Below are 498,853 nucleotides of genomic sequence, written 5' to 3' on the forward strand. Positions count from 1 at the left end.
CGAGAAATGAAAATTATATTTTCAATTATTTACTCGACATTACAATATACATATTTTAAAACTCGTCCGTGTGGCATATTCTCTATATTAGTTTATAGTCTCACAAGACTGAAAAATATTTTCGTCAATTTCAAATTTGTGCTGTTACTTTTGTATATTAAAAATAAAAAAAAAAATGAAAAAAAATTCGTTTAAAAGTTTTGTGCTATTTTGGTCTGTTGCCGTAAAACATTACTTATTATAAATATAATATTAAAAATACTGAAATAAAATTCTTTAACACACACACACACAGACCTTTGTGTGCTAGTCAATAATATTCTTTAATTATGTACAAAAAAGATCGTTTCACTTAAAAAAAAAAAAATAATAATCAAACTTCTCGTTAAATAATTAGTAATAGACAAATTTTCAAAAAACGTCTAATTTTTTTGTTTGTTATTGCTCTTATAAATTTGTAATTCAACTCTTTTGTGTTAATAAACTCTATGTATATTATTATTTTTTAAAGTTCATAAAATAGAAGAGTTAGTCACAATTTTTAAGAGCAATTTTTAAGGGGGTAGTCTGGTGTTACGATGCCTTTTTGGGAGCTTATTTCAGAATTTATTTTCATTATAAAATAAAATGTAATTACACCAAATCTTTTTACAACGTTTTATTTTCCTTATGAAGTGTTGAAAAAAATTATAATCGATTATTTTTTACTAGACATTGTTATTTATATTGAATATTAATGTTTATATCAAAAAAATGCTGGCGCAGGTGATTTACAAAAATCTGTTCAACCGATGCTTTACTTTTTTTTAGCTTATTTTACAGAAGTATGGCTGTAGCCCGTACTAGAATTACGCAATTTTAATGATAACTTTTTTTTATTTTTAATTTTTTGTCAATAAAAAAGAGACAATTTTTGAATCTTTTTGCTTATATAGTCCGCTATTTGGTTATTTATTTAAAAAAATGTTTTATTCTAGTACGGGCTAAGAATAAGCTGTAAAAAAAATTGGAGCAATCGGTCGGATAGATTTTTGTAAATCATCTGCGCCAGCATTTTTTTGTTATAAACATTAATATTAAATGTAAATAACAAAATCTAGTAAAAAATAATCGATTATAATTTTTTTCAACACTTCATGATTAGAATAAAACAAAGTAAAAAGATTTGGTGTGATAATTTTTTTTTTTGTAATAAAAAAAAATCCTGAAATAAGCTCCCAAAAAGGCATCGTAACACTAGACTACCCCCTTAACAAGTCTAGTTCGAGAATCCTTGATAAAATGTATTCACGATGATGGTGAATACAAATTATTATTTTGGATTGTTTTGTCATTATATAAGTTTATAATTAAAAGGTTTACAATTATGTCAACCTTTTTTTTTTTTTTTTTTTTTTTTGCCTTGAATATGGATTTGATTACCTGAATTTGTGGCGAACTCTGAGTTTTTCAGACCAGTTTTCTCCACAGTCGTTGAATTTGAATATCGAGGTGTTTTTTTTTCTTTGTATTAATGCAAAAGAGAAAACACACGATTTATCGTGCAGTACAGGTACAACCGTTCTGTTGGTTTGGTCAAGCATCACCTTCTCCTTTCAACCTTAGACGCGCGAAATCTTCAAATATTATATCGTCGTCTCCTCCCACTTCACTGTGAAAAAAAATACAAAATTTGAATCGTATTTTCAATAAAATTTATTTCATTATTCAAATTTGAGAAAACAACAATTTGTTTGAATTAAAAATGAAAAATTTTTAAATTACTTATCTGTGGCAAAATTTTTGTTCCTTTGTTTAAGAAATATATATATATATAAATATTGAGAAAAGTTTCTTGGATAGTTTTTTTTTTAAATTCCACTTTGCGCAAGAGAGAAATATTAATTTAAAAAGTTTCATACAGAAAGTTTGAAAGTAATTCGTTTTCTTTTTCAAATAAAAATAATATTGTATTTATCTTACGCGTCCAACTGAATCAGGTTCTCGTCTTTATTATTTGCATTGTTGTTATGTACAGGACTTGGAGGTTCCACAACTATCCTCTCTGGTTCTTCCTCTTCTGGTTTTGGATGCATTAGAGTGAATGGCAATTCAGCAACCAATTCCCTGTGACAATAATTTCAAACTCAATCAAATTAAACTTCAAAAAGTACTTCTACGTAAAGAATACCCAGTAAACTTTCAAAATATACACACAATATATATAAAAGAAAATAAATTAATTTTACTTTATTTTTATGAATTAAAAAATAATAATTTTAAAAAAATAATGATTTTAAAATTTCTTATCTTCAAGATTTTTATCACTTTTTCTTTTCTAATCTTTAATATCACTTATCTATTTCACTATTATATATATATATATATAATATAAAAAATCGTGATAAAATTAGAATGAAGAGCGTATAATAATAAAAACCTTTAATAAAAAAAAATGTAATACACTTACCCTCCTAATGCTCCAAGACAAAGTTTTACTTTGACTTTATATTGAACGATAATTCCAAGGTTCTCGCGTTGAGACGAATCTGTCAAACTGTTAGAAAACAGCAATGTCAGTAATTTATCATGTCGACTTTTCACACAAAAGCAAACATTTCTAGCTACAAATACAATGGAAGCCACTCAATTCCCATAAAAGCGCATTCAATATGAAAAGGTTATTATTACTTTCACACTTCCATAAAAAAAAAAGTAAATATTGTTACATTTTTACTACAACTAAAAATCATTATTTATTGTCAATAATTGTTAAATGCTTCATAAATGTGCAAAAAAAAAACAAAAAAAAGCAAAAGCTTTGCGACTCAGAGGAATTATTCTTTTATACACCTATCTTTTAAAATGTAAATAAATAAAAAATTATTTTATCTATTTTGAAATGAAAACGTACCTTTTTTTCGTTAAATTATGATTTTTAAAATTTTATCAAATTACAGTAAATATAGATGAGAAATAATTTTAATTTCTATATTTTTCATGTTAAAATTTTTGTTCTGTTTAATAATGTTGAAGTTCATAACGTTTATGATTAACGATTTTTCAAGAAATATTTTTTTGAATTAAAAATCCTGAGTTTTTGTCTCAGAAAATATTTCTTGTAATGTTTATTGATCAATAAATTATAAAATACATTTTTTTTTTTTTGATAAAAACTTTTATTATTTTCTATCTTAAAAAAAATTGTTTTTTTCTATTTTTAGTATTTATTTTATTTTAAATTTTTTATTCGTACCCAATGTAATGTATTTGAATTTAATAAAACTGTATATTTGTCTCAAAGCTAAATAGTTGTGTTTTAAATTAAAAAAATTTTGTTTGCCGCTACTAAAATTTGTTATATGAACCAATTGATATTTATTTGAAACAAATTCATTTAGCCCTGAGAGAAAATTTTTTTTAAGTTTATTTTTAAATTATATTTTTGATTTTCTACAAGATGTTAGAATGTCTCATGTACATTATCGAAATGAATCCTTTATAATTCTAGAGGAAAAAAAAAAAAAAAAAAAAAAACGGAAGCAGTGCAATATGAGAATCATGCAAAGTTCTGGTAGCTAAACAGATACAAGACTAAAGGTATCATGCATATGAAAAGAGATGGAGATTATGGACACGGTCACGTATATGGTATACATATTGCTTCCCGTGCTTTCAGCTTTATATTAGAATGATCGCTTCAACGATCTTTTTCAACACAATGAAACAACATTTTGTGTTTCCTTTATTTTCCTCCGAGGAAAATATAAAAGAGGACATCAAAAAAAAAAAAAAAAAAAAAAAACAAAAAACGAAATAAATGAGGTGAAACCTACATCAGTATTACGTATGGTTGACCCTGTTTAAAATTTATTAATCGGTTATAGATAAATATATATATATTTCGTAAATGTCTGAAAAGGGGGTTGTGTATATCATAAAAATAAATTTATTATTTAAACATTAATTTCAAGTAGACAATAATCACCAGATTTCACAGAATTGCGAGGAAAATAAATTAAAAATCATTGTAATTCTGTAATACGTTTCTAAATATAATAAGCTTCTTATTTAGTTTCTTTTTTAATAATATGGTAATATAAAAAAAAAACTAGAAAAATTGTGCAAAATATGAGCAACACTTTTATACGATAAATCCATTTTTGCAGATTCATAAATAAAGTTTACATTTAAGCTCAAATATAAATTGTAAAATCAATGTCAATTTTCTTGTATCTTGATTTTAAAAATTGAAAATGACAAAAAGCAAAGCCAAACATGTTTTTTTTTTTGCTATACTAAATTCTCATGCGTGAATGACAAATAATGAAGGGTCAGTCCACTGACTTTCGTCTAATAGTGGTTGCGACCAAATTTTTAAAAAATCTAATTTTAATATATATGAAACTCGATGATTCCCTGAGTTCATTAACCATAATATTATGGTAAAAATTTTATTCCCTTTAAAAATATTAAATATCAAAAGTAGGAGGTTCACAATGTGATTTTGTAACCTTAAATTTTTCAATTTTTTTAAAAACGCTATTATTAAAAAACTATTACACGGAGAAAAAGAAAAAGTAATTTTTACTACTTTCAGAGTAAAACTGGAGCAACTCGAAGTTTCTGCGCATCTCTGGCAATTTTTACTCCAAAAATAGTAAAATTTATTATTTCTGTAGTAAATTTTACTGTTTCCGTAGTAAGTTTTACTATTTCTAGAGTAAATTTTACTATTTTTGGAGTAAAAATTGCCAGAGATGCGCAGAAACTTCGAGTTGGTCCAGTTTTACTCTGAAAGTAGTAAAAGTTACTTTATAAAAGAAATCTTTTTTCTCCGTGTAAAAATTAGATGTTGGAACTCACCAAATTATTATTATTGCAAAAATTTATTATTTTTCGATGATATACGATTTAATTAACCTTTTTAAATAAAAAATTTTGAAAATTAATATCTCCAAAACGATGCAAAAAAAAAACCTCAATTTTTTTGGAGCACCGACAAAAAAGTTATAAGTATAAATAAAAATCTTGAGAATATTTAAATAAAATTTTTTTTAAAATCGTATATCATCCAAAAATAATAAATTTTTGCAATAATTCTTTCGTTCCTCTGTGCAGAATAAAGTGATTTATGTTTTTTGTGAGTTCCAACATCTAATTTTTAATAATTGAAAAATTTAAGGTTACAAAATCACATTGTGAACCTCCTACTTTTGATAATTAATATTTTTAAAGGGAATAAAATTTTTACCATAATATTATGGTTAATGAACTCAGGGAATCATCGAGTTTCATATATATTAAAATTAGATTTTTTTAAAGTTTGGTCGCAACCACTATTAGACGAAAGTCAGTGAACTGACCCTGAAGTATGTAATAATATGAGTTGTTGCAAACGATTCACTTTGAGAACTTAATGCTTTCAATTTTTTTCAACTATATTCATGACAGGTGGAAAAAAAGATGAAAATATGAAATATGTAAATAGAAATCTAAAAGATTTACGTGAAAAGTTTTTCACTTGAATATTTTTTACTTTATTATAAAACTTCTTATTATCAATATTTTTATTGAACTTCATTATATTTTAATCGAATTCTTTGTAATATTGTGAATCTCTTTTTTAAAAAATATGTAAATTATGAGAAAGATTAAAGTGAATTTTCTGTGAATGAAACTTTTCACTGGAATCTTTATAATTCAAATCATTAAATGAGAGTAGATGCAAAATGTGTATTTCCAATTTCTTCATCCAATATCACGTGGTGAATTTAAAACCTTCTATTACTTTATAATATCTGCTCTTTTTCAGACATGTAATTTTTTCTATTTTATTCATTGGCACAAATCATATTTTATTTGTTGAATAGTAAATTTATTTGATAATGTCAGCTTTATGTGTCAATGATTCTATTTAAAACATAATTATATAAATAAATTAAAAAAGAACTAAAACTATTTTTAAAAATACAAATATATTTAAAGGAAAACATTTGTATTTTTAGAAAAAGGAAAATGTAAAAATTTTCTAATACATTTTATTAAAAGTTGAAATATGCGAGATGAAGAATCCAGAATTAGTAAATAATTTTTTTAATTTAACGTGCATGGCACATGATTATAATTTTTTGAGAATTCGTCAGGGTTACGATTTTGTCTAAAATGTGAGATGGAAAAAAAAATTATCCTACTTTTAACCCCTTCACTGTTATTGACCTCTATAGAGGCATAAAAATGTCGTGCCACCAGTGTGCATGACCGCTATAGCGGCATCTCAAAAAAAATAAGTAGACACAAAATATGATAAATTATCGATAGTTTACTTCATTATTTTAATAATCGTTTACTTCATTATTTTAACAATACAATAAACTTGTCAATGGGTATTCTTAGATTTTCGGGTTTTTTTTAATATCAATTTAAAAAAAAAAAAATTTTTTTCCCACATACGGGACACTGAAGCTTTATTTTTGCTACACTGCGAAGGGGTTAAAGAAATTTTTATTCTAATTACAGTTTTTTTTTAGAATTTTGTTTCTATTTCTACTATTATTTTGTAACTTTTATTATATTATAATATTATTATTTTCACTATACTTTGATATTATTTCTTTTGTCACTTATTTTTTATTCTATTTTTAACCGTAACCCTACTTGAATATTCTATTCCTACTATTCTACATTTGAAGGTATCATGCATCTTCCATTTTGTATTATTGAGAAGAAAATGTTTATTTTAATATTAAAATGATTTCAAATTAAATGTCAATTTCCATAGATATTTAAAATAGAAAATATTTTCAAAAGAAACAAATTGCTTTATATATAAAAGTATATAATATAGTGTTACAAATTGGAGTGAAATTCAAAACAGAGATTTCGAAAAGAATTTTTGATATGCTAATAAGAAAACTAAGAACCCATCAGCCAACAGATATATAATATTTAAACCTCTAAAGAGAGTGCGGTAATGTAGTCCATGCATTTTACAACCCCAAACGACTTTACATAATCATTTCAAAAAATTTTAATACACATTTTAAATTTAAAAAAAATAATGTATTTTTATAAAAGCATTATAAATAAATATGAATGTTAATTATAAATCAATATTATTAGATAAATTTATTTTTAAAAATAAATTATAAAAATATAATTTTAGTCTACTGGAATATTTCTGTTTTGAAAAAAATTATTCTATTATCAAAATCAATAGAAATAAAGTTGTATGATTTCAAAATTAAATTATTTTCTTTTTAGTATGTAAATTTTTGAAGAAAACTTTTTTAATGATACAAAATTGTTGATGCAGACTTTTTATTAAAATGTAGAATAATAATAATAATAATAATAATAATAATAATAATAATAATAAAAATAATAATAAAAATAATTCCCATAAGAAACGGAAGCTGAGAAAATTAGAAATTCAGATTGAAATCTGGCATTTAGAATATAACTGATATAGATTTGAATCGAATGAACAATCTTACAGCGTGCTGGACGCCAAATTGGTGTCTTCGTGCTTGAGCTGGCCGTCGAGGGCAAGCCCAAATTTGTTTTTGTTGTTGGCAAGAAGAGGTCTCAGGGAAAACACTTTGCTCAGCGTGAATCCTGGACCAACTGGGCAACCCTCCCTAACAAACATCAAAGTCACAATACGATTTTTTAAAAAAAAAAAACTTTTTCCACTACAATATTCATAATTTTTCACTATTCCGTAATTGACTAGTCAGAAATTATCATCTAAAAACCAAAATTTTACTCCTCTATATGTGATAAACCATATATTATATCTAAAAAACTTGACAATTCTCGTTTTGTCTCAATTAATTCTTTTCATACACTTATTTTATTAATAGAAAAATTTAATATTCATTTCATTCTCATTAACAAGAAACTCTGCAATATTTTATTTTATTTTTTTACAAAAACAGAAATATATATAAATATTTCATGAGCGTGAAAAAAAACAGTTTTTTCCGTTTAATCAACGATATTTTCCCAAATGAAATTTTTCTGGTGATATAAAGTTACTTTCATTAGGATAAGAAATACAATTGGAATAATAAATATCGACTTTTGCCGAATGATTATTTAAATAGTAAGGTTTCACCCCAGAGAAATAAATCGTAGGGGATTTTATTTTCCTGTAATGAAAGTTGAGAAAATGATTTACCAACTTTCATTTTAATACTTATTCCATTTCGATAAAACTTTTCGAATCAACGCGACATTCGTTAACTTTGATTGAGAAAAAAAGAGCAGAAGCTCTTTACTTATCTAAATCCGCATATTTCTTCGAATATTATCGAAATCCTAATTATAAAACTGGATGAAAAAACTTTTAAAAAAACCCCCAGTTAAAAAAAAATGATTTAAGTAATAAGAAATGTAAAAAATAAAAAAATAGTAAATTATTTACATCTAAATAAAATATTATTCCTATAATGTTAATTATTATTTATAAATTACTATTTACAATATTTGCAAAAATATTAGATATTTCTGGAAAAAATTACAAATTTTTTCCATTCAGTAAATTGATTTTCTTTTCCTTGAAGTAATTGTAAAAGTTTTTTTTTTTTTTTTTTTTTTTTTTAAAGTAACAAAAACAATATCAGTGCGAAGACAATATATATGCGATATTATCTATAGAATGGAATATACAAAAGGTAAACACTGTTATATAGCTACACACTGATAACTACGGAAAATACTTCTGGGCTTGGCGAATATGTCTTCAGTGCTGTAATATACATTGTGCATCTTATCGCAGAGAAAGAGAGGCACGAGTAAAACAAAAGGTGATAATAGTAGGAAATTCGCGAATGGACAAGAGTAAAAGAGAGAAAAAGAGGGAGAGAGAGAGAGAGAGAACAAATCAAGAAATGTCGACAAGGAAAAGGGAAAACCATCACCGACCGAGTTCCATATCTAAATATATATATAGGATATATTTACAGACCACCGTTTTGTTAAAAAAACTCCAAAAACAAAAACAAGAAAAAAAAAACCACAAAAAAACATTCCAACCACCAATATGTTACATTGTTACTTTTCTTTTCATTATTGAGAGCGAATATTGGAAAAGGATCGATGAACTCTTTTAAATTCGCATAAAAACCATTTTCATTCAATTGCCCGCGCAATAAAGAAGAAGTGTGAGAATTCAATAAAATTGAAATTTCTCCAACAAAAATCTTTAGAAACTTCTTTTCTCTTAAACTTATATTTTATTTATGCTTTCTAAAACTTTATATGCCTTTTCCTTTCAAAACTTTTTTCTTTACAATTTTTCTGTTTTTTTTTGTACAGTGTATTATTTCTTTTTAAAATATTTGATATAATTTAAAAAAAAATTGATGATAAAAATCTTTTAAAACTATTTCGTGATAAAAGATTCTTGAAATTTAATTTGGAATAAAATTAATAACAAAATTTTATTTTCAACATAATATAAATTCAACATAAGCAGCAATATCATATTTTTCAAAATTAGAAACCATAACATTATTAAAAAGTTTAACATTTCTTTTTAATGTAGCAAAATTTTTTTTTTTTAGAACAAATTAAAAATTACCAATAACATACGATTATGAAAAAAAATTCTAATATTATAAAATATACCTAATTGTTTTTCAATATAATTATTTTCAAAATCAATTATTATGAAAATATAAAATTTCTTTGAGTTACTTGATCAATAAAAATTAATAAACATTCAATAAATTATTTATTTATTTTCATATGCCAAAAGTAATAAACTTCATCAAATTTGATGTTAAAAAAGTAGTAAACAAATTTTACGTTCATTTCAATGTTCAGAACTTTAGACACGTTAATTATTGAGAAAACCTAATATACGTGTAATCAGTTTGAAAACTATTTTTTGAACTAAAAATTGTTGAAAAGTATTTTTTTTAAAACAAATATCTCTTGCATGAAATTTACGAAAGATTTCTAACTTTATATATAATTCAATTCACAAAATAATTGAAAATAAATATCTAAAAATTGAAAATAAAATATAAAAACTAAAAAATTTAATTTTTTGACTAATGATAATTTATAATAATATTAAAAAATTGAATTTACTAAAACAATTAAATGTTTTGAATTTATTGTATTTTTTATTGTTAAGCAATTAATTGTATGATTTATTCAAAAGAATTTTTTTAGAATAAAGTAAAGGCACCAATTGTCGAGGATGTACCATTTGTCGAGTAAACAAATTTTATTTTTTACATTGAATCACATTGTAAATGTAAATAATGATAAATATTATGTTTATAATATGTGTTGTAAATATAAAATATAATGTATAAAAATAATTGGTTCCTTCACCCTATTTGTTGAATTTAGAAAAAAAGAAATAAAATGATAAACCTTTGACATTAAATTCACAAAATAGTTAATTATGAAAAATTAAATTTTATAAAACAATAAAAATTTTTATTGAATTGAAAAAAATAACTGAACTGAATAACTTAATGAATTAAAAAAAGAAAATAATTTTTAAAAAATATTCTTCAATTTATTGAATTTGAATAAAAATATTATTAATTTGTAATTATTAATAATCGTCTGTGTTGATAATTGAAAAAAAATTAAATTCCATTTGAAATCGATTTTCATTTATACCGATATTAATAATATAATTATTGGCAAAAAATATGCTTGATATAACGTGATTAAAATAAAAATTACGTTTTAATCGGCTAAAATTATTTATCACATTCTACTTTTAGAATTCTTTTTTAAACGAAAAAAAAAAAAAAAAAAAAAAAAAAAAAAAAAAAATGTTGGCAAGAATTTTTTGGCATCGATTTTTCGTCGGACAGCTTTAGTGTTTCGGTTAAAATCCGCACACATTTCTTTTTGCGGCAATAATCCGGCGAATAGCGTGCTAAACCTATTGCGGAGAGCCGCTCGACCCGTTTCCAATTTCCACTCTTATATATATAGTAGAACCCAACAATTTGTGCCTAATGTTGGAGCACTCACATGGTGCTAGAGGCGAGATTGGTGTCTTCGTGTTTAAGTTGCCCGTCTAGGGCAAGACCCCGTTTGTCCTTGTTGTCGGCAAGAGTCGGCTTTAGAAAAAAGACCTTGCTCAAGGTGAATCCTGGCGCTACCCCTATACTGCCAATCAATCATTTTATTTTCTCCTCGCTGTATCACAACATTTTTTCTTTTTATACCTTTTTTTTCTACCTCGTAACAGTGGCGATACTCTCTTAAACAATGTTTAATCTTTTACTTCTTTTTCCCTAGATTACTTTCTTTCTTTTTCTTTTTTGTTAATGAAACCCTCCAATAAAAACAGAGCGTGACTTATTTAGTTTACTTTGATATGTGTATTTTACAGAATTTCTCTCTGTACCTATCTTCCAAGAATTTACATTGGCAACAATTTTCTTTTTTTAAACTCATTTTCATTTTTAACCTTGATAGAATTTAAAATTAATTTCTAATTAAACATTTTTTTCACGTATATTTTATTCATTTTTTTTTTACCTGGCATTGTTCTGTTTTCAGTTGGGAAAAGTTGATTTTTCTCGCAAAAAAAAAAAATTTTAAACAAACGAACTTTCTTCGCTAAATAAGCTTTAACATTTTTACGAAATATTTTTACAGTTCATACAAATTAATATTGTAGAGGTCTGTTTAAATCAATTTTTCAATTAAAATTTCGCCATTGTAATTTTTTCTTTTTTAAATTAATAATTCTTTCTTATATTGATCCTTTAATTAAAAAATGTAACGTTTTTTATGCGTTTCAGTGATAAAAAATTAATTTCTAATTTGTATAGCAATTAAATTTCCCAATAATTTTTAATATAATTATTACAATATATTGAAAACAAAATTGATGCAGAATTATTAATTTAATATGTTATCAGAAAATAATTAATAACAATAATCATTCGAATCTTTGGTTTAATTATAAAGTTTGCGAGATGTAAATTATAATTGTGTAACAATATAACCACTAATTGGATAGTGTAAGTATCAATATTAATCAATAATTTGAAAATTAATTAAAGATGAATTATTCACATCATTAAAAAGTAATCCAAATTTTAATTTTAATTTAAAAGACTATAAAAAACGACTGAATTTTTTAAAAATTTATATAAAAATATTCATTACATCTAATAATTCTTCAATATTAATATATATTGTCCAATAAACTTTGAATTTAATTTTTAATGAAACTATCTAAAAACAATGTTGAACCATGATTAAATATAAAGTTTCTTTCAGAAACGCAACTTTAACAACTGAATTCATCTATTTTCATCATCTCAATTTCCTTATAAACTCATTTCGTTCAGGAAATTTTATTTTTAATTATTTTCTTTCTAGAAACTTAAAACTCTCGTTATTATTTTCAATCTCGTTAGTTGCAATTTTGAAAGTTTAAAGCTTCAGTAGCTTCAATTTATATAACAATAATAATAATAACAACAATAATAATAATTTATTAACGGTAGCATTTTCTCATTTTAAGAGGAAGTATTATTATCCATTCACTTTTAAACCTTGAAGTGTATTTAGTTTTGATATCCAATTTCACGATATTATATCCTGATCTATCCCCTTGACAATTTTTCTTTCAACTCTCTAATATCTCGGAAATGTGTAGAATATAACTCTAATATTTAAGAGAAAATTCTCTACTTGACCCTTCTGATTCTTTTATGTTTCTCGAGCTATACTTTTTTTATTGGATATATATAAAATATATATATGTATACATATATATTTCCCTTGATACCATAAAAATTGATTATAATTTCTTGCGTTAAATTCATTGATAAATTGAGTAAATATGAAAAAAAATACGATTCAAAAGAAACAGAATAAAAATTAATTTTATAATATGAAAAAAAAAATTAATTCTGATTAATATTATCGTGTGATAAAATTATCTATTAAAATTAATTAAATAAAAAATTATTATTAATTTTTTAAATACGAAAATTAAAAAAAAAGAATAGTAATTTTTTTTTAAATATAATTATCGCCTTGATATTGGAAATTATCCGAGGTATGAAAAGAATAAAAAAATATACTCACTCGCTTTCAACTTCCGCAACAGTACATTTGTAGGTCGCCGTGGAAAAAAGACAAATGTCGGCGATTTGTCTCACTGACACCTTAATTTTTTTCACAGTTCGATTGCTGTTATTAGCAATGTAAACATTAACAGAAATTGTTTCACCATGATGATAGAGCTCCTTATCGAGTGATACCTCCATATGTAACCTGCTTGGCGACATTAAAAATTCTCTGCTAACTTCGGTCGATGGCTGTTCACCTTGTCTGGACGGAGCGTACATTATTTTTCGTATTGCAAGTTTTACCGAGTTGCTGAAAGAAATAAAAAAAAACAGATAAAATATCCGTTCATTATTATTACATATTTCTTTTATGCCATTTAGTGAAACAAGTAATTAAAAAAATTTTTGTTTGATATTCCATCTCTCTGGAAATTTTGTGTGTTAAAAATTTGATCATCTCATCAAATTGAAAAAAAAAATTTTAATTAAACAAAAGAAAAATAATGATTTAAATTCACGAACGAATAAATTATTATATTGTAATAACAGAAAAATATACTTTTGATTCTAGGAATAATTTCATATCTTTACCGTCATCGCGAGTTCCCTTCATTGAAGTTTCTGTGCCACTCATAAAATCAAGCGTAATTTAACACGGCAAGGCAGTAGAATGATAACAGAATAAGGCCTTTGGGGTTTGATGCATATTAATGTGTTTCAATTTTAAAATACTTTATAACAAAAAAAAAATCCAATGAAAAATAACAAAAAAAAAAAAAAAAATTGTATCGATTAAAAAAAAAAATTATTCTGATTTTTTAGAAAAGATTTTTTTGTAAAAAAATAACTACAAAATAAAAAAAAAATTTATAAATAACAAAAGAATTCATAAATGCAACATTAATTGATTACATTTCAATAATTACTTTTCATATAAGTTTGGATTCATTGTTTATTCTTACCGTGGTTTTATTTTGCAATCTTGCGATTCCCCAACAAAAGCCATTAATTCATAATCAACGCCACATGGTTTACCAGTGTCACCTGGTGCGGGTTGTAGCGTGACAGAGGCTGGATAATGTGGTGGTAATTCAAAATAAAAGGGATATGCATTAATTCCTAATTTCCTAAGAAGACGATCTTGCAACCTCGTCAATGGTCTCGGTGGTTCGGTTGTAGAGACAACTGGATAAATTTGATCGACAGCAACATAAAGATCCTTCTTGAACGAAAGACCCAAAACGTCCAAATCCTCCCTTCCATATTTAAACATGGCCAAAACATGGCCAAATACCTTTCGATCCTTTACATAATCAGGATCTATTAGTACAACTCCATCTAAAATCAAAAAAAAATGCAAAGAATTCATACACAGGATTTTTATAAATTTTTTATTTTGCAAAAAATTCAACATGAGTTTTCCATGATATTTTTTCAGGTCCGAAAATTATTATTCAATATAAATGTTATATCAATTTGAATTTATTTTATAATTTTGTGAATCATAATTTACTTTTTGCTATTTACTTTTATTAAAATTGAGATGTATGAAAAAAAATTGTGCCGGAGGCACATTCTAAGCTTGAAGGCAAAAACTATGTAGAATAAATAAATAAAAATAAATATAAATTTGAATTAAAAATGAGAATTTGTTTTATTATATAAAAGAGACAAATAATTTCAAAAAAGTATTAAATATTTAATAAAACTTGTCATAATTATAAATATAAAAAAATATATATATACAAAATAATATTTATTTGAATTAAAACTGTATTTAAACCAATAATCTCTGTATTTGAAACAAATATCATTTAATTGACCCAAATAATAATTATTTATTATTATTTATTTATTTATTATTTTTATTTTTTCAAAATTTTATTTTTAAAAAGTTTATCTTTTTTCCAATTTGAAAAAATTTAGAAATTAATTTATACAATTAATTCATAAACAATAAAAAAATGTTTTTTAAAAATTCAATTTTTTGACAATTTAATAATATTTTTCAATTCAATTATTTTCAAAAATCAAATTATTATGTTTATTATTATTTATTTACATATTCCATGTAAACCTTTTTAGTAGGTTTTCAAATTGATTTTTAAACATATAAATAAATTTATTTCAAAATCAATTATTATTATTTTAAATTTAATTCAATTAAAATTCTAATTTTTTTTTATAAATTCAATAATTTTTTAGTTGTTATGCAAATTAAATTATAATAAAGTACAATTATTTTGCAATTTAATAAAATTTAATTATTTAAAAAAAAAACCATTTGAAAAGATCGGAATTTAGCCTCAAATTGCGAAAAAAAAATTTTGGGACTGATTTTAAAAAATAAAAATTATTATAAACGTTAATTTATATTACATTTATATACTACATTTTTGGAAAAATTTTGAAAATTATTAATATTTATAAATTTATAAATAATATTATTTGGTCCATTTTTGTCCTCGTATATATTTAGTAGTGAAAATTATAAAATTATAAAATGACTTTCAATTTTAGAGAAATTGCTTTTTTTAAAAAAAAAAATCAATTCAAAAATTTTTTTTCACAATTTTTGGTCAATTTTGAATTTAAAAAAAAATTTTAACGTTAAAATTTAATAATTTAATTTTTAAAACTTTTAATTTAAAAAAAATCGAAATGTCAAATTCAAATTTTTAATAAAAATTGACGTCAGTAAAGTTTAGAACGTTTAAATGATCAATGATATTGAAAATAAAAAAATATTTTCTACACGGAAAAATAAAAAAATTTTTTTTCAAACAAAAAATTATAATTATTATTTGTATAGAAAAATACTTTTTCGTCTAAATTGTTGATCATTTAAATGTTTTAAAATATTGTTGAAAGTTCTTCATATAAATTCAGAATATAATTCTAATATTTGTGAAAAATTGGAAATTTGTAAATAAATTTTTGAAAATTTTGAGAAAATACAGTGCAAAAAAAAAAAAAAAAATTCTGAATTCAGAGAAAAAAAAAATTAAAATATTAACAATGTCATCGAACTCACCAATTGGATCAACGCTGGTTATGTGATCCACAAAATCTCTTTTCCCAATGTAAACAGTAATTTTGCCATTTGGACTGGATTTTTTAAAGACACGTGTAGCTCTTTGCTGCTTTCCAGCTCCGTCCTCGTTGTCCATCACGTATAAATCGGTACTTAGAGTCGCCTCCAAGTCATTTGACTCCTCAGAATCCGAAAATTCGGATGCCGAACTTTTCCACTGTAACAAAAAGAAAAAACAAAGTTCCACTTAACATTCATTTCTCAAAATCGCGAATTTCTAAATTTAATTCTTCCAACCACTAAAAAGTGAAACTTTTATTTTCAGCATTTTTAAAAATAAAAAATGATTATTCAAATCGAACGATTTCTTTTTTTTTCTCTGTTCCAATTTGAAAATAAAAAAAAAAAAAATTCTAAAAAAGTCAAAGAATAAAACACTGTCAGAACAAAATGTCAAATTAATTTTGCTGTATGGTAAAATGGATCACCTTGCGCATAGCTTAAAACTGTTTTTTTTCTTTTTCAAGTCGAGAAGAATAAACAGAATGGACAAGAACGTTCAATGAACCGTCCGGTGAGGTGTCGCACAATATCGATCAATGTCGCGTGGCTCGAAGGGCTTGCCAAGTGAAAAGAAAGAAAAAAAAAAAAAAAACAGAAAAAAAAGAAAACCTTAGGATCTAAGCTCTCTTCTTTAAGTGTTACATATAACTGACACTTCACGTCGACGATGTATTTCGAAACAGGTTTCTCATAGTCCAAGAAATGTTCTTTGAGAAAAATGGTATCGAGATCAAAGAATCGAATATCTTCTCTTTATTCAAGATGAACAGTCACTGCGGAGTTAATCAAGAAATGAATGTCAATTTCAACTGGTCTTCATTCTTAACACAATAATACTATATACATATAATAATTTGTAACATCCAGAGGACTGTAATTGATGACGTATATGTAACCCATATGCATAATGTCAAACTATTAAATGCCGATAATCTCACTATATTAAACCTTTGGGGATTTGATTTCAATTTGAAATTATTAATATCTCTGTTTTCTAAATTCAATAATTGCATTTGAAGAGCAGTTATTTCGATTCAAATAAAACATTTAATTTCCACAATGATGAAGTTTTATATGATTAACGATTTTTAAAGAAATATTTTTTTTCTAAATGAAAAATTTTATTTTCTAAATAATGTTTATTGATCAATTATTAAAAAAAAAAAAAAACATTTTTTTATTATTTTCCATCTCAAAAAATAATTTGTTTTCTAATTTTTGATCATAAATTTCAGTATTTTAATTTAAAAAAATAGATCAAAAATTAATAAAATTTGTAATTTCTCTCTCGAAATGAAATATAAGATTTCTTTTTTCTTAAAAATATAATTTTTTCCAAAGTGAATTTTCTGATGACCTAGAACGATCTTTTTCCATTATTTAATTTCCCTTTACAGTATATTTCTTTTAGGAAAAAATAGAGGAAAAAAAAAGAAGGAAAATTAATGTTGGTAGAAAGTTCAGTAATTGGAAATTGTGAAGTGAAAGAGCAATAAAATTATAAAAGTTAATGTGACAAATTCCAAAGGGAATTATTAATGAGTGGTCTAGTATCGAACTCTTATATATAGTATATATCGATAATAATAATGATAATAATAATAATAATAATAATACAAGATTAAATTTTGTGTCGCATTAGATTGAATGAGAATCTCTGATGAATCGGTAATGTAAGCTTTGATTGAACACCGTTGACGTCATTATGGGCTATAAAGCTACTGTTATACTTAACACGTACACTGTGCACATAACATACGTCGACAGAATTAAATCGATGAAAATAGCCTTCGTCAAACTTACAAATTTTTTAAGATTCAATAAACATTTGACCTATTTTTTGCCATCAACTTATTATTCAATTATTTTGAATTTTATTTGATAAGAAGAATTTGATTCTAAATTTAAAAATAAAATCTTTCGACAAAAAGAAAGTTATTATTATTATAAAATAATAATGTCTTATTATGATACCTCTATTGTTGTTGCTTTGAATCAACTTTAAGACGCAAAAAAAGTCTCATTAAATAATATAAAGAAAAGTCGAAAAAAATCGTAATTTTTTTCAAAATAAATTTAATTGAGTTAAAAAAAATTTATTTATCAAAACTTTTTAATCATTATTTAAGTTTTTTTTTTTTTTTTTTTGTATTTTTCGTTTAAAGTTAGTAACAAAAATTTTTATTTTCATCCAATTTTTACAAACAATAGATTATTTTATTCATATTAAAAGATTCCCTACAATTTTGTTTGTTGAATTTTGTTAATAATTTTTTTTCAAAACTTATTGAATAAATAGATTTTTATATTTTTTAAACAAAATATTATTATTTAACAAAACAAACAGGAATTGTATAGAGAATCTTTCAAAGAGCAAAATGAACTTTTATTTTTAAAAATTGAATAAAAATTACAATTTTCCCTCAACTTTGAACAAAAAAGACAAAAATGTTAAATAATTATTATTCTCTCTAAATCTGAATAAGTGAAATTTCACTTAAAATGTGTCAAAAGTCTTCCACGTAGAAAAATAAGTGTATATGCACTTTTAAATAAGTGGTTTTCACTCAAAAATAAGTGAAGTTTCACTTATTTTTAAGTGCATATACACTTATTTTTCTACGTGGAAGACTTTTGACACATTTTAAGTGAAATTTCACTTATTCAGATTTAGAGAGTTTAATAAGAAATTTTAGGCCAAAAAATTTACATTTTTTTTTTGAAAATTGTACAAATAAATCTTTTAATATTTAGTAAAATTAATTTTAATTATAAACTTTGATTTGGTGATAACACAGAAAAAACTTGGACTCATTTTTGTTGCAACTCATTTTCTTTTGGGTATCGAAATGAGTATGGGACAAACTTCATGTTATTCAAAATGATATTGGCTGGAATTTCAGATTTCTAAGTTGGCATCATAAGCAGAGTAATTTTGTATTTCAATTATTGTTTCTAATATTTCAACAACACCAGAAAGATTATTTTGACCAGTACGAATATTTAGAAGTTTTTAAATAAAAATTATTTATTATTATTTACGTAGATAATAATTAATTTCATAAGTTTTTAAATTTACCGCTATTATTTAAGTTGGCAGTACCGTTCCTGTTGTCAAAACACATGTTTTCATTTTTCTAACCTAAAAACATATTTCCTTTATTATTTTATTACGCGATTACAAGCAATTTTTAATCAAATATATTAAGTCTAGCGTGTTATTTACTTCTTTGTAATTATTATATTTCATGTTTTTGTGCAAAATTATTCGTTATTTCACAATATTTTTCCATTTTTCTTTTTCTCAAAATGAAACTTTCCTGTTTCATTTTGATACTTTTACCTTAGAACTCGAAATGAGACAACCAGTTTCATTTTTGTTGCGAATCAAATTGAGTATAGAATCTATACTCAATTTGAATTCAGGTTTTTTCTGTGAAAATAAATTTTTTAGTTTGAGATTATTTCAAGGAGTTGAACCGCCTTAAATAATAAATTAATTTCATTCATAAAAAAATAATTCTTTGACAAATTTTCAAGCAACAATTCAGTAAAACGGATATTTTAAAAAATTTAGCAGTCTTTTTTTTGTTAAAAAAAAACTTTCAAGTCTGATTTATGAAAATTATATTTTTATTTTCGGCAAATTTTTTAAAGATGAAATTAAAAAATTTTCAATCGCAAGCAGAAAGGTGTATACAAAATTTTTTTTCTTCTTTAAATAAATTCATGAAATATTGCTCACTCTATATTATATTAAAAAAAATTTTTGAATAATAGATTAATAATCAAAATTTAAACTCATAAAATTTATTAAAAATGTCTAACTCAAAAATTATTTATTTAAACCTAATTTTTTTCTGAATTAAATTCTACTAGAAGAAAACAACATTATGAACTACATTTTTTCAATATTCAAAGTTAAAAATATATCAATCTTTTTAAATTTCAAAAAACATAAAAAATTGCAATTAAAAAAAAAGAAAATTGTGCTTTAAAATACTTGACCTAAAAAGTCAACATTTTGCAAATTAATCCGCTGATGTTTTTTAAAACTATAATTACTGCAAATATATACTAGAGGAAAATTTTAAATTTTAAAGTAAAAAGCCAGGATTATCTGGTATAATGGTATGAAGAGTTCATTTTTAATGATTCTAATCTCAAATAGGTTTATGCAGAAAGATAAAGAAGTCTTATTATCTTGACATATGAAAGAGTTTAGCCATCTGAATCTTCAGCTTTAAAAAAATAATAATAATAATTTTCTATTTCTATTGATAAGAAGCTCTTTAATTCTTAATGCATTACATAAGATACTTTCCAATTTATTCAGTTTTTCTCTTCCCTCTTTCGATGTTAATGATGAATGTTCTCTAACAATATATTCTCGTCCATTACATCATCAATTTAACATTCCTCTCAATGAAATTATTATTCAAGAGGGGAAAATTTATACTGGAAAACGAAAAATGATATTAGCAATTCGAGATACAAAATATTTCTTTTTATGACGAACTACAATGATATTGACGAAGTATACAACGTTTTTGATCAACGATTATAGAAATCAATTTTTATTTAACACGGAAAATTATAAAATTATTTACCTAAAAAAATATTTTTTATAATTTATTGATTAATAAAAACTACAAGAAATATTTTTCAGGCAACAAATTATTTCTTTAAAAATCGTTTATCATAAACGTTGCGTAGTTCAGTATCGTTTAAAAAAAACAAAAAAATAAAATAACGCATTTAATGAAAATTTTTTAAAATAAATATTTTTCAACACAAAAATAATTTTTAAGGCATATACCCAGAGAAATTTTTTACTTGCATTTATTAGAGACAAATAGAATTTATTTGAATAATCAAATAAAAATTAATTTGTCTAATAAAGTTTTATTTGTCTTAAATAAAAAATTTTATTTAGCACAAATAAATATTTATTTGGCACTTTGACAAATATATATACTCTTTCTCTGGGTGAAAAATAAAAAAAATAGACAAACAAATAATAAGGATTATACATATTTAACATTTTTAATCCAGTTTAATTATTTTTAATTTTTCATTGTGAGAAGTATATTAAACTATTTATGTCAATTGAGCATGAGAAATAAGTATATTTAGATAGTTTGACCATTGAGGTCAAGTGCTGGATCGCTAAACCGATTCAGATGATTAGAGCTCTATATAGAGAGCGAGAGAGAGACCCTTTCTGAATTATAGCCAGTGCGTGAGTTGTCCACCACCTGGTCTCAAACACATATATCACATAGAAAATTCTTACCACCTACGTAATGGCACGTAATTTTCAGAGGGAAAACGATAAACGTCTTTTTCTCCAACTTATGCGATTTAGTCAAAAGTTACAAAAATAAAATAAAAAAAACTTTTGTCACTCTCTGAATGAAAATCGGAAAGTAAGTACATAAAACTTGTCCATCAGAAGTTTTTCTTTCAAAGTTCTTCAATAAAAAAAAAAAAAAAAACATTTCTTTGGCGATTTCTCTCTTTATTTTAGTATATAAAAATTGTTGCCCTTCAAATTATATTTATAAAAGATAAATAAACATAAATATTATTAATAATAATATGTGATGCTCCACGAGAAAAGGGACCTTAAAGGCAAAAAGTTTTAGGTTATGTTTAGTAATTGCATTAAGTGACGCTGAGCGTCGACGCCAACTTCATGGAGGTGTTTTTTGCCTCTAAGGTCCCTTTTTGTGGAACGTAACATTTATTGATGAATTTATCACTCAGTTGAGAATTGTATAGAAAATCATTTTTTTCGAGTTCGAAAGAATGTTTTTTCTTCAATAATTAGTAATATTTTAGTCAACTTGTGAATTTATATTTTAATTGAATAAGATAATATATAAATTAAGAGCAGGAAATTAAATTGACGTATTAGCATTTACGTCAATGCATGTATTTTGATAGCAATCAGATCTGTAACTCAAGACATACAAATAAAAAAAAAACCTTATAATCTAATTTCGTTACGGCCTACTTATTATCAGTCAACCAAGTGTATTAAATCTTGATTGTTCCTGCTTGAAATCCATGTATCCTGAATGAGTTAAAATACAGGAAAAGGAATTTTTAAATCGGATATGTGGTGCAATTTATTGTTTTTACAAGAATATATAAAGGTTTCCAGTGTTGAGCAGAGGAAAAGGAAGTTAGTTTAATATCGTAAATAATACATGAGGTTACGAGGGCTAATCACCACAATCCCTGCAACCGTGTCGAGTGATATTGCTCATATGCTGGTCAAGATTTATTAAGAGTTAGTGCGCCTTTCAAAACTTTGAGGTCAACACTCATTTATTAAGAAATATTTCTTTTTTTTTAAACTAAATAATATAAATTAATAAATACAAATTTCATTTTAATTAATATGATTAAATTTCAAATAAGTTATACCGTCAACCGAGACTATATTCTGATACACTAGGGGCTATTATGGTACACACTAGCTTTTAATTTGTAAAATAGTCATTTCAAAATGTTAAGTTTTGACAATTAGCTTTAATTGTGAGACGCACTAATAAGCATTCAAAATAATTTTTTAGAATTTACATTTAATAGAATTTCATTAAGGCCAGGTCCAAGTGAGGCAGCGCCATCTACATTGATACTAAAATTTTGGAAAATTTTCAACAGCCTTTTCTTGAAAACAAGAAGGTAAAATGCTTTTTCCTTTATGGATAATTGATTATTGGCAAGATATACACCAGCTAAAACTTTTTTTGAGTTAAAATAATAAAAAAATTTCATGTCAATAAATTAAATATGAGCACTTTTTTCACAAAAACTGTAACAGTACTTTCTCAGAAATTACAATCAAAAATGCAATTTCCATTTGGATTTTACTCATTATGACAGCCGTTTGGCAGGTTATATATGTCACCAGACGTTTCGCAGTTTTGCCGAAAGGAGGAGATTGGCGCTGTTGCTAACCACCTGAAATACATAATCTACCAAAGGGCTGTCACAATCAGTAAAGCAGTATCAATATGTTAAATATTTAATAAAATTTTTTTTTTGTTATTTTCGTGATTGGTAAATCTTAGGTCGTGTATTTTTTAGCGTTTATTAATTTTCCAAATATAAATTGCATTTTTGATTCTGATTTCTGAGAAAGTACTGTTACAGTTTTTGGGAAAAAAGTGCTCATATTTAATTTATTGACATGAAATTTTTTTTATTATTTTAATTCAAAAAAAGTTTTAGCTGGTGTATATCTTGCCAATAATCAATTACACAGGCCAACAAAATTAGCAAACTTTTTTGGTGCGGCAAATGTCAGACCTGTTTCTGATATGCTTTTTCATGCTGAACACAAATTCGTAAACGAAAAGTTCCTATCAGCTCTAGTTTTTGAGAAAAACGGGTTTAAAATGTTCAAAAATCGCGTTTTTGGCTAACTTTGAGTACCTCTAGCTCTGAAATAAAAGGTCGTAGAACCTTCCACTTGGGCTTAAATTGAGGCTTAATGTTTCAACTATTATCCCCAAAAATGACCTATCTTGCACCATAACCTCAAAGTCATTTGTTATCCATTTTTGATTCCGAAATATTAATTTTGTAAAAGTTTGAGCGCGTAAATCTAATCCTTGAGGTTAGGGTGCAGCAATGTAATTTTTATAAACTACAGTCAAAGGATGAATTGAATTGAAGCTCAACAAGAAGCTTCACTCGCCTTTGGTTTTATTGACTAGAGTTATTCAAATATTACCAAATAAGTTCTGTAGTTAAATACTAGTTACCAACAATTTTGAGGTTATTAGTGTATAATATAATTTTTAGGGCTTGTAGTCTAAAGTTCAAACTTTATTTTAATTCAAATAAAAGGTTCTATGAACCTTTTTTCTTTGCTAGAGGTACGCGCTCAAATTTTTACAAAATTAATATTTGCGAATCAAAAATGATAACAAATGACTTTGAGATTATGGTGCAACATAGGTCATTTTTGGGGATAATAGTTGAAACATTAAGCCTCAATTTAAGCCCAAGTGGAAGGTTCTACGACCTTTTATTTCAGTGCTAGAGGTACTCAAAGTTAGACAAAAACGCGATTTTTGAACATTTAAAACCCGTTTTTCTCAAAAACTAGAGCTGATAGGAACTTTTCGTTTACGGATTTGTGTTCAGCATGAAAATACATATGAGAGATTCTTTTTCAATCGCCCCAGCCCAAAAAGTCAATGTTCTGGGATTGGCTTCATACTTTGGTAAATTGTTGTCCTATATGATAGTAATAAATCCCTAAAATATAAACTCATTAAAAACATATTTGTAGAAAGTAGAGGGGGTTGAAGTTTTGACGTTAAGGGTAACATTGTCATTTTCAAATCCGTTTAACTATGACAAAAGTTAATGGATTTTAATTTATCTATAATGAATTTTATTGCATTTTTCACGTACTTTTCAAAAATGTATACGAAATTTAAAAAAAAAAAATTTTAACCCCTTTTTTTTCAAAATCAACCCTTATTTTTCGATTTTCACCCCTTCGGGTATTTTTTTTTTTTTTTTTTTTATTTTCATTGGAAAGCTGAGGTTTTTTCCGATGATCTATGTAAATATGAAAATGGGACAACAATAATTTTGTGAGAAACAGAATATTAAAGTAGGCGGTGCCGATAAGGGTGCCGTTAAGGGTAACATTGTCATTTTCAAATCTGTATAACTATGACAAAAGTTAATGGATTTTAATTTATCTATAATGAATTTTATTGCATTTTTCACGTACTTTTCAAAAATGTATACAAAATTTAAAAAAAAATTTTTTGACCCCTTTTTTTTCAAAATCAACCCTTATTTTTCGATTTTCACCCCTTCGGGAATTTTTTTTTGTTTTTTTTTTATTTTCATTGGAAAGCTGAGGTTTTTTCCCATGAGTTATGTAAATATGAAAATGGGACAACAATAATTTTGTGAGAAACATAATATTAAATTAGGCGGTGCCTATCTAAATCCTCAAAGATGATCTCCAGGTACACCCCTTATCGGCACCGCCTACTTTAATATTCTGTTACTCACAAAATTATTGTTGTCCCATTTTCATATTTACATAGCTCATGGGAAAAAACCTCAGCTTTCCAATGAAAATAAAAAAAAAAAAAAAAAAAATACCCGAAGGGGTGAAAATCGAAAAATAAGGGTTGATTTTGAAAAAAAAGGGGTTAAAATTTTTTTTTTTTAAATTTCGTATACATTTTTGAAAAGTACGTGAAAAATGCAATAAAATTCATTATAGATAAATTAAAATCCATTAACTTTTGTCATAGTTAAACGGATTTGAAAATGACAATGTTACCCTTAACGTCAAAACTTCAACCCCCTCTACTTTCTACAAATATGTTTTTAATGAGTTTATATTTTAGGGATTTATTACTATCATATAGGACAACAATTTACCAAAGTATGAAGCCAATCCCAGAACATTGACTTTTTGGGCTGGGGCGATTGATAAAGAATCTCTCATATCAAAAACAAGTCTGATATTTGCTGCACCAAAATCAGTGTTGGCCTGTGTTATCCATAAAGGAAAAAGCATTTTACCTTCTTGTTTTCAAGAAAAGGCTGTTGAAAATTTTCCAAAATTTTAGTATCAATGTAGATGGCGCTTGCCTCACTTGGACCTGACCTTAATAGAATTTATATTTGACAGAATTTTTGTTTCTTTGATTTATTATTTAATAAAAATTAATTTTTTAATTAAAAAAAACTTCTGTCCTTCGATTTTGTTGCTAAGTGCTAAGATTTTTGTGTCAGAAAATTGAAAATAAGTCAACTATAATTTTACAAGGGGTATAACATATCCTTAAAAAGTAAAATCTATTTTTACATGTTTTTTAAGTTAATTTAAAAACTGTTTGATATAAAATATCTTAAGGGGCCGTCCATAAACCACGTAGCCAGTTTAGGGGGAGGGGGGGGGTTCAGTAAAATTCTACGGTAAACTACGTGGGGGAGGGGAGGGGTTCGAGCCATGACTACGTAGTTGTATTTATTAAGTCATTTATTTTGATATTTTTTAAATTGCGCGGATAATTCCAATGTCGAATTGAGGGATATATGAATATAAAGTAGAATTTTTGTAAAATTAAATATGTATAAATTATTTTAAAATGATTATTATAAACTTGATGAAAATAAGAAAAATAATTGGGTCTCACGAATAATATGCCATGAAAATTATAAAATTGCATTTTTAGTGTTTCGAAATCACCTGCTTTTAGAAATATTACTTAATCAAAAGAAATTAATACAAACAATATTGTAAACAAATTTTTATTAATTAAGAATTCTACAATTTATTAAATTTTCATTCATTGAAATTTTTAATTAGCTATATTTTTATTTATCATAATTATTAGAATGAATTTCACTTTGTCGATTTTGCTGCCAAAACAAAATGGTAAATACATTATTATTTCATTTTAACAAACATTTAACTGGTAAGAATGTTTCAGTTAAACTTATTTTTATTAGAATTAATTTTTAATAGAAATTAAAAGTTATGTAATGTTAATATTATTAATTAATTATTCGAATTACTATATAATTTGAAAATTATATAACGTAAAATTTTCATTAAAAGTAATTTTTTCTTATTAAAAAACAGGTGTAATATTCTTACAGATGAAATTTTTGTTAAATAAAATTTAAATCCCTTCAGATATTAAAAAGTGTATATTGTATAAATTATTTATTATTATTATATATTTATTATTATTTATTATTATTAGTATAAAAAATTAAAATTAAAATCCCTTATGTGTTCTTAAATTGAATTCTCTTTATTGGAAATTGTTATCTATTCAATGGAAATACATTTTTAAATAAGTAAAAAAAAACTACGTTCTACCAGTGGAGGGGGGGGGGTTAGAGCGAAAGTCTACGTTGGTCTACATGGGGGAGGGGGGGTCAAAAAGTGCCAAAAATTGGGCTACGTGGTTTATTAAGTTATTTAAATTAAATACAATAAATTCTTATTAATAATGTTTATTTTTTTTAAAAAGAGATCAAGAAACTTTCCTAAAGATTTATTTGAAATGTTCGGAATATTTAATTGCAATGTTTAGTGAAAATTGTGTAAAGATTTAAATGTCCCACTTAAATAAATGTTAAGCGTGAAACTTTCCTGAACATTTATTTAATCGGATCATTTAAATCTTTACACAATTTTCACTAAACATTGCAATTAAATATTCCGAACATTTCAAATAAATCTTTAGGAAAGTTTCGGTGCGCTATGGGGGGGTAGTAACAGAAACAGTCGTAAAACATTTTAGTATGACTAAATTAACATGTTACTTTTTGACCGAAGAGCTTAATTTAAAGAAAAAAAATTTTTTTACTTTATTTTATGAAGAAAAAATAAATTTTCTACCATAATAACCCCATGAGTTTATATAACTCAGATAAAATTTTTTTTTTTTAATATAACTTGCAGAAATCCTTAATAAGAAAGGTTTTAATAACATAAAAATATTGATTTCGTTCAATTAAAAGCAACTTAAAATAACACACATAGGGAAAAGTTATTTTTCACTTTTGCTAACAGTGAGATTTCGTCCCAACATAATAAATATCAGGGATATATTATATGAGCACACAAAATATGTCAGAATAGCATAAAAGCTGATATTCTTTCTTGGGTTCTTTTATTACCTCCTCTTTCTCCTCCTCTCTAGAATTCTTGGAAATTTTTCGCAGTGTCGAGAATAGGGAAAAAAATTGAGAGAGTGAGATAAGGGACGAGAGAAAAAAAAGAGATAAAAAGAAAAATTGAGAAAATGCGGAAGTCGTAAAAAGTTTGCATGATTTAAAAAGACAAATTATAATTATACCAATATATTATTTTCATATATATGTATATAGGAATGATATGAGAATGATATAAAAAGGACAAAAAAAAAGATTTTGATTTTTTATATATTATATTATGTATACCTGAGACAGCTTTTATTGTGAATCAAAATCGATAATAGAAAATTTATACACATATATGAGAGAAAACTGTAAATTCAGTTTGACACACAAAGTACACAGAAAAATGCTCTAGAAAATCGCGAGACGTAACAAGACTACATATATATATATATATATATATATATATATATATACCTATATAGGTGACGTTTGACTAGAAGCTTTTTACGAGCTTCATCGTAAAAGATGCCAAAGAGACCATTTATTTAACGGTAGCGTAAAAATATTTTTTTTCCCACTCATTTCGCGCAGTGACAGCAATTTTCGATTTTTATAGTTTTGAACTATAAATTTCTGCGTACAGTAATAGATACTGATCACACACTGGTATTAGACACTTGAAATAAATATATGAGTATTTAAATTATCCTTTTTATATAAAACTGAACTCATTTTTGTTACAGATAATTTTAACATTGGTGAAATTCACAATGTTTATGATTAACGTTAAGGAAAACTTGAAATTGTGGGATATATATATATGTTTTGAGCGAAAAACCAGAATCACTTTTGCTGAATGAGTGTAAAAAAAATAATGATTAGCATATTCACTATTCATTTTGAATCCATAGTTTTTGTTCTTTATAGAAACGGTTTGTTCCTAAACGGGTTCAATTAATTCTAGCAAAAGTTTCTAACACGACTAAACGTATATATATATATATAAGTAAACTTAAGTGTTTGACGACTACATGGCTCACGAGATAATTAATCGATTACAAACATATTACTCTCGAGCAATATCTTACAAGAACGTAGAAGGTTGCTTTGATTCAAAAAGGGGACAATTTCATTACGGTTGGAAATTTAATTGACAGCGTAAATTTCGTCCTCCGCTCATCATTTTCGCAGCTTCGAAATCCAATAAGAGTGTATCAACAAAAGCATTTTCAACGAAACCGAGCTGAAAACAGCGTTAAGTAAATTTACCGAGATGTATAATAAAGCTCTGATAAATAACATGGACGAAACGCAATGAATATTCTATTCAGAAAATTAATCTGCGAATTGTGGCATCTACAAAAGAAAGAAAAACACAAATATTCTACAAAAGCTATTGCGTGAAAAGAAAATTTCTACTTGATTATACCGAGTTTGCTAAATAAATTTAAATATTTCTAAAATATATCCAAATAGATTTATATACCAGTGTGGTAATTCTAAAAAGGGATACAAAAATTTCTTAAATGTCTAAGCATTAAGAAATTTTGATTTTATAAATATTCCCTTAAACTTAATAGTAGAGCTGTGCAAGTTTTTAAAATTCGAACCACTCCATAAGAATTAACATGGGCTCGAATCGAATATTCGATCCGAGCCCATACAAAATTCGAACTTTTGCACAGCTCTACTTAATAGGTAGTGCAAATTTACATTGTTTAATAATAATAAATAAATAATGATTTTTTAACATTTCAATTAAATTTTCTTTCAGCTCAGATAAAAATCGTTATTTTCATTCATTTTACAACACCCAGAGAAAAATTATATTTAAACCAAATAAATATTTTATTTGAGTTAAATAAACGTAAATTTGTCTCAGCACCAAATATAGACTTTTTATTTGTTTTAAATAAAAATTTTATTCGACATAAATAAAACATATATTTGAGCCAAATAAAATTTATTTCAAACAAATGAAAATTCCATAGTTAGTGCTGAGACAAATATATCTCTTATCTGGGTGAAACAATAACTTATTTTACTCATTGAAATATCCTCTAAAAAAAGTAATTTTTTCAATGTTGTTAAATTTAATAAAAAAAATTTGATTTGTGTATAATTTTTGAAGAAAATAATTTTAACATTGAAAAAATTACGATTGTAGAGAATGTTTCAAGGAGTAAAATAAGTAATAAATAAGTAAAATAAGTTTATAAAAATTATACACAAAAATTACAATTTTTGTCTAAGCTGAAAGAAAAAAAATCAAAATGTTTGAAAAATAATAATTTGACCCTAGATTTTTATACAAACGAAGCTGACGTACGCAACGTTTATATAAACGATTTTTAAAGAAATAATTTTTTAAAATGAAAAATTCTATAATTTTTTGCCTAAAAAATATTTTTTTATAATTTGTTGATTAATGAAAACTACAAGAAATATTTTTTAGGAAAAAAATTATAGAATTTTTCATTTTAAAAAATTATTTCTTTAAAAATCGTTTATATAAACGTTGCGTACTTCAGCTTCGTTATACAATCTAATTTTTTCTAAAAAGTGCATAACTATATTTTCAAAAATTTGTTAAAATTACTTTTTATTATCACAGAAAATTAAAATACATTAAAATAAGCTGCAACGCTTATTATTTTAATCCAATTTTACTTATTTTAATACCAAAATGGATTAAAATAAGCAAAATTGGATTAAAATAATAAGCGTTGCAGCTTATTTTAATGCCTTTTAATTTTCTGTGATAATATTGAAACAATAAAAGAAATGTGAAAACAAGAAACAATTCCTGAAAATTGGAGGATGGCAAGGATATATCCCATATGAGCCAAAAGTTTTGAACGTTCAAATGAACGAAATATTTTTTTGCAACTTCTTTAAGTACCAATTTTATAACAAAATTTTGTTTTAAATATCTAAAAAGAAATTATTATTTTAATAATTGGTTAATTTACTGTTTTATTTTACATTGACATCATAATTTTTGATAATTTATAGATTAAAAAAAATATTTCGTTCATTTGAACGTTCAAAACTTTTGGCTCATTATCCCATTCACAAAAAAGGAGATACAGAAGATGTAGGAAATTACTCTTTAAATATGAATCAGTGAAAAAGTCACTGGTCTCAAATCAGTCGCTAAATTCTAGCTATTTGAATAAGTGGTTTTCACTGACAATTAGTGACATTTCACTAGAGAATCAATTACTTTGACTGAAAATCAGTGAAATGTTACTGATTCAAATAGCTAGAATTTAGAGACTGATTTGAGACCAGTGACTTTTTCACTGATTCAAATTTAGAGAGTATAAAGGAGTTTCACTACTAGATGCATGATATAAGATATATTAACGATGTTAATGGCACAAAGACTAGGAAAATGATTACATCAAAAACAGTTTTTCTGAGGATATCAAATTGAGACCATAAAGTGTATCAAATTGTTGATAATGCAACGTTTTGATGCTGTTTATGGTCTCAATTTGAGAGCCTCAGAAAACTGTGAAGGAAAATTAACAAAAGGGTAGGCAGGACTCAGAAAAAAGAGAGGCACAATGGAACAGACATTTATATTAAATACAACGATAGGAAACAGGCTTAAAAAAATAATAGGAAAACTAATCACAGCGTTTGTTGATTTAAAAAAGGCTTTTGACAAAGTAGACCGGGAAAAGAGACGCAATAAACGAATTAAATAAACAAAATTTTTCTAATGGATATGACTGTCAAAGCAGGGGCATTATATGGAGTTGAAATATGGGGGTGACAAAAGAAAGAAAAAATTGAACGAGTACAGGCAAAATTCGCCAAAGCAAGCATGAGTTTACCGAAGAATACTCCAAAATACATTTGGAAAATGGAAACAAGAAGAAGAGAAATAGATATTGAGGCTTTTAGAAGAATTAGACAAAGATAGATGGGCATACAAATGTTTAAGGGAAGAAGTAAGATGAATCAAAAACGGGAATCAAAACATGATTTGGGACAAAGAATCTGAAGTGAACATGTTACTGAGAGCCAAGGAATTAGTGTCAATAAAAGAAGAATAAGGCATACAAAATGATTGGGCAAAAATAGATAAATCCAGTTGTTGTTGTGAAAAAATTTTGGAAAAAATGAACAACGAGGCAAGGGATCTATTGCAAAAATGGCATTGAGGAAGAATAATGGAGAAAAAGGATTGTAAAAAAGTTAAACCAAAAAATAGACATTAATATTTTTAAAGTTTTTAATGAAATTTGTCTTATTTTAGAAAAACAATAAATAAAGTGTAAATAGTGTAATGTATGGCTGTATCTAGACAAGAAACAAATTTTGTATTGTCAAAAGAATTAAAAATTCTATTCTATTTTCTATTATTATTTTAGTTTACGTTAAGTGAAATATTATATAATCCAGGCGCCAATTTTTTCAGGTATTATATTTATAGGATCTAATAGAATTACTCCATGTTATTAAAGTTCAAAAAAAAAAAAATTATTTTTAATCATTTTAGAATTTTTATTTTTTGAAGAGATGAAAATTTTTAAAATCCACATACCATTAATTGGAATTAACAAAAAAGCACCTTTCAAAAATTATCATTGGAAAATAATAAAAATTATTAAAGAGTTTGGATTTTAAAAGGATCAGCATGTAAAATTTTTATGTTTTTTTTTTAATGTTTTAGAACTCAAAACTACATTTTATTATGAAAAATTAAAGAAGAACAAATTTTTACCGTTTAAATTTTTTTTTTTATTTTTAAAAAAAGTTTTATTTAATCGGATCATTAACGTTGTGAACTTTAGCATCGTATGTGAGAATTCGAAATTTTTGCCATTCTATCAAATGACAATTCGTGCAAATGAAAGTTCGGATAGAAATTCGCTGAAATATAAATTCATGTCATTTCTAAATTTGGAAAAGTCGAGAAATTTTATTAAAAGAAAATATCTGATAAAGAAAAAGTCGATTTAATAAAAATTGAATTAAATGAAAACTTCAATTCAATAAAAAAAAATGTTTTCTTATAAAAGTCGTCTATAAATAGAAATGCAACATTAAAACTAAGAAACACTAAAAAGGAGTAATAAATTTTAGGGAATATATTCATAAATGTTTCTGAACATTTGACTCACTTTCATGTTTAGAGAATACTTGTAAATTATTAGTGTGCCTATATTAATTAACTGGTCATTTATTTTATTTAAATATAGAAAAAAGTAAAAGCAAATGTAATAAAAATTTCAATTTGAATATTTTCAAAGCTTATATTCATTAACAGAATCGCTGGAATATAAAATAAGCTTTTTCAAATAACGTTTTCAGTGTATATATATACGTATGTATGTAAAGATAATGTACCAGAGTACTTTGCTTTTCAAAGCTCTTTCATTTTTGAAATATTAAAACTTGCTTTACTATGATTCGAAATCCGGCTTTGCTTCATTTTCAAACTTTTCCTCTTTTCTCTAGACTTTCTCTCAATACAATTATATTGAATAATCGAACTAGAAATTTAATAAAATGGAATATATCGTATCAAATGTAGTAAAAAAAAAGTACAAAAAGAAAATAAAAGAAAGAGAACTCAGCGAATTTCTTTTTTCAGAAAAAAAAAAAAATTGTGTATATTGAGATATGAAAATGTGTGGAAATATCAATTCATTGACATTTGAAATATTTTTTTTTTCGATAAAAAAAAACAAGTATATAGTTGCTTCTTCCACAAGGACATTTCTCGATCGAAGAGCTTGATTAAATGACGCGTAAAAGTACTTTATGGCCGGCAGGAAACTTGTGTGTCGTGGGTTGTTTCGGCATGCACGAAGGCTTAGGTTGCATGAAACATGGATGTAGATGGTTTTTAATTTGTCAACTTACACTCTTTCGTTGGAAAATTAATAGGGTAAGTCTATCAAAACAATAGAAAAAAAAATAAAAATTGCACTGTCAATGCAGTTTTATATTCAATTTTTCTCTGTCTATACCCATAAAATTGATATTTCACGATATATACAAGATTTTCCTACCTCAAAAATTATAAATGCATCATGACAATCATAAATTGATACTAAAAATTTTTACATGAAATTGTTTAATATTATATTTTGTCCATCGTTAAAAAATTGTATCTGCCATTTTATAGCTTTTAAGCTCTGTCTTGAAAGCCCATTGTCGTTTTTTAAGTGCATCATAAAGCACTTTACTCGTCTGCCTGAAAACTTCCAAATAAATTTCTTTCGACTGTAAAAATGCGTTTAAAAATAAAAACACACCTAAATAAAATTTGAAAAATTGAATATTTCTTTCATGTTAATTTTTCACGATTTAAAAATATAATTTCAAAAACCATTTTAATAATAATAATAATAATAATTGTAGAATCAAATTGTATTTAGCGTAATTGATTGTGGCGCGTTCGAGTAATTGTTTCATGTGTAATCTTCCGTTATTAGATTTCTGTCAATTCTCTGCTTTCGTGTGTATTGTGCGGTTGAAACTCGACCATACAATGTGCTTCATTTCGCCCCTTGCAATCCAATTTCAGATATGAATATCAAAATGAAAAATAAAGCATCAAACTTTTCTCTCTCAGTAACTGTCAAATTCTTCATCAACACTAAATTATTAATTTTCCGAGAAAAAAAGGGACAAATCCATATTTAATTAGATTCAATTTAATTAAAAATCTATTTCATCCGCATTAATATCTTAAAACAGAGCTACAATGATTTTAAATTAATGGGTTATTTACAATTAAATCATGATTTACATCAGAGTCTTTAATATTACAAATTTTTAAACATTTTAAAAAAAAAATTATGATTATATCGATCCTTAGAAATTACAAGTTTATTACTAAAAAACATCACTTTTATAAAAATTACACAGCAATAATAATATATACACTTTAAAAATGAAGGAGTTGAATTTCAACTTCTTAGATCCTTAGATGATGCTATAAAAGTCCCACCCTTTTTGAGTTAAAGCGAAGGGAGTTAATGCTTTACGAGTTAATTTTATGCCTAGGAAGTTAGTTTTAAGGAGTTAATTTAATTATTAACTCCAATTTTGAATTGATTTTTAACTCGAAAAATTTAACTCCATAATTTTTTTTACAGTGTATAAAGATTTTTACCTTAAAAAATTTACCTATAATAAATTAATAAACTTTTAATTTATGAGGAGGTATTTATTAGAAACAAAAAAAAAATTGAACTTTAAAAGTTTTTAGGTAATTGAAAAATGCTTTTTTAGATAATTAAATTGACATTTTTGAAAATAATTGAATTGCAAGTGATTTTGTATTTAAATTTTTGGTAATTTTATTTGATTTAAAAAAATTTCAAACAATTATTGAATATCATAAAATTTTTAATTGAAAAATAGTTTAGATAATTGAATTTGTGAAGAATTTCATTAAAATTATTGAAAATAATTAATTTAGAGAAGAATTTTAGTTTAAAATTTGTTAAATAATTGAAATAAAGAAGATCTAAAGAAGTAATGCATTGCATTGTTTCTAAAATTAAAACATTTCTTTTTGCATCATTTAAATTTAAAATTATTACGTCTGTGAAGTTCACAACTATAAACTCTTTTAAAGACCATTAAACGAAAAGCATTGAAAAAATGTTTTTAGTTAAAATAATTATAATAATTTGCATAAAAAATATTTTTTCCTCGGAATCGTTAATCATAAATGTTGTAAACTTCACTTTATTATGGAATTATTGACTTTTTAAAAATCTCAACAATTCAAAAAAACATACAATATTCGATAGTTGTATAATTACACGGAGAGAAATAGATGGTAAGAATTTATTATCTTAAGATGGTAAAAAGTAGATGTTATCCGGTACTATCGTTATGCTACTCGGTACTATCAAAGATGTTACAAAAAATATGGTTATGTTACCCATTACAATCATGATGTTACCCCGTACAATCTGGATAGTAACTGACGAAGCTGAAGTAAGCAACGTTTATGATAAACGATTTTTAAAGAAATAATTTTTTAAAATGAAAAATTTTATAATTTTTTGACTAAAAAATATTTCATGTAGTTTTCATTAATCAATAAATTATAAAAAAATATTTTTTATGCAAAAAAATATAGAATTTTTCATTTTAAAAAATTATTTCTTTAAAAATCGTTTATCATAAACGTTGCGAACTTCAGCTTCGTTAGTAACTGATAGAATCTAGATTGCTGTCCGTATATGTAAGATCAAATATGGTACCTGTTACTATCTAGATAGTACCCCGTACCATCTATTTCTCTTCGTGTATTAAATTTATCGTTTAAATATTTATTGAAAAACCAAGTACTTAAAAATAAATTTAATTTCGTTTAAATGAAAATAATACTTTCAGTACACTAGATGAGAATATTTTGCAAATTAAAATGTTTCACATTTGAAGCACTCGAATTTCATCATTATAAAAATCACTTATTCATATTTAGAGAGCATTTTTATTTTAAAATATTAAAAAATTTAAATTAATAGCGAATAAACCAATAAAGTAATTTTTACGATGCTGAAGTACGCAACGTCAACGATTATAGAAATCAATTTTTATTTAACACGGATAATTATAACATAATTGTTTACCTAAAAAAATATTTTTGTTATAATTTGTTGATTAATAAAAAACTACATTAAATATTTTTTAGGCAAAAAATTATATAGAATTTTTCAAATTTCTTTTATTTAAAAATCATATTATTATAAAATATATGTATGTAGTAATAAAATCTATTAAATATTAAAATATTTAAATAAATTATTGAACAAGAAATATATTCTCAAACAAGTGACAATTTTTGTTTCCAATGCGTGTAAAACTTGCAGATCCTATCACCTCTCAATTATAAGGACATATAGATATTATCTTTTAGATATTTATCTCGTTTCTAAAATAGAATTTAATTATAATATGAAACGGATAATTGTTTGCTGCTCTGAAAAGACATCAACGCCGCAATTAAAATTTAATTGTAATTCTAGATTTCGTCGCTTCAAGATAATTACTAATTAACTGTTATAAATATATATATATATGACAAATCGATGATGATGGTATCTTGGTCAAGTCTGTCCCAAACAACACCAATCACCTGAAGAATGAAGGTTAACAAGTTGGAGAAAAAAAGTGTCGAAATTTATCATTTCATTTTTATAACACAAGGGGGGGAAATAACCGAATTACAAATACTTATCTCAAATCGATGTTTGTTTAAGATTTACGAGGAAATTGGAAAACACTTTTAAGGCAATATGTTTTGTGCAAATGTTTATCGAATTTTATATATATATAGGAATATCTTATTGTCAGAACATGTTTATATATATAAATGTCAGGACACTTCTCGTGCAATAACAGTGAAGGTTATTGCACTTCTCATAACAATGAACACGGGATTTGTATTTTTCCCAATGATTGCAACTGTTGTATGTGTCAACAAGAGAAAACCTTATATAGGTAATAGGTACATGTTGTTCTCGACCTACTTCCAGCAATTTCGTTTGGTAGCTATTTCGTTCAGAGTTATCATATAAAACCACAGTTACGAGTTTGTAACTACATTGTGTGCGAAATTGTTCCATCATAACCAATTCTCGAGATTAAAAAGACATTTTAATTAAATTGCTATTCCTGAATTCATAACAAAAAAGACTTTTTTTTTTTGAAATATTAAATCTAAAATAACAAGAGACATATGGTTGCGAAAGTCCTTAAAAATCATAAGGTCGCATTTTCAATGTTTCAAAATTCAAGTAATCAAATTTTTATTTAACAGAAGTTCAATTAAACCATTAAACGTGGCTGATTTAAAGCACAAAAACTATTTTTCTATTTGAGTTAACTATTTATTGAACTAAAATGTTAAGAAGATTTTTTTTTCATTTAAAATTATAGATTAATTAACTGAATTTCTAATAAGTTTTCAAATTTTTAAAGAAGTTTTAAGGCTATGTGATAATATGATTCTATGTACATTAGGTAGGGGAGACCGGGGCTGTTCGGCGCAGGGGTTGCTTGGCTCACTTGAGTTTATTCAAAAGTTAAATTAATTTTTCTCTTCATTCAAGTTAAAATACTTGATGAACTGTAAGTTTGTACAAAATTTTATTAATAATCATTAATTATTGTGGAGTAAAGATTAAAATAACTGATTTTGGCACTCCAAAGTAATTTTTTGGGAAATCTCTTTAAAAAATGAATTTTAGAAGAGCTCAAATATTAAGTTTTGAGCTCTATACATTTGTTATTAGGAAGCAAAAACATTTTTTTGATTTATATTAACAGTTTTTATAAAAAATTAATAAATATTCCAAAAGTACATTCGGGGTTATCTGAAAATTTCGTTAAATATTAATAAAATGAATAAATGAAGTTGATTATATGAAATTTATACATTAATAAAATAATAAAATTACAGTACAAGACTTATTTTGTTAAGTCTTTTAAACATGCCTTTCTCTGTCATAAAAAAAACAGATAACAAATAATATTATAAATAAAATTTGTTTGTTTTTTCTTCAATATTTTAAATATGTATAGTATAGTAAAAAATAACGTAACTATAACGGAAGCATGTACGAAACAAAAATTAACTCTAAAAAGTGACTTTTTTCAAAACTGAAGTGATCAATTTAAATTTATTTTCTTGATAAATAAAAAAAAAATTTTCCGTTTATTCAAAAGTGGTATTTTTTACAGTTAAAATACTAGTTACAGTTTTTTTTTAGTACTATACTCATAGATTTTCACGATGTATACTCAACATTTATGGTCAACGATTAGAAATCAATTTTTATTTAACACGAAAAATTATAATATTGTTTACCTAAAAACCTATTTTTTTTTAATTTGTTAATTAATAAAAACTACAAGAAATATTTTTTAGACAAAAAATTGTATAATTTTTCATTTAAAAAAATTATTTTTTTAAAAATCGTTTATCATAAACGTTACAGCTTCGTAGATTTTCAAGACTTTATTTTATAAATAATATAACCTTTGTGCCCCTTATCATTCATTTGTTTCTATATTTTATTTATTATTTTTTAATTTAATATTACAAAAAAATATCCCAGTAAAAAAAAATTACTTTCTCGTATGGAGTGCTTCAATTTAATTATTTTTAGTTTTTTGATACAAAATGCCGACTAATCCAAATGGTTATTTAACAAAATTTCTATTGAACTGCAAAAATTGAAATTTATCAGAAATTTGCATATGAAATAAAAATTTTTTAGTTAGTCAAAATTTTAAATGGCTATATATATTTTTTTATTATACCATTTTTATTATTCCATTTAACATATTAATTGAAGCTGTTGAAGTGATGATTTCTTATTATTTATTATTCACAACTCGAAAATAAAACTTTAAATAATTGTGACAAAATTTCACTATTTTCAAACCATGTTTTAAAATTTTAATTTTAATAACAAACAAAAAGGTTTTTCAATTGTTTTATTAAAAACGAATCATCAGCTGACAGTTCATGTCACTTACTAAACTAACCACGCATATTTTTCAAAGTAAGCATGTAGATACCAGATGCGCAAAAACCAAAAGTTGACTTTGACGCAGTAAATTTCTATGGTTTTTTCGATTTGAGAGAGAAAATTTGTTTATAAAACAAAAACTTAAAGAAATATAAATGTCAATAATCATATTTTCTTATGGCTTCAAAAAATAAAAAACTCTGCAGGGAAATTTTAAATTAAAAAAACTTTCATTGAAATAATTATTTATCATCTGCACATAAGGAAGTCTTTTTTTGAAAGTTTTAAATTAATTTTACAAAAGGTTTCCGAATAATCAAACTTTTAAAAAAAGTACAGATCGTATGTCAGCGTTATATAGCTATAAAGATAGTTCTGTAAGATGAGTATTTTTCAACAAAAATTTTCATCAATTTGTATATTTTAAAATTTATTTATTTACTGTTTTTTTATAATATTTTTTAATAAAATAAAACAATATTAAATAATAGTTTTGAATCTCAATTAAATTTTTAAAAAAAACTTCAATGTTTGTTAATTACTATCTAAAATAATTGGACTCCAAAAAAATATCAAAAAGAAAAAAATTGCGCTTTTTTATACTTTACAAGTTGGTATTTTAAAATTTTTTGTTTTTTAATTTTCATTCACTTTGATACTATACACGCCCTAAAAAATACAATATCTCGCAAACACATTTTAATTAATTTTTTTTTCTATCTCTCGTAAATTTTTTTTTTTTTTTACAATAAAAATAAAAAAGTAAATTCTGAAAAATTGTGAAACTTATATATTGAAAGTAGAATACATCCTGGTTTATAGAATATTGAATTTTTTTTCCCCTCTTTTTTCATCAATTTCTATTTGTCAAGACATGAATAAGACTGAATATAAAATTTAAATCCCTTTGATATAAAAAGTAAAAAAAAAAAAATTTATCAAAATCATAAAATGAAAAATCCTTTTACAAAATAAAAAAGAAGCATTTACTAATATTGTTAATAAAAATCTGTCATATACATAAAAATGATATATTCTCTCCAATTATTAAAATGACAGTTCTCTAATAAATATTCTAAAGTAGTACTGGTATATGAAATTTCTTTGATGAAAATTCTTTGACAGATTTTAAAAATTTAGTAAATTTTTTTTTTAATTTTTTTTTTTTTTTTTAATGGTAAACTTGTTACATGATCGACCGCCTGTCGCCTAGCAATGAACAACTCAATACACACAGGGAATTTGCCCAGGATTTCATTCACTGCAATTTGGGTCAAAAGAGTTTTCATTCATCTCCTTTTTACAAGAAAAAAATATATCTCTCCATTTAACGGATATAACATAATACAAGATGCCTCAGGTGTTTTTCATTTTAAATTCTGTTTCTGGGGAAATTCTTATTCTTCATGAACATAAAACAACAAACTTATAAATCCAGGGATTTTAGAAAAGACTCAAGCTTTTAAATATTTATATTATACTGAATTATTATCAAAATTATGTGTCTCATAAAATATAAATAACGTATTTTTTTTATAAACTACGTCATTATATCTTATATCACAAAATATTTATATATATTTATGCTTTTTTAATTTTTATAATTTTTGTCCTAAAAATTCCATACTGTCTTATTAATTTCATTTAAATTTTTTCGCGAAGTAAATATGGGGCATTCCACCAGAAATTTTCATTCAAAAAATTTTTTTTTCGAAATCTATATGAAAAATAAGAAAATACTTATTTTTTTATTTTTAGGGTTCTGTAAATGGTTCGGAACCCTATTAATATGGTTTTTTTTTAAATAGTGTACCGAAAAAAAATGTTTCGGGCAAAAAAAATTTTTGAATGAACATTTTCTGTGGAATGCCCCATATATATATATATATATATATATATATATATATATGTATTCAAGGTTCAAAATTTCTAAAAACTTCTGGTCATTGTTTTTCAATTGTTTGATTCTTTTGCGTGTGTGGCATTCTAAAGTGTTTCCATCTTGTAGAATTTTAATTAATCGAGTCTCCCTTTCGTAGATTTCCGGTCTCCGGATTTCCGCTAGGTAATGAATTTTTTTCCATTTTTTTTACACATATATATAATTTTATCAGCAAAAAAATATTTTTAAAAAATTGCGTTTAATTATATTTTTGCTATTTTATTAGAACATTATAATATTATATTAACTATTTTATCACGATTTTTCAATGCAAATGCGAATTATTTGAAGAGATTTATCTTTTAGTGTTTAAACTAAAAAAAAAAAAAACCCTCATAACAGTCCATAAAGTTCTTTATTGCCAACTAAAAAGTCTCGCACTTATTTTGTGGGAAAGTAATTTTACAATAAATTGAACTTTCCTAACAGAAGCAACGTCGAGTTTGATTTTCTTTAAAATAATTTTCAAAAAACTTGTTTCACATTTAGTTAAGTTTTTCTATCTATGTGCGACTCTACAAACTCGTTTCTATACAATAAAATTGAATTAGCCATCAAACAGTCAGTTGCAATAAAAAAAAAACAAAAAAAAAAAAAAAATTTTAGCGAAAATTAATATTATTGGGAGACAAAAAGTGAAGTTAAAATTTTAAACACAATTTCACCGACACATTAAATAAGTAAAATTTAATAAAATTTAAAAAAAAAGGGAAATTAATATATCACAGGAAAAAAAAAGTTAAATTTACAAAGTAGACTGGTGAATATATAGAGGACAATTTTTCCAATAAATTTGAGGATTTTTCTAACATTTCAATTTTCTCCTCCCTATTTATTAGTCTATTTTTGTAAATTTAATTTTTCTTTTTTTTCGTATATTTCAAAAATTATTAAAAAATCATTTTACCTAATATATAGTGTCATATATGAATAGAGAATATTAATTTAATTTAGAATGAAAATCGGAAATTTGTTCAAATTTGCAATTCAATTAATAGTATTATTATAGGATTATCATGCAATACTGTCAATCACAATTTTCCAGCTATATATTAATCTCAAAATATAAATTATGTCTCTCAATAGAATTATGATATAAGGCCAATCAATTATGTAGTTTATAATTATGTATAGAATAATTCTTCAAATTGATCAGGTTTATTTTCAAAGCAATTTCTTAAATCCATATAATATTTTCTTATTTATTTCATTATACGATTGCTATATTACTTCAATATTTGTTTAATCAAGAAATTTCAAAATATTTCTTATACCCACCCACACGACTCATGGGGCTGAAGTCCGCAACGTTTTCAAAAACGAAAAATTAAAATTGTAGAATTATTTTTTCAAGTCAATTTATCTTTAATTTTGATTTGTACAAACTTTCAAGAAATTAATAGTTTTATATAAAAACCAGCAACTCCCGAGTAACTTTAATTTTAAACCAAAGTAATTAATATTGTCTAATTATTTTTTCGTTTTCGTTTTAAAAACTTTGCATGATCACGACTCTGCAATCATATAACAATGATTCCCTTAGTTTTATATTTTTTTTCTATTTTTCAATATAAAACAATACAATTGTGTAAGAAAAATAATGAAATTGCACTTAAAAAGAACACAATTATTTTCAACAAAATATATTAGGATTTAGAATCTGTAAAAAATTTGCAAAATAAAATAAAAATTCATTTAAATAGAAATTATCCATATCCTGAAATTTTGTTAAATGAAAATTCAAACTTTCGAATATGAAAATAAGAAAATTTAATATTATTTCAGAAAATCCCCTGATATAAATTGTCGAGTATATTTATTGTGGGACATGAAAATTATATCCTGTGTCCACAAAACCTTAAAAGTACCTTAACCATAAATGCGCAACAGCCTGGCATATTCTGTCGTGGAATATTGATCATCAATAGACTGGCAAAATTTTCATGCGTTAAGCGAATAATATGTCCTTGGGAAGGTATAAATCATTTCCTCAAAAAATAAGGGATTAACGATTTCGTAGAAAATAAATTCACATTCAGAAATTATATGAATAAAACCCTCTTTAAAAGAAACCTTTATTTTTTAATCTAAAATGCAAAATCAAGAATTATTATTCTTATAAATATATATATATCTAGAATAATTTCTCTTTATTCAAGCAGGATTTTTCTTGATTTAAGTAATTATTCCTATAGATGCAATTAATACGAAGAATAAAAATTTTAATTAAATTGAATAACTTTAAGTAAAAAAAATATTTTTTCTAACAATTAATAATATATTTTCTTTACTGAAGTTTCATTGACATCAGGATCCGGAAAAATAAAACAAAATAATAATAGTCATAAATAGCAGGCCTCGTATCGATTTTAATACGACGCAAAAAAAAGTCACTTTAGTCGCATTACATTATAAACAAAAATCACAAAAAGTCGATACATTTGTAATTCTTAATAAATTTCATTAGTTAATAAATATTCTATTTATTATTAAATATTCATTATTGTTAGTATTAAATATTACACTGAAAAACATGTATTTGATTTAAATAATTGGTTACTTGGCTATTATCAAATAAATATTTACTTGAATCAAATAATTTTTAATTGAATTAAATAAATATGTATATTTGAACAAATTATTTTTAGTTTTGAAACTAATACCAATTAATTGATTCAAATAATAATTATTTAATACAAATAAATAATTATTTGATAATAGTCAAGTAACCAATTATTTAAATCAAAAATAACTTTTTTTCCAGTGTAAATGAATAAATAAATAAATTTCATTAATTCTTTAAAAACACTAATATTCTAATGCAAATTTTTAAGCATGCATTCAATAAAACAAATATGCAAAATTTTTGAAATAAAATTGAAAAAAAAAAAACAATTCTCAAAATTCAAATTTATAATAATGTTTAAAAAAATGAAATACAAAAATAAAATTAAAACCAAAAATCACAAACATTATTGATAAACAAGAAATTAAATTATTATTCTGCTGCGTTCGTTAATTGTAATGAATTAATTATAAATTATAATTATTCTGTGTTATAGGACTTTGAGCCCTAAATAATAGAAATAAGAAATTGTCCAAATTCAAGTGAATGAAAATTGCATGTATTCAAAGTTCTTTTTTGGATAATAAAATTTATAAAAAAAAAAATCTAATTTTTAATTATATTTAACACACAATATTTTTAAGCGAGACGAGAGTATATATCCCGAAGAGTCTAACAAACAGCAAATGTGTTGCATACCAAGTAATGCATCTCAAACTCATGTTGCCATTATGCAAGCAGTGACGTACTATTTTCTTTTCATGATTCTCATGTTTACATCAAGATACGCCCGATTTTTTCTTTTTTTTTACACCGAAGTAAATCCCCAAGGAATGTCATTTATATATATATATATATATATATATATATATATATATATTTTCCACATAAAATAGAGAAAAAACATTTTACACACATAAGGAATAAAATTCACAAAAAAAACTACCTCAAAATTCTCTAAAAAAAAAAAATTTCATTTAGTCATAAAAAAATAATAAAAAAATTACTTTTACAATAAGAAATAACATTTGATGGAATCAGTATAATAATAATAATAATAATAATAAAAATAAATAATAATCGAGAATATACTGAAATGAATATTATATAATAAACTCGCAAGAAAGCTCTTATATAAATATATTATAATGATGTTCTAATCATATCAATAGGATAAGAAGCGAAGCTTGTATAGTTGAATAGAGGAAAATAGGAGAAGAATTACATTTATAAACTCAGAATGATATGTATATAAAAATGATATCGACATACTAAGGCAAATTGGATGAGCACACGTGTTATCTTTGGTTCGCATTTTCTTTTCTAAATCGATTGAATTGCAGATATATTCTAGAATTTCCTGCGTACTTCTTTTCTTATTCGTCAAGGACTTGCACAAAAAAATAAAAACAAAAAAAAGAAGCCTTAAAAAAAAATGTGAACAGAAATTATATTCTCTGTTCTTTAATAATTTGAAAAAGCTCTCAATATGGAATTTCAATATCTAATTAAGAAATTAAATTTACAGACTACAATTCATTAGAAATTAATATGCTTGATATGATGAAAATTCAAATGAATTATATATTCCCTTTTTTCGATAATTGGTTAAATTTAAAATACTCAAATATTTATGAAAATATCAGCCAAAAGTTCTGAAAGTTCAAATTATTAAAAATTATAATGTCAATGTAAAATAAAACAGTAAATTAAACAAATATTAAATTAATAACTTCTTTTTTTTCAAACAATATTTTGTAATTAAAATTGTACTTAAAGAACTAGTAAAAAAATTTTTTTGAACGTTCAAAACTTTTGGCTCATATGAAAATAATTAAATGTGAAAATTTTTAATGTTCTTAATTAACACTGAATAAATTACATTTAAACTATAGTAGAGATAAAAAAAAATGAAAATATTGTCATTTAAATTTAACAATTAGACTTAATGCAAAATAAATAAATAATAATTTCTGGTTACTGTTCCAAAAAAATTATATCGTTGCAAAAATCGTTAAATTTTATTAACCTATTTAAGTAACAATCCTTTTTTATGATTATGACAAAATAGTTATTTTTCTTACTATCACACCTGAGTGATCTTTGTAACCATAAAACATTGTCATGGAAGTTGTAGGAGGACCGTTACATTTGTTGGTAACGCCAAGTAATATCCGGAGCATTGACCATTTCAAAAGAGATGAGGCAAAATTTACACAAATTTCCTATTAAAAATAAAAATTAAAAAAAAAAATTTACAAACTACAAAATTTAATATTTTCTTTTCCCCTAGTTTTCCTCACACAAAATATTCAGTGCCTCGTTAACTTCAAATTGAATAGCAATGAACTTACTTAATGCTTGAAAAAAAGCCTTTTTAAAATACATCAAACCGAAGTAGAGAAATAAATTTTCACGAGCTGAATAATTTAAACAGTTTCGTACTCTCGTGATAAAATTTCTAGGGAATTTCTCCATTGAAATTCATCTCTTTTTGGGTCAAACATCGTTAGGTAAACGTAAGTGGTGTGTCGTGTGATGTTACTAATTGTGTTAAAAGTGAGGGCAAAGGAAACGGACATACAGAAAATCAACCCTACCTCAACAAAGTTGAATTATTTCAATGTAACCTCTATAGAGACTCAAAACGACGTTTCTTGTGAATTAAAAAGGTCAAATTTATCGTCATTACCATTTCATTTAAAATATTATTCTTCAACTCTCATTATAGAAAGAAAAATATACATTTTCTGAATTTTAATTATATAAAAAAATCCATTCACTATTTTAAAATGACAAGATCTGTGTTTTCTTTAAAGTAGAACATTTTTTTTCTTTTTTTTTTTTTTAGGGTTCTGTACTCTATTAATATCGGTTTTTTTTTAAATCGTGTACGAAAAATGCCTAAAAACGACTATGTACCCCCCCCAGCGGCCACATCTTTTGATATAAAAAGCTCAAATTTGGCACACTTACGTATTTTTACGTGAAAATTACAGGACAAATATAGCGAACTTGATTCGTATCAATTTACATAGCGTTGTCAAGGAAAAATAAAAAATTTCGAAAAAAACTGATTTTTTCTCCCTAGCGCAAACAATATCCAACCCAGACAGTTCATATTTAGTATACAAATGTATTTTTACGGGAAAAATATAGGAAAAAAAAGCGGTCACGATTAGAGTTGATGATTAACTTTTTATCAAGTTTTTCAAGAAAAAATGACAATTTTAGAAAAAAAAATCTATTTTTCCACCAAAAACGAACAAAATTTTATTTAAAGGAAATCAAATTTATATATTTTAACGTATTTTTACGTGTAGATTACAAAAAATTTGGTATAAAAACAAATGTTTAAAAAATATGTGTTGTATGTCAAATAAAATAAGTGATACAAAAAGGAACAATTTTGTAAAATTCAAGAAAATTGTTCCTTTTCGTATCACTTATATTATTTGTCATACAACACATATTTTTTAAACATTTGTTTTTATACCAAATAAGTTCGCGTTGAGTACGGAACCCTCGATTTCACTGCGAGTATAACTCGCATTTGTCCGATTTTTTTTTTTTTTTTTTTTGAAATAACAAACTGGGTCAAACGATAAGGAAAACCCTCCAAAATAAAAGATAAAATCTTAAGTAAATGTTTTTTTTTTGTTTTAAATGAAACACATTATTCTAAATAATTTTCTTTGATCTTTATCAATTTTCAACAAGTTTAAAAATTAATCTGTTTGTAAGTTTGGTGACACTTTAAAGAGACAACCGATTGACCACTTTAGCAGTTAAGCTGTTGATTGCTTTAACAGTCTAAACCAGTTAAAAGCATTTTTCTTTTATTGTTAGGGAAGTCAGTAACTGGCAGTTTTGTGGGTTTCGATTTCTCAAACTGTAGATAAAGTTTATCTTGATAAGAAGATCTATAAATCCGATTATAGTTGATCCTCAGATTTAACATAAGAAATTTTTATCTTTTAATTAACAATATTTCCTTTTGGAATATAACAATAATTACTTTAGTTATAAATAATATAAAATTAGATTTATAGTTCACTTCAATATGTAAATTATTTCTTATCTTTCATCATCTTGGAAATTGAATCCTAAATAAATAAAAAAAAAATGTTTAATATAAAAATTTTAATTTTAAATAAAAATCAATTTTTTGAGTGTACATAGAACTTGAGTTAGGTTCTTTGCGAATTTTATGACTTATGCGTTTAAAATGCTTTTTTTTCTCTATTTTATGCGGGAAATAACGTTGGTGAAGTTCACAGTGTTTATGATCAACGATTTAGAAGAAAACATATAATTTTATGCAAATTATAATTGTTTGACTGAAAACATTTTTGTAATGCTTTTCAATTAACAATTTACAAAAAAAAAATTAGTAGGCCAAAAATAAAATTATTTACGTGAAAAAAATATACATTTGAACTTTAAAATAACTACCTAGAGAAAAAAAAGCATGTTGATCATAAATGTTGTAAACTTCATCGACGTGGAAAATATATAATATTGTACCTTCCTGAAGTTTGCTTCGACGCTCAGCGCCGAAAATTGTTTTTCGTAGAATCAAAAATTTCAAATTCATTTTTTTTTTTAATTTTTCAATCGAAATAATACCTTGAAAAATACTTCTTAAGACATTGTGTGAACCCTAAACCTTTTTAAAAAATGTTTTGATATTTTTGGTCTCATGAAAAATAATTATTTTCGACGCTGAGCGTCGACGCCAACTTCATGCAGGTAATATTGTAAAAATTAAAATAAGACGAATATTAAACAATTAATAAAAAATTTACCTTGAATCCTTCAAGATTAAATTCCCTTGGAACTTTTTCCTAGTAAGTTTTTTCCCGTGATTCCTCAGACAATGAAGATTCGTATTTTATGAAATCCAAAACAATTGTCAGGCGTCCTGAAAATCAATTTAATTAAACTCCATTATTTAAACTCTAATTGAAGTAAACAGCGTGTAATTTAGATAAGTTTCAAGTATGCTTCTTCAATATGGAACTTTCTATACATATATATAAGGATGGTCGAATTGTGGTTTCCTATCTTCTCTACAAGTGTGGTTTCAATAGAGTTTCAAAGAGTTCTGAAACTTCAAAACCTAACTGACGTAGTACATATATAACGTGAAAACTCAAATTTCATTATCCTCATAATAGACGTGCTTTTATCTGAGACTTTTATTCGTTATCAGACATCTTATTCCATTTACCATTGTGTTGCACTCATTAACAGAAAAAAATAAAATTACCGGTTCTCCTTTTTACAAAAACCTAATAAGCAAAAGTCTCATGAGGTGTAATCAAAAGCTTGCTTCTACCTTTTATACAATTCACATGTAAAAAAAAATCTGAAAAATTCAAGTTCACTCCCGACTGATGAATTGATATCGATTATAAAGTTTCAAAAGACTGAATTTAATTAAAAAAAAAAAAAAAAAAAAAAAAATTTAAAACTAAGAGAGTTAAAAGAATTACTGATGAGCGGAATAAATAATTATTCGTGGAATAATTCATGTAATTAATTAAATTATTTTTCTAAATTTAAATTATTCAAATATTTGACATTGTATGATCGATTATTGTTATTTAATGTAGAAAAAAATTTATTTCAACTTGTCAAGAGTTTGACTAATGCAAATTTGGAGAGATAGAGAGTTAAGGTCATTTTGTTTATGATTATGAGCCAAAAGTTTTGAACGTTTAAATAAACAAAATATTTTTTTCAATCTATAAAAATTATTAGAAATTATAATGTCAATCTAAAATAAAATAGTAAATTAAATAAATATTAAATTAATAATTTCTTTTTAAATATTTAAAACAATATTTTGTAATAAAATTCGTACTTAAAGAAATGACAAAAAAAAAAAATTTTGTTCATTTGAACGTTTGAAACTTTTGGCTCATTTATGATTATTAAAATTTATGTCCTCTTTTAAATAGAAAAGTACACTTCGAATTGCGGAAAAGAGAGAAAAATTGCACTTTAAAGATTAAGGGGGTTAGTTTTAGAATGTGCGAGCCTGAGAAAATATGTATGCCCGTGAGATTCCTTTTAAAGGATCTCACGATGCCCGACCATTTTCCCATGGATTTCATCCAACCGGTTCCCGAAAGGTAGAGAGATGCTTTTAACGCGAGAATGAGACTCTATGATGTTAGGACGGGCAGTCATCGATTGCGTCCTGTGAGGGGAAGTGACCTTCCCCCACCATGCGACCCACAATATAACATTTTTAAATATTTACATTTTTTATTTTTTGTTATTAAATTTAAACTCCTTATTTTCTAGCGATTTCAGGCATATGTTATTTCACTTAAAAATGTTAAAATTCATTATTATTTTCATTTTACACGTACAGACGTTTATTTTTATTTGTTAAGAAGCAATGGTTTATATTAAATATATTATATTTTATATATATAGGCAAATCCACGAAACATTTAACTTTTGTGATTCTCGAATGGAACACTTAAAAATCTGAATTATTTTTAATTAAAACTTTGGGTATCATTTTTTTTTTTTTGCTAAATTATATACAAAGGAACATTTATGTACAGTATTAGAACAAAATATTTATTTGACAATTAGTTTTATAAGTTAAAAAGTGAAAAAATGCTTAAATTTCATTTGAAATTCTTGGAAAAGTTTATATTCTTAACGTTTTGATTTTTGCGGCGTGTAAAATATGACTTCAGCTACTATGGAAATATCTAACAGACATATTTTGTCAAAAAATTTTCACTATTCCATTAGTGTGACACCACTAAAACTAATAATACGAAAGTTTGATTGAGTGATAGCACTTTTTAAAAAAATTCAATTGAACATCTTCTTATGAAAATATCTATTTCGGCGTTAGATAAAAATAAAAGTTCAATGCATTTCTTAAGGCCATCCGGGAAAAATCCCTAACCTAAAAGTGTTTTCCCTTGCGAGATATTACTCGTAAATAACTTGAAATATCTTGTTCGGATTTGTCGGATTAATTAGATGAGGGCGAGCTGATTAAGAATCATCTCCATTTTTACAAGTAATGTTGTTGAAAAGTATTGAAAATCGTGGTTATAAAAGTTGGATTTTTGACAGAAGTGGGGACAGACATTGAATGATGGCGCCAATTCTAGCTAGTGGCCGCTGCTGAACTAACTTACCCCAAATTACTCCACTTTAAATCTTTAATAAAATAATTTCCTCACAATATTATTGCAAAAATGGAGAAGAGTGATGAACTCAGTGACCCTTCCTCTATTATTCCTCCAAATGCCAACTCGAAATACTTTATTCTTTAAAGATGAGAAGAAATTTACGAAACCCCTTTTTGACAATGTTTAAACATTGTTTTTAATAATTATTTATCAAGATTATGCAAAATTTCGAGAAGAGCCCCTGGCAGGGTACCTTCCTCTATTATTTCCAAAATATTACAACCTAAAATATTCTATTTTTTTCAAATGGGAAGAAATCTACAAAACCATTATTTTCTCCCGGATGCCCTTAAAAAGTGATGAAAAAACAAAAATTTTAAGACCTTTTTCAATGATGTGCCTCTAATTGTATTCCTGTGGCAACAATTTAAAGATGATAATAAAAATCGTGATTTAATTCATTTAAATTTATACATTTTTGAAAGGCACAACTGCATTTTTGCTTTAAACAGGTCAATCTATGGTGTGATCGAAACATTTTCATACATATATTTGAACACAAAAACGCCGCTTAAGGAAAATTTTGAGTGAAATAAATTAAATGAATCACGCATATGAATTTGTAGTTCTAAAATGTACTTAAACGTGTATACAAAGTGATATCAATGTGTCTGCAAATTTAAAAAAGTAAATTTTTTTTTCTTGAAAGTTAGAAGTTTCGTGGATTTGACCATATATTCCTTCACACAGTCGCGATCAGTTTTGTAGTCGATTGATTTTACTTCCGGCTGTTTATTAATTGGCATAATTTTTTAAAAATCCAATTTTTTCTATTATTATTATTATTATTATTATTATTATTATTATTATTATTTAGGTTTAGAGATAGAAAAGCAACTAATGTATCGTCGGGAGTGAAGTAGATTGACTACGAGGCTGGTGTGCAGACGGCTGTGGAGGGTTAACTCTTACACAGTAAAAACAAAGTCTTAAACCGTTTACACCTTAAATTAAGCCCATATATTTTGCATAAGTCTGTCCTTTTTTAATTGGCCTGACTCCGTTTACACCTTAAATTCAGCTTCAAAAATTGGCTGAAATCAAGATTTCTTTTTTAGTGTGTACCCAGTCGCGATCAGTTTTGAAGTCGATTGATTTTGCTTCCGGTTGATCATTGTATGGTATTGATGATTGTGTGTGTGTCTTATGGCTGTGGGGCCGTTTATCAGTACTACGGCCTTTAATAAATATACTCTATTTTTATTTTCAGGATATTGATATTGAATGTTTTGTTGCTGTAATTTAAAAACAAATGCATATCTTTTCAATAAGTAATAATTAATGTTTCGATTTCAATTTTATTAATGATGAGAATGAGGCAGTTATGTACCGATTAATTTGCCTTCTGCAGTTTAACTGCGATGTGCCTATGTCTTTGATTTCATATCAATGATGTACACTCTAAATCTGAATCAGTGAAAATTTCACTGATTCAGATTTAGAGTATACCACGGGAGTATGAACTTACAAAGTATCATGCGCCTGAGGAGTGATGACTGTACTAATTGCCTTAATTGCAACAAAACATTCATTTTATCCAAAGCTTTCTTTTGTATTCGTCTTTTTCCATACAATGAAAATTACAGGCAATTTTATGCAACACCTTGATCGCACTGCCAGTCCCGAGTTCGGCTTAGGATACGCGGGCAAGAATCCATTCCTGGTAGTGGAAGGGAAGGCTACTTCCCCTCACGGGACGGAATCGATGATCGCACTGCGATTTGGACCTCTAATTTTTAATACTGTTGCTAACTAATTTCTTATTCAATTCATTACTTAATAACATCACCTACTTTTTATTATAATCACAATAAAAACATAACCTATATTTTTCTATAAGCATTGTAATTTTTCTCAATCGTAAAAACTGATTCTTAGCTTATTTATAATGAATGACGAATTTCTAGTAATTTTGTAGTAAATTAAAGAAAGAATTGTTTTATTAGGGTCAGATGGGGTAAATGGGAACAAGAGGTTTTAGTGCTTAATTTACAGTTTTAAAATAAAGTTCAACGTCAATATTTTAACCTCAGATCACCTGCATGAGGTTTTTGAGTATTGCCAAGCTTTTATCTTGACAATTGGCAGCATGATAAAAGAAGTTATCGATCAATGCATAAATTAATTAATTTGGTTAATAATGACATGCTGTCCTCATTTACCCTGACTTTTCGAATTTTTGGGGTAAATGGGGACAGCTTGTCATTATTAACCAAATTGACAAAAATCAAAAATTCAAGTGAATTTCTGTTATGGGAGTCATAAGAAATAAGAAAAAAATTGGGTATGATTTTTAAGTCTTTTTTTTTCAAATGCAAGATAAAATACTGAAATAAAAAAAAAATTCAATTGGTTCAACTATTATGTATCTACTACAATTTTTTTTAAAAGTTTTTTCATCCCTTAATACAGTAATATACTTAAGGAAACTTTTTTCTTAAAACTTTCTTAGAAACAATGCTGTCCCCAAATATTATCTTTTAAAGGAAGAAACTTACGTAATTTGTGAAAAATAGCGATTTTGTCCCCATTTACCCCAACTGACCCTATATAATAATTTATTCAAACAAATCACAATCTATGATCAATTTAAAACTGACTTTTGTATAATCAATGAAGGTGGTGTGTTGATTTAAGTAAATATATGCTCAAACAGTTCTGCTTTGAATAAAATGCATTTGTTTCTAAACAAAAATATTATGTTTCGTGAACTCAAGAGACTGTGAACAATGATTTCTATTTAAAACTTTAAAAATAAAATTAACTATTTTGTAAATACAACTATTTTTTTTACAATAATTAGCCTCTAACCTCAAATTGTCGAGAATAATTTTTCAATTAACATATATGTAAATACTGATAGTAACAATCAAATGCAATTTGTATAATTTACTTTTTTATCTGCAAAAAAAGAATTCAACACTTTTTGTAACTAACATTGACATTACACGAGTAGTAATAAATTCTTTGATAACATCGTTTCTCAATTTGGCATTCATATTTTACTATATTTTTCTTTCATAAATTTCATGTTAAAAAATTTCTTTCATTTAATTAAAATTTTAATTTATATTACGAAAAAATTGTTTTTTGAAAAAGATTTGAAAGGAATTTAATATAATAATTGTTGTTGTAGTAAGCTTTGTAAGGAAAAAAATTCCAGAGATTCTTTTTTTAACAATTAATTCTTTGCGATTTCAAAAATTTTTAATTTCTCATAACAATATTATTTTCTTTTTTTTTTGCGAAACAAATGCAATATAAATAGCTATTCTATTATTAAGATTTTGAGGAAAAATACTTTCAAATTATTTACATTATTCTTTAGGTATATTTTCAGTAATTTAATTTCAACAAGGTTAAAATTCTTGATAATTATATAGTCATGTCACTATAATTACTATCATATTGAAGAAGAAAAGTACCCTAATTATTTTCACTGTAAAGAAACGCTTGAAATATGCCAACTTTTTATTCATTTCAAAAATCTAAAGGTAAAGTAACAATAGCCCTTTGATGTCGTTAATGTACACATTTCCGAGGTCAATCAGAAATCTATAGTTTAAATCCGGAATGTTTTTTACACGACTATCATTTCATTCCCATGACTCATTTTTATCTTATGAAATTCCCATCATTCTCTCTAGGATATAAAAAGGACCAAGAAATCAAGGATAAAACTATTAAGTATCTTTGCAAAAAAAAAAAAAAAAACTTTCAAAAAAATAACTGATATTAAAATGCGGATATTTTGAATGTACAAATTTCAATTGATGCAACAACTTTTTCTCACGTTGATTATCAATGTTTACGTGCACTTTACAACTGGTACTTGTTTATTTAACCTCGTGAATGCAAGCGATTCAAATACGGACGCCCTCTCTCTAGTAATTTGTCACGCTTTCCAAGTGATTCATAAAAGGAGATGGAGATGTGCACGAGGGTGCCGTCAAATACACAATATCTTGGAATTTGTGCAGGACATTCCCTCCTGAGGATGTATGATGTTTGGTATACGGGAAAAGATAACCTTAACATGACTTAAAAAATTTGGGAAGATTGACTAAACACGTGCATATAAGATAAAATTAAGACTTGTCTACTGGGCCACTTGAAACACTCAAAATATCCGCATGAAAATACATACATATATATGAAAACGGAGCGGCGAAAAGACCTCACCCAAAGTTTTCTAGCGTCGTGATCCAAAAAAGGCTTTAAAGATGAGTGCACTGTCACTAATAATTTTCTTAATGTAAATCAATTATTTATTACCGGCACTTTTTTTTCCAATAAATACAATTTTTGTTTAGATGAAAGGACGCGAAAAATACAGTAGACCGAGCACTGATATGATTACTGTGCGAATGCAATGCACGCACTACGTCATCTTTTCATGATGCAGCGCCACGAGAAACAGAAGAACTATCAAAATAATCTTTTCTTTCTTTTTTTTTTTTTTTTATCAATTCTATAAATTTTTTCAACTCACTTTTATCACTAAATTATTCTTCACTGTAATATAGATGCGTCAATAATGTATATTTTAAAATATATTTACTGTAAACGATAAAAATTGTTATGTTAAAAATAGGATAATTGTTTGGAATGTCTTCTCTTCACTTCTAAGCATCTTAGTTCTGAATTTTCCCACATTGTCGCTACTTGTCGGCAATCGTGATTTGTGGATAACAACATTTTTGAATTCACTGTCGATAAAACAGATATCTTTAAATATATAATTTTTTAGCAATTTCAATAATTAAATTAAATATTTATAATAAAATAAAAAGCAAAAGAGATCAAATCAAAACTTTAAATATGAATTTTAAGCAATTTTTATTAAAATTTATATATGTAAAAAATAAATTTTATAGTATATTTAAATTACTAAATTTTATGAAATAAATTTTTAAAAAATCTTTTCTTTTTTTTAAAAACCAAGTTTTTAATAGTTACGTAATTTAAAAATTTAAAAATAGTCAATTATTTATAAGGCCGAAAAAGCGCAAAATTAATTTTTTTTTTAAATATAAAGAATTTTAAAATATAGGAACTTGATACTTCTTTTTTAATAAAAGGATCTGTAATAATTATTCTAGAAAAAAGAAAATACATCGAAAATTATTTAAATATTGAAATTTATTCAATAAGTTGAATCATTAAATAAAATTTGATATCGCTACTACATTATAGAAAAAGCACAGAATTTGTTGTTCCTGAAACATTTACAAGGTTTCAATAGAAAAAAAAAAAAAAAAAGTGAAAAATGAATCTTAAAAAGTAAATATCGCTCCTTAAAATATTCACGACTTTCTTCCTTATCCTGTTAAAAAAGAAAAAAAAATAAAAAAAATTCACTGATCGACTAACATAACATGGCATGAATTCAAGTTTTCTTCTTAACAGTAGCCATACAAAATATGGCACACATTTTTTATGTTTTCAGAAAGAAATTACATACAACTTTTTCTCTCAAAAAAAAGTTAACTATTACACGCACTCTTTCCTCGCACGCAATTCAAAATGACTTTAAACAATTTCTTAAATGTCTCCACGTATCACGCAAGTGGAATGGAACAACGCATTACACAATTTGTTTTTTTTATACAAGTTTTCCTTTCTTTTTTATCACAATGTACAGGCAGTATCAGGTATTCCTCACGTAACAGAAATATTCACATGATTCACAATTTCTATAACAACAGAGACTCATCAGACTTGATTCTAAAGTTAAAATTAAAAAAAAAAAAATGAAACTATTTTGCATTTCTATTCATAAACCTAAAGTTTGCAATTTTTACAAAAAATATTTAATTTTTTAAAATTTAATTTAAATTAATAATTCTTTCTGGTTTGTTGATTATTAAATTACACTTTATTTTATGATTATTTCAAATAGTTAAATTATAAAATATACATTTTCTATTTTTTGTAAATAATGCAAACTTCAGTTTCATTTCTAATTAAAAAAAAAAAATTACCCGAAATTCTGAACGTTTATACATGAAAATAAAAAATAAAAATCTTTTATTAAAAAAAAATAATAATAATTTACTCATCAAATAATACATTTTCACATTCATCGATATTTAAATTAATATTTTCTATTTTCGGATGTAAAAGTACATAAAATATAAAAATTGTTCCAATTTCATTCATAAAAACATTCAGAATTGAAGGGAATATAAAACATTGATAAGAAAAAATTGGAGTAAAAAATTCGAAATATCAAGAAAATATACATGTATAAAAGTGAAAAAGGAAATTATTGGAATTTAGTAAAAAAAAAAATTTATCAGAATATCGCGTATTCATTTAAATACTACAAACGTGTGTGTCACAAAAAGATGTCTGCACAAAAACGAATCCATTTCTTTAAATGCACGGTCAATGAATTTTGACGTGATTTGGACTCACTGCCAAATCTGACTTTATGAAACTCTGTTGCAATACAAATACACACGATCGGCCTATATTGTGGCAGCTGTAAACTTTTATCGAGATCGGAACGTTACAATACGTATATATTAAATATATAGAAATGTTATCGGATTTTCTATCGCGGCAAAGTCCATATAAGTACTGTAACGATAAAAAAAAAAAGTGGACAATATTGAAATAGTTTATACTCTTGTGTACATTTAAATGGAAATAGTGCACAATGGATATTGAGAACAAAATTTCACAAAAAAAAAAGAAAAAGAAAGGCAGTTATTTCGGAGTTTAAGGCATTTTCAGTTCTGCTTTTCAAACATAAACCGACGTAGTCAGTTCGTTTACCGCCGTCAATAACAAAGGCTCGTTGTATCCATTGTGTACTTGTACATCGAACAGATCAATCACGCTTGATACATTCATTCACGCATACAGAGAAATCGTCGAATTATTATTTTTTTTTTTTTTGAAATATCAGACAAAATCGTCAACTCTTGATTTATAAAATTATTGTTTTGTTTTTCTAATTTCCAGATAAATCGACGAAGTTTTTACTCTGATTTCAGACAAAATGTGTTCTTCTGGGGCACTTTTAATGACAACGTTTTTATTTAATATTCTCACAACAATTAGTTTCTTTTCACTCTTATTTTACGTATATATATACTATATAAGAATAAAGACGAAAAATTTCGTATTGAGAATGATTTTTTCTTTTATAAATGAAAAGAAGACAAATTGCTGCGAAAATAATAAAAATGTTTTGATTCCATTCTAGAAGGGAACACCTAACACCTATACTTTTTTTTACATATTACATTTCTATAATTGAATTATTATTTAATAAAAATCCTCTATTTATGCTCGACACTATTTTTCAAACTAATTTGTTCATGAATTTCTGTACATTTGGAGCACGATACTTTCCATATTTTCAAGTACAATATTCCATACTTTGCAGACATTTAATAGAAACATTTTTAAAAACCCTGTATTTTCGAAAATAATTTTTAACGTGAAGCAATTTTAAATATAAGAAAAAAAAGTACAATGCAAAAATTTCAATTAATTTATTGAATACCTGAAAAAACAAACTAAAATAGAAATTAATTGAAATTTTTAAATTGTACAATATTTCTAAAATGTATTACTAAAGAAAAATTTTTTCAATTGAGAATAAAAAAAAATTACAAATACATAAATTCTTAAAGAAATAAGTTAATTAAATTACTTACAATAAAATAAATATTCTTTAATACAAATTGATTTGAAAAAGATATACTTGAGCAGTTATTATAAATGAATTTTGTTTAGCTAGAATAAATTTCCAATTCGATTTTTGAATTTCGGTTATATATATATATATATATATATATTTTGCTTCTGAAAAATTAGTTTCCTAACGCATGTTTGGCAGAGACTTGGTTCAATTTGATAAACCTATAATATAAATGTCGATTCACAATGTGAATCAAAATATGTACGTTTCTTGATAAACCATTTTAAACGTAGTCGAATTATTTTTATATTAATTTTATATATATATATATTTTTATATTTATAATATAATTACAAATAATTATATATTTATAATATTAAATTTTAATATTTCACTAGATTTGTAAGACATCTATTATATGCCGAAGTTATTCGTCAAGATGGTGTGGAAGTTTTTTTTTTTCACGGTCACGGCTTATTTTTTGACTTTATCACAGGAGTCAGTTTTTGACCGCATACTGACGCCACACTGACGCTTTATTTATTTATTTTTCTTTTAATAAAATACCAAATCTAATAGCTAAAGATTAAGAAGGAGAGTTACGAATGATTCTTAACTAATTAATTAAATATACATATATTACTTTTTTTTCACCATTCAATGGACTTGTACTTTTTAAAAAAAAAATCACTGGAATTCTATTTTTTTTTTTTTTTTTTTGTAAAATCACTAAATTTTGAAATAATTAAGCCAGAAAAAAATTAAAAATACTTTTTAGTCAGAAATAATTTATAATATGATTAATTTAAATAACACTATCTAAGGTTTGAGGATTGTACCGCATTTGATGCTGTAATCGTTGTCGAAATATCAGTACTAATTTTAAATTATTTTAATAAAATTTAAAATATTTCCAAGATTTCGGAACGATTCGTAGTTCTCCTTCCATTTTATTTACAGACATTAAAAACGAAGATAAGAAACTTAATCTCGAAATTCTGAATTAAAGATTCAGTATTTTTTTTACGTATTTTTTTGTTTTGAAAAATGAATGTCGAGAAAGTTTCTACACTTCGATTTCTTTTTCTCCAGCAAGCGTCGCTTCAAGAACTATACAATACACAACGAACGCTTAATAAATATTCAGTCCCGTTTTGCTTTTCGTATACTCAGTTTCGTCAGATAAAGTTAACGATTTTCACGAGAATCAACGGAGTACCATATTATCGTCGATGGAAATAGAAGAAAAACTAATGTCCTAAGTTTTTCACTTTAAAAATACACGAATTTGTTGAGCCAGCTCGTCGTTTTCGAAAAAAAAAAAAAAAAAAAAATTACTTTTCACTGGCACTTCTGTTGTCAACGAGTTCACTTTCGATTCACTTATAATCAACTGAGTACACGGTCCGCTTTCTCGATCAGATCGAAACAAAAAATAGTTCAAAAAAAAGAAAATATTTACACAATATTATGTGGATTTAAAAACCACAAAATCACAGCCACTCGGTAAGACAACCGCCAAACCACATAACAGCTATTGGGAAAAGATACGTCGCTAATGCTCTCGATAGCGACATCTTTTGCCTCGGCGCACCACTGTCAACGGACGATGTTTTATTGTTGACACTCGGCGTCTTCGGTTCAATATCAACCCGAGGGGTGATATCTTTATGAACAAGAGGAGGTAAATTGTTTTTCGGAACTTCGGGAACAGGCTCTGGATCATAGCCCGAACCTTCTCTAAATCCGTCTTCGTCATCGGTTATTGGATCTTCCTCGGCATTGTCACCGGAACCACTTCCGGATCCATACCACGATTCTTCTGTAACAAAAAGCAATTTTTTTTAAATAAAAATTTTTATCTTTATTTAAATCATAATATTTTCTATTTACATACATTTATCAAGGTGTTAAATTTTAAATAATTAATTACTAGATATTGAAGAAAATTAAATAAAAAAAATCTTTTTCTCTACTTTCCAAACATTAAATCAGTTTTTCTTTTCATTAACCGCACTATTGTTAAATAAAAATTTAATATTAAATTTACTTTATTTAAAAAAAATTCAGAATTGCTTTATGGGAAACTGATAATTAATGGCTGTTTAGAGGATTGACTTTCATTGTTGATACTTGAAACCAGGGCAGAAATCAAGACAAGATCAATTCTCAATCTGCAATGCAAATTACCTGTATCGATCCAATCAACGTCGTGACCATTGTAGGCAGAGCGTAGCCTATTCGTAATGGTCGTTAGTTGAAATAGTTGTTCTCTAACTATTGCTGGCCTGGGACCACCTTCTCTCACTTCGGGATTTAAGGTTTGTGTCTCACCATCCGAAGACACTGGATATATGTATCTAAAAAAACAGTTATAATTAAAAATAAAATACATTCCAAACACCAAATTCAATTCTAAATTATAGATAATCTTAATTATTTAATCTTTAAATTAATTAATTCTCTTTAAATAAATGTTTTTCGAATTCTCTATTATAAAAAAGTCCTTTTCAAAAATATATTTTACAAAAAAAAAAAAAAAAAAAAAAAAAAGCAATTAAAATTCTTCTACAAATTGTTAACTTCTTTCCAATGTTTCGAAATTTATAATTTTGAATTACTGTACAGCCGAATTTCCTAAAATAACATTTTTATTTTTATTAAATTTTTAAGGAATTTTTAAGGTTTAAGGACCTGCAATTATTGAAAATTTAAAATTATGCTACATCATGAAAAATTAAGAAACAAATTTTATTAGTTGATTAAGTTTTTTAACAGAACTCAAAATTCTGATAAAAATTGAAATTTGAATGTTTTTCATAATTTCTTTTAATTTTTTTCTCTATAATTTTTTACGCTATTTTCATGATTCTGAATAATTTATTAATTGTATAGATTTTGAAAATTTCTTTAAAAAAATAAAATTTCTAAAATAAATTCAAATGTAATTAAAAATTTTATTACATTTAAAATTCGATTAATAAAATATTTTTTAATTGAAAATTCTACTTTATAAGAGAAAAAAAATATAAACTCGACTTTATTTGTGTTCTCGAATCGATTTTAAATCGTAAAAAGTCGATTTTATCGCATTATACTATACACAAACAAAGATTGCAAAAACTCGATATTTTTAATTTTTATATATAAATTGAATTAATAAATATTTAAATATTCATAAATTGGTCAATGATATTGTGGTTAAATATTCATTAGTAATATTCAATCTTTTAATATTAAATAAATAGATTACTTTTATTAATTTTTAATAAGAAAAATTTTTAGACAAATTTATACTAACAATTTAATAAAACAGGATTATTAAAAAATGTTTGCCATTGATTTTTTCTTAAAAGATTTAATTTAATAATAATTATAAATTAAATTCATCGATTTAATATTTAATTAAAAAATTTTTTTAATTAAAAAATTATTGAATAGATTTAAAAAAAATTTTCTAAAGTAAATTCAACGAATATTGCTGATTCAAATATTTAAAAGCATATGAATATTTATCATCTACGAAAGTATTCTAATTTTATTTCTATTATTTAGTTTTTATTTATTTCATTTTTCAATTAAATTAATTTATATTTAATTTAATTATATAAAATCAATAAAAGTAAAGAAAATTTTATGAAAAACTTACTTATCTACATGAGTGCCATTCCAACATTCCTTAGTATTACTGGGAGGAACCACAAGACCATCATTGCACAATTGATAGGGTAAATATACCCAAAATTGTTTTGAGTCTCTGATTTTCTGTTTGATCTCCTTCACCAGTTTGTCAAGCATTACTGCCGTCGATGAACGATCTTCTGACATTAAATTTTCATCATAATTCAATGATTCCAAATCAATATCTTTACTTCGTCTTCTGCGTCGTCCCAAAAGTGGTTTACCACAGCCGGCAAAAACTTTTTGCGAAACTTCATGACTATTCTCTTGAAAATTCATTATAGCTTCGGAAATTTTCAAATTAATCGGTCGCACCAACATTTCTATATTAAATGGACCCAAAAGTCGATCAGCCACATTATTGACAGCCTCTGTAAATCATAAACATTTGACAATTTAATTTAAATTCTATATCAGATCTATTGTATGAATATTCTATATATGGACTTTAATTATCCGAATTCATTAATTTTATACTAACTAAATCTTGTGCCATTTAATAAATACCAAGAAGGCAATATTAATTAAGAGATAAATTGAAGTTCTTTTATCATCAAGAGTTACTCATCGCATTTGAAAATTATGCAAATAATTTAAAATTTCGCCCTCTTAGTCACAAAAATTTATATCAAAAGAACCGCAAGTCTTTTAAAAAATTAAATATGCATGTGATTGTCAGTGAGAAATGTTAAAAATAAAACAAAAGAAACATTTGACTCAATGCGAAGTAAATTAAGGCGCCTAAAAAATTAAATTGTCCACTTTAAAAAATGTCTGGCTTCTATTTCAGACAAATTTCAATAATTAATTTGTTCTTCAAATTTTTAAACTTTCAAATCTGTAAATATTTTTCTTTTAATAGAAATTTTTAAATATTGGATTAAATTACTTTTATCTACATTTACTTTTATGAAAAAAAAACAATTTTTTAAAATTTATTGATCAATATAGTAAACATATTCATCTTTGAGATGAAAATTCATAAAATTTTTTAATCAAAAAAAATATTTTTATAAAAATGTTTATAAAAATTATTGATAATGTGTACTTTGCAGCATTGTATGAAATTTCGTTATTTCTCTCAAAATAATGGAAGTAATTTTAATATATAATTATTGGGTAAATGATGAAAATTAGTCTTGAACTCACCGACAAAATGATTCCATTCAGCGTCAAGTGCTGCGTGATGTGCTAGACAGCCCTTCATCACATTTGCGCACATGTCACTACACGCCAAAACATTGCCAGGAATCCCGCTACAAGATGGACAGGCAGTCATTCTCGTTAATGCTGCGGCACACTCAGTTGATGGTTTTAACTACGAGAACAAGTTTATTATAATTATAACATAATTGAAATTCAATGGTGTCTGTTCTTTTATATATATATATATAGATAAATCTGTTTAACTCGGTGTTAATTGATTTATATCCAAAACTGAAAGCTTTTCACTCCCCGCTAGTTTTAATAAACAAAGAGGGGGCTTCACATATATAAATATACATAAAGGGAGCTTAAAATTCAACAAGTTACAATTTCAAATAACAAGTTTAAAAGTATCAAAAGTCTGTTAAACGAAAAGCCTTTGACTTTAAAAGCTTTTAAATTGAATTGGTCGTAAAGATAGAAACTTTCATTCAGAACAAACGATAATCGAATTAAAAGAAGATTATCGTGCGAGTGAAAATTAAATAATCCACCTACTGAAATAGTAGACTTTTTTTACATTTTGCAATTGCAATGCAGTTTTTTTTTTTTTTTTTTACATTTTTTCGTAGAGTGTAGCGAAAAAAAAATCTATTTAATTTAAATAATAGGTTACTTGTTTATTATCAAATAAATATTTACCCCAGAGAAATCTTTCATTTGCGTTTAATTGAGACAAATAAAATTTTTTTAAATCAAATAAAACTATATTTATCTTAGAGTCTAATAACTTTTTATTCTGAAAAATTTTATTTAGCACAAATAAAATTTTTATTTCAACCAAATAAAATATATTTGGCTCTAAAACAAAAATTTTTTAAATAAACTATATTTACGACAAAATAATTTCTATAAATGAAATAAATATAATGTGTAACTCAATAATAATTGTTATTTGATAAAAATAAATATTTTATATATCATAATAATCAAGCAATCGATTAATTGAATCAAATAATTTTTTGTTTTAATATGAAATTTGAATTGAAAATAAATATTTTTAAATAATATTTTACAATTCTTTTTTTTATCTTTATTATTTCTTTGTATATTCAGAGAAAAAATATATTAAAATAAAAAATGTATAATTTGTGCAAATAAAATCTATTTGAAAAAAGTGTTATTTATTTAGTTTTGAGGCAAATTTATTATATTTTATTATTATTTATATGTAAAATTACCGTTTGCATATTTTTCAAGACATCAGCTGCAACACTTAGAGCTTGACTGAATGCTCTAGTGGCGACAAATGACCTTTTAACTTGATTTCCTAATTTTGAAGGCACGTCTCCAAATGGTCCCATTTCTTTCATGTGCATTCCAACACATTCCAAATATTTTGCATCAAATGTATACTGACTATTCAATACAGTAAACATTTTTTGATAGAGAGTGTTGAAAAAATTATCCATCACATCGTCCAAATCAACCTGTAAAAATAATTTATCATTAGAGAAGAAATTGTCAAATTTTTAATAATTATAAACTAATTTACTATTATAATTTATTTTTTTTTATAGTTTTTTATTATTTTAATTAAATAATATTATTTGTTTTTACTAATTTATTTTTTGTAAATTTATAATTTACTTTATTATATTTTTTAGATTAAAAAAAATTAAAGATTAAAATTAAATTAAAGAAATTAAATTGTTATTATCATGATGCTTTGATGAAAATATGTAATTGTATTTTAAATTCTGCGATTGGAAATAATGATCCATTAAAATAAATAAAAATCATCATTTTAGTTTGACATATCTAACGAATTATCCATTACTCTAAACCAGTTGTGACTAATTGTAAATCATTCGAAACACGTTGCCTCTGTTTATCTCCTGAATTCGTTGCAATTGCACACAGGATACTAAAGAGTTGTTTTATAAATGAGTGTTGATTCGAGGATAATAGAACACATTTATTTCGTCTCATTAATGAAATTTATATATAAAGGATGATATAACAATGTAGAAAAATTAACAGTTATCTCTGATTCCAATTAATTTTAATTTCGAGAATATTCCTCCCGTTACATATTCAATCGTTTATAATATTAAATAATTTAATTAATTAAATAAATTGAAAATTGTACTTTACCATTTTAAAGAATTAAAAAATTATTTAAATTTTTTAAATATTTTTCTCTTAAGTTGTAAAATAAATTTTTTAAAAATTCACAAAAACAAGAAAAGACCATATAAAATTTTATTTTACAAACCATGTGCTTGAATAAAAAAAAAAAAAAAAAAAAAACATAACGAAAAATGAAATATTTGCTTATTGGCAAAAATATCGAGAATGATTCATATGAATGAGAATTTCGAAATGTTTGATCAACCTTAGAATTGGAATTTCGTAATGTACACAGAGAAAGAGAGAGAGAGATGAGGATTTGTGATTCCCAGTTAATACACAGTCGCAGCTATTTCTACTCCTGGGCATCTGATATTCATGTCTGTTGAAGCAATCGATTTATGCTTGCATGATTATACGAGATTATATCATGAACCCAAAATTAGTGCGAATGTAAGTCACTAATAATATATTTCTCCTATTAATTCACAATTCCAGACGAATATTATTGTACCAAACGCCAGAACCAGACAATATTGTATATATATGTATAGTTATATCAAAGTTATATATATTCATGAAACTGAAATGTCAGAAGCACATTGTGCTAAAATTAATACAATCAACTTCATATCACAAAGTGAATGTTCTTCACTTGGAGACATACATGTGAAACACTACCGTTTATCAGCAACGAAACATTTCTTTCATTGAATCAAAAGTTTCATATAACAGTGCAAAAGTTTACTCGCTTTATATGAAAATAACGAGATTTTAGTTTCCGCATTTTGATTTTAAAAATATATATAATATATTCATATCAGAGATCCTCTTTATAAAAAAACAATCCTTTTACAAAATTAAAAAAAAAAATTTTACAAAAAAAAACCAAAAAAAAAAAATAATAATAATAATAATAATAATAATAAGAATAATAATAAATGAAACAAAATTAAAATTGATAATTTAAATCCATTCTTAAAAAACAATTAAAAAATAAATTTTCAAAAATTATTAAAAACTAAATTTTTTTTCTGTTTTTATATTTAATAATTTGTAATTTTCTCTTTTTGAGGAAAAAAACCTACTTTATCATAGACAAAAAAAAAATATATATAATAGTACTGTATTTGTTATTTATAGTGAATTAATAATTAATTATAATTGTTCTATTTTATGACATACTTTATGGGAGAATAGTCCAAAAACTCGTTTACTTCGAGCCTTGTTATTAATTTCGATAACGTGGAAATTTTAATAAATAAGTTTCATGAAATATTCATCATGTACATGGAGAATTCTAATTGTAATTCTAATTATATAAAATCAATAAACAAAAAAAAACTGGATAAAAAAACTCATTTATCTACATGCGTGTGATTCTAACATTATTTATAGTATTACTGGGAGGAACCAAAATTAATCGTACTGTAATCGTAATTTATTTATTATTTATTGTGAATAAATAATCAGGGTGGCGATAATTTTTATGATTATAAATTCCCAGTCATTTCCCGGTCAATTTTTTGTTTTTCCCGGTCAAAATTTTGTAAATAATTAATTTTTTCTAAAAAAAAAAAAAAAAATTTTTTTTTATTTTTTAATATTAATTCTTCTAATAAATTTTAATAATGAACTACTGGAAAAAAATAATTAGATACTTATTTTAAAAATACATTTTTCTGAGAAATTAATGCAACAAGATGTAATAGACAATATCAATTTTTAGAATATCTGAAAAATTCCCGGTTATACATTTTAAAATGAACCAAAATTTCTGAACGTTCAAATGAATAAAATATTTTTTTCAATTTATAAATTATTAAAAAATATAACGACAATGTAAAATAAAACAATAGATTAAACAATTATTAAATTATTAACTTTTTTTTAGATATTTAAAACAATATTTTGTAATGAAATTCATGCTTAAAGAAATTGCAAAAAAATTTCGTTTATTTGAACGTTCAAAACTTTTGGCTCATCATTTTAAATTCCTGGTCATTTCTCTCGGTCATATCGCCACTCTGATAATTAATTATAATTGATCTGTGTTATACGATAATAATATACTTTTATGGAAAAATAGTCGGAAAAAAAATTTCTTTGTGAAAAACACACAATCCTTTTACAAAGTTCGAAAACATTTTTCTTTTTTTTAAAAAAATAAAAAGAAAATGAATAAAATTTAAATTCATTCTTGAAAATCAAGTTTTTTTTTACATTTTCGAAAATTTCGAAAATAAAAAATGTGACCAAAAATTAATTATCATATTTTAAATGAAAATATTGTTAATTAAAACATTATCAGATTCTACATAGAAAAGAGAATAAACATATAATAAAACTCCAAAAGAGTGCCGCGTGCTGGTATTATTTTTTTAATAATATGGCATTATATCGAGCTGAAATAAAGTGGGAGATATTTTTAGATTCAAGAATTTTATCAAGAAATGACCGATTGCGTATACGTCGAAAGTGCATTGATTAAATTCACTGTGGCACGCGATATTTTTCAACTTTTGTATATTGTATACATATATATACTATAAATGAGATAGGGTAGCAGTTTCACGAAAGACAGTAGGGGCGAACAGAGTAACTCCTCGTAATTGTAGTGAACCAAGCATGAAGACAAAATGACGGAAAAGTATAGTATAGACCATAAAAAGCAAAAGGGAAGACAGATAATTGTACTCAATAATGAATTTTTCAACTTTTACGAATATTAGTGAATTTTTCAAATGAAACGATTCACCTGGGAAAATTATTTCTTAGAAATGAAAAAGGAAATGCCTAAATAATTACCACCACTATAATTATCATATTTGAGAAACAATTTGTTTTCATTTCAAGAAAGCTCGCATGGGAAATATAAAAACAACTTCGCAATGAAAATTCATATGGGAAGTTGTGAATTTTTTACTATCATTTTTTTTCTTAAATCAATAAATTAAAATATATATATTGAATATTATATAAAAATAATAATAAAAATGAATAGTAATAATATTTGTTAGTGAAATAGTCATAAAGTTAAATTGAATACTTTTCAACAACTTTGAAGAGTATATATATATGCGAAAAAGAAGAAATCAGCTTCGTAAAGAAGAAATTTGCCTTTGAAAATTGAGCTTTAGAACTGGTGTGAAATTTGATTTACAATCGCTCTCAGCTTCCGTCTTTCAAACAAAATGTGAAATACGAGCAAAGTTCGCTCCAGTTATGGTGGACGTAAAAAAAAAAAGAAAAATACCTTTAAGAGCAAAAAAAAATTATAAAACGATATTGAAATGCTGAGAAATGTCAAGGGGAATTTAATTATAAACTTTTTTTCTTCATAACTTGTACACTTTGGACAGGTTTAGATTTGAAATCATTCAGACACCATGAAAAATATGATTAAAATTATGTATTTTCAATCGAAATGAAAATCATATATTTTTCTTCTATTAATTTATTTTAATCAAAAAAAAAATTATATTTTTTAAACAAAAATTGATTTATTCATTTTTCTAAATGAATTTCTATTTTGAATGATATTTCAATTTTTATTTGTTTAAAAATGGAAAATCACAATAAAAAAAGGTTGATAAGTTTCTTCTAAAACCACAAATCTGAGATGAAAATTTTTTTTTCTTACCGATCCTGTGTCGTAGTATTTTTCCAGCTCTTTGAAAAGGTCTGTGAAGACGTATGAATTCTGTTCATATAAGATGCCATAAGTCTTCTTAAACATGTCATGAAATCCGACTTTGCTCGATTTCAAAAGATCTTGAAAATAATCTGAAAAAAAGGTAATATTCATATAAGAAAATTGTTTCTCTCTCAAAAAAGAAAAAAAAATCGATAATCCATAACTAATTTTTCAACAATATAGAAAAATGTTTCAAAGATTTATTCCATTTCCAAGCAATTTAATAAAGAAAATCAAAATGAAGTTTGTAAAATGGTTATATATGACCGCACTCTATGATGGACATAATTTTATTATTTTTAATCTTTTCACACAATTTTTTTCATTTCCTTTCAATAAAATTGATTTTTAAATAAAAAATGATAGACATATCTCTCAAAAGTATAAAATTAAAAATAATTATAAAATTCTTCAATTTAAATTAATTATAATTAATTTTCAATAATTCAAAAAAATTGAATTAATACGTTTAGTTTAAAACAAAGAAGTTTAATAAAATTTATTCTATTCATAAATTGTATAAATCGACAATTTTTTTGCCAAATGTTCATTTTGATAAACGAGAAAATCGACAGGGTTGAAAAATTACTTTCATCGATAACATATAAACCCTTATATATCCCTCCGCATTTCGCACTTAAATCCCAAGCACCAAACCTACATAATTTCCCTTTCTTATCGCCACCACTTTCATCGCGCGAAGAACGAGATTAAAATTCTTTTTTTTTTGCGACAAAAGAGAAGGTGAAACGAGAGAAAAATGAGAAAAAGATATAGGGAATTGTATGAAGAGAAAGGAAAAATGTGAGAGGACAGACTCTATATATATGTATATATATATTATATAGTAACGTATCGTCGACTCTGGTCTGGCGATATCAAAGCGCATAAAGGGCAAAAAGGGAGCACTTAACGCAGCAGCCTGCTTTTAATTCGTAAAACGCTCGTCCTGCTCTAGTGAAATCTCGTCTAATTTCTATCGTCGACAACGGGCTTTTTCCCCCTTTTTCCCAACGAGGCGACACCCGACGTCAATTTCCCTGTCGGCTCGACCTGTTCGTAAAAGGTGAAACCTTGGAATTTCTTTAATTAAAAAGCGTCGATCAGAGATGGAAAGTCAGAACTTTTGCTTTGAAATAAAAAATTTCAAAAAAAAAAATTGAATCAAGAACGGTAATAATCAAATTCTACAAATATTTGTTCTTCTACTTGTAGAAGTTTATTAGAAATACTAGCTTAAAAAATTTATTAATGATTAAAATGTATTTTCTATAAAGAAATAATAATATTGAATTAAATTTTCAGGTAAACACATTTGAAACAAAATTTTATTTCTTTATATTTTCCTCAATATTTTACTATTTTACTAACCTCAAAAATTTTGCTTTATTGATTATACAATAATGATTAAAATGATTATACTGTAAAGTCTCATGGGTTTATAATTGAGGGGCTGATAGTAAAAATGGTTTAAAATAACATTGGGAGCAAAAGTGGGATAAGTGACTTGGGAGCAAAAACGGGTTAAAATGATTCGTGTAATTTATTGATAAATTCATTATCACAGAAAACTAAAAGGCATTAAAATAAGCTGCAACGCTTCTTATTTTAATCCAAATTTGCTTATTTTAATACCAAAATGGATTAAAATAAGCAAAATTGGATTAAAATAAGAAGCGTTGCAGCTTATTTTAATGCCTTTTAGTTTTCTGTGATATTATCGACTAAAAAATATTAACAATAGGAAAAAATGCATATTTTATTATAATTAATATTTTTTAATCGATAATATAATGAATTTATAAATAAATTACACGAATCATTTTAACCCGTTTTTGCTCCCAAGTCAGTTATCCCACTTTTGCTCCGAATGTTATTTTAAATCATTTTTACTATCAGCCTCTCAATTCGTAATTCGTCTTATTTTGATAATATAAAAACATTAAGAGTACTTTTTTCGCATTCGTTAGATCACTTATTGAGTCATTATCAATAATATAGTCATCGTATCAGCAACATCATATCATCCGACTTGAACGTATATGAAAAATCGATTTTTACGTTTTATTGCTTACCAAGCAGGTATTTTGTTTGACCTTTTTTCTCATGATTATAGTAATCTTAGAATGATTTTTGGTATACCTACAATTAAACAAAGATTTCTTTTTGCGGACATGCTTTTTTTATATATAAAATAATCAACAGTGTCATTGACTGTTCAGAAATTTTATTGATTACTTTTGTAACATTATTATTCAGGTACCTATGTACTCAAAGGGCACAGCTCGTTTACAATTTCTAAATAAATAAATAAATCTTTATAATAAATTTTGATAGTCATTTAAAGTTAAAAGTATGCTCTGGGTGTCTGTTACTGTGCCCATTTTCCTATTTTGATTGAAAGATTTTCTATTTTTGTTGTCTGATAGAAATATATGAATTATTGTTTACCAAGACCAATTTTATAAGGTGATTACCCAACATAAAAAAACATGATAGACTTAATAAACTATTCAACTTGATTGAAAACTGCATTGTAATCATGTATAGTAAAGTGAAATATATTTTTAGGTTAGAATCACTTTGCAAATGCTGTCAAAAACCTTTCTGAACATAAAGTTTATAAAGAAACTAAGAAATTTTTAAGAAAAGTGTACACGTTAACGTTGATTATTCCTGTTCTCTAGAATTTCAACCTTTATTTGATAATTCAGGTTGTTTTAGTCACTCCTAAGAGGCTTCTTTGAAGCGTTAGATAGCAATACCTCTATATATATATATATATATATATATATATATGTGTGTGTGTGTGTATAGTAAAACTCAAGTCAAGGTACCCATCCTGGCACTCTGCATGATAGAAGTTTCAGGGGTTCTTCCGGAGTGATACGAGAGGGTCTCCTTTTTCCCACATATCCGGTGGTTCAACAAAAGCATTCTTGAGTTACATCACGTTTCAAATAACTATTTATAAGAATTGCTGAAATGCCTCTCACATTTTTCTTTTTCACGTTCCGCCAATAAAACATTGAAACAACTTTTAAATTGTTCAATATCAATTTTTTTATGTTAAGTCATTATAATATCCTTTGACAAAGTTTACCGTCAAAATAATATGTGTATATGTTTACTGTGAAATTTATTTATCGATCCAAAAAATATATAACTATAATTTCTTGACTATATATCATATTAATAATTCAGTTTCAAATTATTCGCACACTAAAATGAACAATAAAAGCTAACTGGAGTTATAATAATGATCTATATAAGAAAAGTTTTAATGACTACCTATATCATTTATTATTACAAATCATAAATTTATTTGCAAAGTTTCAGTTGAAAATAAAAATTAAAAATATTTATACCGTTTTGAATGATTCTATATAAATTTATATATAAAAATATGACAAAAATTGAAGAAGAGAGAAAAGAAAATTATCTTGTGGTGAAAGTTTTTGTTTTTGTTTCGAAAAATGTTTTGAAGAGGGGGAATTATGATTTTCATGAAAAATTTAAAAGGGCACCCTGTAGATTTTATACGTTAATGTAGTAGGGTGGAAAACGAGATGAAGGTGGAAGGGTTGGAGCAATTACGTTGTCCACAGACACCACAAAGATACCATACCACTAAACCAACGTATAGTGCATTCATAATGTGTCTCATAGACGTAGACGTATATATAGACGGACACTCAAACTCCCCTGAATTATTATATATAGTATCTACTTAAATTTTCAATGAATTTCCACTCTATGATTGACCAAACACACATAAAGAAGCAAATGTGACGTAAACATAACCTATAATTCATTTGCTTCTTATAGGTCCCTTTCTTCACAATACGTCACAATTTTAAAATAAGAAGGCCTAGATTAATATACAAAAAACGGTTTTAGCAAAAAGTAAATAAATAAATTTTATTTAAAATAACCAAAAAATTGTGTTAATACAAAAAAATTTTATATATTTGGTTCAAACAAAATTACTCAAGAAGCACGTAATATAACCTCAATATCAAGGTAATATTACATGTAAGATTCGTAATATAACGTTGTAATCTTACAGTGATCTTAAAATGTCCGCCTCAAGGTAATATTACCGGTAATGTTACTGTAATATTACGCGCTAATATTAAGGTAATATTACAGTAATATTGCAGTAATATTATACCGTAATATTAAGGTAATATTACAAGAGAATATTACAGTAATATTATGGGAACATTTCTTTACGAAAAAAATCTACCCATCCAGGGAATCGAACCCCGAACTCAAAGCACACGAGTCCAGAGTTTTACCAACAAGCCAAATTGACTTATAATATATTTACGTTTTTTATGCTTTATGAATAACTCAAATCAGTCTGTAATATTACCTTGAGGCGGACATTTTAAGATCACTGTAATATTACTGTAATATTACAGCGTTATATTACGAATCTCACTTGTAATATTACCTTGATATTGAGGATATATTACGTGCTTCTTGGGTATTCTCTGAGGGCAATTGTTTATTAAATATTAAAAACTGTATAAACATTTAAAATTTTAATTAAATATTAAAAGTAATGAACAATATTAAATTAATAATTAACGAATAATATTATTATTGTTAATAATAATAATTTGTTATTAATATTTAGATAATGAAGTTTTTAATTTTCAAAAATGAAGAACATATTGAATCCCATAAATTTTTTTGATAACTTTAAATGTGGTTGAAAACAATTTTGAAGGCACTTATGTGCTTAACGTAATCTATTCTTCCATTACACACACGTAAATGTGTATAGTGAGGACATTGGACGCAACCGAATCCCAAATTCATGTCAGATTACACACTGGATTGCTTTCTCGGATTAAAAGATTAGGAAAACTGCTCGATTCTAACACAACGAATGGTCTATTTTCTCACGCCCTTATTTCCGGTACACCACCTTCATTAAAATCTAATAAATCAACCACATATATATATATATATATATAAGATACTCTGTAGAATTAGAACAATAATTAAATTAACATAATTTCTTCCTTGAACAAAGTAAAATATTTTAAAATTCTTGAAAACTATGGTTTACTTTTCACAACGAAAAATATATTGTTTTCCACTATAATTATATAATTTTTGCTATTATAATTTTTACTTTCCTATATATAATGACGCGTCGCTGAAGTTCACAATGTTTATGATCAATAAAAATATATTTCTCTCGAAGAAAAATAAGTTTTTGTCCACAAATTTTTCTCTATTAAATTGTTGATCAAGAAACTTAAATTTTTTTTAAAACAAAGTATAATAATTTGCAGCTCCATGTATAGTTGGCGTCGACGCTCGTCGCCGAAAATTGATTTTCACAGGACCAAAAATGTCAAATTATATTTTTTAAGATTTTCAATCCAAATAATTTGAGAAATACTTTTTAAGGTATTATGTAGACACAAAACCTTTTTAAAAATGATTTGATAATTTTGGTTCGGTGAAAAAAAATTTCGACGCCAACTTCATGGGGGTTAATTTGCATAGAAAAATATTTCTTTCTTCAAAATCGTTGATTATATAAACGTTGTGAACTTCACAGACGTTGTATTTTTATAATTAAATAAAAAATCATTGAAAAATAATGCTTTCTGAAAATTTCTAAATAACAAAAAATGAAAAACAGTTATATTAAAAAAAAAAAGAAATTGAAAAGAGATTTTATATTTGTTGTATGACAATGTAAAAGTGTTCTTTTAAAAATAAAAAATACAGTAGTATTTAAATATACGAAATATAAACAGAACAAAGTTCATAAATGAAATTCTCATTTATCAAAGTCCTATACATATATATACTGTGTGGGTTTGTGGATATAAAGATTGACTGAAATATTTTAGCACTTATAAAAGCAAAATCTGAATTGGTAATTATTCTTCACTCAAAAGAAAAATATTCTCTTAGATTAACGAGTTTGACTAAAGTACGAATTTTTCTCTCTGCAAATATTGCTGTCAATTTAAAAATGTCATGGACAGATTTGTATTTTGCAATTCTCGAAAGTTTAAATCTTTTGATAAATGTGAGATGCAAAAAAATACAACACAAAGTTTCTTCTCATGTTTCCAATCAACATTGAAAGAAATTCTTTAGAAGGAATTTACATGGATGTCAAACTTAATTAATAATTATCGAATTAACTTTGAGATAAACATAAATTCTTCTGTCAAACTGTCTACTATACAAAAGCACAACAAGAATTTCAAGAGTTTTAGCTCAAAGGAACGAAAATTGGAGTTACTTTGAACTGAGAATTGAAAATTTTCTCTCTCTGAACTAATATAGGATGAAATTCTAACAAAAAGAATGCCAATTTCGCACTTATTGGTGGAAATAAATAGCTTGAAGCCACATCTTCTAACGATGAGGAAAGTCGCGGCCTCTCTTTTCTATGTGAGATTCGTCTTTGAAGTGCGCCTTAAGTGGCGAATACGCATAAGACTTATGGCAACGAAGAACTTATAAGTGTACTGTTCGCAGTACAAACCTTTGGATAGACGTGTGCAAGTGCGTATATACAGAGCGGCGCGTTCCCAACTTCCTCTCTGTCAATGCACTTGCGGTCCCTCTTTAATTAAAAAAGACCTCACAAGCTCACTAGTACAAGAGTCTTGCGGTGTTTCAACATCCACTTCTATCGTGACTGCGTGTAACCACAGGAATCTCTTTTCACCCCCCGCATTTTCATACAACACCCTTTATTTCCTTTATGTAATACCGACCACCACCACCACCACTGCAAAGGGCCTTCCCTCATTTATGATGGACAACTTCGATTTTACCCTCGAATAACTGACTAATTGAGAATTCCAGAATGTACGTTATCAAATCCGAAGAATTTTCAAAAACAAAAAAAAATGCTCCCCACATATACGGTATTTTTCATGAATCTTCCAAATTCCAAATATAATATTTATCATTCCACATTAAATTACGATCTTCCACATTCTATTATTTTGACGTAACAATTTAACACAGTAATTTAATTTAGGCATAAAATAGATAAAAAAAATTAAATATTTTTGAAGCTTTATAGTCGCACTGTGATCGAAATTGCAAAAAAGCTGGCCAAAAGGCAAAAATTCGATGTTTAAAATTCGTATTTATTCTTTTTGTGTATAAGAATATCTTGCTGCATATCATTCAGAAAATAAAAAATGGATTTATCAAAAATTATAAGCATATTGTTAGAAAAATTTTAAAAATTATGTTAAATCGTAGAGCCCACACTGTAAAATAAAAGGTATCAATTTAATACCAACTTTAGGTACTATAAATTGTCATTTGATTCTATTTTAATACCTATAAAATCGGTATACTATATTATGAAGCTGAGGTACGCAACGTTTATGATAAACGATTCTTAAAGAAATAATTTGTTAAAATGAAAAATTCTATAATTTTTATAAATATTTCTTGTAGTTTTCATTAATTAACAAATTATACAAAAATATTTTTTAGGCTATTTAAAATTTAGACTATTTATGAAAATACACAAATGATTAGCATGTAAAGGTACTTGTACGTTTAAGGTACGGTCATATGTTGACTTTTCTAACGCACATATTTATTAGGCTCTGTCAGTTCATCGATATATTTCGAGATAAAGATATGACGTCAGAGGCCTGGAGTGGACAACAAATCAGACGACATGTAATAATCTTATGGAGAAATAAATTAGAAAAATACTTATATTAAATTTACTCAGATGTTAATCACTTGAAATGTTTGTTGGCTTGAAGTAACAATAAAATGTGCTTTATTATCAGATGTGTTATGCATGTGAGCCAGTTACATATGTATATTCCAAGATTTGTCAATAAATTTGTATTAGTAAGGTTAGGAGTGTTTGTTTACAAAGTAAATTTTTTATTTTAAATGCATAATAAAACGATTATCATGACTAGTTGCAGACAGGCAACAAAACTGTGACTGTATTCTTCCAAAAAAAGTGATTTTATGGTGGGAAATTTAAAATTAAAATTTCTTCTTACATTATTAATAACCTATTATAATATTTAAAAAAAAATTTAAACATTTAAATTTCTAATAAAATCTAATTTTAAGAATAACTAAAACTGTAAAAAGCTAGAAAATTAAGAGACGCTTGCTTTTCACCAAACTGTCAGTACGTCGAACAGACAAAATATCGAATGAACAAAATGTCAAAAAGCCAATACATCGAACAGACAAAATATCGAAAAGCCATAACCTAGTGTATTGCACTTTATTTCGAAAAGAAGTTTTCTATAACTAAAACTGTTCAATACTTATAAATTTTTGTTCGTTTCTCACGCGAAATTCATAATAAAATTAATTATTACAGTTAAAAGTAGGATAAAATTAAGAAATTAATTGATAAACTTTCCAGTTAGTATATGCCAGCCATGACACTCCAACTTTGATACCAATTTAAGGATCAAAAATTGATCCAGATTTTCGGATCATTTTTAAAAATGATCCAAATTTTTGAGTTAATTTGATTCCTTTTATGAGATCAAAATGATGCAAGCCAAATTGATACTTTTAAATCAGATTTACGCACGTGTATCATACAACATTTTTTGCAACACCCACCTCTAAAGTTAAGTACCTATTATGAAGAATTCCAACTCTCTATTAGAATAATTTCGATTGTATAGAATTAAAAAAATCAATCGAAGATCAGAAAAAATATAATTAAGCAGGAGTGTATAAATTTAATAGTAAAGTTCGTTTCTTAATTTTGTGGTTTTGTATGGTCTAAAACAATCCTTATATTATGTGAGAGAAATTTCGGTACGTAAAGTAAATTTCAGTGTGTAAAGTAATATTTCAGTGCGTAAAGTGAATTACTTTACACACCGTTTGAAAAAGAGCTTCTTTACACACAATTTTCGGTGTGTAAAATTTAACTTTAGAGGTTAGTGTTGCAAAAAAAAATTTTTTTTAAATATTATTTATTGTATTGTCATGATGAAATAAAAGTTTTGTCTTCAAAAAGTGAATATATAATTATGTAATTAATTTAAATTGAAATATAAAATTCCATTTCAATTTAAAATATTATTTGTCTACTTTAATATTATATAATTTTTAATCCGCATTCTAAAATCTTAACATTATTAGACACACAAGCAGTCTAATTTGAAAATCAAATTTATGAAAATGAAATACAGAGAGACGCGAAACACAAAGGATATATAATAAAGAATTTGCTCGCGAATTTCATTTTATTTTATTCACGAGATTTGATATATAAAAGTGAAATATGAAAAAACTACGACATATAACTTGAAATGTATTGTTCTTTTGTGTGTTTTGAAATTATAGAATTCATGTTATTTGACTTTGTTTTCATAAAGATATAAAGACGCGACGATATATATATATATATTGAATTAGAGAGGTAAATGAAATTCTAATGTTAAATCTATTTTAGAGACAAATTTGTATAAGGAATAGATGCATTTACTTACTGTGAAATCTAGTTCCTCTTGTGACGAGCAATTGTTGCAGTCGATGAAGAGTGTCTCTTGTTGCTTTCTCATGTTTATCTCGAGCTCTCGCCTGTAGTCGCAATTCCATATCCGCTGAACAGCATACTTCACCTCCACTACTTATTCCTCCGCATGTCTTTAATTCTCTCGCTGAAAATATAGAAATTCAAAATTTAGTATACAAAATACAGATATTATATTAATTTAAAAAATATTTTACACTCCATTTTCTTAAAAATTTTTCATCGGTAAAGTTCACAACTGATCAACGATTGAAAAAAATTTTTCCTTTGGAAATTTATAATTAATTTTTTAAAAATTTCTCTTTGAAATATAAAAAAGGGTAAACTTGATGTAAAAGTGAACATATGACTAAATAAATAATGTGTGTGGTTTAAAAAAAAATTAATAAATAAAAAAAAAAAAGATTATATACAATAAAGAAAACACGAGTCTCTAGTGGTTTGTAAAGAGTTATACGAGTGAATTCAAGACTTTCCCGCAAGTGTTTGCTGAAGGAATACTTTCAGGGCCATAGAATGAGAAGTATATTCTGCAAATGTAATTTGATTCTCAGAAACAAGAAAGCGTTACTTCGTGATTGCAATTCAATATTTTTTTCACGTTCTGCGTAAACTATAAAATACTGACTCATATTACAAGGGAATCAAAATACTTTTGAAGAAGAACAAGAAGAGGGTGCATGCTTTTTCTTGAAATAGCAATTCTTATATTTATATTTTCCATATATATATATATATATATATATATATCTTTTGCGAATTTTCTAATATTACTTTCAAGGAAATTCAATAAATATTTTAGGTTATATTAAAAATGTTTATCTATATATTTTTTTGGAACAGGAAGCATATGTTGCTATGGTAATTAAATTTACTTCATAAAATGTTAGTGTTGCGCAAAACTAACAGCTTCTTCGAAGATCTTCACCCTCTGTTAACTTCTCCATTATCGTTACGGTGTGGTGAACTCTTGGATGAGGGTGCGATAACAATTACGTGTGCTTTTGGATGGGATTTATTGAGCCTTGAAATAGAAAGAATTGACCTCTTCCTTTTTTTTAATAGAGGAGTAAATTTCGAAAGTTTTCGATAATTCTTGGCAAATTCTAAACTATTCATTCATAAAATTCACAAATCTCTAAATTTTTAATTAATAAAAATTAGTTCACTAATTTAAATTAGTGAAAATTTCTATTAACTTTCAGTCATTTCATTTTACTTCTTTTACTTAAATATATGATAAAAAAAAAAATGATGAAAAATTTACATTTGAAAATTATGAATAAATACTAATCGAATTGAAAAAGTTTCAAACATTTCTCTCGCAATAAGTAAACAATCATCAAATTCGAAAATCACCAATAATAAAATATCAAGTGAACACAGGTGTTTTAAATCCTGACAGGATTTGGTGGGACTTTAGGAAAGCTTCCTTCGAAATTGGTTTTTCTTTCCAAGTTTGTGATTTCAAGATTGTGTCCGTGTCGCTCTGTATATATATGTATATATACACTACCTACTTTAATCGGCCTTAGTACTTTTCACGAACATTTGTAAACATTCACACACACAACGAATTTAAAAGTCTAGCTATCCTGCAACTTGAAAGTTTTTGCCAAATAATGTTTTTCCCTCTTTTATTTTCGCAAAAAAAAAAAAAAAAAAAAAACAAAACAATTTCTTACCCTGCTTATATAAAAGCTGAAAGAGCAGTCGGATTACCTTTCGTAATCGTTATGAAGTAATAAAAGCTCAGTTTTGTTTCAAACTCTTGAATGTTTCATATAATTCCACGCGGATCAGTTTTAACAAGTTTTATACAAAATTAAAGATTATAATTATTAGGGCTTTTTTTTATTAGTTTGTATAAATGTAATTACAATTATATCAATTTTTTGTTTAGGAATTTTACACTGAAAAAAAATTTTATTTGATTCAAATAATTGATTACTTGACTATTATCAAATAAATATTTATTTGAACCAAATAATTATTATTTGAATCAATAAAATGGTAGTTGTTTTAAATACAGGAATTATTGGTTCAAATACAGTTTATTTAATTCAAATAAAAGTTATTTGGTTCAAGATAAATATTTATTTTTGATAATAGTCAAGTAATCGATTATTTGAATCAAATACATTTTTTTTTTCATCGTATTTTTTGTATTAAAGTTTTTTTAATTTTATATTAAAATTACATGAAAGGTTTTGTGAAACAAAATCATTTTATGTTTTTATATAATAAAACTATATTATAATAAACTTGAGGATTTTATGTAGAATATATCAAATATCCGGTGATCGATTTTAGGGTTGTATAAAATACTCTTTACTCTCTTGAAGATATTGGCTTAAAGATGGTTATATTGCTTATCATACCAATTTCCTCGGTCTGAGCTAATTTCATTTTCCAACTCATAGCAGTATATATAGTTGTATGTATATACTCAAGCCTGATTCCAATTTTGCTGGAAAACTTTTGAAACATAATATAGAAGTAATGATTCATTTAAAGGGGACGATTTATTTTCTCGCTTTCTCTCCCCCCCCCCTCTCTCTCTCCCTTTTGAAAAAAGTGTAATAGCAGTGAAGTAAATTACCGTGGAAAATATATATCATAATAAGGCTTCTTAACTTCTTCTGGTACATGTCCAAAAATACATTCACACAATTTTTTTTTTTTTTGCAAAAATTTCAATTTCGTAAAATTGAAACAAAAATCTAATTTGTATTTGTAGAAAAATTAAAATATAGTTTACTGCAAAGTAAATTAATTTTAAATTTAGTGTCACAAAAAATTATAAAATTTTGTATCTAAAAAAATATTTTTTTTTCTAATTTTTAAAATAATAGACACTTTATTTATCTGTTTAAAGTGTGCTAAATTGTCCATTATTTCACTCCTGCTATTATTTAACGCAAAAAATGTAATAATAGAAGTGAATGTGGCGCTATCTCTTAGTGCAAGAAGCAGTTGAATGACAAAATGTGCGCCTGCAAGTGGTAACCACGTACCTAACCTATTTTACGTATTCAGAATCAGAGAGCATTCCTCGTTTTATTTCAATGATTGTAATTTGTGACTGTTATTAAATTATAACTGTTTATTTTAAAAAATGAGCGAAAACGAAGCATTTTCTGATGAGTCATTATAAATGTAATTCATAAAGTTATATAATAAATATGTATTGCAAATTTTCAACAAATGAAGAGTTAGTTACGGTAACGGGTACAGTGACCGACACCCTGGGCATACTATCAACTTTAAATTATATTTTATCAGAATTTATTAAAGATTTAGTTATAAAATAAATTTCAAATAAAAGATTTCGATTAAAATTTATAGTACATAAGCTTAAAATTAAAAAAATTCTTTGATAAGAGTTTATAATATTAATTTAAAAATGTATAATATGAAAACAATGAACGACATTTTTTAATAAAATGAAAAATATTTAAACTACTATTTAAGTAAAATGATATTTATTAATATTATCACAAATTTTATTATTCAGATTTAATGTATAAAAAAAGTTGCTTTTAAAATATAATTATTTAACAATTTCTTCATATTTATAAAAATTTGTAGTCAATAAAGCAAATTTTTTGAGGTTAGTTTTCTAGAAAGTAAAATATTGAGGAAAATATAAATATATAAAATTTTGTTTCAACTGTATCAGTTTCTAAATATCGTACATTAATTAATTTACTAGTGATATTTAATTAAATATTATTATTTCTATAGTTATTATCGTTTTTAATAGCTGGTGTCGGTCACTGTACCTTTTACCCTACTATTTACAAAATTAAAAAAGAAAAATTTGTTATTTTTTTTTAAATCATTTAAGATAATTATTTATTCTTTTTAATAACACTAACCCATGTTAGTACTCTGAGAGTTAAAAAAAAAAGTAGAAAAAAATATTCTTTTGCAATCGAAAGGTTGAAGTTTAAAAATATGCATTATAACAATTTTTTCCTGATGAATCTTTAAATGATAATAATTTTCAAACTTACTTTTTTGCTTTAATAATTTTTTTCGTGTTTAAAGTTCGCATATTATTTCAAATAATATATGTATGGGTTCATTTATTTAGAAATGGAAACGAGAAAATATGTGGATAAAGGACTATTAAATGTTTGGCAATATAACTGGAAATGTTGAATGTGAAAGCTCACTATATATAATGCGTGCGGCTGTATCGTTGGCCGTTTTGTTAGCGTCGCGACGGTACAGAGACGCCAGGGGTTTTCCGTCGCGACGTACTTCCGAGACTCCTACAAACAGTTGTAGTAGTACAGGTCACATAAGGATTCTCTATACTCAAATGCAAGCACGCGAGTGTTATTTTATATTGCAAAGAAACAGACGGAAAGAAATTTTCATGTTCTCGCAAGAAAAGATAGACGCAAATTGCTTACTAGGAGAGCTAGGGGTTGGTTGTAACAGTTTTCAGTATTTTTTTATATAATCGTGAAATGTATCAAATATTTTATATAACAGTCAATGGTTTTATCAATAAATCAACTTTTCGTACAGTAAATTTAGGCAAAGAAAATAATTTAAAAGTTCATTATTTTTGCAGAAAAGTCGAAAAAAAAAATCAGCTGTTACAACATGCCCCGCGCTGGGGTAGGTTGTAACAGTGACGGGGTAGATTGTAAAAATGATTAAATTTTTATTAATAATAAATAATGTTTATAAATATTTGAAAATATTGCAATTTTCGACTTTTGTTTAAAATTAGAACACAAGAGACACGTGCCGTTGCATTTCTCAATGGCTAAAACGCTTGATTACACTTGGGATAATTCAAGTGTATCAGACCGTGATTTTTTATACTATATGAAAGGTCAAGCTTTGCACACATGTTTTCACGTGACTATAATATGTATACCGGCATATCGTTTATCGATTGACCGTACACCTTTACCAAATGCATATTACATATATTCTTGAAAATGATCTCTATAAAATATATATATAAATATATATGATAAAGCCAGAAAGTTCACAAAATATTTGCCTTCACTTATATTTATTGAGAAATCTTTTAATAAAAATCGGAAAACATTTTATATTGATTCGTTTTATATATATATATATATATATAAAATTAATTTATTAGAAATCAATATAATAATGTTATATATTATTCATTAAAGTAAGTTAAAAATTTAATTATTTATTATCCAATATTAAGTCATCGTAAAATGAAATTAATTTTAAAATATTATAATATTGGTATTAAGATAATGTAATCTTTGTATATTATAATAAAAAAGAATCTTTTTTCGAAACGTTTTAGTATAGGTATATCAAAGGTGAAAAATCCGAAAAGTTTTTCAAATATGAAATATTGCTGGAGTTATGGGGAAATTGGAAAATTTCCATGCAAAGTGAATTTTGATATCGTGATGTCAAATGTTCAGTTTGATATTATCGTGAAGTTAAATATAAAGTATATAATAAATTAACATAAAAAATATTTAAAGTATATTTACGATTTGATTAAATAAATTATATATACCATATACATTTCATTAAATATTTATAATCATTTAAATTAAAACTATTCCTTTTGAATTAAATTTACTCATCTAAATTAAATATTTAATATTTTAATTATATTTACAATTCGAATATGCACCAAATTAAAATGTAATTAATAAAAATTCTTTAGGGGTCATCTATAAAGCATGTGATACATTTTTTCAGAATTTTAACACCCCCCCTCCCCCTTGTGATGCTTTTTCCAATACCGATTAATATGGAGTGTGATATTTTGCTGACCCCCTCCCTACCCCCTAAAGTATCACATGCTTTATGGATGACCACTTATTTGTAAGTTAAGAAATTTCGTTGATTTAAAAAAAGATATATATTTAAATATTATAGCGTAATTATGTTAATAATAAATTTAAATAATTATTTTAATCAAAAAAATAAAGATATTAATTTTGATGTGATAAATATATATATATATATAAATATATATACATAATATTTCTTGATAACCATGTAATCAATAAGGACACATAAGTTTAGCATATATGTTCTTAATAAAAGACAAATATAGAAATATGTGAATCATAGTTTGAGGAATGCAGAAAATCATTTAATTCTTTAAAGACATTATTTGCGAAATGCAAATATGCATAAATTATATAAATAAATGATTCGAATAATTTTTTTTATTTACTTTTTGTGATATAAGAATATATATTTCTGATACACATACTTATAGAAAGAGTTATTAAACTGCTTATCAGCGTACATCAACAATTTGAAATTCTTTATTTATTCGCAATACAATATTGCGATTTCTCAACCCTTTTTTTATTTTAAAGTTATAAGTTAATTAAATAATTTAATAAGATAATTTTTTTATTATTAATTAACGAATATTAAATGAAAAATAAGAATTCATTATTTGATTTATTGATCTTTTGATTAAAATTTTATGTCGACATTATAGCTTTAGGATTAAGTGAAATAATTATGTATTATATTATATAATTATATATTACATTAATTTTGTATTGTTATAAAAATAATTAATAATTAATTATTCAATTGGATTCTATAAAGCTCATATAATATTAACACAATATGTTAAATAAAAAAATGCATTAAAATTTAAATAGCAAATACATGAAATAAATAAAAAGTTTATTCAATATAATAATAAAAACAAAATTCGGAAAAAATTGATTTTGTTTTTTAAGTTACTAGTATGAGAAATGTAAAAAAAAAATTTTATTTGCAAAATCTGGAGAAAAAAAACTCATATCCTGAAGTTGTTTATACTGAAAACGAGATTTAATGATAAAAATTTAATACAAAAAAAACACAATTATATAAATATCTATTCAATACAGACAAAAGAACTGATCAATAGTTAAACTTTTACATGACCGCATGTTTATAGGGTATGAGAGAGAGAGAGAGAGAGAGAGAGAGAGAGAGAGAGAGAGAGAGAGAGAGAGAGAGAGAGAGAGAGAGAGAGAGAGAGAGAGAGAGAGAGAGAGAGAGAGAGAGAGAGAGAGAGAGTTTTAGGGGGGATACTTTAGTAGGTTTACAGAGAGTAGAGCCAAAAGCTTGGAGGGAATGAGAAGACACATAAGGGTTGCTAGGAGACACCCTTCACTCTCTCTCTCTCTCTTTCTCTCCACGTGTTACATTGCATTATCCTATTCGACAAGACTAGGGAAGGAGAAAAAAGAGCGCGGGTCACTGAATTGGTTGCGCGCACAAAGTTACAATTTCCGAGTGTTTAGGTGGAAAACTCTGTCGGAATCTGCGGATGCTCCGTGACCTTGAGACGATAATAGGATCTCATCTTGATCTCTGCAACTCCGCGCCCAACGCATTCAATCAACGATGGAAATCTAACGAGAGAAATTCTCTCACTAACTTTTTTTTTCTCCCCCGCTTTCACATTGCATCCAACTGATGCTGCTGCTACTGCTTCTTCCATCTCAGGACCAATTTCTACTCATCTCTGACTCAACAATTTTCCGGACGCTTTTTTCAATCAAAAAACTTTTTACTTCAGCAAATCACGATTCAACCGTATATAAATAAGGAAAAATGAGAAATTTAAGAGAAATGAGAGTTAAAGTAATTTATTAAATTCAAATTCTTAATTGTATTTATTTAAAAACTAATTTAAGGAAAGTAATTCAAATTAAAACAGTTAAATTAAAATATAAAATCAGTGTCATTTATTTAAGAAATAAAAACTATAAATTTCAAAAGCGACATTCAAAATATAAGTAAAATTTATCAAGGCTTTTTAAACAATTCTATCTATACAGAATTCCAAATTTAAATTTTTTTAAATGAATTAAAGAATTACTAATATAAAAATGTGTATAAAAAAAAAACAATTGGAGTGAGCGATGAAAATAATATAAAAATGTCATGTGGATATAAAATTTAAAAACAGAAGCAACTTATCATAAATTACAATAATTTATAATAAATTAAAAGCAAAAATTGGACTAAATATATATATGAAAAAAGAAAACACATGAAATGATAAGACTTCGTGAAAGTCCAATTCACGCTGGGAAAGCAACGACCTCAGAGTTGAATAATTATACCAACCGACCCGATAACATTAATTACATCGAACTTATAAGATTGGACCACACACAAGACCTTTAGAAAATATGAATTTCTCAACGATTTTTTCGACAAAATAAAATATGCTCTTTTCAAAAAAAAAAAAAAAAATTCCCTAATTTCTCGTAATTAATTATTTATCTCTTTTTACGCATCTATACATTTGTGATTTCCTCTTATTTCTCGCTCCCCTTCTAAAAAAACAAAAACGATATTTTCTACTGTGAATAATGATGAAGAATTTGAGAATTGTAAATTTTTTTTTGAAATTGAATTTTAGGAAACTTGTATATATGTATGTTAAAATATACTCTTGAAAAAAAAAAATCGTTGAAAATAAAAGGACACTTGTTTTGCGGTCACTTAATATTCGTCTCGCGCGATTGTCTTTCTATAGTCAATGAAGAGATGTTTTACATTCGAGACAAGATCGGATCCATAAGCTACCAAACAGCAAGTATATATCATTGTGATTCAGTTCGGTATCTATACCTCAATTATACCGTTTATCTGTCGGCTTCTCCTCCGCACACGCAGCGCGGTTTTTCATACCATATAATATGGGGCATTCCACGTGAGATTTTCATTCAAGAATTTTTTTTTTTACAATTTTTTTCGAAATTGTTATGAAAAATAAGAAAATACGTATTTTTTTATTTCTTCATTATAGATAAAAATTATGAAAGTTATGATTTTTTTAAATTTTAACGAAATCAGAAGCCGAGGACTTTTGAAATGACGTTTTTCTCTGATCTGCTAACAGATCTTTAATATTTTAATTATGTAGTAAAAAATAATCTAACAACAATGAAAGCATTTAAAAAATTGAAATTAAATCTGTAAAGTGACTTTATATAAAATCGATCACTAGTCTTATAAGTAGTCATTTTTTTAAGGCTACATTTCATTTTTTAGATGTTTTCCTTGTAGTTACTTTACTTTTTAATACATAATTAAAATATTAAAGATATAAATTGAACAAATAATATATTTAATATATTAGCAGAACATAGAAAAACGTCATTTCAAAAGTCCTCGGCTTCTGATGACGTTGAATTTAAAAAAAAAATCATAACTTTCATAATTTTCATCTAATGAAGAAATAAAAAAATATATATATTTTCTTATTTTTCATAACAATTTTAAAAAAAAATGTTGCAGTCAAAAAAAAATTTTTTTTTTTTAATAAAATCTCATATGGAATGTCCCATATATTTATGTATATATAAATGCGGTGAGAGATTCCACAGGCTATATATGCAAATTATGACTTGGCCATACTTGACATTCAGTCGCGCTCACGTGAACGTTGCGAACAAAATAGACTATATTTTATCACCTGCCAACAGCTTTCCGCTCCTTACACATATATACATATACACATAAACCAACATTGCGCATGGTGATTCTTGACAAGATTTTATCTGGCGACTTCAAGCCAAACTGGACCATCTATAAATGGGGGCTGTGAGGAATTTCGATTTCTTTTTTCTTCCTCATCCCTTATATATATATATATATATATATATATATATATATATATATATATGTAACTGTAACAAATCGAGGGGAATCTAATGTGCCTCAAAAGGAAAACCTTGTATCTACTAAATTGGATCCATTATATTGTGTGATATATACAATTAATTCAATATCTTTCTTCCTTTTTAGTCAACTTTTTTTCAGTTTCCGGCTTCTTTAGAAAATTAATATATTTTTGAAATGTAATGTTACTTAATTTCTGAATGTTCAAATAAACAAAATCATTTCTTTGCGGTTTAATAATTAATATATTCTGACAAATGAAAAATCGATATCTAAAAATTCTGTAAAGTAAAAATTTGTTTTAAAACAGAAATTCCATAAAAAGGCCAATCCGAAAAATGAAAATTTGTCTAAAAAATAATTCTTTAAAAATTCTTTAAAATGAAAATTCTATAATGATTTTTATGGGATAATTATACACCTCATTTATTAAATTATTAATTTATTTTTTTGGATACAGAAAGCAATATTTTTTTATAATAAAATTTCAAGTTAAAAAAGTTCATTTCAACGTTCGCAGAACTTGAGACACATAAAAATGTACAAACATTGAATAAAATACTGATATGAATATACATCATCTACTATGTATTTATATACATAGAAGGTATAGTCCTCTACTATAAAAAAAAAAAAAACATTTTTCTCCCCTGGAAAAAAGTGGAACTATGCTGTATAATCCAAATGCAAATTAAATGCCAAGTGTTTCGTGCACAAGTGGAAAAAATTGTCAACCAAATTGTGTATAAAGCAGTAATTTCATTTAAAAGCTGGAAAAATGCAAATATTGATTGAAATTAATTCCGACGTCCGAAAAAAGAAAGAAAGAGAGGAAGATAAAAAGAGATTGCATTAACCATATAGTAAATTGAAAGCTTTTTGAGAAGAAGGTTTATTTCAAATGTTATATTTGTAAAACTGTGAATGATTTTCACAATAAAACAAACATTATTGTTTGCAGATTGCTAAGATTAGATTCAGGATTTAACGGGTACATTGACCAGAAAGTCAATAAAATCCAGTGAATCTTTTCTCTCTCTCTCTCTCTACATATAAAGCGAAAAAGACAGCACGTGGCTACTGAACCTTTTCTTTGATTAACAGAACACAATTTCCTACCAAACGTTCTTTATCGTCCAAATTCCGTTTCTTTTTTTTATGGTCCAACACATATGGCGAAGAACATTGCGAAAGACAAAGAAAACTTTGAAAAATGCAACAAAATGCATTGAACAAAACAATAAGAAAATTGAAACAAAAAATCTATTGAACTCCTATATATATATTATACACGGAAATAATTAATTCAGTATATTTTACAAAACTGTGACGGAGTAGCGGATACACACTACAAAAAGAAGTATCTTATTTTAAGATGTTTTTGGTCGCCTTTTTAAGATGTTTTCTACAACTTGTTTCTAAATTATCAAAAACATCTTAAAATGCATTAGTTTCTTAAGATATAAGATAGATAGGAAGATACTTTTGGTAACTTGCTTTCAATGTGTCTTATAATAAGATACTTCTTTTTGCAGTGCAGCTCTTTACAAATGAGCCGAAAGTTTTGAACGTTCATATGAACGAAATATTTTTTTTAATCTATAAATTATTAAAAATTATGATGACCATGTAAAATAAAACAGTAAATTAAACAATTATTAAATTAATAACATCTTTTTAGATATTTTAAACAATATTTTGTAATAAAATTCGTAGTTAAATAAGTTCACGGAGAGAATAAAAATGCACAAAATCTGATTGGTTGTCCACAATTATAACCAGATTGCGGACAACCAATCAGATTTCTACATTTCGTTTCTGTCGGTAAATTTTTTTCTATCGATAATCGTGTAAACTGTTTTACTAAACAGTATCGTTCATTTAACTGAATGTTTAGTCCGTCCAAAATGAACGATACAGTTTAGTAGATTTAACTGAGATAGTAGTAAGATCTACTACGCCCTTCTCTCCGTGTGTAAAATTTACTGAATTAAATTTTTCCTTGTAGGAGTTCAATAGATTTTTGTTTTAATGTTTAGTAGCTTACGCTATCCATTTTGAATTTTGTAACAAAAATGAATCAGGTTGATGGCGCTGAAAATATTATATGTTTGTTTAGAAAAAGGTTTTGTGAAAATAATAAATGTTATTAGACACATAATTTTTCCACTTGGACAATCATTTGGGAAGTAAAATTAGTGCCGATCTAATGATTTAATCGCCTGAATTTTTGAAACTATATTAGGAAATGGTAGCCAACGAAGAAAAAAATAATGAAAGAACAATAATTTTCAATTCGGTTCGTTGAGCAAACTATGGTATATCGATTAAATATTTGGGTGTGAGCGAGGAAAACAGTTAAATAGCAAATATACAATATATATATATATATATATATATATATATGAAATGATCCTGAAATGAATGTTATTGGCATGGAAGATGGTATCTATTGGTTTACATCCGCAAAATCAGAACACACAAATGGAATGACCGGTTGTGCACAAATAAGCGTAAATATATATTATGCGTATATAAATATACATATATACACAACGTCCACGTTTACACCAGAAATATTTCTCGAACATTAACCCCTTTGGAATCTAAAAATATATTCTAAAAATGATTATATATATATATATACGTTAAAATGTATATATCTTCCGTAAATTCCACACATGTGCGTGACAAAATTAGAACATATCACAATTGATTTTCTCGCGCATTGAAATTAAATATGTATTTGGTTTCACTTCAAATGTATACACAAAAGCACATTCAGACAAAATAAAACAAATATATGACACACTGCTAAACGACTATGAAAGATGAGTCATATTAGTAACTATAGTAAACTTTTTTACTTATGTAATTTTGTGCTTAAGGAAAGTTAAAAAAATTATTTTTCAACATTCCTGAACTTAAATCAATCTTTTTTCCTTTACTTTATGTATTCATTTATATAAATAAATTTAAGACACGTCGCAGGATATTTCACTATGTGTATTGCAATTAATTAAAACACAAATAATAAATCTTATTTTAAGGCGAAGTTTCTTTCATTTATATATATATAAACCAGGGTTGATTTTTGCTCACGCATAAGATAAACTACATGATGCCATGCAAGAAAGTCTTGGGGTAGTATATACATATATATATAGGAATTGCAAATGATGTCAGTTACACACTCTTTCTAAGAACTTTGTTTGCAATAATTTGTGTATACTCTATTATTCATGACACGCAAATGTTACGTAATTCAATGTATAAAAAAAAATTATTCTTTTTTCTCTTGCGACCTTTGGGTAACATCTTTCTAATAGCTATTATTACCCTCATCCCTCCTCATAATAAAAATAAACTGTGCTAAATTAAAAGTCTGCGAAATTCTTTGTGTAATGCATTGTTTATGACGCGTGTGGTGTTACGGAAGAGTGCTTCAAGATAATTGGATGGAACCCTCAAAGTTTGAAATAAAAAAAAAAAAAAAAAAAAAAAATTAATATCCTGTCTAGAACGCAAATTATTATTAGGGATAAAGGTCTATAATTATGTGAAAACATTTGATGCCAAAGTAGAAATTCACCAATCTGTGGTTTTCGATTTTGTATATATATATATATATATATATATATATGGAAGAAATGATTTTTTTTTTGTTTTATAAAATTATATATCTTTCTGATCTGATAATGCTCATATATAAGATAGAAGTTTTGAATTCACATAAATTTACGCATTTATCGTAGAACTCAATTTTAAAAACCAGTTTTGGGATAAAAAAAAGATTTATTGTTAGTTTAACGGTATATGTATATATATATATTTGGTGTGAATTTCATTTGCGTAAATTTTAATTGTAATAATGACAATTAGTGCGTGAAACATTAATTTGCACGCGTCGGGGTGGATTTCACATTAATGAGGTTTTGACAAAAGTTACGCATGTGTATTTAATTGTCACCTGAAGCGGCACAGTGGTTTTGAAACGGAGATAAATCAGAGTGAGAGTCAGTGTGTTCCATACACTATAATACTAAAGAGAGAAATATATATATGCTTTAGCTAGAGTGAGTTTTACTGGACCAATATGAAAACAGGGGGGGGGGGTGTTAATATTTCATCCCCTATCTCGAACGTAACCCCTCTTTCCGAACCAATACAGATGCACTTGTATTTTATTTCACCTTCTTGCTATAGCATAGGTTCAGCTTGCATTTTCGAAAGCTGTTTTACTACTTAGAGAGCAACGTATTTTCGAGGATATTCAAAAACTAAATATTTCGATCACATTATTAAATGTTAATGAGATAAGAGTTAGAAATTGGATTTAATTTTTCCGACTGAATTATATAGGCTTTTATGGATTTTTATCAAATATAATGTTTTTGAAATATATACTCTAATTAACGTTCTGCATTCAAGTTTACGCGCCATTGGGTGATAACGCCACCAAACGTTCTTCTTGGTCAATTATACTAAACTACATAATATGTTACTGTTCAGATCGCGCGGTATACGGTTATTATCTCTTTAACAAATTTTTTAACTTTTTCATACGAAAATGGTAATTTATGAATATTTTTATTGAAAAATTTTCAATCAAAGAATTAATTATAAAGAATTTCTTGGAATATATACTTTTCATTTTGAAGTTTTTTAAAGAAACCTTGTTTTTAATATTTTTTTTTAAATCCGCAAATATTGAGAAAAATACCAGTGTCGTTTGAGAATGATATCGATGTATATAAAAAAAAAAAAAAAATTGTCAAGGTCTACAAAATGTAAAATAAATTCGTGTCTTTTTTCACGCAGACAAGTGAATGATAATAATGTTGAAAATACTTGAAGGCAAACAAGCAATCATTCCTGACGAACAGTTTCTCTCAGTGTGAAATGAAGCAAACCTAATTTTCTCTTTGGTCTTTTTGCACCCTCTTTCATTTTATACTCGGAGAGAGATGAGAAGAGTGAGATAGAAAGAGAGAGGTGGTGAACAGTTTGTAGTTTGTGAGTAAGCTCATGTTTGTGAGTATTTGGCTCCCGGTCGATCCCCTACGTATAGACTATAGATATATAGCTAAAACGTGAGATCTCATCGTTATCAAGTGCGGACGTCACGTATATATAGTTATATATATATACTGAAACAGAACGTATATACGAGTCAAAAAAAGATATGTGCTGCTGCATCGTCGCAGAGGGTCGTCGTTGTAATAGAGCAAACTCCTTCGAAAACGAGTTCAGAGATCTTCTTTCATCTTGAAGCATCAAACGAATGATTCATTATTTGAAACAAGAAATTTCGATTTGGTATTATGATTTTTATTCTTGTTGACAAAAATTTTTAGTTTGTTATAGTAGCTTTCGATGCAAAAATTTAAAAATAGGATTACAAAAGTAGGAAACTGACAAATTTTCATCAAAAAAAAAAAAAAAACCAACGAGGTTGTAAAATGAAAAAAAAAATAAATAAACTTAAGTGAATTATATGAAGGAGCTATTTAATGTTATATCTTCATGAACGATCGTCTCCAGGGTTTGATGCCTCTTATAAAGCGCGCACATGCTCTTGAAAGTCTTGTTGCCATGAATGACGGAAACGAGTACTCAAAAAATGTTAAGAGCACTCAACGAGAATAATGAAGGATGACTTAATTGCCTAACAACTCAGGTTATGCAAATTACAGCTTACACGCGCGCACCAAATCAGTTTTATATACAAACTCTCCCAAGCTCGATGAGAACACACATTTATATTTTACACTTACATATATATATATGAGAACATTAACACATAATATTTAAAATTCAAACAAGAATTTAAATTCCCGAACAAATAGATGGAAGAAAAATTTATTAATTAAAATTCATTCAAAATTTATATGGAATAAATAACTTATCAGTTAATCTGTAATTTTACAGAACAAATTTTTATTATTATAACAAAATTTTTATTATTATAATAAAATTCAAATCTCGACAGTTATGTATGATTGCATTCGAGGTATATATATATATAATATAGTTATGATTACATGAAAATGTAAATTACCTAGATAATGAGAATTTTCCCTGACCTTTTGTGACTTTACGATATACTGTAATGTATCTTTTCAACTCATTCAAGATCACTACCCTCTATATATATTGAAGACAGATTTATCACGGCAAATATAACTTCACACAAGTGGAGTGTGAACGATAAATTGAATTATACTTGATATCTGCTATTTAAATATAGCTTTCACTTATAATCACAGAAAATTAAAAGGCATTAAAATAAGCTGCAACGCTTATTATTTTAATCCAATTTTGCTTATTTTAATACATTTTGGTATTAAAATAAGCAAAATTGTATTAAAATAATAAGCGTTGCAGCTTATTTTAATACCTTATAATTTTCTGTGATTATATTCTTTTTTAAGATTAACAATATGGCCAACATTATAAACTTAAATTCATCATAATTATAATCTGTTTTCCAATATACGAGCAAAAAAAAAATATTCTTTCTATAATTTTATAAGATCATTAAACAAAATTTTAAATTTTAAGCGATTCGAATTTTAAAATAACAAAATTTCAAATTTACCTTATTTTTATTTGCAGAAATTATTATTTGATGGAAAACATTTTCAATTTCGGACAAATATAAATTTGACGTTTTAAGAATTCTATCAAATAAAAATTCGGACAAATAAAGATTCGGTGAATTGGAAATTCCCTTCATTTTAAAATTTGAATCACTTAAAAATTTTTGTTGAATGAGAATTTTTCTTAATTAATATTTAAAAAAAAATTCTTTTAAAAAAGGGAATTCGATATTTAAAAAATTTGTTAAGTAAAAATTCGTTTAAAAATAAATTCTGTCAGCTATTAATTTGAAAAATTGAAAATTCGTTTAAAAAATAATTAATAAAAAAGATAAATTTTTTCTTTTTTTTTTATAAACGTTTTACTTATTTGCATTTTATGCTCAATTGTTTGCTATAATGTTTGAAATTTTTTTCTACCTAATTCTCTCACGACAGAGATTGATTTTCTTGCCGCATCAAATCAAACCAAGTGTCAATCTTCGTAACGTTTAGATCCTAATTTTCACGCCTAATGGCCAATTTCAGTGGAGATAATTGATACTTGTCGGTCTTTTTTTATAAATAATTGAAGAAAAAAAAGCCAACTAAAACATTGATTCAATTAAAACATTATGACAATAAAAGCATATGATTAAAATTTATTTCCTAAATTCCCTTTGAAAAATACCTAGCTTTTGAATAATTTTTAATTTTAATTTAAAACATTTTTAATAATTCCTAATTTTATTCGACGCAATGTCAGAAAAAAAAATGCCCGTGAAAAATTTCCAGTCTGGCAAATTTTTCTTTTGAAAAAAACTTTTATTAACAAATGGATAAAATTTCCCAAGTTTCGTCGTATATGGATTTAGCGAAAGAGATGAATTTGTTTGTTTTTTTTTTTTTTTTGACGTGAAAAGCACTATATATAACAAATGCAGAAAGTATTTTTCACTTTTGGTTTATTTATTGAAAGTTAGCGAAAGAGGAAGGAAAAATGCGTATATATCTCGACACTATATAGTTTTGATGATTCATTGGATCAGAAGCGCAAATAAATACAGTTATATTCTCCGTCATATATATATAGATATAGAAAGAGAGAGAATCTCCTCGAACGTTTTTGGGAGGCGGACAAAACCCGTGGTGATATCCCGAGGGACACTGTATCACACTGCATACAGACTTTTTATTTCTCCAACGTCCGCACTCGTTCTATTTACACCGATGACGATAAACACGTCTGCGGTATAAACCAACACAGACACATTTTGTTCTCGCATTTGTACATCTCTATATATCTGTACTTTAAGCTAAAGGCGCTTATTCAGCGACTGTACACAATGAAAGGAAGAAAGAAAAAAAAAAGTTAATTACTCTCGTATAATATAGATAACGAATGTGCTCTAATACCTTCTATACAAAAAAGAAATTTGAAATTTTTTTTTCCAAATATATAAATAAAATTATAAAATGTTAATTTACTAATTTAAATTAGTACAACCTTAAAATATTTTACTAACGAATTAGTGGATTTTTCAATTTTTACCAATGAATTATATATTTATTTATTTTTTTTTATTAGAATGATTATGCAAAAATATAATTAATTAAATTAAGTAATTTTTACTTGTTTAATGAGTCGTTTTCATTCATTAGTGAAATTGTCACGTGACGCGAAGGTAGCACTCCTAGTGTTCACTATCGTCAATACTAAACGCCGTACATCGTCAAATGACTTCTGCTTCGTTGAATATTTTATAATGCTAAAGTCCACAATATTTATGTTAAACGATTAGGAAACAAATTTTCTTTGAAGACAGAAAATTATAAAAAATTTTATCTAAAATAATATATTTTATAATTTTTTGATCAATAAACATTGCTAGAAATTTTTGTAAGACGAAAATTGATAGAAAATTTCATTTAAAAAATTATTTCTTTAAATAATCATATAATTATTGCTTGACCTAAAATATTTGCTTCTTGTTAAATTTTGTTTCATTATAAAAATACATAATCTGAAATGTTAAATAAATAATTCAAGTCCCGTTTTGAACCGTTTGCAAAAAAAAAAAAAAAAAAAAAACAAATTGAAGTATAATATTATTTTGCAAGGAACGTTCTCTGTCCGGAAACGGTAGGTTATTTGCAGCATCCGGTCCATCAAATATTCAGTTGTGATATCAGAGTTTCGACGTTGAGTGAGATCACTAAATTTGCTTTCGCGTGAATCATTCTTTTCCCCTAAGATGAAGAGAGGAAATAGGGAGACAAAACTAATGTAGGTGTAACTGTTGATTGTGAGGGCGTGTAGTAGATGAGTAGAACCTATACCTATATACATTGTACTCTATAGAAAGTGTATACATACATATATATATATATACTGAAGAACTGCCTCTGTCACGGAGTAATCATTTGATCAGTAAGTCTCGAGGAGAATTTTCGAGAAACTCATCCCTTTCATGCGGAACGAATCTAAGAGGAAAAGGACTTGCTCTCAGAAATTATCCTTTTCGTTCCACAACAATAATTCTTTTCCTTCAAAAGTTCATTTCTTCTTTCTTTTTCATTTCTCGAAAATTTTCTTCACATAAAAAAAATTTTGTTTCCCAATATTTTCATATTTCAACTTTCATTTCAGTAAGTGAATCTATAAATCAAGAAGCTATACAATAACGAAAAAAAATTATAAAATTTCATATAAAACAAATAATTTGAATTACTTATAATTATATATAAATCACGTTTTATAAACCCTCATCTCATCTAGAAATTTCTATTTAAATATATAACTCTTTAAAAAAAAATTAAACCGGATATTGTTTGTTGAGGGCCTGAAAATTCTGAAGAATGCGGGTTTATATATTGTGCTGTAAATATATATATATATATATATATATATATATATATATATATATATATATATATATATATATAAACAGAGAAAAAGAGAAGGCGGAGGAGGAGTATAGTATACATATATACAAAAATGAGAATATCCTTTAGGAACAAAATTTTATTCTTTCAGCCACGTTATCTGAGACTCGTGTGCGGTACTAAACATAAATTAATTCAACAATAACGGCTCCACCCCTTCCGCATAATATATAGTAAAGAACACGAATTGGCAAAACTTTTTAGGTCCCTTATTAACACAGAGAGAATGAGGGAGATATTGACTTAAAAGAAAAAAAAGGCGAGTGCCGAAAAAAAGAAATTCTCATAAAACGAAGAGAAGGAGAATATACACACTGGAAAAAAAATTTATTTGATTCAAATACCGGTGTATTTGGTTATTATCAAATAAATATTTACTTGAATCAAATATTTCTTATTTGAATCAAATACCGGTGTATTTGGTTATTATCAAATAAATATTTACTTGAATCAAATATTTCTTATTTGAATCAAATATATAGAATTTGTATCAAATATTTCAGTATTTGAAGCAAATACCATTTATTTAATTCAAATAAGAAATATTTGATTCAAGTAAATATTTATTTGATAATAACTAAATACACACCAGTATTTGAATCAAATAAATTTTTTTTCAGTGCAACTAATTCGAGCCACAGTTTTCCTAAAAGTATCAAATTGAGACCAAATATTGCATCAAATCTTTGCAACGTTTTGATGCACATAAGTTATATCAAAAAGAGATCGTTTTGTGTATCATTTTTAGAAATGATACACGAAACGGTCTCATTTTTTGATGCAAAAAATTTAATCAATTTATATCAATCATGGCCGAATTGAATCGACTCAAAATTAAACAAATTTTTTTCAGATATTTTGGTAATAGTACAATTGCGGAGACCATTTCACTATTTAATTTGAAAATGAAAATAACAGAAAATCAAAGACAATGTGCAATTCGATAATTAAAAAGTGACAGCTTCTAAACATAACCTAAAATGCATGAGAAAAAATTTGTCGATAAAATCAATATAGACGAGCTTTTTAGAAGGTAGATGTCAGCACTCATCTATTTTCTTTCTTTAAATTTTTTCTGAATCGTTTTTATAAAAAGCAAAACTGCCATCTACCTTCTAAAAAGCTCGGCTATATTGATTTTATCGACAAATTTTTTCTCATGCATTTTAGGTTATGTTTATAAGCTTTGATTTTCTGTTATTTTCATTTTGAAATTAAATAGTGAAATGGTCTCCGCAATTGTACTATTACCAAAATAACTGAAAAAAATTCGTTTAATTTTGAGTCGATTCAATTCGGCCATGATTGATATAAATTGATTAAATTTTTTGCATCAAAAAATGAGACCGTTTCGTGTATCATTTCTAAAAATCATACACAAAACCATCTCTTTTTGATATATAACTTATGTGCATCAAAACGTTGCAATAGAAAAAGATACAACCAAGTTTACTGTGAGAGTATATTATAAAAGAAAAAGATTTATAATAAGAAGCAGGAAAAGATTCTTTAAAGCAAAACGATATATATATATATACATAATGGCGATTGTTAATAATACCAGGCGTTCGACTCGACGCTACTGAATTTCTACAGGTTATCTCGCTAATGAGCCGTGAGACATCGAACGTACCCACGAAACCGCGAGCGTGACATTTGGCGAGCGCCGTGCTTTCTCTCTCGTTACATGCTCGATCTTTATCTTTATTTCTATATATATATAGAGCGAGAGAGAGAGAGAGAGGTCGTATTATCGATTGTTAAAATCGTCGTCCTCCGCACCAAAGGACCATATCGACAGGTTGCATGAAGTTAAAGGGAGGCAATACTAGGGATGATCAAACTGATTACATCCAGCTATTTCTCCCTCTCTTATATATATAGTTCAAGTATCGATTAGTCAGAAGAACGCTCAAGTACGCTGCTGATGAATCCTCAGCCAGGGGAATTAATTAGCAATTAATTGAAAATTAATTAGAAATTTCTCATTTCTTTGAAACGTTGATGTTAAAATAATTAAAAAGTCAAAAGTTCTTTTTCTTGATGAATTTCAAAGAGAAAAATGGTACTTTATGGCATGGTACTTTATATGATATAGCGCCATATGCATGATGCGAGCACATTCTGCTAGAATGAAACGTAACCTCAAATAATACCTAAATAGTGTCAAAAAGTGTTTTTCTCCAACGCCTGCTCTGAAAGTGCAACTTTCTTGGTTAGAAAAGTATTGGGAAAGTTGTACATTTATTAACTACTCGGCCGAGCGTGGAGAAAGTAAATCGTAATATTTTTTTAGTTTTTCTTTGATCTGAGTGATCTGATTTAACTGCACGCAGGATTAGATTTCTTTCTAATTTATAGAAACGAAATTAAAAAAAAGAACTTATTACTAGCGACATCTAACGTGACTTGAATGAACTGCGTGAATTTAACTCTACCTGAAGTACGAATCGAGGCTCTAATTAATAAAAATGCATTTCCTCGCGAGGCGTTGGCATTGTTTTTTTTTTACAACAAATTGTACACTGAGAAAAATATGTTGAATATATGAGACAAAAGTTTTGAACGTTCAAATGAACGAAATTTTTTTTTGCAACTTTTTTAAGTACGAATTTTATTACAAAATTTTTGTTTTAAATATCTAAAAAGAAATTATTATTTTAATAATTGTTTAATTTACTGTTTTATTTTACACATTGACATCATAATTTTTAATAATTTATAGATTGAAAAAAATATTTCATTCATATGAACGTTTAGAACTTTTTTGGCTCTTGAATATAAAAATCGGGATCAATTTCAAACATTTTTCTTTTATTCGATAAAAAGGATTTCTTTAGACGCGCATTCCATGTTCCTATCACCTGTCTGATGGTTTGCAGGTCCAGGTGCAACTGCGCACATATATATGTATGTATGTAGAACATATATGTGCATAAAAGAGGCGAGTAGACGAACTTCCGAAGGGATGCAATTTAGTTGGAAAAGAATCTCTAGCCGACTATTAAAGGAGTTCTACTCCCTCTCTCTCTCTCTCTCTCTGCTCTCTTCTGTATAATATATATATACCCGTTCTTTACAGGCTCAATTTCGTCTAAGCCGATGACACACTTGGCTGGAAAAACTAAAAAGTGTTCTCAAGAGCTTTTTAGTGTAAATAGTTCAACACCATATATCTAGGGTGTATATCTCAGTTTTTCTCTAAAGCGTGCGCGGCATATCCAAGAAATTAAGGACAATGAGTGTTCAAGAATTCGTGAAAAAATTTTCGACGAAATTCACATGTTTAAGCACACTTTCAAGCTATATATGTATTTTTCATTCATGGTATATACCTTTTATCTCTCAACCAATATTTGTAACTATGTATATATATGTACATACCTGAATTCACATTCAGAAATTGTCCGGTTCATTGCATTTACATTGAAAAAATATTTAGCAATTTCCTGCTATACTTTATTATGTATTTTTTCGAAACTATATAGTCATATCATCGCCACATGCAAATGATCAGAATTGAAAACTTTTCACAATCACTCATTTTGAAAAAATGTAAAGACATTTTTTTTTTGGAGAAAAGAAAATTCCTCTTCAAATCTACCTGAAATTAAATTCTCTCTCTCTCTCTCTCTCTCTCTCGGTAAATTCTCAAAACTGCGATATATAATAAAATGTGAAATCATAATTTTCACAGTAAAATTTTTACAAGATACCTGTTTCACCCCTGGAAAATCCTGATTAAAATTCAAATACTAGAAATGATGGGCATTATTAGGATTTTACGAGCAACTTATCGCTCAAATTTCCGTATCTTTCGAAAGAGGGACTTGAACCCATCGTGTTAAACCCCAGGGGCGCCATAAACTGTTTGGGCTTCTGAATCAGTTTGCCTTGGGTCAAACTGAAACTAAATGTACAAACAATTTTCTTGTTTAATTTTGCCAGAAAAGAGAGAGAATGATAGAAAAAAAATTTTCTTTTTTTTACATCTCAACCTATATATATATAGATTTTTTTTTTGAATGAATGCGAATGTATTTAACTCAAATAAAATTTATTTGTCTCTGAGACAAATACATTTTATCTCTGCTTGTTGTTTATTCACAAGATATAAAAACTTGTATATCAGTATTTTACAGTTATATATTAACAAAAAATATTAAACTACTGCAAGTTAGTTTGGATTGTTGGTTAAGACTTTCGAGTCGTGTGCATTAGGTTCGGAGTTCGATTCCCACTAGCGTTATTTTTTTCATAAAACTAAATTGTCTCTCAATATTACAAGTACAATATTATCTTGAGGCGGACATTTTAATATTACTGTAATATTACGTGCTATTTGGGTATATATTGAATTAATACAAATGTATTTGAGAAGGAATTTAACTGAATTTTCAGGAAAAAGTGTCATGCAATTTCTCAGTGAGTGCACACATATATATAGTGCGGACCGTTGCACAGTTTACCTGAGTGCAAGGTGCATTCCATAGCCACTACCCTTCGTGAATATATATATATATATAATATGTGTCCACAAACACATATTTGAAAATTGTATTCGTGAAATAGATGTGTTGCAGACAAGGGAACATCAAAGCTGCCGATCTTTCACAGACCTGCGCAAACGGCCACACACGCACAAGAGAACTCGTGCCACTCATACAAAGGTCCTCCCTCCCCCGTGTTCCTTTTGCTTCCATGTAGGTAAAAAATGCACGTGTTCAAGGAAGCGCTCGACAACCCAGCAAACACACACTAACGACTGCGCGTCCTCTCTCTCTCTCTCTCTCTCTTCTCTTCAAATATCTTAAAGTAGCATCTCCGGTGAAATCCAGCATCCTTTTCGGTTCATTCATTTCCACACATACACACACTGATGCTGTCCACTTTCAACGATAATTCCCCAACCCGATAACCTAACCATCTTGGTAATTTATCGCACTCTCCTTTCGACTTTTATCGCAATTTTTAAATTGTCAATTTTATATATATTATAAATAAATAAATTGTATACAATTTCTCTTGGATATTTAATTTATGTTCTAATATTAATGATATATATATATATATATATTCTGAGAAATATTTCCGTTATGTGTAGATAGTGAAAACAAAAAAATTGTATTGGATTCAAATATAATCGTGGTTACTTGACTCTTATCAAATAAATATTTGCTTGATCGAAAATAAAATTTATTTTAATCATATACATGGAAAGAAAATAAATATCAAATTTTAGTAAAGTATTTTAAATTTTCTAAAAGTATTTTCAAATTGTGGAAAAAATGCATAATTTTCAAATTCTCAAGTTTACAAAAAACTTTAATAAACTCAATACAGGATTTAATAAAATTTAAAATCATTTACTAATGAATCAAATAGATTTTACCAGATTTTAATATAATTATACTGTAAATTTCATTAAAGATTTTTATGAAAAAAACAATTTACATATTCATAAAAAATTGTATTTTATCCAATGCTATTATAATTAATACCATAAATTTTTGATTAAATTATAAGAGTGTTATATATACATATCTTATTTTAATACAACACAATTTATTGGATTTAAATAATTTAATTTAATTCCATTTATACAAACGTAGTTTTATAATTTTTACATATGGAAAATATCTATCAATATATAATATCTGGTTTATATTATTCGTTTGAATAATATATATTTTTGTTATATTCAAACGAAAATTTTCTTTATCTTAAAGCAAAAATAAATGGCTATATATGTTTAAAAATTGGAACACGGGAGAATTTTTTTTATTCAAATCAAATATAATTTATTAAAAATAATACATAAAAATAAACTAGTCTCAAAGTTAAATAACTATTTATTTGTATTAAATAGTTATATAAATATTAAATAATATTTGTATTTATTATTATTATTATTTTAATTAAAAAAAAAAAAAAATTTTGTTGAAACAAATTAACATTAAGACAAATATTTTTTTTCTCTAGAATTATAAAAAATGTTTTAAAAAAATGCAAAATTTTCAAAAATTTCAATAAAAATTCATACAAATTGTAAAAATAATAATTAAAATATATAATTGTTGTTTATTATTTGTACAGTTGTATGATTTTTTAATAATAAAAAGTAACTGAATGTAAAAAAAAAGTAAAAGTATGTTCCCCAGGTGAGAATTTCTGACAGCCAACAAGTGCCGTCAGCGGGCGCACTGATAAAATCAAAAGAAGAGTAATATCATAATTAGGTATCGCTTTTGTCTCACACACAGTTCTCATTCTCATCATCCCACAAGTACCTATATCAAGGGCTATTACAACGGTCACTTTACGAAAAAAAAAAAAAAAAAATAAATAAAAATAAAAAAATTCGATGAGTCATCTAATCTCTCGCATATAATCTTTAACGCTCTTTGTTTTGCCATCTTTTCTGGTATAACGTTTTGCTTTTACTTCCGGTGGCATATAAAGAAAAGAAGAAAGAAAGAAAAAAAAAAGTCGCGAGTTATTAGCCATTCAGAACCAAAGGAACTTATGTTCAAAACTTATAAAGAATTAAAATTCCAGTGCAGCAGGTGGTTTTTAAATTCCCACTTGGACCTCCGTGCGAGAGGTAACACCACGCAAGGGCCTTAAAAATATATATGTAGAAGAGAGAATACGACATCTGGCCCATTTTATACGCCATATATATAAGAGATCCTTTATATTCAATTTTTTTAAATTTTTTTCAATTCCAACAAATGAGTATGATTTTTTGATCACTGTAATTGCCCTATTTGAAATAGGGCTGTGGTCAGAATTTATACACTGAGAAAAAAATTTAGTGTTTGCAACAAAATTGTTTGGTTAGGCAATTTTGGTTCTTGTAGCCAAATTTTGGTTGGCTGAAACAAAATCGTAGAGTTATCTCAACCAAACTTTTAGTTAGGCCAACAAAATTATTTGGTTGAACATTTTTAAATTCCAACCAAAATTTGGTTGCGACAACCAAATAATTTGATTCGCTCTCAGCACACAGCTTAAGAGAACAGTTAGTTTAAATCTCTGTGTAGTCCAGTGGTTAGAGCTCCCGACCTTTAGTTTTAAAACAGAGGTTCGATCCCAAGCGGAGATGAGATTTTTCAAAGTCCACAAATATTTCAATTGGATAAATATAAATTCAATATTAAATTGATAATAAATAAATAAAAAAGATAAAGAGATAAGGTAGAATAAAATTTTTAATTTTACAAAAGAAACTGTTTGTTTGATCAACCAAACATTTTTGTTGACTTAACAAAAAAAATTTGGTTGGGCTAACCAAACATTTTTGATATGCCAACGAAAAACACTCAACCAAATTTTTTGGTTGACTCAAAGAAATAGTTTGGTTGCTTAAATACCAACAAAATTTTTTTGTTGGCCCAACCAAATTTTGGTTGCTCTGATTAAACATTTTTCTCAGTGTAGTTTCCCTTGTTTGAAAAAATCTAAATAATAACTATTTTTAATATTACCTTTTGTAAAATTTTTAAAATTACTATTATTAGATGTAAAAATGTAAAGACAAAGTAGTTATTTTGTTATCACAAAATAGTGTATTAGTGTTAGAATAGTAGTTCAGTGTTAAAATTCCAGAAGAAGTGGTTAGATAAAAAATTATTTAAGTTAACGTATGGGTGTGTGATCAGAGTACATGGTTCGCGTGCCAAGGGTCGTAAGTTCGATTCTCAACGCGTGTGAAATTTTTCAAAATGTTTTCTAAATGTACTATATACTTGTACGAAAGAACATTGTACGCATATAAAAATAAATAAATTATAGAATTGTGTTAAAATTCGTTTTATCAATTAAATTATTAGTTAAATATTTTATGATGCTGAAGTTCATAACACGTTTATGATAAACGCTTTTTAGAAAAATTAAGATATACTTTTTTGAGTGAAAAATTCTATGAATTTTTGTCTCAAAAATATTTCTTCTCATTTTCTTTATTTTAATCAAAATAAATATTGTCGTTACACTATAAATGAATAATTTCATAAGCAATCAACTGTTAAAATCGTTTTAGCGAATAAATTTCTGATGCGCCTGAAACCATAATTTCACAATTCACTTGCTAATCTGACCAAAATTTATATTCGTAAATTGGAAATTATTGGAGGCTGCAACACTGACAATATATTTACTCAGAGAAATATGAGGCAAAATTTCTCAAGTAATCCAATTCAAAAAAAAAAAAAGAAAAAAAAAATTCTTAAATCAGACTGCAATTTGCATAACATTTAGCACTATGAATGAGTATTTCACCCATAAATTATTATTATTAATTTTTATCAAAAACTTTAGAGGGGGAAGAGGATTAAAATTTTTGTATATAAACAGTGAATTATTTGAAAAAATATAACCTATATTTGTTTTTCAAAGGCTTTAAAATCACATTTTTTACTATTGGATCACTTGAGAAATTTTGACCCGCATATATATACAAATCAGATTCAATCACGCGAATATTATATACAATCTATATAAAACTGAATAGATACGGATCAATCAAATATAATAATCCGCATCTTAGGAGGATCAATTTTCTACTTTACATTGACTATATATAATCTTAAAAGGCTATAAGTTTTTTTCTCAATCCCATAAATACACGCGTGTTTTTGAAACCTTAAAGGATCCTCTCATTCAAGTTCAGGATACCTTTGGGGTTTACCTTAATGCTATTCTAGAGCTCAAATACCTATTGGCAAGATCACCGACGAAAATTTTAGGGTGTGTATAATCGATCCTTACAGTGATGGTGTTTCGTTTCGTGTGCCAATAATGATAAATATATATATATATATACCCTTCAACAGGACAACGTCGTCGAAGCATCCTGTCTATTGTCAAAAGTTGGTAAAGAATACCGTCTAATTATCCATTCCTTCATTATTCATCATTCGAATATTCTTCACAAATAATAATAACAATAAAGAAAAAAATTGAATTAAAAAAAATATATAAATTAAAATAATCGAATTGTAAAATTAAATTAAAATATTTATTAAATATTTGCGAATAAAGTATAATTAAAACGCAAACATTTAAATTGAGAGAAATATTATTTCGTTGAACGTTCAAAACTCCAGGGACACGTTTATCATATATATATACACTCGATTTTCAAGTAAATAAGTATAATGAAAATTTCTCTTTTTTCAAATAATATCATATCGAATAATATTGATTAGAAGGTATATATAATAATTTATATTTATAGATGAAGCAAAAGAAAACTGGAAATAATTTGCTCGTTACTTGACACAAGGGAAATAATTCAATAGTTATATTATATCCTTGAATCTGATCGCCCACGAAGTATTTTTTTCGTTTATAAAGAAAGTCAAGTTTTATAGTATATATATATATTGCAAAGAAACTCACACACCACCCCACGCAAAAAGAAACTTTCCTTCATTACAAATACAATCCCGATTAAAGCAATTTTAATCAATTTAATTATAAATAATTTTGAATTTTTTTTTCTTTTTCTATAAAACGATCACAATATTCTTGTATACTATATATATTATACCTCCCTGTTTGAAGCAATTAACTTTTATCCCGCTATAATTACTTGATAGCTTGTGATGGTAATATACAATATAAACTTGCTTTTTAAAGTCAAAGGTTTGAATTGTAGTTACTGAGACCCTCCTTGAACTGTATTAACCTCGTAAATAATGAATGATAATAATGAAAAATCCAATTAAGTAATTTAACAGAAGTCGAGGAATTAAAAAAAACAAAAGTAAAACAGTTATTTTTATATGGAAATCGAATATATACAAAAGTATAAAGAAAAATTAAAATTGCATTAAATTTCACGTTCAATATTCTATTCAGAGGAAATGTTAATTTGATTTATTTCCAATAAATGCTTATAAGCATGCGCGTGTAATCGACGCAGAAGCACAGCGCAGTCTTTCTGATCAGCTGTACAATTTGAATAAATCATTTGGTTCATTCAAATAAAAGTATATTCAATTGAATAATTTAGTTGAATCAACCAAACGTTTGTTTAACTGTATATGTGACCGGGTCTATGAAAATGGTGCTATTGACCAAAATCAACTTTTCGAGAAAAACGCGTTTAAAGTTTTCACAGAAAATTATAAGGTATTAAAATAAGCTGCAACGCTTATTTTAATGCTTTTTAATTTTCCGTGTTACTACTAATTAAAATAGATTTCTTGAAACATTTTATATTTCAAAGGACCTAGATAAGTGTTTCTTATGTATTTTTTTATGTTGAACACAATTTTTATAGTTAAATAATTTTTTGAACATTAGTGTTATTATTATAAATAATTTGTATTGCAAAAGTAAAAATATGAAATTTTAAAATTTAATTTAAACGACTTGCTGATGTCCTAGAGGACGGAATTTTTTTATGCACATTCAAAACTGACAATCGCACAATAATCCAATGGTTATTTTTTACCTACAGAACCAGGTTGCCGATGATGGGTATACTTTAGGATAATCGCTGAGAATTTAGCTCGAATTTTTTTTAATAGTTTTGGCATTCATATTTGAGGTTTAAGAAAATATCCTTAACACTTAGACAACCGCAGGTCGCCGATAACGGATATACCTGGAGATCATCTTCGAAGATTTAGGTCGAATTTTTCGTTAATTTTGAAAAATTAATAAATTTTTTATTTTTTATCTTAAACAAAAATACTAAGAGTGATTTTTATCTTGGAATTACTTATATTTTAATTAACAAAATTTTTAACATTCGAGACTAGTTGCATTGTATTTTTAGGACCTTAAACTATAAGTAACAATCATAAAAAAAATTGATTCTTTGGATGTTAACACCGTTTTCTCAGACCCGGTCACATAGCAATGCATTTATTTGGTTGTTTCAAACAAATTCATCTCTGCGAGTAATATGAATTAAAGAAAAATAAAACCTCGATTATGAATTTTCTTTATATATTATATAAATAAAAATCGTTATGATCATCAATTATTCAGAATCACAGAATTACTGATGTAAATATATTCCAAGATTAAGATGTCTCAACGATTAATTATTGGCATTGCTATATATATAGTATATATATATGTGTGTGTATTAATGAAAGCTCTCTGGACTTATATTATAATTCAAAATTAATTGAACCATTCTCAATTAAATGCAGAAAATGTCACGAAGCAAAACCATTAATTAATTTCACGTTTCTTAAACTTGTCGATACCTTAAAATTAAGCATTCATATGAGCACATATTCAAAACTAATAATCATCTAAACTGTCTAGTTAAATACATTTTATATACTATGCCTAATAAGATTTTCATGTAAAAAAAATAGGAAGAAAAAAATTTAGTAGAATTCATTTTTTTCTATATCCAGAATCGCTACTAATCAAATTATGCTAATCAAATGTTTCACCTTGGGAGGCGGGACATTTTTTTATGCCACGGTTATTTCATTTTGTATATATTTTTTATGCGCCTATACAAATATTCATCTCTGTCTATGTTTTTTTATATATATAAAAATAGGTACTCTTTTTTTGCAATCAATAAACTTTGTTCATTAAACTAATTTAAATTTAATTGAACGAACATAATTAAATATTATTATGTATAAATATATATATATATATATATATAATAAATATAATTAGGTAATTAATTAACACACAAAGAAATCTTTTACAATTAGAAAAAATTTGTTTGAAACAATCAGATTTTGGTTGCATCAACTAAATAAATATATTAAGAGAAACCAAACATTTATTTAGATCAAATAAATATTTATTTATAATCAAACAAATTTTTTTTGAATTAACAAAAAAACTTGTGTTAATGTTTTTTATATTTGGTTCAAATGAAACTTTTCTCTGATTGTACTTATACGTTTATTTGAAGCAAATAAAATTTCTTTAAAACAAATAATTATTATTTGAATCAAATAAAAAAAGTTAATTTAGCATAGATAACATTTTTTTTCCCTACGTGTATCTAATGTGAAAATTTTAATTACTTATATATAAATAATATAATAAAAATAATTACTCTCTAAATCTGAATTAGTAAAAAAGTTTACTAATTTAAATTAGTGACTTTTTTACTAATTCAGATTTAGAGAGTACATATATTAAATAAAACCACATAATAAATGAGAGGAAAAAAAAATGATTGATAAGACTTACTGCAGTGTTGAGAGTGCGGAGTATTCTCCAAAAGGGTGTGAAAAAATCGAGAGATTCAGACGTGGTGGTTACTTACCTGAAACAAAATAAAAAAAAAAGATCAAGAATGAGGGATCGCTCGTAAAAAAAAAAATTGAAACTTTGAAAGGGAAACACGCAATGACCTTAACGTGAAATTTGGCAGAAATGAAGTGGAAGGGGGAGGGCGCCAGAAGGATTTAGAAAAGGTTGAGAAACCCTGACTTGAACCCGTTCCACACTTGGAACGTATCTCCGTCTCTTAGTATAACGTCTTCACTAATGAGCATTTTGGGCGCTTCTCGCGTAGATTTAATCAAGACATATTATTTACAAATAATATTGAGCTTAAGATTCGACAATATACAATAAGTATAAACTTCATCATTAATTTATCATAAGAACTGTAAATCTGAAATTAATAAAAATTTTAACTAATTTGAATTAGTGACTCACTTTTTGCTTTTGAATTAGTAAAATTTAACTATAATTATTCAAAACAAAAAAAAATTTTTTTTACTATCGAATTAGTAAAATTTGACGAATTCCAAATCAAAAAGTGAGTAAATAATTCAAATTTTCACTAATTCAAAATTAAAGAGAAAATAGTTATATAGTTTTTAAGAAAAAATGCATTTTTTGTTATATGGTATATAATATCAAGAAAATTTTTTACCAATTCGTTCTCAATGTAATAATAAACAATTCAGCACTTCAAAAAAAAATTAAAAATTGATTTTAAATGAAGTCACTGATTTGATTATATTCAGTATTAAATAAATTCTGAAAATTTTTCCAAATGGTCAAGAATAAAATTATCAGAAATCATAATTTATTAGTGCAAAAAAAAAAAAAAAAAAAAAAAATTCGTTCATTGGAAAGTTCAAAACTTTTGTCTCATAAATATATAAAAGCTTCAATTAAAATTAAATTAATTAACTTTTTGAACTAATTAGTGGAATTATACGAAATTTCGTGAGTAAAATTAATTCTATTCTATAATTTACAAAGATGTAAAAATAATTTAATATTTTGCTGTTAAGAATATACTTTGTTTTTAAATAGACTGTGAACTAATTTTTTGAATTCAAAAATCATGAACGATTAAAAAAAATTTAGTGGCTGTTTTAAAATGTACATGTCTGAACAAATATACGCAAATTATAACTACCGTTATATATGGAGTAGGTCATAAATTTGCACTCTCCCAACATGTCAGAAGCGACCCTTAAAAGATAAAGTGCGTAAAAAATTTTAAATATATAAAATAAATTCTGTATTATTAAATCCTGTGTAACAAACTGTTATTTAAGCAATGAATTTTTAAAAACAAACAATATTATTTTTCTTTTTCTCTTGCGATATTTTTTATTTTAATGTAAATACGACAAAATATGTTTTTTACATACACAGAAACAAATCTCTGAACTCAAAATGAACCTCCTATATAATACTCATTTTGAGCTGCAGAGAAAAAATCATATCACTTTTAACTGATTTTGAGTTTTAGACAAAAAGTGTCAAAATGAACTAATTTTGAGTTAAAGAAAGACTAAAATAACTTAAGACTTACTCTCTAAATTTGAATCAGATAAAATCCGCTGAGTGGCAGCGATTAGTCGCTGATTGAAAAAGCTATAAGTATGCAGTTGCGAATCAGCGACTAACAACTATTTCAATCAGCGGAATACACTAGAACGTCAATCGAGAACACGTCAGTCGAGAACAGAGCAAGGGAACACTTGAAGGGAAGTGGGGAAGCGGGTAGAATTTAGGTTATGACTGACGCCAAAGTCGTACTTGTGATTTTTAAATTTAAGGTGGATTCAGTGCCCCACTAGTGAAAATCCCCTAGATAGAATTCACATTGTTGCGTAAGGCCCTTCATACGGCCCTGAGTGTTTTTATTTTCGAGCGATAAAAATCGCGTCAATCGAGAACAGCACTGCACATTCGTCTGTTCTCGATTGACGTTTTAGTGTACACCATTTTAAAAATAAATTTATCTTCCGACGAAAATGACCGACGTTCGCCAATTCGTGTTTCGCTATTTTATTAGCTGTATCCGCTGATTTGCAGTGAAAACTTTATTCGCTGATTCAAACAGTGAAATTTTAGCTAATTCAAATTTAGAGAGTAAATTATTAATTAAGTTAAAAAAAAGACTAGTAAATTACACTCTCAGAGAAAAGATTTCTTTGATTTAAAGAAACCAATTTCTTTGACTTGTTTTCCTTCATTCAAAATAAAATTTCCTTTGAAACAAAAAAAGTTTCTTAGTTTCAAAGAAAATTTCTTTGAATGAAAGAAATTTGTGCATTAAATCAAAGAAATTCTAACATTATTGATATAGGGTCAAAGAAACATTTATTTGCATTAAATAAAAAGTTTCTTCTGGATATATAGTGAATATAGTATATAGTCAGACAAAAAAAAATCGATTTTAATTTCTAGTGAATTTAACCAGAAATATGTATTATTTTTAAACATCGTGAAATAATGTCCGTTAATTCATTTTTTTAATATATGAAGCTTAAAATAATATAAAGTAAAAATAATTCCAGTTTTTTTTCTTTGCAAACCTGATTTAATTAAAATAACTTTAGTCAGCAAAATGAAAGATATTTTACAATTTTAAAATAGCATCAGCAAATTCAGTTAATCAAAATTAAATTAGAAAATGAAAAGTAATTCTTTTATATGCATTTATAATAATTTATACTTTATTTTATATTGATTATTCGTAAAAATAAATATGGGTCAAAATTTTTTAAATAATCCAATATCAAATGTGTCAACAATGAATTCTTTAAAAAATCACAATATATTATACAATATAAGGTTACAGAAATTTTATCTTTTTTCGAATGGTGCGTATAAATTTTTCAAAAAACTTTTTGTTTTGGAAAATTGTTTTTTTTTTGTACTGAAAGTGCATGTTTTAAACTTCATAAAAAAATATCGATTTTGAGAAAAAGTGAAAAATATTTTTGATTTTCAAAAAAGGTTCACATTTTAAAAAATTCAATCATAATTTTGTCAATAAAGGGAATTTTAAATTCTGTATAGAAAAATTTTCATATAATTTAATTTTCAATTTGTTTAGAAAAATTTTAATAAAAAATAAAACATTTTTCGAAAATTTAATTTATGAACTTGAAATAAACAAAACACAAACTAATCGTTCGCTATATACACTTTATACTTTGATGGTAACAAGCCCGATAAAGAGTTAAGATTGCAAGGGTCCATGTTCGCCGCCGATTCGCAAGGATTCTCAAGGATCGTTAAGTCGCGTAAAGTTTTCTATAAGATCCTATCGATTCCAAGACGCGAGAAAACTCGTTTGAACGCAACCACTAACCAGTGTTCATCCCGCCTTGATGTCGCAAAAAAATTTGCAAAAATGATTAAATTCACGATAACTCAAAAGATATTTGAAACCTATATTGTATATATATATATATACATACATACCTATATACAATTGCAAACGCTTTTAACTGTCTGAAAACAATCTAAATCTCTGTTAAATCTGAGAAAATAAATAATAATAGAAAAAAAAGATAAAAATTTTTTTTTTTTTCTATTGTAATAATAATTTTTTCCAAAGTTAAATAAATTTTCAATTTCTTTCATGAGCCAAAAGTTCTGAACGTTCAAATGAACAAAATATTTTTTTCAATCTATAAATTATTAAAAATTTTGATGGCCATGTAAAATAAAACAGTAAATTAAACAATTATTAAATTAATAACTACTTTTTAGATATTTAAAACAATATTTTGTAATAAAATTCCTACTTAAAGAAGTTGGAAAAAAAATTTCGTTCATTTGAACGTTCAAAACTTTTGGCTCATTTTCTTTCAATATTTTTCAAATTCATTATATATTAATCATTTATTGATGTAATTTTATTTAAATGAATTCGAATATCTAAATAAAGAAAGTAATATACGAAAAAAAGTGAATTACTTTACTATACATACAAAAACAATTCTGACGAGTTTATTTACAAAGTTAATAAAACGTTTTCGAATATGCATAATTGACGATTAATATTCATGAGTGCGTAAACGAATATCGCCATATGTCAATCTTTTTTTTTTTTTTTTTGACGCCGGAAAAAAAACATTTTCCGTTCGATTAGATTTACGAGACTACTTGCGGGATTGGCGAATTGCAAGAGAGACTTATTTCTTGAATCGTCGATAACCGGTTGATCTGGATAATTAATGACGGACGTGCGCCAGTTATTAGCTTCACGTCGATTTGTATAAGGCGCTGTAACTATCGTGAAACAGCGAATTAATAAGCTTCTTCTCTGCATTAATAAACAAAACCCGTTCGAATCGACTATTCAACCTTCTCTCGTGTCTCCCGATTGCAATTGATATATGAATACAGTTTGAATTCCAAACTTTTTTATATTTTTTTATTATACAACCTTTATTTTTTGACTTTAATATATTTTTTTTTCTTTTCGTAAATAACTTTGTCAATTTTTTTAAATATTATTTTCGACATCTTAATCATTGATTTGAATTAAATTTTATTGAATTTTTATATAAACAAAAAATATTTCTTATTTTTCAAAATAGAAATTTTCATTCAAAATTGTTTTTGCCCGAAACATTTTATATATGAAAAATAAGAAAATACGTTTTTTTTTATTTGATAAAAATAATGCAATGTTAAAATTTAACATAATCAAAGGTAGTGTTATTTTTGAAAAAAGTAAAATAATTATTATTACTTGACAATAAAATTTGATTAAATTTTTTTTTTAAATTGTATACTTCAAAAATTTGGTGTAATAAATTTTAAATATATTTTTAGTTCTGTGAAAAATCATTTTTTAGTTCGAGGTTATGTTACAACTATGATACCTTATTAAAAAAAACTGTAATTTTTTTCATAAATTTAGTGAAAAAAAACCGCTAAAAGCATTATACGATATTTAGCCGTGCAAAACTAAAATACCGTAACTTGTTTTTTAGGTTATGTTGCGCCTATTATGTTTCTTCTTTTAAAAGAATATGGAGATTAAAATATGGCAAATTTTGATTTGAATTTGATAAAAATAATTATTTCTACCTTCCATGGATGAAATTGCCAATAATTTTAATCTCTATATTTTTGAAAAAGAAAAAACACAATGGGCAACATAACCTAAATAAAAAAAAACAAGTTACGGTATTTCAATTTTGCACAACAGATTAGATATTTTATGAAACAGGTGCGAAGCCAAAAAATAAGTGACCCTCGTGCCTTTAAATTTCCTTAAAAACTGTATTAAAAAAAAATAACTATTGCTATTTTAATATATTTCCTTTGTGAAAATTTAGCATATAATTGAAAAAAAAGGCAGAAAAAAAGTGAAAAAACCAGCTGAATGAAAAGAATTACGTTTGCAAAAGGAAGTCAGTATGCTCAATCTAAAAAAGAAGGTCCCGGCTGGCGCCAAGGATTGAGTATAGTTCACGCCCTGTCTTTTTTTTGTTTCTCTCTCTTTTTTTTCCTCGCACCATCTCTTCTTCTTCTTCTTCCATCTTTCTCTCGCTTCCTCACACGTCTCAAACTAAAATACTAAGCAAACTCTTGGAACTTCTACAGATACATATACATCTGCCGATTCTGAGTCCCATTTTATTTTTAACCTTTGCCCTATCTGATTCTCAATTCCTTTTTTTTTCTCGCAGTTGATCTTTTCAAGAAGCTGCGTTTGCATAGTTTATTCCTGCTCATATATATAAAAAAAATCATTTACTTCAATTTTTAAGCTTGTTAATTTTTTTCCTCGAAATTAATTTATTACATAATGAAAAAAAAACTTATTTGATTCGAATAATTGGTTACTATACTATTGTCAAATAAATATTTACACTTGAACTAAATCATTTTTATTTGAATTAAATAAATTGTATTTGAACCATTAATTCCTGCATTAAAAAAAATAATTTCTGGTATTTGAAACAAATACCATTTAATTCAAATAATAATTATATTAATTAATAATAATCATTATTTAATAACAAATAAATTTTTTTTTTTATAATAGTCAAGTGACTGATTATTTGAATAAAATAATTTTTTTTCATATAATATTCCTGCGACTCATAAATAAAATTTATGACAGCAAAATTGAATATGATTTCTGGGTGGCGTTTCAGGAAAGTACCAATAATCTCTCGCTAAATAAAGGAGTATAAAGGTTTTTTTTTAATAGACTTTGCACTTGGTGGTCTCACGCTTGTCCACTGGCGATAAATAAAAATGTCCATCGCGATTCGACACGTCCGTTGCTCTTATACTTGATGGTTGAATCAGAAGAAGAAGAAGAAGAAGAAGACGAAGAAGAAGAAGCTCAAGAAGTCTTTCATCGCTTCAGTAAATTGGACAATAGGATTTCAAAAATGGCTCTATTCATAACGACTCACCGCACCTAATCATTAAATACATAAACTTTTAGCTTATAAAAAAAAGTGAATTGACTTCTATATCACAGTGATATCAATTTATATAACCTCCTCATATTGATCCATATATATATGAATGTATAGAAAAATCTATTGACGCATGTGTCGAACAGTGTATATTCATTTCTTTGAATAAGGCTTGTAAAACTCATTTTATAATGATTTTGCATGCTTCTTTGACAAGATTTCATTCATAAATTGAAATATATATATTATATACATTTTTTTTCCTCTCGATAAAAATTACTTTCTGTTAACGTTTTTTTTCTCATTTTAATTAAAAAAAAAAAAAAAAAAAATTACCTTTGCGAATTTTTATTTTCTAAAAAAAATGTTATTGGACTTTTATAAGGTCAAAATAAAAATATATAGTCAAAATTTTGTAACATTTAAAGGAAAATATTTCCATTATATATTCAATTTTTTTTATACAAAAAAAAAAAGAAAATAAAAATGTAAAATATAAAAAAAAAGTTCATTTGCATAAAATAATATGTAAAATTTAACGTCCATTGTATAATAAAATTTTTATTTTTAAGACATAATTTTAATTAACCTTCTATTAACATAAATATCATAAGAAGAATGATGATTGTAACATAATTTAAAATTAAAAAATTATTTTTACATCTATGTTTTTAACACAAACTAAAATTTAATAAAAATTAATTTCAAATAATTTTTTTTTTTATATAAGAATTTGATTTTGTTTCCTTTAGTTCTCAGACAAAAATCACAATTTTTTCAATGTGGTTAAAAAAAATAATTTAATCAAAAATTATAAGCAAATCAATTATTAAATAATTTTTTAAAGACATTGATAAAATTGCAGAGGATGTTTCAATGGGTGAAACAAATTATTGTTTATAAAAATTGTGATTTTTATCTTAGTTGAAAGAAAAAAAAACAAAATGTTAAAAAATCATTATTTGATGAAAGATTTGGACTCAATATAATTTTTTCTGAAATGTGTATAACTAAATTTTCCAAAATTGATTGAAATTAATTTTTCTAATATTTTTGTTTATATGCGTTAAATACCATTTAAATTAAATACCAAGCTTGAGCTTTTCGGTATTGGACTACCCAGAGATTTAAACTAACTGTTCTCTTAAGCTTTGAGCTGAGAGCGAATCAAATTATTTGGTTGTCGAAACCAAATTTTGGTTAGGACAACAAACGATTATTTGGTTTTTTAAACCAAACTATTTTGTTGTGTTAACCAAATTATTTTGTTGTCGTAACCAAATTTTGGTTGGAATTTAAAAATGTTCAACCAAATAATTTTGTTGGCCTAACTAAATGTTTGGTTGAGATAACTACGACTTTGTTTCATCCAACCAAAATTTGGTTACAAGAATCAAAATTGCAACACCAAACAATTTTGTTGCAAACACTAAATTTTTTTTCTCAGTGTACACTGTAAAAAGAAAGTCTTATTTTAAGGCCAAAAAGAGGTCTTATTTATTAAGAGGCAATATTTTTAAGACAGCATTGCTAAATTTACAAAATGCAATTTCCATTAGAGCTACTAGCGCTGATTTTAAGACTCATCTGAAAATAAGATCTTCTTTTTACAATGTGTATATGCGTCAAAAAAAAAAGACTTTGTCAATAAAATTATGATACCTTATTTTTAACTTATAATAATATTATAGTCTTCTTTCATTCTTATAAAAGAAATATAATATTTATTGCACGAATATCAATTGAGTTGCAACAAATTCTTAATGTTGCGTATAAAAGAAGTGTAGAATTTTGTAATAAATTATGCCTTGTACACACTTGTAATTTGAATTTTCACTATTGGTATTTGGTCATTTGTCAAGAACGTGTCCCGTTACGGCAGCAGCATTCGGATCGAATCGAAGTATCCTCTCCGCGTCGTGCATACTTATTCTCAATAATCTCTTCGAAGAACGACGTGCACGTGCATTATAAAGGTCCTTATAGCAAGTTCAGTTATCGGCTCGAGATTCTCAAAGGGGATAATAGAATGCGAAGAGCAATACGAAAACTCACTACATACATATATACACCTCGTTTCAACATCACAAATTGCAATTAACTAACAGTAATTATTTTCTAATGTACATAATTTTCCCATTGTATTTAAATTTTATATAATATACAATTTTATTTCAATCAATGGGATAAAGAATTTTGTAATTATTTTTATAGAAAACATTTTTTTAAATACGCACTGAGAAAACTGTTTGGTATCATCTACTGAAGTTTGGTTCTCCAAACCAAATTTTTTATTTGATATATGTGCAACTAATTCGTTTGGTTCGGGCTACTAAATTTTTTCGTTGAATCATTTTGTTCGGTCTACCAAATTTTTTGTTTTGCACAACTAACTTATTGTTTTTAAGCAAACAAAAAATTTAGTTAAATGAAAAAAATTTTTTTCTTTTCTCAACCAAATTATTTTTTAGCTCACACTTATATTTTTTATTTTTCACTTAATTTTATCACTTTTGTTATCCTCTTTTATTACCCTATGTCTACTTAAATTAATTTCTATTGCGGAAAAACCTAACACTGCTGGGGATCGAACCCTCAGACTACGCAACGCAAATCAAGAACGCTGACCACTGCACTAAGAATCCTAGTGACAATGTGAGTGTAAATTATGTTCATAAAGTATACAGACTGGAGAAAAACTTCCATTCTTTTAACAAGCTTTATTCTCTCTGTTCGATATGCATCACTACACACACTTTTTTACCGAATTTCTGAAACACATAAAAATCCCGAAAACACTTGAATAAAATTGGACGTGTGACATCCGTAAACAGAGAAATAAGCCATATTTACGAGAACAGCGCATGCGCAATTGAGCAGTCAGACGGTTTGGTTTGGAGAACCAAATTATTCAGTTAACAGACGCAAAAGCTTGAACGAAATTTTTGGTACAGCCAACTAAATTTCTCGATTGATTGCTTCTTTCGTTACTGTTATGTCAACTAAATTTTTCTAATCTTAACTAAAAGTGCTCCACCAAATTATTTTGTTAAGATTACATTATTATTTTTCTCAGTGGTGTATCAAATTTTCATCAGTATATTATTGGGACGCATTAGCTTCTAAAGTTAGTATTTTCATTTGACTTGAATTTATGGGTAGCCAAATTTTTATTTCTTCGAATTATTATATTATGTTACAAAAATTATATTTAACCGAATTTCTATATTACTGAATTGTTATGATAATTTAACATTGCTTCTGTATAAGATATTTATTTGGATAAATTGAAAATTCAGTTAAATAAAAATTCAGCGTTTTAAAAATTCAGTAATATTTAAATTCTAACAAAATAAAATTCGGTTAGAAAAGAATTTTTTCTAATATTCTTTCAGTAAAATAAAAAATTCTTTTCCTATATTTTTATTTAATGAAAATTCTATAGGTAAATAAAATTATTATAGGTATAATGGAATTTTGTCAAATTTTGTTTTATTAATAAAACAAACCCAGTAAACAAATTTGACAAAAAATTTTTTGAAACAATTGTTATATTGATTTACCAGTGATAATGTTAATTTGTACAACTATTAAAATTCAAAATGTTATTTTGTACTGTTGTTATATTTAAAATTTTAAGAATAAATTAAATTGTTATTTTCAGTTGTAGAATATAAAATTTTGAATTTTAATCGTTTGGTATAGAAAACAAAATTTGACATAAAATTTTATTTTCTATTTCCATACAATTGTTAGAAAAATTTTTTTTGTCAAATAATAGAAATTTTTTATTGAATAAAAAAATTCTGTTTTTAATTAATTGTAAGTATTCTTGATAGGGACAAAAGTTTCCTTTCCCGATTGAGATTAAGAGAGAGAGAAGAGGCGGATTTTCATTATATATATACACACAGAAAGTAATTCTTGGGATGTTTAGAGCACGAGTCAAGTGCGGTTTTAGCTTTTGGATCTTTTCTACAACTTTCCGTCTAATGGAAGGTTAAAAATGTTATAAAGATTGCAATGGACTGGTTTCAACGTTCCAAAAGTGCTTTTATACTTTCGAGTTAAGTTGACCTGGACACGTGTTACGTGTGTGTTGTAAAGGAGCTTCTCCTCAAGTTTTATCCTTGGGGATAAGAATCTTGACAATGGGATAAGTATATAGATAAGAAGTCGCGTGGCACTTTAAATGTGTTTTCATGATATGAGACTAGGTAAAACTTAAAGTGTGTTATTTTTTTGGGAGAAAAAGAGAGAGAGAGAGAGAGTGAATATATTTCAGAGTTATAAAGCAGAGCATAAATTTTCTTATATTAAGAGCTCATTTCTTCTGTTTCATTATTACAAGAAAGATATTTTAGAAGTAAATTTAAACTCTCTTTAAATGACTCACGAGGGGGTCAGTTATAATCATCTTCCGTAAAACGGTTCTATATTTTCCTTTGGCGCAGTGCTCACACTTTACTTCCGCTCACCTGTGCGCCAAGTTGAGCACCACCCTTTGGAGAGTCAAACTCTCCCACGCGTATATTCTCCCTCTCACCGAGAATCTTCAACCATCTCATTCTCTTACCTTTTTGCTCTCACTCTCTCATCGCTCTTTCCATCTTCTTTTCACTGGAGAATCTGTACTCCTGTTTCTCTCAAGAGTTTTATCTCTCTCTCTCTCTCTTTCGGTCTCTCGGATTCTCTCTTTGAGGTATGCTTTGAGGCTCGCCGCCTGAGGAGCTCCTCTTCTTCTCTCGTCTCTCTGATATAACTGTGGGCCGAACAGCTGATTCGCAAAAGGGGGTCAGCCACCCCTGGCTGCAATTTTGGTTCTGAGCCCAAAAGAGAAAGAGAGAGAGAAAAGACTCTGGGCGAACTTGTTTCCAGGCAATTCTTGCGAAGAAATACAAGACAAAGGGAACGCTGCCTGCTCTCCAATGAAACGGAAACTTTCAGTCAGCTTCCGATTTTTGTTTACGGGAAAATTCATCGTAAAGAGGATTTCCTGCCATTCATTATACGACGAAAAATCGAGGAAACAAAAATGTGTTTGCAATATAGATTTTTTAAACTATATTAAAAGCGTTACTAATTCCATTTCATGCTGGCGCCTTTATATATATTTTTTTTCGACTCTATAATTTTTAGTTTCAAATTGTCATAAAATTATGAAATTTATTTAATAAAATTCAAAATTTTTACTTTTTTACTTTCTAAATCTGAATTAGTAAAAAAGTTTACTAATTTGAATTACTTACTCACTTTTTGGTTCTTAATTAGTAAAATTTAATTAATTGTAAAGCAAAAAGTAAGTCACTACTTTAAATTAGTAAACATTTTTACTAATTCATATTTAGAGAGTAAATTAAGAAACTTTACTATTTTATATAGATTGAAATAATTAATATCTATAATTTCTATTTTGATATGGAAATTCTTGTTCTAAATTCAAAGACTGAAACTTCAATTTCTCTAAACTAATAAAAATTGACCGCTTTGATGTTTAAACTGTAATCGTTATTCAAATTCGAAGATATCGATTTTCGAAAGTAACGCAGGGTTCACCTTTCATAGAATGTAAATTGCCATCGTTATTCAAATCAGAAACAATCACTTTAGATGCATTGAAATTGTTATTAGCGTCTATTGGCTTGTAAAAATTTACAGTTTACAAGTTTTTACATAAAAAACTTTTTTTTTGGACTTTTTCATTTCTTCAATTTATATATAACTATATATTTTATACCCAAATCGAATTTGATACAAATTTATGTAAAAAAAAAAGAATTTGATTATAATTAATTTTTTTCCTTAATTCAATAAAAGAAAAAAAAATTTATTTTAGAATTAAGAATTATTTTAACACGACTAAAATACCATTCGTGGTTCAGTTTCCTGTAGCACACATAACTTATAGGTAAACTTAAGCCATGAAAACGTGGAAGGCGGTAAAGTTTGATAAGTTTTGTAAAGTTATAAGTTTACGACTACCCGGTGAGAATTCAAAAATCTGTTTTCCAATTTCAAGATTTATGGCACATTTCTTAAAAAAAAAAAAAATAATAACCACCAATTTGTCTTTCTTTTGAATAAAATAATAAATTAATATCAGTTAAAAATATCATAAGATGTTCTAAAAATCATTAAAATTAGAAATAAAATTTCATTCGATATAATTATTTTTGAGCCGAATTTTCTTTGTTCAAATTATTATTTTGTAGAATTTTCATTAAAGCAATTTTTCATACTATGCAGAATTTATATAGGTTCTTAACCTAAAAATCATTGAATAAATTTTCTAATTAATAGAATTTTTATTTGTCCGGAATTGAAAATAGCCAAACAGAAAGAATTCGGCGCGATTTTTTAAATGAACCAATCAAAAATTATCCATAAAATTGTGATTGGTTGGTTTTAAAAATCGCGCCGAAATTTTTCTGTCGATTCTTTGTTCGGCCATTTGCAATTTCGGACAAATGAAATTCTATCAACTAGAAATTTTGTTAAATTATTTTTCGGGTTAAATATAAATTTTGTAGTATGAAAAATCGGTTATATGGAAATTCTATCAAATAATAATTCGAAAAAATGTAAATTCGGCTGAAAAATATACAGGGTATTCCAAAAGTATAGAAACTTGTAAATATCTCGAAAAGTACGCATTTTCGTAAAAAATATCCAAAACAAAAATTGTTCTAAAAAAAAGATCTACATATTTTTGAATCCAAAAAATTGATCCCGGGACCCAACAGTGAAAAAAGAAGTATCACGAAAATGCGTACTTTTCGAGATATTTGCAAGTTTCCATACTTTTGGAACACCCTGTATAATTATATCAAATGAAATTCTATAAAATGAAAATTCTAATGATTTTTAGAACTCATTCATTTGTCCCTGTTTGACAACAGTCAAGTAACCGATTATTTGAAATGAAATAATTTTTTTTCAATGCATTTCAAAAGAAATATTTGGTATTTAAAAAAGATGACGAATTTGCCTTAGAAACTGAGAACCTCTGTACGTAATATACTGTCACTTTCAAAATCACAACCTGGTTCTTATCTTGAATCTATACAAGCTACAAAAGATACTGCTTCACCATAAGTAGAAACTTGCAGCAACTTCTTCTATATGGAACTTATGTATAGAATCGACGAATTTGTATATTACAATTTTCGTTTTCTATTTTACAAAGTATTTTTTTGTATGGCACCTTCTTTTATTTTTATTTATTTTTTTCATAATTATAATACAGTTTTACTCTCATTTACTTTATTATAACAGTGTATATATTATTTCAGCGCATCAAAGACTCAATTGTTTCTATAGTCAGTGCACTAGTTATTGGTTGCTGTTCAATATTTCAATAAAAAGGAAGCTTCACTTCATAGAATTTCTCACACACAAAGACCATTTTCTCATCGAATATCCTTATCCTTTTCAATTACTTCTGTCCTCATTTTAGCGCGCGGTAAAGCTTTTATGTTTCAATTGTTCACTCAACTGTGTCGATTTTAATGAAAACGTTGTTGGGAAAAGGACTAGTTTCATAAAAATAAAGGAATTTTTTTTAACCCCCCTTTCAAATTCCTTTAATGATATGTTCAACTTTATTTTCATTCTGAATTAGTAGCCTCTGAAAAAACGTCGCGGTGAAGTCCACAAACGTTTATAAAATTAAAAAAAGGAAAAAATATTTTTCTACATATAAATTAATTATAATTTTTGTCTCTAATGTTTGGTCTAAAAAAAAAAATTTTATAACATTTCTGGATTAAGGTCATATTATTATTTTTCATGTAATTTTTCGCAGGTTTTTTTTTTTTTTTTTGCAAAATACTTGAGGTAAAATTTTCCGGAGAACAGAAACAATTGGTAATACGGCAAAAATTGCTATATTAAAAAGTTGATTTTAAATTCCTGTTTTTTGTAAAATAATAGCATATATATAGTACTGATCAGATTATTGAGGCTTGTAAGAAGAGATTTAAAAAAAATTAACAATTTCCTTGGTGTGGATAATGGCATAATTGCGCATATTGATTTTTTTTTTTGTAAAGGGGATGAAGGATCAAGGGAGAATGAAAGCAACAAGAAATAAGAAGGTGGGATTCGAGTTTATGAAAGAGTTTCTGCTGTGAATGAAAGGACATGGCTCATACACTACAACTTTTCGAGTGGCGAACCAAAGAGAGGCAGACAGAGAGGTAGACGCAGGGACATGCATAAATGTGTTCCCAGGAGCAGGAGATATTTCGAGAGCCGATCATCCGCTTGTTTAGACCCTGCAGGTCGTTCGGGTCAGGCTTACCCAAGTCTAAATTATTCTCTTTGTCTTTACCTTCCTCTCCTTCTCTCTCTCTTGTCTTTTTCAGCCCCCTCTCTTTTTTTTCTCTGGTCGCTGTGCCCTCTGTCCATATTCTCTTTTACCCCTTCTCTCCATATAGTATATATACCTTTCGCGTCCACGCGGTAAGTTCTTTTTGTCTTTTCTCATTTCTTCTACTTTGATTTTTTTCGTCTGCAAGCCTTGCATACCTGACCGCCACGAGCGCGGCCGCCCTGCTTGGGTCCAGGGGAACCAGCAGCGACCCACCGACCAACACGAAACAACGTTAAAAACCAGACACGAGAGAGAGAGAGAGAGAGAGAGAGAGAGAGAGAGAGAGAGAGACAGACAAAGAGCGGACTATCAACATTGTGATACATTTCTACAGCTCATGCCTTATAACCATATTCGAAAGGGGGATGTACACTTAAAATTTACATCTCAAGATCCACCATAAACATTTTGTTGGTATTTACGAAAAATTCCTTCGTGTCTAATTTCTCACATATTCTCTAACACATATGGGATAAAAATGAATGTTTAGCAACTCGTAAATTAGGATATGTGCAAAGTCTATTATATAAATAACTCTAAAATATTTAATTTTTTAATTATATGGATGTTTATCCACGGAAATGCAGATTTCCAAAAAAAAAAAAAAATTAATTAAAATTATTAAAACATTTAAATAATTAAAATATTAATAATTGTACTTTCTGAAAGAAAAAATATGAATTTTTAAGAAAAAAAATTTAAGACCTACAAAATTTATTTGTTTATACAATTTGCATAGAATAAAAATTTTCTGTCATATCACTTTTCTAATAGAATTTTTTAAAAATTCCTATAATATGGTTTATTTTCTTTAGAAAATGATTCTCTACAACTTGACAGTGGGGATTTTCAAACAAGCAAGCCGTTTGGAAAATATGGCTATTTGTTAAAAAAAAAAATTTGAATTTGTTTAAACAAATAGCCATATTTTCCAAACGGCTTGCTTGTTTGAAAATCTCCACTGTCAAGTTGTAGAGAATCATTTTCTAAAGAAAATAAGCCATATTATAGGAATTTTTAAAAAATTCTGTAGAAAAGTGATATGACAGAAAATTTTTATTCTATGCAAATTGTATAAACAAATAAATTTTGTAGGTCTTAAATTTTTTTTCTTTAAAATTCATATTTCTTTTTTCAGAAAGTACAATTAATAATATTTTAATTATTTAAATGTTTTAATACTTTTAATTAATTTTTTTTTTTTTTTGAAATCTGCATTTCCGTAGATAAATGTCCTTAACTTCATTATAATATATATAAATAATCGTTGCAGGATACATTTTTTTAAAAAATTATTTTCTAATTTTCCCTTATTTATAATATCTACACTGACAATAATATATAATATGAAAAAAATATAAGTATAATTATAATAAACTGAAAAGTACACTGAAGTAGCAATTTTCATAATTATCGAAAAATTTAACCGTTCGGGTTGGATGTATAAATTTAAATCGATTACAATTGAGCTGCCGGATCAAAGAAGGGCACATAACCCATTTAAAATACATTAGTTATGTGCCCTTCTTTGATCCGGCAGCTCAATTTTAATCAATAAATGCTTCGATTAATTTAAATTTAGATTTTTATGTAATTTGCAAATAAAAATAATTTTAAAATTAATGACAAATTTATTGTAAAAATCAATTTTTTAGAAACAAATTTTTTTACAATACAAAATTCATTAGAAAATGCTTCTTCTTAAAAAAAAAAAATATTTTTTCGAAATTTTTTTTTTTTTTTTTTTGATAAACTGCAGTAATTTTTTTTTTTTTTTTATTAATAAATAAATAATATATTTAATAAAATTCTTTGTTGTTTCTTACCACCAGTAATTGCATGAGTATAGTAGAATAGTAAAAGAGACACTCACCTGAAAAAAGAGAAAAAATAATTTATAAAAAATGATAAATATAAAAAATTAAATTTTTTAAATACTTAGGGTAATGGGTATACAGTGACCGACACCTTGGACATACTTTCAACTTTAAATTACATTTTATTGGAATTTATTGAAGATTTAGTTATAAAATAAATTTCAAATAAAAGTTTTGGGTTTAAAATTTATAGTACATAAGTTTAAAATTAAAAACACTTTGATAAGAGTTTTTAATATTAATTTAAAAATGTGTGGTATTGGTTCTTTATTTTAGCTCAAATATTGACTGAGTTATTTGACCCACCGCACGATCATCGATTTTTGCAATAGAGGCAATTAAAAAATAAAATTGTTTCTAAATATTTTTTTTGTAGTTTAATTGTAGCATAATAACGTTATGTATTTTAATTTGATTAAAAAAATTTCCTTTCTTAAAAAAAAAAATTCTTGAAAACGCGTATTTTTTCATGCGGTTAAAGTGCGCGGTGTAAAAAATGAAACTCCTGCATCGATTCGAACAATTGGACGTTTGGATAACTGGAATCCGGATAATTGGAATTCTACTGTATACATATATCGAGATATACACAAAAGCAAATTCACGTACTGTTATATATATAAAAAAAAAAGAAATGAAAGAGGAATAAACAAAGAAATAAAACTGAAAACTCCCTGACAAAAGGTCAATTAAAAATCAAGAGAATAAAAAAGTATGAAAAGAGTGATATAATTGTTTTTAGTATTTTGTGGATTTTATATTTTCCTTTATGGGGTAGAGTGCGTGGTGTTGATTCAAACCATAAAGTTAGCACATTTCCGAGGAGGACACAACCCATATAAAAGAGTGACGGGGGGATTCCAACGAATTCTCGGATAACTCAAAGGACAAAGAAAGATGCAGCTATGGTAGTCCTACAAAAAAAAAAAAGTATTATCTCCCCCTTTTTCATATCTCTCCCTTGACATTGCACAAGTGCCAGGCTTCTTCGTGCTCCTGGACCCCCATATATATATTTTCACCGCGTAAAAATATGCGTATACGTGTATTATACAATGTGTTCTATGCAGTATGTGAACTATACATGAGCTAAAATATGTGTGTCTGTGTACATACACATATGGGAAATAAGGTTGAACAAAACATTCGTCTCTGAGAGAAGAAAAGAATCATGGCTCAGTCGCAAAGGAAGGAGGGTGCGGAATTTAAGATGGCTTCTATAAAGAAGCGGAAACAGAAGGAACATTACAATGTTTTTTAGGAATGTGCGCAATCCATTTCTTTAATTTTCCTAATGTTTTTGGGAACATTAACATATTTTTCCTTTTTTTTTTCTAATGTACTTAACTATATAAAAATTGTAATTAGATTCTTGTATATGGACCTTATTGTCAGCTTTACCTATAATTCTATATAAGGAGAAAATTGGAGTGTTAAATTTTTAATGTTAAAAATTTATTTAGTCAATCTGATCTGCTTAATAATAATATTTACATTCTACTATATTTTTTCCTTTGTGAATGGTACACTTACCCCAGATAGAACGTAAACTTGCCGCAAGCTTACTGCAAGTTTCAATTGTGCCACCTGACCCAAGCTTGCATGGTAAGCTTACCGAAAGATTTCTCATTAAGCCTACCGAAAGATTGCAGTGTAAGGTTACTGCAAGATTGCACAATAAGATTAACGCAAGATTGTTCAGTAAGCTTGCATGGTAAGCTTGTAGTAAGGTTGCCAAATATCCTTGCTTTGAACCTAAAAAAAATTTTTTTTAAATGTTTCGTCTAATTTATACTTACAATTTTTTTTATATAAATTTTGATAATACAAATTAGATGAAACATTTTTAAAAAAATTTTTTAGGTTTAAAACAAAGTTATTTGGTAATCTTCCACCAACCTTGCTACAAGCTTACCGTGCAAGGTTGTCAATATTGCGCGGCAATATTACGTGCTATCTGGGACACTTATTTCAATATTTATGTTTTACATTCCATGAAAATTTGAATTAACTAAACTTTTTAATTATAACAAACAAAATAGGTTATTTAAACTGTTTGGTTAGGTCAAATTAACTTTTTCTCTGAGTATGTATTATATAGATTATATATCTTGTCAAAAAGTTTTTTTTTAAATCATCTTTTTATGATTTAGAATTAAAAGAAAATCTTTTACTTAACGATTAGATTAAAAAAATGTTGTGAGCATATAATTTCGAATTAAATGCTATTTATATATTTCAGATTTTTCTAGGTTATAAAAAGATTTAATTTTAAAAAGAAATTTAACAGATGAAGAAACAGTTGATATTAATAATTTTTTTTTCTTCAAAAATGTCATTTGAGACAATTTTTTATTTATAAAATAATGTACACCTTTTTATATAATGTATTCAGAATTAAAATTAAAATTTTTTACTTTACGTTTAGATGAGTAAAATTTTTGGTAAACATATAATTTGTAAATTCTAAATACCACTTTTCTATTTCAGTAAAATATGTTTTCAGCTTCCAATATGTTAAAAAAAAAAGTTGGTTATAAAATTAATTCAAGTATAAAATTTTAATTAACTTTACTATACACACTCAATTAATCAATTTTGATTACATTAAATCCATAAAAAAACCAGTGTTATACATATTATAATTATTAATTGGTTTTTTTTTTATAAGGAGTCTCCCTTCTTATTATACCAGTTTCTTTTTGTGTTTTATTATATAATTATATTTACAATTTTTTTTTTCACAAAACAATTAGAAAGAATTACGTGTAATATATGTGAAAAAAAATCATTTATCACCAGAGTTTAATTAAATAATTTCTATAAGCGTAACAAATTTTATTTTTAAAAATTATTTTATGAAATAATTGCAATATATACAAGAATTTTCATATATATTCAACGTCAAATATTATAATAAACAGCGTTTTATGCCTGTAATAATAAATAACAAATATACCAGCGAGATATCTTGAGCGGGGAAAAAAAAATATCATCTCGTCAAAAAGAGGGGACATGATTTTGAAATTTGCATTAATTAAGAGCAAATTCTTGATTGGACGAGAGCACATATATACAGTCAATTTGTAAGAGTGTATATAATTGTCGGTGGGATATTATGCAAGATATTAGGACGATAGCTCGTATTTAACATCTTAATGGATATTTTAAATGCAACCCCAACCGCCTAATTGCTGGCAATGTTTTTTATGGATTTCAAGTATAAAATTGCATTCTCTCAAAGTTTACACACACACACACAAAGTGAGAGAGAAAGAGAGGTTAAATAAAAGCGTATATAAAATTAAAAAAAAAATTTTTTGAGCAACCAATTCGCGGTTTTGAGCATCAGGGGCAAGAATATATATATTTCTAAATGCAATGTATGCATATATTTGACATTTACGACTTAACCAACCCACCGCATTTCGCAGCTTCAGGACGTGGTTTTATCTCGCATCTTTTTCTCTCTTTTTCCATCTCCCTTGAGAATTGTTGCTCTTCTTTATTTTTCGTTTTTTTTTTCACGAAAGAACGAGAAAAAGAAATGCAACAGAGGCGGCTTGGTGTGTGTGTTCTCAACTCGCAAAACTGAATATACAGGTGCTTAAATACACACTTTGCCTCTTGTGAAAAATGAGCGGGCCTCGTAAAATTGGCGTAACGCATGCAAATTACAGGACCGTTCGAATTAAGATATCTGCTATCGTTTTAATACGAGGGAAATGACTCAACCGAGCGTGATACCCTTCATATCGCATATTCTATATATGCACCAAAATATATATATATATCCAGAAATTTTTATGATTCAATGAATTTTGCGATTGAATCATATTTTGTAAATTCGTTACATTTTTTTTTTAAATAATTTATTATTTATTCTTAATGAGGTAAAGATTTTTATGATTTAAAATTTATCGGAGGAAAATAAGTTTTTATAATTATTATTTTATCATAAAACAGGTTTCTGTTTTGGAGAATTTTAATTTTTTTTTTCTAATTTCGAGAATTCGACGAACAGAATATTCATAATAGAAAACTTATCTAAAACAAACGATGATTTGATTCAATTTAATAATTATTATTGTTGGTAAAGTTTAAAATGTTTATGATCGCAACGATGTAGAAAGAAAAATATTTTTATATGCTAATTATAATTTTATGTGTCTGATATTCAAATGAACAAAATCATTTTTTTGGTCTATAAATTTTTTTTAAATTAGTAAACTGAAAAAAAAATTTTATTTGATTAAAATAATCACTGACTATTATACATTTGATAAATTTATTAATTTATTTTTAGATACAGAAAACAATAGTTTATAATAAAATTTAAAGTTAATAAAGTATGTAAACAATTTGGAATTTTAGGCATATATAATTTTCTATATCTTAAAATTTTTTTCCCGAGGCGAAATTTAAGGCCTACATTACAAGGAGTAAAGTAGGGTTAAACAGACCCTCTTTAGCTTCCTCAACTAGTCGCAAATTTCCCTTTCTTCCACGTTTGCGGATTCAAAGGAGGGTCTAGGGGAGTGTACAAGATCCAAAAAAGGATTCAAATTTCGCCTCGGGTTTCTTGAAATATTGGAAAAATATTTGAAAATCTAAAAATCCCCTATAGGAAATATATTTTTGTGACTTTTTAAAAATAGAACCAGTGAAAATTACAACTATGGAAAAATGAAGGAAAAATATATATATATATATATATGAAGGAAAAATGAATTTCGATTATAACGACAGGCAGCTGTGTACGCGTAAAATCGTTTTCCATCCGTAACAAATGCTTTAAACGCAAATGCAAAAGGTGAAGCATACAAAGAGCAGTATTCGAAACCAAAGGACGAGGCAAACGCAAAGAGAGAAAGAAGAGAATATATTGTGCTCCTAGCGATATCTCAATCCTATAAATCCTATATAGCAATATATATATATGTATAGACAAGACCTCTGCAATCTCTAACTTTAGGATTAATCTCGTCTTTCTCATGTCTCTTCTTTTGACTTTACGTGGGTATTACTTTTATGTAAAGTCAGATAAGTATAATTTTTTTTTAAATTTAGAGCTTTTGGAAGAGTTCACTACTGTTACACTGCTGGTACCAGTAATTTGCCAGTACTAAGCCAGTAATCAATTTTCAATAGAGGGTACATAAAAAATAACCACATTTGTGTATTTGTAATAAAAAAGATCGGCTCAATTTGTTATAAAAATCAAACCTATAAATAAATGTCTACTTTTTGTTCCTTTATTGCTTTTAATAAATTTTATACCCTATAACAAGACATATATTTTCTCGTTAAAAACCGATTTTACAAATACAATGGAAGACAATCGCACTGAAAAAAAAAATTCACCAGGATATATATTTGCATGAAAGTGCATTTACACGTATTGTGAAAGAAAAAAAAAAAAAAATATATATATATACTAAAAGCCTAGTTCAACTGTGAAATCCAAAGTAAATAAATAAATATATTATTATTAAAAATGTCAATTTATTTTTATTATTATAGAAAAATCTAATAATAAACGTGTTTTTCCTACTACTTTTTCAGTCATTTCACAATAAAACTGAGATTTCAGTATCTTTTTTTTTTTGAAAATAAATAAAAAGGTGAATTATTTATGAAATAAAGTGAGAACTAAATTGTATGTATACAAATTTTGATTAATTGAAAATTATTATTTGAATTGAATTAATTCCATTTGGATAAATTGAAATTCAGAAAATTTGTAACTTAAAATCAAAATTTGTATAAATTAAAATTTAGATAATTAAAATTATATCAAATAAAAATAGGGAAAATTTAAAACATAAATGAATTAAAATTTGGATATATTGATATTTGAATTTTGGTTTATTGAAATTTGTGTTAAATAATTTTTAAATTGATGAAAAATTTTGATTAATAATTCAAGCTTGATTTAATTAATTTATTTATATAGGAAAAATTGAAAATTTATAATTTAATGTTCGCTAAATTAATAAATCGCCCAAGAGATTTTAAAAAAAGGTTATTTTTAAACTAATAATAAATTATTTTTTAATATTAATAAACTTAAATCAATGCTTTTAATTTAATTATCGAATTAAATTAAATTTTAAATATATTAGGACATTCGCAAATTAATGGAATCATGAAAAGGTAAAAAATTTTCAAAAATTTATATGAAATGAATGATAAAGTTTTAAATACTTGACTGCACTTTTGTGTGTTATTCTGCGTTTTATTATTAAAAATTGAATTATTTAAATAAAAGTCAAATGTTAATATAGTTCTACTTCAGTAACAGCAAAAGTTATATTCCTTAAGTTGATCCATAAAAGAAAGTAATCAATTTTCTAATTGATTTATCCTTTTTTTACACATTTTAAGATTCCATAAATTACCGCATAAATTTCCATAAATTACCAAAATCAAATTTTTAATTGTCGTTCGTGCTATATATGTTTTTGTAAATTACCGCGAAAATTTCCATAAATTACCGCGGAAATTTCAGTAAATTACCAAAATAATAATTTTTAATTGTCATTTATGCTTTACATATTTTTATGAATTTTAGACAAAATTTCTATAAATTACCACATAAATTTCCATAAATTACCACCAAAATTTCTTTAAATTACCAAAATAAAAATTTTTAATTGTCGTTCGCGCTATATATATTTTTGTGAATTATCCCAAAAATTCCCATAAACATTTTAAATCAAATTTCAACTATTTTATAGAATTCAAAAAGCAAAGAATTTTTTTTTAATTTGTTAAAAAAAATTAAAAAAATTCTAAAAAAATTTTCCGGCCCACCATGGATATTGATTTATCTTGACACTTTATCTTCAAAAATATGTATTGATATTTATTATTTCGATAAAAAAATATTTTTAAAGTTTCAGACACCAAATCGTGCGCTACGCGGAGAATCACCCATATATACAATGAAATATTACTCGTAATTTAAAATAGTGAGAATTAGATCAATAATTTAATTTAGTAGAAATTTTTTACTAAAATATTACTATTTAATTTAGTAATCTTTTTTTAATTAAAGATTTAATGAAAGAAATTGACTAAAAATTAGAAATTTTCACTATAATTTAAATTATTATATATAGTGAACGAATTCTCATATTAATTCAAATTTAGAGAGTATTTAAAATAATTGATTTTTTCTGTAAATTTGTTCAATTTTTCTCCACATTTTTCTTAAAAAATTTTTTTTTCCTGATTTGTAGCTATCGTGATGTAAATTTAAAAAATGATAAAATAAATGTATTTAAATAGAGTGCGAGCATTACTCAAACACTTTTTTTTTAACCAATTCAAATCTTTAACGTGAGGAATGAAGGATGGAGGGGGGGGGGGGGAGAAAAAGTGTATGTACAACAAAAACAAAGTATTTTTCACTCGAAGGCAATTATATTTTTTGTGTCGAAAATTACGGTTCCCAAGAGAGAAAGAGAGAAATACATTCATGGCAACACGTTGGTACGAGAGACTCGAATATATACGCTTGAGTGGTTTAAAGATGAGGTAAGAGAGGGTCGCGCGCAGAATGAAGGTGTGCAAAAATCTGAGGCGCAAGAGAGAGAGAGAGAGAGAGAGAGAGAGAGAGAGAGAGAGAGAGACTACACTGCGGTAGGTAAAAGTTCCGTATTGCGCGCACCGATTATTATTGTTGACGCCCATGGGCGCTAAATTGAGCTGACTGCGCGCATTTGTGTTTGTTACTTTTTTTCCCTCAGTACCGCAATTACATTTTTGGTGCACTTGACCTAGAAAATTAGCTCATATATACATACCCGATAGAATCAGAGGAACGTGCCTGAAAAGAGAAGTAAAAGGGTCTACTCAAAAGAGACCCCCCCGCCACTTGGCCCTGGTCCTCTTGACCTTATGTACCTTTTACTTGTGCCTCTCAACAACCAAACCACCTGTTTCCCGTTCCCAAAAAAACACAGACACACACATATATATATAAAATACTCTCCCCGAATGCCAACAAAACACTAGAGAAGAATTGCTAGATAAAATCTCCATACATTTGCTCCTTGACATCCCTCATACGGGCTTATATATATCTTTGAAATCTTGACTTTTTTTCACCCCATAAACGCGATAAAATAAGAAAACTTTCAAAAAAAAAATTTTTTAGAAATTGTATACCTTGTTAATCACGAGGATTTACTTCACCTGAAAAAATTCCTAACCCCCGTATGCCAGGAATTGACTAATTTGCCTGGTTACAAGAGGAATTAATTCGACAATTAATCGGAATGACTATAGGGAACCTTATCAGAATAACCAGGTACCTTAGTTACATTGACTAGAATCACTTTGACTAAATAAACTGGGACGCATGATTATGTTCTAAAAATCATTAGTCATAATTTACATTTTATCGAATTTTATTTGTCCTAATTAGTTTTGAGCCGAATTTTAATTTGTTCGAAATAGCATTTGGCATAATTTTCATCAATCCGATTTTTTATATGTCAGAATTTTTATTGGGTAGAATTTCATTGAATAGAATTTTCATTGAGATGAATTTTCATTTGTTCGAATTATTATTTGATATAATTTCCATATAATCGATTTTTCATACTACAGAATTTTTACTTAACCGACAAATCATTTAATAGAATTTCTAATTGATAGAATTTTCATTTGTCCGAATTTTCAAATGGCCGAACAAACAATCGACAGAAAGATTTCAGCGCGATTTTTAAAATCAACCAATCAAAAATTATTCATAAAATTGTGATTGGTTGATTTTAACCCAATAAAAATTCTTTAAAATGCCGATTATGTTAAATGAAAAGTCGAGCAAATAAAAATTCTGACAAATAAAAATTCGAAGAAATAAAAATTCTGTGAGTTGAATTTTCCGTTATATAAAAATTCTGACATATAAAAAATCGGATTGATGAAAATTATGCCAAATGCTATTTCGAACAAATTAAAGTTCGACTCAAAACTAATTAGGACAAATAAAATTCGATAAAATGTAAATTATGACTAATGATTTTTAGAACATAATCATGCGTCCCAATAAACTTTAGCAAAATTGACTATAGATACATGTCATATTAACCAAACATCTTAGTTAATATAACTAGTAAACAAGGGGTCAATTCTACTGAATCGACTTTGACAATAATTAATCAAGCCACATAACTGAATTGACTAGGATGCTCGGTTACGCTGACTAGATTTAAAGTTACTATGGTTAATAGTCATTAATGCGAAGCAAATTTTTTCAGTGTTAAATGAATTCGGTAGTTTATATATTTTGACATTATACATTATTGTCACAAAAAAAATATATAATTGAGATGTTATTTTCAAAATGATCAAAGTGTCAATCGAAAGAAACAGGTATATATGTTTGTGCAGATCAAGGTGTATACAAAGAAGAATAAAGAAAAAGCAAAGTGTTTATTTTGACGCGTCGGTCAGCCTGAATTTTTAAGAGAAGACAGAGGCAAAATAATCCGCAGTCTTCTGACACGCCTAATCCTTTATATTGATAAAAAATAAAAGGATTTTTGAGAAACACAACATTGGAGAGTGTCTCTTTACTATATAATAAAATAGTTTGAAGAACTACTTCAACTTTTACATTTATTTTAAAATAGACAATTAAATAATAATATTAATTTTAATAATAATAATAATAATTGAGTAGAATTTCGCGCAGATTTTAAAAGGCACTTGAAATTCGACTTTGTGAATTATTTAATACTCTCACTTGGCTGAATACAAAGTGGGAATTGGTTCCATCAATCAATGTGATATGGTGGTAGAGTATTAAAAAAAAAGTACAAAGTGGTCGGTTATTATTGCAAGTGGGAAAAGCGCGAATGAAACACAGAGACAAGCGAAATAGAAACTGTGTTGAAATGAGTGCGTGAGGAAACGCGCAGCTTACCCATCAGAGAGACAAACGAAACTCGACAATTTTAATGAATCTCAAACCCCTTGTAGAAGGAGAACAACTAACTTAATAATTCCTGTTAATTAACGTTTTATTTCAATTCCCTTAAAAATTATTTTTTTTTTCGTTTTTTTTTCAATACCCAAATTTAATAATACCAACGAATTAATATTATTGATTTTCTATAAAAAAAGAAAAATGAATCTCTCTCTAAATTTTAGAATATCTTCTTGGCGCCTATTTTAAAAATATTTCATGCATTTTATTCTTTAAGTTAGAATACAATATACTCTTAAAATAAGAAATTATATTCTAAACTGTAAGAATAAAATGCATATGGTAAATATTCTTAAATAGACGCCAAGAAGATAAATTTTTAAATTTAGATTTTTTTTTCGGTGTAATGTTTATGTTCTAAAACAGATGAAGTTTTCTCATTTTAAAAAAATTGAATAAAAAATTCTGTTAGGTAGGGTAACTGCACCAGTGGTGGATCAATTAAGCCTACTAAAATTATTTTGACTTTAAAGGTGTACAGATTTTTTCAGATGAAAAATATAGGGTAATCTTTACAATAGTATGAATTAACAAGTCTTCAAGAACACTATCGTGTAGTTTTCGACCTGCTTGTAACGTTTACACCCCCTCATACCCTCATTCAACAATAAAATGACATTGCTCCAGTCGTGGATCATTTACCCCTTTACACTACACAAAAATAACTTAATGATGTAAATTTTTTTCCAAAAGTATTCTATATCGAAAGAATTGATTACTTTCTACTCTAAAAATTAAAAAAGTTTAGACTAAACAATTATTTTTTAAGATTTCATGTGAAAAAGCATAAAATCAACAATTGTTGTATTGCTTTGTTTTCCCAAATATTTTCAAATGATTTTATTTCATAAAACTTATCTATACACCTCCCCTAAACGATAGAAACATTTAGTTCAATTAGAAATATGCTTATTTTAACCTTTTTAACGCTGTTGATCTACCATTTGTACCTGATCCACCACTGGTGCATTTATCCTATATAGAGTATATTCTGTTTTATGGAAAATAAAATGAAAAAAATCCAAGTATAAATAATTTCTTATGTCCGCGGAAAATTTTCGCTAGTTTCATCATCATTCCGAAGATAATTATATTTTCGATGAAATATAAAGGACATAACTATATTGTAAATTGATTAGATTACCATCAGAAGAATTATTAGTATCTCTATAAATATGCTACTAGTAGTCTATTAGTAGATAAATATCAGTTAAACTCTCGTAAAAAAAAAATTGTCTTTTCTGTATTGATAGGATCTTCGACATGTATATATAAATCTTGGAATTCAAGTGAGATGTAAATACTCAATATACGTTTAATAATAATATCAGAGGATGTGCAGGGACAATATATATAAAACTTAACTTAAAGAAGAAATGACTATTTAAAAAAATTAAAAAACAAACACACATTATACAACATTTATATATCATGAAATGTAAGCAGAAAGAGACGAATCTACTTGAAAGTCTGCTGTGTATATGGCTTGTGCAAGCTCCGTTAAGCTCGTATCTTTAAAATGCCACATTATAGTGACAGATCCTTTTACTCCCGTAACATGAGATCTGCGTGCCAACACAATTCTACATTCTCAGCTGGAAAGAAGAGTAGAGTATGTAGAGAAAACTTCCTTGGAATAACCTATATATATATATATATATGTACACTCTCAACTCGGTTTTATCTATTATCTTCTCGACGACTTCGCTCTATAAGAGACGAAAGAGTAAGAGAGAAATATAGAAAAAGATAGGACCGGAATTAAAAAAAAAAAAAAAAAACAAAAGTGAAAGGGAGGTGGAGAATATTTACTGTCTCTCGCAGGAACCGGTAGGCACCTTGAGAGATGCAGAAATATAATCTCCACATCTACAAAGTGTGGAGATTAATGTAGACGTAAGAAAAATGCAAATAATTGCAGTAAAGCGCAGTATCAAACATATGAGATAAGATAAAGTGTATATATATATATACGTGAAAACAAACTCACTGAAAGGAGAAATTCATTCAGCGTTTATTTGCAAAAGCTTTTTATTATATAAATTCTTTTAGTAATTAATATGAATTAATGAGAGTCATTAATACGTTAAACTGTAATATTAATCAAACTTTATATATATTGGGAATTGCGCCCCCCTGCGCGCTTTGCGAATATTAAAATTATTAAAATTTAATCTAAATTTTGAGGTTATGTTCATTTCTTGATCAGGGAATTTGAAGTTATGTTTGCATAGCCTCAAACCCAACAGCGCCTCGACTTACACTGTAAAAAAATTTTTTGGAGATTGTACATTCACAATTTTGTATTTGTGTTAAAATTTGGAAAATTACTATATTCCACACGGAGAGAAAAATCTGCCTTTTATAGTATGAAATAGATTGCTGCTATTTTTCTTTAAACTTTTCATACTAATAGAGCAAAGATTTGAGAATTTTTAGCATGAAACTTGTCTATGCTAATAAAGTTTGTCATATAGCCTCTTATTACATACTTATTATACTTTTAATCCAACGGCGCCATGCGAAGATCGCACATAACATCATCCTACTATGTTTGCATAAGTTCTATGCTTTTTCGGGGATAGACTCTTGCAACTGGCGATTAGGGCAGTTCCAATTCAGTAAAGGTGGGCGTGGCCTAATCGCCAGTTGCAAGAGTCTATCCCCGAAAAAGCATAGAACTTATGCAAACATAGTAGGATGATGTTATGTGCGATCTTCGCATGGCGCCGTTGGATTAAAAGTATAATAAGTATGTAATAAGAGGCTATATGACAAACTTTATTAGCATAGACAAGTTTCATGCTAAAAAGACATACGATTGTACTATAATTAATCAAATTTCATGTCTATATAGCATAGAAAATTTCTGTGCATTAAATGTAAACCTTTCTATACTATAAAAGGCAGATTTTTCTCTCCGTGCATAAGGTTATGTTACTACATTAAAAAAAAGCACTCTTATAATTTTCTGGAAATTTACTACTTTCAAAGTGGGTAATAGGTGAAACATAATTAGTTATTGCATCCTATTACCCACTTTGAAAGTAGTAAATTTACAGAAAATGGTAAGAGTGCTTTTTTTAATGTATTAACATAACCTTATTGAATATAGTAATTTTACAAATTTTAATACAAATACAAATTGTGAATGTACAATCTCCAAAAAGATTTTTTACAGTGTATGTCTTTGAATTTTGAGGTTATGTTTGATCTATGACCTTGAATTTTGAGGTTACGTCTGGAGTCCTGGAAACCTCTGTCCTAGAAGTGGAATTGTGAGGTCATGTTCACTTTAACATACAATTTTGACATATGTGCTTGATTTTTTGAGGTTATGTTTCGTTTAACCCATATGTTTTTGACATGGTTAGTATAATCCTGTTCAAAATTTCTGAATCAGCGTTGGCGGTATACCTTACGTTAAAAAAAATGTTAGGTTGAGCTTGTAATTTTTAAAGTGAAAATACGTAAGGTCTAAAAAGTAATAAGTAATAGTATTATTAGCAGTGGTAAAAATATAATAATAATAATAATAATAATAATAATAATAATAATAATAATAATAATAATAATGATAATAATACTGTGTATAAAAATGTATCAGATTGTCTCGAAGCTCTTGAGTAGCTCCTAATGAAGTTTTTTACACTCGGATTAATGAGGGGCGTAATCACTCGCCACACGCATTTGAAGCGCACAAGAACTGGAAGGGTCATGGTCTGGTGGCTATCAGTCAAAACAAAGGGAATAGAATCTGGTATTGCATGGATGGCTGGCGAGAGAGATCACTGCAGTTCTACCGCGGACAGTTAGTAGTAATCGAACCGAAGAACCCTTCATAATAAAATATACACACTCACACATATTTATATAGAAACAAGTACAAATGCTTATAATATATGCTTAAAGTAAATATACATTCTAAATGTCCGAGAGACGTATATATAGTAGTGGTCATGTTTTGCATATATACTTGTACTGTTCATGCTCACACGCGTATTCCTCCGATCTAATTACGCAGTGAAAAGACACCGTACGACGGTCGTTGCTCTGTAAATGATACGCGCGAAGCCTCATCAAACGTTCCTCTTTTTTTTTTTTCTTTATTTTTATTCGCAATTCTTATTGCATGTGACATTTGACTTTTTTCCAATAACTTTTCAATATAATTCAAGGGAAAAATGATGAAAATATAAATGTCAACACTCTAAATCTGAATCAGTGAAAATTTAGAGTGAATGTTTTTATTGTATATCGTAAACTTTATAGAGGTTCTTATTCAAAAGAGGAGAAAAAAAGGATATTAATGTATAAAAGAGAAAAAATATATAAATCATAAAAGACCGCATTAATGATTCAAATATCTGCAAATAAAAAATGACACAATGACACTAACCAGACGTGTAAAAGAAATCGTAGAAAGTATATATATATTTTACTCTCGATTAAACTCGATTAAAATAAACTGAATAGTAACGATATATGCGTGGAATCGTGTCGAGAATAATGTTATGTGTTCGTTTCATGTAAAAACATGCATTGCCTGAATATATACAACCGGAAGGAAGAAGTTTATTCGCCTGTCGAGATGCAAGAAACATGCAGAAAATCATCAAGACGTTCTGCTCAATGTCAAATAAACTCCCTCATATATATGAGGCAAAATTCCTGAAATGTCCGAACAAAAAATTAAAAGTTCTCGAATTTAATCCATACTTTTCTAAAATGTTGTTATTGTTGGTGAAAGTCTAAAAATCAATTATTATTGAATTTAATAAAATAGTTTTTGAATTACAACGTTTTTAATTTTTGACTTTTGAAAAAAAAAAAATTTTTCAATGTACAATATTTATAAGTAGAATGCATAAAAGTTAACATATATATAATGATTTTTGAAGCTTTTTTGACGAGCTACACGCTGTTAATAAAATTTTTTTTTTTTAAATAACATTTGACCTTGAAATTCAAGGTCAAAATGTTAATTTACGTTTATCTCAAAATCGGATTTTTTAAAATTATTTTTAACTATCTCAATGGAAAGCTTGACTAATTTCCTACAAAACATGTAATTTTCAGAGTGGGATCTTTTAAAGTTTTTGAGATATTAATTAATTAATTAATTAATGTTTATAACAAATGAAATATTTTACAAACGAATAAAGTTACCGTAATTCTGAAGTTAGTAATTGAAAGTTAACGTAATTCCGCATCCAACGAGCCCTATATGAAGTATTTTGGATAAGTAGATTGTTAATAAACAATTAGTTAACATTGCAATTGTTTATTAACAATCTACTTATTCAAAATACTTCATATAGGGCTCGTTGGATGCGGAATTACCTTAACTTTCAATTGGTTAGTTTAGATTTACATTAACTTTATTTGTTTGTAAGATATTTCATTTTTTACTAACAACAAGCATCCAAAAGCCCTACATGAAGTATTTTTGTTCAATTTTAGTTAAATAACAATAAAAAATGAAATATCTTACAAACAAATAAAGTTATTATAAATCTAAACTAACCAATTGAAAGTTAAGCTAATTCCGCATCCAACGAGCCCTATATGAAGTATTTTGGATAAGTAGATTGGTTATAAACAATTGCAATGTTAACTAATTGTTTATTAACAATCTACTTATCCAAAATACTTCATATAGGGCTCGTTGGATGCGGAATTACGTTAACTTTCAATTACTAACTTCAGAATTACGGTAACTTTATTCGTTTGTAAAATATTTCATTTGTTATAAACATTAATTAATTAATTAATTAATATCTCAAAAACTTTAAAAGATCCCACTCTGAAAATTACATGTTTTGTAGGAAATTAGTCAAGCTTTCCATTGAGATAGTTAAAAATAATTTTAAAAAATCCGATTTTGAGATAAACGTAAATTAACATTTTGACCTTAAATTTCAAGGTCAAATGTTATTTAAAAAAAAAAAATTTTATTAACAGCGTGTAGCTCGTCAAAAAAGCTTCAAAAATCATTATATATATGTTAACTTTTATGCATTCTACTTATAAATATTGTACATTGAAAAAAATTTTTTTTTTCAAAAGTCAAAAATTAAAAACGTTGTAATTCAAAAACTATTTTATTAAATTCAATAATAATTGATTTTTAGACTTTCACCAACAATAACAACATTTTAGAAAAGTATGGATTAAATTCGAGAACTTTTAATTTTTTGTTCGGACATTTCAGGAATTTTGCCTCATATATAACAATCCTTTGCGTTTATATAGGTATATGGGTGCAATTCTCCAGAAATAGGTCATTTGAGTAAAAAAATTTTTTTCAAATGTAACTGGAAATTTGATTTCTTTTATCAATTTCTATTTATTGGCATCAAATATAGTTCTAATTAAAGTGATCGATAAAAAAATAAAATTTAAATAATAAACAGATATATTATTCAAAAATAAGTTCTAGGAATAAATATTTGAAAGGTTCCACTGGTAAATTACACAGTTTACAAGTATAAGTTTACAGCAAAGGAAATAGACAGTAGACGCCGGTATGGCTGCACGTGCTGAGATTCTCACCCGTAAAATAAGAACTTTGGGTCTCTCTTAGTTGCACGAAAGGTGGGTATATAGTTAGAGAAAGAGAAGACAGAAAAGGGTGAAGGTTCGCAAATAAGTGAGTAAAAGAGGAAATGACTGACGCTCTCTCTGGCACACACCGTGCGAGATGAATGCATATTTCGCTTTGGCGAACTTCATAACTTGTAAGTTTCTCTTGCAGACATTAAATTAACGAAAATATCCTTCAAACACATCCTTTCGCACAATAAAAAGTGTGAATGTAAAATGAAATTTTGAATTTGTATTTAATGTTTTCAAATTTTCCAATAATAAACATTTGCAATTAATTTATATCTAAAGTTCTGAATATTTAAATAAACGAAATCATTTACTTTTTGTTCTATAAACTTTTACAAATTACATTTATATTAATAAGGTTGACTTTCAAATGGTATTCATCTGATGTCTATAACTTTATCCGCAGAATCCCAATTCATTTAATTTTCATCTCTCTCTCTCTCTCTCTCTCTCTCTCTCTCTCTCTCTCTCTCTCTCTCTCTCTCTCTCTCTCTCTCTCTCTCTCTCTCTCTCTCTCTCTCTCTCTCTCTCTCTCTCTCTCTCTCTCTCTCTCTCTCTCTCTCTCTCTCTCTCTCTCTCTCTCTCTCTCTCTCTCTCTCTCTCTTTCTCTCTCATTCTCTCTCCCTCTCTCTGTCACTTTTGCAATGGAATGAAGCGCACAATCTCGTATTAGTCTTCTTTAATCGTAAGGAATGGCATTCGAGCAGTAATTAATGAAAATTAAAAGGAACGTTGAAATGCAAGATTATCCTCGTGCTGCACAGCTGGTTTTATCACCACAAAACATTTTTCAGAGTCATGAAAAATTTACTTGACAAGATGTTTTCTCCTCTTTTTCTTTATATTTCGTGTCCCGCGATCTTTCCAACCAAGTATTTTATATAAATATATATCTATATAGCGGAGCTATTATATATATATATATATATAAAAGGGGGAAAAAAGCATCATAAAGGTTAATAACAGAAAACTTCTTATTCAACTTTCTTGATCAAAGAGTTATTATTAAAGCAAAATTAAATGAAGCATGTAAAAAAGAAACGGAACTTTATCATAAAATAAAAATATCATCCATATTTTATTTTCATATTTGTCGAATTCTATTGCGATCTAATTTTTTTGTGATACATTAAAAGACCCGAAAGTTTATATATTACAAAAATTTCATTCGACAGAAATTTTATTTGACAAAATTTCTGTTTAACAAAAGTATTAGGTGAGACATTTCATATGAGAAGACGGGGTCATGTCTCGGATTTTTCTCAAAATTCAGTAAATTGTAGTGATAGTGGTGCTAAATGAGTGTACAAATTTTGAATTTGAAATTTTTAATATTTTTCGAGATATTTACAATAACAAATTTGAGCAATATTTTTTTGCTTTACTTATAACTTTTTTCCTATTAAAAATAGAGAAAAATGTTGTAAATGTTTTTTACGCGGAAGATCTTTAACTTTTAGAAAAAAATATTAATTTTTAAACAATTTGTTTAAAAAATAAAATTTGTTTATAACTTTTAACCATGTTCTCCCTCATTTAGAAGCGCGAAAAAAATCATAAATATTGTTTAAGTCATAATAAATTGATGGTTAAATTTTTGAGATGGCATTTTTTTTTGTTTTCGAGATATTAATTAATTAACTAACAAAAGTTAATAAAAAATGAAATATTTTACGAACAAATAAAATTAGAGTAATTTAAAAAACACCATTATAATGCTTATCAAAATCCGCATCCAACGAGCCCTATATGAACTATTTCTAATAAACGGGTGTTAAATTAATAATAATTAATAAAATTTATTTAAATAATTAATAAAATTTGAAGAAATAAAGATAAATCGTCAATTCTTTTTTTATTTGGAAGATCATCTAATTCTGTGTCAAAAAAAGAATATTAAGTATTACCAAGAATCAAAAATTAATTATAAAATGTTATTTAGAAAAAGACTTAAACAATATTCATGATTTTTTTCGCGCTTCTAAATGAGGGAGAACATGGTTAAAAGTTATAAACAAATTTTATTTTTTAAACAAATTGTTTAAAAATTAATATTTTTTTAAAAAAATAATTTTTTTCTAAAAGTTAAAGATCTTCCGCGTAAAAAACATTCACAACATTTTTCTCTATTTTTAATAGGAAAAAAGTTATAAGTAAAGCAAAAAAATATTGCTCAAATTTGTTATTGTAAATATCTCGAAAAATATTAAAAATTTCAAATTCAAAATTTGTACACTCATTTAGCACCACTATCACTAAAATTTACCGAATTTTGAGAAAAATCCGAGACATGACCCCGTCTTCTCATATGAAATGTCTCAGGTACCAAACTTTCTGTTGGACAGAACTTTCATTCGAAAGAATTTTGATCTTAAAGAATCATCATTTAACAAATCTCACCTAACAGAATTTTCATTTGACAGAATATGCGAGTATAGCAGAAATTTCATTGAACAGAACAAAGCCATTGAATATATTTATAAACTTAACTATACCTTGGTTCTGACCAATGAAATTTCTGCTATACTCATATTCTGTCAAGTGAGATCTGTCAATTTCCTTCATTTGTAAAAATAAAAGAAATAAAAATGAATCCAATAAATAAAGAACGAATTTGAAAAAGAGGGAAAATGGATTTAAATAACCATAAATATACCACAAGGAAAAGGCATAAAGTCGCACAAACTGAATTTGACATGATCGTTTTTCTTAATCTCATGCACGCACGCTGCAGCCGGCCCTTGAAATCGTAGTAGGCGGGTACCTGGACGCGTAATGTAGATTTACATCGATTCGCGAACTATAGCCACCTCTTTGGTTCAAGTTAAAGAATGTGCGCTGCTATAGTTCATGCATTGGCCACATTCCTCTCCCATGCCTTGAACGCTCTTCTTCCTTCATCTCTCTTTCACTCAACACAAGTTCCCTTTACTTGAATGTATATATATTTATATGTATATACAGGGCCCATGTGTCCTCTGTTATAATCTTCGTGGACCAGTCTCCAAGCGAAGGACTCGAACTGCCCTTCAGATTGAACAATGCATCCATAACCACCTTCCTTTTCAACAACGATAATATTCACTTTATACATATATATGTATACGAGGAGGCACCCAATCATTTGTGTTCAATTTGTCGATTTACCAAGCACTAGAAATCGATATCATTCGTATTATATTATCCATTTAACCAAATACATAAACCTATAATTTCAATTTTGCCTGTTTCTTTGTTAATACTTCCCGAGTAAAATTAGTAAAAATTTTAATTAATTTGAATTAGTGACTCACTTTTTGCTTCTAAATTAGTTAAATTTCACTAATTCAAAAACAAAAAGTGAGAGTCACTAATTCAGATTAGTTAAAATTTGTACTAATACAGATTTAGAGAGTAAGTAGAAATAACCTATACAAAAATGCTTTAGTTGTTAAATTCTAACTCTTTCAATTTAGTAAACTCTTCGGAATGCAAATTTAGAGTATGTAAATTTATAAAATTATGGTTCATTATGGAACTTTTTATCATTTTTTCTCCAGCTCAAAATCAGTATATCCTATATGCAAGAATCATTTTTAGTTCAGGTTGTGTCTCAAAAATATTGTAACTTAAAAATCTCCTATTAAAAAATACTCTTCTTTTTCGAAGTGATGTTTCAACGCTCCAAAAAAAAGAAGAAAAAAAAACTTGGAAAGAATTCTCACAATAATTAGGGTTGGGTCAATTTTCACTATATATACAACAGAGTAAAATTTCACGCCAAGGAATTTTAGAAAGAGAATTAACTTGGAAAAAAATTTTGTTCCTTACTCGCGCGTAATTATCGGGTCATTAACCGAAACACAGTTTCTTCAATCTTCTCTCTCTCTCTCTTTCTTTGGCGATGGAATGAAGTAAAACAAATGATGACTTCTCTCAAGACCGGAATTCCTACTTTGTTAATTTCATCGATGCCAATTACTCATAGTAAACTTTCCCAGCGCTTTAGGCTGAATAAATCAAAGTGTATGCGGGGATGGTGTATATAATCGTTGCGCGTGAAAGAGAGAGATAGAGAATTAAAGCGCAAAGTGGCGTCCTCGAGACCGAGGCCATCAGCCTCAGGATGTCCCATTGAATGTTGGGACACTTATTGCGTCTTCTCAAATATGTCTAGAGAGTCTAGACTCAAATTGAGTGTGTGGATTTGAAATTTGAAGGATGGTATATATGTATATATATATATATATATAAAATACTAGAGAGTGCCGTATCAGGTAGGTGTAGTGTAGTTAAATGTGGGAGCGTCTTAGGTCAGACATAATAGTCTGTTGGGCTGCAGGTTAAACTGGCGGCAGGCGAACAGGTTGGAACGGGTTAAAGGAATGCCGCGGGAGTAAAAGAGAGCAAAAGGGACCTTCAGAGAAAGCCAGAAGATATATCCCTCTATCTTTTTTCATCTTTCATTTACTGTCCCTCTTCTTTACACGCTTCTTTTTCCATCCACATATTCAATATAAGAAGCCAGTTCCTCTTCTTTCCTTGCTATATATTTCACTTTCTCTCTTTCTTTTTCTCACCCCTCTTCCCTATCATCCCTCTCTTATTCTAAAGACTTTCTGTCACTGTTGTTTCATTCTTCTTTCAGGGCCGTAATCTCTGTCCCCATTTTTTTATTTTTCACAAAATGTAAAAATTCATTATACATGTCTTTTGTTCTCTGCGATATTTCTTTGTTGATGGCATTATTATCACAATTTAAGTGGAATTACTCACATAGTATAGTCAGACACATTGATGACTTTTTATTGTGTCTGACTTGACATTGATTTCTCTACTGACTTATATTAACAATATCGTGCGTGTATTAGACGAAATATATGTAATTTACAATTTTTGCCTCTAGATATACTCATTTGTAAGATTATTGTAAATTATTTCATTATTTTTAAATGGAATTCTCTTTTTGTCATCAAATTGGAAATAATTTTCCTTATTGATACATTGAGACACTTTTTTGTTTGAAAATTTAATGTAGTACCATTTTAATTTTTAGGGAAAAAGGGGAAATTATTTGAATTTCTAGTTTTTCGCGCGGCTAAAAAAGAAAAAAACGACTTTAATCGTACAGGAAACTTAATAAAAATAGATATAATAATACATAAATATTGGTAAATAAATTATAAAAATACTTTTAATTGTCAGAAACAAGTTTTATAAAATATTATTTTTGTGCTGTCAGTGCAACACTGTACATATAAGAAGGTAAACCTAATCTTCTTTACCGACTCTTGATATTCACAAGTAAAAAATTTCTAGTTTTGAAAAAGGAATAACAGATTAAATTATCTTATATTGATATAATTATTCTGATTTTATTTAATTTCATAATTAATTATCTGTTTCCTTCTTCGAAAAGAGAAATTTTTAACTTGTAAATATCAAAAGTCGGTAAAGAAGATTACTTTTACCTGCAGAATCACATGTACAGTTTTGCACTGACAACACAAAAACAATATTTCATAAAATACATTGTTTCTGCCAATTACAAGTATTTTTATACATATTTTATTTATCAATATTTATCTATTATTATCTATGTTTATTAATTTTCCTGTACGGTTAAGGTTAAGTCGTTTTTTTTCTTTTTTCTCCTCCTTATTTTTTCTAAAATTATTTAAAAGATCGTCATTAAATTTTAGTACAAAAAATTGTAATATTTGAAACACTCTCAGTGATAAAAATGATCAAAATAAATTATTAAAAAAAAGAATATTTTTTACGTTTTAAAAAAAAATATAGTTCGAATACATCCCTGGCGCCTCGTACATCTAATCGAGGTTTGCTCTCATTCGTTTTGTCTCTTCTTGAAAGAAGAAGGGCACATCGCCAAGGGAACGATCTTCTGGAAAAGAGAACGATGAGAGGGGGGGGGGAGGTTGATTTTTAAGGGGTATTAGTCATTTGAGACACCGCCTAAAGTCTTGTTCCTCTTCTTGGACCATTCCTCCTCACTGAAGCTGTCCCTCGCGCGCGATGCACTCTCTCGATGCACGGTCTTCGGGTATTATTTACATTGGAATCTTGATCAATTCCTGCCCTACAGTTCTCTCCAAATGTTTTTCTTCTCACGGTGTGTGCCTGCCTTATTCTTTCTTGTCCTTTCTTTCGAACCCCTAAAAAAAAGAAAAAAAAAAAAAAAAAAGATTCTGCGCGATCCCAATGGAATTCGCTCGATTCTTGATATCACTCTTTCTCTCTCTCTCTCTCTCTCTCTCTCTCTCTCTCTCTCTCAACTTGGATATTTACTCTCAATTCTAGGCCAATCGGATTATAAACTCAAATGTGATACACCAGAGAGAGCCCTATACTCGTTTCAAATAAACCCAATCGGTTGGAATTTAATTTGGGGTCCCAGGAGAATTCAATTCTATATGCCGAAATGAAATTCTCTCAAGAAAGTGGATTCTCTTTAGATTTCACGGTCCTTTTGCTATATGGCGCTTATTTATAAAGACACACAAAGTGGTATGTAATTAAGAGAGTGCTTTCGGAACCTTTAGTGTTATATATATATATATATACAGTAGACTCTCACAAACTGTCCCAAGTGAAATTTTCGACATTCAGTAACTGTCCCTTCCGTTATGCCACGCCTACAAGGGTAGGTAGTGGGAATTGCAGGATCGTATCTTGTCTATTTGTGTTCTATAGATACAAAGGTTCTAATAAACTGTTTTATATACAATATTCAATATAAATAAAACTATAACTAAAATTAATTTTATCAAATTTTAAAAGATTCAGTTGTAGAATTTTCAAAATACATTATTTTGCCCAAAAATTTGTTGTTATATAATAATTATTTGTCATTTTATATTTATTGTTTAAAGTAGGTGAACAATTATTACATATAATTTTTATTGAATTTCTTACAAACAATAGCTGATTTGACCCTTTAAAAGATTTTCAACAATTCTGTACGTTGAATTTTATTAAAAATATTTTGTTCAAGAGTTAAGAAAAATAAAATTTTAGTTCTATTAACAATTTTTTAGTTTGACGTTGTGTTAATGGGTTGAACCTCTTTAATGTTTAAAAAAAAATTATATATCATTCACATTAAAAATGTTAAATAAATTAAATATTAATATTATTAATTTACATGAAATAAATAATATTTTAATATTTATATTAATATTATTAATATACGTATATTAAATATATAAGATTTAAATAAAATTTTTTAAGGCAGAGATCCCCCTTGAAATTTTACTCCGTTTCGGCTCTGGCAGCTCGCACTTTTGGCCAAGGAAAGGGAAAACGAAAAGTGGGGAGCGGGACAGTTTCTGAATGTCGGTCAAAGACAGTTTCTGAATGTGGACAATTTGCGACGTCCGAGAAGTTGGCAACGCCATTTCATTTTTTCAAAAAATCAATTTTTGTGCTAAATTGTGCTAATTTTGTGCTAATTTGTGCTGCAAAAATTTTTTTGAAAAAATTAAAAATAGGGGTCAAAAATTTAAAAAAACAGTTTTTGGCAAAAAATTTATGATTCACTTTTATTCTAAACAAATCATTTGTCCAGTTATAATGTAACAACAATACAATCTACCAAAAAAAGTGAAAAATTTTTTTTTTTTTAAATACAAAAATTTAATATTCAAAATTAACATTTTTAACCCTAAAATGGGTAAATATCAAAATTTCTCAAAATCAATTTCTGTGCTGTATTCTACAATACTAGCACAAAAATAATATCAAAAAATATTTTTAAAAAACTGAGTTTAATTAAAAGAAATTGCAATTTTATTACTCAAAATTAAGATTTTTAACCCTAAAATGGGTAAATATCAAAATTTCTCAAAATCAATTTCTGTGCTGTATTCTACGATACTAGCACAAAAATAATCTCCAAAAACATTTTTGAAAAACTGAGTTTAATTAAAAGAAATTGCAATTTTATTACTCAAAATTAACATTACTAACCCTAAAATGGGCAAATATCTTAACTTCTGAAAAACAATTTCTGTGCTGTATTCTACAATCCTAGCACAAAAATAATCTCAAAAAAAATTTTTGAAAAATTGTTTAATTTAAAGAAATTGCAATTTTATTACTCAAAATTATCATTTTTAACCCTAAAATGGGTAAATATCAAAATTTCTCAAAATCAATTTCTGTGCTGTATTCTACAATACTAGCACAAAAATAATCTCAAAAAATATTTTTAAATAACTGAGTTTAATTAAAAGAAATTGCAATTTTATTGCTCAAAATTAAGATTTTTAACCCTAAAATGGGTAAATATCAAAATTTCTCAAAATCAATTTCTGTGCTGTATTCTACAATACTAGCACAAAAATAATCTCAAAAAATATTTTTAAAAAACTGAGTTTAATTAAAAGAAATTGCAATTTTGTTACTCAAAATTAACATTTTTAACCCTAAAATGGGTAAATATCAAAATTTCTCAAAATCAATTTCTGTGCTGTATTCTACAATACTAGCACAAAAATAATCTCAAAAAATATTTTTAAAAAACTGAGTTTAATTAAAAGAAATTGCAATTTTGTTACTCAAAATTAACATTTTTAACCCTAAAATGGGCACATATCAAAATTTCTGAAAAACAATTTCTGTGCTGTATTCTACGATACTAGCACAAAAATAATCTCAAAAAACATTTTTGAAAAACTGAATTTAATTAAAAGAAATTGCAATTTTATTACTCAAAATTAAGATTTTTAACCCTAAAATGGGCAAATATCAAAATTTTTAAAAAACAATTTTTGTGCTGTATTCTACAATACTAGCACAAAAATAATCTCAAAGAACATTTTAGAAAAACTGAGTTTAATTATAAGAAATTGCAATTTTATTGCTCAAAATTAAGATTTTTAACCCTAAAATGGGCAAATATCAAAATATCTGAAAAACAATTTCTGTGCTCTATTCTACAATACTAGCACAAAAATAATCTCAAAAAAAATTTTAAAAAACGAAGTTTAATTAAAAGAAATTGCAATTTTATTACTCAAAGTTAACATTTTTAACCCTAAAATGGGCAAATATCAAAATTTCTGAAAAAATTTTTAGAAACTAATTTTTGTGCTGAATTGTGCACAACCAGCACAAAATTAAACTCTAATAACATTTTTTAAAAATATCTATATTTTCCAAAATAACTAAATTTTTAATTTAAGAATAACGATCATAACCAAAAAAATTACAAAAATGAAAATTTTTGGAAATTAATTTTTGTGCTGAATTGTTCCACGACCAGCACAAAAATAAACTCTAATAACATTTTTTAAAAAGATCTATATTTTCAAAAATAACTAAATTTTTAATTTAACAATAAGGATCATAACCAAAAAAATTACAAAAATGAAAATTATTAGAAACTAATTTTTGTGCTGAATTGTGCACGACCAGCACAAAAGTAAACTCTAATAACATTTTTTAAAAAATCTATATTTTCAAAAATAACTAAATTTATAATTTAGAATAAGGGCGCACTCACACCTCTGGCTGCCTGCACAGGCAGCCAGTGAGAGCCAATCAGAGAGTCAGTAGATTTAAATTTGAATTTTCTGTCTCTCTTACTCTTGTACGTTTTCTGCGTGGTGGGAGGCTGCCTGTGCAGGCAGCCAGAGGTGTGAGTGCGCCCTAACGATCATAACCAAAAAATTTTCAAAATTTTAAATTTTCTTTATACTCCAGTGTTGGGAAGTTTATTTTTGGGGTTTATTTCCATGTATTGTACGTAAAACTCTTAGAGTGATGCGTCACTGCTCAACAAATGCAAAATCGATATATCGAATTATCGATTCTTTAAAAGTATCAAAAGCGACTTACCCATCCTTGTTTGGCGTCACTGGTGTGCTTGGTTGTCTTAGATTTCGCCATTTTGGATGTCTAAATATTTGTGAAAAGTTCAGTCGTTGGCAAATTATTTTTCGTGTTACTTTTGTAAATTGTTATAACCTTTTTTTCACTTTCGATATATATGAAGTGATTTCAACATCTGTTATTAAAGATATTTTCATAATAAACTCTTATTATTTATCGTTGCGAGTTCTACATAGTAATGGTAAGTATCAGAATAATACTTATATTAGGTTTTTTGAACTAAATAAACAGTACGAAATAAATAGGTTTTATGTTAAAATTATTTCTTTATAAAAACTAGAAAAGTAAGAAATTGACTTATAAGAAAAGTTGTGTAAAATTATTGTGGATAGTATTTCACCTAAAATTTTAAATTAATTTGAAGGTTAAATGATTTCAACAGGTAGTAATGATCAATTGTTTTTAATATAATATTTTCACAATTCAATGAAGTTTAAACTAGAATAAAAGCCGTAGTTATTTTGTATTATTATTTGAACTAAGTTTTTTTGTAAATTTTCATTTTAAAAAAATGATATTAAATGTAGTATTTAAATTGTTGTTCTTGTGGCTTGCCTGAGCCGAAAAAGAAATAATGAAATTATCTAAGTAAATCTTTATTGGCATTAAATATTTTTTGAAATAATCCAAAAATCGAAAATTTTTTGTTTGAACAATACTTTATTTGGTGGAACTAACAGTTCGCATAATTAATATTATGTCATGTTGAAATACAGTGAAACAAAAATTCGTGTACTATTTTTTTAAGGTTATGTGATTGTAGTGATTTTCAATGTAAATATTCTCCAAAAGTTTTCTCGTAAAATATTTAATAGATTAAGTTGAAATTTTATAGAAATCTCTAAAATAGTATAAGGAATCGATGTTATGTGACAGATTATATTAATTTTTTTGTCAAAAAATGTATTCTTAACAAATTACATATTTAGGGAAATGATTATTATTGAACTTAAGGCGTATTAAATTTTCCTCAAATATGCTATTTTTTAAAAATAAATTATCTGACAAAATATTAATGAATTTTGCCACATGACAACGAATTCTGATACTATTTTTTAGTTCTCCGCAAAGTTTTAGTTCATTTTATCAAGATTTATGAGAGATAACCTGCGGAGAATATTTGTGTGTGAAATCACAATAATCACATAACCTTATAATAAAAATTTAAATGTATAATAATTTCTCGTATAAGTGAAAATGGAATGAAATAAAGTTTCAGACAAGTAAAAGTTTCGTAAATCGTAGAATTTGACCTAGCATTTAAGCAACTATAAAAATTCAATTCATTAAATAATTATACGCTTTTTTCTATAAAATTCTGTTCAGATTTTCTAACTAGTTGGAAAGTTATAAATGTTTTTATTGAAAACAATTAAATAAAATATTTTTTCATTGCTAAATCCATATTTATGCTTTTACAGAATTTACTACAAGATGAGACACTGGAAAATCAAGAAGAGGGAGATAATTTGAATAAAAGGAAGCGTGGAAGGCACAAGTCAATAACCACTAAAATAGAAAATTTAAAAGAAGTTTTGAGAAAACAAGAGTTCCACAGTATTGTTTCACAGAACGGAGAAATAGCTACCCCATCATCAGAAATTTACCAACAAATATCGGATGCCATGGAATTAATAAATAAAATGCAACCAAAATACATTTATACAATTCTTCTGGAGAATCGGTACAACGTATTTTCAGAATTAGCTGAATATTTGAAGATTGAACCACCACTCAAAGATTTTAGTTTCAATGATAGCAGTATACTTAATACATCTGAAAATGCTTTTGAGTTTCGATTGAATGTGACAGAAATTTGGCCTTCTATGCGACCTGATACAAATTTACATCATTTTCGAGATAGAGACCGAATCGTCAGAAAATTGAAAAAAAAATCATGGACTCATGTTTTGTATGAAGATATAATTAATATCACAAATATCCCATGCGCTTTGGCTTTTAATAATTCGAGAATAACTGAATCTGGAATATTTGTAACAGTTGAAGCCTCATGCTCGGAATGTTTTTGCAAATTTAAAGGTGAAATTATTGATGAACCAAAGGAAGGAGAGAAGGCAATAATGATGGATTGTAGAATCACAGATTTTAATAAATTAGTAGCCCATGAAAAGAAACGGAATTTACAGGGAAAATTAAGAACAGCTGTTGGAAATGTTCTAATTGATAAAAGCTTATTTCCTTCTCAACAACGAAAAAATGAAGCGCATCGTCTTATTCAAACGGTCGGGGACGAAAGTCCACCGAACTTGTATAAGACAACAGTTTTAAGTAAAGCTAAACAAGAGCGTTTGAATGAGAAATTGGGTATAGTTTGTTCAAACCCCATTGAAAATTTATCTATCCTAAAATACGATAATAAATATAATGGTGCAATTCGAAATATAGGAAAAGATCCCGTGTTCGTACATTACTGGACAAAAGAACAACAGTTAATTTATGAGAAATTTTCAAACAAAATGTATTTTGATGGGACTGGAAGTTTAGTAAAGAAGATAAAACTTCCCAACAATAATTTATGCCCTCATATATTTCTCTACCAAGGTCTTGTTGATGTCAACGGAGTATCAGTACCGGTAATCCAAATGTTATCATCATCACACTCAACAGTAGCAATACAAAACTGGCTTTTTGAATTTAGGCGGATTGGTTGTATAGAAAATAAAAATTATCCCTTTCCTCAAGAGATAATAACGGATTTTGACAAAGCCCTTTTAGGTGCTGTTGCACGTGTTTTCGTGGAGGTAAAAAGTTTAATTTATTATTTATACATGTGCTTCGAAATAATACAAGGCAGTGATTTGGAAATGCCACACTGCATTATCCGTTTAGACGTCTGCCATTACACAAAAATGGTTGCTTACTGGAATTGCTACCCAAAGCGTCAACCAGGAGTGAAAGCCATTTACTTAAGAGCCATGTGTATTTTAAGAAGACAGGAGAATTTTAATGAATTCGAAACTATGGTTATCCATATTCTCACATTGGCATTGTGCAAAAGCGGAAATAATGGAAGCTATGCTGCTACATCGAAAGAATTTTTAAAATTAAAAATAAGAGGCGTTAAAGACCCAACAGCAGAAAGCATTTTAAAAAGTGAAAATGAAAATAGTGGATGTGCCGAGGAGAAAAATATGATTTTGGATGAAGCAGAAGAAGCATTTATTAATTCAACATCACTGGGCAAATGGATTGACAACATTTATGATGAAGTGCAGAAGAAAGCCGAGAATGAAAAAACAACCAATGATGATGAGGTAAATGCTTATTATCTCCCACAATTTGCGAAAAAATTTAAAAATTTGCTGGTATATTTTCCACTTTTCACGGAAATTATGAGCAAAGAAGTTGGTTTTGGAACTTTGAATCCCTCATCATCAGCCATCGAGTCGTATTTCAACGATTTAAAAAATCGTGTTTTCAGACTTGCAGGTCTTCCATTGCGATTGGATAAATTCGTCATTCTTCATCTTCAAGATATAGAAAAGAAATTAAAATCAGCTGCAACTGGAGCGCTAACGATTACAGAAACTGGGGAAATTGAAGCCGTTTTAAAAAAATCGGTATCTTCAAATAAAAGAAAACAAAACAATGAATTGACAAAAGTACCAGTTCCAGCAAAAAAGAATAGAATTGATAAATCAATCAAAAAAACTATTCATGACAATGCAAGTGTTGCAGAATTAGCAAATGAACACAATTGGAGAAACAAAATCAAAAAAGTTCATATAACTAAAGAAGATATCCATGTCAACGATGAAGAATCTGATGAAGGAAATGTTTCAACTTTCTCTGAAGACTGCGAGCAAAACAAAGTACAAATAGTAAAAGAAGAAGAAGATTCCGTTGATGATTTTATTCAAAAAGATGTTTCCAATTTCAAAGAATTACAGGTTTGTTTAAAAGAGACTAATAAAAAGAAAAAAGGTGCACAATACGGAGAATACTGTCCTCATTTTGAGCCTTCTGTCAACTATTATACATGGTTGCCCATTTTACCAAACGGATCGATTTGTAAAAACGTTAGAGAACATCAGCTCATAACAGTCGTGTCGAATTCATGTGCTTTAGATAGTCTTGTACATGTAATAAGTATGCTTATAATGAACAATGAATTTTACAATGAACAAATTAGCGAATTTGAAAGCGATATATTTTCGTTGGCAAAAATTTTTATTAAAAAAAAATTAGGAGCTGAAGTTTTCAAAGAACGTGCAAGAGTTCTTCGCAATTCAAGTGCTACTATAAAGGAAGTAAAGCAATACGATAAAAAAATCAAAACAGGCAAATCAGTGATAAGCATAGTTACAATAAATGCTGTTTGTAATCTAACTGAACTAACAACCAATCTCTTCTCTGCAACGCCGAGTTATACAGTTGAGTATACATGTACTATATGTAAAAAGATACAAAAAGATGATTTTATTATAGGCCATATTGACTTACAAGTCATTTATAATTCTGGCATCGTAAATTTACTTGAAGCACTGCAAATTCCTCCTCGAAAAGATAAAATTTGTTGCAAAGAAAAGAAAAAAATGACAATTTACTACGGACCACACCTTCTAATATCTGTAGAAGTTGGAAAACGAAACGACACAAGAATCTGTGACATACTAAAAATTATAAATCTTGGTCAAAAGACCGAATATAAGATTGCTGGATTTATTGGATATTCCGGTTCATATAACCCAGAAATTCCTGGACATTATAAGGCGTATGTTCTAGTCAATCAAACTTGGTTATTGTATGATGATTTATCATCATCAAAACAACCAGAAAAGATATTTGACAACGAAAAAGTGGTGGATCCACATGTTTTAATTTATTCAAAAGAGGCAACAAACAAACAAAATTGATTGTATGCGAAATATAAGAACCAAAGATTTTAAAAAAATGAAGTATTAAAAAATTACTGTCCTCAAAGAAATAGTAATGTAAAAAGTTACAAAACATGTATTGCTCAGCAATACCTATTACCTTATAAGTGATAAAAAAAAGTTATTTATGTATCCAATAATAAGTTTTTATATTTTATTTATTTATTATATTTTATTTTTATATATCTATATATAGACTAAGTGAATAAAACATTTTGGAAGTTAAAGTGAAAGGAAAAGTGCATTTTAATAAAGTGATTTTAATTTTCAAAATATAGCAAGAACATTGTATTCCTTGTTTATTTTTTTGCACTATTCAGCGAAAAGAAACAATTCTAAAAACTGTGCTTTTTAAAATTCAGCGTTTATGATCGTTATTGTTAAACAAAATGTTGATTACTTTGGAAAATATACATATTTTTAAAAAAATGTCAAAGAAGTTTCATTTTTACAAAGACATACATACATTTCCGCACAAAAATGTTTTCAAGAATTTTGATTTTCAAAAATTTCAGGATTGAGAAAACCTTTTTAAAAATAAAAAATGAGATATCCTAGAAAAAATAGATATTTCCAAAAATTGGTACTGAGGTATGATTTGTGATAATTATGCACAATTCAGAAAAAAAATTTATTTATAAATACTTTGATTTTTCAAAATTTTCTGTTTAAGATCATCAATGTCACATTAAAAAATGAGTTAATTTTGAAAATATAAATATTTTTAAAAAATGTTATTAAAGTTTATTTTGGTGCTGGTAGTGCACAATTCAGCACAAAAATTAATTTCTAAAATTTTTAAATTTTTTGATTATGATCGTTATTGTTGAATTAAAAATTTAGTTATTTTTGAAAATATAGATCTTTTTAAAACATGTTATTGGAGTTTATTTTTGTGCTGGTCGTGCACAATTCAGCACAAAAATTAGTTTCTAAAAATTTTCATTTTTGTAATTTTTTTGGTTATGATCCTTATTGTTAAATTAAAAATTTAGTTATTTTTGAAAATATAGATCTTTTTAAAAAATGTTATTAGAGTTTATTTTTGTGCTGGTCGTGAACAATTCAGCACAAAAATTAATTTCTCAAAATTTTCATTTTTGTAATTTTTTTGGTTATGATCGTTATTGTTAAATTAAAAATTTAGTTATTTTGGAAAATATAGATATTTTTAAAAAATGTTTTCAGAGTTTATTTTTTAGCTGGTCGTGAACAGCCCAGCACAAAAATTAATTTCCAAAAATTTTCATTTTTGTAATTTTTTTGGTTATGATCGTTATTGTTAAATTAAAAATTTAGTTATTTTGGAAAATATAGATATTTTTAAAAAATGTTTTCAGAGTTTATTTTTTAGCTGGTCGTGAACAGCCCAGCACAAAAATTAATTTCCAAAAATTTTCATTTTTGTAATTTTTTTGGTTATGATCGTTATTGTTAAATTAAAAATTTAGTTATTTTGGAAAATATAGATATTTTTAAAAAAATGTTATTAGAGTTTATTTTTGTGCTGGTTGTGCACAATTCAGCACAAAAATTAGTTTCTAAAAATTTTTTCAGAAATTTTGATATTTGCCCATTTTAGGGTTAAAAATGTTAATTTTTAGTAATAAAATTGCAATTTCTTTAAATTAAACAATTTTTCAAAAATTTTTTTTGAGATTATTTTTGTGCTAGGATTGTAGAATACAGCACAGAAATTGTTTTTCAGAAGTTAAGATATTTGCCCATTTTAGGGTTAGTAATGTTAATTTTGAGTAATAAAATTGCAATTTCTTTTAATTAAACTCAGTTTTTTAAAAATCTTTTTTCGATTATTTTTGTGCTAGTATTGTAGAATACAGCACAAAAATTGTTTTTCAGAAATTTTGATATGTGCCCATTTTAGGGTTAAAAATCTCAATTTTGAGCAATAAAATTGCAATTTCTTTTAATTAAACTCAGTTTTTCAGAAATGTTTTTTAAGATTATTTTTGTGCTAGTATTGTAGAATAGAGCACAGAAATTGTTTTTCAGAAATTTTGATATTTGCCCATTTTAGGGTTAAAAATCTTAATTTTGAGCATTAAAATTGCAATTTCTTTTAATTAAACTCAGTTTTTTAAAAATCTTTTTGCGATTATTTTTGTGCTAGTATTGTAGAATACAGCACAAAAATTGTTTTTCAGAAATTTTGATATGTGCCCATTTTAGGGTTAAAAATGTTAATTTTGAGTAATAAAATTGCAATTTCTTTTAATTAAACTTAGTTTTTTAAAAATATTTTTTGAGATTATTTTTGTGCTAGTATTGTAGAATACAGCACAGAAATTGATAATGAGAAATTTTGATATTTACCCATTTTAGGGTTAAAAATGTTAATTTTGAGTAATTAAATTGCAATTTCTTTTAATTAAACAGAGTTATTCAAAAATGTTTTTAGACATTATTTTTGTGCTAGTATTGTAGAATACAGCACAGAAATTGTTTTTCAGAAGTTAAGATATTTGCCCATTTTAGGGTTAGTAATGTTAATTTTGAGTAATAAAATTGCAATTTCTTTTAATTAAACTCAGTTTTTTAAAAATCTTTTTTCGATTATTTTTGTGCTAGTATTGTAGAATACAGCACAAAAATTGTTTTTCAGAAATTTTGATATGTGCCCATTTTAGGGTTAAAAATCTTAATTTTGAGCAATAAAATTGCAATTTCTTTTAATTAAACTCAGTTTTTCAGAAATGTTTTTTAAGATTATTTTTGTGCTAGTATTGTAGAATAGAGCACAGAAATTGTTTTTCAGAAATTTTGATATTTGCCCATTTTAGGGTTAAAAATCTTAATTTTGAGCATTAAAATTGCAATTTCTTTTAATTAAACTCAGTTTTTTAAAAATCTTTTTGCGATTATTTTTGTGCTAGTATTGTAGAATACAGCACAAAAATTGTTTTTCAGAAATTTTGATATGTGCCCATTTTAGGGTTAAAAATGTTAATTTTGAGTAATAAAATTGCAATTTCTTTTAATTAAACTTAGTTTTTTAAAAATATTTTTTGAGATTATTTTTGTGCTAGTATTGTAGAATACAGCACAGAAATTGATAATGAGAAATTTTGATATTTACCCATTTTAGGGTTAAAAATGTTAATTTTGAGTAATTAAATTGCAATTTCTTTTAATTAAACAGAGTTTTTCAAAAATGTTTTTAGACATTATTTTTGTGCTAGTATTGTAGAATACAGCACAGAAATTGTTTTTCAGAAGTTAAGATATTTGCCCATTTTAGGGTTAGTAATGTTAATTTTGAGTAATAAAATTGCAATTTCTTTTAATTAAACTCAGTTTTTCAAAAATATTTTTGGAGATTATTTTTGTGCTAGTATCGTAGAATACAGCACAGAAATTGTTTTTCAGATATTTTGATATTTGCCCATTTTAGGGTTAAAAATCTTAATTTTGAGCAATAAAATTGCAATTTCTTTTAATTAAACTCAGTTTTTTAAAAATCTTTTTGCGATTATTTTTGTGCTAGTATTGTAGAATACAGCACAGAAATTGTTTTTTAGAAGTTAAGATATTTGCCCATTTTAGGGTTAGTAATGTTAATTTTGAGTAATAAAATTGCAATTTCTTATAATTAAACTCAGTTTTTCTAAAATGTTCTTTGAGATTATTTTTGTGCTAGTATTGTAGAATACAGCACAAAAATTGTTTTTTAAAAATTTTGATATTTGCCCATTTTAGGGTTAAAAATGTTAATTTTGAGTAATAAAATTGCAATTTCTTTTAATTAAACTCAGTTTTTCAGAAATGTTTTTTGAGATTATTTTTGTCCTAGTATTGTAGAATAGAGCACAGAAATTGTTTTTCAGAAATTTTGATATTTGCCCATTTTAGGGTTAAAAATCTTAATTTTGAGTAATAAAATTGCAATTTCTTATAATTAAACTCAGTTTTTCTAAAATGTTCTTTGAGATTATTTTTGTGCTAGTATTGTAGAATACAGCACAAAAATTGTTTTTCAGAAATTTTGATATGTGCCCATTTTAGGGTTAAAAATGTTAATTTTGAGTAATAAAATTGCAATTTCTTTTTATTAAACTTAGTTTTTTAAAAATATTTTTTGAGATTATTTTTGTGCTAGTATTGTAGAATATAGCACAGAAATTGATAATGAGAAATTTTGATATTTACCCATTTTAGGGTTAGTAATGTTAATTTTGAGTAATAAAATTGCAATTTCTTTTAATTAAACTCAGTTTTTCAAAAATATTTTTGGAGATTATTTTTGTGCTAGTATCGTAGAATACAGCACAGAAATTGTTTTTCAGATATTTTGATATTTGCCCATTTTAGGATTAAAAATCTTAATTTTGAGCAATAAAATTGCAATTTTTTTTAATTAAACTCAGTTTTTTAAAAATCTTTTTGCGATTATTTTTGTGCTAGTATTGTAGAATACAGCACAGAAATTGTTTTTTAGAAGTTAAGATATTTGCCCATTTTAGGGTTAGTAATGTTAATTTTGAGTAATAAAATTGCAATTTCTTATAATTAAACTCAGTTTTTCTAAAATGTTCTTTGAGATTATTTTTGTGCTAGTATTGTAGAATACAGCACAAAAATTGTTTTTCAGAAATTTTGATATGTGCCCATTTTAGGGTTAAAAATGTTAATTTTGAGTAATAAAATTGCAATTTCTTTAAATTAAACAATTTTTCAAAAATTTTTTTTGAGATTATTTTTGTGCTAGGATTGTAGAATACAGCACAGAAATTGTTTTTCAGAAGTTAAGATATTTGCCCATTTTAGGGTTAGTAATGTTAATTTTGAGTAATAAAATTGCAATTTCTTATAATTAAACTCAGTTTTTCTAAAATGTTCTTTGAGATTATTTTTGTGCTAGTATTGTAGAATACAGCACAAAAATTGTTTTTTAAAAATTTTGATATTTGCCCATTTTAGGGTTAAAAATCTTAATTTTGAGCAATAAAATTGCAATTTCTTTTAATTAAACTCAGTTTTTTAAAAATCTTTTTGCGATTATTTTTGTGCTAGTATTGTAGAATACAGCACAGAAATTGTTTTTCAGAAATTTTGATATTTGCCCATTTTAGGGTTAAAAATCTTAATTTTGAGTAATAAAATTGCAATTTCTTATAATTAAACTCAGTTTTTCTAAAATGTTCTTTGAGATTATTTTTGTGCTAGTATTGTAGAATACAGCACAAAAATTGTTTTTCAGAAATTTTGATATGTGCCCATTTTAGGGTTAAAAATGTTAATTTTGAGTAATAAAATTGCAATTTCTTTTTATTAAACTTAGTTTTTTAAAAATATTTTTTGAGATTATTTTTGTGCTAGTATTGTAGAATATAGCACAGAAATTGATAATGAGAAATTTTGATATTTACCCATTTTAGGGTTAGTAATGTTAATTTTGAGTAATAAAATTGCAATTTCTTTTAATTAAACTCAGTTTTTTAAAAATATTTTTTGAGATTATTTTTGTGCTAGTATTGTAGAATACAGCACAGAAATTGATTTTGAGAAATTTTGATATTTACCCATTTTAGGGTTAAAAATCTTAATTTTGAGCAATAAAATTGCAATTTCTTTTAATTAAACTCAGTTTTTTAAAAATATTTTTTGAGATTATTTTTGTGCTAGTATTGTAGAATACAGCACAGAAATTGATTTTGAGAAATTTTGATATTTACCCATTTTAGGGTTAAAAATGATAATTTTGAGTAATAAAATTGCAATTTCTTTAAATTAAACAATTTTTCAAAAATTTTTTTTGAGATTATTTTTGTGCTAGGATTGTAGAATACAGCACAGAAATTGTTTTTCAGAAGTTAAGATATTTGCCCATTTTAGGGTTAGTAATGTTAATTTTGAGTAATAAAATTGCAATTTCTTTTAATTAAACTCAGTTTTTCAAAAATGTTTTTGGAGATTATTTTTGTGCTAGTATCGTAGAATACAGCACAGAAATTGTTTTTCAGATATTTTGATATTTGCCCATTTTAGGGTTAAAAATCTTAATTTTGAGCAATAAAATTGCAATTTCTTTTAATTAAACTCAGTTTTTCAGAAATGTTTTTTGAGCTTATTTTTGTGCTAGTATCGTAGAATACAGCACAGAAATTGTTTTTCAGAAATTTTGATATTTGCCCATTTTAGGGTTAAAAATCTTAATTTTGAGCAATAAAATTGCAATTTCTTTTAATTAAACTCAGTTTTTTAAAAATCTTTTTTCGATTATTTTTGTGCTAGTATTGTAGAATACAGCACAAAAATTGTTTTTCAGAAATTTTGATATGTGCCCATTTTAGGGTTAAAAATCTTAATTTTGAGCAATAAAATTGCAATTTCTTTTAATTAAACTCAGTTTTTCAGAAATGTTTTTTAAGATTATTTTTGTGCTAGTATTGTAGAATAGAGCACAGAAATTGTTTTTCAGAAATTTTGATATTTGCCCATTTTAGGGTTAAAAATCTTAATTTTGAGCATTAAAATTGCAATTTCTTTTAATTAAACTCAGTTTTTTAAAAATCTTTTTGCGATTATTTTTGTGCTAGTATTGTAGAATACAGCACAAAAATTGTTTTTCAGAAATTTTGATATGTGCCCATTTTAGGGTTAAAAATGTTAATTTTGAGTAATAAAATTGCAATTTCTTTTAATTAAACTTAGTTTTTTAAAAATATTTTTTGAGATTATTTTTGTGCTAGTATTGTAGAATACAGCACAGAAATTGATAATGAGAAATTTTGATATTTACCCATTTTAGGGTTAAAAATGTTAATTTTGAGTAATTAAATTGCAATTTCTTTTAATTAAACAGAGTTTTTCAAAAATGTTTTTAGACATTATTTTTGTGCTAGTATTGTAGAATACAGCACAGAAATTGTTTTTCAGAAGTTAAGATATTTGCCCATTTTAGGGTTAGTAATGTTAATTTTGAGTAATAAAATTGCAATTTCTTTTAATTAAACTCAGTTTTTCAAAAATATTTTTGGAGATTATTTTTGTGCTAGTATCGTAGAATACAGCACAGAAATTGTTTTTCAGATATTTTGATATTTGCCCATTTTAGGGTTAAAAATCTTAATTTTGAGCAATAAAATTGCAATTTCTTTTAATTAAACTCAGTTTTTTAAAAATCTTTTTGCGATTATTTTTGTGCTAGTATTGTAGAATACAGCACAGAAATTGTTTTTTAGAAGTTAAGATATTTGCCCATTTTAGGGTTAGTAATGTTAATTTTGAGTAATAAAATTGCAATTTCTTATAATTAAACTCAGTTTTTCTAAAATGTTCTTTGAGATTATTTTTGTGCTAGTATTGTAGAATACAGCACAAAAATTGTTTTTTAAAAATTTTGATATTTGCCCATTTTAGGGTTAAAAATGTTAATTTTGAGTAATAAAATTGCAATTTCTTTTAATTAAACTCAGTTTTTCAGAAATGTTTTTTGAGATTATTTTTGTCCTAGTATTGTAGAATAGAGCACAGAAATTGTTTTTCAGAAATTTTGATATTTGCCCATTTTAGGGTTAAAAATCTTAATTTTGAGTAATAAAATTGCAATTTCTTATAATTAAACTCAGTTTTTCTAAAATGTTCTTTGAGATTATTTTTGTGCTAGTATTGTAGAATACAGCACAAAAATTGTTTTTCAGAAATTTTGATATGTGCCCATTTTAGGGTTAAAAATGTTAATTTTGAGTAATAAAATTGCAATTTCTTTTTATTAAACTTAGTTTTTTAAAAATATTTTTTGAGATTATTTTTGTGCTAGTATTGTAGAATATAGCACAGAAATTGATAATGAGAAATTTTGATATTTACCCATTTTAGGGTTAGTAATGTTAATTTTGAGTAATAAAATTGCAATTTCTTTTAATTAAACTCAGTTTTTCAAAAATATTTTTGGAGATTATTTTTGTGCTAGTATCGTAGAATACAGCACAGAAATTGTTTTTCAGATATTTTGATATTTGCCCATTTTAGGATTAAAAATCTTAATTTTGAGCAATAAAATTGCAATTTCTTTTAATTAAACTCAGTTTTTTAAAAATCTTTTTGCGATTATTTTTGTGCTAGTATTGTAGAATACAGCACAGAAATTGTTTTTTAGAAGTTAAGATATTTGCCCATTTTAGGGTTAGTAATGTTAATTTTGAGTAATAAAATTGCAATTTCTTATAATTAAACTCAGTTTTTCTAAAATGTTCTTTGAGATTATTTTTGTGCTAGTATTGTAGAATACAGCACAAAAATTGTTTTTCAGAAATTTTGATATGTGCCCATTTTAGGGTTAAAAATGTTAATTTTGAGTAATAAAATTGCAATTTCTTTAAATTAAACAATTTTTCAAAAATTTTTTTTGAGATTATTTTTGTGCTAGGATTGTAGAATACAGCACAGAAATTGTTTTTCAGAAGTTAAGATATTTGCCCATTTTAGGGTTAGTAATGTTAATTTTGAGTAATAAAATTGCAATTTCTTATAATTAAACTCAGTTTTTCTAAAATGTTCTTTGAGATTATTTTTGTGCTAGTATTGTAGAATACAGCACAAAAATTGTTTTTTAAAAATTTTGATATTTGCCCATTTTAGGGTTAGTAATGTTAATTTTGAGTAATAAAATTGCAATTTCTTTTAATTAAACTCAGTTTTTCAAAAATATTTTTGGAGATTATTTTTGTGCTAGTATCGTAGAATACAGCACAGAAATTGTTTTTCAGATATTTTGATATTTGCCCATTTTAGGGTTAAAAATCTTAATTTTGAGCAATAAAATTGCAATTTCTTTTAATTAAACTCAGTTTTTTAAAAATCTTTTTGCGATTATTTTTGTGCTAGTATTGTAGAATACAGCACAGAAATTGTTTTTTAGAAGTTAAGATATTTGCCCATTTTAGGGTTAGTAATGTTAATTTTGAGTAATAAAATTTCAATTTCTTATAATTAAACTCAGTTTTTCTAAAATGTTCTTTGAGATTATTTTTGTGCTAGTATTGTAGAATACAGCACAAAAATTGTTTTTTAAAAATTTTGATATTTGCCCATTTTAGGGTTAAAAATGTTAATTTTGAGTAATAAAATTGCAATTTCTTTTAATTAAACTCAGTTTTTCAGAAATGTTTTTTGAGATTATTTTTGTCCTAGTATTGTAGAATAGAGCACAGAAATTGTTTTTCAGAAATTTTGATATTTGCCCATTTTAGGGTTAAAAATCTTAATTTTGAGTAATAAAATTGCAATTTCTTATAATTAAACTCAGTTTTTCTAAAATGTTCTTTGAGATTATTTTTGTGCTAGTATTGTAGAATACAGCACAAAAATTGTTTTTCAGAAATTTTGATATGTGCCCATTTTAGGGTTAAAAATGTTAATTTTGAGTAATAAAATTGCAATTTCTTTTTATTAAACTTAGTTTTTTAAAAATATTTTTTGAGATTATTTTTGTGCTAGTATTGTAGAATATAGCACAGAAATTGATAATGAGAAATTTTGATATTTACCCATTTTAGGGTTAGTAATGTTAATTTTGAGTAATAAAATTGCAATTTCTTTTAATTAAACTCAGTTTTTCAAAAATATTTTTGGAGATTATTTTTGTGCTAGTATCGTAGAATACAGCACAGAAATTGTTTTTCAGATATTTTGATATTTGCCCATTTTAGGATTAAAAATCTTAATTTTGAGCAATAAAATTGCAATTTCTTTTAATTAAACTCAGTTTTTTAAAAATCTTTTTGCGATTATTTTTGTGCTAGTATTGTAGAATACAGCACAGAAATTGTTTTTTAGAAGTTAAGATATTTGCCCATTTTAGGGTTAGTAATGTTAATTTTGAGTAATAAAATTGCAATTTCTTATAATTAAACTCAGTTTTTCTAAAATGTTCTTTGAGATTATTTTTGTGCTAGTATTGTAGAATACAGCACAAAAATTGTTTTTCAGAAATTTTGATATGTGCCCATTTTAGGGTTAAAAATGTTAATTTTGAGTAATAAAATTGCAATTTCTTTAAATTAAACAATTTTTCAAAAATTTTTTTTGAGATTATTTTTGTGCTAGGATTGTAGAATACAGCACAGAAATTGTTTTTCAGAAGTTAAGATATTTGCCCATTTTAGGGTTAGTAATGTTAATTTTGAGTAATAAAATTGCAATTTCTTATAATTAAACTCAGTTTTTCTAAAATGTTCTTTGAGATTATTTTTGTGCTAGTATTGTAGAATACAGCACAAAAATTGTTTTTTAAAAATTTTGATATTTGCCCATTTTAGGGTTAAAAATCTTAATTTTGAGCAATAAAATTGCAATTTCTTTTAATTAAACTCAGTTTTTTAAAAATCTTTTTGCGATTATTTTTGTGCTAGTATTGTAGAATACAGCACAGAAATTGTTTTTCAGAAATTTTGATATTTGCCCATTTTAGGGTTAAAAATCTTAATTTTGAGTAATAAAATTGCAATTTCTTATAATTAAACTCAGTTTTTCTAAAATGTTCTTTGAGATTATTTTTGTGCTAGTATTGTAGAATACAGCACAAAAATTGTTTTTCAGAAATTTTGATATGTGCCCATTTTAGGGTTAAAAATGTTAATTTTGAGTAATAAAATTGCAATTTCTTTTTATTAAACTTAGTTTTTTAAAAATATTTTTTGAGATTATTTTTGTGCTAGTATTGTAGAATATAGCACAGAAATTGATAATGAGAAATTTTGATATTTACCCATTTTAGGGTTAGTAATGTTAATTTTGAGTAATAAAATTGCAATTTCTTTTAATTAAACTCAGTTTTTTAAAAATATTTTTTGAGATTATTTTTGTGCTAGTATTGTAGAATACAGCACAGAAATTGATTTTGAGAAATTTTGATATTTACCCATTTTAGGGTTAAAAATCTTAATTTTGAGCAATAAAATTGCAATTTCTTTTAATTAAACTCAGTTTTTTAAAAATATTTTTTGAGATTATTTTTGTGCTAGTATTGTAGAATACAGCACAGAAATTGATTTTGAGAAATTTTGATATTTACCCATTTTAGGGTTAAAAATGATAATTTTGAGTAATAAAATTGCAATTTCTTTAAATTAAACAATTTTTCAAAAATTTTTTTTGAGATTATTTTTGTGCTAGGATTGTAGAATACAGCACAGAAATTGTTTTTCAGAAGTTAAGATATTTGCCCATTTTAGGGTTAGTAATGTTAATTTTGAGTAATAAAATTGCAATTTCTTTTAATTAAACTCAGTTTTTCAAAAATGTTTTTGGAGATTATTTTTGTGCTAGTATCGTAGAATACAGCACAGAAATTGTTTTTCAGATATTTTGATATTTGCCCATTTTAGGGTTAAAAATCTTAATTTTGAGCAATAAAATTGCAATTTCTTTTAATTAAACTCAGTTTTTCAGAAATGTTTTTTGAGCTTATTTTTGTGCTAGTATCGTAGAATACAGCACAGAAATTGTTTTTCAGAAATTTTGATATTTGCCCATTTTAGGGTTAAAAATCTTAATTTTGAGCAATAAAATTGCAATTTCTTTTAATTAAACTCAGTTTTTTAAAAATATTTTTTGAGATTATTTTTGTGCTAGTATTGTAGAATACAGCACAGAAATTGATTTTGAGAAATTTTGATATTTACCCATTTTAGGGTTAAAAATGTTAATTTTGAATATTAAATTTTTGTATTTAAAAAAAAAAAAATTTTTTTCACTTTTTTTGGTAGATTGTATTGTTGTTACATTATAACTGGACAAATGATTTGTTTAGAATAAAAGTGAATCATAAATTTTTTGCCAAAAACTGTTTTTTTAAATTTTTGACCCCTATTTTTAATTTTTTCAAAAAAATTTTTGCAGCACAAATTAGCACAAAATTAGCACAATTTAGCACAAAAATTGATTTTTTGAAAAAATGAAATGGCGTTGCCAACTTCTCGGACGTCAATTTGCGGGAGTGACAGTTTGTGAGAGTCTACTATATATATATATATATATATAATTAGTGTAAAGGGATGAGTATAATTATCGTTAATCATTAAAAATCATTTCCTGGATCAACTTATTTTTGAAATCAAAATTATTTTAATGTATCTATTTTTTTTCTTTTATTCTCATGATAAATAAGAAAGTATATTAAAATGGGCCGATTTTTTTTTACCTTTCTAAGATTTTTATTCTGAAAAATCGAGACGACAAAAAGGTGGGAAAAATAATTGGTAATTAGAATTTTTCAAATGGACCTATTGCGGTGAACTTAAAAGTGCGGCATTTGACTCGTTGAAACATAAATTTTCTCCCTCAAATAGTGCAAGTGCGTATATAGCTCGAAAAGGCAACAACTTCGCGCTTTTAAGCCCCCTGTATTTCCGGCACGTTCAACATAAACGCAACACCGCGCACTTGAAGAGAATCGTGCAAGTACTTTATGTGCGCATCGATTTGTTCATAAATATGCAGGCGTATACGCGCAATTGCTCCTCCTCTCAATCTTCTTCTTCTCTCCCTTTGACACCTATTTATTGCCATTCTTTAACAATACACATTAAACACTTCTAAAAACTTCAATTCCTAATAATACCCTATTTAATACCGCATATACTCTTTCATTTAATTTTAACAAAGAAAAATAATTTTTATTTAATCTTTTACCTTTGAGAAATATTATTAAAGTGAAAATAAACGAAAACATGCGAATATACATAGTTTTAATTAATTATTATTTTTTATTATTTATTTTAGTCATTTCCTTATTTTTACTTTTTCATAATATTTTAATTTATCCCTATACTGAAAAAAAAAATTTATTTGATTCAAATATAATTGGTTATTTGACTATTATCAAATAAATATTTATTTGTATTAAGTAATTATTATTTATTGTGTCAATTAAACAATATTTGTTTTAAATACAGAAATTATTGATTCAAATAAATATTTTTTTAATTCAAATAAATTTTTATTTGATTTCAATAAAAATTTTATTTATGACAAATAAAATTTTTATTTATACGCCAAAGAAATCGGCTATTAGGCTCTGGGACAAATAAACGTTTATTTAACTCAAATATATATGTAGGTATATTATATTTGGTTAAAATAAAATATTTTTCTGGGTTTACTATTTTTAAAATGTTTTTAAATTTTATACAAAATGTAGAAGACAAGATTAATGACACACACATACGAGAAATTGGAAATGAATCGACAAAACCTATTCGATCAAATTCTAATGATATTGTAATATATATTTTGAAAACCCTGATTTGTAAGTTATAACTAAAGTTCATTGAACGATAAAATGTTTGATAAGACTTATATGCATAATCTAATCGGTATCTAAGTGTAAATCTCAACCTATATATTATGTAAGGTCGAAGGTCTATCTATAAACTAAAATTTGGTTCATTCAAAATTTCAAATTAGAAATCCAAAACTTTTTTTAATTTAAAATTAATTTTTCTTTTTTTAAACGATTATTATCAAATGTTTTTTTTTTTAAGCAAATCATTGTCTCTTTTCTGTGTTTCTTTTTCGAGAATCAAAAATTATAGAGATAGGGAACAAAGATTTTATATGCTTGGAAGTAATGACCCTTTGTTTTTAGCAAAAGTTTAATTTTTTTTTTTTTTTGTTCGTGAGCAAAGTAGATGGATTCTTTATGAATGAATCATCAGAGTTGAGGCGATGGTATATCACGCGATGACGTGCGAGTGCTCTTCAAATAGGAGAAAAAGAGAAGCAATTTCCACCTCGGAGCAATATTTCGACAGTACACCGATCCCCATTGCTATATAATAATAATTCTAGCATCTCTCCTGACACATATCGTTCTTTCTGGCCTTATATATTCTTGAACATATTTCATGCAAGGACTAAAAACTTATTTCTTCATGACGTATATTCTAAAATGCTTTCTGAATAAGTTATAAAATCCCCTTTAAAAACAAAAAGAATATATAACTATATTATGCAAATTGGTAAAAATTTCTATTATTCATAAAATACAGAAATGAAAAATGTAGGATAAAAAGTCCAAGAGTAAAAATTATGGAACAATAACAAGCTAGTATAATAAATGTTTTGGGGAAAAAAATAAAATTATTTCCGCAAATTGTTTGCGAGCCTATGTATACCTGAAATTCAGGAAAATTACTAAATGCCGCATACATACATTTTTTATTTTCTAAACGTGGAAAAAATTCGTCACAGAAGAAATAAGAAGAAAAAATAATTTCAAGGAAAAAATAAAATAAAAAAAATTTGTATTACCAAAAATAGATTTTATTTAATTTTTAAATAATATAATTTTATTATAATAATTGTTAACGAATTCTGTGCATTAAAATAATATATTATTTGAGAAAATAAATGAAATTAATTTAATTGAAAATTTAAATTCATTTTGTTGAATGTTCGTTTGTTTGATAAGTTTTTTCGCGTGTATTTGCCATTATATATACATCAACGTGTCTGTTAAGAATCATTTATCAGTTTCTCAATGCTTGATAGATATATACATATAATACAGTGGTGTGGCTTTTTTTCCCGTTCGTTGATCAAACAATCGCGAAAATATCAAACTAATCCGAGAGAACGCGTATAAATTCAATATAAAAATAGCAAATTCTTTTATATATATATATGACCATTTTACGCATTCTATTTCAATCTTATATTTTCAAGAAATTTTAAACAGAGATATACATATATTTATTTTTTCAAATATGTTTCGAAATTCGCAACTGCATTTAACTCCATACTCGACGCAGACTAAGTAAATATAATAGTCATTAATAAAAGTATACATTGAAAAAAAATTTATTTCATTCAAAGAATTGGTTACTATTTTCACATCCAAATAATTATTATTTGTTTCAAGTATTATTTGTTTTAAACACAGAAATTATTTATTAAGTACACCCAGAAAAAAAAGTTTATATATATTTATCTCAGAGCCAAATAAATATTTATTTGAGTTAAATAAAATTTGATTTATACTAAATAATTTTTTTTTTATTTAAAACAAATAAAAAGTTATTAGACTCTGAGACAAATATATTTTTATTTATTGCTTCAAATAAATTTTATTTGCCCTAAAATAAACACCAACAAAATATTTCTCTCAGTGTGGAAAATAGTTTATTTGATTTAAATAAAAGTTATTTTGTATATTTATTTGATAATAGAGACATAAGTAACCAATTATTTGAACCAAATAAATTTTTTTTTCTTTAGTGGTACTCTTAAAACATTATTGAAATTTTTTAAAAATAATAAAATAATTTCCAAAATGAAACGAAGTATTTTTTTTTTTTGCAATAAAAAATTGATTAGCATAAAAAACCTATAAAAGTATGACGAGAATTAAAATTCTTGTATATTTATATATACGTTACTTGAATATTTTATATGTTTTTCACTGAAGTGGAACTTGGTAGATAAAATATATATATAAGAAAGAGAGATAAACAGATGCAAGGAATTTTTCTCAATGCATACCCTAACTAACATATTTTTCTTGAAACCACAGTGAAAACATGTATTTGGCACTCGTGTAAATTCGCAGTGTTGAGATTCGAAATAACGGGAACCGCAAAATGAGAGAGAGAGGGACCTCTTAATTAACACTTGTAACTCGCGTGGCGCTAATTTTTTTTTTTTTTAACTTCACCTGCACCCTTCTGCGTATACAATATAAGCTCCTTCACACCAATTTAACCAAATTCGCACGCCCTTCAAGGACGTGAAGCACCCATTTTTCAAAGTGATGAACTACTTAATTTCATATATCTAATCGAGTATAATATTTCAATGTTCCTATTTTTAAAAATTTTTTACAACAATACCTAATTGTCATCAGTTATTTTTAATTAATTGTAATATTCTTAAAATTAGAAATTATTCTTGGCTTCTATTAATAACGATTATTTTATATACTTAAATTCAGTATATATATTCTTATTTTGAGAATAAGACATACTGAATTTAAGTATAAAATATTCTTAAATATGCGCCAAAAATATATTCTTAATTTTAGTTTACGGGTTTTCCTGTGTTCAAACCTTGAGATAGATTCAAAATTTATATATAAAAAAAAATATAATGAATAGAGCAAATAATTGAAGATATAGCAAAAAATCTTTAGCAAATAAAAAACAAAACCAACTTGAATGGCAGGATGTAAAGATTAACTCATGATATTAGACACTATATACTTTCTGGATTGCGGATTACTTTTTCACACTCTCGAGAGACATTTTAACTTTATATAAAAAAGTCTCGACGATTTTATCGCAAAGCAAAAGTATATAATAAACTGACAGTTTACGGTATATGTTTTTTTTTATATTCGAGCTGAAGTGCATTATTATATACATATAGCAACATTACCTTGGTGGGATTAAAGTCCGTTTGCCAAAATCTCTTTGTTATATAAATACATCAATGAAATCAACGGCGACGAGAGGGTTGTCAAAAATGAAGAATTATCCATAAAGGCAAAGTCGAGGGCAAAACGGAAAAAGAGGTGGAATCCCGCAGGATATAGAACTGCCATAATAGAGTGAAAGAATATATATCTCCAAAAAAAAAAAAAAAAAGAATAACGACGAAAGTCAGCCGAACAATGGCTGACAATCGTAAAGCAAATCAGTGGGAAGTGTGTGTCGAATCTGGACCACCGGAAACTATGTAATTTCGATGAAAAAGTGAAAAGAAAAGCAATCAGGTATCTTATGTACTAACTTTGGCATTTTAAGAATGAATGGTCCTCATAAGTCGAGTCAATAATTGAATATTTAGAGAGAGCTGTCAATCCTGGGTGGTCGTTTTTTTTTAAATATATTTTTAATTTCGTTTCTTTCTCTATATAATTATTGTACACGCAGAAAACAAATTTCTTTGATTGTTATTCATTCAAAGAAATTTTCTTTAAAACTAAGAAGCTTTTTTTGGTTCAAAGTTTTTTTGAATGAAAGAAAACAAGTAAAAGAAATTGATTTCTTTAAATCAAAGAAATCTTTTTTTTTTCTTTTTTTATTTAACTCAAATAAAATTTATTTGAAAAAAAAAATATTTCAATTTAATATTATATAATTTGTCTTTTATAGACTATAGTAATTTGTAGTTTTAAAATTTTGTGTTTTAATAAATAAAAAATAAAATAAATTGATTGAAAAACAAATGAATAGATATTGTTTATCTATACTTAATTGAAAGATTTGAACTAATTGAAGAGACGTAAATTTCGTTAATTATATACGTTTGCACCTTACAGTGAGTCCAGAATCAACGAGCCGTATATATACCTTCCTCCTGATGTATATATGCAAAGGTGTCAGATAAGCCCTTAATTATCCTTGACATTCAATGCGTTTTAATTAGACTCTCTACTCTACAGATTTACGCCTTCTCATCGCGAAGACAAACCGTAGTGCGTTTGTCATCTTGTAATCACTTTAAGGGTGACACGTTTTGCCCTTAATTTTCCTAGAATACGTTTTCAGATATTCATTTTAGAATTTCTAATTATAAAAGCCATGTATTTTCTTTGCAATTCATTTTTAGTCACTTTTATTTGACAAAAAAAGAAAAAAACATATAAAAAAAGGAAAAAAAATCATTTGAAAAATTAAAATGGGATTCATAAATTTTTTGAAAAATAAAAAAAAATAATCCAAGTCTTTAAAAACAGTAGTGCAAAGAACTTGAATTTATTAAACTTTATAATTTTAAAACTTTTAAATTGAAATTCTTTTTTGAGCAGTAGAAATTAAAAGACATTTTTTTAGAAGAAAAATGTTTACCTAAATTTACATTGAGTGTGCTTTTTCTTAAAGTATCTCTCATCTTGACTTTTAATAAGAAGTGAAAAATGACACACGCGGGAAGACTTTTATGTAAAAAAAAAAGAAAAAAATTGTTCACAGTAGATCAGGTGATTTGAATATACAGTTCAGAATATCAAATTCGTTTAATATATACCTCTCAGGATTTTAAAACACGACTCTGTCTCTTCTCGGTAAATATTGATGGTCACGCTGGCTGACTTGGTAAATGTTATCAGAAACGTCTTATCAATTTTAACTTCCACCTGAAGTATAAAAGTGAAATTAAAAAAAAAAATGCAAAAGAAAATGAACATGTACCTATAAAAAATAAAATATTTAATTTAATTTTTTATTTATTTATTTTAAATAAAATTATTTTAATATGACATGAGCTTTTAATTTTGATTTTCTCGCGCATGCAGTTGACATTAACATGAGAACATGAACCAATCAACCGCAAACCTATCGTTCCAAAGCACTTGACAATTTTTATGGAGGTAAACGCGTTTCTCTGTTCATAAAAAAAACGTGATAAAACAAGTGACTTATTTTGTGGTATATATATATATATATATGGATTTTATACGACCAGTAAAACAGTAGAGGAAACCGATTATGCTGACGATTAACCGCAAAGATTTATGTTTCTCATTTTAAATGCAGAAGAAGAGAGAAAAAAAATTATATAGTTATTAAATATTTCCACGCAAGTACAAGCATAAAAATAAACTAAAGGAACTGAATAAAATTTTGGTACTTTTTGAGTGCGTTTTACAAAATGTCTTGATCAATGAGAGAAGAGTGATAAAAAAATCCAGTTTTGTATATTAAATTTCTTCTTGAATATATATATACGTTTAAAAGGTGTAAATTTTGGGAATAAATTCTAAAAATCATTATATGTATAATACTACAATTTTCATTTGATAGAATTTACTTTTAGCCGAATTATTTTTTGATAAAATTTTCATATAAACGATTTTTTATACCACGGAATTTTATACAATCTAAAAATCATTTTAAAAAAATTTCTATAATTGATAGATTTGTCATTTGTCCGATAAATTGCAAAAGGCCGAACAAACAATCGACAGAATGATTTCGGCGCAATTTTTAAAAGTAACCGCAATCACAATTTTATGGATAATTTTTGATTGGTTGATTTTTAAAAATCGCACCGCACAATATATTTCTGTCGATTGTATGTTCGGCCTTTTGCAATTTATCGGACAAATGAAAATTCTATCAATTAGAAATTCTGCTAAATGATGTTTAGGTTTTAAAAAATAAAAAAATAAAATAAATTTTATATGCAATATGAAATTCTGACTAATAAAAATTGATTAAAATGGCTATTATGATAAATGAAAATTTGAGGAAATAAAAATATCTGACTAATGAAAATTAGATTAAACAATATTGATTTTTAAAACTTATTCATGCGTCCCTAAATTTTGCCTCTGAAAAAAGGGGAATGAAGAGAGAAAATTGTGTAAATCGTCTAAAGTCAAATCGTAAAGTTATTTATTGGATTAGTGAGAAAAAAATTTGTGAGAAAAGGAATTTTTTGTACTGCCTGGTATTAAACGTTCTCTCTGCTACATCAGTGAATCACGTTTCTTCCGTGAAAAAATGCAACACGACTTCCATTTGATATCGAAACTGCTATCTCGTTTATTTTCTTATCAATGAGAAACGATATTGTAATTCACTCACCAAGTCATCGGGCGCTCACATTACAGCAGAATATTATATATACATGTATACTCCAGAACTAAACTTTGTACTCACCTGAAACAAATAAAACAAATCATTATTAATTATAAAATAATAAATAGTTAATCGAAAATCCATTCAATGTTTCAAAAAAAGAAAAATGTTTTCAGCATAAAGTAGAGTCACAATTTACAAAATCAGATAAATAGTGACAATTATATACTGTAGGGAGAATAAAAACATCTTTTCAGCGTTCGATCGGTCAAGATGTGAATTCAGATATAAGCGTCGACATAAAGATAAGAAAAAAAATAAACAATGTGACACAGATAAAGTTCACAAAACTATATAATATACGTATCATATGTCGTAGTTATATCGCAACAGTAAATCAAATCTAAGCTGCTTAGCAACACTCTATATACGCAGATAAAGAATATGATTCCCATTGCCATGATAAACTTGTTTCATCAAGACGAATATTGTAATAAAAAATTTTTTTTTTAAAGGATTCATCAGTTTATATAGTTGATATTTCGATTTTGATACCATTTTCAAAATGAATCGAAATCCTCTAATTTGTAGACTCAGAAAACTATATTAGCTTTGGGTTTCTTTTTTTTTTTCTTTATTCAAAGAGATATAAAATGATCAAGAATACACAAAGTAAACGATCTGGGGCACCTAATCGAGAACTGCGCGCGAGTCTATATCCTCGAAGGTCCCTGGAGACTGCTATAAATTACTGGTTAATATCTCATAATTACCGAGCCCAGCGAGACTTCAGGAATGCCATGGCACAACTCAGCATGTAGGTATGCGTATATAGTCCTGCTCTTCTCTCTGATATAAAGAGGATAAAAAAGAACGAGATAAAAAGTGAGAGATTTTTTTCTGCCAACTCCCAACCTGGACACTATAATTTTTCTTTATCAAAAAAACACTTCTATATAGTGGGACTCTGCTTTATATACTTTATAACAATAAATAAACACACACATAAAAAAAAGTGGCAAAATTAAATTACTTTTCATTCACACTGGTATATATATAGTAATAAATATACAGACCAAAAACAAATTTGACCAAAATAAATTTTTACAAGATAAATAATTTATTTTTAAACATATAGGTATAAAAAATGGTACAAAATTTAATTTTAAAACTAAAACTATTAAAAATAATATATATCGTTTATGATAGAGAATATATATATATATATATATATATATAAAACAATCTTTTACTCTCCGAGTTTCTGTCTCTAATTCTTCAAGTTTGTCTCTGTTTTATTCTCGACAAAGAACGACTTTTGTCAAGTCGACTATTGTGCGCGGAGACAAAAATAGAGAAAATAAGCCCTTAAAATGTGGAAGACGTTCAATGTGAAATAAAAGGCTTACTGAGAAAGTAAATTAAATTCTCTAAGTGCAAGCATTTAATTTACATATACTCGAATTTTTTTTTTTCATTTAAGAGTATACGGTTTTTTTTTTGCATTGACATTGCTTAATTGCTCTATTCAAATTTTTTTACAAATGATTAAGACACAAAATGATGAAATTAAAAATAATTTTCTACATTTCGTTCTATATTTTATTCGACCTTATTCATTTGCAATTTAAACACTGTATTTTTAACCAATAGTTTCAAATTTTTTCTTCGTTCCAAAAATGTATTAAAATAAACCCAAACATTTATTTAAATTAAATAAACAATTATTAAATCAAACATAAATTTTGTTTGAAATAAAATAAAATAATTGTGCAAATAGAAAAAAAATTGTATATTTATAGTTCAAACAAAACTTTTCTCTTAGATGTAATTCAACTATATTATCATTCATTATAAATGAATAATTAATAACCGTTGTGTCTAATTAGTCAAAAATTACTAATTATTAGTAGAAAACTACAATCAGAGAAAATTTTTGTTTGACCCAAATATACCATTTTTTTTTTTGTATTAACCCAATTTTTTTTGGTTATTTCAAAGAAAATTTGTTTGATTCAAATAAATATTTATTTTATCTAATTAAACATTTGATTTATTTTAATAAATTCTTCGAACAAAGAAAAAATTTGATTGATCCTATAAAGAAAACTTTTGTTGTTTTAAAAAACAATGTTGTTAATTGTATATATAGCAATGCATTTATTTGGTTAATTCAACCAAAATTTGTTTGTATGAAACAAATTTTTTCATGAGTTACTAATTCATTTAGTAAGGCTTCAAATTTTTTATTTAAAACAAATTAAAACTTATTATGCTCTGAGATAAATAAATTTTTATTTTATTTAAATATGTTTTACCGACTAATGATAATGCAGATTTGACTTTTTAAATAAGTAATAATTCGACTGACTTTCAGTGAATTGTGACTGAATTTCAGTGAAAATGTTACTGAATTCATTCAGTTGCTAAATTCCTGTTATTTCATCAGTGAATTCTCACACTGAAAAAAAAATAGTATTGAATCAAGAAAACCTATATGTATACTTAACCGTATTTTATACCAATATTTTCTTGATCCAAGAAATTTTTATTATAGTTTGAAGTAATTTTCTTGGATCAAGAAAATATTGGTATAAAATACGGTCAAGTACATAGATTTTTTTTGATTCAATACTATTTTTTTTTCAGTGCACTAATTCAAATTTCCACCCGCAGAGAATTATTTTATTGGCTTTTATTTGAGACAAATAAATGTTTTTTAAAGCAAATAAAAATATATTTGTTACAGAGATTAATAAATTTTTATTTGTTTTAAATATAATTTTTATTTAACTTAAATAAAAGTTAATTGAAACAAATAAATATTTATTTAGCTATGAGACAAATATATTTTATAGAAAGTACATTACTTAGAATTTTTTTTTTAAATCATTTAAATAACAAAATTTTTTTAACAATATTACAATTTTAAACTAAACGATACTATTGAGAATAAATAATCAATTACTCTTCTCTTATATATATAGTTTACATAGATGACAAATTTCAACTTTATCATCAACATAGTTTCATATTCATTAAGCCTTCATTAGAAGTGAAATCACGGTTGTTAATCTGAATATAAACTGGACTTCTGCATTGTGTGAATAATTTTTGCGGTGTGTAGGTTAATCTCTAGAGAAACAAAACGCTGATTTGAATCTAAATTACGCACGCTCGTAAAGCAGCTAATACGCGAAGAGAGAAAGAGTGCGAGAGAGAGAGAGAGAGAGATGAGGTTTCGGTTAGAGTTGATTCACCACAAAATATGGACCACACCAAACACTTTATTTGTCGGGCTGAACCGCAATTTCTTGATCGTGTCAAGCAGGTGGTCCACGCACCACACGATTAATTGAGATGTAGACAAGAAATCGTTTTTATCCATGTAGTTAACAGCGACTATTATTCGATAAAAATATACCCGAGAATGAGAAAGAGATACGCTACTGCCTCTCTAAAATTCTGTCGAGCGAAAACTTGAATTCTTGACAAAACTAATGACTCAATCTTATAAGCTTATATGTATATATATATATACGGATAGACAACGAGGAAAGTTGTACGACTCCTAGACTAAAGTTTTCAGCTTGTGCAACTTTCGTAAAATCGCTTTTAAGTACTTGAACTGAAAATTTACATGCTTCAATCCTATATATATGCACCTTCAAGTTTCCAATGAGTTTTCTGTTAAGCAAACCCTTATATCGCAAAAAAAAGAAGAGGACTCACAACTTTGTTTTAAACGGAACTTCTAACTCGAAACATAATAAATTAATTTAAAATTAAATATTAGGTTTATATAACTTTATTTTAATATATTCAGATTATAGAGCACTGGAATTGATCAATAATAAATTTTGTAAATACAATTTATTTAAGTCAAATAAAAATTATTTGGTTCAAATATAAATATTTATTTGATAACCGATCATTTGTATTAAAGAATTTTTTTTTTTCAGTGTATAAAATGAGATAATATATAATTTTGATCTAGATTGCAGAAAAAATAAATTTTGAGGGTTAGAATGTCTGTTTCATTGGTTCTTCGTTACTATAGGCTTGGATCTTTGAAAAATATGCCTTAGAGCGACTTATGTCTCGTAATTACTTTCGTTTCACAGTGGGAGGGCTTTTGCTTCCCAGAGGGCTTCGCGTGAATGATCGATCTTTCGATTTCTACATCTCACTGTTCATTTTTGTCGATCTAGAACCCTGCACATTTGAAATTGAAACCATCGGCATTTCTTTTCTATAAAAAAAAGATAAAAAATATTTTTTTAATCTCTTCCACAACATCTCTTATTCTCTCTGATTGTAAATCGCACAAGTGGCGCTATATAATAAGGTAATAATAATAAGCACTTGATAAATAATAATTGACAATATATATCTAAATCAGTGTTTTTTAATAGATATACAGAAATATAGTATATATTAATCAGGAAACAAAAAACCTGTATTTCGATGCTAAATCTCACGCTTAAAATCAAGGTTATAAATTGAGACAGGCTCTTGTTACAACGGTTTATAATTACGATTAAAATGTGCCACTTATCGTTTGCCACATTTCGCTCACAGCAATCACGAAACTGCAGTCGTGACACACAGGATGTGTGTTTTACAGCGTGAACGTGGCACATGAAGGTATAAAGTTAAAATGCAGTAAGGAGGTAAAAACCAGTCCCCCGTGCCAATCACGATGATCAGAACACGAAAGAAAGAGAGAGAGAGAGAGAGAGAGAGAGAGAGAGAGAGATATGCTGTACGACTCTATCCCCAAAGCAGCCATTACACGAGTCATCTGTGTATTAGTTCTTTCTCTTTTTCCTTCATCCGCATTCTTACCTTTGTATATACCGAACCGATGACATTGTTATAAATCGTTTGCCTCAAACCTTTTCACTCAAAGCAATATAATTTAATTTATAGAAATTTTTTCTGATTTACACTCAAAAATTAAATCTTCAAAGGATTTTTTCAACAAAATTTTCTTAACCTTCAAATTTGGTGCTAAAAAATTAGTGCTTTTCCCAAAAACGGTCTGAATGACCGCTATAGAAGTTTAAAGGATAAAAAAAGAAAGTACACAGAAAATTAAAAGGCATTAAAATAAGCTGCAACGCTTCTTATTTTAATCTAATTTTGCTTATTTTAATCCATTTTGGTATTAAAATAAGCAAAATTGGATTAAAATAAGAAGCGTTGCAGCTTATTTTAATGCCTTTTAATTTTCTGTGTATATATTAAACAGTACTCTCTAAATTTGAATCAGCGATAAGTATACCACTGTTACCAATTAGCTGAAAAATCAGTGCATTTTCACTAATTTATCAGTGCATATATACGCTGATTGGAATCAGTGGTATACTTATAGCTGAGAATCAGCGAGATTTCACTGATTCAAATTTAGAGAGTATTAACTGCGATCTTATAAAAAGCGAAAAAAAGAAGATACAGAATATAGACATCAGTGACTAACCGCAAGTGAATGCAAATGAGTTATTATTGGTTTGGTAAAAGAATGCGAGATATATATATATATAAAGAAGCAAGAGGGGAATGACGTTGATGTTGAGTTGGATGAATCGATCAACGAAGTCGATCACTATATCAAAAAAGGATCCATGTCTCCGACGGATGGATTTGCACGAGTGTTGGATCAACGTTCGTCTCGATTATATAGACCGACGCGACGCGCGGATCATGCTGCTCGAGTAATCCTTTTCATCTTCTTCCACGCTATAAGCCGGTTCACTTCATTATCATAAACATGCATCGTTTATCGAAGCACTCCACCGAGCGCATACATGTGAAACTTATTCGACGACCCCCTAATCAGAGTATATAATTATCGCGATAAATCAAATTAATCGCAGGACAACATTGGAACGATAACAAAAAAAAATAATAATAATATCTATTTCCAAATTTCAACAAATTACTTTGGAAGAAACAAATTCAATGTACCTACATGTATAAATATAACTAAATAAATAAGAATCAAGTTTTTATATTCCGCTATTGAAAATATTTTTAAAAAAATTTTTTTTTAATTTTGGCCTTTGAAATCTACGTTATGCAATTTTGAAAAAGGTTATGCATAAAATTTCAATTACAATTGAATATTTTTCACTGAAATTTACAGGTTATTTGAAACTATAGTAAAACTATCTTCTTGGCACATTTACACTGATAAATTCTAACCTTTGCAAATTTTAGGTCCATTTGAAAAATTCTAACCCAAAAGCAAGAATAGTATACATATGTGATAAAAAAGGATTGATCGAATTTTGAGATTAAAATAGTTGAAAAGGAATCAGGCCTCGCTTAACTTCAGCAGTCACTGCAGTTTAATTATGGCAGATGGCGCAAATGTAAAAAGTATGGGAAATTTAAAAATTCAACAAAATAATTGAAATACGTAACATTTAAATTGAATTTAAAAACTATTTTTAATTAAAAGCAATTTTTTTTAAACAAAAACAAATAAGTTGCCCTGATGTCAATCTGCTATAAACAAAAATGTCCATACTAAATTTTTCTTGGAACAGAAATTGGAAGCAAAAAAAATATTCTCTTAACATTATTGACGAACACGATTTCTAAACTTGGATGAAAGATAAATTAAACATATTGAGAGACAAACCTCTTGTTTGCTAATGTCTAAAAATGCACCTGTTGAACAAATAATAATCTATATATATAAGCTAAAGGAATTTACAACAAGAATAATATACATATCGTTATCATTGAACATACAAATCTTTTTCAAAAATTTTACATTTATGACAATAACGAGAGTCATCGTAGCAGCTTCTTATCAGATTATACTTCTATATGCGAGTTTGTTTGATCGTTTCCTGTCTCTCGGTTCAAAATTTTGTTGAGAAAACACACAGGTACGCGTGAAGAAAAGTCCTAAGCTCAGCTATGTCATCTGTTAGTATATATACGTATATATAGTTCTTGAACCTCACAAGAGGACCGTTAGACGCCAAAGTCAAGTAGGGTGCATCTAAAGATAAACCACGGCAACTGTTTACCAACGACCGACATCAAACGGCATACATACTCTCTTCGCAGGTAATGGACAAACTCGACAAGGAACAAAAGTTACTGCTTTTTTAAAGAAAAAAAAAAAAAAAACTCTTTTCAAATCTCCATATGTACTTTCATCAAAAACATGTACTCAATCACAAATTAAAATTTAATAATTTGCAACAAATAATATTTCAAATAAAAATATGGATATTTGTACTAAGTATCGCAGCTAATCTTAATCTCTATATTTCGAAATGCGTTAATAGTTTCCCATAAATATAAAGAAATTTGTTGGAATACATATATATAATAGTGAATATAAAGATCATTCAAACGACTTTAATCCGGGTGGTCAATATGGGATGATTGTAATATGAATTGCCGCAGGGGGTGAGGTTGTTAAGAAACTTCACATATACATATAGGGTTCGACAATACTGCGCCATCGGATTGTACGCGTGCTACAGCGAATGAAGGAGAGTTCGAGAATGATTGACGCCTGGTACTGGGCGACATATGCATGTGACACGTGTTAGCCTGCAGACCACTCTGATCCATTCTAACGCCCCATTGTATCAAACTCATATACCGGCAAAACTACCCTATCGTTTCGTTATGTCGACGCTAAAGCATTTGACAGAAACACAATTTGATCAGCAGTAAAAGATCTCATTGTGTATATTAAACTTTCTTATTTCTGTTGATAAGAAACGTCAAACATTACATTCAAACTCCCACTGATGTAATTAACAAAGTTTTCAATCTAAAAACCTAAATTATTATTACCCTTTAAAATGCATTTTGAAACTTTAAATATTTTCATTTGGCTCTGAGTTATCGTCATTTGAATTTTTGAAGCATTATCTGATTACTACACGCAGTTTATTACGAAATATATTAATAACATAGACCAAACTCAAAAAATTCAAATGAAGATATCTCAGAGCCAAATAAAAATTTTTTAAAGTTTCAAAATACATTTTAAAACGTAAGAACAGTACATTCAGATGCTCTAACGACATTTTTCACCATCTTTCTAGGTACTGTAAAAAAATTGATTACAAATATTTTGACGCAGTTGACAAATTACTGACTGGAAAAGGCGTCCTTGTGATGGCATTATTTGTGTTTTTACTATAGCAAAATTTTTACTGAAAAATCTGGTTTTTCAATGTTTTGTTGTTATATATTAAACCCCTGCAAGAATTTTACAACTCAAAGGACCAAGTAAAACAAAATTCATTAGAAAGGGTTTTTCCAGGACTGGTATTAAGTATAGCAGCACACACAAAATGGAAATACGATGCCAGTTGGAGCGTAAATAAATATAGGCGGACGTAGAGAGGAAAGTTTGCTGCGTGTTAAAGGTTAAACAAACGTACAGAGCGCAGGCATATCCCAAAGTAGAATATGTAGAATGAGTCGATCCCTAAAGAAGCCGGAAAACCACGTTTTATTCCCTGGGTGCGGAATCACCCGGATATGTCGCTAATTAACTATAAGGGCACGTGGGGATAAAATTATATAACACATTAATTATTGTCGACGACTCACTAATGACTTTTTAACGAGCTCTAAAAGTGCACAGTTCCGGAGGGATTGAGGCTCCTTATCAGAAATGAGACGGCGGAAGCTGTTTACAAATTCCTTCTCTTTTTTTTCTCTATGCGTTGTATATATCTTCAACCCTTGTGAAAAATTTTCAAGAATTTTACACCAAAGACAAAAGAAACCAAAATTTTCACTTTTAGAAATTTTTTTAAAAGCTATAAATTTTATCTTGAATATGGGATTTATTCAGAGGGAAATTTGAGCGAAAATTCCAGGAACTGCCAAAACAGAAGAAGCGTGAAAAAAGTGCAAAGAAACCACGCGCACTTCCTGTATGCAGTGCTTCCGGTATATGTATATATACTGAACTGCGTGCGTAATACGTGCAAAAGCGATAGAAAGGGTGCAACCTGCAACCACTGAATAAAGCCGACTATGGGAACCGAAACCATGAAAGTTCGTCTACCAACACTCATTCTAAAATGCGTACTATTATGTGTGTGTATGCGGTATTTGAGAATGTATGATATATAATCAGCTTTAGTTGCATACATACAAGCACTTCTAAGATTGAATATACTTGACCGAAGAATACCCAGGTTCGTCGTTGTCGGGCAGGAAACCAGATATCCCTATATATATATGTTCAGCGCCTCCCTCATATCTTCTGTCATAATTCCATTTATGTGGCCCGCCTCAATTGCTAATTTCGAATTGCTTTTCACCTTTATTGAATTCTACAAACATTTTTAAAATAGAAAAAAAACCGCTGAGGTATTTCCACTTTAAAAAGATCAGAAAAATCATTCGTGGGTATTAAATTTTACTTGGTATAAATGTTGTATATTCGGAGATATGTGAGTATTTCTATTGAAAATTTTGGTAAGAGACGTTTAGTGCCTTTTGTCCTCCGGCTTGTGTCAGGGTCACCCCCTCCTTTAACAGATGTTCTCACACGAATGGAGACATTTTCGAAGGATACATCCCTCGGGAGAAAGAAAGGAGAGAGGGTCTCATGAGTAATCCGGTATACTTGTACTCTGGATTTCTTTTGAGAGAGAATCGGAACTGAGACCTAATTTTCTCCTTCGTTTACGAAAATATTCTCAAGTGTACCTGAGGTCGTTTAAAGGATCGATACAATTTTACGAGTATTAACTTGACGAATGTCAGGAATGTCTTTATCGTCAAATAGCGGAATTCTTAAGAGTTCTTCAGATTTTGGCTTAAGTGTGTGGTCCTTCATCGTAGTTATAGACATGAAACGATCTTCACAAGTACTTTTTGACACTTCTTTTTATAAATTCCTTTGAATATATTTCTATATATTTCAAACCCTGACATGAGCAACAAACAATTCACAACTACAAGTAGAAAATTCAATTAATACTTTTTAGATAGGTAAAGCTGCAAGTACTACTTTCACAAAACAACTTCTTTTCTATCTCAGAATTTAGAACTAATTTGCAGCTCCTTGATTTTTTACACGGTACTTAAATTAGCTCTAAATTCTGACATAGAAAAAAATTTGTTTAGTGAAAGTGGTACTTACAGCAAAATCATGATACATTCAGTATACATACTTAAAAGATATATGTTACTGGCACGCTTCACAGATGGTTGAAGTGTTTCTTGACATGATTATAGACTACCTTCTCTTAAGAATTGATTGGTTTTAGTCACTTTGATTACAGATTAAACACGGTAATCAAAAAAGACAATCAAGAAAAAATTATTCAAATCTCCGTTCATGTCCAAATATTTCCGAACAAAGAAAATATAACTTCAAAAACAAATATGTAATGAAATTATTTAACAATATTACTATTTAAAATGGTTTCGAAATTCTAAATTATCAAAATTTAAATAACAAAATTGAATTAAATTAAACGTGTGTGCGATTAAAAAAATTAAAATAATACGTTATCTGTTTTAAGGATAATTTTATTCAATTTCCTTTAAAGATAATTACTTTTCTCAGCACGAATTTTCGCAAATTGCGGACACACCTTTTGGCGCAATTCTCGGCGGCTGAAGAGTCATAAAGGCGCTACCCACTTGGTAAACTTTCTGAGCGAAGCATTAAAGTAAAAAAAAAAATTCAAGTACAACAGCAATCTTTTGCGGAAATTTGCGCGTGCGATACTAATATTGTTTCCGGTTCCTCTGATGTCCATGGTGGTCAATCGACAATGTAATAACTCTTAATGCACGCCAAAGACACTGTAATCTACCTCAAGCAAAGACATAAACCTATAAAGTCTCCCTGGTGGAGTGTGCGCAAATGAAAAATAATACGATCCTAACGGCTCATCAACCTGCCAACCGCAGTTTTTTTTGAGAGTTACTATATAGGCTCAATAAATCTCTCGTCGGCTGCCGTGAGAAAAAAATGTCGACCGGATGCAAAACCTGTGAAAAGCACGTCGGCTGCTTTTGAGAATTTGCAAGCGATTATTTTACCTTCTCTTTCTCTTTTGAAATAAACAAACAAACAAAAAAAAAAAAAAGAGGAACATTCTATTATACATTTCGTTTTAGCTCTTTCTTTATATACATTTGCAAACTTTCATTTGCCAAAGGAGAAAAATAATTATAGGAAATGTGTTTGTATTTCTCTATAATATTCATATGGGAATTCTATATGCGAATAAAAAATATGAGATCCATCACTAAAAATTTTTCTCTATCCAAAGTTTATGTGCAACAACTTTTTGATTAAAAGACTATGAAACATGATTAAATGCAAATATTTTAGTCCCGTAAAGCACTTATCTATATATAGTAAATGCGAGTGTTATTCGACAGATGGTAAAATACAACGAGTATAAAACGTGCCTGGACACGCATCAGTGAACTTATATCAGGATCTCGAGCAAACATACACAGTAAAAACAAAATCTTCTTTTAAGCTTATAAGTTGTCTTTTTTCAAGATGTAAACGGAAGTAGATCATATTGACTGAAAATCAGTACTCAAAAAATGTTTAAAAAGAATACCCTTATCTTACTATAAGTAAGATGTCATACGAGCTGAAATTTAGCTCTAAGCTTGTTGAAGAACTGAAATTCAGTTAGGTTTTAGACTATCATTTAGTCTTATGTTAAAAGAGGGCTGAAATTAAGCTTCCTTACAGACTGTCTTTCAGCGTTAACCTGGTGTGATAATAATCCTAAATTATGACTTAAAAGCATATTAGAATTTTGATATATATATATATATATTTATATTACTTATAACAATTTTTTCTAATTTATAAATTTGCATTATTTAAATGAAAATGACGAGGAACTTTTATATTTAAAAAAATCTTGTCATTTTCATTTTCAATTCTGCAAACTAAATTTAAAAAATAACATTATACGTAATATATATATAAAGTTAGGAATTAACAGTTTAGAATAATTTAAGCTCTTCCAACAAGTTCCACACAGTTTTGTACTTTTGGTAATATTTAGCGACTTTTTTTCTAAATAGTATAGCTGAGACAAAGGTGAAAGATATGCGTGCTTTGCTGGAATATCCGATATTAAAAACCCAGTAAAAAAACCCATTCTTGTGAATTATAAATGAATAAAACCAAAATTAAAACACGAGAAAATCATTTCTCAACCACGCTTCACTGTACGCGTACGCTATGGCGTTTTCACAACAGACGTTTTGCCTGTGACGTCACAACTACCACTTTAAGACTCGGCGGACTGACACCCAGCTCAAGTAAAAACTTTTAAAAAGTCACTGTCGTCTTTTTTTTACTTAAGACCAGTGAATTAAAAATCAGTCGAATTATAAGCTTATTTATAGTAAGAGAACCACTAACTCTTATTTTAAGCTAATTTTCATTATTAAATAAAGTTTCTTGCTTAAAATAAGTTAAAAATTAAAGTAAGCTTACATTCGGTTTCAGATTTTGTTTTTACTGTGTACCATTAAATTTTTGAAAGAGTATTTCGTGCAAAATTGTTTGCTTGATTTCGATTAGTATCAAGTTAAATTTTATTTTACACATATTGTGCTAGTAATTAACCTTTCTCAACATATTATTGCCAGTGAGAAAAATATTCTTAAAATATATCCGCAGATAATCGTATTATCTTCAAGAGAATAATTTATATAACAATTCATTTGAATTTTGTGGTAAAAAATATCACCAAACCAATACGATTTTACCTCCATGCTGACCCTCGCGTCAAACATCTATATAATAAATCATAAAAAAAAAGAGTAAAAACGGTGTTGAACGAGTTTTCGCTCCACGGGAGCGGAAAAGGATCCTGATTACTTCAGCATCACTGTGCATCAGGTTTAGGTTTACAAAATGTCATTATTTACCATCAATATCGACCAAATTTGTTTCGTTTGATATCTATTTCACAAGAAGAGAGATTACAATATGATAAACTAATTTTTTTTAAAGCTATTATTATTATTATTATTAAACTTTAATCTCTAGAGGAATTAAAATTTTAATTTTTTAAATTAAGTATACACATGAAAATGCGTAAAAGAAATAAATTGCATCAAATAATTTGAGAGATGCTGTAATACTGTTTGTGACTGAATCTCAAGGGATAGAAACACATCATTAAAGTTGTTGTTGCCCCGTCTGGCAACTTTATGAGCACGAGAGCTACTATAAAATAGCGGGTGATACGCTATTGCTATTTCCCTTCACGCTGCGGCTAAATAAATTTACCCTTTTTCAAAGTTTAACGTCTATATACATATATACAGAGAGAAAAAAAAATGAGATAGAGAGAGATACAAAATTGAAAATAAAATTGAATTTCATGAAAATAAAAACTGTCACTTAGATTTTAAACCTATTAAACACATTGGTTATAATAATCATAAAAATTGAATAATTATCAAATAAATCCTGAGTATAGCAAATGAATAAAGAAAATAAATAGTAATTTACTTTTATATTTGAGTTTAAAAATCTGAGTAAACTACTTTTTATAGTCGAATGGAGCAGAAAGATTGCAAAAGCAACTGTGGCGCCGAGAAAAAGATTTCATTCAAAAGAGAGAGACTCTTTTTCCGTTACGAGAGATGTGGAAAAAGGGAATAGGAAAAGAAGGGTCGAAAGAAATTCTTTTCCTTTTAGAGGGAATCATTGCCGACAGCAGGTGAGAGATGTATATGTGTGTGGCACGACACTATATAGCGAGGGTTCCCATTCCCTTTCAAAATTAATTGTTCTTTCAAATTTTGAGCACCCAATTCTCTCTTTCACATTACAAAAAAAAAATGATTTAATATATCCAAAAACTTATTCCTTTCCTTACAAAAATAGTATTTATTTTCCCCTAAAAAAAAAAATCATATTGCTAATTTTAAATATTAACCAAATTACAATCTGCAATTTAGTATTAAAATCTAGATTAAAATCAAAACGAAAATATTTTGAGTCGTGAAATTTGAAATTTCAACAATATGTGAAAATATAGATTTTGTATAGTGATGATAAAGAGGGATATCATCAAGGCAAAATTCTGAATGGCAATGACAAGAGCTTTAGAGAATATATAGTGCGCCTTGCAAAAGGAAACCAGAGACGGGGCGTGCTTGGTAGCCTCAGGGTGCACACGCATGAGGAAGCTTTTAATCAACGCCTATAGAGGATTCCAAGGCGACTCTGCAATTAAAAGGGATCGTGTTCACTTAGATATACCTGGTCATTGATACAGTCTCTGGCAAAAAAGTCATTTTAACTGATTCATACTTCAATGATGATCATCATAATTATTCATAATATATAATCATCCAATATATATATATATAATCTATATCGATCATCTAATCATGAGATTAAAGAGTTTTATACAGAAAACAAGATGAAATCATTTTCCTATATCGGTTCGATTCCCGCGTATAAGTTAGCAACAGCCAACTCTATACATACACACCAAAGTTTCCTAGTTAACAGAACTTTCAAAATTTAGTTAACACCTTCGCCAAAAGTTTTCCTAGCTAACAGCACACGATAACTCGGAAGTTACGTCAAGAATGGGGCATATTTAACGGCAAGAGTGAAGTAATTATCAAAATTCAAAGTTTCTGAAAATGTAAATGATATATTTTTTCATTTTTAGTTATCTATCAAAAGTCAGCAAAGACCATTTCAAATTCTTTTTTGAAAATAATTTAAAGATACTATTTCAAAACCGAAAATTATGTTTTGAAAACTACCGCAAAGAAACACGTATGAATTATTTGAAATGAAATTTATGTTTGGAATTTCTATCCATTCAACTGTTTCAAGTTGTTCATGAAAAGCGATTCACTGTACGTACATAAAAGTGTAAATATAGGCACTGAACGTCTTTATTCGTATATTTGTTCGGGTACACACGAACTCGGTGTGGGCCGATGTAGGTTGTCGACCTCGTGATTGATGGCCCACACTATTTTTAGGTTGCGGACAACAAAAAAGGGCACAATAATAAAAGTCGTAAAGAAGTCCCCTTTATTTCTTTTGATTCTATTTTAATTAAAACGAAAAGAAATATAGTAGTAGGCAATAGTAACTTTTTTCCCCAAAAGACAAATCTCCCTTAATCCCATACTTCCCTTAAGAAAATTCGAAAAATCAACATATCAACAACTGAAGAAATATTGCCAGTAAAATTACTTGATTAACAAAGACCATTCAAAGGAAATGAAAATTATTGAAATAGAAAATTCTATTATTTTTCCTATCATATAAAAGGTGTGCAACGAAAAGGAAAAGATTGATTTGAATTCGTGAAACGGAAGACGTAGGTAAGTTAGAGAGCATCGATTTCAACTTTATACGTTTTCCCGCGTTCTGGTTCAGTGGAGTAACTATTGACGCTGTACGTCAATATATATATATATATATATATATAAACTCTGACAGCTAAAGCGCGACTTGCTTGGTTCAATGAGCAGACTGACAAGTTTTTTAAGGCAAAAAAGCAAGAAATAACTTTATCAGTGATGCGCATAAAACACACAGCAATAAGAGATAGTTCATCCATCATAACGCGAAGAGCGAGAGAAAGATGCAGGAGCGAGACTCTATAGGAAAAACTTTGCCAAGGAGAGAAATACGTTCATCTCACTTCTTCTCGCTCAAAGATATCGCGTGAGGATGAATGAAAAACAGAAACGGAAGAAGGTATCCTTCGGCAAGCTGCTACACTTTGTGAAATAATATTGTAACTTGTTCTCTTCAGTCATTGATATTCCTCTTCTGTATGTTTCCTTTGGAAATCCTTCAAAATTACTTGCAACTTGGAAAAAAAGGAAACAAAAACATTAAAATATACTGTTTAGGACGGCTTCTTTAGTTAACTGAAAATTGAGGCATACAGAAGAAGATATTAAAATCCTTAAAAATGATTCTTTACATATATAATTTTTGTTTTTTCTGTCTATACTTTTTTTGTAATATTATTATACTGTTAAAAATTGGACTATTATATAATTTTAATCTTCTTTGGTGTGTGAAGTTAGAATCCAATTTCTAACAATGCACGGAAACAATGTTTGTAGCAAAATTTTACTAAAGTTATTTTCAACAAATTCAGATTTATAGAGTGTAGGTATGTGAATATGTATTTAACAAAACGATAATTCATCACAATGTTCAAAATTCCACAATAAAGAACATTCACATACTCCTAATATAAAACCAAAAAGGTATTCTACATTTGAATAGCAAAGCTTTCAAAATAAGAAAATACCTCATTTACAAAATAAGAAAGGAGTTCTCTCATTCATAAAATTAGAAAGCCCACATATATATATATTTTAAAAAAAAATCATTTGTATAAACGAATTCTTTCAATTTCTAAAAGTTCCAAGATTCCGCTTTTAAAGTATACATATATATATACCTTCAGAGATTGATTCACTTCCTAGTTACAATTGCAAAGCAGCATTATAACTTTTAAAGAAAACTAATGAGAATAAGTTGAGAAGAATCTTCTGGGGATTGTGTGTGTGCTGCGCAATACTTGAAAGTTAATTCTCTGAATAAAAATGATTACCGTTCCGAATAAATCTTTTAATGGCCAGGTCGAGTAAAATATTTTTTTTTTTACTTCTCGAATGCTACTGAGAGTACACACATGTATGTATATATATATATAGTTTTGTTTGAGCTGCTGGTACTTGCAAGGATGCACGCATTACGTACTGTCGTTGACGCAGCTTGGAAGGCGGTCTTTTGTTCATGATACAATCGCGCGCAAAAGTCGTATCACGGCTTGCCTTGCTCTCTCGTAAAAGAATTGTTTCCCAGCAAGGAGCGAATTTCTCCTGAAGTCATATAAATCCTTTTGATGGACAAAGACAAAAAAGAAAAAATTGTCGTCAATGCCTCTGCATTTCAATGAGTGTGAGAAACTAACACTAACAATAAGCTGATTTTCTTCAGTCTATTATGTATATCCTGATGCAGATATTTTTCTCATTTAAGATTCCATTTGAATTTTAAATTAGAGACAATAACATTTCTTTCTATTGATGTAAAGATTCATTACGAGGACAAATAAATCAATCATAACTAATTTAAAAAAAAAATCATGTTGCTAGGAGACAGATTTTGAATGAGTGTGTACACGTCACCAAAGAGAGAGAGAGAGAGAGAGAGACCCCTTGTTACCTGACACTGGACTCTCTTATGTCGAGGGTACTGAACCTGTGGTACTTTCACGTCTCTAAAATCCCCTCTTGTCTCACAAAAATCTAACTACCCTTGTGGCCTTGCAGTAGACTATCTTCTCGGTATTCTATAGGGGTTTTCTGATAAACGACTCATTATGTCCGTTTCATTCCGAAACTATATCGAGGGTGAACATACTGCCTCCCTTCTCACCGCACGAAACACTTAAAGTACCATATAGCCAGCTCATTGTTCCAGGGCGTCGAATGCAGACGACAAGGGTTTGCCAAACGCGATAGCCAATTGCCCTCTGACAATTCGATTTTCGAGCTTATCTTGTTTCTGCACGATCGCTCCAAATAAGGACTCTATGGAGAAAATCTAATTAAATGTTTATTAAACGATCAAATATTAAAGACATATTAATAATCTTTTATCAATATTTCTCGCATTTTTTAAATTTAGATTTTTCACCATCAAATTTACTCTTATCCAAATCCAAAAGGTCAAATCACTTTTGAAATTAAAATGGAAAATATTTAAAAAGCGGTACTCGTTATATGTATAATTATAGATGTAAAAAAAAGACTGCGTCTCTAAATTGTATAAGAAACAACCGAGAAAGAGAGGACGAATTGCGGTAACGCCCTTGAATTCCTGTTTTCGCTTTGAAACTTTCAAGGGTCGTTATCTGCACGAGTGCAAATTTTAGGCACGCTAATATGGCGCAATGTACTTAATATACTTCGACTCACGCGCGCAAGTAAAAAGTGTAACTAAAGTACACCTCATTAAGAATTAATAAAGAAAACTACCTCTATACTTTAGATATTTGCCGCGTACAATTATATTATATATTTATAAAAAGAGCCAATTATATGTCTAAATCAACTTATACTGAATTATAATTCTTTTTAAATATGTTTTAAAAACTATTTAAAAATATTTTTAAAATCCCAACAAAACAACATGTAAATAATTCTTACGATAGTCTTTTCTTACCAGGGGAATTATCAAACAAATGCATATAGTTTTGAGTTCATAAACAGGTTTTCTAAGTATTTCTAACTCGTGAGATCGAGTTGAGGAAAATATTCTTGTACCCGCGTGCACAATAAAATGCGACCTGGTATTGTGATGTCGAAGCGCACGGATCAAAGCGTAATTCCTGAGTAACGACCATTCAAAGGCTCTGCGATAATCTGTGAAATAGAAACTATATTATATATACATTTATATAGTATATATCGAGAGATGTATACTGAGATCCGAGAAGTTGAAGAGTCTTTAAAGAAGCTACTTTCCAGGTATAAGCAAAATATATTAAACAGGGTAAAAGTCGCTAATACGACGTGCAAACGAGTTTCGCAAATCGTTCAAGTCCGAGACTGACACGCAGTAGGACCAAAATCGCATTTTAACACAAACTGACAAGTTCATCTTGCGCGACTCTATTATCGTTCGTTTATCAAAGGCCAAATAACTTCACACATCGTTTCTTTTAAATTTAAACGTTCAACACGATCAGCTTCTGCAATCACGATTCCAATTTTCTGCTAATTTTTCAGTTTCTTTGTATTTTAAAAAAAACATGTAACATCAACATTGTATTATACAATACTCTGAGAAAAATAGGTTAATGAATCAACAGTATTTCTGACAAAAAAAATTACACAGACCGACAAAATTTTGGACCACTTCAAAACCAAGAACCAAACTATGCTTTTCCGCAACATTTTGACGTGATGAATCCGAATCTGACCAAGAACGTTAGGTTTTTTTCAGATATTCTAAGCTAAATATGCAAAAAAGACGATTTTTGACCACATTTGAGGTCAAGAGATAATTTTTTTTCAAAAAGGTCGTTACAGCATCTGAAAGTACTATATTCTTCCCCTTTAAAATGCATTTTGAAACTTTAAAATATCTTTATTTGGCTCGGAGTTATCGTCATTTGAATTTTTTGAATCTTTAAATATTCGTAAACTGAATATATAGTATCAGATAATGCTTCAAAAATTCAAATGACGATAACTCTGAGTCAAATAAAGATTTTTTAAAGTTTCAAAATAGATTTTAAAGGGTAAGAATAGTACAATACTGTAACAACATTTTTGCAAAAACTTATATCTTGATGTTACATGACCTCAAATATGGTCAAAAAATGTCTTTTTTGTAGATTTAGGTTAGAATATCTGGGTCAATTCTAAGGTCAGATTCGGATTCAGCACGCCAAATTGATTCAAAAATTATAGTTTGTTTCTTGGTTCTGAAGTACGCCAAAATTTTGTCGGCCTGATGTGTTATAAAGAAATACTTTATAAATATATAAATTCAATAGCATATTTTTCTCAGTGTTTTGGTATAATAATTTATAACACTAAAATTTCGTAGCAATATTAAGATATCCGTGACTGCGAAACGCTCTCTGAAAATTTGTTAGAAGTCTTTTTGTCCCGTTATTCCACCAATCAGCGTAACTTTTATAGACAATGGCAAAAAATTGTACTACTGAAACTAAGTATTAAATGCTAAGCCACGCCCCCAAACAGACATCACAATATACTTTTAAAATATTTAATTCTCATCATGTCGTATGTAAAATTAACTAAATGAATAAATCAGCATCTTTCGGCATAATTGGACAATAAATTTCGCGTCATCTTCGCGAGGCTCTAAAAGCATTCCAACTTTTTTTTTTTGGGTATGTATTCGCACGACTCTCTTTGCTCAAGAGTGTTCCAAACATATACTTGATTGTAATGACAGATAATTGACCATCACCACAGTTTCATCGCAATTATCTTCTTTGATTGCGGATACTTTTTAAAAAGCTTTCATATTAGTCACTAAATCGCAAAGTGAAAATCAATCAACATTATATAGCAATCTGCTTGAAATATTTTCAACGCACATATATGAGAGAAACAGGAAGACCAGCGCATATAAAAACACCTTTGATGGCAAAAGATAATAGAAAACAGTATATAGTGAACATGTTAATATGCTTTTAAAAAGAAGATAATATTTCCAAACTACCAAATACTCGCAAAGAGTTTTTTTTTATTAGCTAAAGCTTTGGGATATTATATAGTCTCCAAGGCATATTTCTCCTTCTTTCAGAATCCATCCAAAATACCAATATTGACAAATTTATTCAAGAGCTGCTGCTGCTGGCTTTGAGAACCACTCAATAATTTCCCTCAGGGATTCTGAAACTAAAGATTGTGGTTTACGAAAACTTTTTTTCACCCAACAAAAATCTTTTTCGTGCAGCTTTATATGTTTATTCAAAATAAATTTCTCCGCAAAAATCTTTATTAAAAGATGTGCTATGGTTTATGAAAACAACTTAAATGTATATAGTTTCAATCAGAAAGTTTCATGAAGAATTTATAATTATTCTAGAAAGGCAAATATTGTCAAAAATAAATCTCCATAATAAATGCTATTTGTGTTAATGATTCCAATAAATTCTCATATGTGGAAGAATGGAGCTTTGAGGATATGGTTTGGAAATGAAGGAAGAAGAACGGACGAAACTCTCATCATGAGAGTGAGCAAGGTGAGCTGGTTCGAGGAGAGAAGCGCACTCGGCGGGCAAACTTGCTGGTTATTTAAAAGTTATAACTTATAAGAGCAGCCATTAAGTCTGTTACCTCCTGACTACTCGGGTCGGCCGCAACAGGACCGAGAAAAGAGACTACCCTGCATTCCGTTCCACAGTTCTGCCGGTGACGACGTGTTCCAGCATGTCTGAACGTGTGCGAATCCGTACCGGTGATATACTTGCCGTCTTTCTCATTCATCTCTTTCTCTCTATCCCTCTTATTTTCTATTCAATCCTCCTGTCTCCTTTTAACTTTCGAGCTTCCCAACAACTGCAGAATGGTATTTCACCACTTACACATATATATCTAATAAATAAAGCCTAGGTATAGCTTCCAAGCTCTCTTCTAAATCTCATATTTATTTACAATCAACAATCTATCCAATCTTCATATATGTAAATTTCATTTCCTTTATAATATAAGGAGAAATGCATGAAAATTTATCCATCATCCTTTAGACTCTTTTGATTCATTTGAGATTCTTCTGCGGAATTCAGTCCTGCCAATTCAACTGAATTCAGATAATAAATCTTGAGAACATAATTTAAAGAATCTTCACAGGTCACCCCCGGGCGTCTAAAGTCGAGATTCAAAAAGTAATTTATATAAGCGAGATAATAAAATATGATATCACGTTTATTTTTTAGGATATATATATGCGAATATAAAAAATATTTCTCTCTAAAATATAACTTTTCGCATTTATCCATTAGTGGACTATAGTATATACAAACTTTTAAAATAATAAAACTAATGGTACTCTTTTAAAACATGAATGAAATACGAAATAGAAAGAGATTGAAACATTTTTTTTCGAGAGATTTATCAAGCTTTTGAATCATTGATTTGTACCTGTATACTTTTTTTTTACTTCATCGTAAAAGATGAAAAGGTACTCATTATTGGAAGAGTAAATTATGGCATTAAGCGCAAATGTGAGGAAAGCAGATCAAAGCGATTGCATCAATCATTAGTGAACGTAATTTAATGGCCCCTGAAACAATCGAGCTTGACAATCTATATATAGCCATATAGCAATCAAAAAGCTATATTTTGACACATGTGCAAAATTCGCCCTAATAAAACGAACACAATAATTATTATCCGAGTTTAATTCGTTTACTTTCAAAAAATACAATAAACAATAGAAAAAATTTCTACCTGAAATTATCTGAATGTTCAAATGAACGAAATAATTTTTTAAAAATTACATGAAAAATAAAAAAAAAATACATATTAAATATTTAATAAATTATTAATTTACTTCTAGATACAGAATGCAATATTTTATAATAAAATTTGAAGTTAAAAAAATAGTAAACATATTTTTTGTTCTTTGAACAACAACTTCTAGCACATAAATATTGCAAAATATTTAAAAAAAAATATATATCGTGACTACTTCGATTAATTTTTTTTTATCGCAGGCAAATGTAAACAAATTTTTTGTTCCGACAAAAGAACGGTGTAAAATTATTTACTGCCACTCTAATAAAAATATTCTCAGTCTAAAAGCATTAATGCTACTTCTTCTATGCGGCATTGTTCCACAACTTTTAGCCAACAAGTAACTTTATATATAGAATTTCAGCAGAGTAATATAAAAAAAAATGTGAAAATTGATTAACTTTTACTAATTATTTAAATATTAATAATTCTTAAATATTTCTCGAAATTCATTAAAAACGTTTATTCAGAACATCAAAGACAAAGTTTAAAGCAGCACAATTATTTTTAAATTACTATATATATATATACGAGAAAGTGGAAGTAGTCGAGTTTTCCCTCTCTTATGTCGGCGATTTTCCTTTAGAACATGAGAGAAGGAGAATAACAAAGAGAATATCCTAGTGGGTGCAAAGATATCGTGTGGCCAAAAGCTCGAGGGATTCGGGCGGCACTTTCTGAATTCCTTTAAGAGCCCTTGAAGAAAAAAAAACTATAATATCTTGGCACTATGTGTCTGCCTCAGGCCAAATAACTCCACTGTGGGAATGAATTAACATTTTCGCTGAGTTCAGTGGACATTGTTTAAACCACACGAACCTGAAGTATCGTGATCTATACGAAAATTATTGCTTCAGGTTAGGACCAATACCCAATTCCTCAAACAAAAAATTTCAACCTTTTATGTATATACATATATTCCTGTCATTTGATGGTTACGCACACCTAACCAAACACCTTTCTTTTTGAAAACTTTGTTTAGTAGTATCCTCATTTAAAAATGTTTCAAGATTTCTGTTTTTCAAAAATTTAATATAAACACAGGTAGGCTTAAAATATTTTCAAATTATTACGTTATATATAGATCCTTTATAAACAACATTATTCGCCACACCGGATATAGAAAAATTGTTCCTTTCTCCTACTTTTCAATTCAATGGCCTGCGGATGTCTGACAGCAATTTGTCACGTGATCAGTCACAGAATGCAAATGCTTCCATAGTAGCGTGAAATCCTTCCAAGGCAAACTGTGCGCGAACTTTCGCTTATTTGTACACGAATTATTTTCAACCTGAGACAATCGTGCGACGACCCTCTAAGATCCAGTGAAACGCAAATTTCATTAAGAAGTTTACAAACTAAGGAGATTTTCCCAATTTCTCTTCAATCTACTTAGTTCTCACTTAATGGGAAATAATCCGTTGCTTAAATTGTCAGTCAATGTCTCACTCAACAATAATAGGATTAAAACTTTTTCAAAAAAAAAAGCTTCTTACACAGAAAAAAAACTTCATCTGGAACAGCGAAACGTTTCACTAAAATAGTGAAAGATTAAAAACTGAAACAATTTAAACTTTTGCTATTCTAGCGAAACGTTTCGCTATTAAATTTTTTTCGTAAGAAATTTTAATCATAATTTTTAGGATCAAAAATAAATATTTTTTTATAGAAATAATTTTAATTTCATTTACTTGAACTTAAAAAGTAATTTATAAAAGAAAGAAAGAATACACTTAAGTTTCTGTATAACAATTCAGGGGCATCTGTCGAGAATGAGATGAGCAAAAGAAAAGGTAAACCCAAACTTTGGAGAGAGAGAGAGAGAGAATCAGGGGGAAATGTAGCAGACTATATCACTAGACTTAAAGAGAAATCCAAAGCCGGACAATATTACAAAGATTTCAGTTATGGCTATCGCTTTTTTTTATCTCGCTTCTTTATTTCAGTACAAGTGCAATATTCCGACAGTTTTTATTCCAAAGCCGCGCACCGGTGCTTTAATGTTCACAGAACAAAAATAAAAAAAAACTTAAATTCTGGGTAAACCTCCAACAAAAATCTCTCACTAAATTTAATGCGCTAAAATACTGACAAATAAAATACAAAACAAAAATGATCCTTTCAATTAGATTTTTTCGAATATCTATTGATTGAAACTCAAAATGAAAAGTTCAACTCATGTTTACCATAAATTTTATCTGAGACACGTGAGTCGTAATCTTACAATTTTATTACTCTATTATATCCATAGGGGATCCCTTTGTCGAAATATACACGCGCACCAAACTATCGTTAATTTCAACATTTACGATCTACTTATAATACCCTAAATCGCTTAATTCCTAAATATATATACAATCTTTTAATTCAACTAAACATATAGTAAAAAGAAAATCTCTTTATAGATGAGTCTAAAATTCATCACTGCGTAAATTTAGCGCAAGGATCTGTCTAAAAAAATGTTGTGTTGTAAATTAAGACTCTCTTCTTTATAAAACAGCTTTTCTTTCTTTTCACTGCGTGTGAACGTTTTATCGGAGACAATTGGATTAAATAAAATATATCAAATTAATCCAATATTGCCTCCGATAATGTATTATCTCTCGCAAAGAACATTTTATAAAAATGACTGTTCGAAAAAAATAAACCTATAATGATTAAATTCTTTTGTATTAAAAAAAAAAATCATAAAAAAAATAAAATAAAACAAAAAGAGTCTGATTATACAAATTAATAGCGATAAATGTCGGACTAGACAAAGAATGGATCGACCAGGCAATTCGCATCGTTAATCATATCTCTCACATGGAATATTGTGGGTCTATATCTTTCTCTTGAGGTGGCCAAAGACACACGCACGCAAGAATAACTCTTTGTGCATAAAAGAAAAGTATAGGCAGATGATCCGAACGAGAAAGGGAGATGATGAATAATCGCATCATCACAATAGGTATAAGCTTCCTCTTCTCTCTTCCGTCAAATTATGAATAATTGCTTTTGGCTTGAATTTTTTTCGTTTCCGCGCGCGAATATTATTTTCAAAATCGAATGAAGAAACAATTAAAATCTAATCAAGAAAATTAATGATATATATTAATTATGTTAAAAAGAATTTTTTGAAGGAAAAATAAGGCTTTAAAGCAAGTGTGCGGATAAACTATATATATAAGTATTAATTGCTAATGACTTAGTAATTGCTGAATCAGCAGGAAAATAATCAAGAATATAGAACGCGAAGAGGGAGAGATGTATATGTGTGCGCGTATTAATTACCTTTACACTTAAATCTTGCCGATAGTTCCGAGACAGGAGTATACAAATAGGTAAATATATATATATATATATGAGAGTAAGATGCTGCACATAAAGGATCTCTCGCGCACATATACACACCTGCAATAACCACTGCGATAAATATAAAGCTGACTACTATTCACTCCTTTTCAGACCCACGCCTTTTCTTTCATCTTTACCGGTTGTGCGTGCGACCACGTTATAATATCGATAACGGTGATAAAAATGTAATAAACTTCTTTTACATCGATCGGATATGTCAACTCTACAAATTGCCCATACACTTAGCATTATTTTAATACAGAAACTTTAAAAACACAAAAACATATCCAAAAATATTATTATTATTATGTGAAACGAAATTTTCTTTATACATATGCTATACACGGAAAAAAATCTTTAAAACTAAGACTAAGATTTTTATAGGTTAGGTTGACACTTGACAATATATAAGAATGTTATTTTAAGTTTCATCTGTAACTCAAAGGATGAAATATATTGAATTCTATTTTGCCAAATAGTTTTTAATATAAATTCATAAGTCATACTGAAACTCTCTAAATCTGAATTAGTAAAAATGTTTACTAATTTAAATTAGTGACTCACTTTTTGCTTTAGAATTAGTTAAATTTTACTAATTTTTAGTAAAATTTACTAATAATTAGTAAAATTTTACTAATTCAGAAACAAACAGTAAGTCACTAATTCAAATTAGTAAACATTTTTACTAATTCAGATTTAGAGAGAATTATATTTTAATAAATTGTGACGCGATCTGATGAAAGGGACCTTAGAAGCAAAAAAATTATAGGTTACGTTTTAAAATTTTAAAGTGAAAATACAGAAAGACGTTCAACTCGTAATGCAAACTAATGATATCTTCATTACACTCACAAAATATTCAATAAAAACTGATTTCAGTTTTACAAAAACATAACCTATACTCTCTAAATCTGAATTAGTAAAAAGTTAGCTATACTAATTTAAATTAGTAAGAATTAGAATTTTCATTAAGTTTTAGTCACTTTTTACTAAAACTTTAATTAAAAAAATTTTTAAAATACTAAATCAAATAGTAATATTTTACTAAAAAAAAATTAGTAAAAATTCTTACTATAATGTGAATTAGTAAGCTGAATGAAGTATACGCAACGTTTATGATAAACGATTTTTAAAGAAATAATTTTTTAAAATGAAAAATTTTCTAATTTCTTGGCTAAAAAATATTTGTTTCTAATTTGTTGATTAATGAAAATTACAATAAATATTTTTAGGCAAAAAATTATAGAACTTTTCATTTTAAAAAATTATTTCTTTGAAAATCGTTTATTATAAACATTGCGTATACTTCAGCTTTGTTTTGAACGTTTAAAACTTTTTCATCATCCAATTTAAATGTATTTCTAATTCTCTGAATTAAAGAATAAATTTTGTCTCAAGTTTAGTCATTAATTTTTTTTCCATGTAGAAATCTATATGTAAAATAAAATTTATGAATTTTAGAAAGAGTAGCAGATGTTAGTCAGATGAATAAATTGTCAAGCTGTGATTAAAAAGCAAGTTCCGTAATTCCCATCAATCGTGTATTGACTTTTTCTCTATATATATATATATATATATATATAGCTCTGGAGAGAGCATCGTAATTTGATTTCATCCACTACTGGTACTTTGAAAAATATAGAAGTGGTCCATGGGAGAAAATTTCGTTAAACTGCAGGGAACATCGGGGTCTGTCAATCGTTTCAAATATCTTTTATATGCAAATAGTTTTCACACCCTTCTGAGGACAGTTATTGATTTGCAAGCGAGAGGTGTATCAAAGGGAGCAGAAAAACTACTACATAACATACCATTTGGTCATTCCATCTTAAAAGCATTTTTATACAAAAATCAGTTTACCATTAAATATATATATATATATATTACACTGTAGAAGTTCGCTTTGAAATATAAAATAATATCAGAAACGAAATGGAAGTCGAGCTAAGAAAAAGAGAGTAGCTTGTTAGAATTTTTCTCTCTATATTTATAAGAGAAAGAGAGAGAGAGAGAGAGAGAGAGAGAGAGAGAGAGAGAGAGAGAGAGAGAGAGAGAGAGAGAGAGAGAGAGAGAGAGAGAGAGAGAGAGAGAGAGAGAAAGGAAAGGAAAAAGAAGACATAAGCGACGACGAAGCGTCCCAACGATAAATCTGAATCGAGATCGAGAGCCTCAGAATGGTTTCGATTTATTTGGTGAAATTCTCCAAGAGAGCTGATTTGCGAGGTCCAGAACGACATGGTCGTCTCCGGAGAATTTATGGCCGATGAATTATGCGCTTTGTTCATTTGAATGAGGGGTGAGATAAAGAAGAGAGAAGCGAGGGTGGTATGGTAAGGTTGACGGAAAAAATAATAATAAACTATACGAGTCCACAAAGTTTTGCGAATCCTTCTCATCGACGACGAATAAAACTGCGAGGATGCGAGGAGAAAGAGATACAATCTCTTGAATCGTTCGAGATCATTCAAACAGGTTGAAAGGGAATTCACTTCATATCTTATAGATAAATTACAAATTTTTATTCCCATTCAAACGTTATACCAATTAACTGGATTTTAATAGTCCTTTAGAATACCGATATTTATTTTTACATTTTAACCTGCCGAATATACTTATATAAGCAATCTTCAAGAACTGAATCAAAAAACAAACTTTTGATTATTAAAAAAAAAATATATATATATATATACAAAAAGAGTAAAAGATTCAAAAAAAAATTAGACAAAATTTTTAATTAAAGTATTCTTAAAAAATATAGTTAATAATTAAATATATTAAAAAAAAATTTGAATTCACATTTTTAAAAATTTGCCTGTTATTAAAGTTGCAAATCAAAATGAATTTGGATATAAAAATTTAATTGCTTAAAAATTAATCAGCGTAATGACTTTTGGGTGGTTCACATATCATTGGTATTTAATTCTATCGAGTAATAAATCATTTTTTGTCACTTTTTTTTTTTTTTTTTTTTTTTTTTTCTTAAGACCCGATTGGCCATTAAAGATTCCCGCAATTTAAAACCAGTTCCGCACTATCGCGAAACACGTGGCGGTTTTTGCACTGAAGAAAACTTTTTTATATTGAAAGTGCTCCGAATCCCGAGGGATTTGAAATTCGTTCACATGTTTATAAAAAGTAATACATTTTTAGCAAATTTATACTTCTAGGGATTCATTATTATACATCTATTTATTTTTACTCCAAAAATATATAAAATTCGGTAAAAAAAAAATTACCATCAAAAAAACTTTTTTTTTCTCATTATTAAATTCATATAAATATAATAATGTCAATAACATTTAATATAATGCAGTAATTTTATTTATATCTGAATTAATTAAAAATAATTTGATAGCAAAACAGTATGATTTTTTTTTTGCAAACAATTATCATTTTTAGGTTATGTTTAATTAAGTAAATTATCCCTACTTAATTCCTTTATCATTTTATCCCTCAATTAGTTATTATTTAGAAATTATTATTAAGAAAAGTTAATAGAAACTTTACTAACAATTAGTAAATTTTGATTAATTTACACTTAGAGAATATTTTAATAAACCCGAAAAAAGCAACTTTCATCTTTCGTAACAATGAGAAAAAAAAATTAGGAATAATCAGTAAATATTAAATTCAAACAAAACAAAGAAATAAACAAAAACAGTAAAAAGCGATAAAAAAAATTGACAAAAACATAAATCAACTGTACATTTTAAAACTTACATGAAATTGGCTCCTTAGGAATATCACTGGCAGGAAATCCATGTGTCTCAAAATATGGTTTGACAGCATCGCATTTGAGACCAGCAAGAACTGTTATTTGGATGCTAAGCATCAAAATCACCCAAACAAATGACAGGACACTCATGATTGTCAATCACTCGCGAACTTACACTCACAATTCATATAGAAAACAAAACGTTAAAAAAAAGAAGAAGAATTGAGGGGAAGGGGGAGAAAGAGTATCGACACACTTTTTATTCGATCATTAGTAATAGGGAGGATAAAAAATTGTTTGTTTTTTTTTTCCTTGAAAAATTCAACGTGAAACAATTCACGAAGAAAAGACACGAGTAGAAAAACAACCTACCTCCAACACTGTTCGGAACGCACTGTATTTTAACCAAGAAATTCGTCTGTTGCCGCGGCAGCTGTACGCATGCGCAGAAGCAGCATGAAGGGTGCGCTTACATTTGTGTGTGTGTGTGAATGTTTTCTGTACGCTATGATCCACCTATACTAAAGTACTCTATATGTGTCGCTTTGACCAATGTGTTCAGAGATTTGCGTGCAAAGTTTAACCGGTTTAATATGTAATTTTGCCGTGTAAATTCAACAGGAAGGGATTCTTATATGTAAGTAATAAATTAGAGAAAAAAAGTAGCAATTTTTTAATGATATAAACTAACTTTTGAAACTTGCGGTCAATTGACAATGTTACTGCGATCGTTTAGAATATTTCGTTAAATCATATATAAAGCTCAAACATTTTGTATATATTTAATCGCAAATATTATCAACAATGTTTTAATAATAGAATTATTATCCTTTTACGATGGGTGATCAATTTGGGGGCGATTTCGTGTAACTAAAATGAGCTTTTAAAAATGGTGTATTAATTGACCACTCGGCTTGACACCCTGTTAAAATAATTTTTTTTTTTTTTGTCTATTTACTGGAGTGTTTTGCTTTTTTTCGTGTGCAGTAATAAAAAGGTAATCAGTAATTTACATTTTTGGGTTTGTATATATAAAAAACTTTTTAATAAAATATATTCATTTTTTGTTAACTTAACCTCTAATTTGTTAAAGTTAATAAGTTCAATTTTTTATTTTTTTTACTTTTAATAGGTATATGTGTATGTATATCCAAATTTCAATTAAATTAATTAATTTTACATAAGAATTATGATTAATAGTTAAGAAATAAGAAAACATTTCTAAAACACTTTCGAAGGCAAATTTATTTATGCAATGCGATTTTTTTTATTGAATTATATATTTATTGAAATATTTATTGAAATGAAATATAGATAAAAGTAATTTATTATTTATTTAGGTTTATTGAATATAATAATATAACAGATAAATCATTTTAAATGACAGCCTCTGTAATATTCTAAAATGTGTATTATTTTTTTCAGATCGAAAATTTCGATATAATTAATGCTTCACTAAAACTGTCGGATGGAATCTAAATCATATGATATCAGATGTCTAAAATTTATTGTCAGCTTAATGCTCAGGTTTGGAATCGAAGAGTCCCTCCCACAAGTAAAAAAGGTATTTATTAATTCTTCTGGATTTTCTATACTTTAAGATTAGTTATAAAAAAATTAAATTTAATTATTACATATAACAAATTCTTATCGTGTATATATTTTTCAATGCCATATTGTTATAAATAGGGCTTTCGTATATATAGATCTCAGGCTTACCATTATTATTATTATCTACAAGTTCAATAAATAAAAAAATTTTAAAGAATCAATGTTTTGACAAAATATTATAAAAAATTATGTAGATCAAAAATAATAATAATTTGCATAGAATTTTTTTTTTTTTTAATAGCTGATCAACTTTAAATGCTTTTACAAATTATTTTTTCATCTGAAAACAATTCAAAAATTAATAATTATTAATTATTATTATTATTATTAATTATTAATTAATTATTAAATTATTAATTAACAAAAATTATTTAAAACTGTCATATTCTTTTTGATTGAAATTGGCTTAAACAATGTTGACATTATGAACATTTTTTTCTTTTATCGAAATTTTAAACGCAGTAGTTCAACAAGTGCCCGAAGTTCTGAACGTTTAAATGAATGAAAGATTTGTTTACTACTTTTGTAACTTGAAATTATATTATCAAATATTGTCTACTGTATGTAAAAATAAATTAATAATTTTTTAAATGTTTAATATACTTTTTTTATTTTTCATTGCAGTAGTAATTTAAAAAAAAATTTGTACATCAAAAAAATGATTTCGTTCACTCGAACGTTCAAAACTTCAGGCACATAGTTCAACAAATTTTCTCTTTTATTATTTATACCATTTTTTAGAACGCCATATAAAAAAAACATTCTATTTTTTAAGAAATTAATTTTTTTTTTTGTTTTTTGATAAAGAATCTTATATTTCGTAAGTGTAGGATCATAAAAATGTTTTATGGATTTATAAGTTGATGAAGCGAAAAGATATCTATATGCAGAAAATAGAAAATATTATCTAATTATTATATAGTTGACTTATATATTTTTTAACGTGACTCGTGTAGGACAATTTGATAAAAAAAAAAAAATGTTATATATTATCAGAAAACTCATAAAAGTGCTTTATGAGCTTGTAATCACTAATACCGGAAAGATACATTCATAAAATAGAAAATATCTAATTATTTATTCGATGACTTGTATATTTTCGCAAGATTCTCATTATTTTAATACTTTATTAAATAATCTCTTAAAAAAAAGGTTAAAGTTCTCTTATGCAATGTTTCTAATTAAAAAGTTTGCCTTACTGGGTGTGATTTATTGTTTTTGCTATCATTTGATTACAATTTTTAGAATTTTAAAATTAATTAATTAATACACTTAATTACATGTTTATTAAATAATTTTTTTATTTCAATTTTAAATGATTTTTTTTATTAATTTTTAATTAAGTACAATTAAGAAAAAAAATGTTAAAATTGAATTAATAATCTTTTGAATCTTGTCTAAGAGAATGATAATCAATAATTCAGAATTATTACACTTTAACACAAGAAGATTTATTCAAATTATAAAATATTTTATTTAATTTTGCGAGACATAGTTTTCTCTTTTAATTATGAATTGTTATAGATAAATATAATTATAGAAGATTAAATTTTTTTAAACTTATAATTTAATTAATTATTTTTTAAATTAAACTCTTTTATAAATTCGCATATTTAATCATTGTAATATTCCTTTTTGAATGTTAAAATGAAACAATTTCTATTATATACTTTCAAGTGCATTTATTATTTAACAAATATTTATAACTATATTTATATTTTATGGACGGATTTGATACAATACTATTATTAATAGCTACATAAATTATATAAATTGTAAATTAAAATAGTGATCGATATCATCTTAATTATGAATAGTCTTTTTGGATATATGTCACTGGTGTAGTTCTAATTAAAGCTATTAATTTAGTTCAAACTGAAAATACTTTTATTACATAGATCAATATTCTTAATATAGGAAAATATATATGAATTTTTTCTAATGAAAATTATAATTTAAGAACATTTCTCGAAAATTTCGTGCAACAAAAATGAAATATTTTACTAATAAAAGAATACTATAATACTTAAAATAAAAAAATTTAAATATCACTGAAATTAAAAAAAAAACTGATAAAAATTAATTGTAAAAAAAATTATTTCTATCAATGAGGAAAATTACATGTATGTGATAGTACTGTGACATAAAGGACAGGCCCTGATATTAACGACATCTCGTTCAGAAGCCGCATGATGTTTGCAAACTGTACAAATCCAAGCTGTGTTTGGATCCATAATTGGTTTACCAGAAACAACACAAGCTGAAAATCTCGTCATACAATTAGGGCATGCAACACACCAATCAGGAATTAAACTTTCACAACTAACACATTCTGATTTAGTGCTACGTGTATCTTTTGGACTGTGTTTCATAAAGATATTTAAAGCCAATTCTTCATATTCTTCACGTATTGTATTAGAAATATTATCCAATGCTTCAAGTTTAATAAAAGCTTTTGAACATGTTGCAAATGCCTGATTGAGACAACTTGACAATGCCAATAAACAATATATATCTTCTGTTTCTAAAAAATCTTCATATTCACGTAGTCGTAATGCTGTTTTCATTGCCGAATCATAATCACCTTCATAAAGTTGTTTATGAGCGAGAAGTAAAAAATGATAAGCCTCAGCACCTCTCCAAGCAGTTTCAATAACTCGTGTATCTTCATTACTCTCCGAAAGTCCCATAATAATATTACTTCTCGTTCCTTTTGCAATTGGCGTACTATTTATATGATCTTCAATAAGTAATGCTGCCAAAACATAAGTTTTTTTCACTCTCAATGGATTTGTTCGCCCCTTCGCTTGTTCCACTGCTAATTTCATAAGCAATTTCGCTGCTTCCAAATGATAATTAGCTTTTTTATAAAGTTCAATTGCTTGTAATTTTTTTCCATTTGTTAATAAATGATTGGCATATTTATTTAACAATTCGCCAATTTGTGCCATTTTATATGTCTTGGCTAAATCAACAGCCTGATCCCAGTGATTTAAACGCACGCAAGTGTCTACTGCTTGCTTCACATCACCGTATTTAATATAAGCCGCAACTGCTTGAGAGCACATTCCAACGGAAGCCAACATTTTTGCCACACCCTTTAAAATAGGACTTTTGTCAGGCAATTGATCAACTGTTGTTGCCAACTCGTGATAATCTTCCAATTTATAATAACACTCAACTAGCTTCTCAAGATTTCGTCCTTTCTCATAATATTCCCTAGCACCTTGCCAATTTTGTCTTTCAGCAAAGTAGTCGCCAATTTTGTTAAAAGCATGCTCCATTTGTTTGTCAGAGCCACCAATACCCATTTTCATTAATTGAACAACACGAAAATAATCACCAAGTTTTTGTCGTAAATTAATTGCCAAATCTCTTCTATCTAAATCAAGATATAATTTTTCTGCCTCATTGTAATTACCAAGAAATGCTGCAATCTCTGCCTTTTTCAATTGATCATTGTGAATATTTCTCAGCCGTTTAATAAACTGAATTCCCAAATAATCTGTACAACGAACCATTGCATTTTCTGCTGTTTCTAAATCTAAATCTTTCAAAGCCGATTCGCCCAATAAACGCCAAAGTCGAGGATGTGGATTGTCCTGAATAAAATTATTAGCTTCCTTTAAACCAACTTTCGACAAAAGTTCTCTGGTATCTCTCAATGATTTCACTTCTAAATCAATCACCATTTCTGAATTTGTTTCCTCTGGTTTTTGTATCAATTCATCAAGAAGAACACAACGTATTTCTAAATCTTGAAATGAACAAATATAACCGGAACATGAGATCGGTTCTTCTGGATCTAAACCTCTAATAACGTACATTCTCGTCTTTTCCATAATTGCTATAAGAGAGGGATTATCTTGTGCCCAACACATTGCCCAAACATCTTTTCTCTCAAATTTACTGACATCCTCCTCTTCTTCGTCGGTGTTGAAATTTTTCTGTGTCTCTAAATCCAACATTGTTAAAATTCCCGCTTGGTCCATTATAGACGCTCTTGTAGAATTGCAATTAATTGCTATTTTAGCAGGCTTACTTGAAGTATTGTATCTATTTATCAAAGTCACTTGAGGAAGCGAATAACGTTGAATCATTCCCGATTCTCTACCCAATAGAAGAACTTTATCTGTAGCACAAATACAACAAATTGGATCCATTGTTGCTTTTGTATTAAGTGGAGTTTCAAATGTTCGATCTTTATCTAAATCTTGAATAACTTCCGTCACTCCCGTTGGTGTATCGTCAACATGATAAATTTTATCCTTTCTCATTCTTGCCGCATTCAAAACTGATATACGAGGTGTACGAAAATTCCAAATCAAAAAATTATTCTTAGAAGCTGCAATAACAGCATTATTTGTCATTGTCACATGTAATGGTTCTAAATCAGTAAACTTAGTATCAATTGGCGTCGATATTGTATTACAAACCATCAAAACAAATTCCTCCGATCCTTGAACTGGATCATTCCTAATAGCCAAGAGACAATGTTCTCCCTGTGATGTAATTGAAATCAATGATCGTACATATTTTGTACAACAAGTATTGTTACTTGTATTCCAGAAAGTAATGCATATTCCATCATTGCTGATTCTTTCATTTGTAAATACAACAGTGTTACTAAAATATGTCCATTTGTAATCGGGTCTTATATTTGCGAAATAAATATGCGAATCAACAGATAAAGAGACACGTAATGATCCCCCTTCCCAGGAACAACAAGTGACTTCTCTGCCAGGAATTTTCAAAGTCCTCACATGTTGACCGTGTGGAGTGTAAAATTGAATTGCATTTGATTCTTTACTATCACCAGTATTGAATCCTTGTATTATTCCAGTAACAGCAAGTAAAGAGCCATTACTATTCCAAGCGCACCAAACTGCTGCCATTCCTGTATTAATGACAATTGGATTTTCATCAGCTGTATCTCGAGTTAATTGAACTTTACCATTTTGATAGCATATTGCCAATGTTGGAAAATCCAAAGATGTATAGCCATTTTTACCATCATACCAATGCATTGCAACAATTGTCTGCGGCTGACCTGTATTCAATGGGACGATATTTAATTTCGTTAAAAATGTACCTTGATTATCGTAGAGATGTACCTCGCCTGTTTTTAAACCAAATAAAAGAAGTCTTCCATCAGGCGACCATTGAACTCCAGAAAGTGCTGTATTCTTTAAATCCTTACCCCAAATTCGACTTCCATCAACTGATCCAAGAATTACGGCACCATCTTCATAGACAATGCAAATTTTTTGACCATCTTGACTCCATGCCATTCCCTTTACCACTGATTTATTTCGATTATTTATCATCTCTTCATACCATGATCCTTTATATAACATCCAAACAATTATGACACCATTCTGATCGCTGGATGTTAATTTTTTGTATTCCTCGTTCCATGTTATCACTTGAACGTGACCATTGTGACCCTCTAAGGTTTGATTCATACTGAGATTATTGCCGGAAGCAACACCGCGAGTTTTATTACCACTACTTGATCCTGAAGTATTCCCATCGACACGAAGTACTTTTAGAAGACCATCTTCTCCTCCGACAGCAATGAAACCCTGTTTTTGATTCCATGAGATACAATTCAATCGATAGTTGTTGGGTATTGCAATTTTTTTACTTAGATAAACAAACATGTTTATATTTTTCTTTTTCTATAAATTATCTTCAAATTTTCATTGATTTGGAAATAATTTTACGCGTTGATATTCTCAGGGATAAATTTTTTTTGAGAGATTGCACATGGTTGCCGTCAGTTATGAATTCTGTACCTGAAAATTGAAAAAAAATATTTTAATTTATACATTTTGTAGAAAAAAAAACGTCGATGTAGTTCACTACGTTTATGATGAGTCAAACGTTCTAAATGTTCAAATAAATGAAATATTTTTTTCAATATGTAAATTATTAAAAATTATAATGGCAATGTAAAATTAAACAATTATTAAATTAATAACTTCTTTTTAGATATTTAAAACAATATTTTTGTAATAGAATTCGTACTTTAAAGAAGTTGCAAAAAAAATTTTGTTCATTTGAATATTCAAAACATTTGGATCATTTATGATCAACGATTCAACCAAAAAAATTTTTTTTTTTAGAAAAGAATAACATTTCTGGCCTACTAATTTGAAAAAAAATTGTTATTCAAGAAACATTGCAAAAATATTTTCAGGCAAAAAATTATAATAATTTACCTAACGAAATATTTTTTCTTCTAAGTGAAATTGAATTTCATCGACGTAAAAAAGAATTACTTAACAATATAATTATTGTTTACACTGACAAAAAATTTATTTCATTAATCTGAACCATATTTACAATTACAATCATAAATTTTCTTTTTTTAATTGCTACAAAATAGCTTCTCTTCCTTTTTTTTACGTCAGTGAAGTTCACATGAGCCAAAAGTTTTGAACATTCAAATGAACAAAATATTTTTTGAAATAAAAAAAAATTAAAGTTAAAAAATTAAAATTAAATTAAAAATTTAAAGTTGCAAAAAAAATTTTGTTCATTTGAACGTTCAAAATTTTTGGCTCATGAAGTTCACAAAACGTTTATGATCATAACGATTTAGAAGAAAAAATATTTTTCTATGCAAATTTTTATTATTTTTTATTAAAAAATTTTTTGCAACGTTTTTTGATCACGACGATGAAGTACGCAACGTTTATGATAAACAAATTTTTAAGAAATAATTTTTTAGAATGAAAAATTTTACAAATTTTTGCCTGAAAAATTAATTATTATTTTTTGAGTGAAAAATATTTTCTTTTTTCAATTGTTGATCATAAATGTTGTGAACTACACCGACATTTTTTTTTCTTGTAAAATTCCATAAGTTTTCCTTGATTTCCATATTTAAAAAAACGTCAAACAATAATTTAGTTAAATGAAAAATTAATCAAAAGCAAATTGGGTTAAATAAAAATTTAATAAAATAAATATTCTGTTAAATTAAAATTTTTGTCAAATGCAAATTTGGATACATTTCATTTGAAAGAAAATTCCGCCAAATATTAAATTTGTTTAAAGAAAAAATTTGCTTAAATATTATATTGTACGTATTTTTATTATATATTTTATGAATCAAGCACTTTTCGATGTAAAACATGAATATTAGTGAATAATTTCAATTCTATTCTATAATTTGCTTAAATGAAAAAATTCAAATTTGTTTAAATAAATATTCGATTGAATTGAAAATTTCTTTAAATAATAATAATAATTTAAATTTCGATTATATAATCAATAAATATTCGTGTATTACAAATTAGAGAAATTGAATAAAAATAAATTTTCATGACTTTTAGGGAAAAAAAATTTTTCTAATGAAATTCAGAGAAATTCAAAATTCTGTTTGGAAATCAAGGAAAAAAAATAAAAATTTTGAGGAAACCCTATTTAAATAGATATTTTTTGATTAATTCAGATAGTACTATTTATTTAAAACAAAAAAATATTCATATGATAATGGTCAAATTTTTTCAGTGTAGAAGTCGAAGGTGTTATTGTTTTTTTTTATTTTTTCTAGTTTTATTTAACCGGAAATATTTTTTAAAGTCCTAATTTCAAAATCGGAAAAATAAAAATTAAAAAAAAACAAACAAAAAAATAAAGTATAATATATCAATACTCAACAAAAGTAAAAATAGATATATGTATTTCAAATGTGAGGTTATGTAAAAAAGTTTTAACATATACAATGTATACAAAATTACTGACTCAGTTTAAAGAAATATGAAATAAATTATAAGACACGAAAATTAAAATATCGATCTGCATATTAAAATACAATGAACTTGATTACATTATTATTGATTTTAATGAAATACTACATATAATGATTGAAAGTAGATTTTAACAAATGAAATTCTAATAAGATAGTGGAAACTAAATTAATTAAAAGTACTGAAATTGATCCTAAATGAAAAAAAACTGAAAACTTACAAATAAATCCGTAAATTATTAAAATCAATTTATTTTGTTTACATGCCTTTGACAGTTGACGTGTTGTTGTGTTAACGTGACTGTGTGAAGTTAACTGCGTACTGCGAAATGTATCACTCGAGTCTCGAGATTCTCGAACGCGTATCGATTGTTTTTAAAATGCAGGCATTTTTCACTTGTCTCAATAACACCGGTCTTGTTCTTTTATCAAAAGTGTTTTATCTTTTTATTGACAAAATGAATTGTGTATTTGCGTTTATTTTGAATAGTCGGGAGTGTTTAATCGTGATTAAAGTACATTATTTTTTATTTACGTTCAATAAATCAATGTGTGTTCGATAGTTGAATATGCGATTGAATTTATGGTAAATTTTGGTTAGAATTATTTTTCGTGCGACTTTCAATTCAGACAATGAAGAGTTGATTAAGGTATACTTTTAATGTCTTTATTATCATTTTAAATGTATTATCATATAATATTGCAATATATTCTAAATTTATGTTAGGTAATATTTTCCTTAGAAAATTAATTTTCATTTTTATATATATATATATATATATATATATATATATATATAGGTTATGACAATTAACTTAAATTAAAATTTCGCTAAAGTTAACCTCAATGACAGGTATCGTGTATTTGAAACTAATTTAATCTAACATTATCTTTAATTTGGGATAACTTAAGATATAATTGAAACTTATTATTTTGTTTAGGCTTTATTAATTTTTACATTTTTCCATACATTGTATAATATTTCTGTACACATTGTCTGTAACACTTTAACAAAAGTTTGTTCTTTTACTATAGGTAAATTAATCGACTATAATTCTATAGGCATATTTGTGAAATTTGCGTAGGCATGCAAGAGGCACGTTTTTATATATTTTTTTTTTTTACATGCTGACCACTCATATTTAAGAAAAAAATCCTTACAAATGTACATTCGAAAACAAATAAACTTTCATAATAATTCATATTTGATTACAAAAATAGTTTGTACAACATTGTATAGTGTGCGAAATAATAATTTTTAAATAAATATACAATAATAAATCGAGATCCACAAACTGACTATAAAAAATAGAATACAAAATAATTATTCAAAACTTTAATCTCTAAATATATATCTTATATATTGAATGAAAAATTGATTTTTTTGGAGTGTAATCAAATTTTTTAAAACACTCATAGATGTTATAATACATCACGCAGGTACAAATGAAGGGTAAATTAATATTAGGCAAATTATATAATCAATTGAATTCAGATCTTTGATCCTGAAATAGAATCTGTCTCTTTGAATAAAATGAAGGTTATATGACGACAATGGTCAGCTTTTTTTTTTGTCGATAAATTCTCAGTGCTTTATATACTATTTCTTTTTAAATATGCCTCCAATTATGCAAAATAAACAGCACCATGCAATTCGATTTTCTAAATACATATTAATTTATTTGTGTTTCTAAAATAAATTTCTATCGCTTTTTAAAGATTTGTTTTTAATCAGGTCGCTAAGTTCGATTTTTAATTCTCAACAAGAATTAAATTTTGTTATACCATTTCCCTGTAAGTACAACGCGATTCTAACAAAATAATTATTTATATATTTTTGTTTTGTATATATTTAGCAAAGCGTGCCATTAACAATTTTTTTTTTCTTTTTAATCCAAATCCATCATTTTTCCCACAAAAATTTTACATCAGTGAAAACTAGTCATTGTGCTATTAAAGTTGTGTAAGCTAATTTAGACAATTATTTCGTTCAAGTTGAAATATCAACTTATTTTTTCAATGTATTGAAATTGAGCGAATATTACACTGCTATCTGGAATTATTTCTTCTGGAATATCACTACTTATCATTAAACACGACATTTTTTTTTTCTCGTGAAACTAAATTTTCTCGTAAACTTTACAAATAATTGTTCTGATGTTAAAAGTTTACGGACAGATACTTTTTGGTTTTTTTTTTTTTTTTATGCACATGTTATTAAGAGAAAAGCCGACTGAAGAAGCTTTTTGGTTGATCCTTTCTAATCGAATTCATAAAAATTTTATCAATATCACGAAAAACTTGTTCGCTAGTTTTTGTTGCATTTACGTAATTATGAATTCCCTGAAGAGCATAGTAGTCGACTAGAGGTTGAGTTTGTGTATGATAGTTAGCCAATCGTTTCTTCAATGTTTCTGCATTGTCATCTGACCTTTTTATTAGAGGCTCACCTGTCACCTTTATCAAGAAATAGATTATTAATATTTGCAAATAATATACAAAAGTATTTAGAAAATAATTTAAATTATAAAATATTTTCATTTAGTGATAAATTCTAAATGTATGGAATAAAAAAAAAAGAGAGAGAAAAATTTGCAACTAATATCAATCTTGTTATTTGAAAGACTATCAATTTTGAATAAAGGTCAACAGATAACTTCATCAATGAATAAATAGCTTATAAATAGTTTGAAAATTGCTAATCATTTTTTAAAACAAATTTTATAAAATTTAACTAAATCATTTTTCTTTTCTTTTTTTTTTTTTTTTTTTAATAATAAACGCTTTGGCAATAGATAAATAATATTCCTTATCATTTGTTTTAAAATCATTTCTAAAAATCTTACATCGTCTTTCATGTGGACTTTAGGTGGAGCAAATTCTTCATGATAGGATCGTCCACTTGTTGGATGTACTAATCTGCCAGTAATTCTCTTAACTAAAAGATTATCATCAATTCCAAATTCAATGACTGCGTCAAGTTTTGTTTTTCTTTTATTAAGCATCTCATCTAACTAAAAATAAATTGAATTTCAGTATATAGTCTATAGAGATATGGAAAATAGATTAGTCCTTCATTTTTACCTTTTCTGCTTGAGGTACAGTTCTTGGAAAACCATCTAAGAGAAAACCACGTTTACATTCAGGTGTATCCAGTGTCTTATCAATCATATCAACCACAAGGTCATCACTCACTAATTTTCCTTCTTCCATTATGGTCTTGACTTTTTTTCCAATTGCTGATCCCGATTTAATTTCCGCCCTCAACATGTCTCCTGTTGATAAATGGCAAACGCAATACCTGTCCTTCAAAATAGGAGCCTGCAATTCAATTCAATTTTTTTTTTTTTTTTATTAAATATTCTCATAATTGACAATTAATGTCTAGAAAAATTCTAACTCACTTATTTTGTATTTTAAAACTTCAATATTAAAGGTACAATTTTTACACACTGTTAAATAAATTTATCACATGTATCTGTAAATATGATTCTATTTGTAAACTTCAATTCTTATTACATAATTAGCTAATAAAAACTGGTATATTAAACATTTTTTTTCCTGTATTTCATTTCTCAATTAAAGAAAAAAAGTCTTATTTTTTTCTTTTGAATAATGAGTGCGATACTTGACATAATTTTCATCAATGATAATATAAAAATTTAGCTAGAAATTGATTTCTTTTTTTTTTTTTTTAATATGGGTACAAAGTACATTTAAACATTAAGTGATAAATTACCTGAGTGCCTTTACCACTGCCGGGTGGACCAAGTAACACAGCATTTATTCCTCGAGGAGGAGTTTCTAGTTTTTCTTTTGGAACTTCTTGTGCACTGGGAGCCATTTTCGTTGATAATTGTATATAGTTTGTTTTTTGTTAAAGGAAAAAAATAAATATTAATTTTATAATTAAAAATTATAAAGAGGAAATTATAGCAGCCTCACTGGAGAATAGTTGTACAGACGCTGGCTATAATGAACACAAATGAACAATAATGAATGGACGCTTGTCGTCGGTCGTGGCACAAAATGATTTGTATCTTTGCTCCCTCTAGAGTTTATTCCCAGAATTAAGTGTTGACCTTATTTGAAATGTAAATCAGAAAACTTCCGAATCAGTCCGAATATTTTGCGAAAAGAAAAAAATAATATCAATTAAATTTTTTTTTTTTTCAAACTTTCATTAAGAAATGTTTAATTATCTATTTTAGAGATAATTTTTTAGTGGATAAAAATAAAACAAAAAATTAATAATTTGTAATTTAAAATTTTTTTAAATAGGAATTTTTTAAAATTCTTAATCTGAATATTTCATACGTAATAAAAGAGAATATTACTAATTGTTTATTATTTCAATATTAAATTTAATATATATATATATGATGTATTCCACCACAGTTTTCTGAGGCTCTCAAATTGAGACCATAAACAGCATCAAAACGTTGCATTATCAACAATTTGATACACTTTATGGTCTTAATTTGAAATCCTCAAAAGACTTGTGACGCCAAACTGTAAGTCCATCTGCAATTGCATCTCCGATTTTTTTGAGATTTTTTTTTTCTTTTAGTACTAATTGAGACTAGCTTCAATGAATTTTTTCAATTTTATTTAGCAAGCCGTTTTCGAGTTATGGAATTTTTAAAATTGGAGAATTTTCATGAGTTTTAATTTTTGAACGCTCATAACTTCCTTAAAAATGCATCAATTTTATAAGTCTTTTTTTTCAAAATATTTGTTTTTAAACGTACTTTTCAACAAAAAAATCAAAATTTTTTTTTCAAACGATATTACTATCAAATTTTTGAGTTTTAATGATAAAAAGTCATTTTTCTCATTTGATGTACTGATCGATTTTTTTTTCAAAATTCTTTTAAAAGAACTACTTCTTTTTACGAAACTTTTAAGCCTAGTCCGATAATGGGTAAACAATTTTTACAATATTTTCGGAATTTTTCAAAAAAATTTGGAATTTTTTAAAAATATTTTTGGTTTTGTTTTATACTACGTACTTTTATGTATTTTTATGCACTGATTACGAAAATTATAGTGACAATACCAAAAAATTTGATTTTTATGGTGAAAACCATAAAAAAGTCCCAAAATTTATTGTTTTTTTTGGTAAAATATGCAAAATTAAAAAAATTTGTTCAAACAAAAGTTATAGATCTTATTAAAATATTTTCCCTAATAAACGAAAAAAACCATAAATTTTGAGACTTTTTTTATGGTTTTCACCATAAAAATCAAATTTTTGGGTATTGTCACTATGATTTTCGTAGTCAGGGAATCAAAATACATAAAAGTACGTAGTATAAAACAAAACCAAAAATATTTTTAAAAAATTCAAAATTCAAAAATTTTTGAAAAATTCCAAAAATATTGTAAAAATTGTTTGCCCATTATCGGACTAGGCTTAAAAGTTTCGTAAAAAAACTCAAAAATTTGACAGTAATATCGTTTGAAAACATAATTTCGATTTTTTTGTTGAAAAGTACGTTTAAAAACAAATATTTTGAAAAAAAGACTTTTAAAATTGATGAATTTTTAAGGAAGTTATGAGCATTCAAAAATTAAAAGTCATGAAAATTTCCAATTTTAAAAATTCCATAACTCGAAAACGGCTTGTTAAAAAAATTTGAAAAAATTCATGGAAGCTAGTTTCAATTAGTACTAAAAGAAAAAAAAATCTCAAAAATTTCGGAGATGCAATTGCAGATGGACTTACACTTTGGCGTGGAATACATTATATATATATATATATATAGTATATAGGAAGAGTAGTAATAATTGAAAAAAAAAATTTTTTTTTGGCATTTCTGCAATTGTTTATTTACATTGTGTTAATTCGCTCATTATAACAATTTCTTATACAAGAGAATGGAATTTTTCTTTATAAATTTGCCAAACTTTTCCGCATCCAATGCATTTTGTAATAAACATTATTATTTATCCAAGCTCTTTTTTTTATACTTCTGTTCTGTAATATTACAATTTAATATTATTATTTTTATATTACAATCCAATTTTCAAAAAATGACATCTGAAAAATTTATTTTTTTTATATTTTCATGAAGTTCGTGGATTAGTTATTATTATTATTATTATTATTATTATTATTCTATATTGTCATGATGAATATGAAGATTGATGAAGTTTTAAATTAGATTTTAGCGTTTTTCATACAAAATGCAGCAGACTGGGTTTATTATTATTTACAGACAAATAACAAACAGATCAATATAGCCCTGTATATATAAATCATATAAGTCTATCAAAAATCAATTTGTTTTTGTACTAGGGTATCTATAATAAAATATTTCTAAGTGCTTGGACACAACTTACAAATATCATTTAACCATTTTTTTTTTCATTCAACTGGTATTTATAAATTTTAACAAATTATTGATTTTCTTTTTTTTTCCTGTGACATCAAGAATTTGTTAAAATATCTTTGTTTTTGTTCACTATTACATTTCTCAAGTCTTCTAATCATCTTTTTGCATCTTTCATTAATTCAACCTCATAAAATGTGCAATGTTTAAAAACTAACAGTCACATTGTTCAGGGTATATACCTTATAATATATATCAGCAACAGCTTCTATAATAGCGACATTTAAAGCTAAACGTTTTCTTTGATCTATTTTTCAATAAATTATTCGGTACTGGCCTCTTATTAATTATATATATATATTCTACATTGGAAAATTATTTTCTTCCTTTATTATTTTTTTCAATTTGTCTTTTTTATCATAACTCTTATGCGCAATGAGTGAAGAATTATATATATATGTAACTTCACCTTTTTTGATTAAAAAAGAAATTATTAAAATAAATAGCATCGTTCGTTAGTAACACTGAAAAAAAAATTATTTGATTCAAATAATCGATTACTTGACTATTATCAAATAAATATTTATTTGTATCAAATATAATTATTATTTGAGTCAATTAAATGGTATTTGTTTCAAATATATAAATTATTGATACAAATACATGTTTATTATTTATTTAATTCCAAAATTATTTGGTTCAAGTAAATATTTATTTGATAATAGTTAAGTAACCGATTATTTGAATCAAATAAATTTTTTTTTTCCGTGTAATGAGAATTTTTTTAAAAATTGCATTAAAGCAATTTAAAGCGTTGTTTTTATAAAAACATTTCCAATTTGTAATTCAATAAAAAGTTTGTTTATTGCACTGCACTATATAAACGTTGAAATATTCGTCAATTAACATCAATTTAATGATTTTATGGAATTTTGTAAAACTTCAAAAAATCCTAGATATGATTGTTCAACTAGGTTTTATGTTTATAAATGTTAAATTCCTATTTTAGAATAGATATAATACAATGTGTATTATTTCGTCAAAAAAGGAGCCTGTAATCTTTTTTTTTATATAGATTTCTAAGCGTACACAATGATTAAGCTTAAGAGAAATTCTTATATCGTTGTGTTGTTAAGTTTTATATTTTCAATTCTAATATTGGAATTACAGCTTTAATTCTACTCAGAACTATATGCATAGAATGGGGTGTGATGGGAAACAGTTCGTAAGGTGCGTGATAAGAAGTCTTGAAATATTTCAATTTTGACAAATCTTTCTTTTTTTTTTTTATTAAGATAAAATAGAATTTTTGTTTTTAAATATTGAGCAATATATTTGCTTATCGAATTTTATTCCAAAGACTCTTAAAATTTTTTCAAAACGTATAAATGATTTTTTTATATATATATATAGTTTTGAGAGATAGTGATACAGGTGCCCACTAAATTTTCAAAATTAATCACAATTTGCAAATAGAAGCGATTTCGGCGTATATATGTATAATTATTATTATCATATTATTATTTATGTAAAAATAGATTCTAAATTTTTCTTTTCTTCAAGGAACGATCAAGGAACCGTTATTATTATAAGATTGTGAATTCTTAGAATAAATATTATTCTTTTACAAATGAATTACTTAGCATTTTTTTCGAGAGATAAAGTGACTCTATACTGGATTAACAATTTTTTAATTTTTTTTTTTACATGTCTATTAGCAGAAAACACCTTCTATTTGCCTAATCTTTTTGAGGGAAGATGAATGACGGTTTCGGTACAATTGTTATTAGCAAATTCTTATTGAAAAAGATGATTATATATGAATATTAATCTTCAAAATGGACAATATTATTGTCTATATGAATGTGTATTCCTTTCTATAGTCTGTCTTTGAACAATATTACAGAATTAAATTCCCCTTGAATTTAAAAAACAAATATATTTTTATTTTTACCAATAAAAGTAATTCTCTTCTAAATTCACAATTTGTCTATACTTATAACATAATTGCTAATAAAAAAAATTATCTAGTATTATAAATAAAAAACATGATATATGAAATTCTTTATAAAAATAGATCCTAAATGATATTCTTAACAAATTTAAAACAGTAACAGATTCACGTAATTTTTAAATTAAGTTTGAAAAATATTTTAGATTTATATAAAAAAAATTCTTACACATATAAAATCATGCAATAATTCTGTAAAATATTTATAAATTAAACTCTCAAAATATATAATTTCGAAGCAGTACGTATATATAAATAATAAATCACAAAATTAATTATCCTTTACGTATAAATGGAAAGATAGTTTATTCTTAAAAGAAAAAAAGAGAACGATTAATATCGAAAGCTCGAATAGATGAGGCCTTTTTGTAAGAGGACGGTGTAAAAATGGGCGATAATTTAAATATTAGAGTTTTTAAAAAATGTTATCACTTTACATCAGCTTTTTTCACGCAAGTAGTAATTCAGGAAATTAAAATTTCTTTTTAATTCTATTTTTTATTTAGAATCAATCAATTTGAAAATTATTTACGAAATTGAAAAAAAAAAAATTTTTTTTAAAAAAGTTATAAGATGTAAAAAATTTTTTGGCAAGACAGATTTTTGAGTTAGTAAAATAATTGAAAAATGTAAATTATTAACTAAAATTTCATAAAATGCTAAGAAAAACGAATTTTATTTAAAAAAGAAGAAAAAAAACAGCTACTCGAATGTTAGTAAACTAATAACGCGTTTCTTCAGCTAAATAATTTTTTAGTGCATTAATAATAATGCTTGCTATGTTTACGGTAAAAATTAATCATATAAAGGGAAATTAGTTAGTTTAACTAAAGGATTTTAAAGTTTAGGAAACTTAAATTTGTAAATTTTTTTTATAACTTTCAAAACTTTGAAAAATCTAAAAGAAATTAAAAACATTTTAAAATGTTTAGAATAATAATAAAATAGTACATTACTATCCTTCTAGTGTCAATACGATCAAGTATAAAATGGAATATTATTTTTACTTGAATTTAACAAAATCTGCAAAAGTAATCTTGTCCAAATTATCATCATTCTTAAATATTTTTCTCACCATTAAATATATCACATACTTTTGCATCTTTTGCTTCAATTCAAGTTGGTCCTAAGTACAAGTTCTTTTTTTTTGTTTTTTCTTTTGATATTTCAATATTCTCTAAAATTATTGCACATATCTCGGTACTAATCAATATTATGTTCCGTGATAGATTTCTTAATATTTAACAAAATTCTAGCAACTTATGGTCTTCATGACCTATGGATACCGGCACTAGTAGATTTGGTACTCAGAAAATTGTTGTTTCTCTTTTTTTTTTTCTTTTTTTTTTTTTGTTCTTCTTAACATTGTAATAAAACTCCCATGCACTGGGTGCTTTTTAAGTTTAACTATATATACAAATAAGTGCCAAATATTTGGTATGGTTCAGGTAAAAGTGTTTTACTTGAAACAAAAAATTGCTCAATTGGGCATGCTCGTTTCACTTTGTGACTATATATATATAACATTAAATGCGAGCATTTTATGCTTTAAAAAATTATTCCACTTTCAAGGAAAAAAACTATTTATTTGCATTTAACTACTTAAACAACTATTCAGTTATTTTAATCACTTATTTATCCGTGTTTCGGATACGATATCATTGTGAAAAGTTCTGTAAATCCGATAAAATCGGTTGGGCCATCAAAACTGATCTTTAATTCTTACCAATATAAATATCTAGAAAAAAAAATCGACATTTGCAAACTTCCATTGTACATCAATATGGCAGTTGTATGACATCTTTTCTTTTGACATTTAATTAATCCCTGTTTTCTTTTTTTTTCATGCCGATTCAATGTTTTTGTTTTCTTTAAATCTATTAAAATTGTATATTTTTTTCCATATTTCATTTTTTAAACATCATTAAAAAATTTAATGTTTGCAATGAAATTTTTAAATTGTCCATTAGATCTGTTTGAAAACACTGATCTTTTTCTCTATTTCTTTCATTTCTAAATTTCGTTCATTCGCTTTCATGATCTTTTAGAAAATTTTATTTTTCTGAAATTCGTATCGAAATTTATATGAAATTTGAAATTTTTTTTTTAGATTGATTGCATTAATATTTATAGAGTTTATCTAACACACGAGGATAAACCTAGTGTGTTAGTCGCCTGTTTCATATGGGATCTTGACTATTTACAGATTGTGAACTACGAGACGTTTTTCGACTGATTGGTTCCAAGTATGCTGCGGGTGCCCAACCTTCAATTCCGGATCCAATTAATTTAACGAACCACCAGCCTGCACAGCCAACCTTTAACAATTCTAAGTGATCACCTTCGCGCATCGTTACTTCCGATTGACCAACTGCACAATAATCAGCCAGAGCAACGTATCTTCCACCCTGAAAAATTACGTAAGTTTTTATTTTTACAGTTCTTCAAAAAAAAAAAAAAAAAAAAATACTTGATACATTTTATACTAATTGTCATTTTTAAAGACTGATGGTCAAAAGTATGTCTAAATTTAATATACGACTCTATAAGTCGTAAAGCAAAAATTGAAAAAAACCAAAGAAAAAACTCAAAAATTGAATTAATTATAAATTTTTCAATTGGTTATTGAATTTTATCCAATTCATTGAAGTTAATAAAATTTTAATAAATTCAAATAATTTTAGACTAAAAAATTAAATATGCTTGTGAAAATTCTACCTTGTACAGGCCTCGGATCGACTTTAAGCAGCAAAAACAAAAAAAAATGTCATATTACATTATAAACAAAAGTCGCAAAAAAAATATTCTTAATTTTTAATCAATTGAATTAGTTTATAAATATTTTATTATTATTAAAAATTTATCACCAACGGTAACTATTATACATATCATACATAAATTAATTAATTTCATAATTCTTAGACAAAATTTTTAGCTTGAATTCAGTAAAAAAGATATATTTAAACAAATTTTACAGTTCCTTTTTTCTTTTAACACTTTTTCAAGTCTGATTCATAAAAATTATTCCAATTTAGATTTTCGGAAAAATTTTTGAAATTAAATTAAAATATTTTTTATTTTATTTTAATTTTTTAAAGTACTTGTCCAATTTTAAACAGAAGAAATAATGTTGAGTCAAATGCCATATTAAAATACTTCATGGATAACGATTTTTGTTATTTCATGTTAATTTTAAATAAATTTGAAAAGAGGCGATTTTTATTAGTACTATAAATAAAGTCAAAATAAGATGCATTAAAAAAAAAAAAAAAGTAGTCGAAAAAGTCGTACACTCCGAGCCCTGCCTGTACTGATGTAATTTCGAAAGTAAGAACTTACTGCTTACTTTTCCGTAGTAGGAACTTGTTACTTTTCCAAAAGAAAGAATTGTGTCTATGAAAAAAATTAATTTCAAATTTAAAAGAAATACGAGACTCACCTGTGCGGGTCCAGGATTTTCACTAAATGTATCTTCATCGTCGGTATTACTATTTTCCGAGCTCCATCCCACATCTTCTTCCGTTGATTGTGAAACATCGGAAATATGAGAAATAACACTGTTTCCATCAACAGATAGTGTACGTAGAGAACCAGAAAGATTACTTTGAGCATCCCACGAAATTGTTTGTCGAAGTGGTCTAAAAAAAAAAATTAGATTAAATTCAAACACACTACTAAAAATCAATAATTCAGAAAATATTGAAAATCAAATTTTAATTTCTATAGACATACTTATGATTTGTTTTTCCAAGCGCTGAACTTTGTTTTCCTTTAAGTTCCGCTAATTGTGACATTAAAACTCCTTTAATTTGTCGTACCCAAGATTGTTTTGCATCAATACTCGGTGCTTGAATTGTGTGTACCTCAGCACGTCCTTGTAACCAAATTTCGAATCTTCTTGCATCACCTTTCACTGATTCCGTCAAGCCAATCTGGGACATCTTTAAACGGAGAATTTTTCTCATTAATTTATATTTTGATGAAAATAAAAAAAAAACAATGCAGATTTTAAAAATTGATAAAATTGAATTTCTTTCTAATTAAAAAGATAAAGTATATATTTACTTTTAAATATCTTTTAAAATGATAGGTCGCTTTGTCGTGTGCTTGAGGTTTGCTGTGTTTACAAAATATAATAGCTTTTTCATACAAAAAAATGTGCCGTTGAGATGGTTTTAATCTTAGTAATCGTTCTCTTTTACTACTAGTCCAAACACTAAATGAACCTTGTAATAATAATTCTCCTTGTGCACTTAAATCTCCCTGAAAAATCAAAAAACAAAATGAAATTCTAACTCGGAGTGATTGATATCATTCTTGTTGTTATTTTAATAAAAATTACACAAACCCCAAATCCAGTAATTGCAGTTTGATGCATACTGTCATTAACACATTTTAATACAATAAGCATACAATCCAATGCCTCTTGCAATTCTGTGCAACATGATTGTTCATCGCTATATTTTAAGAGATCTTTTAACAAAAGTTGGTACTTTGTAATTCGTTGCACTGGCTTTAAAAGATAAGCAGCCAAAGGCAATTTATGACCTAATTTTTGTTGACAAGTCACAAGAAATTGTGGTTCATTTTGAATTTGTTCACGCAATCTCTCTGATCTTGGAATATTTTGACAATAATAACTATACAGCCTGAAGAAAACCTCTCGCTGTAATAATAAAAAAAAAAAAAAAATTATTTGTTATTTCGTTTTTGTAAAATAAATTAAATACTAAAAATTTTATATATTTACCCTTTGTACAAAGCATAAAGCTACAAGTTCTGTATTTGAAATACAATTTTCTAAATCACGCAAAAATGTTTCTCCATGAAAAATGCAAATTTCTTCTAAATTTCCAAAAAGAACATCAGCTTTGCCAAATAATGGAGCAGGAACTAAATGAATCATTGCTTCGTTTGTCAATTCCATTTTGTAACCTTTAATAATAGAACCAAGTTCCGCTACATAAATTCGTTCTGTTTCTAAAAGTTCTGCTAAAACGTGCCCTCGTTTTTGTTTTAAAACTTCAATATCTCGAGGTTCACTTTCTGGAGATGAAGATTCGCCTTCGATTGGACACATTTCCATCTTGAAAAAAGTTGATTATTTGTGTTATATGTTAAATTATATTTATATTATTTTAATGAATGATATATATATATATAATTACTTTTGGCATTGTATTAGCTTTCTTCAAAATTCTTCCTGGTTTGATGATTTGTGGTGCTGGTTGAATGGGTTTTGCTGGTTCTGGTGTTACAGTTTGAACTGGTCTCGCTGGCTTCATTAATTGTTGTTTCAATGCCATTATCCTTTTATCGCACATCATTGATACATCTTCTATTCTTTGTAAAACCTATTAAAAAGAGATTCTCTAATTTATACTCATTTTCGAATTATTGTAGTTTATTTAATCAATGATTGAAAAAAAATTATTTTCATAAAAATTTTTGCCTACAAATTTATTTTCTTTTAAAAAATAATTTTTGATCGAGAAATATTTTAAAAATTTGTTTAGAAAAAAAAATTATAATATGTAATTTACATAGAAAAATATTTTTCTTCTAAATCGTTGATCATAAATGTAAATTTCACAGACGTATAATTCAATTAGAATATATTGATTTAATAAAAAAAAAGAAAGAAATTCTATTTTAATTGCATAGGTTATGATTTATTCATTCTAATGAATTACCTGAGTGACAAGAGCTTTAGTTTCTGGCATAATTGAATCCTGAAAAATACATCGTGGGTGGTGAAATTCTTCCGCCGCTTCTATTAATTGTTGAAGTTCTTGAAGAGCTTGATCTGCCGGTGTTGAACTATTTTGAGCTGCTAACAATTCTATTCCTTTAGTACACCAAGTGTTCGCCTAGAATATAATTAATAAAATAATAATTTATACAATTAAATACAATTATTATTATTTTTATTCATAACAAATTCTTAATATTAAGCCAGGGTGTTAATTACACTGAAAAAAAATGTATTCCATTCAAATAATCGGTTACTTGACGGCTAAAAAATAAATATTTACTTGAAGCAAATAATTTTTATTTGAATTAAATAAACTGTATTTGAACCTATAATTTCTATTTTTGAAACAAATACCGTTTAATTGACTCAATAATTATTTGATAGAAACAAATATTTATTTGTTAATAATCAAGTAAATTTTTTCCAGTGTATTTTCGGTGAATTAAATTTACGGTTATTTGTCGGTTTTTGCTTCGAATATTTGGAATTTGTTTTTTCTAATATTTTTATTTAAGACTTGTTACAAATGTAACTAATTATTTATTTAATTTAAAAAAAACTGACAAGTTTTCTACATGTGAAAAAATGTACAAGATACGGTAATATTTTTGCTTAACATTTTTAAATAACTAATGAAAATGATAATATCGATTACACTGAGTTAAGCAAAAAAATAAAAAATTCAATAGCACGGCCATTGAAACGTAAAGAATTGTGAATTTTTTATTTTTTACTTAACTCGGCGTGATTGTGATTTTTTTATTTTCTACTTGATTCGTAGTGATCGATATTATCATTTTTATTATTAAAATATAACAGAGAAATAAATTATATTTAAAATTTAAAAAAAAATGAAAATTATTGGTTAATTTGTAAAAGAAAAATAATAAATTTTTAGAATTCCAAAAAAAGAGAATGTGATGGAAAAAATCGTTTTAAAAAAAGGAAAATTTTCGTTAATATAAAAAAAATCGAAAATTGTAGAAAATAGAATATTGTAGAAAAGAAAAAAGTGAAAGAAATGTTTATGGAATAATAAAATTCCCGGTTTTACTAAAAATTTCTGGCGAATTTCAAGTATATTCTGGTCATTAAAATTCACGCCTATTTCTCTATTAGTAGACACTCTGTTAAAGTATAGAAAAAAATTAATTTATGTTGACGATTAATTTTATATAAAGGAGATTTGTATTGGTTTTCCTTTTTTATTATTACCTTATCGATTCTTTCCATAAGTTCTCGACATTTTGTTAATGTGACGAGTCGCCTTTCGAGTCTTTGACTCAAAATAGTGCATACTCTTTGAAGTTCTGCACATTTTGGTTCGACAACTTCTGCAGGGCATTGATGTCTTCCAGATAGTAATTGTTGACCAGCTGTGATAACTTCTTCTGCTCGATCTATGTCTCCCTATAAATGCACAATTGTGCATTTTAAAAAAAAAATGTTCTCATTGGATTATTAATTTACAAGAATAAATAAAAAAAAGCTACTAGAAAGTATAAAAATATTTACTTTACTTCAATCAATGCACAACTTTTTTTTTTTTTTTTTTTTTTTTTTGCCTCTTGCTTGATAAGTATATTATTAAAATTATTGAATCAATCTTATTACAATGAAAAGTAGATTTTTAAAAATATTCTATATTTCTTCGTGCACAGTTTATAGAGCGAAATAAAAATTACGTCCATTCACATAAATATCATGCCGAATATTAAATATACGAATTAAATCCCTATTTAAAATAATTAAATTTTGGATTTATATTCTTTTTTTCTCACGATCATGATTTTTGAAATTTGATTTACAAGTTTTATCAAAAAGTTATTTAGTTGATCAATGATTAGATTGGAATAATAATTATGATTCGATGTAATAATATTAATGATTAGAGGAATGATCGAATTGCTCGGCATAAATGATTTAATAATATTTAAATGACAAAATGAGTGAATTTCAAAATAAAGCGATACAACGCGAATAGAGATTTAAATCGATATAAAACAAAAATTTATAATTTTTAGAAACATGACGCAACACAGTTTTCGAAGATATTTGATAAATTTAAGATTTGAACAATGATGTTCAGCGATTTATGGTTTCCAATATTTTTTAACATATTTATGAAAATTATAATAACTAGTTTTTTAGCAAAAATAATTTAATGAATTTTCAAACACTTTTTTCACAAAACTATTTATTATTCTTTAATTAATTAGATTGATTGTACTTATTAATTAAAATAAGTTATTATAGAAAAGAAAAATTAAAATAAATATTAAAGAGAAAAACTAGATATCAGTTAAAATTTTACTTGCAAACTAATCGAAATTACATTCCATCTATGTCACTACAATTTTTATTATACCTTACCGCTGAACACCATGACTATAATTAAATATATTAATTTCCTTGAGTGGATTGCTTACCAAGACCCAAATCCACATGGTATGCAACAAATAGGACTATCGACAAAATGAGGAAAGCGGTGCAAAGTAACGTCTGTGCTTATTGTGCATTGTGTGCTTATAAAATTCAATTGCTCAAACCAAACAATTTTTTTTTTTTTTTAATTATTTTTTTCCATGATGATGAAGAAATTCATAAAATTAATGATCAAATATTTTAAAAGAAAATATTTTTTTAGATGAAAATTTTTATGCATTTTTGCCTGAACCTTTGTTTTTACAACAATGATCAAAAAAAAGTTTTGAAGAATATTTTTTTTAGACAAAAAATTTTACAATTTTTTTAAATCGTTGACCACTTCATCACCATTTTTCTTTAAGACAAAATTATTTTTAAAGGCTTTAAAATGATTCTATAAAAAAAAATTTTTTAAAGTTTTATTTAGATATTTAACTTTTTTTTCTAAATTTGTAAACGGATTTAAATTCAAAAACAATGAGATTTAAATGAATAATTTTGAAAATTTTATATAATTTTAAATGTAATAATTTTCAAAATAGTAATAAATTTGTCTGTACATTTGGTTTGAGTAAGATACTTTGCAATCCATATTATGTGCGTGATTATTAATAAACTAGTGCTTTTGCTGCTCATTTTTGTTGTTGTTTTTTTTTTTTTTTTGAAAGTTCAATTAAAAATGATTTTTCTCGAATAAATTTTTAATTTTTATTTGTTTTTTTAACTTGATAATATGCCATGATATTCCGGAATAATATTGGTTTTTTTTTTAATATGATGTGAAGTGTTTGAAATTGTGTAATGATTTTTTTTCTGTTCAAAATAATTTGATTCCTCTTACCCTGCATATTCTTTGAAAAGCGGAAGTATCTCGCAGTAATTGATCAACTCTTGCTTGAGTTTCTCCAACCTCCGTCATTTCCTCAATGGTTTTTAAATGTTGATCCAAATTCGCTTGCAATTCTCTAAAATCTTGTTCAAATTGTCGAAGAGCTAAACAGTGCCTTAAACGCGAGCTGTGATGAGACCAAAATAAGTCAAAAGTCCTTTCAGTTTCTTCCAACTGTACCAATAACCTATTTATTTGAAATTTTAAACTATGAATTAATCTGTACTTTTTTTAAATATTGTTATTATAATTTTTAGTTTTAATTTATTTATTTTTTGAACCTCTCAATCGCAGCTACATTTCCTAATCGATCAACGGTTCCTTTTCCAGTTAGTTGACGAATACTATCGAGTAATGCTTCTCCATGTCGTGCAGCCGCTACAATTTCTTCCTTTAATTCATTATATTCTATTTGTTGTTGATTTAATAATGTAGTAGTTGCAATTGTATTGTTGGGAAATTCAATTTCAGCCAATCGACGAGTGAATGAATCAAGTGCCAAAGAGACATCTTGTGTCATTGAGGAAAATTTCTCTAAATTCTTCAGAGAGAGAAAAAAAAAATATTAATTATCGTTGAAATATTTCGAAAATATATTCAATAATGTCACTAAACTTACAATTCGATTTTGAATCCATGTGTGATGACAATAGGGTAAATCGCCTCCAAGTTCTTCTGTTAATTGATCTTTATCCACAAAGTCATAAAGTTCAACGATATTGGCCAAAACTATTACTCGAAATTTAAAATCTTCTCGAAATAATTTATTCGATACTTCTGAAATTGCTTTTTGAAGAAAACCCGCTGGTCGCAAAACATAAGCGACATGCACTAATCCAGGAAAGAATGCCTAAGAATTCAATAATCATTAATGTGATAAATATTATTTATTTTTTAATAATTAATATAATTAATAAGTGTTTATTTTCTCGTTATGGTAGGTAATTCATCACCGAAAAAAAGTTTCTTCTTTAATTAAAAGGCTTTTAAATATACAATATTTGTCAAAAAAAAAAATTTTTAGACTTACGGAAATTTTTAAAAGGACCGTTTTTACAGAATTCCATTTGTCGTTTCTACGATCGATTATCAGATGAAATCCTAAATCAGCCTCTTGTAAACTAAAAATGGTAAAAGTTCTCTCGTGAAAATATGTGAAATTAGATATTAATAATTTTATGGTTTGGTGAAATTTTGCTTACGTTGGTACTGATGTGAGATATAGCATGAGACGTTGATAGTCCAAGTCTGAGAGATTGTGAAAATTGCCATGATCGGGAAACGTGACTAATGGACATCCCTCTCTCGTTTTGCCACCTGTAATGTAAAAAAAAAATCATTAACATAAAATTAATTGAAAAACATTTTTAATTTTTTACATTTTAAAGAATATTACTAAAAGAATTTATAAAAATTTTAATTTTTAGTGTTTTTTAAAAAATTTTGAAAATTAAAAAAAAAACATTTTCACAACTTTTTGATACTAATGTTAGTGTTTTTTTTTTTTAGGTATTTACATATAAATATAAATTGTTGATTATTTTTTCAAAAGAAAGTAAAATAAAACATTTATTTTGTGAAGAGACATTTTTCTCTAAATTATTATCATTTTTTTTTTAAACCGTGTGTCAAGAAGTGAATATATAGAAAAAATATATAAATATTTTATTTGTTATAGTCTCTTTTATATTCATATTTTTATTTATATATTTTTTTCTCTAAAAAACGTCAGAACTGATGAGTGGACATTATAAAATACTAAAAAATGAAAATAGGATGCGATAATAATAATTATTGCATAAATAACTTTGAAATATAATTATTGAGATAAGATGTGAAGGTCAAATAAAACAAGTTACAAATGTGTTCCTTTCGTTTATAAATTTTTTTCTAATATTGTTTATAATTAAAAAATTCAATACTTCTAACTTTTTGTTAATTATTAGAATACTTTTTTTTTAATCTTATACTGAATTATAAATTCATCAATAATTAAACAATTTTTTTTTTTAAATAAAGATGATATCGTTTTTCATTTCGCGTGAATCGAAATGCATTATTTAAATTAGTCTTTTTATATCAGGAATATTAACTTACCAGTAATGATAGCATATTGCGGTTGGAGGATGTCTGCAACGTCTCTAACAGCTAGATCCCCATTTTCTATCTCACCGGTCATACTCTCAACATCTTCTGCAAAAAATGTTAAATTTAAAAACAATTTATTCAATACCCAGTGACAGTTTGAAAAATGAATAGATAAATTTTACAAAAATAAGACTATTATTAGTTCATTTATATTTTTTTTATAAAATATAAAATATGCACCTGAAACAAGTAAAATATTTACTGGAATATTTAAATACTTATATAGGTAACTCAAAAAAAATTATAGCTATTATAGAATGTGATTTATACTGAGGTAAATTTTTTTTTTTTTTTTTAATAAAAATTATTTTCTCAATAACAATCGAAATTTGATTTTGGTTTTTAATTCGGAAAAATTGACGAAGGTGAATTATAAACGATTCTTAAAGAAATAATTTTTTAAATAGAAAATTTTTATAATTTTTTGCCTAAAAAATATTTCTTGTAGTTTTCATTAATCAACAAAATATAAAAAATATTTTTTAGGCAAAAAATTATAGAATTTTTCATTTTAAAAAATTATTTCTATTAAAAATCGTTTATCATAAACGTTACGTACTTCAGCTTCGTGAAAATTGTATAAAAATACGTTTCTATTGCATTATAAGAAAATAATATCATAAATAAAATTATATAAATAGTATATAATAATATAATTTAGTAAATAAATAATTTATATATTATCATTATTATTATTATTTTATTTTTAATAATAACAAATTTTTTTATGATGTCAGTTTTAAATATTTTTTTTAGAAGATATAGTTTTACGGATTTAAAATTTTTCTCACACATCCTTTAACGTTGATTTAATTGTTTTTTTTTTTAAAGTTGATATATATTTAAAATAATTTTATTTCACTGGGTTAATATGTGAAAGAAAAAGACCAAGGAAAATAAATTGTAACTATGCAAATTATAGGTTTGATTTCAGCGCTTTTCACTTCACAGTTATATATATATACCTGGAGTAACCACTCGGCACTCGACGGGGTTTTTGAACACTTGTATGTAATAGACTGCAGTGCTTGATCTGAGTGCTTGCACTCAGGTGACCTTGCTGATTCTGATCCATCAGAAACAGTTCTCTGTTTTACCCACGATATCGCGCTGATATAACTGTAAAGTGAGAGGCTCTCAATCTTATTTATTTCCGCATAAAATACCACAAAATTGCATATTTCAAATTTGTCATGATTTTAACATTATTCTATAATCATAAAAATATAATGTACTTGTAACGTGTCTTATAAAAATTGTCTATTATAAAGTCTGTATACTTGAAAAATATTTAAATTTAAAAAATTCTTTTTAATTCGTCGTATAGATCGTAAATCAATCAATTAAATTTAATATAATTTATGCATAATTATATATTCACTTTTTTTGAAGTTGTTAAATAAAAAAATTTAATTTTAATTAATTAATTTTTAATTATTTATATAAAATATAATAATAATAATTTATAATCGTAAGATTCCTTTTTTTGTACCAAATTTCTGTTTGCTTTTTAACATTTTTGAGACATTTTGAAAAATATTTTTTGTTTAATTGTAATCTTGGTGGAAATTCTTAAACATATTCTTAAATAATTGAAACTATAAATTAAATTTTTTTTTTTGATTTTAAAGTAATAAAAAGAATACTTCGTTAAATAATTCTACAAATGTACATAATATTTTATATTTATTTATTTAAATACAATATACGGGCTTACAATTTTGTAAGCAAAATTATACAAAAAATTATACATTTTTAAATGTATGAAATTATTATAACTTTTTATTTATCTTACTATTATTTTTTTTTATAAAAAATCTGTTGTCTCCTAAAATTAATATAATTACAACTAACTGATTTAATTTAATTTAAATTTTACTTACAAAAATAATAATACAAACATTCTTATATTTAAATAGTGGTTTCTGAGCAAAAAAACTAATATTTATATGATTTTTTATTAAACATAAATATTAGGTTTATAAAATTATGTTCATTAAGAAAAAAAGTTTAATAATAATTGTTTTTGAATGTATAATACTTTTAGAGATAATAATATTATAGTATCAATTATAATATATTTATTTTTCACGAAGTTTAAAATGACAATTATTCTTATAAAATATCAACATTTTTTAAAATTAATTTAATTTTAATTATTGCTGCAGTTATGTAATTATAATTATTTTTTAAAAATTGGAAATTTCTTAAATTAAAACTGCGTATTTAAATTGACGAGAGAAATAACAGTGCAAGACAATGTTTACGCGCGCTAGCGCACAAAATGTTTCTCTCTTTGTGTAATTATATAATATAAAAAGTGTTTCGGCCCCTTAAACAGATTTTTTGTAATTATTTTTTTTTTATTTTCCCAAAATAAAAGTTGTTTAATTGAATAAAATTAATTAATTTTCAAATTGATTTAAAATTAATTTTCCATTTTTATTCTATACTTTTAATAAAGAAGCATATATTTTTCATTTGTTTTTGCTTCCTTAAAAAAAGTATTATTGTAATCCTCACAAGTTTCGAATTTTTAAAAATAATTCTTTATATAATAAATTTTTAACTGCGATTTACACATTTCGCCATGAGAAATAATTGTCCAAATATATGTTTTTATTATATTTTCTTGTCAAAAAATTATCTCAAAAACGATACAACGAACTTCAATAAAAGTTGGTAGTAGACTTATTGTAGTCATTAATATCTTTAAAATCGGATACAAAAATTTCCATAAATATTCGCTGATTTTTTTTTCTTATTTCAAAAATTCAAAATTTTTTTTGCTATTTAATTTTTTGTTTGTGAAAAAATCGTAGAGATTGCATTAAAATGTATAATTACATATTAAAACCAGAAGGGGGGGGAGATTTTTCGTCACTTAAGTATGTTTTTCCATTGTAGGGCAGTATTAATATTTCTTATAGTATAAAATAAAGTGAAAAATTGAATTTTAAAATTTATGTCCTTTCTAATTGCATTGAAATTGTTTTTATTATATTTTATGCATTCTTATAAAAATGCACACAAATTGCAAATTTCTCTTTTTAATAATAATTATATTTATTTTATTTGAATTGAGTTGGGAAACACTGACATTAATTTACCAAAGAGGGTTACTAAGACTGTATATTTCAAGAGAAAAAGATGCCTACAACCTTTCAACTCTTCAATTAAGTGTCTGGCCTTCCCTCGCACGTATAAATTCTTTTTACTTAAAAATGCAAATGAACTAAGCTAACAATGAGAGAACTTAATGTGATATCACATACTCACTGTTCACGTTTAAGGGCAGAAAGGAAACAGAAGGTCAATGCCTCTTTTCTTAAAAGGAAATTGAATTATTTTTCATTTTGCGTATCGCATGGTATGTCTCTGACTGTTTAACATTAATAAATTAATATTTCCCCTTCTCATACAAAGCTGTTTCTTTTTAAAGGTATTTTCTATCTCTACACAAACGTACATGAAGCATTAAAGTTTCACAAGAGAGAATATCAAATAAATTTCATAGTTTATTAATACATTTTACATGTACATTTTTTGACAACTAAATATTTATTATTTTCGTTATAAAAATAAGACTAGTATATCAATTGATAAAAATAAATTCAATTATTAAATTTTTACATTCTCATTGTAATGAGATTTTTGTTTTTCTTTTTTTTTTTAAGTCGAAATTTAAATAAAAATGATTTTTAAATACTTCGGTGAAATTCACAATATTTTATGATCAACGATTTAGAAGAAAAGATATTTTTTTATGCAAATTATTATAATTTTTCACTTAAATTTTTTTTTTTTTTTTTCGTTTCAATCATTGATTATAAACATTGTGAACGTCACCAATGTTTTTAAATTTTCTAATGAAGGATTAATTAAAAAAAAAAAATTATAATAAAAATAAAAATTCTTGTTCAACATTTCGTTAAAGACAGTGAAAAAAAGTGTAATGTTTATAAAATAATTAACATCTGCTATAAATCGATATCTAATTTGTTTAATACAAACAAATTAAATTTGGAAAATATTTTTGAAATCTCTTTTTTTTGTCGATAGAAATATTTGTATTTTCTTTCCTAGTTCTCTTGCGTCTCTTTATTTCGTGAATAATTTCCTCATAGTACAATATTTATGGAAATTGTGCCCGTTGATTTAATATTTAATCGAGAGTCTTGTGTCTCTTTTTTTTTTTTTCTTTATTCTACAACTGATGCAGAATATATGTATTATCTTTATTAACCGCCTCGCTAGCCATGACAAGTTGCATTAAATTTTCATTTCCCACATTAACTTGTTCACTACTTGATGTTAATTGATGATTGTTAACATCATTTTTTTCTGATTCATTTTTTCCAGTAGCTTGCACTCTAATCACAAATTCTTGTTTGGCAAATTTTATTTGCGAAAATTGTTCATTCATAAATCTTCGAAAAGTTGAATAACCAAGTGCTTTTATACTTGGTGACATATTATTACAATATTCCTTGTACAAATCGTGAACAGCCTTACGTGTTATATCAGCAGAAAGATGTAGAGGTGAATTTTTGGCAATTTTTGTTTTTTGTAATTCCTCTTGTTTCTTGACAAAGTCTTTTAAAAATGCTGTGGCATTTTTATAAATATCCAAGGAGAAAGTATTGTGAGGAACTTTTCCATAATTCCCATGAACTCTCGGTGTCACACCATGTATCATTAAATGTTTTCTAATTCTTTTTATTTGATAATGAGTGCAATTTTCTAAATAGAGAAATGCATCTAAACAAACTTTTCGACCTTGATATACATATTGAGCACGAAGTCTTCGTCTCTCTGTATGTCTTGCTGTTTCATAAGGATTTGTGAGACAAGCCATTGTTACTCCCATTAAATACATGTCATGTTCTGCTTTTGTCAGTTCTGCAATATTTAATCTGTGACGATAAACTGATTCAGAATTTAAACCTTTGAAACAACTTTCATCTTGACATTCACAGCCACGTTTAAAACGATTTAAAACTTGATCAGAACTATCTTCTAATTTTGTTGGATCGTAATCAGATTCCTCGATTGCCTTCGATTTTTTTACATTTTTTAATGTATTTTTTGGTTTCTTTCTTTTTGTCGGCGTTTTTTTATTCTTTATCTGCAAAACAAAATTAATCACTATTTATTTTTACAATTATGAAGAAAAAAATTTTTAATTGAAAGACTCTTTGATTTTTAAATTTAAATAAACAAATATTTTTATTTGAATTTTAAAAATTAAATTACAAAATTTAATGCTCGCATAACAAAATAATTAATGAAATGAAATAATTAATTTCAAAAATAGAAAATTTCTAATAGTTAAATATAAAATCCCTATATTGTAAGATTATGAATATTTACTTTAGTTTCAGTAAGTATTTTAGCATTATCTTCGGCCTGATCTTCAATGTTATCTTCCGTATTATCATTTACATTATCTTCAATGTTATCCTGCTCGAAAATAATTTCATCTTCTTTTTTTTCTATTGTCAACATAACGTTTAACAATGTTGAAGGTTCTACTTTAAGTGAAGCCATTGTTGTTGTTTTTTTTATATCCAAATCCAATATTTAATATCCAAATTATAAACTCAACGTTTGAAGACGGTTCAATGAATAAATTTTAATTTTTCATTGAACTGAAACAAATATTTTTAGAATCTTAATAAAATATCTTATATAATAATTTCAATTAATTTATTGTTATTAAATTCAATAGAAATAAAATTTGAATTAAGAGAAAAATTAAAAATTATTTCAAAAAAATTTATGTATAATATAAATATTGTATGTATAGAAAGAAATTTAGAATTCGTTCTATACAAATAGGTCGAAAGTCGCTTGACAGCATAACACGTCAGCCATTCTCGACTTTAAGGATTTATAGTAAATTCATTTTCACATACCTCGTTTAATACAAAAATCATTTCACATTTCAAAAAAAATTGATAATCCACATATAAAATCAAAATTTCTTCTCTTGTAAACTTTTTTACAACAAAATAGTCAATTATTCCTTGAAAAATTTACGTCAAATTGTCAGGTTTTGTTTAGAACGATATGGCGCACAGCTTTCATGAATACAAAATTCAACAAAGTGGGGGGCATCTCACCAGTAGTGTATCAAACTTAAAATTCTCAAATAAATTTGCCAACAAAATTTCATCGTTTTTTTCCATATCTATTCAGTTAAAATTGTTTCAAAATAAATATGAATTACATATTACAGAAAATAAGAAACTTAATTTCTTTTTCTCAAACAATTTTGTCAATTATAGAAGTATTAGAAGTTCTTATTGATTTTATCTTGAAATTTGATACGATCCTGAGACTGAGAATGAAGCGCGCAAATACGGAAAAAAAATATACGCATGTTCTCTAAAAATTTTAATATTAAAGTATAAAAATGAAATTATGTATAAAATTATGTTTGTTTTAAATTTCGACAAATTAATTTTGGAGAAAAATTTTAAAATGTCTATTTTTTTTTCATTAAATTTCATATAATAAAATGAAATGTCAAAAATTAGTGATGTACTATTTAAAATAGATAAATTCTTTAACATTTTATTGTATTGACAACAATTTAATATTTACTAAATATATTAATAAATATAGTATAGTTAATAATAAAAATATGTACATGTATCTAGTTATTAATTACTATATTTATTATATATAAATTCATATTTAGTTAATATATAAAAATTATCTACTCAATAGTTCCATAATTTCAAATAATTCTTGTGAGGCAAATAAAAAATCATTTTTCGCGCATTTTTTACGTCACTATTTTTAATCTTCAAAAATAGCTTTTCGTTATCTCAGTTCCAATAAAACGGTCCTTATTAATATATATCTATTTAAACTCGTTGAAAATAAAGCATTGAATTTTCACGTAAAGGAGGTAGTAACAAAGCTTGAAGTCAGAGTAAATCAATAATTTGCTTATCGTAGGTCGGCAAATTGTCTATATACATTTAGTAAAGCATAAAAACAAAGTGAAATTTTTCCTCGTTCAACCGCATAGAATAGAGATTTTTCTAAATAAAATTAATTTGCAATAAGATTTTAAAAAAACATGTCACACCTGGACATCCTGTTTTGCAGTGATGATGACAAGGACAATTACAGTTGTGTGAGGATTTTTGTCGTAGAATCATTTTTTGAAATGTGCATTTATTTTTTTATAAATGCCGGCACTATAACTATAGTATTAAATTGTATCTCAACGAGGAATGTTTTTCTATAAAATTGCACTTTTTTTTGTTTTTTTGTTATTTGCGACACTTGAATTATATTTATTCACTGGTGAGAAGAAAACGCGATAATATCACGAAGCTTTATTTGACATGAACATAATATCACCTGGTGTATTAACTCTCATTTAAATCGATAAAAATTCATCGTGAGAGAGCTGACAGACGGCCTCGTCTTGTTTTCTGTTCCCGTAGTGTTAGTGATACTATTCTTACATTTGACAGAAGTCGAGGCGCGAGCAATGCATTTTCAGACTGGCCTCTGGTGTACTTCATTGGAAACAATATTTAATGAATATAAATTTCATGAGGTGCCTAAATTGTACATTGTTAAATGCACTAATTGTATTTAATATTATAATAATATATTTAATTTTTCTTTTCAAAAAAAAAAAAAAGATAAGGCTATTTTTAATTGAATTTCTCTTTCGCAATTTCTTATGTTTTTAATTAATCTATTTAGCATTTTTAATACATTTTTAATTTATTCATATAAATGACTAACATTGAAAATTAAGTGTTTGAATCTATATTTAAATTGAATCATCTTGAATATTATTCTTAATTTTATCTTCAATTAAGTACGTGAAAATAATTCTGGAATTTTTTTTTTTTTTTATTAATTTAATTTAATAATATATATTTATTTTATTTTTTTTTACTTTAAAGTTTACTTGAAGAATAATTTGTCCAAGTGTTGCAGATATTCTTGTTATTAAACTTTCAATAGTTTACGAATTGATTGATTATGAAATTGAATTAGAGAAATTCAAATGATATTTAATTGAATTTATAGGAACATTGCCTATAACAATTGTGACTATTATTATATTTGTTATATATAGAACGTAATAATACGTTGTGGTAAAATTATATAACGTTATTCAATTAATTTCTATTCTATTTTTTTTCAATTTATTAATGTTCACATAATATTCATAGATGTTTATATTAATAAAGTTTAGGAATTTTTTTTTTAATATGAATGATTTAAAAATCATTGGTAAAATATCCTTTTCGTTCATATCATTGTAAACAGCAGTCTAAATAGACGTTATGCAATTTTTCTACTTCGTCATTCAATTCGTTACATCGCTTCTTTTTAGGAAATTACATAAATTTAATTATTGTATACAAGCACATAGTACAAAATGATACCAATGGAATTTCAGTTTTCTAAATATTTTCGATTTTTCATTCTTTATGCTTATATATTCTTGTTGAGGATTAGTAGAAAACAGGTGATGAACATTTTTCAACTTCCCATGACTTAAACGATTATAGTTTTCCTGTATTGTAGGAATTTAAATAACTTCCGCTTCCAAATTTAAAATAAAAAAAAAAGTTTTATTTGTTTTACAAGAAAATTCTTAGACTATGCATGTTTAAAAATGCATATGTATAATATATTTATACATAGAAGAGACAAAAATTTATAATCTCTTGAGAGTATTTAAATAGAAAATGTTAAAAAATAGAATTAGAATCTTTAAAAAAAAATGGATTAAATTATTTAATGACATGACGACCGAATTACTAATGGAGTATTCAATGTATATAAAGTATATACAAATTGAATTTACGTAAATGGAAAACATTTAAATAGAAGAATTATTTACTCTTATCATACAATGAAAATCGATTTAATAAATTAGTTCGACTAATGAAGTTATACGTATTTATGTCAAGAGAATAAAGATTCTCTTGAATAAAATAAAATTACCGAAGATATTGATCTATTGTTAATTTAATTTTAATTTCAAATTTATGCGATATATATTTAAAGAAATATTTTAACAAAATATTAATGAAATTTAAATAATTAATTTATAAAGTTAAATATTATTTTATTATAGAAAAAAAAAAATTTAATTTTAAATTCATTAAAAAGAATTTTTATATAAAAAATTTATTTTTTTCCTTGTCATTTAATTTTTATTGTTAGTTTTTCGAAAAGATTATAGAAATTTTTAAATTTAATTTAACTTAATAGTTTTAAATCTCGACTACTGAACCAAGCATAAAAAGATTATGAATATTGGAAAAAAGTGCAACTCATCAAAAATCTATAACTTTATATTCTTAAGAGCTGTTCTGAAAGTTAAGTACATGAACTATGTGTTGCCTTTAACATGTAAAGATTCATAGACCACTTCATGTGCAACGTAGTAGAATTAAAAAATGTATATATATATATATATATATAAATTTGCAACTTATAGAAAAATATAGATTTTGCGAAAAAAATATTCAGTGGATTTTAATAATTAAGAGTAAATTGAAAAAAAATATATGAGAAATTTTTAAGTATAAAATCGACGAAGTGAAAAACGGGTATAGATATTTTTATCTTTAAAAATCCAATAACACACAGGAACAAGACTTTTGACCCGATATATACTTATATTGAATATCAAAGATTTTCTATTAATAAAATAAAATATGGGGCTTTTATTTATAATTTAAAAAAAATCTATTTTATTTAAATTATCGCGGTTTTTAATACTATTATCAAATAAATATTTATTTCGAGACCAAATAATTTTTTTTTACATCAAATAAACTGTATTCGAATCAATAATTTATATAAAGGTACATAAAGAAAAAGATATGAACCATTTAATTAAGAAATAGAAAATTCTTTCAATTGTTGTTTTAAACATATTTAATATTATTTTGTAAATTAAATTATTTTTATGTTTATTGCTCGATTAACAGCGAAATTAGAAAAATTCAAGTATCACGATTTTGATAATGAAAACCGCAAAATTTTGTTTTCACCTAAAAAGTGTTTAAAAACCGATTTTCTAAAATAAATCTTCCTATGCAGAAAGCTCATAAAAAAGTATAGATAATAAAAAAAATTACAGAAGCAGATAAGATAATTGAAAAAATTACGATCGTGAACAAAAAAAGAACAAAAATCTCTGAATTGATATATATTATACATGTAATTGAATTTATAAAATATGTAATTGAATATGAAAATTCGTGTAAAGTAACTGAATATTGATGAATAATTAAATTTAAAAATAAAGTTTGCCATTTTTGAAATAATTGATTTTTATTTTTAATGAATTAGAAATTAGGTTAAAAATTTTCTTAACAATATTTGTTGAAAAAAATGTTTAATAATGTTTTTAATATTTTATTAAATATTTAACGTATCTCTTTATTTTTCATTACTGTAGTAATTGAAAAAAAAAATTTTTAAACTAAAAAGATATGATTTTGTTCATTTGAATGTTCAGAATTTGAGATGCATATTTAAACCTTATACCTATTCATTGAAAAATTTGTTTCAAGTGTACAATTTATTCTCCATGATATAGAGTTTTAAAATTTAGTTCTCAGTTTATTATTCAATAATTTGTAAAATGTTGTTTCAAAGTTTTATAAATAAATTGGAATTATAAATTTTCAACTATGATATAAAATTGTTTTAATATTTTTATGTGATGAGAGTGAGAGAGACAGTAAAATTGATTTTTACACATTTATGAACAATATATGAATCAGATAAAAGTTGGATACATCAAGATGTTAAAGCACATTATGAACTGATCTAAATTGAAGAAATATTCTCTAAGAGCTTTATACAATATAGATATCTATACGATAAAACTTTTTTAAACTCAAACTCCATATAATAGGTGCAGGACGTGATATGAAATTTCTTAAACTTCTTCCAAGTAAGATTATTTCGACTCAATATATCCTTTGTCTTTCGATTTATTCCTAATTTTCTTTTAAATTCAAAACTATTTTTGAAATAAAAAAAAAGGAAGAAACATTAAGTCAGTCTATTATTTTATTATATTAATTAAAAAAAAATTATATTGTAAAATTATTCTTTACTAAATATTTAATATCGTATAACGTTATACTAATATTATATTACTCTATAATAATAATCTAATGTAAATATTAAATTTAATATTCATCTACATTTTATACAATGAAAAATAATTTGGTTTGAGAAATATTTATTTAACAAATTTTTAGGTAGTAGTCAAATAAATTATTTGACTAAACATTTTTTTCCGTTTATAATTTTATTATATCCATTTTATAGGAATTATTTCTTAATAATAATTTATGGAAAAATCAAATTCTCTTGTTATTGAAAAATTATTTTTGTATTAATTAACGAAATGATCTTTAAAATTTTTGTAAATTGGTTCGCAATTAAAAAAGCATAAAATGATTGAAAAAATTTTCAACTAGTTTGATCATTGTTGTGAGAAAAAAAAAATGAAAACAAATGCTTACCAACTTCCAAAACTTCAAGATCGAGGTTACCACTGCGACTTCTACTGATACTGCTGGCATTATAGATGCTGGACCGTTGGAGATGATGTTGTTGATGATGATGATGATGATGAAGATGATGAGTCTCCTCCATCGCGCGGGAAGCACTACGTTTGAATTGTTCTAGGAAGCTGTCTATTTGACTTTCAATACTTGTTGGCGAACAGGCCATTTTTTCGTATCTTTGAATTATTTATTTTAACTGTTGTTTCCTTATAATTAAAATGAGTGACAATAGATGATAAGGAACGGGAGTCACCCCGACCAATGACCGAGACTTGACTACATAAACGCTAATTTTTTTTTTTTTTTTTTCTTACAAAAGAACACTATATATTTGAATTTGCGAAGGTCACGGAAAATCCAGGTCATTTTTGACACTGTCACGATCATTGTTTAATGATCCATTTCGTTGATTGCGATGCATTTTGTATTATAGAAAGAGAGAAAGAGAGAAAAAAAAATTAGGAAGAGCTTTTGGAAGCAAAGAGATAATTCGACTGGGGCGTCTCGACGTCGTTGCGACGGTGGCAGGTGTCGCAACAGGGTTTCAAGTCGATCTTGATGCGCATGGTTCACTCAAGTCCAATATTGTTCATTGCGCAAAAACGGAAAGGGGAAACTACAAAGCGACTCTCGCCTGGATAAAGACCCTTATCCAAGATCTTAATGTTTCCTTCTCATTTACTCCCATGCATGAGGATCCAGAGGCAAAGAACTTTGAATCACTTTGAATCTCAGAGTCTGATGCAGTGCATATTTTTCGCTTTTGCTTTATGTTCATTTCTTCTTCTTCTTCTTTAGTTAAAAGGAGCATTTTCTTTCCTTTTATATTCAGTTAGTAGAAATAAATATATTCTACAATAGACAATATATTTTTCTTAGTTCTATCCAAAAATCAGCACTATACGAACTTCTATTATAAAAAAAAAGTAATAAATACCTTTTTTTTTTTTGGTCAAGGCAAATTTATAAAACAGCAATTATACATAATATTAATTTATTAAAATAAAAATTCCTTTAAGGAATATATTTTAACATTCTATATAAATCGGATGGCGTTTTAAAATAATCGTCAAACATTAATAATCTCCTACCATCCACTGTATATTCAAATGTTCGATGTTCTTTTGTAAGATAACTTCTAGTTTTAATAGAGACACTATTTGGTTTAATATTAATAATCCTTCTTAAATATGGTAGACTACCAACAACTACAGTTTTGAAAACTTTTTCTGTGGGATCGAAATAAATTCGTAAAACTGTCCATTTACATAGAAAAATTATAGACAGTATAATAAAATATGCTACAGAATATCCTAAAATCAAATCTGTTTCTCTTCTTATGAAAATCTCTTTTCCAAACATCATAGGAAATTTAAGATTACCTTCGAAGTAAAGTTTAACACAGTAAATAAAGTGCATTGAAATGATAACAAACATTATTCTTTTTAAATGAAAACCAAATTCAATTGTCGCCGAAAAAGAATTATTATATATTAAATAAGCCTTAGATGACACATTATCTTTCAATTTTTTTTTTGTTTTAAATCCATTTTTAGATGGTGAAACAAATGTTCGTGTATTATTTTTCCTCAATAGTTCGGAAAATCGAAAAATACATGATTTTCTCAAAGTATTTAGTCTCAATGACTGAATAATTGTTCTTCCTGAAAAATTCATTTTCGAATCTGAAATAATAATTGTAATATTAGAAGCAGAAATTATTTAAATATTTGTATAAAAAAAATGTGAATATCTGTTTTTGAGTGAAAAATATTTAAACTATTTATTTAGCAGCAAGTTCATTATTATTATTATTATTATTATTAAAAATCTCATTATTTAGTCATAAAATATAAAAAGAATTGTATGTTAATATAATAATTATGTTTCAATAATTTTCACATTTTTCGAAAATTTGCCATATAGCTATAAATGCATAGCAATATTTTTGAGGTTATATTTTTCTAGGAAGTGAAATATTTATTTAAAAAAATATAAAGTAATTAAATATTAAAGCAATTTTAGCTAAACATTACATTTTATTCAATTTATACATTTAAAATTCTTTTTTTTAAACGTTTTTTTATATTTATATTATCATTTTTAAGAACATTGTGTCGTACACTGTCAGGATACCTGTCACTGTATCCATTATCATAATAATCAATAATTTGAACTAAACAATTGCATACAAATTTCAATTGTTGAATTCAATTTAATTCAACAAATTTTATTCATGAAACAACTAAAATAATAAAATATTACAATTGAAAAATATTTTTTATTACCTGGTGTTATTTTGACAATTATCGAAAGAGATATCCAAAATATTTATAATTTCATGAGAAACATTGAATTTTTTTTTGGTTCTGTGCAAGACGGCATTGTTAAATTTTTTAAAATTTTATTTTGTAATATACTTTTTTGTTATTTAAAAATAATTTGTTAATATTGTTTGTACGAAAGCTAAACTGTTCAAGTTTAAATGCTTTAGCAGACGAATTTTTCGTAGACCTGCGTGGTCGCGTGGAGTTTAGAATATTTGAGGTTAGGTTCCGTAACTAAACGTGTTTGCTGGTTTGTGTCGTGTTTTTATTTTTCCAATTGTCATATATGCATTTTATTTAAAAAATAAGAATGCTTTCTTCATCCGATGATGAAAATTCTGATTCGAATCCAGAATTTAAAGTAAATAATGAATATGCAAAGAATTACAATAAGTGGCGACAGAAAGAAGAATTACACAAATGTAAGTATTTACAAATGTTAAATTTTAATTTTTATGATTTAATATACGCTAGTGTTTAATATAGTTATGTTATATAAATTATTCCTTTATTTTAATAAGTATTTAATTTATTTTTATAATATAAATTAGTTTATGTAGTAACTTTCTGTGTGTGTATTTTTGTGAGAAACATAACCTTCATTCAATGGATGCTATTCGTTTAACTTTTCCTAGTATAAAATTTTTGTAATTTTTAATAGTAAAACAACGTTATGGTGAAGAATCATGCAACCTGGATAATTTGAGTGATAATTCCTCAAGCGATACATCAGAGGACGATGATGAAGTCGTGAGTTATACATTCAATTTAAAATACTTAAAATTAATCTTATCTTCTATTATATATATTTTAATTCAATTTTCAGGAGGTGTCAGAAAAATTTGAAGACGATTTCTTTAAAGTACTGGCTTATTTAAAAAGTGAAGATCCAAAAATTCACGATGAGAAAGTATCGTTTTTTAATGACACTAAAAATCTTGAGGAAGGTAAAGAAAATAAGAAAAAGAAATTAAAGAAAGAAAAAGCTGTAACATTAAGAGATTTTGAGCGTAAAATTATTCTTGAAAGAGGAGGTAAATATAGTGATAGTGAAGATGAAACTGGACCTAAAGAACAAAGTAAAAATGGTCTCACATATGTTGAAGAGCAAAATGAAATAAAAAATAGTTTCAAAGCTGCTGTAGAAGATGATGAAGAAGATGAAAATTTACTAGTTGTGAAAGAAAAGTCTGAAGAACAAATTCGAAAAGTATTTCATTTATCAATCAGGGTGTCTAACGGTCAGGAAAAAGTCAGGGAATTTCAGAAAATTTAATTCAAAGTCAGGGAAATTTCTGTAAATTTCTACAAAAATTATAATTTTTTGTGAATTTAAAAATTTTTAAATCTAAAAAAACTTGAATGGTTTTTATTACCATTTGTTACTACCATTAGAAATTAATTTATTGTTAAATATGTCAGTAACCATATTTTTGTCAAAAAAAAACAGAAATAAGGTTATTAAAAAGTCAGGGAAAAATCAAAAAATTTCAGGGAGGAGTCAGGGAATTTTTTTCTCAATCTTTGTTAGACACCCTGTCAATTAAATATTTGTAAACGTTTGTAAATTAGAAATGGATTAATTCTTTTTTTTATTTTACAGGAAGAAACTAGGAAAAAATGGCTTAAAGGACAAGAAGTTAACATTGATCCCCAAGACGAAGTTTTAAAACCAATTCGAGATTTTTGGGCAAATCCAAATTTAGATCCAGGTGAAAAATTCTTGCGCGATTATATTTTAGATAAAAAGTATATGGATAAAAATGCATCAGATTTTGATCGTGACTACGATCATATGATACACGATAGTGATGAAAATTTATCAGAAGACGAACAAAATATTGAACGTCAAGAAGAATTTGAATATAAATATAATTTTCGATTTGAAGAACCCGATCAAGAGTTTATTAAAAGATATCCTCGAACATTGGAAAATTCATTGAGGAAAAAAGATACGCGTAGATCGGAAAAACGTGCCGAATTAAAAAAACGAAAAGATGATGACAAACTTCGAAAAAAAGAAGAACTTAAAGAGTTGAAAGCTTTAAAACGAAAGGAAATTGAGGAAAAATTAGAGAAGTTGAAGGAAATCACTGGGAATGATGATTTCGGTATAAAAATTGAAGACTTGGAAGGTGATTTTGATCCAAATGAATATGATCAAAAAATGGGAAAAATGTTTAACGATGATTTTTACACTGTACCCGAAAATGATATAAAGCCACAATTTCCTGAAATTGACGAAGAAATAAATGATTTTAATAATTATGTGGATGATGGAAACGATTATTACAATGAAGAACCTAATTGTGAAGATGATAATTTTAACGTAAGTTAATTTCTTTAGTTTTCTTTGATTTTTGTCAGGAAAATTAATTTTTTTTTCAAATAAATTTTAAATTAAATATTCAACTGCCTTTTATTCAGATGGATGCTGATTATGATCCATCAGTAGATAATAAATCAAAACGAGAGGACTCGAAAAAGAAGAAAAAGGGACGAAATAAAAACATTGAACTTCCTAAAGAAAAACCGAAATTTGATCCTGAAATTCATTCAACATATCAAGAGTACATTGATCGCTATTATGCTTTGGACTATGAAGATATGATTGGCGATATTCCTTGTCGATTTAAGCTTAGAAAATCAATTCCAAATGATTATGGTCTAACGGTAGAAGAGGTAAATATAGTTTTTATATTTTTCATTAAAAAGAAAAACTGAAATTTAGATTTTGAAAATTTATTTTTAAATTAAAAATGTTCAATTATAGATTTTATTCGCCGACGATAAAGAACTAAATAAGTGGTGTTCTTTGAAAAAAGCTCTTGAATTTAAATCAGAAGAAAGTGAAAAGAATGAGATATTTAAATTTCAACAAAAGGCCAGAAATGAAACTCTTAAGAAGAAGATATTAAAAAGCGTGTACAGGTTAATAAAGTTTTATATATTTATAAATTATGTTAACAATAATTGTGAATAATGAATTATGAATACAACGATTGTGTTTTTTTCTTTTTATTTTTCTGAACTCGATTGCTATATTCATATTTTATTATTAAAGACAATCGAGTGATAAAATGATTATTTAAATGTTTATTAATTTCAATTTTTTTTTTTAGTCCTGAAGAAGAAACTGAAGAGCAGGAATCTACGATTCCAACAGAGCAAACTAAAAAGAAAAGAAGGAAAAAGAAAAAAGGAAAGGCGCCTGAAAATGGAATTTCAAATTCTCCAGAGCCTTCGACATCAAATAAACAAAATAATCTTCAAGTTTCAGAGACATTATTATCAAAATCTGAAAAACGTAAACATAGCGATGTTTTCAAAGAAAAAAATGAAGATATCCTTTTCAAGAAAATGAAGATAAATAAAAATCAAAGCAAATTGAATAATATACATGATACAGTGATTAAGAAAATAGAAAATGTTCCTAGTAAGAAAAAGAAGAAAGGAAATCAACAAGAAAATTTAAATGATTCAAAATTGAATACAATTGTTGAGTCGAAGAGTAAAATGAATAATGATGAACGTCAACCTAAAAAGAAGAAAATTAAAAATAATACAAATTTAAATGATAGTACACAAAGTGGAATTACTGAAGCAAACGATGATAAAGACAATACAAAACAGACAGTAAATGATAAAAAGAAAAAGATTCAAAATAATGTTTCAATTAATGAGGTAAAAGAGGAAATGACAAACAATAATAAGGATGACAATAAATCTGAAAAATATGAAAAAATAATGAGAAAGAAAGAAAACAGAAGAAAAAAATTAGAAAAGAAACAAAAATACTTAAAATTAAAAAATACGTTGGCCAAACTAGAATCTACAGAAAATCCATTAAATGAATTAAGTGCAGATCGATTAAGAGCATTTGGTACTAATCCTAAGAAATTTAAAAATCGTTTAAAGTACGGAAATAAGAATTCAGTTTCTTAAACGCTGTTACTTTTGCAAAATAAGAATTATTAATGAATTTTGTACAATTGTTTGACTATAATGATTTTTGTAAAAAATAGTTAAAATGTTTTTTTATATAAATAAATATAGTTTATATTGTATTGATTCTTTATTATACAAAACTATAAAAAACGTTGCATTTTTTAAATTTAATGTTACAATAGGATTTGAAATATCATTAAACGTTGTTTAAAGATTGGAATTGTGTTTAGCGCAACATAATAATTTAAAAATTAATTATTAGAAAACAAAAAAATTCATTCTTTATTTTTATATTTATATTAATGTTGAAATTCACCGAAAATTCACAAAAAAGAATTTTCAATTCAATTTTTTGTGCAATATAATGTCAATTCAATAATATTTATTCAAATAATTGTGCAATACAATTTTTTTTTTTTTTTTTTTTGCTTGGGGACTTTTGGGAAATCTGTATACAGATACCTTGGCTTCCGCATGCCAAGGTTATGTGGGGTTGGTAAAAAAACAGGAAACAATAAACAAAATAAGTAAACCCAAAAATTTTTGGTTTTACAAATGTAGATCTTTTTGTTAGGAACAAGTTTTGTTTGCGTGCTAGCGCTAGAGACACGTAGCGCCGCTACTAATGGTATATTTACGTTAAAAGTTAATATTTATTATAACATTATAAATTTTCTTCAAATTGATTCGAAACTTAGGGAAAATATTTCTAAAAAGTTGTACTTTAATAAAAAAAGGAAAAAGTCGAGATTTTTTTGAAAATGGTGACTGGATATGTTCCCTTAAATTACTATTGTATGTTACATTTTCTTTGACTCTTAATGAATCAAAGAATTGAAGTGTACTCCATGTTAACACTTCTACCCATACAAATTAAATGGAAGAATTTTTTACATCTTTTTTTTATTTTCTTCAAAGCAATATCAATTAAATTTTAAATAAGCGTTCAATTCAATGATTTCTGAACATTCAAATTGAAAAACAGAAATCTACACTAATTACTTTGTCACTTAGAAATTCAATACCAATAAAATTTCCAATAACCGTTACATTTTCTTTGACTCTTAATGAATCAAAGAATTGAAGTGTACTCCATTTTAACACTTCTACGCATACAAATTAAATGAAAGAATTTTTTATAACTTTTTTTTTTTTTTTGTTTTCTACAAAGCAATATCAGTTTAATTTTAAATTGTTTTTCACTAAATATGCCTGGAAAATATAGAAAATTTAATGAAAAAAATAGAAAATAACGGGGATTTTAAAATCATGAACATTGTCACTTACGCGTTCAAAAATATTTGAATAAACATTATATTGAACTAAAAATTAATTAAAAAGTTTATTCAACTCAGAACTAAAATATTCCTCTTCAAATTAATTTTTTTTTATTAAATTTGGTATTAAAGGCCGTTGATCTTAAAATTTAATCAATTTGGAATAAAATGTTACCAATTATTTAGTCCAAATTGATTAAATTTCAATACCAAAGTTTATATAGGTATAAATTTAAAAAAATGTTATTCTTTGTTTTAATGGAAATATGACAAAAGGAATAGGTACTTTAATATATTTCTCTTTAATAAAGAGTTTTCGATTTAATAAATGGCTACCACGAAGCTGAAGTACGCAACGTTTATGATAAACGATTTTTAAAGAAATAATTTTTGAAAATGAAAAATTCTATATTTTTTTGTATAAAAAATATTTTTTTATAATTTGTTGATTAATGAAAACTACAAGAAATATTTTTTAGTCAAAAAATTATAAAATTTTTCATTTTAAAAAATTATTTCTTTAAAAATCGTTTATCATAAACGTTGCGTACTTCAGCTTTGTATGGCTACCTATATAATTTAAAAAAATAATTGTCTATTAAAAACACAAAAAAATTTTTTAAATATTAGTTTTGAAGAAAAAATTTGAAATTTAAATAATTTTGTAATTAAACAAATTTTATACTTTAGACAATTATTTTATTCAATTTAATTATTTTAAAAAAATCACAGTAATTAAAGCATACGTCCTATTTAACTGGAAAAATGAATTATGATATATTTGACTTTGACATACTAAAATATGATAAACGACGTTTAAGGATTAGAAGGATTTCGAGGTGGTTGTTTACTTTTCTATAATTTCTGTTTCTAATCCACCCCGTATGTTACAACATTACACCCCTTCAAAATATGTTACTCCCTCAACACAAGTTTTCGTGTTATAAAAACAATTATATAGAGAACCTTGACTTTATTAAGCTACCAGCATTTTATTATTGTTTTTAATCTTTTAAATATTAATATTTTATTATTTTAAATAATATTTTTCAAATTCTAGTTTGTCACATATTTTTCTGTTTTCTGACATCAGGAATTCAAAAATAACATTTTTACAAAATGACATTTTCTGAGTGTAAATAAATAAATAAATAAATATAAATAAAAATATATAAATAAATATAAATAAATATTTCGAATCCCATAAAATCTAACTATATTTTTTCGCTTTTTTCATTTCTAGAAAGAACGTTATTAAAATTATAAAAATAGGAAATTTTGAAAAAAAATTAAATTTTGGTATTTGATTTTAATGTAAGTTTAAAAAGTTATGGACTTTTTTAAAAAGTGAAATTATTAAGAATTTTAGACTTCAGTTTTTATTTAAACTCTAATATACTTTAAAAATAGATAATATCTGAATAAGGAAGTGAAGTGTTCATGAAATAAACACAAAAATGTTTACAATGTTAATACAAAAATTTTTATATAACCCTTTCGTGCCCATGGGACATATATGTCCCACCTACAAAAACCTCCAGAACTCTAAACAGATTAAATATTTTTTATTCAAACTTGGTGCATTATTTTCAGGAAGGATAGAGCTTTCAAAAAATGGAACTCACATTTTGTTTAAAAATTTATATTGTTCAGAAAAAAATATAAATAATTATGAAAAATGACGAATTTTTAAAACATTTTAGATTCGCATGAAACTTGGTACTCGGGGGTTTTTGGGGTCGCTGAATACGAATCCGGTGTTAGTTTTTGAAAATTCAAAATGGCGGATCCAATATGGCGGACGAAAAAATTAAAATTGTTCGGATTTGCTTGAAAATTGTCACTCGGGGGTTTTCGGGGTCGCTGATTACGAATCCGATACTAGTTTTTCAAAATTCAAAATGGCGGATCCAATATGGCGGACGAAAAATCAAAATTGTTCGGATTCGTTTGAAAATGGTCACTGGGGGGTTTTCGGGGTCGCTGATTACGAATTTGGTATTAGTTTTCAAAAAATTGAGTCTTAAATCCAATGTTGCAGATCAATTTTTAATAATTGTTAACAATCGATTGAAACTAATTTAAATTAAACAAATTAAAATAAGTTAAAAGTATAACAGCAATAGAAGTTTATTTTTTTATGTCTGTAACGGCCTTCCACACAACCCTTGAGGTTCCGCAAGAAGTGCGTTGGATTTTTTTTGTTAATAAATTTTAAAAATACGTCCATCACATTGCATCCGTCATTTTGAAAAACTAATATCGGATTCGTAATCAGCGACCCCGAAAACCCCTGAGTAACCATTTTCATGCGAATCCAAACAATTTTGATTTTTCATCCGCCATTTTGAATTTTGAGAAACTAATATCAAATTCGTAATCAGCGACCCCGAAAACCCTCAGTGACCATTTTCAAGCGAATCCGAACAATTTTGATTTTTCGTCCCCCATATTGGATCCGCCATTTTGAATTTTGAAAAACTAGTATCGGATTCGTAATCAGCGACCCCGAAAACCCCCGAGTGGCCATTTTTAAGCGAATCCGAACAATTTTGATTTTTCGTCCGCCATATTGAATCCGCCATTTTGAATTTTCAAAAACTAACACCAGATTCGTAATCAGCGACCCCAAAAACTATAGGAACCACTTTAGTTTCGTTTTTTTATATGCTCAGTTTTGCCTGGGCACGAAGGGGTTAAATTTATTGCAGGGTAATCGCTGATCAAGAAAACCGGGTATTAGCGAAGCTAATTAATAATTATCTTTATACCTGCAACTCGAGCTGTTTATTTACATTAATGTACAAATGGTACCTTAAACCAAAGATCGTAAAATCCCGATGACAATTAAATCAGTTGCAATTCGTTATCCTGTTTAGACGAAGTCAACGTGAGTTCCTGGATATAAGGTTAGATATATTATTATATTTTTATAAATAATAATTACATACATGCAATTGTTGTTTTACTTGAATTTTTAAAAAATATTTTTAAAAAATATGTTATCTAAAAATCGGATTTTTTCAAAGTTTTAGTCGCCACAATGAATTTATTTATATTTATACATATTTAGGGTAAAACGTACAGTGAACACGAAGCTGAAATACGTAACGATAAATGATTTTTAAAGAAATAATTTTTTACAATGAAAAATTCTACAAATTTTTGCCTAAAAAATATTTCTTGTAGTTTTTATTAATTAATAAATTATAAAAAAATATTTTTTTAGATAAACAATTTTATAATTTTCCGTGTTAAAGAAAATTTGATTTCTAATCGTTGACCATGGTCCATAAACGCGCGTTGCGTACTTCAGCATCGTCAGTGAACGACACCTGCTATTAAAAACGATAATAACTATAGAAATAATAATATTGAATTAAATATCACTAGTAAATTAATATACAATATTTAGAAACTTGATACAGTTTACACATAATTTTATTTGTTTATATTTTCTCATGAAGTATTTTCCTCAATATTTTACTTCCTAGAAAACTAACCTCAAAAAATGTGCTTTATTGATGACAAATTTTATAAATATGAAGAAATTGTTAAATAATTATATTTTAAAAGCAACTTTTTTTGTACATTAAATCTGAATAATAAAATTTGTGATAATATTAATAAATACCATGTTACTTAAATAGTAGTTTAAATATTTTTTATTTTATTAAAGGATGTCGTTCACTGTTTTCATACATTTTTAAATTAATATTACAAACTTTTATCAAAGTGTTTTTTAATTTTAAACTTATGTACTAAAAATTTTAACGCAAATTTTTTATTTGACATTTATTTTATAACTAAATCTTTAATAAATCCCGATAAAATCTCATTTAAAGTTGAAAAGAGAAATAGCGAAACAAGTTATTAAAAGAAGATCTTTATTTCAATGATAATGTACACATGGAGAAATTTTTTACAGAACATTTTAAAATTTTAGCACAATTATTTGCGATGTTACTGGCTTGAAAACATAAAAATAAAGTTAAATAAGAAAAGAACGAAAAACTTATAAATAAGGTATAAAGTCACTGAGAATAAATTAAAAAAATTTTCTTTCAAATAATTGTTTCGTTATTTCTCATTTTCTATCCTGTGATTTAATTATTTAAATTCAAAAGAAATTGACAAAATAATTTTCCATAAAACTATTAAATATTTATTTTACTAAAACTTCCATTTTTAAATTTCTAAAAATATTCAGCGCAATTTTGCTACAAATTGTTTTTGAAACTTTTCGACAATTTTGCTTAGCATGTTTGCAGAAAGTTTTTGCTGCAAACTTGCCAAGGGAGGACATTTCAATATTTGCCACAAGTTTGCTGCAAACTTACCTTACAAACATTCAAACCTTGCACTGCAAACCGTGCTATTTGGGTCACTGCGTACCCGTTACCCTATATTTATATTTTACGTTGGTGAAGTTCACAATGTTTATCTGATCAGCAATTTAGAAGAAACAATATTTTTCTATGCAATTATAATTTTCTGTCTAAAAAATTATTTTGCAATGTTTCTCGATCAACAATTTTTTTGTGTGAAAAATATTTTTTTTATTTTCAATTGTTGGATAATAAACGTTGTATTTTTTAGGTCGCATATATGTATATATATATATATTATAAAATATGTACACTATTTTTTTTTGTTTATAACTATTTTTTTACGACTAATGTTGAGGTGAAAATTTTATTTTTGTTGTCTCAAGTACATATATGAATAAATATTGCTGACAATTGTTGAAAATTTTAGATAAACCATTTTAAAAATGCATTAGATTCGATTCGAGTATATAGGGATGTGTAACTGTGATTCGAAAACGCTGGTCATACTATCAACAGGACAATAAGAAGAGATATTCCATGAACGAATAAAGGGTGTTTCGATCCCCAAGGGTACAATAAATCAATCCCCTTACAACTAAAGTATCCGTAGTAGCAGGTGGTGCCAACATTTACTACCGCTCACGCCTCTAATTCCCAATTAATATAATCCCTTTCCAAATGCATTTTCCATTTTAAGAAAAAAATCGACTTTTTTTGCTAGATATTGTGAATATTTGAATTTTTCTGAAAAGAAACAATTTCTCATGTGTTCTTATTAATTTTAGAAAAACAAGAATGAAAAGTATTAACATATATTAACATGACTGGCATTTGAACTTAGATAAATCCGCAAAAAAAAATGCTTCACAAATGTTTATTTTTTATGAATTAATTTAATTAAAAATAATATCATCTTTTCGAATATACATAATAGCGCATTAATAGATTTTTAGTTATCATAACTAAAAATTTATTAAGGAAGAACCCCCGACTTTAGAATTCACAGAGAGTTTTTAATGAAAGTTAGCACACTTATAGATATTAGTTTGAAAAAAATGTAGTTAAATTTTTTGAGGTCGAGGTTGACTCTGACAAAAGTTATAAGCAATTTTATTTTTTCACATTTTACATGGTGTCTTATGAGAATACGCATTTTCATGATCTTTGAAATTTAATTGTGACATATATAACAGAGAGATATTAATAAAACTTTTTACAGTTAAAGTTAAACAACCAATGATTAGATAATTTCAAAAAAAATGATCATACCTTACCTGTGAGACTCAAAATTAATTATTCTTTATAAAAGAACACCCTTTTTTATTAATCAGCAGTTACTAAGCACAACGCTTGGCAACGTTGCTTCTTAAAGGTTAGGGTAAGCAAGAAGCGCGAAATTTGAAATTTCGAAAGTAACAGATCGTATCTAATACTACATATCATATTTTTAATAACAATTTTTGTCAAAAATAATTTAATTACATTTCTTATTTATAAATTTAATATAATAATACAAGTACAATAGAATTTTCAATAGAAAATTTTGAGAAAAAGTTTACTTTTATCAATAACAATTATTTTAATAATAAAATCATTAAAAATTTTAAAGCATGTCTAAAATTAATTAGTAATTAATTAGTAATTTTATTATACATTAATTACTAATTAAACATATTAAATAAATTTGCAAATAATAAATGATAAATTAAAAAATTTAATAAAACAAAATTTAAAAAATGTTAACAAGAACCGCAAAATTTATTGATGTCTTAAAAAAATGAACTGTTAGGTGAAATAAGAAAAACAAACCATTTTGATGTTTTCACAGAATTTTCAGCTAATAAATTTAATTCTGACATAATTAAAACATTTGCAGTCGACACGAAGTTAAACGGGGGAGAAACAAATACAGTGTTGCCAAGCGTTGCATTAGTACTACGTGATTCAAATAAAAACTTAAATGGACATTGTTTTGACTCGCAATGCAGAAGGGGTACCTCCTTAATGCATTAAAAAAAATGTCTCATTGTTTCTAATATTTGATATGCTTTCTATGCTTGTCTTTAGAATTTTTTATCGTCACAAATATTAAACGTTATATTTACAATATTGTTTCACATTCATGCTAAAAAATGAATTATATTTTATATGTGTATCCATTATTTACACCTTATTGATGCGTTATTGAATAAAATTTTTGTCCAGGAGGGAGATTGGTGATTAAGCATGGTAATTACTGAATTTCACGGTGTGACGCCTCCAATGTGTAAAGAGCCAATGATCAGTGTCAATGTAACCCAATTCAGTGTTGAAGAAGACCCAAAGATGTAATTGGCTGAAAATCTTTTTAGGGATGCAGCTGCAATTCAAAGGTATGATGAGTAAATTTTTAATATTTTTTATATTTAAATTTTTATTCTATTTTAAGCTATTATTAAAAAGTTTTGTACGTATAAAGTTATGAATTTTCAATTTTAATATATTTCTGCGAAATTTTTTTTTTGGCTATATCATTAAAACAAAAAAAACATTTTGAGTAAATATGAAAAAATGAAAATATATTAATATATTACATGGACCTTCCATAAAAAATCTGGAACTACTTTTATCTTCCTTTAAAAAAATTTTAATTGGAAAAAAAGATTAATTAAAAATCATATTCGAAAATTTTAATGAACACAAATTTGTAACATAAATTTATTATTTACTTTATTAATTACCTTAACATGTACATTAAGATTCGTCTATTGTGTAATATATGACAAAAGTTTCCGCAGTGAAAGTGCAAGTAAACATTTATTTTATAAGGTTTATTTTTTTAAATATATTTATTGACGAATTTATCAAAATTTTTGATAAAAATTAAGTATTTACGTTTGTTGAATTTAACTTTAATGTAGAGCCTTCATGTTCTATGTCGCTGCTCAATTGAATTAAAATCACCAAATATGTTGTTATCGATCCCACAACCTAGAAAACAAATCATATTTTTCAGAATATTTTCTCTATATTTAATTTTCCAATTACTTACTCCTTGAATGAATGAATAGTCCATAGCCACATAATCGTTTGCTGTGAATTTTAATTGATTATGAATTATTTGCAGAACGAATTCTCGAATCTGCAATAAATTTTAATTTCTTTACATTATTATATTTTTTTTGATTATTAAAAATACTAAACGAAAATTTTTAAATATTACCTCTGAACGAAATTTATTATTTGTCATTGGCTCGTGTAATTCACATATTACGTTTCCTGTTTGAAGTGCCTAAATATTATTTCATACAAAATTTATTGATCTGTCTTTATATAAAGAATAAAATAATAATAATAAAAAAAAATTTATAATTAATTATTGGACTAAATTAAACTAAATACACTTTAGCCGTTTGTTCAGTTTACAATCATGTAAAGTAAAATCCGAGGTAAAATCAAAACAATACCTCTGCACTTGTCCTATCGCAAATGTGATTGATAGATAAAATTTTCATTGTATAAAGGAATAACCAACAACACGAAGAAATTAATCCATAAATTCTATCTGACTCTGTCAAATTTTTTTGATACATAATCAGATAAGAAAGATATAACAGTCCGGTTATAAAAATTAAAGAAAGTCCCATAGACAAAAGTATTTGCAAGCCAAATGTTTCATTGATATTTTTGGAAATTTTTATTAACTCCAAATGAACCTGTCTTAATATAAAGAAAATAATATTTTAGATCCGCTATCGGGTCACACATTAAAAATTTAAATTATTTTCGATTTTTTATTCGAAAAAATAAGGGTTGAATATAATTTTTTTAGTTCTCGCGTTTTGAATTTAATACTTACTTTGCCTCTTTCATTAAGTGCGAGTCATCATTAGTTTTCTTATTATTTCCATTAGCATTTATAAGATCAGTTTTTTGGTAAATCAACTTCATATATTGAGGGGACATAGAAGTTGCTGATGACATGCCTCTTAATAAAGCATTTAGGCTTACAAATTTTCTTCTCATGGACCTGTGCAAATTTTGTTTTTAAAAATTCTTCACAATTAAACAACTACTACCCAGATAGCAAAATGCGCGCACAATGCCTAACATTTCGCTCGCACGCGTGATGATTAACCCGCAAAAAATTTCTGGTTATCACATTGAATGGTTTTTAATTATCTACTTTGCAGTAAAAAATCATAAAAAACATTTTTGAAGGATGAAAAACCTCACTTTTCACACAACATGTTTTTTACTACGCTAGTGTAATGAGCTTCTGCTCAATAAGAAAAGCGACAACTTCCAAACGTCGCGCGCAGCTTTAGCAGACGTTTCACAGTAAATAAAATACAAAAAAGTAAACAAACATTGTTTAAAAAATTGTGAGTTGAATATTTTCTCGGACTCTATGTTTCTTGTGCGGTATTAAAGCTTGAAAAATAAGGAAAATTTTGATCTTTAAACCAATTTATTTGGAGTTGCAGGAAAAAAGTGAATTTTTTGCATTATTTATTGTTGTATTTTTTAAATAAACAATTGTTTTTACTTAAAAAGTGATTTTTTTGGACCTTTATATTAATAAATATTATTAAAAAAATGTTTCATTTAATTTGGAAAGGTTACTCCGAAAAGTGCTAAAAAACTCCTGGAATGGCACATATGGGCATATCTCTAGAACTTTTAAACTTTGAGATATTAGAAAAATTAATTTTTTTTTCAGGGCACATTCGTGAAACAAATTTTATTGTCTTCAGTATTGATCAAATACTATAAAAAAATTTGCGTAACTCATTTTTACACATTGTTAGGCATCACAGTGGGCCTTATTGCAAAAAACCTGCCCAAAATCTCTACATGTGTTTAAAACTGACTGGAATTTGTAACTCGCGGATTTTTTTGGTCGCTGATTACAAATGCGACGTTAGTTTTTTAAAATTCAAAATGGCGGATCCAATATGGCGGACGACTTTTAAAAAAATTGATCGAATTTGTCTGAAATTTGTTACTCGGGGGTTTTTTGGGTCGCTACCACCTTTAAAATGATTTAATGCTACAGTTTCAAAAATTTTATGGCCTATTGTTTATTAAGTCATAAGTAAATGTAGTTTATAACAATTTTTGAATTTTTTAAAATTATTTTTTTAAAAATTTTTTAAAAAATTTTGTTTGCAATTTTGGATCCACCATTTTGAATTTTGAAAAATTAAGTTCAGATTCGTAATCAGCGACCCCATAAACCCCCGAGTAACAAATTTTAGGCCAATGGGATCAATTTTGTAAAAAGTCATCCGCCATATTGAATCCGCCATTATGAATTTTGTAAAACTAAGTTCAGATTCGTAGTCAGCGACGCAAAAAACCCCCGAGTAACGAATTTCAGGCCAATTGGATCAATTTTTTTAAAAGTCATCCGCCATATTGGATCCGCCATTTTGAATTTGGAAAAACAAAGTTCAGATTCATAATCAGCGACATCAAAAACCCCCAAGTAACAAATTTGAGGCCAATGGGATCACTTTTTTAAAAAGTCGTCCGCCATATTGGATTCGCCATTTTGAATTTTGGAAAATTTAAAATTCAGATTAGTAGTCGCAGCGACCCCAAAAACCTTCGAGTGAGAAATATCAGCCAGATTTAAACACATCTATTAGTTAATACTTACTTTTCTTCACAAACTATGCGTCGGACAGTTTAGGTTTATATTCATTATTAATTATACAGTTTTAATGAAGTGTGCAAAGGTTAACTATTTTTCTGTATACTTTTATAATGCATGAGAAGAGATTACAATGAGTTGGGAGCATTTAGAAGCAAAATTCAACATGTGCTTTTCAAATATGTGGTATTTTGATTTGAGTTACGTTTTAAAATTTAATGTTTGAAGTCATTGCATTCTTTGTGTAAAGGAGGCACACATTCCTGTATGGGTTCAAATTACTGCTTATTAGGTAGATAATATAATCCCGTTGTGCCGTTACTCAAAAACCTTCGTTAAAAAAGTTATATCAGTTTAACTGCTAACTTGTAGAAATTTTGAAAAAGTTGTCTCGCAAGTTTGAAGCTACATAGTTTTTATTCAATTTGAGGCACATCATTGTTTCATGGATTTTTTAGTTCTTTACACTCCCACCGACTCCTATTGCAAGCCACAAGACACACAATGTTTCGTTAAAAAAGTTACAGTCTATAAACTAAAAAAACCAGTCAATATCACACACTAGAAACTGTCGATTTCACCACTTTAACTTACGTTCGTCATTTCCTACATAATGAAAAAAATTATATACCGCATGATACATTTAAAAAGCCCTATAATTGGTCAAATTATGGTATTGAAAAATTATTTAAAAAATTCTTAAGGTATCATAATGAGCGATAACATAAAGTTTAAAAGTTCTAGAGATATGCCCATATATGTTTTTATATGTTGAATTCAACACTCGACAATCGAACAGTAATTACAAAATGTTATGTGGGCCTAAAAATATTAACCTAATAAAGATTAAATATCATCCTTTTATTAATCCTAACTTGTATAAAAAATCAAAATCATGAGAAAATTTAAATTGGTTGGGAGGGGGGGGGGAATTGTAAACAGGGCGAGGGGAGCTCAACACTCCACTGAGACCCGTTCCACCGCCCCTAAGAGCAACATGGACAAATTTTAAATAAAATGTAACTCAAATATTATTTTACATTTAGCAAATAAAAAAAATTCTTTGTACAATGGTTTCAAATATAATTTTGCTCAAAAAATTTACAAGTCAGATTTAAGAAACAATTTTCTAATTTAAACTTATAGTTGGTAACTAATTTTTTAAAATTCAATTTTACAAGAATATTTTATTATTAAATAATTTTGTATAATAATATATTTATTTTTTTTTTAAATTATGATTCCCTATTTTAATAATTTTAACGTTAAAAAATTACCAAAAGCTTAGAAAAATTTTCACAGTAATGACACTTTAAACCTAGAAAATTAGAATTAGAAAAATTTTGTCAATTTTTGTGGACTTTGACATTTTTTGAAAAAATGACAAATTTTGTACATAAAAAATTTTTTGTCGAAATAACGAAAGTTTAGACTAATAAAAGTTTTTAAGTTCATTTTTCGACAAAAAATTTTCAAGTTCAAAAATTCACGAAAATTTTCTAAGTGTTTTGTTACACGCATGTAAATGTCAGCGAAATGATAGGCATTTTGCTTGCACTGAACTAGCCCTCACACATAATTATTAAGTGCAGGCGAAATGCATGCATTACAGCCATCACTGCGTGCCCCGCACGTAAAATGCCTGACGTGCGACGCACGATTGCTATCTGGGTAATTACACAGTTCTACAAAAGAAATTTTTTTTTTGATGTCGGAGTGGTTTCCAATGTATTTTCGTGTGCTGAACACAATCCTGGGTTGCAAAATTGCGTTTCACGTCAAGATTTTTAGTAAAGTGGGGATAAACTCTCCAAAATCCGTATTTTTGAGGATTTTCAGTATTTTTTTTCTTCTTAACCCGACGTGCTGGACATTTCTTTAAATTAAATCTTAAATCGTACACTTTAAAACCCATATACACAAGATAAAAAAATTTGAAATTTTGAAATAAAGTGGGGGTAAAGACCCCAAAAATCGTGTTTTTAAGGTAGGGTCAACTGGGGTAAATCCGAACGCTTTTAGTAAGTTTCAACAATAACATAAGTTTTTTCTTTAAAAAAAAAATACTTCCGGTATTCTGGTGCATGAAGTTGTTACTTTACTTCCATAGAACAATTTTATGGGGTAGAAAAATTTTTTGATAAATTACAATCGCACGAAACTTAGCGTTCGTATTTACCTCGATACTTTGCAACTTTCCTAAAATATGGGGGTAAATACGAACGCCACTGTATTTCAGAAAAATCTTAGGGAAAATAAATTTAAAGTATTGCAATTGTTAAACTTATATAAAAACTCAAAAAAAATACGATAATAAACCTATTATGTAATAATGCATCATATATAAATACAAAAATCAAACAGGTTAAAAATTAAAATGCATTACACAATTAAAACCTTCAATAACTTTATCAAATCATAACGGATTTTTGCAAAACTTGCTACAGAAAGTATTTTGGAGTGATTGAATGTAAATACAAAAATAAAAGTCAAATTTTTTGAATTCAAAATGGCGTACTTTCCTAAAACTTATTTTTAAAAATGATCAAATTTGCTAACCCTGAAACCCCCCGAGTAACAATTTTCGAGGGAATCCAATGAATTTTTTAATTCTCGTCCGCCATTTTGAATTTTGAAAAACTGACTTCAAATTGGTAATTAGCGACCCCAAAAACCGTAGAATACCAAATTTTATTAAGATCCTGAAAAAGTTTTTTCAACAAACCATTTGGCAAAAAAATTGAAACACTCCTTCGAGAGAACAGAGATTAAGTTTCTGCTTATTAATTACTAACGAGGATACGTATAGAAAGAAAAACTTTTTTCTATGTACTTTTATAATGTTAAAATAATAGTGTAATCAAATAAAAACAATTTTGTGTGGCTTTGATGTAAAAAAAAATTATTAAAAATACCGTTCGGATTTACCCCAGTTTTCCAATTTTCTTGGGTAAATACGAACGGTCTGATATTATTAATAAAATTTTACAGAAGGCAAAAATCAAATATAGTTTCTGTTCTAGTATTCATAACAAACAATTATAAATAATAAAATGAATTTTTAGCTTCACAGAAAAAACCTGAATTCAAATTGAGTATAGATTCTATACTCAATTTGATTCGCAACAAAAATGAAACTGGTTTTCTCATTTCGAGTTCTAAGGTAAAAGTATCAAAATGAAACAGGCAAGTTTCATTTTGAGAAAAAGAAAAATGGAAAAATATTGTGAAATAACGAATAATTTTGCACAAAAACATGAAATATAATAATTACAAAGAAGTAAATAACACGCTAGACTTAATATATTTGATTAAAAATTGCTTGTAATCGCGTAATAAAATAATAAAGGAAATATGTTTTTAGGTTAGAAAAATGAAAACATGTGTTTTGACAACAGGAACGGTACTGCCAACTTAAATAATAGCGGTAAATTTAAAAACTTATGAAATTAATTATTATCTACGTAAATAATAATAAATAATTTTTATTTAAAAACTTCTAAATATTCGTACTGGTCAAAATAATCTTTCTGGTGTTGTTGAAATATTAGAAACAATAATTGAAATACAAAATTACTCTGCTTATGATGCCAACTTAGAAATCTGAAATTCCAGCCAATATCATTTTGAATAACATGAAGTTTGTCCAATACTCATTTCGATACCCAAAAGAAAATGAGTTGCAACAAAAATGAGTCCAAGTTTTTTCTGTGTTCTTTTTCTTGAAATACGAGACAAAATACTGAAAGAGTGTCATCTTTGATTTTCAATCTTTTTTGCAATACTTGTTATCTTTGTTTATGCTGTTGCTAATTAACAAACAAAAAATGGGATAATACTTAGAATCTCTTCAAGAGGATCTGAGGTAAAAATTCTTATATCGAACTTATTTTTAAAAATTTTAATTAAGCTGAAATAATTAGCGTTCGGATTTACCCCCCGTTCGGATTTACCCCGACTGACCCTAATAGGGTTTTAAGTATTTTTTTCTCCTCAACCTGTGGGGATAGAAACTTCTATATAGGCCTAAATTTAACCTTAAATCATACACTATAAGATCCATAAAATATGCGCAAGATAAAAAAATTGGGGTAAAGATCCCAAAAAATGTGTGTTTGAAGGTTTTCGTATTTTTTTTCTTTTTAACTTGACGTGGTAGTCATTTATATATAGGCTCTAGTAAGGTAGCACCACCTATATCGAAACTAAAATTTCGTAAAATTTTCCACAGTATTTACTTGAAAACAAGACAATAAAATGCTTTTTCCTTTAGGATAATTGATTATCCTTCGCTTGACAAGATGCCCACCCAGGGTGGGCCAGACAAATTGAAATTGCCATATCTTCTAAAGTTTTGCCTTAATTGAATCGCGATTTTAAGTCACTGAACAAAATCTTAAGAACTTTCAAAAAATGTAAAAACAAATTTTTAAAAAAAATTTCTTCTTGATTATTTATAACTTTTATCAATGTATGTACGGAGATAACCGGGATGATTCAGATATTTTTTTTAATTCTATTTTACAAAAAGACTTGAAATCATGCAGACTTTTCACTGTGAGTGTTTTATGATGTCAAATAATAGATATAAAAAATATTATATTGCATTTTTCATTTGTTTAAACAATTTATTGTTATTATTTATTAACTTTTTTTGTTCTGCACCTACAAAGATGCAGTTTTTTCTAATTTTGCAATTTATCAAGCGGAATATAATAAAAGATAGATTTGATGTAAAATTATTAATTCAACAATTGTTTAAACAATTATTGTTGTTCTTTACTAACTTTTTTTTACGGCACCTGGAAAGTTGCCGTTTTTTTCTAATTTTGCAACTCATCAAGCCGAATATAATAAAAGATAGATTTGATGTAAAATTGTAAATTCAACAATTGTTTAAACAATTGTTAAATTAGTAAATTTATGTCAAATCTGTCTGGCTATATTATATTCGGTTTGATAAATTGCAAAATTAGGAAAAAACTGCATCTTTCTAGGTACACTACAAGAAAGTTAATAAATAACAACAATAAATTGTTTAAACAATCGTTTGAATACTAAATTCATATAAAATCTTCATGTTTATTATGTTGAGCTTGTTAAGTTGCAAAATTAGAAAAAAATTGCAATTTTCTAGGAATATTATGAAGAATGTTAATAAATAGCAACAATTATTTGTTTAAACAATTTATAATAATAGTTGTTGCAAATTGAATTATATATTTTATTTTATTTATAACCTTTGAATTAATAACTACGAAGAAAAGGTAACAAATTTATAAAATTCTTCTACTGTCGTATGTATATTTGAAAAAGTTATAAATTATTAATAATAAATTGTTTAAACAAATAAAAAATCAACAAAACATTAATAAAATATATTATTTAGTAACATATAACAATTTTGGAAAAAAACTGAATGATTCTAAGTTTTTATTGCAATATACAAAGAAGAAAACATTTGGCCCACCCTGGGTGGGATCTTGTCAACCGTGTATATAAAAAGTATCCAGTCCGGTGAAGGTTATTGTCAAGAAATACACCAGCTAAAACTTTTTTTCAATTAAAATAATGACAAAAAATTATATAAATTAAATATAAAACATATATTTTTTTTACGAAAACTTTTAATATATTTTCTCGGAAATAACAAAAAACAATGCAATTTCCATTTGGAGAAATAATAAACACTAAAGAATACACCAGCTAAGATTTACCAATTACGAAAATAACAACAAAATCTTTTTTTTAACATAACACATCAAAACTATTTTACTGATTTTTACAGCCATTTGGTAGGTAATATATGTCATAAAACGTTTCGCGATTCTGCCAACAGGAGGAGATTAGCGCTGTTGCTAACAAAAAAAAAATATATCACTGTCAAATGGCTGTCAAAATCAGTAAAATAGTGTCGATATGTTATGTTAAAAAAAAAGTTTTTGTTGTTATTTTTGTGATTCTTAGTTAATCTTAGTTGGTGTATTTTTTAGTGTTTAATAGTTTTCTAATTGAAAATTGCATTCTTTTTTCTTATTTCCGAGAAAATATATTAAAAGTATTCGTAAAAGAATATGCTCATATTTAATTTATCCTCATTAATTTTTTTTCATTATTTTAATTCAAAAAAAGTTTTAGCTGGTGTATTTCTTGACAATAATCAATTATCCTAAAGGAAAAAGCATTTTATTGTCTTGTTTTCAAGTAAATACTGTGGAAAATTTTACGAAATTTTAGTTTCGTTATAGATAGTGCTGCCTTACTAGAACCTACCCTTAAATTAAAGCTTAAAACGTACACTTTAAGACTCATATGTGCAAGATAAAAAAAATATTATGGTAATGACCCCAATAAACTTTTTGGGTGTCTTGAACCTATTTTTTTTTCAAAATTCCAAATTTTTTTTTATCTTGCGCATATGAGTCTTAAAGTGTACGATCAAAACTTTAATTTAAGCATATGTAGAATTCTCTATTAGGTACGTCAGGTTAAAGAGAAAAAAAATACTGAAAACCCTCAAAAATACGGTTTTTGGAGAGTTTACCCTCACTTTACTCAAAATCCTGACGTGATACTCAATTTTGGAACTCGGGATCGTTTTCAGCACACAAAAATATATTGGAAACCACTTTGATATCACAAAAAAAAACCTTGTAGATTTGTGTTTTAATTATATATCGAGTAGCATAAAAATAGATTTAATATTGTTACCTTAATAAAACTAAAAATATAGTGTCTGCCACAAAAATTAGAACCAGTGGATAATGAACCGATATTATTATTGAAACTCTAATATAGGTTTCAGTTTTTACATCTGCTACGGCGAATGAATTTATAATCATTACAATAATAACTGTGATAAAAATTAGGCTCATGTTTAAAATTTCTCGTTTCATCGTTTTATCATAGTCCTTTGGTATTCCAATCTTTTGTAGATGTTCATCCACCTTTCCAATTTGTTGAATGCATTTTTTTAATCCCTTTTGTTAAACATTTTTAAATTTTAAGAGTATAGAATGAGTGAATTTAGTTTAAAATTTTTTCTTTCTATATTTATTGGATATTCAAGTTAAAACTATATATGGATAAATCCATTATATTTCACCTAAAGTCGTTGCTTTTCCAATATTTGCTATTCAAATTTTTGGTAAAATTTTGATTTTTTCAAAAAGTAATTTAATTTCTGTTAAAACTTCTGTCAATAGTTGAATTTCTCAAATATTTAAAAATAAAATTTTAATTTTCTTCTACGCTTATTGTTGTGTAGGTCATAAAAAAGATATTTCTTTATATTAGAGCTATTACATTGTTTTTTTTTTGCAAATTATCAAGAATTTAGTCAGCTTTAACTTTCCTGCTGGTCATTTTTTTAAAAAAATCTTTAGTTTCAAAGCTATATTGGAAAAACTGATAAGTACCGGATTTTAGAAAAATAAAATATACGGATATCAAAAATTATTATTACGAATTATAAGATTTTTATAAAAATAGACTTCAACGACTTTAAATGAAATATATATAATGACGCATATAATTATAAATACCGTTCTTCGTCTCCAAGATAAAATTATTGAAATTATAGCCAAAAATGCATTTCCGATTGTTGTCATGTTAAGCAGAAATATCCCTGTATTCTTGAATTTGTTGAAGTACATAGTATGTTCGTTAATTATTGTATAATACAAAGTTACAGCATAAATCGTTAAAATAATTAATGAATAGAGAATAGTTATTGTAAAATTTGGACGTCCTATTGGAATTTCAATGATTCCGCTACCCAAACTCCAGCTTAGAAATTGTAATGGTTGTACAACATCCTGAATGCTTTTTGTTTTTTTCGTATATTGTTTCATTCTATATTCAGATTATGTATTTTTTTTATTAATGATTATTATTAGTGACTTTTTTGACATGCAATTTTTAAATGAAAGTAAATCATACCTGTTACTTTTGTAGATATTCTCTGTTTGAAAGTTGTTCTTCGTCTCTAATTTTAAATCACAGTGAAAAATATTAATGTCGAAACAATTGTTTCGGGGGAAAAAAATTTTTGTAAAAATTTTTGAAAAGAAAAGTATCAATTTTGGGTACATTTGGGTACCTACATTAAATTTCTTTTTATAATGAACTTCAAAAATAAAATGTTGCGTATAGTGATTGTCACATTATATTCTTGAGAGCATTCGTGCTTTTGTTCTGCTTGCTTGTTTTTTTTATAGGTAAAACTTTTATATGTGCTTGCGTGAGATACATATCTTGAATATTATATAAATATTACATTAAAAATTATATTATCTATTTGTATAAATATTTTATTTTGTGAACTATCAATATGTCGGACTCTTTTGAAAGTACTAGGGTAAGTGCATCAATTACAGCGCGTTCATAAAAAATAACTATTATTAAAGTATCTTTAAAATACACGTAATTTTGGTCACCGTAATCGATACACCGAACAAACGCGCCGTAATAGAAAATTACGCTATTAATTTTAATTTCTCATATTCGTTTAAATAATCGATTTTTATAAAGTTAAATTTTTTTTTAATATCTAAATAACATAAGCTTTTAGTTTAATAAGTCTTAAATTGACTTTATACAATAGAAATGTCGAATTTTCTATTTCAAAGGGGTTTTGACTCGAATCGCGCCTTAATTAGTGCATTTACCCTACTTTTCAATTTTGAATTAATTTTTGATACAAAAAATTCTATGTCTAAAAATAAGTTATACTTATTTATTAGTATTATTAGTCAAATAAGGTGTCATTCTGTAGTTTAATATATCAATTTTTCATTTTCACATATAGGGAAAGAAAAATTTTTACTTTTGATTAAAAAGAAGGCTACCACAAATTAGTCAATAACACAGCCCCACAAAAAAAAAGTGTCATGTACTTTTGACCGGAATACCCTAACCCTATGTATTTTGACGCGCTGAACACGAATCCGAAGTCCGTTTTGCTCCATCACGTCAGCATTTTTTTCTAACCTCAAAAAACTTGTCGGATTTTGAGAAGTAGGCGATTTTTTAAAAAATTGATGTATTAACTTCAAACTTGGTATCTAGGGGTTTTTTGGGTCGCTGATTACGAATCTGATGTCAGATTTCCGAAATTCGATATGCCTGATTCAATATTAAGGAATTATTTTTAAAAAATTGTCAGATTATTACGAAATTTGGTATCTACAGGTTTTCTAAGTTGTTGACAAGTAACACTAGGGAAGTGCCATAGGCCGATTTTTTGAAACTTGGCAGTTTTGTAGTTTTTTGAAAACAATTTGGGGGGGGGAATTACCCCTTGAATTTTTTTTTGGTAGGGGGACATTATTTTACGAAATTTTTTAAAAATTAATGTGCAATAGTGTATCTGGGGGTTTTTTGAGAAGTTTTTGATTCGTAATCAGCGACCCAAAAAACCCCCAGATACACTATTGCACATTAATTTTTAAAAAATTTCGTAAAATAATGTCCCCCTACTAAAAAAAAATTCAAGGGGTAGTTCCCCCCTCATAAATCAGCTTTTGGGGAAAAACAAAACATACGTGTCAAATTGTTTTCAAAAAAACTACAAAACTGCCAAGTTTCAGAAAAATCGGCGTATGGCACTTCCCTAGTGTTACTTGTCAGCAACTTAGAAAACCTGTAGATACCAAATTTCGTAATAATCTGACAATTTTTTAAAAATAATTCCTTAATATTGAATCAGGCGTATCGAATTTCGGAAATCTGACATCAGATTCGTAATCAGCGACCCAAAAAACCCCTAGATACCAAGTTTGAAGTAAATCTTAAAATTTTTTCAAAATTCGTCAGCCATATTGGATCCGCCATTTTGGGATTTTGAAAATCTAACTTCAGATTCGTAATCATCGACACAAAAAACCCCCAGATACCAAGTTTGAAGTTAATAAATCAATTTTTAAAAAAATCGCCTACTTCTCAAAATCCGACATGTTTTTTGAGGTTAGAAAAAAAATCCTGACGTGATGGAGCAAAACGGACTTCGGATTCGTGTTCAGCGCGTCAAAATACATAGGGTTAGGGTATTCCGGTCAAAAGTACATGACACTTTTTTTTTGTGGGTCTGTGTTATTGCTTATATTTTCGGTTTGTTTACGTTTCACTGTAACAACGCACTTTTTTTGGTACCCGATCGTTATTCCGATTTCATTTAACCGAACGTTTTTTCCCTCGAATGTTTAATTGTTTAAATTACCAAATTAGGGAATTTTGTCCCCATTTACCCCAACTGACCCTAATTAAAAAAATACATTTGGTATACAAATTTTTAATAGTATATTGTGCTCCAAGTACCGAAAGAAGCTGTTTTCCAAAAATTTCAAAATTTGCTGCGTGCAAGCGAAGCGAGGGCAGCAATTTGCACGAAGTCGGAAAATGTTCTTTCGTACGTGGTGCACACAGAACTTTGTGCAACATTAATTTAGAGAAAATGCTTTTTATTAATTGAATAACAAGCTACAATTAATGTTTATATTTATAATAAAAAATATTTGTTAAATTCATAAAATATGTAATAATTTCTATATAAATTTAGTTTTGTACACTAATTCAACTACCAATAGCGAGCAAAAGTCAAAGTTCTACAAAAAAAAATCATAACGCTCGATGCCGTCAGCATACATACTTGTAGGCATCCTTCAAAGTACTTTTCTGCACTCGTGCATCAAAGTAATGTTTTGCGCCTACTTTACAAGCATGAAAAGTAATGCTTTTCTTTAAGGTGTTGCACAAAAAATTTTATCTTTTAACCACTTTAAAAACAAATAGCACTGAGAAAAAAAAGAATTGTATTTCTTATAACTTAGTATAAAATGAAATATATAGGTTATAAACCTTTTATTTATGTAATGAGAATTTATGAATTTTTTTTTTTATTGAACAATCACTTATGTGAAATGTTTTCATTTTAATTTTCGAAAGAAAAAGTAAATTTACATAATTTATACTTTTAATTTAATTAATACAGTCTATAGTTCGAGCTTACAATACATGGAGAAAATAAATTAGCACCAACAGCTAAATCGATTGCTATTATAAAGATTAGCAATTTATTTTTAGCTTATACAGCTAATAATTTGCTATTCCCATATATTAGCCGCATCAAATTAGCTGTCACGGGTAATAGTTTTCCATCTCCATGTAAAATTAATTTTTTTTTTAAATTAAAAATTTAAGAATTATTACAATAAATTTAAAAAATTTTCTTACCTTATCTTTTTTTATCTCTTTCTTTTAACAAATATTTAGTTAGTGAAATATTTCTTTTCGTTAAAACTGTTTAACACTATCTTACAAAGTTGCTCTCCAACCAATAATGTTCAACTAACATTCCCTTCCAAATAATGATGGATGTTTATCATTATAATGATGGTAATAACTGAATAATTTATTGTCTTGTAAATTATTTTATTAAGTTTCATAATTATCTGTGTTGTTAAGTGTAATCATGTATGAATAAATTATCAGTAATGCATTTTATCTATTAATTCTGTATGTAAATTGACGTTATACGCACAATAAGTCTGATATTGATGATTGACATTATTGTTCCTGATTTGTCCTTTTCAATATGAATATATTAGTTACACATTTTCTTTTATTATATCGGTACACCCAGGAAAAAAAGTATTATTCTCAGGGCTAAATAAATATTTATTGACTTCAAATAAAAATTTTGTTTGTGCCAAATAAAATTTATTTAGCTTTGATTCAAATATATTGTTCTGGATGTAAAATGGATTTAATTAATTTAATTTCATTTAGTAAAATATTGTACAAATTAAAATTTTTTCTTCTTTGATTGCATTTTTTTGAAGAAATATTAAAATTCCTGTATTTAAAAAATGAATTATTATTATTATTAATATTATTTGTATGATTTTGAAATGATAGAATAATTTTTCTTGAATCAAATATATTATTTTTTATTTATCAAAATTATTTACAATAATGATGGTATCTTTATTCTTTTAAAGTAAATTTTGTACATCTGGACTGAATTGTATCAATATAACAGTATACATCAATACTTGTCCTATAAACTGTAAAAAAAATCATTTATAACATTTGTAATATTGTTGATTGTGAAATGTTTTATTATACACTGTAAAAAAAAGGAGTTGAAGGGGATGCTATAAAAGTCCCACCCTTTTGGAGTTAAAGCGAAGGGAGTTAATGCTTTACGAGTTAATTTTATGTCTAGGGAGTTGGTTTCAAGGAGTTAATTTAATTATTAACTCCCTTTTTGAGTTGATTTTTAACTCCCAGTAACGTTAACTCCCTAATTTTTTTACAGTGTACAAATAACGGTAGTTGTAATTTAAATTCGTACCTTTTCAACAAAGCTATAATCTAAATTAAAAATTCCAAAGGCAGAAAAAACTAAAGGGCATTGAGTTATTTGCAAGGAAAATTGTTCAATCTGTAATTTAAAAAAAATGTAGAAATAATTATTTTTCAATTTTCTTCATATAAATTATTTAAACTGCTAAAAAAATACATTTTAATTATAGCTGTTAGAAAAATGCTAATTTTTGAACATTATGCTATGTTTTCTTACCTCAAATTTTAATTCTTCATCATCTGTTACATTTATTAGTTCTAGAAGAATTTCTTTTGTTTTTTTCGCCTATACATTAAAAAACAATATTAAAATTTTTAATTTAATATGCACAAATTGATAAAAAAATATTTTCTAATAATTAAAAAGATGGAACATTGTTTAATCACCTCGCAACTAACTTTTGCGCATGTCACAGTAATGTTATAAAATCTGTAGGTATAGGAAATACACCACAATAATCCGCTAATTTTAGAAGTCCAATGATTATGAACATCTACATTTTTGAAAAATAGTCCTGCAAATGAAATGTAATAAAATCCTGTCATAACAGCAAAAAAAGTTGCTATTAAAATTAGTATTTGTATCTCATAAATTCGATTAACTTCAAACGAAATGTCAGTCAATTCTTTGTGAAGACTCCTGCAAGAAATGGGTGAATTTATAAAAATAAATAATAAACATTTTCTCCCGTGAAAAAAGAACATAAAATCTAAAAATTTATGTCATCCTTTTAAAATAATACGGAATCATATTATTATACTTACTTAAAAATGCAAAATTTTATTCTCTTTTTTTCTTTAATTTCTTTTAATGCCGCTTGAAAACTTATAGTATTTTGTTCTTTACGAGCTTTCATCACCGTTTTCCAAAGAAGTGAATTAATGCCATTAAATCTCATTCCTAAACACCTGTGATAAAAAAAAGTTTGTTTTTTTTTTAATTTTTACGAAAACACAACTTTGAACTTAGAAGAAATTTTGTTGTGTATACCCAATCAGCACGAAAACTTGCAAGAAGCTTGCCGTGCAAGATGTGCAAGATTGCAGTGCAAACATGTAGCAAGTTTGGTGCAAGCAACAAAATGTCCTCTTGTGGCAAGCTTGCAGGGCAACGTTGGCGCAAGCTTGCTGCAAGTTTGCAAAACTTAATACGATGCGCAGTTGTAAATGGAAGCTACCTTGCTACAAGAGAACATTTTGTTGCTTGCACCAAACTTGCTACATGTTTGCAATGCAATCTTGCACATCTTGCACGACAAACTTCCTGCAAGTTTGCTGCAAGTTTTAATCTTGCAATCCCTCTTAATCTTGAATTTTTGAGGTTATGTTCGTATTTTAGCTCTGAGTTTTGACATAATTTTAAGGTTATGTTTATTGATTTTAAATTCTTGATATATGAACTTGAAATCATACCTTGAATTTTGACGTTATATTCACTTATTTTGACATAACCTCAAAATTAGGTAAATTTCTAGTTCAAGACGCCGCTGGGTTTGAGGTTAAAACCAGAGTCAAAATACTAACAAACCTAGTTTATAAAATTATTCCAATTTGAAATTGAAAAATGAAATAGAAAAACTTTTTTTTTAACATTTATAAGGTATTCTCTAAATTCGAATTAATGAGAATTCGTTCACTAATTTAAATTAGAAGAAATTTTCACTAATCCAAATTAGTGTACGAATTCTCACTAATTAAAATTTATAGAGTACCATATACTCACCTAATTATTGCAGTAAATGTGAAATCAACAACAGCATTGATATGAATTGGATAATGCAAAGTGAGAACGAGTTGTGTCACTTCAGCCCAACCTAATATTTGCAATAAAGCGTAAAAGCTAAACACAATTAGTGTAAAAACCAGAGTGATCCATAAAATTATTTGCCACAATAAATTTATAAAAATTTTGCGATATTTGGGAAGAATACCCAACTTTATAAAATTCTCATCCATCATTATTATTCTCTGCTGAATAATCTTCCATGCCTTATATATTTTGAAAAAAATGTGTCAAAAAATTATTATTTCATTCTTACCGTTTCCGGTAGTGACTAACGGTACCGCTACCTGTACAGTCACTACCGGTAGTTACTACCGGTAATTTTTCCGGGAATTACAACAAATTTTAGTTGCGATTCCCGGAAAAAGTACCGGTATTCGCTACTGGTAGTGACTGTACAGGTAGCGGTGCCGGTAGTTACTACCAAAGGTGGAACTTTTCCACCTGGATATCCACTCTCTAAATTTAAATTAGTATAAACATTTTAACTTTAGTGACTTATTTTTTCCTTTTGAATTAGTAAAATTGAACACTGAAAAAAATGTTGCCGAGAAATTCAACTACAATTGGAAAGTTGACTAGAAAGTAGTTAAAATAACTACTTTTTTAGTTAATCTAATCATGTACATGTAGTTAATGTAACTATTTTTAAGAAGTTAATAAGTAATAGTTGATTTTACGTAAATATGTAGTTAAAGTACAACTACAGGTCGGTAGTAAAATTAACTTTCTTAAGGTAGTAAAAACAAGTGGAATTGTAGTCAACTCAAAATTTCAAGAGTAGTAAATCCAACTACTATTCACCAGTTATATGAAATGTAGTAAAAGGAATTATTTTCTTTAATTAAGATAACTGCTTTTTGAGTAGTAAATTTTTTATTAATTTCTATGATTCAATAAATTTCTTGTTGTAGAATTAACAAGTCGTCTGTAATTAAAACTACTACTTTAAGTAGTAGATTTTTACTATTTTAATTAATTCGATAAACTTAAAGAAGATTTTTGATGTAGAATTTACAAATCGTTTCCAGTTAAAACTACTACTGTAAGTGGTAGATTTTACTACTCAAAGTGGTACAATAGGCTTTAAGAACATTTTTGTTGTAGAATTAACAAATCCTTTGTGATTAAAACTACTACTTTAAGTAGTAATTTTTTACTATTTTAATTAATTCAATAAGCTTGAAAAACGTTTTTGAAGTAAAATTTAGAAATCGTTTCCAATTAAAACTACTACTTTCAGTAGTAGCTTTTACTACTTACAGTGGTTCAATAGGCTTTAAGAATATTTATGTCGTAGAATTAAAAAATCCTTTGCAATTAAAACTATCACTTTAAGTAGTAGATTTTACTGCACTATGCAATTAAACAACTTATAATATAATTAAAAGATGAAAAATTTACAAGTCAAAACTTAAAAAGGATAGTTGTAGCAACTGATAAAAGTAGTAAAAATGACTACTTTAAATAGTTAAATTACAAATTAAACAAGCAGAAAGTAGTCTTCGAGTAGTTTGCAGACTGTCGTAGCGAGCGTGCGTGGTTAGTCGGCTAAGGTATCGGATAGCGAGCGTTAGGGTCGAGGGTTCAATTCCCGTCGGTTAGAAATTTTCTCTGTTAGGTACATAATCGTTAGGGCATAAAATAAGTACCAAAAAAATGTTCTTAAAGCCTATTGAACCACTTTAAGTAGTAAAATCTACTACTTACATCTTGAGTTGTTTTAACATTTTTAAATTGAGTTAATACAATCATAAAATGTCATTATACCAATTACATTTTTAATTGGTTTAACTATTTTTATATAGTTAATAGAACCGTTTAAATTCAGTTGAGGACCTATTGTACTACTCAGAGTAGTTAAAAAGTAGTAAACCCTACTAGTTTTTTTTTTAGTGAACTAATTCGAAAGCAAAAAATGAGACACTAATTCAAGTTAGTTAAAATTTTTACTAATTCAGATTTAAATAGCATAGGTATATAAAATAGTTTGCTTCAATTAATCAAGTTGTTGATTAAAACTTTTAATCTAAATTTTGATTGATTCAATGAAATTTAAAATTAACAGCGTAAATAAAATCTTTCGAATTAAACTTTTTTTTTTAAATCTAATGCAATAAATATGTACATACCTTATAATTGTACCAGCCAATAATCATGCAACACGATGAAATAATTGAACTGTAAAGTTTAAGATACAAAAAAATATCCTTTCTTATTTGATTGTTGTCTTTGTAATTACTATGAAAATCTTTAAAATATGCAGATATATAGATAAGAAGACAAAGAGAAACGTAAATAAATGATAATATTGGTCGTGATTTATTTATAGGATATTCTATTATACTGAATCCTGTCAACCAATTTAAAATGATAATTGGAAAAATTGCATTTCGAATATTTTGTGGTTGCACTTTCACCATTTTGAATATACTTTTCTCAATTGGTCGCATGATGTACACTCTTTATTCTATTTCTAATATACTAAAATAATATTTAGTTTTTCGATACACAATGACAAACCTTTTTTGACACGCGCAGAAGGAGTAATTTACTTGTGTGAATAGATACATAGTAGTTAATAAATTATAAGGATACACATAAAGAAACATCGAATTTTATTTAGCACCTCATAATATCATGTTTGCAAGGAATAATTAAGTTGTCTTAGTTAATAGCTGTCCAATTTTTTATTCCTAAATGTTAAGGATAATGACAAACATATATTATAATTATGTATATATACATATACAATGGCTATAGAGGTTTACAACTTGATTTATAGTTTGAATGATATATAATTATAATGGAAAGAATTCAAACACGGGAAAAAATAGTTAGTCGGAGTTGAAAATCAATTTTTTCTCCAAAATTTTTTTATTTCAAAGCTTTATTGACGAAATGTTGTTTTTTTTTATTCCGCTGAAAAAATTTTCTTTACAAAGTTATAACAAATTTAATTTTTCAAGTCAGAATCATCGTTTATTTTAAAATTAAGAAAATATATATTTTAGGGTCAGTTGGGGTAAATGGGGACAAAATCATTATTTTTCTCAAATTAGATAAGTTTCTTCCTTTAAAAGGTAATATTTGCGGGTTTATTTTTTTTAAGTTATTTATACATTCCCAGGATTAATTTTATGCAGTAGAAAAAAATTTATATAAGCTTTAAACGCATGAAACTGACTGTCCCCATTTACACCAACTGACCCTAAGTGTTATAACTTTTTGACCAATCAAAATATTTTATTTTTTCTTTTTGAACCTGAAAGAGCTTTCATTTCTCTTTAAAAATCCGACAAAAAAATTAAAAAATATTCAAAAATAACAAAATGGCAACCATTTCACTAAAAATTTTTGAATTTAAATTACTCAAAAAGCCCATCTTCTTTTTCGTTGCAATTTTTTTTTGTTAATTATCTTCATAGTCCTAAAAAATTTAACTTGTACCCAACCTGGTAGAAGAGAAAAAAAATTTATTGTTTGGAAGAAAAATTTTCTTTTTCTCAAAAAATAAATAAAAAATTTTTTTCTTCTTTCAGTATCGGGCACAAGTTAAATTTTTATGGAAAATATTTTTTACTATATAAAGACAAAAAAAATTTTAAAAGAAAGTAAGTGGGGTGTTTAAGTAATTTAAATTAAAAGATTTTTAGTGAAATGGTTGTCATTTTGTTATTTTTGAATATTTTTGAATGTTTCTATTGAATTTTTAAAGAGGAGTGAAAACTCCTTCAGGTTCAAAAAGACAAAAAAATATTTTGATTTTAGTCAAAAAGTTATAACACTTATAATTTCGTAAAAAAAAAATTTTCAGCTAAATAAAAAAATACATTTCGTTTAAAAAGATTTGAAAAACAACGTACATTTCGGAGGTAACATTGATTTTCAGCTTTGACCCTATGTTGTAGTACAAAAAACGATTTTATTTCTTTTTATGTAGTTCCGGACTCATTTGTATTAATATAACAAGGTAGGTTGTCACTGTACCTATAAACTAGTAAAAATTAAGAATTTTTAATAAAATGACATGAAATGACACACTCGTTTAAAATTTACATATATAAATACTTACATTTCTGATAAATGAATAATTCAAAGTAACTAATCCACATGGAGAGAAAATCAATGGATGTTGAAACAATTGCAGAGAAAATTGTTCAATCTATCAAAAAAATATTTACAAATACAATATAATATTAATTTACAAATTTTTCTTGAAAAATTGATTTAAAATTATATGTTTTTACCTCATCATTGAATTCTCTATCATTATTTGCATTTTTTAGTTCACACAAAATTTCACTCGTTTTACATGACTGCATTGAAAATAAATACATATTGAGAATATATAAACATAATTTATTGGTAAAGAGTCAATCAATTTTTCAACTAATAAACTAAATCCATATAAATTATATAAATAATACTTATTTTCAGTATAATTTAAAAAATTTATTTATAAAATAAAGAATTGTTTATTTCAAAATTGTTTTCTAAAAATAAGCACTTCACTGCAAAAAAAAATGTGTTAAAACACATTGTAGCCTAATTTTTATAGTGATACAACATATTTTTTCAATTGAATTAGGGTAAGTCCGGGGGCGAGTTGGCCATGCGGGAGAGATGGCCAATTCAAATATTTTATAGAATTTGCTGCTAGGTATCGCTTATTAAAGATTAGTTCGCTTTGTTTTGTGGCAAAACACAATTAAAAGAAAAAACTTCACAAAAAATATTGAAAATGTAAGTAAAAATCTGATTTGTTGTTTTGACTAGTTCGGAAAAAAGTGATGAGTTTACGTTTCTCACTGGTGTTATGTTATTTTAAAGAATAATTTTGAATTTCATGTTTTTTTGTAAAGTACATGACCCAAGCTTTGTCATAAATTTATATTTATTCAAAAATTTTATTTATTTATTTAAATTTCAGTTGTGTCAATTTGTCTCCTGATATTAGGAGAGATGGCCATGTTTTTTCGAGGTGAGATGGCCATAATGTTTAAGTTATTGGCACCCATGAGATTCGTGTGTCCGCTAAATAACATTAATTCTGTGGCAAATGACATTTTTTATAACATATATCACAACAAGACACTTCAACAAAGATTTTCAAATTTAAATATGATCAAATAAAATCAATATTTATTTATTTATTTATCAAATAAACGGGACATGCCCTTTCATACAGTAGTATTTATAAGAAAAGATTACAATTATACTTAAAAATACAGTAACTAACAACTAGGTTGGCTCAATACTTTCTATGCTAAACACTAATCTACGCAATGCTGAGGTGAATCTTTGTAAATTTATATCAAAAAAGTTAACTTGATCAGAAACTGTATTAACCTCTCTACTAATTCTATTAATTAATTCATTATTTCCATAATTAGTTCTATGAAAAGTCACTCGAAACGGCAAATAGTTTCTAGTATTTCTTGTTGGAATGGCCTAATTAATTACAGATAAAAGAGGAGGACATTGAAAAAAGCCATTCAAAACTTTAAATAAAAAAACCAAATCAGAATAAAGAAATCTTGACAATACCAATGGAATATTCAAAACATCACGCAACTTATTATATTCATGGGAATGACTATTAAATGGTAAATTAAGTTGTCTTGCAGCAAATCTAAGAAATCGATTCTGAACACGTTCAATTCTATTAATATTAAAAACATACATTGGTGACCAAATAATAGAGGCATATTCAAGTATCGATCTGACAAGTGTAAAGTATAGAACTTTCAGTGTATTAACATTGTGAAATTAATTTAATATTAATATTGTAATATTGTGTAATTAAATCTTAAAAACGTTTATAAACAATCATAACACAGGTCTACAAAATAAGACTTTTTTATATATATATCAGAGTGGTTTTCAATGTATTTTTGTGTGCTGAACACGATCCCGGGTTCTAAAATTGCGTATGAAGTCAGGATATTAAGTAAAGTGGGGGTAAAATCTTCAAAAACCATGTTTTTGAGTGTTTTCAGTATTTTTTTCTCCTTAACCTGAGGTGCTAGAAACTTCTATCTAGGCTTAAATTGAAGTTTAAAACGTACATTTTAAAACCCATATGCGCATAATAAAAAAAATTTTGAAATTTTGATAAAATAGGGGTAATGACCCCAAAAATTTTTTTAAGTGACTTGAACCTAATTTTTTTCAAAATTTCAATTTCTTTTATCTTGCGCATACCTATGTGTCTTAAAGTGTAAGATATGAGTTTTAATTTAAGCCTATATAAAAGTCTCTATCACGTCAGGTTAAGGAAAAAAAAATTCTAAAAACACTCAAAAACACGGTTTTTGGAGACTTTACCCCCACTTTACTCAAAATCCAGACGTGATACGCAATTTCAGAACCCGGAATCGTGTTCAGGACACAAAAATAAATTGGAAACCACTCTGATATCTCAAAAAAATTCCTTGTAGCCTTGTTGTGTCGGTGAGACAAACAGACATACAGCGCTTATGAAAATTGCACTGAATTTCATCATAAATTTTCGAAATGTAGTCAGAACAAGAAAAAAAGACTTTAATCCCTTTAAATTAAAAATTTTGTTAAACCGAAAAGCTAAAAATTGATTTTAAAGTATTGGGCATCTCTCCCGTACGCTTATGGCCATCTCCCCCGTACATTCCGGGAGAGATGGCCAAACGCGTTTTTTAAGAAATATTAATTTTAAGATTGTTTGCATTTAAAAAATTTCTCATTTCTACACTGAGAAAAATAATAATATAATGTTAACAAAATAATTTGGTAGAGCAATTTCAGTTAAGATTAGAAAAATTTATTTGACATAACAGTAACGAAAGAAGCAATCAATCGAGAAATTTAGTTGGCTGTACCAAAAATTTCGTTCAAGCTTTTGCGTCTGTTAACTGAATAATTTGGTTCTCCAAACCAAACCGTCTGAATGCTCAATTGCGCATGCGCTGTTCTCGTAAATATGTCACACGTTAACCATGCTTCGCTCTTCGTGTCGTCCAGTTTTATTCAAGTGTTTTCGGGATTTTTATGTGTTTCAGAAATTCGGTAAAAAAGTGTGTGTAGTGATGCATATCGAACAGAGAGAATAAAGCTTGTTAAAAGAACGGAAGTTTTTCTCCAGCCTGTATACTTTATGAAAATAATTTACACTCACATTGTCACTAGGATTCTTAGTGTAGTGGTCAGCGTTCTTGATTTGCAGTGTTAGGTTTTTCCGCAATAGAAATTAATTTAAGTAGACATAGGGTAATAAAAGAGGATAACAAAAGTGATAAAATTAAGTGAAAAATAAAAAATATAAGTGTGAGCCAAAAAATAATTTGGTTGAGAAAAGAACAAAATTTTTTTCATTTAACTAAATTTTTTGTTTGCTTAAAAACAATAAGTTAGTTGTGCAAAACAAAAAATTTGGTAGACCGAACAAAATGATTCAACGAAAAAATTTAGTAGCCCGAACCAAACGGATTAGTTGCACATATATCAAATAAAAAATTTGGTTTGGAGAACCAAACTTCAGTAGATGATACCAAACAGTTTTCTCAGTGTATTATTTTTTGTAAGTTAAATGTTCAATGTTTAATTAGCAATAAAAGTTAATACATAAATCACTTTCTTCTTATTTTTACAGGCCTTTAAAAAAAACTATGGCCTACTCCCCCGGACTTACTCTAAATAACTAGAAAATTTTAACATTATGTCACACATTTTTAAACATAGGTAATTTATTAAAATCTTTTCTGAATAATTTATTGAAAATTTTACCTCTTTACTAACATTTCCGCAAGTGGAATTAATATTAAAAATTCTGTATCCCAATACAGTACACCATAATGAGGTACCAATTAATGATCGTAGTTTAAATTGCAAAGAGTTGTTGGAGAAGAAAATAGTTATATATAATTGATATAATAGAGAAATTACATTTGAGAAAAGTGCACCCATTCCTATTATAATTTGAATTTGGTAAATTTCGTTTATTTTCCTGGATAATTTTGATATTTCCAAATGAAGTTGCCTGAAATAAAATTTTATAATTCATATTAACGTTATTATATATTATTATATTGAATTTATTGAAAGTTGATTCAACTTAAATTCTGACCCATTTAATCGAATTTAAAAGGCCGACTGACGTGGAATTGCCCATGTGTAATTTTGTTTACCTTATTATTGAAAACAATTGTTTTTGCTGTTGATTGTCGATTATTATATTTGATGCTGCTGGCTTAACTAATATTTTTAATTTTCTAGATTTTTGATAAAATTCACTGATTGGTTTTGGTTTTTCATACTTTATTAAAATTTTTTCTAAAACTAAATTTATGTCTTTAAATCTCACTCCTATACATCTGATGTGATTTAGAACAAATAAAATATGTTATTTAATAAATGGAATTAATTATATAGAAAAAATATTTTATAAAAATTAAAATATAAATTCAAGAAAAATTTTATTGATATAAAGATTGACAAGGACAAAATTAAATATATAGGTACTTATTATCATCTTTTGAGCGTACTTGATCATTGAAGTGAATGTAAAGTCAGTAATTGAATTACAATGAAGTGGAACTTGAAAATAGCCCAATATTATTAAACATGTGCCCCAATCGTTTGTTCTTATTAACGTTTCTATGTCATTTATTAAAAGAACAAAAATTGTAACAATCCATATAATTACTTCGAAAAGACAAATTTTGAACATTTTCTGATATTTCTTTGAAGAACCAATAAATTCTAAGGCAACATCAACTAGTTCCAATTGTTCAAGTGTCCTTTTATACTTCTTAAATAATGTATTTTAATGAAATTATTTGTATAGTACCAATATTTTATGATACACATTTTTTGGTATACCTATATACCAAAAAATACATATGTTGAATTTTTAAAACGTACCTTGTAAAAACACCAGTTGATTAAAATAGAAATAGCTGCAATAGTGTTATTCATATAAAAAATATACGTGTATACATCTTGGGCAAACGTGGTTAAGTTAGTAAAGTTTATTTCTGAAATACTTAAGAATTTAAAGGACCAATAAAATAAAGCAAATAAGAAAGTGTAAACAAACGTAAATATTGGTTGAGGCTTTCCCAAGGGATATTCCAATATATTAAATCCTGTTATCCAATTAATTATAGAAATTGGTAAAATACAATGAGATAAAGTTTTTGGTTTCCATTTAATAATTCCAAATATATTTTCTTTCTTTTTATGTCTTATGGACATTTTTTTTTTAATTTACAATATATTAAGACTGTTACTTTTAAGCTTTTTAAATTCTTTAAATAAAATAGTAAAGAAATGTAAGAGTATTACTCGTATAAGCGTTATTTCACTAATGCTTTTTTCATTCCACATCAATAAAATTTAATGATTAGGTATAAAAATTTAATTTGCAAAGTAGTGAATAATTTTTTTTTCTTTTTCTGTGGTGCATTTATATTAACGCAATTTATGTCTTAAGAAAATTGTTTGGGTTTTAAATTAAATTATGCTTTTTATACTTAATTGACATTACTTATCGTTTTAGATACCGTGTATTGAAATTTTTCAAATTAATAATGACAAAATTTCAATTATATTATTAAAATAATTAATGATAATTTTATTTTTTAATATAAAATTAACTATAAAAGAAAAAATTTATCTACATATTTCTAATTCAAAATCAATAAAAATTTTTCGCGGAACTTTATTATTATTATTTTATTATTATTATTATTATTATTATTATTATGTACCAAAAATAAAACTATAATTAAAATTAATTTTACTTAATTTTTTAATTATTTTCTATCTTTACAGATCTCTTCCATATTTTTAATGCTGAGTGTATTTTAACCCTTTAATGGCCGAGTTTTTTTGTCTTTATTTTAGAGACATGATGTATATTATATTTAATTATTTCAGTATTCAATATGAATAAAAAAAAATTTTTAACACGTTTCACTCCTTAAAACCACCCCTAACGTTTACTCCCGTGCAGAAATTTCCCTACTTAGTTCTACTTTAAGTAAGGCTCTCTCATGGCCCTTGACAGTTTTTCCACAAGTTACCACAGTTACTTGTTTATGCCATGTTTGCAATATAACCTAGAAAACTACATATCAAGGCAGTGGAAAGGCCCTTGCCAGTTTGTCCACAAGTATGGCATTCCTTAGAGCAACTCGGTCTTACTATGGTTTTATGACATAACCTCAAAATAAAAAGTAATTTTTATCTCCAAATAAAACTATAATAAAATTAAATTTCCATGCAAAATATTTTATCAAGTAATAATTATTTAATAATAATATTTATGAATTTTGAATTATTTAAATAACATTTAATTAATTAAAATAATTTATTTATTAAAATTATTAATTTTTTAAAAAATTAATTAAATTAATTTAAAAAAACCAATTTTAACCAAAGAATTTTATCAACAACTCAAAAGAAATAAGTGATTTTTTCTTTACAAAAACTAAAATTTATTTTTCTTTTTTTTACTATATTATCAATATTTAAGATAATAAGAAAAATTATGTTCCTAAGTTTTAATAAAATAAAAAAATGAAAATATTGACTTATGTTAAATAAATTATTTAACATTAAAAATAAATTATAATTTATATATAATTATTGTTTCTTTATTGTTCTGCTGCTCAAGTCTTCAGTTTCCTCAGTCGCAACTTATCAAATCAATTGTGTATTTATTTTCTCACGTTAAGTTGGCGTAATGGTTAGCGTGTTAGATTAGGGGGTTCGATCCCAGCGAGCGTTAAATATTATCAAAATTTATGTAAACGATTGCGTTAAATAATAATAGGTAGGGGTAAATAATTAATTCTATATTTAATTTTTTTGTTTAGTGTTGGTGTTACTACATTTTTGAAGTTGGGTCGACTTTGGGATGCAAAACAGTCTCAAGCCATTACTAGGGCCTTGCCAGTTTGCCATGTCAGGACCTTGCCAGAATCCGGGCGTACTGAGAAGGGCCTTGAGAGGCCCAGACCATAATTTCTGTACGGATTAATTAAACATTTTACAGCTTCTGCATACTCTTTATAATTATTTCTAAATATTTTCTAGTTGTTTTAAAATTGGAAATGATAATCAACAACGCCACTTGAAAACAGCTCTTAATGTCAAAAACCACCCCTTAATGATAAAAATTTTTGTAAATGAATAAAAAAAAAGTTCGTGAATTCTTAGTCAACATTTTTTATTAAATGTAGGAAATAAGTTATTTAAAAAATTGATTCTTTTGTTTTATAGGTTATAAAATCTAATATCTCAATGTGAAGAAATCATTCCTGCAGAAATGGTGAGTAAAATTTTGTTTCTTCTAGGTGTACATGACAAACCTTTAAAAATTGAAATAATTTGCATGGTTTATTCGTCAAGGGGATAGTTAGGGGGATTTTATTTGGTAAAACACATTTATTGATATGTAAATACCACTTAAGGGATGCAGTGCAGATTTATGATAGAACATGCAGGATTATAGTAAGTATGGCACCCCTCACAAATATACCATACATAAAGATCATGTTGTCACAGTTGAGGATTAGCAAAATAAATAGAAATATGACATCTACAATTTTGAAAGTGATATACAACTGATTGTTTAAATTTTTTTTTTACTTTTTTCCCTCTAGTTATACTAATTTTAAAGTATAAAAAATATATAGTGAAAATGTTCCCTATTTGAATTTACCACATTGATTACACTGACCAACACTATATAACTTTGCCCTGCAAATGATTTTTTTCATTACTTTTGATGTACATTTCTTTCACACTGATTACAAATCTGCAAACAAAAATATTATCTATCATGTTTTTAATAATTTATAATTAATTATATAATGAAAAGGCCTTGTACGGTTTTGAAAAGAATTTCTTCTCTAATGAATGAAGTATCGTGAAATTCTTTTATAAACGAAGTCATGTGAAGGAGATTCTGAAATATAGTAGAATATGTCTTGTTCTCAAGTTGAAATTATATAAGAGCCGATTTTGTAGTAATTAGATAGGGAATAGTGATCACGTGAATGAAGGCCATTTTCTCCGGGGAATTGATTGTATGGGGCGTCGATCCGTGAAGTTGGCTTCCAGTAATCCTATTCTTTTTCACTTAGTCCCAAGTGAGTGATCCCGAAGGACCGCACCCTGTTAATGCAGGATTCTAACACGTGTCCAAATGGTTTAAGAGGTTCTTGTAGCATATGCGATAAACAGATCGCAGGACTTCTTCAGATATTAATTATTAACGAAAATGGATCATTTTTTCCCACTTTACCTGATTAGTATCACCAAAATATTTTCATCATAAAATGTAATGTTTATATAAATGGGGTGTGATCAATGCGAGAATATTTTTCTCAGTTCCCTATCGATTTTCCTAATTTTTAAATTTTCTAAATAAATATTTCTGAAAATATACATTTCTAATACAATCTTCTTAAAAATAAATTCCTAAGTCTATTAATTTTTCCTAATTTTCAAATGATTTTATCTATTTTATCAGAAACTTTTTGAAATTCAAAGTTGAAAATTCTGTAATAAATATGAAACCATCTAGAAGCTGTTGTCGTCCTAAAATTTTTGGAAAGAATCCATGTTTTATATATAATTTTTTTTCTTTAATTTGGTATATTTAAAATTTTGAATAATACGGGGTTAAAAATAAATTTTACATAAATAAAAATTTCGTGGAATGAAAAATAATATGAGCCAAAAGTTTTGAACGTTCAAATGAACGAAATTTTTTTTTTGCAACTTCTTTAAATACGAATTTTATTATAAAATTTTGTTTTAAATATCTAAAAAGAAATTATTATTTTAATAATTGTTTAATTTACTGTTTTATTTTACATTGACATCATAATTTTTAATAATTTATAGATTGAAAAAAATATTTCGTTCATATGAACGTTCAGAACTTTTGGCTCATAAAATAATTGCAAATCAATATGTAATAGAATGATAGAATAAATTCACTATGTATTTGGCCAAATTATATATCATTAGAAAAAAATGTTCTTTAGGAAAAAATAATTAGGAAAATTAAATTAGAAGAAAGTAATTTGGAAAATATTTTTAGGAAAAATGTTTATTAGGAATATATGCCACTCCAAACGTTTTTTTAAGCACTTTCCGGAGTAACCTCACCAATTTATAAATTTTACTTAGTAGAATGATATTTATTCAGCTTATTTATGTATTTAAAAGATACAACAATAAACATTGAAAAGAAAAGCCACTTTTGAACGATTACACGAAATGAAATTGCTTAAAGTTCAAAATTTTCCATATTTTTCCAGATTTCATATCCGAAACAAAAATTTGGGTTATTGATGTTAACTTGTTCAAAAATTTAGGCATTGTTTTTCGTTATTTTCAATTATTTTAATCGGCTGTTTTGACTGCCTGCGACGTTTCTTATTTTCTAGTCAGTGATACGAACATAATTCTGAAAAGTGAGGTTATGTTTATCATATTTAAATCACGCATCATGTTGGTATCATTGACTAGAAAATAAAAAAAAAACGCCGCGTTCCGCTTTGTGGTTCCGCTATAACAACTGATTAAAATTATTTAAAATAACAAAAATTGAAAAAAATGTAAATTTTGACAACGTTAATACTAAACACTCGAATTTTCTTTTTGAATATGAAAGCTGGAAAAATAAAGAAAATTTCGAATTTTAAACCATTTTTCGAAGTTTTCATTAAAAAAAAAAAAAAAAAAAAAAAAATTATAAATCATCTTTGTAATGAGTTTGAATTGAAAATTTTTATTTATTTACAAAATTAAATACAAATTATATAATTTAAATGACATTTTTTTTTGTTAGTTTTACTATACGTATAATGTTGGATTATTTATAATATTGCACTTTATAAATTTTTCTAAACTACATGAAATTTTGAAATTTTTTATGATAAATTTTTAAATACATTTCATTTTTCAAGTTATGATTTTTAAAAAATAATTTTTGTATTATTGACATTTATTATAAAAATGATTTGATATATAGTCTTCATTTGTTCAATCATGCCTCTAGAACATGATTCAGATATGCAATGTAGCAAATTGCTAATCGAAGTATTTCAATTTTTGAAAGCTTTTTATCCGGCGGCAAAGTCGGTAATAGTTTCCGGAGTTCAGCAAACGCAAGATTAAAGGCCTCTACTCTTACTCGTTCCCTATTTTTATGTAAATTAATCAAAAAATTATATATTTTTTTATTTTTGACAATGTTTTTTAAATTTTCAAACTTTTATAACTTTATAAATTTTCAGAATTTGAAAGTAAACATGATTATTCCACAGAAGTCATTTGACTTTTCATTCAAAAAATTGTATAATTTATTTTTATTATTATTATTATTCAATTTAAAAAAATTTGCAATTTCTAACAAATAAAAATGCGATGAATTTAAAATTCCTGTCATTTAAAAATTCGAATTACATAAAATTCTGTTGAATAAGAATTCTGCAACATTATAAAATTCGGCTAAATTAGAATTGTTTTAAATAAAAAGTTCGGTGAAAAAATATTCAGTAAAATACAAATTCTGTCAAATAAAAATTTGTTTAAAAAAAAAAATTCTATCAATTGCAAAGTCAAAGAATGAAAATTTGTCTAAAAAATTAACAATGTCTAATAAAATTGTTTAAAATGAAAATTGTAATTAATAAATTTTGTGAGATAATTATGCGCTTCATTTAAAATTGTTACAAATTTTGTTTAAAAAATAAGTAAATTGTTTGTAAAATTCTTTTTATAATATGACAAACAAATTTTATTAAGGTGATAAAAAATTATCAATTAATTTATTATTTTATTTACCTTGTTGCGTGTGCTGTTCTATATTTTTGAGTAGCTCTCCGACGACGTCTTCTTTCTTCTCGCGATAAATTTCCTGAATTGTTGCTGATACCATTCACCGAATTATGACCATTTCCAATGGAATTTTCTCTGTCTCTGCGCATAAAGCAAGAGTTAATTTAAATAAAAAATATATTTAATGAGGGTTTTGTAAATTACTATATATATTAAAATTACAAACCTCCGACGAGATTGGTGGCCTAAATTGCAACAAGCGGACAATGGAAGTAGAACCTCTCTTTCCATTATTTTATTTTATTTTACTAACATGAAAAGAAGAACAATTAATTAATAATTATTCTTAGCAATTAAATTTTATTAATTTTCTAAATTTCTTTGAATTCTAGAAATTTTTAAATGAAAATAATTGAAGTTATATATATGGAAACATTACTTTATTTTATTTTTTTCATTTTAAAAATGCACCAAACTCAGGGTAACAAAATCGATTTTTCATGCGATCGTGTTCTCGTAAAACTGAGAATACTGTGTATAGACTGAGAGGAAGTCTGTTTAAAATATTTAAATCGAAAAGACTGCGGTCCATATAAATGTTCATTTTACTTAAAAAATCTGAAGGGACTGTTTGACTGTCTTGTCAGTTAATAATTAATAATGTTGACAAGTATACGTGTTACCCAGAATGTAATCGCATTATTTGAATTATAGAACAACATTGGCTGTGAAAGGTTATTTCTGGGATTTTTTTTTTTTTTTTTTTTGAATCGATGAAATAAAATTTAACACTCCTTTGGGAATCATTCGGAAAACCAAGTCTTCAGAAGGGAAGTATTCCTCTGAGAAAGCACGTATTGTGATTAAATATTTGCTGAACTCATTATCGAATTAGTAACCCTTTTGTTTGGTGGTTATTATTTTTTCTTCAAATTTTCCTCACTTATGATGTTATTTAATATATAATTCCATAATTGAAATATTCTTTAAATTTAGTAAAAATTTAATAAAAAAAAACTTTATTTTCGAGAAATATTTTTTAAATGAAAAATAATTGTTTGCGGTAAAATAATTATTGAAAAATAAAAATAATTATTTGTGTTATAAAAAGATATAGTTGTCTCGGAACCAAATAAATATCTATTTGTTTTAAATAAATTTTATTTGGTTTAAACGAAAATTTAATTGATACTAAATTACATTTTTTTTATTTAAAACAAATAAAAAGTTATTAGTCTATGAGACAAATATATTTTTATTTGATTCAAATAAAACGCAAGTACACGGAGAAAAATGAGTTTGCTATTATATGGAAAAGCTAATTTTTAGCTACAGTAGCTAATATTTAGCTGTTACAGCAAACTATTTTAGCTATAGTAGCTAATTTTTAGCAGTATTAGCTAACGAAAATTGCTGTCCATATAATAACAAATAGGGTTAGCTAAAATAGCTAAATTTTAGCTAATATGGCTAACTTTTTTTCTCCGTGTAAGAGCTATTTCTCTGAATGTAAAAATAATTTTTTGAATAAAATAAATTATTTACTTATTACATGTATAAAAATCTAATTGATTATTCTATTGCAATAAATTATTATTAATGTAAGTGTTCTTACCGAAAAATTCCATAAAATTTAAAAGAGAAATATATTTGCTAATTTATTAAATCGGAGTACAATATTAACACTTTATAAATCATTTTATAGTCCACATATTGTTGAAATAAAAAATTCATTAAATTATTAACACTTTTGATAATTGCTTAGTAATTGATCATCAAAATCGTCATAATTTGAGAAAATTATCACAATTTCCACTTTATTGAATACAAAACATAACAACTGTTGAAGATGAATATAAATATACTTTGATTGAATATCAATTTTTAAATGAAATAATTTGTAATTAAATTTTTTTTTTATCTCGTACGAGAAAATGTGTCTGATAAAGATCTGATCAAAACTGATACTACTTTTTTAAAACAGAACTTGCAAGGGGTTGGTTTTATCTTGAGTAACCACGCCCTTGATTCGCAGCATCCCTTGTATTATCCAATAGTATTTCATGGACCAACTTTTAGCCCGCCTTCCACCCTTGTCGCCATTACATCGGGATTATTCATGTGCATTTTCGTATTGACAATATTTTGTAACTTTATTTTCCTAAAATATTTTTTTATTAATAATATAATATGTAATATTGCAAAATAATGTATAATTATACTATTTATTTTAAGTTCATCTTGATCACTATACATCTAGAAAAAAAACATATTTGTCTCTGAGCCCAAATAAATTTTATTTGAGTTAAATAAAAATTTTATTTTTGCTAAATAAATTATTGACTGAAATAATTAGTTACTTGACTATGTTATCAAAAAATAAATATTTGCTGGAATCAAATAATTTTTATTTAATTTAAATAAATAATTATTATTATTTTTATTTATTCTGCCAAAAGTATAAAAAAATATTGTTTCAAAAGCAATATGCTTAAAATTCTGAACGTTCAAATGAAGGAAAATAATTTTTTAGTCTATACACTTTTTAAAAATTACTATAGCAATGAAAAATAAAAAAAGTACATTAAACATTTGATAAATTATTAATTTTGGTGAAAATTTTGTAGTTTCTGTAGAAATAAATGTATATTTTCAATCAAATATAAAAATACAGTGCATAATTATTTTATATACCTACATTCTTTTATATAAAGATTATATGGTTTTTAAGAAAATTTATTTTTCTAAAATGTATAAAAACCAATGTTTAAAATTTTCAGAACTTTACAAATTTATAGAATTTAAAATTGTTACAAATTTTGTTTTAGAAATTGTTGATTACATGCAAAAAAAAAATTATTTCAATGTGTAGGTAATATTAATGATTTTAACAGAAAATTGAAAAGAAATTTTCATTTATTATTCTTTTACTGAAACTTTGAAATACGAATGTATTTTTGTATCAAGAAGTCTCAGATGCGTCTTGATAGCACCTGAGCCTCTCGAAAATCTATATTCTTGTATCAGAAACTCAAGCTCAATGCGCAAGAATTTGTCTAAACAATTTTTGTTGAATGAATCTTGCAATTACATATTTATTTTTTTTTTCATAATATTAAAATTAAATACAATGAAGCAAAAAGTTGAAAAAAGTTTTTCTGTTTTTTTCACAATTATTATTAAATTTTATTATGTTAGATTTATAATTTAGCTGACAGGTATTTAATTTAAATACCGATAATTTTTTAAAAAATCACTCGCATAAAAATGTAAAAATGTAACCATTATCAAGTAGTGAACAAAAAATTTCTCCCTTAGGTGACAAAGATATATCTTTTTGCAGTATTTTTATTTGTATTAAAAAATTAGTTAATTTTGTTATTTTTATAAAGTTTTTTGGTTTTCATGGCTCAGTCCCAAAAGTCTTATAGTGTCCGTCGTACACTCGTATGATTGCCATGGTAACAGTTACCAAAGCAACCGTTACTATATAGCAATCGTTTCCATAGCAACCGTTTTCATAACAACTGTTTCCATAACAATCGTTACCATAGCAACCGTTGACATGGTAGTAAACGTTACCTTACACTCAGAGAAATGGTATATTTGTCTCGGAGCCTACTAACTCATTTATTTGTTGCAAATATATTTCATTTCATTGAAATAAAAAATTTATTTGAGCCAAAGAAAAATTTAGTTCTGACAAATAAAACTTTTATTTACGCCAAATAAATAAGTTAGTAGGCTCTGAGACAAATATACGTTTATTTAACTCAAATATATTTTATTTGGTTCAAATAAATCATTTCTCTGCGTGTAGCAGGCCATGAAACTCCTGCAATGGATCTCCCATATTTTTGAATTACAAATACCCCAATTAATGAATTAATAATTAAGTAATAAAATAATTAATTTATAAACAAACTCATTACACCCAGAGAAATCTTTTATTTGAATTTATTAGAGACAAATATGTAAAATTTATTAAATAGGGTAAATGCACTAATTGCGGCACGATTCGAGTCAAAACACCTTTGATATAGAAAATTTGACATTTCTATTTTATAAACTCAATTTAAGGCTTATTAAACTAAAAGCTTATGTTATTTAGATATTAAAAAAAAATTTCAATTTTATAAAAATCGATTATTTAAACAAATATGAGAAATTAAAATTAATAGCGTAATTTTTTATTACGGCGCGTTTGTTCGGTGTATCAATTACGGTGACCAAAATTACGTGTATTTTGAAGATACTTTGCCCGCCAAAATTGGAGCCAATGGAAATCTTAAAAATGTTTCAATTGCGGCGCGGAAAAAAATTTGATCTCAAATAATTAAATTAATAATTGTTTAAATCTGCATCTTTATAAGTAATTGTATCAAAAGAAGATTGAAATAATTTTTTTTAATCATTTGGCAATAGTTTTATTAAATGTAATAGTAGTTATTTTTCATGAACGCGCCGTAATTGGTACACTTACCCTACACTGAAAAAAAATTATTTGATTAAAAAAATCGGTTACTTGGCTAACATTTTTAATAGATTGTTTAAAAAATACTATTATTATTATTATTATTTTATGTTGATGTTTTACTTATGCCAACTGCGTAATTGAATAGAAATGATTTCTTGAAAAATTGAGTCAGTTTTTTATAATTCTTTATCGATAAAACAACTAAATAAAGAGTTGACATATTAATTTTTCTATATAGAACATGCAGTATAATAGCAATCGCTCAGCACTTTAAAATATAAGTCTATAATAATTCCAGATGAAAATAGAATATTACGCACGTGTCGACACGTGACAATAGTAATGTTTTGTGAGGCAAAGGGCAAAACAAACTTAACACATGGGGCTTTCACCTGATGAACATAGATACATAGTTATTGTGGTTATGTCGTGGGACAGTTCACACCTCATTACTTTAAAATCAACAACCCCTCAAGCTATCATCAATTTTTCAATCACCCTTTATTCACACTATATGTATATATCATAATATCAGTTTTAATCAAACGTATTCTTTTTTTTTGAAAAACATTTTTACAAATTAAATATAAAGAAAAAAATATTGTAAAAAAATTATTTCTACAAAATTTTAATGATCTTTGTTCGTAAAAAAATGATAACTATATATAAAATTTATCACAAATTCGATGAAGAAAAGGTATATAATTTCTAAAAAGTTAAATTTTTTAAAATTTGTAGAAAACTTCCTGCATCGAGAGAAAAGATATATTTGTCTCAGAGCAAAATAAATTTTATTTGTTTCAAATAAAAATTTTATTTCTGACAAATAAAATTTTTATTTTTGCTAAATAAATGGATTCGTTGGCTCTGAGATAAATATATACGTTTATTTAACTCAAATATATTTTATTTGGTTAAATACAACATTTCTCTGGATGAAATAATCGGTTACTTCAAATAAATATTTACTTGAACCAAAAATAATTTTTATTTGAATTAAATCAATTTTATTTGGACCAATAATCTTTGTATTTGAAACAAATATTATTTATTTATCAAATATTTATCGAAGGTACAATTAATTATGCTTTAAAATTTATATTTAAATTTGAGAATAACAAATTTCAGGGTTTTTTTTTGCTTATATCATCAAATAACATTCAATTTAAGAAAATGTTCTAAGAGAAAAAAAGTATGTTTTTTTATTTTTAATATAAGTGCTTTGCCATGTGTAAGGGTGGTATATAATAATACCAAAATAGATGGCAGCATTGAACAACTTCAAAAACGAATAATCAATATTGGTCCATACAAGATTCTTGTTGTTATCATCAGTTGATAAATTAAATATAAATTTATATGTATTTCAAAATACAAATAATACAATAAAATTTTTTCCATTTTTAAATAAATAAATTATCATTTTTGAGTTGAAGTGTAAAAAATTATAGATAGATTTATTTTTCAGTCTTACAAAAGTACATATATGTCTTATGATTTTATAGTAAAATTTTTGAAGATATTAATTTTTTATAAATAGATTTAATTAAATTTTTAAAAAAAATGTTACATATGCTAATATATATTATTCATTAAAAGAAAGCAAAAATAGAAAGGAAAAATTTTCAATTTCCACCCACAAATTTCTTTTACATGAAGGTATTTCATTCTTATAGTTGTTTCACTTTTAAAATTGTTGATATTATTTTGTCACTGGTTTTACAAATTTTTTCGACTTCCGAACTTTCCAAGATCGAATAACTTCTGTTTTTACTTCATTGTTTAGAAAACAGTAAAGAATCGCTATAAAGCAGCCCTGTAATTAATAAAATTTAATTTAATAAATATTTTAAATGTTGTTAATTTTAATACAATATAAACGATAATAACTTGAAAAGATGCAAAAAGTAGATCGAAGAAAAGCCACATTAATTCCACTCGATAATCCTTGCAAAAAGACAATCCAATAAATAAGCTATGATGTATTCCTAATAATGGAATTAATATTAAAGTTGATCGAGCCCATTTTCTAAAATTTCAATATTATTTTTTTATGTCACATTTAAAAAAAAACTATTATCTTAAAAATTACCTATATTGCATTTTCTTTCTCTGAAGAATAACGGATGTTTTAAATTTAATAAAAAGTACTCGTACGATACTCAGGAAGAGAAAAAAATTGAACTGAAATTAAATTTTTTCATTATATTATAGTTGTTTAAATAATAAATTAAAAAAATTCATTTTATATAAATAAAATAAACTAATTAAAACTTACTAAAATTAATATTTCAGTGGGAATACTTATAATGAGAAAAGAGTGAGAATTATTATTAGTTGTCCAACATAAAACATCCTCAAATATTATTCGGGCAATTATCCAGGGAATAATAATCATTACTGGTAACCCTAGAAAAGAAGGTAATTAGGCCATTCCATTATATTTCACCTGAAGTCGTTGAGGCCTATTTTTAGAAGAATCTGATATTTCGTAATAATTACTTTTAATATCCGTACAATTTATTTTTAAAAATTATTTTATGAAATTTTTTTTTTATGTTAGAATTTAGTTTTTAAGTTGAGTTGCACGAAAACAGATTAGTTTGACAGCTGTGAAAATTTAATAAAAAAGAATAGAAAGTAAGTGGATTTTTTAAAGTGAATAAAAATAAAAAGTAGATCGTTTTCCATCATCAAATTTTGATAAGATGGATAAAGAATATTTAACGTAAATTTTAAGACCAAAATAGGACTTTTTCATTAATCGTCTGCGAAGATATAAAGTGTTCAAAATCACATAAACTCCTGAAAAGTTCAACATTCAAGATAAAATTTCTCATATTTCTATACATTATAAAATTAAAAAATCAGAATATCATATGAAAGTACTTACTATTGGGTAGTAATAAATTTTATAATATTTATAAATTTTCTTGAAAGATGTATTGGAAATATCAGATTTTTCTAAAAATAGACAGCAACAACTTTAGGTGAATTATAATGGAATGACCCAATTTAAATTTAAATTTTCTCGCGAACTTAATATTTATAATTTTTAGTAAATTCAATGAAAAAAAATATACTTCATTCAAATAATCGGTTACTTGCGACTATTATTAGCAAATAAATATTTATACTTGAACCCAAATAATTTTTATTAGAGTCAATTAAATGGTATTTGTTTCAAGTACAGAAATTATTGTTTCAATTATGCAATTTATTTAATTCAAATAAAAATATTCTTTGGTTCAAGTAAATATTTATTCGATAATAATAATTAAGTAACAGATTATTTGAATCAAATAAATAATATTTTTCAGCGTTGATTTGATATTTTGTGGAGAAGTTTATAAAATATAATGATCAATTACATTTTATAAGTTCTTTAAAATAAAATACAATTTAAATTATTTTTTCCTATAAATAATCTGAATTCAAATCAAAATTATTTGTCTTAATTACATTTCGTGAAAATTTTTTACTTAAAAATTTAATCATAATATTAGTTCACTTACCCCAGCCTATTACAACATAAAGTGTGATTGTGTTTTTATCTGCAGAGAGTGTCGAAAATATCAATCTATGTAAAAATAATCCTTCCATTAATATCCACGTGTTATTTGCCAAAATGCAATATTGCCAAATGCTTGTAATTGTCTTGCAAAACGATGGCTGAAATTAAAATTTGTTTTATTAAAAAGTTCATAATAATTAGTCCATTCATATAATTAATAATAATAATAATAATAATAATAATGTTTATTAATTGTTGGGCACAATTGACAAAAAAATTAAAAAACATCTTTTAATTATTAAATTAAAATTATTATAACTATATTAATTATTTATTAATTATTATAATAGTAATAACAACATTGCTTTGAACAATGAACACTTTCTGTCCATCATTTAAAAAAATATCCTCAGGGAGTCCTGTTCCTTCAACAAAAAGCCAATTCTTCAAAAGAGCCATGAATGCCCTCAGAATAAATGATGCAAATAAGTGCATATGCAATCTGTTCCGTGTATTCTGTAATTTTCTACGTAAAAATACATTAGTTCAAAATAAATATACATTTACTGTTGTATATATATGTGATGCTCCACAAGAAAAGGGACCTTAGAAGCAAAACATTTTAGATTATGTTTAGTGATAGTTTCAGCTTTATTATAAACGTTAATTTTTAATTGTGTAAAATCAAAATCTATTTTTATTGAATATTTTTGATCTCATAAAGACATAATAATCATCAGTGATTCTCTTTATTTATTTCCAATTGAAAAAAAACACAACCTATAATTTTTTGCCTCCTAGGTCCCTTTTCTTATGGAGCGTTACACATGTAAATTAAGGTGCACAAACTAATTTTTATAATTTTAACTCACTTGTGTAAGTAAAAAATGATAAAAGCAATAATTAAAGTTAGACAGGAAGTTGCATATCCAATTTGTGAAACTGCTTTAATTCTTGGCAACCATGTCTAAAAAAATGTAATTAAAAAATTGCAGATGTATAAAAATATAATAAAATAAAAGATAACTATACATACATATATAACACCGTCCGACTAAATTCAACTTTTTTTTTGACCCACAAAAAATTTAACATTTTCGGAAACTGTAGTTTCTGAAAATGTTGGATGTTAGAAAAAAATACCCGTGTCTGGCCGTTTTGCTAGATCAAGTCGTTTGTGGTTTTTAGGGGTGAAAACAACCACTAAATGAAAAAAATGACGATATATCTTTGAAAAATTATTAATACGTTATAAAACTTGGTATCTGGGGGTTTTCGGGGTCGCTGATTATGAATCTGATGTCAGATTTTCAAAATTCAAAATGGCGGTCAAAATTGTAAAAAGTTACTAATTTTTTATAAAACTTGGTATCTGGGGGTTTTTGAGATCGCTGATGTCGAATCTGATGTCAAATTGTCAAAATTCAAAATGGCGGTTATAAAATAAAAAATCAGTAACTTTTTAAAAATTGATCGCCATATTGAATCCGCCATATTGAATTTTGAAAATCTGACATCATATTAATAATCAACGGCCCCGAAAACCCCCAGATACCAAGTTTTATAAAATATTAATAATTTTTAAAAGATATCTGGTCACTTTTCATTTAGGGGTTGTTTTAACCCCTAAAAACCACAAACGACTTGATCTAGCAAAAGGGCCAGACACGGGTATTTTTTTTGGTCCTAGTTTTTGAAAATATTGGATTTTTTGTGGGTCAAAAATCGTGTCGGACGGTGTAATATATGGGGCGAAATTACTGAAGTGTACCAATAGTCAAAATGAGGCTCCGGATCTTAAAAGGGCATATGCTTGAATTTGCATCACAAATTTTGGTCCCTATATAAAGTTAAAATTTTTCAATTTTTCAATATCAAATTTTAACAGTTGATTCTTATCTTAGGAATTTGCTATTTGAAAATTAAAAAATTTTAACATCAGAGGCCAAAACTTGTGATGCAAATTCGAGCGTGTGCGTATTTTTTGAAAAATCATAACTATTGTATAAAAGGGTGAAACAAATTTCAACCATATATATAGGTCAATATAGGTTAAAAAAAAATTTTTCACCCTTTTATACAATAGTTATGATTTTTCAAAAAATACAATTTTCATATTTTGGCTATTGGTACACTTTAGGAATTTCGCCCCATATATACACTACCGTCGGAAATTGTCGGTACGGCTGACGTGCGAGGAGTGGAAGTTCGATGCTGACTTTAAAGCAAGATATTTTAAGTTAGAAAAAAGTTAGAGACTTCTATCTTAGATGGTTGGGAAGCTGATAAAATTCTGCTTCTGAATGTATATCAAGAAAATTTTTTTCTTTTTTTTTTTGTATTTATTACACCGAAACAATTTCAAGAAACAATTATGCAATTTTCCTACTTTCGTACTAATGTATTTGACTCCCAGCATAATCTAGAATAATGTATGGAAAATTTTGACAATTTTTCAACTTAATCTTTAAGATCTCATCTTTAATTTGCATTTTTGAAACTTAAAAAATATTTTGTAGTTCCTAAAATATGTTAAAAAATGTTCGAGCATGTTTCTCTGCAACCCAGCAGCGAGGCAGCAAAAAGTGATGATCGACGGCTGAGTTGTAGAAAAACATGCTCGAACATTTTTTAACATATTTCAGGAACCACAAAACATTTTTTAAGTTTCAAAAATGCAAATTAAAGATAAGATCTTAAAGATTATGTTGAAAAATTGTCAAAATTTTCCATACATTATTCTAGATTATGCCGGGAGTCAAATACATTAGTACGAAAGTAGAAAAATTGCATAATTGTTTCTTGAAATTCTTTCGGTTTTATAAATACAAAAAAAAAGAAAAATATTTTCTTGATATACATTCAGAAGCAAAATTTTATCAGCTTTCCAACCATCTAAGTTATAGAAGTCTCTTTCTTTTTTCTAACTTAAAATATCTTGCTTTAAAGTCAGCATCGAACTTCCACTCCTCGCACGTCAGCCGTACCGATAATATATAATTAAAGATTTTTCTTACAAGCGATAAGGTGGAATTGAGAATTTCTTCCTCGTATTCTGTTTGCTTAAAGTTTAATTCAGTTAATGTGGTTATAAATTGTCCACCAGATAACATACAAAGAGAATAATTGCCCCATGATGCACCGTCTATATTTTGAAACCATTTACCATTTGTTAAACATTCTCTAAATGCCAATGCAGGTTTTGGATTTGGTTTTGTAAAAAAATATGAAGGACATGGTAATTTAGCGATTTGTGAAACTTCTGTTCTAGGCCAACACAATATTGAGTCGAAAATTGGCGGGCAAGAGGCACTTGTTTCATTTTTTGTTAGATTCATGTCTGAAATTGAAAAATTTTATCATTGTTTAAATAAAACATATAATTTTAAGTAAATAGACCAAATGAAAAAAAAATTGACCAATCTAAATTCAATCTGATTGTGAGTTAATCTAATTTGACGTATTATATTTGGAAAATTTGATTTTTTCAAAATAAATCGTATTTACATGAAACTCTATAGTCGTTATTCAGCGAGTTTTGGATTCGCCGAATCTTTATTTCAATGAATTTTTTTTTTTGCCAAATTATTATTTGATAGAATTCTTAAAATGCAGAATTTTCATTTGACCAAAATTGTAAATGGCCGATCAAACAAATATTGACAGAAAGATTTCGCGCGAATTTTAAAATTTACCAATCAGATATATTATCAAGAAAATTGTGATTGGACAATTTTGAAACTCGCGCAAAATTCGTCTGTCGGTTGTTTATTTGGACATTTACAATTTCAGTCATAAATTAAAATTTTGCGTTTTAAGAATTTTATGAAATAAAATAATTCATAAAAACTTCTTTCAAATTATATTTATTAAAAAAATTAAAATTTGGCTAAAAGAATTTTCAATTTAATAAAATTCTATAAATTAAAATTCTAACTTATTTAATTAAAAATTGTCAGATTTTCAAAAATTGGTCGCCATTTTAGACCCGCCATTTTGAAATTTGAAATTTGAATGTTAAATACAAATTTAGTAACCTTAAAAAATTGAGCAACAAGTTTCAAGTAAATCCGATAAATATTTCTAAAGTCAATGTATCCGTCATTTAAAAACTTTGAAAATCTATTCGTATGAAATTTTTAGTTTCCGATTAGACATAATACAAAAAAATTGATTAAATTTTATCAAAACTAATGTGACAAGTCTTGATAAAGACGTAGTTAATTAATTGTACAACACATTAGATTACATATTTTATTCCAATTAAAATAACATTTCATCAAGTCTTATCATCTTATCACTCTATATAATATAATATGTATGTCAAAACGTTTTTAAAATCAGAAAAATTCTTAATTATTTCCCTGCATAAAACTATTCTTTGAGTCACTAAAAATATTATTAATATTTATTTATCTATATAATATAATTATAGGGACGAATAATATAATTCGTTTAAATTATTTAACTAAAAAGAACACTAACCTTCTTTGAACAACCGAACACATTTATATAGTTCTTTCACTTGAAATTCCAAATATTCTTGTGTCATACTTATATCTAAAAAAGAAAAAATTAATTTAATTATTATTATTATTATTACAAAAATAACAATTATAGAAATTTTAAAATTAAAAAAAATAGTTTTGATAGCGTGTAATAATTTTTTGCGAATGAATTATAAAAGTAAAATAAATCAAATAATCTTTTATCAATACATATGTTTGAAATTCGTTCGGAGAATACAATAAGAAATTTTGAGACTCATATGATTTATGAGAATTTGTAATGTTTGACGGTAGCATTACAAGAGATCACCTTCGACCTTTTCTCAGAATGCGTAAAATACATCATACAAATTTTTTTTTAAAAAGGATTTTAGGTGAGATTTTTGCGCAGTGATTTCAATTTATTGTTTGTAAACACTCTTCTAGTGAGTCTACAATATTGAAAAGTTATATTCTTATAATTTTTTAAAATATCACAATTTCAAAATTTTTTTTATCTGTTTCTTCAAATTTCATTTATTTTTAGTTTTTTTTTTACATTATTTGATAATAGTGAGAAAATGGTTTGTTAACGAAATATAATTTAATAATACTTTAATAATATTTAATAATAATATTAATAATAATTTAATAATATTTTATAATAGTAATTTTCCTCTAAAAATGTAAAATGATTCTTCCTGTAATTGTGTAGGTGAGGTAAAAATAAAGTTGCTTGTTTAAATGACAAATTTTGTGATTTTCATTATTTTTGAACTTGTTTATAAAGTAAATATTTTGACAAAGTTCACAACGTTAAAAATTATATAAAGGAAAACTTTTTATAAATTTTTCTCTATATATAATATATTTTGCAACTTTCAATGAACAACAAAGTTTGAAACATAATTTTTTTGATAAAACATGATATAGTAATTTGTTTGCCTATCAAAAAATTTTTTTGATCATATTGCAAACTTTGCCACAATACAAAAATTTGATATTTCATGTACAATTTATTATTATTATTTTTTTTAAAACAAAAAAAGTGTAGACTTACGTGAAAATTCTTTTTCTTAATCTGTTTAAAAAGTTTTATCCTCTTCAGTAAACGATTGTTCGACGTCTGAACAGTTTGCGGATTATCTGAATTTGCTATAGAGCTATTCTTCTGCCGAATTTACGATTTAGTACAAAGCGCAAGCGCAAACTTATTTTTTAATTGTTTAAAATTTTCTAACAATTATTATAAATTCCTCACAGGTCATTTATCTCTTTTTTTTGGTGATGTAAAATTATTAATTAAAATTACGTCAAGAGTTCAAATAAGGTTCGTGCGGTGATTGTTATTTTCGATTTTACAAAACACTCAACAATAATCTTTGCGTTATAAAATATTTTGAAAATTATTGTTTAAAAAAACTTGAAATATTAATATTAATTTACAATTTAAATGAACAATTTTAACATAACATAGATTGTTAAAAAAAGTCCTTGTGTTTCTATTGATTTTTAATATTGTTATTTTTTTCAACAAAGAATAATTAATCAATAGTGTTTTATTATTTTTGTTTGATTAGATCGTGTCATTATTTTAGATATTCGAGGAATCATTAACTTAAAAATTATTCCTTTTGAAAAGGAAATATAATAAAATACAGTGACTTGCTAAATAACATATATATATAGTGCTCTATATTAATAATTATTTTTTTGTGTCTAAATTATACACTTGTTATTAACTGAATAATGTAAAATATTTCTATAGAAATTTATTTAATTAGATAAACATTTATATAATGAATTAAAATTATTGAATTCAAAAGAAAAGAAATACATACTTATATATATATTTTTTCTTATGTCTGACTATAATTACATTTTTCTACTTGGATCAGAAATGTCTATATATGTATCTGTTAATTTATTAATTTGTTTCAATTACTTAAAAAAATGCCTAAATTGGAAGATAAAAGTTTTATCGTCTCTAATTTGAACAAATTGGTTATTTATTAATAATACAACAATGGAGAAGTTTATTAAGATACTAATTAATATCACAAATAGTTTTTTATTTCGTTTTTTTTTTAATTATTTTAATTATTATTTTTTTAATACTGAACATATAAAATTATTAATTTTTATTTTGCTTTCATTCTCAGATATAAATATTATTAAAATTACACAAGTAATGATTAGTTATTGTTATTAATTATTTAAACTAATTCTGAGTAATTTTTTCTTAGTTTCATTAAAAGAACTCTCTATATTTATATTGTTTAGTTAATTTTAATAAAGTTGATCAATTAGAAAAAAAAATTAATTAATTAGTTTTTTAAGTTTGCGGAAAAAAATTGTAAAACTTTGTAATAAGTACAAAATGGAGAAAATAAATCTAAATCGATTAGAAGAACAAATATTAATTTTTTTGTCATATATATTTTATAAAACATATTATGCTATATATATATATAATTTACTCACATTTTTTTTTCTTAGAAATTTGACACACAATATAAATTCTAGTAAACATTTAGTTCTTATGATTGATAGACTTTTAAGAGCATTAAGTTAATGAAATTATATTAAGCAAAAAAAAATTCCTAATTGCAAATATCAATATTTATTTATAATATTATTATATATTGCTATTGCAATGTTAAAATTAATAATAACTGATAGTAATTATTAATTAATTTTATAAACAATTTAATTATTAAAAATTAAGGGATCTGATGGGGAATAATATTATCTAAATAACTACAACTATATGACAGTAAATTAAAAATGTAATCGATGCGAAAAAATTACAATATCATTTCATTTTATCATCACTATGTTAAGAAAGGGGATGTTCTTACATATTGACAAAATGTTGGATTAAACTTTCGATTAGATAAAGTTAAATAATGCTGCATAATTAATATGAGTTTAGAACTAATTTATTCAATTTTTTTTTATATTATTTTAAATAAATAAAACAATTTTTTTATTAGATGGAAAATTATAAAAAAAAAATTTATCTAAAAACAATGTTTTTTATAATTTGTTAATCAATAAAAATTTTGTAAGTAATATTTTTGAGACTATTAATAAATAAATATTTATTTGAACCAAATAATTTTTATTTGCCTTAAATAAACTGTATTTGAAACAAAAACCATTTAATTGACTCAAATAAAAATTATTTGATAATAGTTCTAGAAACCGATTCTTCGAATCAAATAATTTTTTTTTTACTATAGAATTTTTCATATTATGAAAAAAATATTTCTTTAAAAAGCATTTGTCATAAACGTTGTGAACTTTAGTATCGTTAATAAAAAAAAATCGTTTATAATTTTTTTAATAAAAAAAAAGAAACCTTCATCTGGTGTGGTGTAAAAATATTTTTTACTAATTAATTAACAGTTTAAAGAACTATTTAATCTCCCTGGAGAATCGTAAATGCATGCGCATATGAACTTGAATTTATAACAACGTAGTTTCTATATATTTTCTTTTCATCACAATAGATAATACAGGTGATACAATGTATATAGGGTTCCGTAAATTACACCAATAAAAACACAAATGGGCGCAGGATCTTTAATATGAATATTATGCTTTCATTGTCAGTTACTTTCACGCGCTTGAATAATGTTCTTCTTTTTTAATGAACAGTTGACATTGTCAATTTTATAATTATCACAAATAGTGCAAAAAAAAAAAATGAAAAATTTACAAAATCAGAAAACAGTGAAAAATAATTCCAGTCAAACTGGTGAGTAATTTAAAAAACATTCTTTTTCAATATTTTTAATTTTTATTTTTTTTATATTTAAGCAAATCTCAGGAACCTTTAGCATATTTAATTTATTCAATTTTTTTCTTTATTTAATTTTATTTATTTTTTTAACTTTAGCATATTGTTTGAAAAGATTTAATTTTATTGACAAACACATATTTTATATTCTTCAATTTATTTATGTTTAATATATTATTATTATTACTATTAATTAATTTCTACTTAAATTATAATTTAAAATTATTATATGTGAATAATAAAAGAAATTATAATTTTCTTTACACTTTAGGAGATATAATTAGACTTTCAAGTCGAAAAAGAAAATGTAGTGGTAAAAAAATTTTAGGACCAAATTTTCAAAATTTTTGTGAACATACTAGTCTTCATGGTTTTCATTATATTACTTCTCCAAATACAAGTGTTGTCGAAAGAATTATTTGGTCTTTGGTATGTATTTAATTTTGAATAATAAATTATATTTGTTTTTCAAATATTTTTTATATATAATAATTAAAAAATAATTTCTATTTATTTAGTTATAAATGAAAAAAATTAATAATTTTTACTGATATATAAAGTATTGCCATGAACACTCCCTCTTTTTATATTAATTAAATGAAATTGACAATCATACGATAAGGGATAATATTTCTATATACCGTCAAGGACAATAGATTTATTATCATTTAATGATACAGTAATTTAATTGACAGTGAATTTATATAAATTTAGAATAAATAAATTATAAAAATTTTATTGTTGTAAAACTATTATTTATAATGTATAAATTTATTTTTTAAGATTTGCACAATATTTTTGTTGATTGCATTTGGTATGATGTTCATTATTATGTATCATTATTCAAAAACACCAACAACAACAACAATTGAAACCACGGCTTATCCAATTTGGGATATTGAATTTCCTGCAATTACTATTTGTAATCATAATAAAGTGTATCTTCCATCAGCTTTAAACGTTACAAAAACTTTGTAAGTTTTTATATAAATTCAATTAAAATTAATTATATCTTATTATTATTTACATAGTATTAATGATATCTATTTAAGGTGAGGGATGGCTAAAATTTCAACCTTTCGACATTAAGGCTGTTTAAGGTTGTCAATTTTTTTTCTGACAATATTATGTATTTAAAACTGTAATATATTATGAGAAATTGAAAAACAATTAATTCATTAATAACATTGTCAAACAAAAAAAAATTGACGTTCTGAGCTTTTGATCAGACCATAACTACTTTATGTTTTCGGGGTTGCTGAAACCGAATATGAAGTCCGTTTAAGGGGACTTTCTGGTTTAGAATTGACAAAAAAGTACACGTTTTAAAACTTTTGTTGTAAGAAAAGTATGAAATAAATTGCAAAAATTCTTTTTGGACATTATTGCACATTACATAGAGAAAATTTAAAAAAATATTTTTAAGTGTATTTAGTTCAATTTCTTAGCTGTAGGTGGCGTCTTCTAAAAGATGCCCTTTTTTGGTACAGGTGACCACGAATGTCGAGAAAAATGAAGATTTCAAAAATCATACAGATTTGCTTGAAACATACTGGATCCGCCATTTTGAATTTTAAAAAACTAACACCGAATTCGTAATCAGCGACCTCGAAAACATAAAGTAGTCATGGTCTGATCAAAAGCTCAGAACATCAATTTTTTTTGTATACCAGTGTAATTTTTCAAATAAAACTCGAAAATTATCAAAAACTAAAAATTTTAACTTCTGTCGCAATTTTTATTATTTTTCATTGCAGATTTTTTTATATACTTTTTTTTATGATTCTGAACAATCAATCGTATGGATTTTGAAAAAATTCATTTAAAAAAAAATGAAATTTTTGACAAATAAAAAAATTGTTAAAAATTACTTTTTTTTCATTTTTCACTGAGAAATATGATTTAAAGTTCTAAAAAAATTTTTCAAAAATTGTTACCCCTAAACAAAACCAATTATGTTTGGCTTAAATTTTATCAATATTATTTCTTAAAAATTCATCTTCTTCCACAATTTAATTTTTAATCGGCAATTTTTTTATAGTCTTTTTTCATTCTTCTGAAAAATCAATCGTATGGATTTTTAAAAATTTTAATATTTTCAAAAAATAAAATTTCTAAAATGGTAAAAAAAAATTTGTTTTTCATTTTTATAATTCACAATAATTTTAGATCCCAAATAATAACAGTAAAAAACTTGATACCCCTTTAACAACATCAATTTGGATGAGTTGAAATTTCACCGGTTGTAATATTTTACACTGAAAGAAAATATGTAACAAACTTTATTAAGGAGGTTCGGGGGTATTTTGAAAAAGGTTAAAAAATTTTGAAATATTTTTAGGGTTCCGTACTCGGTTCGGAACCCTATTAATATCGGTTTTTTTGAAATCGTGTACCCCCCCCCCCTAGCGGCCACATAAATTTATCTGGAGGGCTGAAAATTAGTATACATATGTATTTTCGCGTGTAGATTACAGGAAAATTATAGCGAACTTGATTGGAATTGATTAACATAGCGTTGTCAAGGAAAAACCATGAATTTTTACGAAAAATGCCTAAAAATGACTATGTACCCCCCCCCTAGCGGCCACATCTTTTGACATAAAGAGCTCAAATTTGACACACTTACGTATTTTTACGTGAAAATTACAGGAAAATTATAGCGAACTTGATTCGGATCAATTTACATAGCGTTGTCAAGGAAAAATCAAAAATTTCGAAAAAAATAATTTATTCTCCCTAGCGCACACAATATTCAACCCAGACAGATCATATTTAGTATACAAATGTATTTTTACGGGAAAAATACAGGGGAAAAAAAGCGGTCACGATTAGAGTTGATGATTAACTTTTTATCAAGTTTTTCAAGAAAAAATGACAATTTTAGGAAAAAAATGTATTTTTCCACCAAAAACGAACAAAATTTTATTTAAAGCAAATTAAATTTATATATTTTAACGTATTTTTACGTGTAGATTACAAAAAAAATATAGCGAGCATGATTGGAGTTGATTATCATAGCGTTGTCAAGGAAAAACCATGAATTTTTACGAAAAATACCTAAAAATGAGTATGTACCCCCCCCCTAGCGGCCACATCTTTTGACATAAAGAGCTCAAATTTGACACACTTACGTATTTTTACGTGAAAATTACAGGAAAATTATAGCGAACTTGATTCGGATTAATTTACATAGCGTTGTCAAGGAAAAATCAAAAATTTCGAAAAAAATGATTTATTCTCCCTAGCGCACACAATATTCAATCCAGACTGTTCATACTTGCTGTAAAACTCAATTTTTGCGTGAAAAATACAGGGAAAAAATGTAAGCGCGATTGGAGTTGATGATCAATTTTTATCAAATTTTTGAAGAAAAATGATAAATTTCAGAAAAAAATGTATTTTTCCGCAAAAAACGAAAAAAGTTTTTCTACAGTGATTCAAATTTTATATATTTTGACGTATTTTTACGTGTAGATTACAAAAAAAATATAGCGAGGATGATTGGAGTTGATTTTTCTGGAATTAATAAACAAATTTTATTTTTTAGATAACTTTCGATTTTTCCTTGACAAGCAGCTACTAGCCTTATATCAATATCTTAAGTTTTATCTCTTTTTGACTTAGAAAGATAAAATTTAATATTCAATATATTTTTAAAATGTAAATACAATAAAAATATTGCGAGTTGAAATAAAATTATGTTTCTTATATTTTTTTAGTAAAATATTTTTTAAAAAATAAAATCGGACAAGTGCGAGTTACACTCGCACTGAAATCGAGGGTTCCGTACTCGAAGCGAACTTATTTGGTATAAAAACAAATGTTTAAAAAATATGTGTTGTATGACAACTAATATAAGTGATACGAAGAGGAACAATTTTCTTGAATTTTACAAAATTGTTCCTTTTTGTATCACTTATATTAGTTGTCATACAACACGTATTTTTTAAACATTTGTTTTTATACCAAATAAGTTCGCTTCGAGTACGGAACCCTCGATTTCAGTGCGAGTGTAACTCGCACTTGTCCGATTTTTTTTTTCCTAATGTCTGGGATGCCATTCAATTTTCCACCAAGTATGAAAATGATTTACCGTATACTTTTTGAGAAAATTGAAGTCAAAGTTCACATTTTATACATAGGCTCTTATGGGATAGTGTTCTAAGGTGAGACAAAATATCAATAAAAGTGCATAAAAAAAGGTTACACTGTTTAAAAAAACTTTGAATTGAATAGCGGAAACATTTCTGATTGTAAACATTTAATAATATTGTATTTTCACCGCATAGTTTTAAAGATAATTAATAAAAATCAATTAGAAATCATGCATTCAAGCAGTATTTCGGACAGGGGCATTGAAACGACGGCAACACTGTAATGTGATCAACGCGTTGACTTTACCCGCGAGAATTCAAAAATACAATAAAATACAAACTTTTATTTTAAACGTTTTTATGAAAAAAAAACAATTTTAACTTAATATATTAAATTTTAAAAAATGTTAAAAAATGGTTTATTTTTTTACAAAAATTTATAAATTTAGTTATTAACAATCGATTACAAAAAAATAAATAACAAATCTTAATGGATATTAAAATGATCAATGTTAGCTATTTCAATTAATTTTTATCTTGATAATTAATTTAAAAAAATTTAATGCTATGATTATGATAATCATAATTATTAATTATTAATTTAATTGAAAAAAAATTAATTATATTTAATAAATAGATATATTTTTTGCAATAACAATTCTATGGTTTAAAGTAATTTTATAATTTGAAATACGAAATGTAATGTAATAAAAAACAAAATGTGTTAAATTGAAAAAGAAAATTGTTTAACACGCCTATCTAATTGTTTTTTATTAATAAATCTGCCTTTATACCTTAGAACACTTTCCATGTTTGCATTTTATTTGGGGTTAGGTTTGTCAATTGACATTTGACAACACACGCGCATACTATGTGAAGTTGTTAGCAAATACACTGACAGAGTAAGCGAGAAAGGAAATGAGATAACCTACGACGGACTGAGATGAAAATAGACAACGAAAGTTTTACTCATGTTAGCCAACACTACACAATAAATGCAGCGTTGCCAAGTCAACTGCAGTCAGATGTTATATTTCTTTTAAATTATTTTAACGATAAATTCACAATTATACACATTTATATGCAAGAATATATTAAAATATAATTAAATAAATTAAATTAGGTGTGTTTCATACAATAGAATAAAAGTAAATGCATATTTTCATTAACGATATTATGTTGGTATGAAATTAAAATTCGTATGCTGAAGCATTGGTACTCCCTCTTCCCTGCCTGCCCCTCAAATGATCCCCCGAACCTTCTTAAGTATAGTAGAGATTTTAGTAAATATTTTTCAATTTAGGGAAATTGCAAATTTTTGTAAATATTTACGAACTTTAACATAATTTACAGTAATTCTACAAAATTTTTACTGATATTTAATATATTTTATATCAATTTTTTCCAGTTTTGACAAGTTTTCCCTAAATTGAAAAGTATTAACGAAATTTTGTTATATATTTTCTTTCAGTTTATATTTAATTTAATGTTATTAAAGTAAAATATTTTATAATAAATTTAAATTTCAAATAATGCAGGTTAAAGAAAAATATTGGACAAGAAGAAATTGATAGTTTTTTCAAATTACTGCCTCAATTAATTAGACCTTCATTTCAAAGAGAAAATTTTAAAAATATGTCCTCTATTTTGGAGCGTATTAATAAAACAATGGAGCAACTTATGTTTGAAGTAAATAATAATAATAAAAATATATTATTTTTTTAATGGGACGCATAAATAACTAAAAAATTTTTTTTAGAATTATGATTTGATAGAATCTTATTCTTTAGAATATTAATTTTGCAGAATATTTATTTGTTCGAATATTAATGTTTTAGAAAATGCAAATGGTCAAAAATCAATTTGACAAAATTTTTATTTAGACGTAAATTTAATTTGTCAGAAATTCAATTCAAATAAAAATAAATATTCTGCAAAATTAATATTCTAAAGAATAAGTTTCTATCAAATTATAATTCTAAAAAAAATTTTTTAGAGCTTATTCATGTGTCCCTTTTTTAAATTAAATTTTCTGTCTACTAATTTTGTACAATAATTTTTTTTTCTTTTTTTGTTGAATTTTTTTCCATTAGTTAATGCAACCGTGCAGCAAAATGCTTCGTCTTTGCGTTTGGCTCGATCAAGAATATGATTGTAATAAAATATTTAAGGCCACTAAATCCAGCGAAGGATTTTGTTGTTCCTTCAATTATCATGTGAGACACAACAAAAAATTGTAAGCTATTTTTTTGATTTGTAATATTTATTAACCCCTTCGCAGTGTAGCAAAAATAAAGCTTCAGTGTCCCGTATGTGGGAAAAAAATTTTTTTTTTTTTAAATTGATATTAAAAAAAACCCGAAAATCTAAGAATACCCATTGACAAGTTTATTGTATTGTTAAAATAATGAAGTAAACGATTATTAAAATAATGAAGTAAACTATCGATAATTTATCATATTTTGTGTCTACTTATTTTTTTTGAGATGCCGCTATAGCGGTCATGCACACTGGTGGCACGACATTTTTATGCCTCTATAGAGGTCAATAACAGTGAAGGGGTTAAAAAAAAAAATGAAAAACTATATAGAAATAATCTATACTTATGAGCAGGAACGTTGATAATACCACTAAAGAAGATTGGAATTATAATAAAATTAAAGATGAGGGGCAACCAGGTGTTGATGAAATTCAAGTAAGTCAAATTTGAAAAAAAATATATTTTTTAAATTTTAATTTTTAATTTTGTTTTTTAGTTTGTACCGGGTGCTGGCAGAGATTATGGATTAATAGTGCATTTTGATCTTGAAAGTGAATACTATATTGGTAGCATTAAACCATATATTGGAGCATCAATTTTGATACATCATCCAAATGAATTTCCTGAAGTTGATTTGCGATCAATTATTATTCAACCTTCTCAAGAAGTTACTGTTTTATTATCAGGAACAATTATTGAAAGTGAACCAGGCATTCGTGACTTACCACTTAATTTAAGAAATTGTTTATTTAAAGATGAGGTATGTCTTATTCAATTTAAAATAAATATAAAAAAAAAATTAATAAAAATTAAAATAAAATTTCTATTTTTTTATTTAAAATAAAATAAATAATAAAAATAATCAGCTGTTAATTATTCTTGTAAAAATCAATTACAGAAAAAGTTGAATATAAGCACCACTTATGGATATCAGTCTTGCGTTTCACAATGCAGAATAAAATTTATTGTAACTCATTGTAAATGCATACCTTTCTACTATCCTAAAATTTGTAAGCTTCGAATTTTATATTTATTTAGTTGATGTATTATTCAGGGTAGCCACAAGTCAGGAAAGTTTTTTTTTTTTGTCAAGGAAATTTGTCCTCTAGTTCACCTATTTAAAATTTTCTCACCTATTTCACCTTATTTTGATAATTTATTACCTTTTTCACCTTTCTCATGATTCGATTAATTTGCAGATATAATTTTTGAAAAATAATTAAATTTACAATGTAAAAAACATTCAGGAATGTTGAAAAATAATTTATTAGTTTTTCTAATTTCAAATTATTAGATTTCTCATTAAATTTAATAAAAAAAAAAAAATTTCAGAGAAATCGACAAATTTTTTTCTTGTGGCAACCCTATTATTACATTTTTTTTTAAATTAACTTTTAACCATATGTTATATTTGATCAAACTTTATAGATCCTGATGTAAGAATTTGTAATCTTAGGGATATTGAATGTTTACAATCCATAAGAAGTAAGTAATAAAATAATTTCTTACAAATTACATTTTAATTGAATGAATTTATAAAATTTTATAAAAAATATATTAAATATATTAATTTCATTTTTTTTTCTTTTAGAAAATATTTCTGAGTTACAAACAGACAGTGATGTGAATGCTTATGATGTAAGTTCGTCTGAAGAAGAAGAAGAAGAACAAGAAGAACAAGAAGATAATGATGATGAAAAACAACCAAAAAAGACAAATTGCTCTTGTTTTCCTTTATGTACTGATAATTGGTACACTTTAAATACAGAAAGTGCTTATATGGAATCATTTCATAATAACATTATGTTATTGTAAGATTAAAGTATTATTTAATATTTATAAAATTTTTAAATTACTTTCTTTTTGTTTTTTCAGAAATACAAAAATATGAAAAATAAATTTTAATAATCTTCAAACTTTTGCATATGAAAAATAAATTAAATAATTTTTTATAAAGTTAAAAAAAAATTGATTATTTTCAGAAATGGTTTGGATATTAATAAGACTTCTACAGCTGTGATATATTTTCGTGATATTACTTGTATAAAATATAAAAGAGATAAATGGAAATCATTGAATGATCTTATTGGTAAGTTTATTTAATTTTTTTTTTTTTGCGTTTTCAAAATTTCGAAAAATTATTATAATTATTTGTTTGTTGTAGCGTCACTTGGTGGTATTTTAGGTCTTTGTGTTGGTGGCTCTTTTGTTAGTGTTTTTGAAGTAATTTATTTCTTTATTATAAATAAATGTTTTAAAAAGAAATCAAAAACTTCAACACCAAAAATTGTCATGTGTACCAATATTTCATCAAATGTTGATAATACAAAAAAATCAGAAAATCAAAGTAACGCTATTATGGTTGAAAATAAAATTTCTCCCATGACAAAACTAAATAAAACAAATGAAATTCTTTAATGCATTTCATGTTTGCAAAAAAAAAAAATAAACAAATGTCATAAAAAGGATTTATTAGGTTGTCAATTGGTTCTAATTTTTTTGCAATTATTTTGAAATGTGAAAAATTTTCACAATTTATTTTCTAAATTAAATTTAGTTATAAGTATTATTATTCAAATTCTAAAATTTTAATTAAGTTGAATTGTATAGAACTCATCAAGGATTAAATATCAAAATACAATCAAAGATGCAGATCACTTTGTAGTAAAATTTTAATGTTTAAGTTCAATAATTTACAGTTTGTAACAATAATTTTGACTAAAACATGAGGTGAAATAATGAATATCATTTTTGAAATAATAATAATATTCATAATATGTACAGAATTAAAATAAAATTGCACTACGCATAATTGTCATCTAATTAACCTATTATTGTTAATAACTTAAGACATTCGTTTCTAAAAATAATGTAAAAGAAATAAAAAACAAAGAAATATATTTTTCTATTATTTTAAAGTTAAAATTCACCATTTCTTCCTGCGAAAATGTTTTTTTTTTTTTCTCTTATCAAACAGTCGATGTGTAAGTACAATTTAATTACAATCTGTATATTTTTTTGCATTAAATAAAGGACTTTAAAGAGAGAAAATTTTATCGAGATGTTTCATAATAAAATTTACATTTAAATTATATATTATGTGAAAATCTAAAATCTTTGTGAAGAACGTGAAATTCTTTTATATTATAAATCCATTTAAAGTCCCATATTGTGCAAGTGAAATCGAAGCGTGTATTTTCAATTATAGGCCATTTTTGGAATTTCATGTCACACGCATATCTAAATCATTTATGGCGATGATGCTGATACTAATGTGATTATTCTTAAATTATTTATTTTCATGATTCATTTATAATCTACACAGTAGAATCTAATGTTTTTTTTACAGTTTTACAACCGTGAAAAAAATACCGAACCTGTTTTAAAAACAAAAACTTTACAATAATAATTTTGCTATCCATATGAGATATTTCGATCTTTGTTTTCGATTTTTTAAAAAATCAATTTGCAGATAAAATAATATAAACTATTCTAGAATGCCTCTTCTCACCTAACAGTCTTACTATATCAAATATAATTCTAAGAAAAATTATTTCAACTGTCAACTACATAAACTTCTCTATCACACATATATATATATATATAAAAATTTTCGATCCTTTAATTAATTTAAATTAAGCATCTGTTTAAAAATCAGCATACAAAAAAAGTATCGCTCTGCCGTGTTTAATACTTTTTACTATAATATAATAGAATTATTTTTCTGTTTTATATTGTTATTTTTTACAGATTTTATAATAATCTTTTCCACGTTTTTACAAAAATTGAAAATCTGTTTTTTAAGAGATTAAAAAAATTTTTTTAACATTTTTAAAGAAATTTAAATCTTGTAAATTTACATATATCGATAGAACTAAAAAGTCTACTAGTTATTATAAACTAGTTTAAATTGATTCATTTAATGGATGGCATTTCAATTATAAACTCTAATCCACCAAACACAAACATTTATATTCCATAACAATTTTTTTTTTTCGTTAAGTATACATTTCATATTTATATATTATACGTTGTCTTTCACGCACATCAAATATTAATATCAACTCTGAAGATTAGAATACGGTACCTACATTTTTTCAGTCCTGTCCACAGAACTATTTTTTTTTTTTAGGAACGAGAATTACTAAGTATTTTTTGCATTTGTTTGCGTTTAAGGTGCAAAAACAAAGTAGAAAAGGCACTTTGAACGAAATGAATTTAATTTGTTTGTTAATTTTCTTCAATAATAATTGCTATACAAATAAGTATATAAAAAATTTTTTTTCCCCTACATCGACTTAAAATTTTATTACATAGAATTATTTTAATTATTGCACAATAAATATATTATCAATAAAATTATTAATAGATTAATTTTGTCATTTCTTATCAAATGTTTCTTTTAACGTTAAATATATAATAACTGCAGTTTATAAAAAAAAAAAAATACTAAAAATTAAATTTGATAAACTTATAAAATAAATTAATAATTCTTATTTAGATTTTTAGTATTAAAAATTATATAAACAATGTTTTCTTTTAAAAACTTTAGTAACAAAAAGTACTTTTCACTTCGTTACTTAAAATGATTATTTTCACTCCGAAACTGCACCATATTTCTCATATTCACAAGCACATAAATATTTTATTTATTATTGCATGAATAACTTTCATTCCTTCATTTCATAAATAATTATTTTTACTTTCTTTGATAATCACCTAAAGCAAATTTTGCTACACTGAAACAAAAAGAAAAATTTCCTTTTTGTTCTTCCTTTTTTTCTATACATATAAATATAAAAGTAAGCTCTCATCAAGCCCTTCATTGGACCCCATCATGAAAACTCTTTGCTTTCATCTATTTATTATGTGGAATAATATTTTTATCTAAAGTACTCAGTGCTAAGAGACTGATCTGTATTTTGTATTTTTTTTTCTAACTTGAAACAGTCATAGGTGCCATTAGCTTGAGCATATATATATATATATATATATATATATTATTTTTTTAAATGTCGCAAATTAAATTTCGTTCATGATTATTGCTTCTCTTATTAAAATTCGCATTTCTTAAAATTGTTTTTTCAGTATTATTTTAATTGAGTCTCGAATACAAGCTCAACAATGTATAAATCTATAATATTGTGTTCAGCAAAAGATTTTCTAAAAAATTTTCTAAAAAACGTATTTATGTTTGCAGTTTTGTTTTGTTTTGTTTTTTTTTTTTTTTTGTTATTTGTGACGATTGAATAATGTTTTATATCGAAAAGCGCAAATTCTTTTGACAATAATCAGTCTATAATAGCAAAAAATCATGACATGATGAAATTGATGAATGGCCTCATAAATGATAAAACAATTAGTATTATTATTATAATTAATTCACAGCTTTGCTTCCTCGAGTCACTGTGGTGTACTGAAATGGCTTTACGTTTATCCGTTAATTTCTACCTCAGTCAAAGGCATTTTCCTGGATTCTGAGAGCACCAGTGTGGCCACATTGCCTCTATTTTAAGTCCCCGAGCCGTCAGAATATCCATGTGTGTGGATAATCTTGTGTATACATTTTCTTCTACAGAAAAGCCGTTTTCTGGTAAATCACTCCTGAAATAAAATTTAAATTTTTTTGTCAAAAAAGTTTTGTTTAGTTCATAACTAGTGATTTAAAAAAATGCAGGAAAATGTAATCATTATTTCCGATTTTTTTTTAATTTAATCAATTTTTTTCATAATTTTATAAAAAAAAAATTAAATATTTATTATAACTATTTACGATGATGAAGTTTACAATTTTTATAATCAATGATTAAAAAAGAAAATATTTTTTGAAACGGAAAATTATAAAAATTTTTATCTAAAAAAATGTTTTTTATAATCTGCCGATCAATAAATATTGCAAGAAATGAGATGAAAATTTATAGAATTTTTCATTGAACAAAATATTTCTTTAAAAATTTTTTGATCATAAACTTGATCATCATATTGTTTGTTGTGATTGAAATTGATCTTTTTTTAAAAAATTTAACTTTTTATGACAAATTATGATTTTTTGGTAAACTGAAATTTTTTTTTTCTCTTTACCAAATTTTTATTTTTAAAAAATTCTAATTTAATACGACATTAATTCAGCAAAATTCTCATTCAACGGGATTTTTAAATATCAGAATTTCTAATTCACCGGATTTTTTAATTGCACGAATTATTACTTGATAGAATTCTTAAAACGCTGAATTTTCATTTGTCCGAAAAAAAATTAATCAATCAGAAATTATTAAGCAAATTGTGAATTCGGCGAATTGGAAATTTTTGCATTTAAATATCGAATCACTTAAAATTCTGTTGAATGAGAATTCTGCTAAATTAATTAATATTCGATTAAATAAGAATTAATAAAAATTCTGTTCAACAAAAAATTAGTATCTCAAACATCTATTAAGTAAAAATTCTAGGGTGGTGACCACTATTTTTAGACTTTTTATCTCCCGGTGAGATAAAAAAAAAATTATTTTTTAATTCTTATAACTTCTTTAAAAATGCAGCAATTATAAAAGTTTTTTTCAAAATGTGTGTTTTTAACTGGACTTTTCAAAAATTTCATGCAAAAAATTATAAAATTAAAATTTACTATATTTTTCGTAATTTAAAATCTTGTTTTTAAAAATGTTTGTATCCTTCGATTTATTTTTAATTTAAAAAAAAACTACTTCCTTTTATAAAAATTTTAAGCCTGGTTTAGTCATGGGAAAATAATTTTTTCAATATTTTTGGAATTTTTTAAAATTTGCGAAATTTTCAAAAAGTGCATAAGATATAAAAATGACCAGACCAAGTTTAAAATTTTTGTAAAAGGAAGTAGTTTTTTTGAAAATTAAAAAAAAAGAAATGGAAGAATACAAACAGTTTTAAAAACAAGATTTTAACGTTTAAATTACAAAAAATATAGTAAATTTTAATTGCATAAATTTTTGCATGAAATTGTTGAAAAGTTTAGTTAAAAACACACATTTTGGAAAAAGAACAACTTAAAATTGATACATTTATAAGAAAGTTATGAGCATTCAAAAATAAGAAATAAAAATTTTGAAAAATTCATATCTCGTAAACGGCTTGATGAAAAAATTTGAAAAAATCTCCTGGTGTAAAATTTCAATCCCGACTTTTTCCCAGTTTGTTCCCAATTGAAATTTTTCCCGGTCCTTCCGGTTGGGTGGCCATCCTGAATTCATTTAAAAAGAAATTCTGTCAAATTTTAATTCGAAAAATAATTATATTTAATAACATTTTTTAAAATGAAAATTTGAATTAATAATTTTGATGGAAAATTCATGTGCCCTGAATTGAATTGTCCCCCCCCCCCTTCCGCAATGTATAATAATTTACCACAATCTTTCGGCAAGTGCTGATGCCCTAGGCCAGAGTCGAGGTCCCAAGGACATTTGTCCCACTTGCTCACTCCAAATAGCAGCTTCTCCTCCAAGAATGAGATTCAATTGTTTCTGTGGATATTCCTGCCAGGGCCTATGATTATAGACAGTTTGCCAAGTGCGATATTCTCCACAAGCTGGATCGCCTGTTTCTCTCCATTTTCCAAAACCACAATCAAAATACCATTTATCCACATGTGATAGAATTACGCGAAATCCATCGTCTAATAAATCTTGTGTTTCTTGCCAATTACTACCACCCCATGATTGTATCACATGAACTTTAGAATCAAAATATGTTGTAATGTGAGGCTTTTTTGTTAATGGTGAACTCCATATAATTACAGCTTGTGGAATTTTTTCCTGATTCACTTTAAGTATACTCAACAATAGTTTCATTTCAAAATCTCCCCACAGGGCATAATGATCAGTTATATTTTGTGCTTGCATTGCAGCCGTTATATTTGAATATTGTGCCCAACAATCGAGATTAACTTCATCACCACCCAAATGAATGATGTCACGAATTTCAGTTAAATCCAAAAGTTCTTTGTAAAGTCCTTGAATAATTCGATAGGAATGTTCATTGATTGGATTTATCTGACCACAATTCGGTTCTCCGCAATAAGATGCCCAGGGCATTTGATCCACGCATAATGATAATTCACCTAATCCATGTTCAGGACCTGTAAATAATAAATTTTCAATAAATTTGTTTTGTTTTATTAAACAAAAGAAGAGAAAAATTTGAAAAACAATGAATATTAAATATGTATATGTGAGAACAAATGAAAATATCGAATTCTCAACATGCAAGTTGCATACATAAATATTCAATGAGTTATAACATTTGTTGAATACTACTCAGTTCGGCTTTTATCAAGGATTATGTACTTCATCTACTAACCCCATTGCCAACCAGCGCCAGCGTGAGCAGGGGAATCAATCTCGATGAGAATTCTGATCCCTCTGATCCTTGCATAATGCACAAGATCTCGAACGTCCTCAGGAGTGTAAACTTGTTCTCCACTGTAGGCACCCCAACGTGCCATTTCCGGAAATATGGCCGAGTCAAATGGAAAACTTTGCGAATCAGTGAGATGCCAATGAAATGTATTCAGTTTTGATGCTGACATTCCATCGATGACACGTTTTAATTCATCAATTGAAAAATATTGACGACCCGTGTCAATTAATAGTCCACGATAGGGAAATTTTGGTTTATCATCAATTGTAACATGACTTAATACACGTAGCATTCCCTGTTTTCCCACTGTCTCATCCCACCATATCATTTGACTTAAAGTTTCTAAACCGTGGCGAACTCCATAATAACTTTTAGCTGTAATCTTTGCTTCCAGAAGTTTGCCACTTAGAGAAATTTTCAGTTTATAAGACTCATCCGTGTTTAGACTTAATTTCATGTCTTTAGAATCTCCTGGACTTAAGTATATGACAAAATTATCAATTGTCGATCTGGCCTTTGCGTTTGGTATTTTTATTAAACTTCTCACATTTCCTGTAAATAAAATAAATATCTTTTATTTTTTTAAATTCCATTAGAAATTATGTAAATAAAAATGAAAAATTATTGTAAAAATTAGAAAAATTAAAAATCGAAGCAATTGAAAAAAATTATAATTTTTTAAGGAAAAATCGAAAAAGAATAAAAAACTCGAGAATTTTAGTAAAAGAAAATAGAAAATTAAAAAAAATGGAACGTCATTGGATTAAAGAAAAATTGAGAATTTTATTTTTGTTTGCAAAAAAAATAAATAAGTTTTATGAATTCAGAAAAAAGAGAATATAACCCCTTGACTGCAATATATGTCTATACACGTACTTACAAAAAACTTAAAAAAAACCAAAACAAAAATTAGCAGATATACATCACACTGATGTTATTTAAGGTATTTTGAACGCTAAATCCGAATTTAAGGTCAAATATTTAAAATTTCGAAAACCCAAATCCAATATATATCTTCTGAAAAGTGACCTATTTTGAAATTCGCTTGAAACTTTCAGTCTCGCATTATTTTAAAAATTTGGAATAAAATTAATTCGAAAAAATTTTATGAAATAATTTTATGAAAATTTCATTAAAATATAAAATTTTATCTACTGTATTCTTATTGTATTAAACTAATTTTTATTTCAGTAAAAAAATTTTTAATGCATCATATTTAATGATAATTAAATTCAAATTGCGCCAATTGAGTCACGTGGTCGCGCGAAATTCAGGCGTGCGTCTCTTCTATCTTTGTCACTCTTATTGAATTTTAAATGATGGTGATAAATTTTTTTCTAAATATATTTTCGATTCTTATATTGTAGTATTATGATTATGGGTGATTCTCCGCGTAGCGCACAATTTGGTGTCTGAAACTTTAAAAATATTTTTTTATCCAAATGATAAATATCAATACATATTTTTGAAGATAAAGTGTCAAGAAATAAATATCCATGGTGGTCCGGAAAAAATTTTTATAATTTTTTAATTTTTTTAAACAAATTAAAAAAAATTCTTTGCTTGTTGAATTCTATAAAATAGTTGAAATTTGATTTAAAATGTTTATGGGAAGTTTTGGGGTAATTCACAAAAATATATATAGCGCGAACGACAATTAAAAATTTTCATTTCGGTAATTTACGGAAATTTTGGAGGTAATTTATGGAAATTTATGCGGTAATTTATGGAAATTTATAGAAATTTATTTGGTAAGTTATAATAAACTTACCGGAGCTATGATAGTTTATAATAAATATTTTTAATTTCGTTTGTTTCATTGTGTATTAAACTTGGACTAGTGACGGTCGAAATTTTGTGGCGGGTGGAGACGCTGGGGTTGGTCGATCCGTTGGAACGAACGTTAATAATTTTTATTTTTTTTTGAGAAAATTATCATTTATTTTTAATCGGTTTCATATGTTTCAGATATATATGGACTAAAATAATATAACTACACTTTATTTAACCTTTATTATTTAATTATATTCTATTTTTTTAACCCATTAACGACCGCCAGGACGAAAAATTTACCTTCACTTAGCAGCTGTTATTTTATATGAAAAAATAATTTAAAAAATTCAGGATAGCCCATTTCTAACGTAAAATTTATCGCTCTTTTCGATTCTGAAGTCCAAATTTAATTATAATTAAATCCTTAATATTTATAACAATTTTATTGCAAAAAAACATGATTTTCTGCAAAAAAATTTTTATTCAAAAAATATTTTGACATGGAAAACGACAGTTAATTTGCTCCGGAACCCAAAATATCGCGTCCTCGAATACCCAGCTACAAAACTATATAGTTGCGAATTTCAAAATTTAAGATGGCGGACGACAAAATGGCGATTTTCCACTAAAAAAGATTTAAAAAATACTATTTTGCAAAAAATAATATATTGATGAATTATTTTTATGTCTGCACCATATACTTATGTTTTTTGGGTCACTAAACACGAATACGGTATAAGTTTTCAAAAATTCAAAATGGCAGATCCAATATGGCGGACAAGTTTTTCAAAAACTCAATGGATTTATCTGAAATTTGTTACTCGGGGGTTTTTGGGGTCGCCGGTTACGAATCTGAAGTTACTTTTTAATAATTCAACATGGCGGATCCGAAATAGCCTACAAATTAAAAACCCTGCAGAAAATCCTTTAAAGTACGCGTCTCTTTAGACATTTTTATAAAAAATGTTAAACAATTTAATTATTTCAGTACTCCTTTGACGGTAGAAATGGTGAAATTTATGGTCACACAGTAATAAAATAGTAGATCAGTAATAAAAAATGTGTTCGATTTCAATATAAAGTGAAGTAATTCGAAATCAACGACCCCAAAAACTCAATAAGTATTGATTTTCGAGCAAATTCGGTGAATTTTAAAATTTGTAGGCTATTTCGGATCCGCCATGTTGAATTATTGAAAAGTAACTTCAGATTCGTGACCGGCGACCCCAAAACCCCCGAGTAACAAATTTCAGATAAATCCATTGAGTTTTTGAAAAAATTGTCCGCCATATTGGATCCGCCATTTTGAATTTTTGAAAACTTATACCGTATTCGTGTTTAGTGACCCAAAAAACATAAGTATATGGTGCAGAAATAAAAATAATTCATCAATATATTATTTTTTGCAAAATAGTATTTTTTAAATCGTTTTTAGTGGAAAATCGACATTTTGTCGTCCGCCATCTTAAATTTTGAAATTCGCAACTATATAGTTTTGTAGCTGGGTATTCGAAGACGCGATATTTTGGGTTCCGGAGCAAATTAACTGTCGTTGTCCATGTCAAAATATTTTTTGAATAAAAATTTTTTTGCAGAAAATCATGTTTTTTTGCAATAAAATTGTTATAAATATTAAGGATTTAATTATAATTAAATTTGTACTTCAGAATCGAAAAGAGCGATAAATTTTACGTTAGAAATGGGCTATCCTGAATTTTTTAAATTATTTTTTCATATAAAATAACAGCTGCTAAGTGAAGGTAAATTTTTCGTCCTGGCGGTCGTTAATGGGTTAAAAAAATATTGAAGGGTCGGTGGATGCCGGTGGAGACGAATTTGTGATGCCCTGTACAAATTTGAATCTTGAAATGTGTAAAAAAAGGATAAATCAATTAGAAAATTGATTATTTTCTTCATGGATCAACTTAAGGAATATAACTTTTGCTGTTACTGAAGTAGAACTATATTAACATTTGACTTTTATTTAAATAATTCAATGTTTAATAATAAAACGCAGAATAACACACAAAAGTGCAGTCAAGTATAAATAGCAAAAAAAAAAGAAAATAATTTTTTTTTTATCAAACGTTTTTTTTATTCAATTCCACTACAATATACAATACTAAAATAGCAATAGAAATTGTATTTATAAGTGCACATTGCTAAAAATATTAACTTTTTTGTTTAAACATCCTGTGGGGACAGGTCAAATTTTGACGTTTTCAGCCTTAAAAACCACTTTTCACGAAAAATTATAATCTTAAATACAAAAGTAACTATTGGTTTTTGTTTGTAGTCACAGAAATTACCTTTTTACATTGAAATCGAAATATTATGTGAATATTATTTGTGATTTTTCTTTCACAACATGAAAAAAAGCAAGTTGTGCGCTACGCGGAGAATCATCCTTATATACATTCTAATTTAAAAAATTAATATTTTTTTGTTGCATAATTTATATATTTAATGTTAATTAAATATTATAATATTCTAAAATTACATATTACATAAATAAGAGTGAGAGAGAAAACAATAGACGCGTTTCTACCCTGTCAGTCTCACATTTTCACATCCCCCTCCATTGCCTTAAACGTGATTGGTGCAAAAATCAAAATTATCCTCACGCGTCTAAATTTCGTATGATCACGTGGTTTCAAATTCACTTTTGGGCTTCATCAATTTCATGAGGTGGGATCATTTCTCTAGCGTCGGTCAGTTACATCGGTTCAAAATCGCAAGTTATCATCGGGCGTTTCAATTATTGAGTGTTTGTGAAAATTAAATCAGCATTTTTAATTCTTATTAAAATCCGTGTTTTAGCTTTCGGAAGTGTTTCGTATTTTTTTTAAACTCGCGATCGAGTAATATTTAGGGGTTGAATTTTTTTGACGTGACAATGTCTTTCTCCTCGATGGCTCATGGTGTCACGTACTTCAAAGATAAGAGCGAAAGTAAAAAAGGGTATCTTATCTTTGAAGAACACATAATTCTTCAAACTTATTAGCACTTGGTCTATTTTTACGGTTATTTTTCACATTTGCTGAATGGAAATTTAACTTGAAAGTAGGGATCTCCGAGGGCTATTTAGTTTGAAAGAATCGCCTTGAAGCTATTATTAAAATTTTTAATTCTTTCAAGTCAGTGCTAGCTTCCGGGAGTGTTCGCAATTTCTTTAAACCCGCGATCGAGTTATATAGGAAGTAATTTTCTTTTCTTCAACTTTTGTTTAAAATAAAATAATTTTTTCATTTCGGGAGTGTTCGCAATATTTAAAATCGCGATCGTATTAAATGAAAGTTTTTTTAAATTAACACCTGCTCCGGGAGTGAACGAAATTCTTAAAACCGCGTGTGAGTGATTTTTTTTGCCAATTTGGAAACCGCCGTTCGAGTGCCGCTCCGGGATGGAGATCGGGCATGGGCGAAGGGTGTCCACGGTAAGATTTTTTTATTTTATAATTATAATAACTGAAAAAACATGGTTGTATGAAAAATTGTAATTTTTAATTTTGTTTCTAATTTTGAAATGTTTCTTTTTTCAGACTGAAGGACAGGAAGGAGGATGCAGAGAAAGCATGGCCCCTGCATAGTTACCCGGTCTCCCCGCATAGAAGATGGGCTACTGGAGGACTGGTCCAGAAGAGGCGATGCTGCCATCGCCCCGTCGGGGTAAATCCGCGATCGGCAAGTGAATTTTATTTTGAACGTAGCGACACACCCTGAAATGTTTAATTTCTAAAATTTTCTATTTTAGAAATTAATTACCCCAAATGGCAAACATTATTTTAAATGTACGAAATTTTAATTTCTACATTTAAAATTTTGTAAATTGCTATTTATTTCAGGATTATAATTTCTTGTAATACCCCCCCCCCGATTTTGGAAATTGTTAATATATTTTTAAGCTTAAAATTTCAAATATAATAGTCTAAAAAATTTTCTATCAAAAATTTCTTATTAATCTGAAAATTTTTTTTTAATTAATAATAATAATATTAAAATTTCTTTGGTAGAAAAAAAAGTTAAAATTAAATTAAATTTGAATATAATTAATGTTAAAAAAAATTAAATTTAAATCAATTTTGTTTGAAAAAAAATTCATGCATCAAAAAAGTTAAAATAATCTAAATTTTTAATTATTAAATTCTCTCCATAATTTGTTTTGAAAGAGAGAGAGATTTTAAGCTCAGGTGTCGGATAATTTTTGTATGAGTGAAGTAATTTTTTTTGAATACAGGTATAGGCAGGGTATTTTTTGTGTATGTTTGATTGTAGTTGTAGTAATTTCGCATGATATACACAGTAAAAACAAAGTCTTAAACCGTTTGCACCTTAAATTAAGCCCATATATTTTGCATAAGTCTGTCCTTTTTTAATTGGTCTGACTCCGTTTACACCTTAAATTCAGCCTCAAAAAAAGGCTGAAATCAAGATTTCTTTTTTAGTGTGTATTTTTTTTATAGTGTCGCTATCTTCTAATTATTCTATAAAACATGTAGTTCATTTACATTTATTTGGAAAAATTAACTTTAATTTTTACAAATCAAAGTGTAAATAAACTAGAAATTTTTTTGTACTTTTTTACTAACTTTTCTTTCAGCAAAATCATCGTGGTGAGAAAAATATTTATTTATATTCTAAAATTTTTTGTGTAAATTGTGCCCATTTTAAATATGTATTTACTAATATGTGTTTTTAATTTTTTTTTCTTTTTTTTGGGCAGTATTTATAACCACAAAACAAATGTACGAATTTCCATTCAAAATCGAAATTATTTAAATCACGAAAAAAATTTATCTGCAACAACGAAAGGTTTCACTCAAATAGAAAAAGTTTTAATTGTTTCAGTTATATCTTTTACTATTCTAGTAAAATCTTTCCCTGTTTCAGATGAAACTTTTATTCCGTGTAAAAATTCTATAAAATTTTGCTCATTTATTTTTTGAGTTTCTTAAAAAATTTCAAGTTTTAGACGAAGGTAGTGATACAGCTAAACGACTGGTCACAAAAATGCCTCACTACGAGAGTCAAATATTTACGGACATAAAAATTTTTTATCATTTTCTCAAAATTCTCAAAAAAATTCGGTTTTTACGCGGAGGCAGTGATACAGCTGAACGACTGGTCACAAAATGTCTTAGTACGTGGGTAGAAAATGTGATGAATATTAAAATTGACAATAAATAATGTAATGTTACAAGTCTAATTTATCAAAATCGAAAATTTACTAATGTATTAATTTTGTAATAAATGAATTATTTTTTGCCTTTTTAAATTACTCTAAAAATTACATATTCTTTTTACGCAAAACATGTGATGCAGTTAGACAAATAACTAATCACAGTAATAATTAATTTATCCGAATCGTTAATTTACGAATATTAATTTTTTCTAGTTTTTCAATCAACTTAAAAAAAATATTTTTAATCGTACATTTGTCTCAGATTATAAATAATGCTATTTTTTCAGGTTACTAATAATGAATTTTTCTCTTTTCAGGTTTTACTAATGAATTTTTTTTCTTTTCAGGTTTTCTGGCAGAAAAAATTCATTGCTCTACCTAACACTATCAAGCAGTGCTAGCTAGCGACATGATTTTTTTCTATCAAGGTTTTACTAATAAATCTTTTTTCTGTTTCAGGTTTTAATAATAAATGTTTCTTCTGTTTCAGGTAATACTAATGATTGTTTTTTCTGATTCAGATTTTACTAATTAATGTTTTTTCTGTTTCAGGTTTTACTAATAAAACTTTTTTCTGTTTCACATTTTACTAATGAATATTTTTTCTGTTTCAGGTTTTACTAATTAATGTTTTTTCTGTTTCAGGTTTTACTAATGAATTTTTTTTCATTTCTTGTTTTCTGTTAGAAAAAATTCATTGCGCTACCTAACATTATCAAGCAGTGCTAGCTAGCGCCATGATTTATTTCTACTAACGTTTTAATAATAAATCTTTTTTCTGTTTCAGGTTTTACTAATAAATATTTTTTTCTGTTTCAGGTTTTACTAATGAATGTTTTTTCTGTTTAAGATTTTACTAATGAATGTTTTTTCTGTTCCAGTTTTTACTAATAAATGTTTCTTCTGTTTCAGGTTTTACTAATGAATATTTTTTCTGTTTCAGATTTTACTAATGAATGTTTTTTCTGTTTCAGGTTTTACTAATTAATGTTTTTTCTGTTTCAGATTTTACTAATGAATGTTTTTTCTGTTTCAGGTTTTAGTAATGAATATTTTTTCTCTTTCAGATTTTACTAATAAAAGTTTTTTCTGTTTCACATTTTACTAATGAATATTTTTTCTGTTTCAGGTTTTACTAATTAATGTTTTTTTTGTTTCAGGTTTTACTAATAAATATTTTTTCTGTTTCAGGTTTTACTAATGAATGTTTTTTCTGTTTCAGGTTTTAGTAATGAATATTTTTTCTCTTTCAGGTTTTACTAATTAATGTTCTTTCTGTTTCAGATTTTACTAATGAAAGCTTTTTCTTTTTCAGTTTTTACTAATAAATGTTTCTTCTGTTTCAGGTTTTACTAATGAATATTTTTTCTGTTTTAGGTTTTACTAATGAATGTTTTTTCTGTCTCATGTTTTTCTAATAATTAATTTTCCCTTACTTGTTTTAATAATAAATAATGTTTTTTTCTTACATGTTGTACTGAGTGTGTTTTTCTTATTGCTTACTAATAATGAATTTTTTCCTTACATGTTTTACTAATGAATGTCTTTTTCTTACTGGTTACTAAGAATGTATTTTTTCGTGTTTTACTAATTAATGTTTTTTCTGTTTTAGATTTTTCTAATTATTGTTTTTTCTGTTTCAGGTTTTACTAATGAATGTTTTTTCAGTTTCAGGTTTTACTAATGAATGTTTCTTCTGTTTCATGTTTTATAAATAAATATTTTTTCTGTTTCAGGTTTTACTAATGAATGTTTTTTCTGTTTCAGATTTTACTAATGAATGTTTTTTCTGTTTCATGTTTTACTAATAATTAATTTTTCCTCACTTGTTTTAATAATTAATGTTTTTTTCTTACATGTTTTACTAATGAGTGTGTTTTTCTTACTGCTTACTAATAATGAATTTTTTCCTTACATGTTTCACTAATGAATGTCTTTTTCTTACTGGTTACTAATAATGTATTTTTTTCGTGTTTTACTAATTAATGTTTTTTCTGTTTCAGATTACTAATAATAATTTTTCTATTTCAGGTTTTAATAATAAATATGTTTTTCTTTCAGGTCTCCCACAGTACAAAAATATTTCGGCAATATTGAAAATATTTCAACTATTGCTGTAATATATTTTGTTCTGAGGCGTGGTTAGGCCTAATGCACATTTTGACCACAATTACAAATTGAAAAAAATTATTTTTAAATTGTAATTGAACAAACTGTACAATAGGGAAGCACGTTAAAGAGCGTGTCTAATGTTCCACCTCTTGGGTGATGCGGAAGAGAACATAATTAATTTTTTGGATTTTGAAAAACTAATATCAGATTCGTAATCAGCTACCCCAAAAATCCCCGAGTAACATGTTTCAGGCAAATCCGCCGAATTAAAATTAATAAGTCCACCATTTTGAATTTTGAAAACGGACTTCAGTTTCGTAATCAGCGACCTCGAAAATTTAAGTGCACACAGTTTTAAAAATTTTGGTGGTATAAAAGTTTCTTAACATTTTGGACCCACTTTTAAGATTTTTCTCCTCACAACGAAGGGGTTAAAAACCAAAATGTTAGAAAATGAAAAAAATTCTGAAAATGTAAAGAAATAGAAAGTCATAGAAAACAAGAAATTAAAAAAAGCGAGAATTTGAGGAATTCAATATTCAATAAACAAGAAACAAAAAAAAACGATAATTTGTGAAAAACTTGATCTTTCTGTCCCGTTTGTAATAATTAATAACTTTTATAGAAATTTCCAAAGAAACGAAAATTTGATGATAAAGAATAGAATTTTATGAAAAAAAGAGAAATTGTAGTAAAAAAATTATATTTTTACTGAGAAAATTCCTAGTTTAACAATATAATAATTACTTATTTATATTTATTTAGATGACTAAATTATTATTGTCATTCAAACATTAAAGTCATGTGATTGTTATAATTTCACATGAAAACATTCTCCGCATTTTTTTTCTCAAAATACTTGATAGATTGAGCTAAAATTTTGTGAAGAACTCAAAACTAGTATAAGGATTCGTTGTCATGTGAAAGATTATATTAATATTTTGTCAAAAAATTTATTCTCAAAAAATTGCTTTTTTCAAATTTTAAAAAATAAAAGTAATTATCACGGTAAGGATACAATAATTAACAATAATAAAATTAAAATTATATTTTTATCATCATTTATAATTGATAACTCAAATATTAATTAAATGAACATTGTTAAAGCAGACTTACAATGTTTGCTCATTAGCTTGTGTAAATTATATGAAATATTAAATTTAATTTTCAATTAATGATTTCGTATCTATATAATTTGACGAATATATATATATCAATTATTTTATTATTAAATACTATTGACATACAAAATTAATAGATTGGTAAAAAGAATAATATAAAGTACCTATATAAGAAAAAGTAAAATTTCAGATATATCTAAACAAAAATTGAAAAGTATGTTATGGTGAGCAATTTTTATTTTTTCATACTTCCAACAAACTAAAAGAAAATAATTGATAATTTTCTTTATGGTATTTTAAAATTAAGTAAAATTTTAGAAAAAAATTTCAATAAAAAAGAACTAAAACAAAAAAGAACTAAAACAAAAAAGTTCGAAAACATTTTATGAAACGAAAAGACTGAAATTCTTTCCCTTAACCCCTTGAGTGTCGACGAGATTTCCACTATTTGGGCCAAAAGTGTGTTGAAAAAAATTTTAATGAATTTTTATGAAACTTGGTATCTTAAGGTTTTCAGGGTCGCTGATTACGAACCTAAGGTCGGTTTTTCAAAATTCAAAATGGCGGATCCAATATGGCGGACGACAATTTGAAAATATAATGCAATTCGCTTGAAAATGGGTACTCGGGGGTTTTTGGGGTTGCTGATTACAAATCCCATGTTAGTTTTTTAAAATTCAAAATGGCGGATCCAATATGGCGGACCACAATTTGAAAATATAATGTAATTCTCTTAAAAATGGGTATTCGGGGGTTTTCGAGGTCGCTGATTACTAATTCGATGTTAGTTTTTCAAAATTCAAAATGGCGGTTCAATATGGCGGACGACAATTTGAAAGTGTAATGCAATTTGCTTGAAAATGGTTAGTCGGGGGTTTACAGGCTCGCTGTTTACGAATCTGAAATCAAAATTTTTAAATTTCCAAAATTCAAAATGGTGGATCCAATATGGAGGAAAAATTTTCAAAATTAATCAGATTAATTAATATTGGATCCGACATTTTGAATTTTGAAAATCTGATGTCATATTCATAATCAGCGACCCCGAAAACCCCTGAGTAACGAGCTTCAGTCGAATCCGATCAATTTTGAAAAATTTTCCGCCATAATGGATCCGCCATCTTGAAGTTTAAAAAACTGATATCAGTTTCGTAATCAGCGACTCCGAAACCCCCTGAGTAACCATTTTAAAGCGAATTGTATCATATTTTCAAATTGTCGTCCGCCATATTGGATCCGCCATTTTGAATTTTGAAAAACTGACCTCAGATTCGGAATCAGCGTCTCCAAAATCCCCCGAGTAACCAGTTTCAAAAATATTTGAGATGTTTTTCATCACTTTTTTTAAGTTGCGCATATATGAGAGATTCTTTTTCAATCGCCCCAGCCCAAAAAGTCAATGTTCTGGGATTGGCTTCATACTTTGGTAAATTGTTGTCCTATATGATAGTAATAAATCCCTAAAATATAAATTAATTAAAAAAATATTTGTAGAAAGTAGAGGGGGTTGAAGTTTTGACGTTAAGGGTAACATTGTCATTTTCAAATCCGTATAACTATGACAAAAGTTAATGGATTTTAATTTATCTATAATGAATTTTATTGCATTTTTCACGTACTTTTCAAAAATGTATACAAAATTTAAAAAAAAATTTTTTGACCCCTTTTTTTTCAAAATAAACCCTTATTTTTCGATTTTCACCCCTTCGGGAATTTTTTTTTGTTTTTTTTTTTATTTTCATTGGAAAGCTGAGGTTTTTTCCCATGAGCTATGTAAATATGAAAATGGGACAACAATAATTTTGTGAGAAACATAATATTAAATTAGGCAGTGCCTATCTAAATCCTCAAAGATGATCTCCAGGTACACCCCTTATCGGCACCGCCTACTTTAATATTCTGTTACTCACAAAATTATTGTTGTCCCATTTTCATATTTACATAGCTCATCGGAAAAAACCTCAGCTTTCCAATGAAAATAAAAAAAAAAAAAAAAAAATACCCGAAGGGGTGAAAATCGAAAAATAAGGGTTGATTTTGACAAAAAAGGGGTTAAAAATTTTTTTTTTTAAATTTCATATACATTTTTGAAAAGTACATGAAAAATGCAATAAAATTCATTATAGATAAATTAAAATCCATTAACTTTTGTCATAGTTAAACGGATTTGAAAATGGCAATGTTACCCTTAACGTCAAAACTTCAACCCCCTCTACTTTCTACAAATATTTTTTTAATTAATTTATATTTTAGGGATTTATTACTATCATATAGGACAACAATTTACCAAAGTATGAAGCCAATCCCAGAACATTGACTTTTTGGGCTGGGGCGATTGAAAAAGAATCTCTCATATGCGTAAAGAGCACTTTTGACCAGTTTTAGTTTTACGCATATATGCTTCAGCGACAGGCAACGGGTTAATACAATTTTCTTTCATTTATTAAAGAATAATTTTAATAAGAAAAGAATACTCATGACTCAATACCCAATCAATTTTTTCTCAAAATTAAGAAAAAGAATCTTTATTTTATAAAATAAAATAAAAATTAAAAAAAATTTTTTAATAATTGTCATATTACAAAATTTTTACTTAACAGTATTTCTTTTTTAAACCAATTTTATTTTCTCGAAATAGAATAGAAATTCTGTTAAATAAAAATAATCTGGCTAATTTAAAGATTGAACAAATAAATTCCAATAAGTAGATGTTATGTTTTAAGAAAATTGTACTAAATTAGAATTTTGTCAAATGAAAATTGGATTCAATAAAAATTCTACTAAATTTTTTTTTTATTTTGTGTAGTTTTGATACCGACTCTATATGCGTGCCAAATTTTTTCTTCAGTTTAGTATTTTCTTTCATAATAAAAAAGAAATGAAAAGAAATTATTTAATGAAATTAATTAACTTGCCTAAAAATACTTCCTTCGCCTTTTCTAAAAGATTTGAAACTTCCTGATCAGGGGAATCAATTATGCCGAAATCAATTTGTTGAATATGAAAAGCTACATGATCCTTGCTGAGAAAAGTTTTGCCTGTAGGGCTAGGCCAAATTAAACGTGTATTCCCACCACATGTGGCTGCACATGTTGCTTGAGTTGTTCTTGATGATCTAACAGCCCTTCTTTCACATCTCCCTTCATTACACACCCATGACCAAGGACTACGGAATGGTCTGAAACAAAAAAAATTTATCAGAAATATATACAAACAGACAATATTATTGCGCAGTCATATTTGAAATTTAAGTACTATTTCGGTGTTAAAATCGATAAAAAGCAATTTAAATAAATTTCAATTCAAGCCAAGGACGAAATACATCGATTTATTTCACAAATAGAATGTACGACTTCAATAATTAGCAATGGCAATTAAGAACGACGATTTTAATTTTTAATTATGCTATACGATTTTTAAAAATGTGGTAAAAAAACCTATTTTAAGTAATTGATTCTAAAGGGCTTTTTTAAATTTTTTTAACATATTTTCTGAATTGGAATTCTTTGAAAAGATAATTATTTTTGTTCTGTTTGTGTAACATAGTAATTTTTAGTTACTATTAATCATGAGAAATAACAGTATTATTTTTTTTAGAACAAGAGGAAAGTAATATTTTTAAATCCTTTAGTGTCATGTGACAACAGTTATGTGACCTCAGTTACATAAAACAATTGTAATCAAAAGATGACAGGCAAGAAAATGATAAAATAAAGTAGAAAAAAATGTTCTACCAATTAATTTACAACTATCTATTTTTCAATAAGAAATAAGTTTTTTATATTTCTTTCTTTTCGTATATAATGTACCATAAAAACGGAGTAAAGTCGTTCATGTATAGAGATAAAATCGCTCAACAGTACACTGAAAAATAATTTATTTGATTCAAATAATCGGTTACTTCACTATTATAAAATAAATAATTGTTATTAAATAATTATTATTTAAGTCAATTAAATGCTATTTATTTCAAATAGAGAAATAATTGGTTCAAATCAAGTTTATTTAATACAAATAAAAATTATTTAGTTCAAGTAAATATTTATTTAACAATACACGGAGAGAAGAGATTTAGTCTATTCTACTAAATACGTTTAGTCCAGATTCTACTAAACAGCGTAGTCTGAGGGACTACTATAGTTCTGTCACACAAAAAAATTTACCGACAGAATAAAACTGCACAAATCTAATTGGTTGTCCACAATTAACTAGATTGCGGACAACCAATCAGATTTCTACATTTCGTTTCTGTCGGTAAATTTTTTTCTATCGATAATCGTGTAAATTTTTTTACTAAACAGTATCGTTCATTTAACTGAATGTTTAGTCCGTCCAAAATGAACGATACTGTTTAGTAGATTTAACTGAGATAGTAGTAAGATCTACTACGCCCTTCTCTCCGTGTAGTCAAGTAACCGATTATTTGAATCAAATAAATTTTTTTCAGTATAATTTTGCGTTTTATTAAAATAAATAATTTTTCTTCATACCTCGGTCAAAAGTACGTATCTCCCGCATCGATTTCGCAACAGAAAGTCGAATATTTGTGCATTGGTCGATGCACAAGCTCGCCCTCTATAACAGCGGGTGCAAAAGTTGTTAGCTGCTCTGTATTACCGGCAGAGAATTCAAAGCGCGAGTGATCCAGACGATTGACATTAAACAAAAATTTATGTAACAAATACATAAATTGTATATTTCATAAAAATATTATAAATAATTTTTACTTACAAACAGATTTTAAAAATAATTCATACAATTAATAAATAAAAAAAAACTTAATTACTTTTGTTATTCATGGTACAAGAAATAAATAAAAAATTGCAAAAATTGACTATTTCTTTTAAAAAATGTGTAGCTATATATTTGCCTATTCACATATGAGCCGCCGGAAAGTAAAAGGGCGCATAAAATTTGTACGGCCGTTCGAGTTGGCCCCTGACGCTTGAAAAATCGATTTAAAAAAAAAAATTTTTTTTTATTACTACATTACTGGAAATTTTATTCCGCATCTTTTTTCTTCTATGAAAAAAATCTCTATTTTTTTCGGTTTTCGAGTAAATCGAAAAAAACTGGATTTTTAAAAAACACAAATTTAATTAAATTTTTCACTTCAACTCGCTCTAAAAAACAAAGTTATAAATATTTTTTGACAAAATTTACAGAAATTATAGTTTAAACTATTCTTAAGACGACAAACTTTGTATGAATGTGATTTTTTTATTTCGAAAAAAGTTATGAATTTTTTTGTTTCACAGTGACAAATTTACGTTTCCAAATTTTCAAGGGCTTCGTTTATCTGAAAAATTTTCAGTCAGTGAAAACTTATCCCGAAAAAAATGTTCACTAGGGTCTTACAAACATTTTTGTAAAATATTTTTGCAATTGGAATAGCCGTTTACGAAATATTATTGAAAAACTATTTTTCGTCAAAAGCGCGCGAGTCAAAAACTTCCCGTTTGTGTAGAGCCGGCTAGTACTCAGCGATGGCTGCCAAGGTCGTTTATGTTTACTCGCGCGCGTTTGACGAAAAATAGTTTTTCAATAATATTTCGTAAACGGCTATTCCAATTGCAAAAATATTTTACAAAAATGTTTGTAAGACCCTAGTGAACATTTTTTTCGGGATAAGTTTTCACTGACTGAAAATTTTTCAGATAAACGAAGCCCTTGAAAATTTGGAAACGTAAATTTGTCACTGTGAAACAAAAAAATTCATAACTTTTTTCGAAATAAAAAAATCACATTCATACAAAGTTTGTCGTCTTAAGAATAGTTTAAACTATAATTTCTGTAAATTTTGTCAAAAAATATTTATAACTTTGTTTTTTAGAGCGAGTTGAAGTGAAAAATTTAATTAAATTTGTGTTTTTTAAAAATCCAGTTTTTTTCGATTTACTCAAAAACCGAAAAAAATAGAGATTTTTTTCATAGAAGAAAAAAGATGCGGAATAAAATTTCCAGTAATGTAGTAATAAAAAAAAATTTTTTTTTTTAAATCGATTTTTCAAGCGTCAGGGGCCAACTCGAACGGCCGTACAAATTTTATGCGCCCTTTTACTTTCCGGCGGCTCATATTGTCTCGATGCCTGCCCCCGACCAGCAGCACTCGCTTTGCTCGTGCAGCAAATGTCGGGGCAGGCATCGAAAAAAGAGAGAGACAGAGAAAAAGTCAGAGCTTAGAGAGTGTCCGATAGAGGCGTTGAAGCGAAAAGCAAAAGTAATGATGGCCGCCTGTCAATTGGAATACGAAATTGAAATGTTTTGAATTAGTCAATTGTTGTGCGTACTTTCGACCGGATATAAAGAAAAATAGTATACATTACACGGGCAAAAATTTCGACATCCCCGCACCGCGGGAAATGATGCCCGAGGCGAAGCCGATGTCGAACTTTCTTTTTGAAAGAGGAGCTAACTTATTCGATCGATTTTACCCAACATAAACGACTTTTGCAGAATATTTCAATTAAAAATAGTTACATTTATTTAGAAAATATACGTCGGTAAAGTTTATAACGATGTAGAAGAAAAAAATATTTTTATATGCAAATTATTATAATTTTTTATCTAAAAAATTTTTTACAATGTTTCTTGATCAACAATTTTTGGAAGAAAAATTTATAAGCAAAAAATTAATTATTATTTTTCTAGTGAAGACAAATTTTTTTTTATTTCAATCGTTAATCATAAACGTTGTGAATTGCACCGACGTGAAAATATTGCAAGAGTTTCAACATTGAAATAAATAAAAAGAAGCTAATGAAAGTGTATTAGCTTATCTTGGTTGCGTTATTTTTTTTTAAATTATAATTAAAAATTTGCTGTAAGGTATATGAAAAAACATTTACGTTGAGTTGCTAATGAGATATTGCTCTCTTTTTTTTAGCATGAGTTTAAAACAACTTTTTTACAGTACTGTCGTGCAAAGCAAAAAATTTGTTTTTAAGTTGATTTTCGGTTACACGACTACGGTAAATACCTAAAAGCAAATGTCAGTTATAGGCTTTTTTACTTTTGCACAGCAGGGGTATGTGTTTTACAAGTTTTACTCGAAAATTTTAAAAACATAAAATCTATTACTTTGCAGGGTAAAAAAGTCTATAACTGACATTTGCTTTTAGGTTCTATTTCCCCTAGTTATGTAACTGAAAATTAACTTAAAAATAAATCCAGTTTAAAACTTTTTTTTTTGTTTAACATGTCAGAAAAAATCTTTTTTTTTATTTGTATTCTCACTTATAAATAAATTATATTCGTGTACAAATTATACAATTATATGTTATCGTGTCTGAAAAAAAGGGTAATCAGGTTGTGTACAAATCGATCTTTGAATTCCCGGTTTAAGATAATAAAGTTTTTTCTTACTATAATTATATTATAAAGCAAATAATACCTTCAATTTTAATGTACTAGCGCCTCCTGCTTTCTTAATTTCAAAATATTAAATTTAAGTTGATTTTCAAATTTTTTAATTAATGAAAATAATAAGTTACTTTCTAATATAATTTCCAACTTGAACAACATATACCTATTATATAATAAATTTTAAATAATCAATTCAATTTTTATGCAATTCATTTGTAATTATATTTTGTATTCATGAAAAATTGCAAAATGATTTATTTTTAACAATATAGTTAATTAGTTAAAGCCAGTTAAAGCTTACAATCAGCTGTGTAAGGGAACGGTAGGCTTTGAAGTAGAACATTCCTAGTTAAAAACATTTCAACCAATCTCTTTCATGCATTTCACATTAGCCATACCGACCGTTGATACAGTTGTCTTTTCACATAGAACACGATTTTATAAAAATTTTATTAATTTCACTATTTTAGGTATTTCATTTCCCGGTTTGTAGACACCCTGGTAATAAAATAAAAATTAATTAAAAAAAGCGCGGTGAAACTAGCGAGCCGCCAGCCGGCAGACAGCAGACAAAACCATAGGCGTCGACGCTACACTAAACGCCACCACTAGCAAATTGGAGCTGCTGGCTATTAATTTTTACAAATAAAAAACCTGCTAATAAACATTCTAAGAAGGTTTTCCAAAAAGAAAAATAAAAATACATTAATAAATAAATTTTTTTAGTCAATTTAGTGAAAAAAAACCAAAAAAACGACTGTCTGCTACAAGCGGCTGGGGCTGCTGGCTATTAATTTTTCCCAAAAAAATTCTTGCAAATATAAAACTTGTTAATAAACATTTCCAGAAGATTTTCCAACAAGAAAATCAAAAATTCATTGAAAATTAAATTTTTTGAGTCGGTTTTAGTGAAAAAAACCAAAAAAACGACTGTCTGCTACAAGCGGCTGGGGCTGCTGGCTATTAATTTTTCCCAAAAAAATTCTTGCAAATATAAAACTTGTTAATAAACATTCCCAGAAGATTTTCCAACAAGAAAATTAAAAATTCAGTTTTTTATTTGTAAGAATTTTTTTTGGAAAAATTAATAGCCAGCAGCTCCAGCCGTTTGTTAGCAGACAATAGTTTTTCATTAATTATTATTGTTTGATTATGTAAGTGTAAATTGTTTGTTAACTAATCATATTTATGTTAAAATATGTTCATGTAGTATCATAATGTAATGTGTGAATCATTTGAACTGTTTTTATTTTTGTTTAAACGTTGCTACCCAATTTGCTAGTGGTGGCGTTTAGTGTAGCGTCGACGCCTATGGTTTTGTCTGCTGTCTGCCGGCTGGCGGCTCGCTAGTTTCACCGCGCTATTAAAAAATATTGAAAAATAAAAATTAATTAAAAAATATTGAAAATAAAAAAAAAATGTTAACCTACTTGTTAAATTTTTTATTATTTTGTTTTAATAATTGTGGAAAAATTGTTATTTTATAAAAGTTGGAAAAAATATAATGATAAAAATATAACATAAATGAAACTAAAAATATGAAATTCAGTCTTTTACGTAAAAAGGAAAAACTTCTATGTATAGTGTTTTATTATATACATCTGGATAAATTGAATATTAACAATGCAACATTGTTGTCAGTTGCAATAGACGTGGGATGAAATGGTAATGAATTATGATTATATAACTGCTTTCTGCTTACCTTCGAACAGTAAAAGGTTGAAATGAAGAAAGAGGTGGTGAGTTAGCAAACATGGCGATGAGAAGTACCCCAGTAATCAGAACAAGAAAGAAGAGGACTCTTCTTATCCACCCGCTGGGCACTCCACCCACCATTCTCGCGAACCTTTAAAACAATTCATTTTTCTTTTTTTTATTACTATATAGTTTATAATTAAATGAAAAGAAAAATGAACTTGAGTTCAAATATTGTTTTAATTATCTTATATAATTAATTGTTATAATTATATAACATATTTATATAGTTCTGAATTATTTTCAACAATTGTTATAATTTACAATAAAAGCAAATTAAAAAAAATTTTAATCTATTTAAAATTATTCAATTTTAACTCAAAAATTTTTCTGAAAATTAAAATTAGAATATAATTTTCATAATTGATATAGGATCAAAGAAACATTTATTTGAATTAAATAAAAAATTTCTTTGAAACGAAGATAATTTGTTTGAAACAAATAAATTTTCTTTGTATTAAAGAAAAATTTGTCAAAAAAATTGATTTCTTTGAATCAAAGAAATCTTTTTTCTGCGTATTAAGAGTTAATATTCCGTGTGTATTTTCATTCCAAAACTCACAAACATAATCTAAAATTTTTTTCAGCGTATAAAAATTTCATTATCCATTTATTAGTTAAGAAGGGATCGTACAGACAATCAAATGAAAAGTTAATTCAATTCCATTATATTTGTAATTTTTTATAACAAAAAAATTTAAATCAATTTTTTAATCAAAAAATGATTATAAAATATTTAAGTTATTTATTTAATCAGAATTAATTAATTAATTTTAATTTTATTCTATCTAAAAATTGTTAAAATATTGAGTTGGACTATTTGTATACTTGAATTTTATACTCAACATTTTTTTAATTGAAATTTATAAATATATTTGTTTATTTATTTATTACTATTACTACACATATATATTTTCAAATTTAAATAAAAAATTTAAAGCGGTTGGCTGAACGTAGACATTCAAGCAGTGTCGTCATTATTTTATTGTACTTCTCGAGCTAAAACGGTCCTCGCCGGTTCATTAAATATTAGATACCGTTTCTATAAAAAGAGTAATGGTAGGGTCACTATAAAGAAATCAATGACCGTACAAAGAGTGAGTACAGTAATTACACGAAATTACATAATGTCATTCTATAACGAGATTTAAACATTTTTTTTTTTGCTTCTATTATATCTCCTGTATAAAAGTTTTTTTCGGAAAATAATTTTAATTAAAAATTATAATTAACAACGTATTGATTCTTTACATAATGTAGTTCACTATATATAACCATATGATTCAAATTAATTATTCTAATCAAGTATTATAGTATACGGAGAGAAATCTGTTGCGTTTAGCACGTGAACACCATCAGATGTTATGAATAAAGCATGGATTATATATTAGAGGCGAAAACTACGAATCTACCTGAATATCAGGCCAATCCTCCTGATATATTCAAACCAATCCCAAACAATACCAGCGCTCGCTGTTAGAATTTAAGCACCATCTAAAAAAGCTGAATGGAATAAATGCTAAATGCATAAAAATTTTTGAACAATAATTCTAACATTTTTTCACTCTGTGTTTCTTTTAAACTAAAATATTTTAGACGCATGAATAAGTTCTAAAAAAAATCAATCGTTAAAATTTTCTTTAATTAGAATTTTTTATTTGTTCGAATTATTATTTTGCAGAATTTTCATTAAACCGATTTTTTATATATTACAGAATTTTTATTTGTTTAAATTTTCATTTGTCAGAATTTTTATTTTCTCGAATTTTCATTTAACTTAATAGTTATTTTAATGAATTTTTATTAGGTAGAATTTGATTGCATAGAATTTTCTTTTACATGAATTTCCATTTGTCTGGAATTATTATTTTATAAAATTTCCATATAACCGATTTTTCATACCTCAGAATTTATACTTAACCGAAAAATTATTTAATAGAATTTTCATTTGTCCAAATTAACAATCGACAGAAAGATTTCGGACAAATGAAAATTCTATTAATTAGAAATTCTGCTTTAATCTAATAGAAAATTATATGCAATGATAATTGAAATTCTGCAAAATAACAATTCGAACAAATAAAAATTCGGCTCACTGAAAATTGTATTATGAAATTCTATTTAAAGAAAATTCTAACGATTGATTTTTAGAACTTATTCATGTGTTCGAAATATTTTAAATATTTATGTACAAATAATATTTTACATATTTTTATTTAAATATTAAATTTTTTTTTATAAATACAGATATTTATCTGTCAAAAACTTTACTTTTGCTTTTCATTCATAAGTGTAGAAAATATATATATATATATACGGATTCTAGAAGTCAATTTCCGGTTCAACGAAATGGTTTTTCTTCGTTTTTTTTTGTGTTTAACTATTGAACGAATGATAGATTGCTTTTTTATTTAAACAAATATTTTTCATTTCCTGTAAATGCATTCCTATATGTTCAATGTTTTCTAAAGAGTTTTCTGGTAAAACAATTTACAAATTTCTTAATTTATGAAATTTTAGAGAAGTTCACAAAGTTTATGGTCAACGATTGAAAAAAAATCATATTCTTTATTTGGTAAATTATAAAAATTTTTGCCTTATAAATTATTTTCTTTGAAAAATTGTTGATCGAAAAACGTTATAAAAATTTTTTAGACAAAAAATTATAATAATTTACATATAGAAAAATATATTTTTTTTCTAAATCGTTAATTATCATCGACTTATTTTTAAATGAATCACATTTATAGTTATTAATATTAATTAAATTAAAATAAATTACGTTTTTAAAAAATTTATTAAAATCAATAAAAAAAAAAGCATTAACCCTTAAGCTGTAAACATGGGTCACTCGTGCCTTTTAAAAAGTGACACCTCTTGTTATCTCGGAGGGGGGTCGGTCAAACTATATTGTAAAAAATTGTATACTAATGAGTTACATATGTTCCATAAGTGCCAAAGGTTTAATGCATAAACAGTAGTTACAGTAGTTAGTATTTTGAAACGTGCACGAGTGACCCATGTTTACAGTGAACTGTGCCAAAGTGTGAAATGTTAAGTAAAGTATTTTTTTAAAATTTTGATTTTTTTTCGTTAAATAATTTATTTTTTAGTTCTGATGTTTATTTTTAAATAATTTTTATTTATTTATTTTTTATAAAATGACGTTTTAAGAAAAAAAAAATTTAACGTTAATAAAAATTAAAAAATAATACAATGTCTTTTTATTGTAATTTTTAAACTTAATAAAGATTAAAAAATAATATAATATCTATTTATTGTAATTTGTACCTCTTTTACGTACATTGAAAAAACATTATTTTCATGCTCAAAACTTAAGCATTTCTCTTATTTATAAAGATTTTCAGTATTCTTTCCCTTAAACTATCACTCTTAAGCTTTACTCTCCTATTTGAAATTTTAAAAAATATTGATTTTATTAAAAGTTATGATTTTTTGAAAAAAAACAATATTTTTTTCGTATTTTTGTTTGTTTAAACAAATATATTATTTAAACAAATGAACATTTTAGCAATATAATGATTGGTCCTTAGTTCAGGATAGTTAATGCAACATTATGAATTTTGTCCTATTTTTTAAAGCACTTTTTAAAGCGGCGGACACGAGTGACCCATAATAACCATCTTACAGTCTAAGGGTTAAAGCTTATATGTCTTAATGGTGAATAAATTTTTATTTGTTTCAAACGAAAATTTTATTTATAATAATCAAATTTTTTATTTAAAACAAATAAACAACTATTCAGCTATGAGACAAATATACTATAAAATATTTCATAAAAAAAAAATCATTTTTTTTTTTAAATTATTGATCATGAACGTTATAAAATATACTATTAACGTTTTACTGCAATAAAGATATATCTATATATGAACTTTTTATAAAACGCACGTGATTATGTGTACGACTATAAACGCATTCCTTGTGAAAGGAAAACCCTTCTTTTTATAGCACTCATATAAAAGCAATTTTCTATTTTTAGGAAGATTTCTATAGCCTATCCCCATATCGAGTGTCATGATTCTTCGTAAATTTACTTGAGACAAATATTTTTTTTTTTATGTATTTCAACTAAAATTCTAAAAAGATGGGGGCCGATGAATGATTTTATTCTATTTAGTATATTGTTATTCAAATTGTTTTAAATAACATTAAAAATTCAGTAGTATAAAAATACCAAAAAAATACCGAAAAAAATCTTTTTTTTTTAAAATGAATATTCATTTATATTGAAAAATAAAATGTAAAATTAATTTTTGAACGGAATATTTTTGTAATTTTGAGATTATAATTTTTTTTGTGTATTTAATTTTAATTTTAATTTTTGTAGGTATATTCAATAATTTTCCAACACTTGAAAAAATATTCGTTTCTATTATATGATGAAACATATTATGTCATAAAAAGTTCATGACTCCCATCAATCTAGTGAAAATTAACACTCTTCTTCTTTTATATGAATCCTTTGAAAATTAAAATATATTTCTTACGTAAAGAATGTCAAAAGAATTTCCATTAAATTCATCAAAAACTAATGTAAAAAACTTTTTTTTTCTACTTTTGCAGCTGTTTAAATTACACCTACATTTCTGTTAACGTTTCTATTATAGTTTTTTTTTCATTTTATTCATCAAAAAAAAATTTTATTATTTTAAATTAAATTATTTTTTTTTATCAAAGTCAATTAATTAATTTAAGTTAAATTAAATTTCAAATTTATTTTTTTTTCTACCTGGAATGAATGGACATTCATATTATCTTCACGGAACAAATTTTCTGGAAAACAAACAGTAGATTACAAAAAAAAGAAAAAAAAAAAAATTTACTGAGATCATGAAATTTCGAAAAGAATGAATCGAGCTGGAAAAAAAGATCACACCACGTCTATATAATACAAATACTGTAAAAGAGTTGCATTTCCTTGGAATGCCGGGAGAATTCAATCTTCTAAAAGTATATACTATATGTCGATATTGTCCACGAGAAATTCAACGTCGCCGCAGTAGTAATCTATCCTCGTAAAGATCTTCAAGGAAATGCCATTTTCCTAACACGTATATACCAGTATATAGAAATTTTCATTTATGCGTATTTACTTTATCTTCATTTTAAATTTCATCACTTTAATAAATTATCATTACATATATTTATTTATGACATATAAAAAAATTTGATAAATAATTTTTTGAATTTGATTATACAAAAAAAATTTATTTATTCACTTTGTTATTTGCGATAAATATAATTTATAAATTCTTAATTTATTTTATAGGTATATAATTAACTTTACTTTTTGGGTTTGAAAGAAAATTGTTTTACATTAAAAATATATGTACTCTCGGAAAAAAAATTTGTTTGAAACAAACAAATTTTGATTGAATCAACCAAAACTTTATTTGGCTCAATTAAATTCTTTCTTCGTTCGAAAAATCAATTAAAATAAACCAAACGTTTAGTTATATCAAATAAATATTTATTTGAATTAAACAAATTTTTTGTCAATCAAATAACAAAAAAAAAAAAAATAAAAAATTGTGTTAACACAAATAAATAGTATATTTGGTTCTAACAAAACTTTTCACTATTAAAATGAAATCTATTAAAGAAAAAAAATTTTTTTTTAACGTACAAGAAATCTTATTATAGTTTTATTTGCACAAAATTTTGCATTATAATTAATAACACACAATACGAATTTCAAAGAACCGATGAACCATTTAAAATCAATATATTCAAGTTTAATATAATAAAAAGAACAAAAAATTTTATGTACATATATTGGATACAATTGAACCAACAAAACCTAATATAACATTTATAAATATGTTTCAAAAAAATAAATTGTACTAAATAAGTGTAAAAATTGTAACAATTATATTATTTTTTTTTACTTTTACAATAAAAATAAAATTTCTGTCCACCGTTAAAAAAAAAAAATTGCAAACACAACGCGGGCGTATCGAAATAGCTTTCTCTACTTGGTCTGACTAAAGCGAATGTGTACTACTTAGAATCACGCACGAGTAGACAACAGTTTGAATTGACTTGAAAAAAAAATATATTACTATAATATATATAACAAAAAATATATCCTTAGAAAACTATGGAAGGACAATTTATTAATACATTATAAATATTAGTTATAAATATTAAATGGTAAAGTAAAAAAAAAAACAAAATTGTTATTTTAATCAAAGTGGATTGACCTTAGTCAACTTTGTCAGCATATATATATAACTCGGCAAACGTCATTAATCGCGTGTCGTATAAAATCGATTTCTCTTTTGCCGCTGTAAGGGCTACAATTTCGCCTGGATCGATAAATGTACTTCAAAGATAATGATCACAATACTAAATTCACTCTATACATCAGAACAATATTATTTTGAATTTTCCCTTTCTTTTTCAAGGACTTAGTATTTTTTTTATTTTATTCAAATGGACAATAATTATTTTTCGTTAATCGAAAAAAAAAAAATTTTTTTTAACTCGATAAAATATGGGAAAAAAGTATAATTGAATCGCGTGAATTTCGAAAAGGGCTCAACTCTGAAAACCGTAAGAGTCATTTTCACTATCGATTGTTATGCAATAATGATACTTACGCTTTTTTGAGTTGAGCCCTTTTTGAAATTCACGATTCAATTAAATCCACAATATATTTTTTATTAAATTATTTTTTATGCAAATACAAAGAAAATCATTAATTAAAAAAAATATTTTTCCCAACAATATATATGAATCAAATAAAATTGTTTAATATTGGTATAAAAAAAGTTTTATATTAGGATAGTTCATATATACCACAGTTCATTCAACCGAGTACACTCAGACATGTTTTGTTTGAATCAAATATATACTACTTTTTTGTATTAACACAATTTTTTTTGCGATTATTTGTTTAATTGGTTATTTGATTGACAAAAAATTTGTTTTATTAAAATAAATATTTAATTGATCTAAATAAACGTTTGGTTTATTTTAATTAATTTTTCGAAGGAAGAAAGAATTTGATTGAACTGAATAAACTTTTTATTGATTCAACCAAAAGTTTGGTTTTATTTGGTTGTTTTAAATAATAATTTTTTTTTTAGTGTATGGTTATTTGTTTTTAATAAAAAAATTGAATTACTGTTTAAATTATAAAATTTTTAAATGATTTTTCGGATGCAAAAAATAAAAATAACACAAACCTTCCGAATAAACAGTTTAGTTTAATTCATTACAAGAAACTTTCCTATCCCGAGAGTATATATATATATATATATATATATATATATATATATATATAGGTACTTGAATAGAAAGATTCATTTAAGAGATAGATACAGTCGCTTTGAAAATAATGTTTGGAAGTTGTATTTAATTTTATAATCTCTTTGCAAAGATCAAAAAATTTAACAAAGGAAAATTATGGAAAAAAATGTATAAGTATAAAAAGTAATTAACACAAGAAGAACAAAAGATATAATTTTTTTGTCTACTTTCGAAGTAAAAATTAAAAATCGGTTATATAGTTCTTTTTTTCATTATCGAAAATGAGTTATTCACTTTTTTTGTACATATAAAGCATATATGAGGCATTTTATGTGTAATGTCCTGAGTTAAAAAATTTTTTTTATTGCATTAATAGACAGAAAAAATTCAAATAGTAGGCGGTGTCAGGGAAAACTGATAAAATTAACCCCCCCCTCCTTTATCTCTCCCAAAATTTCAAAAAAGTCAAAAATTTTTTTGTGGATATTTTACTATCAGGTAGGACAACAATTTCTCCAAGTTTCACTTTTTTTCGAGAAATCAATTTTTTAACTCAGTACATTACACGTAAAATGCCTCATATATGTGATACATATTTTTGGAAATTCAACACCTCCCTGCCCTAATTATTGCATAACATGGAGCGAAATATTTTGCTGACACCCCCTAAATAGTATATATCACATCATGCTTTTTATGGATGACCTCTATATTTTTACAAATCTAGGTGAATTGTTCAAATAAATTTTATCTTTTGATTTTCTCTGCAACGCAAATTAACTTCAAGTTTATTTTTTTCTGTCAATTTGTGTGTAAAAAAAATACTTGCTATCAAGAATATAATATATACACTCAAAGAAAAGTTTTGTTTGCACCAAATATACCATCTTTTTGTATTAACACAATTTTTTTTTAATTCAAACAAAATTTGACTGATACAAATAAATTTTTTATTTGATCTAAATAAACGTTTGATTTATTTTAATTAATTTTTCGCAGGAAGAAAGAATTTAATTGACCCAAAAAAAACTTTTCATTGATTCAACTAAAATCCAACCAAAATGTTTGAAACAATTTTTTCCTGAGTGTCAGTATTATTATTTTTCACAATTCTCTAAACTTTTTCGGTTTTCTGTGAATTATTTTGTTGAAATTATACACACATAAAAAAAGTAGGCAACGAACTATTTGCTGTCACATCAAATTTCGTTAGCTAATATAGGGACAGCGAACAAATTTGCTGTAGGATCAAAAAAAGTTTGTTTGCAAATTTTTTCGTTGCCATAGTGAATAAAAATAGTTTGTATACATAAAAAAAATATATATTATATATATATATATATATATATATATATAAATTTTTTTAGCAAAGAATTATATGTCTGAATAATTCAACAATTCTATAGAATGCCTGCCTAGTCATATAAAAGCCGAACTACTTTAGGCAATGCATGAAATATTGAGTTTTCGGAAGATCATTATGCAGTTTGTGATATAATGTATATATACCTACATTGTGTGTAAATATGTACAGGTATACTAGTTACCGCAATTGAACAATAATCATACACATATATTTCTTTATCGATTTTTATTAAAGCAATAAATTTGAAAGATTTTTTTTCAAATAAATTTAAATATATACCTATTAAAATTTTCACTAAAAAAGTATAATCTATACTCATTAAATAAAAATTTATTTGTAACACACAATATATGGGGCATTCTACGTGCTTGAACCAAACCAAAACAATTAAAGATGCTATTCTACAATTTGGTAAAAATAATCTATAGGTACACAATTAAAGAAATTTTTTAAGATATTTTAAAATATTTTAAAAATGGTCGAAGTATTTCTATTTTTAAAGTGAAAATTAATTTAATCTTAAAAATTAATACCATATGACGTAAAACATCATTAAACTACAAAATTCTCACATATACTTTCCTTCGTTTAATGGATTTATATTAAAAAATAATATTTAAAGCAAACCAAAATCGGAGTTGTCTGCTTCGCGTATAGAATATGATCCATATTCCAAAAATTAATAAAAATTTTGAAAAAAATCATATTTATAAAAAAAATGTTTCGAATGTATTTTGCTATAAAATTTTTACAGGTTTATTCCTTCAATATTGAAAAAAAGAAATTGAAATTTGGCTGTCTTTTACTTGATGTGGTTTTAGTAATATATAACTTTTTTTTATGGATTATTGCAGAAAATTTTTCAAACTACGATAAATTTACAACCGATTTTCTATATTTAAATGAATTTTTATATAATCAAACATTTACTTCACAGAATTTTTATTTGTCAGAATTTTTATTTCAACAAAAATTTATTCAACAGAATTTCTATTTAATTGAATTTTCATTTAACAGAACCTTCATTTGTTTTAATAAACATTCAGCAAAAAATGTTTCGTTGCAAATTTTAAAATTAACCAATCAAAATTTTCTAGGTAATTTCTGATTGGTTAATTTTAAAATTCGCGCTCAAAACTTTCTGCCGAATGTTTATTCAAACAAATGAAAGTTTTGTCAAATAAAAATTCGATCAAATAGAAATTCTGTTAAATGAATTTTTGATTAAGTAAAAATTTTGTAATATGAAAAAACAAATTTTTAAAAATGCGTCCACCATTTTCAATCCGTCATTTAAAATTTTGAAAATCTGACTGCCGATTTGTAATCATTTTTGAGGTTTTAATCACGTTTTTTTGGCAAATTAGTTTACTGTACGCGGCGTAATCAACAAAAATCTAAAGATTTACGAGAAAATGTATCTCACCCTTAAATTTTACAAAATTTTTTTTACATTGAGAGCGTGTGTATTTTTACGAGGGCAGATTGCAGGATAAATATAACAAACCTTTATTGAGTAGTTTGTTTAAAAAAATGAATATTTTTTTTATAAAGTTCAATGAAAAAAATGTGTGGTTAGAATAACTAGAATTCTGGTTAGTTAAATTAGATTAAAATGTTAAATATACTCTTAATAATTTTTTCTGGTTAGAAATATTAGAAAATCTGGTTAAATTTTCGATCAGTTTAACTAGAAATTATTGTTAAGTAAAACAGAATTCTTCTATTTCATTTCATTAGATATAATTTTCATTGAACCGAATTTTTTGTTTTTTCGAATTAATATTTTGCAGAATTTTTATTAAACCGATTTTTTATATTACTGAATTTTGATATAACCGAAAATTCACTTCACAGAATTTTTATTTGCTCGAATTTATATTAAAGAATGTTGAGCGGTCGCTAAAATTTTTTTGGAAAAAAGAGACCTTTAATTATTGACATATAAAATGATAAACATTGATTTCAAAATAATATTTCTCGAAACACTGTCACTCAAAAATCGGCCAACGTACCAAAGATTCTTGTCTTATAAATTCTTCTAAATCCGAAAGATTGTCCAAATCCATCCAAAAAAAAAACGATTGAAAAATTGTAAAAAGGAGAATAATATACAATTGCAATTTTGTGCTCCCTGCATGCTTCTGCCATCTGACGGCGACAGGACGTAATGTACCTGTCATTATATTACTTTCCTAGTTTTTATTTTGCAATTGCGTTTTTACATGGTTTCGCACAATCTTTCGGATTTACGAAATTTATAGAATAAGGATTCTTGGAACGTTGGCCGATTGTGTAAATAAGTGTTCGTGTTTCGAGAAAAAAATTATTTTGAAATCAATGTCTATTATTTTCACGTTCAGTGTGCTATTTTTATAGGGCAATAATTAATGGTAATTTTTTACCAAATAATTTCAGCGATCATTCAACATTCTTAAGTATAAATTCGAGGAAATAAAAATTCTATAATATAGAAAATTGGTTTAATGAAAATTTTTGCAAAATAATAATTCGAATAAATAAAAATTCGGCTAGAAACATTAATGGAAAACACAATTACGAGTGTATACTTTTACTTTGTTAAAAATATATTTGACATGCATATTTTCTTTTTAAGTGACACCTTTTCTCGTCCGCGATGTCGATTTTGTCTCGTGTTTTATAAATATATCTTAAAATTTCAATATTTTATATATAAATGCTTCTGCAAATACAATCCACAAAGGTGGATGAATTTTTATGCGCAACTATTTTTACCAAAACAAATATACACTTGATCTTAATATATAAATTCCAAAGGACAATCAGGCCCGTAAATGAAGCGGACCGCAAAGCAACATTAAAGCTTTAGTACCCTCTTCATTTGAACCCTCATAAAGGACCCTTAACCAAGAAAGCTCGCTACAACCTAAATTCCTACCACCTCATTCCCACTCACAATCATTAGCATGCTTTCGCTATATATATAGTATTTAGGAGATAGTCGTATGAGCTAATCGAAAATCCCAAGACGCGCTCAGTTCAACACACACACACACACACGGACATATCCTGATGAGTGAAACAGGAAATAAATTTCATCGACTTCCTTTTCCTCATCATCATCAACATCATCATGCAGAAATTGAATAAATGACAATTTGGAGTAATATAGATAGGAATGGTATATATGTATATGTATATATATAAAGGTAGTTTTTGAGGAGAAGGGGTGTTAGGTAAGGCGGTTTTGAAACCATGACGCAAGTCCTGTTAGTAGGAAGCGAGCGAGGGAGTAAAGGGGGGTGGTGGTTGGTTGGTAGATTCGTTGGTTGGTAGTGTCTGTAGTCATGTCGAGTGTAGCCAAGCAACGCGCAATGACCACAGTCTCTAGCGATACGGTATCAAGCTCACACAGGTTGTCCTTCCCTCCTTCCTGACCCAACATACTATTTCTCCCCATTTCAAAGTTTTTCTCTCTCTCTTTCTCTTTCTCTTATTATTGCCCAAAGAAATGTACGACTGACTTTATTCTCCCCTTTTAATATGGGGTGAACATCATTATATTACATGATACGGTGTCAAAACTTGCAATATCAAATTATGATTTCATTCAACATGCTGATTATCAAACACGTGAATTATATTCACAGTGACAATGTTTCGTATGTGTAATAATATTGAAATGCAATTAATAGTGTGTTAATGTCGATTTTTATCAAAGGAAGAAAGTCATAAAAGGTAAGTTTATTTATATTTAAAAAAAAAAAAATTCATTATCACACATACACTGAAACTTCAATTCTGAGATAAGTGTATGTGTGCGTCTCAATAATTGAGGTCTCACTGAATTTCAAAAATTGTTTTCCAGTTTTGAATTAAATAAATTGGTACCAGTGTATTTCAAATTGTTTTTTAAACGATGCATAATTATTTTCAATAGATAGTTTCGAATATAAATATTAATAAACAATATTAAATAATAATGTACACTGAAAAAAAATTCAAATAATCTGTTACTTGACTATTTGGCAAATAAATATTTATTTAATTGATATGATGTTGTAAGTTTTCGACCAGTGTATGTAATAATAATAATAATAATTTATTGGTCAATTTTTTCCTTTCTTTGGTCATTTAAAATAATTTTTGTTTCTTTGTTTTAACAAAAAAAGGTTTTCGATTTCTCGGCAGAAATTCTTTTGAATATGAAATCTATAAACAATATATAAATATAATATTTTAAATAACGGTATTTACAATTCGCCGGTGATTCTTATTTTCAATTTGATATTTCATAATTATTATAATAAACACTAACCTTGTGTTATGTATTTCCATTCTTGAATAAAAATATTTGTGTTACATTTTTATATTTATTTAATATTAATAAATATTAATAATATAATATAAATAATATTAAGTATATTAGTATATTAATAATAATAATAATAATATTAGTAACAATAATATTAGAATATTAATTTACATTTTTAGTAAATACTGAAAAAATTTGAATAACCTGTACAAATTAAAGAAATTATTTTCTAATATTGATTATTATTTTTATATCCGTTTTCTTTTTCTACGTAGTACACTTTTTTTTACAAAGCTTTAAATGGTTATTTCGTAAATATAGAATATGTATATAGGTTGTTTTATTTCAAAATAAAACGGCATGTATCGATTCACATATGAATCCTTATTAAATTTGATGAATTTACAAATTTATTTTTTAAATATCCGAAATTTAATTAACATAATATTTTACCATCTCTAATTATTTAATAATAATAATAATAGTAATAATAATAAAATACATATTAATATAAATATATTAATAAATAAATAACGAAGAAATTATAAAAATTAAAAAATTTATAAAAGTTGATATTAAAAAAACAATTGTTTTTTGAAAAAAAAATTTAATTTTTTTTTACAATACTGAAGTTAACAACAATTATGATCAACAATTTTTAAAGAAATATAATTTTTTGATTAAAAAAAATCCTATGAATTTTCATCTCAAAGACATTTTTTGCAATGTTTATTAATCAAAAATTATAAAAACAAATTTTTTTAATAAAAAAAATTGTATAAGTAATTTTTTGTATTAAAAAGGTAATTTCTTTTTGTAATTTTCATAAATATTGTGGACTTCAGCATCGTCTTTTTAAGGACCTCAAATTTATAGAATAACAATAAAATAATTCGTGTCATTTGTTTCTATTTATTTTTTTAATTTCTTAATTTTTTTTTTTTAAATGAGGGTGTTTTTTATGTAAACAAAAGACTGTTTATATATATATATATATGTAAATGAATAAACAACAACAATAATATTTATGTATGTTGTTGAATACGTAATATATACTGAACTGAAAAATAGTTGAGGAAAAGAGTGAATAGCATTAAAAAAAAAACAAGAAAAAAAAGTGAATGCTTCAGGAAGCATGATATTCTTGCATCCATTATACGCCAGAAAGAGTGAGATTGATAAAAAAAAATCTAATTGGAACGGATAAATATGTATGAGAAACACAATTTCGTCTGGAAAATCATAAGGAGTGTAATAGTTAAAAAGCAGTGGTATCGATTTCCTATTGAACTTTTCTAGGGAAATTTGTCAAATTCTAAATTTATCCTCCTGTTTCTTTCTATATATTGTGTTTTTTTCTTTTTTTTTTGGTCCTTTTTGTGTCTTTTTTTTATGTATCAGAACATCTCCTGTATCAGTGTTTACATTCATCAAGGCTTTCAGTGTTGGCCAATATTTTCGTAAAAATAAATCCTTGTTATAAAAATCTTCTCGCCTTTCCATCTACATATCATGTTTCTAATGTTCAAGCTCTATAATACACTTGTTGTATTATGTTCTGAGCTTTCTAAAAACAAATTTCTTTAATTTTTTTCTTTAATATAAAAAAAGAAATTTTTTTTAAAGTTATTACTGAAATTTTCTTTTTTGTAAAGGGCAATAAAATATTTGCTATAGTAATATGGAAAAAAAAATACCTTTTGATGGTACGAAATCGCATGGTAGTGAAGAAATGGTGAATAGATGATTCTACTGATAAGCAATGCAACAACAGCCATAAACAATATTTTACAAGTAAATTTATACGTTACGATATAAAAGAATGCATTTAAATGTTAGTGGACACGAAAAAGATTTCAGTGCAAACAAAAAAAAGGAAAAATAGTAAAAAAGAAAAATAAAGAGAGACGCTTTTAAATGTCCAGGGTAGTTTTGATCGTATATGTCCAAGTTCGCGATATTACGTGTACCAACCGCAACTAATCGGGGTGAACTACTTTTTTCATTTATTAATAAAATAGAGACCAAGGCCAAGACGCAAACGGTCGAATCATTTCAAACGTCATTTACACTGCTTGTGATTGTGACTTGCAAAATTTGGAAAATGTACACTTTTTTCATTTGATTTAGACCACTTGAATATTAGGCACCCTTCTCTTGATTAAATATTTCTTAAAGAATATTTAATCATATAAATAGAAAATAGTATAAAACATGTGTATTAAATATTAAATAATAAGGAGTTTTCATGACAAAAAATTAATGTTTTTTTGTTTTAATGAAATCATAAATATAAGTATTTTAAAATATATTAGCGTTGAAAGTTTTTTTTTAATTAAATTTTAAAAATTAATTTAAAGTTAAAAAATATTTGAATATATCGATGCCAGAAGAAAACGATTTTTATTGGTTACTCGATCATGACGTCACATCGGTACATTGTTGCGCATCGTCTGCTGTGTTTACTTGTTTAACAATTAAATTTTATAACATATTCTAAATCAATTAATTTTTAATGTTAAGAAAATTAATTAATTGTTTCCTAAATTATTTCTGTAAGAATAAGTGAAATTCCTTTGTAAATTGGAGTCAGGATTATGAAAATAAAGTTTTTAATTTCAATTTCTTAATTTTAAGGTTATGTTCACAACTTTATTTCATTTTTGTTGCATTTTTTATGTTTGTTTGCATCTATACGTCAGAAAATTAAAATTTTTGTAATAAAAATACTTTCATTTAAGTGATCTTGAAAACGGTAAAAATTTGAGTTTATTTTTTGCACATCCAGACGTTTTGCTATTAGAAACCATTGTCCCCTTGACAAGTTCATTTTGTGGCACAGGAAAAAACAATTTTTTCACGTGTTTTAATTGTAGTACTATTACACAGTGACACAAAACACATTTTATATTTTTATTTCCCTGCATGTCGAATTCGATTTTAAAAACAATCTTTGTTTTTACATGAAAAACTCATTGGCAACAGCGTTTTATTTGTACCGTTGTGACTTCACGATACCGTCGTACAGTGGTCCAAAACAGCAAAGAATGTTAAAAGTTAAATCTTCACGCGAGTTTTCAATGAAAATGGGTCTATAATATATCAATCGACGCAAAATTACACCAGGAACTCACAAAAGTGCGATCTTAGAAAAAGATACATTACACTCAGAACTATGTTCGAAAAATACATTAAAAATGCAGTTTTTCTAAAAAAAGTATAAACATAACCTCAAATATTATAATATATACATTTTTAAATAACAAAAGTATTTACACTTTTTATTAAAATAGACGAAACATTATCGTAGGTTATTCATAGTCATTATTATTTTTGTTATAGCTATTACTCAATTTTTTAGGAAATTATATATTTTAATAATAAAACTTTTCATCAAAATAATGAAATTTTGTCATTTGTTAAATTTTTCCTCTCAAGTAAAAAGTATCTGATATTAAAAATAGAGGAATTAATTTCAATTTGAAGAAATTATAGTCAAATCGAAGGATTCCATTTTCATACCACAGACAAAATTTTAATAGCATATTTGCTATTAAATTAAAATTAAATTAAATTAAATTAAAATTTTTTTTTAAAAAACTCCTTATTATAAAAATAAAAAATATATACGTAAAAAAAGTTTAGAATTTTTTCTTTTTATTGGAATCAAATAAAAAAAATTTTTTAAGACAAATATACTTTTTCTCTATAGTTAGTTTTATAATAAAAGATACAAAAACCAAAAGACATAAAAATAAAATACATAGATGAAAATAAAATAAAAGATATATAAAATCATATATTATATGAATGTAAATAAACTATAGAAATACATATAAAAATTTATATCGTGTAAGGTAAATGTACACAATTACGGCATGTTAAGGCCCTTCCTGAGAATTTTATTTTTCTTATTTTATCAAGTAACTTAAAATTTAAGAAAACAATTGTATTGTAAAAATTATTCAATCATTTTCAATTTTTCATTTTATATATCTGTTCAAAAATTAAATTTATATTATTTTTTAATATATTTTAAATCCTTTCAATTGTATGTAATTCCGTTCTAAAAATTTTGTCATGTAACTAATTCCGTTCCAACTTGTCCATAATTGCGGCATATTCCAGGTTTTCACACATACTTATATATAAAATATCAATTTGTTTGATAATAATTATTCTTATAAGAATATTAATAACATAATCTTAAAATTAGTTTAAGATTGTGTTTAAAAGGGAATTTTTTACACAGATGTCAAATAAAATAATGTTTATTCAAATGATAATTTTTGTAATATTCAGTCATTATTTTTCTTCTTCGGTTACTCGCTTTGTTCATTAACTTGTTTTGAAATAATATTATAAATCATTAAACATATATACTTTACGGTTATCAAATAATACTAGAGGATTCAGTTTTTTTAAAACATCTTGAGCATCGTAGATGAGGATATCGTCTCTATCAAGCCAGCGCCAGTTTGTCCCACTCATTTGATTAATTTTTAATTGATATTTTTTCACATTTTGCTTGAATTATTTTCGTGACAATACCTAATAATTCTTATAAAAAACGATACTTTTAAAAATTTGCCTCTTGAAATGATAATTAATAAGTTTAAAATTAAAGAATTGTGAACAAACTCTTTTTCCATTTTACTTAAACTTAAATACGGCGTATAGCACGGAATAATGAATGTATGTATAAAATGTTTTGAACCTAATTCCGTTAATATAATTTCTAATAAAATATTTCAAATATGGTTAATAAAATACTAGTACGCAATTACCTCATTTGTTTATTTATAATTTCATTTTTTGTTAAAAAATGTAAACACATTTAATATTCTTATTAGATTCATTAAAATAAGTATAATATAAAACAATGTAATTCCCTATTTACGTGTTTCAAACGGAATAATGTACTTCGTGTGAGAAGAGCGAACATAATTCCGTGTATTTAAAAAAGTATTTTTATATAAAGAAAACTTTTAAAAATAATTCAGCAATAGAAAATATAATTTAAATAGATCATAATTAATCAAGAAATTAAAAAATAAATTAAAAAATAAACACACTTCACTTTTAATATCCTTACGAAGATCACCTTCAGTCCTAGCTGTCACTTACAGTATATTGTATTGCACAAAGCTCAGTCGTCGACACACTGACAAAAACTTTTATTTTCAATACATAAACAAAATAGATGCAATTAAAACACAGAATATTGATCTAATAAATAGCAAAGTTTGTGTTGCAATTTTTCACTTGTTGAAACATTTTATCAATTTCTTATTTCAATTAGTATAAAGAAATAGCACGTAATAACGTACTAGGCCGTAATTGTGTACGTTTACCTTATATGAATTTTGAGAACAGTGCAAAACAGATAATATATAATTAGCGTTTTCAAATTGAAAACAATTATATGTTTGTTTGCAAATAATAACGGATAACATAATTTCCAAACAAATATAATATGTTAAGTGAATTTCGAAAAAGTTTTGAAAATATATTATGTATATAGTTGTGCAGAAATTGCAACTTTTCTCATTATTCAAGAGAGTCTGTTGCACTCAGAAAATAAAAAGAAACAATTACTTTGAATATCATGCGTGCTATTGAAGCAAAGTAAAATGTAACAAGTTTCAAATCGATTTATATATTATTTCTATGTAAAACGTATACAGCTGGCGTGTCCAGTTTCCATGAATTTTTTTAAATTGAAAAAGACGTGAGAACATTTTTTCTCTTTAGACAACAATAATAAAACAATAACAATAAAACAAGAAAAAATATGTAAATAAATTTTTTTCGTTTATTGGAGTAGAAAATTAAAAAAAAAACAAATTTACTTTTTTTCTTGATGTCATGATTTGATACCATCATAAAAAAATACATATATATATATCTCACTATAAAAAATATTTTTTTTATATCAATTTAAAACTAAAAAAGACAAAATCATTTTTCAGTCAAATTTTACGGTTTCCCAATGATTTAACTTCAAAAGTGATCGATTTTTCTTATCTCTCAATGTTAAGAAATTTTTTAACTACCAAACATTTTCTTGGTGCATAATTTAGTAAAAAAAAAAAAGAAAAAGTGAAAAATGAGAAAAGTTGTAATTTGAAAATTTTCTTAAACTTTACAAACAGTTAAATACTAAACTAAAAAAAATTACATAACGGTTACCATTTATATAAAAAAGAAGAAAATGCATTAATATTTTAAATAATATACAGAAATACAAAGGAGTTGTAAAAGAAAAAATATTAAACATTTTAACTAACAAGCACTTAAAGATTTCCATAAACAAACTCAAATATTTAACTGTAAAACTCGAACTGAAATCTGCTTATGAAAACTTGAAGTTATTTATCGAAGATATCTTCAGAAATGTTTTGATGTCGAAATTTATATATATATATATTCAAAGCAAAATACTAAGTAGCTTATAAAATTTGAAAAAGAAAATTAATAAGATAAATTTCATGTTTTCTCTTTATAATTGAAATTTAAATTTTATATTTAATTCGATAATATTTATTTGCGTTTAAAAACAAAATTAATAATGAAAATTTTATTTATATTATATATATAATATAATATAAAATATATAAATAAGTAATTAATTCAATCATTTTTTTATGATAAAATTCATTTTCACTCTAATAAAAAAAAATTTTTTTTTAGAAATAAAACTTTATTAGAAAATAAAAATTCAGAAAAAAGGTAAAATTAAATGAAATTTGAAAATTGTTATAGTTTTTTGTCATTTTTACCTAAAATATTCGTTCTACAAAAAAATATCAAAGGAAAAAAGATGTGCCTCTTCATTTCCTAAAAGACAGTACATTATAAAATTCAAAATGGTTTTGCAACTTTATTCTCATTTTTTTACGAATGACTGGTTTCTGCATTACGCTCAATTATCAAATTAAAATTTCTTTTTTTTTAATATATTCATTTTTTCATCAACATTCTAGACAATATTTTTTAGCGAATAAAAAAAATTAATACAAACTTTTTTTCAAATAAAATTACGAAAGGAAAAAAATATTAGTTTCATGTATATAAATATATTCTAAATTATTAAAGTGATCTCACTGCATGCTGTGTGTGTGTGCGCGCGTGTTTAGAGATTAAAACAAAAATCGAGAAAATGAAAAAACCTACCATATTGATATAAGCAACATAATCTCTTTCACCTGAAAGCATTTGAAATTACTCTTCGCTTTGCCAATGAATAATAACAACCTGTTTTCAAAGCCGATCGAAGAAATTAATATTCATGAGTATTGTTCACCTGAATTCAAAAAATAAAATATAAACTACAAAATATACATTATGAAATAAATAAAAAAAAAAAAAAAAAAAAAACTATAACGCATGCTATCATCGATAAGAAAAGTTCAGTGAAACAATTTTTTTTTAATTTATGATAGAGATAGAAAGATCGATATAATATTGACAGTACAAATTAAAATCTCAGTACCTGTCAATTCTGTCAATTCTGTGTATAGCCTCATCCAAAATCTATTACACTCAGCAGCGACACCTGAAATCAAAATTTTCTGTTTTAAAATATATATTATTATTAATCTAGTAGATAAAATGAAATATTTTTAATTTAATTAATTTCCAATATAACAATTAATTGAGCGCAGAAATTTCCCATAAAAGTCAATTGTTTCGATTTTTTATTGTGAAGAATTTTATTAGATATAATTATTTTTTAGGCGACTTATCATTTTTCGAATTAGCATTTAATAGAATTTCTTATTGTATGAATTTTTATTTCACAACATTTTTTAGATATCGAATTTTTATTTTACAGAATTTCTCTTTAACAAACTTTTTATTATTTAAATAATTCTAATTTAATCGCAAATATGAATTTAGCAGAATTCTTATTCAATAGAATTTTAAGTGATTCGAATTTTTAAATGTCAGAATTTACAATTCACTGAATCTTCATATGTCCGACTTTTTATTTGCACGAATTTTCATTTTTGTCCGAAACTGTAAATCGGTGACAGACAATCAACTGAAATATTTCGGCGCGAATTTAAAAATTAACCAATCAAAATAATCATGAATAAAATTGTGATTGGTTAATTTTTAAATAATACGCGCCAAAATTTTTCAGTCGATTACTTGTCGGACAAGATTTGGTGAATTGAAAATTCTGGAATTTAAAAATTCGAATCATTTAAAATTCAATTGAAGAAGAATTTTGCTAAATTAATCATTATTCGGTAATATTAGAATTTTTTTAATTAAAAAATTGCTATAGAAAAATTTTATAAAATAAAAATCTAAAAATTTTTTTAAATCAAAATTAGTTGAAAAAAAATTCTCCCAAATTTTTATTCGAAATGAAAATTTTAATTAATGATTTTTAAGTATGGTAAATTCATACGATTTAATAGATATTATAATATTTATATTCTTATAAATTATTCTAACTATTGTTGTAATTTTTTTTCCAGATTCCAAAAATTATATAAGTTAAGGCACTAAAATACTTCAAGTATTACTTGGTAGACTGTAGTATAAGGATTTTTACATCCTGCATTTAATATAGGCTGTGATCAAGTGAAACTGTCTAAAATAGAAATTTAAAATATTTAATCACTGAATTAAAAAATGAAGAAATGTCAGTGGAGAATGATTGACAAAAAATAGTGAAATGAAAATATAATAATTTAAAAATTATCGATAGAATTGAAAGAAATTAAATTATTATATATGCACAGTAGAATAAACATTTTAAAATGAAGATAAAGAATTAAAAATTAAAAGTCAATGATTTAAGGAGTATTTCAGTAGGAGTTCAATGAAAACAAAAGAGTTTTCGATTTTTAAGATGTCAATGAAGAGAATTGCAGTTCTAACAGCTGTGCACTCTTCTCAATATTATTCAAATAATTCAAGTGGTTCCGGTCTAAGCTATATTCTTCAGGGTTATAACATGTCATCCATTGGGAATGGAAGATCCAGTCGCTTTGAGCCCGATCTTCATGGAAACGTGAATATTCTTCTCGGAGGGTGAGTTTCAAATATTTTCTATTTCTATTTTTTATTTATTTTTTTTTTTTCATATGCACTTGTCTTGATGAACAAAAATTTGTCCTCCTTTCTAAAAATATAATTCGTTTCTTCTTCTATTTTTGCATTTTCACTAAATTTGAATTAGTGAGAATTCGTTCACTAATTCAAATTAATAGAAATTTTCACTAATTTTTAATAAAATTTAAGTTTTACTAAAAAATTAATAGAAATAACTGATTTAAATTAGTGAACGAATTCTCACTAATTCAAATTAGTTGGCATTAAAATAATTTGAAATCCACATAACGTTTATGATAAACGATTATAGGAAAAAAATTTATTTAAAGACGGAAAATTATAAAAAAAAAGGTTAAACTAAAAAAATGTTTTTTACAATTTATTGATCAATAAAGAAGAAAATATCTTTATTGAAAAAAATCATAGAATTTTTCATTAAAAAAATATTTCTATAAAAAATAATGTTGATCATAAACCTTGTGAACTCATGATCGGTTTTAGAATTTATTGACAAATTTTAATTTACTTATATGTATTTAAAAAAGAAATTGAGTCAAACGGAAATATCTCGCAATGAGAAAAAAATATATATAAAGTGAATTTCTTTTTATTATTATTATTATTATTATTATTATTTAAAAGTAACAGAGAAGAAAAAGTTTCTGTTTAATTTTTTGTTCTTTTTAAAAAATATGATTTTAAAAAGTAACTTTTGTACAAATGAAAAAGAAGTCCTTTTCCCTTCTTCTTCTTCTCGATTTGTGATATAATCACTGTTGCGCAAAAAAAAGGTGTATGAAACTTTCTTTTGAAAAGGCGGACGCGTTGCAAGTGTACTTGTAAAATCTAGGGTCTCGACCTGATACTTTAGAACCGTGAGAATACCCCAAATCCCCTGTCTCTTGAATAGAGTCAAGGATTTTTACACTTCTCAAAAAAAAAAAAAAAAAAAAAAGAATTTTTTTCTCTTTACTTCATGAGTTGATTTATTTTTCATTTTTAAATATTTCTCGCGTTTTTCTGATGAAAAATAATTATTATCGACGCCTTGAAAGGGGAAAAAAAAAATCCCCACATCTTTATATGATTCAACTTCTTATTATACTCTCTTACAAATTATGTCCAATTCAACTGTTTTTTATATTTTTATGAAGAATTTTTAAAATGTTAATTTTTTCTTAATAATTACTGTAAAAAATTTACCCTTAAATAAAAATGATTTTTATTAATATATAATAATTATAATATTTATTTATTTATTTATTTACATATATATACGGGCAATGCCCTTTCGTACAAGAGTACTAAAGTATATAAAAAAAAGAACATAAGAAAACATATTAATTTTTTATAAACTTTAATTATAGAAACGGAATTAGAATCCAAATACACACACACATTATAAAAGTAAATTAAAAAATTTTTAAAAACCATACTATTCAAAGTTAAAAAGTTATTAAAAATTTTTTTTTGAATTTAAATACAAGCAAATGGTAAATTTTGTTTAGCACATGCACATTATGAGTTTCGGTCATTAGTCGCTTGAGAAATTACTCAAAGATTTGAAAATTCTTTGATGTCTTCTGACCCGATTACACTCAGCTAGTTAACATCATAATTAAAAGAGCACAAAGAAAAAATTAATAGCTTTAGGCCTCTCTTTCAATCCTTTTCACAAATTTATACTGTTATTTTTTTAGCCTATGTTTTGAATATAATTTCCCACAAATAATAATGGATAGTGATTTTATAAGTAAATAAATTAATATTTCAATGTTATATTATTTATTATTATTATTATTGTTGTTATTATTTTTAATATTTTTAATTTATAAATTATATAATTGTTATAAAAAATAATTTTCATATATATTTCACTTCTTTCCTATAACTGAATAAAAAGGACCTTTACTTATCGCGTCAATACTCATAAAGTTTAGTAGACTAGAATGTTCGCGAAATGGTCACCTAGGGAGTGTTTACCATTTCGCCAATAGGAACTTAATATACATTTGTACATATATATATACATATACAATCAGATAATAATGCTAGAAATAAATTTTTAGGATACTAAAATCAGAAAAAAACAATATAAAAACTTAAATATATTTCAAAATCATTATTATATGATGTGACTCCCCACGAGAAAAGGGGAAAAAAAAAAAAAATTTAGGTTATGTTTGTCATTTTTTTCGAAATCATTATTCAAAATTAAAGTCTTTGTTCAATATAAATTTCTAAACAAATTTTTTTTTTGAATTTAAATAATTAAAAATATCTAAAATTATCACTAAACATAACCTCAAATTTTTTTTCTTATATAACCCTTTTCTCGTGGAGCGTCACATATTGAAATATAAAATTAATTTAATATTGTATAAAAAAAAATAACTTGCTTGCAATTTTTTTTTGTTAAACTCAATTTTCTTAATAAGCTATATATTTAAAGAAAAAAATCAATTTTTTTTTAAATTCGAATATAATCCCACATAGCACGTAAGCTTGCAGCAAGCTAGCGGCAAGCTTGCATGGTAAGCTTACCGAAAGATTGCAGTGTAAGATTACTGCAAGATTGCGTTGTAAGGTTACTGCAAGATTGCACAATAAGATTATCGCAAGACTGCTCAGTAAGCTTGTACGGTTAGCTTGTAGCAAGGTTGGTGCAAGGTTGCCAAATAACCTTACTTTGAACCTAAAAGAATTTTTTTTTGTTTCGTTTTATTTATATAATAAAAAAAAATTCTTTTAGGTTGAAAGTAAGGTTATTTGGCAACCTTGCACCAACCTTGCTACAAGCTTACCGTGCAAGCTTACTGAGAAATCTTGCGATAATATTATTGTGCAATTTTGCAGTAACCTTACACCACAATCTTGCAGTAATCTTACACTGCAATCTTTCGGTAAGCTTACCATGCAAGCTTGGGTTAGGTGGGACATTTGAAGCTTACGTGCTATCTGGGTTACTTAAATCGATGTTACCTTTCCGCTAATTAAAAATTATAATACTATAATAAAAAATTACAATTGCTAAAAAATTATTGTTAGTTAAAATTTATTGTTATAAACATAATATTAATTATAATACTTTGAATTTATTACTCGGCGGTATTTTAATAATACAGTTGGTAATATCGATCATTCCAAGTCTGGTTGAATGAAAAAAAAATTCTTTCTTTTTAGTTTGAATAAAAAAATTTCTTTTTTTTCAACCTGACTCGGAGTGATCGATATTATCAACTTATAATTATTAAATTAACATATTATTTATATAATTACATTAATAATAATAAAAATTTTAGACCTTTTTTTAAAGTTTAAAAAACTGACCTAAAGAAATTTTTATTACATAAGTAATTATTTAATTTAATAAGTTAGAAATTTGGTAAAAAATAAACTCTAATGGCGTGTGTCAAATTATTGATTATTCAGGTAACTAGTGTGTTTTTAACGATTCTTTTATTATTATTATTTTTTTTTTCCTTTCTTAGAGCCATGCTCAGCGGTGTGATTATGATCGTCGTACTGATTTGTTACTGCTGTCATAGAAATGTACGAAAGCATCGACCGCAGGAATATTCTCAATACTGGCGCACTGAACCAGATGTTCACAGTCTTGAAATTTTTACGATGGATTCTCATGCTATGGTAAGCAAACCATTCGAAAAAGGATTGCAGTCGTAAAATATATCCCCATTTTTCCATATAACTTCTTCATTTTTTTTTTCCTTTCTAAGCTTTCCAATTTTAATCCTTCAACTTACTTTTTAATTTTACTTCTTCTCTTTATATATATATATATATATATATATATATATATATATATATGCCGGTTGTTCGCCATATACTTTCTCCAATAAGTGTTAAACAAGTATATACACTAAAAACTTTTAGCGCAGTTATAGATCAAATTATTTCCTATTCTTTACATTCGCAACTATTATTATTCGTTCGTCATTTTGAAGTTAAAAGAAAAAAAACATATTTTATACATATATAGGTATATATAACTATCTAGATATTTCAAAATTTGTAATTTATAAAAAAAAGTAATTTTTTAGATTAAAAAAAAAAATTTTCTCTTTTCTTTGCTTCAGATAGAAATTTATTTATCTTTTGAATAAAAAATCGTCAACTTATTTTTTTTTTTAATTTCTTTAAAGAGTTTTTATATTCTTTAATTCATAGAAATATATCTTCGATTCAGAGAAATATTATCATAATCTTTAATTTATATTATTAACTATAGAATTCCTTTTGATTTAAAGAAACTTTTCTTAAAATGTGATTGAAATTTTATAACTTTTTAAATATACGATTTAAAAAAAGGGGAGAAAAAGGAAAATATAAAATTATGTTTCAGTAAAATAGTTATTTGAAATCAATTTTCTTTTAAAATTAGTACGGTTGAACAAGAACGACAATAATATATATAAACTTTAGAAATTACATTTTCATGATAATTATATTCAGAAAGGAATATATATTCAAAATTCTTGTTTATTGCAAAATCAAAGTATAACGTATATTGTATAGAGAGAACATCGCGTTAATATTCACCAGGCAAAAGAATGGAGATTTTATCTCGAGAGCTTTGAAAATATGTATAAAGTGTAGATAAACTGTTTGAAAAATCACTTTTTCCTTTAAAATTACAAGTCTGAATTTTTGTAAGAAAAAAAAATGTTTCAATAATAATGTAAAATATTATTCTTAGAGCAAAATATTTTACTTGTAGTTACAAACACTTTAAAACAATATTTATAATAATATATATATATATATATATACTCTCTAAATTTTGAAACAGTAATAAATTTTTAAACACAGAGAAATATTTTTATTCGAATTAAATATAATGTATTTGAATAAAATATAACTATAAATATATTTGTCTCAAAGCTATATAGCTATTTATTATTGTTTCAAATAAAAAATTTGTTTTGTAAAAATAAAATTTTTATTTAAACCAAATAAAATTCATATGAAACAAATACAATTTATATGAAACAAATAAAATTTATTTGAAACGAATAAATAGGTATTTATTTATCTTTGAGATAAATTTATTTTTTCTCTGCTTGTGATTTTTATTGATCCTTATATAGAGTTAAAATAGTAGTACCTATACTAAGAAGAATTTATTCCAAAATTAAGATTATATCCTTGACACCTATTTTAGAATATTTTAATATAATTTAGTCTTAAATTCAATAAATTCTTAAAATTAGAATATATTTTTCTTTTTTGACTAAAAATATACTAAATTTAAGAATAAATTTCATTTAAATATTCTTAGATGCGATAAATAAATTCTTAATTTTAGATTAAATATTTTTTTCTAAATTTTTGTAAATTATAAATTTTTTTTTTAATTATAATTTTTTCTCTATTTAAATGAACTTTTATTTTCATTCTTTCAAGAGCATTTACCTTTTAATAAATGTTTTCTAAATATTTTACAGAGGTTAACCGACTAACAATAAAACAGCCTTAACTACTTTTAGCTGCTTGACTATAGATACACTATTTTTATAAAATGACTCTAATAAAAAGGGACGTGACCTAGGCATGGTAGTGAAGTTCTTGCATAACGTTTATGATTTTAAAAAAATTCAAGCAAAAAATTATAAAATTTTTTATCACAAAATAGGATTTTTTAAAAAATTTGACAATTTTTTTTTTTTTTGATATTATCCAAACTAATTTTTTTTTTTTAAAAAAAAGTCGTTGATCTGTCTAAACGCGTTTAAACTGAAAATGTAGGTTATAGAAATTATTTTGTTAATAAAAATTATCAGTATGTCGTAAATATTTTTATCAATTCACTATCATTATATTTTTATCCTTTTATGTTGAGGTTTTTTTTTCTTTTTATAAATCTAATCTTAAAGTAACTAATCTTCAAAATGTGCGAGCAATGATCCTATATATTTGGTCTGATTTCAGATTGTTGTATGGTAGAAATTTTCCAATATACAATAAACTTTAGAAAATTTTTATACTACTTTCAACTTGACAAGAGAAGTTTTCTTGAAATATTTGTAGTTCACAGAAAATTATATGGTATTAAAATAAGCTGCAACGCTTATTATTTTAATCTAATTTTGCTTATTTTAATACCAAAATGAATTAAAATAAGCAAAATTGGATTAAAATAATAAGCGTTGCAGCTTATTTTAATGTCTTTTAATTTTCTGTGTTATCATTAAGTTCCTTTTATTATTTTTTATTATCACGAGTGCGGAGAGAGAAATTCAAAAAAACAATTGAAACCAAGTGAAAAAAAAATATTAACATGAAAGTTTAATATGCGGACATGTAAAAAGTATTATTATTTCACTGTAAAAAAAAACAAGCGGAGGTTTCTTAAATTTGCTTATATACAATCATAAAAAAATAATATTTTCGTTATCTTAAATTCAGTCGAAATTTGAAGTAATATGAAATTTTTTTTTCCAAAATTGCGCTAGAAAACAATTTTTTTTTAACAAGTAAAATTATAAAAATCTTTATAACTATATTTAATAAATAAATAAAAATAAATAACTAAAAAATGTATTTTATAATTCATAATATAATATAATTAATAAATTAACTTAATTAATTTAATAAATAAATAATATAAATATAATTTTTAATTCAAAAAAATATTTATTGAATAATCATTTTTTTTTTGCGTCTAATGGTCGCAGTTCAGAAAAATTTTTTTTTCGTAACAAATTTTTTGATTTAAAATGAAATATATTTCTTGGTGATAAAATATAAAATTAATCATTTTCAGTTTATATTTGAAAATTTTCCCGAGATTCTTTGACAAGGTATAATGCATTATTTCTCTTTTCCTTTTCTTTTTCAGTGTTACGAGCGAGGGATAGGTTTAAACGGAACGGAAGAAGGGACCTTATCGTCAGTACCCCGTCCAGTAACACCGGGACCACCTCCAGCTTATGAAAGCCTAATCTTCAACCCCCAGAATTTACCCTCGCCCAGTGATAAGAAGGAATCACCAAGGAGTCTTGGGAACATACTTCCGGTTTGCCCGGAATCAGATACGGCTCATATAAAATCTAAAGAAGTCACCAACAATGATGACGACGACGAGGGCTTACCATCATACGAAGCTGCTCTAAAACTTGAAGCCAGTGGTTACGTGTAAAAAAACAATTTTAACTCAAAAAAAAAAAATTAAACTCAAAACTTCCACAATGGCTTATTATAATTATTGTTAAAAGTCAAAACAGACTTAAAAATATACTGAATTTTCAATGAGTGTATTCCAAAACTTATACGTATTTCAAAAAAAAATTTTCTTTGAAAAATTATGAAAATGTGACTTTTATAATTCCTGATGGAGAATAAAAGTGTTCTTCTTTTTAAAAAAAATGGATTTGAAAAATAAACGCGGAGATTATAATGTCGAAAAAAAAATGAGACGCACTTTTGAAAATAATTCCTGAGCTAATCAGAATTGTGTAGACAAAAATAAAAAGAACAAGAGAAAATGCGTACTCAGAATTTACATATTTTATACCATATATAGACACTTTGTTGGTACTAAACGAAATTTCGTTTTCTACGCCCTTATAATTGAATAATTATACATATACATATTACACACCCTGTACATAGAGATTTTATCAGAGGAATATGCAAATTTAACAATATATATATATATATATACGCTTTCAATACACTCCAATAATGATATTGTGTTTTAAATTAATTAAGTATTTAATTTTTACAGTGATTAATTTTAAATTTACATATTAATCGTATATTAAGAATCGGCATTTCTTTTAAGTTGTAAAAAATGGCTGTACTGAAATCTGTTTTAAGATTATTGAATATATAAAGATGTAAAAAAATTTTCGTTAAGGAAATTTTTATTATACTATCCCATTTTTTTTTTTTTTTTTTGTTTGCATTACATGGTTTCACAAAAAATATATCGTCATAAAATAGAATGGCCACAAAGTCAGGGATTTTTTTTAAATCTAGAAAAGTTAGGGAATTTTTTTTTTTTTTTGTCAAAGAAACCACAAATCCTTTATTACATTAAAGTTGTAAACGAACGACCCATGCAAAACTTTTTTTGCTGTTGAAATTAATTTTTTATCATGATTTTTCACGAATAACAACGAAAAGTCATTTTTTTCTTTTTAATTTTTGTGAAATAATAAATAATTTTTTTATAACTCTAAAAAATGTTTGAAGATAGAAAAGAAAATTTATTGTCTTTTTAATATACGCAAACTTTAAAACTTTATAAAAATAATAAAATTAACTAAGTTTTTTAATATAAATAAAAAAAACTGCATTAAGGGTATTAACTATAATAAATAAATAATAATAAGTAAAACTACAACCGAGCGAGCGTTAGCGAGAGAGGATTATATTGCTATAGTTATAAATATGAAAATTTTACCACTTTAAATATATAATAAATTATAAAATATTTTTTTATTAAAATTTGTTTATTCTCAAAATGTTACAAACGAAACTTAATTGCAGAAAAAAATTTTTTTTTTATCAAGAATGCTTTTCTTAAAAAATATTATCAAATTTTTTGATAAAAATATTGATGCATTATTTGAAATCAATCAACGATAATATAATGAGAATTACTCGTTGAGTTAAAGTATAAAGATAATGATCGATAAAATAATTTAAATAATAATTAAAATTTTTATCTAGAATGCTTTTCTTGAAAAATATTACCAATTTTTTGATAAAAATATTGATGCATCATTTAAAATCAATCAACGATAATAATTATTATGACTCGTTGAGTTAAGGAGGAATGTACAATAACAAAAAGTAAAGATTTTTTTATGCTTTTGAAATATGTTAAAGTTGAATTAATTTGACGTAATTTTGTAAATAAATAATTGAATTTATCACTCGGTCGTCTTAGTTGAAATATGAAAAACGAATTTTGAACGATCACTCCGAGGCAGGTTTTTCGTAATTTTGTAAAGTTTAAACAATTTTCACCGTCTATTTTGAAAATATTTGCAATTAAATTAACAATGTGTCTTATGGAGTTAACCTCTCCTAACCTATAAATTTAGTTTTTTGGAACACTTCCAGTAAAAATATAGTCCTAGAAATATGATTTTTTTGATAAATTAAATCTTCAAAATAATGTACAATTTTTTTTAAATACTTCACCGTCGATTAATGTATGAAAAAGATTTTTAAAGTGAACTATATAAATGAAGAATAAAAGATACTACTCTTTCTTCAGCAAAAAGTTCCGTGAAACATGGCATTTTTTTAATTAAACGTAATTTGGCGCGAAATTTAAAAACTGCTATACACAAAAGCTTTAAATAAAATAATTTCTGACGCCATGTTTGTTTATCTGATGTCATACGTGACAGTAAAACATAGATAAAAGACTGCTGATTATACTACGCGATTCAAAAAAGGTTCATTATAATATTCAATCAAATCCATCATTGCCACTTTTCTTAAAAAATTTTCTCGTTTTTTCATGAGGCAAAAGTTTTGAACGTTCAAATGAACAAAATTTTTTTTGCAACTTCTTTAAGTATGAATTTTATTACAAAATATTGTTTTAAATACCTAAAAAGAAGTTATTAATTTAATAATTGTTTAATTTACTGTTTTATTTTACATTGCCGTTATAATTTTTAATAATTTATAGATTGAAAAAATATATTTTGTTCATTTGAACGTTCAAAACTTTTGGCTCATGTTTTTTCAAATTTGGATAGAATCTATCATTCTTAATGTATTTTGATAAAAATTTTACTTTTAGTATAGATGATAATTTTTTTGGATTTGCATAATTTAGTCAAGATGTTATTTGTTTTTGGTAAAAATCCACATTTTATTTTTAAAATTCTTATTAAATGAGCTTTCGCCCGTCAACGTCGGGCCTCATCAGATTTAAGAGCATTTGAACCTTCGTGACGTCACAAATCAAGGCGTATGACACGCAAACTTCTCAGGTATGTGAAAAGCACAATTTTGAATATTTTTTAAAAAAACCTTTTGGAAAATGTTCAGAATAACATAGACTCTGTCTGTTATGTGCGGAAAATTCAAAATTTTGCGTTTAAACCGTTTTTTAAACAATGCCTACATATAAGCAATTTGTGTATTTTTCCTTACTTGTGACAACCAACTTAAACATTGTTTAAAAAACGTTTTATACGCAAAATTTTGAATTTTTCGCACATAACAGACATAGTCTATGTTTCTCTGAACATTTTCCAAAAGGTTTTTTTAAAAAATATTCAAAATTGTGTTTTTCACATACCTGAGAAGTTTGCGTGTCATGCGCCATGATTTGTGACCTTAACATTGTTTAAAAAACGTTTTAAACGCAAAATTTTGAATTTTTCGCACATAACAGACAGAGTCTATGTTATTCTGAACATTTTCCAAAAGGTTTTTTTAAAAAATATTCAAAATTGTGCTTTTCACATACCTGAGAAGTTTGCGTGTCATGCGCCATGATTTGTGACGTCACGAAGGTTCAAATGCTCTTAAATACTGAAATTAAATTTACATTTTTTGAGTTTGTTATAAAAATAAAATTTAATTAAATTGATAAACATAACCTCAAACTCACCAATATGGATTTCCACTCTCATTTAATAATTTTAAATAAATGATAATAATAATAATAATTATAATAATAATAATAATAATAATAATAATGATAATAATTTTTATTTTTAGTTATTCTTAGTGATAGTATGTTTCACAGATAGCTAATACACATAAAATCGTTCAAATAATTATAATTTATAATGATTTTTGTTTAAATGAATTTTTCTGAGTCACCCGGTATAACAATTTTCTTTTACCAATATCTCATTAATTTTACGATATTTATCACGAAGCTGAAGTACGCAACGTTTATATAAACGATTTTTAAAGAAATAATTTTTTAAAATGAAATATTCTATAATTTTTTGCCTAAAAAATATTTTTTTATAATTCGTTGATTAATATGAAAACTACAAGAAATATTTTTTAGGCAAAAAATTATAGAATTTTTCATTTTAAAAAATTATTTCTTTAAAAATCGTTTATATAAACGTTGCGTACTTCAGCTTCGTATATTTATCTTAAATTCTTTGCATTTGTGACTCGTAGTAACGTAAATATACTTAAAAATTAGTTTCCTTATAAAATTGTTTTAAAATATTTTTTTGTAAAAGCTCGCTTGACTTCGATTTGCGGCACATTCCTACTTAAAGTATCAAAATAATAATAATCGATAAAATAATTTACTTTTTCTTTTTACTTGAGATCAATCGTACAATAAATTACTGTTTTTTTCAAAGAATTGATCAAATTGATCACCAAAAGAAAAATACTTTCTTTAGACTAAAAAGCAATTAGAGAATTTTTAACTTTATTCTTCCATATAGGTAAGAATTTATAGATAGTTGTCGGTAAAGAGGGAAATAACTAAAAGTCTCTCTCAGTTATCAGGTGTCGTAACAACAGGTGTCTACTACTATATTTAAAGATAAATTTCCAGCTAATGGTTAAACAAACATTTTCAATTATCATAAAAAAAAGTTCATTGTATCAAATGGATTGTCCTTTCTAAAAAAAAATAAAAAGAAATACATATTTTTTATATTATTATATTTTTATGTATAGTTATAAATAATATTCATATAATTGATTTTATGTATTGAAAATAATTTTAAAAAATTACATAACTTTGTATAGTGACATGAATATAATAAAATGTATTTTATTTTTATAAAGACGCCAGCACCCAATTGAAATTTTTGTCATTTATAAAAATTAACATACATACAATATAGAATTATTATAATAACATTAGTTTATATGTATGGGGAGATTTCAGAAAATAATTTTTTTTTCTCTGAAATTAAAAAATAATTGAATATTATATAACAAACTTATGTTTCGAATATATGAGTAGAACTTTCTGCCTGCAAAACATTTGTTATATATTATGTCATCGCACTGTTATAAAGTATAAAAAAATAAAATCAATTCTAGCTCAGTTCTAGTTCTGAATTTTTCTGCTAGAACTGATTTTATTTTTTAAACACGTCGGTGAAATTCACAACGTTTGTGATGAAAATTTCATTTGGAAAATAATAAAATTTTTTGCCTACATATTATTTTCTTTTAAAAATTATTGATCAAGAAATGTTATAAAAATTTTTTTAGACAAAAAATTATAATAATTTGCATAGATAAATTTTTTTTTCTTCTAAATCGTTGATCATATAAACGTTGTAATCATTACATTACCAGACGTTTTTAAACTTTGAAATATTGGTGAAATATAAATATAGAAATCACAAACTTATTTGGACTTTATATTATAAACAATAAATTAAATTATTTCATATCAAAACATTTGATGTCATTAATTTCCACTCCTAAAGAAACGTTTTAAAAAATTTATTTTCTTCATCGATATAATATTCTCACTTCCTCAATTAAACTATAGGTCCCATTCTCGAAATATTCTTTTCATCTCTCTCTCTCTCTTTCTCTTTTACTTCCACACAAAGACTTTTCAAGCCTTTGACAAAATTTTTAAAAGCCTTTGCCATAATATTACACTTCTAAAATTTTTTACACTCATATTCAAATCGCCACTAAAAAAAAATATTTCTTGTAGTCAACAAATTATAAAGAAATATTTTTTAAACAAACAAATTATACCTAGAATTTTTCATTTCAAAAAATTATTTCTTTAAATATTGTTTATCATAAACGTTGCGTACTAAAGCTTCGTAATATCATAAGGGATTATATTGTAAAAACTATGTAATAGTATAGAAAGAAGACAATAAATTCTATTAAAAAATTTCTAATATTAAATAAAAAAAATATAATATATATAGAAAAAAATCAGTGAAAAAAAGAATATAGATAACTTTTATTACTTGCTGAAAAATAGTTTTTGCATAGTTAACGAACATATAAAATAGATTTGTGATAAATTTTTGTAAAGAAAAAATAGTTTTTCAAAATAAGGGACATGAAAGAATCGCTTATCTATTTTATTTGTTATATACGGATTCTATATCCTAAAAATAACAAGCCTGTTACACAAGCATGGCCCTAATTATAAGAGAAGCCATGAAGTGAGTCGTGAAATACTTTGAGCAGCTGTGTGAACTTTTATAATGAAAATGTGCGACTACCAAAAAGCTCGTGTCACTTGAAATATTCTTAAGGAGACATGCACTTCCTAAACATTGTAGATTTTATAAAAAAAAATAATTATTTAAAAAATTACAATGATAAAGTTCACAAGGTCAACAATTTTTAAAAAAATATTTTTTTCCAATGAAAATTTCTATGAATTTTTTGTCTCATAGATATTGCAATGTTTATTGATCAGTAAACATATTTTTAAATAAAATTTTTAATAATTTACCCTCTTAAAGCAAATTTGCTTCCTAATCATTAATCATAAACGTTGTGAATTTCAATCTCGTAAAAAAAATGTTCTCTTTAATTTACATTAATGTTTGTATGTACTAATTTTATTTGACTGAAAAAAAAATTTATTTGATTCAAATAGTAATCGGTTACTTGACTATTATCAAATAAATATTTATTTGAATCAAATAATTATTATTTGAGACAATTAAATAGTTCAAGTAAATATTTATTTGATAATAGTCAAGTAACCGATTATTTCAATCAAATAAAAATTTTTTTTTTTTTTTGAATGTTTGTATTTCTCAAATTCTTAATTTTTGTATTAAAAAAAAAACAATTACAACTTTTTTTTGATTTCATAATTTTTGATTATTTATAATTATGATAATTATTTATGTAAAAATTAACTAAAATTTACAGTATAAAATATAGTATTTTGTAAGAAAATATCAATTCCAACTATTTTTGGATAGTTTCAATATTAGGCAGAGTTTTAGTGCCAACTACTTAAACTGAAATGCCTTTATGTACTAGTTTCCAATTTTATGCCACTTCTTGGCTTTGCAGAAAATGACGATAAGATTAACAACACTCTAGAAACAATGTAGTATGAATATTATTTTTCTTCAAATATTTCATTCAATTTATAGAAAAAAATATTATTTTTTTTTTAAATGGCAAAAATTTATTCGATTTACCTATACTATAAAATATTCTCGTTTTTTTTGCGATATTTAATAATTTAAAAAAAATTCGCATTATTGATAGATGATTTTTAAAATATTTAAAAATTTTCTTTATAAAGAAATGCCATCATTTGCCAGGTCAGATATTTTAATTCATTTATATGAATGATAAATAATTTATATTATTCTAGTTCACCTTTCAATTATTTTTAAAAGAAAATAATTTGTATATAGGCTACAAAAATTTATTACACAATATGAAACAAAAATTAGAATTTCAATTAAAAACTACGACTAAAAATGACACATTTTTAAAAGAAAAATTCAATTTTGAAAAGTCAATAACTTCTTAATTTGAAATCGTGTTTTGAGTTCAAAACTAGGTCAAATAGATTTTAAGTTTTTTAAGCGTCTATAAAATGGATGTAATAATATATTAAAACTTACATTTAAATTTAATACCAAAAAAATGCAAAGTCATTTTTTTCACCGACTTCTAAAAATGTGATTTTTGGATTCCTTATAAAAAAAAGATAAAGATCCATTTGACCTTTTTATGTCATGTATTTTTTTAGAAAGGAAAAAAATACAGACACACAAAATAACATTTTTTTTTTTTTATATAAAAACAACACTAGTATTTGACACATTACTTATTTCTAATGACTCTATTCTTCCCATTGTAAAAACACCGGAAATGTGAATCACAAAGTCCATAAAAATTTTTAATATTAGTAAATTTTTATATGCCGTAAGAGTAGATAATTGTACTTTTCCAGAAGAAAATAAAACCCAACATTATTGTTGATAGTAAAATAATAAATTTTTTTTTTTTTTTTACTTTTGTCGTCAATATACGCGTTCTGTCACAAATCAAAAACGTTGTTTAGTGAAATGATTTGCGGGGATAGGCATTAATGAAATAATGTGTGAAATTCGTTATCCCGGAGGAAATTGCGTGGGTAACGCCACGAGGAAACAGGAAATGTCACTGGTGACAAGCTTTGAGTTATGCACAATTGACAGAGCGAGAATTTTACATATATATACAAGTGTCATTTGTAAGAGCTCATACTCAAAGTAAAGTGCATTTCAATTTTAACAGCTTAATTAAAATAATAATTCTAATGGAAAATAATTACTTTTTTTTAATTATATATTAATTATAATGTTGAATTAATTAAATAATTTTTCTTTCAAATTACTTACACTGCAAAAAGAAGTACTTTATTTTTGCTAGGTAAATTTTTATCAAAAAAAAAAAAAAAAAAATAGTACTTTTTAATTTAAAACCTTTTCTTTAATTTTTTTATAGATACATTAATTAGGTAATTAATTATTAACATTTACCTTTTTGCCTATTTGAAGCAAGCACTTAAATTTGATCAGAAACTACACACGTTTATGTATATAAACGTATTACAATAATTAACATAACTATGATGTAACTTTCGCTGATGTCGCCTACACTTATATAGATAATGTACTTAATTAAATTATTATTAAAACTTGCTTGCAACATTCAGTTGAACTTAGTTTATAACACTTCTTCTTGACTTAATTAATATTCCAGACGAAAAATATGTGACCAATTTATTTTTTTATATTTTAATAAAGCATTCATAAATTCTGAAATTTATCTATAATTATATATTGCTGCACATTTGAAAAATGTCACTTTTATCTATATATAGGTATGTGCCATTCCATGAGTTTTTTTTATCACTTTTCTGAGTAACCTCACTAACTTAAATGAAACATTTTTTTTATAATAAAAATTATAAAATTATTTTTATAATTTTTATTTAAAAAAAATGTGTTTCATTTAATTTGGTGAGGTTACTCCGAAAAGTGACAAAAAAAAACTCATGGAATGGCACCTGTATCTGAAAAAATTCTATTCAATGAATTTCTACCAAATAAAAATTCTTTAAAAAGCCTATTATATTAAATGAAAATTTGAGCAAATAAAAATTCTGTGAAGTGAATTTTCCGTTATATAAAAATTCTGTAATATAGAAAATCGTTTTGATGAAAATTCTGCAAAATACAAATTTATTTATTTATTTATTTAGCACAAAAGCCCGCAGTCTATTCGGGCCATAAATGGGCAACTACAGCGTTAACAGAAATAAGTAACTTAATGAGAACTAAGTACTTAATTACGCTTTATATGTAAAATGAAAAAATAGAGAAGTAGTAACACATTAGCTGTTTGATGAAGAATAACTTTAAATTGAACTTATTATTAAGTGCTTATATTAATTATATATTATAATACATACACAGAAAATTAAAAGGCATTAAAATAAGCTGCAACGCATATTATTTTAATCCAATTTTGCTTATTTTAATACCAAAATGGATTAAAAAAAGCAAATTTGGATTAAAATAATAAGCGTTGCAGCTTATTTTAATGCCTTTTAATTTTCTGTGTAAATATTATATTATAATATATAAAATGAAAATTCTAACCAACGATTTTTAGAACATAATCATGCGTCCCAAAAATATTAATTAGTTTTAAAGATTTAAAAAAATGAAAAATTCTATAATTAATTGCCGAAAAAATATTTCTAGCAGTTTTCATCAATCAACAAATTATAAAGAAATATTTTTTAGGCAAAAAATTATACAATTTTTCATTTCAAAAAATTATTTCTTTAAATATTGTTTATCATAAACGTTGCGTACTTCAACTTCGTTTGAAAATGGAAGAATGGCGGGATTTTTTAAAAATCGTTACTCGTATCGTTGATTATGAATCCGATGAATTTTCAATTTTTTAAATTTCAAATTCAAAAATTTTAAATATTTAAAATTTCAAAGTCGCGAAAAATTTATTCAAAAATTGATCGGATTCACTTGAAACTCATTACTTTGTGATTTTTGGAGTAATTGATTGTAAATTTAATGTTAAATTTGTAATAATCAACCCCTAAAAACCCCTGGATTATGAGTTTTAAGCAAATTTGATGAATTTTTTTAAAAAGGCCGCCATATTGGATCCGTCATTTTGTGTTTTCAAAATTTAATTACAGATTGGTAATAGAGCGACCTCTAATTAACAAGTTTTAAGTCATATCAACGCGCAGGCGCATCATTATTGACATTGTTTTCTTTAAAGAGAATTTTTCCTATAATTTTTGATTTTGATATTTGATCGTAAGCAGGTTTTTTTAAATACACATGGCTTTACATATATAGATGAATTTTTGAAAAAAATGAAATTAAAAAAAAATTAATTTTTTTCATGACAAATGAAATGATTTTTTTTCTTTTTATTATGTTTCAAGAGTAAGTTTTGAAAAGTCGATAAATCTATTTTCTAAAAATTGACGATAAACGCAGATTTAATATATTAAAGACCTTACAAATCGATTTGTCACTGATGAATTTATTAAGGAAAGATTTTTATTAACGCAAAGAAATTTGAATGAAATCTTGAAATAACAAAATATGGATGTATCACTTTTTAATAACGCATTCTATTTTACTGTATGTTGATGACAAAACTGAAGTTGAAAATATTTGCATTTTTTGTCATTTTTCCAACTTTGACTATTGTTAAAAAAAATTGGATGAAAATTCATACAGAACGCAATATTTTATAATAAAATTTATTTTTAAAAAATAGTAAACAAATTTTTCGTTCATTTCAACGTTTAGAACTTCAGGCATGCATCAATTTAGTCCAAAGTTTACTAAAATATTGTCATTTTTATCTAGAAAATATGATTTTATAAAATTAAACATTGTCCTATTCTCACGTGATCAAAAAATAAATTAATAACTTAATAAATATTTAATTTGCTTTTTTATTTTTCATTGCAATATTAATGGTTTTCATTTAATATATTGAAAATAATATATATTAATTATTGTAATTATAATAAGTATATGTAAAATAAATGTAAATTTATTTTGTCAAACAATTTAAGAGCATTTGAACCTTCGTGACGTCACAAATCATGGCGCATGACACGAAAACTTCTCAGGTATGTGAAAAGCACAATTTTGAATATTTTTTAAAAAAACCTTTTGGAAAATGTTCAGAATAACATAGACTCTGTCTGTTATGTGCGGAAAATTCAAAATTTTGCGTTTAAAACGTTTTTTAAACAATGTTAAGGTCACAAATCATGGCGCATGACACGCAAACTTCTCAGGTATGTGAAAAACACAATTTTGAATATTTTTTAAAAAAACCTTTTGGAAAATATTCAGAATAACACAGACTCTGTCTGTTATGTGCGAAAAATTCAAAATTTTGCGTTTAAAACGTTTTTTAAACAATGCCTACATATAAGCAATTCGTGTATTTTTCCTTACTTGTGACAACTAACTTAAACATTGTTCAAAAAACGTTTTATACGCAAAATTTTGAATTTTTCGCACATAACAGACATAGTCTATGTTTCTCTGAACATTTTCCAAAAGGTTTTTTTAAAAAATATTCAAAATTGTGTTTTTCACATACCTGAGAAGTTTGCGTGTCATGCGCCATGATTTGTGACCTTAACATTGTTTAAAAAACGTTTTAAACGCAAAATTTTGAATTTTCCGCACATAACAGACAGAGTCTATGTTATTCTGAACATTTTCCAAAAGGTTTTTTTAAAAAATATTCAAAATTGTGCTTTTCACATACCTGAGAAGTTTGCGTGTCATGCGCCATGATTTGTGACGTCACGAAGGTTCAAATGCTCTTAATAACAAATGTGAGTCAGCAAATACTTACAAACTGTCTGTGCCTAGTATAATATTAGATATAGATATAGTTCAACGATAAGACGGTCATATACTTTTTTCTTTCATTATATATTTAAACGAGAACAAGTTTGTGTACTTATTTTAAAAGCGCGATATAGAAAAAACAAAAATTAAATATTTATATAAATGATAAATTTATTAAATTATATTTCAAGAAAAATATTTATTGAAATATATATATATATAGGTCCAAAAAAAACTACCAAGTTTCATTTAAATTAGTGAAATTACTTCAGGAATATTGTGACGCTCCACGAGAAAAGGGACCTTACCAGGATAGCACGTAAGCTTGCAGCAACCTTGCGGCAAGCTTGCCGAGCAATATTGCCGCAAGCTTATTGTAAGCTTCAAATGTCCCACCTGACCCAAGTTTGCATGGTAAGCTTACCGAAAGATTGCATTGTAAGGTTACTGCAAGATTGCAAAAGAAGATTATCGTAAAATTGCTCAGTAAGCTTTCACGGTAAGCTTGTAGCAAGGTTGGTGCAAGGTTGTCAAATAACCATGCTTTGAACCTAAACAATTTTTTTTTAAATGTTTCGTCAAATTTATATAATAAAATTATATATAAATTAGACGAAACATTTTTTAAAAAATTTTTTTTTAGATTCAAAGCAAGGTTGTTTGGAAACCTTGCACCAACATTGCTACAAGCTTACCGTGCAAGCTTACTGAGCAATCATGCGATAATTTTATTTTGGATATTTGCAGCTTGCCGCAACGTTGCTGCAAGCTTACGTGCTATCTGGGTAAGGGCAAAAAATGTTAGGTTATTTTTAGTGATAGTTTCAGCTTGATTAAAACATTCATTTTTAATTATGTAAATTGAAAATCTGTTTTATTGAATATTTTGGTTCTAATAAAAGCTTAAACATCAATGGTTTTTATTGAGAGTTGATCCTCTTTGTTTATTTTCAATCCCAAAAACACAAACATAACCTAAAATTTTTTGCCTTTTGATCCCTTGTCGTGAAGTCGTAACTATTATACAAAATAATTTTCACCTACATGTTTTCGAAAGGTTTTTTACTGCTTTTTTTGAAAAGTGCAAGAAATTTTTAAAAAATCAAAATTTGACCCTTTTTTAAAAAATTAGAAATATTTTTGAATTTTCAAAAAAGGGTAAAATTTTGAATTTAAAAAAAATGTTTGCACCATTTAAAAAAGCAGAAATGTACCAAAGTACTAAATTTTATACAAATTGCAGTTCAATCTGAGAATTTTTTTTTTAAATTGGATCACTTGAGAAATGTTGCATCATATACATATAAAGTGTATATCAATAAAAAAAATCATATCGATAAGTTATCGATGGAGGTAACCTGCTAAGCTTATTTTGTAAACGTATATATAGCTTAATTCTTGAAAGACTTCAGCCATTGAATTGATTGAAACGTAATACATGCGAAAACGGCTTCATATGAACAGAAAACATGTGTCATCTTATACATTAACCGCAGTTGCAAGATATTGTGATGTATATTTAATACACATAGTAAAATTGTTCAAATAAACCGAACATTTTTTTACTACTTTTTTGACTTCAAATTTTATTATAAAATATTGCTTTCTTTATTCAAAAATAAATTAATAATTTATTATTTGTTTAATGTATTTGTACATCTCGGTGAAGTTCACAACGTTTATGATCAACGATTGAAAAAAAAAAATATTTTTCACTCAAAAAATAATAACTAATTTTTTAGCCTAAAAATTTTTTTTCAAAAAATTATTGATCAAAAAACGTTTCAAAAAAATTTCGTAGATCAAAAATAATAATAATAATTTGCATAGAAAAATATTTTCTCTTCTCAATCGTTGATCATAAATGTTGTGGACTTCACCGACGTGTTTGTACCTCAATGAAGTTGGCGTCAACGCTCAGCGTCGAAAATTATTTTTCATGAGACCAAAAATATCAAAACATTTTTTAAAAAGGTTAAGGGTTCACACAATGTTTTAAGAAGTATTTTTCAAGGTATTATTTGGATTGAAAATTTAAAAAAAAAAGTAATTTGAAATTTTTGATTCTACGAAAAACAATTTCGGCGCTGAGCGTCGAAGCCAACTTCAGGGAGGTTCGTGTTTGTTCTTGAAGATAGTATAGTTTTATACATGGAGGTATCAAATAACATTTTTTTCCTTATTCAAAAAACAGGTAAAATACAATAATGACTTTTCTTGACACCTAAGACGTGAAGCAACTAATAATAATATCACACCTAATATGAAAAGGTAATAAAATTTATTTACAAATTACACAGCTGCGCGATAAAAATTTTCGAAAGGCATATGGAACAAGGTCTCTAAAATTTATCGGAGTGGCTATTTCGCCCGCTCGGGCGAACTAATTCATTTCTGTTATTTCGCCCGTCGCGGGCGAAATAGATAGGTACGACTCTGTGAACTGGCTATTTCGCCCGTCGAAATGAATGTGTTTTAGAAGACGGTCAAAATAAGAAAAATATATTAGTTCGCCCGTTCAAGATAAAATCGAGTATCTGGAAGACGGGCGAGTATATTATTTCGTCCGTTAAGTATAGACAGCTGTTTTTTAGATAATGAGAAAAAATAATTTTACTTTTTTTAAATATAACAAATAAGATGGATAGAAAAAAGACGTCTGAGTATAGGTCTAATATTATTTATTTATATCTTTTGGAGTATTTGGTTTAATAAAATAGAAGAAATTTAAATAAAAAAAAAGTTCTTAAAAATTCTTTAAATTCTTAAAATTAATACTTAATTATTTTCTATTTTTTTTCAAAAAATTTTATTAATTAAAGTTTTGAGAATATTTGTAACATAAAATTTGTTTGTATAATTATTAACTTGAAGATTTTTCAAATATTTATTTTACACGTTTTTGAGACGTGACTTTAAAGAATAATAATTATTTTATCTAAGAAATTGTATTGGAAAAAAAATTAATATATTTATAGAGGTATTAATTACTCTTATTAAATAATTAAAAAAATTTAATATTTTATAGTAGGGGAATAGTGTCAGGGTTGGACACAGTTTTGGTTTTTTGTTTATAAATATTTTGTTTAGATAAATTTAGTCAATTGTGGTATATAAGTGGAAAGATCTACAAAAGAGGAACACTTTTGCTGTGGACCGTAAATTGATTGGTCCAAAATTAAAAAAGTTATAAACATTTAAAAAAAAAAAAAATCTAGTCAGGGTTGGACTTTTCAGTCAGGGTTGGACACTTTTTGAAAATCGAAACGCATTATTGGTAAAAACGTAAAATAACATTTGTAATGTTTTTTATTCTTATTTTTTCATGTTTATCTTTACTTATTGTTTACAAATTGTAAAGCTTCATGGGTTTAAAAAAGGAATCAACTCAAATTACAAAAAATGACGCTTTATTGTTCCAAATAACTCAATGAAATGATGAACAAAATTTATACAATTTAAGTATTATTTTTCTAATATCTTTGGCACAATTTTGCACTGATTTATCAATAAAATAAAATTTATTTATAAATTGTGTCAAATTCATATAATTAATATGGGTGTCCAACCCTAACTGTATAAAGTGTCCAACCCTAACTAGAAGCATCATTTTCGAATTGTGCTAACCATAACTAGACATGTGTCGCGATTCGAGTTTTCACTTTTTTTCTTCTTAAATTATGTACCCCACAATACATTCAATAAGCTTATCTTGCCGAATTCTTGCTTTTTTACACATTTTTTTAGGTTTATTCACAAGTCAAACAAAACTTTTTTTGTCTCTTCGATTGCACCGAAGTCACAGGAGACGCTACTTTTGATTCTCCAAAAATGTAATGCCACAAAAAGTTAGGTTATACTACTAGAAGATTCGTCACGTACGCACACAGGTGGCGCTAGTGTTCTTATTTAAAAAAAGCCAAGTGTCCAACCCTGACAAGTGTCCAACCCTGACACTATTCCCCTAATGGTAAATAAATATAATTAAAATTATAAAAAAATTAATCTAATATTAAAATTATAAATTATAATTATTAAATTTAACTAATTAAAATTACGATGTTGAAGTCGAAAACAATTATTAAAATTGATCGTCATCGATTTAAAAATATTAATATTTTTTCAAATAATTAATAATATTTTTTAATATTTTTTATAAATTTTTCTTTTAAAAATTGTTGACGAAAAAATTGCAAAAAATTTTTTCTTAAAAATTGAAAAAATCATTTTAAAAAATTTTTTTCATGAAAAATAAAAAAAAAATTTTCTTAAATTTTGTTTATTAAACTTTGGTAATAAAAAATGTGGATTTCAATTTTTTAATTTAAATAAGAATTTAAAAATCGACTATTTCTGAAATTTTTGTATATTTGCATCTCTAAATTCAACGAGTAAATAAAATTGAAGACAATCAAAATAAAGAATGTCATATGAACTACTTTCGATACCAAATAGATTTTCAAACAACGCACCGTCGTTTTCAATATTTAAAGAATATACTATACGGAGTATAATCTCACATTGATATATAAAACCATGATTCTGCTGAGAAAGAAATCAGAAAAACCCTTTTTTTTATCAAAACACAACAAATTAATGAGACCATCAAATTTGTTTATCAAATATATGATATTTAACATAAATTGCAAAATAAAAGTTAAAATAATTTTAGTTTGTAAATTGAAATATACAACAGCTGTTTATACCTAGCGTGCTAAATATTGTATTTTGATTATTTCGCCCGTTTTTGTTTAAACATTTCACGGACGAAATAATATACTCGCCCGTCTTCCAGATACTCGATTTTATCTTGAACGGGCGAAATAATCTATTTTTCTTATTTTGCCCGTCTTCTAAAACACATTCATTTCGACGGGCGAAATAGCCAGTTCACAGAGTCGTATCTATTTCGCCCGCGACGGGCGAAATAACAGAAATGAATTAGTTCGCCCGAGCGGGCGAAATAGAAACAGACAAAATTTATTTGTTAGAATTTTCAATTATCTATAGAATTTACTTTTAACCAAATTTTAATTTCTTCGATGTATTATAAATAAATTGTTACTTAAACAAATTTACGTTGATGAAGTACTCAACGTTTATGATAAAAGAATTTTAAAGAAATAATTTTTTAGAATGAAAAATTTTACAAATTTTTTGCCTGAAAAATATTTCTTTTAGTGTTTATTAATCAACAAATAATAAACTATATTTTTAAATCAACTATTTTATATTTTTCCGTTTTGAATAAAAATTAAATTCTAATCGTTAATCATAAACGTTGCGTACTTCAACGTTGTACAAATTTTCATTTGAAAAAAACTTTTTATTCCATCGAATTTGAATTTGACAAAAGAATTTATATGCTCGAATTTAAATTAGACAGATAATAGTTATTTAAAAGAATTTTTTAGTAGTAATATTATATATCAATATTATGTATAATATGGATTTTCAAACCTTGTATACATTAAACGTAAAATTGAGGTTTAATTTTTTTTTTTTCATTAAATATGATTCTTAATTAATAAGTTTATAGGAATCCACACATAAAAGACTTATGATTCATAAAACAACATACCGGTTTTGTGGTCAAGAACATTTTTTTGTCAATGAAAAATAATCGTAATAATGTTATTGACAATAAAATAAAAAAGTTTATTATTTTTTGTTTCTTGTACTAAAATATAGTGCTATTATGTATATTGTTTCAAATAGTTAGTAGTAAAATTCAAATGAAAAAATGTTTACAACATTTTGTTCAAATTCAACTTGACAAAAATTACTCTTATTAAATTATTTAAGGGGTGTGTAAGACCTAGAACAAAAATCCAAGAATTTTCTGAAATCCTTCCCTATTGACTATGGAACTACGAAGGGGTTTTTTTTTTTAAATCAAAATTTGTACAAATGGTAGCACTTTGAAAAAAAATCGATTTTTTGCCAAAAAACAAGCAGTAAATTGTTTATAAAAAAAAAGTTTACATTAAATCAAAAAACGGCTACGTAGTTCCATAAAGAAGGTTATTGTGTAGTTACTGTTAAAATTTCAGATCAATCCATGCAACGGTGTTCGAGTAATTCGTCCTCCCAGTTTGAAAAAAGTGGTTTCGAGAAAAACGCGTTTAAAGTATAGAACGAACACACAATGGGCCAGCAGACCTTTACAATGTTCTAAAATTCATAATTTCCGGAGTACAACAAATTTAAAGCTTTTCATGACGAATTCTATAGTTTTTGGGGTCACTGATTACAAATCTGTAGTCAGATTTTGAAAATTAAAAATTGCGGATCCAACATGGCGTTGCTCAGTGTTCAGTCATGACGCCTATATGATGCATTAGTGACACTCAAAGGGTTAAAAAAAAATTTTTTCGCCATAGGATCACCTGCCTATTGTTTCTACAATCCTAAAGTACATTTTAACAAAAAAAAAAATCGTTTTTTTTTGAAAATTCTAGAGTGGTGTTACATCTTAAGTTTTTTTTCAACGTTAATTTAGTCATTGTGCATCTAAAGTTATTATAATATCTCTAATATTACTCTTGAGTTTTGTGAATGCAGAGATTGCAATTATTGTTTTAGAATATAAAGACTGAAAACGTGTTGGTATTAATGACTTACATACACACACATATAAATACAAGAATACACAAGACATTACTGTGTCAATATTGAAATCAACAATTTGTATTGAACAATCGTAACACAATCGATTCCAATTCTAGGATTCAAAGCTATTCTCAGTACCTTTATGTGTGTGTATCAAATACTTATCTCTGTACACTTTACATGAATGTAAACTTGCATAACTTCTCATATCTGCTCTTTATGTAATTGTTATTTCGCCTGTCAAGTCAAGTAATTTATTGTTTCTTTTTCTTTTCTAAAATCCTTATTTCCAACGATACTGAAATCCACAACTTTTATTAACAATTAGAAAAAAAATTATTTTTTAACATGGGGAATTATAAAAAATTAATTTATTTAAAAGAATGTACGTCACGGCATAGAAATAAAGGTTAAAATAACTGAATTTGTGGGATCTTGTTATTTACAAAGAGTTGAAACTCACCTTCTTTATTGTTATCAGAGGAATTAAATAGAAAATCGAAAGAAAAGAGAAAATAGGTTAGGTTTTAGTTGAAATGCACCTCCATGAAGGTGGCGTCGAATCTCAGCGTCGAAAATTATTTTTCACAGGACCAAAAATGTCAAATTATTTTTTTAAAAAGATTTTTGGTGCAAATAATGCCTTGTAAAATACTTTTTAAGGTATTATGTGAATCCGAACTTTTTTTAAAAATGATTTGATATTTTTGGTCCCGTGAAATATAATTTTCGACGCTGAGCGTCGACGCCAACTTCATGGATGTTGAAATGCTTGTTTATTTAACGAACTTACGCACACAATGAGAATCCTTGACAATACACATTGATACACAAAAAGAACAATCAAATTATATTAATAATTACAAAATCATAAACAGAAGGGTTAAAAATTATAAAATTAACAAAGTTGAAAAGATTTAATTTCAATTATTACACATTTCAATGAATATTAATTTTAAATAAAATGGTTTATTCGCGTAATAGATGTTAGTTCATATCCTGAACCAAAATTAATTTCGAGGAATTATACTGTTATAGGAAATCGCTGAGATTTGGACATGTTACAAATCTTAAGGTCGAACCTTTAAGGGGTCTACCCACTTTAGACGCGCTAAAATGAAGGTTATTTTCAAGAATTTTTCTGATTGGTTTATATTACAAATATTGACATATAAGTTGTTAGACTAAAGAAATAAACTCCCAAAACACATGAAAAATTTTTGTTATTTGTTTTTGTAAATTTTATATGCATGAAAATGGTAGTTGAAACAGCTTTTATGGTATTTTTTTTATAGATACCAAAAAAAGGATTTTGCATGTTTCCTGAAAATGTGGATGGAAAAACCCAGGAACCAGATTGTCAAACATTTATTCTTTATGTTTGAATTTCGGTTTGAATACTAAATTTAAATGTTGAAATATTAAAGATGTGTAAAAATTATATAAATAGTAAATTCAATTAAAATAATATTAAGGGGACTTTCTGGTTTAGAATTGACAAAAAAGGAAGGTTTTAAAACTTTTATTGTAAGAACAGTATTAAAGAAATTGTAAAAACTATTTTTGGACATTGTAGCACATTGCGTAGAGAAAATTTAAAAAATATGTTTGAGTGTATTTAGTTCAATTTCATAGCTATAGGTGGCTCTTCCAAAAGATACCTTTTTTTGGTACGTTAGATTCCGGGCAACCTGTAATACATAAATTCAAGTTCCAAACGGGAATCTCTTCATAAGGATTTATTCTTGTGCCTAAACCTCAAAAACGACTTTTTTTAAAGGTTTTTTTATTTTTTATGTACATTTTTCTCAAAAACTCGCAAAAACGCCGTGTTTTTGGGTCAATTTACCTCCATATAAAAGCACAGGGGGTAGAAATATGAGTTTTTAGAGGTTTAGGCACCAGTTTTTTAAATAAAGAATCGAAAAATTTTTGGGATTTCAAAATCGGTTCAGTAGATTTCGAGAAAAGCTCTGTAGGGGAGAGCGGGGTAAAGCCGCTATGCGGTGCAAAGGCGTTTTTCGAAATATCTTCTTTCTTTCTAATCTATTACCATTTTCGTTAACAGTTTATTGTTAATACGATTAAAGCAATAGATTGGAAAAGAAAAAACTACAAAATATTAAATATATTAGGAAATATAACATTGAAGGTGTAATAACAAAAATATTTATAAATAAATGTTACATCAGCGGCTTTGCCCCGCTCTCCCCTACCAGTTTGAAAAATGAGTTTTCGAGAAAAACGCGTTCAAAGTTTTCATAACATAATTCATTGAGTCATGAATATCAAACAACTTTTTATTACAACAGAACTTCGTATCCCGCTGTTTTTGGGGTCGCTGATTACGAATTTGATGTCCGTTTTGGAAAATCCAAAATGGCGGATCCAATATGGCGGACGAAGAAATAAAAATTCAACCTGATTTGCTTAAAACTTGTTACTCGGGGGTTTTTGGGGTTTTAAGAATTATACCAAATAAAAATTCGGTGCCTAAAAATTCTGTTAATTAAAAGTTCTTTAAAAAAGAAATTCTGACGAATGTTAATTCGAAAAATGAAAATTTGTCTAAAAAATAATTATTTATTTCTTTACTTTTTAAGGGACCAATCTTAAAAAAAAATAATTTGACATTTTTGGTTCTGTGAAAAACAATTTTCGATGCTGAGCGTCGACGTCAACTTCATGGAGGTAAATATTTATTAAATTATTAATTTATTTTTGAATACAGATAGCAATATTTTATAATATAAATTTTAAAGTTAAAAAAGTAGTAAACAAATTTTTCGTTCATTTGAATTTGAACGTTCAAAATATGAGCCAAAAATTTTGAACGTTCAAATGAACAAAATATTTTTTTCAATCTATAAATTAATAACTTCTTTTTACATATTTAAAACAATATTTTGTAATAAAATTCAAACTTAAAGAAGTTACAAAAAAAATTTTGTTCATTTGAACGTTCAAAACTTTTGGCTCATTTCAAAACTTCAGATAATAATTTATTCATTATTATTTTTATTTAATTATTTGCATTCCCTTTGAAATTCTTTTTTTTCTGTTAATTGTGGAAATGACAAAGACCATTAAGTGATTTCAAGTGTACAAGATGAAATTCTTCCTTATGTACATAGTATATAGAACACTATTTTGCAATTTTCTACTTCCGTTTCTTTGTATTTTATTTTTATTTATTTGATAAAGTGATTTATTATTATAATTAATTTTCCAAAGCTAACAAGTATTCTTTCAAAAAAAAAAAAATAAATAAATAATAGCGAATTTTGCACTCAAACTTTATAAGTGAGAATATAATTAACATGGTAAATATGCTCCGTAGGTTTCTTCTTTGTAAAATACTTTTATAATTATACTTGATTGATGTTCTGTAAATTCTGAACAATTTGTTTATTACCTCTTTAAGTTCAAATTTTATTATAAAATATTTGTTCTTGTATCAAAAAACAAATTATTTTCCATTGCAGTAACAAATTTTAAAAAATTTGTAGACAAAAAAATGATTTCGTTAATTTGGACTTTTAGAACATTTTAATGGTTTAAAAATAATAGAATTTTTTGTTTAAAAAAATATTTCTTAAAATTTTTTGATAAATAAATGTTGTAAAAAATATTTTTCAGACAAGAATTTAGAAAATTTTTCATTTAAACAAATTTTTCTTTTAAAATGATTTTAATTAACGTTATTAAATAATGATTTAAATTTGTTCAACAAATTTTTGTTCAATTTGTCAAATATTTTATGAGAAAATTTAAGTAATAAATTTACATGTGAAATTCTCATGTAGAATTTTGATACTTTTCAATTTAAAGAGCACTGCCCGTATAATTAAATAAATAAATATTTATACCAGAAAGAAAAGTAATTGAATATAATTACAAATATAATGAGTACAATGAGAATTATGTTTCATCTTTTCTACTTTTGCTATACACAAATGAAAGTCATCCATATTTCATATTGTAATCAACAAACAAAAATTATTTATATAACTTCAATATGAAAAGATCTCCAATTCTCTAATCACAAATCTTTGTTTTGTAATTATACAAATTAACAATTATTTTTCCTTGTGCATTACCGGCAAAAGTAAACAAGTGTCTGATCATACTTAAAGGGTTGAAAAAATCGAACATACAATAAAAGTGAACAATTTTTCTATGAATTGTGAGAAATTTATGCCTGGTGAAAGGAAGCAAGATACATTGTGTATAATCTGTGTAACAGAAGGATGAAAATGTAACAATGGCAAGTGAATAAGATGAATAAAATAATAAAAAAAAGAAGAGGAAGAAAAAGCAGTACAGATCAAATACTTCAGACAAAAACAAGAAACCTAACCTTACGCTGTTGTTGATCTGTCTCCTTTTCAGGCGCGGTCACACGTCCTTGTTCTGAAAAAGGATCTTTACTCCGAAATCACGTTAGCAAGAAAGGAACACACTACACGCACAATTTGCATATATAATAAAATGATTTCTCAAAGGAAAAATGCAACTACTGAGCCCCGATAACGGGACCCTTCTGCCATGTTAAAAGACACAAACTGCACAGATTAGCACGCGCACACTCATTTCAATTCGAACTCGACGACTTTTACCACCTTGCACATCTCTTTTCTCTTCAGCAGCAATGTTGTTCTGCTTTACTACTACTACTACTATACTACTTCCCCTTACTTTCAGCTTTCAGTCTAAATTAATGCCTGACTCTTTCACTGAAGATAATTTTACTGACATCTACTGGTCTCACATTCAAGCACTGGTGCTTATCGTTTGCTGTTAACAAAGAAATACAAAACTTTTCTTGTTTAAATTTGGACTATTGGATGTAGTAAACTGTCACTTTTGAAAATATGTAATTGATTTTAGTAGTTCTATTTTATATTCTGTATTAATTTAATGATATTATCGTGGAAAACAAAAAAATTAGTAATCTTACAATAAGTGTAATTTGATGATTTATAAGGAAAATAAAGTTTACAATTTTATCATGATATTTTAGGTTATATTGAAACATAATGTAAATTGAAAGTTTTAAGAGTTTTAAAAGTTAAATAATATTAAGAAATGAAGTTAAATTTAGAGAAATAGTATTTCTGAAAATAATAGAAAGAGAGAGAGAGAGAGAGAGAAGATATTCATAAGTAACACATATTGAGAATGTAAACAGGAAAAATAATAGAAAGAGAAGGAAGATATAAATTCAAATAAAAAAGAATTATTAATTTAACTTAAATTTAGAGATATTTTTTAACAGAATAAAAAATTTATATAAATTATATTTTACATTTTTTAAATATTTATAAAATAAAATAATAAAAATTATTTTATTTAATTGCTAAAATTAATAATAATATGATAAATGTAGGAATGATAAAAAAAGGGAGAGTGGGAAATAATGCCGAAAAAACAAAAGAAGCATAGAAAAATGAGATCGACGAAATAATAGAAAATCAAAAAAGATTGGTGAGGAAAAAAATAAAGAACTTTGTTTTAAAAAAAGGGAGAAGTAGAACAGATTTACGCGAAAAAGAACAAAGGGAAGCAAAATGGGAGGAAATAAGAAATAGTAAGAACATGAGAGAATTTCGGAAATCTATCAACACACCCACATAGCACGACTTCTTGCTGGGAGGTTACTGTAACGATATCTGTAGGGTTTGTAAGGTTACCGTGTAAGCCTGCAGTAAACTTGAGGTCATCTTAAAACTTCCGCCTTACAGTAAGCTTACACAGTAAAGCTAAGGTAAGCTTACACAGTAAGGTCGTGGTAAGTTTACATGGTAAGGTTGTGGTAAGCTTACACGGTAAGGTTGTTGTAAGCTTCCCGTAAGGTTACTGTAAGGTTGCTGTAAGGTTACTGTTAATATAAAGTAATATGAAAATATATTAAAAATAATTATATTATATTATATATTATATTATAAATTTTTTTGTATAAAAAATTATATATTTGGTAAAGTACTTTATGAACCCCAATAGGGTTTGTCAAATAAAAGTTACTGCGCAGCCGTATGTGCCATAGAAAACTACTGCGCATAAATATTAAAAAATTTTATTTATTAACAACATTCTATGTTTACAGTAACCTTACATCAACCTTACAGTAACCTTAAAGGAAGCTTACAACTACCTTACCGTGTAAGCTTACCACAACTTTACCATGTAAACTTACCACGACCTTACTGTGTAAGCTTACTGTAAGGCGGAAGTTTTAAGATGACCTCAAGTTTACTGCAGGCTTACACGGTAACCTTACAAACCCTACAGATATCGTTACAGTAATCTCCCAGCAAGAAGTCGTGCTATGTGGGCAGTTAGAACTAGAAAAAAGAGAGGGATGAAAGGCGGAAATATTAGTAAAGAAAGATGGAAATCTCATTTTGAAAATCTCTTGGGGGTAGCAGCGGAAACAAATGACATAGAAAGAAATAGAAACAGAAATGAAATAATGGGAAATAATTTAGAAGATGAGGATGACAAAAACTTGAACAGCGATATTACTTTCGAAGAATTAGGAAAAATTATCATGAAAATAAAAAAAGGCAAAGCAGCTGGGGAAGATGGATTGACAGCGGAGTTTATAAAAAAAAAACTTAACAATGGAGGGATCTCTTTATTTGACGTAGGATATAAAAATTTTGGCAGCTATTATATGCACGAACCCAGATAACAAAATGCCTGCATAATTGCAGGCCGTGTGCCGGACCTCAGTCCGATTGATCGGACCAACGTGCCGGCACATAAGCAGCGCAATGTACGCGCCATTGCTGGCGATATCGCCCGCCCGCGGTCCGATCCATTAAAGTACAGAAAATGTTTTTTACTAAAATAAAAATTGAAACTGCGTCTATGTAGATACGTTTAATGATTATTTAAACAATTTCAGTAAAAAAATTACACGTGCTGATTAACATTTTGAAAATGTGCTCTGGTAACTTTTTTTATCAGATAATCAACCATCTCATTAATTAAATAGCTAAAAAAATAGTGTTCAAAAATATTTCGTTAGTAAAAAATGAGTTGTTTTCGGAATTTAATCACGGAAATGCATATATTTAATTCAGTATGATTATTTACAATGCTTAACTTAAAGTTAAATTATCTCACGCACGCAAGGGGAATCGAAACCGCGACCTAACGCAAACTAAACCTAATGCTTAACCAACTGATCTATCAACGCACTTGCTTTTATTTACAAGAATTCTGTCCTAAAAATGAACTATAAAATACTTTTATTTAAAATTATTGTTTTTCAAAATTTCATTTATTCAAATATTCTTCTTAGAATTAATTATTTTTATTATAAATAGATCAAACATTTTGAATATTATTATATAGATTGTAATAATTTTCAAGATATTCTATGATTATTTTTTGTGTTATTAAGAATATTCGTATAATCGCATGATTGTTAAATGCAATATATATTATATTCATTAAAATAATAAATTTTTCACTAATTATTAATTATATTTACGAATTCATCAAACTTAAGTAGCAAACAAGTTACAAAAGAAATTCTAAAATTATTCTTGTAAATTATATCGATGGCCCCTAAATGAAAACACGTTTTTCGCGAGTGCAGATAGAAAACACACTATTAAATAAAACAAATAGAAAACATCTTATTCAAAATGACAGTTGTTTGAAGGCTATGTTACAATTTTAATTAATGGTTATTTTTAAAGTATGAATGATACATTAAAATTTAAATTAATTTAAACGTTTATATTGTGTCAAACTAACGTTGTATCCTTAAATTATTTTATTTAGACATTTGATATTGGCTTAAAATAAAAACATAGAAAAGTTAAGAAAATTAGGTTACAAAATTTTCAGATGAGTTTTCTATTTTTTTTTTGTAAATAAGGGTGTTTTTTGTTTGCTCTCGCGAATAACGTGTTTTCATTTAGGAGCTATCGATATAAATTCTCAATGTAACATTAATAATTAAATCTACCTTTATTTTATTAATTCATTAATTTATTTCTTTGTTAAAGTAAGACAAAATAAATATTTCGAAGTCAAACTTATTAGCTTTATTAAAAGTTTTAATAGTTTTTTTTAAATTTATTCCATCCAATTTTCAATTTATTATTCAATTAATTCAATTCGTTTCATGAATTTTTATTTGTTTAATATTTAGTACAATTTTTAAAAAACTTTTCAGTTAATCGTTTAATTTTTTTAAGGATTTTCTTTTTTTCCCACACATCACATTATATTTCATAAACATTTCATAAATATTTCATTGAAAGATTTGAAATATTTCAATGCAAGGTTCATGAAATGTTGATGAAAACAGGAAAATGTCCGCCTATAAGAAATATTGCCGTGAAATTTTGCTGAAATATTACACATTAAGACTCCTGCAATATTACAAATGAAGACTCTGCAATATTCAAAAAATATTTCAAAGTTAGAAACTTTTCTAAAATATGAAATCAATCGTTATTTTCTAACATGTTCAACACCTTAGGATCCTTAGCATCGTTTAAGTTGGAATTTTTCTATAATATATTTTAATGAAATATTTCAGCAAAATTACACGGCAATATTACTTATAGGCGGACATTTCCCTAATTTCAGCAATATTTCAAGGACTTTACATTGGAATATTTCAAAATTTCAATGAAATATTTCAGAAATATTTAGAAAATATCATGTGCTGTGTGTGTTTATACGTTATTTTCTCATTTTGTTGTTAAGTTCCTTTATAATTTTTTATCATTATTTGCTCATTTAATAAATTTTATAGTTTTTCATAATTTTCTCATTTCTTAGAAATGTTGTCCCTTCTCTAAACTGAATAACTTTTTCCTTATATTATTCTTTTTTAATAGATTCTAGTCAGTTTTTTGCATTTTTTCCTGTATTTTTACAAATTTCCCAATCGTTCCTATATTTCAATAGTTTTTCGTTCTGTTATAACATTTTCTTTAATTTTTTAAAAATATTTCTGTAAATCATTTCAATTTTTTTTAATTTTCAGATTCTTTTTATATTCGTTTATAAATTCTTTTATTTTCTTACAACATTTTATTTTATACAATTTTTAACATTTCATAATTTTTTTAAAATTTAAAGCTGTTTAGTTTTTGTTTTGGGCATTTTTAAATATTTTAAGCTTTTTTCGTTCTTTAAAGCTTTGTTCTTATATTTTTTAAACTCCTTCATTTTATGAATAATCTCCTTAACTTTCTTATATTTTAAGAATTTTCTTTTCTTAACATTTCTATAGTGTGTTTTACAAAACTTAAGTTATTAGGATTTTTATACTTATTAAACTGCTTAATTTATTAAAAATTTGTTGGCTTATATTTTTCTCATCTTTTTGATAATTTACTTTACTTTTTAAATTTTTTATTCATGATTTTTTAGATATTTTAAAAAGTATTCTACATTTTTAAAAATTTGTGAATTATTTTTTAATAAATCTTGTTATTTTCTCTTATCCCTAGATTTATTCTTTTATTTATATTTTTATATATTTTGAACCATAAAAAAAATTATTGCAAACTTGTTTTGCTTATCACTACAAAATATAAAATATCAATAAAAATTAATTTATTTATAAATTATTTAATTTTATTAGTGAAAGTAATACTTTTTTTATTTATAATGAAGATTCAAAAACAGAAATTTAAACAAGCCTATTGGCAGATATATCCTGGACAAAAGATCCGGATAATATGTTAGGAATATTGCGAGCACGATGCTGGCACAGTCGGTCTTGTCATAAAGTAGGTGGCACAAAAGGTGCGTTACAGCAGGGACACGGTCCGCCGCTCGTTGTGCCTGTAACGTGCCAGACACGTTTGTTATCTGGGGAAAGATTGGGATCATGGCTAGAAAAGAAAAAAATAATAAAGGAGAGAAAAGATCTATTAGAGATCACGTTTTTGTACTGAATTCACTAATAAATAATAAAATTAAAAGGGAAAAGTGTAAATTATATGAAATTTTCGTAGACTTCCAGAAAGCTTTCGATACAGTTGACAGAGGGTTATTATTGCAAAAATTGGAGTAAAAGGGAGAATGTTGCAAATGATTAAGGGAATTTATATACTCTATTGAGGAATAAAATCTATCTATCTAATAATAATATGATGAAATTATATTTTATATTAAAGTAAATAAATATAGAAATATTATATTAGAGAAATCCCTGGACTGAGCTTATGAATGCTTCACTGGCTTATTTTTAAAAAATCTACCCCCACAACACTGAAACTTTCCTAAAGATTTCCTAAAGATTTATTTGAAATGTTTGGAATATTTAACTGCAATGTTTAGTGAAAATTGTGTTAAGATTTAAATGTTCAGGAAAGTTTCGGTGCTGGGGGGGGGGGGTAGTTTTAATATTATGTGAAACTAGATGAATTTCTGAGTTTATTGGTCATAATATTATCTTGTAAATTTTATTTCCTTTGCAATTATTATTAATTCAAAGTAGGAGGTTCACGAAGTGATTTCGTAATCTCAAATTTTGCACTTTTTTGGAAACGTTATTATTCAATTTTAAAATTCGAATTTTAAAATTTGTTAAGTAAAAAAATTTCAATTTTTCAAAGCTTATAACTTTTTTCTGGATGCTTCAAAAAATTTGGGGCTTTACACATATTTTAATATTGATATAATTTTACCTGATATGAAAATTTTCTGAGGGTATTTTGCTCCGTTTTGGAAATAATAAATTTGAAAATTTTTTAGTTAATTCTATGACTAAAGTTTAACATCTCTTTCTATTCTCATAAAAAAAGAGAGAATTGTGATATTTTTTGTAAACTTCAAGTCTTAGAATTAACCCTTTAATAAGACAAATTTTCAAATTTATTAATTTCTAAGCAAAAAAAGTTATTATTTTTCGCTTGAAAAATATTTTTATTTGTAATCGTTGATCATAAATGTGAACAACCCCGATTTAGTTTAATTTGAGACATGAAAATTGTTTGAAAAATTTTAAGGAATATTTTTGCAAACTTCGTTCAAAAAATGGTTCTGTATAAAGTTGTATCTAATTACAAAACAGGTAGAAGTAATATTTCAAAAAATAATAATCCCTAAACAATTTTTTATAGAGTATTTCATAGGTACATACATTTAGGATCCTATATAACAATCACTGAATTAATGACATGATTCCGATCACAAGATTAAATAACTTAAGAATATATAATAACACAAATATTCATTACACACTAACAGTGAAAAGCTCTTGTTTTTTCAGATGGACTTTAAGTATATATATATATAATAAATTCATTTACAAATTATTCACAAAAATTCATCTCTTTAATATGAGAAAAAGTCTCAATAAAGTTTTTGTTGAGCTTCATATTAATCAACCGTGTATATAATATTAGAATATTGATGAAAAATGCTAAAAATATGGCGATAATTCGATGTATTGAAAATGACAATTGTTTTTCGATGTTTTCAAATAAATGTGGCGAATTATTTGTTTAATTTATAGTCGATAATTTATAATAAGATACCTTAACTTTAATATGTATATATACAGGGTGTTCCAAAAGTATGGAAACTTGCAAATATCTCGAAAAGTACGCATTTTCGTGATACTTCTTTTTTCACTGTTGGGTCCCGGGACCAATTTTTTGGGTTCAAAAAAAATGTAGATCTTTTTTTGGGAACAACTTTTGTTTTGGATATTTTTTACGAAAATGCGTACTTTTCGAGATATTTGCAAGTTTCCATACTTTTGGAACACCCTGTATATATATATATATATGTATATATATGTGCATACACTTTGTGTATGATGAATGAACTTAAAGTTCGATTAACGAGATTTTTTCGAAAAAAACACATGATATATATTTAAATAGAAAACTTTGACAAAAACGTAGTCAAATTTTTATAAAGAATTTTTCGAAAATTTCTCACAATGTTTTGTTCATTTATATATACATATATATATATGTGTGTGTGTATATTGTACTCAAAACGATGTAATTGAAATTTTCAATAAATTTTACATTTCATTAACTCTCGCGGATTTTCACATCGACAAAGAGAATAAAAACTTTTAATTTTTAATTACTTTTTTTTACGATTTCCATGACTGAAACGTCTATGTTTGTGGTTGAATTTTCCACTGTGCGTCGATTTTTTTCCCTCAATGTGACCATTTGTAGTGTCTTTTTTTGAAACCCTGGAAATGTCGTTTTCTAACAGAAAGAAAATATAAATTTTCAGAAAATACATTCTTTCTCTAATGCAACAATTAAAAAAAAACAGTTTCCATGAATAATCCAAAAATTTTGATTTGGAATCTAATTTAAGAATTGAATACTTTTTTTGTCTTTCATTTTTCAGAAATACAGTCATTTTAAATACAGACTGGAAAAAGTAATTTAAAAAGTTTACCTGGGAATATAAGTTCTTCATTTGTTTTCAGAGCACCATTTCCTATGTCACTGGATTTTGCGTTACTTCCTTTGATTGGGATTTCTGGAGAAAATAAAGCTATTATTATTATTACGAATATCAATAAATAAGATTTGAAAAAAAATAATAATATTTTTAAATATTAAAATATCAAAATTTAGTGTGCTTTTACATGAGCGTTTCACGTGGCGTTGAAAGTAATTTGCGCATTTTTATAAAACGATATTTATTATTAATTATAATCATAATATATAAAATTACTATATCGAGTAATTATTTTATGATAAGATTAATCGAAATAATTAAAAAAAAACAAAAGAAATTGATTTGCTTTCATTCACTTGCACTATTTATCATGAACCATGAATAAACTTTGAGCTTCACACTCATTTTATATCCCTTATTCTTCAGCTTAACATATAATATTGCTAATATCTCAAATCTTATTTTTTAACTTGTCACGAACTTAATATATAATTTAGTGTAGAATATATTTAAATTTTTTTCTATGCATCACTAATTATATTATAAAGAAAGTTTGAAGTTTTTAATATGATTAAAATTACTTTACAATTTCTGAAAATAATACAATTTTACAAACTTCAATAGTAATTATTCAGAAAGTTTGTTATCAAATTTTCTAATTGAATCAGTCATTTCAAATTTCCATTTATCGGTTCTAGACACTTTGATTAATAATTTCAAGATAGAACCGAATACATTACAACTAACCCGATTTCAATTTATATGACAATTTATGTCATACAATATAGTTCATCAAATCAGTATGTTAAAATTAAACGAATTTATACATTTAGAAATATTTTTTGAATTATAGAAAAATTTCAATAATGAGTGAACGAATTTTTTAAATACAATGCGATCTTATCTCTTTGTATCAAAATGAAGAACAAGATTTTGTGGATGATAAAGAAATTTTTTTTCAGCAGGTTAAAAAGTTTTTTTTTTGGAAATGAAGAAAAAGAATAAAATTGACAATACTGCAGGGTGTCTACTAAAAATCTGAATTAAAATTCCAGGACTTTTTCAGGACTTTCCAGGACAAATTTCTTATTTTTCCAGGACATTAAATTGGATGACCTTAAGGAATAAAAAAATGTTTAGTTTAACTATTGTTTTCAGAAATTATTAAAAAAGTAATTAATTACTTAAGTAAATTTTTATTTTACTTATTTAATTAATTTTTTTTAACTTGATTGACAAAATTATAAATTTTTGAAAATTTAAAAGCAAAATATAAAAAATTCAAGGACAAAAATTAAAATTCCAGGACTTTCAAGGACATTCCAGGACATTTTTCAAATTCCAGGACATTTCCAGGACTTCCAGGACTAGTAGACACCCTGGATAGGAATCACTTTGAAATAAAGAATAAATTTTCATTTAGAATAAATAAATTCTAAATAAATAATTTTGAAATAAAAAAAATTTAATTAATTCTTTGAGGTTTAAAATAATTTTAAATAAATTTAACTATATATCCACAGTCCTTGAATTGACAACACGTCTTGAAAAATGAGAATATTTTCTAGACAATATATCATTCTTGAATATGAGATTAAAAAAAAAAAAAAAATCTTTTATTATAGTCGTCTGTAAAATAGCTCATGAAGACAATGCACTTTATACTAATATAAAATAATGATTGTTCTAGTGATTTCCTAACGTTTTGTGGCAAATAAAATATTCGAGGTCAAAGATCATTGGCGTATATAACTTGTCAATCATTAGCCAAAGAGAATTAAATTTTATCATTTATGTGCGGTGGCGCCTCGTAAATGATAGCAGTAATTAAAACGCTCGTGTGAAAGGACACTCACGTTTAATGGGGGAATTTGATCGTTCTGGTGAAACGCTTTTCGAGCTGATTGGAGAATAAAAGGCCAATTCCCCATCTGTTCCAAAATTGACCGGCGAATAATAATTTTCTTGTCCATCGAGGGCTTCAACCCCATGATTGTTGCCTGAGTTTTCGGGCGTTACGATCACTTTTGATTTCTGAGAAAATTTTTTCTATTATTCACTCTTATTTTTTTAGTTCTTTTTTTTCTCTTTGCATCATTAAAAAAATCTCTAAATCTATAGATATTTCTTGAGATTTTTGAAACTGTTTTTTTTTTATTTAATTAATTTTTCTGGTAATTTATCTTTTTTTTCAATTTTATGGTAAATTAGTTTTAAATTTATTATGTTTTATTTTTTTTTTTATTGTTTTTTCTTAGTTTATTTATTTGTATTTATTTAAATTGTAATATATTTTTCTTTCCCCCCGACTTATAAAAAATCAAAAGTTATCAATTTTTTACCTCATCAGAAATTGGTTTCTCCTTTTGTTCTGATTGTTCAGAATTTTGTAGTTGAATTAGTTTCAAGTCTTTTTTTGCATCCGCCATAAGTTCTTTTGCTTCTGTTATAGAAACTTCATCCTCGAAACTTGCGTCTGTTGCATCACTCAACGATAATGCATCGGGCTGAAAAAATGACAAACTACTGAAAAACCATCTTTGGCATAATAATTATTTAATTATAGGATTTACTATTTTTTTTTTTTTTTTTTTTAAATAAACTGTTCGTTTTTTTTCGGAGATTATTGAAAAAAGTATATGTATAATTTAAAACGATTATTTAATACGATAAGTCGATAGGAAAATTAATTTTTTTAGTCTTTAATTATCTTTAATTTTCATTTAGTAAACTTTGTACCATCTCATTTACATTTTTCTTTTCACTAATATTTCAATATGCAATCCGTCTTCGTAATCTCATATATACAATATTTTAAATAAATCATATTAACACTACTTCTAATTTGTAATTTTTTAATCTTACAAGTCGATAATTTTAATTATATTAAATATAAATTTTTTAAAAAAATATGAAAAAAAATTTTTTTATTTTTTTTTTAGTAAATAATGAAAAATTTTTTTTTAAATTTCATGTTAGTGTGAATTAGATATTTTAATATTAATAATTATTATTTGAGGCGTCAAATGACTCATTACCTCATATAACAAACTATTTTTTTTTAATATACTAAAAATATAAGTGAAGCAGACTGCGTATCAAAGAGTAACCAGGCTATCTGTCCAAGAAGGGTCAAGTCTCAAGGTTTTCTTGTTATAAGTTTACGAGTTGCATATATTATTAAATATGCAAGACCTTAAATCCATCAAGCTTGCGCTCATGACGAGTTTATTCAATAATAAATATTTAAATGAACTTGATTTTATTCATTCTTCTTTTCAAATTAATTTCTTTTAATCAAATGCAATTATAGTTCTCATCGATCCAATAGAGAATTAAAAGAAGGAAAGAAATATCAAATAAGTAACTGATAATCTTTTACACAGTTAAAAAAATGAATAAATAATAAAAAATAAGAATAGAATAATAATAATAAATATAAAAAAAATATATTTCTCTTTTTTTCAGAAAAATCGTAAATAAATAACTCACATTGAAATCTGGATCATCAATGCTTTTTTCAAGAGCTAAACGTTCAATTTGAGATGTGAGAGTTTCATCCTCGGATTCACTACCATCATCGTCATCATCAGTCGAAGCAGCCTCAACCTCAAAAAATTTACGTTTCGAATCAGAACGATTAGGACTGTTGGTCGATTCAATTGTTGAATTCTCTTCAATTGATACTGGCACCTGAAAAGAAAAAAAAAATCTATAGCCAATTTATTGAAATTCAAAATAATAAAATCATATTGCATTGGAGAATTTTGAAATTTTCCTTACAAAACACTAATTTCATTATTTTGAAAAAATTCATTTAAAAATGAAACAAAATTCGTTTAACTTTTATATAAAGTTTCAATTATTGTCATTGCTATTAATTAAAGTTAGCATGAATGAAAAGAAAATTTCAAAATTGTCGCACATGATTAAAAGATTCGTTATCAGCATTTTACATGCGAACTTATAATTATGATACTCTCTTCAGACAAACTGGTAGACTTCAAATTCTTATCAAACTCTAACCCAGCTCTATTTTTATCAAGAACTACAAGATAGATGTTTGATATAAAAAAAAAAAAAAATGCCAATTTTCCACATGTCAGGAATAATAATTTCTTGATCGTCTACGATTATTATTATTTCCATATATCTGGATTTATTACATTTATACATAAAACGAAACAACTACAAGAAAATCTCAAGACAAAACAAATGACAAAATTTTTAATTAACAAACTTAAATAACTAATAACTAAAAGAAGAACAAATATTAAACAAATTATTATAGAGAAAAAAAAGAATCAGCTTCGATTTTAAAACAACTTATCTCCTCCCTCTTATTGCTTTGTCATTAATCCAAAATTGTGTGTAATCGTCAATGATCCACGAAAATCTAGATAAGTCCACTCATTCTTCTTATTGGAATTGTTTCCTGATTTGAATCTTCCTAAAATGAACTGATTTGTTTTGAAGACAAATGTGTTAAAGTCAAAAAAAAAATCACTATGATACTCACTAGATCGAAATTGTTGGAAACCTGGATTCTTGTCGGAGGCGGCGATGGTGAATTCCTGTAGCCATCGAGACATGAGAGAGTGGACAGTGTCAACTGGATCGACTTTATTAGACTCTTCCTGGCATCGTTCTTTGCCACCACCTTGTCCTATACACCCATCACCACGATTTATCGAGCTTTTTGTTTTTTCATTTGTTCGGAAACATTCAAGGACTTAAAGATTCCTGATGGTAGATTCGACGTCGCATGCGAGATTGTCGTTAGTGTTTTATTTTAATTTTTTTTTTTTTTTTTTTTTTTTCTTTTAAAAAGTAGTCTAATCACACGAATTTCAATAAATATGACATGCTCGCATCATATATACAAATAATATTCGATCTTACCTGATCTGTTATCTCTTTTTGGATACGCATACTCTTCAAACCATTATTTTTTATTGTCCTCAGCTGCCTTCTGCGCTTTTGAACGTATTTTACCTGAAATAATTAAAAAAAATTTTTTTTTATAAATAATTACAATAAAACAATTTAAATACAACATAACTTAAAATTTAACAAATCATCGTTTCTCAAAGAGAAATTTTTAATATTTTATTCTAAATGCAACTTTTAATCGATTCAAATTGTTGAAAATAAAACGATGGAAAAATTTATGATCAACAATTAGAAAACAAATTATTTTTTAGGGCAGGAAATTATAAAATTTTTTGTCTAAAAACTGTTTTTTTTTTTTTACAATTTGTTGATCAATAGAAATTGCAAAAAATATCTTTTAGACAAAAATTCATAGAATTTTTCATTCGAAAAACAAATATTTCATTAAAAGTGGTTAATTATAAACGTTGTGAATTTCAGCATCGTTATAATATTAAAAAAAAAATTTTTTTATTTCAAAAAAACGAAAATGTGAAATTGGATATAATTTTTGTCTTAAATGTCTGTTTGATTTTTCCGTATATAATTTTTTAGTTTTCAAATTATAAAAAATCAAAAAACGAAAATGTAAAAATCGACATAATTTTTGTCTTAAATGTCCGTCTGTTTTTTCCTTATATAATGTTTTAATTTCCAAATTATAAAAAATTAAAAAATCACGAAAAACGAGAATTTAAAAATGGACATAATTTTTGTTTTGATTGTCAGTTGATATATTTAAAAAAAATTTAAATAATAATTTTAAGAATTTTTAATAAAATAATAATAATAATTTCTTACTATTCCACTGGGCTGAATTAGTGGATATCCACAGACAAAAGCACCTACGTTAAGTGCAATCCTTACTGCTCGTAATAAAATTAGTCCAGGTAAAAAGAGGATCCATGGAAGCGGCCTCACAAGTTCGACTTCACCGAATGTTTTTCCATTTTCATCTAAAGAGAAAATATGTAATAATTTTAACAAAAATATTTCCAGTAAAAAAAATTCGATATTTTCCATTCTCTTAGATTTGTAAAAAAAGCATACTTTAAACTGCAGCACAATTTTTCTTGTAACTCGGTATTTATAATTTAATTGATTTATCAAAATTGAATGAATTTAGTAAAAAATTTGAAATTTTTATCAATTTAAGAATTCAATAAATTTTCTAACACATGAGGTTTTTAAATACAAAAAAAAAATAATTTAATAAAATTAATGAAAAAATTGATTAAACCTGACGAAGCTTCTTGAACGGGAAGGCTCCATTGGACTGATTTTTCAACCACCCATAAAACACGATCTATCAATTTTAAAGTAGTTTGTCCAAGAGGTATCTTCGCAAATGATTCCATACTAGAAATTATTGTATTTCCAACAGTGCATTCGGTAATTTTTGAAAATTTCTGTACAAAAGAAAAAAAGATTTTTTTTTTCTTTTTAAAAAAATTTTTTTTTAAATTTAATTTTATTAAAATTTTTTTAACGAGAAGAATAAAATTAATCTAATATCTGTACATGAAAATTCACCTGAAATTAAATTTTATTTTCTAATATTAAAATACATTTTGAGAATTATATTTCACAAATGTGAGAAAGGAAATTTTTGAAAATAAGGAAAACTTTTCAACACCTTGCTAAATTAAGTGTCTGTTTATAAAGAACTAGTGAGTCAGTGATAAATAAACAATAAGAAAAGGGGCGTCGATAATGTATATCTTAAAGGCACGACCTCGTCGTATCACCGTAATGCCAAGTCCCATAACAGCGCGTAAAAAAAAAAATTATGCAAAATTTTACAAAAAAAGAAAATATTTCTAATAGAGTTTTTGACCTTTAAATTCGATTTCATTCTAAGGATAAAATTCTACTATTATTAAATTAAATAATAATTTAATTACTTAATAATAATTCAATTTTAAATTGAATGAAAATTTAAATTAAAATTATAAACTATAAATTATGGAATTTTTTTTAATTAAATGATTTCTATTATTTTGGTAACAATATGTTAATATTCTCTTATTTTATACAATAAATTAGATTTTTATTGTCATTTCTTTGTTAATTAGTTTCTCTGTCAATTTCTTATCATTATTGAGATGTTTACTGGTAGTTGTTATCATATTTCTCTTTTACCCGTAGTCCAGGTCCTATTGACCGATCCTCGTATCTTTAATAAAATATTTTTCACGATGAAGAAAAACCGAACATATTTTTAAAATTATTTTTCTAAACTCAAATTGATTATATCATCTGAATAAAAATTCATCTAAAATCGAATTTTATTTTTATTAATTTCATTAAATTAAAATTTAAATTGAATGAATGTATAAATTTTTCTTTTCATTCTCCAATTTCTTTTTCTCACAGATAGTAAATTGTATTTTCAATTATAATTTTCACATAAACTATTTTTATTTGAAAACAAAATTTGCGTATCCATAAATTATTTTTATAATTTACTCGATTCATTTATCAATTCTATATATTAAATAATTCACACAATTTATTGCAATAATATTTTGAATTATTCTCGCGCCTGTTTTTGAACCCAAAGGTTAAACGAAGATCAATTCAGATGTTTACAGATGAGTAAGAAAAGTAATAATTTTCAAGTTCTTATGAATTTACCTCAATAAAATTTTCTTCGCTCAATCATTAAATTTTATATTTATTGAAAAATCTACACAATATTAATAAAAATTAAATCAATTAAAAAAAATATTTTTTAAAAATTTAACTGTTCAAAATACGCTCTTTTTGAATCTATTTTTCAAAAAATTACTTAATGCTGATTCAAAATTATAAAAATTAATAATTAAGCATTTAAGTTAAATCGTTAAAATTATTAGTTCGTATATAAAAATTTATTTGAAATTAAAAAAAAAAAAATATTGTTCACGTGAAATTCAAAATTGGAAAATATTACTTACAAATCTTTGGACACTTTTAATGGTAAATTTCTTGAGTTCTTGAACAAACACTGACACTTGAAATGCGAAAGCAAATTACAGACAATCCATCAAGTCGCCCGACGACGTGAAACTGAAAGTAAAGCTTTTACACTTTGAGAGATCAGGGACGTCACTTAATCATTTTGTTGCCCGCAAATTTTTCTTTCAAAACATACCAGAAATACCCTGCAATAAAAAATTAGCGTTAATTAATATTCAATTTTTAACATTTATAAATTATTTTTTCATCTCAAATCACAAGAAAATGAATTAAATTCTCTATTTTCAAATGTCATCACATAAATACTGGAAAAAATGAACTGAATTTCCGAAAAAGAATTATTCATTTACTTATTTATTAATTAACAGTTAAATCGTAAATTAATCATTCTTATTTCAATGTAACTTTAAAATTAATTATAAGGCGCTAGAAAATTACGACCTTATTTATTATTATTTTTTTTTACTTTCATTGTGACTTTATTCAATGTTGAATTAGATACATCGTCAATTAAAAACTTGAATTATTCTATCGCTCTCGCTTTCATCGCACAAAGGTCACAATATCGACCTTGTTACACTGGCCCAATAAAAGCTATAGGTATATAATATTTATATATATGTATATGAAATTTTTATTTTTTTCGCATGAAGAAAATGTTTTAAAAAAATAAATAAAATGAAAAAATAATTCAACCAGCGTAACAGTTTACTTTGTAGATTTCTTAGGGCAAACAAAACAAGTTTATAACGTTGACGAAGTCATTCAAATGGAAATCCATTTTCTAGTTACAACAAAGAATTTGAGATACGCTATTGTTTCTATATATAGAATTTTCCCCCATTTTTTTTTCTCCCCCAGATTTTTTTTCTTATATGTTATATATATATATATAATATTACATTCGTTTAAATGCTACAATTTTTAAACTTTTCACAGAATATTTTTTATCAACAGTTTGAAATTCTTTTCAATAATAATCATCTCAGTAATCCATAAGGTCACTTTCACTCCAAACCATTGATCTTGAGAATGCGACACTACAGTGGTGTAAAATTTTTTCAAATTTGAAAATAAAATGCACTAAATGTTTTTTCTTTTCAAACTTTAGCATTAAAAAACATGTTTATCTCTATAAAAACTTTTTTTAAACTTTATAAATTATTTGAATTTTTTTATTAAACATTTAACACAAGTTTCTTTGTAATTTAAAATTCTTTTATATTGAGAATATTATATTTAAAAAAATTTAATTAATTAATAATTTAAAAATTTTATAACATTTTATATTCTAGATTAAAATTTTTTTATTAGATATCGAAAAAAAACAGTGCATTTTGATTTTTAAAATTATAAACATATTTTAAACCATTGTAATGTGACACAAGACACTAATATTAAAATAATTACATCATTGTTGCATGTGATCAACATTTATTTTTTCATCTCGTGAGATTTTTGAAAAATTCTCAATGACAACCTCGCCTTCTCAAGGGTCAAAATTCAGAGCACTCGTGGACCTAATAATTTTTTTGTTTTTTTTTTGAATTCTAGTTTTTGGAGGAGAAAACTAATTTCTGATATCCTTAAGGATCATTCCATTATTTTCCATATTTTGTAATTATTGATTATTTTATTTGTAAAAACTAGGCCTTTTTTGAGAAAGAGATTTATCAATATTTGACTATACAATATTTAAGTTTAAAAAATTATTATGAAAGTCTTTAAGAAAGTTTATTAATTGTCTATATAGAAGAGCTTTATGAAATATTTATAAAACATTTAAATTTTAAAATTTGAGCTATCAAAAATTTTATTGAAGAATTAAAAACAGATTTTATTTATTTAATTCACATTCGAACTATAAACTTGATGTTTTTCTTTTAAATATAAGAAGTGAAAAATAAAAATAAATGGAATGGTCCAAAAGTGAAAATGAAATAGTCAAGCTATAATTGCAGATTTACAATTAGTTAACACGGCCCTTAGAGTGTAACAGCTTCACGTAGAATCGAAAAAAAAGAATTATATAATTTACATTTATAAAATATGTGATTTTTTTTCTTTGAGTAAAACTTCTCACTATCAATGAGATTAAATGACAAAAGTGTCCTGTGTTCAAATTATGAATAAATAGAAGAAAAAAAAATATTCTAAAAATGTAGCGCACTAAAAATTGCAAATATCAATCATGCTCGATTCGTTCAGCAAATCATATTTAGAACCAAAACTAAAAACTTTATTTTACAAGATGATAGTATCGATACAAAGGTATATTAAAAAAGATTAACACTCGCACATTTAAACACAATAAGAATTTAGAAAACACTCCACTACATTTTTTCTTTTTTTTTTGCATTCAATTATTTTGTCGTCCTTAAATATTAAGTCATCGATTGCAATTAAACAGAAAATATTAATCAAAATATAACTTTTCTTTTCGAGTGCTTTGGACTTCAATAAAGAAGTTATTAGTTGACAAAAAAAAAAATTTATTTTTTTTCGTCGAATTTCTTTTTTAGCGTATATGGCGTTTTTTCTTTTCTTTTCGATAAATCAAACAAAATTTTCGTGGAGATTCAAGACAAAAATCAATAATAAACTTTGTAACAATAATATTGAGAAAGAGAAAAAAAAATACGCACAAACGCTTAATAGTGAGCTATGTAAAAATAGCGGACTAATAATGCAAGGTGTACTGATACTAGCGCAGAGGCATAGTGTTTTTTTTAAACATTCTTGTCTTAATTACTTCTGTTTCATGAAAATTTGAATTTTTTTTTCTTTTAAACACTATAGTTAATATTCTTCCTCGTCATCATGTCCGTGTCCCTCTAGCTCTTCAGGTGGTGCGAAACCATCCTAAAAATACGAAAATGTATTTTAAAATTTTATCCGTTTTTATAAAATTTCAATTGCAACAAATTCGATTTCATTTTGAATATCAAAGCGAAGAATTATTTTTTCAATTCAAAAATATTGAAACTTTTTAAATATTTTACTTCTTTATAATTTTAAATTCAAAATGTTTAAACCTGAAAAATATACTTTTAAAAAATGCTTCAATTTTTATAATATAAGTAGTATTTTTTATAAATATAAAAACTATTTTTTTTATATTTAAATTTCGAAATTCTCTACTCTATATTTTTAATATAAAAAACAAGTTTCGAATAAAATTCATAATTAATTAGGTTTTAAAAAGAATATATTTTTTTGAAGATAATTATAGGACGAAAACAAACAAATCATGCTCATATGACAAACAACAAAAAGTAAGCAACACAAAAGCGTAAATCAAAAACTAAACATTAAATAACATAAAAAACATAAAATTTTATCATAAAAACTCAAAATATTTTTTTAAGCAAATTAAATTTTAGTAAATAAATCTGTAAAGTGTATAAATCTTGATTTCCCTTTTTGTAATTTTAAAGAGTTTTGTTTCAACATATGTTGTAATGAAAAAAATTGCCCTGCTTTTGCTTATAATTCAGAAACATTATAAAAAAAAATCGTTACCTAGTATATTTTTATAAAATATCAAATTTTTTTTTGAAAATTCAGATAAATTAATTTGAACAATCCCAAGAATTCAAATACTACGAACAAAAACATAAAAAAAAAAAAATTTGCCAAATAATGTTACCTTTATTTTTTTTTTTATATATATAAACAGAAAAAAGACAATTGAGTAGTATTTAAAACGTCTGATCATCACACTCCTGTCCAATTCCATCGTCCTGAAAACATTATATTTTCGAGAAACTTTTAAAAACGAAAATTTTCTCCAACTCAATTGACTCTCTGATGAATCATTTTTCATAAAAATATAGTTTTAAATAATTATAATTTAATATAATTTTTCCGCATTATTTAATAATTACAATTTTTCAAATAAAAAATAACATAATTAAAAAAAAATTTTTTTCAACGAAACAATTTTTTTTATCTTCTTGATAAACGCATTTATTAATGCGTCTAATTTAAAAATATAAGCTAATTGTAAAGACGGAAATAATTGAGCTGCCGGATCAAAGAAGGGCACATAACCCATTTAAAATACATTAGTTATGTGCCCTTCTTTGATCCGGCAGCTCAATTATTTATAAATATTAGTTTAGCAACCTTAACACATATAGCATAAATCTAAAGCTGCAATACTTAATTAGATTAACTTCGTATTAAAGTATATATAGGTATATGTAAATAATACATTATTTACAAAAGCAAAAAAAATTGGGACAATTAAAATATTTTTAAAAAAAGTGAAAAATGTTTTTTGTATAATTTATGAAATAAAAAAATAAATAAATTTTTACCTCAGTTGCATAAAGAACATCTAGAATTTTTCGCACAATTGGAGAGGGTTCTTCACTTTCTGGTTCTTGGCACATAAGTTCGATTTCTCTCAGCTTTCCAAAGTAAAAGTCTCTCTCCTTTTCGAGACCATCAACAGTCATTTTCAATTCCATTACCTAAGATAAATGTCAAACAAATTAAATTAAAAATCACATTATTCACCATAATCTTGTTAATTATGCAAGTTAGAATATTTTGTGTTCCTTAAGTGTACATTTTTTAATTTCAAAATATTTTACATTAAATTTTGTATAATATAGTTTTTTCATTTTTTATTAAAAAAAAATTTAAAAAGATAATTAATTTTTATTGAGAAATAATATAATTTATTAAAAATTGTATAAAAAGAAAATATTACCTGTGAACTAAGTTCATCTACTTTCCCCGTATCTCCACGATTTCCAACTGTTCCAGTCTTTGGTACAGGACGACTTGTTGGTACTTTATTCACTGTAAATTTATTGAAAAAATAAATTATTGATAACAATAATAATTATTGAGTAAAATCAAATACCAATAATGCTTAAAGAAATAATAAATATTAAGCTACATATTACCAATAATTTTACTAATACCAATTATTATAAAAATATATTATTCTATACATTAACATGAAAGAAAATAAATGAAAATGTGTTTTCAGTGCATAAACAATTAAATTACCTAACTACGATATAGTAAAAAAATTTGAATATTTTTAAAGACATAACATTAATATAAAAATTAATATTTATAATATATTGTACAGAAGATAACATGCAGAAGTTATGATGATTTAGTTTATATATAAATTGTGAAAATTAGAATTTATTCCAGAGGATTGACCAGTCACCTTAAATTTTAGTTAGCAAATCATTTTAATGAGAAATATTAATACAAATTTTATGATTATTAATTTATAACTACCCACAGGACAGAAAAGGTTCATACTCATTAAAAAATTATCAGGCATAAAGAACGGAAAGTTTTTTTTGTAATAAAAAAAAAATAAAACAGTTTAAAAAAATAAAAATATTAATTACAAGATCGGCCTACGGACTTCATGATAGGCACATGAATTGGAGACGGTGGTCCCTCACCTATGAGCATAAATTCAATTTTGTGTTAATAAAATTACAAAAACAAATCAAGTAAAAAAAAAAAAACAGTCCCGTTAAATATTTTAAAAAGCCCAAAAACTGATAAACACGATAATAATTAAATTAACTTCAACTTTTTAAATAGAAAATAATAATTATAACAATACTTAAACAATATAAATAAATAATGAAGTAAAATGAAAAATTTAATAAATCTCATCAAAGAAAATTAATCTACTAAATTTTAGTAAATTAAAAAAAGTATCAAAAATTCACGTCTGTGCAAAGTTAATTTTCACGTATACTAAAAAAAAATTAAGTAAATGTTAATTAAAAAAAAAAATTGTGTTAAATGCGCGAAATTCATAGGCACCCAAACAAGAGCGTTTGTTTAAAAAAAAACAAAAAAACAAGGATCATGGATTATAAGGGATGTGTACCAGTTCGAGAGGCAGGTTTAGCTGATATTTCACGAGGGGTTGTTGTTCTTTTGACAATTCCAGTACCACGTGGTGCATTATGACCACCGCTACCCATTGCTTCTCCTCCTCTCATTGCAAGTGCATCATAGGATTCTGATCCTGCATTATTTGCGTCAAAAAACTTCTTAAACCACTGCAAAAACTCAAAGTTGTCTTGGAATCGCCCTTTCACCAGCTTATCGATTGGTACAATCTGTAAATTATAGGTGAGAGGAACAAATACAGAAGAAAATAAAATAAAAAAATTTTTTCGAAAATAATTCCCCCATATACATATAATGAAATACTTGGAGAGGATTTATAAACTAAAAATAATTTATCGTTCAATAAATTATAATAACTAATTTCTTGAAAAATGGTAAATTCACTTCAATTTTTCAAAAAGAATTTGAATTGTTATCTTACTTGCACTGGGGTTCGAATGTTTTTCATCAGGGTAACGGCAAAGGAAACAAAGAATTCGAAATAATAAAAATAGAGAAAATATATAAAATTAACGAATCTTTATAACTTTCTTTTATGAAATAAATTTAGATATATATTTACATAAAATAAAGTCAATGGAAAATATTTGAAAACTAATGATATGAACCATATTCTTTGATTTTCTAATCTAAGTGAGATAACTTTTCTAAGATTTTCTTTGCAATAAGCAACTATTTTTACAGTACGCTGTGTAATTTAACTAATATAATTCCATTAAAGATTATATCTTGAAACAAGAAAATACATTTTTTTAATATAGATAAATAATTTTTGAAGTTACAGCAAATTAATATTGTATGTTTATTAAAATTTAATTTTGAAAGAATTTTTATTTATAATTTCATTCACATTTTGAATTTTTGGGATAGAACCTTGTACCAATTTTGAACAAATAAAAAGAATTTATTTTTAATATAAATTAAAATTAAACAATTTTTTATATTATTTTTTTCAAATTAAAAAACAGAATATTCTTTAAAAAAATTTTCACTTTTTTTCCAAATTTAGAAAATATAAATTATTTTTCTTTTTTAAACTCTAATATATCGTTACTACGTTACATACACTTAAAAATTGCATCGATTTATTTATTTTTTAATTATGCGACTTGATTTTTTTAAAATTAAATTTACCTCTGTAACTTGATATTTTTATGGAATTTTTATGCTTTATAAATAAAGAAACTCTCAACGAGAAAGCAAAGTGTTCGTGAAATGAACACAAAAATTCATACTAAAATTTTGGTTAGCGTTTTTTTGTATTGAATTTTATAGTTAATGAATAATATGAATAAAAAAACGATCAAAAGGCAGTGGTAGAATAAAATTCTACTTAATTTATTGTCAATGAATAATAAGTAGCAATAGAGAATAAATAGCAAAAATATTAAATTAAATTTTAAAGTTACTTTTACTGGTTTTTTAATTTGAATGATTAATATATATAAATGAAATTTTTAATTCTTTAATTTATGCTCAAAATAGTTTTTTTTCAAATTATTTGTTCAAAATAAAATTATGAGAATGCCCTATTCTTGAAAATTCGAAAATCTTTTGTAATTTGTATATAAGTCTAAGAAATTATTTTTTCTTTCGAATTTAGATGACAAACTAAATTTTTGTCACTGATAAACGTAATTTTCAGTTTCTCGATTAATCTCCCAAATGAAAAAAAAGAGATTGTGCAAAAAAAGTCTGTACATAAATCTATATTCTAAAATATTGTTTGCATATTTTGAAAAATTGTGAAAACAAGAATATAGATCTACAAGATAAATAAAATTGTGATATAAAACAAATGCATTTTTTTTTGTACAGTGAACTATTAAATATTATATATCATGCGACAATGAAATCAATTTGAGTCTTTTTTTAAAAAAAAAAGTACCCTGTTGATGCATTGAAACTCTGCTTTTTGGTAGCATTTGAGAAGGTTTCGGCTGAGTTGGTAGAGGAACCAACTGTGGGTTCGAAAGATTATGATTTCCACCCATAAATGAACCCAATTGAATGTAACCGCGAGCACCCAACGCGTCGTACTCTCGGCCGTCATAATTTGCGTCAAAAAACTTCTTAAACCATTGGAGAAATTCAAAGTTGTCTTGAAATCGACCTTTTATCAGTTTGTCCACTGGTATCACCTTAAATTAGTTTAGTTTTGCACTCGAATTAAATATTTAATTCACTTTAAATAGTTTAAAAAAAAAAAATTATTCAAATTTTAAAGCTAAATTGTGTGGTTAGCGACCTTGAAAACCTGAAATTTACCATTAATTTTTATTTTTAATCTCGAAATCATTTAACTTTCAAATGAACCATGAATTTTAAAATTAAATTTTTTTTCATTGATTAATAAAAAAACTATTACAAATTAAAAAAAAAAATCCGAGTTTTTATGTATGTATACAAAATATTAGAAAATTAATAAAATTTATATTTTATGAAAAATTGAGAAACATTTACATTTATTTAAAATTAATTTACGGACTTATTTTAAATCCCTTCATCTAAAAAAGAATTATTTTTAATAATAATAAATTAACTATTTTGTTATTTTTTTTCGATGAAAATAAGATTTTTTATCATTGAGAAAGAATAAATTAATACAAAATTCTTTTCTCTTCTAGAAAATACAATTAACATTTAAATATAATTATATTATATATATATATATATATATATATATATAAAAATTTAAAACTCTCCAAACATTTGTCATCGAGTGGTTATTGTGTTAATTGAATATAAAATTTTGTTTGTAAATAAAAGACATACCTTATCTACATTCATCTTTTTAAAGCCACCTTGGAGTATTTTGAAATTTTGTATGTATTCGTGTTCTAAATTGGTTCTGTATTTAACTCGTTTGAGCGGAACGCTTCCAGGGAAAAGCATGTCCATAAATTGGCAGTACGCTGCGCCGGTACAGAGTTCCTCGATTTTGGTAAATGATGACTGAAGGCAATCATTGACCCATGCTAGCATATCATGTCGACTGAGATTCTCCGTCGTTACATTTGTCGCATAAACGTTTACAGCCATCCTGATTTCTTTATTTGATAATTATCAGTCACTTTAGAAAACAAAAATACCGTTTATTAATTTCGATGTCTTTAGTCGAATATAATATATATATATATATATATATGTACACGAGGGAAAAAAAAATCTTACAAAGAATCACTTCTAACCTCACAAAGTGTGAAACAAAAATTGACCTAAGAAGCAAATAATGGAAACCTCAATAATATTTAACATCTAAAAACGTGGTAAGAAATCTATTTACCTTTTCTAGAACACGGTAACTCTAAGAAAATGATCTTAAAAGTCAATTTGTTAGAGGTTGTTAGTGAAGAATTTTATTTATAAAACTTGAATGATTATAAGAAAGCGTGTCTCGAAATAAGATGAATCGTAATAAAAATAACTAAAATACAATGAAAAACTCACCAAATTTTTGCAAAAATGCCGCTCACACCACGGGAGTGGTTTCCGCACGTAAAATGACAAATGTGCCTAGAACGTTTAAAAAGCGTATACAACGGAAATTTCTAACGGTTTCTAAATATATGATTGGGTTAGACGTCCATTGATGAAAAACAAATATTTATATCAATAATTGGAAAATACTTGGGTTTTAATTTTATAATAACTAGTTTTAGTTTAAAGGAGTAATAAAAACTTGTTGAACGTGAATAATCAATTTTTTCATAAACTGTCAAACATGTGAAAAACGAACCAACGTAGCCATATTACATTAATTTCTCCTGTATTTTAATTTACAGTTGATTTGATTAGTCAATTGATACTTATTTGTCCAGTATTGTAAACTTGTCCACCAATCATGAATTAAATATTTTTTCTATTGTAATCAATTTTCTTAATTAATTTTGTATATTTGTAAAAATAATCAAAAGAAAAGTTTCAATTTTATATAAATAGATTTGTAAAGATTAAAGTAATTTTTTTTTTTTATGTATATTACGTAAAAGAACAATTATTTTTGATTTCAATTTTGAATCTCCCGCCATACTCGTGGCTCCCTCATATTTATCAAATTCCGTCTATGTAAATGCACCTTTAATCTGTCAATTGTCTATTTGTTGTGTTTTTAATTTGATTTCCCGAAAATTTCTAAATTAACATTCCATTAAAAAGTTTTAATTGAAAATTGATAATAAATGTTTTAGTGACAAAAAAAATTTGTTTGAAACATGTAAAATAGTTGAAATTTAATTTTGAGGTTAAGGATTCCTTACCTATATTAGAGATCTTTTTACCACTATTAACACAAAAATACATAATGTGAATATATTTATAAAAAAAAGTTAATTATCATTTCTTGAAAAGGGAAAAAAAAAAAAAGATTTTCTGGGGGTGTCGAAAATTGGCGGAGAGTACCGAATGCGGTCGATGAAACGCGAAAGGTCAGGGAACAATATGGCTGATGTGCAAAGTTTTTGCTCACCGTGTAAGGAATTCGCGTCATTTTGACGGTTGAAATCAAAGTGATAGACCTGTCAGTGGTGACTGTTAAAGGATAACGTAAGTGTTGTGAGAGGTCGAAGAGGCGCGTTTAATTACGCGATTCGTTAGGGCGGCCCAATGCGGGTCGCAAGAGTTTCGCCGAGTGCAAATGATGACTTCGATGCTGTCCAGCTTTAATCCACCTATTGTGAAGCGGCTGCTGGGCTGGAAGAAAGCCGAGGGCGAGGACAAATGGAGCGAGAAGGCCGTTAAGAGCCTCGTGAAGAAGCTCAAAAAGTCAGCTGGTCTCGAGGAACTCGAGAAGGCTATCACCACACAAAGTTGCAACACCAAGTGCATCACTATACCAAGGTAAAATAAATCTCCCGTTCTTGCATCTACAAGTGCATATGTTCATTTGCATATTGTATATTTACACTAAAAGTGCGGACAATGATTCATTTTATTGATAAAAGAAACAAACTTTCATTTAAACTGTATAGTTCTTTTTTTTGTATTTCGAATATTAGTCATTTTCTTTAAAAAATAGTAACATTTTTCAAACACATGAATTATAAATACACAATTAAGTTTTTTGTATTGTGATTTAATTTAAAAAAAATTTTTCTAGAATCAAAAATACTGATTCCATTCAGCTCTTCTTTGTAAATAAATATAGTTGAAAAGAAAGACAGTAAACTTTTGAACTTTGTAGTTATATATTTATGTGTTGTGTTAATTAAACTTCCTTAAACTATTAATTATTACATTTTTTATTTAATAATTGAATGCTAATTTAACGTAACTTGATTTTTGATTAAATCATAGTTTGAAAATTGTCAATTTTAAAGGTTATTTTGATTTTCAATTTTTAATTAAAAAATTTCAATTGTCACAATGTTGTAAATTAAGTGTTGTTATTTATTTTTTTATTTTTATAAGACATGAGAAAAGTGTATTTTGTTTAATTTTCTGTGATATAGATTATTTTTGTAACAATCAAAATATCTGCTTTTTAATTTAGATATTTTGTATAGTGTGATTATATAATATTAAAAGTGATGTTATCGGAACTGTTATCACTTTTTTTTTAAAAAAAAAAAGATTATTTTGAATTAACAGCAAATTTAATTTGTATAACTTTATATATATATATATATATATATATATATATCTCAACGAATTAAATTTGCTTCACATGGTTATTTGTGAATAATTTTTTTTTCATTTTTAAAACAATTATTGTTTAAAAGTTCTTTTACTTTTTAAAATGTATTTAATTGGGTCATTAATTTTCGGCTCCACTAGCATTATTGCTGTAGTGTCCCCCCTTTATATCAAGTCACTTATATAGTCTTCATTTAATTGAGGACAGTTAAAAGTTCGCCAAAAATGTTAAACAAGTCTTTGATAAACAAGATACATTTAACAATAACTTTTCAAATTTACTAATTTTCAACTTTTTCGATATTACGAAAGTTTAGGGAAAAAAATAAATTTTTGAAAAAAAAAAAAATTAAAATTTAATAATTTCTTTTAGTGTGATTGGATTAAAAGAAAAAAAAATTGTGTTCATATATGAACGGTCAGAATATTTTTAATCAATTTTCAAAAGTCAGTGATGGCAATATGAATAATTTAGTTTTATTTAGATGAGAGGAATAAAGTGTAAATTCCGGAACGTCAAAAAGAAAGGGAAAAGGTTTTGGATTTCATTTGTATGAACCAGAGTAGGTAAATTTAACATCGCGATATAACTTAGGTATGCACCATGCAAAGCGCGTTGAACTCTCATTAACGCTCTATGGGATCCTATATTTTGCATAATGTACATATCCGGTACAGTTTACTCTCGCGAATATTTACGAGAATACATTTTTCATATATATTCTCTTTGATCGTATATTTTATTATCAAAAGTTCTCTTCCTGTGATTTATGAATTTGTTTAAAAAAATTTTTAATTATCAATTTCGCTTCTTTTTTTTTGATGATATTTGAAAGAAAATAAATTGGTAAATTGAAAGCTCTCTTTTGGTATATGAAGATGACGGGTATGTTTATATTATCTTAAAAAGATTACTCTGTAATGTGTCTGCAAATCAATCGACCTCGTACATTAACAATTGTTTAGTCTATATACAAAATTATTTCCTCAATTATCATTATCCCTCTAACGAGTTAAAATTTTTCGCAATTTTTGCAAAAAAATAATTTTTAATATAATGACAATAACTTTTTTGTTAACATAATTTTCTTTTTTTCATTCAGTGAAATTTTCATTTAAAATTATTATTTATTAACTTATTTTTCAATAAACAGAAATTATATCACTGCTCCATTTTTGCTGTTCAGTTCAATATATATATAATGTTTTCATGATTTGATATGATTGATACAATGCATGATTAACTTTGATAGTGACACGTGCACAAGTTATTATGCGTTAAATTATCAAATACGTATTGCTAAATTTGCTTTTTTTAAAAGTAAAATTTAAATAACTAATTTGTCGAATCTTACATGAAAAAAAAATTAATAAGATCACTAGAAAAAAATGAGCCAAAAGTTTTGAACGTTCAAATGAACAAAATATTTTTTGCAATCTATAAATTAGTAGAAATTATAATGTCAATGTAAAATAAAACAGTAAATTAAACAAATATTAAATTAATAACTTCTTTTTAGATATTTAAAACAATATTTTGTAATAAAATTCGTACTTAAAGAAGTTACAAAAAAAAAAATTTGTTCATTTGAACGTTCATAACTTTTGGCTCATAGAAAAAAATTTATTTCATTTGAATTTATCGTGCCGAAATTACAATTAATAATACAAACTAAAAGAATTTTATTAATTGAAGAAAATTTGTTTTCCTTTTAAATTTCTTATGTAAAAAAATTACGAAATTATCTTCGCATATATATATATATGATGTATTCCGATTTTTTTTGCTTTTAGTACTAATTGAGAGTAGCTTCCATGAATTTTTTCAAATTTTTTTAGCAAGCCGTTTTTGAGTTATGGAATTTTGAAAATTGGAGAATTTTCATGACTTTTAATTTTTGAATGCTTATAACTTCCTTAAAAATGCATCAATTTTAAAAGTCTTTTTTTCAAAATGTTTATTTTTAAACGTACGTTTCAAAAAAAAAAGAAATTTTTTTTTTATACGATATTACTATCAAATTTTTGAGTTTTAATGATAAAAAGTCATTTTTCTCATTTGACGTACTGATTGATTTTTTTCAAAATTTTTTCAAAAAAACTACTTCTTTTTACGAAACTTTTAAGCCTAGTCCGATAATGGGCAAACAATTTTTACAATATTTTCGGAATTTTTCAAAAATTTTTGAATTTTCAATTTTTTAAAAAATATTTTTGGTGTTTTTTTATACTACGTACTTTTATGTATTTTGATGCGCTGATTACGGAAATCATAGTGACAATACCCAAAAATTTGATTTTTATGGAGAAAACCATAAAAAAAAGTCCCAAAATTTATGGTTTTTTTTCGTTTATTAGGTAAAATATGCAAAATTAAAAAAATATGTTCAAACAAAAGTTATAGATCTTATTAAAATACATTTTTTATAACTGATGCATCTTTTTTAATTTTGCATATTTTACCGAATAAACGAAAAAAAACCATAAATTTTAGGACTTTTTTTATGGTTTTCACCATAAAAATCAAATTTTTGGGTATTGTCACTATGATTTTCGTAATCAGCGCATTAAAATACATAAAAGTACATAGTATAAAACAAAATCAAAAATATTTTTAAAAAATTCAAGAATTTTTGAAAAATTCCGAAAATATTGTAAAAATTGTTTGCCCATTATCGGCTTCATGGAAGCTAGTCTCAATTAGTACTAAAAGAAAAAAAAATCTCAAAAAAATCGGAGATGCAATTGCAGATGGACTTACACTTTGGCGTGGAATACATCATATATATTTACCATTGAAGTGCTGTGTTTTACTTTAAACTTGTTTGATAGGTTTAGAGCGTGCAGTGGCATTTGACCTACCCCAATGAAAGTTTTGAATATAAAGGGTTGGTTGGCATTAGATGAACAAGAAGAAGGGGCAGCGAACTTATGTCGGTGGACGACCGGGCGGGGTTGCCCCTTTTTAACGAAAATCACGTGCGCGCATGTTTGTGCCTATCACTTCATATACAAAGTAAATTGTATTACTTGCTAGGTGTATATATATACATGCACAAAGGCATATATCGAGATCATATCAGTATGTATATATAAGGCACACAGCTCGCACGCGGCCTGACATGCCGCAACAAACATGGCTCTCTGATATATATTCTAAACGAGAATCGATTGCTGCTCTTGTACACACCTCACAATAATAAATATTGATTTATTAATAGCGTATTTTTAAAATTATCGTTTATTTCGTTTTCTTTTTTTTTTTAATATGTAATTTATGGTTTTTTCAATTTTTCTCCATAATTAGAATCTAAATTCAAATTGCACTGCGCAGGGAAGAAGTTTATTGTAATATTAACTTTATTAATCTACTTTTTTAAAAAAAATGTTTTTGTTATTAGCCGATTTTTTTTTCAATCTATAAATTATTAAAAATTATGATGACTATGTTAAATAAAACAGTAAATTAAATAATTATTAAATTAATAACTTCTTTTTAGATATTTTGAACAATATTTTGTAATAAAATTCGTACTTAAAGAAGTTGAAAAAAAATTTCGTTCATATGAACGTTCAAAACTTTTAGCTCATTTTTTGTTGATAAACGTTGCGTACTTTATTTTTGTATATTAATAATGAAACTGAAGTTACCAACGTTGATTTAACGAAAAAATAAAATTTAAGGATTCTAATTCACATCAATGAAATTTGATTATTTTCAACCCTCTGAAACCTGAAATAAAAAACAATAAATGTTCAGTTCATGACCATTTAGCTTCCTCATCATGATACACTTATATTCAAGATTAAAAGAAGGATTACAACTAAAATAGCGATTAATTTTACAAATATTGGTAAAATATAAACTTTATATACATCAATTGATTCGTTTTCATGCCAGGAATACGGTTTTGACAAAATTTATTAAAAATTTTCATAAAAAAAAAGTTATTTTTAAAAATACGAAAAAATTTTTTTTTTCAAAAATTAAAAAATGTTATAATTTATAGATTTTAAGTAAAATATAAACTTTATATAGATTAATCAATTTGTTTTAATGCGAGAAATCAGTTTTTTGGATAAAAAAAATTATATTTACAGTGTAAAAAAATTTTTGGTTAAAAAATGTATTTTCGAATTTTTAAAAAAGTGACATAAAAAAAAATTATGTGGATATTTTTGGAAATCCTTGTGTCTGATTTTAGGTATTGATGACTGTAGTAAGCCTATAAAATTTCAGGACAATCCATCGAAGTGTATTAGAGATAATTTGTACAAAAGATTTTGTGACATACACACACATACATCCGGACATTTTTTTAAAACTTCAAATATATGCATTCTAGATAAAAATAAGCCCATATAACCAATTTTTAAAAAATTGAAAATCGTCACGAATACAAAGCTTCCTCGTGAGGAGAGGATAATTTTCCGAAAATTTTGAAATTTCACCTCCATGAAGTTGGCTTCGACGCTCAGAGGCGAAAATTGTTTTTCGTAGAATCAAAAATTTCAAATTACTTTTTTTTTAATTTTTCAATCCAAATAATACCTTGAAAAATACTTCTTAAGAAATTGTGTGAACCCTAAACCTTTTTAAAAAATGTTTTGATATTTTTGGTCCCATGAAAAATAATTTTTTTCACGCCAACTTCATGGAGATGAAATTTCAAGTAATTTTCATATTTCCTCTCCTCGGAAGCAATTTTTCTCGTTTTTAATAATTATTTGTTTCAATGCTAGAAGCATTTTAAAAAACAGAAAAATTGCATCCGAGGCGGGGAAAACAATATTTATCATTGTTTTGTCACGGATTTTTCGAAAATCACGAAATTTCAAGAAAATTATTAATTCCTCGACTCGGAAGCAATTTTTCTCGTTTAATAATTATTTATTTCAATGCTAGAAGCCTTCTGAAAAATAGAAAAATTGCTTCCAAGTCGGGGAAAGCAGTGATTTTGAATTTTTTGTCACGGATTTTTTTTTCCAAAATCCCGAAATTTCAAGTAATATGCTTTGAAAGCAATTTTTTGCGTTTGATAATTATTTATTTCAATGCTGGAAGCCTCTTAAAAAACAGAAAAATTGCTTCCAACTCGGGGAAAACAGTGATTTTGATTTTTTTCTCACAGATTTTCCGAAAATACCGAAATTTCAAAAAAATTTCTATTTCCCCGACTTGGAAGCAAATTTTCTTTTCTTTAAAAGGCTTTTAGCATTGAAATAAATAATTATTAAACGAGAAAAATTGCTTCCGAGGCGAGGAAATAGTAATTTTCTTGAAATTTCGAGATTTTCGAAAAATCCGTGACAAAACAATGATAAACATTGTTTTTTTTTTTATTTCAGGTTTCAGAGGGTTGAAAATAATCAAATTTTATTGATGGGAATTAGAATCCTTAAATTTTATTTTTTCGTTGAATAGTAACTTTAGTTTCATTGATATTATTGGTATATGTTTAAAATAGAAATAGATGTTTATAGAAAATTCTATTTGTTGGTAATTTCGTTCATTAAGCGATGTTTTACAAGTTCTGACCGTTCAATTGAAGATAAAATTTTTTATTATGTCTAAAAATAATTATTTTTAAAATTTTTCCTCTTATTTTCATTTTTTTTCCTCTTTTTTCAATTTTTCTTTCTTTCATTTGTCTTTTTCTGGTGATTCATGTTTTTTGCAAAAAGTATTTTATAAATTGATAAGGAATCGAAAATGTAATAGATTGATCGAAATAGGAATTTGAAAAGTTGAATTGAAAGAGAAATAGAGTAAATTGGACGATTTTTTTTTCTTTTTTTTTTTATTCAAGAGCACTTTCTTGTAAAGTGGAAAATGTTGGATGTCGTCTGGAAGCAATTTTCGGAATTGATGTAATAAGATCTGGAAAGTTTACTTTTACAGAATCGACTTTAATTCCAAAAGTGGAACGGAATCTAATGTAAAATAATGATGCAAGTTTGTCATTTTAAATTATTATTACTTTCTCATTATTTATGTGTTAAAAAAAATTACACATTATATAGACGATACTGAAGTATGCAATGTTTATGATAAAGGATTAGAAATTAATTTTTATTTAACAGAAAAAATTGTAAAATTGTTTTACCTAAAAAAATATTTTTTATAATTTGTTGTTTAATAAAAACTATAAGAAATATTTTTCAGGCAAAAAATTATATAGAATTTTTCATTTTAAAAAAATTATTTCTTTAAAAATCGTTTATCATAAACGTTGAATACGAGGGGGAATTTACTAGTTAAAAACGTGTACACTTGACTACCAGTAATACACCTCATATTACCCTTATTACTAAGTATTACACGTTATTACAGAGTATTACACATTATTACAGAGATATTACAGACTTTTTTGCGTTATTACAGTACCGTAATAACGCATTATTACATGGTATTACACGATATTACACAAGTATTACAGGAAGAGTGTACACTTGACTACCTGAGTAAATTCCCCCTCGGTTGAATACTTTAGCATCGATATATATGATGTATTCGACGCCAAAGTGTAAGTCCATCTGCAATTGCATTTCCGATATTTTTGAGATTTGTTTTTCTTTTAGTACTAATTGAGACTAGCTTCCATGAATTTTTTCAAATTATTTTAGCAAGCCGTTTTCGAGTTATGGAATTTTGAAAATTGGAGAATTTTCATGACTTTTAATTTTTGAATGCTTATAACTTCCTTAAAAATGCATCAATTTTAAAAGTCTCTTTTTCAAAATGTGTGTTTTTAAACGTACTTTTCAACAAAAAAATCGAATTTTTTTTTCAAACGATATTACTATCAAATTTTTGAGTTTTAATGATAAAAAGTCATTTTTCTCATTTGACGTACTGTTCGATTTTTTTCAAAATTTTTTCAAAAAAACTACTTCTTTTTACGAAACTTTTAAGCCTAGCCCGATAATGGACAAACAATTTTTACAATATTTTCGAAATTTTTCAAAAATTTTTGAATTTTTTTAAAAATATTTTTGGTGTTTTTTTTATACTACGTACTTTTATGTATTTTGATGACCTGATTACGAAAATCATAGTGACAATACCCAAAAATTTAATTTTTATGGTGAAAACCATAAAAAAGTCCCAAAATTTATGTTTTTTTTTCGTTTATTAGGTAAAATATGCATAATTAAAAAAATATGTTCAAACAAAAGTTATAGATCTTAGTAAAATACATTTTTTATAACTGATGCATCTTTTTTAATTTTGCATATTTTACCGAATAAACGAAAAAAAACCATAAATTTTGGGACTTTTTTTATGGTTTTCACCATAAAAATCTAATTTTTGGGTATTGTTACTATGATTTTCGTAATCAGGGCATCAAAATACATAAAATTACGTAGTATAAAAAAACACCAAAAATATTTTTAAAAAAATTTTTGAAAAATTCCGAAAATATTGTAAAAATTTTTTGTTCATTATCGGACTAGGCTTAAAAGTTTCGTAAAAAGAAGTAGTTTTTTTGAAAAAATTTTGAAAAAAATCGAACAGTACGTCAAATGAGAAAAATGACTTTTTATCATTAAAACTCAAAAATTTAATAGTAATATCGTTTTAAAAAAAATTTCGATTTTTTTTTGAATAGTACGTTTAAAAACACACATTTTGAAAAAGAGACTTTTAAAATTGATGCATTTTTAAGGAAGTTATAAGCATTCAAAAATTAAAAGTCATGAAAATTCTCCAATTTTCAAAATTTCATAACTCAAAAACGGCTTGCTAAAAGAATTTGAAAAAATTCATGGAAGGTAGTCTCAATTAGTACTAAAAGAAAAAAAAATCTCAAAAATATCGGAGATGCAATTGCAGATGGACTTACAGTTTGGCGTGGAATACATCATAATATGTAAGTTAATTTCACCCAACATAAGGGGAAAGGGAAAATGAATTTAGATATCCGTTCAGATGAAGCGAATTCTTTAAAACTTTTCCACCCACACACACACACACAAAAAAAAAGCGGAAAAACGTTGGATTATTTTTAATGTCAAGACTTTTTAATTATTCACCTCGACCTTTAAGAAAGTCACATTCAAAGAAAAAGGATACTTTTAAACTTTATTAAATGTGTTTTTTTTTCTTATTTATTTTTTATCCTATTTATTAATTATTAATTAAATAAAATATTAACGATTGACAAAAAAATAAAATTTTTTAAAAATTTGGATGTTTTAAAATTAATATTATTTGATTCTTGAAAATGACCAGTTTTTTTTTAATTTGAACAATGAGGAAAAAAACTGTTTATAGAATTTTAGAATTGCATTTAGGGTTTATATTCTTTTATATAATTTTTTTTTTTCTTGAATCATTTTGGTATTCTTATCCGAGTATATCTATTAGTAATAGGCTGTTGTCCTCGAATGTATGTTGTCTCACGCATAATGATAAATTCTGCAAAAAAAAAAAGATAAATTTCTATGCATTCAGTGTGCAAAATGAATATTTTACCGCTTGGTAACGGCTTTTTGTGTATATAGTTCTCGTTTATTTTATTTTTTACAAGGTTAAGCTTGCAACTGAAAAATGCTTCAAATGTATGATTTTTTTTACAATTTTTGCATAATTTCTATCTTTAAAAAAAAGGAGTAAAACTTGTTTTTCTTACAGCATATGTTTCGGTGAACCTTTAAAAAAAATTTTTTTGTACACTCGCTGTTATTAAGTAAACGGATTATGAACTCAGAATGTTGCTTAAATTATGTAACACACACAGTACAGTGTCATTGCGATTGTAATTAAGAGAGTACACGAGAAAGATCCAAGGCTGCTGAGACAAGCGTTAATGAAAATGCCGTACATAGTTCCATGAAGCTTTGCAAATACAACATGTAACATCGACATAAATTAATCACTATGAAACAAGAATGTAACGATGCTATTTATATTTATATTTATTTTTTTTTATGTCAATTTCCATATTATTATTCATCGTTTGTAGAAGAAGTGAAAGTCGCAAATGATTCTGGATATTGTAGAGGTTAAATAATAATAATTATTATTGTTGAATAATTAAATATTAGTTTTAATTTTTAGATTGAGAATTATTTTTCTTCTTTATGATGAGATTTATATAGGTGGCAGTGCCTGTCCTTCGATCTCGATCGATTACGAAACCGAGGCTCGATCTCTTGTCAAGTTAGAGATGCATATGTATGCCCACACGTTTCCAGTTACCTGATGGTCGAATGTGCGGTAACCGTGAATTAAATTGCGGAAATCGCTTTTAAAAAAGCCTGTAATGCAGATAATCATTGATGAGTAAATCATGGACACACGCAAGGCTAGTAACAAACACTATGTATGTACTCTCATAGTGCGCTTTGAGAAATTTTAGTGTTTCCTTTCTCACATAAAAGAAAAAAAAATTGCTGTATCTTCATTCCACACAATATTTCAAATATAAAAATATTGCTGTGGATTTCTTTATCTCTCTCTCTCTTCACCTCGTGTCGTGAAAATTTTCTCTAAAAGTGCTTTTTGACGTTGTATGGCTTTTCTATTATTAGTGCTTTTCTGTGAAACATAAACTGTTTAAAAACATTTTTATCGATGATGGCTAGAGGAAGAAATATAAAAATGAGATAAATGTGCTTTATTGGTGAAAATTGTAATTAGGTGCAAGTGTTTATTTGAAAGTTTAATGGAATCAAGGAATGAATTATTTAAATGCACTAATGGGCAATTTTCTTCAGCAATGAAAGTATGTCTGACATATGATCTAGATTTTATATGATAGAGTTGTAACGTGAAATCTTGGCGCCTCGACACTTTCTTAATTACAATAGCTCTAAAGAGTGTGTGTCATGAAAATTTCTTGTTATGATGCATATTATTTATTATCAACCATATATATGTGACATCAAGTTAGTTATATAAAAATCAAGTTAGTATTAAAAACTAGAAGTTGACTTTTATGAAAATTTATTACTTTAGTTCAATGGTAGATAATTCCAAGTACTTATATTTTGAGAACAAATATATATATAAATATATATATGAAAAACAAGATTATAAGAAAGAATTGGCCGAATAATCTGCACAAAAGTTAATTCCATATTTTGGTATTTTTTAATTGAAATATAATATTTTTTAAAAAGTGTTTCAATGAAATTGTGAGCAATTTTATTTTTGTTACTTTGAACAATTAAAAGTTTCTATTGGATAAAGATTAAAAATTTTTGACATGTAAAAAACGATTCCGATAATAAGCTAAAAATTTATTTATCATTTTTTAATTTCGGAAATTTTCAATCACTAGCGAAAGGGAATTTTTAATGGCAAAAATAAAATTGTTCACACTTTCACTAAAACACTTATTAATTATTATAAACAAGGTTGCCACAAGTGCCTGGAAAATCTCAATTTAAGATAAATGGTTAAAATTAAAAATTAAACGATGTTGAAGTACGCAACGTTTATGGTCAACGATTAGAAATCAATTTTTATTTAACACGGAAAATTATAAAATTGTTTACCTACCTAAAAAAATATTTTTTTTTATAATTTATTGATTAATAAAAACTGCAAGAAATATTTTTTTAGGCAAAAAATTATAGAATTTTTCATTTTAAAAAATTATTTTTTTTTTAAATCGTTTATTCTAAACGTTGCGTACTTCAGTTTCGTAAAATTAAGAGGAAAAATTCAAATCCAAAGAATTAAATGTGATGTAAAAAAAATTTTTCATCGTTAAAATTCACTCGAATTCATACAATAATTATCTTACTAAATTTTTGAAAATGTATCAAAATAATTGAATTTTTGAAAATTAATAGGTTCTATTTTTAAAATAATTGAATTTCAGGCGATTTTAAATTGAAATTTTTTGTCCTGAATTTTTTTAATAAAATATAAATTTCTGACAATAATTTAATTATAGAAAATTTTTTATTACAAACATTTTTAAATAATTAAATTTTTGAAATACTATTAAAATTATTAATCATTATTGATTTACCTCCTAATAATTTTAGATGAATTTTTTAAATACTTAAATTTTTGAATAGTTTTTACAAATTTTTAATACATAATAATTTTTGAGTTTTGGAGAATTTTTAATTAAATTTTTTTTACAAATAATTGAAATTTCAATGAATTTTTGTTAAAATTTGTTTAATTAATTAAAATTTCAAAGTTTAGTAGTTAAATTTTTTGTTAATAATTAAATTTTAAAAGATCTTTAATTGACAATTTTGGAAAATATTTAAAAACATAAAAAACTTTATTGGATAGGTACAAATTTTTTATTTAAAAATTTAATTTCGTGATTTAGAAATAATTGTTATCTCGTTATATGCGTTAAAAAACAATAATTTTAATTTGTTAATTCCTTAAATTATTAAAATTTATTAAAATTTTTGAATAATAACAATATTGAAAGAATTGCAGTTTAAAAGTTTTGACTTTTTTTTCTATATTTTTAGAAGATTTTAAACTAAAAATTTCCAAAATAATTTAATTATCGAAAAATTTTTTAAAAATTATGAAATAATTACATTTTTTTAAAAATAATAATAAAAGAATTATAAGTAATTAAAATTTGGTAAAATTTGATTGGAAGCTTTGAAAATAATTGAATTTTTAAAAAGAATTTCATTAAAACTTTTGAAAATAAATTAAATAAATAGAGTAAATAATTTTTTTTAAGAATTTGAATTGTTCTTTATCACAATGTTTGTTTGGCATACCTAATTTTCATTTATCACAATTTTTTGAAATAGAATTCACATTTGATAGAAACGAAGAAAATTCGAAAATGTCATGGAAAATTATAAAGAAATTTTTATTGCAACCCTGATAAATTGATGTTTGATTTACAGAAAATAAGAAAATATAGAGTTGGACTAATTTTTGATTTGTCTGGTTTATTCCATAGCCTTATGAACTGAATTTCGACTTTACCAATTTTTTCTTTGCTTTTTATATTAATTTAATTAATTAATTATATTAAAACGACAATTCACAGTTGTTGTACAGTAATAGAAATTGCATTTCGTTAACTGTAGAAAATTCGTTAAATTGTTAAAACAACAACAACAACAACAGGTTTCAAGCAAAAATAAAATATGTAACGTGATTGTATAACGGCACTCAAGACAGCAGCATCTCTTTTAGATGACAAAGATGAGATCATTTCTTTTATGCACTTTCTCTCAACTGAACTGATGTTGAGCTACTGCTACTATTCCATTAGTATATATATAGTATTATTATTAACGATGAGAGAGATATTTGAAGTCTCTTTAAGAAAAGAAAGATGGGTTCTTTGAATTTGCACTATAGAGCAGAGTATATAGAGAATCGCATTACTTGAACCAGCATCTTTTTAAAAGAAAATCTTCACTTTATCTTTAAGTCAATATTCAGTATGGATCTTCGAACAAGAACAATAACGTTTTCCCCTGATGGGATTTAAAATCGTTTACAGAATTCAGTGAAGCGTTTAAACGTGAATTTACTTTCTTTCTCACAAAAATATAAATTCTATTTAGTAATTTTTTTTGTATTAAATTTATATTTTATTAGATGCTAAATATCAGACAATTGATAGATGTTTTCAAACATTTAATAAATTATTATTATTCAATAATATAATGAAAAGTGAATTAATAAAAAGTAAATAAATAATATTAAAATTAAATATTTATTATAATTTACTGAAATAGAAAAATAGTTTCTAATTTTATCTTTGATGTATTACATCGTTTGTTTACGAAATAAATTACCTTTTAATTAATCCTTATTGTGAAAGAATAAATTATGTAATATATTCCATTATTTGTCTTGATATTTGGATACTAATTAGTTTACTATGTGAAGAGAAAAAAAAAATTACTACATGAAGAATAAATATCATGTGAAAAAGAAACTACCATGGGAAACTAAATTTAGAAAAGTAAAATTAAATTTAAAATAATTATTAAGTTTTTAGATTACAGTTATTTTAATATAATTTTAGTACATATGAAATTGTTTTTTTTTCAAATAGAAAACATATTTTAATTAGTGTAAGAAATTTTGAATTTGAATTTTAAAAAACGAATTTTAATTTTTATTGCAGGCCAAGCCCAGGTGGCGTCGGTGACAACGGTGTTCAGGGTGTGCGAGGCAAAGGTTTACCACACGTGATTTATTGTCGTCTGTGGCGTTGGCCGGATTTACAGTCGCATCACGAGCTCAGGGCCATTGAACACTGCGAATACGCCTTTACGCAAAAGAGAGACGAAGTCTGCGTAAACCCTTATCACTATCAGCGCATTCAAACGCCAGGTACACAAGAGAGCAGAGATATGATAAATGTTGAAGACTTAACACTATTGAGAGTGAGAGAGAGAGAGAGAGAAAGAGATGAGAGCGCGGTGCAAAGAAAAATAAATCCTTGACCTTCGTTGCCTAAGTCCCACTTTACTGAGAGCTCAATGTATAACTTGCATTTTGAAACGGCGCGTTCCACTTTGCCTATGTGGTCGAAGCATTCTGTCAGAACGATGCATTTAACATGAAGCTCTTGGTAATATTGCACACGTATTTATAAACCAGTTATGGACATTGTTTGTGAATCATTATTACAATTTATTTGTTTATTTTCTTCAATGTGTAAAGAAAAAAAAAAAAAAAGAAAGAACTGATTCACTTTGTTGTAAATCATGTCCGTAGATTAAGGTGAAGTATTTTCTATATTAGAATCATTCTTTTATTTTTTTATTCCAATTATCATTTTCTCCTTTTTTTTCTTCATTTAATTCTTTTTTTTCCTATGAATTATTGATATTTAGTATAGAAAGAGGAAAAAAAACAACACGTTCCTCTCGCGTGCTTGATAGTAAGATAAGAATAAAACAGGAAACTGGGTGTTAATTTGTAATTTATGTTATTACAGTTTTACCAGCCATTTTGGTCCCAAGGCATAATCTTTCTGGGGAGGAATCTGTTCTCTATAATACCTCACTTGAGGAGCTAAGCGTGAGTGTGCCGGAGAATACTAGCTTTCACGCAACACTAAATCATCAGCATCACAATCAACAGGGAATCCCTCAATCCCCACAACAGCAACAACCAAATAATCCATACCAAGGAATGCAGGTACTTTTGTTGATCACTTTTTTCCTTGAGTAGTCGATTCTTTAATGTTGATAATTTTATAAATTTTTATTAAAAAAAAAAAAAAAAAAAAAAAAAAAAAATAGTACTGAAAAGTACTGAAATATATTTTTAAAAACATGGAAAAAATCTATTATTACTTTATTTAAATATTAAAAAAACAAGCTTTCTACAGAAGCTGAAAATCATGAAAAAGTTCTGGAATTTTTAAAGTTTTTCAAAAATTTTCTAGTACAAATAATTTTTTAGACTAAAAAAAAAAATGTAAATATAATTATTTTCTGAAAGCTGATGAAATTCTGAAAAAATGGTGTCTAAACGAAAAGATTATGTTCAACACTAAAAAAAAAAAGAATTTAAAATATAATACGCCAATTTTTGCTTTTTACTTAGTTTAAAAACGCATATATTATTTTGACGCAAAATTTTTCATAACAATTGTTATATTATACAATTGGCGATAATATTGTTTTGTAAAATGATTAGAATTCAAAATGTTATTTTGTACAATTGAAAATAACAAATTAATTTATTCTTAAAATTAAAAATATAACAATAGTACAAAATAACATTTTGGATTTTAATATTTTTACAAACTAACATCATTGGTTATACAATATAACAATTGTTACGAAAATTTTTGTGCTAAAATAAAATAAAATAAAATAAATAAATATAAAAATAAAATAATATAAATAATATAAATATATAAATAAATATATATATTTATATATTTATATTAAAGCAAAATTAACATAATGAGAAATAAATAATATCTCTTTACGTAAACGTTCATTTTCCTAATTTCATGATTGAAATTCTATTTTAACTTAATTTTGCATTCATCAATTTTCCAACACTCTGATTTGCAATTACATACAAAATTATTTCTTTAAAAATCGTTTATATAAACGTTGCGCACTTCAGCTTCGTATTACAAATGAATTTATATAATTTTGAAAAGACAATTATTATTAACCACAATCGATTCGTAACAGAAGTTTTCTTTATTAATATATGACAAAAATATATATCCCTTCTCATTCTCAAGAAAACCCAACGTATTTATAATAATTTAGAACTTCTGTAAACGCAGTCGTTGATAAGCTTCCATGAAAAGCTTTTGAATACTTTAAGATGAAATCTAAATAAATAAAATTAAATATTGAAAAAAATAAAAAAGTACAATATAGTCATAATTTAAATGAAACATTAATTTAAAGTTAATTTACTCATAAATAAAGTAATCCAAATATTAATTTTATTTTACAATTGTTATCAAAATATGTGTTTTTGAAATGTTGATTTAAATTTTTTTTTTTTAATCAATAAATTTAATATTTAAATGTGGAAATTTGAATAATTATTTATTTAGAGCATGCAGGCAACGAGTCCAGCGAGTGTTGGCAGTCTTGGAAGTGTTCAGGGTTCGCCTCACCCTGCTCCAGGTTCGATGGATCCACCGGCAGATACGCCGCCTCCAGGTTACATAAGTGAAGATGGCGATAACATGGATCATAATGATAACATGTCTCTGTCACGTTTATCACCTAGTCCCGTCGATGCCCAACCAGTGATGTACTGTGAACCAGCTTTTTGGTACGTGTAAAAACGATAAAAAAAAAAAAAAAAAAATGTCGAACCTCTAAATATTTCTACTTTAAACATTTATACGAAGCACAAGAACAAAAATTCAAAATGTTTCAAAACAATTTTTATTTTTTAACATTTTTTTTATTTGAAAAAACCACTTTAATAATTAATATGAGGACTCATATTAATATGAGAATTAATTGTTATATTATCTATTTTTTAGGTGTTCCATAAGCTATTATGAATTAAATACACGAGTGGGTGAAACGTTTCATGCTTCTCAACCAAGTATAACTGTGGATGGTTTCACGGACCCAAGTAATTCGGAAAGATTTTGCTTGGGTCTATTGTCAAATGTTAACCGCAACACGGTCGTTGAACAAACTAGACGACACATCGGTAAAGGTGTCAGATTATATTACATTGGCGGAGAAGTTTTTGCCGAATGCCTCTCAGATTCGAGTATCTTCGTTCAAAGTCCCAATTGCAATCAACGTTATGGCTGGCATCCAGCTACTGTCTGCAAAATACCACCTGGTACCAAATTCTATTATTACAATAATCTTTTTGACAATTCCACAATTTTTTTCTTTTTATAATTCATTTTCTCGTAAATTAACAAATTAATTGCACTCAATTCCCTGCCTTTTTCATGTACGTTTGAATCCATATCAATCAAGTTTGATATTAAAATTTCATTATCGTCCTTTGTCATTCTTCACATACTATATTCGAATCAACGAACACCAAGGACGAATTTTTTTTTTTTTATTTTTGTTATCAAATATTCCATGAAAACTTAATTAGTAAGGAAAAAATAGATTTTCTAGAAAAATCTTAAATTATCTTCTACTTTGAAAAAATAGTTATTACAAATTTTGATAGATTCTGCAACTTTGTTATTACACAAAGAATTTAAATCTGAAAAATTTTCGATGTCAAGAAAAATTTTTATTTACAATAATAATCTGGAAAACTATTAATTAACACATATTAAAAAATAGTGATTTTTAAATTAAAAACAATTTTATTATTAAGAAAAATAATGATAGAGATTTTTCTTATTTTATTTCAATTCCGATGCATAAAAATGTTTCTAAAAAAAAAATTTTTAATTTTGATTTTTTCAAAAAATATTTTACGTCCCAATAAATTACAAGTAATAATGCAGCTCAAGTGTTAATTTTTTTTTGAAAATAGAAACAAGAGTATTTCTATAAAACTTTTGTCAATATTTGAATTTCTAAAATATTTAAAACAAAATTTTAATTTTCTTTTACGCTTATTGTTATGTATGTAGGCCATAGAAAAGATTTTTTTTTTATAATTTAACAGAATTTCCATTCAGTTGAATATTTAAATACTTTTTTTTTTCATTTGATCGAAATTACAAATATCCGAAAAAACACCCGCTATAAATATTTCAATTCAAATTTTAAACTTGTCCAATCACATTTTTTTATAATAAAAATTTGATTATTTAATTTTAAAATTTGCGCTGCAATGATCATGAACGGTGTTTATTCAGTTGCAATTTCGTTCAAATGAAAATTCGATGATTTAATGATTTTTTTCGAATAACAGTTTGGACAAATAAAGAATGGATGAGATGACTATTCTGCTATTTCAAAATTCGAATATGTAGAAATGTTGTTAAATAAGAATTCTTTTAAATAAAAATATTCTCTGGGATGAAAATTAGCTGAAATGTAAGTTCTGTTACATTTGAACTCAGTTAAATTGAAATATTGTTAAATGAATATTTTAATGAGTAGAAATTCGATGAAAGAACAATTCTGCTAAATTAAAGTTATTTTTTTTTTAAATTTTGCTAAATATAAATTTTTTTGAATGGAAATTCGAAGAATTTTACATTATTTGAAATAAAAATTCGATGAATCTGCTATTAAAACATTCAGTTAAATATAGAAATTCTGTTAAATATAAATTTAGTTAAATAAAAATTAGATAATTTGGAATTAGAAGTATTCATGCGTTACTAATAAAAAATTAATTTCTGCATTATTTTTGACGATAATATTGTTTTATATAAAATAGTAATGACGAAAAATTTTATTTTTTATTATTAGAATAAATTTCTGAAGAGGGAATCGGTTTATTTATTTTTATCCGGTGAACATTATATACATAGAAGACAATTTTTGTTATTTTATTTAAATTTTATATATCAAAAAATAGAAATGTCCAGTATTCCTAAGTTTTCTATTATTTAAAAGCTATTAAACTTACTGTTAGTGTGTCATAAAAACTTTAAAAATAGGACAATCGATGCATTTTTCAACAATCTATAAATTGGTTATCATGTATAAAAACTTAAATGAAAATTTAATAGCAAAACTTTCTAAAAAGTCATATTTTTCTCAAAAATTTCCATTTCTAAAAAGTTCATAACATTTTAAATATAAGATCATAAAAAGTTTTCAAGTAAGTCAATCGATGCGTTTTTAAAGCGTCTACAATATACAGGGTTACCGCAGGTCAAGGAAGAATCATGGATTTTTAAAAAAAAATTTTACAACTACTGTGTAATAGAGTATTAAAAACATCTGATGTTTTTTTTAAGAAATTTTTTGTGATTTAGAAATTATTAGATACAATCTTAAAATATAGATTCAATTTAAAAAAAAAAAAAAAAAAAAAAAATGAAATCTGTGAATTATAGTTTCAGTATGTTTTTTTTTCATTGCAGGCTGTAATCTGAAAATCTTCAATAATCAAGAGTTTGCTGCTCTACTTTCGCAATCAGTTTCCCAGGGTTTCGAAGCTGTTTATCAACTAACTCGAATGTGCACGATTAGAATGAGTTTTGTAAAGGGTTGGGGTGCTGAATATCGTCGACAAACCGTGACTTCAACGCCTTGCTGGATCGAGCTGCATTTAAACGGACCGCTTCAGTGGCTCGACAGGGTACTCACGCAAATGGGCTCTCCTCGTTTGCCCTGCTCCTCGATGTCTTAAGTATCCTTTATATTCTCAGAGAGAATAAAGTGCGTGTAACACAAAAATTTCTGAGAAACGAAACGATCTCTAGCTCATTGGTCGATTTCCTCTGCCATGGCAAAAAACAGAAAAGTCCTCGTTAATTAACAGGTATAAAGATTCGTACTTTGAGTGACTCAAAGAATACAAAACAATTAATTGCCACACACTACTCTTTCAAAATAATTCATTATTTTCTCGTTATAATGAATTTTAAATTTTACTTATTGAAATTAAATTTCAATTTTTATTCAATTATCCGAATTTCAAATTTGGAAATGGTCTTTTTAATTCGATGAGAAACTAATTATCGCATAATAATGCGTATCATAGAATTGTATCATAGAACACAACGTCAGTCAGGGTGATTTGAAACGATGAGCTGATAAATTTTTAAATCATATAATATAATGCATGTTAAATATATCAGATTACGATGAAAATTAGAATTTTACGTATACACGATATATCAAACTGCGCATTATCGACGTACGGCGCAACGTCGAAACTTGACGGGTCACGCAACAAGAGAACGTTACAAAAAAAAAATTATGATGACCATCAAAATTTAATTTTCCTTTTGTTTCAATAGAAATTATTATTATTATTATTAATATAAGAAACACGATTAACGAAAAAAATTTCCATTTTCTTCGCTTGTCACTCACGTGTGACATATAAGAATTTTACGAAATATTTAAAAGCAATATGAATTTTTATATAGAAAGTATAATATGCTTATTTTTTATCTAAAATGGAATAAGAAAAAAGAAGCAAGTGTTTCTTATTTAAATAATAATAATAATAATAAATCCCAATTAACTAAACGCGTGATATCGTATATTTTTACAAAAGACGGTACAAAAGTACGTCAGTCAATCTTAACGAATTATAAAAAGCAATTATTGTATGCCAATAAAATTTCAGAAGTTAAAAGGGAAAAACAAAAAAAAATGAAGGAACTTCTTTTTTAAAAAGCAAAAAAAAAGAAGATTCATTGCGCATTCAAATGACAAGAATAAGCTAAGGGAAACATTAACAAGTTCTCCAAATTTTTTTGGATGACAGGAAATATCGCTACGTATTATGGTGTCTTATCTTCACTAATAACTATTCTTACTAAATGTATGAATATTTACTTTTTGCTATCGATATGAATGCTACTTACAAGCAAAAACAGACGAACTAATCGAATATCTTATTTAATATCGGCATAAAAGAAAGCAAAAAGTTATATATTATATAAAATATATCGACGATTATTATAAAACGTTGCATATATGATATCGATTTAGAATGTCAAAGGCTAAAAAAAGAAAAGTTTACTTTTTTTTAAAAAACATTTTGAAACAACTTTGAATTTGACTAATTTTTGTTATTTTTTATTTCTTTTTTCCTTTGGTTTATGTCAAGTGAAAATGAAGTATTTGTTTTTATTGATTATCTTTTGTGAGCTGTTAAATATTGTTAATTTTAAAGTAATTTGAAAAGAAATTTTCAATTCACCGGTGATTATATTATTTTAATAATAATTGACTCATTTCCCTGTGAAAAGAATTTATTTTTTAAAACACACATTTTATTTATTGTTTTCTTCTTAAAGCGTGTGTCTCAAAAAGAAAATTCAAGATAAAAAAAAAGATGGGAGCGTATTTCAAAGAATATCATGTTACAATATTTAATAATAAGTATATGAAAAAAAAGTTTTTTAAAAATAGCATTGTCCAAAAAAAAAAGAGAGAAGAAAAATTTTGGAGGTTTACGAATAGCTTTGGAAAATTGTGATTTTCATCTTGAAAAATTTTTTCGATATTTTTTAAGCAGATGATTTTTATAAGTATTTAAAAGGGTGGGGGGGGGGAAAGGAAATTATACAATTAGTTGCCGTCGATATAAAAGAGAATTTTTAAATATCTGACAAGCCCTTTAAAAGTAAATTTTTTTATTTATTATAAAGCATGTTAGAGATTTCTATTTTATTATAAAAGTTTATTATTATATTTATCATTGGATGTCATTTTACGAAGTAAAACAAACTATAATTACGATTAATATTTTTAAATGTTAAAATATCGAATAATTGGTACACTAAGCGTACATTATATTCGAGTATTTATGAATCGCGTGATTTTTTAGGACATGTAGAAAAGATTGAATTTTTAATGATTGAAACTTGTGACTTTGTGTGCCTTTTATTTTATTCTTATTATTATTTTTGTTCATTTGAAGCAACGGTCACGTACTTCTCAAACGTCAAATGTATAGATCATACAAATATACTTTTTAGCTCATTGTCGATGATACGAGGAAATTGAACAAGTGAAAAATAAAGAAAATAATAAAACCCGAAACAGGAATATTTTGCTAATGAAACACAATTTTTTAAAGTCCATAGATTTTATCGATAGAGTGATACAATAACTGCGCATTACGATAATTGTGTTTTCATTTTCTGCATAATACTATATATATATTTCTTTCTCAATCTCGTTTTTACAAAAACAAAACAAATCCTTAGAGTTTGAGCAATTAAAGCGATACTACTTTTTGGATAGAATTCCCGTAGCACGAATAGTTACGATTTTTTTTTTTTTTTTTTTTTAATGCGAGATTACAGTCGTTGATTTATAGCTTTTTACAAAGTTCTATCTTGTCTTCTAGTTTCGTTATAATGTAATATCTGAGATTTTCGAGTACTCGAACGATTTACAGGCTCGATATATGCACAAATTTAAGGTGTCGCTAAAAGAAGAAAAAAAAAGGAAGCAATTTATGAATACTACTCTTGGATGATTTCTTTTTCAAAAAGAAAAATAAACTATTAATATGAAAATTAAAATGATATATTTTATTAACATTTATTATATTGGATAAAAGCGAAAGAAAAAAAAAAGTAACAACTCCCAGAGCAGTATTTAATGTTAAGCATAATGTACATCGGTTTAATTGTTATATGAATTTAATATTAGTGACGAAAACAAAATGTATACGTTTTTATTATTTGATAATCGATATATTTCGTTTTTCTTTTTTTATTTTTTAAATTGCTTACGTTTGAAGAGGAAAAAAGTGTGAAGAAAACTATTGTATGTAATATAAGTGAATCTTATTGGTAAAAATAATTCTCAAGAATTTTGAAAAATTCATGAAAATTGTAATAATCATTTTTTTTTTTTTTTTTTTTTTTTTTTTTTTTTTATAACAATTTCAGTTATTGCAATATTGGAATTATTTTCACCAAAAAGAGAATTTGTATAAAACGATGTTTGTGTAATGAACTTGCCAATTATAGAAATTTTCATCGGCGAATTGGAATTCACTAAGTGGCTCCGTCTGTTTTTTTTTCTTTTCTTCTATAAACAACGTTTGTTTGTTTTTTTTTTTGCAATAATTTTATCATATTCACAAGTCAGTAAGAGAGTGGTGAATGGTGATATTTTGATAAAATTTTGTCTTTTTGTACAAATTGAAAAGAAACAAAAAAAAATTGTTAACGAGATGTTTTTTTTTTTTTTAGTAACATCAATTTTTGATTGTACAAGCTATCAATTTTGCTGGGCAGGGCGTTTTCGTAGGATTAGATGAAAAAAAAAACTTCGCTAAAAACTTTTAGAGTAGCTGCGGGTTGGGCTTGCACGAGATACTCTCGGAAACTTAATGATTTTTTGTTTTGTATTTTTATTTGAAATTAAAGTGATTTCTTAAATAATTTTTTTTTAGAGAAATCACTTTTTGAAAAAAAAAGTCAATCGCTCGTGAAAATCCATCTCAAAATCGTCGGGCAGCTCGAATTCGACTGTGTTTTAATGAATAATAAATAAACAGAAAATAAACAAAAAAAAAAAAATTATCCTATGGAATTGACGCATCGCTCTGTCAAATATTATAATTGTCAGTAGCTTACCTTCGGGCAAACTGCCATTAGAAATACTGTTGCTCGAAATGGAGCAAAACCGATATAATTATTGTTGTACTGGTCGAGCCGATCTTTTTTAATCTACCACTGTAGGCCTCGATTTTTTACAAAAAATAATGCCACTGTGATAAAATACTTGTACTGCTTTTTATAAGCAAACCTTCTTACGTGTATTGTACTAAAAATGTTTAATCTCCTAAGATTCGGTGCACTGCGCAGATATCTCGAAAAAAAACAAAGAAATCCGTACTAAGAAATTAGACGTAATTTTCTCGAATTGAATTTTTTTTTTTTAAATGAACCAAAGGTTCCAGTGCGTTTACTTGCCAAAGCTTTGTATTAGTAATGCGATCATTAATTTTATGGAGGCAACTACAAAAATTCAAAATCTCATGAAGTTGTGTACAAAAAAAAAAAAAAAAAAATTTAGAGATTTATTGTTTGTAAAGTTAGATGATTATTTTGTTATTGGAGAATATTTGAAATAAAATTTTAAAGATAATTTTTAAAAATGAATTTTGAATTACAAATTTTTTTTTAGGTCAGATGCCTTCTTTAAAAATTGTCAATTTATTCTTAAAAAAAAAAAAGAAAAAAGAGAAAAAAGAAAACGAAATTGAAAAATGTGAATCGAGCAGCCCGCCGATCGCGGTGTAATTCAGAATATTATACTACACATTAAGCGAAAAAAAAAGGAATGAGAGTACGAAAGATTAGATAGCATGAAAGAAGAAAAAAAAATTCATGCGTGTGAGACTGTATAATAGTTATAAATAAATGTATATGTTAAGTCCAAACAAATTGTTTTTTATTATTATAATTTATGTCAAAATTTGTAATTTATACATATTTAGTGTTCTTTTTTTTTGTTTCAGGATTGATATACAAACTACGTTTGTACATTTATGATATATATATATATATATATTATAAACAGTAAAATCTGATGATTTCAGGGAATCATTGAAACGATAATTGTTGAAATGGATGAGAATAGATAAATATGAATTTAAAAACGTCCATTTTTTTATATCAAATAGGTATTCATTTTAATACTGGATAACAACTTTTTTTTTCTCAAAAATTTCATATAAATAGATATACATTGTCAAATATGTTGATGTTTCGTGATAACATGCAAAGGTAAGTTCATTATTTAACAATTCAATTTTTTTTACCGCATTAAATAGATTCATTAAGTTTCTCTCAAATTTTTAATTTTAATGATTCTAAATTAAATCAGTCTACATAATTTGCCTAATTTACATTTATTGAACAATCTGAACCACGTGCTAAATTCAATATAACTGAAATTAGCTGTATTACACAATTTGTGCATTACGGCTAAATGGCTAATTACTTTATACACAAATAAAATAAATGTAGTGAATATTATGTATTGCTTCACGTTTTTTTTACACAGTGGCAGTAAAAATTTGCGCAAATTAATGTAAATAATGTAACGCTTTGCTTATATATATTTTCGATTCCCCTTCGATCTTACACATATACACGTTACTTTATAATTTTCTTTTTTCAGGACACTGGCGTTTTTGTTTTCGGAAATAATTTAATAATTTCTTTTGAACACGTCCAGCCAAATTCCTTGGGTCATTCGAATCTTCGAAGATGTCGGAGTTGTTGTGTTGATTGCATTTGCTTTAAAGAAAACATGCTTAATGACAGACCCGCTGTAGCCAAAATGAATGCCGATGCAACACTTCCACGATCCACCCAGGATTTACGATAGATTGTAGTGGCTGCGTTCTGTAAAGTTTATTTAAACAGGTAAATTATGTTTTTTTCTTTTATTAAATATTAATTAATAAAGTTTCATAGAAAATTTTGGTTGATTTTTTTATTTTTTTAACATTTTTAATATGTAATTAAAAGTAACTTTTATTTTTTTTAAAGAAACTTTCAATAAAAAATTCCAATTTTTTGGAATCTTTTCCGAAGTGTCCGCGAAATTTCATTTTCAGAATTTCTTAACTTTTTCTATACTAATTATTATTCTTTCTCTCTGATTAACATGATTTTATTTAAAATCATGCTTTATGTATTTAAGATTTAATATTGGTTTTAATTAGTTTTTGTATATTACAATTTTATTTTATAAATGTAAATATCAAAATAATTTTAATTTGATTTAAGGAGGAATCAGAGGGACAGTCAAGTAAGGATTAGTTCAACTCTTATATTTTTTAAATAGAATATAATTTATAATTAAAAAGTGTTTTAGTGAAAGTATGAAAAATTTTTTAATTAAAAATTATATTCTATTCAAAAATACAAAACTATAGAGTTTTAATAACTATAAATAAGTTTCTTTGAAGAAAAATTATGATTTTTGAAATTTTTTTTTTAAATTCCTAACTCTTCCCTGATTTTTATTTTTTTTCTGAATTAAAGCCACTCTAGTTTCTCATATAGTAAGAAATTTTTAAACATTATCCAAATGCAACTTTTAATTATTAAAAGTGTTAAAAATAAAATTGCTCACATTTTCACATGAAAAAATGTTTAATTAAAAACTTTTTTTTAATTTAAAAATACAAAAATATGAAATTTAATAAACTTTTATTTTCGACTTAAAGGCACAAAAAAAGTCTTTTTAGTCGATTTATATTTAAAAAAAAGTCGATTTTTTTTTATTTTAACAAAAATATTTTACAGATTTTTAAATAAAATTATTTTTTAAATAATAATAATTTTGGAAGGTTTAAAGTTAAAATTTTTAGAAATAATTGAATTTCAAAAGATTTTTTTAATTTTCAAACAATAATTAAATTTTACAAAACTAAAAATAATTTATCAAACAATTTTAGATAATATTTTTTAATAAAATGTAATTGAATTTTCAAAGATTTGCAATTGAGATTTTTGAAATTAATTGAACTTCAAGTGATTTTTAATTAAATTTTATTTGATGATTTCACTAAAAAATTTATTAGAAATTGCGGACAAAAATACAACAATTTGAGAACCATTTTTAATTGCAAAATGGTTTCAGAAAGTTGAATTTTTAAAGAATATTATAAAAATAGTTAAAAATAATTGAATTACCGGAGAGTTATAATTGAAATTATTAAATTTCAAAAATTTTTCTATGGAAAATTTTAGAAGCTTTTAAATTCAAATTTTTGAAAATAATTGAATTTCAATTGAAATTTTAGACAATAATTCAATTTTAGTTGATTTTTGATTGAAAATTTTCATAATTATTAATTTTGAATTGAAATTTTTGAGAATAATTGAATTTTAGTTGATTTTGAATTGAAAATTTGAATAATAATTAAATTTTATTTGATTTCTGAATTGAAAATTTTTAAAATAATTGAATTTTCTTTGATTTTGAATTGAAATTTTGGATGATAATTTAATTTTAGTTGATATTTGATTGAAAATTTTGATAATAATTAATTTTGAATTGAAATTTAGGATAATAATTGAATTTTAGTTGATTTTGAATTGAAAATTTTTAAAATAATTGAATTTTATTTGATTTTGAATTAAAATTTTTTGGTAATTTTATTTGAAATTATTGAATTTGTGATGAATTTAATTAAAATTATTAAAAATAATTAAATTAGTGAAGAGTTTTAGTTAAAAATTTGTTAAATAATTGAAATAAAGAAGATCTGAAGAAGATCTGCATTTTATACTAAAAAAAAACGTATTTTATTAAAAAAAATTTTTTTTTAAATGTAAAAAAAGTCTAAAAAATCGCATTTTATTAAAATAAGTCAAAAGAAGATGAGCCAAAAGTTTTGAACGTTCAAATGAACGAAATTTTTTTTCAACTTCTTTAAGTACGAATTTTATTACAAAATATTGTTTTAAATATTTAAACGGAAGTTATTAATTTAATAATTGTTTGATTTACTGTTTTATTTTACATTGTCATTATAATTTTTAATAATTTAAACATTAAAAAAAAAATATTTCGTTCATTTGAACGTTCAAAACTTTTGGCTCATAAAAGAAGTCGTATTTTTGAAAAAAAGTCGGAAATAGTCAAAAAAAGTCGTATAATCCGAGGCCTGTTTTGACTGTCCATCCAATTGCTTTCATTAAAAAAAAATATGTAATATTTTGCAGGGATAAATTTTTATATTAACTCAAAATTTTATTCAGAGACAAGAAATTTAATTTAAAAAAGAAAATTAATTTCTTGAATTACATACCTGACTTAATGTCAGTTTAAGAGAATAAAGAAACGGCTGCGTTAGATGCATGTCGGCACCTAAGCTTTACGACGCCAGGTTGCACCCTAAAACAAATAAGAAACAATAAATAAAAAATAAAACAAGATTATATTTGTTTTTTTACCATTTAAGACTCGGCGGTAAAATATTAACAATATTAAAAAGTCAAAACAAGTTTTCTACGACTGAAAAATTAAAAATAATCAGATAAATAAGTGACGGTGTTGTCAAAACTCTGCTCATTTTAAAAAGCGCATAAACATGCACCTATATTTTCTTAATGAATATAAGTTATTAATAACAGTTTAGAACAATAATAATAATAATAATAATAATAATAATAATAATAAAAAGAAACATAATAAAAAAAATTAGAAAATTGAAGTAACCAAATTTTGTTTTGTTCATTTCCAGTAATAATTATTATTTTATTAATGATAACAGATTTCGCAAAAGTATGAAACTTGAAATAAAATCATGATTCTCGTTTACATAATAAATGCCAAGGAATATAAATTTGCAATTTAAATTAAATATTTCTCTCCTCACAAATATTAAAAGTACTTTGCAATTTATTTAAAAATATATTTATGTAATGCACTCTGACAAATAAAATTTTTTTAAACTAAAAAATAAACAAATATTTTATATAAAAATATTATCTAAAATAGATTTTGATAATTAATTTTTAATTTTTTAATCCGCAAAATAATTTTCTATTTCTTTGTTTATAATTATTAATTTTCTTGTAATTAAAATGTCAAATTAAACATTACCGGAATTGAATGAGTTTGTTATCCTCTCACGAGATATTCGTAAATACTAAACCTTAGAGGCGCTTGGCTGCAGGGTCAAGCTAATTCAGTATTCTTTGGCTATTTGCCACAAAGTGGGGTAGAAAAAGTTTTACACAACCAATCTAGTATAATAAACAATCGTTTGAATTGAATGAACTTTGGTATCAGCAATTTTGAATGTTCTATTACCGTCAATTAAATGTAAAAATTTTTTTCTTTACATTAAGTTTTTATTTATGTTTATTTTATTTAAATTTAATTGTAATAAAGAAAATTTTTTTTTTTAGTTGTCCTATTTTGGTTAAAATCTTTAAATTTCAAAAGAAACATAAATAATTCAAAAAATTTTGTTAGAAAAAAAATTATTTTTGGAAAACTTTCTTTATAAAAAAAATGAAATGCATCATAAAGGGCTGTTAAATTCCAGAGTTCATACCAATACACCGCAATTTGAAATCCCAATGACGCACGAACTGGATTTTTTAATTGAATGTTTACGCATTTGCTTTGTGTATATAAAGAAAATATCAGAGAAAGACTATTGGATAGGTGTAAGTTTTGAACTTTATAATAAAAAGTTTCAATCACTTCCATTGTATAATTTGAAATAAAATAAAAAATTATCATTTTTAAATAATTTGCAATTAAAAAAAATTTCCTTTTATTCGTTCGAAAGTGATAACTTATAGGTCTTTCTATTGTTTAAAAATTATTTTGCAAAAAATATTAAATAAACAAACATTCATTGAATAAAATTATTAAATAAAAGTTAACTTATAAAATAAATTTAAATTATATATTATAAAATCATATCTGTTTTTACTTTTTATATTTATACATTTAAATAATTATGGAAATTTTTTTAAAATTAAAATTCTACGATCAAAAAAAATTTTCATAATTATTAAATGTAATAATAAAATAATTTAAAAATATATTAATATAAATAAATATTTAAATAACATTTTTAAAAAGTATTTTTAGTAAAAAGGTAATTTTAAAAATTTCTAAATAAAACGAAATTTATATTACCGGATTCACTTTTTGTATATATCAGGTTTTAAGCAGAAAAATTCTTTATCACATTTATAACAAATTTCAAACTGGGAATTTAATCCAAAGTGCATATGAATAAAATTGTATGTGCAATTTAAAGGTTGCAGAAGATTATACTTATCGACGTAAATGTTCCTTTAAAAGGCGCATGTGCCAAGGGAAAATACATTGCGATGTCTTTTAAATTAAATCTCTCCGAAATATAGATATGTACAAAGTGCAAAAATATATCAAAAAAATATAATCAAGACAATGTCATTGTGATGATTTTAAAAACGTAGATCAATTAATTTTAAAGCATAAATTATTTTTCATTCATATTAAAATTCACAAAATATTTCTAGGGCACAAAAAAAACAGAAACATTTATTTTTAAAAACACTTTATAAATAATTTAAATCAAAGAAACATCTATTTTTTCGTGTCTATATTATTGCGTCTAGAATTGAAATATTAAATGAATTTTATGACATAAGTCACATAAGAAAATTGTCTGACATTTAGATTGTCTTTTTATTTATAGAAACAGTATACATATATCCTCTCGTATATATATATATATATATGATAAATGTTATTAAATTTTAGTTCAAAAACAACATTAAATTAAAAAATAATAACTGAATTGAATGCTCAGATTAGATAAATTGTTATTTAAGAAATTCCAGTAATATTTTAATTCCAATTATTTCGATTATCAAATGGAGCAATCAATTAATTAATTTTTTATATTTCATGCTAATTGTTTTAAAAATTTTTGTCTAACATGTTAAAATTATTTAAAGATTTTAAATGTTAAATTGAAGACTCGTGAAGTGAATAAACAGGTTTCAATTTAGTTATTTTGTTTATTTGGTGTAATATATATATATATATATATATATATATATATATATATATATATATATATATATATATTTATAATATATTCGTATTTATTATTACAAACGAAATGCGTCTAATGCAATATGGTAAATTAAAATATCTTCGAAATGGCGCCTCAATGATTCATAATATTTGGCGAATACTTGCAAAATATATACGCTTTTAGAGTTCATTAGCTTGCATAGCTAAATGCTTGATAATCTATTAATTATTGCTGCGCAAAGTACAAATCTCTATTGATATAGTTTATTAATTTATAATTTATATTCATTCAAACATAAATAATAATGAGAGATTTTGATTATAAAAATAAAATATTGCAAATATGATATAACAAATTTTTTTTTATTTTTCTTTAATTGTTTGACAAATTATAAAACTTCAAAAATCAAAATTCTTATACAACAAAAAAAATTTATTATAATATTTATATAATTTTTTCTCTCTCTACAAGATATAATTTTTATAGAAAACAATTTTTTTAACTACTTAAATTCTTTTAATTTATAACAATAATTTTATTCAATAAATGAAAATTGTTAATAAACACGGTTTACATAAAGGGAAAAAATTTTAATTAATTATATCAAATATTTACAGTTAAAAAATTACAAAATTGACAAGCAAAAAAAAAAAAAAATTCTCAGGAAAACGTCAGATTTACGTATTAAATAATTATATTATCAATTGAAACCAATAGATAAATAAATTAACAATTAATTCTTCACATTTCTTGACTTATCATTGAACTATTTAAAATTAACAACCTTGGCACACACTGATATTGAAAGGAAATATTAAATAAATCAACTCACCATTTTTTTATAACCTCAAAAAATTTTTAACATTTTTTTTTTTTAATTTAATTGAAATGCAACATAATACACTTTTCACACTTCATTAAAAGAAATTCACTTTTTAAGTAACAAAATTTAGTAATATAATGTAGGGGGTTACAATAAAATTATATAAAAATATAAATTTTCAAGGGCGGGCCGGTTTAGTTACGTAAGTTAGAGCAACTTTATAATTTTGTCATTTAACACAAAAAAAATGTTTTTTGAAAAACATAAAATTATGTAAACAACTTTTTTTTAACACTAACCTTTTATTAAAAAATAACTTAAAAATGGTAAAAAAAGAATGGCACAATGCCTCGTACCTATCTCTTCTTCCCTAAACGTGAACAACACGTTTTCGTTAAGGAACAATCGCGAAGAAAGGCAGAGTAAGCGCCCTCTAATTATAAATAATTATCGAAAGTGTAGGTTATGTTGATAAGAACGAGATTTTCTTAACCACTTCAATTATATGAATTAATAAATTTTACTTTTCGTACTTAAAATTGTAATATTAATAAAAATTGTGATTTAAAATTTTTATTTAAAAGAATTTATTTCAAATATTTTTAAACAAGTCGATAACATAGAACACTGTAGTGTCTGAAGAATGACATATTACTCAGCGAGTTACAGTCTAGATGGCACCATTGATCGTTTTTTTTTCAATTTTTGAGCGTTAAAAAATTATATTAAAAAGTTAAATAAAAATTAACACTTCGTTCAATGTACAAATATATTTTTAAAAATTTATATATAATAAATTATTCCAATCAATATTTTACTATAAAAAATGAAAAAAAAATAATTTTTACAATTTTTTTTATTTTTAATTTTCAAAAATGCGCAAAATGCTGCGCGCGGTGTTTAAATGTTTATTTAAACCTATAAAACTTATCGGCCGACTCTAAATTTTTTTGCAAAATCTTCTTAGTATTTGCAGGTATGTTTAAAAAAAATTTTTTTAAAATATCATATCCAAATTAAAAAAAACTTAATTTGTTTATAAAAAATTGTTAGTTTTTTAATAAAAAATGGAAAAAAAAATTTTTGTTAAAATTATTGGAAAAACTGGAACTTTTCTTCTCTTATCAAAAATTGAAAAAATCCATTTTTTTTCGAGTTATCAGCTATTGAAAATAGGTCTACATTGAAGAAACTGAAATTTTAAAAATTCATAACTCGAAAATTTTTCAAAAAAAAAAAAAAATAAATAAAAAAATACGTATCTCTTTTTTTTCACTACAGAACAAGAAAAAAATATATTTGGCCGAATTTAAAGGGTCGACGGAAATCTCACGTGATTTCGCCCATATATTATATTTTAAGGGGGGGAAAAAAATCCGAAATTACCAACAGAATATACAATGCGTAGGAACATTTACCATTTATTTCCTCACGGTAATAGGTATTCGTCTTAAAATTGAAGCTTATTAAAATTTATTTTGTTTTCACACGCGCAAGATAATTGCGCATATATAATAATCCTTTTCTTTTACAAATTACAAGATTTTCGAATTATATTTCCTCTTTTTCTTTTCGTCTTCTATAAATATAATTCTATACGCGCAGGATTTCTGGGAAAAAAAATCGTGAAATATTTACGCAAAGATATGAAGCTTATTATTATTATACTCTTTCTTCATTGGCGCCTAAACTGTCGTTTTAAATGTGTTCTGAACGAGAAAATTGCGTGTGCAAATGATGGAATTACTGGTCAGAAAAGGGTAGTCGCACAGACATTATACGATTGCTAAGAAAACCACCACAGGCACCTGCATAACTCCAGGTGAGAACTTGAAGATATACCGTGGTCGAGGTGATTGCGTTTGTGGCCTGAGTTGGTGTCGAGGAGAACAAAACAATATCTTTTATGTGCCATGCAAATATAATGAGAAACTCTTCAGAAAAGTAAATAGTCTCATGTTTTCTTCTGCTTAATTAATCCTCTCCGCCCGGAAGAATAATGCAGTCTTTTGGAAAACTATATTTTCTTCGAATATATATAGTTATTGTAATAATATGGGCACTTTATTTATTTTTATAATTACAGTAGGACTCCGGTTATTCGAGCTAATGTGGACCGGACCTACCTCGGATAAGGCGAAAACTCGGATAATCCGAATTGTTAAATATTTATTACAATTCAACATTATCATTGTTTAAACAATTATTATTTAATACAAACGGGAAAATAATATTGTAAATATTCCATAATAATTTAAACAATTTGAATTTATTAAAAATAAACTCTTATTTATAAAAAATTAAAAATAACTCGGATGACGCGGACTAGACTCGCAGAATGCAGAATTTATATATGCCCCACAGCACCGAAACTTTCCTGAAAATTTAGTAAATATTTACTTACAATATTTAGAATATTTAATTGCAATGTTTATTGAAAGTTATATATAAAGAGTTAAATGTCCCACTTGATTCAAGTGACTTGAATAAATTAATTAGTGTTGCCGCAAGACGAGACAAGACGAGATTCTGATCAATCTCGTCTCGTCTTGTAAAGTCGAGACGAATAATAAGTCTTGTCTCGAAAAAGTCTCGTCTTGATACATAGAGTCTCGTCTCGTCTTGAATGGTCTCGATATTTTTCAAAAAATAAAAATTATTGATTTTTTTATATATCACGGGTCGTTTGAACTATGTTCAACTCAAAGATTTTGTTACTTCTGGTTTTCTTGTTGAAAGTTATTCTCTAAGGCTTAAATAATAAAAAAAATTTTTTAAAAAAAAAATTTTTTTTAACTTTTTTCTTATTTAAACCTTAGAACAAGTTTGGAAACTTTTTTTAAAAAAATATTTTTTTAAAAACTTTTTTCTTATTATTTAAACCTTAGAGAATAATTTTCAGTAAGAAAACCAGAAGTAGCAGAACTTTTAGGTTAAGGGGGGAACACCAGTTGTAACTTTCGAAAAATCGATTTTTTTTTTGGTGCATTTTCTTAAAGTATACATATTTAGAAATGTGTCTGTAAATTTCAAAGTTGATCCGGTGAAAAATAAATGAGATATACAGAACACTGCAGCGGCGCGTCCCGTGGCTTCATACAAGGTGGCCAGCCATACCTGACCCTAACGACAGATGGCCTTTTCCTATGATTTAGAAACGGCAACCACTGCGGAAGAGTTATTATATGGTCCAGGAATCGATGACTCTTTGTAACTTAGAAACAAAATTTCTTCTGAACAAAAAAAAGTAAGTTGAAACTTTTAATGCGTTTTTCTCAAAATGACATTTTCCAAGTCGGTGACCACGATTACTCGAATACCATTAAACCGATTTATTTAAAATTTAGTGTGCTTCATTTACACATATAAGTCTAGTTCGTGATCGAAGGATTTTTTTTTTTAATCAAAACTTTTTTTTATATAGCTGAAAATCGACCGTATTTTTTTAACGAAAATCATACTTTTGACTTTGACAGGTCGCCATTTTGTCAAATTTTTTTTTTTTTTTAAATCCTTCGATCACGAACTAGATAATCTTATAATAAATGTAAATCAATTTCATTTTTGTATTTCAGACGAAGTATACTTGCAGAATGCTGGTCACCGCAATTCGCCTTTTTTCTTAAGACGCCACTTCAATGGCTCATATCTCCAAAAGTTTTTGTTAAAAAAATTTTTTTTTTCTTTTAAATTACAGCTTTTTACATGTACTTTTAACTAATAAATAGTATTCTTTAAAAAGATTCATTGTTCTTTTGGAAAATATTCTTGAAAAAAGCATTATTTTTTGAGTTACAACTGGTGTTCCCCCCTTAAACATAGTTCAAAAGACTCGTGATATGATGTATTAAACCTCAGATAACTGACTTAATATTTTGTCTGCATATTGTAAATAAAAACACTTATTCATATGTTCCATAAATTTTGATATGTTATATAGCAGAAAAATTTCAATTACAAATAAAAAATCGATTATGCTACTATATATTGCTATACGAATAATATAATAATTAGAGTTGTGCAAATGTCAAAAATTCGATTCTCTCCATAAGAATTAACATGGACTCGGTTCGGTTCGAATTTCGAGTCCATGTAAAATTTGAGTTATTGCACACCTCTAATAATAATGAATATTACAACCGAAACAGGCTAAGTAACAACAACATAGAATATCTTTTATGTTTGAACTCCTGGTTTTCTTCTTCTGTCTCTACTAAAATCAAAAATGAATTTAAAGAAAAGTAAAGAAATCTAAAATTTTTATAACAAATAGATTTCTATTATTTTAAATGTTCGTGTTTTTTAATAATGAAAAAATTTTATTACGTGTTCTCTATATTAATAATTATTTATTTGTGGAGAAATTAAAATTTATGAGAATTAAAGTATTCATTTACACTTAACAAAGTTATGCGTAATACTTATTTTTCTAGTAATCAGTTTATACTCGAGACTCTTGGTCTTGTCTTGATCTTATGACACAGTTGATCTCGTCTCGTCTTGAATAATCGAGACAAGATAAATGGTCCGTCTTGTCTTGGTCTTGTCACCTTTAGTCTCGTCTTGTCTCGAAAAGTCTTGAGTCTTGCGGCAACACTAAAATTAATGTTTAGCGCGAAACTTTCCTGAACATTTCGTCGGGTTAGTGGAAAACTATGCCATTTCAGAAAATATTTGTAAAACATGCCATTCCGCGTGAAGATGCCTATTCGTGAAAGCCGGTGTGTGAAACATGCCATCTCGGATGATATTTGAAAAACATGCCATTTCGGCTAAGAGTTTTTTTTCTTCTATTTTAAGTTGGTAATACTGACTCGAAATAAATAATAGGCATCTCTAAGAAGTTTTTTTTCGGATTTCTGCTATTCTTATTAAAAAATTTAATAATGAAAGCACTTTTTTCAAATTAATCAAATATCTAAAAATGCCAAAAGTTCGTCAGATTTCTTGTAATATTTTTTTGTTTTACTTTTTTTGCAAAATGTACTAGATAATACTTTTGTTTTCATGAATTAAAAATTAGACGTTAATAAAATGTGTATTGATTTATCAGTAATGTTTTGGTTTTCCAGGTTATTCTCAATATTCTCAGAAAAATTGCGAACATTTTGTGAAATGTCTAAATACAAAGCACTTGCACTTGGCGAATATAAATTTTCACCGAATCGAGGTTGAAGTGTTGAATAATGCCATAAATAATAATCGGCGTCCATTTAAATAGTCTAATTAATTTAAACTAATTAAAACCTAAATTTTTATTATTGACAGTAACTATAGCCTATATTCTCATTAATTAAATCGTCAATTTCTATTTCTGACAGACAGTATTTTGTTTCGATTAAATTTTAATATAGAAGCTAACCGACATAGTAAAAACCTAAAAAGGGTATACGTGAACAGATCAAAATAAAAAAAATAATAATATAGAAGCTAATATTTCATATAAAATGCACTACTTCACGCGTTTTTCAAATATTTTCTGAAATGGCATAGTTTTCCACTAACCCGACGATTTATTTAATCGGGACATTTAAATCTTTACACAATTTTCACTAAAATTTTTAATTAAATATTTCAAATATTGCAAGTAAATATTTACTAAATTTTTAAGAAAGTTTCAGTGCTGTGGGGGTGGCGAATACATAAACATAAAAGTAAGGTTAGGATTTGCATTGTGAATTTTTCTATGTTTTAAAGGTTAAGGTTAAATAATGCTGTTTGGACAATTGTCGAAGAAAAAAATTTTTATTATCGACAATTGCAATCTTTTTTTACAGCGGCGTAGCTGGGGTTAAACTTAGAAAAGTTTAGGTTAGAAAAGTTATTTATCATGACATATTTCTGTCAGTTATTTTCGAAACTTACACTGCAGAAGCAGAACAAGTATTACTTGTACAACCAACAAAATAATCACTATCCCAGATAGCACGGAAACTTGCAGCAACCTTGCAGCAACCTTTCCAGAAGCTTGTTGAAATTCTCCTGCAACCTTACGTAGCAAGCTTACAGCAAGCTTTCACGGCAAGCTTGCCCTGGGTGGGACATTTCGCTAGCTCAGACAAGCTTGCACGGTAAGCTTGCTGCAAGTTTCCGTGCTATCTGGGATGTAATTAATTAAATCTCATAGTGTATTCATAAGTTGGAAATAACTGCAATAAGCTTTATGAGCTTTGTTTACTTGTATATCGAATATAATAAGTATCAATCTTAGGTATATCGATAATATCGACATGAAAAATCGATTTGCGCAATGCGATATTCCTATTCAAGGCCTGAGCAGAATAGAAACATAACCGGAATCGTAATCGCAAACGCAACCGGAAGAATGAGTTACAGAAGAATAGACATATTGTTTGTCCTTCTCCAACTCATTATTCCGGTTGCGTTTGTGGTTACGATTCCGGTTACGTTTCTATTCTGCTCAGGCATTAATACTTTTATATTGAAATTTCAAAACTTTTTATTTAATTTTCAAGTCAATTAATTAGATTTTCTCTTTTTTTGATAATTTTTTTTTTAATATTAACTTTTCTTCCAATTTCTTCTTTTCTAAGACGACTTTCTACTTCATTCAATTTTCGATTATTATATTTCATTTTCAAAATTTTCGTTTCTTGAAGGCATTTTTTGCCACAAATTAACAGAATTGATTTATTTTTTGTAAATTAGCCCAATATTCTTAATTTTCCAGCAAATTATCTTTTTATTTAGAAAATTATCAAAATTCTTTATTTTCTTTTAATTATTTTTTAAACATAGCATTTCCACAAACTTTCTATTCTCTTTTCATTTTATAAAATTGGAATTTCGTAAATATTTTAATTAATTAGCTATAACACGTATTTCGCGAAATTAGGGAATAATTTCATTATTTAAAAAAAATGTTTTTTATATTATATAAAATAAAAATATGGTTTCATTTAAAAAAAAAATTTTTAATCTTAAATTTTTTTGCTATATATTAAAACATGTTTCTTAAGTGAATAAAATATTCTTTCAAGTGTATTATTATATGAAAAGAGAAAAGTTTACGAAAGATATAATAAATTGAAAATGAAATAAAAAGTGGTCGGTGAATAATATCGTTTTATCGCACACTCATTTCCTCGGGATGTCTCAGTATCATTTCAGTCTCAGAAGTGTAATTTAACACTGTTTGGAAAATATTTTTTCCCTTCTAAATGAAATTGTTAAATTAAAATTATGATAATACGATTTTTATTTATTTTTCTAAATTTAATTTTTGTTTTTGGCAATGAAACGAGTGATGATAGTTTTTGTGCTGCACAAAAAAACTGTACGAGTTGTTTACGTACAACAAATTGTGTTTGGTGTTCTTTGACGGTAATTTTTTTTTTTAATTTTAAACTTTATGTTATGTATTTTAATTTTTCTGGAAAAAATTTTAAAATATAAAGCGTAAAGAAAAATAAAAAAAACTTTGTATCTTTAATTTTACAATTAAATTAAAAATTCTTAATTAATCTTTAAGTTAAAAATATTAATTTCAATGAAATTCTAATTAGCTAAGATTAAATTTGTACCTATAACTTATTCTCAATTTGATAAGAGGATTTAATTAAAATGAAATTGATTAAATTAGAAAAAATTTTTTTTTCAAAGACTATTCAACCAATAGTCCGATGTGTAACAAGGGAAAGATTCAAAACAGAAGGGGAATTATGGTGTGCAAAAAAGTCAGAGGTAGTGGATGATTTTTCAAAATTGAAAATAGTTGAAGACCGTCCTCTTTTATCTAATAAAGGAAGTGAGCCAATTCAAGTACAACCTCAAAAAATTCGCATTCGCCTTAGAACAGGTTACGTTTAGAAAATGACATTTTTTTTTCAATGAAAAAAATAATGCTGACAATAATAATGAATAAATGTTTAAGATTTAAAAAATCATAAGTAATTAATATAATTATAAAAAATAATAACAATTAAAATAATTACTAACAAAATTTTCCTAAATAGGGGAAGAGAAACGTGTAACCTTAAAATATAGTCTTGCACAAGACTATCCAGTTGATCTTTATTATTTAATGGACCTATCAGCCTCAATGGAAAATAAAAGGGATCAATTGTCCGAACTCGGATTACAATTGGCAGATGCAATGAAAAAATTAACGTTAAATTTTCGTCTTGGCTTTGGAAGTTTTGTGGATAAAGTTGTTTTACCAATGACAAATACTCAACCCGAAAGGTAATAATAAAATACATATGCTTAATATAAATAAATTAATTTTTAAATATAAGTAATTTTGTTCAAGTATATATGATGTACCCTATTGAAAAACCCTGTACAAAATCTTGTACAAGAAAATGTACATGTTCAGCAGCTGAACTTGTACCTGTTCTCGTAAGAACATGTAAAAGATCTTGTACAATTTCGGCACCAGAATTTGGAACAAGTTCTTGTACGAGAACTTGTACAAGATATTGTACAAGTAAATATATTTAATATTTGTATACAAGAAAATGTACATTTTCTTGTACTTGTTCTTGTACAAGTTCATTTAAAAATTTTTTTTTTGAAAACAATTTGAGATTTTAATAATTTAAAATTATTAAATCCTTTTACTTAAGCATGTCAAAAATTATTGCGCAGCTGTAAAGTCCAAAGAAAACTACTGCGCAACCTTTAAAGTTTTTCATTTTCACTAAACGAAGACATAAATGAACCTGTACGAGAAAATATACATGTTCTTGTACATTTTTTTGTATACAAATATTAAATATATTTTTGTTCACGATCTTGTGCAAGATCTTGTACAAGTTCTAATACAAGAACTTGTTCCAAATTCTGGTGCCGAAATTGTACAAGATCTTTTACATGTTCTCACCAGAACAGGTACAAGTTCAGCTGCTGAACATGTACATTTTCTTGTACAAGATCTTGTACAGGGATTTTCAATAGGGTATTCCACGCCAAAGTGTAAGTCCATCTGCAATTGCAATTCCGATTTTTTTGAGATTTTTTTTCTTTTAGTACTAATTGAGACTAGCTTCCATGAATTTTTTTAATTTTATTTAACAAGCCGTTTTCGAGTTATGGAATTTTGAAAATTGGAGAATTTTCATGACTTTTAATTTTTGAATGCTCATAACTTCCTTAAAAATGCATCAATTTTAAAAGTCTTTTTTTCCAAAAGGGGTGTTTTTAAACGTATCTTTCAACAAAAAAATCGAAATTTTTTTTAAACGATATTACTATCAAATTTTTTAGTTTTAATGATAAAAACTACTTCTAATTACGAAACTTTTAAGCCTAGTCCGATAATGGGCAAACGATTTTTACACTTTCGGAATTTTTAAAAAATTTTTTAATTTTGAAATTTTTAAAAATATTTTTGTTTTTTTTTATACTACGTACTTTTATGTATTTTGATGCGCTGATTACGAAAATCATAGTGAGAATACCCTAAAATTTGTTTTTTATGGTGAAAATCATATAAAAGTCCCAAAATTTATGGTTTTTTTCGTTTATTGGGTAAAATATGCAAATTTAAAAAAATACATAAAATAAAAAAAATGTATTTTAATAAGATTTATAACTTTTGTTTGAAAGTTTTTTTTTAATTTTGCATATTTTACCCAATAAACAAAAAAAACCATAAATTTTAGAACTTTTTTATGGTTTTCACCATAAAAATCCAATTTTTAGGTATGAAATGAGAAAAATGACTTTTTATCATTAAAACTCAAAAATTTGATAGTAATATCGTTTAAAAACACACATTTTGAAAAAAGACTTTTAAAATTGATGCATTCTTAAGGAAGTTATGAGCATTCAAAAATTAAAAGTCATGAAAATTCTCCAATTTTCAAAATTCCATAACTCGAAAACGGCTTGCTAAAATAATTTGAAAAAATTCATGGAAGCTAGTCTCAATTAGTACTAAAAGAAAAAAAAATCTCAAAAATATCGGAGATGCAATTGCAGATGGACTTACACTTTAGCGTGGAATACATCATATATTTAACTAATTTTAAATAATACTTCATTTAGATTAGTTGTTCCATGCAATTTTATATCGGTTTCAAATTCGTGTACTGTCCCATATGGATATCGAAATCAATTATTTCTAACTGAGGATATATCTCTCTTTAAGGTATTACTTTATTCATTTTTTTAATTTACCTAATATACCTAATTTAAAAACAACCAAAATTTATATTTAAATTAAATATATTCTTTACGTTAAATCAACCAAAAAAAATATGTTTCAAACAAATTTACAATATATTTGACTGTATAGCAATGATAAAATAAATTTGAATTAAACATATCTGAAAAGTTTAGCTATAATAGCTAATAAAATTTCTGTCCATGTAATATACACTGAGAAAACTGTTTGGTATCATGTATCAAAGTTTGGTTGTCCCTACCAAATTTTTTATTTGATATATGTGCAACTAACCCGTTTGGTTGGGAGTACTAAATTTTTTTGTCCAACCGTTAAATTTCGCTCAATTGAATTATTTAGTAGGTGTAACCAAATAATTTAGTCTACGTAATAAATACATTTATTAGAATGAAAAAAAATGTTCTGTTGACGTAAATAAAATTTAGTTATTTCAACTTACTGTTTTCGTTGATTAAAAAAATTTTTTTTGTAGAAATAACTAAATAATTTATTTTATATAAAATAGTTTATTTGGTCATTTTTACGATTTTGTATAAAAAATAAGGTATTTTAATTCAAGAGAGATGAGATTAATAATATAACTTTATTAAATTCATTATGCTTAGACATTACAAAAATAATTTATCTTCCCGTAAGTACACACTACGCGCGTTTCATGAAATATCTCAAAATGATATCGCATAAAATTGAGGAGCAAGTTTTCAAAAGTTGATACAGAATGCCACGAGGCATTCTAACCCCCATTCTCTTAGCAAACGTTTTGTCACTTCGTCAGCCATTCTTTCGAAATAAAAGAAACACTTTCAGTACACTTTTAAAAAATAAATATTAATAAAACTTTAATGACACTGCTACGATAATAGACCAGCCGAACAATAAAAACACATGACATAAATGATCGGAAAAGCATAACGCGGAAGAGGTCCACGACTGACTAGGCCCTACGACCGACGCCACATTTTCGAGAACAGCGCGTGCGCAATTCTGCGTGCCAGCGATTTAGTACGGAGAACCAAACTGTTTAATTCGTAGACATGAAACCTTCAAAAATATTTTTTGGTAGAGCAAACTAAATTTTTCGATTGATTGCCACTTTCTTTTCTGTTGTGCCAACCATACTTTAGTAAGGCCAACTAAAAATGCTTAACTAAATTATTTTCTTATTATTACGATATTATTTTTCTCAGTGTAGCAATTAATTTTAGCTGGAATAGCTAACTATTAGCAACTTTTTTTTCTTTGTGTATTATTGAAATTATTTTAAGCTCAATGAATTTTAATTAATTGCTTAAAGACACGTGTGAAACAGGCGTCAATTTCTGCAAATATGGATGCACCTGAGGGTGGATTAGATGCAATGTTACAAGCAATGGTCTGTACAAAAGATATTGGTTGGAGGCCTAAAGCCCGACATCTTATGGTTTTTTCAACAGATGATAAATATCATATTGCTGGTGATGGCAAAGTAATACAATTTTCAAATTATCCAGTTAGGCATAAATAATGTAATGATACAGTTTAACAACTAATAATATTTCACGGTATAAATGGTTAAAGTATGCACCGTAATTTATCAGCTTGCAGGCATAGTAGAACCAAATGATGGGCTTTGTCACTTGGACGAAGATGGATATTACACTTACTCTTTGCTTCAAGATTATCCATCAATTGCACAGGTGAGAGAGACAACTCTCTAATTTTTATTTTCACAAGAAAGTTAATAATTATTATTCTTCTATTTATATATATTATTATTATACTGTATGTCTTTTTATTGATATAATGAGTATTTTTTATATTGTCAGAAAAAAATTTATCAATTATTCCTTTTAAGAAGGAATGTACCGCAAATTGAAGTCAAACCATCTTTTACAAAAAAATATTTTAAAACAATTTTATAAGCAAACTAATTTTTTAGTATATTTCCGTTACTACGAGTTATAAATGCAAAGAATTTAGGATAAATATCGTAAAATTAATGAGATAACAGTAGGCTGTCCAACGAAATTTTGATACATGACCGTGAGACGAATTTCAGTATCTGCGCATACTAACACATGCATATTTTTATATCGTTGATTTGTTTTCCTGTGTTTTGTTTTTGCGGTGTTTTTATATTCAGTATTTTTAATCAAAGTGAGAAATTTTTAATAAATAGTGTAAATTTTTTAAAGTGAACAACGGGGCGAATTTGTTGTGTTAAGAACTGCAGGAGCAGTTCTTTATGTGCAAGTGAAAATAGTCAAAATAACAATAAGAAACAGATGTTTTCTTTTCCAAAAAATGAGGTTAGTTTTTTTAATTTATTAAAATATAAATATGTTTTCACTGCAAAAAAGGGAATAAATGTTTTATTTCGAATATAATAAGATTGTTTATAATTATCTGTGATTTAATTGTGACGCGACGCGAAGAAAGGTACCTAAGAAGCCAAACGGCAATTTTACAGGAGAGGGAAAAGAACAAGCGAGAACGCGGCGCAGAATTTCCGATATCTCTTACTCTCTCTCGTTTCCCACTACTAATTCGAGTTAGCGTCTGTGTATTCGGCCGTCTTCGGCAAGTAAAGAGAGATGCACCTCGTACACGTGCTTTCGTAGTGAGAGAGAACGGTGTAGTCAGCGCATCTCTCTCTAAATCACGAATACCGAACCGAACTTCAAGTGGCGCATGGTTACAGTGAGAGGGGAGCGTAGATATGTGTGCGTGAGGAAAAAGAGAATCAACTCTTAGCACGAATTGTTCATCTTTAAATCGTTATTACAAGAAAAGTATTAGATAAAAATTAATTTTGACTTCAGATAATTGAAAAGCAATCTTTAGTTTATCGAAAACAATCATAATCCGAAAATCGATTTTTGCCTTCTTAGGTACCTTTCTTTGCGTCGCGTCACAATTTTATTCAGTATGTAAATCGGAAATATTAAAGGTTTTTAGGTTAGAATTGAACATATCTGTATATATTTATGTATGCGCAGATACTAAAATTCGTCTCACGGTCATCTATCAAATTTCGTTGGACAGCCTACCGCAGTGCCAATATCTGCTCCCCCTATTTAAATTTTTTTTACAGTATTTTGAAGGTTTAAATCAAAAAATCATATTTCTAGGACTATATCTTTATTGAAAGTGTTCAAAAAAACTAAATTCATAGGTTTGGAGAGGTTAACTCCATAAGACACAATATTAATTTAATTGCAAATATTTTCAAAACTAGACGGTGAAAATTGTTTAAACTTTACAAAATTACGTCAAATTAATTCAACTTTAACATATTTTAAAAGCATCAAAAAATCTTTACTTTTTGTTATTGCACATTCGCTGAAATTTCAATCTTTCGAAATTAAGGCTGTTTAAGGTTGTCAATTTTTTTTCTGTTAATATTGAATATTTAAAACTGTAATATACTATGGGAAATTGAAAAACAATTAATTTATTAATAATTTTTTAAATAAAACTCGAAATTTTCAAAAACTAAAAATTTAAAATTCTGTTGCAATTTTTATTATTTTTCATTACTGATTTTTTATACACTTTTTTAATGATTCTGAACAATCAATCGTATGGATTTTGAAAAAATTCAATTTCTCCAACGCCTGCTCTGAAAGTGCAACTTTCTTGGTTAGAAAAGTATTTATTAATTCCTTGGCCGAGCATGGGGAAAGTAAAGTTGGTGGGGAGAAAGTAAATTCGATCTGATTTGACTGCACGCAGGATTAGATTTCTTTGTAATTTAAAGAAATGTAATAAATAAAAGAACTTATTACTAGCGACATCTTGCGCGACTTGAACTAACTGCGTAATTAAAGTTTTAACTCTGAGTGTGCTCACACTAATTCACGAAAACGACCATAGTGTTGCTTAGTACAAAAAATGGTGTTGACAGTTTTGTTCTGGTTCTAATTAATAAAAATGCATTTCCTCGCGAGACGTTGGAGAAAACGTCTTGTGCGACACGTGGGAAAGTGGTTGATTTTTCTCGAGTGATTGCTACTCTCACTGCGCTCGAGCAGCAAACTTCACTCTCCTAAAATTAACCACTTTCCCCACTAGTTGCAAAATGTTATATTTTTAAAAAATAAAATTTCTGAAAAATTGTAAAAAATTACTTTTTTTCATTTTTCATAGTGAAATATGATTTCAGGTTCTAAAAAACTTTGTAACAAAAATTGTTACCCCTAAACCAAACCAATTACAGTTTGGTTTAAATTTTATTAATTATTCATTAAAAATTTAACTTCTTCTACAGTTTTTATTATTTTTTATCGGTAATTTTATTGTAGGCTTTTTTCATGATTCTGAACAATCAATCGTATGGATTTTTAAAAATTTTAATATTGTCAAAAAATAAAATTTCTAAAATAGTCAAAAAATTTTTTGTTTAATTTTGATATAATTCACAATAATTTTAGATCTCAAATAATGACAGAAAAATAATTGACACCCCTTAACAACATTAATTTCGATAAGTTGAAATTTCACCGGTCTATTCCCTTAACAAAACAACTTTGACAAAAAAAGAAAATTAAACAAAGAACACAATAAAAAATAAACTCTGCTGGCAAAAAAATTTTTTTTGTAGTATAAAAATAAACTCTGACTCATAGAGAAATGTTATTTGAAAACACGGCAGTCTTGTGGATTAGATTTTTAAAAAAATATTGCTGAATAATTATAATTTGCGTTATAATTGCGTTTTAATTTTTCATATTTCACAAATGTTTTTATTTTTATAAGTTATAATAATAATTTATCAATTTCTTCACATTATAGTTTTTTTTAGGAAAGAAAAAATGATTTCATATCACATTTTCAGATAAATAAAGTAGCACAAGAAAATAACATTAACATCATATTTGCAGTACCGCCAGATGAAAATATTACTTATTATCTTTTGTCAAAAAGTATTATTGGTTCCTCAATCGGTCTCTTGGAAAACGATTCCACAAATGTTGTTGCCTTAATTAGTAACGAGTATGAGGTATAATTAAAAACGACTTTTTCAAATATCATAAAAAATCTTTCATTACTTAGTAAAATATTATTATTGCGTTATTTTTATTATTATTAATTTTTTTATTATAATGTATAATTATTTAAAATTTTCTATATGGCTTTAATTTTATAATTAATTTGTTTTTTATGATTATTATTTAAAAATTAGAAATTGGTAAGTTCTGTGACGATGTCGGATAATGCGACAAAAGCAATTGATGTAAAGTACTTTTCGAGATGTTTAGAAGAATCTAAGGACTTGAAGGAAAGTCGTGAATGCGAAGGTCTTCGTGTCGGTAATGTCGTCGAGTTTGAAATACTTTTAAAGGTATTCCACGTAAAACAACTTAAAAGTGTATAATAAAGTATAAAAGTTATTAATTCAATTACATTTTTTTTCAATAAACAGGCGTTAAATTGTCCTGAGAATCCAGACGAATGGCAACAAAATATCCAGATAAGGCCCACAGGTCTTGACGAAAGTCTCACTGTCGAGTTGCAATTAATTTGTGATTGTCCCTGCGATAGAGATAATCATCCGGTATAAAATTTGACATATTATTTTATAACTCACAAATGTCATTTAATTTTTAATAAGTCGCTGAAGATTTATTTCATAACATTAGTTAATAAATTAATACATTTTTGGTATAGTTTTATATTTTATTTATTAAATACAATATAATGTGATTTTTAAGTTCCGGATCCCCTAAAATTTTTTTTTTAATTTAAGGGTATGTGGGAACCTTCCACGTGACCTAGTATGGGAAAATGTGTTTTGGTAGTATACATTTCTCTCTAAAATGAGAAAAGATTTTTGTCTAAAATTTTGAGGGATGATACATTAGGGTACAAAGAATCTCGTTGTTCTCCGAAAAATACATAATTTTGAATTAAATTATTAAAAAATGATGTTTAAAAAGTGTCATTTTTAAACAAAAATGAAAACAAAGATGGTGGCGCATACACAGTGTGTCACTGCTCCATTAAACAGCGCCAATTCGAGCAAGTGGATACTGAATGAACTATGATTAAATACATTATTTTACCATTTATTGCTTTATTTTTATTATTTTTGCGTTAAGTTATGGTAAATGAGTAGAACAGCAAAATTCCTTGTACCAAACAAAATCATTTCTCCAAAATTTTAACCCGAAATCATTTTTTATTTCATAGAAAATTTCAAACCACAAAAAACGTCCTTTGCCCACATACCCTTAACTTGTTTTTTTGTTTAAAAAATGAAAAAAAATGAGATTAAAAAAAAATGTTTTTAGGGGATCCGGAACATAAAAATCATCCTGTGTAAAAATAATTTATAAATATTTTATTGTATAATAATATAAATAAGAATTGTTTCCAATTTAACAGAATAATATACCGGAAAGTTTAAGTTGCAAAGGGAATGGTACATTAATTTGTGGCGTTTGTCATTGTGATCATGGTTTTTATGGAAAATTTTGCGAATGTAAGGGAAATATGAATGATGATAGTGAATCGATAATAGAAGATTGTAGTCCAAATGGAGAAGAGAAAATTTGCAGTGGACGTGGAACATGCAAATGTGGAGTTTGTGATTGTGACAAACGAGTTAATTCGAGAGAATTTTTTTATGGAAAATATTGCGAATGTGATAATTTCTCCTGTAAACGAAATAGTGCTAAATTGGTAAGAAGATAGACAATTAAAAATAATTTTTTACCATGATGATTGAGGTAAGTTTGGTACAAAAAATTTGATTTTTCCATTTCTTCTTCAAAAATACAAATTACTTAAAAATTTTATCTTAAATATATTTAATTATATTATGAACATTCTTCTGAAAGTTATCAAGTTTTTTACCATTCTTGCCTCGTGGTTCGGGTAAGTTTGGTACAAATTATTATTTTTAATTGTAAAAGCAATCTGTAACCCATTTTTTTGACTTAAACTATTTGTACATATTTCATTTATTTTTCTAATTTATTAACGTTTTAATTTTAAATATGAAATTAAATGTAAACGTTATTTATGTATATATATATATATATTTGTGAGAAGATTGCTATATCATTTTTCATGTTTTATTTTGCATCATCATTTTAAGACAAATGGAAAATAACTGTAGTAAATTTGCTTATGGCAAAAGAAATATTAACACCTAAGATTTTTATGTGGATTTTTGCTTTATTTTAATATCAAGATTCATCTTCATCAGGTTTGCGGTGGACGAGGTAAGTGTGAATGCGGCACGTGCAATTGCTTTCCAGGTTGGACTGGTGATACTTGCGATTGCAAAGAAACTAATAGAACGTGTAAGCCGAAGGATGATACGAATGAAATTTGCAGTGGTCATGGTGATTGCATTTGTGGAAAATGCCATTGTCACCAAAAAGGAAATATTCGTTATTCAGGACAATTTTGCGAAGATTGCCCGGTTTGTTTGAAATTTTATTTATTTCAATTGCTCATCTGAAAAATAAGCACAAATCAATTTTTATATTGAAACACAATTAAATTCTTAATTTAAGAATACATTTTGGCATTTATTTTAAAAATAAAGTCGCGCTTGCATAATATACATATTAGCAAAATTTTCTTAGTTTAAGAATATATAATGCATGACATTTCATTCTTGTACCCAAGTAGAAATGTGCCACTGGCATAGTACTGACCCAACACTGCCAAGTATAACGGTACTGACTGCCGTACTGGGCCAGTAGTGGACCAACCCTGGCTGGTAACGCTGTCCAGTACTGATTTTGTCCCGCTCACCAGTACTAACGTAGTACTAGAATAATACTGGCATAATACTGGCAAAGTACTCATCCGGACTTAAAATCTCACTTTTTTACAAAATGCTAAAACACGCTTTCCAATGCAAATTTCATCCTTATTAGCTTATTACTCCCATTTTTACCACGAACAGGTAATGTGAAGCCAATAATAGTTAATGTTATTTAGAATATATAAAATATTATTAACAATAAATAATTAAAATAATAATGATCATTTATATTAATTAAATTATTTTATTTTTAATAAATTATTTTACAAAAAATAATTTGTGTTGTAAATTTTTTTATTTTTTTAAATTCATAATATTTAATTTTTTTTACTTTCCACTTATACTTAATTTAATAATTATTTAATAATTGATATTACACATGAACAAATATTGTACTTATAACACTTAAAACTAAGAACGAAAAATCTCGCACGCATGGGGGATCGAACCCTAAACCCTTAGAACGCAAGTCAGATACGCATACCGCACAGCCGCGCTGGCTTGAAGTGCTGACTTAAAGTAGTTCACCTAATACAAAAGTTTTGATTTCAAAGTTTGTATTATCTATTGATCACGAAAATAAAATGAATTTATTCTTAAATTTTTTAAACTCATAAAATTTTTTCAATTTTTACAAAGATTTAATGAAATAAAACTGGATATCAATTTCAGTTAAATATTTTTAATAAATTATTTTTACCGTAAATAATATTAAAACAGACAAAAATGATTGATCAATTACATAATTAAAAATAAGTTAATAAAAGACGACTGTAAAATATGAATGGTGAAAAATTTTTTAAATTTAATATTTAATTATTAATAATATTTAAAAATTACAGTGAAAAAATTACATTTGCTTTATTTTTAAAACTATTAGAAAAAAATTCTCAACTTATTGTTATTGTATGCATGATAAATAACTTAATGCACATATGAGTACTAAAATAACTAAAAAAACATAAATATATTTTATATAGGTATATAATAATACATTACAATTACATCCAAAATTTTGAGGGAAAGTATTCGAAAGAAATTAATATACATTTTTTTAAATAAAAAATCATCGTTTTCTACCTATTGGAACCCAAGTAGAAATATCTGTAGCTCGCCGTAATTAAACACCGGCATGGTACTGATCCAATACTGGCTGTCGGTATTGACTTTCAGTACTGGCAGTGTACTGACTAATACCGACAGCCAGTATTGGATCAGTACCATGCCGGTGTTTAATTACGGCGAGCTACGGATATTTCTACTTGGGATATAGTTATAAATTTGAAATATATTTTTTTTTCAGTATATTTAATTTAAAACAATAAAATTATCTCAAAAAAATAATTACTAAACTTATTGTCATATATTTTTAAAACAATTTGTTATTATTTTTGTATAGACTTGTCCGGAGAAACTATGTGAAGAATTTAAAGATTGTGTCGAATGCTTTGTGCATAATTCGGGTCCATTAGTTGCTGAAAATGGATGTGAATCATGTCCTCATCATATTAATGTCGTAAGATATTTATATATATGTAAATAAAAAAATTAGAAAAAAATTTGTTTCTAACAAATTTTTATTAGTTTTCAGAAAAACAATTTTGTTTTTTAGGTAAAACTAATTCAAGAAGAGGCTACTGATAAAGAAACTGGAGCTCAAATATGTAAAGTTCCTGGAGATGGTGATTGCACTTTTGCCTTTAAATACAAATCCTATCGAGAGGGTTTGGGGGGAGATATAAAAGCTTATGAAATCACTGCCCAAGAAAGTAAAGAATGTCCCGAACCAGTAAATGCTATGGGTAAACAATTAAAAAAAAAAATTTGTAGTTTTATATTAATTTTTCACTGATAGATTCAATTTTTATTTTTAATTTCATTAATATATCCTTAATTTAATTAATTAATTTGTATTTAAATGCAAAATACGTGAGTTTAATATAATAAAACGTATTTTTTTTATTTTTAGGAATTGCAATGAGCGTTATTATATCAACTGTAATTCTTGGTTTACTTGTTCTATTAGTTTGGAAAGTATTAACTGAAATACATGACAAGAGAGAATTCGCGAAATTTGAAAATGAGCGAACACTAGAAAAATGGAGTCAGGTATGTTAAATAATACTTAAATAATTTTAATATTAATCCTAGAAAGCACAACTGGGGTAGAAAACTATCCAAGAGAAATTTCAAACTACGCGCTCCTGTCTCTGTCAGCTAAACTGTCATGGCGGAATCTTAATTCGATGTAGTTATCTGACAATCGATTTTGGCGATGAAGCGAATTGTTTACGTAAATAATTACTTTTTATCTTAAAATTGAAAATTTTTTGAGATAGAAAACTATCGCTGTTATACTTTTACGTTCGAGTTTTACTAGGTACCTAAGTCAATTTTTTTTAATATCTGTATATTTTTAAATTATTACACGGAAAAAACAAACTAACTATTTTAAAACCAAACTGCTTTATCCTTTAATAGTATATAATTTCGTTTACCTATTAAAGTATGAAATAAATGCTTTTTTAGTTTAAAGTAAGTCCATACTAAATGAGTACCTATAATGGTTATACTCTTATAGTAATAGTGACGTACTTTAAAAGTATAAAATTGATGCCCGCGAAGTACGACATATAGTCTACCTAAAATAGTAAGAGCTTCTTCCTTTTTGGTGGATAAATTCTTGCAACCTGCGTTTTGGCCTATATCGATATATCGAAATATCGATGGTTGGAAAGGGAGGTAGGCGTGGCCAAAACGCAGGTTGCAAGAATTTATCCACCAAAAAGGAAGAAACTCTTGCTATTTTAGGTAGACGGGAATCAATTTTATGCTTTTAAAGTACGTCACCATTACTATAAGAGTATAACCACTATACTTATTTAGTATGGACTTACTTTAAACTAAAAAAGCATTATTTCATACTTTAATAGCCACAGAAAAAAAGGTGGGTAAAAAGTTGTAAAGATGGAGCACGGAGGAATAGTAAGGAGACCGATTTCTGCGTTTGAAAATGTCAGAAAAACATGTACGATAAGTGCCAGGTTCAGTGCATTGTACTCAACTGGCCAAAGTAGTTGAGCATGCGCATTGGATCTCAATTTTGACAGATGATTTATTTATTATGTATGTCATGAAAAAGATTTTTCTTACATCCTGGCACACAGCACGACATTTTAAAATAAACAATACATAATAATTATTAAAATAATAACATAACAAGAAAACATAACACCTTCATCACAACACGCATGGAAGACTTGAGAAATATACGTCAGCCAGATCTCACTCGCACACTTTTTGCGAGAGAAAGAGACAGCACATGGCTAATGCGCATGCTCAGCTACTTTGGTGGTTGAGTAGAATGCAGTGAAACTGGCACTTATCGTGCATGTTTTTCTGACATTTTCAGAAGCGCTACTACAGCAAGATCGGTCTCCTTACTATTCCTCAGTGAGATGGAGGATAAAAGTCGTTAGGATACAGGGTAAAGGATAAATTTGTGATGGATAAAAATGTTACTATAATATTTACTAGAAAAATGGATGTCATATTTGAGTAAACTGTCTAATTTTAATAAAAATATTAGTAATTTTACACTTAACTTATTAAATCCACAAATTTTATATAAATAAGTAATTGCACGTGGAAATATTTTGCTTATAATTATTGTCTATTATTAAAAATATCTTTGACTAATATAACTGACAGCTGACGATAGTGCGTAAATAATCAGAACTGGCAAATTACAACTCAACGTATATTGTTTCACGAAAGCAGAGTAGGGTAGTAACTGAATTTTTTGTGCATATTAGGCTGTGTCAGTTCATCGAGATATTTCGAGTTCAAGATATGACGTCAGAGGTCTGGAGGAACAAGAAACATACGACACAATGTTATTCTTACCGGGAAGAAAACTTGTTTCCACTTTCATAAATTTTATTCATACTTTGAACATTGGAAAACGCTTGTTGACATCTAATAAAATTAACATGTGTGTTGATAATTAATTTTGTAATATATTTGATTCAATTGCATTTATAGATTCTCTGAATTCGTGATAAAATATAAATTTTGAGGTTAGGGGTGTTTTTTTACTAACTTGAAATCTTTTACTGCTGCGGTAATTCCCACTTAAAATATATATTTTATATCTTTTTTAATAACATGCATACTGGATATTGTTTAATAATGTTAAAATGTAAAATGAGATTAGTAAACAAACTTTTCTAACCTCAATATTTATATTTAATCACGAATTCAGAGAATCTATCAATGCAAATGAATCAAATATATAACAAAATTAATTATCAACACACATGTTAATTTTATTAGATGTCAGCAAGCGTTTTCCAATGTTCAAAGTATGAATAAAATTTATGAAAGTGGAAACAAATTTTCTTCCCCGTAAGAATAACATTGTGTCGTATGTTTCTTGTTCCTCCAGACCTCTTACGTCATATCTTGAACTCGAAATATCTCGATGAACTGACACAGCCTAATATGCACAAAAAATTCAGTTACTACCCAACTCTGCTTTCGTGAAACAATATACAGACGTTGAGTTGTAATTTGCCAGTTCTGATTATTTACGCACTATCGTCAGCTGCACAGTTTTCTTGTGTGTATCAAATTGATACAAGAATTAAGATCAACTCATGCAACGTTTTGATTCAATATAAGGTATCAAATTGATCCAAATATTTGAATCATTTTCAAGAAATGATCCAGAATATGGGATCATTTTTTGATACCTGAATTGGTATCAAAGTATAACTGTCATGGCTGGCATTCTCTTATTGACAAGTTTATTAATTAATTTATTCACTGCACTGAATATTCAGATATTAAAAATACTTTTATTATGAATTTTAAGAAAGAGATAAGCGAAAACTTATAAATTGCGAGCAATTAAATAAGAAATAATGTATTTCGAAATAAAATGAAATACACTAACCTTTATTTATGTTTATCACATAAGATTTAAGTTAAGTTCACAATCACAACACTTGAAAATTTTTAATTATTTTTATGGTTCAAATAATTATCAATAATTTATTTATTATAAATGAACAAAATTTAAGTAATGCACGCTTGATAAATATTTCTAATGCGTTGTCAATTAATGCAATTAATAATTTCCTATTACACAATATCATAATCGACATATATGACATTTGTAAACAAACAGGGTTGGGAAACAAGAGCCCAAAATATATTCTTTCAAAGCGAATTTCAATCCTACCCAACTCTGCTTTGGACGAACATATTTTGGGCTCTTGTTTCCCAACCCTGTTTGTTTACAAATGTCATATATGTCGATTATGATATTGTGTAATAGGAAATCATTAATTGCATTAATTGACAACGCATTAGAAGTATTTACCAAGCGTGCATTACTTAAATTTTGTTCATTTATAATAAATAAATTAGGGTAAATGCACCAATGGTGGATCAGGCACCAATGGTGGATCAACAGCGTTAAAAAGGTTAAAATAAGCTATTTCTAATTGAACTAAATGTTGCAATCGTTTAGGGGAGGTGTATAGATAAGTTTTATGAAATAAAATCATTTGAAAATATTTATGAAAACAAAGCAATACAACAATTGTTGATTTTATGCTTTTTCACATGAAATCTTAAAAAATAATTGTTTAGTCTAAATTTTTTTAAATTTTCGAGTAGAAAGTAATCAATTCTTTCCATATAGAATACTTTTGGAAAAAAATTTACATCATTAAGTTATTTTTGTGTAGTGTAAAGGGGTAAATGATCCACGACTGGAGCAATGTCATTTTATTGTTGAATGTGGGTGTGAGGGGGTGTAAACGTTACAAGCAGGTCGAAAACTACATGATAGTGTCCTTGAAGACTTGTTAATTCATACTATTGTAAAGATTACCCTATATTTTTCATCTGAAAAAATCTATACACCTTTAAAGTCAAAATAATAAATTTAGTAGGCTTAATTGATCCACCACTGGTGCAGTTACCCTATTGATAATTATTTGAACCACAAAAATAATTAAAAATTTTCAAGTGTTGTGATTGTGAACTTAACTTAAATCTTATGTGATAAACATAAATAAAGGTTAGTGTATTTCATTATATTTCGAAATACATTATTTCTTATTTAATTGCTCGCAATTTATAAGTTTTCGCTTATCTCTTTCTTAAAATTCATAATAAAAGTATTTTTAATATCTGAATATTCAGTGCAGTGAATAAATTAATTAATAAACTTGTCAATAAGAGCATGCCAGCCATGACAGTTATACTTTGATACCAATTCAGGTATCAAAAAATGATCCCATATTCTGGATCATTTCTTGAAAATGATTCAAATATTTGGATCAATTTGATACCTAATATCGAATCAAAACGTTGCATTCCAAAATGATACCATCAAGTTTACAGTGTGTCAGTTATATTAGTCAAAGATATTTTTAATAATAGACAATAATTATAAGCAAACTATTTCCACGTGCAATTAGTTATTTATATAAAATTTGTGGATTTAATAAGTTAAGTGTAAAATTACTAATATTTTTATTAAAATTAGACAGTTGACTCAAATATGACATCCATTTTTCTAGTAATATTTTAGTAACATTTTTATCCATCACAAATTTATCCTTTACCCTGTATCCTAACGACTTTTATCCTCTATCTTTACAACTTTTTACCCATACCTTTTTTTCCGTGAGATAAACGAAATTATATACTATTAAAGGATAAAGCAGTTTGGTGCTAAAATAGTTAGTTTGTTTTTTCCGTGTACTATTACACAAAAGTGTACTATAACTTCATGCCCAAGAATTCATGACAAAAAAATGCAAATCTTTTGTGACTGGTTACATAAAAGCAATGTGCCAGGTACACAGAACCGTCCTGTGCAAAATTTGCTCGGCAATTGATTAGATTTTTTAAAAAATTACTTTCTACTTGTTTAAAATTACACAATAAGGGCTTTTTATTTCAATATCGTGGTTCCTTTACTCATTTCCAAGTGTAATTGAGTGCTATTCTATCATTTGTAGGTCATTATTAATCATTTATCTGCATATTTCATTGATTTTCTGTAGTGGCTTAACCCTGACTACTGTTTTTTTAAAATTGCTTAAAACTCCGAAACTTTTGGTCAAATATTTTTACAATGTTCGGTAAAAACATTGCATTTTAGTAGATCTCTTGAACGATAAGCGAGAAATCTCGAAATTCGGCCTACAGGGGAAGTTATAAAGAAAAGTCAAAACTATGGCCAACTCTGACTACTATCCCCTACTACTTTGTAAACATTCAGTGTGTTCAAACAATTTTTTTTTATAAACAAAAAATTTATAAATCAAAAAAGGCCAATTGGGCCTTCAAATACGCCTAGTTAGCTTCATAAATTCACTGGAATCTATTTTGAAATTAAATTCTTTAAAAGTTATACATTTTTCGCAAATTTTGTGTTTTTTTTTGTTTTTGTAACTTTTTTGACCATATTTTTGATTCAATGGAGAAACAAAAAACGCTGTCTTCTTCCTCATTAAAAAATAAAGAAAATGCGATATTATAAAGATATTTTGTATTAAATACAAACATTCTATACCAACGAAACAATTTTTGTGTGGTTTTCTACCCCAATTGTGCTTTTACGTAAGAGCCAACATTTTTTAAAATGAAAAATTTTATAATGTTTTGCTTAAAAAATATTTCTTAGAGTTTTCATTAATTAACAAATTAAAAAAATATATTTTTAGGCAAAAAATTTTAGAATTTTTCATTTTAAAAAATTATTTTTTTAAAACTCGTTTATCATAAACGTTGCGTACTTCAGTTTCGTAAAATTTTGAAATTTTTAATTTTAATTATTTGGTTCAATCTAACCTTTTATAACCCTTCGCATTCTGTAAGCATATAGCAAATAGTTTATCTAAGAGAGCAATAATGTTCAAAAAACGAAATTTCAAAGTTTGATTTTTTACTGCTTGTCTATTATTGTCATTTTTATAAATTTGTTACAATCAAATCCCAGCTCCCCTAATTTATTCATATAATTTATAATTAATAATTAGTGATTAAAGAACTTTTTTTTCAGCAAGATAATCCTTTGTATAAACAAGCAACAACAACATTTGATAATCCTACGTTCAGTAGTCTCTACAAGGATTCATATTCTGACGATTAAAATTTTTTTACATAGGTGACAATAATAATGTAAAAAATAGTTTTTAACAAACTATCAAACGATATTTTAAATATATATATATTAGTATTCTCATATTTTTGTGTGCAGTTATTCAAAGAAAACATAAATAATGCTCATCGCATCAAGTGAATAAGAAGAATACCTACCGATGATATATTCTGAGAAAAAAACTCCTTTGTTTCATTTTTGGACTTGACTCCTTAATTAAGATATTTTTTTTCAAGACAAGGCTTCGACACTTGACCATTATATTCTCTTCTTGGAATTTTTTCAAGTATAAAATCAATTTTTACTTTCATACTACCAGCGGTATAATTCTTTAGCTTTGCAGCAATAATTCAACAATAAGATGATGAGGGGTCAAAGAATAATAATCGGAAGAAGAAAATAAACGAAAATGTCTATGTAATAATTATTGTTCAAGTAAACAGTAATTATTAATTTTGAACAAGCATAAACGGAAACAATTGAGAACGAGACAATTCATTTATGTATATGATTAAATATTATACGAAAAAAAGGAGGGAAAAACAAAAATAATGATACAAAGAATTAAATTATTCCTGCTATTTTTTTCCATAGCAATTATTGGAAAATTATTATTAAAATTACTTAAAAATGAAAATTATTTAAAGTAATTTTTTGTTAGAATTAAATGAAAATTAATTTTCTATTTAAAAATACTCATTTCCTTCCAGTTGCAAATGTGTATTTTTTTCTATGAAAATTTCTTTTTGAAGTTAATATTTTCTTTTTATTTTCTGCAAATAAATTACAACTGAATCCAGTTACTGGCGCTGTGGAATGAAGGCGAACTAAGTGAATGTAAGCCATGTTGTTTAATTATTATACTGAGAAACGACCAATCCGCTTCATGCGACTTAATGTACTCCCCTTGTGAGGCAGTCTCTTCCTTTCTACAACATAGTCGTTGATTCCTTTTTTTTCTTGCTTTGTATCAATTAGCAAAAATTATATTCTACTATTCTTTTTAACACTCTATTTTATTGACAAATATTATTAAAATTATTTTTTCCTTATTATTACTATTATTATTTACTATTATTATTTACTATTATGTTGTTACTAATTCACAGTAAATACCAGTTGCCAACTCACATAAAGTTTTCTGAACGGGAAAAATTTTAACGTGTTGTAAGAACCTGAAACTATTATTGGCGGGTTTCAGGACCTCAATTATTCAAAATTTGTAAAAGTTATTCACGATTAAACTTGAGAGCAAGGTCACACAGAAACTGTATTTGCACTGAGGGTTAAAAAGTTTTTTATGTTTATTAACAAACATTGACAATAACAACAAACTTCACTATTACAGTATTATCAAATAAATTTTTACATGAAACAAATAATGTTTATTTGAAATAACTAAACTGTATTTCAAACAAATATCATTTAATTGACTCGAATAAAAATTATTTGGTTCAAGTAAATATTTATTTGATAATAGACAAGTAACCGATTATTTATTGAATAAAATAAATTTTTTTTCAGTGCATAGAATATAAATGTGTCTAACTAATACTGACCTTTGCTACTTTTTATTATACGGGAAAACCAAGAATTAGAGTAAATGTCCCTATTACCGAAGTTTTAATTGCTTTTCAAATTAATAAAATTTTGTGACAATAATAAAAAACTAATATAAAATTTTTAATGTAATATTTCATTTTCTGTTAATTAATTGAGATATTTTTGTAATATATCTTAAACCTAAATTTATTTGTTAAATAAATTAATGAAATTATTCTGTCACGATTTCGTGAAAAATCAATTGTTTTCTTACACGAAAACAGTTAAGAAAACGCCGTTTTAACATATCATTCTTTTTAACTGTATTTTAATCTTTTTAAATGCAAACATTTTTATAATATTACAAATATTGTATATTACGTTTATAAAATAAATAGATTTAATTAGTCGGAAATCAGTTCTAATTTTTTACAATTGTCCCGATTACCGATGCACTAGCAGCAGCTTCAACGCGTTCATTTAACATTTCATGTCAATCGTTATTTAGGGGCCATCCAAAAATTACGATGCACTATTTTTCATCATTTTCAAATCCACCTAGCCTTCCCCATGTTGCACATTTTGCATACATTAGCGCCATTTTTTCTATTGAACGTTGCAAATCGTTGATCCCCTCCCCACCCCTTCAAGTGCAAAGTAATTTATGGATGGCCCCAATCTATGCTTATTTGTGCTTACTGTTGAAAAACAGATAATTTCTCGTTCTAAGTTCCATTAGGTGAGTTTTTAGTTGTCACTGCGCATAGTGTCTACCTGAAAATTCGCACTTAGGATCATGTTTATTACTGTAAGCGAGACGCAGCTTTCAGGTATGAATCCTCAAGTTAGTCAGGATTGAACCTTCAACAGGAAAACTGCGTTTTCTCGGTCCAATGCTTTAACACAATTTTGTATTCTCTTTATACTTAATAAATTTTATCATTCTTTAATTAAAGTGTGTCTTTAATTTTGGTAAAAACCCAACAGGTTATGCGCCCAGCACGCTTCCACTGCGCGGCGGTAATTTGTTAAGTGCAAGTTTATAAGAGAAAATACATAAAGCAAGTGTTTAAGTGAACAGTTATTTTATTTGGTGAAAGTGTAGAAAAAAATTGACAGCCAAATCCAAGTAGAGGAAGACACCTGTTACCAACAAAAAGCCATCCAAAATCATAAAAAAGTTCCCAAAAAAATTCAATTTTTCTTAGGAAGACGATTTCAATGCAATTTCTTGTAGAACATACACCTAAAAGTGTAGAAAAAAATTGACAGCCAAAAACAAGTGGAGGAAGACCCCTGTTACCACCAAAAAGTCATCCAACCCATAAATCCAAAAAAATAAAAAAGTTCCCAAAAAATTTCAATTTTCCTTAGGCGGACTATTTTATTGCAATTTCTTGCACAAAATACACCTAAAAGTGTAGAAAAAAATCGACAGCCAAATCCGAGTAGAAGAAGACACCTATTACCACCAAAAAGTCATCCAACACATAAATCCAAAAAAATAAAAAAGGTCCCAAAAAAATTCAATTTTTCTTAGACTGACTATTTTATTGCAATTTCTTGCACAAAATACACCTAAAAGTGTAGAAAAAAATCGACAGCCAAATCCGAGTAGAAGAAGACACCTATTACCACCAAAAAGTCATCCAACACATAAATCCAAAAAAATAAAAAAGGTCCCAAAAAAATTCAATTTTTCTTAGACTGACTATTTTATTGCAATTTCTTGCACAAAATACACCTAAAAGTGTAGAAAAAAATCGACAGCCAAATCCGAGTAGAGGAAGACACCTATTACCACCAAAAAGTCATCCAACCCATAAATCCAAAAAAATAAAAAAGTTCCCAAAAAAATTCAATTTTTCTTCAGCGGACTATTTTATTGCAATTTCTTGCACAAAATACACCTAAAAGTGTAGAAAAAAATCGAAAGCCAAATCCGAGTAGAGGAAGACACCTATTACCACCAAAAAGTCATCCAACCCATAAATCCAAAAAAATAAAAAAGTTCCCAAAAAAATTCAATTTTTCTTCGGCGGACTATTTTATTGCGATTTCTTGCACAAAATACACCTAAAACTGTAGAAAAAAATCGAAAGCCAAATCCGAGTAGAGGAAGACACCTATTACCACCAAAAAGTCATCCAACCCATAAATCCAAAAAAATAAAAAAGTTCCCAAAAAAATTCAATTTTTCTTAGGCGGACTATTTTATTGCAATTTCTTGCACAAAATACACCTAAAAGTGTAGAAAAAAATCGACAGCCAAATCCGAGTAGAGGAAGACACCTATTACCACCAAAAAGTCATCCAACCCATAAATCCAAAAAAATAAAAAAGGTCCCAAAAAAATTCAATTTTTCTTAGACTGACTATTTTATTGCAATTTCTTGCACAAAATACACCTAAAAGTGTAGAAAGAAATCGACAGCCAAATCCGAGTAGAGGAAGACACCTATTACCACCAAAAAGTCATCCAACCCATAAATCCAAAAAAATGAAAAAGTTCCCAAAAAAATTCAATTTTTCTTAGGCTGACTATTTTATTGCAATTTCTTGCACAAAATACACCTAAAAGTGTAGAAAAAAATCGAAAGCCAAATCCGAGTAGAGGAAGACACCTATTACCACCAAAAAGTCATCCAACCCATAAATCCAAAAAAATAAAAAAGTTCCCAAAAAAAATTCAATTTTTCTTCGGCGGACTATTTTATTGCAATTTCTTGCACAAAATACACCTAAAAGTGTAGAAAAAAATCGAAAGCCAAATCCGAGTAGAGGAAGACACCTATTACCACCAAAAAGTCATCCAACCCATAAATCCAAAAAAATAAAAAAGTTCCCAAAAAAATTCAATTTTTCTTAGGCGGACTATTTTATTGCAATTTCTTGCACAAAATACACCTAAAAGTGTAGAAAAAAATCGACAGCCAAATCCGAGTAGAAGAAGACACCTATTACCACCAAAAAGTCATCCAACCCATAAATCCAAAAAAATAAAAAAGGTCCCAAAAAAATTCAATTTTTCTTAGACTGACTATTTTATTGCAATTTCTTGCACAAAATACACCTAAAAGTGTAGAAAAAAATCGACAGCCAAATCCGAGTAGAAGAAGACACCTATTACCACCAAAAAGTCATCCAACCCATAAATCCAAAAAAATAAAAAAGGTCCCAAAAAAATTCAATTTTTCTTAGACTGACTATTTTATTGCAATTTCTTGCACAAAATACACCTAAAAGTGTAGAAAGAAATCGACAGCCAAATCCGAGTAGAGGAAGACACCTATTACCACCAAAAAGTCATCCAACCCATAAATCCAAAAAAATAAAAAAGTTCCCAAAAAAATTCAATTTTTCTTAGGCGGACTATTTTATTGCAATTTCTTGCACAAAATACACCTAAAAGTGTAGAAAAAATACGACAGCCAAATCCGAGTTGAGGAAGACACCTATTACCATCAAAAAGTCATCCAACCCATAAATCCAAAAAAATAAAAAAATTCCCAAAAAAATTCAATTTTTCTAGGCGGACTATTTTATTGCAATTTCTTGCACAAAATACACCTAAAAGTGTAGAAAAAATACGACAGCCAAATCCGAGTAGAAGAAGACACCTATTACCACCAAAAAGTCATCCAACCCATAAATCCAAAAAAATAAAAAAGGTCCCAAAAAAATTCAATTTTTCTTAGACTGACTATTTTATTGCAATTTCTTGCACAAAATACACCTAAAAGTGTAGAAAAAAATCGAAAGCCAAATCCGAGTAGAGGAAGACACCTATTACCACCAAAAAGTCATCCAACCCATAAATCCAAAAAAATAAAAAAGTTCCCAAAAAAATTCAATTTTTCTTAGGCGGACTATTTTATTGCAATTTCTTGCACAAAATACACCTAAAAGTGTAGAAAAAAATCGACAGCCAAATCCGAGTAGAAGAAGACACCTATTACCACCAAAAAGTCATCCAACCCATAAATCCAAAAAAATAAAAAAGGTCCCAAAAAAATTCAATTTTTCTTAGACTGACTATTTTATTGCAATTTCTTGCACAAAATACACCTAAAAGTGTAGAAAGAAATCGACAGCCAAATCCGAGTAGAGGAAGACACCTATTACCACCAAAAAGTCATCCAACCCATAAATCCAAAAAAATAAAAAAGTTCCCAAAAAAATTCAATTTTTCTTAGGCGGACTATTTTATTGCAATTTCTTGCACAAAATACACCTAAAAGTGTAGAAAAAAATCGACAGCCAAATCCGAGTAGAAGAAGACACCTATTACCACCAAAAAGTCATCCAACCCATAAATCCAAAAAAATAAAAAAGGTCCCAAAAAAATTCAATTTTTCTTAGACTGACTATTTTATTGCAATTTCTTGCACAAAATACACCTAAAAGTGTAGAAAGAAATCGACAGCCAAATCCGAGTAGAGGAAGACACCTATTACCACCAAAAAGTCATCCAACCCATAAATCCAAAAAAATAAAAAAGTTCCTAAAAAAATTCAATTTTTCTTAGGCTGACTATTTTATTGCAATTTCTTGCACAAAATACACCTAAAAGTGTAGAAAAAATACGACAGCCAAATCCGAGTAGAGGAAGACACCTATTACCACCAAAAAGTCATCCAACCCATAAATCCAAAAAAATAAAAAAATTCCCAAAAAAATTCAATTTTTCTAGGCGGACTATTTTATTGCAATTTCTTGCACAAAATACACCTAAAAGTGTAGAAAAAAATCGACAGCCAAATCCGAGTAGAGGAAGACACCTATTACCACCAAAAAGTCATCCAACCCATAAATCCAAATAAATAAAAAAGGTCCCAAAAAAATTCAATTTTTCTTAGACTGACTATTTTATTGCAATTTCTTGCACAAAATACACCTAAAAGTGTAGAAAGAAATCGACAGCCAAATCCGAGTAGAGGAAGACAGCTATTACCACCAAAAAGTCATCCAACCCATAAATCCAAAAAAATAAAAAAGTTCCCAAAAAAATTCAATTTTTCTTAGGCTGACTATTTTATTGCAATTTCTTGCACAAAATACACCTAAAAGTGTGGAAAAAAATCGAGAGCCAAATCCGAGTAGAGGAAGACACCTATTACCACCAAAAAGTCATCCAACCCATAAATCCAAAAAAATGAAAAAGTTCCCAAAAAAATTCAATTTTTCTTCGGCGGACTATTTTATTGCAATTTCTTGCACAAAATACACCTAAAAGTGTAGAAAAAAATCGAAAGCCAAATCCGAGTAGAGGAAGACACCTATTACCACCAAAAAGTCATCCAACCCATAAATCCAAAAAAATAAAAAAGTTCCCAAAAAAATTCAATTTTTCTTAGGCGGACTATTTTATTGCAATTTCTTGCACAAAATACACCTAAAAGTGTAGAAAAAAATCGACAGCCAAATCCGAGTAGAGGAAGACACCTATTACCACCAAAAAGTCATCCAACCCATAAATCCAAAAAAATAAAAAAGTTCCCAAAAAAATTCAATTTTTCTTAGGCGGACTATTTTATTGCAATTTCTTGCACAAAATACACCTAAAAGTGTAGAAAAAAATCGACAGCCAAATCCGAGTAGAGGAAGACACCTATTACCACCAAAAAGTCATCCAACCCATAAATCCAAAAAAATAAAAAAGTTCCCAAAAAAATTCAATTTTTCTTAGGCGGACTATTTTATTGCAATTTCTTGCACAAAATACACCTAAAAGTGTAGAAAAAAATCGACAGCCAAATCCGAGTAGAGGAAGACACCTATTACCACCAAAAAGTCATCCAACCCATAAATCCAAAAAAATAAAAAAGTTCCCAAAAAAATTCAATTTTTCTTAGGCGGACTATTTTATTGCAATTTCTTGCACAAAATACACCTAAAAGTGTAGAAAAAAATCGACAGCCAAATCCGAGTAGAGGAAGACACCTATTACCACCAAAAAGTCATCCAACCCATAAATCCAAAAAAATAAAAAAGTTCCCAAAAAAATTCAATTTTTCTTAGGCGGACTATTTTATTGCAATTTCTTGCACAAAATACACCTAAAAGTGTAGAAAAAAATCGACAGCCAAATCCGAGTAGAGGAAGACACCTATTACCACCAAAAAGTCATCCAACCCATAAATCCAAAAAAATAAAAAAGTTCCCAAAAAAATTCAATTTTTCTTAGGCGGACTATTTTATTGCAATTTCTTGCACAAAATACACCTAAAAGTGTAGAAAAAAATCGACAGCCAAATCCGAGTAGAGGAAGACACCTATTACCACCAAAAAGTCATCCAACCCATAAATCCAAAAAAATAAAAAAGTTCCCAAAAAAATTCAATTTTTCTTAGGCGGACTATTTTATTGCAATTTCTTGCACAAAATACACCTAAAAGTGTAGAAAAAAATCGACAGCCAAATCCGAGTAGAGGAAGACACCTATTACCACCAAAAAGTCATCCAACCCATAAATCCAAAAAAATAAAAAAGTTCCCAAAAAAATTCAATTTTTCTTAGGCGGACTATTTTATTGCAATTTCTTGCACAAAATACACCTAAAAGTGTAGAAAAAAATCGACAGCCAAATCCGAGTAGAGGAAGACACCTATTACCACCAAAAAGTCATCCAACCCATAAATCCAAAAAAATAAAAAAGTTCCCAAAAAAATTCAATTTTTCTTAGGCGGACTATTTTATTGCAATTTCTTGCACAAAATACACCTAAAAGTGTAGAAAAAAATCGACAGCCAAATCCGAGTAGAGGAAGACACCTATTACCACCAAAAAGTCATCCAACCCATAAATCCAAAAAAATAAAAAAGTTCCCAAAAAAATTCAATTTTTCTTAGGCGGACTATTTTATTGCAATTTCTTGCACAAAATACACCTAAAAGTGTAGAAAAAAATCGACAGCCAAATCCGAGTAGAGGAAGACACCTATTACCACCAAAAAGTCATCCAACCCATAAATCCAAAAAAATAAAAAAGTTCCCAAAAAAATTCAATTTTTCTTAGGCGGACTATTTTATTGCAATTTCTTGCACAAAATACACCTAAAAGTGTAGAAAAAAATCGACAGCCAAATCCGAGTAGAGGAAGACACCTATTACCACCAAAAAGTCATCCAACCCATAAATCCAAAAAAATAAAAAAGTTCCCAAAAAAATTCAATTTTTCTTAGGCGGACTATTTTATTGCAATTTCTTGCACAAAATACACCTAAAAGTGTAGAAAAAAATCGACAGCCAAATCCGAGTAGAGGAAGACACCTATTACCACCAAAAAGTCATCCAACCCATAAATCCAAAAAAATAAAAAAGTTCCCAAAAAAATTCAATTTTTCTTAGGCGGACTATTTTATTGCAATTTCTTGCACAAAATACACCTAAAAGTGTAGAAAAAAATCGACAGCCAAATCCGAGTAGAGGAAGACACCTATTACCACCAAAAAGTCATCCAACCCATAAATCCAAAAAAATAAAAAAGTTCCCAAAAAAATTCAATTTTTCTTAGGCGGACTATTTTATTGCAATTTCTTGCACAAAATACACCTAAAAGTGTAGAAAAAAATCGACAGCCAAATCCGAGTAGAGGAAGACACCTATTACCACCAAAAAGTCATCCAACCCATAAATCCAAAAAAATAAAAAAGTTCCCAAAAAAATTCAATTTTTCTTAGGCGGACTATTTTATTGCAATTTCTTGCACAAAATACACCTAAAAGTGTAGAAAAAAATCGACAGCCAAATCCGAGTAGAGGAAGACACCTATTACCACCAAAAAGTCATCCAACCCATAAATCCAAAAAAATAAAAAAGTTCCCAAAAAAATTCAATTTTTCTTAGGCGGACTATTTTATTGCAATTTCTTGCACAAAATACACCTAAAAGTGTAGAAAAAAATCGACAGCCAAATCCGAGTAGAGGAAGACACCTATTACCACCAAAAAGTCATCCAACCCATAAATCCAAAAAAATAAAAAAGTTCCCAAAAAAATTCAATTTTTCTTAGGCGGACTATTTTATTGCAATTTCTTGCACAAAATACACCTAAAAGTGTAGAAAAAAATCGACAGCCAAATCCGAGTAGAGGAAGACACCTATTACCACCAAAAAGTCATCCAACCCATAAATCCAAAAAAATAAAAAAGTTCCCAAAAAAATTCAATTTTTCTTAGGCGGACTATTTTATTGCAATTTCTTGCACAAAATACACCTAAAAGTGTAGAAAAAAATCGACAGCCAAATCCGAGTAGAGGAAGACACCTATTACCACCAAAAAGTCATCCAACCCATAAATCCAAAAAAATAAAAAAGTTCCCAAAAAAATTCAATTTTTCTTAGGCGGACTATTTTATTGCAATTTCTTGCACAAAATACACCTAAAAGTGTAGAAAAAAATCGACAGCCAAATCCGAGTAGAGGAAGACACCTATTACCACCAAAAAGTCATCCAACCCATAAATCCAAAAAAATAAAAAAGTTCCCAAAAAAATTCAATTTTTCTTAGGCGGACTATTTTATTGCAATTTCTTGCACAAAATACACCTAAAAGTGTAGAAAAAAATCGACAGCCAAATCCGAGTAGAGGAAGACACCTATTACCACCAAAAAGTCATCCAACCCATAAATCCAAAAAAATAAAAAAGTTCCCAAAAAAATTCAATTTTTCTTAGGCGGACTATTTTATTGCAATTTCTTGCACAAAATACACCTAAAAGTGTAGAAAAAAATCGACAGCCAAATCCGAGTAGAGGAAGACACCTATTACCACCAAAAAGTCATCCAACCCATAAATCCAAAAAAATAAAAAAGTTCCCAAAAAAATTCAATTTTTCTTAGGCGGACTATTTTATTGCAATTTCTTGCACAAAATACACCTAAAAGTGTAGAAAAAAATCGACAGCCAAATCCGAGTAGAGGAAGACACCTATTACCACCAAAAAGTCATCCAACCCATAAATCCAAAAAAATAAAAAAGTTCCCAAAAAAATTCAATTTTTCTTAGGCGGACTATTTTATTGCAATTTCTTGCACAAAATACACCTAAAAGTGTAGAAAAAAATCGACAGCCAAATCCGAGTAGAGGAAGACACCTATTACCACCAAAAAGTCATCCAACCCATAAATCCAAAAAAATAAAAAAGTTCCCAAAAAAATTCAATTTTTCTTAGGCGGACTATTTTATTGCAATTTCTTGCACAAAATACACCTAAAAGTGTAGAAAAAAATCGACAGCCAAATCCGAGTAGAGGAAGACACCTATTACCACCAAAAAGTCATCCAACCCATAAATCCAAAAAAATAAAAAAGTTCCCAAAAAAATTCAATTTTTCTTAGGCGGACTATTTTATTGCAATTTCTTGCACAAAATACACCTAAAAGTGTAGAAAAAAATCGACAGCCAAATCCGAGTAGAGGAAGACACCTATTACCACCAAAAAGTCATCCAACCCATAAATCCAAAAAAATAAAAAAGTTCCCAAAAAAATTCAATTTTTCTTAGGCGGACTATTTTATTGCAATTTCTTGCACAAAATACACCTAAAAGTGTAGAAAAAAATCGACAGCCAAATCCGAGTAGAGGAAGACACCTATTACCACCAAAAAGTCATCCAACCCATAAATCCAAAAAAATAAAAAAGTTCCCAAAAAAATTCAATTTTTCTTAGGCGGACTATTTTATTGCAATTTCTTGCACAAAATACACCTAAAAGTGTAGAAAAAAATCGACAGCCAAATCCGAGTAGAGGAAGACACCTATTACCACCAAAAAGTCATCCAACCCATAAATCCAAAAAAATAAAAAAGTTCCCAAAAAAATTCAATTTTTCTTAGGCGGACTATTTTATTGCAATTTCTTGCACAAAATACACCTAAAAGTGTAGAAAAAAATCGACAGCCAAATCCGAGTAGAGGAAGACACCTATTACCACCAAAAAGTCATCCAACCCATAAATCCAAAAAAATAAAAAAGTTCCCAAAAAAATTCAATTTTTCTTAGGCGGACTATTTTATTGCAATTTCTTGCACAAAATACACCTAAAAGTGTAGAAAAAAATCGACAGCCAAATCCGAGTAGAGGAAGACACCTATTACCACCAAAAAGTCATCCAACCCATAAATCCAAAAAAATAAAAAAGTTCCCAAAAAAATTCAATTTTTCTTAGGCGGACTATTTTATTGCAATTTCTTGCACAAAATACACCTAAAAGTGTAGAAAAAAATCGACAGCCAAATCCGAGTAGAGGAAGACACCTATTACCACCAAAAAGTCATCCAACCCATAAATCCAAAAAAAAAAAAAGTTCCCAAAAAAATTCAATTTTTCTTAGGCGGACTATTTTATTGCAATTTCTTGCACAAAATACACCTAAAAGTGTAGAAAAAAATCGACAGCCAAATCCGAGTAGAGGAAGACACCTATTACCACCAAAAAGTCATCCAACCCATAAATCCAAAAAAATAAAAAAGTTCCCAAAAAAATTCAATTTTTCTTAGGCGGACTATTTTATTGCAATTTCTTGCACAAAATACACCTAAAAGTGTAGAAAAAAATCGACAGCCAAATCCGAGTAGAGGAAGACACCTATTACCACCAAAAAGTCATCCAACCCATAAATCCAAAAAAATAAAAAAGTTCCCAAAAAAATTCAATTTTTCTTAGGCGGACTATTTTATTGCAATTTCTTGCACAAAATACACCTAAAAGTGTAGAAAAAAATCGACAGCCAAATCCGAGTAGAGGAAGACACCTATTACCACCAAAAAGTCATCCAACCCATAAATCCAAAAAAATAAAAAAGTTCCCAAAAAAATTCAATTTTTCTTAGGCGGACTATTTTATTGCAATTTCTTGCACAAAATACACCTAAAAGTGTAGAAAAAAATCGACAGCCAAATCCGAGTAGAGGAAGACACCTATTACCACCAAAAAGTCATCCAACCCATAAATCCAAAAAAATAAAAAAGTTCCCAAAAAAATTCAATTTTTCTTAGGCGGACTATTTTATTGCAATTTCTTGCACAAAATACACCTAAAAGTGTAGAAAAAAATCGACAGCCAAATCCGAGTAGAGGAAGACACCTATTACCACCAAAAAGTCATCCAACCCATAAATCCAAAAAAATAAAAAAGTTCCCAAAAAAATTCAATTTTTCTTAGGCGGACTATTTTATTGCAATTTCTTGCACAAAATACACCTAAAAGTGTAGAAAAAAATCGACAGCCAAATCCGAGTAGAGGAAGACACCTATTACCACCAAAAAGTCATCCAACCCATAAATCCAAAAAAATAAAAAAGTTCCCAAAAAAATTCAATTTTTCTTAGGCGGACTATTTTATTGCAATTTCTTGCACAAAATACACCTAAAAGTGTAGAAAAAAATCGACAGCCAAATCCGAGTAGAGGAAGACACCTATTACCACCAAAAAGTCATCCAACCCATAAATCCAAAAAAATAAAAAAGTTCCCAAAAAAATTCAATTTTTCTTAGGCGGACTATTTTATTGCAATTTCTTGCACAAAATACACCTAAAAGTGTAGAAAAAAATCGACAGCCAAATCCGAGTAGAGGAAGACACCTATTACCACCAAAAAGTCATCCAACCCATAAATCCAAAAAAATAAAAAAGTTCCCAAAAAAATTCAATTTTTCTTAGGCGGACTATTTTATTGCAATTTCTTGCACAAAATACACCTAAAAGTGTAGAAAAAAATCGACAGCCAAATCCGAGTAGAGGAAGACACCTATTACCACCAAAAAGTCATCCAACCCATAAATCCAAAAAAATAAAAAAGTTCCCAAAAAAATTCAATTTTTCTTAGGCGGACTATTTTATTGCAATTTCTTGCACAAAATACACCTAAAAGTGTAGAAAAAAATCGACAGCCAAATCCGAGTAGAGGAAGACACCTATTACCACCAAAAAGTCATCCAACCCATAAATCCAAAAAAATAAAAAAGTTCCCAAAAAAATTCAATTTTTCTTAGGCGGACTATTTTATTGCAATTTCTTGCACAAAATACACCTAAAAGTGTAGAAAAAAATCGACAGCCAAATCCGAGTAGAGGAAGACACCTATTACCACCAAAAAGTCATCCAACCCATAAATCCAAAAAAATAAAAAAGTTCCCAAAAAAATTCAATTTTTCTTAGGCGGACTATTTTATTGCAATTTCTTGCACAAAATACACCTAAAAGTGTAGAAAAAAATCGACAGCCAAATCCGAGTAGAGGAAGACACCTATTACCACCAAAAAGTCATCCAACCCATAAATCCAAAAAAATAAAAAAGTTCCCAAAAAAATTCAATTTTTCTTAGGCGGACTATTTTATTGCAATTTCTTGCACAAAATACACCTAAAAGTGTAGAAAAAAATCGACAGCCAAATCCGAGTAGAGGAAGACACCTATTACCACCAAAAAGTCATCCAACCCATAAATCCAAAAAAATAAAAAAGTTCCCAAAAAAATTCAATTTTTCTTAGGCGGACTATTTTATTGCAATTTCTTGCACAAAATACACCTAAAAGTGTAGAAAAAAATCGACAGCCAAATCCGAGTAGAGGAAGACACCTATTACCACCAAAAAGTCATCCAACCCATAAATCCAAAAAAATAAAAAAGTTCCCAAAAAAATTCAATTTTTCTTAGGCGGACTATTTTATTGCAATTTCTTGCACAAAATACACCTAAAAGTGTAGAAAAAAATCGACAGCCAAATCCGAGTAGAGGAAGACACCTATTACCACCAAAAAGTCATCCAACCCATAAATCCAAAAAAATAAAAAAGTTCCCAAAAAAATTCAATTTTTCTTAGGCGGACTATTTTATTGCAATTTCTTGCACAAAATACACCTAAAAGTGTAGAAAAAAATCGACAGCCAAATCCGAGTAGAGGAAGACACCTATTACCACCAAAAAGTCATCCAACCCATAAATCCAAAAAAATAAAAAAGTTCCCAAAAAAATTCAATTTTTCTTAGGCGGACTATTTTATTGCAATTTCTTGCACAAAATACACCTAAAAGTGTAGAAAAAAATCGACAGCCAAATCCGAGTAGAGGAAGACACCTATTACCACCAAAAAGTCATCCAACCCATAAATCCAAAAAAATAAAAAAGTTCCCAAAAAAATTCAATTTTTCTTAGGCGGACTATTTTATTGCAATTTCTTGCACAAAATACACCTAAAAGTGTAGAAAAAAATCGACAGCCAAATCCGAGTAGAGGAAGACACCTATTACCACCAAAAAGTCATCCAACCCATAAATCCAAAAAAATAAAAAAGTTCCCAAAAAAATTCAATTTTTCTTAGGCGGACTATTTTATTGCAATTTCTTGCACAAAATACACCTAAAAGTGTAGAAAAAAATCGACAGCCAAATCCGAGTAGAGGAAGACACCTATTACCACCAAAAAGTCATCCAACCCATAAATCCAAAAAAATAAAAAAGTTCCCAAAAAAATTCAATTTTTCTTAGGCGGACTATTTTATTGCAATTTCTTGCACAAAATACACCTAAAAGTGTAGAAAAAAATCGACAGCCAAATCCGAGTAGAGGAAGACACCTATTACCACCAAAAAGTCATCCAACCCATAAATCCAAAAAAATAAAAAAGTTCCCAAAAAAATTCAATTTTTCTTAGGCGGACTATTTTATTGCAATTTCTTGCACAAAATACACCTAAAAGTGTAGAAAAAAATCGACAGCCAAATCCGAGTAGAGGAAGACACCTATTACCACCAAAAAGTCATCCAACCCATAAATCCAAAAAAATAAAAAAGTTCCCAAAAAAATTCAATTTTTCTTAGGCGGACTATTTTATTGCAATTTCTTGCACAAAATACACCTAAAAGTGTAGAAAAAAATCGACAGCCAAATCCGAGTAGAGGAAGACACCTATTACCACCAAAAAGTCATCCAACCCATAAATCCAAAAAAATAAAAAAGTTCCCAAAAAAATTCAATTTTTCTTAGGCGGACTATTTTATTGCAATTTCTTGCACAAAATACACCTAAAAGTGTAGAAAAAAATCGACAGCCAAATCCGAGTAGAGGAAGACACCTATTACCACCAAAAAGTCATCCAACCCATAAATCCAAAAAAATAAAAAAGTTCCCAAAAAAATTCAATTTTTCTTAGGCGGACTATTTTATTGCAATTTCTTGCACAAAATACACCTAAAAGTGTAGAAAAAAATCGACAGCCAAATCCGAGTAGAGGAAGACACCTATTACCACCAAAAAGTCATCCAACCCATAAATCCAAAAAAATAAAAAAGTTCCCAAAAAAATTCAATTTTTCTTAGGCGGACTATTTTATTGCAATTTCTTGCACAAAATACACCTAAAAGTGTAGAAAAAAATCGACAGCCAAATCCGAGTAGAGGAAGACACCTATTACCACCAAAAAGTCATCCAACCCATAAATCCAAAAAAATAAAAAAGTTCCCAAAAAAATTCAATTTTTCTTAGGCGGACTATTTTATTGCAATTTCTTGCACAAAATACACCTAAAAGTGTAGAAAAAAATCGACAGCCAAATCCGAGTAGAGGAAGACACCTATTACCACCAAAAAGTCATCCAACCCATAAATCCAAAAAAATAAAAAAGTTCCCAAAAAAATTCAATTTTTCTTAGGCGGACTATTTTATTGCAATTTCTTGCACAAAATACACCTAAAAGTGTAGAAAAAAATCGACAGCCAAATCCGAGTAGAGGAAGACACCTATTACCACCAAAAAGTCATCCAACCCATAAATCCAAAAAAATAAAAAAGTTCCCAAAAAAATTCAATTTTTCTTAGGCGGACTATTTTATTGCAATTTCTTGCACAAAATACACCTAAAAGTGTAGAAAAAAATCGACAGCCAAATCCGAGTAGAGGAAGACACCTATTACCACCAAAAAGTCATCCAACCCATAAATCCAAAAAAATAAAAAAGTTCCCAAAAAAATTCAATTTTTCTTAGGCGGACTATTTTATTGCAATTTCTTGCACAAAATACACCTAAAAGTGTAGAAAAAAATCGACAGCCAAATCCGAGTAGAGGAAGACACCTATTACCACCAAAAAGTCATCCAACCCATAAATCCAAAAAAATAAAAAAGTTCCCAAAAAAATTCAATTTTTCTTAGGCGGACTATTTTATTGCAATTTCTTGCACAAAATACACCTAAAAGTGTAGAAAAAAATCGACAGCCAAATCCGAGTAGAGGAAGACACCTATTACCACCAAAAAGTCATCCAACCCATAAATCCAAAAAAATAAAAAAGTTCCCAAAAAAATTCAATTTTTCTTAGGCGGACTATTTTATTGCAATTTCTTGCACAAAATACACCTAAAAGTGTAGAAAAAAATCGACAGCCAAATCCGAGTAGAGGAAGACACCTATTACCACCAAAAAGTCATCCAACCCATAAATCCAAAAAAATAAAAAAGTTCCCAAAAAAATTCAATTTTTCTTAGGCGGACTATTTTATTGCAATTTCTTGCACAAAATACACCTAAAAGTGTAGAAAAAAATCGACAGCCAAATCCGAGTAGAGGAAGACACCTATTACCACCAAAAAGTCATCCAACCCATAAATCCAAAAAAATAAAAAAGTTCCCAAAAAAATTCAATTTTTCTTAGGCGGACTATTTTATTGCAATTTCTTGCACAAAATACACCTAAAAGTGTAGAAAAAAATCGACAGCCAAATCCGAGTAGAGGAAGACACCTATTACCACCAAAAAGTCATCCAACCCATAAATCCAAAAAAATAAAAAAGTTCCCAAAAAAATTCAATTTTTCTTAGGCGGACTATTTTATTGCAATTTCTTGCACAAAATACACCTAAAAGTGTAGAAAAAAATCGACAGCCAAATCCGAGTAGAGGAAGACACCTATTACCACCAAAAAGTCATCCAACCCATAAATCCAAAAAAATAAAAAAGTTCCCAAAAAAATTCAATTTTTCTTAGGCGGACTATTTTATTGCAATTTCTTGCACAAAATACACCTAAAAGTGTAGAAAAAAATCGACAGCCAAATCCGAGTAGAGGAAGACACCTATTACCACCAAAAAGTCATCCAACCCATAAATCCAAAAAAATAAAAAAGTTCCCAAAAAAATTCAATTTTTCTTAGGCGGACTATTTTATTGCAATTTCTTGCACAAAATACACCTAAAAGTGTAGAAAAAAATCGACAGCCAAATCCGAGTAGAGGAAGACACCTATTACCACCAAAAAGTCATCCAACCCATAAATCCAAAAAAATAAAAAAGTTCCCAAAAAAATTCAATTTTTCTTAGGCGGACTATTTTATTGCAATTTCTTGCACAAAATACACCTAAAAGTGTAGAAAAAAATCGACAGCCAAATCCGAGTAGAGGAAGACACCTATTACCACCAAAAAGTCATCCAACCCATAAATCCAAAAAAATAAAAAAGTTCCCAAAAAAATTCAATTTTTCTTAGGCGGACTATTTTATTGCAATTTCTTGCACAAAATACACCTAAAAGTGTAGAAAAAAATCGACAGCCAAATCCGAGTAGAGGAAGACACCTATTACCACCAAAAAGTCATCCAACCCATAAATCCAAAAAAATAAAAAAGTTCCCAAAAAAATTCAATTTTTCTTAGGCGGACTATTTTATTGCAATTTCTTGCACAAAATACACCTAAAAGTGTAGAAAAAAATCGACAGCCAAATCCGAGTAGAGGAAGACACCTATTACCACCAAAAAGTCATCCAACCCATAAATCCAAAAAAATAAAAAAGTTCCCAAAAAAATTCAATTTTTCTTAGGCGGACTATTTTATTGCAATTTCTTGCACAAAATACACCTAAAAGTGTAGAAAAAAATCGACAGCCAAATCCGAGTAGAGGAAGACACCTATTACCACCAAAAAGTCATCCAACCCATAAATCCAAAAAAATAAAAAAGTTCCCAAAAAAATTCAATTTTTCTTAGGCGGA

The 498,853-nt window shown here is 26.2% G+C and overlaps 18 protein-coding genes and 2 long non-coding RNA genes across 50 annotated transcripts; 7 read left to right on the forward strand and 13 right to left on the reverse strand.

Moving 5' to 3' along the window:
* Positions 1-613: 613 nt before the first annotated feature.
* On the reverse strand, positions 614-55,719 carry LOC127290211 (beta-arrestin-1). Of its 5 annotated transcripts, none has more exons than XM_051318650.1 (9): positions 55,583-55,719; positions 48,667-48,782; positions 16,087-16,303; positions 14,015-14,390; positions 13,069-13,362; positions 7,476-7,619; positions 2,450-2,536; positions 1,963-2,106; positions 616-1,651 (listed from the first exon to the last, which is right to left on the reverse strand). In XM_051318650.1, exons 3-9 carry the CDS (start codon positions 16,220-16,222, stop codon positions 1,576-1,578), a joined length of 1,257 nt encoding a protein of 418 aa, XP_051174607.1. In that variant the 5' UTR covers positions 16,223-16,303; positions 48,667-48,782; positions 55,583-55,719; the 3' UTR covers positions 616-1,575. The 5 variants fall into 5 exon arrangements, with proteins under 5 accessions (XP_051174602.1, XP_051174607.1, XP_051174605.1 ...); XM_051318648.1 differs by having other exon boundaries at positions 55,273-55,714; XM_051318649.1 differs by having other exon boundaries at positions 55,238-55,713.
* A 495-nt stretch (positions 55,720-56,214) lies between these two features.
* Positions 56,215-207,516, reverse strand: LOC127290213 (glypican-6). Its single transcript, XM_051318656.1, has 8 exons — positions 207,142-207,516; positions 78,905-79,075; positions 69,351-69,493; positions 64,816-65,064; positions 63,578-63,746; positions 62,397-62,799; positions 60,938-61,107; positions 56,215-60,569 (listed from the first exon to the last, which is right to left on the reverse strand). Exons 1-8 carry the CDS (start codon positions 207,284-207,286, stop codon positions 60,241-60,243), a joined length of 1,779 nt encoding a protein of 592 aa, XP_051174613.1. The 5' UTR covers positions 207,287-207,516; the 3' UTR covers positions 56,215-60,240.
* Positions 207,517-210,516: 3,000 nt separating this feature from the next.
* On the reverse strand, positions 210,517-216,810 carry LOC127290220 (WD repeat-containing protein 35). Its single transcript, XM_051318666.1, has 2 exons — positions 216,728-216,810; positions 210,517-214,545 (listed from the first exon to the last, which is right to left on the reverse strand). Exon 2 carries the CDS (start codon positions 214,408-214,410, stop codon positions 210,865-210,867), a length of 3,546 nt encoding a protein of 1,181 aa, XP_051174623.1. The 5' UTR covers positions 214,411-214,545; positions 216,728-216,810; the 3' UTR covers positions 210,517-210,864.
* A 621-nt stretch (positions 216,811-217,431) lies between these two features.
* LOC127290226 (adenylate kinase) lies at positions 217,432-220,545 on the reverse strand. The gene is made up of 4 exons (XM_051318681.1): positions 220,246-220,545; positions 219,591-219,827; positions 219,353-219,520; positions 217,432-218,963 (listed from the first exon to the last, which is right to left on the reverse strand). The coding sequence occupies exons 1-4, from the start codon at positions 220,348-220,350 to the stop codon at positions 218,724-218,726; spliced, it is 750 nt and encodes a 249-aa protein (XP_051174638.1). The 5' UTR covers positions 220,351-220,545; the 3' UTR covers positions 217,432-218,723.
* Positions 220,546-222,705: 2,160 nt separating this feature from the next.
* Positions 222,706-250,097, reverse strand: LOC127290221 (guanine nucleotide exchange factor DBS-like). 10 transcript variants are annotated; one of them, XM_051318676.1, is made up of 19 exons: positions 249,948-250,097; positions 247,615-249,344; positions 236,021-236,116; positions 235,126-235,240; positions 234,954-235,044; positions 234,543-234,773; positions 234,205-234,464; positions 233,876-234,110; positions 231,823-232,017; positions 230,546-230,722; positions 230,021-230,206; positions 229,603-229,938; positions 229,201-229,518; positions 228,918-229,115; positions 228,585-228,793; positions 228,292-228,490; positions 228,192-228,221; positions 227,571-227,591; positions 227,217-227,260 (listed from the first exon to the last, which is right to left on the reverse strand). In XM_051318676.1, the coding sequence occupies exons 2-17, from the start codon at positions 247,823-247,825 to the stop codon at positions 228,219-228,221; spliced, it is 3,060 nt and encodes a 1,019-aa protein (XP_051174633.1). In that variant the 5' UTR covers positions 247,826-249,344; positions 249,948-250,097; the 3' UTR covers positions 227,217-227,260; positions 227,571-227,591; positions 228,192-228,218. The 10 variants fall into 10 exon arrangements, with proteins under 10 accessions (XP_051174624.1, XP_051174625.1, XP_051174626.1 ...); XM_051318667.1 differs by lacking the exon at positions 228,192-228,221 and having other exon boundaries at positions 222,706-227,260; XM_051318673.1 differs by lacking the exon at positions 227,571-227,591 and having other exon boundaries at positions 227,139-227,260.
* On the reverse strand, positions 240,170-242,183 carry LOC127290225 (uncharacterized). Its single transcript, XM_051318680.1, has 3 exons — positions 241,990-242,183; positions 241,445-241,722; positions 240,170-241,199 (listed from the first exon to the last, which is right to left on the reverse strand). The coding sequence occupies exons 2-3, from the start codon at positions 241,619-241,621 to the stop codon at positions 240,279-240,281; spliced, it is 1,098 nt and encodes a 365-aa protein (XP_051174637.1). The 5' UTR covers positions 241,622-241,722; positions 241,990-242,183; the 3' UTR covers positions 240,170-240,278.
* A 77-nt stretch (positions 250,098-250,174) lies between the features above and the next one.
* LOC127290223 (protein KRI1 homolog) lies at positions 250,175-254,053 on the forward strand. The gene is made up of 7 exons (XM_051318678.1): positions 250,175-250,408; positions 250,648-250,736; positions 250,813-251,196; positions 251,590-252,315; positions 252,414-252,668; positions 252,760-252,917; positions 253,109-254,053. Exons 1-7 carry the CDS (start codon positions 250,297-250,299, stop codon positions 253,929-253,931), a joined length of 2,547 nt encoding a protein of 848 aa, XP_051174635.1. The 5' UTR covers positions 250,175-250,296; the 3' UTR covers positions 253,932-254,053.
* Positions 254,054-261,755: 7,702 nt separating this feature from the next.
* LOC127290218 (uncharacterized) lies at positions 261,756-288,695 on the reverse strand. Its single transcript, XM_051318664.1, has 16 exons — positions 288,654-288,695; positions 288,231-288,542; positions 287,852-288,117; positions 287,495-287,680; positions 287,094-287,346; positions 283,580-283,648; positions 283,401-283,494; positions 273,122-273,281; positions 272,725-273,034; positions 271,892-272,160; positions 263,381-263,551; positions 262,989-263,241; positions 262,745-262,813; positions 262,574-262,663; positions 262,417-262,512; positions 261,756-261,901 (listed from the first exon to the last, which is right to left on the reverse strand). Exons 1-16 carry the CDS (start codon positions 288,693-288,695, stop codon positions 261,890-261,892), a joined length of 2,652 nt encoding a protein of 883 aa, XP_051174621.1. The 3' UTR covers positions 261,756-261,889.
* On the forward strand, positions 261,787-319,437 carry LOC127290219 (pickpocket protein 11-like). The gene is made up of 15 exons (XM_051318665.1): positions 261,787-261,914; positions 290,595-290,643; positions 310,164-310,411; positions 310,725-310,882; positions 311,237-311,427; positions 316,089-316,239; positions 316,644-316,786; positions 317,164-317,245; positions 317,307-317,570; positions 317,709-317,820; positions 318,239-318,295; positions 318,402-318,621; positions 318,793-318,899; positions 318,975-319,196; positions 319,421-319,437. Exons 3-15 carry the CDS (start codon positions 310,360-310,362, stop codon positions 319,435-319,437), a joined length of 1,776 nt encoding a protein of 591 aa, XP_051174622.1. The 5' UTR covers positions 261,787-261,914; positions 290,595-290,643; positions 310,164-310,359.
* Positions 293,191-296,101, reverse strand: LOC127290227 (helix-loop-helix protein 1). The gene is made up of 4 exons (XM_051318682.1): positions 295,786-296,101; positions 294,397-294,478; positions 294,177-294,311; positions 293,191-293,530 (listed from the first exon to the last, which is right to left on the reverse strand). Exons 2-4 carry the CDS (start codon positions 294,459-294,461, stop codon positions 293,377-293,379), a joined length of 354 nt encoding a protein of 117 aa, XP_051174639.1. The 5' UTR covers positions 294,462-294,478; positions 295,786-296,101; the 3' UTR covers positions 293,191-293,376.
* Positions 300,084-307,795, reverse strand: LOC127290224 (glucagon receptor-like). Its single transcript, XM_051318679.1, has 10 exons — positions 307,709-307,795; positions 306,647-306,721; positions 305,179-305,501; positions 303,034-303,128; positions 302,522-302,687; positions 302,163-302,319; positions 300,926-301,056; positions 300,740-300,831; positions 300,538-300,676; positions 300,084-300,463 (listed from the first exon to the last, which is right to left on the reverse strand). Exons 2-10 carry the CDS (start codon positions 306,711-306,713, stop codon positions 300,350-300,352), a joined length of 1,284 nt encoding a protein of 427 aa, XP_051174636.1. The 5' UTR covers positions 306,714-306,721; positions 307,709-307,795; the 3' UTR covers positions 300,084-300,349.
* A 2,130-nt stretch (positions 319,438-321,567) lies between the features above and the next one.
* LOC127290228 (probable beta-hexosaminidase fdl) lies at positions 321,568-396,673 on the reverse strand. Of its 4 annotated transcripts, none has more exons than XM_051318684.1 (8): positions 396,348-396,673; positions 364,945-365,007; positions 364,626-364,755; positions 344,456-344,599; positions 338,304-338,566; positions 325,142-325,753; positions 324,191-324,920; positions 321,568-322,414 (listed from the first exon to the last, which is right to left on the reverse strand). In XM_051318684.1, exons 3-8 carry the CDS (start codon positions 364,643-364,645, stop codon positions 322,267-322,269), a joined length of 1,917 nt encoding a protein of 638 aa, XP_051174641.1. In that variant the 5' UTR covers positions 364,646-364,755; positions 364,945-365,007; positions 396,348-396,673; the 3' UTR covers positions 321,568-322,266. The 4 variants fall into 4 exon arrangements, with proteins under 4 accessions (XP_051174641.1, XP_051174642.1, XP_051174643.1 ...); XM_051318685.1 differs by lacking the exon at positions 396,348-396,673 and adding an exon at positions 381,086-381,262; XM_051318686.1 differs by lacking the exon at positions 364,626-364,755.
* LOC127290229 (uncharacterized) lies at positions 356,420-374,369 on the forward strand. The gene is made up of 4 exons (XM_051318688.1): positions 356,420-356,872; positions 365,942-366,500; positions 370,013-370,169; positions 373,381-374,369. Exons 2-4 carry the CDS (start codon positions 366,289-366,291, stop codon positions 373,678-373,680), a joined length of 669 nt encoding a protein of 222 aa, XP_051174645.1. The 5' UTR covers positions 356,420-356,872; positions 365,942-366,288; the 3' UTR covers positions 373,681-374,369.
* LOC127290230 (uncharacterized) lies at positions 381,412-392,377 on the forward strand. Its single transcript, XR_007844274.1, has 3 exons — positions 381,412-381,718; positions 387,570-387,646; positions 391,429-392,377. It is a non-coding gene; the product is annotated as an uncharacterized LOC127290230 (long non-coding RNA).
* Positions 396,674-403,065: 6,392 nt separating the features above from the next.
* Positions 403,066-412,445, reverse strand: LOC127290278 (uncharacterized). Of its 5 annotated transcripts, none has more exons than XM_051318754.1 (10): positions 412,279-412,445; positions 410,580-410,748; positions 410,141-410,295; positions 409,310-409,402; positions 408,927-409,073; positions 407,900-408,100; positions 406,750-406,914; positions 406,264-406,441; positions 404,402-404,485; positions 403,066-404,186 (listed from the first exon to the last, which is right to left on the reverse strand). In XM_051318754.1, exons 2-10 carry the CDS (start codon positions 410,695-410,697, stop codon positions 404,068-404,070), a joined length of 1,260 nt encoding a protein of 419 aa, XP_051174711.1. In that variant the 5' UTR covers positions 410,698-410,748; positions 412,279-412,445; the 3' UTR covers positions 403,066-404,067. The 5 variants fall into 5 exon arrangements, with proteins under 5 accessions (XP_051174711.1, XP_051174710.1, XP_051174712.1 ...); XM_051318753.1 differs by having other exon boundaries at positions 403,066-404,202; XM_051318755.1 differs by lacking the exon at positions 408,927-409,073 and having other exon boundaries at positions 403,066-404,202.
* On the forward strand, positions 407,417-408,027 carry LOC127290281 (uncharacterized). The gene is made up of 2 exons (XR_007844280.1): positions 407,417-407,770; positions 407,876-408,027. It is a non-coding gene; the product is annotated as an uncharacterized LOC127290281 (long non-coding RNA).
* Positions 412,446-414,512: 2,067 nt separating the features above from the next.
* Positions 414,513-421,936, reverse strand: LOC127290279 (microtubule-associated protein RP/EB family member 1). 5 transcript variants are annotated; one of them, XR_007844279.1, is made up of 8 exons: positions 421,658-421,931; positions 420,983-421,280; positions 418,182-418,416; positions 417,685-417,741; positions 417,021-417,112; positions 416,623-416,778; positions 415,950-416,043; positions 414,513-415,162 (listed from the first exon to the last, which is right to left on the reverse strand). XR_007844279.1 is itself a non-coding variant. In XM_051318760.1 (7 exons), the coding sequence occupies exons 2-7, from the start codon at positions 421,247-421,249 to the stop codon at positions 415,100-415,102; spliced, it is 870 nt and encodes a 289-aa protein (XP_051174717.1). In that variant the 5' UTR covers positions 421,250-421,257; positions 421,658-421,935; the 3' UTR covers positions 414,513-415,099. The 5 variants fall into 5 exon arrangements, 4 of the variants coding, with proteins under 4 accessions (XP_051174717.1, XP_051174715.1, XP_051174716.1 ...); XM_051318760.1 differs by lacking the exon at positions 415,950-416,043 and having other exon boundaries at positions 420,983-421,257; positions 421,658-421,935; XM_051318758.1 differs by lacking the exon at positions 415,950-416,043 and having other exon boundaries at positions 421,658-421,933.
* Positions 421,937-422,306: 370 nt separating this feature from the next.
* Positions 422,307-446,412, forward strand: LOC127290283 (mothers against decapentaplegic homolog 3). Its single transcript, XM_051318766.1, has 6 exons — positions 422,307-423,046; positions 436,933-437,141; positions 437,752-437,954; positions 439,348-439,571; positions 439,789-440,102; positions 442,276-446,412. The coding sequence occupies exons 1-6, from the start codon at positions 422,844-422,846 to the stop codon at positions 442,542-442,544; spliced, it is 1,422 nt and encodes a 473-aa protein (XP_051174723.1). The 5' UTR covers positions 422,307-422,843; the 3' UTR covers positions 442,545-446,412.
* Positions 446,413-447,272: 860 nt separating this feature from the next.
* LOC127290284 (uncharacterized) lies at positions 447,273-454,671 on the reverse strand. Of its 5 annotated transcripts, none has more exons than XM_051318767.1 (3): positions 454,590-454,671; positions 450,669-450,754; positions 447,273-448,248 (listed from the first exon to the last, which is right to left on the reverse strand). In XM_051318767.1, the coding sequence occupies exons 2-3, from the start codon at positions 450,717-450,719 to the stop codon at positions 448,093-448,095; spliced, it is 207 nt and encodes a 68-aa protein (XP_051174724.1). In that variant the 5' UTR covers positions 450,720-450,754; positions 454,590-454,671; the 3' UTR covers positions 447,273-448,092. The 5 variants fall into 5 exon arrangements, with proteins under 5 accessions (XP_051174724.1, XP_051174726.1, XP_051174728.1 ...); XM_051318769.1 differs by having other exon boundaries at positions 454,533-454,646; XM_051318771.1 differs by lacking the exon at positions 454,590-454,671 and adding an exon at positions 454,243-454,409.
* Positions 454,672-461,371: 6,700 nt separating this feature from the next.
* On the forward strand, positions 461,372-481,960 carry LOC127290282 (integrin beta-PS-like). 3 transcript variants are annotated; one of them, XM_051318762.1, is made up of 16 exons: positions 461,372-461,577; positions 461,857-462,052; positions 462,210-462,438; positions 464,245-464,347; positions 465,678-465,848; positions 465,961-466,059; positions 469,200-469,364; positions 469,548-469,706; positions 469,788-469,919; positions 470,750-471,046; positions 471,576-471,794; positions 473,545-473,661; positions 473,758-473,947; positions 474,115-474,254; positions 480,232-480,350; positions 480,430-481,960. In XM_051318762.1, exons 1-15 carry the CDS (start codon positions 461,437-461,439, stop codon positions 480,319-480,321), a joined length of 2,448 nt encoding a protein of 815 aa, XP_051174719.1. In that variant the 5' UTR covers positions 461,372-461,436; the 3' UTR covers positions 480,322-480,350; positions 480,430-481,960. The 3 variants fall into 3 exon arrangements, with proteins under 3 accessions (XP_051174719.1, XP_051174720.1, XP_051174721.1); XM_051318763.1 differs by having other exon boundaries at positions 480,232-480,336; XM_051318764.1 differs by lacking the exon at positions 461,372-461,577 and having other exon boundaries at positions 462,022-462,143; positions 480,430-481,959.
* The last annotated feature ends 16,893 nt before the right edge of the window (positions 481,961-498,853 follow it).

This window comes from Leptopilina boulardi, unplaced genomic scaffold (assembly GCF_019393585.1).
Source record: "Leptopilina boulardi isolate dan_hultmark-lab unplaced genomic scaffold, ZJU_Lbou_2.1 LbouV2_58, whole genome shotgun sequence".
Taxonomy (NCBI): domain Eukaryota; kingdom Metazoa; phylum Arthropoda; class Insecta; order Hymenoptera; family Figitidae; genus Leptopilina; species Leptopilina boulardi.

Excerpts from the sequence above, each read along its gene's own strand:
- LOC127290211 (XM_051318645.1), bottom strand. Across the intron at positions 14,391-16,086 it reads AACCAGCGTTGATCCAATTG|ATGGAGTTGTACTAATAGAT; the intron begins GTGAGTTCGATG and ends TTTTGATTTTAG. Across the intron at positions 13,363-14,014 it reads GATTGCAAAATAAAACCACG|CAACTCGGTAAAACTTGCAA; the intron begins GTAAGAATAAAC and ends TATTTCTTTCAG.
- LOC127290213 (XM_051318656.1), bottom strand. The coding sequence starts at position 207,286 with ATGAGTGTCCTGTCATTTGTTTGGGTGATTTTGATGCTTAGCATCCAA. Across the intron at positions 62,800-63,577 it reads TGAATGGAATCATTTTGTCG|AGGCTGTCAATAATGTGGCT; the intron begins GTGAGTTCAAGA and ends TATGATTTACAG. Across the intron at positions 61,108-62,396 it reads AATGGCACTCATGTAGATAA|ATACATATATCCAGTGTCTT; the intron begins GTAAGTTTTTCA and ends CTGTTTTTTTAG.
- LOC127290220 (XM_051318666.1), bottom strand. The coding sequence starts at position 214,410 with ATGTTTGTTTATCTAAGTAAAAAAATTGCAATACCCAACAACTATCGA.
- LOC127290226 (XM_051318681.1), bottom strand. The coding sequence starts at position 220,350 with ATGGCTCCCAGTGCACAAGAAGTTCCAAAAGAAAAACTAGAAACTCCT. Across the intron at positions 219,521-219,590 it reads CTGTACCTCAAGCAGAAAAG|TTAGATGAGATGCTTAATAA; the intron begins GTAAAAATGAAG and ends ATTTATTTTTAG. Across the intron at positions 218,964-219,352 it reads AAGTCCACATGAAAGACGAT|GTGACAGGTGAGCCTCTAAT; the intron begins GTAAGATTTTTA and ends TTCTTGATAAAG.
- LOC127290225 (XM_051318680.1), bottom strand. The coding sequence starts at position 241,621 with ATGGCTTCACTTAAAGTAGAACCTTCAACATTGTTAAACGTTATGTTG. Across the intron at positions 241,200-241,444 it reads AAATACTTACTGAAACTAAA|ATAAAGAATAAAAAAACGCC; the intron begins GTAAATATTCAT and ends TTTGTTTTGCAG.
- LOC127290221 (XM_051318667.1), bottom strand. The coding sequence starts at position 247,825 with ATGGCCTGTTCGCCAACAAGTATTGAAAGTCAAATAGACAGCTTCCTA. Across the intron at positions 229,116-229,200 it reads CTGCAATTACTGGATTTGGG|GGAGATTTAAGTGCACAAGG; the intron begins GTTTGTGTAATT and ends TTGATTTTTCAG. Across the intron at positions 228,491-228,584 it reads CTTGGAAAAACAAATCATAA|ACCACTTCGACAAACAATTT; the intron begins GTATGTCTATAG and ends TTTTTTTTTTAG.
- LOC127290223 (XM_051318678.1), top strand. The coding sequence starts at position 250,297 with ATGCTTTCTTCATCCGATGATGAAAATTCTGATTCGAATCCAGAATTT. Across the intron at positions 250,409-250,647 it reads GAAAGAAGAATTACACAAAT|TAAAACAACGTTATGGTGAA; the intron begins GTAAGTATTTAC and ends AATTTTTAATAG. Across the intron at positions 251,197-251,589 it reads CTGAAGAACAAATTCGAAAA|GAAGAAACTAGGAAAAAATG; the intron begins GTATTTCATTTA and ends TTTATTTTACAG.
- LOC127290218 (XM_051318664.1), bottom strand. The coding sequence starts at position 288,695 with ATGTGGAATGAAAAAAGCATTAGTGAAATAACGCTTATACGA. Across the intron at positions 272,161-272,724 it reads TATCTTGGAGACGAAGAACG|GGATTAAAAAAATGCATTCA; the intron begins GTATTTATAATT and ends GTTTAACAAAAG. Across the intron at positions 263,552-271,891 it reads ATATTTTTAGTTTTATTAAG|GTCCATGAGAAGAAAATTTG; the intron begins GTAACAATATTA and ends AAATTTGCACAG.
- LOC127290227 (XM_051318682.1), bottom strand. The coding sequence starts at position 294,461 with ATGGAAAGAGAGGTTCTACTTCCATTGTCCGCTTGTTGCAATTTAGGC. Across the intron at positions 294,312-294,396 it reads GGCCACCAATCTCGTCGGAG|AGACAGAGAAAATTCCATTG; the intron begins GTTTGTAATTTT and ends CTTTATGCGCAG. Across the intron at positions 293,531-294,176 it reads AGAACAGCACACGCAACAAG|GGAACGAGTAAGAGTAGAGG; the intron begins GTAAATAAAATA and ends ACATAAAAATAG.
- LOC127290224 (XM_051318679.1), bottom strand. The coding sequence starts at position 306,713 with ATGACACAAGAATATTTGGAATTTCAAGTGAAAGAACTATATAAATGT. Across the intron at positions 303,129-305,178 it reads TCAATTCCACCTTATCGCTT|ACATGGTTGCCAAGAATTAA; the intron begins GTAAGAAAAATC and ends ACATTTTTTTAG. Across the intron at positions 300,677-300,739 it reads AGAAAGAAAATGCAATATAG|AAAATGGGCTCGATCAACTT; the intron begins GTAATTTTTAAG and ends TTGAAATTTTAG.
- LOC127290219 (XM_051318665.1), top strand. The coding sequence starts at position 310,360 with ATGAAAAATTTACAAAATCAGAAAACAGTGAAAAATAATTCCAGTCAA. Across the intron at positions 310,883-311,236 it reads AAAGAATTATTTGGTCTTTG|ATTTGCACAATATTTTTGTT; the intron begins GTATGTATTTAA and ends TTATTTTTTAAG. Across the intron at positions 316,787-317,163 it reads GTGAGACACAACAAAAAATT|GAACGTTGATAATACCACTA; the intron begins GTAAGCTATTTT and ends ACTTATGAGCAG.
- LOC127290228 (XM_051318684.1), bottom strand. The coding sequence starts at position 364,645 with ATGTTGCTTATATCAATATG. Across the intron at positions 338,567-344,455 it reads CAACCTTTTACTGTTCGAAG|ACCATTCCGTAGTCCTTGGT; the intron begins GTAAGCAGAAAG and ends TTTTTGTTTCAG. Across the intron at positions 324,921-325,141 it reads TGGCGCTGGTTGGCAATGGG|GTCCTGAACATGGATTAGGT; the intron begins GTTAGTAGATGA and ends TATTATTTACAG.
- LOC127290229 (XM_051318688.1), top strand. The coding sequence starts at position 366,289 with ATGAAAACAAAAGAGTTTTCGATTTTTAAGATGTCAATGAAGAGAATT. Across the intron at positions 366,501-370,012 it reads GTGAATATTCTTCTCGGAGG|AGCCATGCTCAGCGGTGTGA; the intron begins GTGAGTTTCAAA and ends TTCCTTTCTTAG. Across the intron at positions 370,170-373,380 it reads CGATGGATTCTCATGCTATG|TGTTACGAGCGAGGGATAGG; the intron begins GTAAGCAAACCA and ends TTTCTTTTTCAG.
- LOC127290278 (XM_051318753.1), bottom strand. The coding sequence starts at position 410,697 with ATGGAATCATTTGCGAAGATACCTCTTGGACAAACTACTTTAAAATTG. Across the intron at positions 408,101-408,926 it reads TTTCCAACAATTTCGATCTA|GTGCCAGTATCAATTGAAGA; the intron begins GTGAGTATCATA and ends TTTTCTTTTCAG. Across the intron at positions 404,203-404,401 it reads TGAAGAACTTATATTCCCAG|AAAACGACATTTCCAGGGTT; the intron begins GTAAACTTTTTA and ends TCTTTCTGTTAG.
- LOC127290279 (XM_051318760.1), bottom strand. The coding sequence starts at position 421,249 with ATGGCTGTAAACGTTTATGCGACAAATGTAACGACGGAGAATCTCAGT. Across the intron at positions 418,417-420,982 it reads AAAAGATGAATGTAGATAAG|ATTGTACCAATCGATAAGCT; the intron begins GTATGTCTTTTA and ends TATAATTTACAG. Across the intron at positions 417,113-417,684 it reads GAAGTCCGTAGGCCGATCTT|TGAATAAAGTACCAACAAGT; the intron begins GTAATTAATATT and ends ATAAATTTACAG.
- LOC127290283 (XM_051318766.1), top strand. The coding sequence starts at position 422,844 with ATGATGACTTCGATGCTGTCCAGCTTTAATCCACCTATTGTGAAGCGG. Across the intron at positions 437,142-437,751 it reads TCAGCGCATTCAAACGCCAG|TTTTACCAGCCATTTTGGTC; the intron begins GTACACAAGAGA and ends ATGTTATTACAG. Across the intron at positions 440,103-442,275 it reads TGTCTGCAAAATACCACCTG|GCTGTAATCTGAAAATCTTC; the intron begins GTACCAAATTCT and ends TTTTCATTGCAG.
- LOC127290284 (XM_051318767.1), bottom strand. The coding sequence starts at position 450,719 with ATGCATCTAACGCAGCCGTTTCTTTATTCTCTTAAACTGACATTAAGT. Across the intron at positions 448,249-450,668 it reads TTAAACTGACATTAAGTCAG|AACGCAGCCACTACAATCTA; the intron begins GTATGTAATTCA and ends TAAACTTTACAG.
- LOC127290282 (XM_051318762.1), top strand. The coding sequence starts at position 461,437 with ATGATAATACGATTTTTATTTATTTTTCTAAATTTAATTTTTGTTTTT. Across the intron at positions 462,053-462,209 it reads TCGCATTCGCCTTAGAACAG|GGGAAGAGAAACGTGTAACC; the intron begins GTTACGTTTAGA and ends TTTCCTAAATAG. Across the intron at positions 471,795-473,544 it reads AATTTTGCGAAGATTGCCCG|ACTTGTCCGGAGAAACTATG; the intron begins GTTTGTTTGAAA and ends ATTTTTGTATAG.